Source organism: Gopherus evgoodei, chromosome 3 (genome assembly GCF_007399415.2).
Source record: "Gopherus evgoodei ecotype Sinaloan lineage chromosome 3, rGopEvg1_v1.p, whole genome shotgun sequence".
In the NCBI taxonomy this organism is placed as follows: domain Eukaryota; kingdom Metazoa; phylum Chordata; order Testudines; family Testudinidae; genus Gopherus; species Gopherus evgoodei.
The window spans coordinates 124,924,070-125,406,386 of NC_044324.1; the positions used below are offsets into that span (position 1 = coordinate 124,924,070).

The window sequence follows — 482,317 nt, forward strand, 5'->3', positions numbered from 1 at the left end:
AGGTAGTAAATGAACTTTCCATTGCTCAACCTGCCTATCTTAAGTCTCCGTTTGTCCCTTAAAATCCTGTTTTTTCACTACATCCCATGCTCAATGGTCACATTGTCATCTCTGCTGAAATCCTGCTGCTCTACTCTAAAGGAAATGTTGGGTACCAGTGCCAAACCTCACCTAAGATCCCTAGCTGATACTTGGTTCCCTCTAAAATATTCCTGCTCTCTGAGTGAGCAAGTTCCTCCTAATTATCCTGCTTGGTTATGGGAAAATAGAACATCCCATTAAAATATGAAAGGCCTGGCACATCTCCACTAGGCCTAAAGCTGATTTCTGCATACAGACGGGTAGCCATGTTAGTCTGGATCTGTAAAAGCAGCAAAGAATCCTGTGGCACCTTATAGACTAACAGACATTTTGGAGCATGAGCTTTCGTGGGTGAATACCCGCTTCATCAGATGCATCTGACGAAGTGGGTATTCACCCATGAAAGCTCATGCTCCAAAACGTCTGTTAGTCTATAAGGTGCCACAGGATTCTTTGCTGCTTCTGCATACAGGTCTCTTGTGGCCCACAGCTTTCATATCAGTGTCATTCACTACACTGCAGGACATCTGACGGACAAGTCAGAGGGTCTGTACCATCTAAACTAAAGTGGATCAGCAGACTCTGGGATCTGTTCTTGGCCTCTTGGTTGTTCTGAAGAGTGAGACCATAGGTGCTGCCACACTGCCTGGCTTGAAATGGTTTCCATCATATACAGGATTTAGTTTGGTTCAATGGCTTTCAGCACCCCTACTATACAAATTGTTCCAGCACCCTTTGGTGAAACAGGATGCTTTTAGGGCTGGAGAAGGTATAAAGAAGACTTGAAATTATGTTCAAATAATTAATTAAAGTGAATATATGTGTGGTTTGTGGAAAACTAACATGCAAGTTTTCCTTGTTTCTAACAGAGAAATAGAAGGGAACATGAAACTAAGAGTAAAAGTTGACAGTGACTAGCTGTTTTCAAAAAAGACAAACTACTTATTACTGTCTTCAGTGCATTAATAAGCTACATTCAATATTTTCCTTTTATTAAACTTTTCCATGTAAGCAACTAATACAGTTCACACAGAGTGTGACAAAGTTCCTCCTCTACCTTAGTGAGTACTGTGCTTATTGCAGATTTGCACACCTTAGTGATCTTCCCTTCTGGTGGAACCCACAGTCTGGGTTGACTCCTCCTGTATCTGATCAGGAGTTAGGAGGTTTCGGGGGGAACTCAGGCCCGCTCTCTACTCTGTGTTCCAGCCCAGGGCCCTGTGGATTGCAGCTGTCTATAGTGTCTCCTGTAACAGCTGCATGACAACTACAACTCCCTGGGCTACTTCCAAACACCTTCTTTATCCGCACCACAGGACCTCCTGGTGTCTGATAACACTTGTACTCCTTAGTTCTCCAGCAGCTCACTCCCAGCTTCTCTCACACCCACCACAAAGTGAAGTGAGCTCCTTTTTAAACCCAGGTGCCCTGATTAGCCTGCCTTGACTGGCTACAGGTGTTCTAAACAGCCTGTCTGCCTTAATTGGTTGTAGCAGGTTCCTAATTACTCTAGTGCAGCCCCTGCTCTGGTCACTCAGGAAACAGAAAGCTACTCATCCAGTGACCAGTGTATTTGCCCTCTACCAGACTCCTGTACCTCACTGGGCTGGGTTGTCACAAGAGATACTATGTTTGTGATCATGAATGGGAAGAGAAGCAGTATTCACAAGACACCATCTGTTTGTTAATATGTGAGAACCCCTTGTTTAAATGATTATCTAAACCAGGGAGAGTTTAATCATAATTTTTATCTCTAGTTAGGTTGTTGCAGTAAGTCTTTTTTTTTTTTTAATGAGCATTTGCAGTAAGGGCACGTTACAGGTATAGGTATAGTTTATAATTAGGCAAAGTTATTTTATTATTGATGGTGGGTAAGCATTAATCTTATTATTATAACGTGCCCTTACCGCAAATGCTCATTAAAAAAAAAAAGAGTTGCTGGTTGCACTTAGACTATTGTAAGTTTTCATGTTGTAAAATCACTCTCAATTTTGGATGGAGTGGTGCTAATGAATATAAATAAATGTTTCAAATATTAAGATCAGGCACTGTTCAGGAAACAGGAATACCGTGCTTAATGCATACTTGTTCCCTGTGTTTCAGTAATGAAATCTATAGAAGAGATTACATGAGGCCCCATTTGAGTGCATGTTCCTACTAAATTTTCCAGTATTTACTCTGGCATTAACTCTGTGTCCGCGTTAGTCACACTAGATGTGATGGGGGTGAGGGTGAGGAAAATAAACACACAGGATTTTTAGAAATGGAATGAGAAAAACGATGAGTTTTGACAGGTGTGTGTGTATTCACATTGTATAAAGCTCCCATACACACAACTGGTTTCCCTCTCCCTTTCAAATTGTAAATAAGATGAGTAGAGTGGCTAGTTTACTATCTAGCCCCTTAAAACCAGGGGCGGCTCCAGGCACCAGCATGCCAAGTACGTGCTTGGGGCAGCAAGCCATGGGGGGCGCTCTGCCGGTGAGGGCGGCGGGCAGGTTGCCTTCAACAGCATGCCTGCGGAGGGTCCGCTGGTCCCGCAGCTTCTGCGGACCTCCCGCAGGCTGCCGCCGAATCCACGGAACCGGGGACTTCCTGCAAGCAAGCCACCGAAGGCAGCCTGCATGCCATGCTTGCGGTGGCAAAATACCTAGAGCCACCTCTGCTTAAAACAGACCCTTAGCAACTGAAACTACAGTAATGTAATACTATAAAGTGTCATCCTGATCTTTGTCAAACTGTGGCCTATTGACTAGATAGTGGTGGGTTAACATGACAGCCAGACATCGTGATGCAGAGGTGGGCAGGCAAACACAAAATATTTTTATTTCTGTCTGAATGCACCTGAGCATTGGAGGTTGTTTGCTTACATTATACATTTGTTTACAGCAGGTAGCAACATTTAGTTTTCATCACAAATTACAAATATGACCTTTGGTGAACATAGGCTATTAATATTATATTACATAGAGGTAAATGTGACTTTGCCTAATCTAAGCTTATTGTTCTATTGAAACAGGCACTAAACTGTTTTATGAAACTTTTTATCTTAAAGGAGCAATGTCAACTTAAAATAGGGTCACCAGACAGCAAGTGTGAAAAATCGGGACAGGGTGTGTGTGTGTGGGGTAATAGGAACATATATTAGAAAAAGACCCCAACATGGGGACTGTCCCTATAAAATTGAGACATCTGGTCACCGTACTTTAAACGGTAGTCATGTGTACTAAATGTGCTGCCCATGATAAAGATAGGAAAACTGAGGCCTCTGGCACTTCAAGCTATAGGGTAAACCCCCAGTTGTAGGAGCTGGGCTAGTGGAGTCCAGGTTTCTAAGCCTGTCCTTGAACAGCTACAGTGCATTGTAAAGCTGGGTGGAGGGTTGCTGGAGCTGGGTCCCAGGCTCATGCTCTGCTGTCCATACTGCTCTATATAGCCCCTCTCTGACGCACTCTGGGGCTTGAGCTGTGTCATGCTGTACAACAGCAGGCTTGGATCCAAGTCCTAGGAGCCCCCTGGGTCCTAGGCCCTGGCTTCCCCCAGCCCCCCTGATTCCTGTGAGGCTGGCAGGGGCCCTGGCTTTGCCCGGAGGCTGAGCGCAGCCTGCAAGGCGGGCTCGACAGCCCCTAGGGGCCAGTGCTGCAGGCGGAGTCTGGCCGAGCCGCCGCGGGAGCCCGCCCAGCCGGGTCCGCTCTGCCTTTGGGGCGGAACTAGTTGCAGTCCCTGGGCGCCCCTAGCGCCTGCCGCTTCACCCTCCGCCGCAGCTGCTGCGCTGCGTCCCTCCCCCTGGCCCTGAGCCGGCTCGGCTTGGCCCGGCCCCCGCCCGCCGCACTGCTCCAGCCGCCGCCGCACCATGAGGTTCTCCGCACTCTGCCGCCTAAGCCGGGGAGCTGCCGCCCCGCTAGCCGGGAGGAGGGGGATCGCGCCCCGCCGGGGCACGGCCAGTGCCTGGGGCCGCTGGGAGAAGCATCAGGCTGGCGGCGCGCGGGGCTCGGCTGCCGGGTAAGCGGAGCCAGCGCAGCCAAGTGTCCCGGGGGCTGCGGCTGGGCGGGGAGCTGTTGCGGGACGTGGAGGTGCCGCAGGGTCTTTCCTGCCCCCCCCAGCGGCGGCCGCGCAGCTCTTCCCGCTCAGGGGTTGCCTGCGCCCCGCTGCGTCTGTTGTAAGAGCTTAGCGGGGTTGGGGCAGGGGTAGGGGCTCCCTCTGGACCCCCAGGGCCAAGGCGGGTGCTGCCGCCCGCCCCCCTAGGCCCTGGGAAGTTCAGCTTTGCTCAGCGGGATACTGGCCTGCGCTATCTCCCCGGGGGAGTCACTTTGCAGCATCCCCTGGGCATGGCAATCTCTGCTCTGGGGGATCCCGTTGTTCTCGCCTCGTGTGTTACTCCAGCACAACACTCACGTGCACGTAACTTCCTTGTTACAAATAAACGTGCCCTGATATCAGGAAAGAGGCTCCCCGAGTACAGCTAGCTCTGCCACGTTGCACGTACTTCATGGGTTCTGTGTAACAGCATAAAGCGTAAAACCAAATGCAGCTCTCCATGAAGTCAATTATGTATTCAGTTACAGTATGTGTTAAATTATGTTAATACACGGTGGATTTTTAATACATTATACATCAGAGGCTGTGAATTGATTCCTTTACTACGTTTTAGTAATACCGTAGGTTAGTAAACGTGAAAGAATTTAAAAGATGAAATGTACTTTCCCTGCTTCTGCCCTTTGTTTGCTACTCATATTTCCTTCAGCTTGTAGAGTAAGAATCACTGAAGCTTTTGTTTGTAGTCGTTTCACTTTCAGATTCTCAGTGTTGCATTGCTTGTCTTTCAAACCCTGCAGAGAGGTGGGAAACTTCTGTTGCTCTCTGGGGTTTTTTAGAGCTTGTTTTTACAAGCTCCATTTTAAGTTGTATTCCTTAACTATTCCTGTGAAAACATGTAATTTTTTTACATGTAGACTTCAAAGTTTGTGTTTTATTTCTTCATTACAAGCTTATGTATTTTATTTCCTTAATGTTTGTTTGTTTGATTTGTTTCCCTATTAAAACAGCAGTGAACTGGACAAGGCTCCATTTGTTTCAGTGTTGCTCACAGGCAATGAATAGCTGCATTGAAACTTAGTCTAATCTTAGCAAATTTACTTTGTTGTTGCTTGGGGAAGCTATAGACAGCCCTAGAGCTACTGGAGCAATCTGCAGTCTCAGGAAGGTATTACTTGTTTGGATCCCATTTGAAAATCATTCCCACCCCCAGGTTTTAGGGATAGTTGAAATGAAACAAACTGCAAAAAGTGTGTATGTCAGCGTTACCACTCCCCTCTGGCTAATAAAGTATCCTGTTCACTGGTGAGTGGATTTTCCAAGCCTTGTGGAATAATTAGAGGTGCAGAATCTAAAGGACTGGGCATGTCAGAGCAATGGTAAATGCTGGCTAAATAATGAAGGTTTGTGGGTGGATTTGTTACATCAGTTTTGCTATACTTAGCTGCCAGATGTTACTGATTTATTAATATATACACATTGCTTTGAAAATGAAAACCATTGAACATGCTTAAATATGTATTCAGCAGTTCTAAATTTTGTCACTAAAATAGTATGGGAAGTTAATGTCAACAGCTTTCTGGTAATGGTGTAACAGGGAAATGTGTAACAAACATTGATACTATGTTACTATTGTGTTGCAGAAAAATCATTCAGAGTTCAAAGAAAGTCCTGGCATCCTTGCAGAAAGGACACCCTACATTTAAGCCAACACTTGCCATTGTACAGGTAGAGTATTTATTTGTTTGTATATTTAACTAAAGTATTGTTTCTTATTATTTTAATTTTGAATCATTTAAAAAAACATTTATATGTACTATTAGTAGAGTAGCAGAAAAGACTTTAATAGAAGGCCACTTTTACTGATTGATGTTTCCTAGTTAGCTTCTTATAAGCTGTGGAATAAGATCTATTAATAAATCTATATACATACAAAGTTTATTGATAACTTTTAAAAGTAGCAACAAGTTCTGCTATTTGAGCATCTCATGAGTGATCAACAGCTGGCTTTATTGCCAAGTCTTAGAGTTGCTGTCTTTTAAATATACAAACATTCTTAGTGGTGTGTAGCTGGTTTCCACAGAAAGTCATGGGATAACTCTCTTTAGGTTCCATATGAAACCAATTTCCATTGTCAGAATTGGTGTCTAAGGCTTCCAGACTGGGAAGATGTGTAATAATCCATTGTACTGAGTTATTAAAATGCAAAATTACAGGGAGTAGATAGCTAGAAGGATAGTGATGGGGTGCAGGTCTTTATACTTCTAAGTCATTGGTTCATATCTGTCCCAGATCAGCAGTCGCTAAAAACAGTTACCATAAGATAAATGGAGTTTGTGGAAAGAGCTGGTGACTTTAGTCCAGTTCCCAGTAGATAGTGGTTCACATCACATTCAGTAGAGGTGGAAAATACTTGAGTTTTGGCATATTTGGGGGGGAAGTGTAGAAAATGCTTTTATTGCAGTTGACTGTGCTTTACCTGTTACAGGGATGCAAAAATAACTTCACTTTCAAGTATTGTTGGACTGGTGCCTTTTCTAACTAAACAAATTTGCTTAGAGTAGCGAAAACATCCAGCTCTGATCTTTAAGATATGTATTTCAACATACCAAGCCAAGATAAATATTCCAAACTGGCCTTCTGTCAGATTCCTATAAACTGGGCAGCTTTAACCTCCTTTCACTACTGAAAGAGAGAGGGGTGCTGGAACAATATGTATAGTGGGGCTGCTGAGAGCCATTGGACCAAACTGTAAACCCTATATATGATGGAAACTGCTTCAAGCCAGGGGGTGTGGCAACATCCCTAGTTCCAGCACCTTGGAAAGAGAGAAATGTTTGCATCGCACCTTCTTTCTGTAGATCTATGTATCAGAGTGCACCCAATTTTTCTTAAAATATAATCCTATATAATCTTTGATGCTAAATTCTGTCCTTAGATTACTTACATTCTGCCTTTTTTTTTTGTCCTTTTAAGGTGAGTGATGAAGATTTGGTGCAAGAAATAAACCAGAACTTTGCCAAAGAGGTGAGGATTAGGAGATGTGGTTGATTTTAATTGTGAGCCCTCTGATTGTTGTAGTAACTTAAAATGTTTGTTTTCTCTTGGCAGATTGGTCTGCACGTTATTCACATTTGCCTCCCTCAAGGTAGCAGTGAAGATGAGGTAATTGTAGCACTTTGTGGGAATCTTTTTCTTTATACTTGAATTATAACACCAAATGGAAATGTTTAAAATTATGTTTATGGCATTCATCATCATTGAATCCTCTGAGCACTTTGCAGACATTACATAAATGTATACTCATAGCACTCCTGTGTAGGTAGGCAAATATACCCATTTTTACATATATATAGGAAGTGTCAGAGCAGAAAGCAGAACTTGGATCCCCTGGTTCTCAGTTTAGTGTCTTAACCATAAGAACAGAGTGCATCATGGGTATAATCTTGCAAACACTCCATGTGTGGAACTTCTGTTGAAGTCAGTGGAAATTCTTCATACAGAAAGTTTTCACAGTTGGGACCCTAACTTGATATCTTGTCTAATGCAATGTCTGTTCCCAACATGCTCTCCAGAATACACATACTCTTTCACTGTATTAGACCAGGTTTTAGCCAGAGAAACTTCTAAACTGACTATATTATTTTTAGAATTATTTTAAATATGTTTGTAACTGGCTGTTTTATATCACCACCAGAGTTAATGTTAAAAATAGCAGTAATAAATTCCTTCATTTGGTAATAGTAACATAGAGGGGACAAAATTCTTTCTTTGGTTGCACAGTTATGTCAGAGGCACTGAACTAATGTAACTGAGGTCAGGATTTGGACCTGTATGTGTTAATACAGAAACCTTTACTAACATTGTGAAAAGGCCAAATTAATTTAAAAATAAAAGGATTTCAGAGTTAAGGCCACCACCCTTTCCTCTCTTCATCATTGTGCTTGGGAAGTTCAGGGTGTACAGTGGGCAATACATTCATCCAGATCCTTCATACTTTCTAAATAATGGCCGGGTTGCAAAGCACAATGGAAATGTACATTTCATATACTGTGTTTCAAGGATTTTACTAATTTCAGAATTTTACTATATTTTCCTTTACTTTCCAAATGTGTTTTTCCTAATGACTAACTCTTACACAGATCCTTTCTGATACACTGATACAATATCTGTATCTCGACCTTGTGGTTGTTATGGATCCCTGCTTTAATATTTTTGGTAAGCCGCTACTACAAATGATGCATTGAATCTGTTACCCATTTAAAAAAAACAGACATTTTAAACAACAATCAAGATACGGTTTGTTGTGTTCATAATGAATGGGAACCTCATCTGTTGAGTAACACAACCCAGAAGCAGGTAGAAGTTTGTGGATATGAAATCATAGCTGTTGCCATTGTGAACTCATGCTTTGAGTAGGAATCCTGTGAACCATGGAGGTAAACAGCACTAGCAGCTGTCTCTCTTTCAGCTGTTAATTTGCACAAAATCAGGTTATTTTAAGACTCCAGATGTGGATTTGTCTTATTCAGGGCAGGTATATTTTTAAAGATGGTACTTGCGCACTTGTGCATTCTCTTTCTGTTTGCTTCTTTATTATGGTTTTGTTTTGCTTGTATATGCCCAATATTTTAGCAATAGCCCCAAATGTAAAAAAAAAAAAATCTAAATGTAATTTATCTTCTGAATTATATATATTAATAGAAAATAAAGATGTGTGTTCTGTTTTCAGGTGGGCTTGTTATTACAGGTCACAGAAGAAAATTTTGTTTTATGTTGTGAAAAGATTTTTTTTGTTTTTTTTAACTATAGGGACGCCATAACCATAATACAGGTTGTCATGATTACAGGGCTAACTGTCCCCTTTTCTGATCTCTCTGAGTGCCCCCTCAGGTAATAGGCCTCTTGCCTTCACCTGCCCAGGGGTGGAATCCTACATTTCTCCCACTCTAGGACCAGGTCCCATGCTACAGCCCCCTATGTACTAAACATGATTACTCAGCAGGCCCAACTAAGTTAAGCACCTGCAAGTCTTCCTTTTGAGAGCTCTGACCAGACAACTTCCTCACACCAAAATACTGTTTAATCATATCAGGAACAGAGCATAACATAAGAGAAAAGGGATTTTACACAACAGAAGGCCTACAACATGTCTACCTTACCTCTGGGGTAGAAGGTCAGGCAGATTTTGCTTTTTCAGATCCTCCAGCAGACTCTGTATCAGTCTGTCACGTGTGTTTGTAGCTATGGCTGGAGCCTGGAAATAGTATCTTCCCCGCTCAGGCGTTATCTCCCGATGATTCCTGTCGCATTTACTGGGAGGTTGCTGATTGGAAGCCATTGTGTTGTCTTCTGGCTAGTTTCTTAACAGCCCTACTATTAAATTAATCCAATGTGCATTCAGTAAACATTCCAGTAACCCAATGTAGCCATGCTATCCCACTAACTGTCTCACTAGCCCTGTCACCTACAGGATTTGTAAATTATTACACATCAGCCCCATGTCCTTCACACAAGTTCATCTAGTACCACAGCACTGTCATGCTTCACTTCAAATTGTTTTCTGATGGAAGCATCAAACTAGAAATTGGAAAATGTGTGTTTCTCTTCCTGGGTCAGCTGTAAATGTCCTGGGTAACCTTGGGAAAATCACTTCGTCTCTCTGCCTCATTTTCCCATCTGTGAAATGGGGATAATATAGCCTTGGCTCACAGAAATGCTGAGAGCCTTCTCTGACTATAGGCTTTGAGTGTCTTGAATGAAATATACTTATAAAGTGCAAAGTAGAAGTAAAAAAAATTAGAAGTATAGGATAGTAATATGGAATGGTATTAAGTCTGTCAAAATGATTAAGTGTTAATTATTAAAAGTTAGCCCTCGTATAATGCTTTTCTTCATTAGAACTTGCATCTGCTTTAAAAAGGCCAGCTAGTATCATTATCTCCATTTCGCAGATGGAAAAACTGACTCACAGAGAGGTTAAATGACTTGCCTAGTGTCACACAGCAGGTTCATTGCAGAGTCTGGAATACAATGTGGATCTACTGACTGAGTGAGAGTGAGGTCTGTGAAGACTCTGTGCACTCGAGCTTCTTTTACATGTATATACAATTTAAATAATTTTTTAAAAGCCAATTTTTTAAAAGCTATTTAAAATGTGTTTTCAAGGTAGTCTTCACGAGCTCTTACTTAGCGCTAGCCTCACTTTCCATTATAAATATGAGCTAAAATAAATGTAAAATTTACATAACTCTGTAGTAAATTTTCTTGGATTCTGTGATGCACAAAGATACAGCTTAGGCCAGGTAATGAAGAAGTGTGTGCTAGTTAACTTTTTTTCAAAAGGGAATATATAGAATTTGTTTACAGTATAAATTTTTTTTAATTTTTGAAGCCACAAGAAAATGAAATACATCACAATGGATCAGGTGTGATATTTTATTAGAGGTGGACTCAGACACAAAATTCAAATCTGGATTGGGAGTGTGTTTGTCTAAAATATTGCTGCTACCAGATCTAGGTCAGTACTGAAATTTTATAAACACTTAAAAAGTCTGGAAGTAGTTGGGCCCCAAACCAAAACTAGAGGCCCAACTTTGTGTTTCTCGTGCCGTTAAAGGATCTGTGGCTGTATCACTTGTCTGTTATTTGGCTGGTTTAGATTATTAAGTCAAACACTTCATAATAAGGGAAGATAAAACCTATTTTCTGTGTGTCATTTTGTTACATCAAAATCATCTCCTGCATTAGATATCAATGTATGTATTCCTATATACAGAGGTTATCTTTTGTTTGGTGAAGAACAACATTTGCACCAGCTAAGCACAAAAACGTTCAATTGGTTGTTAAATCAAACTTTACATTCAGTCATTTTAATTCTTCTGGGAATTTTTTTCCCTTTTAAAATATCTATTTTTTTCTTTTGTTTCTAGTTTATCACATCTTCACTCTACCCATATTTAAAAACCAAATACACAAAGTTCCAAAAACACGTGTTTACATTTATTTTGGTAGCCTTACTAAGAACACTTGTTTTTGGAACTTTGTGTGTTTGGTTTTTAAATATGGATAGATTGTATAGGAATACGTGCAGTATTTGGTCCTGCCATGAGGGCAGGGGACTGGACTCTATGACCTCTCGAGGTCCCTTCCAGTCCTAGAGTCTATGAGTCTATATCTAGTGCAGGAGGTGATTTTGATGTAACAAATGAGAATGATAAACAAATGGGGAGGTAGAGTTGGAGAAAAATGGGAGGTAGGACAAAGATTACAATAAAATCACACAATTACACAGTTTTAATCATGTAAACATCTGGATGGTTCTGAATTTTAGTTAGTTTTGGTTCTGGTTTTAATATGGCTAATGGAAATTGTTTTTGCAGGGTCTTGCCCTTTAAATATCATAATTAAGCTCTCCTCCCTTTTCCTTCACAATGGAACAGATCTCTTTATATACACTTATCTGTTGGCCATCATTTCAGCAATGTTAGGGACAAATTCCTTCAGTTATACCCCTGCAACTCCATATATGGGGATAACTGTTAATGTACTTACTACTCACTAAGCTTTGTGTGTATATGCCACAGATTTGCTGCATGCTCCTCTTTCTGCTAACGCAGGGGTTCTCAAATGGGGTTGGGACCCCTCAGGGGGTTGCGAGCTGTCAACCTCCACCCCAAACCCTGCTTGCCTCCAGCATTTATAGTAGTGTTAAATTAAACACACACTTTTAAATATATTTATTGGGGGGGTCGGACTCAGAGTCTTTCTGTGTAAAAGGAGTAGCCAGTGTAAAAAAAAGTTTGAGACCCACTGTGCTAAAGCACGAGAGAACTAGACAGATGACAAATGCCACGTGTTATAAGCATTATTTTACAGCTACAACCCATTTTTATGTCATAATGTTCTACTTCTGACTTTATCCTGTCTTCTAAAGCGTTTTATTAATTTCCTAGATTGTTGGTGAAATCTTGAGACTCAATGAAGATCCTACGGTTCATGGCGTTGCCCTTCACCTCTCTGAAAATGCATTCAGCAGCAAAATATTAAATGCAGTAAAACCAGAGAAGGATGTGGATGGGTAAGCTAAGTAGTGAGAGGTAGCCAGAGCAGATACAAGTTTTCTGGCTCTAAAATCTTTTTTCCTCATTGCTTTTCACTCATGGATTCCTCAGTCATTGTGTTTAACTGTCATTAAATGTGGACAAAAGATTATAAAATCAAGCAAACGGTGGCTGCTTAAGTTATGTTGATAGTACTGTGTTTTAATCTTTGCTAACTGTAAGCCTGAGAAGTAGTTACTTAAAGGCAACAAAAAACATGTTCCTATTTTATTCTTTCCATTCAGTGTTAAGGATTTCCAGTCCTCTGTGGTTGTCGTTCTTATTAATTTCATTGACAGCATTTTTAAAGAGAGCTCCAGGGTGAGAGTCTTGGCTGAATCTCTAAAGGGGGGCATAGGTCTAAGGTAGTTTTAAGTCATGTTTGCACCTTCCCAGTCTATCCTGAACTGCTCAAAGGGCTGGAAAGGCCTTGGAGTAACTTAAACAGTCCTAGGTCCTGTGTAAATTACAGCAACAGACCTGGGCTGCCCTACCATTTTGTTCCTTTTGTGTCTTCCTCTCACTTATCTTTTCTCACATTGCTCCAACCTTCTGGAATAACATTCCTTCTTGTTCATCAGATAACCTGAGTACTTCCAAAGGTCTCTAAACCCCCCACTGCTTTTATGTAGCTTTTCACCCACCCCTGACAGATGATCCTCTTTCTGTTTTTCCTCCCCTCCTTCTTTCCCTCATATTCTACTTGAACGTGTCACAAATTGTCTTGCACTCATTTTATTTCTTTTAGCTTTGTTCCCCTTCTTTCATCTATCTTGATAGTTCTGTGTTTGTTTGAAATCTAAGCTCTTGGGGGTAGTGCTAGATATAGGAGTTTAGAGATTAAAATAATCTAGTAACCATATACTATTGCTAGTTCTATGAGCCGTCCAGTCTGAATTTTAACACATAGGATGTAACCCATGGGGCAAGTTCTAATTAAAATGTATCTCTCACACACATTCTGTTCTATATGTTTCCATGTTTTTCCTTGATAGAGTATCAGATGTGAATCTGGGACGGTTGGTGCGTGGAGATACTTACAACTGTTTGGTTTCTCCCACTGCCAGCGCTGTGATGGAGCTTCTTGAAAAACTAGGTAAGACAATCTTGTGTGATTCTATTTCTAATATTGCCAAGTACAAGGTTTTCTATTCCTGATAATTTGTGAGATTCCTGTATAAGATCCTTGGTAATGAAATCTTTTTTAGTATTTTTTTTTCAGTTTTTGTCATACGTTAGTCTTGTTCTGTATTTCTTCATGCTTTTTTCTGATATGCACAAAATAAACATGTAAACTCACTGCACTGTAGTGGATTTGCCTCCTGCAAAACCATGGTAACACGTTAAAATAAATAAACCCTACAAATACCTGCTTGACTTGGTTTTTGTAAAATGAAGACTGTGGTCCCAGTGACTGTCACAGCTCTACGGGACACACATGTTTTATAGACATAGAGATGAACTGTAAAGCAAAACTTTGTTTTGTTTTGCTTCTTACTATGTACAGACTCAGCCTCACAGTTTTTCTTGCTTAATTTTACATTTGAAATAACAGGTCCTCGCTTCCTTCTCTTTCATGGAGAATCTCGGCAAGATCTGAATTCAGAACTGCAGATCTGTTTCTAGTAGTACTGTGGCCTTTGACTATAGACTCACGTTTCATTGGCTTGGATGCTGCTATACCCATTTTATAAGGTCTCCAGAAATACCTGAAACTTTTATAAAAACAGAATTGTCAAAGATTTTACCTAGGAGTTCAGAGATGAATTTTGGATTACACACAAATTTGGATAAATCAAAATTTTCCTGTGGATTATTAATGAATGTTTCTTTTGTTTTGGACTACATTGTATATTTGGTAACATTGAAATTGCGGATGACTTTACCTGTAAACAACCCAAAAAAATTTTTTTTTACATCTTCTATAAAGATATTGTTAATGTACTGGTTTAAATCAATTACAACTATCATTCAAAAATATACTCTTATTCCGTTGCACGTCTGAATTTTGGAAGCAACTCTCCTTTAAAAGTAGGCGAATTTTAAATAAAATGGTAAATTCCTGTTTACAACTGGATAAATTGAAGGATTATTTGCAAACAAACCCAGATTCCATTTAATTCAGCAATATGTACTGAATATTCACGCTAATCAGGGTAAGATTGTCACATAAACAAATTGGAAACTACCTTTGTGTGTGTTCTTCCAGAGACAAGTGTATGGCATTTTCAACATAGTAATGATCAGAAGTTTACTAGCACATGGAACCCTTTTATAGGGTTTATAGGGTTTCTTGTAATTAAAAACCTTTTCTCTTAGTAAGGCAAATGGCAGAAAGTCGACTTACGTGGACATCTGTGGGCTAGCTCTGTGCTCCAATGAAGTTTAGTATTGAATGTCTTTTACTACAATAGACAGCTTAAGTGACTGTTGGCTTTTCTTGTCAAGCAGTTAAAACCGTAGATGGAAAGAAGGTGTTGCTAGTGGAAACTTGTGGGCCTCTGGAAGCCTCTTTGCAGTGCCTGCTTCAGAGAAAAGGTGCCATGACTATGAGCTGCCAGTGGAAAACACAGCAACTTCAGAGCAAGGTAAATATTTTCTTATGTCAAATCATAAGAATCCACTCAGCAACTCTGCAGTCTTTTTAACATTTTCTAACATTGTAGAATGATTCTGACAATTTACAGAAGGAGGTAAATAAGAAGGCTTGGGTTCGTTCAAAACTTTGAGATACCCTCTGCTACTACTAGTGGCAGAGTATATTTTAACTAGTGCAAATTGTTACAGTTAATGAGATTTTTATGCTTCAGCATAGGTTTGAGGGAGGGAAGATATTTAACGGTATAATTTCACAGATACAGTAGTAGCAACCTATCAAAAAACACTGTTGTGAACTAACAACTCAAGAATAACTTCAGAATTGTGCTACCCCTTTTTAGCTGTAAGTGGTGAAGCTCTTTTTAAAAGCAATATCATAATTGGATGAGATGAAGAAAACTGTGTTGTAAGCATATGTATAACTGTTTTATGTAGTATCTTAAGGGTTGCTCTTACATGTCATTCTCATCCTCCCACAAACTTTTAAATCTTCAGTTCCTTTTGATGATTAATAATGAGGAAAAAAGCAGTTTGTGTATGCTTTGACCTTAGATTTCTCTCAGAATTTGACTTTACTTCCTGATTGAAGGAAGGGTTGGAGGAGGGGCCTGATGATGATGATTGGGGATGGAAGCAGAGGAGATGGTAGCTGAAGGAAGCTGGCTGTATAATAAACATATAGAGGAGATATGTTAAAACTGTCCCAAGCAGAGCTATTTATAACCCATAAAGAGAGAAGAGCCAGATGCTCCATGAAGTTCAGTAGGGACCTCTCTCTGTCTATTTTGTGTAGAATGTGTGTCAGTATTATAATATTGGGTGGCAGTACAAATCTCAAGCTATATAACATGAGGAGGCTTACTGTTCCATTGCTGGGACTGTTACAGATAATTTTCCTTCCGCTGCTCACTCAAAAGCCGTAGCTCAGTGAGACGTTAAGAATCCTGCTTCAGAATATTTATATATAGAACCACTTGTGAACTTTTTTAAATTGCAAGCCATACACCGGTGTTCACACAAGTGTATGGTCTCTCACACAATTTAAAACAAGTTTTATGCACTCATGTACTTCAATCAACCCTTTTCCACAGTGCTAGAAAGAGACACCTGCTTCTCTCTGCCATGCCAGTAGGACCATTTGCATGAGGGTACTATTATATAATTTATGACCTAAAGAAATTCACAAGTGCTTCCCTTATTAGGACAGAGAGGAACAGAACTCTTTCGAGCACTGAGGGACAATGGAAAAGGGTTGATTGAAGTCTATGGGCATGTCTACACTTACCTCTGGAGAGATCGATCCAGCAGTGGTCAATTTATTATGTTTAGTGAAGGCACAATAAATCGACTGCCGAGTGCTCTCCTGTCGACTCCGGCACTCCACTGGAGCGAGAGGTGCAGGCAGAGTTGACGGGCGAGCATCAGCTGTCAACTTACCACAGTGAAGACACCGCGATAAGTAGATCTAAATACGTTGACTTCAGCTACGTTGTTCATGTAGCTGAAGTTGTGTAACTTAAATCGATTTCCACCCCGCCAGTGTAGACCAAACCTAAGAGTATGCAGGACTTATGAAATGTTCCTTTGAAAGTTATACGTGTTTTTAATTCTTTTTTACAAAATGGTTAGCAAAGGGACAATCCTAGGGCCTCTAGGTTCTACTGTATTGCAAATAATAAGTAGTGCTGGAGAAAAGTGTGTTACTCCACTCTCTTGTATCTAGTTCTTATATGTATTGGGCAAATTTACAGTGCCACAAGTAAACCTAATCTGATGTTCCATAGAGAATACCACAAGGTGGCAGCCAATTCAAAAATTTAATGTAGAATATTTGTTTTGGATTCAAGGCTAGAATGAAAGAAGGGAGATAGACTTTGAATTTAAGTTGAACAGGTGTGGTATTTAGAAATTTCTTCTTTGGCAAATCAGTGTTTTTACAGTTGATGATATCACTGTTAGGGCTATCTTACTTGTATATTTTAAGTGATAGACAACATTTTTAAAAGTATACACTTCTTTCATTGGTGGAAAGAAGTTTCCATAGTGTTTAATTTAAATCTAGTTTTTTAAATTTCATTCTTTAATCATGTCTGTTTGTCTCTGTGTTTTATGACCATGTACTGCAATGGTAACTAGAAAAGAAGGATGTGTTTTACTCATATGGAGGAGTCCTTAGTAATTATAGTAGGGGTTTGTCTACACTACAAAATTAGGTCACCTTACAGCCACTGTAGTAATTACATCAGCTGTCGGTGTCCATAATACACTCCTTCTGCCAGTTGTGTGTGTCCTCACAGTGAGTGCTTGCACCAGCTGAAGTGGGGCATTGTGAAGCACTGACAGCCACTTGGGGCTCACAGCTGGAGCCCCTCCACCCTGGGGCTGCCAGTCAGAGTTGGTTGGGGCTCAGTTTCACAACAGGGAGCCTATGAGCTGTGAAATTGACAAGAATGTCAGTTTCACAGCTGCTATTATTTCACATTTGGTCTCTGGCTCTGGCTGTCAGCCCATAACCATGCTAAGCTTTCTGGCATTTTCTGTGACTTACCTGTCCTAGCAGGTAACTGTTAGGAAATAGAATTCAAGGCCCAGGCAGGATGAGGTTTGAGGTTTTACATGCCAGTCGTCTTTGGTTCATTTTAACTTTTGTCTCCAACGGAGTTTCCATTTTTTTCTGGAGGTCTAATCAGTGGGGCTCTGGGGAAACTTGCCTTTGCTTACCTCAGGCGCAAGCCTGGACTACCATGGCACCTAAGCAGTAACCCTCCCAGTTCTAGTAAACTTAGTCATGTTGTTGTGTAAGCTTGTTGCTTATAACTTGTTACTCTACCCTATTGTGTATCCAGAGATCTTCACCTTTGTCATGTCCCAGGGATCAGGAGCTAAACACAAGGTTTCTTGCTTGCCATCATCGAGCATTGATGGTCCCATATTTATAGTGCCACCTTGCAAGAACTATCGGTATATTTGAGGGCGTGGACTTGTTAGTTTCTGTTATCCTTGCATGCTGAAAGGCCTGACAAATGTTTTGTGAAAATTTGGTACAATATGTTTTGCTTATTAATGAGGGTTCTACCCCTGCCGCTCCAGTAAATAATCATTAAAGTTAACACAACAAAGAGAAAAGCAAAACATTAAATAATGCAATCATACTTTGAATTTCCTGACTTCTGTACATATATATCTATATCTGAATATATTATTGGGAGTATTTAATAGAGGTTTGCCGGTAGACCAAACAGGGTTGCTTTGTGGTATGTACCATGGCAAGGCAAATGAATGTGAACTATTTTAGTGACAACTGTGATAAATGTTTATTTTATACATCAGTTTTTCAGACCAAGTTAATATGGCCATTTCACTGAAGCATGAATCTCAGGTTTACCATTTTTTTACATTAATTGTAGCATGAGCTAGGAATTAATCAGACATGTAACTCAAGATGGAGCTCTGCTAGTTTATCATTTAAAAAGGAAGGTGTTCTAGTAACTGTTTTCCTCATTCATGTTAATTTGCTAATAGATATTTTAGTCATTGCGGCCTGATCCAAAGTTCAATATTGCAGATTGAAAAACTCCCTTGCATTTTAATGGGCTTTGGATCAGGTCCTGTACCTCCATTGCTTTTGTACTGCCTCTTTATTTCAAACAGTTTCTTTTGCAGGAACATTTTTGAAATTGGGGAGCTGGTGTGTACTTTAAGCTGGTTAATTAATTTCAATGAACATTTGTCATTCACAGGAACATTACAAAGGTCACAAATACCTAAATGTTGCCTTCGTTACCTTAAACATTACCCAGGAGATTTCTAAAGGAACAAATGGCAGTTAGCTGCTTAATTCCCAGTTGCATTGTCTGCCTCTACATACTAACTTTCGTATTGTCCTTCTGATCCTTAAAGTTGTTTCCTGCATCCTCAGCAAAATAAGCACTCTGATAAAGTTTACTTTAATAGTACAGTGAAAGTAGAATGCTCATAAATGGCAATAAAGTGCTTGGTTACAGGAATTAACCAGGGTAGAAAAAGAAGAAAGTGCTTGAAACATGCAAACAATTGTGTGTCACATGAAAACTCATGTTCTAGACACCGTGGTGATCAGTGCCTTTTAAATAGGCTTCTTAAAATAGAAATAATTAAAGGCTGGCATGGCCCTAAGCTTGACTTACCAGCTGCATTTTAGATTTATTTATTTTATTTTTTTTATAAAGCAAATCTTTTCCTGCCCCTCTCAGCATACCAGAAATACTGGGACAGTTGTAACATTCCTGATTTTTATATTATAATTAAAGGTTGTGTAAACAATTCAGCCTTTTATTGTTCTCCTCTTTATTGCCTTTGATTTTGGTGCAGTGAACAGGCAACTACATTTCTGCATTAGAATTGAGTTAGCTTGATTTTCAGCAATTATAAAATTATTTTCTTGTCACAGCTGCATTATGACCTGATTCTTAAAAAAAAAACCTTGGATTTTCAAATAGTTCTAAATGGACAATTCCAATATTTCAGAAAACTCTAGCACAATCATGTGCAACTGCTGTAAAGAGATACTGTTCTATTTCCATTTATGTTGTCTGTAAAATGGGATTATTATGAACTAAGAAATACTCAAGCCTTTAGATAAATTAAGATAATCTATTATCCTTCTGTTAATACATATATAGAAAGCTCTTGCAGACACTGACCCTTCAGAGAGCATTTGACATATGGAGAAGATTTAATGATATACTTTTAAGGAACAACTAATTTTGTTACTTTAAAAGCCAATAATCTGTTCCACTGTTTACAAATGATAAAAGGGAAAATGTAATGTATTTAATTGCTATTTGATATATATTTCTACTGAGATTAGGTAATCCAGTTGTGGACAACTATTGTCTTTTAATGAAAAATACAGATAATTATTTTGCCAAAACATGAATAATACTTAGCACTCATGAGAAAATTTACTAAGATCATTTCTTCAGTTACTTTTTTAACATGACCCATGTTGTCTATTTTAAAAGTCCTTGCCTTGTGTTCATATTTATTTACTGTAAAAAATTTTAGGCACACACAGACCTACTTATGTGTCAACATAATAATAGATGGGTAAAACCCATCTGAACTCTAGTTCACATTTTCAACCAAATGTAGGTTTTATTAAAGATTTGATATGGGTGCCTCCTTCCCTCTCTTTGGCCTCAAAGCAGGCCTGTTATCTTTGCTGAAACTCATCCTGGAGTTTCAGCCTATTTAGCTGTCTTTGCTGAGCCAGCTGTGGACTGTCCTTTCAAATCTCACAAGAACCAGGGTTTGTGGGCTGAGTGGGACTCTGTGATGTCAGACCCAAGCAAGCATAAAAGAGCATGAGACATAAATGGAACAGCTGTCTAGAGCACAGCAGAAAAAAAGATTATATAGGAATTTCTTCTGATAATGCTTTGTGAGATTACTGTTCTACTGTGTATGTGTTTTCAAGACATTCAGATTCTTACGTGGTCATTGCTGCTTCTTGCATCTTAAATTTAATCAGGCATTCTAAAAGCCAAAGAGTAAGGACAGCAGAAGCAAGGAGGGGCAAATGTAGTGATCGGAGTTCTAGTGCCTTGCTCTGTGCACTGGTAGGGCCTGGAAATACAGCGGAGGTAGCATGTAAGCATCTGTGGGATAGGGAGCACCTCCCTTTAGCCTTCTCCCTACTCTTTTTTTTTTTTTTTTTTCCTCCCTCACCTGCCACTCATTGAGCAACACTGACATGCTCCAGAATGAGCTGAGATCAGGCCATCTGAGCTCGGGCTTGTCAATGATGGGAGTTGAGGTTGGAAATAAATGGAGGGAATCTTACTGGAAAAATGGTCTCTGCCTACTTCCTTTTTCAGTGCCACTATCTTGTCCCCCTCCCCGTTAGAGGCTGTATGTTTCCATTATGGATGTAACTAGAATAATAGAAACTAGTGCTTTGTTTCAGGTGTGATGATGAATGTTATGACAACTTTCCTAGGGTCACTGAGAAAAAATATCACAACAGATGGGGAAGGGGCCATCGCTACTGCTAACTAATGCTTAGAATGTACTGAATTTTGAAGAGCTAAACACTCTGTGAGAATAGCCTTGTTCCATATTATCATGGCTTGTTTTTATCCCTTTCTTTTGGTGAAAAATAATGACGTTGTTGTTGTGTTTGAACACTTAATTAGTCAGCTCAGCTCTTAAACACATATGCTACAAATCTTAATGGTGTTAAAGTGGGGACCACTGGTTTTTAATATTCTCTGAAATCGGTGAAAACTCCTTCTCTCCCTCCAGCAAGCATATGTTTGTATATCTTTCATCCTCCTCCCTTCCCCCGCCATCAGAACAATGCCATGTGTCAAAAATAACTTGTATTAATTGTGTAGGTGCAACTGGAAGAAGGTAAGGAGAGTATGTGTTGGTGAAAAAAATAAAAATTTACTACCTCAGTGAAGTTCAGATAAAATTTTAAACATTAGACCTGCAATAGCCACAGGGTTTTAAATGATTATTTTTTTTCTGTTTAAATCAGATTTTGTATATTTATTTCCACTGAAAGTGGCTACAGGGAATTCCATATCTGCTTCTCCTTCTCCTCTGCCCTTATTAAAACTGAAATAATCCTATATCAGACCTAGAAAACCCATGTCTTCATTATGCCCATTTACATTTCAGTTTAAAATAAAAAAAAAGAAAATTATATTTTGTCTTTGATCATATGGTTTAAAAATGGCTTTTGTAGAAATCAAGGAAATTAAATATTTATCCAACCCTTACGGCAAAATAGGTTTTCAATTATCTGGAATATACAGTTACTCCATATCATTACCATTAAATATTTGGCTTGCCCTATCTGTATTGTTACTGTTATTTTAACATTTAGTCTTTTGTCTTGGGAATGAGTGGGAGTACTTAATCTGTTTCTACTTAAAAATCTCATTGGAGAGAGTCACATTTTGTTATGAAGTAAGGTTTCAAATTATTTATTGGAACATGTCTTCCAGTTGAAAAGATTTTCCAGTGAGAGTGCAAGATTCTACTTGGGAATCAGCCTATGAAGATCTTTGCCTATCCTTAAAATATTGCTTGTTGTGTTATGGATTATTTCATGTGATGTTTGTCATTCTTTCCAGTATGATCTGATAACAGAATGTTATTTTACCCATTTTACAATATACTTGGTTATTCAATGACTGCATATTACCATCTGTCAATATCTTTCTTGTCCTTTTGGCTAAAATGAAGTGCATCAAGCTTGACCCCAGATGTACAGTACCTTCCCTTTTAACTTGTGTAAATTTGACTTTAAACATTAACTTTTAATAAAAATCTGTTTTGCATCTGATGCATCCTCTATCTGGGGACTATATAATGCACTTGCAGGGGGATAGACTTGATGATTTAATAGATCTTTTCCATCTTGAAAGTCGGATTTATTTCTGATTTAGGAGATTAGCCCTCTGCATGCTTCTGAGCTTTTTTTGAGGTGATTTATAAGGAATGAAAAAAAATAAGTTATGGCAAAAAAAAATCATCCTGTGTGAAGTGAAACTGAAATGGCCTGATGGGGTTTGTACATACCACTGTAACTCTCCTTGGTCAATCCATCAGCTAAGTTTATAGGAAATTGATTTAAAAAACCAAAACTTTGTCATTGTAACACTGACAAAGACTATGGGTATAGAATATTTTGTATGCTTCAGCTGTTGGTTTTCTTTTATAAATTTGTTTTTAAACCCTTGCAAGAAAAAAAATTGTCCTTAGTGTAATTGAACTTATAATGTGTTTTTTTTCTTTCTTTTAAAAATGAGGGAAGGGAATTTAGCAGGAGAGGGGTTTATGCAGATGTTATAAATCACCTGCTGGAAAGTGGCTGGTAATATGAGGTAACCATAAACATAAAATAAAATTAAAAGGCCAGCTGTTTTTGTGATATATTTACAGATATATACAATTTTGGCCATCCAACCTGCTGTTAGCATTGGCTACAGAAATATTATGTTACTCTTGTTAAGATAGTTATGCGGTGTTATGATCTGTAGTCATAGAGATGAGAACAATTGGTTTTCAACATTATAATTGCATATTTCAGAATTGATCACATGTATTGGATGAAGGCTCTTCAGAATTATCATTTCTTGAGATCGCATGTAGAGGTCTCAACCATTTGAAGCCTCAGTGCTAAGCACTATGCAATGTACAGTCCTTGTTATATGGGGTATACTAGCTGACACTACATGTTTGAATTATACTTGAATTATAACAGCTACAATAATAATCTTTGTTTTCATATGGAAAAGATTGGGTTCCTGTAACTCACAGGACCCACTATTTTCTACACCAAAACAGAAATTATTTCTTAGGGTGTAAGCACTTACTATCATAGTCTAAAGTATTTTAAACTGCTTGTGAAATGAAAAGTCTTGTGAGTGAAGCTGTAAGTCTTTACTCTTGGTGGGTATGTGTCGAAAGAGTCTATCTGCATACAGTCATATGTATAGATCAGTTTGTAGAGATTAAAGAAGTACCAGTACCTAGGAAAGAGCAGATAGTAATACAAAGGGCCTGTGTGATACCTCAGTTTTCTTGAACCATTGAGTCCCAAAGTTGGTAAACTTGTACCAGTCCTTAACTGATACATGGTTACAGGTCCATGATCCAAGATTTAATATGGGAATACAGTATTACATAGTGCAAACTAAAACTTTTCTCACTGAAATTCTTATCAACCAAAATGTGTCCAAATGACCTCAACAGTTGGCTAAGATTATGAAGCTAAGGGAAGTAGATATTTAACTTATTGCTAACACACACATTTTAGCTGTAGGAAGACACTGAATAGCCCAAAAGTATACACTTATTGTCTTTCACTTGCAACGTAGAGCAGACACGTCTGTTGTCTATTCCAATAAGGGAGGGATCACGAGGAGTCTCAGCAGAAGAAGGTGGTGTCTTTCTTGGAATTTTACTGCATTTATTACTGAGATGCAGTTTGAAATACTAAGAAAATGAACAATATAAACAAAGTCAAAAACCAGCTCCAGTGTACAAGAAATAAGCTCAGATTAAATCGAGATTGAATTTGACAAATACGTATTCTAGCAGTAGCCACGCATGAGCTAAGGGTCACTAATTAGGTGAATCTTAATATCCTAGAATGAAGGTCAGGTGTGCTCTTGATTAGCGTTTGAGATGAGAACAAGGTTCAAATTCGTGAAAGCAACTTGCTCTCTCGTCCAAAAAAAGCAGTCATGTTCTAAATCCTGCATGAAGTTTAACACGTGAGATTGATTTCCTGTGTTGAACAATATCACACAAAGATTGAGGACCAGGATATTCATTTCCTTTCCCTCAAGAGAGTTCCATGCAAGAATGAGCAATTAAAACTAAAACACAATAGAGCCTAATAACATTGTGTTGGTGTCCTTGATAATTTTTAATTTTTTGTTTTCTTTTATGTCTTGAATAAATAGGATTATACTAAATAAATTCTGTGAAACAAATACTAGTTAATCATATTTGTTTTTTTTAACATGCTCAAAAAATACATCAAAATTATTAAAAAAAAAATAGAAGTGCATTCTAAGTTCAGCTATGGTAACTGTAAAAGCCAAATCTAAGTAGAGTTCAAAGTTAAGAATAAGATATTTTCTGCATGTGTAAGTCTTTGGACTATGATTTCATCCGCTGTCTAAAAAACAAACCAAATGTGAGGATGAATAGAATAGAAGATAATACAGAAAATAGTATAATGGCTTTCTATAATACAGTGGTTCATCATCTGGAATACTGACTACAATACTGATCAACCCACTTCCAAAAGGATATTGCAGATTTAGTGGGGATTCTGAGGAGAGCAGCAAGAATGATTAAAGGGATTAAACTCTCACATGACTAGATAGTAATTGTTCACCCTAGAAAATAGGTGAGGTAAGAGGAAACAAGATAAAAACATATAAAATAGTGAATGATATAGGGAAAGTAGGTTGAGTGTTTCTTTTCTCCCTGTTTCACAGTACAAGAACAAGGGGACAGCTAGTGAGATTGAAAGGCAGCAAATTCAATCCTAATGAAACAAAATAGATTTTCATACAGTCAGTGATTAGACTGTGTGGAACTAATTGCTACAGGATGTCACCGAAGCCAATCAGTTTAGGAAGATTCAAAGGATTTGGGCATTTGTATGAATAACAAGACTATCCAGTGTTACAGTAGTTAATGATAAAAGGTTTTGGAAGGGATGTAAAGCCTTGTACTTCTGGGTTTAAGGCAACAGCTGACTCCCAAGCGCTAGGGTGAGACCTTCATTGGGGGCAGATTATTCCTCATCTGTTGTAAGGTTTTTCATATCTTTCTGTGGAGCCTCTGTTACTGGCCACTATCAGAGACAGGGTGCTGGACTGGATGAACCATAAGTCTGATGCCCTATGGCTGTCTCAATGTTCATCAGGTTTCAATCGAAAAGAAAATATGCTAGGTCAATTGATGGGAGACCTCCAAGGGAAGATGTAGGGAGGTGTGAGAAATTGTGTTTATCCATTTGATGGAACCCTTAACTCTGTGTACCAGTATTATATTCAGTATCTGTGTGTTAACCAAGGTATGATGCAGGATGAGACATTAAAGCTACCTGTGCTTATCAGAGAAGTATTTCTCAAAAGCATGGATGTTAAGCAGTTCTGATCTGGCCACATTCTGCTTTGAATAAATGTATTTTGTATACTTATATTCCATGTTCTTTTAATTAGAGAAACGTATTCTTCTTCACTTGCTGCCTTAACTGTTTGTTTAATGGTGCTATGCACTGTTAAATGGCTGCTGCTTTACACAACACTTGTGTTTAGAAAAGGTGGATGTAGTTAGTGGTATGTGAAGTGATTCACATGAATTTAAGCTGCTGAGAGTTTTAGGATCTTACAGGGTGAGACACAATATATAAATGTAAGAGATTTCCTAATGCCATTGAAAATAATTGTAATGTTAGTAATACAAAAAAAAAAGTGTGGCTGGGATACAATTTACAGTGACATTGGTACATATGATTTCAACTATGATAATGCAAAACTGAGCTGGAAGCCCTGGGGACACTGATCACTCTAGAAAGGAGGCTGCCTGTTGAACATGTAATGTTCCGTTATAAGGTTGTTTCGCTTGCCCCGCTTCGCCTGCCTGGCGTTCCAGCTGGGGAATGGGGTCGGGGGTGCAGGGGCTTGCCCTGTTCTCCCTGCCCAGCATACCAGCTGGGAAGTGGGCAAGCCCCCGCACCCCAAACCCGCTCACTGGTAGGAGTGCTGGGCAGGTGGACAAGGGCAAGCCCCCAACCCCCCACTACACCCCTGCCTGAACCAAGCTTCACAATCATCATTGGTGAGTACAGTATTAAATTGTTTGTTTATAATTATTTAAAACTTAGACTGTATACAATGCCTTTTGTCTGGCGAAAAAAATTTCCCAGGAACCTAACCCCCCGATCCTCCCATTTATTCTTATAGGGAAATTGGATTCGCTTAACATCGTTTCGCTTAAAGTAGTGTTTTTCATGAACATGACTACAGTGTTAAGCAAAGAGTTACTGTAGCTGATTTCAGTCTGAATCAGCTTGGTATATCCTCCAATTGTCCTGTTAGTAACTCTCTCTCACATCCCTTGCCTTGCAGCCTTATTCCAATGCCTGAGAAACCCCTTCTCCCACCTCCACCCCACCTTTTTTTTTCCATTCTCTGTTCAGATGATAGCGCTGTTAGATTTCTCCAGTTTCCACCAGATGCACCTTCCCCCTTCCTTGTCATTGAACAGTGCCTCGAACTGCTGTTCTGATGGAATTTTTAATTGTTATTTCTTGGCAGGAATTTCGTTGATTGCATCACACCTGATCTGGCCAAAAAAAGAGGCAGGGATACTTGCCAGTCTTAAGTCAGTTTGTAGTGAGGCTTGCAGAGTTTGAGACACTTAGCATCTATTGACACATCTTTAGTTATTTCCAAAATCTCTACTGGCTAGAAACTATTTCTGCATTCAGCCTTGATGCAATGCAAGGCCTGTCTTTCCATTTTGTGTACTTTTGTATATGTCTGTGTCTCTGCTTATAATTAGGGTACATATTATTCCTTATCTTGTGTAGATTCCTGTAACTGTTATAGTCCTCTGTTGGAGGTAGGAAGTGGGGAGGAAACAGCTTATGCCAGGGCTCCGGAGCCAGATGCGGATCTTCAGAAGTTAATATGCGGCTCCTTGTATAGGCACTGACTCTGGGGCTGGAGCTACAGGTGCCAACTTTCCAATGTGCCTGGGGGTGCTCACTGCTCAACCCCTGGCTCTGCCATGGGCCCTGCCCCCACTCCAACCCTTCCCACCCCCTCCCCTGAGCCTTGCTGTGCCCTTGCTCCTCCCTCCTCCCCCCCAGATCCTCCTGCATGCCATGATACAGCTGATTGGGAGGTGTGGGGAGGGAGGGAGGGGAGAAGCACTGATGGGCTGATGGGGGGCTGCTGATGTATTACTGTGGCTCTTTGGCAATGTATATTGGTAAATTCTGGCTCCTTTTCAGGCTCAGGCTGGCCACCCCTGGCTATGCCTTTAGTTGTTACTAGAAGGGCAATGTCATGCTCTGTATTGTCCTTGACTCCATAGAGCCAGGGGCTTCTTGTGGTAAACATGAGTTAACAGAGAAAAAGATTTTAATTGGATTTTTTTGAAGCCATTGATAAATGTAGGTCAGCTGATCAGCTCTCATGTTACCTTCCAACCAATGTGACTTGAGTGTGCGTATTTTTTGTTTTCCCACTTTCACAGATTGAGCTTTGAGCAGTGTGTAGTTTTGCCCATGATTGAGATGTTCAACAGACTGTAATAATTTTGAATGTTTAGTTTCTTGACCTCATTTCTAATCAAATGTTATCACATTCTTTCAACCCACATCTTCCACAAAACAGAGGTCCCTCCAAAACGTCCTGTTGCACAGCACTTACAAGTACAATGAGTTTTTCAAGATATGATCTGCATGTGATATTATAGGCCCTGATTGTGATCTCACTTCCCTGACTTTACACCAGAAAGTACATGTTGATTTCAGCTGAGTTATTCCTGACCCTCAGTAATGTAAGAATCAGGCCTGTAGTCTGGACCTTCTGCATTCACTTGTGGCTACTGTGAGATGTTAAGTATAAATTGGGTCTGAATCTTAGTCTACACTGCATGATATATTCCTAATTCTAGAATATTTTTGTTTGGTTTTTAGCTTCATCAGGCAGATGTGGTGGTGGTAGGCAGTACCAAACCTAAAGAGATTCCAGTCAGTTGGATAAGGCCTGGAACAACCATTGTCAATTGTTATCCTGACTTTTTATCAGGTAAGATCAGTTTAAAATTGTATACCACTTGAAAGAAGTGTATGGGATACAAAGGTAAGTACAAGATGTGGTAGAAAAGACCTGCAATGTTTAGAATAGGGCATTTAAAAATAAATGTATATGTATTGTGTATATGTATGCATGTATATCAGTTCATCCTTCCTGTACCTGATAATTATGAGCTTGGGGTTATGCATGCAACAGTTGATGAGCTTACTAGCTTAATTATCAGTATTATAGAATGTACCTTACTCCTGGGGGAATTCTGTGCCACTGCGCATGTGCAGATTTTATGTCCCCTGCACATTTCTTTGCTTCCCCATAGAAAAATGACTTTCTGATGGGGAAGCAAAGGGAAGCCACAAGAGCAGTCATGAGACCCTCCCAGCAGTATGTTTCAGGTGCCCAAGGCAGTTGGCAGAGAGGTAAATCACTCTGGGGCAGTGAGCGGGACTATGGAAGATTCGGCTGGTGGCTCCTACCCTGTGCTGGGCTCAGCAGCTAGTCCTGGCTGGGCTGGGGAGGATGGGACTTCCTCTTCCCTGGCATGACGTTTGGGGCCATGTCAGACCTACCTCTAGTTTTCTCCCCCAGCTATAGGAAGCTTTGCAAACTCCCCTGTGCTTACTGCACCTATCACTCTTCAGCTGCAGGGGGAGGGATCACTATACACGGAGCTGCTCCCCCATCCACCTGACCCCATCATACCCAGACCCTCCCACCGAGCCTCACCCACCCTCGATGAGCCCCACTCCCCCTGCACCTGGACCACCCTGACAAGCCACCCGCACCCAGATCCCCATCCTACCAAGCCCCACCCAGCTGCACCTGGATTCCTGCCCCACTGAGCCCCCCTTCCCCAGCATCTGGACACCTCCTCCACTGAGACCCCGACACCAAGACCTCCTCCCCCCGAGCTTTATCCCTGCCAAACCAAACCCTCCCCCCACTGAGCCCCAACCATCTTCACCTGCAGAATTCCATTACTGTTGCACCCAGAGCCCCCCACGCCCAGAACCCCCCACACTTGAAGCCACCCGCACCCAGATTGCCCAACACAGAACCCTCTCAACCCACACCTGGATCTCCTCACACTAAACCCCTCCACAGTTGGATCCTGCCTTGCTGAGACTGCCTGCCCACACCTTGTGCACCTGGGTTGGAGGAGCAGGGCTCCGGAGTGTTTCTGGGGCAGGCCCCGTCCTTGCACTGTGTCAGGGTTGGGTGCAGCCTCATTGCTGAGTCTGTGTCCCAGGAGGGAGCTTGCATAGTGATCTCCCATCTCTGTGCAGCCAGTGCCCTGTGCTCCCCAATGCCATGCTGGAACCTACACATTTATTTGACAAAATAAAATGTGCAGAATTTTACAATATTGTGCGTGGAATTTTTATTTTTTTGGCCTAACATTTTTTGGCGCAGAATGCCCTCAGAAGTAGAACAATTCCTACAAATTAGAGAGGTAAAAAACAATTAGGTCATTCTGTAGATCTGCTCCCACTATAGGATTGTTCCCTACTTATTTTCTAATGCTTTATCCAGTTTAGTTTTGTGCAGAAATACAAGGAAGAAAAAACTTTCTCAGTGGAAAGGGACCTCAAAACACAGCTATGTGTCAGCCAGAAGAGCACACTTCCATATAAAAGTCTACAAGAATAGATGGAAATTTGTCCCACATTGTACTTTCATTTACAAAGGCGAAAGCAGATGCCAAGTAATTTTTTTTTACTTAGGATAGTTTACACAGGAGTAGATACTTGGCCTGTATCGCCACTTTTACACCTACTGCCAATGTAACTCCACTGAAATCAGTAGCTCATTGAATTCTATTGATGTAAAACTAGTGTAACAGGCATCAGGCCAACTGTAAACTAAATTATCTAATTACTTAGTTAATTCTACTAAAAAGTTATATTTCTTAGTAGTTAACTTCACCATGTAATCATCCATGAAGTGGTAGAATTTGATTATGATATAGATGTGATTTTTTTTTTTTTTTTAAAGATGCCTGTGAGTGCTGGCCATTCTTCTTCTTCAATAGTTTATGGAAAAAAAGCCACAGAGATTATTTGTTTGATGATACATATTGAAGAGTTTGTAATTAGTTATCTAAGACTCTATCCTGCGAACACTTATGTAAATAACAGTGCAAATGTGAATAGTCCTATTAAATTCAATGAGACTACTCAGATGTGTAAAATCACTCACATGCATAAATGTTTCCAAGATCAGAGTTCAAAGCATTATGATGAAAATAAATTTGTTTATGCCATGCAGCTCATCTTATTTTTAGTATAGGAGCATTGATCCAACAAGCCTAAATTTCAAGACATTAAAATAAAAAAAATTAGTGCAAAGGTATGCTACAAAAATATTTGAAATTTTACTGAAACAGCTAGCTACTATAGGAGTAAAAGTGCATGAATTTTTAGGCATTGAGTCAGGATTGTAGTTGACCCTATTTGAATAACATCCCCAGAAACTTCTAATTGTCAACATAATAGTATTTAGAACTTGTATATCGGGATAAATGGATCTCACTTTTTGATGTCAAATCAATTGGCTTTTTAATGTAATCTCTGTAGTTCACAGTAGAGCAATGTAATAATTCCTGTTATAAGATATGTTGTCTCATACTCTCCCCAAGAACAAATTACTTGGCTTTTTAGTTTTTTCCACATAATTCTGACGATTGGTGGTCAGTACCACAGTGTGTACAAAACCAGCCATTGCTCCCAGATCACTCTTTGGTTTGTTTTTTAATTTAAAAAAAGCTAAATTATAGACATGAAATATATATTTAATTCTGTTTTTAAACAGAAAGTGAAAGCCTGTTTTTAAATCTATATTTAATTCTGTTTTTAAACAGAAAGTCCTATTGAAAGCCATAGCAGAGCTGGCAAGATATTTTCAGAAGGCAAATCCTGTTTTAAAATATTGTAGGAAACATAATAACCCAATACTATTTAAAAAAACAGAATTTTAAATTGATCCTGTTCAAAGCGTACTAGGGAACTTTTAGTGTGCAGCTGCAGGGTCCACATGGACAGTTAGTGTGCGGCATGCCAGAGCACTATAGATTTACACCTCAGCTTGCCATGCACTAACTTGTTATAAAGACTTGGGTGCGGGAGAGGGTGAAGGCTCCATCTGGTGGTGCAGGCTCTGGGATGGGGCTGGGGATGAGGGGCTTGGGGTGCATGAAGAGGCTCTGGGCTGGGGCCAAGGGGTTTGGAGTTCAGGAGGGGAATCAGGGCTGGGGCAGGGGGTCAGGGTGTGGGAGGGCATGTGAGGTGTGGGCTCTGACTGGGCAGCACTTACCTAGGTGGCTCCCAGAAGTGTCCGGCATGTCTGGCTCATAGGTGGAGGGGTCAGGGGGCTCTGCGCCCTGTCTATGCCTGCAGGTGCCACCCTCATAGCTCCCATTGGCCATGGGAACCCCGGCCAATGGGAGCTGTGGAGCTCAGGTTGGGAGCAGTGTGCGGAGCCCCTGTGACTGCCCCTGCACCTGGACATGCTGGTCGCTTCTGGGAGCTGCGTGGAGCTGGGGCAGGCAGGGAGCCTGTCTTAGCCTTGCTGCACCACCCACCGGACTTTTAGCAGCCCGGTCAGCAGTGCTGACTGGAGCCACCAATGTCCCTTTTCAACCGCACATTCCAGTTGAAAACCGGACGTCTGGCAACCTACCCTTAGTCTTGTGCTTCAATTCCACAATGGTACCTAATAGGATAATAGTCCTTTCCTTAGTCTCTAAGGTGCCACAAGTACTCCTGTTGTTTTTGTGGATGCAGACTTAACACGGCTGCTACTCTGAAACACAGGATTATTGTGAGGATAAATGCATTAAGAGATTGTGAGGTGCTCAGATATGGCAATGTAGTCCTTATAGGTAGCTGAGATAGATATGTAGAGTGCACTGATTTCAGTCAGACTTTGCATGAGCACATGTGCGTGTCTGCATAATCCAGCTGCAATTTTGGGACCGCAGATACATGCATACCTATGACATTTTTTGAGAGACAACACAGGATTTTAAAAAGAAAATGTTTTGTATAAACCATCTACAAATATCCATCTGTCTTCCTGCGTGTGTTTCACAGGAGAAATGCTGGAAGAATAGCAGAAACACATTTTACTATTTTTTTACTTAATGTTTGTTGAAATTTATAGAGAATGTATACATAAAAAACATTTGTCTGTATTGGACAGGAAGAATTCACTTAGCTGAATTGCAAGTTATTTAAAAGCCTGTTGTTAGGTAGTTGTGACATCAGTGAAGTCACAATCTTATATTTGATTTTTTACTTCAAATGCATATTGGAATCTTATTAATAGGTGTGCTTAAAGTTGTTTTAGTTTTTTTTCACACTTTAAAAATGTCCTATTTCTAACATTTGAGAAGCAGTGAAATGCAGCCTGAAGCAACAACAGCCATGAATTAACTATTATTTTTGCATGATGGTGGCTACATTTTTATCTCATGTGTAAACACAGTACACACTCTCACACACATGAATATTTTATTTCCCAGAATAAAAGATAAATACCAAGAAATTGCGAGGACATAATTTTCTTGTGTGATTCTGATGACATAAACTAGATGGATCTGAAGCATTCACTTTAGGTGATGGAATTTTCTTGGATGCAGCTTTTATTTTATATAATCTGAGGTTTGGCATACTCTTCATTTAAAATGTTTTTAAAAAGCAATTTCCATTAATATAGTATCCTGCTTATCTGTACTAATTCCTGTGGTATTACTTCAATAATAATAATAGCCTCTTCTATGGGATCTTGCTAATCTTTGAAAATCCCAGCCTAAGTACATATGTATGTAGTTGTGAAACTCACCCAGTTGGAAAGGAACTAGCAAGCTCTCTGCACCACTTAAACCCTGCAGTGAAACTACCTGGGGACACAGGCAGAGTCTGAATGAGGCAGCAGCTCTAACACCTCTGCACCCTGGGGTACAAATAGATAGGCCTGGAAGAGACCTTGGGGCAGGATGGAATCGGATGTACATTTATACTAAACTACTGGACCAAAACTCCTGTATAGGAGGCATGGAGAGACAAGGGCAGCTATTCCAGCCCATCAGTTAGAATATCTGCCGTAAATGAGATGTTGCAACAACACACTTTTTCCCCCTTTGTTAGTGTGTGTGAATTCTACCTCTCTGACTTCTAGTTCCATGCAAAAGCCAGATTAATCTGACTTTGTGTTGTAAGTACATGCAGGCTAAAAGAACGCTGTTGAAGGGAACTCTCCAAGTCTAATGTATATTTATACACATGCTAATCTCTGTATTGATAAAGAAGGCATATTAAGCCAAATCAAATAAAAACTTGCAATGTTTCTGTAAAGCACAGATGTCTGAAAGAGAGGGGAATTTAACTTCATCCCTCCTACTTCATTTGTTTTTCTGGCAAAAATCCCAGAATGGTCTCAATGCAGCCATAGTCAATTTATGACTGACAGAGTGTTATAACTTCCAGTAAATTGCAGAGGATTCTAGTCTAAAATTGTAAGATACCAAAAGATCTGTTTTAAAATAAGAAGTGTTAACACAAATGGAAGGTCTTTTAATGGTTTTTACTGTGTGTTTAGTGTTAGGAATATAATCTCTATTATTTAGTTAGCTTTGTCACTAAGGTAAAGGTGCTTGATGCGGTAGCATTTGAGAAAGTGTTAGAAGATTAATTGAATTAGGCTAAATGTGTATGTAAACAAGGTCTTTTAGTCTCTCAGTGACTTCAGTGTTCTAAGTAGGCAGGACATGATGAATAATAGCACTGGCTAGCGTCAAGCATTTTGTGGGCAGTTGGTGTGCAAATTTCTCCACATGCTTATGTCAGCATGCCTTTAATTCTGACCCACAATGTCCCTGATGTTCTAGTTCTGAGACTCTTCAAGAGTGAGAATTGTGCCAAATTGCATGATTGTTTTTATGATGTGCACAGATGGGGATTAGAAACAGACAACCTGACTGGGTCAGGGTTTGAGCTCTGGTTCCCTGAGGTATAAGGCTAATGAAGCAAATGCACTATTATTGTAATGCCTAGAGTCTGCATTCAAGATCAGGGTCCCACTGTGCTAGCTAAAGTTTAGATTGAAAGATGGGTCTTACCCTGAAGAAATCACTGGCAAGATATTAGGCAAGAAGCAGCAAGTGGGTTGAAAAAACAAACAAACAAACAAGGATAATGGGAACAGTGACAAAATAATACATTGACATCTAATCTGCTTCATGACCACTGAAAGGCATTGTCCTACAGGAAGCCAGCTGTAACCATTGAGTTGACTGTGCGGAAAGTCTGCATTAAAAGTAATATTGATGAAGGAAACATTAATGCCAGAAAACTTTGTCTATTCTGAGTCCAGATTATAAATCTGATTGGCTAATGGTAGTATTTTTTTATGATCATATGCATATATTTCTTAATTTCATTACCCTCTCCAAGTAATGACCTTGACTTTAGCAAAGCTTTTGATATCATCTCCCGCAGTATTCTTGCCAGCAAGTTAAAGAAGTATGGGCTGGATGAATGGACTGTAAGGTGGGAGAAAGCTGGCTAGATCGTTGGGCTCAACAAGTGGTGATCAATGGCTCCATGTCTAGTTGGCAGCCGGTTTCAAGCGGAGTGCCCCAAGGGTCGGTCCTGGGGCTGGTTTTGTTTAGTATCTTCTTTAATGATCTGGAGAACGGCGTGGACTGCACTCTCAGCAAGTTTGCAGATGACAGTAAACTGAGAGGAGTGGTAGATAAGCTGGAGGGTATGGATAGGATACAGAGGGACCTAGACAAATTAGAGGATTGGGCCAAAAGAAACCTGATGAGGTTCAACAAGGACAAGTGCAGAGTCCTGCACTTAGGATGGAAGAATCCCATTCACTGTTACAGACTAGGGACCGAATGGCTAGGCAGCAGTTCTGCAGAAAAGGAGCTAGGGGTTACAGTGGACAAGAAGCTGGATATGAGTCGACAGTGTGCCCTTGTTGCCAAGAAGGCTAATGGCATTTTGGGCTGTATAGGTAGGGGCATTGCTAGCAGATTGAGGAACGGGATCATTCCCCTCTGTTCAACATTGGTGAGGCCTCATCTGGAGTACTGTGTCCAGGTTTGGGCCCCACACTGCAAGAAGGATGTGGAGAAATTGAAGAGAGTCCAGCAGAGGGCAACAAAAATGATTAGGGGGCTGGAGCATATGACTTATGATGAGAGGCTGAGGAACTGGTATTATTTAGTCTGCAGAAGAGAAGAATGAGGGGGGATTTGATAACTGCTTTCAACTATCAGAAAGGGGGTTCCAAAGAGGATGAACCTAGACTATTCTCAGTGGTACCAGATGACAGAACAAGGAGTAATGGTCTCAAGTTGCTGTGGGGGAGATTTAGGTTGGATATTAGGAAAAACTTTTTCACTGGGGGGGTGGAATGGGTTAGCTAGGGAGGTGGTGGAATCTCCTTCCTTAGATGTTTTTAAGGTCAAGCTTGACAAAGCCCTGGCTGGGATGATTTAGTTGGGAATTGGTCCTGCTTTGAGCAGGGGTTTGGACTAGATGACCTTCTGCTGTCCCTTCCAACCCTGATATTCTATGATAATATGCGCAGGGAAAAGCAGACAAAAATCTTTTCGCTATTTGTCCAATGGATTGTTTCAAATATATGTAATTTTCCAAATCCTAACACATTCTGTAGCTTTTTGCGCAAATGGCACATTTTTGTGAGCTGGATTTGGTTTTCTTTGGATATCTAATATGTATACACTCCCACACCGCTCTTCCAGCTGCTGTCTGTTTAATATTAAGGAGACAGTGGTAGTTCGGTAGTGAGGTTGTTAAATTTGGAATACACATTCAGACCTAAATTTTTTTTTTGGATGAAGATGTCTCCCCAACATGTTTCTGCCCATTCTCAAAGGTCTCAGACTCATTGGTGCAATGTTTTCTTTTACAGGGGAACATGGTTATGGTCAAGATGTAAAGTACAGTAACCAGTCTGCTATAGATGCTGTAGGTCCTCTGACAATAGCAATGCGGATGCAGGTTAGTGTGACCCAAAACTGTGTAAAACTCACTGTGTTTACTGGGCTCTAGAGTTCACAGGCTATGCACTTACAGCTGCAATTGGACAAGTCTGGCAAATTTAAAAAGAGGGAAAATTATGACTTGCAGCTGCCTTAATAATATAATCAATGAAATGGTAATTTTGGGCCATTCATTCCTGTTTTATTTGTCAAGATAAAGGTAAATGAAGTACTGCAATCAAAATACTATAACAATAACAACTGTAACAAAGCATGATAAAGAGATTGGTAGATTGATCTATAAAAACAAGTTAGACGCACAGTGATGGTGAGGGAATTATAATTACGGCTGGCTGCAACCCAATAGTTTTATAAAGAGTTACTAATGTTTGTGAAGTTCTATGTAAATGTAAAGCCAGGAAAACTCATCTGTCTGAATCTCAAGTATTTTTGCCTCATTTTTTCACAGTCAAGCAAGTTTAAAGACCGAGCACACACTTTAACTTTCACATTTTTGGATTTTGTTTGTGTCATCGCAGTCATGCTAAAATAGTTTGGTGTTGATTAAAGCTTGCTTTGATTAATTTGTCAATGTCTCTAAAATGTTCTGATAATTAAAATGCTTTTCCTTGGATTTCTTCTTATAGAGAGCTTCCGTTGAAGTAGTAATATGTGTGGGGTTTGTATTTGCTTGAAAGAAGGGCTGTTGGATTACACTGGCACAACATAATATTAGCACACAGCCATTTCAGAAATTAAATGAATGTTTATCATGTGTAGCAGAATAATCTGAGTACCCTAGTTACCTACAGTTATAATACAGAGTTATGCTTATGTACTTATGGTCCTACTGTGCATACTAACCAGCCTGCTGCATATAGGTTCCCTGCCATGCTTACAACTTCCATGATCAGTAGAGCAGAGATCTGAAAAAGTTCTTTCCTTGCTTTATTACTACCACATCCACATTGGTGGTGGTGAAAACAGAGTAAGGAGCATTACTGCTTTCAAATGCATAGATGCTTTGTTCTCATACAAGGCTGGAATATAAAAGTAGTTTTTGAGTATGCAATCCAAGGGCATGTCTTCACTAGCAATGTTAAAGCGCTGCCAGCGCTTTAACATAGCTGTGTAGTTGCGGCACCAGTGCTGGGAGAGAGCTATAAAAAAAACCAGCACTATAAAAAACCCATCTCCACGAGGGGAATAGCTACCAGTACTGGGAGTGCGGCTCCCAGCGCTGGTGCACTGTCTACACTGTCACCTTACAGCGCTGAAACTTACTGCGCTCAGGGGGGCGGGTTTTCACACCCTTGAGCGAGAAAGTTGCAGCGCTGTAAAGTGCCAGCGTAGACAAATCCCTTTCATGTAGTTGTTCTATTTAAGGCCTTTCCATGCTTGAATGCAGCTGCTAAGAGTTGAATAAGTAAAGCAGAAAAGAGTGAGTCAGATTAGGAGAAAGAAAGAAAAATGCAGAGGTGAAACAAAAGGAGAGAAGGAAAATACAAAAGAGTAAAATAGTAAAACACACACAGGGAAACAGTAGTGGTCATAGCATGCATCCCACATATTGCAATGTTTTCACTGAGAATTACATGGGCATTTGATGTGTAGATGTGGGAGGAAGAGGAATCCTCTTCATTAGAGAAGGTGAGTGGAAGTCACAATTCCTCATTTTCTGTTGTTGAGCCATGGTAGAACTGAGTTTTTGGCTAGTCACTTAAGTGCTCTGTGTCTCAGTTTACCCGTGTGTAAAATTGAACTCACAAAGGTATTGTTAGAATTTATAAAGCACTTGGAGATCCTAGGTTGTTTTGTTGGAGCTTCAGGTATTTCTCATGATAACACCCTGGATTGCTATACAATGAAATGCAACTGTTGACAAGCTGCAAGAGCAGTAAGTATAAAATATTGCTCTGAAGGGAAATATCACTTCAGATGATTGCTATATGTTGGCCAAAGCCTGGGAAACAAGCAGCAACCAAGGGAACTATTTTCCTCTAAAAGGCAGTATATTTTACTACTCCCCACCCCCATCTAGTTAATATTAGTTTTGTTTATTTGGGATTTTTAAAAAGTATAATACCTCAAATTAAATTTGTTAATTTAAAAACACACACATCCTGCATCAACTGCCCCATTGCTCATAATTCTCAGCAGCTCAGCTGGGTCAGGCGTGGGTTGTCTCACCTTTGCCACATCAACCTTGGAGGAGCAACATTTAAAGAAGGCAGGCTGCAAGGCCCAAAGAAGTAAGTAATGCTAGAGGGACGGTCCTGGTGGCTTCTCTTCTTATGATGCCGTCTTCTTTGATGCACAAGCCCCAGCTTTCTCCTTCAATGCCAGTTACCTCCTCCTAACAGTGCCAGTTCGTTTAATTAGCTGGTTAAGGCTGTCATGTTGACCAGCTTGTAGGAAGGTACTGTATGTTGAAGGTCAATGATAATATCTGATGTCACATTGGAAGGAAGCAACCAGTTTTTAGTTTTATATTACGTGTCTATTGCTTGATGGGGCTTAAAAGGAAATTTCAAGGGTTAATCCATTTTCTTATCTTTTTGAGATGGAACAAACCAGCACTGAGGATCCAAGAGAGCCAGAGGAAGAGTCACTAAACAGTTGACACTTCTTTTGTAATTTAAAGAGAGTGGGAGAATCACTTTTGGGGTGGGGGTGGTAGAGAGAGAGAGAGAGAAGAAATAGTAAAATTCTGGCCTGGAGGAAGAATACCTCCAAGTCCTTAGCCAGAGATTTTAGTGCCATCTGTCCTGAATGACTGTGCTCTTCCTTGAAATCTTTGGTAAACAATGCAGTAAGAGTTTTTCTTTATTCCTAAAGACGTGGAATTGGAAGATCTTTATGTTGTAGGTATGCTTGTTACAATCCTTTGCATAGAGATTATTTTAGCAGTTGTAGCAGCAAAGAATCCTGTGGCTCCTCATAGACTAACATAGCATGAGCTTTCGTGGGTGAATGCATGCATCCGACGAAGTGGGTTTTCACCCACGAAAGCTCATGCTACAAAATGTCTGTTAGTCTATAAGGTGCCACAGGATTCTTATTCTGGATCTGTAAAAGCAGCAAACATGGCTACCTCTGTGATACTTTAGTAGTTATGATATCATATGTTTAGGCTCTATCTAACTGAAATCAAACTGTTGAACATTTATAATGCAACTGTCATATAGTGTTTTTCTTTTCTCTATGAAAGAACATGGTAAAAACCAGCGAGAAATGGATCCAGTCTCAGCAATACAGGGAGTGGAACCTCCATTGCTTGAAACTTCAGCTCCTCTCCCCAGTGCCCAGGTAATAAGATGAGCTTTGGGCAAGTGGTTTAAACATTAGACTGAATCTAATTATGTCTCTTTAAATATGTTTGCCTAGTATACAAAAGCAGCTATTCTGCTTATTTGCTTCTTCTGTTATGTGTCACTAAATATCCTGGTATTTAGCGTTAGTTATTTTTTATAAGTGGCAACCAGTTTGTGAATTCTAAAACTGAAAGGTGAACTGAAATAGTTCTCAAATCAGTGGGATCCCAATTCCGCAAAGTACATGAGGACATGCTTAACTTTAAGCATGCATGTAAGTCCCAGTGACTTCAAAGGCACCTGAGCTCATGCATAAGTGCTTTTCTGTTTAGCAATGTTTTCCTGAATTGGGGCCCAAAAATATGTTTGCAGATTTGAAGAGTTATAAATCCTTTCTTTTGTATAACCAAATTCTTTTCCATCAGTTCCTCTTTCATTTACTTGCCTATGTTCAGGCCTTTATGGATCCATGTTTACATTGCAACAACTGCTGACAGCAGGAAGAATGTAGCTCTCTGCTTTGCTATTAGTATAAAGGGGTGTGTGGGGAGGGTGGGGTGGATGTGCACTCCTATGTGAGAGAAACTCGAGTGCTTGAACCCAGGATATGGCAAGTAGAGTCTTTGAAAATGTATTCATTTATAATGTATATGAGTCTGCTGCTGAATGTATTGCATTTTTAACATTTAAGGTTAAAATTAGTACATGCTTTTAAAGAAGGCATTTCACTTCACCTTTAAATGTCTCTTGTTTTAATAATTTAATTGAAACAGATTCAGTTTGTAACTTAAAACAGATGCCAAAAGAACAAGCATTTTATAGAGTGTAGATAGAAAGAAAAAAGTTGATATCTTGGGGCTTTTAATGGGCAAATGTATACAATTTCAAACTTTTCATCCTTGAAAACCTCCCATTAAAAATATAGCTGAAGAAACAATAGATCAAACTGTTTCATGCCATGTGGCTGATGATGATAAAACTTCTACTAAAAAAAAATCCTTCTGCTTCTCTCCCTCTCCCCCATCACCATATATAAAATATGTTACCAGTGTTAGGGTTTCCATTTGTTTAATTACTGGAACTTTATGGTTGTATTTTTTTTCCTTTTAAATATACCGTTACTTGCTAGGGCGAAGGTATAAAATATTCTTTTACAACAATATACAATTTTATATGGAAACAGATGGATCTTTCATTAAAAACAAGTAAGAAAGAAGAATAGGAACTTAAACAGGGAACATTTCTTTTTGCTCTCAAGGATCTCTGTGGCATTAATTAGATTCATTTCCAAAGACACTGTAATAAAATTCTCAGTGTACATACTGACTAGATGTAGAGATTTCTTTCATCTTGTATTTTGTAAATTCCCAGTGTAGTGGTACACCATTACCAGCAGATATTTAACAAGTCGTCTTCTGACAGAAAACCGGGTGTTCTAATCTTTTTCTTTAGTATCAAATATGTAACATTTATGTATATTGTAAATATTAAAACTATTTAAAAACTGGCTATCTGTGTCAGATGTTGAAAAAAGTTGGTACATATGAATATATTTTAGTCCAGCTAACGTTACCAAAAATTTCTTCAGACTTAACATGTTGATTAAAAGTTATACTTTATTTCCCATGTTTCTTTCATCCAGAAATCAAAACAATACATTCAGCAACAAAAACAAAAATTGACCCTCAGACATTTTTTAGGTAATAATAAAATAAAGTTGTTTAACATAGGCATTATAAAGTTAACATCTATAGATTGGATAAATATGTTAAACTATTCTGAATGTAATAAGTGCAGTGGAAAATAAAAATATATAACTTAATGTTAAAGTTAGCAAAGGAATGTGCAGACATACATGAATGCAACTAATTTTTAATGCATGTAGAAAAGTACGATTGACCTTTCTAACTTTTTTTTAAAATAAAGTAAAATCTTTAAAGAGCTATGTTTTATACAGTGTTGTATGATATTTACTTGTGAGTTACTGAAACATGGAAGAAGAAATTATATTTTTGCTTTTATCTCCTTCACCACAAAACACATACACAAATTCCAATAAGACCAGTAGCTGGTCAGACCAAACTGCTGATGGAGTATCTAATTGGGAGTTGTACCAGATGGAGCCATTAGGTTAACCTTTTGCCAGTAGACATATTGTAAGGCAATCAGAGGAGACAGTGAGGGCCAGATCCAAATCCCATCAAAGTCTATGGAAAGATTTCCAGTGACTTCACTGAGCTTTGGATCAGCCTCTAGATTCCTCACCCCTCTGTGCTGCATGCTACAGCTCTCTGTGTGACAGTTTCTAACTGGATTAAAGTTTCTCTGCCCCTTTGATTTATATTCCCTTTAAGTGAGGATCCTGCCTCAAGCGCTCAGCCTGTCCCTTATTGCTGTTTCTAATGCTGAATTTCAAGTATGCTAAAAACCAAGAACAATTAGCAATGAAAACTGAAGTATGAGGTAAAGTATCAGAGGGGTAGCCGTTTTAGTTTAGATTTGTAAAAGCAGCAAAGAGTCCTGTGGCACCTTATAGACTTAACAGGAGCATGAGCTTTTGTGGGTGAATACCCACTTCGTCGGATGCATGTCGACATGCATCCAATAAAGTGGGTTTTCACCCACGAAAGCTCATGCTTCAATACATCTGTTAGTCTATAAGGTACCACAGGACTCTGCTGCTTTTGAAGTATGAGGCTTAAGCTGTCTGGAAAAACCTGCAAGTAGCCCTGAATGCAAAATTCAAAGATTCTCTCTGTTAATAAAGAAGGAAGTTGTCTGTTTCATAAACTACACTTAAATCCTATGACTTCTGTATGAGGCGAGATTAATAAGACTGGGACTTTTCAACTTGGAAAAGAGACGGCTTAAGGGAGAAATGATAGAGGGCTATAAAATCATGACTGGTGTAGAGAAAGTAGATAGGAAGTGTTGTTTACTGCTTCTCACAATACAAGAACTAGGGGTCGCCAAATGAAATGAATAGGCAGCAGGTTTAAAATAAATAAAAGGAGATATTTCTTCACACAACACACAGTCAACCTGTGGAACTCTTTGCCAGAGAATGTTGTGAAGGCCAAGACCATAATAGGCTTCAAAAAAGAACTAGATAAATTCATGGAGGATAGGTCCATCAATGGCTATTAGCCAGGATGGGCAGGAATGGTGTCCTTAGCCTCTCTTTGCCAGAAGCTAGGAATGAATGACAAGGGATGAATCCCTTGATGACTCCTATTCTGTTCATTCGCTCACGGGCATCTGGCACTGGCCACTGTTGGAAGAAAGGATACTGCGCTAGATGGACCTTTGATCTGACCCAGTAGGGTCATTCTTATGAAGAAATAAAACCTTTTCCTGTATAGGGTTTCCTCTATAGGTATAAGGGTGATGCATTTCTGCTCAGTAGTTGCTTCCAGAATGAACAGACCACACCGGGCGTAGGAGACTTTGGTTTTGATCTCAGCAGCAACTTTTTTCTATAATTGCATATACCTATAAGAAGAAATATACCTAGGTTCATTAGGAAAGCATGTGATGGTTTTCTGGATGCTGATTATAATCATCTGTGTGCTAGAAATATTGAAAACTGTAGGACCAGTCTCCCTCAGCTGTTTAAAAAAAAAGTAGTAGTTGTACTAGCGTTCACTGCGCAGTAGACACAGATGGATGCTTAGTAATGTTTGCTGTCAGAAGCATTCTGGAGAATATTTGTTGACAGAAATAATTAAGTGGGTAGACATAAACACTTAAAAAGCCTTGTTTATTTCTACCAGTTATAATTAAGTTGTAAATGCGAAATCATTGTAAAGTCTTTCCTTGCACCCATCTTGTTAATAGAGGAGTGATCCTATTGTATTAAAAAATAACTACATTCTATTGGATGTCTCCATTTATATGTAACCTCCCTAGTAAAAGGCTTTCTGTTTGTATTAAAAAGCTGTTTTTCCCAAAGGTTCTAAAGAGCTGTTCAATGAAGGAATGACAACAGCAGTTATTTTGCTTAGGTAGATCAACTGAAAACTTAACTTGATACCTAAAACGAGATTTCTAAGCTAAGCCTATAAAACTCGTTTCACTTTGGTGTTTTATTCCCAGGTCTATAATGGTACATTAAGCCAGTTTTACTGAAGCACTGTCCTCGCTAGCAGAGATGCATTATAATACTCTCTAAGATTTGGCAAGAGATGGAGAAAGGAGATTCTATAGAATTTGTGTGGGAGTCACCTCTGTCAGGAGAGATGAAGGAAGTAGAGAGAGCTTAGGGCGCTACGAGGAATGCAGGAAGTCCATGTTTAAGTTGTTATCTCTCAAGTAACAAAGGACAGTAAAAGTCTTTTAATACACAATTCTGTATAGGAATTTCAATATCTTAAAAATGAAATAGTTGAAAGAAAATATATTGCCAGCCACACTTCTGTTTCTCTTTCTGCTGCTCCGCAGTGTAATCTTACACATCTGTATGGTGTCCCAGCTGCTGAAATTTGCATGTCTCACTCCCTTAAATAAACCAGATTCAGCTTTCTTTAAGTATATATTTATAGGGTTTGATGCAGAAAAGCATAGAAAGACTGAAACTATCCTTTATGCAAGAGGTTTCATTGGTATGCACTTCTGTTTAGAGAGAAGAATTGATGCAAGGGGAGAGAATGCATTTTAAGAGGAGGAATGAGTAGAAATGGTCTGCAGCTAAATAGTCATGTATTGTGATTCTGTAACATCTCACTAGGTAGGGTCAGAATGGGTTAGTATGTGGATTGGAGACCTCTGGAAAGACACCTCACTGCTGCAGGAAATGTTGATGATGATTAATTAAGTGGTATACTTCTCTGAAAAAGAATTGAACAAATGACCCAGTCTAGTGTTTAATGAGTGAGTTTTAACATTAGTCCTTATTCATGTGCAGATATTAAAGATTCCATGGCATTTCTTTTGCAAGGCTAGGCCTGTTAAGTTTGATGTTAAATCCCAATTTGGTTTATGATGTTGACCTAACCCATAGTAAATTCTCTGCAGTTTGTGTGTTACCTTGTTCTTCTTTCCATCTTATCTTTACCTGTTGTATAGTGTTATGTGCAGTTAAACAGACACTGTGTGCTGTCCCACATATAGTTGTATTTCAGTGGTAGGTGAACTGATCCCTGTGTGTGTTATCTATCTCCTTACATTACCTCATGGGGTAGTAGTGAGGCTTGAAGTTTGCTTTCACATTCTTTGATGTGTAAGTTTATTTGTATGAGTGCTAACTACAAGTAATGTATGTGCTTTGCAGTAATGTGCACATGTAAATGCTGAAATGTACTGCTATAGAGGATGAAAAGAAACTGACAGAAAAATCCATTTCTAAGTGACATTCTTGAATATCCAGCAGACGCTGATTAGTCTGATATGAAGTCATTGTGTAATATTTGGACCCCAATTAAAGAAAAGAATACAATGAAATGTTAGTAAACATTGCTGGAGGGGGGCGAAGAATAGATAACACAACCATGTTTTCCAATATTACATTAGGCGTTGGCTAGTATTTAGGTTCAGATAACAAAATCTGGGAGAAGAGATCATAAAGCGGTTACAATAACTTCATTGTTGCAGTGTTTGCTGTTATTTTGTGTTCTGTCATCGACCACCTAAGCTGAGAGAAGTCTCTTGGCTCTTATTTGTTTTCTTTTCCAGTGATATTGAGATTTCCCGAGGACAGAGTCCAAAAGCTGTTGATGTACTTGCCAAGGAGATAGGATTGCTTGCAGATGAAATTGAAATCTATGGCCAAACCAAAGCCAAAGTACGTTTGTCCCTGCTGGAAAGGTTAAAGGATCAAACAAATGGAAAATACGTTCTAGTTGCTGGGTAAGAATATACACTAAGCTTCCCCCTTCCCCGCTCTCTCTCTCTCTGCTAACACAAACATGTGACTCATATCTTTTAATTTACTGAATAAATTGCCCATTATAAACTTGCAGCACTTGATGCATTATGAAAGCAAGTATTTATTTTTCCCCCTTTATTTAAATAACCTTTTTTTTCCCCCCTCAAGATGGGATTTACAGAAATTATGTATATTTTATGGAAGGTAGATCAAGTTAAGCTTTTTAAAATGTCTTTTATAACTATTTGATTTTTCTTGACTCATCAGCTCTTAAAGTATTTGACTCAGAAGTGCAATCACTTTGTCAGTACTGTGGCTGTTTATAAACAATTTTTAATGGAAGCTACATGGTAATCTATTGGTATTAATGGTAAATACTTTTTTTATTGAATAGCAAACTGCATAGTTAAATAAAATCCATGTTTTTTCCCCTAAAATGTAGACATGTCTCCAGGCAGGCTTATCCTACTCTCTGTTCCCATGATTATTTTAAAATGTTATGCTTCATCTAGAAATACTGTCTCCTTTTCTCACACGCTTTCCTTTGCCTCATTTTCTCACCCACTTAGAAAGAAAATATTTTCTCACACACCTGCTTTGTGAAAAGGAAAGTTCTTCACATGTGCACTTAATGTGCAACCATTTTCATGAAACATTAGATTGAAGCATGTCCTTTGCTTTCTTTTTACAACAAAAGCCCATAGTAATGCACTGGTGGTTTCTTTACTTTGTGAATTGATAAGTTTTAGGTTGTTTTCATAAAATTCTCTAAAGACTATTTAGCACCTTTTTTTCTGGTAACTAAGCATAGTATATATAAAGGGTGCAGGGAAGAATGGAAGATCTAGCAAACTTTTTTTCATTGCCAAATGTAATCCAGTTCCAGTGACATTCTTCTTGTTGTTGTTTGGCAGTAGTGCAACAAAATTGGGAAGTTAAGATTTCCAGATGGTCCAGAGGAGAGAGCCATTCTTAGTTGCCTTTGTCCTGCCAATCCCTTGATCAACTAGTGTCTTCCATGCTAGCACAAACAGTTAACTTTTGCACATTCTTAGTGGGAAATCTGGATGCCTGGCATCAGTTCAGTGAATTTCTATCACGTCAATCTGTCACCCAGAAACTTGCGAAGTTGTCATCAAGGCCATCTTGTGGAATTACAATTTACAGAAATATTCCATGTTTGAAGGTTCATTGAGAGCCTTTCTTTGAAACACAAAAGCAACCATGTATGTCTATTGGGCTACATTTTAAATTTTAACTGCGCAACAAAATAAAATAGAAGCTGGTTCAGCCATGGGGTTGATGATGAGCAAAATTGTTCTACTCTTTCAGGTTCTAAGTTGCTACTGCATGATTTAAGCACTGTGCAGCGGGGGAAGGCTGTTCCCAAACCCCAGAGGAGTGGAGCTTCACACAAGCACAGATTTAGAAGTATCTTAGGAGGGAACATGGATATGATGCAGAACTCTATCCAGATGGCTTTTAGGATGTGAGGAACTGCCTCCTGTAAGCTTTCTCTTTTCTACATCGTTCTTCCTATTCTATCTCCCAATCTGCCCTTTTAAGGGCAGCAACCTAGGAAAAAGTGCAGTCATACCCTGAATGCTGCTTTGTGGGGGAGAGAGAGAAATTATAGAATCGTAGGACTGGAAAGGACCTTGAGAGGTCTTCTAATACAGTTCCCTGCACTCAAGTCAGGACCAAGTATTATCTAGATCATCCCTGAAGAGTGTTTGTCTAACCTGCTCTTAACAATCTCCAGTGACAGAGATTCCACAACTTCCCTAGACAATTTATTCCAGTGCTTAACCACCCTGACAGAAATTTTTGCTAATGTCCAACCTAAAGTGCCCTTGCTACAATTTAAATCCATTGCTTCTTGTCGTAGCCTAACAATTTTTCTCCCCCCTTGTAACAACTTTTTAAGTACTTAAAAACTATTATCATGTCCCTCCTCAGTTTTCTGTTCTCCAGACTAAACAAAACCAATTTTTTAATCTTCCCTCATAGGCCATGTTTCTAGACCTTTAATCATTTTTGTTGTTCTTCTCTGGACTTTCTCAAAATTGTCCACATCTTTCCTTAAATGTGGTGCCCAGAACTGGACACAATACTCCAGTTTAGACCTGAGTAGGTCGGAAGAATTACTTTTCATGTCTTGCTTACAACACTCCTTCTAATACTTCCCAGAATGGTGTTTGCTTTTTTTGCAATAGTGTTACATTGTTGACTCATATTTAGCTTGTGATCCACTATGATTCCCAGATCCCTTTCTGCAGTACTCCTTCCTAGGCAGTCATTTCCAATTTTGTATGTGTACAACTAGCTGAACCTTCCTAAGTGGAGTACTTTGCATTTGTCCTTATTGAATTTCATCCTAGTTACTCCAGATCATTTCTCCAGTTTTTCCAGATCATTTTGAATTTTAATCCTATCCTCTAAAGCACTTGCAACTCCACCCAGCTTGGTATTGTCTATAAACTTTGTAAGTGTATTCTCTACACCATTATCTAAATCACTGATGAAGATATTGAACAGAACCAGACCCAGAACTGATCTCTGTTGGACCCTTCTCAATATGCCCTTCCAGCTTGATTGTGAACCACTGTTAACTACCCTCTGGGAACAGTTTTCCAATCAGTTATGCAACCACCTTACAGTAGCTCCATCTAGGTTTTATTTTCCTAGTCTGTTTGAGACGGTCATGCAAGATAGTATCAAAAGCCTTATTAAAATCAAGATATACCACAGCTGCCACTTCCCCTCTATCCACGAGGCTTGTTACCCTGTTGAAGAAAGCTATTACATTGCTTTGGCGCGATTTGTTCTTGATAAATCCATGCTGTTTATCACCTTATTTTCTAGGTGATTGGAAATTGATTGCTTAATTACTTGCTTCATTATCTTTCTGGGTACTAAAATTAAACTGACTGGTCTGTAATTCTCTGGGTTGCCCTAATTCCCCTTCTTATAGATTGGTACTATATTTGCTCTTTCCATTCCTCTGGAATCTCTCTCATCTTCCGTGTCTTTTCAAAGATAATCTCTAATTGCTCAGATATCTCCTCAGTCAGCTCCTTGAGTACTCTAGGATGTATTTCATCAGGCCCTGGTGACTTGAAGACATCTAACTTGTCTAAGTAATTTTTAACCTGTTCTTTCCCTATTTTAGCCTCTGATCCTACCTCATTTTCACTTATATTCATTGTTAGATGTCCAATTGCTACTAAACTTTTTGGTGAAAATTGAATCAAAAAAGTTATTTAGCACTTTTGGTATTTCCACATTTTCTGTTTTTTGTCTCCTCCTTCTCTCCCCCCCGCCCCACACTAGAGTAAAAATAATTAACCTCAGCAGGGAGCAGTGGAGGTGAGTCCTCTGAGCAGGGTAGGAATGGCTGTGCCCCACGCAGCCTATCTGGGCCCAACAGGCTCAGATAAGAGGAGTGGCAGGGCAGGGTCAGTTGCTGCTGGGAGCCCAGGGAATAAGGACTACATCCCTGGAGCTCTGAGAGAACTAAGTACTTTGGACAGAGCAGTGGCTGGTTGCTGGGACTGAGCAGCTGAGTGCCCTGAAATGAGAGCAAAGAACATGCTGGGGCCAGGGGGAAGTGTCCAGGGAAAAATAGCATCCTTGACAGAGGTTAAAGAGGTGCAGCAGGATGCTGCTATTTACCATGCCCCTGTGATGGGACCTGCAGTAGTAGATGGGTCCCTACCTCTCGCCACTGTATTTGTAGAATGTTTTCTTGTTACCCTTTATATCTCTAGCTAGTTTAATCATTCCAGACATGAAGGAAGGATGGCAAAATAGTGAGTAGACCAGATATGGATCTGAGAGCTTTCAGGAAAATGGTTCAAAGAGGTGTATATAATATTTTGGCAATATTTTAGCAATAAATAAATTGTCCCTATGTGCAATTGCATAATTGAATTATGCAGTGGGTCCCTACATAGAGTAATTTGTATGAGGCTATTGTAACATTATAGTAACAACCATTGTTACATTACTCCTGACAGCATTCTGTGCAGAAAAATTAAATTCTGTGCCAAAAAAAGACAAAAATTCTGTGCACCATATTTTAACATTCTGAAAAATTCTGAAAATGTTATTTGTCAAATAAATGTGGAGGCTCCAGCATGGCATTGGGGAGCACAGGCTCCTGCTGCAGCTGAGGAGCTATGGGTGCAGAAAGGAGGAGAGTTTGTAAAGCTTTCTGCAGCTGGGGGGAGAGATCTGGGGATGGGTCTGACCAGGCCCCGTATGATGTTTAAGGGAAGAGGATGTCCTGTCCTCCACAGCCCAGCCAGGGCTAGCAGCTGAGCCCGGCGCAGGGTAGGAGCCACAGCTGGGTCTTCCTCAGTCCTGCCTTCTGCCCCACAGTGATTTACCTCTCTGCCGGCTGCCCTGTGCACCCAAGACACACTGCTGAGAAGGGTTGCATGACTGCTCTTGTGATTTCCCTTTCCTTCAAGTCATTTTTCTGCAGAGAAGAAAATAAATCTGTGGGAGACAAATTCTGTGCATCCACCGTGGCACAGAATTCCCACAGGAATATTACATAAGGATTAGCATAGAATGCTTCCTTACTGAGGGGTAGCATGACTGTAGAACAAGGGTTCTCAAACTTCACTGCATGTGACCTCCTTCTGACAAAAAAAATTACTACAGGACCTCAGAACGTGGGGGGGATCAAAACCTGAGCCCGCCTGCACCCTGCTGTTCGCAGGAGGCAAAACCCAAGGACTTCAGCCCCAGGCTGGGCGGTGGGGTCATACTTCAGTCCCAGACCCCAACAAGTCTAATTCCAGCCCTGATGACCCCGTTAAAACGGGTTCACAACCCACAGTTTGAGAACTGCTGCTGTAAAATATTGACCAATTTTTTATGACCAGTGCCAGTAGGTTTCTTAGATGTGATTTTTTTTTTAATATATTTAAAATGTACTGCTTCCTTGTTTGTGATCTTCTCAATAATGAGAGTGGGAATAGAGTTCGGGGTTCCACACAGTTATTTGCTCAGTTATCTATAACTGATAATAATGTGAGGAAAGTGGGCAACAATGCCTGTTGCGGGGAAAAGGCCTTTCAGGATGGTGAAAGAACAGCACAGAATTGGAGAAGCTGGAGTTGAAAATGATCTTGTCGGCCATCTGGTTCTTTCCCCTGCCAGGACAAGATTAACAACAACATTTTTATATTGGATTTTTGTGTTTACTTTGAAACCAACGAAAAATACAAACAGCTTTAAAAGGCTGTAGTTTTGGCCACTGGAGCAATTGTGCTAAAATGGCTTCACAGGGAACTGTTGCAATTTTTCTATTTCTGCATTTATGGGTTACTCCAGTTTATGGGGAGGAGTTAATTATGCATACTGTTCATCATTTCAGAAGCCAAGTTGATTTTCTGTATAATCTGTTCCTCAATTTGCTGTACATTATACATTTCTTGGTTATGTTTCTGAACTTTTATACCCAAAATGCCATGTATCAAACATAATTGTTTCACTTCCTGTGGAAATGATATTCTGATGTAAATGCACAGGTTTCAGAGACCTACTCAGAAAAGAAACAGTTTAGTCCATTGCTGTGTCTTCTGGAGGTGTTGGGTGCTGGAGATACTGAACATTGTCCCTAATTTCAGAAAACTCTCCAAATGTCAGATGTATAGAAATATTAAGTGCCAGGCCCAATTTGGATAGCTGTATGCAGGATTTAATCAGTTGCCACAAGCTGGTAAATCTTTCTTGCTCGCACTTTCATTTAATAGAGTCCCACATCCCATCCATTCAGAATGGAAACATTTCAAGACCATGTAGCTCAGAGTTGTGTGAACAAGCGCTGTACAACAGCAGCAACTTTACATTGTACATCAGTATCACCAGAACCAGTGATACTGAGGAGTTAATATCAAGAAAGCTAAGCAAAAAGTCCCCATTGTAGTATCATCTGAAAATGTGTACAGTAAGTTTCTTGCTGGGTTCTTACAATACCCTTAACTGTGTGGAGGTTACAGCTGGTGCAGTGTATCATCTCACTGTTTATATGTTTATTTTTTCTTTCAGTCAGACCTCATGTGGCTTTCCCACAGAAATATTTCCACTATAAGTTGAATGTAGTACATGTAAAGACAAAAGATAAATACTTGCAAACTTCTTCTTTATGATCATATTTTGAAAAAACAAACTTTCCAAAGTTATGGAAAATTTCATATTTTGCCAGGAAATTGGTGACCCGATGGTAGCAGGGGAAATAAGTATTATAAGAAGAATAATGATTATGGGCTTTGTATGTTTGTATTCAAAAATCTATTAAAGGAAAATTCAAAGAAGAATGTAAACATGAGCATGAGTCCACTGTATCTGAGTAAAAATGAGTATTTAAAATTAATTCCTTCCAGTATTGCTTAAGATCAAAGCACAGGCTCACATTCCAAATGTGATCTTTCTAAAAATGTGCAACAGAGCTATAGCTAGCCACTGGCAGCCAGGTTAGATTATTTTAAACATAAAACTAACCAAATAGTCTAGATGCATAATGCAGAGGTGTTATGGTAACGTGGCTAGCTACACCATTGACTTCCCTCTCGTCTCTGAGTTAGGCCTTAAGTGTTAGGCCTCTTGCTGGGGGCTGTGCTGGGGTGTAACCGCGCAATTCTCCCACATTTAGGCTTGGCCCTGGATTATGGTTCTCTGAGTGTCAGCTGAGATTTCTCTGCAAGACAAATGGGCCTAGCACCTATAAATCTTCTGTTTTGGACCTGGTGACCAGTGGTTAATACAGTGACCAGAAAGCTTTCTTGAAATATTGTTTAATCTTAACAGCAGAAACATAGCAAAGCATAAGAGAACAGCAATAAGACATGCATATAGACTGTTTATCTCCCTAATGTTTATTATCCCCTGGAACCTTAGGAAGACCCAGCTGCTTCAGACCCCTCCACTGGGCCTGCCTCTGTGTTCTTCATGGGCAGCCCCTGACAGCTGCCTTCGTTCTTTGCATACATTTACATCCATATCTTGTTGCTTTAGTAACATAACCTTTGTACAACTGAGATGCTTTTGTTGAAGATTCTTTGCTATAATCCTCATTAAACAGTTAAAGGGTTTTTTTTCTTGGTAGTTTTCTTAGTTTTTATAACAAGCAGTTTGATGTTGTCATCTTCTTAAATCTTTGCAGAAGTGTGTAATCCTTATTTAATACCAAAAGCCATTCACATCTTGTAGGGTTTTTTAATGTATGCAGTATCAGCACTTGCAGGAGAAACTGGAGATGCATACTTTCTCCCACTCCCACCTGCGTGGTGTTTTTAAGTTCAGCCATTTGGATTTGGCTTGATAGTCCTATAGTTCTATACTTGATCTTCCCTTTCAGGATGAGTTTAAAACAGACTTGAAATTTTGTATGCCTGTCAAAGATGTACAGTAACCCAAGTTAAATACATGACACCTATGGGATATTTTGTCTTTACCCTTTTTTCTTCAGTAAGAATTCTAGGAATTTTTTTTAAACAATCAATTTCTTATTAATCACTATTATGATATCATTTTAGTATATCCTGAACTGATTTTAGGGTCGTGTTCACACATCCCAAGAAAATATTTTTAAACTATTTTTAAAAGTAAATTTAAAGATGTTGGCTGATATCTTGGCCCTATTGAAATCAATGGCAAAACTCCCTTTGACTTCAGTGAGGCAGGATTTCATCCTTGGAAAGTGCTGATATTTCATATTAAAATAGAATAAGATAGTGTTTTTTTTAAAGTAACAATCTAAAAAGCAGCAAATACATTCATTTTTCTACTTTTCTCAATAATAAATATTGTTTTGCCCTTGGATGTGTGTTTCTGTTAATATTTACCTACCCAGGGCCCTAATCCGCAATCTTTACTTATGCAGAACTCCCCGTGGGCATACGTGCATTTTGGTCAAAGTTTATAGACTGATATTTTTATTGCCATTTAGAAATTAAAACCTAAATATGCGACAAACTGAGTGGTTTTTGTGTTTCTTTATTAAGCTATAAACTATTGGGTTAAGGTCATCATCTTTATTACGGTCAAGAAATAGCTTAAGAATTTCTCTCTCTAAGACAGACAATTTCATAGCTGTCTGCAAAAAGAGGATTTCAGTTTGTTTTGTGCCTCATGGTTATGAATTGAGTTTATACTGGACAACAATACCTTGCAAAGTTGCTAGAGTAGGAAAATGAGATGTTTCTAATTAGAATTGTATATTTAGCTTGAGTCTTGAAGAGGTCATAATATAGGAGTTGCCCCTTTTGGCTAGCATATGCATGCATTCTTGTATTTCCATGGGAATGAAAATGAAATCCTTAATGTCACATGCCTTAAGTAAACTATTTGTTTCAGTAAAGATACCATAGATTTAAACAGTGACGTGTTCTGTTTTTTTACAAAGCTTTTCCTTGTGAGTTCAGCGGGAATGATGTCAATGAAAATGTACTCTTGGGTTTTATTCATTTCTCTCACTGATGAAAGAAACAGACACCTCAAGTGAATCATTTTGAGTGTGTTTGAAAATTTTCTGAGCCATATGTTCTTCATACTAAATTTTAGCTAGGGGAGTATTCTTCTTCCAGTAGTGTCCTTGTGAGTGTTCCGCTTCAGGTGTCCATGTGCTTCTCGAGCCCTTGATCAGAGATTTTCCATTAGCAGTGTCCATTTGGCCTGCACGTGCATTCTGTACAACCTCATCCCACACTCCAAGGATACATAGGGCTGCTCAGGCAAACCACCTCAGTTCCTTCTCTACTGCCTGGGCCTGAGATGCAGCTCTAGTGTATCTGCCTTGTGAGTGCCTCAACATGTTTTGTAATTGTTTACTTAGTTCAATGTTCTAGTTAGTGTTGTGAGAGGTTTCAGTTTTTCCTCTCCCTGTTTTTCTTCCCCCATTTCATTCTGGAGAGCTTATTTGGCCTGGCTGGGCATGCCTGACTCATCAAGTTTCAAACGCAGACTGTCTTGTCAGGAGGCTATATCAATCAGTGACAGCCATTTTAAATGTACCTGTTGCTTGGGAGAGTCCCCTCTGCCCTAAAAGTGTAACTTTTGCCTGGTTCTGAAATCTAGAGCTTGGAAGGATCGGGAGACCAAGCTAAAGCTGCTGCTGGAGTGCTTCCTTCCGAATCAGGCCAGGACCTCCCCCACCTGTACATCTGTGTCCGGACTGGTCCAGTGCACCTTCAACTTGAGCTAAGGTCTTGCAGAAGATGATGATCTTGGAGGACTCAGGAAAGGCTCTGAAGAAGAAGAGGTGGTGCTCAGTCTCCTACCACAAGGAGCCAGCTCCCAAGAAATCCCGATCTCCTGCTAGGTCTGTGGTGTTGGAGGCTTTGACCTTTCCACTCAGTATTGTGCAGGTAAAAGACGGTATTGGCGGAGAATGGAGATCCCAGAACACGTCAGAGAAATATGGCACCGGCAGGGCCCTGGTACCATCTGCCTTCAGATTGACATTGTCTATATCAAATTTACCTGTGGTGTCCTCCCACTTCGCTCAGTCTGTACCAACAAAAGTTCACCCCTTTGGGCCCAATACCTGCATGCTCCAAACCAATAATACTGCCTAAGTCAACTGCTGCGTTGATAGTGACCCACTCGGTACTGCAAGAATTCCATAACTCCAGGGACTTGTCGGACAAGTAAGAAAGACAAGCTGGAGTCCCCTCTGCTTGTGGGTACCGAAAAATTCTTGCTACCAAGACCCCAGTCTCCAGATTACCAATGCTTCCATGTACCACAGGATTCTCCATCAATTTCTACTCTCCTGCCCCCTACCCCCCGCCGCCAGCCCTCCCATTGGAGGATATTGAGGGGAATGAAGATGACATTCAGTCTCCTCCTCATCAGTGCAGGGTACCCCTCCACATCGTTATGGAAATCCTTATGTTGATAAAGACCCTCGTCCACGTCAGGGATGATGGGATTCCCTCCCACTCCCATGTGAGCCTCCCCAGTGGCCACACTGGGGTCCTTGGGTGGTGTCTCAGCAATAAATTGTCAGACTTCCTGCTCCACTGCACCAGGAAACTAGGATCACACCATCTCCTCCACCAAATCCCAAATATAAGGGGACCTTTGAGGAACAGGAGGCTAGGACAGACAAAGGAGGCAGCCCCCCTCACCTCTGTTTTTGTCTTTATCTCTGAATAAGGTAGTCATGCCTCTACCACCATTGATGGCTGATAGTTTTTGGTCAGTTTCAGGACCTTGCAAAGAAGATGGTGGATCCTCCAGATACCTCTTGAGAAGGAGACTCGCATCACAAGCTCCAGGATATTTTGCATTTAGCGATACCTATCTAGGTCTGGCTACTCATTGTCGATGCACTCCTGGATCCAGCAAAGACTGTGGGAAAACTCCTGTCACCATACCACCAATCTGTAAATGGGCAGATAAGAAATGTTACATTCCCCCCAGGGACTCAGAATTTTTGTTTTCCAGTCTCCCTACAAACAAGATGATTTAGCAGGTCTCAGACTGCACAGAGATTGTACCTGGCTCAGTTCTCTGGTTTTCACAGAATCACTGAACTGACTAGAAAAAGACAGGAATTCCAGAGGAAAAGATCTTCCCATTCTCCTTCAGCTAGTGCTCAATCATAATCGAAACAACAATTTTGACAAATAGATAGAGGGCTCAATTCCTCTCTCACCTCTTGTGAGCTGCAAACGTTTGCCCACCACCCCACTTTTGGAGACCGCCTTTCCCATTTCCAGTAGGCCTGGCAGCATATTACGAAAAGTGAGTCATGGAGGTTATAACATTGGGTTCTTCTTCGAGTGATTGCTCATATCCATTCCAGGTAGGTGTATGTGCCGTGCGTGCACGTCTGCTGGAAACTTTTTACCCTAGCAACTCCAGTGGGCCGGCAGGTCGCCCCCTAGAGTGACACCAGTATGGCACCAGATATATACCCCTGCCGGCCCGCCCGCTCCTCAGTTCCTTCTTACCGCCGTGTCGGTTGCTGGAACTGTGGAGTGCGGCTTGCTGACCTCCACGTCCCTAGCTCTCCTGTTCGTCGTTTGACTTGTAAATAATTCTTAGTTAAGTAGTAGATAGACTTTTAGTATAGAAATAGTTAGTTAGAATCTTGTAAACAGTCATCGAACGTTGCCTGCGGGTGGGCCGTTGCCCTCCCCGGCACCGGGCCCATGCCTGGCTCGCTGGGTTTCAAGCAGTGCTCGGCGTGCAAGAAGCCGATCCCCACGACGTGTGCCTTAAGTGCCATGGGGAATCGCACATTAGCGACAAGTGCCGCATTTGCAAGGCTTTTAAGCCTCGCACTAAAAAGGAGAGAGACCAAAGATTCCGCACTCTCCTTATGGAAGCGGCTCTGTCTCCGGCACCGGCGGCACAGTCAGCCAGTTCTACTCCGGCACCAGACCTCGCTGGCACCGGCAAGACTCCCCGGCACCGACCATCTCCGGCACCGGGAGCAGATCTACGTTCCTCGGCGTCTGCGACACCATCAAGGCAGGCCCGGCACCTACCTTAGCCGCGGCACCGCCTGCAGGACTGCTGTCAACTCCGGGCCCGGAAGGTCCATCGAGTCCAGCCCCACCTAGCTCCCCCATAAGATCAGGGGTCGAGCTAAGGGTCCCGTCGACGCCGGAGACTTTCGCCTCGGCTCGGGACTTAATTGCACTGACGGAGCCATCTCAGCCTCAGCCGGCACCCCCGGGACGCCTAACTTCCAGGGGTAAGCCGATGCTTCGAGCACTGTCTCCCGAGTCCCGGCACCGATCACCCCGGAGGCACGAATGCTCACGCTCGGGGCGCTGCTCGGAGTCCCGGCACCAGTCGCCCAGACGGTACTGGTCATACTCGCGGCACCGATCACCATCCGCACGGTCCCGGTCGGACTCATCTCACCACCGGTACTGAGACTCCAGGAGCCGTTCACCTCGGCGTTCGGCCCCACGGTCGACCTCCCGGCACCGAACCGGTGGCAGGTCCCGAACCCGGTCAACCTCCCGGCACCGCGCTGGTGGTAGGTCCCGGTCTCCGCTGCCGTCCCGGCACTGTGTTCTCAGAAGGTCGCGGTCCCGCTCCCGGCACCGACATCGCTCCCGATTCCGGTCGGGATCATCACACCGTTCTCGGTCCCGATCCCGGTACCGATGTGGGTCGCGGCACCGAGCCTCGGCACCGAGGGGAGCATCAGTCACGGCGCATAGAGCTGCATACCAACCAAGCTCAGCGCCCCCCTGGCCTTCTAGGGAGCTGTCAGTCTCCTCCCACACTGACAGTGCCTATGCCATGGCACAGGACAGACATGCAGCCCTGTTCCAAGACCCTCCACCACAAGAACGAGGGCCTCCACAGTGGGGGTTTTGGACCCCATGGACATACTCTGAGGCCCAGGGTCCGCAACACATTACCCCCCGCCCTGTGGCGGAGCGCAGACCACCGGAGGTGATGGTGTCTAGACCCCCTCACTCCCCGGAAACAGATGGTACTCACCGGGACCCAGAGCTCCATCCAGAAACGGAGGTGCAGCCCCTCACGGAACCCCCCGTGGACACTTTGTTGCCGGGGGTCTCCTCGTCCTCGTCTCCGGATGAGGCAGTGGCGGGTACCTCGTCCTCCAGTCCCGTCCCCCCCCCACTGGATTTGAGGGCACACCAAGACCTCCACCGAGTGGCACAGAACCTGAACTTGCAGGCAGAGGTGGTGTCGGAAATTGAGGACCCGGTGGTGAGCATCCTTTCAGCCGATGCGCCCACCAGAGTGGCCCTACCCTTCATAAAAACGATACAGACTAATGCCACTAACATCTGGCAGTCACCGGCCTCCATCCCTCCGACCGCTCGAGGGGTGGAGCGAAAGTACATGGCCCCCTCAAAGGGCTATGAATACTTATATGTTCACCCGATCCCCTGCTCGTTGATGGTCCAGTCAGTGAACGATAGGGAGTGCCACGGGCAAGAGACCCCAGAGCCCAAGTCGAAGGAGGCGAGGCGGATGGACCTCCTGGGCCGCAAGGTCTATTCGGTGGGGGCGCTGCAATTCCGGGTATCGAACCAACAGGCCCTCCTCAGCCACTACTCCTTCAATTCCTGGGTAGCGGCGGGGAAGTTTGCGGAGCTCTTGCCCCAGGATGCACGCCAGGAATTTTCCACCATCCTGGATGAGGGCAAGAAAGTAGCAAGAACATCGCTACAGGCCTCCCTTGATGCTGCCGACTCGGCCGCTCGGACCCTAGCTTCGGGGCTCACGATGCGCCGGATCTCTTGACTGCAGGTCTCTGGCCTTCCGCCGGAGCTCCAGCACACAATCCAGGACCTCCCCTTCGAAGGCCAGGGCCTGTTTTCGGATAAAACAGACCCTAGACTGAAAGATCTTAAAGATAACAGGGTCATGATAAGGTCGCTGGGCATGCATACGCCGGCGACACAACGCAGGCCATTCAGGCAGCAAAACCAGCAGCAGCGGCGGCGGCCATACCCTCAGTTCCGCCCACGGCAGTACCCTTCGAGGCGCCGAGGCAGAAACAACCGCCGCAGGCAGTCTGGTGGGCAAACGGGGCAGAACCAAGGCTCCACCAAGGCCCCTCCAGGGCCTAAGCCTTCATTTTGAAGGTGCGCCCGAGGGCGCAGTACCAGTTTCCCCTCCGGATCCTTCCCCGCAGTTTTCCAACCGCCTTTCCTTTTTCCTCCCGGCGTGGACCCAAATAACGTCGGACCGTTGGGTCTTGCGTACGGTGCAGGCCGGTTATAGCCTGCAGTTTTCTTCGCCCCCACCCTCCCACCCACCATCCCCGTCCCTCTTCAGGGACCCCTCTCATGAGCAATTCCTCCGTCAGGAAGTGCACGCGCTCCTTGCCAAGGGAGCCATAGAGGCAGTTCCGGAAAATGAGAAGGGCAAGTGGTTTTATTCCCGTTACTTTCTAATCCCCAAATCCAAGGGCGACCTCAGGCCCATCCTCGACCTGCGGGAACTCAACAAGTATATCGTGAAGTTGAAGTTCCGCATGGTATCCCTTGGAACCATCATCCCACCCCTGGATCCCGGAGACTGGTACGCCGCCTTCGATATGCAGGACGCCTACTTTCACATCTCTGTTTCCCCCCAACACAGGCGTTTCCTCCGCTTTGTGGCCGACCGCCAACATTACCAATTTGCGGTCCTTCCGTTTGGCCTCTCTACGGCCCCGAGAGTGTTTACAAAATGCATGGCAGTCGTCGTCGCACACCTTCGACGCTGCCGCATCCACGTCTTCCCCTACTTGGACGACTGGCTGATCCGAGGCATGTCGGAACTGCAGGTCCGCGACCATGTCGCCAGGATCAGCACCCTCTTTGCGGCCTTGGGCCTCGTAATCAATGTGGACAAGTCTGCTCTACTCCCCATGCAGCGGATAGAGTTTATCGGGGCCGTTCTAGACTCTGCCCTGGCCAGGGCCTTGTTACCCTTGCCCAGGTTCCAGTCGTTGTCGGATATCATTCTACGGTTGCGAGCGGCCCCGCTGACCTCAATACAAACATGTCTGGCCCTCCTAGGCCACATGGCATCCTGCACGTTTGTAACGGCATATGCCCGACCCCGCATGAGACCTCTTCAATCATGGCTCATTGCGCAGTATCGGCCGGCCAGACAGTCGTTGGACATGGTCGTCACCGTCCCTCAGAGGGTGCTGGACTCTCTTCGCTGGTGGCTGGACCAATCCGTAGTCTGTGCGGGGCTCCCGTTCCATCCGCCCCAACCTTTGGCATCCCTGACCACGGACGCCTCCGATCTGGGCTGGGGGGCTCACTGCGGCACCCAGAGAACTCAGGGCTTGTGGGCACCACAAGAGATCAACCTCCATATCAACGTACGAGAGTTGAGAGCGGTCCGCCTTGCTTGTCAAGCGTTTGTCCATCTCCTTCAAGGTCATTGTGTCGCGGTGTTCACCGACAACACGACGACCATGTTTTACATTTACAGGCAGGGTGGCACCAGGTCCTCTCCCCTCTGTCTCGAGGCAATATGTCTCTGGGAGTTTTGCATAGCCCATTCGATTCACCTTTCCGCCTCCTATCTCCCGGGAGTGCGGAACACCCTAGCGGATCGGCTGAGCAGATCCTTCTGTTCGCACGAGTGGTCCCTCCGTCCGGACGTCGCCCTCTCACTCTTCCAGAGGTGGGGTCGTCCCCGGATGGACCTCTTCGCGTCCAGGGTGAACAGGAAGTGTCGAACATTCTGCTCCTTCCAGGGTCGGGAGCCAGGGTCTATAGTGGATGCATTCCTGATCCCATGGACAGCCCACCTATGTTATGCTTTCCCACCCATTCTGCTGATTCACAGAGTTCTCATCAAGGTGCGCAGAGACAGAGCCCGGGTGATTCTCATAGCTCCAGCATGGGCCAGACAGCACTGGTACCCCATGTTGCTGGACCTCTCAGTAGCCAACCCAGTTACCCTGCCCCTTCATTGGGACCTGATCACTCAGGACCACGGCAGGCTCTGTCACCCGGACCTTCTGTTTCTACACCTACGGCATGGATCCTGCGTGGTTGACAGACTCCGAGTTGCGATGTTCTGCCCCGGTTTGCGAGGTTCTCATGGGCAGCAGAAAGCCTTCCACCAGAGCGACTTACACAGCTAAGTGGAAGCGTTTCTCCTGCTGGTGTTCAGAGAAAGCTCTTCGCCCTATGGAGACTCCCGTCACCACTCTTTTGGACTACATCTGGTCCCTTAAGACCCAGGGTCTGGCATTGTCCTCCCTCCGAGTCCACCTAGCCACCATCTCCGCGTTTCATCTTGGAGCGGACGGATGTTCTGTCTTCTCTCACCCTATGGTGGCGAGATTCCTGAAGGGGCTGGAGCGGCTTTATCCACAAATTCGCCCTCCGGCCCCTTCATGGGACCTCAACCTGGTCCTGACTCGGCTTATGGGCCCTCCATTCGAGCCATTAGCTACTTGCTCCCTGCTTTACCTCTCGTGGAAGACTGCCTTCCTTGTGGCCATTGCCTCAGCTAGACGAGTGTCAGAGCTGAGGGCCCTCACGGTGGACCCGCCGTATACCGTCTTCCGTAGAGACAAGGTACAGCTGAGGCCTCACCCTGCCTTTCTTCCTAAGGTGGTCTCAGCTTTCCATGTGAACCAAGAGATTTTCCTCCCAGTCGTCTTCCCCAAGCCCCATTCGTCCCGCGGGGAGCAGCAGCTCCACTCGCTAGATGTCCGACAGGCACTAGCATTTTATGTGGACAGGACCAAACCCTTCCGCAAGTCCCCTCAGTTATTTGTGGCAGTAGCGGACCGGGTCAAGGGGCTGCCGATTTCCTCCCAAAGGTTATCTTCATGGGTTACCTCCTGCATCAGGACCTGCTACGACCTGGCCCAAGTTCCGAGGGGCCGTGTGACTGCTCACTCCACCAGAGCACAGGCATCATCGCTGGCTTTCCTCGCCCGCGTGCCAATACAAGAGATCTGTAGGGCGGCGACCTGGTCATCGGTCCATACATTCACTTCCCATTACGCCCTGGTCCAGCAGTCCAGAGATGATGCGGCCTTTGGTTCTGCAGTGCTCCAGGCCGCGACTTCTCACTCCGACCCCACCGCCTAGGTAAGGCTTGGGAATCACCTACCTGGAATGGATATGAGCAATCACTCGAAGAAGAAAAGACGGTTACTCACCTTTGTAACTGTTGTTCTTCGAGATGTGTTGCTCATGTCCATTCCACACCTGTCCTCCTTCCCCACTGTCGGAGTAACTGGCAAGAAGGAACTGAGGAGCGGGTGGGCTGGCAGGGGTATATATCTGGTGCCATACTGGCGCCACTCTAGGGGGCGACCTGCCGGCCCACTGGAGTTGCTAGGGTAAAAAGTTTCCGGCAGACGTGCACGCGCGGCGCGTACACCTACCTGGAATGGATATGAGCAACACATCTCGAAGAACAACAGTTACAAAGGTGAGTAACCGTCTTTTACACCATCCACTTCCTGTCCCTCCCAACCTCCCCATTCCCTCCCTCTTCAGGGATCCATCTCATGAGACTATACTGAGTCAAGAACTACACTCCTTCCTTTGTTTAAGAGCAGTAGAACCTGTCCCATACCCTGACAGGGGGAAAGGGTTTTACTCAAAGTATTTTCTCTTGCCAAAAAGATCTAAGACAACTGAACAATTTTGTAAAGTCTAAAAAGTTTTATATAGTGATTGTGGTGGCTATAACGCCCTATTTAGAGGCAGAAGACTGGCTTTCAGTCCTCGATCTACAGACACCATATAGCAATACATCCTGCACACAGGGGATACCTGCACTTAACCATGGGCCAGGGTTATTTTCAGTGGCCCCAGAGGTGTTCTCGAAGGCTTTAGTGATAGCAGGTGTTTACCTTTGGCAAGAAGCAATTTTAGTTTTCCCGTATATTGATGACTGACTACTGAAATTAGTACTAATCGGACAGCACTCTTCATTTTCCAGGAGTTTGGTCTCCAGCTAAGCGTAAAGAAGTCCAAGTTATCCCTTGTACAGAGAATACAATCCAAAGGGGCGTATTTAGATTTGCTAGGAGCCAGATCCTTCCTTCCCACAGACAAACTCATAACTTTATTTAGTCTGGTTGGGATGATTCACAGAAGCCATACTATAGTTAGAAACTGTTTGCATCTTCTGGGTCATAGGGTAACATGCACCTTCATGACTAAGCATGCAAGATTATGCCTCCCCTGGTTTCAGATCTGGTTCAGGAGGACCTCTTTGTCAACCAGACACAGCATGGACGACAGGTTACGGTTCCTCTCTTGGTAAAGATGTCCCTGGATTGGTGGAAAGATCAGTGCAGTGTCTGCATGGGCTTCCCTTTCATCTGCCCAACTCCAACAATAACTGTGTGACAATGGACACATCGCTGTTAGCGTGGGGAGCATGCCTCAATGCACACACAACTCAGGGCAGATGGTCTCCTCAGGAAACCAGTCTCTACATCAACTTGTTGAAACTCAAGGCAGTCAAGAATGCCTGCCTTCAGCTATGACCTCTCATTTTGTGCAACTCAATCAAAATCATGATATATACCAAGTAGCTTGCATGATCTATGTCATCAAACAGGGAGGAACACGATCTCCCCTCACTGTTTGCTGAAGCTGTAAAGTTATGGAATTGTTGTATAGCCTATCGGATTGAGATCTCAGCCTTCTACCTTCCTGAAGTCCAGAATGTCACAGCTGATAATATGCTCAGCAGGTGCTTCTCCTGGCACTATGAATGGGAGTTAGACTCGCAGATCCTTCATGGGATATTACAGAGGTGGGACTTCCACAGGTGTACCTACTTGCAACATCCAGTAACAGGAAATACTACTTATTCTGCTCAAGAAGAGGCTTAGGTCATCTCTCTTTCACACACTCCTTTCTCCTTCCTTGAACAAAGGGTTTGTTCTATGCAGTAACTCTAGGAATGATGAACAAGATAGAGCAGGACAAGGGCAGGATTATACTTGTACTGACCTGGCCATGGCAAGCTTGGTATCCTTACCTGCTTCACCTGTGTTCAACCTGTGCTCAAGCTTCCTACTATTTCCCATGTCCACTCCCAGGATGCAAGTCCTGTGCAGCACTCTAAGATAGGGGTCCTCCATCACCAAGCATTGCTCTTAGATGATTCACAGGATTAGAATCCATCTGCTCGACAAGAGTACAAGTTTTACTAAACAGTCGGAGTCAACTTGAATTACTTCCCTTCAGAAATGGAAGAGGTTGCACCACTGGTGTCACTGTTGTCACCTGGTTTCTGAATCTTCTCTGTTGTCAGCCATCTTGAATTATCTACTATACTTTAAAAAATGAGGTTTATTGATTAGCTCTGTTAAGCTTCATCTTGCCACAATATCAGCTTTTTCTAATTTTTGCGCACCCTATATCTTTGAGTTTTTTTGAGGACCTGGGGAATTTTACATACGTCCCCTTCCCCCCCCCCCGCCCCAAATTAAGAATGCTAATCCCACTTGGGCTCTCTGCCTGGTACTTAGATACCTTATGAGACTTCCATTTGAACCTATGGCAATCAGCTTGCTGCTTCACTTATTTATATAGATGACCTTTCCAATAGCTATCATGTCAGCCCGCAGGGCTGGAGTAATTGAAGCCTGGACGGCAGACCCAGTATTTACAGTATTTTTCCAGGACAAGGTCTCGCTACAAGCACTCCCAAAGTTCTTATCTAAGTTGCAGTCAGATTTCCAACTTAACCAATCTATTCATTTACCAGTTCCTCCCCGCCCCCACCACATAAATCTCAGTGAGAGACTTTCCTTGATGCATTAAATGCAGGATGAGCATTGGCCTTTTATCTGAATAGATCCAACCAATTTCAGAAGTCACCTAGACACTGTCTCCATTGCAGAAAAATCAAAGGGGTCCAAGGTGGATCCCTGGGTGTATTATTGTTTACTCTGATGCAGCTGGTGCTTTGCTCCAAAGGGTTGTAGCACACTCTGCCAGATCCCAAGCAACTTCCACAGCATGGGCAAAAACATTCCGTTTTTTGAGATATGCAGAGCTGCTACATGGGATTCAGTGCATATCGTTTCTAAACACTATGCATTGCTGCACACAGTCAGATCTGATCCAGCACTACTTGTACTGTCTTCAGTCTTGTACTTGATTCCAAAGCTCTCCCATCCCTGTGAGGAGGATGCTGGGGAGTCTTCTGAAGTGGAGCACCCATAGGGACGCTACTTGTCGAAGAAAAGGTTATTCACGTTGTGCAGTAACTGAGATTCTTTGTGAGGTGTCCCAAAGGGTGCTCCACTACCCAGCCTCCTTCCCTTCTGCTTCAGACTGGTCTTGATGGACGTTCAGATAGAGAAGGAACTGAGGAGGGTGATTCATCAGAGCACCCTTAAATATCCTCAGAGAATGGCATGAGATTATGTAGAGGACATGTGCAGCCTGAACAGACACTGCTTGTGGAAAATCTCCAGTAAAGGGCCTGAGAGGGGCATGCACACCTGAAGTGGAGCACCCATAGTGGGGGACATCTCAAAGAACGAGTTACTGTACAAGCTGAGTAACATTTTCTTTTCTTTTCTTTTTTTTAAAGTGACATGCAAATAGCCAAGTGTATTGAACTAAATGTAGGAAGGACATCTATAAACTGAGCATCTTTCATTTCACTTACACTTTTGAGCGATAAAAGACTAATATTCTCAGAAAATGTTCACAGAACTCCCACTGTAGCTAATGGAGGCCATGTGCTCTCATCAAGAGAAGAGTACACCCCAAAGTCACATTTATCTGAAACAATTAGCTTTGAGGGTCTTAGGATTAGTGCAGAAATTGAGGGTTAAGAAAGATTTTCGCTATGCAAGGCACAGTGTTGTAGTATTTCTTTTGATCCCATGAAAGTGCCCTCTAATTAGCCTTTGACTGGGAATATGTAATAAGTCTGCTGGGTTTTTTCACTGATATGACACACCACACATCTTGCCAAAGCAGATGCCAATGCATGTGCATTGGCTGATTGAAAGGTGGAAATTGAACTCTAAGAAAATAATGTCAAGTATAAGAGGGATAGCCATGTTAGTCTGGATCTGTAAAAAGCAACAATGAATCCTGTGGCACAGGTATTCACCCACGAAAGCTTATACTCCAATACATCTGTTAGTCTTTAAGGTGCCACAGGACTCATTGCTTTCTAAGAAAATAAGAATCCTTCCATTACTTGGCATCTTTTGAGTCAAAAGTAAATGTCTTTCTAAAATATAAATGCCGTAGTGCAAGTACAAGTTTTTGGGCTAGATACAGGAATCTAAGTATGAAATCTTTGCTTTATGTTATGTAGAAGGTCAGTCTACATGATCATAACGGTCCCTTCTGGGCTCTAAATCTGCAAAATGCTTAGGGAACATCATGTTTAACTGAACATAGTGACTATAGTTGGTTTAGTTGGTTCCAGTTGTGTGTGGTGGTGGTTTTTTGTTTGTTTGTTTTTTTAAATAATTCTCCCTGTCTTACATTGTTGTTGAGAGTTGAAGGGCATGGAAGTTAAAGAACAAATAGTCAGACTTTCAAACAAAATCTGTGTTGTTTTAATGAAACATTCAATAGTATTTCATTTATGTGTTGAGCAGTAGGAAATAAAAATTCCATGATTTACGACACAATAGGCTCAATTACATGCTTAGTTTGCATTAGATGCATGACTTATTCATGAGACTTGTGTGTCTAAATGAAATCTATAGAAAATTCAATAGTCCTCAGAACTTTTGCCAATATAATCTTCTATTTTTCTGCTGTCCTAGTAAATAGCTCACATAGAAGACACATGTACCTCAACATTCCAACTTTAGGTAGGGCATAACAGATATTGTGGCAATAATGCAATCTTGTTGAAATTAATTGTACAAATATTCTTAATTCAAATAAAAAGGTGTAAGTTTTGATATCCTTGCTTCAGTTGACATCAGTAGAGATTCTGATAAATCTTTTCTCTTTGTTTTATTAGGATAACACCTACACCGCTTGGAGAGGGGAAGAGCACTGTCACGATTGGTCTTGTTCAAGCTCTAACTGCACATCTTAATGTAAATTCCTTTGCATGTCTGAGACAACCTTCCCAGGGACCTACTTTTGGAGTTAAAGGTACTTAATGTTTGCAAAACTTACTTCCTCTTTCATATCAAAAGGAAATATTGCATTTGGGTTTAGTTTGTTTTCAACTTGTTAGTTGTTTTATTGAAGTGTAGTTTGGCCAGACAGTGTCAGTTTTCCTGACTAGCATGACTAATATTTGCAGGCCTCTTGTAAGAGCCTTGAATGGGAAGAAGCTATATATACAAAACGCTAGAAAACATAATGCAGGAGACAATATTGAACTAGTAAGGAGAAGGATTGAATGTTCTAACAAGTTTTTACCATCTCTAACTTGTAGCGCTTCTATGTTTGTTTAAATTACTGTATAAACAAGTGCAACAGTGCTGCAAAACATTGATGGTAGTCTGAGATGTTCATCAAGTAAAGCGATGAAAACAGCCATTCAGAGTCAGGATTTAATTCCTCCTTTGGTGCATGCTGTGTCTTCTTCGGGTTTAGTAATCAAATGAATTAACCTTGAGGAAGAATCTTTAAAGTATCCAGTTTCATTTGAAATTGCAAAGTCATGAAAGTTGACACATCCTGCTTCAGGTTTGCTTAAAAGTCTGTGCAGCCGTGGAAATGACATGTTTTGCCAGATTTTGCTTTGCAAGGTCGGTAGCATTCATCACTGAGATCACTAACTGCTGATGGCTTTTATTATTAATACACTTTTTTGGTTCCAGTGTTTGAGTGATTTCTGTAATAGAAATTAAAATATTGATTATATATAAGTAAAGCGCACAGCTTTGATATTTCTTGTGTGTTTAAGGATTATTTCAGAATTAGTGTGAATCTGACTTGACCATGTGCTTAATTGCTCAGGTGGGGCTGCTGGAGGTGGATATGCTCAAGTCATTCCAATGGAAGAGGTAAGATGAGATGGAAAAAAGACCATTACCAGCTGCTCCCCTGTCCTCTCATGGTAAAGCATGTGCACAGGCAGCCAACTATGGACATGATCCAAAAAAGCACTTAAAGCATATGTTTATGTCAGAGGGTAAAGTGGGATAGAGGGATTGCCTCCCTCGTCCAGTCACTGAGAGTTCAGGCTCTCTGTCACAGTTATGGAGAAGGCTGGCTTTCATGGTCTTCTACTAGGGTGTGAATAGAATTTTCCAATTGTAACAATGGGCATCTGCTTCAATTCTAGAGCCATGGTTATAGACCCAGTCAAAAAACAAACTCTGAATTATCTAAACAATAAATATGAAGTGTAGAAAAAAAGCCGATAGACTGTGGGTGTTAAAGCATGTTGCATGAAGTCCCAGCTATTATTCAAACACCACCGGATTTCCGGTGTACTGAAGAAAGTCTGCTAGCTGTGAATAAGGTACAAGGAGAAACAGTAGTATCTGACTTGCTGTTGTTAAGTGTTTCTTGTCTACATATCTCTGCTAACAAAGGTCTGAATACCTATTTCTTTTTTGCAGATGAGGGCAGGAACAGAGAGGCCCAGTAGTTTCTAGAAATGATTTAATTTTAACTACAGATTTCTCATTTATTTGGAGCAAAAGTCCTTCCACTAACGGTAGCCAATTTACATTATATTCCACCAGATTGGCCAGTCTCTAATAATGATACCTTACTGTAACTGTGTTGAGAAAATGTCGCAAAAGTTAGGAGCTTTTGATGAACATCAGGAAAATAAATGGGAAATTAATTTGATTCCAAAATAGTGATGCACATGTGGGTGGGTGTCTCATATTAAAATGTCCCCCTCACAAAACGAAAGGATTTTTTTTTCTGCCTCTGGTTGAATTCATCCAGCTAGCAACTTTAAATTAATCTCTGCCAAAGATGACTTTATCCCTGGGCCTCAAATACTTCCGAAGAACATATGCTAGCCTTTGAAATAGACCAGATTGCTCCATGTGTGAAATACTTTCAAAATATTTTCACTGGGGAAGATACTACCCATCTCACTAAGGTCTTTACTCTTCCTCAAATAATGCACCTTGGGCAGTGTGGTTTCATATGAATACACTTAGTGTTTTTTTTTCAGGAGCAAAATATAAATGTTTTATAAGCAGAGTCGATAGATTGAGGAGGTGGATGAGGATTGTCACATGCATATACATGTCCCCCTACTCCTATCCATACCATGTCACTATGTAAACTGTTAAGGTCTCTGCTCCAAAGATTTGTGTTTTATATGGGTTTGTACTGAATCTAGCACATTACAGGCCAGATTCTGATTGGGACCTCTGAGCACTACTTTAATATAAACATTACATTTATGTTTCCAGCAAAGTCCAGCTCTCTTCCTCATATACAACAAGTGCACTTGTTCACCAAGTATTTTTCCATCTTCTTCATAGTTATGAACCAGGTTTTGTTCAAATAACAAAAGCAGTGAAACAGATTCTTTGGTCACTTCCATTCTTACTGAATGCATGCAACCCCTTTTATGTGAGCTTATCATTAAGTAAGAGAGAACAGTTTTATAGGAGCATCTTGTTAAAATATTTGCAGCACATCATTGTACTAAAAATTCTGAATCCTTTAGGGTGAAGATGGGTGATGATCCAATCATTCTGTAAAACACCAGAGATTTTACTCTATGATTTTTGGATACATCTTTGAAGTGTAAGACTGACAATTCAAAGAAAAGATTCCATTAGCTCATTTCATATCAGTAAATCATAATTTTTATAATTTCCTTGGAACATCTCTCTTTCTTCATGCTAAGTAAATGAAATCAGTACATCTTCCCTTTTCCCCACCACATGCTTTAACTTTCCTGTAAAATTTGAGTGACTGTTTCTCTTGAAATCAACCAAGGGTCGAAGGAAATGAAACTTGAAAATTTCCAGCTAGTCAAAGGCTGGTTATGATCTGATTCCAAGTTTTGATACTCCATTACATATGACTTTAAAAGCGCATGTATCAGAGTTGTGGTCAGTGCATTAGATTCCATTCTTGGGTCATTTGGGTGAATCGTAGAATATCAGGGTTGGAAGGGATCTCAGGAGGTCATCTAGTCCAACCCCCTGCTCAAAGCAGGACCAATCCACAGACAGATTTTTGCCCCAAATGGCCCCCTCAAGGATTGAACTCACAACTCTGGGTTTAGCAGGCCAATCCTCAAACCACTGAGCTATCCCTCCATGACATTTGTGTTTTGTTTTTGCCTTGTTGACTGTAGTATATCAGACACTCAGCTGAGACCAAGTAAATTCATTTGGCTTGTTACATTTTCAGTCTGTCAAATCATAATATTTTAGCAACACTACTAAATGGCTGATCTGATCTGTAATCCCAAAACTGAACAAGAAGTGATTGCTTTTTTTAATCTGCACTAAATTAGTGGAGTGCGTTTAAATAAATTCTTGTTTTTCATCTTCAATCTATAGTTCAACCTTCATTTGACTGGAGATATCCATGCTATTACTGCTGCTAATAATTTGCTGGCTGCTGCTATTGATGCAAGGATCTTGCATGAAAGCACTCAGTCTGATAAGGTGAGGTTTACTTGTACTAGTTCCATCCGTGGCTTTCTTTTGAAGTTTCCTGTAAACATCTACATAAATATTTTTGTTGATTATATCATTTTATAGTTCTTGTTTTATCTCCAGCATTCTGTTCAGCGTGCTTTGAGCACCATAGCTGTCTCCCAAACCCTTTCTTTTTGGACAGTATATTTATTCACTGTATGGTCATGTCATGTTTTTGAGACAAGAAATGATAGATAAGTGACACTGTTAGGTGTTGATGCTAAGGTGTGCACTGGAGAGCTTTTACTGGGAAATAAACTACGATATACCTTTTCTCTAGCCCTTACTAAACTTATTGTGAACTTTGCTTAATTGTTAAAACATAGGTTTTCAGAGCAATAAGGTATGGGAAAGAGATCCTTCTTTGTGGATCTTCTATTGTAACTGGGGAGTACAGCCTCATCCCCTTAATTTACTGATAGTTGTTGCTTCATTTACATGACAGACTTCGGAAGCCAGAAAAGTGCACTTAAATCTCTTTACAGATACAAATTACAAAATGGGTTATTTCAGACCTTTATTAAAATTTTCAAAAGCACCTGAGTCCCATTTCTAAAAGTAATGTAGACATTTAGGAACCTAAGTCTCATTGAAAGTTAATGGGACTTGGGTGCTGAAGGGTCTAAATCACCTTTGAAAATGTAACTTAGACACTTTAGTCACTTAGGTTCTTTTAAAAATTTGCTTGCCAGTCAGGATTTCTTTTTAATTGGTTAAATGTAAGTATACACTAACAATTTACATTGGTTCAAAAATTTTCATGAGATTATAATCTAAATGATTTGAATCAAGTTAAACTTTTATTGTATTTGTGTATTTTAGTTGCAACATTTTCTCTCGTGTGTGGTTTTTTTTAGGCTTTGTATAATAGACTGGTTCCAGTAGTTAATGGTGTGAGAGAATTTTCTTCTATTCAGCTTGCCCGCTTGAAAGTAAGTTGCTAATGTATTTTCCTTGTTTTTTCCCCCAAGTATAATATATCTTATAAAATGTGTTATTTAAAATTATTTTTAACAAGTTACAAGGAGATTTGTAGCCGAAAGTGCCTTAATGCGGTACACTCTTTCCTCAAGGATTTGACTTTCCTTGAGGCTTTAACAGACTTTCTGGCAGCTTCCTGTTTTGCAGTTACAGAGTCAAGTTCCAATATATATATATTTTTTTATAAACTAGTATCTCATTCCCCACAAAGTGAGACCATAATGTTTTATAAGGTGACTCTTCCGTGAATAGATGTCAAGATTAGTTTTTTTGATACTTTCCATTATGGTGCAGTTACATGGGAAAGCTGAATTACTCTAGTATTTTTCAATTTTTATTTTGTTTTCTCATTTTTAAGAGGGACTTTCTGGAGACTTGTTGAGAACTACTGGCTGTCCTCCCATTTCTCTGCATGGAGTGATAAAAATGCATTTCTCCACATATTTTATGTTTACATATAAACTTTCATCCCAAATGTTCCCTGAGCTTCCCTGTCTATTATATATTCCATGTGAGGTGGGAATTGGTAGACAGATAAACAGTTGGCTTGTAGCACAATCTGCCAATGTTGGAAGAGGGGAAATTTTGGCTACAAACACCCAGGACGTGGGCTGTTTTGCTGTGTCCAGCTTTGGCATATGAAAGTTCCATATTACTGTTATATTCCTTTGAGGAAGCAATTTATAGTCCTAATTAGGACTATTTGACAGCCACTGGGTGGCAATGAATGTTTGCAAAGAGCTTATGGAGCCATGTTACATTTTTTTTAGGTTAATATCAAATTGTTAAAAAATGGTTCTTATAATTATGTATTTTTAGTTTTTGTGCTACTCAGTTGTCTTGTTTAAAGTAAAACAGGATATGTGTGGTGTCTGTTTACCTGTGTTGCAAAGTGGCTCTCACAGAAGTTTGTCTGAGAGAATCTATTAGTGGATATTTTCAGTTTGTCTTTGTTTATTTATATTAGGGTGCCTGGAGAAAAAAAGTGCTGATACTGCAGTTATTCATGAAATATCAAATAGCTCTGCAGTAGGTGGTGGGTTTCTCTGTGCTACTAGAGCTGCAAATTTCTGCTTATTAACTTAAAAGCTTCTGAATAAGTGCAGCAGAATTTCTATTGCAACTCAATTATTTTGGTGTTAATTATTTTTAAAGTTACAGAAAACTATGTTAAAAGAATATTATCAAGGCTACAAAGACAAGCACTCACAAGTTAGGAAATGCCAGAAGTGAGGATGCTGGTGCAACCTTTATTAGGACCTCTTTTGCATATGCATTATGATACAATCTTTAACTACATGATCAAATAACAGGAGCTTAGCTCCCACCGGCAGCCAAGCTTCCCCCAGTGCCTCCTGCCTTCTGACAGCCTCACTAAGGCCTGGTCTACACTACGCGTTTAAACCAATTTTAGCAGCGTTAAACTGATTTAAAGCTGTACCCGTCCACACTACGAGGCCTTTTATATCAATATAAAGGGCTCTTTAAATCGGTTTCTGTACTCCTCCCCGACGAGAGGAGTAGCGGTAAAATCGGTATTACCATATCGGATTAGGGTTAGTGTGGCCGCAAATCGACGGTATTGGCCTCCGGGCAGTATCCCACAGTGCACCACTGTGACCACTCTGGACAGCAATCTAAACTCGGATGCACTGGCCAAGTATACAGGAAAAGCCCTGCGAACTTTTGAATTTCATTTCCTGTTTGACCAGTGTGGAGCTGAGATCAGCACAGGTGACCATGCAGAGCTCATCAGCACGGGTAGCAATGCAGTCTCCTGAGAATAGAAAAAGAGCTCCAGCATGGACTGCATGGGAGGTACTGGATCTGATCGCTGTATGGGGAGAGGATTCAGTGCTAACAGAACTCCATTCCAAAAGACGAAATGAAAAAATATTTGAAAAAATTTCCAAGGCTATGACGGAAAAAGGCCACACCAGGGACTCAGTGCAGTGCAGAGTGAAAGTTAAGGAGCTCAGACAAGCCTACCAGAAAACCAAAGCAGCAAACGGAAAGTCTGGGTCAGGTCCGAAAACATGTCGCTTCTACGCTGAGCTGCATGCAGTTTTAGGGGGCTGCGCCACCACTGCCCCCACCCTTGTCTGTAGATTCCAAGGCGGGGGTTGTAATCTCAACCATGGCTGAGGATTCTGCGGAGGGGGAAGAGGAGGAGGAGGAGGACGACGACCTTGCAGAGAGCACTCAGCACTCCGTTAGCCCCAACAGCCAGGAGCTTTTTGTGACCCTGACGGAATTACCCTCCCATCCCTCCCAAGCCTCTAGCCCAGACAGTGAAGCCATGGAATCGACCGCTGGTGAGTGTACCTTTGTAAATATAAAACATGGTTTAAAAGCAAGCTTTTTTTAATGATTGATTTGCCATGAGAGCTTGGGATGCTTTCGCGGCCAGTAAAGTTACTGGAAAAGTTTAACATGTCTGGGGATGGAGCGGAAATCCTCCAGGGACATCTCCATGAAGCGCTCCTGGAGGTACTCCAAAAGCCTTTGCAGAAGGTTTCTGGGCAAGGCAGCCTTGTTCCGTCCACCATGGTAGGACACTTTAACACGCCATGCATGTAGCAAGTAATCGAGTATCACTGCATGACAAAGCCTAGCTGTGTATGGTCCCGGTGATTGCTGGCATTCAAGAAACATCTGTTCTTTATCTCGCTCTGTTATCTTCAGCAGAGTGATATCATTCATGGTAACCTGGTTGAAATTCAGGAATTTAATTAAGGCCATGTCTACATCTAAAATTTTGCAGCGCTGGTTGTTACAGCTGTATTAGTACAGCTGTATAGGGCCAGCGCTGCAGAGTGGCCACACTTACAGCAACCAGCGCTGCAAGTGGTGTTAGATGTGGCCACACTGCAGCGCTGTTGGGCGGCTTCAAGGGGGGTTCCGGGAACGCGAGAGCAAACCGGGAAAGGCGACCAGCTTCGCCGCGGTTTGCTCTCGCGTTCCCGGAGCCACCCAGCAAACCGCAGGGAAGGAGACCTGCTTGCTCGGGGTTCCGGGACCGAGAGAGCAAACCGGGGAAGGAGACCAGCTTCGCCGCGGTTTGCTCTCGCGTTCCCGGAGCCACCCAGCAAACAGCAGGGAAGGAGACCTGCTTGCTCGGGGTTCCGGGAACGAGAGAGCAAACCGGGGAAGGAGACCAGCTTCGCCGCGGTTTGCTCTCGCATTCCCGGAGCCACCCAGCAAACCGCAGGGAAGGAGACCTGCTTGCTCGGGGTTCCGGGACCGAGAGAGCAAACCGGGGAAGGAGACCAGCTTCGCCGCGGTTTGCTCTCGCGTTCCCGGAGCCACCCAGCAAACCGCAGGGAAGGAGACCTGCTTGCTCGGGGTTCCGGGACCGAGAGAGCAAACCGGGGAAGGAGACCAGCTTCGCCGCGGTTTGCTCTCGCGTTCCCGGAGCCACCCAGCAAACCGCAGGGAAGGAGACCTGCTTGCTCGGGGTTCCGGGAACGAGAGAGCAAACCGGGGAAGGAGATCAGCTTGATTACCAGAGGCTTCCTCCTTCCACGGAGGTCAAGAAAAGCGCTGGTAAGTGTTTACATTGGATTACCAGTGCTGGATCACCAGCGCTGGATCCTCTACACCCGAGACAAAACGGGAGTACGGCCAGCGCTGCAAACAGGGAGTTGCAGCGCTGGTGATGCCCTGCAGATGTGTACACCTTCAAAGTTGCAGCGCTGTAACTCCCTCACCAGCGCTGCAACTTTCTGATGTAGACAAGCCCTAAGGGGACAGAGATGGCCATTTTCCTCCTGGGCTGTTGCTTAAAAGAAATCCTTCCTTGCAGGTAGCCAAGCGGGGGGAGGGGAGGAAGGATAGCACTGAGCTTTTTTGCATTTGGCTAGCAGGAATCTTCCCAGCTACCGGCCACACGGTGGGGGGAGAAAGGGAGTGATTAGCAGTGATCTTCCATGATACCAGCCATGCGGTGCGGGGAGGGGTAAAGCAATCATCCTAGAGAATTGGATGGGGGGGGGTTGGCTTCTGCTGCTGCATGTTAACAGGAAAGAAGCATCAGAGGGCACTGTGTATCTGAAGGCTGGAGAAGCCGAAAGACAACGGCTTACCATGGCCGCATGCAAGCTGAATTCTGATGCCCGGACCTGCATCTGTGAGATCTGTAACACCAGAGCCGCAGGCACTCAGTGTTAAGATGCAAAATGCGACCTTGTAGTGAAATCACATGTGCTATGTAAGGTGAATAGTGTTGTTCACTGTGAAAGAGTATAACCATTGTTCTGTAAAATGTATATTTTTAAATACTTCTCTCCCTTTTTTCCCTCCCTCATGCAGCTCCACATTTTTCAAGCCTCCCTACTCCATCCCGAAGGCTCTCTCAGATAAGGCGGAGGAAAAAGAAGATGCGAAACGAAATGTTCTCGGAAATCATGGAAGTGACCCGCAGTGAAAGAGCTCATCTGAATGAGTGGAAGGATGTGATATCAAATTACAGGAAAGATGCCAGTGAACGTGAGGACAGGAGAGAGACTCGAGATGAGAGGTGTAGGCAGGAAGATCAGCGGTGGCGGGATGCAACGCTGGAGCTGATGTGTGATCAAACTGATATCCTCTGACGTCTGGTGGATCTTCAGGAAGAGCAGAGGGGTCACAGAGTGCCGCTGCAGCCCCTGTGTAACCATCCTCACCACTCACCATGTTCCATATCTTCCTCACCCAGACGTGTAAGAATGCGTGGGGGAAGGCTTCGTGCACCCACCCACTCCACCCCCGTGGACAGTCCAACCAAAAGGCTGTCATTACATTGAAATGGCCTTTTCCTTCCCTCCTATCCTCCTCCCAAACCACACCCGGGCTACCTTGTCAGTTCTCTGCCTCTTTTTATAATTACTTTTTAATAATGAATACATGATTTTTAAACGATAGTGACTTTATTTCCTTAAGCAAGCTGTAATCGAAGGGGGAGGGTGGGTTGCTTACAGGGAAGGAGTCAATCAAGGGGGGGCGGGTTCATGAAGGGGAAACAAACACAGCAGTCACACCGTACCCTGGCCCTTGATGAAACTCGTTTTCAAAGCTTCTCTGATGCGCACTGCTTCGTGGTGTGCTCTTCTAATCGCCCTGGTGTCTGGCTGCGCGTAATCAGCAGCCAGGTGATTTGCCTCAGCCTCCCACCCCGCCATAAAGGTCTCCCCCTTACTCTCACAGAGATCGTGGAGCACACAGCAAGCAGCAATAACAAAGGGGACATTGGTTTGGCTGAGGTCTAAGTGAGTCAGTAATGTGCGCCAGGGCGCCTTTAAACGGCCAAATGCACATTCTACCACCATCCTGCAATTGCTCAGCCTGTAGTTGAACAGCTCCTGACCACTGTCCAGGATGCCTGTGTATGGCTTCATGAGCCATGGCATCAAGGGCTAGGCTGGTCACCCAGGATAACTACAGGCATTTCAACATCCCCAACTGTTATCTTCTGGTCTGGGAAGTAATTCCCTTGCTGCAGCAGTTTAAACAGAGCAGTGCTTCTGAAGACGCGAGCGTCATGAACCCTTCCTGGCCATCCCACGTGGATGTTGGTGAAACGTCCCTTGTGATCCACCAGTGCTTGCAGCACCGTTGAAAAGTACCCCTTGCCGTTTATGTACTGGGTGCCCTGGTGCTCCGGTGCCAAGATAGGGATATGGGTTCCATCTATCGCCCCGCCACAGTTAGGGAATCCCATTGCAGCAAAGCCATCCACTATGACCTGCACGTTTCCCAGAGTCACAACCTTTCGTAACAGCAGCTTAATGATTGCTTTAGCTACTTGCATCACAGCAGCCCCCACGGTAGATTTTCCCACTTCAAATTGATTCCCGACTGACCGGTAGCTGTCTGGCGTTGCAAGCTTCCAGAGGGCTATTGCCACTCACTTCTCCACTGTGAGGGCTGCTCTCATCTTGGTATTCTGGCGTTTCAAGGCAGGGGAAAGCAAGTCACAAAGTTCCATGAAAGTGCCATTACGCATGTGAAAGTTTCGCAGCCACTGTGAATCGTCCCACACCTGCAAAACTATGCGGTCTCACCAGTCTGTGCTTGTTTCCCGGGCCCAAAATTGGCGTTCAATGGCTAGAACCTGCCCCATTACCAGCAGGATCTCCAAAGCGCAGGGGCCTGCGGTTTGAGATAATTCTGTGTCCATGTCCTCATCACTCTCATTGCCACGCTGCCGTAGCTGCCACCGCCTCCTCGTCTGGCTTTGCAGGTCCTAGTTCAGCATAGACTGCACAAGAATGTGCGAGGTGTTTACAGCATCCACGATTGTGGTATTGATCTGAGCAGGGTCCATGCTTGCTATGCTATGGCGTTTGCACAGTTCACCCAGGAAAAAAGGCGTGAAATGGTTGTCTACTGCTTTCAGGGAGGGAGGGGTGAGGCTGTACCCAGAACCACCCGCGACGATGTTTTTGCCCCATCAGGCACTGGGCTGTCAACCCAGAATTCCAAGGGGCAGGGGAGACTGCGGGACCTATGGGATAGCTACGGGATAGCTACCCACAGTGCAACGCTCCAGAAATCAACGCTAGCCTCGTACCATGGACGCACACCATCGAATTAATGTGCTTAGTGTGGCCGCGTGCACTCGACTTTATACAATCTGTTTTACAAAACCGGTTTATGTAAAATCGGAATAATCCCGTAGTGTAGACGTACCCTAAGATCAATTCCTCCTCCTCCCTTCCAGTGCTGAACAGTATTGCTACGAGTATTCAGTATTTGTGATTGGTCACCGTAGTAATAAATAATACTGTTTCTGCTTCCTGAGTCACTGAGCGAAGATTTTATAAGAAGGAGGAGGGCTTGAATAGTTACTGATGGTGCAAAAACATCCATGGGAGTATTCATGACACTTTAGCTCTCTGCAAATATTATTGGGTAATATGTTTGCAGAAAGTGAATAAAGAAGGGGTGAGTATTGTCAGAACAACTTTGTGGTTTTATTCAAATGTTTGTGAAGACTTTTTTCACATAGTCCCCCAGTTCTACACGTACTGTTTGGAAGAATACTACACAAATGCTGGGAGAGAGTGCTATTTAAAAAGAAATACAGTGGGGCTCTATTTTTAATGGCAGTCTCAAAAGAATATCCACAGCCTTTATTAAATAGGGGTTGGTAAAACTGGGGACATATGAGCCAAAGCGTTTTTGTTCGGTATAGTACTGCATGTTAATTTTAAATGTTTAGTGAAGCTGACATTCAAATATGTGAGTGTATCTGTGTGACTGAAACAAACATTAAATCTAAAATTTATAAATGTTAACTTTAAAAACTGAGTGTACTTGGTAATTCACTGAAGAATGCTTTCTAGGGCCAGAGGGAACAGTCATTTAGTATAAAATCAGGATTCTATTGTACAATTTTCTCTTGGTTCATCTCTGTGCAGATTCATTTAAAAAATTTTTTTTTGACATTGCTGAATTAGGAGCAAATGCTGCAGAACAGTCATAATATATTGTGACAGGTTTCAGAGTAGCAGCCATGTTAGTCTGTGTCCGTAAAAAGAACAGGAGTACTTGGGCACCTTAGAGACAAACAAATTTATTTGAGCATAAGCTACAGCCCACTTCATCGAATGCATAGAATGGAACATGTAAGAAGAATGAGTACGCACACACACACAATGCCATACCAGCTCTAAGAGGCTAATTATCTAATTAATTAATTAGATACCATTAACACTGGCTTGAATAGAGACTGGGAATGGCTGAGTTATTACACCACTTGAATTTATTTCCTTATGATAACAATCCTTACACCTCTTGTCAACTGTCTGTAATTGACCATCTTGATTATCACTACAAAAGTTTTTTTTTCTGCTGATAACAGGTTATCTTAAGGAATTAGACTCTTAGAGCTGGTATGGCATCTTCTCTGTATGTGTTTAGATATATACTGTTCTTATACGTTCCATTCTGTGCATCCGATGAAGTGGGTGTAGCCCACGAAAGCTTATGCTCAAATAAATTTGTTAGTCTCTAAGGTGCCACCTTTTTAAAATGTATTGTGCTGCTCTTTCTAAATGATAAGGTTTGGGTTTTTTTTTAATGTTGTGTACGAGCTGTTGAAATAGCACATCAATTAGGCAGACAGAAGTTTGTAACTCACAGCACAGAGTTGTCATGTAAAGCCACACACGGATATTTGCAAGGATGTATCCTCGGCCAAGATAAAGAGCTATCAGGCATAAATTATTTGTTAATTATCTTTTTCACACTGTCTTCTTTGTTGCCTCTTCTCTTTGGTTTATCTTAAGGGGGTGGTGTTGTGTTATATAGAGACCTTTTGAGTAATTGCCTTTGAGTATTTCTCCTTTTTCCTCTCCACATTTTTTTCCATTGTTGTTATAGGCGCTTTTCTGTGTGTTTTATCATTTGAGCCTTAGCCTCAATGTTGTGATTTACTGAAGTGTTTCAGCCTGCTGCTTTTTTTTAAAAAAAGTAAAAGTTTGTAAAAACCAAGGTGGATACATGTGTCTGTATAGCTTTCTAAGCAGGAAGTCTGCTTGATTGATTGCTTTTCTTCTCATTTTTGTCTAGAGGTTGGGGATAAACAAGACGGATCCAGGCACTTTAACAGCAGATGAGATTAATACATTTGTACGCCTTGATATTGACCCATCTACCATAACATGGCAAAGAGGTAAGTATTAACGGTCAGTAAGGCCTCACTTCAGCAAGGTATTTAATCCCTCTGCCTGTAAACCCAGTGCCTAGGTTACCAAAGATTCATCTGGATGGAGCTGAAGAGGGAGACTGGGAACTATCTAAAAATGATCTAAAACATTTATTTTAAATTTAAAGTCAATTACATTGCTGTGCTAGATTAAGCAAGTGCTGCACATCATTGGAAAGCAGGAAATCTCCTTTTTTCAGTAGTAAAGTGGTATAAAGCTCCCAGTTTTACCCATGGTGGATTAGGAGATAATAGATCTTAAATCTGTCACTGACTCAGGATTAAACCTGGTCGTTTTGGGTAAGAAGGAAGAAACGCTTGTTTGGCAGGTTGATTTTTTAGAAATGGCAACTCGTGGAATTGAAATATTGAAATAAACCCTGGAGAAGCTGGATTAGTGAACAGAGAGCAGATGAATTGGTCAAAAACTCAAAAGAAATAAGTTTAGCATATTACCCTGTAACTTATCGTATGGCCCTACAATTTAGCACATGGATATTATCTCCACTTATTATGTTCTGTTTACATTTTTATACCATGCCATTCGTCATGGCATCTAAGTATCTATAGTGTGTGTTTTTATATCAAATATCACATATAGAACAAAGGTGGATTTACTGTAGAGAGAGAGCTGTAAATTGTTCCTGTATTGTAGTGAGCGATCAGGTTTTATAAGTGGATTATTTTGTTGGACTTAATTTCTACTGACTATCTTTTTAGTATTAGGGGCTTTTGACACCTTGCAGGACAAATCCCATAATAAATACATGCAAGGAGTTGAGGGTGGTTTGGCAATCTCAGCTCTAACTATCCTAATTCTTTTAGTCATGACAGTAGCTTTACATTGGATTTTTTTTTTTAAATTTTTAAAATGCTGTCTGCCTTTTTAGAGGAAGTTCCCACTGCCACTAGCCAATGCTTGCTCTCCTCCTCCTTGCTCTCTGGTGCTGGTAGTAATCACTCTGTCTCTATATCCTCTTCTCTCCTTGTCCTCACCCATTTAAAAAAATACTAAAAAGGTGCTGTTCACCCCTCAGTGAGATCCCCCTTGCTGTCACTCCGATACATGTTATAATGCTTGTGCTTTTCAGTGGCTTTTGGCTCTTTAGGGTCACCAGTGAGCTGCTGGGTTCCCATTTGGGTTTTTACTTTTATTTAGCACCAAACCAGCAGGATTAACCTTTCTTTTTTTTTTTAACGGATTTGGTAAAAGATGTCTCTGGTTGAGACCATAAGTGCTGTATTCGAACACTAAGGCTCCATTCATGCATTTTCCTCTCCAGTAGAAATGCAGATGGACCCTTAAATGTAGTGATACTATAATCAAACCAGAAACCTTGGTTTGGTTTAGATGGGTTACCATTTTTTCTAAAGAAAATGCTAGACTTTCTCTTTATCCAGCGCCTTTGAAATGCAAGCTTTATCCACTAATGGCTTTAGTTACATTAGAATTGTCTTCATCTATGCAAAAATTGCTTTTAATATTAATTAATATTAATAAGACATTGTAAAATCATGGAAATGTAGGGGTGGAAGGGACCTCGAAGTCATTGCATTCTAGCATTTTGGCCATGTGCTGATTCTCGAGATACTAAGAGCAAAGGCTTTGCTTCAAGCTCATATAAACAAGTTACTATCACTTTGACCATTGCAATCCTCTCTTTGCATCCCTTTTGCTGGCTCCCTCTTTTCTGTATCAAACATAAGCTACTTCACTTCATCCTACCTGGCTTGACGTAAGTAATTTAAAAGGGGAAAGGTTCAGTTCTTGGAAGACAAGATTGGGGTGGTAACTAGATCAGCAGACTGAAAATGAAATGTTTTGTTTGCTAATGGGTCGGTAAGGTAAAAGACAATGTCTGAGCTAGATAAGATAAGAGGGAGAAAATCCAGGGAACCATTTACTAAAAAAAAAAGATAATGAACAAGAGAAATCAGGAGCATAAAGCCTGAGGTAAAGAGTAAAATTGAACAGAGCACTCATGCTGTGGCAGGATTGATTCCTGGAAAGTGATCAAGCCAATCCCAAAAGGTAATCTTTCACCTCCAATCAGTCCATGATGTCAGCCTCCTTCACCCACTTGTTGAATTTTCAATCAAACACTTTCATGCTTTCTCCCATATTGCCCTTGACACTTGGGAGAAGCTCCCCATAAACATCTGCAGAACTCTCCTTAAAACGTTTTTTGCCAGGAGGCCTATAAAAAACATGAAAGTGATTAGGCTGCTGGTGAGCTGAGACCACTGTCTGTCTTGCTGGCCAGTATTATCTCATTGTTTCCATGTGCTCCCCCCGTGTCTCTGTCCCTTGTTTTATATGTCGTATGTCATCCCTTTGGGGCAAGCATGGCCTTTTTATTCTGTTTGTACTGCACTTAGCATAGTGGGATCTTCGCTTATGAGCAGGGCTCACAGGCAGCAATTGAATATAAATAACAAAAACACACAAAGAATGTTTTCCCCAACAAATCTTTAATGATACTCACGGACTTCTGGGATTTTCTAGCAAAGGCTAAGAAGAAAACGTAGATTTTGAGTGATATTAAATTTTTTATGTCAAAGTTCTTGTAAATATTCAGTCCGTGAGACCTGATGCAATGAATATGGTAATTAGTCGTCATAAGCGTGGTTTGTTATAGAATAAGTAACTGATGCTGAGTCTGAATCTCTTAAAAGGTAAAAAGGATACAAGGTTCATATAGTTGTAATATCTTTTTTGTGCATGGTTGGCTTTTTAGTTGGTAAGGAATTAGAAAAATAGTTGGGTGGTTCTTCATTTTGACTTCAAATCAGAAACAAGAAAGATGAATTTGATGTCTCTTTCTTGTTAACAAGACAGCCAGAAAGGATAGTATAAATAAAATGACGCACTCAAGAGCCATCTGTATTTTATGCCATTTGCCAGTTCAGATACTGCTTCCTTAGTTGTATGTAATCTAATTATTTTGTTCTCAGAATGTAAGGATTCTGATAGGCAGAAACCAAACTGAATAGAAATCAACCCTATCTGTTTTATTCCTTGTGCTTAAAAGAAGCAACTAAGTGGGAATTCGTGTAGACTAGCACAGAGGATATTATAAATTTAAAAGTAAAGTGGTATGCCTCAAAAAGAGGATGCTGAGTAGAGGTCCCAGTTTAATTCCTAGGGGTACCCAAATGGTAACAGTAAATTCAAAGGCACTTTTAGTGGAACTCTGCAGGGACTTATATCTGGCTAAAAACCAAAGGCATTACTCCACCACTATGAATGCCTACCTCCACACTAACTTGCTGGTCTCTTCACAGCAGGAACTCTTTCAGATTAGTGGACCCTTCCTTTTGGTGCTCAAAAACGCATGCTTGAAGTTACGTTTGCTTCAGCATAAATTTTTAAGTAAAGATAGGGGAAGGGGATTCATGAAATGGATTTGGCTGCACTTTGAGTATTGTGAAGACATTTCTCAGTTAAGAGCTCAAATAAGGGTTAAGTATGTTAGATAAATGTTGCTTGGGATGAGCAATTGGAAAAGACTTCCTGCTAAATGGTGTCAGATAGACATGGAAGTAAAATAGGAGATGCAGAAAACTACGTATTGAGATACAGAAAAATGACATGGTGTGGAATTTCTTGGGGCCAAATTTGCTAATGTAATGATGTTTTTGAAGGGGAAGGGCTCAAGTTAAAGGTACATTTACAACATGGGAATACTTATGTAGCCATCTTGTAGTCTAAAAATCTATTCTCAAAACCTTGTCATGAAGAGGGGTGCAGTGGGTGGGTCTGGAATGGTGGTGATCCGCTAAAGCAGGCTTTTGTTACACCTGTGGATGGAGATTAAGATTTTGCTGTACTAGCTAAACAGAAGGATTCCAGTAAGACCTTATTAGCTCCCAACAGAAGATTACTTTTACCAAAGAAGTTACAGTTGAGACATTTCAGACTGGACATTTAAGAGTGTAAAAGCTGGCATATCTCAGGCTTCTCTTTCCTAGCTATGTGCACTATTGCAAAGTGAATCTAGATGTAGACATATGCTCAACTGGGTACAGAGGCACATACTGCAAAAATAATGTATTCTTATATCAGGCATATGGGGAGAGTAACGAGGTGACTGATCCTCTGTCAATGTAAATGTTTCATTTTTCTTCTTTCCTCTCTTTTTTCCCCACTCTCTTTCCAGTATTGGATACAAATGACCGATTCCTACGAAAAATAACAATTGGACAGGCAAATACAGAGAAGGGATTTTTCCGACAGGTGTGTACCATTATATACTATATGTTGTTGTTTTTCTGGGCAGGATTTGTTTTCAAGCATGAGAAATATTTGCTCTTCTACAATCCTTTCAATAAATGGTTCAGGATTAAGTTGCCGTAGTCTAATTGTTATATGTATTTGTAGTATCCTAGCAATGAAACTGGATGCACTAATGAGTAATTCAGTGTCATGTCTTAGAAACTGAAACCAATGTGTACTGTATGGCGTTTCACAAGTAGTTTAAGAAAATTGTAATTGTTATCTGTAACTCTTAGAGTCTCAACTTTATTGCCTACATATATTTAATGCAATTAACTAATTTATGTAACATCTTTTTCTTTTTGTATTTTGTGCCCTGCTTAAATTTTATTATCTTCTGCTTAGGCCCTTAGTTTAGTTTTATTTAATTAATATTTATTTCTGTATTTGATTTAATTTAAATGTGAAAAAGGGTGGTTCTTCATGTGCTTTAGATGCCTTTGGTATAACTTTAGCGCATCATCATTTTCTCTACTTTCTCACAGACTTGGCCCTGAAACTGTTAAGACTTCAGCATGAGCTTAATTTTAATTGAAGTTAATGGAACTGCTTAGTGTGTAAAATGTACGCACATGTGATAGTCTTTGAAATTTCAGCGCCTTGCAGTGATAACTGTGCCATTTCTGGCAAGCCAGTTGGAAACAGTTAATGCAGAACTTTCTGTTAAACTTAAAAGTAACATCCATTGGCTTTAAATGCACCAATTTTCTTGAACCCAGGTTTATATAAATGGATTTTTGTTGCTCCAGTGTGCCATAAGTCACTAAGCATTTCTAGAGGGTTTAGTGGTGATAATAGTCTTCCCACCCACCATAGGAAGTTGATGACTTAAAAATTAGCTTGATTTGAGAGTACTAAGTGAATACACAATAATTAATCACATTGGAAATTGGTGCAAATGTTCCTTGCAAATATTCTGTAGGCAACAGTTAATTCTTTAGTTTCAAGCATCCTTCATGTGTAGGGCTTTTCCCACTATTACTCCAAGAAAGTTAGTGTGTTAAGTATTTTTTCAGTACGATCCCAACAATTTATTAAAAGCATGATGTTAACATTAGAGAAGCAAGTCAAATATGGACATACTGTGCTCAGTGCTGTTTAATGTACAGCTTGGTTGAATAGAGTGGCATGAGGATTAGAACCAGGAAGTGAATAAATGGGCAAATAGTGGGAGGAAAACACAGGATCAAATTGACAGAGGATTAAAATAATTTTTAAAAATAACTAAAATCCTAACTTCAGATACAAAAATGATCTATGGCGCCAGTATCCTCGGTGCAGAGTGCCCCGGCGTCAGTTCATGATCCGGCACCGGCAGGGCACTGCAAGCATATGACACCGAGGCAGCAGGACAGGCCTCGGCACCATTTGACCTCACCAGCACGGTCGAAGGGCCAACCTAGAGGCAGAGGGTGTTCCCCGCATAAGAAGGAGGTGCCTCCAAAAGGACCGAGCACTCAAAAGAGCGGTGCAGCCCCAGGACACTCTTTGGTACCAGTAGCTCCGGCGCCGCAGAGCCGTTCAAGCCTCGGCTAAGCGCTTTGAGTGTGGAGGAGCTCCTAGAACAGTCCTCCATGCCAGTCACCTTTTGAGGTGGCGAAGGACCTCATCGAGCTGTCGGCAGCGAGCCCTCGCCCTGTTGAAGAGAAGTCTCCATCACCGTCACCAAGGGTGCCGTCCAGAGGCAAGCCGGCAATGGTGCACCGGCAATGGTCGAGCTTATCCTCCGTGGACTCCCAGTGGCCCCTAACACAACGGGACTTGAAGGCACCGGATTTGAGCCAACATGCAGCACTGGTACCATCAGCGCACCGCTCCCCGGCGCCATCACCAAACCAGCACCGAGAAGATGCTAAGTCAAAGTCCCCAGGCCCAAGCAGAAGACAACGATAATGATAACAATCCTGGTCCCGGGAGCATTGGTAACAATCTTGGTCCCGATCAGCGAGGAGCCGTTCCCCAGCCCCCCGATGGCACCGTTCCACAACATCACCTTGGCCTTCAAGGTCGGCACCCTCGGAATCCAAGGTGGATTCAGGCCTCTCCAGCGATGCCCGTAGAGTGCTGGCTAGCAGGGAGCCCCAGATCGCGTGGTATCCCCAGTGGGGCCCGCCAGAGCAGTGGCCCTTTTTGGACACCATGGGTCTATTACCAACAGCAGGGGCTCTCCTCCAGAACCTTGAGATCTGGCTACTTAGTGCATTGGTTGCCAGTCCCTGCACAGGCATCCCTCCACACCCAAGGAGGCCACGGTATCCAGGCCACCAGGTGCTTCTCCAGAGCACTGGAGAACGGAAGCAGCACTGAGCCCAGAATCATCCCGGGGTCAGTCAATTAGACAGGACTCAAACGAGCCCCCGGCATACGAATTGGGGCAAGGAGGAGATGCAACAGGCCCTCACCTCCTCGTCATCATCGGATGACGCTGTGGTGGGCACGGTGGTGTCATGGCCTCCTCCGATTGACCACAGAGCACACCAGAAGCTGCCCCACAGGTTGCCCAAAATTTGAGCCTACAGGCGGAGGAAGCAGTAGAGCAGGAGGATCCTATGGTGTACTTCTTAAGCCCGGAAGGCTCCTCCAGAATTGCGCTCCTGCTCATAAAGACAATCCAGTCCAATTACAAGACAGTCTGGCAGACCCCAGCTTCTAGCATGCCGATGGCAAAGGGCGTGGAAAGGAAGTACTTTGCCCCTTCCAAGGGATACAACTTTCTCTTTTGTCATCTCGCCCCCTGTTCACTGGTAGTCTCAGCTGTCAATGAGTGGGAATGTCATGGTCAGCAAGCCCCGGCTCCCAAGGCCAAGGAGGCTAAACTTCTAGACCTATTTGGGAGGAAGGTCTTTTCCTATGGGGGCCTCCAATTGAGGATTGCCAACCAGCAGGCAATCCTGAACAGGCACAATTTTGATTCCTGGGCAGCAGTTTCCAAATTTAAAGACGCCTTACCCCAGGGCTCGCAACCTGAGTTTATGGTCCTCATGGATGAGGGAAAGGCAGTAGCCAAGACCTCTTTTCAGGCCTCTCTGGACTTGGCGGATCAGCAGCCAGAACAGTCGCCTCAGGTGTGGTGATGAGGCACTAGCATGGCTTCAGGCCTTCCACCAGAGGTCCAGAATGCCCTTCAAAACCTCCCCTTTGAAGGCTCGGGTCTCTTTTCGGACCAAATGGATGCCAGGGAGTATAGCCTCAAAGACTCCCAGGCAACCCTCAAGTTGTTGGGGATGCATACCTCAGCAACTCAGAGGAAGCCTTTCAAGCCCCAGCTGCCACAGCAACGGCAGTACCAGCCTGGTTCTAGACAGGAGCCTTACCGTAGGAGAGGCAGAGACAACAGGCGTAGCCGGAACAACATGCGTAGCCAAGGCCAGAGCAAGGGCAAAGCCCAACCTGGCAACAAGCAAGGGTTTCAAGGTGCTCTCAAGGACAGTGTACTGAACCAGCTCCCAGATCCTTCCCGATGTTTCTTGAACTGCTTGTCCCACTTCTACCATGTGGGGGCTTCATAACATTGGATCATTAGGTCTTACGCACAGCACAAGTTGGATACACACTTCAGTTCTCCTCCTTCCCTGTCCCTTTTCAGGGACCCCTCTCACGAACATCTGCTCATGCAGGAGGTTCAGTTGCTCCTCGAGGCGGGGGTGGTGGAGGAAGTCCCTTGGGAATTAAGGGGGAAAGGGTTTTATTCCCATTATTTTCTCATTCCCAAAGCAAAGTGGGGCCTTTGGCCCATTTTAGACCTGCATGGGCTCAACAAGTTCTTAGTCAAGCTCCACTTCCGCATGGTCTTCCATGGCACTATCATTCTGTCCCTGGATCCAGGGGATTGGTATGCTGCTCTCAACATGAAAGATCCATACTTTCACGTCACTATTCATCCTGCTCACCGGCGGTTCCTGCAGTTCACCATAAACCAGCACCACTGCCAGTTTACTGTTCTTCCTTTTGGCCTGGCAGCAGCCCCCCACATGTTCACGAAATGCATGTCAGTAGTGGCAGCCTTTCTGTGAAAGAGGAGAATATAAGTATACCCGTATCTCGACGAGTGGCTTCTCGCAGGTCGGTCCTAGGAGGAGGTCCATTCCCACGTGACGGTGGCCTTGGACGTATTCTGCAGGCTGGGTCTTCTAGTCAACGTGCCCAAGTCCTCCTTGATACCTACGCAAAGGCTGGAGTTCATGGGGACAGTGCTGGACTCGGTACAGGCACAAGTGAGCCTCCCGGAATCCAGGTTCCTGGCCATCCAGCGCATCATAGACTCGATGCTAAGGTTCCCCACAACCACGGCCAGATGCTGTCTGCAGCTCCTAGGATACATGACAGTGTGCAGTCACATAGTCAAGTACACTCGGCTATGGCTCAGGACTTTATAGGCATGGCTAGCCCTATCATATCGCCCGAGCAGAGATCCCCTAGACCTTGTTTTGACAGTTCCTGCCTGAGTATTGGACTCCCTGCGATGGTGGCTCAATCAGCCGGTAGTATGCGAGGGTATCCTCTTCGCAGCACCGCAGCCGGCTCTGATGCTGGTGACAGACGCGTCAGACCTTGGCCGGGGAGCCCACTTAGGAGATCTAAGGACGCAAGGCTTGTGGTCCAGAGACGACATCAATGTGGAGAAACTCAGGGCAGTTCGCCTAGCCTGCCAAACCTTTCACGCTGCTTTAGAAGGGCACAGCATGACCGTTCTGACAGACAACACCACCGTCGTGTTTTATATAAACAAGCAGGACGAAGCCCTCTGCCAAGAGGCTTTTCTCCTATGAGACTTTTGTATAGCCCACTCCATCCATCTCATAGCATCATACTTCCTGGGAGAGCGAAACGAACTAGCGGACCGCCTCAGCAGGTCGTACCACATGCACAAGCGGTCGATGAGATTGGATGTCTTGCAATCGATCTTCCAAAGGTGTGGGTTTCCCCAAATGAACCTTTTTGCCACCAAGGACAATAGCCAATGTCCACAGTTTTGCTCCTTCCAGAACCACAGTCCAGGCTCGGTCGCAGATGCCTTTGCGATCCCTTGGAGCGGGAGTCTGAAGTATGCCTTTCTACTGCTCCCACTCATCCACAGAGTCCTCATCAAAGTTCGCAGGGACAAAGCAGTAGTAATTCTGATTGCCCTAGCTAGGCCTCGCCAGCACTGGTTTACAGCCCTGCTGAGCTGTCAGTGGCTGCCCCGATTGCCCTGCCCCTGCACCGAGATCTCATCACATAGGACTGCAGGCACCCTGCTCCACCCGGATCTACAGTCATTGCATCTCGTGGTGTGGAAACTCTGTGGTTGAACGCGGTGGAGAGCCAGTGCTCCCTTCCAGTGCAGCAAATTCTCCTTGGCAGTGGGAAACCTTCCACTAGGACGACCTACTTAACTAAGTGGAAAAGATTCTCCTGCTGGTGTGAGCCAAAGCAGATACAGGCACTTCAGGCCACCATTCCAGTCGTCCTAGAATACCTCCTGTACCTCAAACATCAGGGTCTCGCTCCTTCCTCAATTAGAGTGCGTCTAGCTGCCACTTCAGCATTCCACCCGGGGGTATCGGGGCATTCTGTGTTTTCTAACCCCATGGTAGCCCGCTTCCTTAAGGGACTGGAAAGGGTGTTTCCCTGCTCATGCCCACCCTTTCACTTCTCAAATGCCAAATTATAGTCTATATTTAATTTCAGTGCCATAGGGAGATTCATGTCAGGGGAAGGTAGGTTCTTTTAAAATTGGCCACTGGGGGAGGGATCACATGAGAAGAGCAATATCCTACACCACCTACCTCCTTCTCGACCCTACCAAGGGAGACACCCGGCCACCTCTGCATTCCCTGAGGCTTCAGAGGGGTTAATTCAGTGGTTCTCAAACTTTTGTCCTGGTGACCCCTTTCACGTAGCAAACCTCTTGAGTGTGAACCCCTCCCCCCTTATAAATTGAAAACACTTTTTTATATTTTTAACACTATTATAAATGCTGGAGGCAAAGCGGGGTTTGAGGTGGAGGCTGACAGCTTGCGACCTCCAGTAATAACATTGTGACCCCCTGAGGGGTCCCGACCCCCAGTTTGAGAACCCCTGGATTAATTTAATTTTAGTACCCTGTGTCCATTCACATGCATGTGCTATTTTGAGCATTTCAGTTTTCACAACATAGGCTCATCCCAGATTCTGGAACAAGCTCAAATGCTCAGTTCGTGGAGTATGTACATAGTCTATACTAAAGACAAACCCACAGGAACTGTCTCCAGTTTGTGAGGGACCCCATGGAGCCAGTCTTTAGGAAACAGATAAATGCATGGAGGTTAAGTCCATTAATGGCTATTAGCCAGGATGGGGTAAGGAATGGTGTCCCTAGCCTCTGTTTGTCAGAGGGTGGAGATGGATGGCAGGGGAGAGATCACTTGATGATTACCTGTTAGGTTCACTCCCTCTGGGGCACATGGCATTGGCCACTGTCGGTAGACCAGGATACTGGGCTGGATGGACCTTTGGTCTGACCCACTATGGCCATTCTTATGTTCTAAGCTAAATGAACCCAAAGTTATGGAGACAGAGATGAGTCAAGGAAGCTAGCAGAGTATCAGAAACCTGGAAAAATCTCTGACTGGATGGGCTCAGGCGTTTGGTCACAAGCTGAGGTGGTTCAAAAGTGTTGGATTTCTTTTAAGCAGAATTTTTTATTGTTTCTTTAAACGATCAAACACCGCAAGCATCAAATATTTGGCCACACACTTCTGAAACCCCAAACGATATTCAGGTTTTGGCAGACTAATTTCAGCTTTTCAATTGAAAAAAACACAACAAATTTTGAAGGAAAGCAGACATTGTCTGTGATTTTTTTCTGCTTTTAAAAAGCCCCTAGTTTTCAATCCAAAAAAAGTTTTGACGGAAAATATTTGTCCACCCCTTTTAATGAGCTTTAGTGCCTTTTAGCACTAGCTGATTCCGAGAACCAGTGATCCCTTGTAAAGAAGTTTTCTCAAAACAGGGTTTGTGCCGAGATGCGGAAGGTTTTTTTTTCCCATGGCTGCCCATGGGGGGGAGCAAGTGGGGCAATTTGTCCAGGCCTCACAGGGACCCCCATGAGAATATAGTATTGCAATTTTTTTAATGGAAGGGGCCTCCGAAATTGCTTTGTCCCAGGCCCCCTGAATCCTCTGGGCAGCCCTGGAGAGGTATGAAGGGTTATAAATAAAACACACTTTCTATTGATTAAATTTAACTTCAGCAAGTTATATTCATGGTTAAGCAGGTTTCTCGCCTATATTCATTTTCCATAGACTTCAACATCCTTGTTTGAAAGATCCACTGTTCTGTGATTTCAAGAGCTCTGGCCTCTTCAGTCATTCAAGCGATGGATAACTCAAATGTCTTTTTGCCTGCCCCCCTCCCCTTATATTATCCCCGAAGTTCATTGTCTTTGTTTCAAGAGTTGGGAAGGCTTCCTGTTATTCTTCTGTTCCTGTGGACTTCTTATCCTTCTGCTGATTCATATGTAAATAGAGCTTCTATTGTTTTTGATCTCACAATCAGTTGATTCAATTGCTTATTCTTTCGGGTGTCTGGACCCTGACTGTGTCACAGAAAGTAACATTGACTGATACAATAACACATACTATTTTATACTAATAGTTAGGATTGTGGCTGTTTTTTTAATAAAATGTTATATCATTCCTCAAACATTTCCCGGAAGTGGGTTCTTTCCCCTTTCTTTTTAATTTATATAAAAAAACAAAAATCCTAATATACAAAAGGGAAATAAGCATTTTAATGATGGTGATGAAAACTTTGCAATTCATAATAAAAGCATAAACTCTGTTGTTAAAACCATCCTGATAAACTTAGATGATGTTGCAGTTTATATGGTGTGTGAAATCTCTCTATGATCTCATTCACCATCTCTCAGTGCTTCAAGGATAAGTTAGAGGAGGACTGTCATCCTTAACTCTGGATTTTCTTATTTTCGTTAGTTCAAGGAAAGTGTGACCATAACACTGTTTTAACATAGCTGGGATGGTCTAACTATGTACCCCCAGCTGTTTTGTTGGATGCACAGCTTTTTTCTGTATTAATGAAGTGCTAGCCCAAATTCACGTTTGAAAATATCTGTTTTATAACTTTACTGTTTTCATTTTGGATCCAAATCCTGTAAATCTTTACTCATGTACAAATAGTCTTTATTCACTTGTACATATGTAAACCTATTTATATCCCGATCCAGAAAAACATTCAGGCATGTGTTTAACTTTAAATGAACAAGTTGCCACGCTGACATCAGTACAATTATTCACATGCTTAAATTTTATCAAGTGCTAAGAGATTTGCTCTAGCAAAACTCTAGCAAGTTGCATGAAAGCTGAAGGGAGGAGCATGGATTGCAGGAGAGAAGAGTTGGGAGAAACACCAGACAGTCATTCCTTGTGGCTTGTGCAGATGCACAAAATATATTAAGTTGTAGCTGGAGCAGCTCTGTATATGGTTGCTTTAATAAAGAGCCAATTTAGTTTAATAAATCTAGAGTCTTCTCATGTTAGTACCCAGAATGAGGTACATGAAATAGGGGCCTGTCATGGGGCCTGGTCCTGCAGTCTTTGCAGAACTGGGACCTTAAGTATTTATGACGTGTCACTTTGGTTTCTAAGTCAGCGTTTCTCAAATGCGGCCAGGCTTTTCTTGTGACCACAGCCTCCTTGGCAGTGATGGGGGGGGGCACAAAGCAACAGCACCTTCTCTGTGGCTTCCAGTAGTAATTGGGCCTTGCCCTCTCTGGAGAGACAAAAGCTGGAGAAGTAGGCAGTCAATGAGTTCCTCACCTTCCTGTGGGGGCGGGGGAGGAGAGGTCAAGCTTCAGCCCTGGGGTAGTAGGTGACAGGCTTCAGGCTCCATTCCCCATCCGGATGATGGTGGGCTCTGGCCCCGAGCTCACCGACACCACTCCCCTATCACCCCTGGCCCTCGCTGCGTCCCCTATTGCCACTGGCTCCCACTGGCACTGTACCCATCTCCTCATCCAAGGCTTAATTTGTCCCCAGGCTTGCCGGGGCTGAGTTAGTCTGCTATGAAAAGTGATATTTGTATGTTTCTTAATATCACTTTTCTTAGTAGCTAGCAAGTCTTTAAATAAGCAACCAAAAAGCAAAAGAAACAACAAGAAAAAGACTAGAAACACAAATAAGATGCTTTGCATGTTCTTTCTGTTTAGGTCCAGTAAATAATAGAGACAACTGTACATTATTTTTATTATTGTCTGAAAAAAAAATCCTGCATAAATAAATTACAATGATTTGGACATGCATATGTATTTGTCTTTCCTAAAGTTAATCAAATATTTTAAGAAAAACTGTCACCAGCAAGAGTTGTTGGCCGTACTCTGAGGCCACCAAAAAATTTGTCGTGAGAACCCCTGGTCTAAGTATGGTCAATGAGATATTTCACTTGTCAGGGGCTTAGTTTGAATCCTTCTAAAGAAGTATTGCAGTTTATAGATTTATTTCTACAGGAGCAATAGGATTGGTGCTGCACAAAGTTAATCCAGGAGGCAAAAAAAGCACAAGTTTTATATGCTAAATCCAAGAAAATACTGTTTTAAAGGAACATTGTCAAGTATCAGAGGGGTAGCCGTGTTAGTCTGGATCTGTAAAAGCAGCAAAGAATCCTGTGGCACCTTATAGACTAACAGACGTTTTGGAGCATGAGCTTTTGTGGGTGAATACCCACTTCGTCGGATGCATTGTCAAGTAGTTTAACCCCCACATTTAGAATTTTGTAAGCTAATCTAAAAATTACAAAATGTAATATGAATATATTTTCATGAAATACAGAGGATTTTTTAAATATACAAATTCCTACGGTGACCAGATGTCCCAATTTTATAGAGACAGTCCCGATTTTTAGGTCTTTTTCTTATATAGAGTCCTGTTACCCCCCCACCCCGTCCTGATTTTTCACACTTGCTGTCTAGTCACCCTACAAATTCCTGACCAGTATTATAAACCCAAATATAAAGATATTTGTGCTAATGCATGTGATGTGGAAAATGAAACTGACCAGTGTAGTTTCACTGACTACACAAGGTCCTGTTCTGTCAGTGGTTCAACAACTTGAACTCCCATTAAAGAAAATAGCAATTGAGGGGTTCAGTCCAGCAAGGTGCTGAGTCCCCAAATGAGTGAAATGCCAAATTCAAAACAAAAAACCCTCCAAAATCTTATTTTAAACATCTAATTTCCAATTCACTGTTAGTTATTTCAGTTTGAATAATCTTAGGTGTTGTTAATAAGTGTTAAGAACTTTTTAAATTTCACTGACAAGGTAATAATCACACTGTATTTGTTTTAATTTTGCTCTGAAAGTATCCTCTTGCCAGTGTCTGATGTGATTTACTACTCTTGCTTTTATCTTTGTAGGCTCAGTTTGACATTGCTGTTGCAAGTGAAATCATGGCAATCTTAGCACTGACCACCAGCCTGGCGGATATGAAAGAGAGACTGGGAAAAATGGTGGTGGCTAATGACAAAAATGGACAGCCAGTGACAGCTGAGGATTTGGTATGTACAGTATAAAAGCCCCTGTGAATAACTCCTGACTCTCTTGCTTTGCCTGCTGAATCAGCAAAATGGCAACTGTGCACTATGTCTTTTTAGTTTTGTTTTTAACAATGCATGTAGGGCTTTGATCCCAAATCTGGCCACAGTCGGAACAGGATGTAAAACTTACCTTTGTCCAAGCCTTCTGGTAACTTCTGCTTCTGAAACCACTTGTCACATAAGCTACTTAGGTAGGGTTCCACATCTCTAAGGCAAGCTAATTAGATGCTGCAGAAAATCAAGGAGCTTCTTTTCAGGTAGTAATGTTTGCTATTGTTCTTATATAATATTCTCAAATATTACAGTGGGACTGCATGATGAATGCTTGCAGCAGTAATCTTAAAAAAAAAAAAAAAAAAGTTAATTTAGGTTAGTGATAATGCTTGTGAAGGGTTAACTTTACACATCTGTAAGGTGTATTTTTTAAGGACACACATTGGTTATTCTTATTCAAGTATCCATCCAGCAGTCCGGGTTGTCTGCTAAATTGCCCCTTCCCGCTTTCAGCTGTGAAAGAATCTTATACGCATTTTTCTTGGCACCAAATTCTAACCCTATAAATAGCCAGAATATTGTTGTCAGCAGCCAGCATTCAGCCTAGTATCCCTTTAGCTGTACAAATCCTCCCTCTTTTCTCTTCTTCAGCCTGTGGGATCCTGAGTGGATAATAGCAGTCAGCAGATTTTTATGAGCAAGCAGTACATCCTGGTCTCAGGAGCAGTGGCAGCTTCCTAAAAGTGGGAGGCCACCAGCACCAGAACCGTGGCCCTTCCCCCCAGAGGCACCGCCCCTTCCTCCCAAGGCACTGCTCCCACACTGCCCCTTCCCCCAGGGTCCCATTCCCCGCTTGCTCCTCTCCACCCTTTCCCCCATTGCTCAGTTTAGCATTTAGCTGCTAAAACTCTTAAGTCTGTGCAATTTAAACTGTGATTTTTTTTAAAAAGCTTGTAATTTGGCCAGATGTGGACATTTTTCACAGAGACAGCAAAAGGCACAACCTTGACACACAGGTCAATCCGCTTGCCAAATTTCAAGTGCCTGCCCCAAAGCCTTGGGACGTTAGAGCTTTTCAAAGAGAAGGTCACCCAAATTTTTTAACATCAGCAAAATATCATATTTTTCAATAGCTTCATTCTCAAAAATGACTGAACTGTTCTGGCTTAAATTTTGCTAAATAAATAAAATAGATTTCAGCCTCAGGCAGACATCCAGCATGGAAAATTTCTGCCTGAACAGGTAAAATTTTCCAAAAGGGGTTTTTATAATGGGCGACTTTAATAATAGGCAACACTACCAGCCACGCCTAGAATTTGTATAGATAAACCAAATTCCATGAATTTTTTGCCAAAATTTATTTTTATACATTAAAATGATATCTTGACAAAGTTCATTATTTAATTTATGTTAATTGAAACCGTTAATCCTCTGTCTCTTTCATTTGTTTCTGGATGTGAATAATGTTTAATACATTGTACAAAAATGCAATTGCTCTTAATTTCATCCTTCTATGCCACATATTTATGATGATACAATAATAAAACCTAAAATATACATTGGCAGATGGAAACCAGATGCAGAGGGGATTGGGAAGCAAGAGAGAAGTAGAGAGAAATTAAATATTTTGTGAATTGAGGAGACAGCTTCCACAAGTGTAATGAATTAAATATCTAGCATGTGTAATGGAACATAAAGAATTATTTGCCAAAATGTGAGGTTAATTGTACAATATTCAAAAGGCTGAATTGCTTTTTGGCTGCTATACTGTAGTAGAAATTTGATGGACAGGTGCCATATCTTCATGTCAAATTAAATGGGTATGCCCTAGTTTAGTATTTCAGCAGCCATGAATAATATTAAATAACTATGTGGCTATTTTTTTAGTAAAAGAAGCTTCTCAGGTTATTATGCAAGGGTTTTTTTAACAATTATTAAAATCTATTAGATTTTACAGTATCGTTTTTATTTTATAAATACTTTATAGCCCAAATATTTTTTCTGCAAACTTAGGCCCCAGTCCATCAAATACTTATGTGCTTAACTTTAGGCACAAACAGGTCTTGGTGAAGTCAGTGGGACTACTCAGCTACAACTATTGACAGTCAACTTTTTTGAATTTAATAAACTGTTTACCGTACTAAAACTTCAGAAAAATATATCTCACAATTAGTTTTATGATGACTGGAACAAAGAAAAGTCAGTTACCCAATTTCCTACTAGGGAACCTTCTGTTGTTCTCCGAGCCCTATGGTCAATGTTCTTGAAATGTCTTTAAAATCTGTAGGTCATCTTTCTCGTTTTCTAGTGGGCTTCATGCAGTCCAACCTCCTTTCTAAAGCCAGTTCTTCTCAACTGAGGGTGCTTTGGATAAAGCTCTCATGCACTTTGTAGTAGGTATTATCTGAGAGGAGCACAACTGCCTCAGTGTCTCACAAATGGAGATTTGGGATACATTTTTCAAAAGCACCTAATTCCTTTTTTCAAAAGAGACATAGGCACTTGAAGACTAAAACTCCTAGGTGTCTACGTCATTTTTGAAACTCAAGTATCAGAGGGTAGCCGTGTTAGTCTGGATCTGTAAAAGCAGCAAAGAATCCTGCATCTGAGGAAGTGAGTATTCACCCACGAAAGCTCATGCTCCAAAACCTCTGTTAGTCTATAAGGTGCCACAGGATTCTTTGCTGATTTTTGAAACTGGGACTTAAGATTCTAAGTCACTTAAGTGCTTTTGTAAAATTTTCCCCATGACGTCTAATGTAGCTGGAACCTGATCCGTGAATGACTTTGAAGATTAGGCCCAAGACTTCAAATTGGCTTTGGAAGTGGACTGGGAGCTGATGGAGAAATTACAGTTCAGCTCTGAGGTACTCATGGGAGTCTAGTCCATGGAGAAGATGGGCAGACACATTATGTACCAGCTAGAGGCTTTACATTATCATCACATTCAGCTTCAGACACAGAAATCGAGTCCAGAGTTAACAAATGCATGGATCTCTGAGATCAGATTCTTGTCTGGGAGGAAGAGATTAAATTTTCCAACAAATTGGGAGGTGTAAACTGGTGATTGTTTAATTTAGTAGCACTGTTAAGTCATCTAAACTCAGTAAAACAAACTCCAGGCTTTGAACTACCTTGAAACATATTGTCAGTGGGAGTGTAGGGAGTGGTGCTTCTTGGTTAGATCTCCAAAGCATTTGAATATAAATATTTTGCCATTGTTGCTCTGAAGATATCAATGTTTCTTTCTTTCTTTTTGGCCTGGGATAATGATTCAGGTTAAATCAATATGGTTTCATTACCTATGAAAGTGGCAAACAATGTGTGATGGCATAAAGAATTGCTTCATGAGGAACAAAATTTTGCCTTTGTATTAAAGTCCTTACCTTCATTTTTTGGCACTGTTTTTACTATTGGAATGTACTGCCTGCCATGTATATCTTGCACTACTTTTCACTAGGTAGAATCTGAAATGCTCAGCTGTGTGTTATAGTCCCTATGCTTCTAACAGGTAATGTTAGTTCAAACGTAGGGGATTGTGCTTTTGGAAGGGGACAATCAGAATTCTACCCCCACCTGCCACTGTAGTGTTCTGAGTGGCCATATTGTGCAGTGTAGGCAAAAGAATAAGCTTTTATGTTCATTACCTTAAAATGCAAACACTGTTTTAAAGTCATTTCTTTAAAATGTGTGCTTGTTAAACTAGGAAGAACAATGTTTGATATATTCTGTATTTGATTTCTAATTGCACAAGTCAGTAAACCTGAGATTTAATGGAGAAATTGCTAAAAATGAGAAATGTTTAGTTTAATTTTAAATTGTTAGGTATTAGGGTGCGGAATTCAGTGCTTCAGGTTTTGTTTGGTAAATGCTTCAGGTTTTGGAAATGAGTCAGATGGTATCCTTACACAGCAAGTAAAGTCATGTTGAACAGATGAAAAATTTAATATCCTTAAAAAAAAAAAATCTATACTTTATAAAGATTTTTTTTAAATGACAGGATATAGGGAATCAAAAGCAACAGCATCATCAGTCATTTTTACTGAGTAGCTTGGGGGCAATAAAGAGGAAAAATAGCATATAAATAAAGTATAGAAGTAAAAATGAAGGTTTATAAACTTTCAGAATATAGCATATGGTACACTAGTTGATTCATAGACTCTAGGACTGGAAGGGATCTCGAGAGGTCATCGAGTCCAGTCCTCTGCCCTCATGGCAGGACCAAATACTGTCTAGACCATCCTGGATAGACAATTATCTAACCTACTCTTAAATCTCTCCAGAGATGGAGATTCCACAACCTCCTTAGGCAAGTTATTCCAGTGTTTAACCACCCTGACAGTTAGGAACTTTTTTCTAATATCCAACCTAAATCTCCCTTGCTGCAGTTTAAGCCCATTGCTTCTTGTTCTGTCATTAGAGGCTAAGGTGAACAAGTTTTCTCCCTCCTCCTGATGACACCCTTTTAGATACCTGAAAACTGCTATCATGTCTCCTCTCAATCTTCTCTTTTCCAGACTAAACAAACCCAATTCTTTCAGCCTTCCTTCATAGGTCATGTTCTCAAGACCTTTAATCATTCTTGTTGCTCTTCTCTGGACTCTCTCCAATTTCTCCACATCTTTCTTAAAATGTGATGCCCAGAACTGGACACAATACTCCAGTTGAGGCCTAACAAGTGCAGAGTAGAGCGGAAGAATGACTTCTCATGTCTTGCTCACAACACACCTGTTAATGCGTCCCAGAATCACGTTTTCTTTTTTTTGCAACAGTATCACACTGTTGATTCATATTTAGCTTGTGGTCCACTATAACCCCTAGATACCTTTCTGCCGTACTCCTTCCTAGACAGTCTCTTCCCATTCTGTATATGTGAAACTGATTGTTCCTTCCTAAGTGGAGCATTTTGCATTTGTCTTTATTAAACTTCATCCGGTTTACCTCAAACAATTTCTCCAATTTGTCCAGATCATTTTCAATTATGACCCTGTCCTCCAAAGCAGTTGCAATCCCTCCCAGTTTGGTATCATCTGCAAACTTAATAAGCATACTTTCTATGCCAACATCTAAGTCGTTGATGAAGATATTGAACAGAGCCGGTCCCAAAACGGACCCCTGCGGAACCCCACTTGTTATACCTTTCCAGCAGAATTGGGAACCATTAACAAATACTCTCTGAGTACAGTTATCCAGCCAGTTATGCACCCACCTTATAGTAGCCCCATCTAAATTGTATTTGCCTAGTTTATAGATAAGAATATTATGTGAGACCGTATTAAATGCCTTACTAAAGTCTAGGTATACCACATCCACCGCTTCTCCCTTATCCACAAGACTCGTTATACTATCAAGGAAAGCTGTCAGATCGGTTTGACACTATTTGTTCTTTACAAATCCATGCTGGCTATTCCCTATCATCTTACTACCTTCCAAGTGTTTGCAGATGATTTACTTAATTACTTGCTCCATTATCTTCCCTGGCACAGAAGTTAAACTAACTGGTCTGTAGTTTCCTGGGGTTTTTTTATTTCCCTTTTTATAGATGGGCGCTATATTTGCCCTTTTCCAGTCTTCTGGAATCTCTCCCGTCTCCCATGATTTTCCAAAGATAATAGCTAGAGGCTCAGATACCTCCTCTGTTAGCTCCTTGAGTATTCTAGGATGCATTTCATCCGACCCTGGTGACTTGCAGCATCTAACTTTTCCAAATGATTTTTTACTTGTTCTTTTTTTATTTTATCTTCTAAACCTACCCCCTTCCCATAAGCGTTCACTATGTTAGGCATTCCTTCAGACTTCTCAGTGAAGACCGAAACAAAGAAGTCATTAAGCATCTCTGCCATTTCCAAGTTTCCTGTTAACTGTTTCCCCCTCCTCACTGAGCAATGGGCCTACGCTGTCCTTGATCTTCCTCTTGCTTCTAATGTATTGATAAAAAGTCTTCTTGTTTCCCTTTATTCCCATAGCTAGTTTGAGCTCATTTTGTGCCTTTGATTGAGTACTTTGATTGAGTACTTAACTTGATGCTGACTTTTCAATGGCATTGTTAGTCAGAGATGGAATGGCACCTTCTCTCTTTATGCGAGAAATGATAGACCCATATCTATTTTGGTAAACATTGGAATTTTGCTGTTCTTCTTCGAGTGATTGCTCACATCCATTCCAGTTAGGTGTGCGCGCCGCGCGTGCACGTTCGTCGGAAACTTTTTACCCTAGCAACTCCAGTGGGCCGGCAGGTCGCCCCCTGGAGTGGCGCCGCCATGGCGCCCAATATATATCCCTGCCGGCCCGCCCGCTCCTCAGTTCCTTCTTACCGCCGTGTCGGTCGTTGGAACTGTGGAGCGCGGCATAGCTGTCCTCCACGTCCCTAGCTCTCCTAGTTATCTATCGTTATCTATCGTTATCTCTAGTTTCATTATAGTTGTTAATTAGTTTGTTAAGTTGATAGTTAAGTTAATTAGTTATAAAGTACTTCTATCGCCGGGGGCTTAGCCCTTCCCGGCACCCGGCACCGGGCTCATGCCTGGTTCGCCGGGCTTCAAGCAGTGTGCGGCCTGCAAGAAGCCTATGCCTACCAGCGATCCCCACGAAGCGTGCCTGAAGTGCCTCGGGGAATCGCACAGATCCGACAAGTGCCGCATCTGTAAGGCCTTTAGGCCGAGGACAAAGAAGGAGAGGGATCAAAGGCTCCGAACTCTCCTAATGGAGGCGGCACTTGACCCGACGGCTTCGCAGGCCGTGGTATCGGCACCGGCACCGGATCGCTCCGGCACCGAGAAGACTCCTCGGCACCGACCCTCTCCGGCACTGGAGCCAGAGCCAAGGCCGTCGAAGTCTAATACTCCGGCCAGGCAGACCCGGCTAGAGCGCCCGGCCTCGACATCGGCCGCGGCGCCGCCGGCACCGTCAGCACCGTTGACTCCGGGCCCGGCGGGTCCGTTGAGTCCGGTGCCGCCGAGCTCCCCCATGAGATCTGGGGTTGAGATAGTGGTCCCGTCCACACCGGAGACCTTCGCCTCGGCTCGGGACCTTATTGCCCTGACGGAGCCTACTCGGCTGCCACCCCCCGGTACCTCCGGTGCGGGTCGTGTCCAGAGGCAAGCCCATGATGTCGGCACCGCCCAGAGACAGTCGTTCCCGATCCAGGTCCCGACGTCTTGGGCGCTCCAGATCCCGACGCCGCTCGCAGTCCCGGCACCGCTCCCCTCAGCGGTACCGGTCGCACTCGCGGCACCGGTCGGCATCGAGAAGGTCGCGGTCAGGCTCCAGTCGACACCGGCACCGCGACTCCAGGAGCAGGTCCCAACGCTACTCGCCGCACCGGTCGACCTCCCGGCACCGAGCTGGTGGCAGGTCCCGGTCCCGGTCTCGCTCGACCTCCCGGCACCGAGCTGGTGGCAGGTCCCGGTCGACCTCCCGGCACCGAGCTGGTAGCAGGTCCCGGCACCGAAGCGGCGCCCGGCACCGAAGCGGCGCCCGGCACCGATCAGGATCACGGCACCGATCAGGATCACGGCACCGTGACAGATCCCGGTCCCGGTCCCGATCCCGGCACCGGTATGACTCCCGGTACCGGTCCCCGGCACCGAGACGATCCTCCGTGCCGACCCGCGCAGACCCGTACCATCCAGGGTCGGCCCCACCGTGGCCCTCGAGACAGCCGTCCGTATCCTCCCAGACGGACAGCGGCTATGCGCTGGGCACCGACCGGCAGGCGGCGCTGTTTGGTGATCCGCCGCTGCAGGACCAAGGCCCACAACAGTGGGGATTCTGGACACCCTGGGCATACCATCAGGCCCAGGGCCCCCAGCAGCTCCCTCCTAGGCCGGCGACTGCGGAGCGTAGGGCCCCGGAAGCCTCGTTGTCTCGCCCCCCTCCCTCCCCGGAAGGGGAGGAAGGGTCCAAGCAGCAGGACTCCGCTGTGGCTCCGGAGGCAGAGGCGAGGGCTGAGGAAGACCCTCAGTTAGACACTCTCGGGCCGGGGGTCTCATCATCCTCCTCCCCGGATGAGGCGGTGGCGGGTACCTCCTCCAACAGTCCCCCCCCGCTGGATCTCAGGGCGCACCAAGACCTCCTCAGGCGATTGGCTCAAAATCTGAGTCTGCAGGCGGAGGAGGTCTCGGAGATAGAGGATCCAATTGTAACCATCATCTCCTCTGATGCTCCCACCAGGGTCGCCCTGCCCTTTATACGAACCATCCAGGCCAACGCCAACACCATCTGGCAGTCTCCGGCCTCCATCCCTCCGACAGCAAAAGGCGTCGAGAGGAAGTACATGGCCCCTTCCAGGGGATACGAATATCTCCATGTACACCCGACCCCGTGTTCACTGGTGGTTCAATCGGTGAACGATAGGGAGCGTCATGGCCAGGAGGCTCCGGCCCCCAAATCAAGAGAGGCCAGGCGGATGGACCTCCTTGGCCGTAAGGTGTATTCGGCTGGGGCGCTGCAGCTCAGGGTCTCCAACCAGCAGGCCCTGCTGAGCAGATATGCCTTTGATTCCTGGGTGGCAGTGGACAAATTTAAGGAGCTGTTGCCACAGGATGCTCGCCAAGAGTTTACGGCCATCTTGGACGAAGGCAAGAAGGTCGCACGCACGGCCTTGCAAGCCTCCTTGGACGCTGCGGACTCGGCTGCCCGTACCCTTGCGTCAGGTGTTACGATGCGTCGCATCTCCTGGCTGCAGGTTTCCGGCCTTCCGCCGGAGCTCCAGCATACCATACAGGACCTTCCTTTCGAAGGCCAGGGCCTATTTTCTGACAAAACAGACCCCAGACTCAAGAGTCTGAAAGATAACCGAGTCGTTATGCGGTCCCTCGGGATGCACACTCCCGTGACGCAGCGTAGACCCTTCCGGCCGCAACAACAACAACAACGCAGGCCGTTTTCCCAGTTCCGCCAGCGGCAGGACCTTTACAGGCGCCGCGGCAGGAACGGGAGGCGCAGGCAGTCGGGGAACCAAGGGGGGCAGAACCAAGGCTCCTCAAAACCCCCGCCTGGTCCTAAACCTTCATTTTGAAGGTGCGCTCGAGGGCGCAGTAACAGTTTCCCCTATGGATCCTTCCCCCCCGTTTTCCAACCGCCTTTCGTTTTTCCTCCCGGCGTGGTCCCAAATAACATCGGACCGCTGGGTCTTAAGCGTGGTGCAGACGGGATACCGCCTGCAGTTTGTTTCGTTTCCTCCTTCCCGCCCTCCTTCCTCGTCCCTCTTCAGGGACCCCTCTCACGAGCAATTCCTTCGGCAGGAGGTGCAGACGCTCCTCAGCAAAGGAGCTATAGAGGCGGTTCCGGAAAACGAGAAAGGCAAGGGGTTTTATTCCCGCTACTTTCTGATCCCCAAGGCCAAGGGGGGCCTCAGGCCTATCCTCGACCTGCGAGAGCTCAACAAATACCTCGTGAAGTTGAAGTTCCGCATGGTATCCCTGGGGACCATTATTCCATCCCTGGATCCGGGAGACTGGTACGCCGCCCTCGACATGCAGGACGCGTATTTCCACATTGCCATTTGGCCGCGCCACAGACGCTTTCTCCGCTTCGTTGTGGGGGCTCTTCATTATCAATTTGCAGTCCTCCCGTTCGGCCTGTCCACGGCCCCGAGGGTGTTTACAAAATGCATGGCAGTTGTCGTGGCGCATCTTCGGCGCAACCGTGTCCACGTGTTCCCTTATCTGGACGATTGGTTGATTCGGGGCACGTCGGAACAGCAGGTGACCAGCCATGTCCGCGTGATCACCGGCATGTTTGCGAGTCTGGGCCTGTTGATAAACACAGACAAGTCCACCCTGAGGCCCTCTCAGAAGGTGGAATTTATCGGGGCCGTCCTGGACGCCACTGTGGGCAGGGCCTCGCTGCCTCTGCAGCGGTTCCAGACCATGGCGGCGATCGTTCAACGCTTGCGGTCAGCCCCGTTGACGTCAGTGAGGACATGTCTAACCCTGTTAGGCCACATGGCGGCGTGCACCTTTGTGACCGACTACGCTCGGCTCCGCATGAGACCTCTCCAGCTGTGGCTTATCAGTCATTACAGGCCGGCAAGGCAACCGTTAGACATGTTACTCACAATCCCCCAGAAGGTCTTAGATTCCCTCGGCTGGTGGTTGGACCAGTCCGTATTGTGTGCGGGTCTTCCCTTTCACCCGTCTCAGCCCTCGGTATCCCTGACAACGGATGCCTCAGATCTAGGCTGGGGGGCCCACCTAGGGACCCTGCGGACGCAGGGCCTGTGGTCTCAGGAGGAGGTGGGGCTACACATCAACATGAGGGAGTTGAGAGCGGTCCGCCTTGCTTGCCAAACGTTTTGTCATCAGCTTCAGGGTCGTTGTGTAGCCGTGTTCACGGACAACACGACGACCATGTATTATATCAACAAGCAGGGCGGCACCAGGTCCTCCTCCCTGTGCCTCGAGGCGATACGACTCTGGGACTTTTGCGTAGCCCACTCCATTCACCTCAGGGCTTCCTTCCTTCCCGGAGTATGGAACACGCTGGCGGATCGATTGAGCAGATCCTTCCTGTCACACGAGTGGTCCCTTCGCCCGGACGTCGCTCTCTCCATTTTCCGGAGGTGGGGTTATCCCCGGGTGGACCTCTTTGCGTCCAAGGGGAACAGGAAGTGCCAAGCGTTCTGCTCCTTTCAGGGCAGGGAGCTGGGGTCGATAGCGGATGCCTTCCTCATCCAGTGGTCGACCCACCTGTACTATGCGTTTCCTCCGTTCCCTCTGGTTCACAAGGTCCTCCTGAAGGTGCGCAGAGACAGGGCTCGTGTGATCATGGTGGCCCCGGCATGGCCCAGACAGCACTGGTACACCATGCTGCTGGACTTGGCCGTAGCCGACCCAGTTCCCCTGCCCCTTCATCCGGACCTGATTACCCAGGACCACGGGTCTCTCTGTCACCCAGACCTGCAGTCGCTGCACCTAGCGGCGTGGCTCCTGCGTGGCTAACTGGTTCCGAGCTGCGCTGCTCCACGCCCGTGAGAGAGGTGCTCTTGAGCAGCAGGAAACCGTCCACAAGAGCCACGTATTCGGCGAAATGGAAACGCTTCTCCTGTTGGTGCGTAGAGAAAAATCTCCGCCCTATGGAAGTTTCGATAACCGAAATCTTAGACTATGTTTGGTCCCTCAAAGAGCAAGGTCTGGCCTTATCGTCGTTGCGAGTCCATCTAGCAGCTATCTCCACCTTTCACCCGGGTGCGGACGGTCGCTCCGTTTTTTCTCACCCGACGGTGTCGAGATTCCTTAAAGGGCTGGAACGGTTATTCCCTAACGTCCGTCCCCCTGCTCCAACCTGGGATCTTAACCTGGTGTTGTCCCGGCTCATGGGGCCCCCCTTTGAGCCGTTAGCTACTTGCTCCCTGCTTTACCTCTCTTGGAAGGCTGCCTTTCTAGTAGCTATCACCTCAGCTAGACGGGTGTCGGAACTCCGAGCCCTTGTGGTAGACCCCCCATACACGGTCTTCCACAAAGACAAGGTGCAGCTTAGACCGCACCCTGCCTTTCTACCCAAGGTGGTCTCAGCCTTCCACGTCAGCCAAGAGATTTTCCTCCCGGTTTTTTTCCCAAAACCTCACTCCTCAGGCAGGGAGCAGCAGCTCCACTCGCTGGATGTCCGTAGAGCTCTCGCGTTCTACATAGAGAGGACCAAACCCTTCCGCAAATCCCCCCAGCTTTTCGTGGCGGTAGCGGACCGTATGAAAGGGCTTCCTATCTCCTCCCAGAGGTTATCCTCGTGGGTTACGTCCTGTATCAGGACCTGTTATGACTTGGCCCATGTCCCTACGGGCCGTGTGACTGCGCATTCTACCAGGGCGCAGGCGTCGTCGCTGGCTTTCCTCGCCCGTGTACCCATCCAGGAAATCTGTCGGGCAGCGACCTGGTCGTCGGTCCACACCTTTGCTTCCCACTACGCCCTGGTACAGCAGTCGAGAGAGGATGCGGCCTTCGGAACTGCAGTGCTCCATGCCGCGACTTCTCACTCCGACCCCACCGCCTAGGTATGGCTTGGGAGTCACCTAACTGGAATGGATGTGAGCAATCACTCGAAGAAGAAAAGACGGTTACTCACCTTTGTAACTGTTGTTCTTCGAGATGTGTTGCTCACATCCATTCCACACCCGCCCTCCTTCCCCACTGTCGGAGTAGCCGGCAAGAAGGAACTGAGGAGCGGGCGGGCCGGCAGGGATATATATTGGGCGCCATGGCGGCGCCACTCCAGGGGGCGACCTGCCGGCCCACTGGAGTTGCTAGGGTAAAAAGTTTCCGACGAACGTGCACGCGCGGCGCGCACACCTAACTGGAATGGATGTGAGCAACACATCTCGAAGAACAACAGTTACAAAGGTGAGTAACCGTCTTTTCTTTGTTTCTGATCCTCAAAATGTAAACAAGACTTTTTTTTAAAGAAACTAATGTGCAATTGAAAATCTATTCAGTATTAATCCATAGACAAGTGACACACACATTATCTCATTACCATTTTCTCATTCCATTTCCGTGTAGTTCATTTTGTGATGACTGTGGATATTTAGACTCTTGTATCAGAGACACTTAGAACATGGCAATATTTAACAAAGAAATCCTAACGTGGCCTCAGTTTTCTTAATTCATATGTACCAGAGGCCAAGTATCGTACATTATTCCTTTCTCTTCTGGAGACCTGAGTTCAAATGTGATGTGTTGCAAATGAAAAATTAACTTGATGCATATTAGTAGTAATAGTAATTATTCCAAAATTGCCTCATAATATATTATTTTTAGGGTTTACATTGCTGGTCCTGTTGGTTCAAATGTAGATTCATTGGCAGAGCTCTTTGAGGAGTTCTGTACAGTTAGTTTGTAGGGATTAAAAATGAGAGGCAATCTCATGGTATCTGTTTACATCCTTATCTCAACCATATGATTATATAGGTCTTACAGAGACTGGCCAGTTCGTTTCTCCACCTTTGTACCTAGAAACCCATGCTGTTGATGTCCATTCTCTCATGAGCGAAGTACATCTTTCATTTCTTTGTGCAGTATTGGCAAGCTTGTTGCCCTTTGCTTTCTTAGTGTTTGTGATGGGCCCACACTTTGGTTCTCTTTCCTCTCCTGTGAGTGACGTTGGGCTGTTTCTCTCTCTGTCTCAGTTCTCTGGAAAAAATATTTCTCTACCATATCTCTCACGGATGTTGTGAGGATAAATCCATTGATGTTTGTGAGGCATTCTGATACTATGGTAATAAAGGCCATGAAGTAACTAAATCTAAATAGATTTCTCTTATAATGATGATGGCATAGTATGACAACGTGTATAGTGAAAAACATTTCCCTTTTATGTGAACGAATTTTCTCTTTAGAACTAAAGTTTCATATTTCAAACTCATTAAACTTAAGCTGTTGGAATGAGTGTAAAATAGGGATTCTTATAATGTGCACTCTCTTGTTTTGTAGGGAGTAACAGGTGCTTTGGCAGTTTTGATGAAGGATGCAATTAAGCCAACACTAATGCAGACTTTAGAGGTGAGTTCAACTTCTGAACCTTTTTAGACGTCTTGTTAGTCCATGTTTTAAGACTCCATATTACTCCTGCCATTCTTCCTGCACTTAACATTTTAGGACTCAGAGCAAATATATATGATTTAACTAATTAACTTCAGCTGTGTTAGTTCCTCGCTTGTATTTGCTTTCCATGAACCTTTTGGTCTCCCTTATGGCTTTGACATGAGTTCCAAGCAAGGAGCAGTGAATTGTCCCAATTACAGTCTGCCTTCCATTTCCATCTTAATGTGATAGGAAGGAAATACCCTGCACTAGGTTTCTGCATGATGCATATGTCAGTTAGTTATACTAATGGCTTGTTGAGTGGGTGGAACCAAGGCTCTTGCTAAATCCTTTCTTCTTGGTTGGGGAACAGTGGAGAGGAAATAGCAGCCTCACAGAGGTTGCTCTCCCCTGGCGCTGCTGTCTGTGATTCTGAATTCTGGAACATGGGAGACCTGGAACGTGGGTGCCTTACACCCACTTACTGCCTTGCATGACCATGCTTGCACCTGCAGTTTGACCCTTTATTGATGTAATGCTTGTAGAGAAAAAACTGAGTTTTGTTGCTTTTGGAAAGAGAATTTAAATTTTTCTTCGGATCAGTATTTTTACCAGAAACTGGACAAGGATTATATTTGTTCAGCCAGAAACAATACAGGGTGACTTCTCACCAATCACAACAAGCCAGCAAGTGAACAATATTCATAAAAAAAAGTTTTGAATAGTTAATATATTTGGGAAAAATTGGAATAGCCACAAAATTCTTTGAAATAAATTAGTAGTTGTGGATTATTCATTCGGCTCTATTACAGACATTTATGTTGAGAAAAATAAATAATGGAGTGTTAGAAACTTAGTTTGTGTCATCCTAGAAAATTCTGTGCCAAATGCAAGTAGCTCTCCGTTTTTTTGTAAATAGATTTTTATTGTTGAAAAACTCAACTCTAAAAATATTTAGACAGTGTTGTGATACACAACTCCCTGTCCGCTCAACATATTGAAATCAACTCCCCAGCTTATAAGAACTTCAGCCCATGAGAATTCAAAACATCATCAATTTTTTGGTTTGAGTTTTTTCTAACGGATCATTGCTTATGGAAGGAATTTGATACAACATGTTTTTCATTTCATCTGAAGAATGTTGTTATATTAAAATAGTTTGTCATGCTGTGCATTTCACTGTAGTTTGCCTTTTGTGAGCTGAATAGGTTTCTCTTGCAAAGGTTTTTCTTTCATGCAGCTGTATAAAGAATGTACGTGTGTTTTGGTGATGTTCAATAACAGAAACCAGAGATCATCCAGAACCAAGAAAAATGCTTCCATGAATTTGGGTACTAAATTGGTATCCAGACTACTGTTAGGTAATAAAGCAAGTCCTTACTCACCTCTCCAGCACCCGAGTTCGTGCGGAGTGGTTATGGGCACACAATTCTATCAGAGACCAGACACCAATGCGTTGATCAACGGGCTCACACTAACCCAAAAGCTTTAGAATAAGTGTGGCCCCTTTATTAGGGGTGAGCATCAATATTTATACACAGAAGTAAACAAAGTGATTAATAAAAGATAATGGTCATGCATAATCAATTAAGATTTTACAGGAAAAGCAAGTTTAACAAGTAAATGCATAGAGATAAAGGCTAATGGCTCCTTGATAAAGGGGGTGTCATGAGTAGTTTGCAGGTCAGTGCTTTGTTCGATAAAGGGTTCAGAAAGGATTATGCAGAGACGGCCAGTCTGGGTGTGTTTTGGCTCCAAAGTTCACCAAAAGTTTAGACCCAACATTCCTCCATTTGTAGCTTTGAGATAACTGTTAATCAAAAAGCTACACCCTATTTCAAGATCTCAAGGGCCGCTTGGCAATTTCAGCCTGGGCCAATTCGAAGAGAGTAAGGCTTTTAGCTGAAGTGGGAAAAGAATAAACTGACTTACATGAGTTTATGAGGGAGGGGACACACTGAATACAGCAACACAGTATTATAAGGACTACTATGGCCCCAACAACACCCACCAAGAGGTTTTTAACCCACCCAAGTCCGGGCAGCCAATTCCATAAGGCTCCCCACCAATCATAAGGTGGCTGGCCAGAGGAGTAGTTTTTAGCCATTTCCCTTAGGTGTTTGGTACGTTGAAAAGTGTCAGAGTAGGTGTCATTTACAAAAACACAGCATTCTTCATTTATGAGGGCGCAAGTTCCTCCCTGGGCTGCTAACATCATATCTAAAGCCATTCTGTTTTGCAAAGCTAACTGGCGCAGCTGGGACATTTCCCCGGCCTGATTTTCAAATAGGGTTGCAGTTTCATTGGTCAAAGATTCTAATAGTCCCTGTAGACGGATGATAGCACCCTTCAAGCTAGTGTGACCAGCCCACCGCTGCCAGGACAAACCATCACGGAGATTAATATCTCTGTCAGTTTCACGGATGTTACGAACGTGGGGAAAATGAGGGGGAGTGAGGGAGATGCGAGAAGGCGGTGCAAGCCATGCCAAATAACATGACCCTGCCCAATCAGGGGAGAGAAAATAATAAGCCTTGGGCCCGCACACCCAGTATGTTCCATATAATGCGTTTTGGGTATTCCATTTCTCAAAGTAGGAGGTAACCCACCACCCGTTGTACCACTGTTCCCCTGGTAACGCAGAGGGGTCGTTGTGTGAACTGCAGAGGCACAATTTGGTAGTGTTGTCCTCAAAGGGCAGTGTAGTACTGCTTGAGCAGTTGTAGAAGGCAATTGTGTATCCTTTAACAATTAGTTGGACACCCTCGAGATCTGAGCAGGGCTTTTTAAAAACTGACTCTGAAAATCTGCCCCTCCATGAAAAAGTTGAAAAGGTTGGATCGGGGTGAGGGATCCACATATGGGATAAGTGGGATGCGCAAGGCTTGAAGCCAAGATTTTTACTAAAGACGGTGCCATTAAAATATATGTTGCATTTACTTGTTCCCACAAAAGTTGACCCTTTTTCTTTAACAAAACACAGTGATCCTGTTTGATTGGTTACCCTGAGATATTTGTTAATTGGCACTTCTGTTTTGTCCCATGTAAGATTGGGTTGGACTGGATCTTTTATTCTAGTCGGTGGCATCCAAGTCATATTAGCAGTGGTTAGGGGAATGGGTGTGAAGGGGAGTCCCTGTGCTGCATTTACTGGAAATAGAGTACATACCCAGCAATCACTTCTATTTCCTAAAATACGAGTTTTAACCTCGTGGGAATATCTAATAAAAGCATTATCTTCATAAGCAGAAAATAAACTAAAAAAGCATAAAAAACATACAGTTGTCAGAATAAAGGGTCCTCTCATTTTTTTCGAGTCAATTTAAGTCTAATGTCTGAGAGAGGTAAGCTGGTCCACTGGTCGAAGGCAGTGTCCTCAGTGGTGACAAGAGCTGCTGGTCCGTCACTGTGGTCCACTACGGCTGGCTTGACGTGGGAGTGGTGGATCCAAGATTTGCGTCCTTCCAGGAACACTGCAGTCTGGGTTGTCAAAAGAACCTGGTGGGGTCCAGTAAACCTTGGCTGGAGGGTGTCGTCACGAACGAACTTTTTGGCCCAGACGAAGTCCCCTGGTTGGAACGGGTGGATTTGTTCCTCCAGCGGCACGGTCTGGGAAAACTGCGAGGCTTTCCAAAGGGTACGGAGGCGAGCCTGTAGGGAGAGAAACTGACACGCGGTCATATGATCCCCTCCCAATAGTGAAACATCAGCACGTGGTAGCGCCCCGCCTTTGAAAGGGGGGTGTCCATAGAGCAGTTCAAAGGGGGATAATCCCAATGCGCGGGTTGGGCGAGTACGAAGGTGAAACAGGACCAAGGGAAGTACCTGAGGCCACTTTAATCCTGTTTCCTGACAGTATTTAGCCAATGTAAACTTAAGTTCCCTATTCATACGCTCAACTTTCCCGCTAGACTGGGGGTGGTAGGGTGTATGGAAGGAGTGTGAAATGCCCAGTCCTTGTTCTAAACGGCCAAGGACATGACCAGTAAAGTGAGGTCCGCGATCTGAGTCGAGCACAAGAGGGATGCCAAAACGGGGTACAATATTTCTAAGGAGAATCTTCGCCACTGTGGCAGCAGTACAATTAGCAGTAGGAAAAGCTTCGACCCAGGAAGTCAGAGGGCAAACCAAAACAAGGAGGTGCTTTTTCCCAAAAGCCTTTGGCATATCTGCAAAGTCAATTTGGAGATGTTGAAATGGAGCAGCAGGCGGAGGTCTTCCACCCTTAATTTTGTTAAGAGGCGGAGCAGGTCCATTACGCTGACATGTGCTGCATGCTTTCACTATTGATAGGCAATAGGGTTGAATGCCTGGAGCATACCAAAAGCGAGCGATAGTGTCCACGAGGGCGTGCGTGCCGTAGTGACCCCCTTTATCATGGTGCCAGCGAACTGCCACGGGGTATGTGGAGCGAGGGAGGCAGGCTCGGCCATCTGGCATAAGCCAGGTCCCTTTGACCAGAGTGGCCCCGAGGCTCTCCCACGATTGTAGTTCAGCAGCGGGTACTGGTACGGGGTGCGGTGGAGTAAAGGAGGAGGTTGCAATAGCCAATGTGGGCATGGCTAAAGGTAAGGTGGCAGCCTTCTTGGCAGAGGCATCAGCCAGGGCATTCCCACGGGTAACGGGGCTACTATCTTTAGTATGGGCCCGGCAGTGAACTACAGCCAGGACAGAGGGTTTTTGGAGGGCGTCCAAAAGCTTGTGGATGAGGGGGAGGTGCTGAATGGGTTTACCGGCAGCTGTCTGGAAACCTCGAAACTTCCAGAGGTGGATATGACAATGCACAACTCCAAAAGCATATTTGCTATCAGTAAAAATGGTAACGGTCTTACCAGCGGCCAACTGGCAAGCTCGGGCCAGGGCATAGAGTTCAGCGGCTTGGGCTCCCCAGTTGCCTGGCAGTGAGGCGGCCTCTTGAATGTCCCATTCAGAGGTGACAGCATAACCAGTGAAACGCTTGCCATCAACATAGAAGGAGCTTCCGTCCGAGAAGAGGATGCAATCGAGATTGTCCAGTGGCACGTCAAACAGGTTGTCCCTTATCTGTAAGATGCTGGAAACTACTTCCACACAGTCGTGCTGATCCTGGAGGACTGGCAGGTCAGGAAGCAAGGTAGCTGGATTAAGGGGTCCACACCTTTCAAAAATTAGGTTAGTGTCTTCTAAGAGTTCGGCCTCTAGCTGTTGCTGACGATGGGCCGAAAAGACTTGGGTTGTGCCCCTATGCAGAAGGGCTGACAAGGCATGAGAGGTCCAAACCGTGGTAAAATGACCCAGGGTTAGGCTCTTTGCCTTTGTGATCAGCAGGGCAGCTGCTGCCAGAGTCCGGGTGCAGGATGGGGTTCCCTGAGCGACAGGGTCGATTTGCTGAGAGTAAAAAGCAAGCGGGAAATGGTGGGGCCCACTCAGCTGGGTAAGGACACCACTAGCAATTCCGCCCCTCTCGTGGACAAAAAGGTGAAAGGGTTTGCTGTAATTGGGGGGGCGGAGAGACATGGAGGAGGCCACACTGTCCTTGAGTAACTGAAAGGCTTTAATAGTGTCCGGGGACCACTGCAAATGGTCAGGAGCAAGGTTAGCAGTGAGTTGGTGGAGCGGTTTGCTTAACTCCCCGCAGGATGGCAACCAGGGGCGACAGAAGCCAATTAATCCTAAGAAACCTCGAAGTTGTTTCTTGGTGTTCGGTAGAGGGCAGTTTTGAATAGTCTTTATGCGGGCTGGGTCCATCTGTCTTCCCTCTGGGGTTAACAGGAAGCCCAGATATCGGACCTTCTGTGAGACCCACTGAATCTTTTTAGGGTCTACCTTGTGGCCTCTGGTGTGTAGGTATAATAAAAGTGCCTTACCATCGATGCGGAGGGCAGCTTCTTCGCGATTACCTAATAGGATGTCATCTACGTATAGGACCAATGTGGATCCCTGCGGACTGGTGAAACCTTCCAAGTCGTGGCGGAGGCACTGGCTGAAAATCGTGGGGCTGTCTCTGTAGCCTTGAGGAAGTCGTTGCCAGACATAACTTTGTCCCTCCCAGGTGAAACCAAAGAGATACTGAGAGTCTGGGTGCACAGGAATGCTGAAAAAAGCTGATTTTAAGTCAATAACAGTGAACCACTCAGCATCCCAGGGGATTTGGCTGATGATAGTAGCTGGGTCAGGAACTACTGCATGAAGAGGGACCACATACTGATTAACAACTCGTAGATCCTGTACAAAGCGCCAACGAACAGGGTCTCCGTTCTTTTTAGGAGGCTTTTTGACAGGCAGTATAGGGGTGTTACAGGGAGTGCGCTGAGGGCGGACTAGCTTTTGTGCAATGAATCCCTCGATAATGGGGCGGATGCCCTCCCGGGCTTCCAGCGACAGGGGGTATTGAGGGACTGACGGGGGGGTTAAGGAAGGCTTCACCTGAATCCTTACGGGTTCTGCCGAAAGGAGCAGGCCAACATCAGTGTCAGAAATTCCCCAGAGGGTTGAAGGCAAGTCAGTGAGGTCAGGGGAGAGAGAGGGGGGTGTTTCCCAATTACCCTGAGTAGGGGCCGAATCTCCTAACACTGTCATCAATAATCCTACCCCTTCAGGAGTGCAGGTTAAAGTAGCCTCAAGCTTACAGAGTAAATCCCGGCCCATCAAAGGGATCGGACAAGCTGGGGAAAAAAGAAAACGGAGAGGAAAACATTTATCAGCATAAACAACATTCAAAGGCAAAGTGAGTTCCAGAGACTGTGGGTTGCCCTCCACCCCAGTCGCAGTTTTAACCTCAGAGGATAGCCAGGGAGAGGGGGCATGATTTAAAAGAGAGAAAGTAGCCCCAGTATCAATGAGGAAAGAGACAGGCAGTCCCTGGACTGAAAGGGTTAAACGAGGCTCTTTGCTGGGAGGGGAGAAAGTGAGAAAGGAGCCGGCTAAAGACATTAAGGAAATAAGACCATCACATTGTTTGCCTTCGCCCCCGGGGTACCGTCATTGAGGAGGCTGAGTTTGCTGCGGCTGCTGCTGTTTCCCGTAGTTGATCCAGGCCTGGGGAATGGGCTGAGCTGGTGGTGCAGGGGTGTATTCCTCACTTGTGTAAGCATCTGCGGATGCAACTAGACCCTCTGGGCGTCCCCAGGGGCATTCACGTTTAAAGTGACCAGGCTGTCCGCACTGAAAACAATTTCCTGATGGCTGGGGTCGCCAGGACCCCTTTCCCCGAGCACCCTGGAATCCCCTGCCACGGCCACGGCCTTTGCCTCAAACACCGCCGTGAAAAGCTAAAGCCATCAGCTTATATTCTTCCTTTTTCTCTTTCTTTTTACTACTTTCCCTTTCTTTTTCCCAGGCAAAATCAGCTACGTCCAACACTGAAGTGACTGACTCACCTCCCCAACCAGGGCGAAACTTTAAGAAGTAATCCCTTACAGGGGGCACCGACTGATTCACAAAAAATGAAATAAGAGTAGGGTGGTCTGCTTCTCTCTCAGGATCCATCTGAGTGAACATTCGGGCCCCCTCCAATAGCCTCGACCAGAACTTTCTGGGCGGCTCATCAGATTCCTGCCGAATCTGCATGAACTTAGCCTGATTAGGCGAGCGGCGAGCCATTTCCTTGAGTCTCTCTAACAATCGCTCTCTATCTGCTCGCAGCTGAGTCAGCCTTGGCTGAGTCCAGTCTAGGGGATTCCAGCCAGCGGCCAGATCCTGCCTATCCATCCAAGTAAGATTAACTGCATTGCTATCTCCCCATGTCCTTTCTGCCATCCACAATCTACTACGTTCCTCTCCGGTCAAAACTCTACTTAACAACTGATCCACATCCGTATAAGTAGGATTATAACTTAAAAACAATCTTTCTAGAAGTTCTATGATCTTTCGGGGATTTTCCCCAAAAGACCCTGACAACTGTCCCCACTCTTTCAAGTCCCATTCTAGCCATCCTTTATATTCCACAATACTAGCATGTTGCAACCGTCCATCATTGCCCATATAAGGTTGATCGTGCACCTGTAAAGGCATCTCTCTAACTATACTTTCCTCGTGGGGGGGCATGCACCCTGCCGTACCTGCTTGGACATAAGCCTAGTAACTACTCCTCCCGAGGTTTGCCCCTCCATTTCCTCCTCATCCTTCTGCAGAAATTCCAATCTGGTATCCTGCAGATTCCCCTCTGCTACAAGGAGAGAGTCCCCCTGCGGAGGAATAGGGGCAGGTGCAGAGGGGACCAGCTGACGAGTCAAAACACGCCGTGGTCTACACCCTTCATCGAAATAACCTGGAGGGGGTTCACTCTCGGGAGAGTACCTGACTGCCATAATTTTTAAAGATTTCCAAAGCTCTGCTGCTGTGTCCCAACAAAACCAGTAACATAACTGTCCCGGATGGTCTTTTTCGATCTGGCTCTTTACTCCTCTTAAGGCAGCCTGTTCGAAAGAGCCATACGAAGGCCACCTTATCTCCGGGTCGGCCAATACCGCGGTATACCCAGTCCAATTCCTTACACATAGTGTGTACAATTTCTTCCTAGACATTCCTGTCTGTACTGGGAGTTTCCCTTCGTTCCATAACTTATTTACAATCCCCAACGGACTCTCAAGAGGCACGCTAGTCCCTTGACCCATGGTGTCTGACAGGAGCCCTCCAACTGGCGTTTACCCTGCTGTCCAATACACGACCCCTCAATATTGAATTGGCTGGGAGAAATCTCCTGTGGCGCCTTGCCAATTCATATATGAGTGGTCTGACCACTGGACAGAGGTACCGCACCAGAAGGTATCCCGGACGAGCCCCCAAATTGTTAGGTAATAAAGCAAATCTTTACTCACCTCTCCAGCACCCGAGTTCGTGCGGAGTGGTTATGGGCACACAATTCTGTCAGAGACCAGACACCAATGCGTTGATCAACGGGCTCACACTAACCCAAAAGCTTTAGAATAAGTGTGGCCCCTTTATTAGGGGTGAGCATCAATATTTATACACAGAAGTAAACAAAGTGATTAATAAAAGATAATGGTCATGCATAATCAATTAAGATTTTACAGGAAAAGCAAGTTTAACAAGTAAATGCATAGAGATAAAGGCTAATGGCTCCTTGATAAAGGGGGTGTCATGAGTAGTTTGCAGGTCAGTGCTTTGTTCGATAAAGGGTTCAGAAAGGATTATGCAGAGACGGCCAGTCTGGGTGTGTTTTGGCTCCAAAGTTCACCAAAAGTTTAGACCCAACACTACCTTTGGGGTACATCAGTCATGAAGTAGCTTTGGTTCTGCTGTCTAGTTTGTATCACTCTATTAGCACTGTGTGTATCCGTTCGGAAATGATATCATGTAAAGAGCTGTTGTTTTGTTGTGTTGTTTTAAAAGGAAATGATAAATGTCAGAATAGTTTTATTTGATTCATGGGCATTTAGTCGTGAGAGCCACACTTTTTTATTTTTCAGTATTTGTTCCTTTATTCACCCTTCTAAACAGTACTGATTTCTGCCTTTTATGCTGCACTAGTCTGTTCTGCTGTGGTGAAAACACGCCGTGACGGTTTTCGGGGTACCCAGGACTCTGAGTCACCTTGCCACCCTGTGCCCTCCAGAGAGAGGGAAACTTATTTGTGCTTAACTGAGTGTCGGCTCCCTGACATCACCAGCCTGTTGGCCACCCAGTCACTCTCCTTGGGGCAATGCCAGCCTGACTTTGCCTTGCAGGTTAACAAATGGTGCACTTGAGTCCCTTTGAAGCATTCCTCTGTAATATCCAGGCTCCAGCCCCTTCTCCACTGAACACTTACAGAAATACCAGGTCTGCTGTCCTCAAGGGTTAATATACATATCAGATTGTATGATTCAGTTCGGGATCAGCAACTTGCTTATTACCACATCATTGAGATATGCTTATAGTGAAATCAAGGAGAAGTTTTTACTAAAGATTCCCCCATTCTGTCTAGCCCTTGTTGACTTCATATCTCATTGTTGATTTTGCATGTAAATGTCTCTCCATTGTGTTAGCTTGCAGTGCTTAATTTACATCTCAACAGAGAGACAGGTGAATAAGCATGTTTATCTGACAGGAAACCTGTTTTCCACTCTGCTGTGATACAGACTCTGAGAATGAATCTATGAATATATTTTCAGTATAGATACATAACTCCTTACAAAGTATCTGTATGTACTTTTCACCAATAGTATAAATAACCAGTGTGACCCTGGTTTTCATTTAAGACCTCCTGTGACATCCTTTGGCGAACTAGAATGTACATACCAGAATTGGGTATTCTTATAACCCCCTTGCCATCTTGCATTGAGGGATTCTTATGTTACTACCCCATCAATAACCATAATCAAAGACCATTGTGAATAGTGAGTTCTAGCATCATTTCCCTGCCCACAGTGCCTAGGGTTTCCCCTCCCACCCCCACCCCAAAATCCATGTTGAAATACAATCACCAACAACAGAATCTATTAAAGGCAGCATTAGTCTTGCAGTCAGATCCTCACACGCAGACCCTTGTACCCCTTTGAGTCCCTATTGATTTCAGTGCTAATTTATGGCCACCCACCCAAACACAGACCTTCTTCTAAATTCCCCCTTTCTAAGGAAAACAGATGTGTTTTTAAAATCAAATTACCTTGAATTAACTAACTCAAGATAAAATCCTGGTTAAGACCATGCGGATTGTAATGTTCACATGAGTTAGTAGATCAAGTTAGACTAGCCTTCCCCATGTTAATGCGTGTGTTCTAGGGCTGTTGAGCAATTAAAAAAATTAATCGTGATTAATCGCACTGTTAATAATAGAATCGTATTTATTTAAATATTTGTGGATGGTTTGTACGTTTTCAAATATATTGATTTCAGTTACAACACACAATACAAAGTGTACAGTGCCCACTTATATTTATTTTTTATTACAAGTATTTGCACTATAAAAAAACAGTATTAGTATTTTTTCAATTCACCTAATACAAACACTGTAGTGCAAACTCTTGATCGTGAAAGTTGAACTTACAAATGTAGAATTATGTACCAAAAAAAACTGCATTCAAAATAAAACAATGTAAAACTTTAGAAATTAAAAGTTCACTTAGTCCTACTTCTTGTTAAGCCAATCGCTCAGACAAACAAGTTTGTTTACATTTGCAAGAGATAATGCTTGGTTCTTATTTACAGTGTCACCTGATAGTGAGCACAGGTGTTCTCATGGCACTGTTGCACATAAATATCTTACGATTCTGGCTACAAGATGCACTAAAGATTCATATGTCCCTTCATGCTTCAACTACCATTCCAGAAGACATGCATCCATGCTGATGGTGGTTCTGCTCAATAAGATTCCAAAGCAGTGTGGACCAACACATGTTCATTTTCATTATCTGAGTCAGATGCCACCAGCACTGGTTGATTTTCTCTTTTGGTGGTTCAGGTTCTGTAGTTTCCCCATTAGAGTGTTGCTCTTTTAAGACTTCTGAAAGCATACTCCATACCTCATCCCTCTCAGATTTTGGAAGGCACTTGGGATTCTTAAACCTTGGGTCGAGTGTTGTATCTTTTGCAATCTCACGTTGATACCTTCTTTGCATTTTGCCAAATCTGCAGTGAAAGTGTTCTTAAAACAAACGTGCTGGGTCATCATCTGAGACTGCTATAGCATGAAATATATGGCTGAATGCGGCTACAGAAGTGCCATGCAAATGCCTGTTCTTACTTTCTGGTGACTTTGTAAGTAAGAAGAGGTCAGCAGTATCTCCTGTGAATGTAAACAAACTTGTTCGTCTTAGTGATTGGCTGAACAAGAAGTAGGACTGAGTGGACTTGTAGACTCTGAAGTTTTACATTTTTTGTTTTTGAGTGCAGTTATGTAACAAAAAAAAAACTACATTTGTAGGTTGTATTTTCACAACAAAGAGATTACACTACAGTACTTGTATGAGGTGAATTGAAAAATACTATTTCTTTTGTTGTTGTTTTTACAGTGCAAACATTTGTAATCAAACATAATATACACTTTGATTTCAATTACAATATAGAATACAATATATGATAAAATGTAGAAAAACATTGAAAAAATTAATAAATTTCAATTTGTATTCTATTGTTTATCAGTGCAATTAAAACTGCAATTAATCGCGATTAATTTTTTTGAGTTAATCGCGTGAGTTAACTGCAATTAATTGACAGCCCTAGTATGTTCCTAGTTGTTTGTTTTTTTTTTCTTCAAGTTAGTTGAAAAAGTAGAAATTCCATCATGTGAAATTATACTGCCCACTATATGGATCATCATTAGGGCTGGAATTTAGATCCACATCACAGACCTCTGTCACTTGAGCTGATGCAGTAACTGTTAGAAATAGTAGGTTGTCATCATTTATGCGGACCAGCCGCTAAAGGGGTTGAGACTTAATGCTTTGCATCATAGATTCCATAGATATTTGCTGGCAGCAGAGGAATGCTGAGTCTCTGCAATCTTGGGTTTAATATTCTGGTGGAGAGTGTGCTCCAGTGATTATAAACCTTTCTGATCTGTCCCCCTGAAGTGTGAACCCTTTTAGATTGTCCCTCCTCCAGTCTTGTTTCTCACCCCACCTCTGGCTCCTTGTTCCAGAATTCATGTCTAGGTTCCACATCCTTTCCCCGAGCTCCTCATCCAATTTCAGTCTGCACCACTCCACTCCCCGCTGACTCCTAGGCCATGTCTACATCTAAAATTTTGCAGCGCTGGTTGTTACAGCTGTATTAGTACAGCTGTATAGGGCCAGCGCTGCAGAGTGGCCACACTTATAGCAACCAGCGCTGCAAGTGGTGTTAGATGTGGCCACACTGCAGCGCTGTTGGGTGGCTTCAAGGGGGGTTCGGGGAACACGAGAGCAAACCGGGAAAGGAGACCAGCTTCGCCGCGGTTTGCTCTCGCGTTCCCCGAACCACCCAGCAAACCGCAGGGAAGGAGACCTGCTTGCTCGGGGTTCCGGGAACGAGAGAGCAAACCGGGAAAGGAGACCAGCTTCGCCGCGGTTTGCTCTCGCGTTCCCCGAACCACCCAGCAAACCGCAGGGAAGGAGACCTGCTTGCTCGGGGTTCCGGGAACGAGAGAGCAAACCGTGAAAGGAGACCAGCTTCGCCGCTTTTTGCTCTCGCGTTCCCCGAACCACCCTGCAAACCGCAGGGAAGGAGACCTGCTTGCTCGGGGTTCCGGGAACGAGAGAGCAAACCGGGAAAGGAGACCAGCTTCGCCGCGGTTTGCTCTCGCGTTCCCCGAACCACCCTGCAAACCGCAGGGAAGGAGACCTGCTTGCTCGGGGTTCCGGGAACGTGAGAGCAAGCCGGGGAAGGAGACCAGCTTGATTACCAGAGGCTTCCTCCTTCCACGGAGGTCAAGAAAAGCGCTGGTAAGTGTCTACATTGGATTACCAGCGCTGGATCATCAGCGCTGGATCCTCTACACCCCAGACAAAACGGGAGTACGGCCAGCGCTGCAAACAGGGAGTTGCAGCGCTGGTGATGCCCTGCAGATGTGTACACCTTCAAAGTTGCAGCGCTGTAACTCCCTCACCAGCGCTGCAACTTTCTGATGTAGACAAGCCCCTAGTCCCTTTCTCATCCCTTCTCAACTCCTCCTAGCTCCCAGTAATCCTGGCCTTCCACTCAAGCTGCATCCTCCTCTCTTGCTGCTTGGATGGCAGCAGGGGGACTGTTGGAAGAGCACAGGATAGACATTCTCCTTGCTGTCAGTTCCTGTGCCTAGCCCTTCAGCAGCCTGCAGCATCTGATAGCAGCAATTGTAGAGAAAATCTTGCTCAGCCCGTGGTCCTAGGCTGGAGTATGCTCAGTGCAGTTAGAATCTTCAAAGAATGTAGCTGCAGAACTTTTACAAGTCTGCTAAACATTTGCCAACTGAGATTCTTCAAAGATTTTCAGCTCTGCCAAATTTCGAGACCTTGCTACAAAGCATGGAGATACTAGAGCCTCAGTGAAAAGGAAGAATTTTTTTTAACATGATCGAAATATCTTTCTCCTAATTTCATTCTCAGAGATGACTGAACCATTTTTGCTGATACTTCTAAAATAAAATAAAATCAGCCTAAGGCAGACACCTGGCATGGAAATTTCAACCTGAAGAGTTGTTAATGTTTGGCAAAACTGTAAGCAACTGAAAACAGGAGCTAATAGGAAGTATTGGGCAACTTTAATAGGTCATGATACCAGCTCTGCATGTAATAAATGTCACACTTCAGCTACTTTTACATCTGATGTGACTATTATGCTTGTTTTAGCTGTACATAATGTTTTCATAGTGTTATATCCATGTCTGTCATGAAGGATACTCTGATGAACTGCTCCTATAAGATTTGACTTTTATTTATACCATGTGTAGCAGAGAAATGACAGTATCTAACTACTCTGTGGAGTGGTAGTATGATTGCCCTATAACTCATGTTATAGTTAAAGTACCAGTCATAGCAAGGGGTGATAAATACCATAAACATCTTGTCTGCTATTGATAATCTTGCATATTTTGCTTCATGCATGATTTTCTTCCTGCAATCTTTTGATAACCAAGAATTTCCCTTATTAAATGTATACATAATGCTGTTGATAGTTTGTATATATAGTTTATTAGGAATGGATTACAAAATAAATGGCAGCTGTACATTCTGAGACATTGTGAGATTTTCCATAAATTTTTAAGGAGGCTTTGGAGATGTCTGATGTGGGTCTTTTTGTGTATGTGTGGCGGGGGGTGGAATGGGGGAGTTGCTTTTATAGCTATGAACGTCATTCTGAGAAGATTTTTAATCCATTCATTCAAGAGTGTGCCTGAGGCGCCAAAGGTCTGTTTGGGGTTCATTCCCATGGGTAATCAGCCCGTGCTTTTTCGCTCCAGGAGTTTTGTTGCCTACAAGAGCTAATGAGAGAATGAAATATTTAATTAACTCCCTTCTCTTTTCTGGATTTTGGAACTCCATTGAGCTATTTTTGGCTTCTTTGTTTCACTAAGAGCCTTCTCTGATTAAAAGCTGCAGGATCAGGCCCTATATATAGCTAAAAGTCTGTCAAATTAAAGTGCCTCAGATGCGATTGTCTCTAATTAAACAAGCCTTTGGGGCTTTTGCTGCTTAAGGTCACTTGAATCAGGCACTTCAGGACACATGATAATTTAAAAAAAAAATGCTTTAGAAGCAGACACTATGCAACTCTTTTTCAGCTAGCTTTAGTCATCATTTTTTAAAATAGATCGCTCGCAGTACAGTATGTAAATCTGCAGAACAATAAATCCCAAGGTAAAAATAAATTCAGTGGACTAGAATCCGCAATAGATTTTGATATGTTAATTTTACTGCTGTGGTAGTTACACAGGTAATTCGTTTAATATGAGGGAAAAAATGGATTATAGAAAGAAACAGGCTAGATTTGTAGAAGCTATTAAAAGCTTTATTAAAAACAGCATAGGAAGAAATGGTTTGTTTGTTTGTTTGACTTAGGTTTTAAGCTGTTTGGAGCGGGGGCCATCTTTTTGCTATGTGTTTTGTAATGTGCCTATTTCATGATTAGGGCCCCTAGGATCTGCTGCAACAATAACAAACTTTGACTAGAGGGTAGGATAATATGTTTAGAAGCTCACTTGCAATTTGAAGGTTTCCCTAGTTCAAGTTGAGTTTTTGCATACATTTCTAAAACTCTGCTGGTGTTTCACTGCTATGCTCCCTAGAGGACATAAAGGAACACTGACTCAAAAGAGAGGGAGTATAGTAATATTGTTAATCTATATCATTCTTTTTGTTCTAAGACATAATGTTTATTGCTCTTTCTTTCTGGTCTTGTTCCACTATTTCATCTTTAAAACATGTACAGCAGAGTAGCCATAAGATGGTTCATGGGAATTGTCTATCTTTTCGATAACATCCCTATTCTCACACACGTGCGCTCACATGGATTTAAACACACATTTTCCCACAAAGACAAATTTCAGGATCACAGACGGATCCTGAAATTTTATATGTAGGAGTCTAAAGTACTGTTTTGTGTGCTTGAAGAAAAGTGATTGTGTGTGCAAATCACTCACAGATAAAACATAAGATTAGATGATTGTGGTTGGCATTCTGTAATGGTGAGGACTAAAAATAGTGTCATTAAAACAGAAAAATTATTTAAAGGATTAAGAGTAGGTCTGTAAAGCGATTAAAAAACGCGATTAATAGTGTGGTTAAAAGAATTAATAATTAATTGCTGTTTAAATCACACTGTTAATAGCATTTCAATTGAATTTATTAAATATTTTTGGATTTTTGTCTACATTTTAAAATATACTGATTTCAGTTACAACACAATACAAAGTGTACAGTGCTCACTTTATATTTTTTATTACAAACATTTGCACTGTAAAAACAAGATTTAGTATTTTTTCAGTTTGCCTAATACAAGTACTTTAGTGCAATCTCTTTATCATGAAAGTTGAACTTACAAATATAGAATTATGTATAAAAAATAACTGCATTCAAAAATAAAACAATGTAAAACTTTAGAGCCTTGAAGTCCACTGAGTCCTACTTCTTGTTCATCCAGTTGCTCAGACAAATTTGTTTACATTTGCAGGAGATAATGCTGCCGTCGTCTTGTTTTCAGTGTCACCTGAAAGTGAGAACAGGTGTTTGCATGGCACCATTGTTAGCCCAGCCTCCCTTCATAGTCGTCCATCGATGGGCCAGCCAGGCCGAACAGCCGGCTCCACCAGTGCCACAGCAGATGCAGTGGCACTGGGCCCCGTGGCAGGCCAAATGGTACCAGTGGGCACCGTGGCCCCCGACGCAGCCCCCAGTGGGGGCTTGCTCGGTGGCCAAAGCCTCAGAAGGACCATCAGCTTCCCTCTTCAGGCCCCCCAGTAAGGAGTTGGTGGGATGTACATCCTTGGCACTGTGCATGGAGACTGACCAGGTGGATTACGGCCCCTCCATCCCAAAGGGGGCTTTAGGGCCTACAAAGAACTCTTTAAAAGGGTGGCATCAAGTCTCCACCTGCAGGCAGAGGAGATGGAGGAGCCCTCGGACGCCGGGCAGGGTGACCTTGCCTCTCCACGAAGGAGTGGTGAAAATTTCAAATGCCCTGTGGCGGCAAATCCTGGCCTCATTGGTCCCCATCTCTAAGAGAGCAGAACACAAGTATTTTGTACCCATCAAGGGGCATGAATACTTATACAACCACTCTGCTCTTAACTTCCTGGTGGTCGACTTGGTCAACCACAGGGAACGGCAGGGACAACCAGCCCCTACCCTGAAAAATAAAGATTAAGGGAGACTGGCCTCATTTGGAAGAAAAATTTATTCATTCTCGAGCTTCCAGTGATGAGTGGCAAACCACCAGGCTCTCCCGGGCCAGTATGAGTTCAATCTGTGGGGTTTACTGCCCAAGTTTGAGGACTCCCTCCAGGAGCATGACAGGAAGAAGTTGAAAGCACTGGTGGAGGGAGGGTTCAGCGGCTGCCAGGGCAACCCTGCAGACAGCTTTGGATGCACTGTGTTCCCTCCCTTTTATCAATGGCAAACAACCCAGTGGTTTTCACACCTACACCATAATCCCAGAAGCATGGAGGCTGCTCAGTTGTGCACTCTTGCTGTGAGCATGTCAAACACCTCGCACCTTCTACAGTGTTTTCAGAGCCAAAGTAGGATCTGCCACACAGAACATAGCAATGTTCTGAAAGCAGCCCTGCTTCAAGCCATTGAAAAAAACAATTCACAGTTGCTGCTGGCAGTCACAGAGCAGCAACACTCTGAGTGCTGTTTCTGGTCCTGTGAAACAAGCACTGACTGGTGGGACCGCATTGTTTTGCAGGTGTGGGGTGATGAGCAGTGGCTGCAGAACTTTCAAATGCGGAAGGCCACCTTCCAGGAACTTTGTGGAGAGCTTTCCCCTTCCCTGCAGTTCAGCAACACAAAAATGAGAGCTGCTATGACAGTGAAGAAGTGAGTGGCGATTGCTGTTGGAAACTTGCAACACCAGACAGTTACCAGTCAGTGGGGAATCAATTTGGAGTAGGTAAATCAACCATGGGAGCTGCTGTGCAGGGCCATTAATCGACTTCTGCTACAAAGGGTAGTGAGTCTGGGAAACATGCAGGACATAGTGGATGGTTTTGCTGCGATGAGGTTCCCTAATTGTGATGGGGCAATAGATGGCACACACATCTCCGTCTTGGCGCCAGACCACCTTGCCAAAGAGTACATAAACCAAAATACTTTTCAATGGTGTGGCAAGCACTGGTGGATCACAGGGGGCATTGCACTGACATCAGCGTGGGATGGTCGGGAAAGGTTCATGACGCGCGCGTCTTTAGGAACTCGAGTCTATTCAAAAAGCTGCAGTCTGGCAATTTCTTTCTACACCACAAAATGAACATTGACAACGTTGAGATGCCTATAGTTATCCTGCGGAACTCAGACTACCCCTTGCTCCCATGGCTCATAAAGCCATACACCGGCTGTCTGCACAGCAGTAAGAAACAGTTCAGCTATAGGCTCAGCAAGTGCAGAATGGTGGTTGAATGTGCCTTTGACCATTTAAAAGGGCTCTGGAGAACTTTACTAACAAGCAGCAAATAATCCTGTGGCACCTTATAGACTAACAGACGTTTTGGAGCATGAGCTTTCGTAGGTGAATACCCACTTTGTCAGAAGCATGTAGTGGAAATTTCCAGGGGCAGGTATACATATGCAAGCAAGCTAGAGATAACGAGGTCAGTTCAATCAGGGAGAATGAGGCCCTGTTCTAGCAGTTGAGGTGTGAAAACCAAGAGAGGAGTAACTGGTTCTGTAGTTGGCAAGCCATTCAGAGTCTTTGTTTAATCCTGAGCTGATGGTGTCAAATTTGCAGATGAACTGAAGCTCAGCAGTTTCTCTTTGAAGTCTGGTGCTGAAGTTTTTTTGTTGCAGGATGGCCACCTTAAGGTCTGCTATAGTGTGGCCAGGGAGGTTGAAGTGTTCTCCTACAGGTTTTTGTATATTTCCATTCCTAGTATCTGATTTTTGTCCATTTATCCTTTTCCGTAGAGACTGTCCAGTTTGGCCAATGTACATAGCAGAGGGGCATTGCTGGCATATGATGGCGTATACTACATTGGTGGACGTGCAGGTGAATGAACCGGTGATGGTGTGGCTGATCCGGTTAGGTCCTGTGATGGTGTCGCTGGTGTAGATATGTGGGCAGAGTTGGCATTGAGGTTTGTTGCATGGATTGGTTCCTGAGCTAGAGTTACTATGGTGCGGTGTGCAGTTACTGGTGAGAATATGTTTCAGGTTGGCAGGTTGCCTGTGGGCGAGGACTGGCCTGCCACCCAAGGCCTGTGAAAGTGTGGGATCATTGTCCAGGATGGGTTGTAGATCCCTGATGATGCGATGGAGGGGTTTTAGCTGGGGACTGTATGTGATGGCCAGTGGGGTCCTGTTGATTTCTTTCTTGGGTTTGTCTTGCAGTAGGAGGCTTCTGGGTACAAGTCTGGCTCTGTTGATCTGTTTCCAATTTCATCATTGTCGTTTTGAGAATGCATGGTGGAAATTTTGTAGGTATTGGTCTGTGGAAAAGAAGGGGGAAAATTTTCCACAGGGGTGGGCAGTTGAGGCAGATCACATGGCAGCCATTTTTGAGCAGTCAGACACCAGGGCAATAAGAAGAGCACAGCAAGGGGGGCTGCATATCCACAAGGCTTTGAAAAGCTGTTTCGGTAATGAGTCTCAGAAATGTGAGCTGCTTATCTGCATTGTGCTTTCCCAAACCTTCATCTGGCTTGTATCCCTGTCCCTGTAAAGCCAACCCCACACCCAAACCTACTGCTTCTATTCAATAAAGAACATTTACTTTATTTAACAAACATCAGTAAAGAGGGAGAACAGAAAAAAAAGGTAACTTTGGGAGAAAGGGGTTGTCAAGTTGGAACAGGAGAAACATTTTCAGCTGTGTAACATAACACCACATTCCGGACCATCAAAGGTCTGTGAATAAGCAGCTTCTGTTCCTTGTACCCTCCCTCTGAGTTAAGTGAAAGGGATAATGGACTTTTTGCCCACACCTCATGGAATGCTTGAGGGAGAATGATTCTGCACCAGGTGATGCTGGCTGGCGATCTACCAGGATCTGCAAAGGGGACTCTACCCTCCTGCTTCTGTTCCTGCAGTTCAACCAGAAACCTCCACGGGTCTGCTTGGTCATTCATAATCTGAAGCATCTCATCCTGTGCTGCACGCTCTTGCTCATTGGAAGCTTTCCTGCTCTTCATGTTTAACTTCTCGGACAGTAAAATCCTCAGTGGTCTCAGCTCTGTGTCAGCTGTCCCACAGGCATTCATTATCTCGGTGAACATGTCCTTCCACGTTCTCTTTCTCCTCCTTCTGATCACTGAAAGTCTGCTTTGAAGTGTTGATGACGTGCCGAAGGACACATTTCCAGTCAGTCATGGGGAAAAAAATAAAGGAACCATTGTACATGAATGAAATGTTTCCATAGCAAGACCGTTTTAATTAAAAACAAAAAAACAAAAAAATAACCCTTATTACACTAGGTGCAAGTCACAACATAATCAGAATCTGTAACCATTCACTGTGCCGTTTTGCTGCTCCAGCCATGGTGAGTAGCCGCCCCCCCGCCCCCCTCCCCGAGTCATGGTTGACCGCACTTTTAATGAAGTTTATGGGAGGCTCATGTCAGGAGCAGAGGTAGCTAGTCGAACAATGGCCCTTCCCCATAGCACCACGGGAAGCTGTTTATGAACGGAACGGGGGCGAACGTTTTCACTCCCAAATTGCGGAATCTCTCGTGGGGCCCCCATTTCCTGTCAGCCACTTTAAACTACTTGGCCACCCATGACAAGCACAGTAAAGGCACATTAGCGGCCACATGGTTTGGTGATCTGGAATGTACGGGGTGGGGTGGGTCTACATGCCTTTTTTCCTTGTAAGAGCACTTTTAATGAGAACTTCCCCCATTTCCCTAGTTGACCCTATTTTGATATCAGTCTCCTGAGAGTAACAGAGGTGGAAAGGAAGGAGAACCTGCAAGTGTCTGAGTATAGGCCCGGTCCTTATGCTGCTCTGCTGTGTACTGCAATGATTCCAGCAGAATTAATTCAGGAGTTGTGTGGGAAAGGTGTCCTACCGTGGTGAAAGAAGTAAGACTGCCTTGCCCAGAAACCTTCTGCAAAGGATTGCAGAGTACCTCCATGAAAGTTTCCTAGAGATGTCCATGGAGGATTCCAGGGCTATCGCAGTCCACATAAACAGTCTTTTCCAGGGGCCACCCTCTATGTAGCTGGAACGCCCTCTTGTAAGCAGAGAACTACAGCACCTTGCTTTTTCTTCACAATAAACATGCAATACCACCGAATGTGTGCCCCCGCTAAAGTTTAACTGGACTTCGATTGTGATTGTATACTCACCAGAGGTGCCTTCCACAGCATCACAGTCAGCTACCGTGATGTCCTGCGACCCACAGGGCTCCGGGGTTAAAAATATTTCCTGGCTCTTGGGGAGAATGGATCCACTGTTCGCCTGTCTCCTCCTCCTCTTCCTCCTCATCCACCATATCATCCTTGCTGTCTCTAGACACACACCTGTGAGGTGTCCACGTTGCTTGTGGGGGTGCTGGTAGGGTCACCCCTGAGAATCGCATGCAGCTTGTTGTAGAACGCATGTGTGGGGTTCAGCACCAGAACAACTGTTTGCCTCCCTTGCCTTCTGGTACTCTTGGTGAAGTTCTTTTATTTTCACACAGCACTGCTGTGTGTCCCTCGTGTAGTCCTCCTCCCCCATTCCCCGAGTGATCTTTGCATAGATGTCAGCATTTCTTCTGCTGGATTGGAGGTCTGCCTGCACAGACTCCTGTCCCCACACAGTGATGATATCCACCACCTCCTGTGAAGACCAGGCTGGAGTGTGTTTGGGGTGTGTAGGCTCCATAATCAGCTGTGCTCAAGCTAGCACACTTCCAATGCTGATCAAACAGGAAATGGGAAATCAAAAGTTCCCAGGGTTTTAGCAGGGAAGGGGCTGTTTTCTGTGTACCTGGCTGCAGTGCTCCACAGTTGAAAATGATCTCCAGAGCGATCACAGATGAGCATTGTGGGATACCACTTGGAAGCCAATTAAGTTGAATTACACAAGGCTGTGTCTGCACTACCTTGCAGTCGATCCGTGAAAATCAAATTAAGCACTACACCTCTCGCAGAGATGGATTACGGAAGTTGGCCTTAGAAGCGATTTAGGTTGGCATAAGGGACCTGGTAGTATAGACACATACATTAACAGGTCAACTTAAGGCGGCTTCCTTCAACCTAACTTTTTAGTGTAGACCAGGCCTTAGACTGGGTCTGGGACCATCTTTTATTCTGTGTTTTGTACTGTACCTTGGGCTCCTATCTACAATAATACTAATATAATACAGTATCCTGTTGTGTGTGTAGTCCTGCAGTTTTAACTACTGTCATTTAGTGTTCTGTTAGGAATGAAGATCCTAAAACAAAAGAGATCATTTGTTGCTTCTTAACATCTAGACTGTCACATGAATGGGGCTATATGCCCCTGAGATTTCACTGAACACAATCCCCCAAAAAATTATCTGTCAACAATGTCCATGTTATCTCTTAACTATCATATGGTTTCTAGTCCCTGTGCTCCCTAGGCAGTTTTTTCAAAATTGTATACATCAAAACAGTATACACCTATGGAGTCAGTTCCCTTCTCTGGCTGTTGTATTACCTGGGTTGTAAATTCTCTTTTTGTATCTTCCAGGGAACTCCAGTATTTGTGCATGCTGGACCGTTTGCTAATATTGCACATGGAAACTCTTCGGTTTTGGCAGACAAGATTGCCCTGAAGCTGGTTGGAGAAGAAGGATTTGTGGGTAAGGTTTCCCCCCCACCCCTCCATTTTATTATTACTACTTTTTCATGACCAGTTCCTGCCAATTGTTGGGTTTAATGTGCGGGTGCTGGGTGGTGTTGGTGGCTTGTGATATACTGGAGATTAGAGTAGATGATCAGATGGTTCCTTCTGGCTTTAAACTCCGAATGTATAATAAGATGTATAAACAGTAGCTGTATAGTTGCCGCAATCAATAAGTTAATATTGAAGGATAAAATTGTACTGACAAACTATGTTGCTAGTGTGTTCCAGACTGAAGTTAAGAATATTGTTTAATACATCTTCAAAAGTCATAGTGTAAAAATGGCAGCTTCTTACTCTGTATCTGCTCTGTTCACTTTACTAACTACATCCCTAGCCTGCGTTGAGAGTCACATGAATGGACAGAACCCTATTAACACCAAAGAGGATCTGTGGATTTCCACCTGCACAGTTTTTATTGCAGGACTGGGCCTGAAATACATTTTTACTACTTATTAGCAGTTCTGCACCAATATAGCTGTGGAAGAGGACTGGATCCTATTATAGCTCAAATCTCTCAGCAGAATGATTAGTTAAATTACAGAATTTTAGTAGTGAAGATATCAGAAATTAGAAAGAATTCAGCTTGAATTTTAGATTCCAGGTTGAGATTGTGCTGCTGACATTTAGAAACAGAAAATTATTTACATGTAAAACGGACTAAATTTTATATGAAAGTCAAACATGGAATCTGATGGAACAGTTTCAAGTAACTTTTTTATAGTATAATTGCTATTTAAATACTCCTCCACTGTGTTGTGAAGCAAAACAATAACAGCACAGTTTGAGAGCGGGAGAACCAGAAAGTCTCTTTATATTGATCTAAATTTAGTGAAAGGCAAAATAAATGCAGAACTTAAATAATGAAAGTAAATTAGTTTTTCAGTAGTCTTTTGTTTATTAATAATCTCAAAATTAAAATTAAAGATTCTTTTATCATTCCCAGAGTTATGTTGATATAGATTGATGATTCTGGTTAAGCAAACGTAAAGATGTTTTTGTAAAATAAGGTGCTATGGTAATTGTAAGTTGTTAAACAGACACAGCTATGTTCTTTCTTCATTCGAAACATAGGAGAAATAATCAATATTAGACGTTTTCTCTCTAGAACCCCTTTGTCCTTTTCCATTCAACATCTTCATAAGATGGCATTATAAACATGCTCATTTGGTCCATTTTCATGAGCAACGTATAATCCTAAAAAAGAAGTTAGCAGCTACGTACTCCAAACAAGTTCATGTGCCTTGTAATTTTAGCATGCACATATACATCGTACAGAGAGGGGAGGCTTTTATTTTGTGAAAACATTTCAGTTACTGCTGCCTTTTTCTCTGGTTCCTGATGAGTTCTGAAATATAAACATCTTGTATAAGGGAAGATATGTATATATTTTTTAATCCTTACTATAGATATCAAAGGTGACACTGAATTTCTTACAGTTTAGTTATTTTTACAAATATGCTTGTGATGATTGAAAACAAACTGCCCTGGTTTTCTAACTTTTCACATCTTGGAATCCCTAGCAATCGTAGATGCAGTTTATTTTTACTATGACTACGTTGGGAAACTGAGTGACTTACTATCTAACCTATTTTGTCACCACATAACACCACGGCTAACAGATATCAAGTGTATGCATAAATGTCAGTGGTATGTGTCTGCTCCCTTTGAGGAGTTGTGCTCACCCTTTGTCAAGGAAGTTCCCATCCAGGGATCCTCTGAAATCTTGTCTGCCCTTGGAGTCACAGGTAACAGTGGAAGAGAGTCTTTTTATCTACTGATGGATTGGCTAGGACATTATGACTTTTTATAGCTGTGTGGATGTGGACTTTGAATCAGGTTATTCATCTAACACATTAACATTAAAATCCTCCATAAGTAGTAGCTTGCTATTAGAGAGACTTTATGCAGGATAGAGTACAAAACTGGCAGTGAACTCTTTGGGGTATTATCTTCAGGAAAAGTTTCTTCCATTTCTGATTGTAATGCTGGAGAAATTCATGTATATGCATGTTTTATACCCAGACATTGGTATAAACTGCACACAGAGGACAAATTCTTCTCTCAAAAGATGTTGAATTTATCAGCTTACCCTACAAAATCAAAATAATTGGTGGGGTATGTAGAGGTCTGAGACATAGTTACAGATGGTTTGTCATTCACTATGCTGTAACCAAACTACATTCGCCACGGTAGAGAAAAAGAAGGTAGTCTTGCGTAAGATGATGATGATGAGCCTTATAAAAATAATGCAAACATGAGTAGAGGAAAACTTTTAAAAACATATTGAAACTGAATAGTCATAATAACTGTGACAAATTAAACCCCATTAAGATCAACATTGGATGTAACAGAAGATACTTTACACAATTAATGTATCTGTTTGTTATAGTTTTTCTCTATAATTTAAGTAGCAGTGGAGATTTAAAACCAAACAGATGTAAGGGACTGGGGCACAGGTGAGGGACTGTAGACTGTGAGCAGGAGTTGGTGAAATCATTAGAGAAGCAGTTTTCAAACTTCAGTGCATCATGACCCCCTTCTGACAACCAAAATTACTACATGACCCCAGAAGGGGGAACTGAAGAGCGAGATCCACCACCTCGGGTGAGGGGGGCCAAAGCTGAAGCCCAAGGGCTTCTGCCCTGGTTGGAGGGCATGTAACCTTAGTCCTGGGCCCGGGAGGGAGAGAGGTGGGGGCTTGGGCTTCAGCCGTGGGCAGTGGGGCTTGGGATTCAGACTTGCTGCGGGTCAGGGCCAACACCAGCCTTGGGAACCTCATTAAAATGGGGTTGTGAACCTCTTTGGGGTCCTGATCCACAGTTTGAGAATCCCTGCACTAGAGCCGGGTTTGGTAAGCAAGAGTCAGGATCGGAGTCAGGCTAGAGTCGAAGATCAGAGGAAGAACCAGGCCAGAGTCAGGATCAGACTCAGGCTGAGATCTGAAACTGCAGATCGGAAGACCCAATGTCTGTGTGGTTGCCCAGATAATTTCCTAGGGCACCTTCCAGGGTTAAATAGGGTGCTTGGCCAATCAGAGGGCTGCAGGATAATATCATTCAGAGTCCTTTAGGTTGTACTTCTTGTGGTACCTACTCTTCAAAGTGCTCCCTGGTTGTGGGTCTGCATGGCCACCCAGTGGCACTGTGGGAATGTCTGCAGACCCAGGCTGTAGTCCATGGATCCTTACAACAGATATAAATTGCTTGATTTGTCTGTATTTCATTAACTTGAGTTTTATATCTTTTTTTATATACTATGGATTTACCATTCACTTATCACGGGATATTCATCTTGCACAGGTCATTTTTTAACCTCTCCTAATACTACTGTCCTTGGAAACAAAGACTCACCAAACGGGGACATATTTTTGTTGTTGTTGTTGCTGTTGCTGTTGTTGTTTTTCCTGAACAGCAACAAAATTAGTTGCATAAAATCATTTTGGATAAAGTGTTTGATTTTCAATGTTTTGAAAACTTAAAAAATTAAAAAAAAAAGTTTTAATAATGATTGTAATATCTGAAGCCATTTCAGGCCTTTGTATCATTGGGCAGTGACTGGTTGGCATTTGAATTTAATTTTTGTTTGCAAGAACAATGTTCTACTCCATTTTTGAGTAGGACTTCTGATCTGATGTCTCGTGGCTGTCAAATGAACAGCAATAATTAAGAAAATAGTAAATTGTTCATGAAAATGTAGAGTTATATGGAAAATGAGATTTTCCAAGTAGAATGTATGCATTTTAAAATGTTTAATGCAATAGTGGTAATCTGTTTAAAGTGCACTGATATTGCAAGAGATGGATTTTCTTTATCACTAGTTTTGCTGATGTACATCTGGACAGGATCTGTTCATTCCCACCTGGTAGTAATGTATCAAGAGCACTTTGTACTCTTGATACATTACTTGCTCTCTGATAATGGAATCAATATTGCATTAAGATGTATAGCAGATATAAGCCCTGTTCACTGTTACGTGCTTTCCTCAAATAAATCAAAAGCTTTTTAAGAGTTTAACATTTTTAATGTGTTCATTTTAGTGACTTCTATTGCTATATCCAGTAACCTTTCCATATGGCAGGTCTGATTCATATTATCACAATGGAAGGAGGATGTGGCAAATACATTTGAATCTGTATGCAAGATGTAGAAGGTGAAAGAACTACCTTTTGTTTCTGACTATTATTTCTGCTTTCAGTTTAGCTTAGTATTTGCACAGCCTGTATTTGCACTTCATATCATTTGCTATACACTTGTCTGTTTAAAATTCTTTTCTCTTCCATTGTTTGTTTGATCCACTTTCTCTGCCAGAGTGTGAGGCAGTGTAGTTAGGATAGTTTCTTCAAATCTCAATTTTCTTCTGTAACTACTCGATAGGGGGTGCAAAAAATAAATGTCTATAAAACTGGGCTCTTTTTAGCTTTAGGTAATGCAGTCTTTGGTCCACTAAGACAAGGCTTTCCTCTAAACTCTGAATTAATAGACCCTTATGCCTCAATTTAGCAAAGCACTTCAGCATATACTTTATGCACATCTCTGTTCAGCAAAGCATTTAGGCATATACTTTAAATCAATAATGTATTTAAGTGATTTGCTAAGGTGGGGCCTTAATTACTTTATCTCATGGAGAGATTTTTGAGAAGAATTTCTCACTGTTGCTATTAAATAGCAGTAGCAACAGCAAGAGCTTTTTAAGTATCATGTTATCTGACTCTGTGCAGAATAGGTCTAAAACAAATGGTGTAAAAACTGCCCCAGCGGGGGCCCTGTCTTACATTAGTGCTTAGACCAGGAGCTACACTAAGCTGCATTGTGAAACATTCACTAAAAAACCCCTGCATTGTGTCATTGAGTCTTCAGATATGTGACATGAAGATTGTTCACTTGCAGAACCATGGTGTCAATACTCCTCTCCTCAGATAGAGAAAGATGGGCTTGTAGTTGGTGCATGGGACTATGACTCAGGAAAATGAAATTCAGGTTCGGACTCTGCCCCATACTTTTGGTATGACCTTGGAAAAATCACTTACTGTCTCCATACCTCCACTCACTATCTGTAAAATGGGGATAAAAATATTTTCTCTATCTATCTTGTGTAATTAAATTATGGCTTTTCAAGGCAGAAGCTATCTCGTGCTGTGTGTTTATACAGTACCTAGCGGTACAATGGAGACTTGCTCTCAGCTGGAGCCTCTAGGTCAGTGGCTCTCAAACTTTTGTACTGGTGACCCCTTTCACATAGCAAGCCTCTGAGTGCAACCCCCCCCCTTTAGAAATTAAAAACACTTTTTAATATATTTAACACCATTATAAATGCTGTATGCAAAGAAGGGTTTGGGGTGGAGGCTGACAGCTCGCAACCCCCCATGTAATAACCTCATGACCCCCTGAGGGGTCCCAACCCCCAGTTTGAGAATCCCTGCTCTAGGTGCTTCGATAATGTAAATAAATAATAATGAAAGTAGAGAGAGAGCTATTGTGAATAGCTAATTGTTGGAAAGGCTCAGTCAGACTGTTTATTCCCCTTACTTGGAGCTGAATGTTGTTTAATTCATGGGAAGGTGTATTATTTATCCTTTTGTATTGACCAAGAGTATTTGTGTCAGCACGCACAATAAACCAACTTGCCTTAGTGTTCGTTTCTGTGCATGAGCTGGTGTTGCTTCATTGTCTTTTCTATGTCAGATCAAGTTATAATGAAGAGTTATCATGTTGAAAAATTGCAAAAACCTGCATGAAAAAGGCTCCATCTTGAGTTTTTAATAGTTTATATAAAATAGGCACATATTATAACACAGCGTACTTAGTGTTAAAGGTGGTGTGTGCTGTCCCGTAACTTGAGTCTAGAGAAGTCTGGATCCATTTTGTTTTATTACCTCCTTTGCCAAATATTACAAAATTCTGTCATTGTAAAAAGATAAACAAAAATGTCCTCAGCACCCCATTTATTATTACTCATCACCCGCAGGAGTTAATATTCTACTGTATTTTACCTCTAAAATAGATTGTTAATCCATTTTGATGGAACTTCCATTTTTTAATCAAAGATAAAGGTTTTGCAAATGAAGCTTTTTCAGAAGTTCAGGATAAATTCTGTCTTCCATTTCTATAACCAGTTATTTATTCTACAAATGAGTTGGAAATGCATGGTGCTGTGCTGTGCTTTTGGAAAAAAAAATTTTAAGGTTGATTTAAAGTTAAGTCCATATGTATCATTTTAACTTTGACTCTTTGATCAAAGTACAACCAGAGCTGAAGTCAGGTCTCTTTATTGTGAAACCTTGGATTTGTCAAACTCTCTCTGCTTGGGAGTTTAATATGTGAATCATTCAAGTGAACTGAAGTCTCGTATGGGCAATCATAGAGACATATAGAGTAGGCATTTTAGGTCACTTCCCCAGGGCAGGATTGTTCTGTATAGTGTAACCTTATGTGCTTTGTCTAGTCTATTTCTAAATGTCTCTCTTTTAGAGCTTTTCTTTTGCATCTATATCTCTGATACTCCAATCAGCATCTCGTTCTTCATTGGTTTGCATTGTCAAATCTTCTCATTGCTTCATTCCTGGCTCTGTGCACCATTTATCTACAAATTCCGCTTGTCGTTGCTGTCAACAGGAGTTTATAATTTACTGTTGTTCTAATGAACCACTGTAGACAACTCTGGAGAGACACGCCCAACCACTTGACAGGTTTTTTCCAATTTCTGTACTGCACAGGTGTGTATCTTGCGCTTTATAGACAAAATTAGCTTAACTGTAGAAGGAAACCTAACCAAACTAACGATTCCCATAACTTCATGTTTCCTGGCAGGTCTGCGATACTGATCTACACATTATGTTTTAGACCTTTGCACCCTTTCACATGCCTCTTTATCCTGTGTGCCAGCAGTGGACAGTCCTTTCCTTGGTCTTCGTTTTTCCTTTTTTATGAAAGCTTGCTTGAATTGCTTTCTTAAATCAACTCTAAATTGTTTCCTTGTGGTTTAAATTTATGGTTAAACAAAGTGGACATCTGGTGTGGCAGGGAAAGAAATTGTGAGCCTAGTTTGTATGTCCCATGCTGTGGTTCAGGAAATATAATGCCTTTATTTGTATTCGGTTACAGTGTTTTTCAGATTTCCCTTTTCCCCAGTTCTCTCAGGCATGTGTTCTAAGAGTAGCTCCCTACTCGGGCCTGATCCACAAAAGTTAGTCAATAATGGGGGCCAGTCCTTAGCTGGGGTAAGCTGGCATAGATCCATAGACCAACTGAGGCTCTGACCTCCTTGAGGATAAGCTCCCTTGTTCTAGGGAACCTTTTTTACTTATTTATTCTACCCATATTTGTCATTTTTCTTCATAATTGTGCTTCTACTCAAGTTTAGAAAACTGGCAATTAATAAAGCTGTATCTTGAATCTATTGTCAAACATTTTGGTGGAGAGTACAAAATACCTTTCTCTCCCTCATGATTTCTCACTGGCACTTTGAAGATTATCTTTTTAGTATTTTTTTTCAAATATGTAAATGAGAGTATTTGCAAACATAAGTATTTTAATAGGCTTCTGTCTGCCTATATCATTTGCTACCTACAGTAACCATTCTAAAGAAACACTATTAGATGCTATATCTGACCTGGAGCAGTACAGTAGACAAACTTACAACTCAATGGCACTTTGACACGGTCTAAGTGACAAGCTGGGAAAAATGTCTTATGCAGCAGTGTTTTGATTGGATAAAAGAGGGACAGGATTGCATTTGTGAAGGCCAGAGAATAGGATGTTGTAGTAATCAAGACATAAGATGAACGCTTAGGCTGAAGTTTGCACTGTGTGGATGGAATTGAAAAGCCATACCTTAGAGATGTTATTCAATAAGAGTCTGCAGGATTTACAGACAGCCTGGACATGAGGATTTAGAAAGAGGGCTGAGTTGAAGGTATGCCCCAGGTTATGGGACTGAGTGAAGGAGAGGATGGTGGTTTCGTCTTGGTGACTGAGAAAGGAAGGGAGCGGAGAGATTGAGCTCTGTTTTAGCCACACTGACATTAAACTGATAGTGGACATCCACAATTTGATGCCAGAGACAGAGGCCAAGATTTTAGTTTGGATCATCAGGCAGGTCTGAGAGTCATCAGTATAGTATGGTAGTTTAGTTAAATTAGTGTTTGCAGATGAGCATAGCCATAGATAAAAGTGTAGAGGAAGAAAAGACGGGGACCGAGGACAGAGCTCTGTGGGAGGATCATCTGAATGACACACTGAAGGAGCAATTAGAGCAGTAGGAGAATCATGAGAGAACAAGATCAGGACAAGGTATCAGGAAGAACCAACAGTGTCAAAGGCAGCCAAGAATCAAAGAAGCTGAAGCGAGAGCACTGGTTCTGCTCTTTGGCCAGGAATAAGTCATTAGAGAGTCATTTTAATTGAAGGGGTGGGGCAAACCAAGCTGGAGAAGAGGAACTTCAAACAGTGATTGTAGAAAACCCATTCAATGAATTCGTGATGGTTCAACTATATATTTTTAAATGTAAAAAATTGTTTAGATAAGTGGATCAAGAAACTACATAGTTATATTACTTGTTTAATGTTTCTTTGCTCAAGCTGAATATCAAAGCTTTTGTCCTCAGATTATAGTAGGTTGGTATTGAGCAGAACTCAAATGCTTGTTATCAAAGTTTTATGGCTTGCTTTGTAAAATATTTTTAGAATCTGTAGTTTCATGTATATAAATAAATAAAAATACTTAAATTAACATCCTAAATTGCCTCAATGTTAACTAAAGGGCTCAGAGTATTTTCTCCCTGAAAAAAACCTTGAAACCCCATAAACCATCACCTCATGTAAATGTGTATGTATAGATAGTCCATACATTATACCCTGAAATTTGAGAATTCAGGCTTTCTCAGACCAGTGAAGAGAGTAGGTTTCAAAGTCAACAGACACTAAGAAAACCTTCCCTTCAGCTCAAGTAAGCTGAAATCTCATTGTGGTTAGCCTGAGTATATGAACTGATCTCAAATGTCTCAACAGAGTACAAGACAAGTTAAGATTTTTCTTGAATGGAATCATTTCAAGAAATTAATTGGAAGGTTCCACCTAAGAAATGCTACTAAAGGACTAGATTTTGCAACCCCTGCATACACTTCTGAATGTTTACACCAGTGATCCCATTGAGGAAGAGAAAGGAGACACCAAAAAGAAAAGACCTTGAGAACCTCAGCAATGTAGAATGCAGCTGGCCACTCTCTCACAGGTAGATTGGTGCTCATGTTGGCAAGTCCCTTCTGAGATTACTTATGTAAGTGCTCACTAATGTGAGCAAATGTTACACAATCTAACCATAAGCAAGCAGTCAGCTGCATTCTCCACTGATAAAGTTCTCACGGTCTCCCTTTCCTTTTTTGTTGGTCTACCATTCCTTTCCTCTACTAGTTCTGTCCCATTACTGCCATCTGTCATAAACCAGTCAAATCCTTCTCTTTTCCTGACTCTTCGCTGCTTGTCTGCATAAGTTGTATTACCTGTGGTCCACTGGGGAATAGAAAACGTAAGTGTCCTAACAGATTGGCACATCTCTTGAAATTCTGGAATGAGTTTCAGCTAAGGATGAGGTCTGTTGTAAATCAAGGAGTTGAGAGTAAAGTGAATGTTTTTTAAAAGGTAAAATAAATGGATCCTGATCTCTTTGGGCTATGGTTTGGATAATTGCTTGCTCGTCCAAGCAGTTTGTCTTGAACTGGTTCCCTCATTCTATACAGAATGACTCCAGCATTAGAATGAATAGAATACAGTTTTGTCATTCCCAGTGTAATCTGAGAGGTGCTTTGGGCAGGGGAAGAGGGGGTTTATTGTGATCCATAATTTTTTTTCCCCTTCAGAAAAGATTCCTTTTTTTTCTTTCTTTGTTTTTTGTTGTTGCTCTTAGCTGACGCACTTAGCATAATTGGAAAGACTTTGGCAGACATTTTTACTGGTGTAAACCTAAGTAGAAGCAGTAAAGTTTTATAAACTGTCTAAATATTTGACTTTCTTTATATTGCACTCGAATTCTTGTTAGAATAAACAAACTAGTGATGCTAGGTTCTTAGTGATCAATTCAGTACATATGCAGTTGTATTAAAAAAAGGCATCCTTTTTATATACACTCAAAACAGACACTGTGTAACAAAAGTTTACAAACCACCTTATAAAAATAGTGTGTATGTGTTTAATGTACTAAATGAATAATCTCCAGTAAATTTTTTTACATTGTAAAATACTTTGAAGTATTGCCTCAGTAGTAATCTTTTTTCTAAAAAAGGAAATAAAGGCTAAATGCTTTGGCTAAACTTCTTTTGACTCCAATAGGACATGCGATGTATTAAATTTGCATTTGAGTTAACGGATCTTTTATTTGTTTTTGTTGCTTGATGTCACTGAAAAGGTTCCATGCAGTGACCCACCGGAGAATTTTAATTTTTAAGATTTTTCCCAGCTTCTGGTTACCTTGATTTATAACATTCCATCTCTAACTTCTTCAATTCTACTTATTTTCACAGTGGAGAAAATGTTGTGCCTCAACAGCATTCTATTATGCTAACAAAATTCCTACATTTTGTGAGGGAGGGGACTGTTTTCCTACTTTTGTGGGGGGGTGGGAGAAGATTTCTTAACCTACTAATATGGCACAATGATACTGTATATGCAGTAAGTTATCACTGTAGGTAGAACAACTTTACAGGTCCTTGACTGCCCTTCAGATGTGATTAAAAACATTGTTTATATCACCTGTGCACATCTTTTCTTAATTTTGCAGCTCAGCATCTCCAACAGTTGTTGACGTCTGAGCTGCTCCCCTGCTCTCTGCAGTTCACAGCAGCTGATCAAAGTCTCAGTGCTACATACTCTAGCCATGCCCCCTTTGCTCCTGCTTGCTGCCAAATTGTCTGCCTGCAGGGCACTGTGTGTACAGTAGTTTTGTTGCTGTTGCCTAATTTCTCCATTTCCATGAGTTCTTGGCTATTTTGGGGGCCATGGTGAGGATTGTTCTCCCTCTCTAACTCTTTCTTCCTCCCTGAGTCAAGCCTCCATTGCATTGTCTCTATGCTGGCTTCTCTGCACACCTCGCGCGTGGCAGAGCAATTTAAAAAGCACAGAACAAAATTGAAATGGTGTTCCATCTGTGAGACAGACTTCCTGGTCTTGGCGGGTAGTCAGTTGTGCTGAGCCTTCTGTCCCTAACTCCGTTAGGTCCCAGGGCTCTGAATTGGACAGACGTGTTGGGTTCCCCACCCACCAGAGTAACTGTGACTCCCAAGATGGGGAAAAGGGAACAGGAGTCTGAGGGGAGCAGAAGGGGCCTCTAAAGATGAAGCAGGGCTCATAAACAGTCCCCTCCTTCACAATTCAACCCGGAGGGCTGGGACGACATATCCCCTCCACGCTCTCTGGGGGAACAAAACCCAGCAGAAGAGGACTCAAGGAGAGGACTCAGAGAGATGTCTTGAGTAGGCTTCAAGCCTGAAGGAAGATTAGCTGCAAAAGGCCTCAACAAAGCAACCCAGAACTCATACGCTCACAAAGCATGCAAAAAAGTTAAAAGATCAAAGAAAGGAAAGAGAAAAAATGCAAAAGGAATTGATTGGAGATAAGTGGGATAAGCTTGATACAGGAAAGCACATTAAAAAAACAAAGAAAAAAAGACCTTAAGTTCTGTAAGATTCAGGAGCATGGGACCCTGCTACAGGAGGTACTGAAGGTTGATGCCGCTGTAGCGCCCCTAGCAGGACATATGGTTATCTATTCAGAATGGAAGTTCTATCCTAAGAACCTCCTGGATAGAAAGATGATGGCCACTCTCAAAAAAGACTTTGAGGCCTACTCAGCCACCCTCAGGCCATCCCTAGCAGCTACCTGCTTTGCAAGGGCCTCTCTCTCCTGTCTGGAAGATCTCAGGGCCCTAAAAGGTAGAGCTCACCCTGACTTCGACTCTATTTTAAATAAAGTTTTCCTGGCCACAGCATTTGTAGCTCAATGGATGCAATAACATTCTCAACTAGAGCCAAGACTTCCAGCTCAGTAACCAGGAGCCACCTGTGACTCCAACCCTGCAAGGTGGATACCCACTCCAAGTAGGTTCTGTGCTCTCCTTTTCGGGGAGAAGCTAGACAAAGAAGTGACGGACAGTGAGGCAATATCCAGTCAGTCTCTCTTGATGCCACTTAGTGCCTTTAGGAGAGAGGACAGACCAGACTTCAGACAGAGGTGCTCTTTTCATCCTAATCCTCACAGAGATACAGCAGATTCTCCAAAGAAAAGCAATGGAACCAAGGTTCAGGAGGAGGATGGGGAACTAGAGGGAATCCCACCCCTCCCAAAGACTTTTTATGAAAAAGACCTCATAGGCCTCTACCCAGAGGTGAAGCTAGAGAGACAAATTTTCCACTTCCTGGAGGAATGGGTTGCACTGTCCATGTACAAGTGGGGTCAGGAAGATAATTAGGGATAGTCCCTCAAATTATGGGCTTCACCCCAATCCATTCTTTATCATGTCTGCTATCTCCAACAACCCTGTAAGGCACAATCTGATCCAGACCGAGATATCTCATCTTTTACATGTGGGAGTAATAGCATTCCCTCAGAAGAAATATTCTCTGGGTTCTACTCTATCATCTTCATTGTTCAGAAGCACACGGGGGTATTCCGAGGCATTTTATATCTCAAAAGGCTCAATGAGTGGGTGAAGAGAGGTTTTGGATGGAGACCTAGCCCTCTATGGTGTTGTCCCTGACCCAGGTGGATTTTTCTGACTTCTGTGGATCTAGTAGATTCATATCTTCATATTCCTGTCTGAACATGCCACTGCAGATTTTTAAGGTTTGCTTACAGCAAGAATTATTATTGATACTGGATGCTCCCTTTGGGCCTCTTCTCAGTGCCAAAGGTCTTTACAAAGATGATGGTGGTCATCACAGCCAGACTCATGTTGCAGTGTATCTGCCTGTAGTATGCTTTCTTGGAAAAATCTTCATCAGAGGTCCATCCCCAGCAACAGTGCACAGAGCAACGTCCTTGATGCTCAATCTCCTGCAGGTGCACGGCTTTGTTATCAATGTCAAGAAAAGTTCCCTGACTCAGTCCACCTTAATAATTCACCTAGAAGTGGACGTAACCCACCTCAATAGCAAAGAGCTGCCCATTTCTAGAAAGGTTCTGGAAGATTCAGAACAGTCTTGTGGTGGTCTGTAGCTGCAAGAGGCCTGCCATAGCATTGGACCTTCAGCTGCTAGTCCTCCTAATGTCATGCATAGAGACCTCTCCATGGGCATAATCACACATCAGTTGCCTTCAAGACTTCATCTTAAAGGTGTGGGACCACTTCCCGGAACACATGAAGGATCAGGTAAAGGTCCTGATGCAGTGCTCAGCTCTTTAAAATGGTGGTCAGCCTAAGACAATAGCTGCATAGCTATGCCCATATGTTTTCCAGATCCTCTGGTTCTCACAACTAACATCAGGGTAGAGGGCTGAAGAGCACACTTGGGGACTGTGATAAATGAAAGGGGAGTGGAGGTAACTTCCTTTTTTGGAGCCAGCCAGCCAGTTAGCTATAAAATTTCTTTTAGCAGCTGTTGTTTACTTGTTTTACCTGTAAAGGGTTAAAAGAAGTGAGTGGGCACCTGGCCAGGCGAGCCAATGGAAAGGCTAGAACTTTTAAAATTGAAACAAGACTTCTCTTTTGGCTATTTGTGGTTGTTCTCCCGGGGACAGGGCGGAACTATGCTGTAAGACGCTTAGGGCCAGGTATGAAAAAATCATCAGGATCGTACCGAGAAGCTACTAATTTAAAACCCCAGATATGTAAGTAGATCAGGAAATGTCTAGAAAGATGCAATTAGATTTATCCCTTTTATTTCCTTATAGCTTGTGGACTCCTCTGTGCTAACCCTAAATGCTTTTGTTTTGCTTGTAACCTTTAAGCTGATCCTCAAAAACATTAGTCTTGATGCTTTTTTTCTTAAATCTAGCAATAGCCTGAGTTTCCAGATGTATTTTTTCTTTTTGTTTTTAATAAAATTTACCTTTTTTAAGAACAGGATAGGTGGGTGAAAGAGCTTGAGGTTACCCACAGGAAGGAATTCCCAAGCACCCCTTCCTGGATTCTCAGAGGGCTTCTGCACTTGGGTGGTGGGAGCATTTACCAATCCAAGGTCAAAAAAAAAGCTGTAATCTTGGGAATTTAATATAAGCCTGAAGTGGCCAGCATTAATTTTTAAAATCCTTGTGTGCCCCCACCTTCTGCACTCAAAGTGCCAAAGTGGGAAATCAGCCTTGACAGGGACCCAAACAGCTCAAGGCATCTGGAGCCCAGAAGAAAGAACTCACTGTGTAAACCACTTAGAGCTAAGAGTGGTCAAGCTGGTGCTATGACACTGTCATCCTTCTCGGTTATTGGCTGGTGTCTGAGCACCAGTTGTTTTGTGGGGGAAGGCTTAGTGAGACTATGTTAATATCTGCTCTTCTCAGGGTCCTAGTCTGTTAGGCCTACTATCTGAAGTGTAATTAAAGGAGGGCGGGGAGGAGAGGCAGTTTGGATTGCAGAGGCAAATGCAGGAGATGGTAGAGGTATTGTCTGTCCCTTCTACTGAGGGAATGTATCCGCCTTTTGTTACTCAAGTTTGCAATTTGGGAGATTTTGGACTCTTCATCTATTTCTGACTGAGCCTGTAGTGCAGTAGCAGTTATCAAAAAATCTTGTTTTTTCATCTGCTCTGGCAAGAAGGCTGCAACTTTCCTCTTCAGATTAGATTACTACAATTCACTCTCCTTCAGTGGTTCCCAAACTTTAACAATCTGCGAACCCCTTTCACTAGAATGTCAAGTCTTGCGAACCCCCTCCTAAAAATGAATATTTCCTGGGATATTCTCCTTTACCGGATATAAATTATAAAAGCAGTGATCTTGGAAATATAAAATTTGTTTTTATGACATGCTTGTTACACACTATTTATTATTATTTATCATTACAGTATTTTTATTACATTAAGAAAATGGCAACGCTCTTCCAAGATCTCACTTTTGTAGCTTGTATCACTTTGAATAAACCTGTTATACGACAAGGCTTGTATGTTTCATCAAGGAGCACCAGATGTGAAACAGCATGAAGGTATTTAAGAAGCCAACTCAGAGTTCCTCCTACACAAGCTTTCAAGCCTTGCGCAAACAACACACATTACAACAAAGCTTAAACTTCTTCATAATATTTTTAAAAACAATACTAGCTGCCTATTTCATTTTAAAAACAGCAAAAAATATCCACCTCGCTTTCCATTTCTTATAAGGAGTCTTGAAGTTTAAATCTCCTCAGTGTGATAGATATACTTGCTTTGATCTACTTTGCTCTTGGAAGTCCAGGGGCTCCAGGCTGTTGGCCCCATTGCTGCCCAGGGTTCCTAGGGACTTCTCTGTCTGCCATTAGGGAATTTTTTTTCTGAGAACCCCCTGTAACATTTCATGAACCCCAGTTTGGGAAGCACTGCTCTACTTGGTACTATACCCAAAGACCAACTGTAATATTCGGTTGGTAAGCATACTTAAGCTGATAATTGCTATGTATATTTGGAAAGAAGACTAGTGTTTTAATGTCCTGGCAAAGGTTCTTATCTCTGAACGTTCTTCCCCTCCCCTTGCCAATCCGCTACCTCCCAAAATTTATTGATCTTTGGGAAACTTTGCAAAACCATGTGTCTGACCAGATTTTTTCTGAGGAAGTGTCTTGACTGATTTTGTGGGTTGGGAAGTGTTTTAGTATTGACATGGAGTCAGCACGCATTCTTTTGTGATGTGTTTCAAAGTTGGAGGAGTTCAGACACTTAGGTTTGGATAGTTGAATGATGTTATCTGGCTAATACAGCAAGGTTAGTGATATCCTGTAGTTAGAATTCATGAAAGAAATGCTCAGCACAAAAAAGGAATTTGACCTTTTTTTAAAGCCAAGTTGCTCCTAGCTGAAAGTCCTCAGTGATTTTGATGTTGGGATTCTGAATTCTAGCCTGTAGAGAGAAGGTAAATCTACATAGGTGTTATTACTAAAAAGCTATTTGGAGTTCTACTCTTAAATAGGTTCTCATAGATGTGCTATCCCAGCTCTGTTCCTGTTGTGACTGACTGATCTGGCACTTCATTTCACTGTGCCTCTCTTTCCCCTCCTACCTTTTTTCTGCCATGTCTATTTAGACTTCAAGTTCTTTGGGGCAAAGATTATCTCTTACTATATGCTCATATAGTGCATTGCACAAGCGAGTCTCAATTTTGGTTGGGACCTATAGGAACTATAGAATAAATAATAATTAATTATGTCAAAAGAACCACAACCAGTAAATATAAGTGTAAAATAACAGAGGATTTATCCACACAGGTGTTGGTTTTATTCCTTTTCTTCCACCCACTCACCTCCAAAAAAAAATTAAATAAAAAGATATTGAAATTTATCTCTGAGAATAGCTGTCCCATATGGGAGAAATACTTCAAATATAAAGGTATAGTGTTTGGAATAATGTGATACTGTAAATGAAGACTTGCCTAGTGGATTTGTTTATTGTGCTCAGATACTGTGGTGACAAACTGGTATAAAAACCTATTTATAATAGAATTCTTATCTAGCTATATCCCTTTTCTAACCAAATAATCAGGAAAGTTGTACTGTTGATTGATGGGATGTAAGTAACCAAGATTAACGCTGTTTTGATACGTAGAAGCAAAGGACAAAAAATGCAGCCATACAGTATTGGAGGTTTTTTTGGTTAAATCTAAAAATAAAAATTTGTATTATTTTGGTAGATTCAATTGTTAAGCCAGTCATATGCAAGTTGTCATCAGAGTACTCTCACTGAAGCTAATGGACAGCATCCCAATGTAATAAATGGGCAACCTACCCTAAATTCTCATTTACTGAAGGACAATCTTCACTCGTTGATAAATGTGCTTTCCACAGCTAACTCTCTGTATAACTTTTCATGAGTGATGCACCCAAATACTTGGATGCTAATATCTAAACTGTATTGTTAAATGTATTCACCTTAATTTGAGTTATTGCTGATTATGCACTATATGTATCTTACGACTTTTAAAACGTATTTGTGGATAATCTAAGCACTACACTCAGGTGTACAGACACTCTTTTCTCAACCTATGTATTATATAATTTTTTAACATTAGCTTTAATACAAATTTTAAATCCATTGGGTAGAAAGGTCTTGAGTCCCAGCAGGTTGCATTTTTCAAACCAGAAAATTACCAGTTACAAACTGCAGTTCATGGTTTATTTAGATGTTAGGAAACCTTCTTTAAAATAATTCTATATTTTTAGTGAATTTAGTACTGACTGTGAAATATTACTTGCCCAAAGCTGCCATCCTTCAGGGTAATAGAACATAGCTGTTCAAATTACTTGTCCTCTTAGTGATCTGAAGGTATCATTATGTGCAGTTCTTAGGCCAGTATGATGTAGTGCAGGACTGCAGTAGTGAAAATCACCTCATCTCATATTTTAAGTTAGGCAGCACATCTGAAGGAGCATCAGTTCATGTGCTGCTAATGTTTTATGCAATCTGGAAGTTTTCTGTATGACGAGGGAGCGTTTTTGAACATTAAGGGTAAGATGTAGCAAATTAGTGAGATGGTAGGATGGTCTACTGGCTAAGGCACTGGACTGGGAATTGGGTGAGCTGGGTTGTCTTTCCAGCACCACCACTGGCCTCCCATATGGCATTAGGCCAGTTACATCAACCTCTCTGTGCCTATTAGGGTAACCAGACAGCAAGTGTGAAAAATCGGAATGGGGGGAGGGGGGAGTAATAGGCATCTATAGAAATACATGCCCCAAATATCAGGACTAGGACATCTGGTCACCCTAGTGCCTGTCTCCCCTCTCACTTTGTCTGTCTTGTCTGTTTACGTTATAAACTCTCTGGAGTAGGGACTGTCTCTCACTATGTGTATATAGCGTCTAACACAATGAGATCCTGATCTCACAGGATATTCTAAGCATTACTGTAATATAAATAATGGTACTAGGGCGATATTACTTTTAATGCCATGCCATCTCTTGTCATTTGAAAATGCATCAAGAATTCACTGACAAACTGACATGGTATTTTAATATAGTTTTGTATGTTTGCTCTTGACATCTCCCTTTAAGTGCTGGAACTCATCACTCATGACATAACCCTTTCTTTTATCAATGACATAATTTAAGAGCACAGCTTATGTAGCTCAAAATGACTATCCATTATTCTGGATCCCAGGTCCATTCTCTTGAGTTAAACCAAATAAATAGAGGCTGTCACTCATTCAGAAGAGAGACTTGCTGTCTGAATCCTACTGAATAAAATGCCACTCTAGTAAGATGAATTTGAGACGTTGCAATGTCCTCACTGTTTATCTCTTTCCATCCCATCTTCGTAATCCTACCTGGTTTTAAAACCCCAGTCCTCCATGAAAAGCCAATAAAGGCCTTTCATTACCTTCTAGCTCTATTGTTTTTGTTTTTAGAAAAACAGTTGATCCCAGAATAAAAATATTATTCTAACACAACTAATAAAACATCATGTGTGCTAGGAAATGCTGCACTTAATTAAATACTTGGCATGGAAATAAGAGTGAGCTCCTTAGCTAAGAGCATCTCTTGTGTTTAGGATTATTTGGCAGGAAATCCTTCATTCTGCCTGCTTCTGAGTATTTTACATTGACCTGTGTCCACCCACCAGATTCTACAGAGTATTGTACATATTATGTTGAGTCCTATCCCTAATGCTGACTTTTTATTTTAGTAGCTAGTTGATTTTTAATATCATTCAAGAATTAAACACCTTCAGTAGACTTGTTTGATTTAATAACTCATTTTTTGTAGTTAAAACTGGAATGCCCCCAATTATCGACAACTTGCTTGTCAGTTAAGATTGCCTAAATATTTTCATTATAAAGAGCAGTTTTCAGTTGCTTTGCACTTTCTCAGTCATTTATCTTTAAAGTCGAAATTCATGGGTGATAGGCATATGCTCAGGAAGTGATCTTTTTTTCCCCATAAAGTTTTCTCAAAAATGACTGAGTAGTTTTCAAGCATGAAAGAAGTGGAAAAAATGCAGTTTGCAAAGAAAAGAAATGCTGACTTTTTAAAAACAAATGTTCTGGCGACTCAGCAAATGTCAGTGGAAACTTGAAATTTGGAAAGGACAGAGATGGTATTTTACTGGTATTGGTAGAAATTGGAATTGATTGGCAGAGCCATAGATGTTTGGGAAACATACTTTACACTTGCGCACTGGATTATGTCAAACAAGACTAAGAGTCTCCCAGTTTTCTATTGGCACTGCCTATGCATACATACATAAACAGGATGGGAATTTCAATTGAATAGATGCTGGATGTGCACAATCTGAGGTACACTGTTTGGGAATTATCTAAATTCATAGATGGAATTGGTGTTTGCTCTGGGATTAAAACTCAAAAATTCCAGGCCTACCAGTCCTGTGCTACACTCAGCTATACATGCCTTGGTGAAACAGTATCAAGACTTGACAGCTATTCTCTGGGGATACTTTTCTGAGGCTAAAAAGCAAACAAGAATTAAAAGAATTCCCTATGTATTGGCATTTTCAGCTACTCTGTTTTGCTCTACACATCTTAGTGGCCTGAGATTAGATGTGATTGAGAGAAAAGACAAAACAATGACCAGCCAATAACTATATCGACTTCAAAATGGAGATTTGGTTGCAACAATTAGTCATTGGCACTGTATTATACTGAAAAACATACACTGTAGAATGTATCTCACGCCGACAAAACTAGACTCTACTAACAAAACATAGTTGCTGTTCTGTTGATTTTAGTGAGCTGGGCTCAGTAGTACATCAATCCTAGCAATGCTGCTGCTCAATCCAGGTAGACTGGTAGAAAGTAGTTTTCTGCAGAAACATTGGGAGGTCACCGAAACCATATTGGGAAACATTTCTAGCACATTTCAAATCAACACTCAATAAATTCTAGATAGAATGTGGCTCTGACAGGTCTAAAACGGAAGAGACCATGGAACCTCTGCAGTACACAGAGTATGGCTAAACCAGTCCTGGAGAATAGCAGAATCGAGCAAATTGGTGTATGGTTTTGAAGGTTGGGTGTTTACATTTGAAAGTAACTGACTAAGGACTGTTCTTTCATTATATAAAATTGTCCTGAACTGAGTTGCCCATCCTACAAGAGTGGAAAAGACATCTATTGAAAGTATGGTTATAATAGTGAATTGTGGTGGGATTGCTACTCTGATGGCCTTATTTTTCATTCTTGGTCATTTTTTTTCATTTTTTTTTTTTTATAACTTTTGTATTTATTTAGCTTGGTGATAGAAAAGATGGATTAGATTCAAACACATTAAGAGCACATGTGTGCTACAACTTTTAAACTATGGGCGAACTTATCTGTCTTCCTTCATTGGATTGTATATCTTACTTTTTGGCCCTATTTAATACTTGATTTGCTATGTTGATAACTTGATTAAAGTTGACAGACGCAACTTTTAGAATGTCTACGCTGCCTCACTTTCAGACTACAGGAGGTGTGAATAGCAGTGCAAACCAAAGTGCTGTACTGTAACTCACCTGTCTTGGATGCTGCAGGTATGAACTAATAGGTTCCTAATTTAAATTAATGGTGTCCTCTTCAAACAGGTCTCATTAATGCGAAATATGAACCTTTTACTTCATGACTGCTGCATCGACGTGGGGGAGTTCCAGTGTAGCACGTTGGTGTGCACTGCTATTCACACTTCCATAGCCCAAACTGTGGGGCAGTGTAGATATGCCCTTTGTTCCCCTGCAAATGCATGATGAGCTAATGCTTCTAAAGTGCCTTCAATTTAAGCTCTGGTTATAAGTTCAGAGTGGGAACAGTGCAGATGCTTTTCATGCATGAGGACCCTGCATCAATCCCCATATCACAAGAAGAGTTCCCAGAAAGTTGAGTAAATAGTCTCATAAATCAGAGGTTGCAGGTTCACTTTTTACTGCAGCCAATTTGGAATCCAGCATGCCATTTGAATCCCTTCATTACAGCATTAGTGAAAGGATACAAAAAGTTGAAGTTGAGAGAAGGGCATTAAAATGATAAAGGATATAAATAAAGAGTGTGTGAAAGAAATGTATATAATATAACTGTAACTTTAGGCAAAGGTGAATGAGGGAGGATGTGAATACTGTACAGATATTTGAGTGATTATTAATAGAAGGTTGCAAACGGACTTCTCTTGCTAAGTTGGCTAAATGAAGTGTGATGGTCTTAAATGGAAAATGGAGAAATTCACATTAGTTATTAGACAAATGGCTTAACCAGGAGGAGAGTGAGATAAATTGGCTTTTAATCTAGCTGAGTTAGCTGAAAATCTTAGTGGGAAATGTTACAATCCTGCTCTCTGTAGGAATTGGGGACTGCGTGACCCAATGGTTTCATTTTACCCATCAGTTGTGATTCTATTTTATGATCGGTGCAGCTCTGCAAGTGCAGTTACTTTCTGACAGTGATTTTCAGCAGCTGAATCCTTCTTCCTTTCGCGAGAATACCAAGTAAAATAATAGAAGTATGTTAGTGTCATTTCAGTAATTTTATGATGCAGGCTGTAGACCCAGTAGTTTGTGTCTATATCCTGATGCTAGGATTTGAAAAAGTTACCACACAACTTCTACGAACCCACTAGCCAGACATAAACATAAAAGACATAGGTGGGATTCCCACTAGCAAAGTTCGTGCTCAGTCTTGGACGCTTTTAGAATCAGCTATGCAGATCAAGGCTCCTCTGCTTTCTTCATGTCTCTAGGTACCCCACTCTGATTTTTGCATGTCATGGATGTGAGTTGCCAATTATTGTTCTTTGACTTGTGTTGCATATTCCTGCCTCATGAGAAGATTTTTTTTGTCTTTTAACTACTGCTGCCATGAACAGTTTTTTCTTCTTGAACAGTTTATGGAAAGGCATGCTATTTGTTGATATTAACTTCTCCATGAGTTTGAAATATTTATTATCCTCTTTGTAGACTGTAGCAGCAAACCACTCTCTTTCTAGGCTCCCTGCATAATCTTGAAGAGTAATTTATAGACCCTGTGTCATACATTTCAACATTCTTTTCCCCACTGAGACATGTAGCTAACACAGTGAAATACTGTTCCTCCTGCAGGTAATAACTAGAAGATGTCCCTTTTCACAAATTCACAAAACATGGCTCAGTAACTTTGTCAAAAATACCATTCCTGATAACGTCTCCGTAATCAGTTTACAAAGAGAAGATACCCTCCAGCTAAAATTAAATATGAATGAAAATAACTAGAGCTACTTCCCATTTCAGTAGTTTCACCAGTCATATACAGTAAAAAGGTTATGTTTAAATCATGGTGAAGAGCATTGTCCCTGCCCATAATGAATTGGCGCTAACCTGCATTATGGGGAAGAGTGGGGCTGAGGGAACTATCACTTCCAACTTTTTTGTCTTAGTGAAGAATGTGGGGGATTGAAGCAGGCTTCCCTCGGAGACCAGTGGTCAGGCTGTGGCTCAACAGTCCCCAAAGTCCTAGGGTTACTTTTCCAGGCAGTCTGTGGGCCCTGTAGCCAAGCTGGAGTCTGTCATTTCCTGGTGCTCCCAGAGTTCTTCCCAATGGTGGGAGTGAAGGGGTGGTACGGGGACCCCAGCCCTTTCTCTCCACTGGATCACTGCTCAGGGATCAAGGGGGATGCGAGCAGTTTCTGAGTTACCTCTTCCTGATACATCAGATCAGCCTTCCCTAGACCACTGTCTACGTCCCCACTCTCTCTTCAGTTTGGTTTGTGGTTGCTGCACTCTCCCCACCCCCAGCAGAGGGTTCCCAATGAGTCTCAGCAGTCAGATGGGTATTGCCCAGCCCACTTCTCAGTTTCTGGTTATTCTCCCTTGGCAGGGAGCAGAGGACGGAAAAAGATCAGGCCCTTGGCTTCCCAGTTGGGTCTTATCCACTGTCAGAGTCCCCTTTTAAGCAGATCCTCCATTTGGAGCATGCTCTGCAGCTGCTGAGGTGTGGGGACCCTCTTGGGCTAGCACCACTCCTTCACTCCGTTAGCCTTTGTTTGGGGTCTGTAAACCGCATCACAGGGAGAGAGATTGTAGCTGAACAGCAACCAGATCCAGAATGGTACAGGCATTATGATGTAGCCTTACATAGGCATGATTGATGACTCAGTACTTGGCATGCCCTGAGTGGTTGGACCAAAAGATAGAAACACTGATCATTCTGATTCAACACTGCTTTCTGCTGTGTCATCTGTTATGTTCTCTGTGGGCACCAAGCTCCACTGTCTGTGTGCAAACACTTTCTGTTTTGTGACCAAAGCAGATTGAGGGGAAGTGACAAGATATTCTGTCTGCCTCCCCCTTCTGATAATTGTGCCCATTTGAAACATACACACCCTGCCTAATTCTTGATGTTAGTTGATTTAATACTGTGTTCTTGCTCTGTGATTTGTGGCAGTTTCCAAGGATACCACTTGATGTTGCAGAAAACATGCTTACTCAGCACACTCTGCATTTCCCTTCACTACCACTTCCTTGTATTTCCACTGCTATTAAAAATACATTGTATTCAAAGATGCATGTTAGTTTTATTCTACTTCCACCCAGAATGCATTCCTCACCCACCTCAACTTTTCATGAGATGGACAAAACTGCAAAAGCAATGGCTAGATGAGGTGCTCAAGCTAACAGCCCACAGGCTGAATTTGGAGATGACAGGTTTTTAGTGAAGCAGTTCTAACTCTTTCTGCCTCCCCCTTGATTCTTCAGAACCAATATTGACTGACTTTTCAAAGCATGTTGCAAAGCCTTTCTCTTTTCCTAGGTTTTTTTCTTAGGCAGTTAGAGGGGTCAGATGTGAATGTTGACGGGAGAAGGAGTTTAGTCACATGAATTTGTACTTGGGCCCAGAGCTTTAGGGAGGTGTGGTTTTACAAATGGAAGTAAATAGCTACATATTTCTGGTATCACGGTGTCCAGAATTAAACATAATTTAGTTGTAAGAAAACCCTTTTCAGCTTAAAGCATCCAATACATTACCACAATAGTTAAAAGGGAAGAAGAGAGAGTTCTAAAATTATAGACTGTATCCCAGCAGAATTCTTTTAAATGCTATGAACAGCACTGGCCAATGACCTTGCCTCAAAAATTGGTCAGTGAGATCTACTGGTACTGCTGTTGTGTTAATTGTTGTCCCATGCAACTTCACTTAAAAAGTAAAAAGGTTTTAGTTTTTTAAACACTACAATAATTCTTTGCTAAATGAATATGATAGGATATGAATGAGAAAATACCTTGGTAACATTAAGTACACTCTTTTTAAATATAGGGTCATCTGTTGTAGCAAAAGAAAGATTAGATGAAAATGTGTTTTTTTCTGTTAGCAAAGATATTAAAAGGACACAGTTGACTTGAAAAAAATCAAACTTATGTCTGAATTCTTCTATGTACTATTGCTACAAATAACACCTGAGAAGATTACAACTGCAATTGTAAGAGAGAGAACTTTTTTCTGTTTTTCAATTAATGCATTAATTCAACAACACTTCATAAATAGTCACTTTTTCTGTTTTCCCTGATTAGCAAGATTCCCCTTGTTGCTTTTGTGGGTTTTTCACACCACACCAAGGCAGAGAAAATAAGAAAATGTGATTGTAAAACCTCAAAACTTGGAAAAGAGGTTCAGAGGCATGTGTGGTACATTAAACTAGTTCTTTTCGTAGTTGACTAGATTTCAAGATGATGATGACTCTTTAATATTTCTGTTGTGTAAGCTCTAGTAATAAATTTTAAAGTGATATAAATGGGACCATCTCATTGGTGGACAGCACGAGCATCAGAGACCTATGTCTGAGATCTCGTGCCTGGTCCAACGGGGACTTGAGCACATGCTAGGCTGGTACTGTGCACAACCTCTGAAAATGCAAGCAATAACAGTGACTCCACATATTTTCAAGAGGAGAAAATATCAGAGCTGTCAGAATGTAGAAAGGAAGCTTTTTGCACAAACATGGCCAAAGCATCTGTAATGTCCTGGTTTTTATTTTACTAATTTCAAATCCAGTATCTATACAGCAATATGAAATGCTCTCAAATGAGGAGTACTTAACACAGAATTCTTCTTCGAGTGATTGCTCACATCCATTCCAGTTAGGTGTGCGCGCCGCGCGTGCACGTTCGTCGGAAACTTTTTTACCCTAGCAACTCCAGTGGGCCGGCAGGTCGCCCCCTAGAGTGGCGCCGCCATGGCGCTCTATATATACCCCTGCCGGCCCGCCCGCTCCTCAGTTCCTTCTTACCGCCGTGTCGGTCGTTGGAACTGTGGAGCGCGGCTTAGCTGTCCTCCACGTCCCTAGCTCTCCTAGTTTTCAATCGCTTATCTCTAGTTCTATATAGTGTTAATTAGTGTTGTTAAGTAAATAGTTTAGTCAATAGTTGTTAAATAGTTCTTGGCCGGGGGCTTAGCCCTTCCCGGCACCCGGCGCCAGGCTCATGCCTGTTTCGCCGGGCTTCAAGCAGTGTGCGGCCTGCAAGAAGCCCATGCCCACCAGCGATCCCCACGAAGCGTGCCTGAAGTGCCTCGGGGAATCGCACAGGTCTGACAAGTGCCGCATCTGTAAGGCTTTCAAGCCGAGGACAAAAAAGGAGAGAGATCAGAGGCTCCGAACTCTCCTAATGGAGGCGGCACTTGACCCGTCGACTTCGCGGACCGTGGTCTCGGCACCGGCACCGGATCGCTCCGGCACCGAGAAGACTCCTCGGCACCGACCTTCTCCGGCACCGGAATCACAGCCTAGGCCGTCGAAGTCTGCTACTCCGGCCAGGCAGACCCGGCTTGAGCGCCCGGCCTCGACATCGGCCGCGGCACCGCCGGCACCGTCAGCACCGTTGACTCCGGGCCTGGCGGGTCCGTTGAGTCCGGTGCCGCCGAGCTCCCCCATGAGATCTGGGGTTGAGATAGTGGTCCCATCAACACCGGAGACCTTCGCCTCGGCTCGGGACCTTATTGCCCTGACGGAGCCCACTCGGCTGCCACCCCCGGTACCTCCGGTGCGGGTCGTGTCCAGGGGCAAGCCCATGATGTCGGCGCCGCCCAGAGACAGTCCTTCGCCATCTAGGTCCCGACGTCTTGGGCGCTCCAGATCCCGACGCCGCTCGCAGTCCCGGCACCGCTCCCCTCAGCGGCACCGGTCGCACTCGCGGCAACGGTCGACCTCCAGACGGTCGCGGTCAAGCTCCAGTCGGCGTCACCGGCACCGCGACTCCAGGAGCAGGTCCCATCGCTACTCGCCGCACCGGTCGACCTCCCGGCACCGAGCTGGTGGCAGGTCCCGGTCTCGGTCGACCTCCCGGCGCCGAGCCGGTGGTAGGTCCCGGTCGACCTCCCGGCACCGAGATGGTGGCAGGTCCCGGTCTCGGTCGACCTCCCGGCGCCGAGCCGGTGGTAGGTCCCGGTCGACCTCCCGGCACCGAGCCGGTGGCAGGTCCCGCTACCGAAGCGACACCCGGTACCGATCAGGATCCCGGCACCGTGACAGATCCAGGTCCCGGTCCCGATCCCGGCACCGATACGACTCCCGGCACCGGTCCCCGGCACCGAGACGATCCTCCGTGCCGGCCCGCGCAGACCCGTACCATTCAGGGTCGGCCCCGCCGTGGCCCTCGAGGCAGCCGTCCGTGTCCTCCCAGACGGACAGCGGCTATGCGCTGGGCACCGACCGGCAGGCGGCGCTGTTTGCTGATCCGCCGCTGCAGGACCAAGGCCCCCCACAGTGGGGATTCTGGACACCCTGGGCGTACCATCAGGCCCAGGGCCCCCAGCAGCTCCCTGCTAGACCGGCGACTGCGGAGCGTAGGGCCCCTGAAGCCTCCTTGTCTCGCCCCCCTCCCTCCCCGGAGGCGGAGGAAGGGTCCAAACAGCAGGACTCCGCTGTGGCTCCGGAGGTAGAGGCGAGGGCTGAGGAAGACCCTCAGTTGGACACTATCGTGCCTGGGGTCTCCTCATCCTCCTCCCCGGATGAGGCGGTGGCGGGTACCTCCTCCAACAGTCCCCCCCCGCTGGATCTCAGGGCGCACCAGGACCTCCTCAGGCGGTTGGCCCAAAACCTGAGTCTGCAGGCAGAGGAGGTCTCGGAGATAGAGGACCCGATTGTTACCATCCTCTCTTCGGATGCTCCCACCAGGGTCGCCCTGCCCTTTGTACGGACCATTCAGGCCAATGCCAATACTATCTGGCAGTCCCCGGCCTCCATCCCTCCGACAGCGAAAGGAGTCGAGAGAAAGTACATGGCCCCTTCCAAGGGGTATGAATACTTGCACGTTCACCCGACTCCCGGTTCACTGGTGGTGCAGTCGGTGAACGATAGGGAGCGTCACGGCCAGGAGGCTCCGGCCCCCAAATCCAGAGAGGCCAGGCGGATGGACCTCCTTGGCCGTAAGGTATATTCGGCTGGGGCCCTGCAGCTCAGGGTCTCTAATCAGCAGGCCCTGCTGAGCAGGTACGCTTTTAACTCCTGGGTGGCAGTGGACAAATTTAAAGAGCTGCTGCCACAGGATGCTCGCCAGGAGTTTACGGCCATCCTGGACGAGGGCAAAAAGGTCGCGCGCACGGCCTTACAAGCATCCTTGGACGCTGCGGACTCGGCTGCCCGTACCCTCGCGTCGGGAGTTACGATGCGTCGCATCTCCTGGCTGCAGGTTTCCGGCCTTCCGCCAGAGCTCCAGCACACGATACAGGACCTTCCTTTCGAAGGCCAGGGCCTGTTTTCGGAAAAGACAGACCCCAGACTCAAGAGTCTGAAGGACAACCGGGTCATTGCGCGGTCCCTCGGGATGCACACCCCCGTGACGCAGCGTAGACCCTTTAGGCCACAGCAGCAGCCGTACCGTAGGCCGTTTTCCCAGTTCCGCCAGCGGCAGGACCCTTACAGGCGCCGCGGCAGGAACGGCAGGCGCAGGCAGTCTGGGAACCAAGGGGGGCAGAACCAAGGCTCCTCGAAACCCCCGCCTGGTCCTAAGCCTTCATTTTGAAGGTGCGCCCGAGGGCGCTGTAGCAGTTTCCCCTATGGATCCTTTCCCCCCGTTTTCAAACCGCCTTTCGTTTTTCCTCCCGGCGTGGTCCCAAATAACATCGGACCGCTGGGTCTTAAACCTGGTGCAGACGGGATACCGCCTGCAGTTTGTTTCGTTTCCTCCTTCCCGCCCTCCTTCCTCGTCCCTCTTCAGGGACCCCTCTCACGAGCAATTCCTTCGACAGGAGGTGCAGACGCTCCTCAGCAAAGGAGCCATAGAGGCGGTTCCGGAAAACGAGAAAGGCAAGGGGTTTTATTCCCGCTACTTTCTGATCCCCAAGGCCAAGGGGGGCCTCAGGCCTATCCTCGACCTGCGAGAACTCAACAAATACCTCGTGAAGTTGAAGTTCCGCATGGTATCCCTGGGGACCATTATTCCATCCCTGGATCCGGGAGACTGGTACGCCGCCCTCGACATGCAGGACGCGTATTTTCATATTGCCATTTGGCCGCGCCACAGACGCTTTCTCCGCTTCGTTGTGGGGGCTCTTCATTATCAGTTTGCAGTCCTCCCTTTCGGCCTGTCCACGGCCCCAAGGGTGTTTACAAAATGCATGGCAGTTGTCGTGGCGCATCTTCGACGCAACCGTGTCCACGTGTTCCCTTATCTGGACGACTGGTTGATTCGGGGCACGTCGGAGCAGCAGGTCAGCAGCCATGTCCGCCTGATCACCGCCGTATTTGCAAGTCTGGGCCTCTTGATAAACACAGACAAATCCACTCTGAGGCCCACGCAAAAGGTGGAATTTATCGGGGCGGTCTTGGACGCCACGATGGGCAGGGCCTCGCTGCCTCTGCAACGGTTCCAGACCATGGCGGCGATCGTTCAGCGTTTGCGGTCAGCCCCGTTGACGTCAGTAAGGACATGTCTAACCCTGTTAGGCCACATGGCAGCGTGCACTTTTGTGACCGGCTACGCTCGGCTCCACATGAGGCCTCTCCAGCTGTGGCTTATCAGCCGTTACAGGCCGCAAAGGCAACCTTTAGACATGTTAGTCACAATCCCCCAGAAGGTCTTGGACTCTCTCGGCTGGTGGTTGGACCAGTCCGTGTTATGTGCGGGTCTTCCCTTTCACCCCTCTCAGCCATCGGTATCCCTGACAACGGATGCCTCAGATCTGGGCTGGGGGGCCCACCTGGGGACCCTGCGGACACAGGGCCTGTGGTCCCAGGAGGAGGTGGGGCTCCACATCAACATACGGGAGTTGAGAGCGGTCCGCCTTGCTTGTCAAGCGTTTTGTCATCAGCTTCAGGGTCGTTGTGTCGCCGTGTTTACGGACAACACGACGACGATGTACTATATCAACAAGCAGGGCGGCACCAGGTCCTCCTCCCTGTGCCACGAGGCGATACGTCTCTGGGACTTTTGCGTAGCCCACTCCGTTCACCTCAGGGCTTCCTTCCTCCCTGGAGTACGGAACACTCTGGCAGATCGACTTAGCAGATCCTTCCTGTCGCACGAGTGGTCCCTTCGCCCGGATGTCGCTCTCTCCATTTTCCGGAGGTGGGGTTATCCCCGGGTGGACCTCTTTGCGTCCAGGGGGAACAGGAAGTGCCCAGCATTCTGCTCCTTTCAGGGCAGGGAACCGGGGTCGATAGGGGACGCCTTCCTCATCCGGTGGTCGACCCACCTGTACTATGCATTTCCCCCGTTCCCTCTGGTCCACAAGGTCCTCCTGAAGGTGCGCAGGGACAAGGCGCTCGTGATCATGGTAGCCCCGGCGTGGCCCAGGCAGCACTGGTACACCATGCTGCTGGACTTGGCCATAGCCGACCCAGTTCCCCTGCCCCTTCATCCGGACCTGATTACCCAGGACCACGGGACCCTTTGTCACCCAGACCTGCAGTCGCTGCACCTAGCGGCTTGGCTCCTGCGTGGCTGACTGGCCCAGAGCTGCGATGCTCCACGCCTGTGAGAGAGGTGCTCTTGAGCAGCAGGAAACCGTCCACAAGAGCCACGTATTCAGCGAAATGGAAGCGCTTCTCCTGTTGGTGCGTAGAGAGAAATCTCCGCCCTATGGAAGTTTCGGTTTCCGAAATATTAGACTACGTTTTGTCCCTCAAAGGGCAAGGTCTGGCCTTATCGTCGTTGCGAGTCCACCTAGCTGCTATCTCCACCTTTCACCCGGGTGCGGACGGTCGCTCCGTTTTTTCTCACCCGACGGTGTCGAGATTCCTTAAAGGGTTGGAACGTTTATTCCCTAACGTCCGTCCCCCTGCTCCCACCTGGGATCTTAACCTGGTGTTGTCCCGACTCATGGGGCCCCCCTTTGAGCCGTTAGCTACTTGCTCCCTGCTCTACCTCTCTTGGAAAACTGCCTTTCTAGTGGCTGTCACCTCAGCTAGACGGGTGTCGGAGCTCCGAGCTCTTGTGGTAGACCCCCCATATACGGTCTTCCACAAGGACAAGGTGCAGCTGAGACCACACCCTGCTTTTCTGCCCAAGGTGGTCTCAGCCTTCCATGTCAACCAAGAGATTTTCCTTCCGGTTTTTTTCCCAAAACCTCACTCCTCAGGCAGGGAGCAGCAGCTCCACTCGCTGGATGTCCGTAGGGCTCTCGCGTTCTACATAGACAGGACTAAGCCCTTCCGAAAATCCCCCCAGCTTTTCGTGGCGGTAGCAGATCGTATGAAAGGTCTTCCTATCTCCTCCCAGAGGATATCCTCTTGGGTCACGTCCTGTATCAGGACTTGTTATGACTTGGCCCATGTCCCTGCGGGCCGTGTGACTGCGCATTCTACCAGGGCGCAGGCGTCATCGCTGGCTTTCCTAGCCCGTGTGCCCATCCAGGAAATCTGTCGGGCAGCGACCTGGTCATCGGTCCACACTTTTGCTTCCCACTACGCCCTGGTCCAGCAGTCGAGGGAGGATGCGGCCTTCGGAACTGCGGTGCTCCGGGCCGCGACTTCTCACTCCGACCCCACCGCCTAGGTATGGCTTGGGAGTCACCTAACTGGAATGGATGTGAGCAATCACTCGAAGAAGAAAAGACGGTTACTCACCTTTGTAACTGTTGTTCTTCGAGATGTGTTGCTCACATCCATTCCACACCCGCCCTCCTTCCCCACTGTCGGAGTAGCCGGCAAGAAGGAACTGAGGAGCGGGCGGGCCGGCAGGGGTATATATAGAGCGCCATGGCGGCGCCACTCTAGGGGGCGACCTGCCGGCCCACTGGAGTTGCTAGGGTAAAAAAGTTTCCGACGAACGTGCACGCGCGGCGCGCACACCTAACTGGAATGGATGTGAGCAACACATCTCGAAGAACAACAGTTACAAAGGTGAGTAACCGTCTTTTCATATTACACATGAATATTTCTACTTGTACATCCTTAGACTTTACAAAACAAAGGAATTAAATAAAACTGATATATTGATTAAATGTGCCTTTCTGGAAAGTGGCTCGTAAATCAAATGAAGAGGAAGCATAGTCTTAGTGGTATGGAGATCAGAGTTCTATATCCTGCTATCTGGCCTCAATAAATAAGTCAAGTTTTCTTTGTCTCAGTTTCTCCATCTGTAAAATCGGGATAATAATACTAACCTACTTACACCAGAGTCATTGTAACAATTAATTTATTAAATATATGTATAGCATATGAAAGCATTGGATGGAAAGAGATATAGACACTTAAACCAACTAGCTAGAGGTGGTTGGAAAATGAACCGATGCTCTTCCCCCTACCCTCTGAAAATTTAAACAAAAACTTTTTTAAATTTTGTTTTTGGTGAAATTTTCAATGGGAAAAGTTCTGCTTTCTGGTAGGAATCGGAAAACAATATTTCAGCTGAAAATGTAAATACTTGGATTCAGAAATGCTGCTGTGATGCCTTGTGTTAATTGTAGTGTAGGTACATTACGCTCCCATTCTATTCTGGATGTCCTGGCACCACGGTCTCATCTCACAGTGAAGCAAAGCAGTTGCACCATTGGAATTTCTGGCCATAGGGTGTAGGCACCAACTGTGTGAGTGCTCTGGGGCTGAAGCACCCATGGAAAGAAAGAATGGGTGCTCAGCTGGAGACACTGCCAAACAGCTGTTTGGTGGCTCGGGGGTGGGGCAGAGAGCAGCAAGTGAGCAGGAGTATCGGAGAGGGAGCAGAGCGGAAGCGGGAAGAGGTGGAGTGACAGTGGGGGTTTGGGGAAGGGGCGGGAAAAGGCAGAGCGAGGGGGGAGACTTGGGGCAGAGCGTGAGGGAGCACCACCAGGGAAAAGAAAAATTTAGTGCCTATGCCATGGGGCATTAAGGGAGATATAGTCTGGCTGGGGAGCCCAGCCCACAGATGAGAATGGGGATATGAGGAAACTGCAGCTGTCTGAAACACTGCCAGGATATCTGAATCAAAATATTTTGGTTTTCAGCTTAAATATTTTGGGTTATGTAAAAAAAAAATCAAAATGTTCCTTAAAAAGGAGACATTTTGCGCAAAAAAAAAATTTGTTCAAAAAACCCACATTTCCATCAAAAAATCGCATTGATAGAAAATTTTTGACCAGCCCAATAGTTAACATCTCTGCTGTTTTGGTTTAAAGGCATCTTTCTTGATTTCATAGTTTCTTCAGACTTTTATGTCATTTTCCTATTAAAGGACAACTTTTTAAAGACAGAGTTCTTCTATCAATGTGATGCTATAATATCATGCTATAGATTTACCTTTGGAGGTGAACTAGTTGGAATCAGAAATTCAGTTTTTGGTTGTTTGTTGTTGTTCTGTATTACCGTAGCGTGTCATGGACCAGGACCCCATTGTGCTAGGTGCTGTACAAACACAGAACAAAAAAACAGTCCCTGCAGATAGAATATTGTAAAATAATTTTATTTTCATATAATGTAGTTTCCCAGGATGAAATTTAACTTCGGTCAAAAACATTTTGCAAGACAAAACCATGAATAACTGATCTAGGAAACTGAAATTCCAAGATAATGCTGCTAGCTCAGTAATACCAGCAGTCTGGATTAGCAGTCAACGCTGAGGAAATCCTTGCTTTCAGCTCTGTAGGGACCATCCTGCCATAGCATAGGGCATCTTTCAATTGATGATATTGCAGTTAAGGATGAGCCATCCTCATGGTTTGGAGGCAGGGCCGGCGCTTCCATTTAGGCGACCCAGGCAATCGCCTAGGGTGCCAGGATTTGGGAGGGCAGCAGACTGCTCTGGTGGACCTCCCGCAGGCGTGCCTGCGGACGGTCCGCTGGTCCCACGGCTCCGGTGGACCTGCCGCAGGCGTTCCTGTTTGGATGCTGAGCTGAATGACCACATGTTCAGTCAAACTAAGTGGGAAAATACTATATACTCAGTTTGATGTGCACCTCTGCCTCTCTCAGCCATGCAGTGAAACTGGAGCTTAAATCTTTTAAAGCAAATTCAACTACTTACTTCCTTACAGAATGAAAAACGTTTCTCATGATCATTAGAGCATCCCCAATGTATGTCCCTCAACTTGCTGGTAGCAGCAGCATCTGCCATATGTCCTCTTCTAGCTCCACAAACTTTTGTTGCAACGTAGTATATTAGATACATATGGACAATGAAAATAGGAGTATATGTGTCAGAGCATTTCAGAGAGCAGGTACTGGCTGAGTTGACTGGAATCTGAAGTAAAGGGAATAGAGAAGCCCCATTCTTTTAAAATTCTGAATAAGTTTAAGCTTATTAAATTCCAAAATCAGTCATAAGGGTAGAGGGTCAGGTCAGATAAATTGCGAGAGTCAAAATGGACAAACATCTGGTTTATTCATCCCTGACTGCACTAACAAAATTATGGTATCCTGTTAAATAAATCACTGATCCAACCTAGTTTATTTTGGCATCTGTGCACCTTGGTACTTTTAACTTAAACAAGAATCTATCAGTATATTACAGCTAACACGCCTTGAGCTCCAGGTTCAAAGTTCATGTGCTCCTGTGACTTTGAACTCTTCTTTTCCTGAGTTTACCAGCAGACAGCTGCACCAGAACAGATCTGTTTACATCAGAGGAGTAAAAGGCAGCTCGCAGTTCATAGTTTCCATTTCCTTTTGCATTGTTCAGGAATTCAGGCTCACAATTCTGCCTCCTGAAACTTAGCCTCGTGTCTATGTCTCTGACTTGGTATTCAAATACAAATGTTTTGTTTTGATTCGCTGATAGAAAATGCTGATGGAAGGGAAGTTAGTTTCATCTAAAATCAGCCTCAGTTTACAAGAAATTCTATTGTGGAATAAATGACCTTTCATGTCACAATTTCACTGTAGCCATGCTGATTACAAATGTTGCTCTTTTTGTAAGGTCTCCTATAGTCCATAAATCTAAACTAGTGTGCATCACTTAACATTGAAATGTTTTAGTTATAGCATGATAAATGTATTTTTAGGTGAAGAAACTTTACTATTTTTCTAAAGTGGTCATGACTATGAAATCTGATCAGGTTTTGGAACCACAACACTGTTTGTTCTGGTTTTTCTGACATCCTTCATACTGTACAAGAAATAAAATATCCCCAACTGTGCACAGCCAGGCAATAATTCCATTGAGGGATTCTAGTGATGACATAAACCGTGATAGGGAACCATTAGAGAGGTTTGTTCATACCAATCTCCACCCTAAAGTGGAATTATAGACTTCAATGACAAGTACCTATTTTGTAGAAAGTTGGAAAATAATCATTTCCCTTGGTTTTTCTTTTATACCTCTCCCACAAATATCTCTTTCTTGTTTCGTTTTTCCTGTCTCCACATGTTTCTGAGCTTTCTCTGATTTTCTCCCTTCCCTTGGCCAAACCCTCTGTGGTATATGGTTTACACACTGCATCTCTTTCCTGAGTAAGAATGTTTTGCTTTTTAATTATTTTGGTAGCTGAATTGACCAAGGTATACGGAAATTAAGTGATTTGTCTAAGGTCCCATAATAATTCACTGTTTGGGGCTTGGCCCAATTTAGAGTGGAATCCTCTTCTAAGTTACTTGCACTATATTAAAATGTACCTGCTTTGTAGATTATCATTCAATGAATCTTAAGCAAAATAGAAAAAGCATTGTTGTTTGAACCTGTTTTAGCCATTTGATAAGCCCCTGGTGGGCCGGGCCGGTTTGTTTACCTACTGCATCTGCAGGTTCAGCCGATTGCAGCTCCCACTGGCCACGGTTTACCGCCGCAGGCCAGTGGGAGCTGCGGGAAGCCACGGCCAGCACATCCCTCGTCCCAAGCCGCTTTCTGCAGCCCCCATTGGCCTGGAGCCGCGAACCGTGGCCAGTGGGAGCTGCAATTGGCTGAACCTGTGGATTCGGCAAGTAAACAAACTGGTCTGGTCCGCCAGGAGGCTTACTCTGCCTCCACGGGCCTCCAGGTTGCCTATCCCTGGTATATCTTATCCTTGTTGGATCTCAGTGCCCTTTATATTACTAAATTGTATATGTTTATTTTCTTCCTCTAATAACAGGCCTTAAATACTATTGGTGGTGCAATACAAAATTTAGAGTAGAATTAAGCAACAAAAGTTTGCATTCCAGTAATAGATTGATTCTCAATTACAATAGGGCCCCTTTACACGTTTCTGCAAGTGTAAAGAAGCGTTAATCTAGGAGTACATTGCTTTTACACCCAGGTTATGGCTGAGGTCCGTTTACGCTGACAGAGCAATTTAAAGAGATCTTAGTGCAAACAAGAATGCAGCCATATATCGTCTCAAAGAAGTTGAGCTGCAGTTAAGATGGTTATAGACCATTTCAACTAATGTTCTTTAAAAGTTAACCATATTATAGCAAGTCTAAATAAAAAGTGTAGCTTTTACAACAGCTGTTGAGTTCTGTTCTCTTGAAAAAGGAATCCAAAATTCTATATACTATTGTATTCTGTGTACACTGTAATATCTGACTCCCTTCCAGTAGTGCATTAAGCCACATGACTAATCTCTGTCATGTGGTGTTTGTTCTCTCATCCTCTCCCCAGAGGAAGGAACATGTGCAGTAGTGTCTCTTGGTTTGTTGTTTTTTGTTTTTAATTATTTATTAAATAAAAGTAAGCTTTACACATGTGAGCAGTCAGTAATGTGAGGGAAAATGTATGCAGATGCTTCATTGTTTACAGGGTCAAAGGTATAGATATTAAATAAAGTAATAGGCATTCTAAATGTTTTTTAATCAAAGGTCAAAGCTGCTTCAGACAGTTCTGTTACACACATTTATAATGTGCACTGTCCTAAAAGCTGTTTTCAAATGTTTATTATAAATCCCACTGTAGGAGTTTTACAATAAATCAGTAACAACAAAGAACAGTAGCTTTTTTAAATGAAAGAAATGAAAATGAAAAATCTGGGGTTATTCTACTTTAGCTTCCTTTACTAAAACCATAATTCTGTTCTGTTCTATATAGGTTCTTATAGCACATTCATCACCATAGTATCTGAGCACCTTTCAGTAGTGCATTAAGCAACATGACTACCAATCAGTCATGTGTTTGTTTTTCTCTCATCATCTTCCCAGAGGGAGAAGCAGGGGGAGTGGAATGTCTTATTTTGATAGGTTGGTTTGTTGTTTTATTAAATAAATATGCCTGTTGCTACTTGTTTATATTAGACAAGGCAAGGTCAAAGAAATGTGCCTTGCACTTTGGAGTGGAAAGTGGTGAGGATTTTGATGGTCCTTAGTTCCTGAAGGAGTTCATTCAACAGCATTGAACTATCCCCAGAGAAAGTTCTGTCTCCCATATGGAGGAGCTTTACTCTGCCAGAGGAGCTAAGTTGTCGACCACGTTCTTCATCCTGGAGCTTTAGATCGTCATTCAGGTATCCTGGGCTCAGGCCAAGAAGAGCTTTGAAGATAGGGTTCAAGGCTTTGAATTGATTCAGTATTCTATGGGAAGCCAAGTGTAGAGAACAAATAGATGTAATGTGTGCATGGTAGCCTGTGTTGTTGAGGAGCTGCACTGTGCCATTTTGTACTAGTGGCCCCAATAACCTATTGTGATGATTTTTAGAGACTAAGCTTTCTTTAGTTTAAAACTGCCATGGTGAGTATTTTATTTGAAAAAGAAAACTTGTGAACCCTGTGAAAGTGGCTGTCATAAACAGATAGCTAAGGGTTAATGTCTCTTTCACCTGAAACACCTGACCAGAAAACCAATCAGGAAACCGGATTTTTTCAACTTTGGGTGGAGGGAAGTGTGTGTCTGAGTCTTTTGTCTGTCTGCCTGTTTCTCTTTGGAAGGCTGCCAGTTTGATGCTTTCTTCCTTTTCTTTTATCTCCATCTCTTTTTGTTTTATTTCCAGTTGTCGCCTGTGTTCAGCTTCTTTTAATTGGTCTTCGGCCTCCATTTTTGTCCTAGTAGACATGGTTCCTGTTTTCTTGTGTTGGGGTGCCCTCCGGTGTTTCTCTGTTGAACTGCAGGCTCTGTTGCCTCCTGAAGTCTGCCTAGCAACAGTGCTTTTTTCCCTTTCTCTCTCCAGCTAATGTTCAATGAAGGGAAACCAGAAAAACCACTTTATTTGCATGCATATAAGTGCTGGTACTTGCCTCCTAATGGGAGGGCTATTGCATGACAAAAGACCCTCAACAGTCTTCTCGCTTAACATGCAAACCACAAACTGCTAGAGAGAGCAGAAAAAAAAATTCTCTCTGGTTCCCTTTTAAAACCAAACTGTTTCTCTCTGCTAAAAAGCCTTTAGCAGAGAAAAGAAAAATATAATATTCCTACTGGCTTCTGGATTCTGTCTATATCCCACCGCTGCCACCATGTTTTAACCTTATTCCCAGATTCTGGACCTTAGCGTCCAAAATATGGGGGTTAGCATGAAAACCTCCAAGCTTAGTTACCAGCTTGGACCTGGTACTGCTGCCACCACCCAAAAAATTAGAGTGTTTTGGGGCACTCTGGTCCCACTGAAAAACCTTCCCTGGGGACCCCAAGACCCAAATCCCTTGAGTCTCACAACAAAGGGAAATAATCCTTTTTCCCTTCCCCCCTCCAGATGCTCCTGGAGAGATACACAGACACAAGCTCTGTGAAACTACGCAGAGTGATTCCCCCTCTCCGTTCCCAATCCTGGAACAAAAGTACTTTCCTATTCCCCCCAGAGGGAATGCAAAATCAGGCTAGCAATCCAACACACAGAACTCCCCTGATTTCTTCCTCCCACCAATTCCCTGGTGAGTACAGACTCAATTTCCCTGAAGTAAAGAAAAACTCCAACAGGTCTTAAAAGAAAGCTTTATATAAAAAGAAAGAAAAATACATACAAATGTGCTCTCTGTATTTAGATGATACAACACAGGGTCAATTGCTTAAAAGAATATTGAATAAACAGCCTTATTCAAAAAGAATACAAATCAAAGCACTCCAGCACTTATATTCATGCAAATACCAAAGAAAAGAAACCATAGAACTTACTATCTGATCTCTTTGTCCTTACACTTAGAAACAGAAGACTAGAAAATAGAACTACTTCTCCAAAGCTCAGAGGAAACAGGCAGACAGACAAAAGACTCAGACACACACTTCCCTCCACCCAAAGTTGAAAAAATCCGGTTTCCTGATTGGTTTTCTGGTCAGGTGTTTCAGGTGAAAGAGACATTAACCCTTAGCTATCTGTTTATGACAGTGGCACCTAGACTGTATCCTCTGAGAGAATGAAAAGTGACAACCTTGCTATTGTGTTGCATCTCACCACCTTTGGAGGACTGGAACTAGTTCAAAAAAAGCACATTCATAAAGAGTACCATTTCCTGGTTTTTACTGGATATCCTAATGCAAGATTCACTGAGTTTTAAAATGCAAGTTCTTTATGATTTTTTTAATTTCTGCTTGTAAAAAAGTCAGGCAATAAGTAAGTCACCTTTCCAGAAACAAATTTTGACTGACCATTTGATAATTACACAGTATGAAGTACAATGACTTTCCAGTATTTTTCTGTTTGTTAATCATAGTTTTGTCCATTACTTATCACGACCATGGCTTAGCAAGGGGTATTTATTGTATATTTATTTATTTCTGAAAATCCTTAACATTTCATGTGTAACAGCTGATTGCACTTCTGTTTTGGAGACAAAACACACAATATAAATTATAACCTTGAAATAAAGAAATAACTGTGTTCTTTTAAATTATTAGTTTTTCATAATAGCTGGTTAAATGGTTTCCTTAAACTTGTAATCATTAAACTAAAACCAGTTTGAACCCTCCTAAGTCCCCATGGCCTCTATTTGTTTGTTTTAATTGGCAAACTGATTTGAAAGCAGGAAATAATATAAAAGTGATTGCACTGATTATTTGAGCACAAACAGGATTCAAAGTACAAGATTTTGGCACATTACTTAATCTTCCCATTATTCTGCATTTTATTTCCTTTGCAGTTGGTAGCCATCATCCCAGCAGCTTTTCTACTGCATCCTGTTTCCTTCCTCACACAGAAGTCAAGCTCTGACGTACCTGACTTTGTGTTTCTCCCTCTTTGGCCTTTAAAATAAGAAAATTCATACTGTATGTAGTTGTATTGTCACACCTAACTTTTCTCACATTGTACAGGGTTCAATTCACTTGTAAAATGCTGAGTTTAGGTATTTCAGCATTTGAAGGGAAAGAGGACTTAGGAGGATGAAGAGTCGTAGATGCATAGCTGAACAAATAAAGGGGTCCCCCTCTACTGAATTCTGGGGATTCCCATCCAGCTTTTAATGCAACAGGACACAACTAACTGGGAAGCCATGGAGAGTCATGCATGTTGCTTTGATGTCTCGCTGCGAGACTGCAAGATCTGTTGTGTCCTATTAAGAGTTAAGGATAAGAGACGATCCCAAAGAATGGAGTCTGTTGGGTGATGGAGAAGTTCAGGGGAAGGGCAGTTAAGAAGCAGAATCATTGCTGATTTGTAGTGGAAAGGGTGGGAGTGGAACAGAACTTCTTAGCTTGCTCCCATGCAGCTTGGCTGTCTCTATGGACTGCTGGGGATGTGGGTATCCCAGGGAGCCTCGCACCCCACCAGGTTTGAAGCAATTGAATATATGGCAAGTGGGGAAGAAACTAATGCAAATAGCTCAAGAAACACAACAATATCATTATTTCATCTAATATGAACATTTTCCTTTTGATGTTTTTAACTCGTAGATTAATGGTTTCATAGATTCCAAGGCCAGAAGGGACCATTGTGATCATCTAGTGTGACCTTCTTTATAGCACAGGCCATAGAACATCCCCAAAATAATTCATATCTTTTAGAAGAAACATCCAATCTTGATTTAAGAATTGTCAGTGATGCAGAATCCACCACAAAACTTGGTAAATTGTTCCAATGATTAATTACTGTCATTGTTCAATTGCACAATATCAATATGATTTTATAAGTATTTCGTATTGTATTTGTTTAGACGTTGTCTGAGAGCAGATGTTTGGTTTTTTAAAAATATTTTAATGTACATAACTACACTAAAATAGTTGTAACACAGGACTGGATGCTGCTAAAAGATCTCAATTAACTTTTTTATGCAGTACGCTTGGGTGACATATTGTACTTATCAGGAAAAAGAGAACTTATTGTGAATGGTTGAAGATAATCAATATCAGTCATGTAAATAGAACTCTGGAGGTCTAGCAAAACAAAGGCAGTTGTATTTTTAAAAGTATGCGGCATACTAGAATAAAGTGAAACGTCCCTTGCCTTTAACTGAGTTCTTTATCCTTAACAGTAACTGAAGCTGGTTTTGGTGCTGACATTGGGATGGAGAAATTCTTCAACATCAAATGCAGAGCATCTGGCTTAGTTCCCAGTGTGGTTGTGCTTGTTGCTACAGTGAGGGCTTTGAAAATGCACGGAGGAGGGCCAAATGTAAGTATCTGCACCTTTCTTGGAACACAAATGATAACCTGAAAAATTGTTATTAACATTTGAAATATGTATCAAATTCTGAATGTTAAAAGTGACTAGAAAAGCTCTTAATGTACACAGTTGTTTAGAAATTCTCCTTCCTAAACTCCCTCATCACACTGATGTCCATTCCTGAATTTCCTAGGAGATTATAGGACTCAAATCAAATGAGTAAGGTTTATATAGCTATGAAGAAGTACTGATTCTTAGAAAAGGGAGTGAAGTTTGTTTATACTTTTTAAAAATCCTTTTAAATTTTATATACATTCTCTCCCATGCCTCTTAAAGTAGTGATTTGTAAATCGCAGTGGTGTTAATACCTAAGTGCACGGTTACTATGGGTGCAGGGTTGTTATGAGCTAGAGAGCTTGACAGCTGAGGGGGATAGAGCAATTCAGATTGCAGTGTGCTTAGTGGAATCAGGAAGTTTTGAGACTCTTGTCTTGTGACTGGAAGGCCTGAGGCTTTTGCCACTGAGGTGGAGGGAACTTCCTCCCTCTCTCCCCCATAGGGTTGACTCATTTTTTCTTTTGCAAGCCACCTGATACAAACATATGTATGTTTTTTTCCCCATCCCCTCTATATCACTCCCTCTGCTTGGGCCCAAGCCGGGTCTTGTAGATTGCTAATCACAGAGGCACTCCTCACTCAATCAGGCAGAATCAGGAGTACTCCTGTGTGTGACTGGTGCTCTACTAACCTGGCAAAGACACTGAAAGCTTAGCAACATGCGTCAGTTTCTCTGCCCAGCATTCTGAAAGGATCTAATACTGCCAGGGAAACAACTTTCTGTGGAGCCTCATACTGGGGGCAAATTCCAGAGCTGTTTCTACAACCACAGAATTGTGGAATGCACAGAGCCTTCCTTATATCTAATCATCTCAGAGAGAATAAATGCTGAGCTTTTCCCTTATTCATACCTTTTGGTGCCAAGTTTTCTAAGAAGAAATACCCAAAATATTGTCATAGTGTTACCTGTCTATCATTCTCGCCCAACACATACAGCTCTTTTGACATGTTCCTCCGTAAATTTCACGATGGTACATTGAGGTGAAAATTTCCATTCAGTCTGGCAAAAGGGGAATTTAAACCTGCCCTTTCTAACTATGTATTGATTTTATCCAGGGGTGGCTCTAGGCATTTCGCCGCCGCAAGCACGGCAGGCAGGCTGCGTTCGGCGGCTTGCCTGCTGGAGATCCGCTGGTCCGGCTTCAGCGGACCTCCCTCAGCTGTGCCAGCAGGAGGTCTGGAAGCTGCGGGACCAGCGGACCCCCCGCAGGCATGCCTGCAGGAGGTCCACTGAAGCTGTGGGACCAGCGGACCTCCCGCAGGCAAGCTGCCGAAGGCAGCCTGCCTGCCACCCCCACAGTGCCAGCAGAGCGCCCCCCGTGGCTTGCCGCCCCAAGCACGTGCTTGGCGTGCTGGGGCCTGGAGCTGCCCCTGATTTTATCTAACCTTTGTCTTTCACAAATGTATGTTATAGATTGCCCCACACAATATACTGTACAAGGACAGAATGGGCCAAATCATAGGTCTGGAACATTAGCTATAAAAGTGGCTGTATAAACCAAACCTTTATGACTTCTTGATATTTGTGCTGCCAGTCTGGTCCCAAGGAATCAGACAGAGCAGCCTTAGAGTTGCTCTAATTTGCAGCTGCCCACAAGGCACGGTTCAATCAGCCACAAGAGTGGTGTGTCCATTCTTGCTGTCAACTGCTTATGCTCTCTGTGCTGGGTTGCTATCCTCTCAGTCTGGTAGTTAATACAGAGTTCTGCCTTCTTTGTATGCTGTATATATGTGCGTGTATATATATAGATAAAGATATTGTCATCTTTCATATATATCTATATCTATGTCACCTATGATCAACTATTTAGTAACTTTATACCTAAATCTGTACACTAATCATGTGGCTGGAGGAAAGGCAGTGTTTCCAATTCCTGGAAACAGTATATTATTTTCTTTCTTTTATGATTGGATAGGTGTCCCTGATATAATTTAGACAGCCCCGGAGAGCTGTATAAGTAATAGCAGCATCCCTGGGCTGCAGCACTGCACCCCTGCCCTCATCATGCTCCTTACACCAGAACTTTCCAGGGGTTCTTGGAAGGCAGCATTATGGCAGTCTTCCACAATTCCAGCAATGGGAGAGTCCTTCTTCAGCAGATGCAGGAGGGCCCTCTTTATGCTACTCCAGCACTTTTGCCCAGTGTAAAGTGACTGCAGTCAGGGTGAGATTTTTATTTGTTAATTTTCACTCTCCCCAATGTGGGGGTGCACTTTGAGGCAATAGCTTGACTTCTCCTAAACCTTTTACTAAAATGTATGCAGAAACCAGTTTTCTATTTCAAGAAATAGGTGTATTCTTGACATTGGTTTGTTACCTGAAAATGCACAGCAAGACTTTCGCTATAAATAAGATTTTAATTGTATCCTGATACATTTACCATCTTTGTTATAGATGGATTATACTATAGGACACTGCAAAGGTGTGTTTTACCTTCACAAGTGAGTTATGACCTAAAATAATCACTTAGAATACCTACTCTTTGTCGGGTGTACTGAGTTTCTAAGAAGTGGGTATTTTAATATGTGGATTTCAATTGCCATTTTTTACATGCTCATGTTTCCATTCTGAAGAAATCCTAAATGAAACTGTAGGAGTTTTATACATGTTAATATTGATTTTTTAAGCAGTAGAGCCACCTCAAATTTGGTGAGGAACCAGCTTTTAAAACTGGATACTCTCATAAAAACCCAACCTTCCACACAAACTACCTCGTGGCTGGACTTTACAAAAATTAGACAAGCCATTTGCAACACACACTTTGCTTCTCTACAAAGGAAAAGGGACACTAAACTATCTAAACTACTACATGCCACAAGGGGCAACAACAGTGGTTCCCTTCACCCACCCAAGAATATTGTTAATCTATCCAATTATACTCTTAGGACAGATTCTTCTTCTGGGCTATCTCGGGGCCTCTCCTTCTGCCCCTCCACCTCCATGAACATGATACAGTTCTGTGGTGACCTAGAATCCTGCTTTTGACATCCCCGACTCAAGGAATATTTCCAACACACCTCTGAACAATATACTAACACACAGAAACCTTCCTGCCAACACTACAAAAAGAAGGATTCTGCATGGACTCCTCCTGAAGGTTGAAACAACAGACTGGACTTCTACATAGAGCGCTTCTGCCAACGTGCACGGGCTGAAATTGTGGAAAAGCAGCATCACTTGCCCCATAACCTCAGCCGTGCAAACACAACGCTATCCACAACCTCAGGAATAACTCTGACATCATAATAAAAAAGGCTGATAAAGGAGGTGCTGTCTTCGTCATGAATAGGTCGGAATATGAACAAGAGGCTGCTAGGTAGCTGTCTGACACCACATTCTACAGGCCTTTACCCTTTGATCCCACTGAGGGTTACCAAAAGAAACTACACCATCTGCTCAAGAAACTCTCTGAAAAAAGCACAAGAACAAATCTGCACAGACATACCCCTAGAACTCCGACCAGGGGTATTCTATCTGCTACCCAAGATCCATAAATCTGGAAAATCCTGGATGCTCCGGCATTGGCACCCTGACAGCAGGATTGTCTGGCTATGTTGACTCCCTCCTCAGGCCCTATGCTACCAACACTCCTAGCTATCTTCGAGACACCACTGACTTCCTGAGGAAACTACAATCCATTGGTGGTCTTCCAGAAAACATCCTGGCCACTATGGATGTAGAAGCCCTCTATACTAACATTCCACACACAGATGGAATACAAGCCGTCAGAAACAGTATCCCCAATATTGTCATGGCAAACCTGGTGGCTGAACTTTGTGACTTTTTCCTCACCCACAGCTATTTCACATTTGGGGACAATGAGCAGCTTCAAGTGAGAAGCACTGCTAGGGGTACCCGCATGGCCCCACAGTATGCCAACATTTTTATGGCTGACTTAGAACAACGCTTCCTCAGCTCTCGTCCCCTAACGCCCCTACTCTACTTGCGCTACACTGATGACATCTTCATCATCTGGACCCATGGAAACGAAGTCCTGGAGGAATTCCACCACGATTTCAACAATTTCCATCACACCATCAACCTCAGCCTAGACCAGTCCACACAAGATATCCACACACTGGACACTACAGTGCTAATAAGTGATGACCACATAAACACCACCCTATGCTAGAAACCTACTGACCGCTATACTTACCTACATGCCTCCAGCTTTCATCTAGACCACACCACACAATCCATTGTCTACAGCCAAGCTTTAAGATACAACTGCTCCAACCCCTCAGACAAAGACAAAAACCTACAAGATCTCTATCAAGCATTCTTACAACTACAATACCCACCTGCTGAAGTGAGGAAACAGATTGACAGAGCCAGAAGAGCACCCAGAAGTCACCTACTACAGGACAGGCCCAACAAAGAAAGTAACAGAACGCCACTAGCCATTACCTTCTAACTAAAACCTCTCTAGTGCATCATCAAGGATCTACAACCTATCCTGAAGGATGATCCCTCACTCTCATATACCTTGGGAGACAGGCCAGTCCTCGCTTACAGACAGGCCCCAAACCTGAAGCAAATACTCACCAGCAACCACACAACAAAAATACTAACACAGGTACTTATCCGTGCAACAAAGCCCATTACCAACTCTGTCCACATATCTGTTCAAGGGACACCATCATAGGACCTAATCACATCAGCCACACTATCAGAGGCTCATTCACCTGCATATCTACCAGTGTGATGATATATGCCATCATGTGCCAGCAAAGCCCCTCTGCCATGTACATTGGCCAAACCGGACAGTCTCTATTCAAAAGAATAAATGGACATAAATCAGACGTCAAGAATTATAACATACAAAAACCAGTCGGAGAACATTGCAACCTCCCTGGTCACTCAATTACAGACCTCAAAGTCACAATATTCCAACAAAAAACTTCAAAACCAGACTCCAATGAAAAACTGCAGAATTGGAATTAATTTGCAAAATGGACACCATTAAATTAAGCTTGAATAAAGACTGGGAGTGGATGGGTCATTGCACAAAGTAAAAAATATTTTCCCATGCTAATTTTTCCCCTACTGTTACTCACACCACCTTGTCAACTATTGGAAATGGGCCATCCTGATTATCACTACAAACATTATTTTTTCTTCTGCTGATAATAGCCCACCTTAATTGATTACTCTAGTTACAGTTGGTATGGCAACACCCGTTTTTCATGTTCTCTGTGTGTATATATCTTCCTACTGTATTTTCCACTGCATGCATCTGATAAAGTGTGATTTAGCCCACGAAAGCTTATGTTCAAATAAATTTGTTAGTCTCTAAGGTGCCACAAGTACTCCTCATTCTTTTTGCTGATAAAGACTGACACGGCTACCACTCTGAAACCTGACAGGTTTTAAACTGTAAATATACACTGAAAAGTGACTCTAAAATGGCACAACAGTCTTCCATGTTTGCATCTCACTGACTCCATATCCATTATGCTCCTTTTACAAGCCCCACAAACTCAGCCTGGAATTTGAAAGCCAAGCAGGATTCTTGCTGTCACTCACATCATCACCAATAAAAATAGAATTATACAGTCAGAACCTAGTTAAAGTTCTATAGATGCCTAAGCCAGGAGCAAAGCCAGCTCACTCTCCTATAGTGGTCACAGTTCAGTGCAGTTGCACCTGTATTCCCACTCCGTGATCCCTCAGGGGTACCTAGGCACCTGGCTTCTTTAGTATCACATCTCTTGGGCAGAGACCCAGGCCTCTCTCCCTCCTGACCAGGGTATTTCCAGGCTTCACAGTTCCCTGTCTACACTGTGATATTCCCATCAAGCCAGACTACCCAAACAATTCAACATCTGTAGTTTGCTTTCTCTTTAAAGGCTGTGAATAACTTAATTGACCAAGTTATATGTTACTAATGACATAAGCAAGCTCATTTATTCTTAAGGTGAAAGCATTCCAGAGAAAACAATTAATCAATCTACACACATGCTAAAAAGTTTACCAGAGGTCCTCCCAATGCCAGCCTCAGGTTCTGGTAGGTGTCAGCCCTTCAAATCTCACAGCTGGGTTTTCCCATGGTTACAAGTTCATTACTGTCTCAAATTCAGAGCCAGAACCCCCAGGAATAGATCAGTCTTTCCTTTATACAGCTTGGCCCTTTGATCTTGACTGAATATAATAGTGATTAGTAGACAGTGGCTCACTTCTCAGGGCGAAGCTTCAAAAGGCTGGATTTTTGCATAATGGGCGGTGATGAATTTGCATTCACCTCCTCCTAGTTATTCCCCAGGAAAATGAGTTCACACATTTTGATCCAAAAGTCCATTCTTGTCTGGCACATTGTTCAGCGTAGTCCTTTGAATCCCCAGGTCTCTCATCTGTCACATCTTCCCTGTCAAAAGGTTACATACAATCCCAGCCCACAATAATACATAAACCATTCAATATGATGGCTCCCAAAGATACTTAATTCAAGGTGGTCTCCCACGGATATTGCAGGAAATTGTTATATCTGTCTCAATAGCTATATTAACCTTAAAGTACAAACATTGTGTAAAGTTGTAAAAATTCATTTTTTGTCACCAAAATCAGCAGATAGGATTTAAAATGCACACAGAGAACAGATTTCTTGAGTAACCAGTTGCCATTTTTTCATAGTAATTTTCTGACCATAACTCCTTTTTGTTTTTGTTTTGTTTTGTTTGTTTTTGGTAAGAAAGCCCTGACACCAAGTCACTGCTGGAATAAACTGAGAAGACATAAATTCTTATTTTTGGGTTGGGGGAAAGTGATAAATCTTGCCATTCGCTTTTACAGCTTTAACTTTCTCTAAGGCCGTGGTCTGTGGTTGTAGTGAACTTTTGTTGCTGGAAAGGAAGGTAGTTGTCTTATTGTTTAGTATTGACAATACGGGTGATGTTTTGGAGTACAAACGTTTTTTAAATGTTATACTCCTGACCAGGCAGGTAGTTGACTAGTATTGGTAGATGATTGTTAATTTTACTTGCTTATGATTTCAGGTAACTGCTGGTGCCCCTCTTAAGAAGGAATATACAGAAGAGGTAAGAGCAATGACTGTAAAACTTAATCCTGTCCTTTTTAAAAAGTTCTGATTTGAAAAGATCTAAAACAAACAGTTGCCAGTTACTTTGCAAACAATAAAGCAAGAGGAAAGTGGCGAATTTAAATGCAGGCGGTACGTGCAACAAGCGCTTCTTGACTGAGGTTTTATGGTACAATTTAAAAATAAATATGAAAAATACTTACAAAGGGAAGAAAATCTCTATTTACTCGGTTGTGTGGATTGGGTGCAATATCATAGTAAGATAGCAATGGTAGTGTTCAGACTTAAGAAGCCATTTCCTAGTGTTAGATATCTTTGACCTTGGAAGTTACTTCAGTTGAGTAACTCTCAGATGTTTCTAGAGCACCCACCACTATAGTGTTAGAGAATTGAGCCACCTACAAAGGAACTCTATTTCACTTCAGTACTCTTATGAGAGAGCCACTGTGAAGTGTAGCCTTTTTTCCTTGATCAAAAGATGTTTCAGGTTAAAAATTGAGTTTTTCTATTTACATCAAAATAATTACACTTGAATTCAGATTATCAGACAAATATGTTAACTATAGTAAAATGTTGTGGAAACAAACTTCTTTAACTTTCCAAGTTTCAGGAGATGAAAATTGTTCTTGGTATATTATCTGAATTCATGGATTAACCAAGATGCCCTTTAAGGGATCTACTTATGTCATTACCATATGAAGGAACCTGATTATTCATTGTGTGTGTTCAGTTATCTTTTTTCACAAGTATTTTATTTACCTATGGAGAGATTAATATCCATGCCTAAGGCCCTTTACAATTTAGGGGCTAATATGTTGGCATTTCTTTCCCTTTTTCTGTCCTTCCTTCCCTTGACATTTGTAAGTGAAATTAAAGTATATATGAAAATCTACAAAAAGTAATAGTGTGGTATTTATAAAACTATAAACATAAACTGAGTGTACCAAGAATGGAACTGTGTATATATATCTGTTCATACTAAGGACAGGGAGCCACTATTTCCAAGCCTCACTGTATACAAAAAAAAACCCATAAACAAATGGCTCTAGGAAATGAAACAGAAAGAGGCTCTTTAATACCTTCAAAATAAAGTGTCATGTCCAGTCTCAGGTGTTAGGATAATGTGCTGACTCTAAGGCTTAATATTAATTCTGCTCTTCATGCCTGGGGTTAGACAGCAAGATGGCACAGCTCAAATATAGGCTATACATGTTTAAAAAATAAATGTGTGGGCTATGTTTTATCTTTGTGCATAAAGCCTTTGCATAGCCTATTACTTGTGCTTCAGTGCTGTCTACTTTTTTTAATTACAGTTGTGCAACCTGATTATTATTAGGTTTAGTATGTGTTTCTGATGTAGAAAGCTTCCAATCAATTTACTTCTATAAACCATTACCATAGTATGTTTGGCTCATACAAATAATAGCTAGTTCTCATATAGTAGTTCTAAACAGTGGATTCAGGAATGGAGGGATTAATGAAGATAAGATGTTTTTTTAATATCAGTCCTTACATTACATAATTGGCAAATTCCTATTCCAATATACTTTTCCATGGAAAATCAGTATACAGCCTTGGTTGGCAAAGCCTAAAACCTCTTAAGTAGAGAACAGGATGGAACAACCTGAGAAATTCAACAGTAGTAAATCACCTGGATTGTATGCTTGTATGTTCACATGTGTGGGAAAGAGAGAGCTGTCTCAGTGGGCTTCTCTTGTATTTTAAATGTCCCAAGTTTGAGAGGCTTATGATCTACATTTCTATGGGCCTGAACCACCTCCCACTGAAGTCCATTCACTTGAGTGGGAGTTGAATGGGGCCTCATGTCAGCTAGCATCCCTGTCAGCCATCCGCTCTGGGAAGCTTTTGGTATTTGGGCATTTAATAGAATGCCCACATTAGTGCTGTCTCACATGTTAAGTAGCATCACACAAAGGATTTTGATTTGAGTGAGCTGTCCCTGCATTTGAGCTTGGAAGGAGAATGAGAAGGCTAGTCCATCGCCTCCTTCCATTTGTCCTCCCTGGGCCTGAATATGTGGTGAAAAAGGATCCTAAGAGGAACCAGATGAGATAGCGCCAGTCCTGTGATGGAAAGCTTCAGCAGCAAATGTCTTAATGAATTGTATTACTGTGTAACTCCTTTAGATGGAGCCACAAATTAGAGTGGGGGGACCAGCCCACAGATGTTTTCTGACATCTTGTTTATCGATTGGCAGCTTGTGTCCCAGAAGGGAGCAATCTGGCAGCATGCTCAAATGTAAAAGATCTGAACCTTGCTCAGTTATGTAAATGCAGCTGCCGCTACTGAAGTAAGAAGGAACAGGATACATAAAAGTATTTTTTCTGAAGCCTATTATGAAGGTTACCCATAAATATAAAAATAATTATAACTAACCTTGTTTGTTGTGATTTCTGGAAATTTCTTTGGCCAGAAAAGATGCGACACATCTTGACATTTCTGTTTTGCTTGTTTTTTTGTTTGTTTAATGATGTAGAATCTCCAGCTGGTAGCTGATGGCTGTTGTAATCTACAGAAGCAAATTCAGATTGCTCAACTCTTTGGAGTTCCTGTTGTAGTTGCTCTAAATGTCTTCAAGTAAGTCAGTCCATCCTTTACTCATGCTAGTAGACCCAAAGATCAAGCTCATTGTCTTTGCACAAGGTGTAATCACTTACTTCCGCACCTCATATAGTATATTAACTATATTACCACTCACAGCTGGGTGAAAATCCAGGAAGTGGAGTCAGTATTAACTTCATATACCACTTAAAAGAGTTACAAAGGCTCTACTGGTGTTATGATGTAATTAAATATGCTTGTTCAGTCCTGAAAATATTTTAAAATTCAGAAAACTGTAATGTAATTTTCAGTGTTTCATTTAGAACACTTCCTATTTACATTTGTTACATGGCATGAAGAGAGAAGCTTTTAAAAGAAAGAGAGGAAAGTTTATATTTGACTTGTAGAAAGCATTTTAAAACACAGTAAATTCATCAAACTTTTTATACATCCTCAGGCATATAAACATTTTAAAAACCCCTCTAGCTTCCTCTTTTAGAGGTTTTCAAATCACATAAATATAGAATGGTATTGTATATGATTTGTAATACTTATTTAAATGAAATATTCCTACTTCAATGTACTTAAGACGTTTGGGGTTTTTATAAACATTTAATAATTGTATGATTTCCATAACTAACTTGTTTCACAACTGTAACTACAGAGCATTGCTTAACAAATAAGTCTGTACAAGAGTAAATAAAATAATGACATAGAACTGTTTGGTTGGCAGAACTGACTCCCATGCTGAAGTTGATTTAGTCTGTGAGATTGCAAAACGGTCTGGAGCATTTGATGCAGTGCCCTGCAATCACTGGTCAGCTGGCGGTAGAGGAGCTGTGGAATTGGCTCAGGCTGTGAGAAAAGCTGCCAGTCAGGAAAACCGCTTCAAATATCTGTATAACTTGGAGGTAAGACGATTTAAAAAGACTATTGAAATAGTTTCAGATGCAGAACAAAGAGGATGTTGCAGCAAATCTATTTAGAGTTCCTTTTAGATGTCAGCTATAAGAAGGTGCTTGCTTGGTTTAATAATATCCCAGACGGTTGTAGATTAAAAAATAAAACTATTACTGAAGATCAAGTAGTGAGTACTTCTGGCAGTACAGGATTACTCACTGCACTATAGCATACTTACTAGTGCTTTGTCTTGTTTAGCTTTAAATATCCCCAGTAATGAGGCTTCTACTGGTCCTAAGAGGCTTTTCATGGCATTCAGCTGAAATTTCATTTTCTTAATGTCATCCTGTTTGAAATGCATACATCTCTGACTCCCTAAAGTGTTCCTTTCCTTCTTTAGGCAAAGGATAGTTTCTCAAGACTTATGTTGTATGCACATCTCTACCATTGATGTGTTCTCTGACATTGAAAAAGTCACTTACACTCACGGTTCTTCAGTTTACTTGTCTGCACGTTACAGCATCCCCAGGTTGCCAGGAGGAGCAATTGCAGACAAAGTCCTGCTTGGCCTCTGCAGCCCCAGGATGGAACACACTCAGTGCAGACAGAAAGTTTGGAGAATTATATTGCCAAGAATTTTGTTAACAAGCCTCTATTGAGCTTGTGCAAATAATGGTTTTCAAAAGCTAACAACTTGGCCAAGTCTGGATGGATTTTCACTGGAACAGCAAAATGCAACTGTGTAACTCCTTGGTGACACCCTCCGCCAGTCCCTCCCCCAACACGGCCAAGTTTCAATCTCTGTTTCAATAGATGAAGGTGCTAGAGCTTATCAAGAAAAATGTTTGTAAGACTTTTTTTTAACATGAGCAAAACCAATTTATTTTCCTTAATTTAACTCTTGCAAATAACAGTTTCAGCAGAAAGAATTCTTTCTTAAAATGTCAGCCTGTGGCAGACATCCAGCATGGAAAATTTAATCCAGAATAGTTTAAGTTTGGTAGTTATAAGCAACTGAAAATGAGGTCTCATAATGGAAAGTGTCAGGCAGTCTTAACTCTAAGTGTTGCTGTCAGTCTTGTCTGTAATGAGTTGGCCTGTTCATACTTAGAACTGAGTGAATAATTGATTTCTTTGGTTCAGTGGCTGTTCTGAAAAATAAAAAAGTAGGTTTATTTAGAATCAAAAATTAAGAGACTGCCAAATTCAATGAGTCTTCTCTGGTTTGGTTTGGTTTTTATTGGGATTTTTTGCCAAGGCTCAACAGACAAGCGACGGGCCAAAAGAAAAAACAAATGCTTCAAAGACAACCTTAAAGCCAACATGAAGGAGTGCAGTATTGACAAACTCATTGGAAACCCAAGCGCTCGACAGACCAAAATGGAAAAGGACATGGTAGCAAGGATCCCAGTATTTTGAGATCCAACAGAGAAACAGGAAAGGAGGAAAGAACCTGCCACACCCAGACTCAGCAATCCAGATCTGCCTCTTCCATTGGGAAATGTCTGCCCCAGTTGTGACAAGATCTGTGGGTCCTGGATCAGTCTCGTTAGCTATTTGCGGATCCACCAGTGATAACTGGCTTTCATTTTATGAAAGACAATCATCTGCAAACTCCAAGAGATCACCAACGGGGATTCCAAGGAATCAGGGTGGTAAGGGAGGAGTGAGAATATTGCAGAAACCCTTTTATTCATTTCTTACTTCTTCAGATTCACTCTTCATCCATTTAGTCCATTGATGTTCATTGATTTCCGCTGGTGTGGATTACTTTCAGATATGCATGAAGTTGTAACCTCTTCCAACAAGTCAAGTTACTTTGGGAGAACTTAAAAGCCCCAGGGTAGATTCATTCATTATCTTAACATTGTGTTCCAAGTGTTGCCCAGAGTCGGGTGAAAAAAACTTTAAATCTGATTCTTAGATCCTTTTTATTTTTCTCACTTATGTAGTAAACAAAAGGTTGTAGTATATTGTTTTTGTGTTTCAAATTAGGAAAATAATTGAAATCAGCTGAACTTTATTTCTCTGGATTTTTTCTAAGCAGCATGTCTAACTTTGTATTGCTTTACATCATATTTCCAACTTTGTCTTCTAAGAAAATTCTGTTTTCACATGTTTTGAAATCTGCCTAGTATATGAAAAACAAGGAGATATTTTCAAGATGAACTAGTGTGATATATGTCACATACAATCAAATAATGGTAGGAATTGAGAATCATAGTTCCTCTGTTATATCTCACTCTAAATGTAGTAATGTGCACATGTAAAATAACTTTCTTTTCAGACTCCACCAAGTTATTCCTGGTTATAAAACAAGCAATGTTAAATTTAATTTTCCACTCAATGGTTATTTTTTTAAACATTAGATTTAGCTGGCATTTAGCACCATATTAACAAATACTTTTTCAAGAGCTAGTATGAACAAGTAAATAAGTACTATGAGAGCAAAATAAATGTCAAGCATATTTGGAGGGTGGTGTGAAGAGTAGCTGTATATTGATTCTGAACATGGAAGAGAGAGATGTGAACATCAACATATCTGGTGTCCAGGACAAGGAGCAGCGTACAAGAAGTTTCCCAGAGGGCCTGTCATACTAAAAGTGTAGGGAGGAGCATACATAAAGGGCTTATAATATCAGAAATTACACATGGAAAACTTTTAAAAAAGGAAAAAAGTCAGAAGTAAGACTGAGTTTTTATATGATAGGCTTTGAAGACCCATAACTTTGTTTAAAATATGATTAGCAGAAGTAAGAAATATTTTATTAGCATGTGGTTTAAAAAAGACAAAAAAAGTTTGGCCCTGGTGCATACGCTAACCCATCTTACTTTGTCATTTGAAAGTTTTTTCTTGTTGAGTATGTCTTTTTTGGCAGTTGGAGAATGAGGTTGGCTGCAAAGACCTTCTGAATTCTTTACAAAGTAATCTGTACTTCATTGTGGTTTTTTGGAGAAAATATATTTGGCACATATGGAAAATATCAGAATTTCAATTCTTATCAGTATAGACTTCCTTTCTAGGTTCACTTTTCTTGAAGTATGAGTCTTTAAATTACAGCAGAAAGCTATTACTCACAATAAACTGACTGATCTATTAACATAAGCTTAGATAACCAGGGTTAAGGAGGGAGAAGAGAAGGGGATAGAAGCATGTGCATCCCATTCCAAAATCTTCCTGGGTTCAATGATTAAAGTGCTCCCTTTCTTTTAAAAAAAAAAAAAAAAAAAAAAAAAAAAAAGAGGTAACTTGCTGTGGTAGTGCATGCCCAGTAAGTATCTGGGTTTTCATATCCCTTTTTGTTTTGGCAAAATTAAAAGATGCAGAGTTTAGTCTCCCTGCAGTTACACTGAACTCGCTCTGTTAGCATCAACTTAACTGGGACAAAGAGATAAGGAAGCACTGGTTTGAATCAGGGCACTTCAGTAAGTCCTCAGCTGGAAATGGGGTTCTAGTAGCAAAGCAACTTGAGCACAGTGAGCCAGTGCATCAGCAGGAAGACAAGACTGACACAGCTGGAATTAGAGAGAAGACAGAGATGAGACTAGGGGAGAGGTACAGAGAATCAGCACATTCTTTCAGTCACAGAGACTTGCCAGTGCCCCTTAAACAGGTTCGGACGTGGTGAACTGACAGCTGTGATAGGGAAGCCAAAAATCACCTAACTTCTGCTACAAAGGAAAACTAAATTGGGAGAGGGGAGAAATCACAGGAGAAAGAAGGGGAAGGGTTTCTTTGGCAATTCAGTGTTTCTAGATTGCTTCTATTTTTCTAATATTTTTGTCAACTTCCTGTGTTAGCATGACATCATCGATGTTGACACATTATGGTGTAGAGTGAGTCACAAAGATATTTTGGAACATTTCCAGTGTCCTGCGTGGCCAGTTTTCAGGGTACAGGACAGCGTCATCAGAATCAGGGCCATTCTGTGGAAAATCAGGCAGAGAGGCAACCACTTGTAGTGAGTATTCAAAGTCAATAGCAACTTCAGCAATGGTGTTCCTTCTTCCTTCTCTCCGAGGGTGACCATGCCATATAGATAATCAAGATTCTCCTGGCCTCTCAGTCAGTTTTGTAAACTGAGCCAGGACTTTGGTTGTCCTAGCTCTTTTATCCTCCTGTTGTCACTTGTTGCACATGTTGGCACCAGTTCCACTGATCTGAATTTCAAGTGGAAGAGATCTGGTGCCGCCATGAAGAAGGAGCTCAGTAAAGCATCAGACAATGCAAAGACTGCAGGCAGCAACTCTGCATTGTTTGGCTCATCGTCTGCCTGCACCTCATAGCCTCAGAAAAAGGGTAGAGAATAAGAATGAGTTGGAGCAATAGAGGAGGAGGGAGAAAAGAGCCTGTAAATTGAAAGTGAGTAGGAGAGGGAATGGGAGGAAGGGCAAAAGCCTAGAATGGTGGTTTTCAGCCTGTGGTTCATGGCCCCGTGGGGTCTGCAGACTGTCTAAGAGGTTCCACAAAAGATTATCATTACCAGAAAACAGTGATTTTCCACCTGGGGTCCATGGACACCTGAGGGTCTGCACACTATGTCTAAGATTTACAAAGGTGTCTACACCGCCATTTGAAACTTTTTAGAGGTCTGTGAATGAAAAAAGGTTGAAAACCACTGATCTAGAACAATAAGAACAGTATAAAGAGGAGGGCAGGAAAAGCAGTAAGATTTCATCAGGGGAGAAAACACAATTGTTATTAAAAGGAGCTAGATTTATGGGTTCCTGGTTTGCAAGTATATTAAAGGAGCTGGAACTAGGGATAAACAGTAAAGGGGGCATAGAATTAAATACTCTTTAAATCAGGGGTCCCCAAGGCGGTCATGGCTGGCGGTTGAGCATCTGCCGAAAAGCTGCCGAATTTCGGCGGCGATGCCTCTGGATGACGCCACTTGCCGTTGCGCCACGGTCCTTCATCTGGCACCTGCCAGATGAAAAGGTTGGGTACCACTGCTTTAAAAACTCTAATAATCTAGCATGGCTTTCCTTTAGTCTAAAATAGTCCTATGTTTTCATTCTGAAAAGAGAAGAGGATGGCTATGGGGAGTTGGGGTCGGAATGAGCACTTATCTTCAGTGACAGCCCCATTACCAAACCAATCACATTCTAAGGTGACCATGTCCTCCCATTTGTCTGTTTGTTCTCTTGTTGCCTTTCGTCTAAATCCTATGAGCTGTATGGAACAGGGAATAGCCTTAGGGAGGTGTTTTATACCATTAAATGAGGCACCAAACCCTGCTTGGGATCTGCAGATGCTACCACAATAGAAATAAATAATAATACTCAATTTGTCCCTTTGCTGGAACACCTCCCATCTCATGACTTGTGACCATTTTTCACTCACCTTGAAACTCAGGCCACCCTGCTTTCTCTTCCACCCATTTGATCAAAGAACCATCTATCAGCATAGCCACATTATTAAAAAAAAAAAAAAGCCCATTTCCACACTGTTGTATAAACCCCACTCTTCCCCAAGACAGCTTGCTTCAAGCAGAATCTGGATGTGTTTTGTACTGGATCAAAAGTTTCGAGGTTGGAAATTCTTTGTTCCCATCCCTCTCTTGCCTTTTATGAGGGAGGCTCTTGACAGCACAGCAGTTTTATGTTTGTTTTTATTAAATATTTCTCCCATTCTTTGCATCAAGCAATTTTTAGACACAGCTGGGGTTTCAGTGTTGGGGAGATGAAAATAAATCTCTCAGGCCACAGGCTATGGTGTTGTTTCATGAACTGTTTAACTCAACTAGATATGAGCTTTTCCACAAATTAAAAACCAAAAATCTACCCTATGCCCACAGAGAAAGGGTGTGCTATAATCATCTGGTCAACCACAGAACTTCTGGAACCAGAATATACAGATGAAATAAAAAATATATTAAAGTGTCGAGGAAAACTCAAAGAAATAAAAGCTTAGCTATTCAGTCAGCTATTATTTTAGCATGGCACTCTATCACCCCACAGCACCTACAGCTATACTCTTGTCATGTATTTTCGCTTGGCAGTGTTCCTGATTCTAAATGAGAGAGATGTGTAAAGACGGTTTCCTTTAGTCGAGAGATTATTATTTATTATCTTTTCAGTGTATATATAATTTAAAAAGCATCAATCCCAAGCTCTATGCTATTTTAAGAATTTTTTTAAAATGCAAGCCATATAACAAAATAACAAACCCAGGGGCTTCTTCTCATCATAGAACAATAAACCAGCCAACATATTGCTAATAAACAACTGGGCTAAGACAAATGTTTGAAGTATGTAAACTATAAAACTTTTATAGCAGAAATGATGGCACAGCAGCATGGACATACATAACACAGTTGTTCAGAAAGCTTCCATGGGTGAGCACCAACAGTTTCTGCAAAATATAAACTTAAAGATAAAATAACCTGAAACTTCTATCCCTTATAATTGTGAAGAGCACCTTTCAAACACAATACAAGCAGGAATCAATGCAGTGCTGTTTTCTTAAATCTCATTCAAATAACTCCTGTGCTTCTGCTGCTGCCTATAGCTTTGTCCAACTCCCCTAGAGTGAAGACTGAATAGAGTCATGTCAGTTTTCCCTCCAGCCATTCACAACAGTGTTGAATATGACTCTGCTGCTATTTGGGAAAGACCATGAGAAGGAAGATTTAAAAACTAAAGTAACAGACCACAGCCACTCGTGCAGCAGACTCGGGGGCTGGATGGGGAAAGTCAGAGAATGCTCCTTCTACTAGCAGCCAGAGAAGCTTGAAGGGGCTTCAAGTCTATTAGCCAGTATCTGATACAAAAGTGGGCTTTCTGAGCAGAGTCAACACCCTAGCTCACCACCTTTACCTTTCCTATCAGGTAAGGTAGGGAGTTGGATTCTCACCGTGGAATTGTCCGGGAACGCATTCCCCCTTTCACCCTCCTTCACATTGGTCTTTGGATAGTAGGTTTAATCTTTAACTTATTGGTGTCTGGTAAAATGTCCAGGCATTACATGTGAGAGGATGGGAGTGATTGGGTGAGCACATGGTTTAGTAAGAGACTGATGTGATAAATTATACAAGTACTCTATTGAGAGGTGTGAGAGAGGGGGATTTTGGTGAGGAGAAGAAGAAAGAAGAGGAAAAATTGGAAGAAAATGTATGTAAAGAGAGAACAATAGAAGGGGGTAGATGGAGAGAGAAAGAAAAGAGAAAGCACATTGAAGACAACTCAGAAAAATGTAGCCCATTGTAAGAAAGCAAGTGGGGATGGGAGGAAGTCAGTGAGTAAGGCCGGGATGTGAGAGTCCATTATAAATGAGAGCCATTGTAAATTACATTTGTAAATAGAAAGTGTGTTGACGATGTTGGAATTAAGTACATTACGTAATAAGTAGGGCCCTACCAAATTCACAGTCCATTTTGATCATCTTGACGGTCATAGGATTTTAAAAATTGTAAATTTCATTATTTCAGCTATTTAAATCTGAAACTTCAGGGGTTGTAACTGTAGGGCGCTTGACCCAAAAAGGAGTTGGGGGAGGGGTCGCAAGGTTATTGCAGGGGGGTGGTTGGGGTACTACTACCCTTCTGCGATGCTGCTGCTGGCTGGGCAGCTGGAGAGTGGTGGCTACAGGCAGGAACTCAGCTCTGAAAGCAGAGCCACTGCCAGCAGCAGTGCAGAAGTAAGGATGGCATGGTATGGTATTGCCACCCTTCTACACTGCTGCCTGCAGAACTGGGCCCTGAGTCAGAAGCCACCACTGTCTGGCCACCCAGTTCTGAAGGAAGCAACACAGAAGTAAGGGTGTCATGGTATGGTATTGCCACCCTTACTTGTGTGCTGCTGCTGCTGGGATAATGCCTTCAGAGCTGGGCACCTGGCCAACGACTGCCACTCTCCAGCTGCCCAGCTCTGAAATCAGCGCAGAAGTAAGGGTAGTAATACTGCTACCCCCCTAAAATAACCTTGTGACACCCCCCCCCCGCAACTCCCTTTTGAGTCAGGCCCCCCAATTTGAGAAACGCTGGTCTCCCTGTGTAATCTGTATAGCATAGGGTAAAAGCACACACAAAATGTCAAGGTGGAAAGACCAGATTTCACAGTCCATTACTTGTTTTTCGTGGCCATGAAATTGATAGGGCCCTAGTAATAAGTAGTACAAAGCTGTGCTATTCATTTACATTACAGGAAATGGTTCTGGGGTGACTTGGTGGTGGGACGGAAGGCACATAGTAGCCCTGGCTACTAGATTTAATCATTGGGCTAGTAAGTATTGGGAAGATTTTCAAGCCTAGCTCACTAGTAAAGGGAATGAGATCTAGGTTTCTTTGAATCACACTGAGATTATTATAACTTGGCCTGATAAAGGGAAGGTGACTCATGAGAAGGGTGAAACCTGAAGGCAACTCTGCTCAAACATTTAATAAATTGAATGAATATTATCAAAATCCACTCCATGATAGTATTAGCATTTTAAACTTCATTAATGAAACTGCTGTTAATGTAATGATGTAATATAATTTTTGGTCACCTGAAAAAGTATTTCTATTTTCAATGTAATTTTAGTTCAGGTTTTGCTAGTAACACAGTAATACATTTTCATTTTTCTGTTGTTGATATTTTCACAGTTAAACATGCATGACAACACCTTGATAACACTGTCAAGACGGTGCAGGAAACAAAAACAGAACCATAATACAATTTAGAAACTTGACAAAATCTTTTTAAAATTTCCTGGAAAATTTAAGGAGCAGTCTTAGAAATATCTACCAGTGCAGGAATTAGTTGTCATAAATACACATATTGGCATATAAGTGTCCAATATATAAAGCATTTTAAGCAAATCTATTAAAGTAAAAAAATTTAAATTCCAAAACTTTAGAATCAGACAATATGTTCGTATACGAATCTTTCAGGTCAGAGGTGGTTTTAGACAACAGCATCATCATACCCAAACAAAATGTCCTTTATCTTACTAATAATCACCCACAGTTCAGCAGTGAACTCTATGAAAGCAGCATTGGAACAATGTGTGAAGTCAGATCTTTACAGATGAGATTTTCAGCAGCGCTCAGCATTGATCTAACTCTGACCACATTGAAATCCACAGGAATTTTACCACTGAGTTCAATGGGAGCAGAGTTAGGCCTATTCTGAGAGCTTCTTAAAATCTCTCCTTTAACGATTGTATCAGGAAATAGGTGAATTTTGCCCCTAGATATTTTGTTACCATTACTGTACATCTCCAAATAGCTTTCATGACTGGGATACATTCAAAGTCATAATTAAAGTTGGACTAAGTATTGAGGAGTCAGAATAGTCTGGAATCTAGTTTAGAGGTAATCTTTGTTAATAGATTATTGTTGTTATTACCACTATCTTTGCATATATAGTTTGCAGTGTTATGGTAGTCATGTTGGTCCCAGGGTATTAGATAGACATGGTGAGTGAGGTAATATCTTTCATTGGACAATCTTATGTTGCTGACAGAGACAAGTTTTTGAGCTTATACCGAGCTCTTGTTCAGATGTTACGATAAATATTTTGTAATATATTATTTATTATCTACAGTAGAACCTCAGAGCTACAAACTCTTTGGGAATGGAAGTTGTTCGTAAATCTGAAAAAACGTTATGGCTGTTCTTTCAAAAGTTTACAGTTGAACATTGACTTAATACAGCTTTGCGACTTTACTGTGCAGAAGAAAAATGCTGCATTTAACCATCTTAATTTAAATGAAACAAGTACAGAAACAGTTTCCTTACTTTGTCAACTCTTTTTTTAAACTTTCCATGTATGTTTTTAGTAGTTTACATTTAACACTGTACTGTACTGTATTTGCTTTTTTTTTGTCTTTGCCGCTGCCTGATTGCATACTTAGGTTCCAAATGAGGTGTGTGGTTGACTAGTCAGTTTGTAATTAGTGTTCGTAACTGCAGTTCTACTGTATATCTTGCATATGTAGTTTTATTCAGGTGGATTCCTTAGTGTAATTATTTTGTATTAAAATAATAAAGTTTAATATTTTTGTGACTGTCGCAATAGCACTTGCTGCATTTTGCCGTACTATATTAAATGCTGCAGGATAGGAGTTATATCCAGCTCTTGGAGCTAAGAAATTAATCATATTCGTGATGTTCGTGACTTGTCATTTGAATGAACTTGTTTCCACATGCTGCATTCTTATGGGTTGAAGCATGCACCTCAGATATCTCCAAATGTGTCACTTTCTGGCAATATGTATGCTTTCTGACAAAGCTGTGAGAGTCTGTTGTTCCCCTAGAATGGCACCAACAGGTATGCATGCAATGTGACCCTACTGCATTTCATGTCATGTTCAGTATAAATGTACATTGACCATTTCATGCTATATTTTGCACAAGGAGCCCATCTGAAATGAGTTCTCCAGTATCTTTAATTTATACTGCTTTTAAAGACACCAAAACTACCAAAATTAATGAGGTGGCTGCTGAAAATGTCTTTTTTATCAGCTGCTTAAATGTATTCAGTTTATGTAAAAACATCCACAGCCTTATATAAAGCACTGGGGGGCGGGGGGGGTTGGTATTTTTTTAATTTTGATTTTTAATTGTTTGTAAAATGAAGTTGATACAGTACTTGCCTAGATAGCAGGAGCATTGTGAAGCTGTCTGAGAAGTGTTAACAGCATCCAATGTAAGATACTGTGGATAACATTGTTTAAAAAAAAATGTGACTTAGGAGTCTAATTCTCATTGTGATTGAGAGTTTTGGGCTTCTAATTGTCAAATTTCTAAAGCTCTTTAGGCACCTAAAGATGCAGATAGGTGGCTAGTGAGATTCTTATTAATTTCAATGGGAATAAAGTACCTAAGTGCTTTTGGAAATCCTACTAGACCCCTAAATATGTTTAAAAATCTGGTCCAAATCCCTTTTGCAAATGGGGCTTAGAAGCCTAAGTTATTCAGGCACATCTTAAAATTTTACCCTGTGGCCCTGATTCAGCATGTGCTTAAGTCCCATGGACTTAAAGTTAAGCATGCTTTGCTAAATTGGGAACCTTGGAAGTGCAAAGTATGGCCCAGATCCTGCAACTGGATCTGCAAATGTGAATCCCTGTGCCCATCAGTTACAGGATCTAGCCCTATGAAAGTTGTTGTTGGTGGTGGTGGTGGTGGTGGTGGTGGTGGTGGTGGTTGTTGTTGTTAACATCATTAAAATTTTGGTTCCTATACTGTAATATGCTCTCAACTCCTATTGAATTGCCATGACATCTCTGACTGTTATTGCACATTATTGCTGTTTAAGATGCTGTTTTCCTCTTAGAATTCTCTTAACAATGCACACTCAATATCCTTTCTCTGATTTGGTGGCCACTTCTTCAACACTACTAGAATATTTGTGTTCTTGCAGTTTGGGATTTTTATGCATGCAGATTCTTCTGACTATTCCTCTCCACTTAAGAATTTTTATCTCATTGGATTTTGTGGAATCGTTTAAGTATGGAACAGAAACAAGAAACTTTAATGTTTTTGTTTGATGAGTTTTCGTTAATTCTAACTTAAAATTCATAGCATAAAACCTTTGTTATGAAAAAGATGTTTAGGCTGTTCTTGTTTCTTTGAGTGACCTGGTAGTTGGAGATGTTACTTAATGATCCTATTAAGGTTATAGGATTTTAGTAGCAAAGCGTTTGATAATTTCGTTGAGAAAGTAGGGACAATAAGCCTTCTTAAAAGGCAAATACAAGAAGAATCATAAATTGTTCATAAATGTTATGTAGACATCCTGCTCATTGATGTGGTAAATAAGTAAAAACTGACTTATCTTGATAAATGTTTTTTTGTTGTTTTAATTGAATTGAGTGTATGCATCACGTACTGTACTTTGTGGTTTCTATTTAGAAAATAGTTCATGAAATTACATTAAATTGTTTAGATGTTTTACTTAAAGTCTGAGTCATGGAGGAAAACTTTTAGTTCCAAACTCTGAACTGGTATTAAATAGGGATAGCCATGGGACCCTAAAAAATATAATACCTTTTGAAAAGGTTAGTTTCAGATAAAGAGGGGAATCCTGCTCGCAGTACAGTGCCCCTCAAACTCAAGCAAAGTGTGTGTGAGAGCAAGGTCAGGGCTGATTAGAGCAGTGATTCTCAACCAGGGGTCAAAGGTCCCCTGAGGGGCCGTAAGCAGGTTTCTGGGGGCCACCAAGCAGGGCCAGCATTAGACTCGCAGGGGCCCACGGCAGAAAGCCGAAGCCTTGTTTCATGGATTGAAACCCAGGACCAGAGCCCCGCCACCCGTGACTGAAGCCAAACCCTGAGCAGTGTAGCTTCATGGGGGCCCTGGTGGCCTGAGACCCCAGGCAACTGCCCTGCTTGGTACCCCCTAACACTGGCCCTGGCTTTTATATGCAGAAAACCAGTTACTGTGGCACAGGTGGGCTGTGGAGTTTTTATAGCATATTGTGGGGGTCTCAGAAAGAAAAAGGTTGAGAATCCCTGGATTAGAGAGCTCGTGACTTGCTCCTGCCAAGACAGTACTTAGCTTACGCACATCCAGTTTAACCTGACTAAGTTCCATGCAATTCTGAAAATAGGCTCAGGCATATACGCAAAGGCTCAGCCACTAGCCTCCCCATTACTGTATACGTGTCTTACTCTTGTGACAACCTCCTCCACCTTTGAAAACTGCACTTGCACATACTCTTACAATTTTATGTTTCTGCCTGGCCAAACGTTCAAAAATTGGGACATTATCATTACCCAAATGTAGTTTAAATAGGCGCTTGAGGAGTATTCTAAATTATTGTAAAGCAGTATACTGGTTTATCTCATACAACTCCACTGATAGGCTCAATCCTGCAAGTTTTTAAGCAACTTCTGGAAGCAGCAGGACACCCTCTGTCCTGATTAAAGTAATCAGAGCTGGTGGTAGTCAGCATCTGGCGGAATGGGCCCTTTGTTTGGAAATATGGTCACTGGAGGAATAATTACAAGAATTGTCTTGGAGTGGCCTGTTTCTGGAAAAATAGTCTGTAGTATTGTGAAGCAAATACAGTTTGACTCTAAATGAACAGCTCTGACTTTTGAACACTTTATTGTGACTTTAACACATTCTGTTTCTTAAAAACCAGACCAAGAGGCAACAGGAGGCTTTCTGTTCTCTGCCAGTCAGCTTATTGACAGTAGACAGTGGAATGTTTTCTTGTGCTGTGGCTTTGAGTACTTGGCTGCATCCAGGCAGCACCCAAAAGACAAGTTAACAGAGATATTTTGCATTTTTTCCTCTGTATTTACAACTGCAGCTGACATGAAAGTATTGTAATAATGGTCATGGGAGAGGTTTAGTCTCATGATGGCTATCTATGCCAGCTGAAGTATTCCACTCAATTTAGAATTGCATCCGGGATATTTATGATGCATTATCTCCAACCTTCATTAGATTTTATTGCATGGATTGGAATCTGTTAGAAAGCCTGGAGTCAAGAATGTGACATAATCCCATGCAATTAAACGACAGTAGCCATGTAGTCGGTATGTTCAAAAAAATATCCAGTGGCATGGTTTTCATTAGACCCCATTTTACCAGACTTGTGTGGGGGAAAGTTAGGGACAAGACTTAGAAGCCTTATTTGTATTGTGATTTAGTTTATTCTAATGGCTGGCAAGCCAGCTGTTAGTTCTTGCTATGCCCCTCATACTGGAGATCCCATTAATGTAAAGTCGGTCTAGTTTGGAATTTTATCTTTCAAAAATAAATCATAAAATCAGAACTAATAGGAGCCACAGAAAGAGCCTGGCTGACACAAACCCTTGTGTTCAGTTGATATAGCTCTGTGTAATAAGGATATCTTTAAAGGGATACTGGGGATCTCTTATAAACATAAGCTGGTGCACACATGCTCTGTGTGCTAATGTTCACAAAACAATTTCTTGACTCTCAGAGTCAAAATAAATATTTCTGCTTTAAAAGCTCAGGAGAAATGAGAGGTTATCAGGTCTTTGTTTACAGATTTTTGAAGTATTGTTTTCACCTCCTAATATACTTACTTTAAAAGAGGTCTGGAATCCTCATGGTAAAACTTTTAAAATTGGACAATTATCAAATTAAATGTGATTTTAAAATATTACTCTAGAATGCTTTGTATTTCTATAACATCTTTCTTCCAAAGATCTCCAAGTGCTTTACAACGTAGGTGCTTATATGGTACCCTGCTGTAAAGTTTATTTTACTTCTGAGGAACAAGCATTCACTCGGTACCCTGTTACATTAACTGCAGTTTTGTTAATCATGATAGCAAACTTAAATAGCAATTATGTAGTGATCCGGTCTGTTGAGAGAAATTTGAGGCCCCCAGTACATTGTTTTCTGGGGCCCTACCCTCTCCCATTGTGCTTTTACACAGACATTTTGGAGGTCCCCTGAGCTTGCGGCCCTGGTGCAATTGTTCCCTCTTCTTCTGTCTCCTCCTCCCCTCTTCCCCCCCCAATAAACCCTGGTAGTGATCACTGTTATCCACTGCAGTTTTTTGGCTCATGTCCTATGTCAATTCCTGCTGCTTAAAACTAAGCCAAGAATTTCCTCCCTTCATGTAGACCTGCAAATGAAAAGTAAATTTATACTATTTTGTTTGAGAATCCCTTGTACCCTTCTGAGGAAAGGCAGATGATGTTGCCATCCCCACTATTTTGGGATTTCTGCCAGAGGGCAGGGGAATCAGTGCATCCTCCCACCTTGTGCCTGGCTATTACTGCCTGGTTTTGGGGATGTACAAACCACCTATGGCTTCCATCCCCCGCAAAACCATGGAGCAGCCAAAACCATTTTCCACCCCGTGTACTCCTCCTATATAATGCTTTTTCCATTACAAAGGCCCTTCACTTACCAGAGGAAACCTGCCTACCTCTGGACTGAATCTGACTGAGAGACTTGGACAAACCCTCAATACAGAGTATCTTAGTCCCTCAACAACCTCTATTAATATTTTTGTGCTCATCTTTGTTTCTACAGCTTCCTATTATTGAAAAAATAAGGATCATAGCTCAGAAGGTTTATGGAGCTGAGGATATAGAATTGTCTCCTGCAGCACAATCTCAAATCAGTCGTTACAGCCAACAGGTAAAAGTGACATCAAGGCACACAATCAGGAACACACTGGACTTGATTCTCCAGAGCCTTCCACCTTATACTTATACTTGTGCAAATAGAGTACAAAGTGGTTGTAAAATGTTATCACATCAATATGGTCCATTTTGGGGCTTGTGTACATGGCAAAGTGCATTGAAGGGTTGTGATTTGTAAAGTGCATGAATGCAATTGACGTTAATTGTTTCAAAGGGGGCTATGTTAACATGAAATAAATATCTGCAACTATCAGAGTCTACAAGGGGCAGATAGAGAACAACATAGAATCATAGAAATGTAGAGCTGGAAGGGACCTCGAAATGTCATCAAGTCCAGACCCCTGCACTGCAGCAGGATCAAGTAAACCTAGACCATCCCTGACAGGTGTTTGTCAACTGGTTTTTAAATGCTTCCTATGATGGGAACTCCATGACCTCCCTTGGAAGCATGTTCCAGAGCTTAACTACCCTGAGAGTTAGAATTTTTTTCCTAATATCTAACCTAAATCTCCCATTCTGCAGATTAAGCCCATTACTTCTTGTCGTATCTTTAGTGGACGTGGAGAACAATTGATCACCATCCTCTTGAGAACAGCCCTTACCATATTGCTACAATGTTATCAGGTTGCCCCTTGATCTTCTTTTCTCAAGACTAAGCATTCCCCATATTTTCAACTTTTACTCACAGATCAGGTTTTCTAAACCTTGTATCATTTTTGTTGCTGCTCTCTTTCCAATTTGTCCACGTCCTTCCTAAATTGTGATGCCCAGAATGGACACAGTACTCCAGCTGGGGCCTCACCAGTGCCGAGTAGAGCAGGACAGTTACCTCCTGCATCTTACATACAACATTCCTGTTAATACATCTCAGAATCATACTAGCCCTTTTTGCAGCTGCATCATATTGATGACTCCTATTCAATTTGTGGTCCACTATCACCCCCAGATCCTTTTCAACAGTACTACCATCTAGCCAGTTATTCCCCATTTTGTAGTTGTGCATTAGATTGTCCCTTCCTTAAGTGAAGAAATTTGCATTTGTCTTTATTGAATTTCATCTTGTTGAAATCAGGCCAATTCGGCAATTTGTCAAGGTCATTTTGAATTTTAAAACTGTCTTCCAAAGTGCTTGCAATCCCTGCCAACTTGGTGTCTTCTGAAAATTTGATAAGCATACTCTCTATTCCATTATCCAAGTCATTAATGAAAATGTTGAATAGTACCGTATCTAGGACTGACCCCCCATAGGACCCAACTAGATATGTCCTCCCAGTTTGATAGAAAACCTTTGATTAACTACTCTTTTACTACAGTCTTTGAACCAGTTGTGCACCCACCTTATAGTAATTTCATATAGACCACATTTCTCTAGTTTACTTAGGAGAATGTCTTGCGGAACTGTGTGAAAACCCTTTCTAAAATCAAAGTATATCATGTCTAGTCTTCCCTCTTATTTACTAGGTCAGTAATCCTTTCAAAGAAAAAGATTAAGTTGGTTTGTCATGATTTGTTCTTGACAAACCCATGCTAACTTTTCCTTATAATCCTATTATCCTCCAGATGCTTACAGATTGATTGTTTAATAATTTGCTCCAGTATCTTTCCACGTATTGAAATTAGAGTGACTGGTCTGTAATTCCCCAGGTTTTCCTTGTTCCTCATTTCAAAGATAGGTACTATACGTCAGAATACTTTACAAATCACAGCCCTCTGTTGTGCTTCGCCACCACCATGTAGTCATTTCCTTAAGACTCACTTTGCACAAGTGTAAATATCGACACAAACTGCAAGGTACTGGAGAATTGGGCCAAAAATTGAACAGGTTTGATTTTATATTTGATAGAATATAATTAATTCAACTTTTTTCTTATCTGATACATCAACATTTGTGTTTATTGATTTTTCAGGCTGGTGTATAAGCCACAGCACATGGATCAATAATCTTTTTTTCAAGATAAATTTCATTTGTACAAACTGTTTCTTCCATGTGGTTAATCACAATCACTTTCCTGTTAAGGCATCAGTTACTGCTAGATTGCATATCTTAGATGCTATTTGTACCAAGGCTTTTCAGTCATTCTGGTCAAGCATCTCTTTTAAATATTGTGAGTCTACATGTTTGAAAACTGGGTACCTTTATTTAATCCTAAAACAGATGATTGAGTAGATGTGTAACAGGCAAGATGCTGCAGGTTGGGGACTTCATTTGCAACTTTAAAAGTCAGAATTAGATGTTTTCCTAAAAGAGAGGCTCTTGTTCAAACAGGAATTATTTTGGGGAAGTTCTGTGGCCTGAGTTAGACAGGAAGGCAGAGTAGATAATCACAGTGCTCCCTTCTTGCCTTGGAGTCTGTGACTGTATTAATCTGTGAATAACCTTACAAATAATATTTCTTCCTTCTTTCTCTTCTGTCAGGGTTTTGGAAATCTTCCAATTTGTATGGCAAAAACTCACCTGTCCCTCTCCCACCAGCCTGAGAGGAAAGGTGTTCCAATTGGCTTCATTCTTCCTATTAGTGATGTGCGGGCCAGCATTGGAGCTGGGTTCATCTACCCATTAGTAGGAACGGTGAGTAACAAATATTAGGCTTGAAATGTATCTCTTCTCTCTCTTCATAACACAATTTGTCATGAAAGCACATTTCCCTTTTGCTATTCAGAGCAACAAACTATAAGTAATTAAGTGAGTTTTCATTTGTTATATAAGTGATCCCAGAGAGTTCATGTTTTAAAAATCATTTTATTCTTCTGTGCTTTTTGGCTCCAGGCCAGTACGACAAGATGGGCTAGTGTAATTCCTGAGCTGGAGTTTCACATTTCATTTAAAAAAGTAGCTCTTGTGTTGGTGTTTTGGACATTTTTAAGTGAGCTTAAGGGAGTTAAGCACCCAAATCACACAGAAAATGAGATTTACATGCCTGGCTTCCTTAGTTTCCTGAAAATTTCAGCCTGTATCCACAGCCTGCTGGATTTAGATTAATGGACTGAAGCATTTGCATGCGTATTTTTAAGTATATTTGCCAGTATCAGCTATTCTACTATGTCTGCATAAAGTATAAGATACTAATAAGAACCCATCATTGCATTTTTAGGAATAACTTTGTAACTCTGTTCATTATAGAAACATTTTCTTCCTACCCATCCCTTAAAAGTAACAGCTTAGAGTACAAGGCTTATAATATGTAACGCTCTACTTTTTCATTTGGTGTACTGTTGTGATTCCTAGAAGCTGCTGTCCTTATCGCCAGCCATATAAAATTTGTTTGTGACCCACTTCTGACATCACATGGCATGAGCTATTACTAGTCCTGTAGCTGAATCATGGAATGGTGCTAGAGAAGGGACACAGGCATTACTGCATTTCCGGAGGAGAACTCTTGCCTGGTGTTATCTCATCTTCCCAGAACGCAGCATGATTTCCTTACAAGGCAGAGCACTGGGGAATGGCTGAGAGCATCTAACTTATTGTTTTAAATTCCCTCTGAAACAATCAAATGTTAGAAGCAAGGAAGGAAGTTGTTCCTGAGGAGGAGAGGTCCTGGAGTTCAGGGAACTGTGTCATTAGGACTCACTGACCTTGGGGATATGCTTTCTATGTACATGACATGGGTAAGTGCATTCACCACAAGTGCGGCACAGTGGCTGCTAGGATTTTCTAAAAGTGCTGTCAATCATATGGTTGGACCCTTCCATGTACAGTTAGTAAATGACACTCATAACATCCGATACTTTGATGAATAAGACTAAACTCGAATTACTGACTATAGAATGAAATAATTAAAAATTTTCTTCTTACTGCCAAATTCCAGCTTGGACTGTACACATACATATGGCCATGTGGGGAAGTGAAAGTCAGATTCCGTCTGGTGCCCCATCAAATTCATGGAAATGCTACTCTTTAGGTTGCCAGAGAAGGATGTGCTGGGGTTGGGCGTAGTAATGAGGCTTCGTATGCATGTTTTAGTGCATACTAGCCCTGACTGAGCATAAATCTGTGTCTTATGCAGATTACTGTTAGGCCTAACTGCAGTAATGTGCATGGGGAGGGTTGTCCATGGGTCAGTGGTGGCCAGAATAAGGGCTAAAGTGTGCCTTTTATAGTGTTTGTCCATCTGGGACAGTTATGCCAGTTTCAAGCCTGGAACCGAAATTTAGGTGATCATTGAGCAGATTTTGCATATGTAATTTCCGACTGGACGGACTTTGAAAGGCACATGTGAGCCAGGCACACTCTCTTTAATGAGAGACATAGTGCTCATATGTAGATCTTTTTCATATCAAGAACTGAACAGACAATTTAATGTGTAACCGACAGTATGTCGGTATGTACTTTTAGTCATTCTTTATTATTATGTTTTGTATTCCAACAGAACCTAAAGCCTCCTATTGTGTACACAGAGTAAGTGTCCAAAGAGTTATAGTTTAAATAGACAGACGCTGCATGTAACATACAAACAGAATGATCACATGATTCTATGCAAGAGTCATATTAATTCTACAATTTCCTCTTTTCTTGTTGTTTAGTTGATTGTTTTCAATAGTATACTTTTAACTAGTTTTTTCTAATATTGCTTACATAAGGTAATCATAACAGCCCCTCTTTAAAGATTTGTTGGCACTTGTAAACTTGTTAAGCAAGACATTATAATCCAGTGACCACTAAGGAGTCCAAAAAGATTTCTTCTGTGGCTCTTAGTTTATTCATTTTTACTTTATATAAAAAGTAAAGTAAACTTTTAAAATAAGCTCCTTAAAACTCTTGTTGTCCTATACAAACTAAATGTAATTAAATGAAAATAAATGTATATTTAAAAATATAGATCCTGTTATGAAGTTCCTGGTTTTAGTAGCCTTTTGGAGCTCTGGAATCAGATTTCTAGAAGGATCACTCATAAAGAGTTATCACTCACTCACATTACAGAATTAAAGGTTATGATTGTCATTAAACAAACTGTAGTGATACTTTAGTGCATTTTTCTGTTTCACTCCCATCCAGATGTTCCATGCTCTGGAAGTGCTATGCTGTCAGCAAATTTGTGTTTCATTGAGCCCTAGGAGTTGCAAGCATTATTCTTTCTTGCATAGCTCAATATCTCGGAGTCACTTAGTCTACATATGTAAGGAAGCCACCTGAAAACATTTGGTTAGCCAAAAAAAAAATTAGAAGGGTTATTCAGATATGATGGTATTATCCTCAAAATAGATAGTACTTGGGAAAACATCCCATTTTGAGATCAGGTTGGATTAGATTATGAAGAAGAAACACAGTATTTTAAAAATAATTATTTTGTTAGTTGTTGGTTCAGTTAGGGAAGGGACAAGGTTCCTAATATTTAATCTGCAGAGGCCCTTAAGGTGTTGGGAAATCTTTTAATTCTACAGTACAGCACAACACATTCATTGAAACTGCAATGATAATTCTAATACTAATTAAGTGTCAGGCATCACACTGTAGTCTTAAAGTATCATTTTCACCTGTAAGTATTCCGTTCACTTCAACATGGAAGAGCTGTTCAGTTGTTTTTGTTAATCGCTTTAGTACAGCAAACAGCTTATTATAACTCTGCTTTAATTGACATGGCTCAAAGCTCTCTACTATAAGAACAAACTGAACCTGAAAGAGTATTTTCAAGAAAAAAAAAAAGTAATAAGTTCTCTTTCAGCAATTATTTGCAATAACAAACGTGATTTAACTTTGTATCACTAGAATGTGTAAATTAATACAATTCATATTTAACCTAGCATTGAAATGGGACATATAGTTTCTTGTGTAACACAAACATGGTGTGTCTTCACATTCTGTAAGCAGTGTTAGCTTTGTGTTATGGTTGGCTCTGTTTCCCTTTCAGCATGGAAGTCTTTCCAGGAAAAATGAACTGAGTCTTATCAGAGGAAATCAGCAGTAAAACAAGAGGTTTATGTAATTAACGCTGCATGGCTTTTATCACGGTTCCCTGTGACCCTGACCCACAGGCTGCATCACTCTCACAGGTGGACTGTTGACATCATTGCTTGGCTTTACAAAGTGGAGGCAGGAAGGCTGTTGGAGTATGTTTAGGAAACCAGTGAAGTCATTCACTAGTAATGCTTGGGTGGAGAATTACTCAATGTTGTAATGTGATTCTACCCACCCTCAGAAAGCCACTGCAGTTTTGTACTTTCTCGCTTTTCAGTTAAGCCTTTTTTGTTGTTGTTACTCTGTTCCATATACTGCACGAGTATGCAAGCTTTTACTGCATTCTGGTTCAGTTAAGAAACAGTATTTTCAATCATGCAAAAAATGTCTCTTCTTTAAGAGATGAGAAAGAAAACGTATTTGACTTTGCTATTAATTGTGAGGTATTCATAGTACAACTACAGCTTTTGCCGTGATTCATCTCTGATAACATCACCGTGAACTTGAAACATTTACATCCCACGTCATATTTTAAATAAAGATTTTTAAATACAGGTTAATGTTATTTATAAGGCAAGATGCATCTGAAAATATGCACAGCCTTCTGCACCAGGCAAGACCTGGAATGTCACAGATGCTGTGTACTGACCTATCTGGAGGAAAGGTCAGCCTGTCACAGAATGTTATTCCTCCCCTTCACGCAGAAAACACCTCCAGACCCTGTGTGATGAATTGTGAAATGATATGCTCTCACTCTGCTAGCAGTGATTCTTGGGACAGCCCATCTCCTTGCCTGATTTAACACTAACTATAAGAATTATAAAGCCCTTGTTAATTTCCAAGTGTGGCCCACACTGAGGAGACAGCCTGGCCCAGGCCTAGCCTGCCCTGCAGTCTGCCATGCTAAAATAATTCCTTGGATGGTATTAAAAGGAGGCCTCTTAATAGACTAAACTATTTAAGTGCTTTGTGAGGAGAGGAATTTTTCACACCACTAGTGCATTTACAATTTATTGGCATCTTATTATTGTGACTAATAACATAAATACACTTTGTGAGGGGGTGCCAGTGTGGCTGGCTCTGTAACAGGAGTTGGGCTCAGCTCCACCTATGTCCAATCAGCTGCCTACCAGCTGAAGCTGTGAGGCCAGGGATCAGGTGATAGTTTGAAGATCACCCACCCCAGCCGGGAGGCAGCTGATTAGTCACAAGTGGGTCTGAGCCCAATTCCTCTTAAAGGGCCAGCCATCCTGTGGTGTGGAGGAGTTATCCTTTTAAAATGTGTATGGTGGTGAGTTTTATAACTAGCTTGCAAACTGTCTAAGTTAAGAAGAGCTTTTAAGTACAATCTTTAGCATGCTCACAAAGAAATAGTGCCCAGCTAAACTCTAGGCTAAAGGGTAACAGGCTGAAGAGTGCACCCCTTGATCTCAGTTGCACAACTTGCCCTGTAAGTATTATGCTTCTGTCTGTATTGTGATAACACTAAGAAGCCTCGTTGTGTTGCACAAACACAGATGCAGAAATGATCCCTGCTTATAGAGCTTTCAATCTAGTTTGAAATGAGATGTGACAAATAAATAGAAGTGAGAGTTGGGGAAGAGGACAAGATCACTTGGTTACACAGGTTAGCTATTGCATAACATGGTGCTTTCAAATTGGAAAGTTTTAATAATATGAGCTGTCTCCAATCACCACGCAACCTAGCGTCATTGGTTTGGCTGCTTTCCTGTAGACATCACAGTAGAAATAGGTCTTGGGGAGGGATTTGAAGATGGAGAGGGAACTGGCTTTATGGATTAATTCAGGGAGGATATTCCATGTATAAGGGACAGTATGTAGATGTGTGCAGGAGAAAGCTGAACACACTGATCAAATGATGGAGGTTAATGTGATAAAAGATGAGCAGATCAGTGTAGATAGAGTGATGAAGATTCTTAAAGGTGAGGACAAAATGAAGTTTGAAATCTGATGCAATGGAAAATAAGGACTGAAAGAGGTGCTTTTATGTATTCATAACTATCTCAGCAGCTGCATTTTGAATGGATTGAAGGGGTGATATGTGTATTTAGGGTAGGACAGAGAGGAGAAGGCAGGAGATGGTAGGATCTGAATGAAAGTTGTAGCTGAGTGGAAAGAAAGAAAAGGTCAGACTCTAGATATGTTACAGAGAGAGAAATGGCAGCGTTTGGACTCAGCCTAAATGTGAGGGGCAAGGAAGAGGTAAGAGACAAGGATGAACACCAGGTTATGAGTCTGGTGAGAGGATGGGGTATTGCCAACAACGACAGAGAATGGGAGAGGGGGGATGGTTTGGAAGGAAAGATAAGCTTAGTGTAAATCATGTTAAGTTTGACAAGAATTATAACCAATAATGCCATAGAGACAAGGTGGGTGAAATAAAACAGAAGTTGCTCTTATAAAAGATATTACCTCGCCCACCTGGTCTCTCTAATATTCTGGGACCAACACTAGTACAACAGTGTCATAGGCAATGGAGAGAGAAAGAACAATGAGGATGGAGTACAGGCCTTGAGACTTGGCTATGAAGAGGTCATTAGACCAGTTAATCAGAGTAGTTTCAGTGCAGTGGAGACGGCACTGCTGATTATTAGGGAATTCTTTGAATGAGCATATGAAATAGATGGAAAAAACCAATAGGTGTAGTTGGATTGAGAAAGAGCTGCTAGCATACTTTACAAAAATCTAAGGAATTTAACAATAGCATTAAAGGTAGAAGGCCACGTATTTAATAGGACAGCCAACTCTGACTTCTTCATGAAGTCTAACCTTAACTGCTGTTTGCCTAAAGCACTGGAAGAGTAGAGCAAAGGCACAAGATAATTGTCTTTCTCTCACACACATTTATATCTAGTTATGTCATTGTTGCACAAATGCTTATTTAAATCAATGAGATAAACAGAAAACAGGGAGAGGAAAAATCACCTGGCACATACCATTTCTTGACATATACTCAAGGTATTTTCATTCTCCATAAATAGTACATATTTAGTTTCTGTTGACAGCCAGGTTTAGAAGATTTTAGTGCCAGAAGTACTGCTAACCCACCTCCTTTTATGCTGACAAATGTGGAACTTTATTCTAAATTCAAGCCTAAACCCAGCTGCAGGGCACCAATAAAACAAGTTACAACATACTGAATTTCCTCTGCACCATTCTGAATTACTTTTAGATTGATCAAGGTCCAACATCTGTTGAGTTTAGCAGAGTGCATTATACCCTGAAACGGCTAAGACACTTCTGGTTGAGAAATAACATTTGCATAGCCCAGTGCATCACTTCTGCAGATTAAGTAGTCACCTGTGTCACTGCTTTGCAAAACTGTTTCTGGGCAGGAGGTGGACATAGCTCAATTTGTAAACTTAGACAATGGATCTTAGCACCGCAAAAAACAAAAAGCCTTTGACTTGCTGGATTATTTAATCTTTTGCAGCAAAGAGCTGTATTTGCCCAGTTCAGTGTGCCTAAGAGCTGTCACACTCAAAGTGCTTGTACTAAGAAATTAGTTCTGCATATACAAAGCAAGAGTATCCCTAGCCATATATACTCCATGGGCATGACCCCCATTAAAGAGAATTATTGTAATATGACAGTATTTAAACATATAGCTAAAGACTTCAAAGGACACCTTATGATGAAAAATCACAAGTGCACTCTGTGAGATTTCATAGGTCTCTTTTTTCCAAGGATTTTCAATATGCAGCTCTAACATGAAGTTAAAAGATGATATGCAGGTTCTTAACTCTATATAATATTTTAATAAATAAAATGTGTCTTACAATTGTCACTTAAAAAAAATTCATTTACATGGATTTTTTAAATTAGGCACATGTTTATAGACAGGGAAGGGTCTTATATTTCACCTTAGTCAGTAATTAGGTCACTTAACTTAATCCATCTCTGACATTGAATTTTAAAATCTCCCTTCCTCCACCCCAGTTTAAATAGGTATTATATGTAAATTACATACTGTAATTATAGGCAACCATGTTATTAATCTAAGTCACCATTATTGATACTGAAAGAATTTTAACTAGTTTATTTTTCCCCGTGTATGCAGGAGGGTTTTTTTGGATTTCTAGCACTTTGCTCACGTTGTACAGTGGAGCTAGTCTGATTTTTATTGATAGTCATTTTCACTTTGTTTCTGTGTGTCCAGAGTTCTCAGCTGAGGTGAACTGTGCTGAAATATGGTTTAAAATTGTATTGCGAACAACCTGAGTTCTAGTATGGTTTGTCTGGGCAATGTGGCCGGACCAAGTCCTATTATACTATACAGTAACATTGTAATTATGTTCCTGAATAATGCTACTTTAAGCGAAACGCCGTTAAGCAAATCCAGTTTCCCCATAAGAATGACTTTGTCAGGGGTTAGGTTCCAGGGAAATTTTTTTTGCCAGACAAAAGACATTATATACATATACAGTATGAGTTTTAAATAATTTTAAACAAACAATTTAATATTGTACTCACCAATTATGATTGTGAAGCTTGGTTGAGGCTGGAGTTTAGTGTCGGGTGTTCCAGCCGGGGAGTGGGTTCGGGACACAGGGGCTTGCCCCACTCCACCCACTGGGCGTTCCAACAGGGGAGCGGGGTTGAGGCGTGGGGGCTTGCCCCATTCCACCCGCCCAGTGCTCCTGCTGGGGAGCGGGGTTGGAGGTCTTCCCGCTCCTCAGCTGGAATGCCGCGTGGGTAGAGTGGGGCAAGCCACCGACCCCGCTCCCCAGCAGGAGCGCCGAGTGGGCAGGCTGAGCAGGGCAAGCCAAACAACCTTATAACAGAACATTGCATGACTTTAGATGAATATGTTCTCTAATAGTTCAGCAACCTAATAATGCAACAATGTTAACTGAGACTACTATAAGTGAGGAGTTACTGGAATTCATTATACTATCATTACATCCATGGTTTTAGTACAGTACGGGGACAGTTAAGGTCCATGCTTCAAAATTTTGGCTACAGATTTAGTTATACTTTAACCATAATGTGTGACAGTACAGTCATGTTGTAATGTGACCTACCAACATGGACCCTCTTTCTGAACATTTCATTCACCTATCTCTGATGCAATACTGATGATAACCACAGTGCAGGAGAGAGGTTGTCTTTTCAGCAGTTATAAAAGGACAAAAGAGATGAGGATCTTCTGTGGAGGTAGGAACTCTTTAGACAATGCATAGTAGCTTGTTTTCAGATATCTTAAAAGACTTACAACAAGAAAATAACACAGCTGCACATGAGAGGTGCCATTTGGGACTAAAACGAATAGTAGATTTTTGGCTTCAGCTTCATTTGCAACTAACATAACACGAAGGGGCAAACTCTGCATGTACTGAATTGCAACCCAGCAATGGGAAGTTAGGGTTTTTGGGCAGTTTACCCACAGTGTATCGTGTGCGTTCACTGATGGTGAAGACAGAGCCGGAAAAGGCTCCCTTCTGCCACTGCATTTTTATAGGTGGCAATCTGCTGGCTGATCCCAATAGTGCTTAACATTTTAAGAAGACTGCCACTGGTCAACAGCCACTGCGGCACTGCCTTTTTGTGTGTTTGAGTTCATATATGGTTTGGGGGAAAACAAAGGCCTGATTTGATAACCATTCAGATCTCTAGAAAGACCCCCATTGACTCCAGTGCACTTTGGATTAGGCCCTATATTTTCATGCTATTAATTTACCAATTCTCTTGACGTAATATTAAAAGCTGTGTGATTATGTATGTTGAATGTGCTACCTTTGTAGAAGGCAGATAGAACTAAATGTACAAATAGTGTGTCAAGTTTGTTGGAAGAATACCTCTTGGGATTTTTATTTTGCTGATCATTCTTTGCTTTCTATAAATCATTTATCAGATGGTTGTTAGTCATATGATTTGGAGAGACAAATATCTGATATGTCCCTTGTGAGCAGCCAAAAATTCAAAAAGTGGAGTTCGTGTCAAAATATTCAAATTCTTCCTATCTATATATGAATATGGAAAATATTTAGTGTATATATGTATGAGTTTGGAAATATGTTATTTTGAGTTTAAAAGTGATTTAAGGGCCGCTAGCAGGAATCTAGCTAGAGGCTGCTAGTCAGTAACTGAACTGTTTTATTGAGTCCGGATAAATAAGGTGAAAGACATTTTGAACTTAATAATGTTTCCCAGCAACTTGCTTTCCTTCATTAAATTGTGTAATATATGATGAATAATGCACTAATTGACAATAAAGAGGACTGAATATTTGTGCCTATTGGTCAAGGGATTATCCTTGTTAAAACAGGAAATGAACTCTGATTTCCTGTTGTAAAACAATTTTGTGCTTAATCTTTGAAAGAAGATGTGAGGTTAAAAACAGGTTACGCTGTACATAGTAAACATGTGCCTCTTTAGAGGTTTTGAGAGAAAGGAATGCACATTTGGCAAATTATTTTAATCTTTAATTGAAAAATGAAACATGTTGTCTCATTAAGTGTGCAAAGCATATAGAGACACCAGAAACTAAGCTCCTGTCATTTTCATGCTACTCTGGTTTTATAACTATAATACTTTATAGTTACATCCTGTGGACTTCAGTTTAGGATCTTCGTATTTCATAATGGAGGTGAAGTGTTGTTCCCATTTTACAAATGGGGAAACTGAGACACAGAGTTTAAGTAAGGCCCTTTACATGTCAGTGACAGATCCAGGAACAAAACTCCAGTCTCCTAACCTACAAAATCATTCTTTAATCACTGGATAGACTACCTGTATGAGACTTTCAGCTGTAAGAATTTGAAATACAAACTTGTGAATCCTCTCCATTGAAGTGCCCTGTCTTACATTTCGTGAGGATAAGATGGAATTTAGAACACTAGAAAAATGTGCCCTCCCCAGAAAAGTCTATCCCAAATCATAAAAATTTTTGTTCCCCCCTTTGACCTCTTCCCCGCCCCCTTCATTTAATCTTGATTCCAAATCATAGGACACATTCTCTCATACTATATCCTGGTTATCTGATATGAACCAATGAATTGCTTTGAAACAACCAAACATTTAAGGATATCAGCCTCATACCTAAATTTCAACCCTACTTCATGGGAGAAAAGTTCCATAAAGATAGATCAGAAACTGCATCAGAGGCATATAAACCAATGGTACATGCCACTAGATTAACTTCACAAAGCATTCAAAAATTGATTCAAGGGCATCTGCAGACACATTTGAGGTACTTAGTTCCTTAACATGTCATGGAATATAGAATGTCCTTTTCTGTCTTATCTCCAATTTGTCCTTCCTGTCTACTCTTGCTGGTGATCCCTTTCCAAAAATGCGAAAAACCTTAGTGAAATTATAAAACATTATATTCTCATGCTTGAGGCATCAGCCAACCGCTCACTGCACAGGGTGAGAGAGAAATTTTCTCACTGGGAAAATTATTCCATAAATTATCACCACAGGGTTTCTTATATCTTGCACTGAAGCCTCTGGTACAGGCCACCACTAGAGGCAGAATAATGGATTAGATGGACCAGTCATCTGGCCCAACATGGCAATTCTTGTTCTCCCAAATACTCTTCTCTAAGACAAACCTATCTGCCAATCTGACACATCTCCTCTCCCAACCCTCTTCTTTTCTTGGGACAGAGATGTTCATCTGCATGCCAAGATTAACCCTTCCATCCAGTTTAAATGCCTATTCTGCATTACTACATTAAAATGCAGTTAAACACTTCTTTAATGTTGTTATTATGGTTAGCCTTAGAAGTCTGGAAAAATATCTTTCTGATAAAAGGTAGAGCTGGGCTCCCAAGAAGCAGGGCCCTCACTGCTATTAATAGCATTAGCTGCCTCTGTAGTCCCCTGAGAAGAGAATCTAACCCAGCTGTGAAAACCGGTGGATGTTCCTGAGAAGAGGAATTGATAGATAAGGGGGAAAATTGTCTTTGTCTCTCCTTACCTTTGCCCTCCACCACTAACATATGGTTCATGGGTAGTAGTATCGCCAAAGAAAATAAACTTGTACAGTGATATTTGTGGTGAAGAAGCATGTATTATAGCACCTTGTTGTCATCCATATAGTTAAAAAACATAAGCTCTGGGCCCAAACTTTATATTTTTAAAAATTGAATTCAATTTAAACTAGTTGCACAGTTCTTTGTTTTAGAAATTGGGATAGAGAATAAAAATATTTGAAATACACACCTAACAAGGGATTTGCATTGTCATGAAAGTTTTTTGCCCAAGGTGAGTTGGATACCTTCTTCCTGTCTGTGTTTCACTGTGACAACTATGCTCAGAGGGAATGTTTGTTAAATACTCTAAGGCAAAAGCTTGAAGGGATGGAGAAATAAGGTATTAATAGTAGTGACCCTTTACCTCTGGAATTCTGTACGCAGCAAAAATATGTTTGAACCCCAGCCTTGCCATGGCTAGGGGTGGTACAGTCCATCTCTTCCACAATTTCACCCAACTTTCAAACTGGGTCTCCAGGCCACAGCATGCTTGTTCACCAGCTGTGTTTCTTTAGCAGGCCCAACTAGGTTTGATTCCTGCAAAAGACTTCCCATCGGGAGCTGTAAACAGTAAGAAAATGCAGCAACATCAGACTTCAAAATATAAAATATGATCATTTATGCATAGGAACATAACAGTTGGAGAGAAAAGGGTTAAAACAACAAATGACCTATATGCATATTGCCTTACCAAAACTTTAGTGTTTCCCTCAGGATTTAGGAATGCCCATCTTATCCAGGTACCCAACTTCTGGGGACTGAGTTTCAATCTGCTGCTCTGCAGATAACGTTTTCCGTACTCAATTTACAAGGACTACTCCTTTAGCTATTTTAAAGTTTTTAGTTTAAAGTTTAGTACCTGAAACGCATCTTCCAGACTAAGAGCTATGGTGCCCAGCTTGGACAGAGACAAAAGCTCAAAGACCTTGAATCTATATTGTCAATTTAGCACTGGTGATTTAACTATCTAAAGCCATTGACTTTGGTACCTACAGATGTGCAAAGCCACCTAACCCTTGGGGTATGTCTACACTGTAAGTGAAGGTGTGACTGTAGCCTGGTTAAGTATACCTGTGATAACTTTCATCTAGCTAGCATCAGTAACAATAGTAGTCTTGACATAGACTCATAGTCTTTAAGGTCAGAAGGGACTATTATGATCATCTACTCTGACCTCCTGCACAACACAGGCCACAGAGTCTCACCTACCCACTCCTGTAACAAACCCCTAACCTATGTCTGAGTTACTGAAGTCCTCAAGTCGACATGGTGGCACAGGCTAGCAATGTATACATAAGCAAGCTCTCTGGTGTGCTTGTATTCTGGTGACTAGCCGGTGCCAAAGCTCATGTCAGCACCTCTACACTATTAATGTTACGCACGCTAGCTAGATTAAAACTAGTATAGATGTACCTACCCAGGCTACAATCACACCGTCGCTTGCAGTGTAGACATACTCTTAGTTACTGTGTTGCTTGCTAAAGGATAATTATCAAACATGCAGTTTATAGTAATAGTAATTAAAAAATTATGGCCGTCTTGCATATTCTTCACAAAATGCTTCTCTGGTCACCTTTAAAGTTCCGTTCTACTCTGAAAAGTAATTCTGAAAAAAATGACATTGTGGAGCCATGACTGTTGGAAAGTTCTAATGCTGCACAAGAAGAAACTGAATCTAGCTATCAGAGCTATGTAGGCTCTATATCGATAACTGGAATAAAAACAATACAACGTTTTTGTGAAGATACCAGAAAAATACATGTGTAAAACTAGTCAGACCCCTTTTTTGTTCTTTCAAATCAGCAGATATGAATACACTTGGAACAGTTCTGTTGAGCTGGGCAGCGAATGAGACTGAGCAAGTACTGTAACTGAACTCTGTGCAGTCCATCAGCATACACATTTTGAATTTTGATCACAGAGAAGAAACACTTGGTCAAGTTTTGCGTACACATGTCTATAAATCTAAAAGGGTTCCCCATAAGAGCTTGTGTGTGCTTTTTTACCCGTTTAACTTCCTCCTAGCTAGAAACCTGCAAATCTAACTAAGACACAACACATTCAGCATACCCTATGATTTCTACTTTTGTTTCCATCTTGCTTCCAACAAATTAATTACAAAGAAATTTTTGCAATGCCAACAGTATCACCCAATTCTTTTTTTCTTCACATGAAGCATCTAACACCAAAAAAGGTCTTTGATTTATATCCTTACATGAAAATTAAAACTGTTTTTAGGCAACTGAAAGGAGAACATGTTCTCATTTTCATATGAAGGTGATGCATCTCTTTTCCTGCCCTCCTCCTAGAATTTTGTTTCCAAAACTGAACACATTTAATTCCTTATGTCAAACTTATTAAAATTATAATAACTATTTCCAGCTGCCATAACAGCTTCAAGAAAAAAATCACTGCTATAAACTATTGTTTTCATTACTCAATAAAGACCTACGGTCATTGTGGAATTATTTTCATTCATTGCAACAAAGCACAATAAAATGAAACAAATGCTGCACTGTTTACTACAAGTATCAGGGTAGCCGTGTTAGTCTGTATCAACAAAAACAACAAGGAATCCGGTGGCACCTTGAAGACTGACAGGTTTATTTGGGCATAAGCTTTTGTGGGTAAAAATCCTACTTCAGACTAGATGATCATAATGTCCCTTCTGACCTTAAAGTCTATGAGATGCATGGAGTGAAAGTTACAGATGCAGGCATTATGTAATGACACGTGAACAGAAGAGAGTACCTCTGCAGTGGAGAACCAGTGTTGACAGGACCAATTCAATCAGGGTGGATGTAGTCCACTCCCAATAATAGATGAGGAGGTATCAATTCCAGGAGAGGCAAAGCTGCTTTTATGCTGAGCCAGCCACTCCCAGTCCCTATTCAAGCCCAAATTAATGGTGTTAAATTTGCAAATGAATTTTAGTTCTGCTTTTTCTCTTTGAAGTCTGTTTCTGAATGTTTTTTGTTCAAGAATAGTTACTTTTAAATCTGTTATAGAATGACCAGGGAGATTGAAGTGTTCACCTACTGGCTTTTGTATGTCACCATTCCTGATGTCCGATTTGTGTCCATTTATTCTTTTATGTAGGGACTGTCCGGTCTGGCTGTACATGGCAGAAGGGTATTGCTGGCACATGATGGCATATATAACATTAGTAGACATACAGGTGAATGAGCCCTTGATGGTGTGACTGATGTGGTTGGGTCCTCTGATGGTGTCAGTAGGGGAGCCATGGAGACAGAGTAGGCAATGAGGTTTGCTACAGGGATTGGTTCCTGTGTTGGTCTTTCTGTGGTGTGGTGTGTACTTGCCGGTGAGTATTTGCTTCAGGTTCGGGGGTTGTCTGAAAGCGAGGACTGGCCCGCCTCCCAAAGACTATGAGAGTGAGGGATCGTTTTCCAGGATAGATTGTTGATAATGCTCTGAAGAGGTTTTAGCTGGGGGCTGTACGTGATGGCCAGTGGTGTTCTGTTGTTTTCCTTGTTGGGCCTGTTTTGTAGTAGGTGATTTCTGGGTACCATCTTGCTCTGTCAATCTGTTTCCTTACTTCCCCAGGTGGGTATTGTAGTTTTGAGAATGCTTGATAAAGATCTTGTAGGTGTTTGTCTCTGTCTGAGGGATTGGAGCAAATTCAGTTGTATCTTAGGGCTTGGCTATAGACAATGGATCATGTGATGTGTCCTGGATGGAAGCTGGAGGCATGTAGGTAAGTATAGCGGTCAGTAGGTTTCTGGTATAGGGTGGTGTTTATGTGACCATCACTTCTAAGCACTGTAGTGTCCAGCAAGTGGATCTCTAGTGTGGACTGGTCCAGGCTGAGATTGATGGGGGGGTGCAAATTGTTGAAATCCAGGTGGAATTCTTCAAGGGCCTCCTTTACCTGGATCCATGTGATGAAGATGTCATCAATGTAGCATAAGTAGAGGAGAGGCACTAGGGGATGAGAGCTGAAGAAGCATTGTTCTAAGTCAGCCATAAAAATGTTGGCATACTGTGAGGCCTTGCAGGTACCCATAGCAGTGCCACTGACTTGAAGGTATAAGTTGTCCCCAAATCTCAAATGGTTGTGGGTGAGGACAAAGTCACAAAGCTCAGCCACCAGGTGTGCTGTGGCTTCATCACGAATACTATTCCTGACAGCTTGTAGTCCATCCTCATGTGGAATATTGGTGTAAAGTGCTTCTACATCCATGGTGGCCAGGATAGTGTTTTCAGGAAGATCACCAATGCATTGTAGTTTCCTCAGAAAGTCAGTGGTGTCTCGAAGACAGCTGGGAGTGCTGGTAGCATAGGGTCTGAGGAAAGAGTCTACATAGCCAGAAAAACCTGCTGTAAGAGTTCCAATGCCTGAGATGATGGGGCGTCCAGGGCTTAGTACAGTATATAGTGATTAAATAATAAATATATGTGGTCATCACATTCTATAATCAGAACCAATGGAGAATAGACCACGGAATGACAAAATGGAACTGGGAATACTGCTGACCTGTCGCAGCAGCAAACAGACCCTTTATAATTAAATTATGTTGAAATATGGCCTGCACTCCAGCATGTCACCCAAACTATACACATTCTTTTAGCAACAGATTCATGCTCATGAATTACATCTCTCTGTATTTAAGGTTATTACAAGGGAATTCTTTCACACACCAAATTATGACTGATATATTCATTATATCTAATCTTCAATTAGAACCATTTTATGTTCATGGTTTGTACAGCTCTGTTGACAAGTGCAGAGGTTAACCCTTTGCCTCCGAGGGTCAGAAGTTCTCAGCAGTATGTGCTAATGCAAAAATAAATCATTGTCGAGTGGCAAGAATTTGGGGCCACTGGTGCCAAGGGGAAAACAATAATTTAGTAATATATACTGCCAAGATAGTTATTTTTAACCTTTGGTTTAACCTTTTCACTTTGTAATTTTGTGGGTTAATTTGCTGAATCTAAGGATGAATACCATTGACTTAAACCAGGCATAATGCAAACATCATAATGTAAGCTTCCTCACAAAGTTTTGCCAATGCATCTCAATTCTGGCCTACAAACACTGCTACTATTTCAGGCCTGTACTTCTATTGACAGGGTGACCAGATGTCCCATTTTTATAGGGAAAGTTCTATTTTTTTGGGACTTTTTCTTAATAGGTGCCTGTTACCCACCACCCCCTGTCCTGTTTTTTTCACAGTTGCTATCTATTGAACACTTTTAAGGGTATAACTTGACTACAGTGGGGTTGCACAAATGACTCAGAGTGCACAATTCATTCTGCAGAATCTTTATTACTGGTAATGATGTGCAAGAAATAGTTGTGATCTTCAAACCATGTTTCATTTGGCATTGACCATGTGGTGTAGACAAATGACAGGGAAGATGTGATCACCACACCGACTTTCACTTAGAAGTGAAGGTTTTAAAAATCCAGATTTCTACAGGTTACAGGCTAGTCTTGTCCATTGACCTGTCTCACCTAAACCTTTTTTCTTTTTTAAATTTAAACAAATATCCTCTCAAAATAGAATTACATGGAAATTGTTTGTGACTAATTACATCTTGCAGCAAATAAAATGACATTACCTGCATTCTAGTGCTATTCCCCAGTATTTTGTGCTTTTTTTTATTACTGAAAGCAAAAGAATCTCAAAGCACATTTAAAATTAACTTTCTTCAGGACCTTTAGTTACTGAATCTATAATTGTGCACTACTACTTAATAATAATAATCGTTCTAATGGACACAGACACATACACATAGGCACAGGAACTAGGGGTGCGGGGAGTGCTGTAGCACTCCCAGGTTTTATGTGGGGCTCCGCTCCTGGCCCCGCAACCAGGACTCCACTCCTGGCCCCATGCTCGCCTCCAGCTGTGGGCCCAGCCTTGGCCCCCTTGCCCCTGTGCAGGTCCCCCCCTTCCAGAGACACGGCTCTGTCCCTGACCCCAGCTCTAGTAGGGGGGCATGCCATGAACAGAGATAAGGGGGCTGGCTTTCAGCTCCCCCCACTATTAAAAGTGTTCTAGTGCCAGTGCATATGCCTGCATCTATCAGTTTTTGCATGCAGAGAAAAGTGTGTGTGTCTGTCTGTCTGTTTGGGCCAGGGACCCCTTTCTAGATTTATTTATCAGTCTAGTTCTTTTAACCACGTTTTAGTCCATGACTGTTAAATATTATATCCTCTTGCATTAGGGCCTCAGGAAGGATTGTTTCTGTGCTCTGCCAAGTATTGTAAGACTTGCCAGACAGAGCAGAAGAGAAGTATGCTGACTGGAGTGCTTCTGGCTGTGCCTATGAAGGAACGAGCCATTGGAGTACTGATCAGAAGATTACTTCTGGCTCTGCTTTCCTGAGCAGTAAGCACCTGGGACATCAGGACTCCATTCCTGAAGTCCCTGAACTCCTTCTCCCTCCTTTCCTTCCCTTAGTCTCCAACCCCAGTTCTTCTGTCTCCTTATTGAAATGTTTTTGAGTTACTACTGAAGATTCTGATCCTGCTGTCTTCTCTGTATGGAACTCCTATTGACTTCAAAGAGAAGTACATATGTAGCTTATAGTTTATAGCATTAGGCTCTAATAGGATGGGCCTAAGGATACTATTTGCAAATATTATTTGACCCTCACCCATAGTTCCATTTCTAAATATTTTCCTTCCCAATAAGCCTGTTTTGTTCTAAGGAGCGAGGAATTTGTTCTTTCATGGGCATGACAATAGGCTAACATAAGAACAGTAAGAAGAGGCAGCATTTGTAAAAAAAACAAAACAAACCAAAAAAAACTCATGGTGATTTCATAGTGAGTGAACAGGATTGGGGTAATAGTTAGATGTTAAAACATCCAGAAGGAAATTAGGACATTAGACTTTCCATGCTACAGTGAGATGAGTCCAAAAAATTAAGGGTTTTATTGACAATATTATGTATAGTTTATTAGGTGGCTATAGGGGTTTAGTTGGTGGTTATGAGGGATTTTTTAAACATGATTGATAAGCAGGATGAAAGGTGCTGTATGCAGTAGATGGAAGATAATCTGGACAAACTCAGTGAAGAGCAGGGAGCCTCCCCCAAACTAATGTCCCTACCCATCAGAAGCACCGTAGGGCTATAACAGTTGTGTGAATTCTCAATTTAGGAGTTTTCTAGAGAATGGACACCCACTCAGAAAGGCTCCTTACACATTATACCTAGAGAAATACTCCTGGTAACTTCATGTTGTTCCTATCCCTCTTAAGACTGCATACATCATGCATAATAATATGATGATTATTTGTATTAGAGCAATCTGGGTCCCATTGTTCTAGATATTGTACAGACTCCCTGCCCCCAAAGAGCTTACAACCAAAATAGACAAGACCAAGAAAAGGTGGGAGGGAAAACAGAGGCCCAGAGAGGTGAATGACTTTCCCAGGATCACGCAGCAGGTCAGTGGTAGAACCTGAAATAGAACCCCAGTTTGCTGAGTCCGGTGCTCTGTCCACAGACCTCACTGCTTTCACAGAGTTCTGAGCATGCATAAACCTGGGTGGGTTCTTACTGATTGCTAATAGTCATTCAAAGAACTTGGGTAGTGTACATTTTAGACTGCAGGAGGCCTCCTTTGGTATTGCTACCTTGTTACTGATATCTGTTGTCGCTATAGGTAATAATGCTTAGGAGTCTGTTAAGGATAAAATAAACTGACAGGTATGTAAAATATGTTTCATCAGTTCTCTAAGTGACCTAAAAGGAGGGTGGTGGCGATGACAGCTGCTGCTGTTTTTGTATTGCAGTAGCATCTAGAAGCCCTAATTATGGACCAGGAACCCATTGTGCTAGGCACTGTATGAACACAGAACAGAAGAGCCAGGGGTGGGGAAGACGCACTTACCAGAGAGTAAAGTTGAAATGCTTCACAAAATAACATCATTATAAAATGAACCATGTAACATTCATAGCAAAATAATTAAAGCTGTTTTCTTCTGACTTTTGTGAGGAGGTCTTCCATTTTAAACAGATGGGTTGTGTTGACCAACAACAACAAAAGCCACAAAGCCCTGCCAGATAGTTCATTTTAGCTTTCTTGCTCGCATGTAAAAAAAAAGTCCTAATGCGGCTTAGCAAGACAAAAATTTCAGAACATAAATTTTGCACTAAACAAATAAAAGCAGCTGCACCATTGTTACATGAGAAATCACAGATACACTGTGACAGGAGCTATTGTAGTTGTACAGAAGAAATCACAGAAACATGAGGGCTGCTGTAATTTTATGGAAAAGAATCTGAGATCTAAATTGGCTTTCACTATAATAAAATTACAAACCCCTAATTTTAAATGAAAAAACACTGGGCCTAATCTTCAGAAATTATTTCATTTATTTGTATTGTGGTTGTCCTTAACAGCCCTCAGTGCGCTAAGTGCTGTACAAACAGAGAACAGGAAATAGCAGATGGATACAGATGGGAATGCACAAAGGAACAATGAAATAATATTAATAAGCATGATAGGTTGTAGTCTCAGCACACCAGCTGCCTAACCATTAAGAAATGTTGAGCACCCACAATTCCAACTGAAGTCAAATGGGAGCTGCAGGTGGCTAGCACTTCTGAAAAATGAGGCCTACTAGTCTTTAATACATTAATGTATTATGTTATGTTTTAACCGGACATTAGGTCTTTCTAAATCTGAAACTAATTTTACTGAAGATTTCTCAGCAGCTATGAACTAGCTCTTTGCAAATAGCCCTTTTTATGCAATCTGTTTCCATTTGAGTTAGGTAGTGTTCAGCAGCACTGAGACATTGCTAAAATTCTTTGTGTAATTATACCGCTTGTTAATTAGACTTCCAGACAAAACCATAACAGTTAATAGGAAGATTGGGAGTGAGAGAGGAACTAGTTGTTGAAATGTCTTTTAACAATCTGGAAAAATGGTACAAGAAAATTATCCTTTAAAAAGAAAAGTAGAATGTTAAATGTTTCTGCCTCCCCACCATCTTGAAGGGTGATGTTTTCCTTCTACAATTTCCATTGCTGCATGCTATCTCCATGCATTAAAAGACTAATTTAATGCAAACCTGTGCCAAAACAGGCAAGTGGAATTTACATTACATGAAGCTGTCTGTTCTTGGGTGTGGTAATATCTTGATTCTCAACTCAATTTAAATTTGGTTGAGAATTAACTACAGGCATGTTAGTAAGAGATGGTTTCCTTAAGTACTTCAAGACAGAGAGACACTGTCCATAGTATCTGTACATAGAAAGTCCAGCACAAAGGTGCCCAGTCTTAAGGCCCCTAGGCCTTTGCATATTGCAAATATATATAATACTTAAAATTATTTACCGTCTCAGCTTTCGGAAGCTAAGATGTGATAAGTATCTTGTAATATTGTTACTATCATATTATTTCCATGCTTTTCTCTTCTTTTGGATGACTCTCCTTTTGAGGTCTTGTCCCTCCCTAATCCTTTTGTTCTACACTGTGGCCTGGTCCACACTACAGCGTTAAATCGATTTAAACAGCGTTAAATCGATTTAATGCTGTACCCATCCACACTACAAGGCACTTTAAATCGATTTTAAGGGCTCTTAAAATCGATTTCTGTACTCCTCCCCAACGAGAGGAATAACCCTAAAATCGATATTACTATATCGATTTAGGGTTAGTGTGGACAGAAATCGAAGTTATTGGTCTCATTCTTTTACTGAGCTACCCAGAGTGCACCACTCCGGAAATCGATGGTAGCCTAGGACCATGGACGCACACCACCGAATTAATGTGCCCTAGTGTGGACATGTAAAATCGATTTTATAAAACCAGTTTTATAAAACCGGTTTTAATAATTTCGATTTTATGCTGTAGTGTAGACTTGGCCTGTAGCATTCTACCTCTCAACCTAGTCAGTCCTTCCCCTGCTCCCATCCTTTCCTTTCTTCCTAATTCTCTGGGAACCAGTCACTGCCTTTCCACAGAGTGCAGTTCTCTCAAGTCAATCTTCCTAACTTACTTCACACACTCACCTGTGCTGTTTGCTACTCCCTCAGTTCTTCTTTTCTTCTGTCACCCTCTCCTTTCCAGTGCTAGTCCTGTCTCAGGTAGGCCAATCAATTTATATTTAGTGATAAAGTCCCATGATGGAATTCTAGCAGATATTTATGGTCTTAGCTGTCTGCTTCCCCAGGATTTGTGTGCACTGGGGTTTTCCAGTATTGGAGGTGTCCCAGATGCGCCATGCAACTGCTACCCTGTGAAAGCAGTACTGTGTGTGAGATTTGAAGATGGTAATTTGCCTACATTTTGAGGCAGAGAAAGCAAACATTATTTTACTTCTGGGTAAGGAGAGTAATGTATCCAAACACTCTCAACCTTGAAAATATTTGTTTGGAGCTGAAGCTCACCTGGTTCTTATTTTGTTACTTTCGTTGCTGTGGATTTTAATGGAATAGTCCTTCTTTCTCAGAAGCTCTTGTTGCTTAACTCACTCCAGGTTTGCATTTACTACAAATTAGAATCTTTCCTGTTCTGCCATTTGAAACACCCTTCTTCCTGACATCTTTATGTGTACTTTTAATTACTAGATTTAATTATTACATCACCTTTTTGTTTCTTATATTTGCTTACTCTTTTATTAATTACTCTTCTCAGTGTCCAGTAATCAAATACAGATAATTTTGTGGCACTCCTAATAGTTACACACACACACACACACACACACATCTATAAAAAATGCTTTGCTCAGAAAAAAAATTCTATTTTTAATTGAATGATGAATAAATATATAAACACATTCCAATCTTCCTCATGCATTCACTTATTAGATAAGATTCTTTTCTGGATAATACTTTAGCTTATTTCTAAAAACTATCTGTTTATGGAGAATTTACAATTGTTCTTTCAAACATATTTGATTACTTAATTACAGGAGTCCTTGTTTATTCTCAGCATGCCCATCTGGTGCCTAAAGGTATTCTTGAAATATATATATAAGGCATCTCATAAACAATTTATAGCAATGGAGTGGATTGTGACTCCATATATTTTAAATAGTCTATTTTTATAGTTGATATGAAGTTACTTCCAATACCAATACTTCTTATTTATGGACCATATGAATACATTAATTTTCTGCATGACGTGGACAGAAAATGACAAAACATTGAGCACTAGATGTTTTTCATATATCTTTATCATTATCCATAGTTTTCTGATGATTCATTTCAATTTTTATAGTCTCCTTTTTCAAAATCAGATTATACCACGAGTATACATTCCTAGCTCTTTTATAGTGTTTTTCATCATACATCTCACAGCTTCACAACGAAAGTAAGAAGTACGGTGTTATCCCTTTTTATACAGATGGGGAAAGTAAAGCGGAGGTGAAATAACTTGCTCATGTCACCCAACAAGCCAGTGGTAAAGCTGGGAATAGCATTCAAGCGTCTTGAATTCTAGTCTACTATCCACTAGGCAACACTGCCCATTGCTGCCATTGTGAACAGTAGTACGGATTCTGTGGACCTGGCTTGAGCAACAGCATGTTCTAAGACTTTAAGTGCAGTATGGTTTCCACTGAAATTTGAAAAAGTTTAACTATTCAGAGACACCCTAAAACAGTGCAGTATTAGTCAGAATACCACCTCTTGTACTTTGCACTCTCATTCAAATCTGCACTTTAAAAAGCAGCTATTTTGAATGCTTAGGTAATGGAAAGTTACTGATTTGAAAACTCATCCAATTTGAGAATTGTTTTACTTGAAGCTTGTAGCTTCTAAGATAATTTCTCCTACCCTTGGCTGGCTCCCCTCAGCTGCTCCTAGCCCTTGCAAGCAGCAGTGCCCCTTCCCTACCTACACTGCCAGCCACTAAACAGTGGAAAGAGAAAACCAGGTAATCTCCCCAGTGTGCAGCTCAAACCTGGATTAAGCAAAGCAGAGGATCCAATTGTAATTGGCCTTCACAGGACGTAACCAGATCAGCCACACCATCACCGGTTCATTCACCTGCACATCCACCAATGTAGTATACGCCATCATATGCCAGCAATACCCCTCTGCTATGTACATCGGCCAAACTGGACAGTCACTACGAAAAAGGATAAACAGACACAAATCAGATATTAGGAATGGCAATATACAAAAACCTGTAGGAGAACACTTCAACCTCCCTGGCCACACTCTAGCAGACCTTAAGGTGGCCATCTTGCAGCAAAAAAACTTCAGGACCAGACTTCAAAGAGAAACTGCTGAGCTTCAGTTCATCTGCAAATTTGACACCATCAGCTCAGGATTAAACAAAGACTGTGAATGGCTTGCCAACTACAAAACCAGTTTCTCCTCCCTTGGTTTTCACACCTCAACTGCTAGAACAGGGCCTCATCCTCCCTGATTGAACTACCTCATTATCTCTAGCTTGCCTGCATATATATACCTGCCCCTGGAAATTTCCACTACATGCATCTGACGAAGTGGGTATTCGCCCATGAAAGCTCATGCTCCAAAACGTCTGTTAGTCTATAAGATGCCACAGGATTCTTTGCTGCTTTTACAGATCCAGACTAACACGGCTACCCCTCTGAGAGTTAAATGAATCTGCTCGACAGCCTTAGGTAAGAGCCCGCTGGCTTTTAGCTCATGCGGTAGAGGCTCATGCACTAAGCCCCAGAGGTCCCTAGTTCAATCTCGCCCGGGTTCTGTTGGCGTTACAAGTCGGGGCTCTTTCAGGATTTCAGTTGAGAAGTCTCTGAAGCTCGGGATGTGCTTCCTCAGCTAAGGGAAGTATGTAAGCACACATCTCCTGGGTGTGGTGTTCTGTCCCATCTAATGGAACTGAAACCACTTGGAGAAAGGGGGGAGTTACATGAGTCTGCTCTGCAACTTTAGTTAAGAGCCAGGTGGCTTTTAGCTCATGCTGTAGAGCGGGGGTGGCCAAAATCTTCAGAAGATAATATGCGCCTCCTGCTGGGAGCCGACTCTGGGGGGAAATGGTGAGTGCTCAGCACCCACCAGCAGCCCTGTCAGCCCCCCCTCCATCCCCCAGTGCCTCATGCCCGCTGGAGACCCCCCCCAATTAGACCACCTCCTCTCTCCCCCGTGCCTCCTGCCTGCTGCAATCAGCTGTTTCGCGGCATTGAGGAGGCTCTTGGGGGAGGAGAGAGGACGTGCTGTGCAACCTCCCCACTCTCTTCCCCAGTGCCACCTCTTCCCTCCCTGCGCCTCCCGCTTGCCATGATCAGCTGTTTTGCAACTCGCAGGAGGCTTGGGATGAGGGGGAGGAGCGAGGACATGGCTCACTCAGGGGAGGGGGCAGGATGAGGCAAGGCAGAGGTGGGGATTTGGGGAAAGGGATGGAGGGGAGGGCAGGACCTGGGACAGAGCCAGGGGTCCAGCACCCCCTGGCCAGCACTAGGGTCTCCTTGAATAAAGCACACAGTTACTAGCTGGTGTGGAAATTTTTAATCGATTTTTTTTCTTACACCATCTAACAATGGAAGGCAAGTGCAAACAGAAAAGAAAATACACAATGAAAATCGATACTTCCAACAAGAGTAGGAGAGTAAGTACCTTTTCACTGAACGTAATTGTAAGGCTGTGTGTCTTCTTTGCCAGATGTGTGTATCTCAGTTCAGATCTTCAAACTTGCAGCATCATTTCACTTCAAGCCATGCACATATGGATCAAGAATTCCCACAAGGTCCTGAACTCCGCACTTTAAAACTCAGAACTTTTTGAAAAAACAAACAGATGTGGAAGCACAGTTCTGCACAGAATTGCCAACCAAATGCAGACTGTAATGTTAGCCTTCTATTATGTGGCTGGCACGTAGCCCGTGCAAAAAAGCCCTACTTTGAAGGTGAGGTTATAAAAATGTGCCTCACTGCGTGATTTTAATCCTGTCACCAGAGAACGAGAATCTACCATAGAAAATTCCTGGCCTGCAGCTTTCACGCTGCACAATAGAATGCAGAATCTCCGACCTGAACAGTGACATCGAATTGCAACTGCACTTCAGCAGTGTGAGTTTTTGAACATCACTCATGATGAGTCTTGCCATGCACAGGATAAACCTCAATTATCTGTATTTGTCTGCACTGTGTCTGATGACTGTGGTGCAAGGGAAGGACTCCTAGATATCGTGTCACTGAAGGACAGAACTCATGGCTGATCTAAAGGAGATGTTGATGTTAGTAATTGCAAAAAACCACTTACCTTTACAGAAGCTCACTGTCATTGTAACAGATGAGGCTCCATCCATGTGGGGATCTGCAAATGGATTAGTAGGGCTTTGTAAGTCTGAGAGCTTTCTCGAACTTTGGACATTTCACTGTATTATTCATCAGGAACAACTGGTATCTAAAAATCTCAAATTTGATCACATCATGAAAACTGTCTTGCACATTGTGAATTTCATTCTCTCAAATTTCAAAATCTAATCGAAGAACTGGATGAAGACGACTCCCCTGCCAATTTGCCATTTCACAGCGCAGTTTGATGGCTCTCGAGAGGTAAAGTTATTTCCCATTTTTTCTAACTCCTGGAACTAGTACAAATGTTTATGGAGGAGAAGCACAGAATACATCCGGAGCTTACAGTCCTAGGTGGTTTCTAGACTTGACATTTCTTGCAGACATGCTGCTGCATTTGGATAAACTAAATGTTTACTTACAAGGAAAATTTTGGTTGCTATCTGATCTAGTGCAAGGCATATTTGCATTCATGAACAAACTGCAGTTGTTTCACATGCTTGAGGGAGAACTGACCCACTTTCCCTCAATGTCACAACTTCAAGCCAGATCAAAAGAGAATGCAGCAGAACCCCTAATATGGAGCACAACTAGATATACAACTAGATATAAAGATCTTAAGGACACTTTTGAGGAAAGATTCCAAGATTAGCAGCAGAAAAGACCTCACATCAGATTTCTGATTGACCCTTTTAGTGCTGAAGCCAATTATCTGAAGCCCCCTTTAGTCACTGATGAAGCAACATCCCAGATGGAAATAATAGAACTTTTGGAAGATGACAGATTGAAATCTATTCAGAAGACAGGGGACTCTTACTTTCTGGTACTGGTACTAAAGGATAAATACCTCAACATCAGAGGTGCAGCCCTAAAATTTATCTCGATGTTTGCCTTGACCTATCTTTGTGAGTCTGTTTTCTTGACATTCAAACATGTGAAATCCAAGATCTGTTTTGACAGATAGCCACTTTAGAGAACTGCTGCATGTGAGCACAGCTGAACACAAACCAAATTTGAAGGAAATTCTTGAAAGCAAAGATTGCCAGAAGTCCCACTAAGTAAACGATTAAGTTGTTAATTATACATTATAAATTCATAGTATACATTATCAACGTATATAATCATTACATATTACTGTGGCTCTTTGGTAATCTACATTTGTAAATTCTGGCTCCTTCTCAGGCTCAGGTTGGCCACCCCTGCTATAAAGGCTCATGCAGTAAGCTCCAGAGACCCCAGGTTCGATCTCGCCCACTGACGACTGGGGTCTGTTGTTAGTACAGCTGCATAATGGTAAAAACAAACTCAACTCAAAACAACCAGATTTGCAGAAACCTAAGTACACTGAAAAGCATTTCACACATCAGTAGTGGAAAATGTGCTCTTTTGTTTTCAGGGCTAGTTAGACAAGCCTTAAAGCTCCTGGAAATGGATGGAGCATGCCATTTAGGTTAGATATAGGCTGAACAAGTTCATGTGCCATCAGATGAGTTTTATTATAAGTTTTATTATCCTGCCCATATTTTACTACTTGTTATCAATTTTCTCACTGCCAAGCAGCCTGCAAATTCATGCTCCCAGTCCAATCCAGCACTGGAAAAAATTGGCAAGCTTCTGTGCTTATGCAAAGGACGCCCCTTTCTTTGAAAAATCAGCCATCTAGTTACTTGGACTCTTCATGCTTATCCATGTATGCTTGCTCATGTTCAATTCATCTCAGTCTTGGGGGAGGGCGGGAGTTGCATGACAAAGAGGAATCACTTCCCTTGTTGTCTGGAAAGAAACACTTGATGGAAGAAAAAATGTAAAAAGAAAACATTAAAATTTCCAGTTATGGTTTTCTTCAGTGAATGAAAGGGGGAGGGGTGCTCTGTATTGCTGAGGTAGTTAGACTGTATTGGGCAGTTTTTATTTCAACTTTATATCATACATCACTCACAACTTGGTGCTATAATTCTGTAAAGGCAGCGTTCTTTCTTAACAGCAAGAAGAGAAGAAAGAAAAACACGTGTACTTTTATGTTGTTAGGCACATTGAGTTTCATTGCAGTGCTGGTTTGCAGGCTGGAGAGATAACAGTTAACACATTGTAAATCAGAAAATGCATTCTTTGGGGATTTTTTTGTTTAAGAGCATGCTTTTATGTAGTGAGTATGATAGCACTGATGATTGGTTTCTGGGGAAAGCCTGTGGCCTCTGACAACACTGCATTCCCTGTCTTAGGCCTCACTTCAGCAAAACATTTTAACCACCAGCTTAAATCCATTCCTGAGCAGCAAAACATTTAAGCACATGCTTGCAAGTGCTGAAGTGCTTTGCTGAATAGGAATGTATGTAAATACCGGCTTAAAGATAAGCACATGCTTAAGAGCTTTGCTGAATCGAGGTCTTAGGCAGATATAGCCAGGGCCGGTGCAACCATTTAGGCGGACTAGACGGTTGCCTGGGGCACCAAAAAGCGGCGCCCCCAATTTTTTTTTTAAATGGTTGAGCAGCTGCTGCTGCTGGGACAGAGAGGGAGTCTGAGCTGCCGCCGGCAGCCCAGGGCCCCCGCTGGGTCAGCACGCCGCCCCGGCAGCCGGCAGCCCAGGGTGTCCCCTGGGTCAGCGCACCACCATGGCAGCCGACAGCCCAGGGGGTCCCCTGGGTCAGCTCGCCACCGCGGCAGCCGGCAGCCCAGGGCCTCCCCGGGTCAGGGCGCCGCCGCGGCAGCCGGCAGCCCAGAGGGTCCCCCCCGGGTCAGGGCGCCGCTGCGGCAGCCCAGGGTCCCTGGGAACTCCCAGGGGCCCCCGTGGGTCAGGGCGCTGCTGCGGCAGCCCAGGGGCCCAGGGTCCCCCCTGGATCAGGGCACCGCTGCGGCAGCCCAGAGGTTCGGGTTGCCCGCTGCGCTCTGACCCAGGGGAATCCCTGGGCTGCAGGCAGAGGCTCAGAATCCCTCTCCCTCCCAGAGCAGGGGCTCCAGCTTGTGCCATTTTTCTCGTTGCTGGCGGGGGCGCCGGCGGCTGGGCAGAGCTGCGCAGCTCTGCTTAGGGCACATGGCAGGAGCCCTGCTAGGGCAGCGCTACACCAGGGCTTCTTGAGGAAAGCGGGGGCTGCCCCCTGGCTCAGCCTCCACGTCAGCCCCAGTGAGGGACATGGAGAAGAAAAGAGCCTCAGCCGTGGTCTGGTGGAGTGGAGGAAGAAAGAGGACCCCGATGCTCATGCGTTGGGCAAGGTAAGCAAGTGCTTCCCCACAGCTTGGCCTCAGGTGCCTGTGTTCCTGCCCCCTTGGTCCTTAGCTGGTCCCTGCTGCTGCTCCCCTTGTGCCTGGATGGCTGGAGAGAACAGCAGCCTGCAGAGCTGAGCTGTCCCAGTGCCCCCAGGCACCCCCTGACCCCATCCCGCCCACAGCCCTGACCCCCAGCTCCGAGCCCAGTCTCTCAGAACTGGAAACCCCCTCGACTCCACCCCCCCCCCAGCCCTGACCCCCAGCTCCGAACCCAGTCCTTCTGAGCTGGAAACCCCCTCACCCCATCCCCCCCACAGCCCTGACCCCCAGCTGACAGATAGTGTCCCTAACACAGTTATTGCTCTTCGCATCCTCTTGACTCTCCCAGTTTCTGTGGCCAGTGGTGAGCGAAGCTTCTCGAAGCTCAAATTGATAAAAACATACATGCGAACATCAATGTTGCAACAAAGACTTGTTGGGCTATCTAACTTGTCACTAGAACATGATATTGCTCACAGCATTGACTTGGAGGAACTTGTTTCTAAATTTGCTAAACTTAAAGCCCAGAAACATAAATTCTAAATTATAACATGTTACTCTGTGACTGTGTATTGTCTATAATGTATGTGATTTTTTTGGTGAAGGGGGGCGCAAGATGGAAGTTCTGCCTAGGGCGCAAAATATGCTTGCACTGGCCCTGGATATAGCATGGATTTAATATACTGTTGATTTTTCTCTGGTTGAAAGGAATACTCTACATTCAGTGCTTTCTGTAAATGTTCTGTCTACCTTTAAATGAGAGCTTCACATTTGTACATGTCCTTCATCTTGTGCAATGGTTTGTTTAGTCTGTCTTTGGTGCTATATTTAGAGTTAACGTCAGTAATATTGCTGGTACTAAATTGCAAGTTTAAGTTGGTTAATGAAAATATTTACTCCTGTTCCATTTTATACTGTATTGGAGTATTTATTTAATGTGATGTGTATTTAATGTAATACTGATGCCCACTTCTCACTAAATACAAGCTAAGCCCATTTGTATCAAACCAAAGAACAGGCTTAGTACAGACTCAGTTCCATAGTAGCACTCTTTCTTAAAAATTAATATACATATACCATTCTATGTTACCCTCCTGAGATTAATACACTGAAGATAAATTTGAACAGTGAACAAAGTACTGCTATCTGTCTTTCTGGGCAAGGACTGTTTGTTATCCTTCAAAAAAAAGTGTGGAGACTGTCCAGACAGCAAGCAAATGCAATCTCATACACCTGTATGCCAGATGTTATACAGCTGTGTGCATACTTCTGCCTATCTTTCTGTAGTAAGTGCCACAAGACAGTTTATTCAGGATGGGTATGGAGGGGGAGGTTGTGTTAGGGGACATTTTGTGGGGGGGGGAATTGTCAAAGAAATTACATGGCACAGTTAAACAGTTTTGGAACAGTACTAGCATATCTCTGGGGACATACCTATTTTGTGAATTCCATAATGGGTTTAATGTTAATGCAATTTCCTTTGCATTTAAATAGTTAACCAAATATCCTTTAGAATCTCTTATTTGATGATGTTTGAAGCAGGTTTTTCTGAGTTTTGTTTCAATTAGACATTGGTGAAATGGTCCTACTATTTTAAGAAACAGAGACTGAGGTTTTTCAAAGCCACATGGAGGATTTGGGCACAAAATTCATATTAGTTTTAACGGTAGTTGGGCACCCAGATCCCTTAAGCAGCTTAGAATCCTTATTGAATTTCTTTTCTTTTTTTTTCTCTCTGAAACAGACCTTTTTATTTCTTTAATTGGGGATCAGTTTGATTAAAGGAAAACCTTCTGAATCACTTTCTTTCATGGTGATCATGTTTGTCATGTCCAACCCTAGCTGCCCTCCTTTTCCTGTCCTCCAAAAAAAATTAAATCTAAGCAACCCTTTTAAAAAGTTTAACTGCAGGATCTGTTTGGAGCTTTTGGTGATCAGAGGGAAGTGGGTTGTTTTTGCTAGGTGACAGCACTTCCACATTTAATCTTTTATTTCTTCAGCAATAATCACACATTAAAATGCAAGTTCCAGGTATTGATATACTCCAGATGGTATTTACAAGCCAAAGCTCATGAGAAATACAGTGAGGCTGTGGCTGGGCTCTGTGTCTCATCTTTAAAGAGGTGAAGGGGTTATACTGTCTTGGAAGGTCAAATGATGGCAAATGGGGGTGGGTTATCAACTGGACCTTTATGGGGAGGAACAAGGAAAAGGAATAGTCACATAGGCCTGGATGAGGAGAGATGGGCTTTCTGTCACATCAGAAGTAGAATTAAATTTTGGATTAGCCATCAGCATTTCTGGACAGTTAAATCTTTTTTTGTGTCCTCATTATGGTACTAGTTTCAGTAACGCGTTTATTACTGATTTCATGATTTGAAGTTGAAATAATCATAGAATCATAGAATATCAGGGTTGGAAGGGACCGGAGGTCATCTAATCCAACCCCCTGCTCAAAGCAGGACCAATTCCCAACTAAATCATCCCAGCCAGGTCTTTGTCAAGCTTGATCTTAAATACATCTAAGGGACAAGATTCCACCACCTCCCTATGTAACCCATTCCAGTGCTTCATCACCCTCCTAGTGAAAAAGTTTTTCCTAATATCCAACCTAAACCTCCCTCACTGCAACATGAGGCCGTTACTCCTTGTTCTGTCATCTGGTACCACTGAGAACAGTCTAGATCCATCCTCTTTGGAACCCCCTTTCAGGTAGTTGAAAGCAACTATCAAATCCCCCCTCATTCTTCTCTTTTGCTGACTAAATAATCCTAGTTCCCTCAGCCTTTCCTCGTAAGTCACATGCTCCAGCCCCCTAATCATTTTTGTTACCCTCTGCTGGACTCTTTCCAATTTTTTCCTCATCCTTCTTGTAGTGTGGGGCCCAAAACTGGACACACTACTCCGGATGAGACCTCACCAATGCCGAATAGAGAGGACTGATCACGTCTCTCAAACTGCTGGCAATGCTTCTATTAATACAGCCCAAAATGCTGTTAGCCTTCTTGGCAACAAGGGCACACAGTTGACTCATATCCAGCTTCTCGTCCACTGCAACCTCTACGTCCTTTTCTGCAGAACTGTTGCCTAGCCACTCGGTCCCTAGTCTGTAGCAGTGCATGGGATTCTTCCGTGTTAAGTGCGGACTCTGCACTTGTCCTTGTTGAACCACCTCATATTTCTTTTGGCCCAATCCTCTAATTTGTCTAGGTCCCTCTGTATCCTATCCCTACCCTCCAGCATATCTACCACTCTTCCCAGTTTAGTGTCATTTGCAAACTTGCTGAGAGTGCAATCCATGCCATCCTCCAGTTCATTAATGAAGATATTGAACAAAACTGGTCCAAGGACTGACCCTTGGGGCACTCCGCTTGATACTGGCTGCCAGCTAGACATGGAGCCATTGATCACTACCTGTTGAGCCCGATGATGTAGCCAGCCCATACTACTTTACCTTGTTGGCAAGAATACTGTGGGAGACCGTATCAAAAGCTTTGCTAAAGTCAAGGAATAACACGTCCACTGCTTTCCCCTCATCCACAGAGCCAGTTATCTCCTCATAGAAGGCAATTAGGTTAGTCAGGCATGTCTTGCCCTTGGTGAATCCATGCTGACTGTTCCTGATCACTTTCTTCTCCTCAAAGCACTTCAAAATTGATTCCTTGTGGACCTGCTCCATGATTTTTCCAGCGACTGAGGTGACACTGACTGGCCTGTAGTTCCATATTTGTCCAAATCCATTAGGAAATAAAAAGTTTAATTACAGCTACTGTTTGGCTGTTACTAGTGAAAGGTTGACTTGAAGAAAGGCGGTGTTACAGCTTTCAGAAAGTATGAAGGCAATCTATGTTAAGCGCAGTTCAAAGTGGGATGCATTGCAAAGGGTGGTAGTGTTCAGAGGAGACAAGTAATATCCAACTTCCAAAACGTGTACACCTATGCAGCTAAATGTTTCTTGTTAGTAAATTAACCACTTTCATAAGTGATTTTTTTCAGCACTTTGCAAAAATGCCAGATTGACCCCTCTGCGGTCTTGAAGACTCTCCAGAGAACACATCCAGCATAGGTGGTAACAGCAGCACAAGATTTCACATCCTGCCCTGCAAAGTGCCTTAGCTTTGAACTTGGGGAAACTAGCTGTGGCAGTAAGAACATGGCTCAGGCTCCATGCCTGCTTAATACTTCTGTTTTCATGCCATGTGTAGTTAACATTTTTTTCCTTTTGTGTGTGGTATGTGTTACAGTAGGTTTCTAGACAGTGCCCTGAGTTGACAGACTGTAGGCAGTTTGTGTGACATGTCAATGCTCTTATGATGCTGTTTCTTAACAAGCAGCAGTGTTGTGGGTTATTAGTTTCATATGACTATTGAGTGAAATACCGAGAATTACTGAAGGCTGCAGAAAAATGCGTCAGCAATGTTCCCCTATATCATTAACTTGCTGTTCTCATCAGCCCCATGGTGGTGAAGTCTTGCAGATCCATGGCTGTTTAGTCAAAGTGAACAAAGAAGTGAAAATATGACTAAAAGTTGGAAGAAGAGACTTTTATGTATCTACAAGTCTTGTCAGAAAAACAAATGCAAAGAGAAACAAGTAAATTACTGCTATAAAGAAATTATCCCTTTTCTGTTGTCGTCTTTAGTCTAAAATAGCCAAATATCTATAACCAGCATTCTCTTACCTGTTGAGAAGTGATAGGAAAGGGGAGAACTATTCTGAGAAAAAGAGCACACTACTGACAATGTTCTATTATATTGAGTGCTATATTTCGTAATATGAATTGCTTTCACATGTACTTGGATCATAAGGTTCTTGAAAGAGAATTATTTGGATGTTTACAACATATCTGTAATGGATCACATTCAGATTTGTCAGCTGATTCTCATTTCCTTGAAATATCTGTCACTGTATCCTGCACAGGCATCTTTTTCCATTGGTTTGCAAAAAAGCTACAATTCTACTATTTCCATTAGTGTGCTAAAGATATGGAGACATGAATCCAAAGCTGGTGCATATAGCACAGTGACACCCTAAATAATTAATAATTTCCATTATAACAGATCTATTATTTCATCAGTGAGCATTTATAATTCCTGATGTTAATAGCTCTCAAGAGCAGTAGGTCATAAATCAAAGTTTAACACTGCAGCCTGAGTTTATATTCTATGAAGAACAGTACTAAAGGGATGCTGCACTGTTAGAGGTTCTGTCCTTTGGATGAAACTGAAACAGATGTGCCTCATGCCAATCTCTGTTGATTATTCATGTGGCTGACAAAGATCAAATGGCATTTGTTTTGAAAAGTGATGAGGATAATCTAATTGGGGTGACCAACACTCCATATCTATTTATTGACCATATTTCTTTTTCCTCCATGTATGTAGACTACGTGAAGAGCTCGTTGAAGGAAAACTAAATTGAAGAAATTAGCTTGCATTTAGTTCTGAAAGTGGTGAGGTCATTCTTTTTCCTTGCAGGAGTGCATTCCAGAGCATAGATCCAACTTCCATTAAAGTACTGCCTTCTGCATATCTTCTCTCTGTTGGCAACAGTTTCATTGTTCCAACAGAATGTAATTTTTGTGGAAGGCCATGGTCACTGAGGGAAAGATGATTACTCAGCTACCTAGGGCCAATCCCATGCAGAACTTTCAGTATGAACACAGAAACCTTGGACTGGATTTTATATTCAGAGGAGAGCCAGTGCAGAGAACAGAGTACCTGAATGATTTATTCACACCGATCTGTATTTCTGACCAGGTAGGATGCTGTGTTTAGTATCAGATGAAGCTTTCTTGGGCTGTTTGGCTGCATTCTGAGATACAGATTGCAATGAATGAGCCTGGAGGTCATGAATGCATGGATTACTATGACAGATACTGTGTGTGATGAACTGAGAGCACTGGTGGAAGGGGACCTGAAGTATTTTTAACAGCCCAGTGGCTGCTGTTTGCTTACGCAGTCAATACCCTACCTTCTCAGCCTCTAACTCATTATTTTGTGAAGCGTTTTGGAAAAGTTGGAATAAGGAAAAGCACAATACAAACCTAAATTGTAACTTGAGTTTTTTAAATTTACAGCATGAAATACACAGACAGACCATTCAAAATAAAAATGGTCATTGCATTTGTAAATCAGTGCATTTTGGCAAAGTAGAGCAGAGAGGAATGCTGTGTTCTATCCACAGGTGCTCAGAAGAGTAGGGGAATATACGTACTCACAGCAGGATGAGTTAAAAAAACTTCCAGCCACACCAAGCCAAGCCAATGTATTTTCTGGCTTTTGCTGGCTTAATCTAATCCTATGGGTAAGATTTTCACACATTGGCCCCTAAATTGCAGCTGGAAAATATGCAAGTTGTGTGACAAATAGCTGTGTTCACAGAGGGATAATTTCATGCACAAGCAGCCATTTGCAAGTGCAGTTACAACTCAGTTTGTATGCAGAAATACATCTGCATATTTTGTGGGCATAACTGAGGTACTACTGGTATTTTTAGTCTTTGATGTATTTAACATGTGGTGGAATAGGGTTACATATTTGTAAAGTTTCACTAATTCTTGGGGTAAAGTATTTAAGGATTTTTGCCACTTTCTTGACAAAAACAAAAAAAATCACTGGTTTGAATAGTTTCAAAACAATATCTTTGTTATGCAGTGAACTTAGATATTTTTAAACCACTTATAAGTCTTCATCCTGACAAACTCAGCCTCTTCTGGCCCTGTGTCACTCATTCCTGGAGTGATTGTAAAGAGAGAATTTCATTCCTCACTTTGGCCCTCTGTTCCTCAGCTAGGGCCAAAGTGAGGAATGAAATTTTACATTTGAGATGAGTAAAAAACGTTTCTGGATCTTCATAATCAGCCCTCTCTTTGTGTGTATTAGTTTCACCCTGGTCTCTTTTTAAATCAGTTTTTGTGATCACATTTTGCCTTCTGCTGACTGAGTGGTAACAATGGGGAGATTTCTCTGAACCAATTTGTGGGACAGCTTTCTCTTATGGTCTTGATGAACTGGGGGAGAAACCCAGAAGACTCACTCAGCATTTTGCTTCTACTATCTCATTACCCCATTGTAGACCTATGGTATGTCTTCCATGTGACACTGCACTGTGCTGTCAAAGAGCTAACTTAATTTTCATTAATTTTCCCTTAACTGAATTTTTGCAAGACAGATACAATTACAAATGCAGCACAGGAAGAGAATAAGAGGAATGCATGGCACAGCTATCCAAATAGATTTATTAGTTTCCCCTGCTCGTGTATGGGACATGTAATCTGTCTATAAGGCAAAGAGAGATAAGGATACTTCAGGCAATATTAAAGTTTACCCAAGTGGTCTGAAGCCAGGGGGGAAAAAACTTCCTAATATGCTATAGAGACATCAAATTACATGAGTGCATCCAAAGGGTGCTGGTTAGCTCCTGTCTCCCAGAAATGTGATCAAAAAAGGAAATAAAAATCATTCTAATACCTTTGTTTGGTCATCATTTCAGGAGAAAGATTCAACATAACATAACTTACCATTCCAACGTACCAACTGGTTTCTCATGGGGTAATTACAGGTTAGCATTCCAGTGGTGAGACTGAACAAGGGCAAGCACAGGGGACACAATTCTATGTTTTATTAGTTGAACTTAAGTCATTCAAGAGTAAAAAGAGAAACTCTGATTAAAAGCAGTAGATTGGTAGCTCATTTGTGGTACAGTATTTATTTCCCTTTTCTGTATGCCACAACATTGAGAAGTGAAGTCTAAGGGTACAGACAAGCTCACAAACTGTTTTGTTTTGATGGGGATGCAAAATGGACACATCTTATAAAACCCATCTAGTCTGCTACTACTGCTAAGCTGTATGAGATACTTGGTCTCATAACTTTGTCCATAATTGTATACCTCCTGATGCTCAGAAAGTTAGTGGAGCTTGATTCCCAGCCCTCAGATGCACTGTTATAAATGAAATTGAAGGAAATTCTTGGGTACTGACCTGCAGGTGGGTATGCCAGCCATTTTAAAAGGAAATAGCAGTTTCAAATAATTTAAGTGCCTTTTAAATCCCCAAACTCCTCAAAGAACCTTGCAAAACTGAGTAGATTAACTCACATTTTCACCTTGTTCCTTATGTAAAACAAGAGAGAAATTGAGATTCTGGCCTTGTCTGCACATAAACATTACTTCAGAATAAAGTAGGGTGTGACTTTAACACAGAACAGTTATTCCAGAAAAACTCCATGTGCAGGTACCATGCAGCTGTAGGGATCACTGAAGAACATTTGATATGCTTCAAAACCTCATTTTTGAAAAGGATGGTGACTCTGTTTTCCTCAGACTATTTGTGTCAAATGGACCACTTCATTAAATCCTTATTCCAAATTCTCTCTACAGATATGACAGCCATGGCTATCTTAAAACGTTTTTATCCTATAGGGCTTTCAACGTTATTCCCATATACAGTAGAAAAGAGTCACAAAGCAGGAAGTATTTTATGAAGTATGTACGAGACTGATACTAGGTACCTGCATGCCCGGTGACCTCTGGGACACCAGTTTTCAGGGATTCATTGACAGAAACAAGGCTTAAAGTGGATAAAATAATTGATCTTTTGAAGGATTTAATGGCCCCTGGTTTGATGCCACCATGGGTCTCATTTTGACCTTGAGCCAGACCTAAATACTGTTGAAGAAAATTCAGCTTCATATTTTACCCCTTGAGTAAGTTGTGACCAGTCACATTACTATTCCCAGATGGAAAAGAGATTTACTGTGAACTTTTTTATAGGATTGTCTTACGGCTAAATATTGTTCCTATTCATCACAGTAGGCAGAAATAATGTTGACCATTTCTTGTGTCTTTCCACTTGAGAAATTGCAATCGTATGCCACTATTTTTTGACATTCAAGTGTGTTGAATTCTTAAATTCCCAAACATTAAGGGAGGTTAGGAAGAATAAAGAGCTGTCAGCTGGGCACACTTCCAGTATCATACATGATGAGAGTTTAGTGTGAGACTTAATACTTGTTTTTATCTTAACGTGCAAGAATGTAGGATATTTAGTTTTCTTTTTTATACTATAATTTGATTGTAGGTTTCACAATAATTTGTCATTTGTATCTCCAATTTTTATATTTACTGAAAGGACTGAATTCAGCAAGAATTAAATAAAAATACAAATGTACTCTTTGAAGGAACTGTAGTTAGGGCAAGGGACAAGAAGTCAGGACTCCTGGTTTCTGTTTCCATCCAGTGGGACTTCAAGTGCTTTTGAAAATATACCCACAGGTTATGTCTACACTGCAAGTAAACAGCTGTGTCTGGCCCATCTCAGCTCTTCAGGCTCATGAGACTGAGGCTAAGGGGCTGTTTAATTGCCATATAGACATTCAGTCTCAGACTGGAGCCTGAGCCTGAATGTCTACACCACAATTAAACAGCCCTGTAGCCTGAGCCCCACAAGCCCAAGTCAGCTGACATGCACCAGCCTCAGGTGTTTAATTGCAATGTAGATATACCCTTAGTGACTTGGTCAAGGTTGTACAGTGAGTTAGTGGTAGAGGTGGAAAGAGAATCCAAAAGTCTTAAGTCCCATGGCACTTGGGAGCTTTTGAAAAATGTACCCCACACATCATGCACTAGCCCCGATGCACTCCCTTCTCTGTGGGAGGATCTCCAGAGGGGGTTGGTTTTACCTGCACCCACTTCACACCAGCACAAGATTCTCCCTTACTGGGGAATCCTACTTAGCAGCATCTTTAAGCCTCACAGTATCTGTATGAGGTGGGTAAGTATTAATAATTCTTTTTTTATAAAGAGGAAGAGTGAGGCATAGAGATGTCACACAGCAGAGCCCATATCACTTGAATCCCAGGGCTATATTTATGACAGTTCTCTCTAGTCTAAAAGTCCTTTTTAAACCAGTATCTTTAATGACAATAAATGGATCTAAGTACATGCTAGCTTCCGCATGCCACCTTCCCTTTTCTCGGTGTCCATCTGCAGATTCAATTATAAAACCATCTGCTTTCCAAACTGACTTTCTGACCCTGTCCTGTTTTTCAAACTGTGCCAGTCTCCTAATCTCCCTTCTCCACTAATCCCAAAAGATACATACACAAAAACAAAAGATCTTTAATTACATAATATCAGAGTCACTTCAGCTGCACTATTGGAATCCAAAAGCTATTTAATAACTAAAGCAGCAAAGTAGTATTATCTAAAAGAAAAAAACTTTAAAGGTACAATATTCTTTAGACTTATCCAATGTACCCTTTAAGCATATGCAGCCACACTATATCTTGGAGTTTATAAAATCTAAGCAACTCAGTTCAATGAGTTTTCATAGTGCTCTCTCTTCCTCTGGGAAAATTGAATCAATAGCTAGGTGACCAGAAACTGTTTTTTAAAAGTAAAAGTGTTTTGTGACAATATTGGGAATAATTTAATAATGTTTGGGTTATCTCTTTACTATTATGATCAGCTTTAGTACCTGCTGTTATTAACACCAATATAAATACGATATTGTACATACTCCTGTACATAGCTTTAATGGTTAAATAAATTTTGCACTTCAAGTTAACCTGTGGTAGCTGGATTCTACTCTGTTGTGATTCTCAAATCAGTTCGGCAATGTGTTCATATTGTTCGGTGATTCAACCATTTTGTCTTTCATTGTTGATTTTTAAAAATTTGTTGCTGAGTTATCAGGTTACCCCAGCAGCCCAATAGCCCTCTCTTGTCTTCTTTCCTCCAGACACAGTGATCTCCCTCTCTGGGACCATACATACAGTGGAGGCTTCTCCTGTTGCTAGCTGAAAAATGTCAGGATCACTACCGCTACAGCACAGTTATCAATTGGCCAAGTAGTTGAACTAATAACTCAAACCAATCTGTCACATTGCAATCCATAATGCAGCAGCACTCTTAGGACTCCTGATGTATTAGTCTGTATGTAATATTTGAAAATATTAAGCGGACCAAGGATTTGTAAATATCACTGAATTTGTGTGGAAATAAGCTTCTGTCCTGTGGACTTCACAGCCTTTATTAAAATGAAATTGCATTTGGGAGCCACCTTAAGCCTCCTTCTTCTTACTTTGTGGAAACTAATGTTTTGTTTTATTAAAATATTTCTTTGGTGTGTTAAGGGAGGTTAGCAGCTGCCCATGTTCCTCCACTAAACACTGCCCCTTCCCCGCTCCCAATAAAGGAAATACTTCTTCTCACATCAAGCAATTAAACTATGGAACTTGTTAACACAGGAAGTCATTCAGGCCAAGAATTTAAGATTTTAAAAGAGATTGAACATTTATATGGGTATCAAGACTATCCAGAGTTATAATTAATAACAAATTGTGGAAGGATTATTAAACTTCTTGTTGTAGAGCTTCAGCCAATCTGCTAAGTATTGAAGACCAGGATAAAGCCTATGTGGGGGGCTGATTATCACACATCTACCTACTGCTGGGGTTCTTACACCTCTGTCTTGGGCATCTGGAGACAAGATACTGGACTAGATGGACCTTGGCCTGATCAATTCTGGCAGTTCCTGTTATCTTGTGTTTTTAGCTGATCTAAAATTGACAATTCATTTTAGGTAAACCGTATTATCCTAGTTTTCTACCCATATGCAATGCCCGTATGCTCCATACATATAGAAAGCAAGGAAAAGGAGCAAAAAGCATTTACAATTATATCACTGATTGGATCACTGCCAGTGATTAATGGCTGAACGTTATAATTCATAGTCTGCCTAGTGACCCTGTGTGAACTCAGTTGATTATTTCAGTCTAGTTTCCAGTCAATAGCCATCTTTGTTACCAAAAACACCACCAAAATTGTCACCCTTATTAGCAGTCTTAAGAAAGAAGCAGAGGAGTGAGTGCGTGTGGAAATTAACTGCCCCACCACTTTACAGCTATTTTCTTCAGATAAAAGATTGAGGTCCATTTGTAGAACAGTGAGGAGAACCTCTCGATATCCGTGAAGTGATATTTTTATTCACTTTTTCTGTAAATGTAAAATCTTAGTCTCCAGGACTCTTAAAGTTCAGTAACTTTACACTTGTTTAACATTTAAATAATGTGCAGTGGAAGAGAAGTAAATAGGGTGAAAATAAAGTGTAAAGCGAAAAGACCCCCTCAGCTAAAAATACATATATGAGGAGAGTAATACACAAGAATCCTGATGATTTGGAATGATGTTTAGCTATGAACATGGATACTCGCTAATACATACAAAGAGTATGTATTTGAAAATGCTGTAGACTTTCTTGGCTGGCTTCTGTGGGAAAATACTTAGTCGATTGATGGCATCACTCTGCTTAAACATGCTGCAAAATTACTTAAACTCTTGAGCAACGTATTAATTGAGAATGTGCCATTATGGGAAGCTTTCATTCACCAAGGTCACAAAAAGGGGAGTAAGGAGAGGCAAGTCCAACTTTTAGATGGTTTCTGGCTTGTTGTGTTTCTGTTATGCCTATGGGTAAGCAGTAAAGTTATAAATTATTTGTTTGCCAAAGCTGAAAGTTTATTAGAAACTTGCTTGTTTTGATTAAGTGGAGCCAGAGGCTGTGACATACAAATATATAACAGCTTATGGTTTTATTTATTAGTTTGTTTAGCTTAGCATTGTAGATATTTTATTTTAACCCTATTTTAATTCCCATATTATCAGATTAACTGCAAGCTAATAACATTTTATGATTTATGCTGGATGTACTTTAAGCCATGTCAAGGCTTAAAACATTAAGAGAATATGCAAAATATGTCATCATCAAAGAGAGGGTAGAGAAATTCCTACTGCATCATTGTTCTGTTACATATGAATCATTTCAGAGTAGCAGCCGTGTTAGTCTGTATCCGCAAAAAGAACAGGAGTACTTGTGGCACCTTAGAGACTAACAAATGTATTTGACCATAAGCTTTCGTGGGCTACATCCCACTTCATCGGATGCATGCAGTGGAAAATACAGTAGGAAGATAGATAGATAGATTGATATATACACACACACAGAGAACATGAAACAATGGGTGTTACCATACACACTCTAACGAGAGTGATCAGTTAAGGTGAGCTATTACCAGCAGAAGAGAGAGAAACTTTTTGTAGTGGTAATCAAAATGATCCGTTTGCAGCAGTTGACAAGAAGGTGTGAGGAATGGTAGAGGTAGGAAATAAACATAAAGCCTAATTTAATGGTGTCCATTCTGCCAATTAATTCCAACTCAGCAGTCTCTCCTTGGAGTCTGTTTTTGAAGTTTTTCTGTTGTAATATTGTGACTTTTAGGTCACTGGTCATTCGATTACAGACCTAAAAGTCACAATATTACAACAAAAAACCTCAAAAACAGACTCCAGCGAGAGACTGCTGAAATGGAATTAACTCGCAGAATGGACACCATTAAATTAGGCTTGAATAAAGACTGAGAGTGGATGGGTCATTACACAAAGTAAAACTATTTCCTCATGTTTATTTCCCCACACACACACTGTTCCTAACACCTTCCTGTCAACTGCTGCAAATGGACCATTTTGATTACCACTACAAAAAGTTTTTCCTCTCCTGCTGGTGATAGCTCATCTTAACTGATCACTCTCATTAGTGTGTGTATGGTAACACCCATTGTTTCATGTTCTCTGTATCTCTCTCTTCTTACTGTATTTTCCACTGCATGCATCCGATGAAGTGCGCTGTAGCCCACAGAAGCTTATGCTCGAATAAATTTTAGTCTCTAAGGTGCCACAAGTACTCATGTTCTTTTTACATATGAATGTAACATAAGAATGCCTGTCCTTGCAAAATGGAGACTTGGAGCTTGCAGAAGTGGTCATAAATATCCAGAAAACACTATTTTTTTCCTTTTAACATTAAACCCTTATGTACCAGTGTTGAATGCAACTGTGTTATCTTATCACTTTTCTGAAGTTTGGATTAAAACACTTGACACCCCAGACAAATACAAAAATGAGTGTTTCCAAATGTTGATTTAACTATACTGTTTAAACATCATTCTTTGGTTCTTTACAGGAAAATATAGTCCCCTTATTTTATATAATATGAACAATGGTTTAAAAAGTGAATTATAGCAGAGGTTCAAGCATTGTACTTCATTTCAAGGTGCAAGGATTCTGAGAGGGTTTCTTTATTGATGAGTTGTGATATGAAGACTTCATAGGATGAACCCTGTTTGCTTTCATCATATAATAGAAGGCATTTTTTATGGAAGGGGACTTCTCTGACATAATAGATAGCAAATTCTAATGGTATGAACCCACGACAAGAAGCCGCCTAAATTCTAATCTCAGCCATGAAACTGACTCCTGTCTCATTTTTCCCCTTGGTAAAATGGGGATTCTATTTACGTGTGCGTCAGGTGTATTGAGGATTAATTATTTCATGTTTGTAAAGTGCTTTAAAAATGAAAGTCTGTAGGCTCGGAAGGATTATATTTTTATCAGTAAATGCCGATGAACATTGTTATTTCTGTACACACACAATCCAACACAAAAAATGTCCATCAATAACAATCAGAATGGACAGATACACAAAGTGAGAAAAATCCACTTGGGAACTTATTACAGTTTGATTTAAGGATATTTACTTTTGTATATTTTGACCTCTGCTATTGACAATTTCTTTTAATGGTTATAAAGCTTAAACTTTTTAAATTGAATTCTGCCAAGCCTATTTGTAAATGCACAGTTGTAGTATTAAGAATACTGTAAAAAAATTTTGTTGTCCAAAAATTAAGTATATCTAATGGCATTTTGTTTTTTCCACAGTAGCCATGGCATGTGTTCAGCAAATAAGAGTATTTATTTTAGTGTCTCTCTTTTTGAAATAACTTTTGATATGAATATTGTAGTGATGAGGGAATTAAATCACACTTATCATTTCTAAAATGTTTTTTCTTTTCTTCTCTTCTTGAATCCATTATTTCTATTCAGGAAATTTCCAGAGAGTGTGATTCTGTTAATGCATTAGCTGTCTGCCCTTTGGACCATTAACTTGATTCCCATCTGGCAATTCAAACTCCCAATAAGGCTTTGTAGAAACTCTAGATTTGAGCCATATTTAGAGTTGACATCAAAAAGGAAGATTGTCGTTCTTTAATGAGGTAAGGAAGGGACATATTTGTTTTGTACTAAGTAGATAAATAGGCACTAGTTACAAGACAGCCTGCAGTTTTTCTGCAATCTTACCACATTTATCAGGCACAGAGGGGAAATTATTAATACTTTGGCAGTGTCAGGGTGTAGATTCATTGCAGCTGTTTTAAAAATGGCTGTAAAAGTGAGCTGGTAATCCACTAATAGAAATTGCAAAGGTCTTTTTATTTGAAAACCTTTTAAATAGTGGTATGAATAAGTTTCTACCTTAAACACTGCTCATTTTCATAGCTTCATTTTCACCTCCAGGCTCATGTATCAGAAATCAGGCAAGACTCATCATTCAGTGTAGCAGGCATGTAGATATGCCTACTCAATAGACTGCAGTCATTAAACATCATGATATTTCACTCTTAATTAGAATGCAGGAATAAAGCCAAAAACATGAGTCAGAGTTTATCCAGAGTTTAAAAAGAAAAAAAGCTTCTAATTCTGAATCTTATATGTGGAGATCTCTTCTATTCCTTCGACATCTATGTTACGGGTCTCTCCACGTAGTACCCACAGTGGTGTAAGCATAAGACTCTCCAAAATAAGGGGATCCATTTTTTAATACATTATAAAGATCTATCCTTGGTCCCCTCCTCCTATGACAACTTTCTTCAAAATCTTCAATATTCTCTGTTATTGACACCACCATTCTCCTTATCACCCAGGCCCAGTCTAATTCCTTCTGCTTTTATCCATTATAACTTTTCTAAACAGTGACCTTTTTCTCTTTTCACTCAACTAAATCTTTTGTCTAGGGCCTCCTCATCTTGTGTCTTTATTCCTGTAACCCCCTCACCAGTCTGCTTGATTCAACTCCCAATCATCCTCCTCCATTAAGTAGCTAAGCAGCTGCTAAGATCTTCCACTTTTCCTGTCATGCTGACTATATCACATGCAAGCCCACAAATATCTTCATTGGACCCCCATTTTCCACTGCAATTTCAAATTTCTAGTCCGCAACTTCAGGACCCTTCAGGACTCTGCCCACACACCCGCTCCCCACTTATTTGTCCTTGCTGCTCTCTACGTTTCACCAGTTGCTAGTCTCAACCATCCCTTCCTTAGTTGTCCCACAACCATTTGTCCTTTACTCATGGAACTACTCCCTCCTCACCTTCTGGTCTCACTTTTGCCATGGCTCCTACAGGAAATCAGCCAACTAATATTTGATCTTTGTTCAAATAATAATAAAACATTGTATATTTGGAACCATTAAGTGTTGCCCAGTGCAAGTCTGTGCAACCCCATAAACTTACTACCAGTACCATCCTCCTCCTTCTCTCCTATTTTGTCACAGTCACTTGTGCCTTGTTTTTAATTCAGTTCTAAGTGCTTCATGACAGGGACCATGCCTTCATACAGCACCCAGCACAATTGAACCCCATCCTGATTAGGGCCTTTCAGTGCTATCACAATATAAATAATGTGTCTGACTACTTTAAAAAAATTAATACAGATTTTAAAAAGCTCTTTTTTTTTTTTTTTTGAGGGAGAGAGAAAGAAAACACTTAGAGTGCATATTGTATCAAGGATGATATCCCATGGAAACAAAACACAGAAGTTACCCAGCAAAGTTGACATTCAGCAGAGCTATAGTTGGTTTCTATATTTCTACCTACTTGTCAACGGGAATTGATGTATGGTCTGGACTGGTATAAGGGATATGGCAGAACTTGACATTCAACAGAGTTATCAGTTCTGTGATACACTTAGGAGAATACCAGTTAGGGAATCCAGTTCACTGAGTCTGAGAAATCAACAGTTTATTGTTCATATATCCAGACAAACTGATTCCTTTCTGGATCATCTCAGTTAAGAATGAGCTGATGTAAAGCTTACAAGTCATGGAAAAAGTGGAGAAAATTAGGCTTTAGAAAAGGCATTTAGCCTGGGTCACGATATGTAGCCCAGACACAGAACGCCATGTTGGATGGCCAAGAGTATTAAATCTTTATTATTGACCCAGGACTAAAAATAAAATAAAGTTTAAATATGTTGTAACTATGGAAAAGTTTGATTTTTTTTAGTGGGGATTAAAAGACAGTATTTCCACTTCTTTGGATATGGGATCCATTGTTTATTTGATAAGATAACAGGAAATGTGGTAGATTTAATCTATCAGGACTTCAGTAAAGTATTTGGCATAGTATGACATACAAAATTAAGCTGCAGAAGATGGGGATTAGTATGAGAATTGTAAAGTGGGTAAGGAAGTGGCTAAGAGAGAGATGACAATGGATTATACTGAAAGGAGAACTTCCTGCTGGAAGGAGATTACTATTGGAGTCCCTCGGGGATCAGTCTTGGGATTGATTTTATTTAATATTTTCATCAATGGCCTTGGCATGAAAAGTAGGAGTGAATAATGAAATTTGCTGGTGACACAAGTTGGAAGGCATCATCAATACAGAGGATCATTGGAATTTTACCCAGGAAGATTGGGATGACCTTGAAGACTGGAATAATGGAAGTGGGATGAAATGTAATAGTACAAAGGGCACAGTCATGCACTTAAGAACTAATAACAAACAAATTCTGGTATAAAGCAGAAGTCTCATCAGTTGGAGATAACAGAGGAAGAGAAAGACCTGGGTGTATTTATTACTTGATCACAGGATGAGTATGAGCCACCAGTGTGCTATGGCATGTCAGCACCAAAAAATGCAAATGCAATTCCAGGATGTATCAGGTGATGCATTTCCAGTAGAGAGAAAGAAGTATGAACGCTATTTTACAAGGCACCCGTAAGAGACTTCATGTGGAATACTTGTACAATTCTGGTCACCCATGTTCAAGAAAAGTGAATTCGGGCTGGAACAGGTGCAAATAAGGGCTACTAGGATGATGAAGGAATGAAAGACCTGTCTAATGAGAAGAGACTGGAAGAGCTTGACTTGTTCAGTCAAGCAGAATGAAGACTGAGAGAGAGAAACAATTCCCCTCTATAAATACATTGGGGGGTAAACACAAGGGAGGGAGAAGAGCTGTTTAAGCTAAAGGACAATGTTGGTATGAGAACAAATGGGAAGAAACTGGCTATGAATAAATTTAGGCTGCAAATTAGAGGTTCCTAGCCACAGCCTCCCAGTAGGATTTGTGGGGGCAGGTAACACTGGTCTACAATTTTTGAGAAGTCGTCTGCTTCAGAGATAAAATGTGATATTTATTATGTATTTTGATGTGCTGAATTCAAATATGACAATTAAAACAACATTGGCTACTGTTTCTAAGATATTTAAGTTTTTACATTTTATGTCTATGTATATTGTGTAGATAGTAGAGTTTTAATCATCAATTGTAAACCTAGGTCTTTTCATGTGTTTATGGTTGCTTTACATGATAATATTTCACCTGTCCTGTTTATGTAATACTTTAAAAATCAGCAAAAGGGTTATATAAATAAAATTGATTATGAAACAAAAGGCATAAAACTATTATGTACATAGTTTAGTCCTATTCAGTGTCTACTCGGCGCTTCTTGGCTTGTCTCTTGTATTCATTAAATGGAGCATCTCTTGTCACTGTCCAGCAATAGTCTGCAAGCATTGATGGGCTCCATTTGCCCTGATAGCCTGCCAGGAGATTCCACTGCTGTAGTCTGGAGCCCAACAGCTCTGCCTTACTCTTGGGTAGTTCCAAATCCCTGACAAGGTCATTCAGTTCATCTTGTGTTTATGAGGTGTGGTTCAGAGGAGGAGGATGGGAGAAAATGTGGGTCCTGTGACATTGATGGTTCAGGACCAGAAGTTTCATCCTCTTCCTCTTCCTCGTCTGACTCAAGTGAGAGTGATTCTGGTGCATCAGGAACCGGCAGTCCTTGTCCGTGGGGTACTGGGCATATAGCTGATGGAATGTTTGGATAATGCACAGTCCACTTTTTCTTCTTTGACACGCCTTTCCCAACTGGCGGCACCATGCAGAAGTAACAATTGCTGGTATGATCTCTTGGCTCTCTCCAAATCATTGGCACTGCAAAAGGCATAGATATCCTTTTCCTGTTCAACCACTGGCGAAGATTTGTTGCACAAGTGTTGCAGCATATGTGTGGGGCCCACCTCTTGTCCTGATCTCCAATTTTGCAGCCAAAAGAAAGGTGATAGGCTTTCTTAACCATAGTGGTTATACTGCGCTTTTGTGATGCAAAAGTCACTTCACCACAAACGTAGCAGAAGTTATCCGCACTGTTCACACAAGTACAAGGCATCTCTGCTCACTTTGGCTAAACAGAAATGTGTCCCTTTGCAAAATCAAACACTGACAAATAAGAGAGCACGACACTGTATGATTTCTAGAGCTGATATAGGGCAATTTGTTCAGCAGAGTGACGTAAGCTTCGTTATGATTCCATCATCCATGACTTCTAGGAATACCATGATGCAATTCATATCATGTATGACGCAATACCAGCTTCAGATTGCATCATTCATTGTTTTGCCTAAAAAGCAAGCACTGTCCAAACCCAGTCATAGATTTATTCATAGATCCAGTCAAAGATGTATTTTAGTCATTTCTGGTTTAAATTGAGATCCCTTCCCTTTATAACTCACTTATCCTCCACCATTCCCAAGTCAAGGGTCGTATATACTGACCCAATAGCATATCTTGAAAACTAGAGCCAATCAACAATTTTAAGCATCATTTTCATTCTCTGTGACCCAGAATTAGTAAAGTTGGACTACATTTATTTCAGAAGCATTTTGGCTGTAGAGCAGTGTAATCTGACTAATATGGGGCTTGATAAATGTCTGAATGGTAGTATATGGCAAGGTTGTCTATAAAGCAGAGAACCGGTCTAGGACCCAACAGTTCCCTTCCAGTCGTGTGTTTCTGATCAGTGATGCAATAACCACAATTTGCATGGATGACAAAGATGAGGCAAACAAAACTCTTGTTTTTCAATAAGCAGTCTCACTGTCCATATTTAAAATCAGTGGCTGTTTGTATGAGTGTGTATTTTCCGTTAACTTCACTTGTATTTCAGTTACCTTTACTATTTTGTTAAGAGGAAAGGAAGAGGAAAAAATACCTCTAAACTGTTAGTCCAGGCAACTAGTGACTTAAAATTGTTACCATCTGGTGGCTGTTCATGGCTTATGTAAAATAAATTGGTGGTGTCAATGCAGTTCCTAATGAATAGATGTTCACATCACTAAACCACATGGGTGTGGAGACTTAACTAGTCTCTGATGTCTAGAGCTGATCCCCCTGGTCAAGGCGGAGGCACACTGATGTTGCAGTGATGGAGAAGTTTGTGCTATTGCTGTCTGCAGTGCACCTGTTCTTAAAAAAAACATTTCAGTCTCTGGAGTTTTCAATTAGGCACCATTCATGAGAAATAAATAATGACAAAGACAGAGAAATCGAGCTGTTCTGTGAAATCTGCATCCTGGATTTTATTATTCCAATGTCCTGAAAGCTAGGTAATGTCTACTGAAATGAAATTAACATGATGAACTCAATTCCCTCTCCCCCTCCTCTTGAAGACCTCTCATTTCAGATATTTTCTGAAAGATTGCAACCCTTTGGGTAATTAATAGATGGCCATTAGCTCTTTTTAAGTGCTTCTAGAAGTTAAATTATGAGACCATGTAATCAACGCATTGTCAGGATTAAAAATGGAACGTGACCGTGTTTAAAAAAAAAAAAAATAGCAAGCTGGTCCTCTGCTATATCCCCTCTCTGGGTAACCTACAGGTTGACGTTGTACAGAACTAGCTCATTTTTTTTACAGTATGTTATACCCTCAGACTTCAGAAAACTCTGCATCTGTTGAGAGGCTGGTGGATCTGGTTAACTATTCCTGAGGGAGTCACTTTATCAATAGTTACATATTTTTCTATTCAGTAAAATTTTGCATTCTTCTTGGGTTTTTCAATGCTGAAATTTGGTGTCCGTTAGGGGCAGGTGAACCTAGGGTGAACAGAGAGCAAGTGTGAAAAATTGGGATGGGGGTGGGGGGTAATAGGAGCCTATATAAGAAAAAGCCCCCAAAATCGGGACTGTCCCTATAAAATTGGGATATCTGGTCACCCTAGGTGAACCTGACCATTTTCCCAAGGCATCAGTAATTGGAAGGAGTGAAATGTGCTGAGTACTGAGCACACATTGTGTCTGCTTTATGCAATTACCTGCTACCATTTTCCTTCATCTTCTAAGACTTATAGTAGTTTCACATTTTCAGCAGTGGTGTCAATCTGTCAGCTGCAATCAGCTGAAATTCCATGTGAGAAGAAGAGGCTTTTAAACAAAATGCCATAGTAGGGCAGCAGAGTGCCGAATTGGACTTTCCCCCATGATACCTGATTTATAGATGGCTGGCCCTTGTGGGAAAATAGTGGGTGTGAAATGTACAGTTTTCAATAAATGCAGAGAAAATTAGTTTGGAGATGCTGCACTTTCTCGGGGGATAGTTCAACCCCAAAACATTTCTTTTTACAGAACCTGGATACCAGCAAGGGAGAGAGGAGTTACATAGAATGTAGAATCATAGAACTGGAAGGAACCGCGAGAGGTCTTCTAGTCCAGTCTCCTGCACTCAAGGCAGGTTATCTACACCAGTCCTGAGAGGTGTTTGTCCAATGACGGAGATTCCACAACCTCCCTTGGAAATTTAATCCAGTGCTTAATCACCCTGGCAAGAATTTTTTTCTAATGTCTAATCTAAACCACACTTCCTGCAATTTAAACCCATTGCCTCTTGTCCTATCCTCAAAACAATTTTTCTCCTTCTTCCTTGTAACAACCTTTTATGTATTTGAAAACTGTTACCTAATTCTATCTTGTCAACTTCTGGATTCCTGTGATGTCAATGAACCTGTTGTTTGACATTTGGTCCTGGTCACCAGATAATTGAGGGACAATATCCCAAGGGCACCAAGCATCTGTGATACCCATGCTCCCTGAAGCCATATGAAATAGGACCCCCTTCCTGCCACCTCTGATGGACTAGTTCTTCCTGAGAGAATTTATCAGCATTTTCTGATCAGCAGGCAGCTTGTCAGGAATGGAAACAGCCTGTGGAGGCTCTGCTATTAGAAGTGAAGTAGAAAGAAGAGAATGATCGTTCATGGGAGGTGTAGATGCTCTCTATCCAGAGTTGCTGTGTGGAGTCAGGCTGGTTGCCTGGTGAGGAAGGATGTGGGGGTTGGATAATGGAGCATGTTATACTTGAAGGGGGATTTGGAACATACTTTGGAACAAGTCACCTCAGATTTGTAACCCTAGTTTCCTCATCATATTTCTTTACCTACTGTTTGCAGCTCTCACTTTTGCATTGTTTGTCCTTGACTGTGTTAGCTCTTCAGGACAGGCAGTGTTTCTGTATTATTTGTAAAGCATCCAAGAATATTGTGGATGCTGTGGATAAATAATAATATTAGGACAAGTGACTATGAGAATTGTGTGTCCCCAAAGTAGACATGCAAATTTGGAAGCTGCATCTGAACACTTGACCCACACAATCTCAGAATAGGTGATTATCTTTCAAGTAAAACCTAAAAGGTTGGTATTGTACTGTGATTAGGGAGGCGACTTATCTCCAGCTTCAGATGTAATTTGGTATCTTCAAAGATGAAAATGCTAGAGTTATTCCACTTAAAGAAATTGCTGCCATGTATGTGATGCACAAATATATTTTGCTTTTTGAGGGAGATTCGCCCAACTCACCTGTGAGTTATATCCATACACTTCACTTATTTATTTATGTACTTATTTTTCTTGAAATAGCTAAAGATGTGCCATCCATCCAAGCCTCCATGTTCTCTAACACACTCACCAACAATAACATTTAAATCTCAACCGTGTTAAAATTCAACAGGAACTTGCCCAGCCATATACCTAAAAAATGTCTTTTTGCCCTTCCATTATCCAGGAAGCATACCTTGAGCCTTCTCCAAAAGCCCGGTGAAACAGATGTCTTTTGCGGTGTTCCCAAAAGGTCACCAAGAGCTGGACTATTTTGGACCAAAGAGGAAGCAAATTCCAGAGTTCTAGAGCCTTGCTAGTCACCCCCTCTCTTTTGTATAAGGGCAATCCAATTCAAGCGATCTACTGTCTGGAACTGTGACAATATGCAATTGGGAGAAAGGGGTGATCATTCAAGTAGACTGGTCCCAGGCCATTTAGGGCTTTCTGTAGTGTAAACAATATCTTAAACTCCAGCTGGATGGTGAAAGCAGATAAGGAATGTGTCTCTCTTTTATTGCCAGAGATTATCAATACTTCCTTGAGGCAGAGCAACTCCAGCACATCTCAAACATGTGGGGGCCCCGCCCTTGCTTAAGAAGCCATCACAAAAAAAAAATCAATGGAAAAACTGATATCGGGGTAGTCAGTGCCTAAAATCAGGCAACATGCCAGGGAAGCAGAGTTCTTTGCAGGCAATAGAATTGATTAAAGTTGCAGATCTTCTTTATAAGCATTATTTTGTTCTTGTGGGAGGAATTAATGTTTTATGTGTCTTTTATGAGGCTTCTGAGTGCAAGAAGCCTCCTTTATATTAAGCTTTCCTCCGAAAAAAAAAAAGAAATGTGAACTTGATTTTATTGTCTGAATGTTACCAGGTTTGGACAGATTTTCATAAAACCTTATAATTAATCTTTTAAGCACTGACAAAAAATTTGTTGCTGAGCAACTTTCATAAACCACGTATTTGTTTTGAGGCACTGACGCATGCTGAAATTATATTTTTAAAATAGTTAGTTAGTACAATAGCTTTTTTGAGAAATAGTGTAATTTCTAAGTCTAATTTATTAGGCTTTTTTAAAACTGTTGATTCTTTTCCAAGAAAGCCCCAACTTGCCTGCATTATCCATGTGTTTTTCCACTCTGAGGGTTTGTTCTATTTTTTTCTAAGAGGCAGGTTGAAGGTCACTTCCAAGAGCTAATTCTGTTTTGGGGATAGCTCTACATCATTCCCTTAGTAGGTATATATTTCCACTATTGCTTCAAGCCAGCCATATCAGTTGTATTTCTTTGCATTAAATATTGCTTTTCTTCTTCTTTTAATTACTCTCATTCTGCTTTCACTTTTATGCTATTTTACTTTCTTATTGAAAAAGTGAGCTACTATTGAAGTTTATAGGGCCTCGATTCTGTAAACTGACCTGTGTTGATGTACAAGTCTGATGGATGTCAGTGAGATTACTCCCATGCTTAAGATTAAGAACCTGTGTAAGTGTTTGCAGTATCAGGGACCTACGCGATTGCTTCTGGCTAACAAGGTCTCTTTAGCTCCACAGGCATTAAGATTGTGAGTAATTCAAGCAAAGAAAATTGTTGGCCAGATCCTCATCTGGTGTAAATAATCATAGTTCCTTTACATCAGTTTCGGACAGTGGTTCCCAAACTGTAGGGTGCACCCACTCTAGGAGGCACAGAGGAACATTCAGGGGTGAGTGCAGCAGGGCTTGGGCTAGCCCTCCTGGGGGGTAGGGAGGTAGCACCAGTAAGGAGGTAGCACCACCCAGCCCACTCTGACCCCAGCTTAGTTCCAGCCCCAGCCGCAGTTCTGCTCCACCCCCTGTGCCACCCACAGCCCAGCTCTGCCCTCATTCCCTCTCCACCCCCAGGCCAGCTCTGCCTCTAGCCCCAGCTCCTCCTCCTTCCCCAGTTTAGCCTCCAGCTCTGCCTGCAACCCAAGCTCCTTTGATGAGCCAATAATGCAGTAATGGGGGGGAGGGATGGACAGATTCCATGGTAAGGGGGTGTGTGACAGGAAAAGTTTGAGTACCACTGGTTTAGGAGCTGCCCCTGTATATTTATGTGTAATATTAAAACCAAGGTAAATATAACGCCTGCATGCATGCAGTGATCTTCATAAATGGAGTTTTTCTCTTATATTGATTTTAGTGGAGAGGGTAGAGAATATACAATCCTCCCTTTTAGGATTTTATTGATAAACTATCCCAAGTTATAAGTCTGCCATGTTCCCTTGAGAAACATCATCTGCTGTCTGTACAATTTCAGAGTTTCAAGGGATTCAGAATTGTCTCAGATTATTTAATTAGCAAAAGGACACAATTAGATAATGTGAATAACTCAGATTCCACAGTGGGAGCAACATAACTCCATAAACTGCAACAAGGAGAAATTTCCTGACTGAGTTCTTTTGGTTTCAACTCTTTGTCTGAGATGCATAATCTTCTGTTTTTTTTCTCTAATTTACAGATCTTCCCATGCTTGTAAAGCAGACAGATGTTGAACTGTATCTGAAAGTCACTAAACATGAATTGCTTGTAGAACTCAAGCCATCTATTTTTAAAATCATACCATTGTGCTAATACGGCTAAGGCATTGTCAGTTCCTATAAGGATTTTTAATTTTATTTGTTTATATATTGGAAATAAGAGGCAGGTTACGTCAAGCACTGATAGGCAGCTGTATAATAAAAAGAAGAAGCTAAGCAAAATAGTTCCTGTTGGGAAACCTTGACAAATCTGGTTAACAGAATCTCAGAGCCTGATTGTCAACTGTAATTCACACTGGGGTGAAAGTCATCCCTGTGCCTAGGCCTTATGCATCACCTATGGCTTCAGATTAGCATTTAGGTGAGACTTAAATGGTATACAGGCCTTCTGTCTGGCCCTTTGCACAGGGGTCAAGCTGGGAAGTGGGTAAATGGAGAACATTTACTCACCCATGTAGCCACATGAACTCCAACACATTTCTCTGTGACTTCAGAAGATCAGTTTGCCTGTAGGCGTGTCAGAAGATACACCACCAAATGTCTTCTGTTTGTCAGAAGTGTTCCTAACTGATGTAGCAATAGGCACTTTAGAAATGCCTAAAATGCAGGTGGACTGAGATTTTGATATGTGTTATTTAGCATATAGTATAGCACGTGTGACAGCAAGCTGAGCAAAAGTGAAGTACCAGTAATATGGAGAAAAACACAATCAGAAATGGCTCATCCTTTTTTCCTGTATTGTCATTGACTGTCTTTGAACTTCACAGGTATAGCAGAGCCAAGTCCTGTATATAAAATAGCTATTTAGATCAATTATATTGATTGAATAATATGCACCCAAGGAAGTCAGCAAATAAATTCCTCTTTATCGAATAAGTCTTTTTTAAAAACTGATTAAAAAAAACAAATACCTCTAACCAGTTCTTGGCAAGAAACTCGTGTATCCTCTATAGAGATCTGTATGTCAACAATAACTTAATGTGTTGATTAAATTTTCTGAGACATTATTGCAAGAATAAAATGTGTTAAAAATATAACAAATTATCTGTACTGGGCATATCCAACAAACACACGTACTTAACTAATATGAGAATTAAATAGCTTAAAATGTTACTTTCACTAGCGGATAGTGTGATTCAATTCCAGAAGTGCCACAAGCAATTGTTCAAAGTTTCTCTCTGGGACCTCTCATGAAGAAAGGAACAGATGCCATGTAGCCTGAGTTAGTCCAACTCTTCTAGGGATTGTAGGCATCTCAGCAATATCTGGCAGTTGATGATATCAAAGGCTGCTGTCACATCCATAGCAATCAGCAAAAGACACTCTGGGAATCAGTGGTAAATCTCCCCTTGATTTCAGTGATAGCAGAGTTAGGCTAATGCTGCGGGCTTTTGAAAATCCTACCTTTTATCTTCTGTGATCACTAAGAATTAATCATTAAACTCAACCAGAGCATTTTCTGTCCAATACCAAAGCCTAAAACATGGTTGACTGGGATTGAGGGGACCAGAGGTTTGCAGAAACTACCAGAGTGCTACTACCACAACTTTTTCACCACCCTTCCCCGAAAAAAGGAAAATTAGATGTAGCTCAATATTAGCAAGGTTTCTGAGAACAGCCTTAATGAAGCTTCCTTAAGCATAACTGACACCCTGCTCTTGTAAGGAATCATAGGTATCCTACCTTTTTGAAACTCCAGTGTCATAAATACCTAAGACAGATAGCAGTTGTATTAGACCTTTTTCAACTAAAATCATGCTTTATTTTGCCAGTGTTGGTTTCCAAGAAGTATAATTATTAACATAATCCCCACAATAACTTTTATGTTTAAAGCATATTGCTTTTTCCTCCAAACCGCATTGTTTATGTAATACTATAACTACATGCACATAATAGTGTAGCCATCAACACAAGAGTTGCACCTATCACAAAATCTTTCTGAAGGATTATTGGCTGTAGTGCAGAATTACAAGAAAACTTTCAGGGGTTTGTAGAGAATTGCAAATATCGTATTGGAAATTATTGATCCAAGTGAGTTCCTACAATCTTGCACCCAATTCCCTTGTTAAAGCAGCAAAGAGTTCTGTGGCACCTTATAGACTAACAGACGTTTTGGAGCATGAGCTTTCGTGGGTGAATACCCACTTCGTCACGAAGTGGGTATTCACCCACGAAAGCTCATGCTCCAAAACGTCTGTTAGTCTATAAAGTGCCACAGGACTCTCTGCTGCTTTTACAGATCCAGACTAGCACGGCTACCCCTCTGATACTTAATTCCCTTGTTGCATTTCTTAGCAGATGTTTAAAAGCTGGGTGGATTCTTGGTAGATGAGATTTCTTGGATGGAGAAAACATTCAGATATATTGAATGAAGAGTTTAAACTTGAAGTCCATACCACCCGTGGTTATTGAAATTCCATTGCAGTTTTGGCAAGAGAAGATGTAATAGCCATTACATTCTAGTTTGGGTAGTTTTAGTCTGCCTACCTAAATTCCACCTGTAGTTTCATTTGGATAACATTCTCATTCACGGCTACTTACCTCAACCTGTTTTTGTAGCCTTGCTGTGTGGTGTTACTTAGCAGCCACGTTACATTGTAGAGGTCACTGAATATCAATGGTGGGTGTAGTGATCCCTGTGTAGTATATATGATGTGTAAACTGTGAGACACATCAGGATCTGGTGTGCTTGAAAGGCACTGTGTGAAGTTCTTATTTGCTGTTTCAGTGCATTTTCCCTGCTGAAAACTGGCTAATTACCCAAGTGATTTCTTTTAATAGGAGAACTTGCTCTTTCAAAGCCCATTATTTGCTTCTATTTTTTACTTTTAAAATACTGGTGTCAATTTACTTACTGCTTATTTACGATGAACAAGGCTTGGAGACTGAAGTCTTTTATTTATCCACTGAGCAGGGTACAGCATGTGCAGCAACCAGTGGCAGATTAACAAGACCCTCTGTACATGAAGATCCAGGCTCCCACTACCTCTGGAGGGTTTCTGAGTTCCACCTGCTGGGTTTGGGATCAGTCTGTAAACTCACAAACACTAATCCCACCCTGTACTCTTTTGGGATAAAGTAGAAAGCAGGGGAGGGGAGGGAGCTTTGCTTCAGAATATGCAGCCATGCAGAAAGTAAGCCTGTCAAACCTATTGTACCTGCTTTGCAATCTACTGAGCAACCTTTTTTCTGTCATTTCTTTTTAATTTTTATAAAATAGTGGAGCACTAGTGAGGGGATCAGTCAGTAATAATCCCATAAACCATCCAGCTATCTCCTCCTTTGTGACCCTGTAGTAAAGATAAAGGACCAAATTCTGTCCTGTGTTACATTTGTGCATACAACTGGCAACAGCAGAGAATCTACTCAGGTTCACCATTGCTTTTCAGAACTGTGGGCAATGGTGAAACTCACAAGGCATGTCAGTATTACTCTGTGATACACTGAGATAGAAGATGTTTTCTGTACTGTGATGTAGATAAAATATACTTTTTTATGCAGCGGGGATTTTAATACAATTGAAATCACTCCCTTGTGTTCACTTCATTCCTCTGTGTCAAAAGAGTTAAAGCCCCCTGCATTAATATTAAAGTGTTTGGAATTCACGTTTCAGAAAATTTCAATGTTTGTCATCCGTTAATGAAAATCATTTTGGGTGTCACTCTGCAAGGAATTAGAAGCACAGCGACTGATCCTCAACTGGTGTAAATCAGCATCACTCCATTGACTTTAGTGGCCTCTGAGTGATTTATACGAGGAGAGAAGTATTAACTAATTTAAAAAAGTTTGACTTTAATTTAGAACCGGTGATTTTAAGAATGTTATTTCTGTTAGGATGTGATGTTTATATAGAGTGAATGAAGACTGTCCATGTGTTTGGATGTACATATCTGTAGATCTACTTTACAAGTTATAGGGAACTTGGGAGCTCACTTTCTCTGGGTTATAGCAAAGCCATCTCCAATACAGCCAGAAACCAAAGTCTCAGGGGAGGTGTATACATGTAATGTTGTAAATTTTATTAAGGCAATTTCATATTGAGGTAAGTCCTTCAGTTTGAGAAGTCACAAACGGGAAAAAACCTGCTATCACAAATTAGTGCATCCCCTGCAATTGCAAGATATGGTCCCCAGAGAAAAGACAATATCCCAGATTTTAGCCCAGAGTATGTCTGTGCTGCAACCTGAGGAGTGATTGCAGCATGGATAGACATACCCATTCTAGCATGGCTAAAAACAGCAGTGTCAATGTGGTAGCAAGGGCTGAACCAGAGATGCTAGATACATACTTGCATTGCTAGTCCACACTGAAATCTGTCCTGCTATGTCTACACTTTTATTTTTGGCTGTGCTAGCACAGGTAAAGCTAGTGTCAGTACATCTATCAGCACTGCAGTCATACCTGAGATTGCAGTGTCAACATTCCTCAAGAAGTCAAGCCAACATAATACAGTAACTCCTCACTTAATGTTGTAGTTATGTTCCTGAAAAATGCAACTTTAAGCGAAACGATGTTAAGTGAATCCAATTTCCCCACAAGAATTAATGTAACTGGCGGGAGAGGATTAGGTTCCAGGGAAATTTTTTTCACCAGACAAAAAACTATATATTATATAGATATACACACTGTATACATTTTAAACAATTTAATACTGTTCACAGCTATGATGATTGTGAAGCTTGGTTGAGGTGGTGAAGTTAGAGGGTGGGATATTTCCCAAGGAATGTCCTGCTGCTAAATCAGGGGTTCTCAGACTTTTGTAGTGGTGACCCCTTTCACGTAGCAAGCCTCTGAGTGCCACCCCCACCCTAAATTAAAAATACTTTTTTATATATTTAACACCATTATAAATGCTGGAGGCAAAACAGGGCTTGGGGTGGAGGCTGACAGCTCGCAACCCCTCATATAATAACTTCATGACCTTCTGATGGGTCCCGACCCCCAGTTTGAGAACCCTTGTGCTAAATGATGAACTAGCACTCAGCTGAGCCCTCAAGGGTTAACACGTTGTTAATGTAGCCTCTCATTCTACAAGACAGCGGGAATGGAGGGAGGGGAGACAACATAGCAGACAGAAACAGACACACACCTTGTGTGTGGGAGAGAGAGAAATGCACACTGTCCCTTTCAGTAAGTCTACCCACTCTTAAGTGCATTGTCTTTTTAAGTAGATCAGGAAGTTGAGACAGCAGCTGCTGCCCCAGGCGCTCTGTCTCTCTTCGTCTGTGTCCCCACCCTGCTCTATGTGGAGAAGAAGGGGTAAGTGGGGGGCAGGGGGCAGGGGGACACCCTGACATTAGCCCTCCTCCTTTCCCCCCGCACAGCAAGCTGGAGGCTCGGGGAGCAGCTCCAAGGCAGAGGGCAGGAGCAGCACATGGCAGTAGGGGGAGGGACAGCTGAACTGCCTGGCAACTGATAGCCTGCTGGAGAGCTGCAGCACAGGGAACTTAGGGTAGCAGGGAGCTGGTGGAGGGCTGCTGGTCCACCCTGGTTCCAAGCCTCCTCCAGCAATGGGCTGCTGTTCCTGCAAGCAGTGGACAAAGCAGGCGGCTGCCAAATGACATTAGAGGGGAGCACTGCACAACTTTAAACGAGCATGTTCCCTAGTTGATCGGCAATGTAACAGTGAAACAATGTTAACTGGGACGACTTTAAGTGAGGAGTACATATGTAATTACACAATACTGTGTTTTGAGTAAGAGCCTCTGTTTAATGCAAACTAGCAGGGTTTCATATCCCTGTAATGTAATAAAAGATCACAAATGACTAAACTGAAACTATTTTGGGTGGGGGGGGAGGAAACATAATGTCTGAAGTTTTGTTTCCCATCAGCAGTTGATCTAGATTAGAAGAAGACAGAATATATCACTAATCCATGTAAACTGAACTCCTTTCCCCCTTGGATTAACGCAAAAAGGGGAAGTGAAGTTACTTTATATAATATACATGAGTATTTAAGTTTCTGTGAGGGAGTTTTAAGTGATATTGTTGTTTCTTTTCCACTATTGTAATAGTAATACTAAAATAGATTTCAGGGCACAGTTGCAGTGTAAAAGCAGTGGGTAATGCTAACTAGATCATTGTACATGCATTAAAACAGGTTGACTTATAGAGAACTAGAAACAACTCCAGTCAGAGAGGGGCCATTAAACTTGGCTCTCTAGGGCTAAAATAGCAAGCATATGTTTTCCTTTTCTGAGACCCATCAGCATGGTGCAGCTCTCACTGTGGCCAGAGAAAATTTCATTTCCCTAGCAGATACTTAAATTGATGTTGAGGAGAGACCCTCAGGGCCAGATTGAACATTGGCTTTAGTGGACCTATGCTGATTTATTCTGGCTGAGATCCTGGTCCTCAAAAGTCCATAGATCTGTTTTGTTTTTAATAAAATTTTGATGCAAATAGGCTCAACGCTTGAGCACATGCTTAACTTTAAGCACATATAGGCTATGTCTCCACTACAAGCCAAGTGTGTGATTCCCAGCTCCCACAGATATACTGCTAGCTCTCGGCCGAGCTAGTACACTAAAAATAATAGTGTAGCCAGGGTAGCACAGGCAGCAGCATGTTCTAGCCACACTGAGTATGTGCCCAGAGGGTGTGGGCGGGTTTGTAATCAGGACAGATAGCCTGTGTACCTTGGCTATACTACAGTTCTTAGTGCACTAGTTCAGAGTGAGTATGTCTGCACAAGCTGGGAATTGCACTCCAAACTCATAGTGTAGATGTAGCCTTAGTTAGATTGTAAGCTCCTTGGGGCAAGGGCCATTATTTTGTTGCATGTTTTGATAGGGATTATAATTCTCAAAAGTGTTTAAGTGATTTAGGAGCCTAAGTCCTATTTTCAAAAGCAATTGAGAAGCATAATGAGATGTAGAGTTCCTAACTGCCTATAACACTTATGAAAATGGGCTCCTAAGTCACTTAGCAATTTTTGAAAGGTGCTACTGCAATACAGATGATAAATAATAGCATAAGTAATCAAGGTGAAGATAGAAGTAGGCAGTATGTGAGACTACTCCCATTATTTAAAGTTAAGCATAGGCTGAAGTGCTATCCTGGAGCAGGGCCTTAATTATGCATAATTAGAACTAATCAGGCTTTTGTGGCTTTATATTTCAGCCAACATACAGGGATTGGATCTTCTGCCAGAACTGTTACTGCTTTAGTGCATTGTAGTGCTCACTGCAGGCTCTATAACTTCTTGGTGCTGGGAACTCTCAGGAAAAATGCATGGAGCCCAAGAACTGGGAACTCCTAAATGATGAAATAGGAATCACCCATAATTTATTTTAATCATCTCAGTTCACTCTTGGTGTTAATTAAGTATCCATAGTCATGAAGGTGTTAAGACTAATTCCTTTGCCATGTGCTGCTTTCATTCACAAAGACACACGGTTTAACTTGTGTGTAGTGCCAGGGGAATTCACATAGTATTGCCCTATACTTTGATCTACAAAATTCCTTGTATCATAACTTTAAATGGATAAATACTCAGAGGCACAAAGAAATCAAGAGTGTGTCTGCATTTTGTGAAGAAGGTCACTCTTGCGTCTTCCTAGTTTACAACCTTAAACACTGTAACAGTTCTTATTTTTTCCCCTTTCCTGTCTCTCATAAGCTCAGATTTAAAAAATAAATTGAAGTAGCAGATGGTTTGACATTTTAAAAGAAATTGCAGCTGTAGTTGTTGAGTCCATGAATAACAATCTAGCCTTTCACTTCATCAAAGGTATATATGCACAGTGTGATTATCCGCTTACAATTGCAGGAGTGTAACTTTATTTTATTGTCCCCACAGATGAGCACCATGCCAGGACTTCCTACAAGGCCTTGCTTCTATGACATTGACCTTGACACAGACACAGAGCAAGTTAAAGGGTTGTTTTGAGAGAGGTGTCCAAGTTCAGGTGGGTTATGTGTAACAGTGGTTTAATGGGCTGTTTTCTTTCTCAATTTACAGAATTACTAATTATTTCCTGGCGTCAGAAATTGGTAGAGGTTTTGTCATTGATACATCAAGGAATCAGTATTGAGGTTTGGGAAATATTTATTTCATTATTGCATCATATTGTATCGGAATATAGTAATGGCTGGTACTAAGTCCTCAATTGGTATAAATTGGCTTGGCCCGTTGTCTTTAATGGAGCTATGTCAAACTATACCAGGTGAGCATCTGGCCTTCCACAGGGCTAATCAACAGGGCTTTTATTTTCTGAAATCATCTCTGTCTAGTCTAACCTCGCATATTGCTTCTGATGGTGATTCCCTTTCACAGCCTGTTTTTGTTGTTATATAGATTTTCCCAATAGTTTTTCCAGAAAAAATTCTGCCCCATCATAAACCCATTATTACTCTTCATTCTGTCCTCTTAAATAGAGACTAATTGATCCCTGTCCTCTTTATCATATGACAATATTTTTGAGGAGACAAGGTGGGTGATGTAATCTCTTTTATTGGACCAACTTCTGTTGGTGAAAGAGGGGATAAGCTTTCAGGCTCCACAGAGCTCTTCCTCCAGTGTAGGAAAGGCTATTAGCATGTCACAGCTACCTGATTACATTTCACAGACCTGAAGAACAGCTCTGCGGAGCTCAAAAGCTTCTCTCTCTCACCAACAGAAGTTGGTCCAATAACAGAGATTACCTCACCCATCTTGTCTGTCTCATAGCCTGGGACCAATATGGCTACAACACAGCAAACAATATATTTATTGTATGTATTTAAAGCTTTTTTTTTTCTAATTTTGTTTTTCTGCACACTTTTCAAATCCAGGTCTCTTCATCTTTCCTGAGAAGGTGCGTTTTCCAAGCCCCTCATCCTTTTTACTCTAAACCTCCCCTAGCTTGTCCATCCTTTTAAAATCAAAGTGGTTACCAAAACTGAATTCAGAAGTCCAGCTGAGGCTTAGAACATGCCAAGTGGTGTAGAATAATTGCCTCTCTTTAGACATCATAACCCTGTATAAAATCAACTAATATGGCTTTTTTATTACTGTTACTCATTCAGTATATCATACATGGTAACTCTCAGATTCTTCACAATGACGCTACATTCTAGCTATTCTTTGCCTGCCCTATATTTAGGATAAATAGGTTTACTTCATTTTAGTATGCCCCAAGTACCCCAAAAAAGCAAAATTAACTGTTCATTTGCCTATGCTATAAGATAATATCCTTCAATCTGGTCAGAGCAGACTCTTACACTTTCCTGTGTTCTTTCTATTTCAGCAATAACTGGTTAGACTGAAAGTTAAATTATAGGTTTCGACAATTATCTTATGTACTAAGTGCCTTTGGCTATTTTACTGCTATGTAGCTCTATTCATGGTATTTCCTGGTACATACCCTGTTGTTTTGGGAGGAATTATTAACACTATAAACTAGATGGATATTTGCTCGGAAAGTGGCATGTGATCCTCTTTGAACAATCTAAAATGACAGCAGAATCCTAAGAAAAGACCTATACACAGACGCATGTGCTTTCTTCAGTGAAGTGGTTCAACCAACATGTTTGCTACTTTTAGTCATGTTAAAGGCCATCATACCCAAAGGTCAAGAAAGAGTTTGGGGTTTTTTGTTGGTTGGTTGGTTTTGTTTTGTTTTGTTTTGTTTTTTTTTGCTACATATATCTTCAAGAACAATAGTCAGAAAACAGATAAGAAACTCTCCTTCTGACTATAAAGGGCTTTGCTCTGGAGTAATATACAAAGTGAAAATATTGAACTTGGTTTTTTAATCAGCTTGAGTATCTTTTGGGGTTGAAAAGGAAATGCTAGTAAATTAAACTCTAATCAGGTTCTTGAGAATCACATGCATCCCAGCATAAAATAGTAAAGCTATGAATCTATTGGGGATGTGCTGGTAAAATCAACCACATGAAGAGACAACCCTGTGAGTTTGAATTCTGAAGACCTTTTGACCATAATATGTTGAAAAATATTTTCCAACTTAGGTACCTATAGTTAGACACCTAATAAGTGTTTTCTTAAGTGCTGTGGATACGCTGGTCCCATTAACTCCAGTGAAAGCGATGGGCGTTCAGCACCTCAGAAAAAGACTGTTACCCTGTGAGGTCTTTATGCATCTTCCCTTCACTCCCAAAATGCTGAGATCTGAATAAGAAGCTCATTAGGCTTTCTAGGGAGCTGGAAAAAATGTGGGAGAGCTAAAGACAGGGAAATAAGAGAAATGGCAGAATTAAAAAAAAAAAAAAAAAAAAAAAACCTTCCCCCAATTTTGAGCTCTCTTTTTTTTTCCCACCACAAGTTATATGTGCTATCATAAACTGACTTATATTAGCCTAGTCAAGAATCATTCTCCGAGTTCATTTTTCACCCATGAAAGGTCTCGGCACTGAAGCAGTCTGCGCCAAGGGCAGATGGACTGCACGGAGGTATGCGTGGGTGTGTTCATATGATGACAGATACAGTAATTTTCTGTCTGCTTGATTGAAATACTTTTGTTGTGGTCATGGTGTATAATGTAAATTACAGTAGTATTGTATTTTGCCAGCTAAGATGTGGCAGTTGTAAAGTATTCAGAGATTAGTCCAAGAACTACAGCTGTTTCATTATAAACACACATGCCTAACTGAGAACAGTTGTGCTAATGTGCATTCTGTATCCCACTCTGCACCATGCTTAACCTCAGGAGGCTTTATAAGGATATTCAGGGTATGTCTACATCTACAATTTTGCAGCGCTGGTTGTTACAGCTGTATTAGTATAGCTGTATAGGGCCAGCGCTGCAGAGTGGCCACACTTACAGCAACCAGCGCTGCAAGTGATGTTAGATGTGGCCACACTGCAGCGCTGTTGGGCGGCTTCAAGGGGGGTTCAGGGAACGCGAGAGCAAACCGGGGAAGGAGACCAGCTTCCCCGCGGTTTGCTCTCGCGTTCCCCGAACCTCCCTGCAAACCGCAGGGAAGGAGACCTGCTTGCTCGGGGGTTCGGGGAACGCGAGAGCAAACCGCAGGGAAGGAGACCTGCTTGCACTGGGGTTCGGGGAACGCGAGAGCAAACCGGGGAAGGAGACCAGCTTCTCCGCGGTTTGCTCTCGCGTTCCCCGAACCCCCCTGCAAACCGCAGGGAAGGAGACCTGCTTGCTCGGGGGTTCGGGGAACGCAAGAGCAAACCGGGGAAGGAGACCAGCTTCCCCGCGGTTTGCTCTCGCGTTCCCCGAACCCCCCTGCAAACCGCAGGGAAGAAGACCTGCTTGCACGGGGGTTCGGGGAACGCGAGAGCAAACCGGGGAAGGAGACCTGCTTGATTACCAGAGAGGCTTCCTCAGGTATGCTGGGATACCTGCTTATTCCACGGAGGTCAAGAAAAGCGCTGGTAAGTGTCTACACTTGATTACCAGCGCTGGATCCTCTACACCTGAGACAAAACGGGAGTACGGCCAGCGCTGCAAACAGGGAGTTGCAGCGCTGGTGATGCCCTGCAGATGTGTACACCTCCTAAGTTGCAGCGCTGTAACCCCCTCACCAGCGCTGCAACTTTGTGATGTAGACAAGCCCTCAGATAGGCAAAGTTTGTGCTACTAGAACAATTCTCTGGTGTGCCTTTCTAATACTGAGCTAAGCTTTGGAGTCCATCAGTCTTCTTTACTTGTCAATAGTGCTAAGAAAGCTGGTGATAGTTCTTACAAGATTCTGCAGAATAGTCCAAGCCACGGTGTGTACTGTGGTGTAGCTTGCAGTTTGTATGAATTTTTAGAGTATATTCTAACCAAAAAAAAATTGGAAAAAAAGTCAAGGCTGAAAATGTTTTTCAATCAAATGCAGCCAACACTCAAAAGACAACTTCACACTTTCTTTGCAAAAAGTACCATGCACCATTAAAAAACACCCAAGCCTTTAAAAATCTGGCAACGAGCATTCAAGGGAATGAGCTAATTCCCCACTACTATATAATTCTTCATTACTCATTATTGCCCCACCCAACCTCCACTGTTTAATGAGATACTTAACAGGGAAAAGTTGACAGTTGCTCCCGAAGCAGAGATTCTACAACAGGTGTCTACCCTCACTACAGAGATTCTTAGGGAGACCAGCCAGTGGCATTGGGCTAAATAGAGGCAGTTGTGCCAGCTGGAGGAGCTAAAAGAAGAGCAAGCTGTTAGGTTATTTGTGCTCTGGATCTGATAAGATCTGAGAACCAGACCCATGCTGTGAAAGAGAAGGCTATAGGGATCCCACGCTATGGGTGACAAGAATCCCTTTTCATTTTCTTTTGGTCCAGCTCTCTGAAACTAGATGTAGTAGGTGTCTCCTGTATCTACCCTCTCCTTACCAGTTACCAGACTTCCATTCTTTCATTGTCCCTGAGTTCTTGTAACCAGGCAAGGCCCCAGCTATCAGTCATGTTCTTGCATTTTACACTTCCTTCCAGGGCTGAGATGAAGCAGGATGCTTTGCAGCATTAAGAACTGATACTGTGACACTTCTGCAGCTTTTCTAAAGAGCTGTTAACCTAGGTCACCTTATGCAAGGCATTATGAGGTGCATAAAACCCAGAAGGAAGCACAAAATAGGAGACTACAACTGCCTGATGGCAGAGAATAGAAAACTGTTTGAGGGGAGTTTTAGCCTGTATTCATTCAGACATAGTCACCTGGAAAAGATATTCTTGAAATCTTTTTTTTTTTCTCCTTTTGTTATTCTTCCCCCTCCCCTTTCTTTCCAACTTTACCTTTATTTCCCTTAACGGTCTATACCAATCTTGCATTTTAGGCAGCAGGAGTTTGCAGGTCTGTAGAAGAAACTATCTTTTTGCCACAGGGAAAGGAGAAGCAAGTACATCATGTCACCACCTAGCAACATCATAAACATAGTGTGACTGGATCTTGAGGGAACTTATCCAGTTTACCTTTGCCCAGCCACTATGGGCCTTTGAATATGGGTGGGGACAGAGCATTTTCCTACACTTTAAGCCCTCTTAAGAAAACAGAAGAATCTAAAATCTCCATGTATACAAATCCACATTTTTAGAATTGTCCCTTGATTTTACATCCAAATATTACTGTATCACTGACCTTTGCTGATTGTACACTCTCCTTACATTGCTACCCTGAGGAGAGATGGAGAATTAGGGACAAGAACATGTGAGGAAGAAAGATTGTTAAAGCAGGGTATGTGTGAGAAAGAGAGGAACGAACTAAACTGTACTTAGTCTCTTATGGTCTTTCTGCCTTCCCAGCTGCTGCATGTACGTGTCATGTTTGGGTCTTTTAGTTGTCTGTATAACTCCTTGAGAATACATTGTAGAGTCATCTGCTGCTTTGTCAGTGCATTGTATGCATTAATTACAGCCTGCGTAGCAAAATGTTTCCCAACACATTCCATTCCCAGTTCCCTTCTTTTGTATCTGTTAACCTCTAGACATTTTACTCCTCAAAAGTTCAGTCATGTCCTATTCAGATTTTTAATGACTCTGGATGAAATCCTAGCCCCACTGCCTGGCAGACCTACCATTGACTTCATCCTCTAAGCCCATTTTAATAACCTTTCCACATAATGATAATCACAGTGACTCTTGATTGTGCCCCTTCTGAATCTTTCCTAATTCTTCACTAGAATCCCTGTAATATGACTCCACCAATATATTTATTTAAATTTCTAGAAAGCCTACCTATCCTTTCTCTGTGGGCTCACATATATTTAAATCGAGGAACAGGTGACACAAAGCAAGTCAACAGTGATCCTCACCCCTTCAGCCTGTTAAATTTAACAAATACCCCATCTTCTTTATCCTTGTATACAGTACCTAGCACAATGGGATCCAATTATAAATTGGGGGTGGTAGATGCTACCTCATCAAAAATTATAACACAGTACTTCACTTGTGACCCCGCCAGCCACCTTGTGACATTGCCATAACTATCTCTTGTGAGCTGTGCTTTGTTCTGCTGTTGATACGCTCCAGATTTCTGTTTGTTTTCCTAATTGTTGTTAGATATTGGGGTTGGGATTGTCACTTTCTAGGCACTATTTCCCCCAGATCCATTTGCTGATGACTTTCTCCCCATATAAACGGGTTGAGATTATTCTTAATTAGTCTTCACTACTAGCGAATCATTTGTGTTATCGTCCTGGAAAGGTGATTAAAAGCTGATCTGAAAACCACAAATGTTTATATTGTTTTAGTTTCTTGATCAATTCTTGTTGAAAATGCATCTTGTTGGGGTTTTTTTTAATCACTTTAACAAAAATGTTCCAAAATTCTATGCACCAAGTTTTAAGTCAATGGAACTCTTTGTTGCAAAGTGTCAACTCTTCAAGAGCCCATAGTAGGACTAGCATATGTGTGTGTGTGTTTTGTGTTCTGCTTCCAAGGATTTGTATTAAGTGGAAATACACCTCTACCCCAATACAACACTGTCCTCGGGAGCCAAAAAATCTTACCGCATTATAGGTGAAACCGCATTATATTGAACTTGCTTTGATCTGCCAGAGCACTGCTTTACTGCGTCATATCTGAATTCATGTTATATCGGGTCGCATTATATTGGAGTAGAGGTGTATGTTATTTGTAGCACGTGGTGTAGTTAAATATTTGATCTAATTTTGCTCAGGGTAAAAACTTCTACCATTGAAACATTACAGAGCCTCTTTATTTTGTTAAAGCTTTTGTTTCTTTATTCCTGTTTCTTCAACCAATGAAAATTATTACTGCAATACTTTTTCTTCTTTTCCAGAATTCTGAAAATACCAACTGCTACTTCACTGTTTCCTGCAATAGGAGACAAGAGTGAATTTGAAATATGCCTGTTATGTGTCTCTGGAGGGATATCAAGCTAGACCAAAGAGAAAAAATCTACTCTTCCTTCTACCCATTTTTATGACATAAAAAAAAAGTTTGTTACAAACTAATTTATTCTTGGTTGAGTGGAGAGAAATTTTTTGCCATGCTTACTATTGCTTGCATTTCTGAATGTTTGTTTTGTCGATAAAATGGTGTGAACAGAGAGGTGAAATTTTCCACTCCAGGAGTTTGTATTCTTTATTTGAACTTCTAACAAAAGTATTTCCCTCGTCAATGGCCAGCTAAAAAATTAACATCAACAGGATTACACGGCCTCATAAAGCTTGTTGCTCTTTTCAAGAGTACAGTTCAGCTGCTGGCATTCAGGAGCTGAAACCACACACAAATTAGCTGCACATTTCTGAGTTATCAGCAAGTGTTGCTATGGGCACTGCTGGGGAAGAGCCAAATTTCAAATGAGGGGACTGTTGAAGAATAACAAAACAAGACTTTTTTAATACAGAATTTGTATTTCCTCTGTGGGCAGACAGCTTTGAAAAATTTTAAAACATACTGTGTCCCATAGTCATAGGTACTTTTATCTGTCAAAGGTGCTTGTTACCAGTTCTACAGTGTTTTTGGTCTATTTTGTTCAGTATCTTGGCTATAAATCCCAAATGTCAACAAGCTTTGTTTCTTTTTAAAATCAGCTGTCTAAGGAAACAGAAGGAATGTCTGTCTTGTCAGTTTTTTTAAAAATATCAACCTCCAACCTTGTTTCCCAGTGAAGTGAGTTAGTGTCATTATTCTGGGGAGTTTTTCTTACAGTGTGAAATTGAGGGTCTGGTGTTGCATTTACAGTCAGCAGGTGGTACTGCCAGTGAAAACTGACCATTCTTTATTTGGGGGTTGCGGTATGCTATTCCCATGCTCCAGCTACCCTCTGTAGGGACGGTTGGGTGCTGTAGCATGTCAAAAATCCAAAATGGAGCAGTTCTTTTGACTTTCTTTGAGTGCCCATTGAATGAATCACTGCTACGGTAGGGCAAACTTTCACACAGAACATATTTATCGGGTTACTTTTGAGTATTTCCTTTCTCATTGTTCCTGTTTATTTTCCAAATATCTGCCTGAAAGAAGGGTCTTCCTCCTAATGCACATGTTCCTTTGACCTGATCCATTCAGTGAACTCCTTTGCAATATTTTGAACATTGAAAACACATTATTACAACACCACCTAGTAAAGTGGAGAACAGCCCAAAATGTCATGCTACTCAGATAATACATTTTACATCATCAACCAAGTCCACATAATTATCTCACTAGATGTAAGGGCCAGCTGCTAAAAATGTCTGGTGTCTTATGCAGAAATAATACTCATATTTAATACTTTAATATGGCCTCATTTAGGTTTCCAGTAGCAAAATGTTGACATCTTTCAGTTATTTCTGGGCACAAACAAAAGCCCTGAACCTCCAAAAGTCACATTAGTGAGCTCCAGCTGCTCTCTGTCACCCGAGAATGCAATGCACTAGGACATCACTTCTGCCATGGAGGATCTGGCTGATAAGAACCCTAATAAGCCAATTTTTTTTAATGATTTGGTTCATTTTCCCAACACTTCTCTAGTTTGATTATTACATGCAATTTATAATGTAAAAAAGAGAGAGAGCCAGTTTTCTATGCTCGTATTCAAGAACTACAAGCTGGTGGGGTTTGGTTTTCAAAAAGAAAGGCACACAATGAAAAAAACAAGCTTTCTGTGTGATGAGGTGGTTATGGTGGTGGGGTTGGTTGCTTAAGCAGCATGTTGTACTTTTTTGGGTCCTTGGGTATATTCAGGCACACGGTTCTGGCTTTTTCCTGCTATGCTGGTATTTCTATATAGTGTGTATCCTGTGTGTAGTGAACAGGATACATATGTGTAGTCACAAAAGCAGAGCATTCTTGAAACCATGGCGCTTTCATCTGAGACAGAATTTTGGGCCTCTCAAGATCATGTTTTTCATTTTTAACCATGATAGTTAACATGTAAAACTGAGTGTGCCTCATAGCTGAATTGGATGTTCATTTAAAGACGTATGGAGCAGATTGCTGAGTTGAATCTCACGCACTGTGCGTTTAGTAACTGACTCGTCTTTCTTTGGACTTTTTTTCTGGCAGCAATCCAGAATAAAAGAGGAGTCTGAAAATACACAGAATATTGTATTTTCAAGCTTTTGAAAGTGCTTCTTCTCAGGAAATGCTCATGGACTGGTTCCTTCAATAAAAGAGCAACAAAACAATGGGGTCTGGAGAGACAATATATCATTGTCCTTTTAAGTGAAAACAGTGAAATAATGACCAGAAAACGTTTATTTCCCAAGTGACATCCTGCAGTGGTGCTCCACCCAGCTTACTCATGTCTATATATGTTATAGGGGTGAACAATGTCTCTTTGGTCCTGTTTACATCTCCATTCCCACCATGTTTGGGGACTCCATTACATCACATGGTTCTCTAACCTGTTTTTTTTTAAAGAGTTGAGTCTTGCAGGGATGGAACCTTGTTTTAACTGTGTACCCTACCTGTGCCAGAGCCTTGGACTGTAGTGAGACAGCAGCACGTACTGGGGGCACAGTTGGCATAATGCTCCTTCCAGAGTGCAAGAGTGAAACATATTTTTAGCTATGAGGACTACTGTGTTGTAACTTAGACCTCTAGCATGGAGTTACAGTAAAGATGGGACTCTGATGGTTCCAAGGCATTTGACATGTTCTGTTAATAAGGTTCACTTCACAAATTTAGCTTATGCCATGCTAGACTCTGGGCCCTCTGTGATTATACCCATACCAGCTGCAATGATGTATAAACAAGGCTGTTACTAGCAAGATTTGAGCTCAGTTTTCCAGATAATTGTGGGCAGAGATTTTTGGTCTGAGAGATTTTATGAAACTGTCCCCTAGGCTCAATTTACGCTATGTTTATACCTATATTATAGTCTAATCCCACAACTCATTTGTATTTGTCATGTAGACAGGCTTGACATACCACCTGGGCGAAAAATATAAATCTACACTTGTGGGGTTTCCTAGAGTGGTTATCAGAAAAACATTCTGCTCCACACTGCCTAAAGAAACTGCTAGCAACAGCCATGTTCTATACGTGGCTCTACTATAGCTAAATCAGTTCTGACCTCAGTACAGTGTGGATTCGAAGCACTCCTGGTTTTGAAGCATCCACTGCTGTTGACCAGTGAACGCTGCATGAGGAATATGAGGCTCTCAGAGTGATAGGAGTTAACAAACCACTCCAAACTCCCATTTTATATACACATGGGCCCCCATAGCATGTGTTCCAGGTATATATTTTTAATTTAGATCATACTGTCTTTCCTCCCTGAACAATATTTCTGGTACTTATTTATCTTACCGCAGCACAAGAGCCAGTGAAAGTAGTCAGGAGTTAATGAGGTGTGTGTGATTGCTTGACAGTCATCCGGGTAGAGAATTTTTTTTTTTTTTTTTTTTGCTGCAATGTGCTGATGTATTCATCACCAAGAAATCTTTGAGCAGTTTCAATTACCTTTCATTTCCCAGGTTTGCTTTTCCCTACTCAAATATCTGCAAAAATCTTTTGAACTAACCAATTTCAGCTTCTTCACCTATTTATCCTTTCAAATTTTAGGGTGAGATGTTCTAAAGCACTCAGCACTGCCCTCATTCTGGTCCCACTGACATCAGTGGGAGTTTTACCATTGAGTGGGAGCAGACGTAAGCCATCACTGAGCTCTTCTGAATATCCTGCCCTCAGTGTGTTGTTTTTCCTTTCGTTTGCTTTATTTCGAGCACCTTCTAGGTTATTTATTCTTTAAAGTGGAAAAAATTATCATGAGTATCATTAGTTATATAGTGCTGTAGGTGTTACTGGTGCTTTATGGATGTATAGGAAGATAAAGTCCCTCACCTGAAGACTTTTCAAACCACATGAGGTTAGCACAGTTGGGGAGGAAGTGTAAGAGAAAGGATTGAAGTTACAGAAGAGAAGGCAGTGAATATTGCTCATTGTAGAGAATCTAATTGTTATGAAATATTACAAGTGACCTGTGTACTATGCTTGCAAATTGCAAAGTATTGTGGAATGTAAGAAGCTTTTAAAACACACTTCACGCTGAGGTATGAGCAGTCATGAACATATTGCTATAAAAGGTTTGGAATCCTTTCACATTGCATAGTGTATAGCAATATTTGTGAAGTCTGCAGCTCTTTATAAAAGCTGCAGCAGTCTCAAGAGATAAATCCAGAAAAATATCCTGGGTGAAGAGAGGAAATCAAGCAATGATATACTTTTCTAGAACCTTTTTTGGAAGATTTCGAAGGAGTTTGCAAAAGCGGGTAGCCAGTAGTATTCCCCGGTTACTGGTTTGCAATATGAGGCACAGAGAAGCAACGTGATGTGCTTGCTCACACTGAGTCTATTGCAGAGCTAGAAATAGAATCCAGGTGACCTGACTCCCTGTTCTTGGCTGTTACCCCAGACCAGTTTTAGGACATGTTGCATAATCACAACTTTACAAAAAGATGTGAACTATTTTTCTTTGCTTCTTATTTTTGATGTTAGGAGCCACACGGCAACTTTTGTATTATCATTTATAGATCTGGTTTTTTTTGTACTCCGTTAATACTTAGTATTTGTTACCGCTGGAGTAAAAACCTGATAGCACAGAAATATGTTCAAGCTACTTATAAGTTTTGTTGTCCTTTTTCTGTATTTTAAAATCCAAAACTCTCAGTGGTGTGTACATTTGAAAAAAAAAAAGTAAAGTATATACCTCCTTATGGATACCAATGAACAATTTGCAGAAGTGTTTTTTATCCCATGGGAACCTGTGGAACTCATTGCCAGAGGGGATGCTGGGAAGACCAAAAGCATAACTGGGTTCCAAAAAGAATTAGATAAGTTCCAGGAGGGTAAGTCCCTCAATGGCTATTAGCCAAGTGGTCAGGGATGCAACCAAGTTGCAAAATCAGCTTTTCCTTTCCTGACCCTTTTTCTTGATGATGGTGTAAGCAGAGTCTGAATGAGCACTCGCTTACATCTAATGATGAGCTGTGGAAGACGACTTCATTACCTAAGCTCATTTGCATGGGCATACCCACCCTGCCTAGGTGCTCAACGTAATGGGATTGATTGTCCAAATGGTCACTTTCTGGCTGCTGTGGGATCCCCAGTCTCCTTGGTTTTAGGGCAGATGTAATAAAGGAAATCAAGGGCAGCATGACTCAAGGACACGAGAACTGTACTTGGCATGTCCCAACTAATTGGCACTCACTAGGCAAGGGAATTGGGTTCCAAAGCCAAGTGAGTAGAGAGAGGATGGGGACAGGTTTTTGTGCCCAGTGGTGTGGGCCATGCTGAAGGGTCCCAAACACCATTTGACTCTTTCTCTCTCTCCAATGTATAATAACAGAGCTAATTTAGACTCAACTCATGCTGCAGAGCTGAAATCACTGTTACCTAGGTCTAAGTATGACCTGTTTTGGGACAGTGTCTCTGATGCAAGAGACTGCCCAGTGTGCGCACCAGCGGTGAGGCCCACTAACAGCTGACATCACTGAGAGCTGAAATCACTGAGAGCTATGTTAAATGATGGGCCCTGGAGACATTTTGGTGGGAGGCCAGCAAGGTAGTTGGCAGAGAGGTGTGGTACACGGCCAGCAAGGTGGTTGGTGGAGAGGTGTGGTGAGTGGCCAGCAGGGTGGCTGGCGGAGAGGCCTGGCAAGCAGCCAGCAGGGTGGCGAGTGAGTGCCCAAGCTGCAGAATAAGTAAGGTGCCTCCTTACCCCACCTCCACCCAGGGCGAGAGGTGAACTCTGCAGATGCACCTCTGAACTCTGGGGCTGCACTGAGCAAGGACAGCATCTCTGAGTGGGGAGCAGAGAAGGGATGGGCATGTGAAAGGGGCTTTTGGGTTGCTGGATCTGAGTGGAAAAGGACTCTGCCCAACTTACTTGGGGGTGGGTCATTTGCTCATGGTTTGTGAACCCTGTTTGCATGTTTCCCCCAAATAATGCCAAGTTACTTCCCTCCTTTTATTGAAAGTTTTTGCTACACTCAGACTCTGTGAGAGAAGTAGTATCGCCTCTTAGAGGCACACAGGGGGTGGTGTGTAATTGTCCCAGGTCACTGGGTTGAGGCTCGAGCCAGTTTTATGTTGTATTGTTGAAAAGGAACCCCTAGATCGGGTCAGCAACCTTTCAGAAGTGGTGTGCCAAGTCTTCATTTATTCACTCTAATTTAAGATTTCGCATGCCGGTAATACATTTTAATGTTTTTAGGTCTCTTTCTATAAGTCTATAATATATAACTAAACTATTATTGTATGTAAAGTAAATAAGGTTTTTCAGATGTTTAAGAATTTTTATTTAAAATTAAATTAAAATGCAGAACTCCCGGACCGGTGGCCAGGACCTGGGCAGTGTGAGTGCCACTGAAAATTAGCTCGTGTGCCACCTTTGGCACCCGTGCCATAGGTTGCCTACCCCTGCCCTAGATACTGAACCCAGCCCTTGTTGCTGCCAACTCTGACTTGCAGAAGAGTTACAATGGCAATGTTAATTGGAACAATCAGTGAAATGTAGGAATGGAAGGGAACTCAGCAGGGCCACCCAGAAGGTTCAGGAGGCTTGGGGCAAAGCGCAGGAGCGGACATAAAAAAAGGCGCCACCCACTGCAGCGCTAGTACTCTCCGGGCAGCACTCCGAGTCGGTGGTGGTGGGTCCTTCACTTGCTCCACGTCTTCAGCAACACCAAAGGACCCGCTGCTGAAGTGCCGCCGAAGACCCGGAGCGAGTGAAGGGCCCACCGCCAAAGACGAAGACTGCTGCCAGGTGAATAAAAATTAAAAAGGCGCCTCTAGCCAGGGAAGGGATTCTCAGCCAGGGCTCGCGAGACCTCTGCGGGGCCTGGAGCAAATTGCCCCACTTGTCCCCTCCTTCCCCCTGGGTGGCCCCGGCCTCAGTAGGTCATCTAGTCCAGTCCCCTGCACTCAAGGCAGGACTCCATAATAACTAAACCATTTCTGACAGGAAGATAAACATTTCACTCATAAACCTGCAAGCTTTGTCAAGTGGTTTTCTCCAACCAATCACAGATTAAAAAAGAGAGACCAGTAGGAGACAGGGAAAGGAAAGCAGGAAAGGAAATAGGTAATGGAGTGACTGGTGCCAGTTTTGTGATTCTTTCCTTGGGCAGGCGGTGTCACTAGTACGTCAATCAAGTTGGAAGGCTGTATCACAGGTGAGAAGTCAGTTTCTGGACTGTTTCCTTCCTTCTTGTAGCTGCAACCACATGAGGCAGCATCAATTGTGCAAACAAAATTCAAATCCAGGATTATTTAGGGTATAGTGTTTAAGCCCAAGAAATACCAGGCACTGTAGCCACTGCACTTCCTAGGCCCTAACTGGAGCAGAAAACAAAGAGAAGCCAAGAAATGGGAGGACACAAAACAAAGAGAGAAAATGAAGTCTCCTTCCTGCATTTCTGTCCCCAGAAAAGTACCCAGCCTATCCAGAGCAATCCTTACCAGAATTCAATAGTCTTTTTAACCCAAACAATATTCATAAAGTGCCTTGAACACAATCTCAGAACATCTATACAAAGCCCAGTTCTCATAGCAAAGCTCCCAGCATGCACTGGGCTCTCCTTAGCATAACTTAATTTAAGTGAATTTTTAGGCTTTGCTCGACATTCAAGGATAATAGTGCATAGGCCATAAATCCAATAAGCATTCCATTGTCACAACACTTCCTTGGATACTGCATATTCAGAGCAGTAACTAATCCCCTCTCAATGTTCACTCTAATAGAAAAGTTGTATTGGGAGAGAGTGGTGCACACAAGCATTCACTTTGATTCAGGGCAACTCAGATTTAAATCTAAATCCTAATGAAGGTAACTGGATACAGAGTTGGCAGAAACATGGAAACACATGCTGCTTGGAAACTTTCCCTAACAGAATATCTCTTCAATTTACTCCATGTTATGTTGGGGGGGGACTGGGTGCTCAGCTACCCTGCTGATCAACTCCTCACCCCAAGTGCCTCCCTGATGGACCTCTTCAAATAGATCTTTCCCCACAGCACCATCCACCCGCCAGTGATCACCTGTTCAGCGACGTGCAGGAGGTGCTCAGCCAATGCACAACAAGTGTTAATCTTCTTGCTGAGGTGGAGTACTAGGAGCGCTCTAGCTGTGGAGTCAGAGCACTCTATGTGCCTTGCCGGTGTGGACAGGTCGTGAGCTAGGGTGCCTGGGCCTGCTTTAATGCAGTCTAACTCGCAAGTATAGCCAAGCCCTCAGGAGTTTACAGTCTTTTGTAATGGTTGATCTCCAATAGCCTGTTCAAACAATAAATGTTGCTTCACCCTCTGCAGTATTTTCAGTTTGGAAGGGAGGAGGAGGAGGGAAAACAGCCATGTCTTTGTCTACTTGCAGGCAGCTGAGTTAATTCTTTGGGTGTGGCTGGTTTATGTCTCTTGTAGCTGATCAGGATTGTTGGGTTCACCTCTAGGATTCTATTTGTAACTCTTTGCAAAGCACCTGAACTTACCTCCCTTCCCCTACATCCAAGTTCCCCAACCCCCTCCTCACAGTGAAATTTTCCCAGTTTTTCCTGCCTCTCTCAAAAACTTCAATGAGCAGCTGTATCCAAACTTTCTTGCACTTGCCAAATCCTCTAGTTCTTACCCCAGCTCACATTTGATCCTGACCCCTGTCAGCTGCCAAAACACCACCAAGCTCTTGAGACACACCCCACTGCTCCTTCGAATGCTCCACAACCTCCCATAGTGCTGGATGCAGAGCAACTGAGAGCTCCCCCAGTGGCATAAAGCTCTACAGTATTTTGTCCAGCATCAAGAATATGCCAGGAGCATAGCTGAGGGGGAGGTGAAGCTGGAACACTGCTGCACTTCAGCACTTCTTGGAGGGCATAATGTCCCCTTGAGGGCTATTACCAAATCTCATAAATTAGAGAAGCCCAGAAATTCCTCTTACTTGCCAGAGAGCACAGGTGATGGGCAGCTCAGGTCCTGCATCAAGCACAGCTCTGCATAGGGCTCAAAGACTGAGCCCTAAAATCAAGGAGAGCAAATGGATTTGAAATGGGAGGCTGGATTTCTTACTTTCCCTCACTCCCCCAGCATCACCACTTCATTGAACTCTAAGGATTTTAAGTCCAACCTTGTGTGGCACTTTAACTTCTTAGGGCTGCAGGCAATTTGTCTCTCTTTTTAGTTTTTCACAAAGGAAGACAGTCCTTCAACCAAAGAAATTTCAACTGAGTTTAAATGTTAGGGGCTGAACTAGAATCCCCAGCTGAGGGGATCTTAGAAACACTGAAAGCGCCCTTGGCTTTAGGGCTGAGACTGGGACTGCTATAACAGAGCAGTGTGATTACACAATGCTTGAGGCCTCAGTGTTTATGTAACAAATCAGTCAAACTAAAATATTTCTACAAGTGTGGTCATAATAGTGTTCCTCTGCCCAATATACTTGAGTGTAATGTATTATACACACACAGCTGTGTGTGAGTAGATATGTATTTGTGCGTGTGTGTGGTTTTCATGTAAAAACTCAAATATTTATTCACCCTGTAAACTTTTTAATTCTCAGGCTTTGAGAAATGTTTGGACAAAGTTCCACTTTGGTAAGCAGCAATACAATTGGGACCTGCCAGAACAATGAAAGGAATTAACAACATGAGAGTGCCAAACCTTATGGACTTTAAAAGAAATGTAGAAATTGTATAATTTTCTTCCTAAAGCAAAGTGTTAGTGAAGAATAGAACATCTGAAAAATTATTCAAAGCCCATGTAAAACCCATTCCTTATACACCACTCTTAAGACGTGAGTTTATAATTATAGGAGGGGAAGGCTGGGCTAAGTATACGTGTTCCTGCCTCAGCACAGGGCTAAGTACAAAATGGCCTCTTGAGGTCTCTTCCATCCCTGCACTTCTATGATTCTATAATAATGAAATATTAATTTAAGAAGCTAAATTGTCATCATCTGTTTTTCCACAGTCCAGCACCAACCATATTGTTAATATGAACCGATAATGTATTAGTAATTGCCATTGAAGGTAGATTGCCAGTGCAACAACACAATGTAAGCTCTTTAGGGAAAGGACTATTTGTTCACTATGTTTGTACAGCACATACTACAAAGGAGCCTGGTTCCAAAGTGAGACCTCTGGAAACTACCACAATACAAATAATATGTGGTTATTCTCCAGACCAATAGGATTTATTGAAACAGTTCAGTTATATTGTAAATTTTTTTTAATGTGCTTTAAACCAAAATGTTGGTATTTCTCAAGGTATGATGCCAAAACAGCCCTTTTCCAAGCACTGACTTAAACCTGGTCGACACTAGGCGGTGACGTAGACGTAAGCTGCCTTGCATCAACCTAGCTGTGGAAGTGTCTTCACTTAAATTTGACTACCATTGACATAAGTGCCTCTTTATGCTGCTTTAATAACATCACCTGCAGAAACAACATAAAGTCATGGCTCCCAGGGTAGAGGGATGTGGACAGGGTAAGGGGGCTGAGGCTGGGACAAGAGCCAATGCTGGGCCGGGAGCGAGGGGCTGAGGTCAGGGCGGCTCTGGAGTCCAGGCCAAGAGCTGTGGTTGGGGGCCAAGGCTGGGGAGGGGGGCCAGCAGCTGGGGCTAGGTGTGGCACCGTGGCCAAGCCAGGAGCTAGGGTCCAAGGCTGGGGCTGTAAGTGGGTCTGGAGCCGGAGCAAAGCGGGGCTGAGTGGCGCTCTCTCACCGCCTCCCGTGGGGGCAGGCCCAGGCCCCCCAAAAATGTTCCTCCAAGACCCCTAGGGGGCATGCCCCATAGTTTGGGGACTACTGGTATATGGCATGCAGTTAATTTTCATTATTTATTGAATAGTAATTAATTTTTTATGAAAACCATGACAACATGCAACCACCAAAAGTGGTCAACTCTCTTTCATAAATTGATCTACTTTAGACTTTGGTTCAAACAGTCACAGTTCCTAAGTCTAATAGCAACTTTTCACCTACATTTCTTGTTAATGAAAAGTAAATAAATTGAAAACTGGAAACTATTCAATCCCTGTAAAACAATGGATGATACGCTAAAGGAATTTAACATAATTTAAAGTTCTTAGAGGATAATAAAACTGGATAAAAAATAGGATGGCTTTATAAGAACAAGTTTTTCTAGACAAATCTGAGCCCTTTGGGGACTGAATGATACCTCCAGTGGATGAAAAGAATGCAGTAGATACATCTTTATTTCAGAAAAGTGTTTGACTTAGTGCCTCACCAAATCTTATTAGAAAAACTTCAAGTGGATATGAGCACCTACTGAATCAATGACTTTTAATTAAAATGATGATGTATTGAATTGAAGAAGTATAAATCTTGAAGGGAGCTTCAGAGATTGGTTTTAGGCTTGCTTTATTAATGAGTGAGGTAGGAGTAAGCATCATGCTAATTAAATTCACAGATGATGCTAAATTGGGAGGTGATGAAGATTGTCAGAAGGAAAGAAGTGTAAAAGGAGATGAAGAGGTTAGAAATATGGACAGGGACTGATAAAATGAGATTTAAATCTCACAATTCAACAGGAGAAATATATTTGGAAAGTTCTACCTGATAGTGAACAACAAATTAGATATGAGCTTGCAATGTGATTTTACCACCAATTTTTTTTTGACAATTTATAGAGAAATGTCTCAGATTTCTCTGTATTGTCCTAGCAATTACACCTGGATATAGCAGCCAGTTCTGAACGGGTCAGTGCTGGAAAGTTACTGACGAACTGAAAGGAATTAACAAAAGTACAACAAATTATTAGTGGGCAGGAGAGTGTGACTCATCTTATATTCAGGCAATTCTCTTATCTCCACAGTTCCCAAAATTCATTACTCGGGTTACTTCCTCTACTGAAATTCAACCACCTGTGTACTGAAATACAGCTACTGTTTAACCGTACTTAGCAACACTACTGACCAGTTTGGAAGAGGAAATGAAAAAGAATCTCATGTGATTTTAAACTGCAATGGGGATTTCAGTAGGTAGACTGTAATTACCTGAACAGGAATTAGGTGAGGACACCCAGCTCACCACCTCCTAAGCTCTTGGAAAGTGCCATGGGCTCTTTAAAACAACAGTTAACCTTGGTTTTACATTTCATTCAAAAGATCATACTCTCAGCAACTCCATGCAGCCTATCACCAGTCTGAAGTAAAAGTGCAGTACTGATCTGGAAAAAAAAAGAGTGGCACACCTATTGAATTGTCATCACCAAGTCCTGTAGCACTTGTGCTTTTTTTCTTGCTTTCTTTATCCAAGAAAGGATTTTCTTAAATCAGACAAGAGACTTATGGGTTCCTTCCAGATTTTCCAGGATTAATGCAAAGAACATGCCAGGATCATACCTAATTAAGGGAACTTGCATATTTCATGTTTGTTCCTTGCATTATCCATCCGATCCTTGAGCTTTTACCAATATCGGAAGACAAGCAGTAGGAAGCCAATTACTTGTCTTTTTAAATAAGATGCAGGTAAATACAGTAAGAGAATATTTCTGCGCTGGGGGGTGGACAAATGAACCTATGGGATCAGATCTGAGCATTTACGTTAAGTGCATACAAATGTATGTGTGTGATTACACATGAAAATATGGCCCATGAAGGCTTTTTCAACTCTTAATTTCTGTGAAAATTACCACATTACCAGGTGGAAAGAAAAACTCACCATTGTAACAGCTATACCTTATTTAGTGTGCTTTAAATGGAACCATTCCAAATAGCCATTTGTTCATACACATAAACACTAAGTTCAAGTTTTGCAGCGTGTTCGCCTTTTGACCTTGCATTTCACATTGCAACAACCAGCTTGACTTGAGCTTGAACAGTTACAGAAATATTTACAGCCATTCTCTGTAGCAAAATTGAATGAAGTTTGCTCATATCTTGAAGCTGTGGTAACTTACTCAAAACACTGGTACATGTTTTGTCATTCGTTGTTCACCTAAATGTTAGATATTGTAGCATCAATATTAGTGATCAATATCAATAACATCAATATTAGTGATGATAAACTGGGGTATGGGATGTGCCACAGAATTCAACAGCCATCTGGAGGCTTCTGTCACCCACTCAGCTGTCTAAGTAGTCTTCTGATTGCTCCCAGCATAAGACAATATGGTCCAGTGAATAGGGCATCAGACTGTGAGTGAAGAGAACTGATTCTTTTTCCATTGGAAAAAGTGGTGATTTGTCAAAACTGAAACTGTTTGCAAATCAGCTGCAGGATCTCTGGACTCAAAAAAAAAAAAGTTGTGGGGGAAGGAGTCTGTGAAATAGTCAAAATACTTTTGTTTTGACATAAAATTCTGATTCAAAACAACTTCTCATTTAGAACTTTAAGCTAATTACACAAAAAAATAAAAGCTAATAAAGTCAAAATCAAAGCAGTTCAACTTTTTTTTAAACTAAACCTGTTGATTGACCTGAACCAACAAAATGTTGGTGTTTTGGCACCAGAAAAATGTTGAGATTTCACATTTTTGACCCAAGTCAAGATGGGAAAACTATTTGAGGTAGGAAAACTGCTTTCCACCAAGTGCTAGTCAGGATTGGAATGAGGCTGGGATGTCCATGTTAATACCATGTGATGAAACCTTTCCTAAGCAGGCATCATCACACATTTTTGTTTATGATGCTTGTCTTATTTTGTTAATTTTTTTCCCCTTTTTTTTTTTTAAGTCTTCCTCTTAATTCACAGTGAAGTTTAGCAACCTCAGTAAGCACAGAATGAAGACCTATAAATCATAGTTTGAAATGTGCATTGTGAAACTCAAGAGTTTGGGATAGTTATTGTGATCATACACAGAAGGTAGGATATGGACTCAGAACTGCTTAACCATGTATCTTAGGTGCAATATTGCTAAATCTAAATAAAGTGGTGTGGGGAGGGGGTTAGTTCAAGGGTTAGTGCATGGGTGATGCATGACTCCTGCATTTGGGGAGGCTGTGTCTGAGCGCCAGAGCTCCCTGTAAGTGGGAGGGGCCACTGGTGCCCAGATCATACCACCCCCACTTGGCCGGCTCCCCCCATGCTTCACCTCCACTTCACCCCAAGCCCCAGTCCTGTTCAGCTCCTCTCCCACAAGGCCCTCCTGCCCACTTCTCATACCTCTTCATCCCTTCCCGTGAGGCCCTCCCTGCCCACCACTTGCACCTCTGCACCCCCAGACCCCCTCTGCTCACACCTCTGCATCCCAAAGGCCCCCCTGCCTGCTGCCCATGCCTCTCTGCCCCCTCCCCTGCCACTTGTGGCTCTCTCTGCCCCTGAGGTGCCCCCCATCCACCTGTGTCTGCCCCCCTCCCCTGAGGTGCCCCCCCATCCACCACCTGCACTTCTCTGCCTCTCAGGGGGCAAAGAGGCGGAGAAGTGTGAGCAGTGGGCAGTGGCAGGGGGGAGGGCAGAGCAGGGATGGGAAGAGGAAGCTGCTTTTACTGCTAAGGCCTGGTCTGCACTAGAAAATTTGGTCAGCTTCCCTATGTCACTCAGGGGAGTGAAAAATCCACACCTCTGAGCAACAGAGATAAGCCAATCTAAGTCGCCATGTAGACACTGGTAGGTCGATGGAAGAATTCTGCCATCAAACTAGCTATTGCCGCTCAGGGAGGTGGATTACTTATGCCGACAGGAGAACCCCTTCCATTGGCGTAGGTAGTGTCTACAATGAAGCGCTACTGCAGTGAAGCTGTAGCATTTCAAATGTAGACAAGCACTAAGAAAAGTGACCAAAAAAGTATCAAAGTACAGGATATTCTATATTGCTCCTGTATGGGCCATAAGTGATTTGGTAAGTTTTTAAATGTTTAAAAATCATCTGAAAAAGAGACCAAGATGTCATAAAAACATGGTCCGTGTTTATGAACCAAAATAAGTCAAAGGGGGGAAAAATAGGCCTATCTCTGCTGTGTTCTCAAATGTACTACAGATGAGTCAGCTACATTTATCTCACTCGCTATTTATTTATTTATTTAGTTGTACTGTGGTAGAATGTAGGAGACCCAGGACCACACTGTGCTAGGTGCTGTACAAACACAGAACAAAAGACAGCCCCTGCCCCAAAATAATCTCTGGTCTCTCCAGTCACTTGCAGGATCAAGGCAGACCTGGTAACATGAATGGATTTGTTGCCATGTATGCAGTTATGTAACATCTGATTTCATAATGACTCTGAGGTTGCTAAAGCTACACACTAAACTCCAACATTCAAACTCACACATTTAATTTCTCATTACTTTGTTTAAACTCCAGTCTAGTTACGTAAATGTATATGAGCCATGATTTACAAAAGTATGGTTGCTGATATGTATCAAATAAACCGTTCTCTTTCTTCTTGAACCAGACGCTAGATTTTGTCAGATTTACACTTGGGCTTTTCTACATGTCTATGTAGAAACCTTGAAGTTGTGCCAGAAACCTGCAGCTGTCGTTAATCAGAAATAAACAACGATGATAAATTGTTTGTTCACAAATAGACACCAGGGAGCAGTTGAGTGTACTTCTTGGTTGGTAGCTATTATGAGCAAAGTCAAGTTCTGTGTATATGCTGTAGATTTGTGTATTAAAAAGGTGACAATGAAAAACCACCGTTAGCTAGCCAAATGCAACTCCTTTAAAACACACATACACACAAGTTGCTCTCCCCATATATCTTTGGATTAAACAAAGGAAAGTAGCAAGTGTGTGTTCAACCATAAAACACATTGTCCTATCACAGTTATGTAACATAGTATATAACTGTTAATAAAAAATTGGACATTAATACAAGCGACCAGAGGAGACCAAGACTACTTTGAAATCAATGTAAAATTGAGTGTAGCATTTTTCTGAAGTCTGGTTGTGCCAAATAGGAGCCCTATTCAAGTAAATTGGATTTATGATAAAGAAAACCACAGCTGCCTATTGCAACTCTTAACTATGCATTCAGTCCTCTCAGAGACGTTACACCCTATTTAAAATCTATTTTCTAGTATTTTAAGCATGCAGTTTGTTTTAAAATGTTCCATATTTTTTAAAGTTTTATATATGTAATAATTTTAAAATAAAAAAGTTAGCAGTTGAGAGAGTTTGTAGCTGTTATGCTAACAGATTAATACACTATTTACTGAGACTAAAAAAATGGCATACATTTTTCACTAGGCATCTAGTACAGACCCTGCTATTAGTAATTGTATTTAATTACTAGCAAACAAAAAGTTTGTCTGGTGAGCTAGTCATTGATCCAGTGAATAGCACTGCCCCCCCAAATAAAAAGGTATGTTGTATTGTTCTGGGTCCAGTTATCAGTGTAAAGCAGCTACGTTGTGCAGTTTGTAACATCATCAATATTTTAGCCCTTATTCATAAATATAAAGAATCACTGTTTGCAAGAAAAAAGTGGGAAGAGATTTGATCACTGAGGTCTAGACTTATTAGCAGTCAGACAAACTTCACCACCACCAATTAAGTCTGCATATCTTATCACCGCTTCACCAAGGGACTACATTCTTTCTCTTCTAGGATCCTCAGCTGGTGTAAAGCAATGTAGCTCCACTGACTTCTGAGGATCTAGCCTATGTATATAGAGTGCCAAGCACACTCAAGCCTTCATCCCTAGCTGTGGCCTCTATGTGCTTCCACCTTGCAAATAATAATAAATTAAAGTAAACAGCCAGATATAAATGCAGGGATCTCAATAAGTCACACAGGATTGGCTTATCAGAATGCAGACTCTGTCATGATGGTCAACATTCTACATGAGAGACCATTTTAGTACTAGCATGTCATGTATGCATCACCATACATTATGTATGAAATTATTCAAAATTCATTCTTATACATATATCACGCTTCAGTTAATTCAACTAAGCTTGTCTGTATTTATAGCTGAATCAAATACCAAATGATACTTTATCACATCGCCAATGAAAACTTTTCTTTACCTAGATTTGTTTCTTTAACAAACGATGGCCAAGACCAGATCCTAAGATTTCCCAGCTTCTACATCTAAACCCCACAGGCCAAAATTAAAGGTGATATGTTAAGTAGTGTAACTCAGGCTCCCTTAAATGAACTCAAGGTTCCTTACAATTACATTCATTTAGGACACTTGTGTCCAAAGAGTCTATCACTTACACCACTATAAATAAGGGGTAGCTCTATTGAAGTCAATGAAATTACCATGATGTAAAAACAGTTCATGTGGCAGGAGAATCAGCACCTTTTAATCATACTTACAACCACTTAGTGTTGAATAATAGAGTCTAAAATTACAAATCTAGGTGCCAGGTGGCACACTGCTTTAACTAGTGCATTCATATACCTTATTTTTCTTGCTATTCTCCTCTCTTCTGCCACCTTACACTCAGGCCTCATCCACACTAGAAAGCATATGCCGATACAACTAAGCAGAGATGTGGCTTATACTTGTCCAAGAGTTCTTTAGCTGGTAGAGCTGAAACCAGTTCCCTGAATGAAATAAGCTATCCTGGCAATATGAGTTTTTTGCTGGTATACCCATACATATGCCTGCAATAGCTCTTGTCTAGATGTGGTTTTTTCAGATGTTATTTTAAAAAAAATAGGCCTCAGCATAGACAAAGTGTAAAGGGGAGTGTACATTGCACATTGGAAAGGGGGTGTGAATATAAGCAAGGGTAAATAAGTCTAGGGCCATGTCTACACTCTGGGTGCTATAGCAGCACAACGATAGTGCTATAGCAAGGTGCTTGCTGTACGCCCATAGTGTAGACGCGTCCTACAGAATGGGTTTTTCTCTCACTGTAGGTAGTCCTCCCCACAGGGGGAGTAGCTAGGACAACTGATGGAAACATTGTTAAGTTGTTGTGACATATATATTTAAGGCACAGAAAAAAATGCCAGTTACACCAATTCAGAATCCCACTTGCCTCACGCATATTGGCCCTATAACTCTGGCCCATCTCCATTTTTAACATTCAGCCATGTCTTCATGATTTATTATAAGTAGGAGTTGAGCAGTGTGACTTCAGCTTGTTGATGTAGAAGAGTAAGGCAATCTGTAGAACTGGGTGATGTGTGTGGCATCTTACTCCTTTGTCCATGATAGGCTCTCTGAATTAGACCAGATGCATTTCTCCTAGAACAAGCAGTATGCAGGGTTTTTGAGGATAAGAGGTTTTCCCAACATTAAGACTTAAAATAAAATGTAATGGCATATTGATATGAAATGTCTCCTTTGCCACTGGGGTAAGCAGGTGTGGGGTTAGCTTATGAAAACGGTCACATAACAGGACCTAATCATGAGGTTGTTTACAATAACGAATATCTGAAAAACTGAGTGTGTGCAAACAGACCAAATACTAGTATTCAGACATCATTTGCATCCAATTAGATAAATCAGCTGTGAGGGATCACAGGCATGTGACATGCATTCATAATTCTAGAGAGTGCAGGAAGGGAGGAAAGGGGATGGAAGGACTGCTCAGTTTACTTGGGATTGAATGCTTTACATCTGGAGTCATTACAGTGCCGGCTGCTCTCTTGGTATTTGGACAATGTCTGTTTAATCCCTATACTTCTTCAGAGATGCAAAACATTACTTCCTAACAGTCTGTTAATTTAATTGGCTATGGATAATTACTACTGACTAGACAATTAGGTGTCAGAGGTCATGGCATAGGTTATTCAAAATGTAATTTTTTCCTAGATTTAAAATAAATCTTGAATTTGATTGGACCTTTGCCTTTTGGGTAATTATAATTTGATAATTCTCAATAGACAATTTATATCAATAATTTGTGTGTGTGTGAGAGAGAGAGAGAGAGAGAGAGAGAATGAGTTGGGGGATGGCCACATTATGCATGAGTGGTATAGCCACAAGTGAGTTATACAGCTTATCTCTAAATAAGTACTAATTAAGCTTTTATACTACCCTACACTATAAATATATTCTGTACATATCATACACTTTACAGAAAAACTATTGTAGAATGTTTCAGAGAGGGTGTTTTGTTGGGTGGTTTTGTTTTGCTTTCAAATTATTTGGAATATTTTTATGGCTCTCTGCTTGTAAACCAGGGATGGTATGTTAGTACCATGAATGTTACTGTACAGGCTTCATAGATTGGTTAGAAGCCAGTGCTGTGTCTCTCATCCAGAAGCTGGGAATTTTGCTATTTCATAGAATTGTAGGACTGGAAGGGACCTCAAGAGGTCTTCTAGTCCATTCCCCCGCACTCATGGCAGGACTAAATATTATCTTCTAGACCATCCCTAACAGGTGTCTAACTTGCTTTTAAAAATCTCTAATGACAGAGATTCTACAACCTCCGTAGGCAATTTATTCCAATTCATAGTCACCCTGACTGTTAGTGAGTTTTTCCTAAGGTCTAACCTAAACTGCCCTTGCTGCAATTTAAGCCCATTGCTTCTTGTCCTATCCTCAGAGGTAACAACAACAATTTTTCTCCCTCCTTCTTGCAACAACCGTTTATGTACTTGAAAACTGTTACCATGTCCCCTCTCAGCCTTCTCTTCTTCAGACTAAACAAACCCAATTTTTTCAATCTCCTCTCATAGATCATGTTTTCTAGACCTTTATTCTTTTTTTTTTTTTTGCTCTTCTCCGGACTTTCTCCAGTTTGTCCACATCTTTCCTGAAATGTGGCACCCAGAACTGGACACAGTTCTCCAACTGAGGCATAATCAGAGCAGAGTAGAGCTGAAGAATTACTTTTCATGACTTGCTTACAACACTCCGGCTAATACATCCTACAGTGATGTTTTCTTTTTTGCAACAATGTTACACTGTTGACAACTCTTTAGCTTGTGATCCACTATGACCCCCAGATCCCTTTCTGCAGTACTCCTTCCTAGGCAGTCATTTCCCATTTTGTATGTGTGCAAATGATTGTTCCTTCCTAAGTGGAGTATTTTGCATTTGTCCTTATTAACTTTCATCCTATTTACTTCAGACCATTTCTCCCATTTGTCCAGATCATTTTGAATGTTAATCCTATCCTCCAGAGCACTGGCAACACCTCCCATCTTGATATCATCTGCAAACTTTGTAAGTGTACTCTCTATGCCATTATTTAAATCATTGATGAAAATATTGAACAAAACTGGAGCCAGAATTTGATCCCTGCAGGACCCTCACTTGATTTCTGAAGGTATAAAACTCCTACAGCCATAATTTCAAACCTTGGGTGCCTAACAATCTGAAAACAGCCCTGATCCTGGCCCCGGTTGCAGCTTGTAGGCTTAAAAAGATATTGCTGTATTTCTTCACCCTAATTCTGTAACCTCTCGCTTTTGTTCCCTTGCAGCACGACAACTACTGTACAAGAAAGAGCCAAAGAACATCCCACACAACACAGGACTGATCTCTGCTCCAGGTTCAGGGACTGAAGCCTTGGCCTCCGTTTTGTCTGCGCTTCAATGCTAAGGCCCATCTGCTGTGACTGCAGACATGTGCATCATGCTAAGGCTACAGATCAGTGCATCCACAGGAAGCCACCAACTCAGAATAACACTTTGAGCTGTTACAGTCTTGACTCAGTCTATCAGAAGTATGTGACTATTCACAGCTTTTTATTAATTACTTCAAAATGAAGAGGCATGCTGAGTCTCCACCCCAACTATTCACTACCCTTTGTCTTGGGAGATAAAGACTGGTTTAGAGGCAGCCCAGCAGTGCAATACAGCTACAACAGGGAGGGGAGAAATTAAGGTTGTAAACCATATGCTCAACATGTTATCTGAGCAAAAATGCTAAATAAATGTTGTCCTCTCCATGGGAGCAAGATTAATAATTGCCCTGAGTTTTCTTTGGAGTAGGCATGAAGTCTATGTGGGAGAGGATTTGTCCTTGTTTATCCATGATGAGGTGGTGTCTGGGAAAGTAACTGAAGTATTTTTATTCCCTGACCTCTCTTGCTTCAGCAAGTTTCAAATACATACCGCCCCCAAGTAACCAAATGTTCTTTAGAGAGGTACCATTCTCTGTCACAGAAACTTGGACAGCTTCTCCCTGCAAATACTTATGTGTGGGTGAGGAAAGTAATAGGATGGGCACTGCAGTAAAGGGCTGCCAGTGTGTAAGAGAGTTGTTTATAGTACCTTTCATCTGGAAGGATCGTAAATCACTGGAACTTATATTACTAGGAGTCACTTTGACCATCACCACTGTGTAACCATTTCTAAGGTACAATGCAACAACTTTTTAACATCACAGATAAATCGTACACGCAGTTCAGGAGAGGAAGTGAAGAGACATGCCATGTCCAGTTGAATCGGGAATTATTCCAACTGGAATTTGGCCAATACACCAGAATTAGTACCCAAACTCTTGTGAAAGTGCCAAGGGACATTTTGGAATGGCAGGCTAAATGTCTGCATGCAAAATATTCAAGTGATCTGGGGAATCTCTCGGCTTTCATTTCTTAAAAAAAGGAAGCTTCTAGACCTAATGTTTGCATGGAAAAGCTTAGAAACATAACCTGAGTGCATCCTAAAGGCTCAGAATTCAGAAGGCAAATAAGAATCCATAATTCAATATTTTCTTTAAAATCTCACAATTTTTTGGAGTCCTGGCTCAAGATCTTTGAGCATTTGGGAGCAGTAATACTTAGGGTGACCAGACAGCAAGTGTGAAAAATCAGGACGGGGGGTGGGGGATAATACGAGCCTATATAAGAAAAAGACTCAAAAATCAGGACTGTCCCTATAAAATCAGCATATCTGGTCACCCTAGTAGTACTGCACCCCAGAAGAAAAAAGTGCCAAAAATAGCATAGGCTGCTATAAATTCAGGGGATGGAGTCATAGCTTCCAAGGCCAGATGGGACTATTGTGATAATCTAGTTTGACCTCCTGTATAACACAGGCCATAGAACTTCCCCAAAATAATTTCTAAAGCAGATCTTTAGAAAAACATCCAATCTTGATTTAAAAACTATCAGTGATGGAGAATCCACCACAACTATTAGTAAATTATTCCAATGGTTAATTGCCCTCACTGTCAAAACTTTTGCCTTATTTCAAGTCTGAATTTGTTTAGCTTCAACTTCCAGCTCCTGGGTCATGTTATACTTTTCTCTGCCAGATTGAATAGCCCATTATTAAATATTTGTTCCTCATCTAGATACTTATAAACTCATCAAACGACTTCTGAGCCTTCTCTTTGTTAAGCTATATCGATTGAGTTCTTAGAGCCTATCACTGCAAAGCATATTTTCTAATCCTTTAATTAGTCTCATGGTTCTTCTCTGAACCCTCTCCAATTTATCAACATCCTTCTTGAATTGTGGGCACCAGAACTGGACACAGAGTTCCACAAATATTCGTAGGAGTGCCAAATACAGAGGCAAAATAATCTCTGTACTCCTACACAAGATTCCCCTGTTTATGCATCCAATTATCACATTAGCTCTTTTGCCACAACATCACATTAGGAGTTCATGTTCAACACTGCTCCCCCAAATCTTTTTTCAGAGTCACTGTAGAGTCCCCCAACCTGCAAGTATGGCCTATATTCTTTGTTCCTACATGTATACATTTACGTTTAGCCATATTAAAACACATCTTGTTTGCCTGTGCCCAGTTTACTGAGCAATCCAGGTTGCTCTGTATCAGTGACCTGAGCTCTTCATTATTGCCCAAGCCCACAATTTTTGTTTCATCTGCATACTTTATCAGCAGTAATCTTATATTTCCTTCCAGGTCATTGATAAAAAAAAATGTTAAATAGCATTGGGCCAAGAACTGTTCCGTGCAGGACTCCACTGGAACTGCACCCACTTGATGACAATTCCCCATTTACAGTTACATTTTGAGACCAATCAGAACATAAGATAAATGAAGCATAAGAATGGCCATTCTGACAGTAAGTTGAGTTGCTCTTTCTTTCTTTCCCAGTGAATTGGGGAAGAACTTGCCTCTCCTTTCTGGATACATGTGGGAGGAGGGAGAGGATTGTGGCAAGGCGTTACAGGACCAGGGGCATCTGAATGTAGCGAGCCTAAACTGAGGTTAAAAACACCACCACAATTGAGTTAAAGGGTTTTATGTGTGAACAAAACTCAAATTAGGGGCAACGCTTGAGACATATCCTGAGTTAACTTCACAGTGAAGACAAGCCCTGTGTAATGCTATTTAAAAATTGCTCTGAAGACTAGAACAATTCTATCCCTATTGGGGTTTTAATTTTGCAATGGTCTACAATAGTAGGAGACACTGCGGGGTTGGGGAAGCTGTTCTTGGTCCAGAAATGGTTAAAAAAACACAAATGTTTTAACACTTAAAGGAAGTCATGGATTACTTCTCGTGGTTTGATATGTATTTAATGGATTATAATTTAAGAAGAGAACAGGAAAACATGAAAGCATCACTTCACTTAATCTACAAAAAGTATTTAGTGTAGACTTGCCCTTGTGTACAGTCCAATCCAGCTCACATTACAATCAACACGAAGAAGTTAGTCCCACATCTGTGAAGCACTAATTGAATTCAGGGGATGCTGAGGCACTCAGAATTTCATAGGATCAAGGCAACTAAAAATAGAGGTTAACTAATAAGGGTTTCAGGGCAATACACAGTATTAACAGAATCAATTAAATAATGACTTTCAAACTGTGCAGCTAATAGCTGGCACATTTCATGAGAGAAAAGAAGAGTCTCTCCTTTCTCTGCAAAATCCTTTCCAAATCCCGTGGCTCCCTCCCTGGTCCATTGCTACTACTGCCTTTTGCCCCTACTAGAGAGTCGCACTCCAAGGGGTCTGGAGGGTACAAAGGTCCATTTAGAGAGCTGGTTTGTTGGCCCAATGTGGCAAGCTAGTGCTCACTCTCACCTCAGATGGATGGGGAAAAGCATCATCCTCCCTCCCCCCCAGACAAATGAAACAATGAATTTACACTACTGTGGCTCTTTTGGCTATTGCTGATCACTGATTTGGCTTCTGAACCACTGAGGTCTGAGTATCACTGCCCTAAATCAACAAGACCAAAGAAAGGGTAGGAGGGGAAACAGGGGCAAAATGACTTCTTCAAGGGCACACAGCAGGTCAGTGACAGAGTCATATCACTAGAACTTTGGTCTTCTGAGTGCTCTCTATCCATGGGACTTTCTGAGCCCGCCCCAGACAGGCGATGCACACTGCTACGTGGAAGGGACTCCTGTCTGGGAACACAGCTGCACGAGCTGTTTGCACACACTAGCACAAGCAGGTTCAGCTGTTGGTGAGCCTGGTGCCCTCCGCAGTGGGCAGGGCTGGGGGAGCAGTATAGCCACGTAGGAGGAGCTGCCTGGGCTGTGCGCTGGTTCCTGCGAGTGGCAGCCCGATATGCTGATGCTTTCGCTGCTGCGGTTCCTGGTAGAACCCTGCAGCTCTGCGGATGTTCGCTTTATATCCGTGAAGGCAGCAAAGATTCCTGTGACCAGGGGTAGGCAACCTATGGCACGGGTGCTGAAGGCAGCACACAAGCTGATTTTCAGAGGCACTCACACTGCCTGGGTCCTGGCCACCAGTCCGGGGGCTCTGCATTTTAATTTAATTTTAAATGAAGCTTCTTAAACATTTTAAAAGTCTTATTTACTTTACATACAGCAATAGTTTAATTATATATTATAGACTTATAGAAAGAGACCTTCTAAAAACATTAAAATGTTTTACTGGCACGTGAAACCTTAAATTAGAGTGAATAAATGAAGATTCAGCACACCACTTCTGAAAGGTTGCCGATCCCTGTTATAGACTAACAGGCGTATTAGAGCATGAGCTTTCATGGGTGAATACCTACTTCGTCAGATGCATGACGAAGTGGGTATTCACCCATGAAAGTTCATGCTCCAATACGTCTGTTAGTCTTTAAGGTGCCACAGGACTCTTTGCTGCTTTTACAGATCCAGACTAACACGGCTACCCCTCTGATACTTTATATCCATGGCTATCCGCATGTGTGGATATAAATTTTGTATCCATCCAGGGCTCTAGTGATATTACAAATCATGGTCCAATTGAAGTTGATGAGAATTTTGCCATTGGTCCTGGTACAAAGCCCATTGAAATCAATAGGATTCTTTTAACTGATGCCAATGGACTTTGGGTTGGCAAGTCCTATAGGATCCAGGCAGTGCTTAATTTGTAATGAAAGAGGTGCCGGGGCTCAAGCCATTAGGTCCTGGGGCTCAAGCAATTTTTTTACTTTCATAACTGATGCAACAAGCCCAAAGGTGCTGCAGCTATGAACTGCCAAGCTAGAGGTGCTGGGGTGCAGCCCTGGTAAGCCCTGGCAGAGGCGACATGTAGGTGGACATGTGGGGTCATTGGCCTGCCAGGGGCAGGGAGGGAGAGGGGCTCTGTCCTCCTCTCCCCATGCCTCTTCCCCAGCACGTTCAGCTGCTCTCCCTGGGGGAGGGGGAAGTAAACAACAGGGAACTGCAGTGTTTGGTTTTGAAAACGTGGAAAGTTGGCAACCCTTTGTGTACCCCTGGGGGTACCCAGAGGTCTTCCAGGGGGTACTCAAATCATCTAAATCAGTGTTTCTTAATCTGGGGGCTGCAGCCCCGAGGAGGGTTTATGGGACGAGTGTAGGGGCATCGCAAATGCAGGGTTGGAATTAGGGAGTGCAAGCAAAGCAATGCCAAGGGCTCCATGCCATGGCGGGGGGGGGCATGCAAAGTTAAGTTACATACTTCAGTCCTGCTGCCTGGGGCTCAGGCTTCAGTAATAGTGTGCTGTGACACTTGTATGTTTATGTCTCATTTTGTAAGCAAGTAGTTTTTTCAAGTGAGGTGAAACTTTGGATAGGCAAGACAAATCAGCTTCCTCAAAGGGGTAGAGTAGTCTGGAAAGGTTGAGAGCTACTGGTCCAGGGGTCAACAACCTTTCAGAAGTGGTGTGCTGACTTTTCATTTATTCCCTCTAATTTAAGGTTTCACATGCCAGTCATACATTCTAATATTTTTAGAAGGTCTCTTTCTATAAGTCTATAATATATAATTAGACTATTGTTGTATATAAAGTAATTAAGGTTTTACAAATGTTTAAGAATCTTCATTTAAAATTAAATTAAAATGCAGAGCCCCCTGGACCGGTGGCAAGGACCTGGGCAGTGTGAGTGCCATTGAAATCAGCTCGTGTGCCACCTTCAGCAAGTGTGCCATAGGTTGCCTACTCCTGTACTGGTCTATGAGCCCTGGCACAAATTAAGGACTGGAATTAGGAGAAAAGGGAGGGTGGGGCTGCAAAGGAGATGTTCTAAAACAAATTCCAAGGAAAAATGCTTTGTAGTGAGACCTTCTGTTGAATGTAAATGTTGTCAGAGAAGGCTGCAAGGAGGTGAGGAACACTTCCCCTCTCATCTTTCTAAACCCTTTTGTTTTCTTGGTTAGTGATTAAGGTTTGAAAAAATGTATAGACTGACCAAAGCTATGTGTGGATTTTATGCTATTTAGCTAAGGGTTTAGGATAAGATAAAACACAAGGTATGTGTGTTGACAGATTGGACGGGGGGGCGGGGTTCCTTCATTCTGAGTATCTCTGCCATTATTAGCACTAAGGTCTTGACTACTTGGAGAATGAGTGAGTCATTCACTCTTACAAAGGCAAGCAGAGTAGTTGAAATTTTTGTATCAGAAAAGAGGGTTAGTCAAAAACAGTATTTTTGTGAAAAATTGTCATTTTCAATGAATTTTTTGTTTTTTTAAAATACAGTATTTCAAATGAAACATTTTGAAAAAATAGCAAAGAGTCCTGTGGCATCTTATAGACTAACAGAAGTTTTGGAGATGAGCTTTTATGAGTGAATATCCGCCTCGTCAGATGCATTTGAAAAAATAGTCACTTTAAAAAAAATTGGGTTTCAGAATAGTGAGGAAAATCCCACTTAACTTAACTCATCCCTGGTCTCCTTCACTCCTTGCTGAAAAAAAAAATCAAAAGTGAGAAAAAGTTAAGGGAAAAACCTCCTCATCTCACTTTTTCACTCAAAACGCTTGTTTAGAAAGTGTTACTTACTCCACTTTTCAGTTTGTTTTTTTTCTTCAAACTCCTTCCTGGGAATTAATTTTTTTTTTTAAAGAGAGAGAATAAGTGTACGAGAGAGTGTGGGACAAAAACTCAAAATGAAAGTTTTCAAATGAAACAAAAATGTTGGATTTGGTTAAAAAAATTGGTTTGATTTTTTTTTTCATCAAAGAAGGGTTCAACAGTTAAAAAATTCAAATGGTTTGAAATCTGATTCATTTTCTTTTTAATTTTGTTGGGAAAAAAATAAGGAGGAAGAAATGTAAATGGCTCTAGAGCAGACACTGCATAAGAAAATGGATGCTCCTTGCTTGGAAAGAGGATCAGGACATATGGAAGGATTGGGAACTTCTCAGACAAGAGAAGACAGGTCACAACCTTATTTTGAGGAGAACAAGGAATGATGCCCAAAGTCATCTCAGACTCTGCTGCACTTCAGCTCTGGATCCATCCCTGGCTACCCTCAACGCTCATATCCTGAGCACACTGAGGCCTGGTCTACACTGGGGCGGGGGGGGGGGGGGGGGGGTTCGACCTAAGATATGCAACTTCAGCTACGAGAATAGCGTAGCTGAAGTCATCATATCTTAGGTTGACTTACCTCGCGTCCTCATGGCATGGGGTCGACTGCCGTTGCTCCCTCGTCACCTCTGCTTCCGACTCTTGTCAGGGTGGAGTACAGGAGTCGACAGTAGAGTGATCAGTGGATAGTGTAAACATACCCTTAAGCATACACACACACAACTTTATTCACATGAATAATCCCATGGATTTCAATGGCAGCCAAGTGCTCAAGCAGTTGTAGGATTGGAGCCTAGACAAGACAAGAATATAGCACTTCCTTACTGGCAAATTAAATTAATTTTACCTTGGGAGCCATACTGTTCTGTTTGCTAGCATTTTTCTGTGAACTAATGAGATTCTGTCATCAACCAGTGATAGAAGGGATCTAAAGAAAGTGCCAGGTCTTTAGCTCTTATCCTACATATGTCTGTATCACAGCCAGGAACCCACAGAGCCTCTGATACAGGAAGTCAGACTGTTCTCTTTCCTTATCAATGCCCACTTTACAGTCTGCTTCGATGTAAATGAAGTATTTTATGCTAAATTTTATGGAGAAGGTGAAGACATTTGTCCTGAGCCATTCCACCTCTTTTAAGACTAAAAATTGGGTGAAATCTTGTCCCCATTGAAATCAGCAGTAAAACTCCCACTGACTTCAGTGGAGCCAGGATTCCACCCTGTTTTCTAATGGCAAAAAATTAATTCCCAGAAATTAAATTAGAATTTTAACTTATGAACATTTTTAGTAACACTAAAACAATTCAATTTGCAGATTAGCCTTAGAAATTTGAAAACATTGCCACTGAAAAATGTTAATGAATGCAATCCAATTTTCATTCATAAAATAAAATCTGCAAGAGTAAGGATTTCCACTGGTTTCTGTTAATAATTTCTAGCTATAACCATTCTACCTTGTATCAGTAGAATTTCTGCACTTTAAGTCTGGAGAATACTCATTTTTATTTGTTACAGTTCATTTCTTAGGGAATAACTTGATATGGAAACTAATGTGCTGAATATGGTATTTTCTTTCTATGGTACATAATTACATCTCAGTTTAATGAAATAGGAAACTACATTCACTGTATTATATACAGCATTAAAAAGACTCATGTTGATATTACATTAAGTATAACTACAAAATGAGATAAGGTTATGAATAAAACTATTTAAAGGCCACTATTTTAACAGGAGACTTAAAAATGTCACAAATTTTCATATGAAGTCAACAGGACAAATTCTCCGCTAATTTAAATTGGCATAGCTCAGAGGTGGGTAAACTACATGGCCTGCGGGACCATCCTGCCCAGCCCCCAAGCTCCTGACCTGGGAGGCTAGCCCCCGGCCCCTTCCCCGCTGTTCCCCCCCCCCCAGCCTCAGCTCACTCGCTCCACCGCCACCGGTGCAATGCTCTGGATGGCAGGGCTATGAGCTCCTGACCCAGTCTCTGTGCTGCGTGGAGGCGGTAGCATGGCCCAGCTCCAACTGGGTGGCATGGCTGTAGTGCCGCCTGCCACCGGTGCTCCAGGCAGCACAGTAAAGGGGCACAGAGCGAGGGGGTTGGATAGAGGGCAGGGGATTTCAGAGTGGTGGTCAAGGGGCGGGGATGTGGATAGGGGTCAGGGCAGTTTGGTGGGGAATAGGGTTGAATGAGGGCAAGGATCCTGGGAGGGGGCAGTCAGGAAGGAAAGGGGGTTGGATGGGGCGGCAAGGGGCAGGAGTTCCAAGAGCAGTCAGAGGACAGGGAGAAAGGATGGTTGGATGGGTAGTCAGGAATGAGAGGAGGAGTTGGATGAGGCGGCAGGAGTCCGGGGCAGTTAGAGGACAGGGAGTGGGAGTGAGTGGATGGGGCAGGGGTCCCAGGGAGGCTGTCAGGGAACAGAAAGGGTTGGATGGGGCAGAAGTCCCAGGGAGGCAGATAGGAGGTGGGGGCCGGGCCACGACCCCCTCCCCTAACTGGCCCTCCATACAATTTACTAAACCCAATGTGGCCCTCAGGCCAAAAAGTTTACCTGCCGCTGGCATAGCTCCTTTATGGGGAAACATTTTTTAAAGCTTCCTTATGAAGTTGTCCAAAAACATGGAAAAAAGCTCGAAAGATTTCTAAACAAAAGGCCAGAATAGGGAGTGTGTTTGTACAGTGAAGCTACTGGTTTGCATTCCATTCATTGAGTAAGAAAGGAAAATAATTCTAGTGATTATTCTTGTTTACAGTAAGTATCATAAATGAATCCTCATGACAAAGCCGTGGCTTTATGCTTTTATTGAGTTACATACCATAAAAAAGCTGTTCAGACCAATCTAAAGAAGCAGATAACGATAATCCAGGGCCTTTACCTGCAGTATTGTTTAAATGGACTGAAGAGCCATGTTTGAGTATAGCTTGCATACACCTCAGAAAGCTTGACATGACAGCTTTTCTTGACAGATGCATACTTGACTATCTATGGAGCTTTGTATCATTACATCAGACTTTGTATCATTAATTTTTTATTAATGAGCAGGGAGAAGATTGTTATTGACATTGTGTTTTTCCACCAGATCTGGGAGATGGGGTTTTTAAACCGGTTGCCTTTAACTGCTGAGCTGAAAGTATTGTTTTAAGTCTGAAAGCCTTCTTTTAAATGAGAAAGAAAATTATAAACGGTTTCTGTAGACCAAGCTTGTTGTCATACATAATATTCTGTACTGCCATGTGGGAGACCTGTGTGTGACTTACCGTCCTTGGGTCTCTCTTCCTAGGCCAACAGAGGGAGAAGTGACCCCCCATGACAACATGCTTAGTCTCTGAAAGGCGGAGGAGGGAATGAGGGGAACAAACACTGGTGGCGTCTACATTCATAACAACTCCATGGCTGGCTGCACCTCAACCATCTGGCTGCTCCAGCTATGATGTTGTTGCTGCCTCTAGCCAGCAGGGAGCCAGGTAGCTAAGCAGAGTAGGAGCCCAGCAAACAATTCACACTTGGGTCCAGCAGAGGCAACATGAGCTGGGATTCACTCAGCCTGCCTTTGAGTCTTCCCACCCCATCCCCACAGAAAATGGGAGGCAAAAGCAGGACACCAGAGGAGGCAGGACAGAAATAATTGGGGTGAAGGGGATGGGGCAGGAAAGTGATTTGGGGATGAGGGAGTTTGGGAGATAGGTGGAGTGATACAGCTAAAAGTGGAGAGAGTCCCTAGGAGATTGCAAGAGGAAGGCAGAGATGGGGGACAACAGGAAGAGAGCAAGAGGGAGGAGAGATTGAGAAAGGTAGAGGCAAAATGGTGGTTCATGGGGTATGTGGCAGAGACTGGAAGGCGTTCCTGTGAGAGGAGTTCAAAGATCTGGTTCCTGAGATGTGGCCATGAGAAAAGAGACAGATGTGGGTAGCAGAGAGACTCATGAGGCCTGAGCAAGAATGGAGCAAACAAACTGGAAATAGGGAGGTGACATAGTGGGTGAGAGGAGAGGATGGAGGGAAAGACAGGAGAATGAGGGAGGGCTGAAAAGTTTATGTGGGGGGAACACATGGGAAAGAATGGGGAGGAAATGGGCTTGAGGAAGAGAACTAACATGGAGGAATGAGAACGTCTATTTTCCTTCAACCTGCTCCAAGTACTGTGGTAATCATAGATGTCAGGTTTGTAACATTTCTGATGGGGCTCAGAGGTCAGGGGGCAAATCCCCCAGCAGGATGTAAGGGACAGAATCCTCTGTACTTGGGGCAGGGGTTGTGTGTGAAGTCCCCTAAGTAGGAGAAATATTTGAAAATAATTTCCAGATCTGGCTCCCTGCTCCAGAATTTTGGTAACCTGGCAGACCTGAGGGGCCCTCCAGACCTAGCTCTAGAAGCAGAGATGGTGGTGTGATAACCTGGGTGAACTCCAAGGGAGCTGGCTCCCTTCTCCAGAAGTAGAGGTGGCGACTTAGGAACCTGGGCAGGTTATCAAGTTGCCGTAACTCCTTCTGGAGTGGGGAGCCAGGTCAGAAATACCAGAAAACTGTTCCAGCTCCCCCCCGCCCCCAAATTGCTGGAACACCATTCCATAGCATTCCAGCACAACACAAGCACTGGTGTTAGGCATTTCCCCTCCAGGGGGCACCAACTCCAATCCAGGTCCTGGATATTGCTTGTGCCAAGGCCCCACAGGCCCATATAACCCAGGACCCATGATGGTAACAGGTGCTATACAAAAAGTTCCTGAGAGATAAGCAGCAAGGAGTCAGATGTATGGAGGTGCGTGACTTGAATATAAAACCTAAAAAGTATGAGTATTTTGGAAATGGAAACTAAATGCCCCACTAACCAGATTATAGAGTTAGACTGTGTGATACAGTGGACAGGGCACCACACTGGGGCTCTGAAGACCTGTGTTCTGTTCTCAGGTCTACCAGTGTCTTGCTAAGAAATCTTGAACATGTCAGTTCACCTTCCCATGCCTTAGCTTCCACATCTGTAAAATGGGGATAAGGCTACTGATGTCCTCTGTAAAGTGCTTTGATATCAGTGCTTAAAAAGTGCTATATAAGAGCTAGGTATTATCATTATTGATGTAACATGGACAGCAGTTAGACACTACAGTGATGGGCAGTGGTATAAAACCCTAAAATAGATGGATTAGTATTACATAATTTAAAAAATTGTTTGAGTTTTAGGTAAAAGTTTGGAGTTTCTAATTTTAGTGGAATTGATTCATGTCTACTTGAAATCCACTTACATCACACTGCTCATAGTGCTGAAGGGACGGGACAAGTGCAAAGCAAAATTAAAGTGTGTCGTCTATTCCCTACAACAGAAAGGAATTTGTATCATAAACACCCCTAACTCCTTATTTTTCACTGTTACTAATGTGATACTTGAATGAATCTCTAAGATTATAGTTTTATAAAACTGAAATAACTCACTAACTCAGCAGAAAGTTCCCAACAGATTCTACCTCAGCTGCACTATGAAAGGAGAAATCATTTGTTTAACAGGAGTTTTCATCATACTTATGTACTGCTTGACCTTCAAATATGTTGGTGTATTGTGCTAAAGTATTATTTAAACTGGAAAGAAATGCCCCAATTGTATTTACCCAATAGACTCACAGGGTATGTCTACATTGCAAAGCCCAGGGTTAGTAGATTCTCATGATGCAGTGCTTCCCTGCTTTTTCTGGTCCCAGAGTTCAGTGTGGTTCTCTGTTCTCCATTCTGTATGTAAATTGAGATGTCTTCCTGTCCCATCTTTCATGCAGATAAGGCTAGGAGAGTTGTCTCTGCTCTCTATTCTGTATGCTAATGGATGTCTTAATCTTGTCACCTTTGTCAGGAAAGGTTTAGGTGTGTCTCCCAAGCCCTTCTCTGCAAGTTTTTTCCTCTGATAGGTTTTGGTTTAAGTAGAGGCTTGGGGCGGTGGGGTGGGGGTGAGGTGTCTTTCATGAGTTAGGCTGGATACTGCACCCTGGTTCCCCAAGAACACAGAGGTGTTTGGTATCACCTCAGCATCAGAAATTGTTCCTCACTTGTACAGATTACTGCTGGCAGGACACCTGAGTAGTGGAAGAGGGTCCTGGCCTCCATTTTGGAACCGGTTCCACAGTTGGCCAAAAATGTGTTGTGTTCTTATTGTTTTCTTTTATTTTTCCTCCCAAATGGCAAAATCTATTAGACTACATAAACCCAGACAAACATCTGAAACCTTCTGTATTCATTTGCATTCTAGTGACCACTGCATGGGGTTTGCATAGTATATTTTGGGGGCCAGTTTGGGATTGTATATGGGAGGGAATGCTTCTGGGCTTTGAAACTCTACATCCCATGTTCCATCCTCAAGTGAAATTCAATACCTAATGCTTTGGGGGACTGACTCCCCCCCCCCTCCATAAACAATTGACTAAACAAGAAAAAAGCTGAATAAATATGTTTTCGGTGGGGCACAATGTCACTTTTTGACCTTGCAACCTCTCAATTGTAATTGTCTGTTATGCTGATGGCTTGATGTGATGTCCTTTAATAGAGGCCAGTCCTGGTGTCATCCATGCCTGTGGCAAAACAATTGGAAAGGTTCTAATTATGGAACCTTCAGAAAAAGGCCTTTTTTAAACATGGGACTAACTAGGTTTAGAGTATGTCTTGTCTTATGTCAGAATTCCCACAGTTCTTGTTCAGATCAAAGCTTTTGTTTCAAGGGTTGTCCCGTGTGGACCCGGATGGTGACCAACTTGGGAAACTGTGCACTGAACAGACTCCCATCCTGCTTGAGTCAAATCTTATTCCTGGGCTCTCTATTTGTACATTTTAAGGGATAAAGGACACTCTAAATAAAATGCCACCTAATGACACTATGCAATAACTAAGACACTATATGCCCTATGCCATCTAGTGATCAATTTAGGCTTCATGGGCTGTTAAGTACTTGAAGATTGGATGCTTGTTGAACTATAGGGTGTGACAGAGGGTATTTGCTATCAGCACATGTTCACCTTCATCTTTAACTATCAAGGAATAGATAAAGGGAGAATTCTTGATCATGTGAAAAGCTGTTCCTTATTTCTAAGAGGTTTGACCAACACTAATCATAGTGTATGTCTGTGTATACCAGTCCGAGTAGTTAGAAGAAAGAGAAGCCTTTTACACAGGTCCCAGGAAGGTTCTGTATGGGTCACAGGGTCCAGAGCAAACATATACTTAAATCTGAGTTAATGGCATTGCAAACTGGTACGCAGGGTCACAGCACCACTCAGGTTTCTCCTGACCATCCCTACATCATGAAGGAAGGGCAGCTGGGAAAACCTGAGTGGTGCTGTGATCCTTTGCATCAAGTTGCAGTACCCAGAGCAGAGGCCCAAACCCAGGCCCAGCCCCATGGGACAGGAGCCACCATTGCTGGGTGAGTGCGGGGCAGATTCCCTCTCTAACTGAAGCTTCCCCTCTATACCAGGCCAGGATTAGGGTTGTGGTGCTGGGACAGAGGATGCATATATGTAACAATGGGTTACCAAAAAAGACAAAATGGAATTGGTCGGTTGCTGTGATGGGGTGTCCACCCCACACAAGACTTGAAGGAGTTAAGGTGGCTAGGTAGGCTAATTAACTGCCCAGCCTGCACCTGGAGGAGAAGCCAAGGAGCAGGGATTAATTAGATGAGGCTCAGCTTGCCAGGAACAAGAGAGGCCTGTATAAAGCCCAGGAGCTGAGAACAGTTAGGGGGCTATAGGGGAGTATTTGCAGCCATTCCCTTGGAAAAGGAAGTTGTGAGGTTGGCAAACAGAGATATGTGGACAACCAGAAGGAACAGAAGAAGCTCAGGGAAAAGCAGCAAGATCCAGGAGGGAACAACCTTGGCTTCTGATTAGAGGGTCTCTGAGCTGGAACCCAGAGTAGAGGTCAGGTCTGGGTTCCCCAACTAGCAACTGAGGAAGTGCCACCATGGGGCAGTGAAGTGGAATACTGCTAGTGAGGAAAGACTTTGATACCCCAGAAAGGGGAAATGTGCCTAGTGACCTGGCAGAGGGCCCCAAGTCATGAAGATGAAGCTGCAGCTCCTGGAGCGAGAGGGGTCTCAGAGTGAGAGAAGACAATGGGTGGAGAGTCTGCAAGAAGAGGGTTGAGTGTTGCTAATTCCCAGAGTGGTTAGGAGGAGGCACCCATGGTGGGTGAGTGCACCTCGTGACGGATGCCTTAGTAAAAAGTTATAGAACCTTTGGTATCAGGTGTATGGCAGGAGACTAAAGAGTGTGGCTGGAGTTCCAGTAATCTCTAGGTGCTGTAATAGCTCTATGGGCTGTTGACCTACTGCAGATTAAGGCAGAGGCAATGTATGTGGGGAGGTATGGAGGATCAGTCAAGCGCCCCCCTCTCCCATGATTGGCCAGCTAGGGGAGGGAGAGGGGTTGTGTCCTTCTCTCCCTGCACCTCCCCCTGACATGTTCACTGCTCTCCCTGCCTGGGCTCAGCTGCTGGGAACAGAAACTGAGTGAGCTGGAGCCCCCACTCCCACCTGGCGTGCTCAGCTCCTATCCCCAGCAGCCGAGCCTGGGCTGGAGGCAGGCTGCCACTGCCTCCCAGCCAGGCGTTCTCAGGCAGAAACGGTTCCATCCTGCCTGGCTGCCAGAAAGAGCAGCTGAACCTGTGTGAGGGAGGCTGAGGGAGAGGACATAGTGGGCCCTGCCCCTGCAGTAATGTGGGTGGGGACAGAGAATGCCGAAGCTTTGGAGTGGGTGGAGGGGTGGTGTCATTGGGCAGGGGAGCAGGGCCAGCTCCAGGCACCAACGAAGGAAGCAGGTGCCTGGGACAGCCAATAGAAAGGGGAGGCACTCCCTCCATTATTGGGGCACCATGTCTGGGTCTTTGGTGGCACTTCGGCGGCAGGTGAAGCGCTCTGCTTGAGTCTTCGGCAGCAGTTCGGCAGCGGATCCTTCACTCCGTCTCTTCCTCTTCGGCAGCAGCTCAATTGGGTGTTTCTTTTTATTCTTCGCTGCTTGGGGGCGGGAAAAAAAACTGGAGCCAGCCCTGCAGGGAAGACATGTGGGGCGATCACATGTCCTCCTCTTTAGATTGTGTGCCACTCACCAATATGGGAAGGTATGAGTCATCTATGGGTTAAGACAACAGAGTCTCCCCAAGGTTGGGAGAATGCAGCGGTCACCTTTGAACCCACCCCTCGCACTCATCTGATTTGCTGAGTGCTCCTTGACTACAGTTAAAGATATAGCCCTTTATTCCATCTGTAGATTGTTTAAAATAAAATTCTCCTTTTAAAAAAAAAAACAGATTTTTATTATACCTTTGTCAGATTTTGATAATTTTCCATGTTGCCCTAGCAATATAGCAGATTACAAAAACTGTTTAGTGTTTTCTTGACTCAGGATTGTGTTTTATTTAACTTGGAAATCTCAAACCTCAACTGCATGTTAGAAACAATACAGACCACAGAGTCTGACTTTGATCAAAATCCATCTATTAACATTACCACAGGATCACAACGGGGGCCAGTATCTGGAGCCAGTATCTGGATCACACATGCTGACTGTTAACCAGTAGTTTATATATTATTATTATCTTAAAAACCACACACTGCAAACTTTGGACCTGATTCTGCAAGGCAGGGAATGCTCTTAATGCAGGCATTGAGGGCTCTCTGTTCCACACAAAAGGCCTATACTATCATGTCTCAAAGGATCAGGACTTTTAAAAGTAAACATACTTTAGGTTTCCTATTGAAGGAATCAAACTACTGACAAGGATCCACTTTGGGCCAGATCCAGGGCCTACTGAAGTCAAAATTTCACTTGAAACTATTGCACAGCTCTGCTTTCATCTCACTTTATTTTTCCATTTTCTTTTGTATGGAAACATTGATATGATTTCAGTATGAAATGATGGATAGGGGGAGACCAATTCCAATATGCTAGAAATTCCCTGTTACCATAAAATAGGGCTCTGGCCTGATCTCCCACCCATATAAACCAGGAATAACTTCCCTGAAGTCAGTTATTACATTATATAACATTGGTATAAGATCACAATCAGTCCATATGTTTCTTGTTACTCACTGGCCTTCCCCTGAAAATTGCTGAGCACTTGCAGCTCCCCTTGGACAATTTTATCCAGTCCTCTCTGCATCTACAGAGTTGGCTGTGATACAGGATCTCAACAATGGGGGAATGAAAGAAAGGAAAACAGGGGAATCCTCTGGTCTGCAATGCAGATGCTGCGGAATGTATATTAAAAACCAAATCCAGATGGTTTAAAAGCTGAGTGCACACAAACTTTAACCCCCTCTCTCCCCAGCCTCATATTTCATCATTATGCTTAAGTGCACCCCTATCTCTACATCCTCTAACTAATGATTGTTTTCCTTAGCAACTTTCAGGCATGATTCAAAAATGTTGTATATAGGTGAACTGAAGGGCTGACTCCCTTACAGAGGATATAGTTATACAGACAGACAGACAGACACAAAATAAACATTTGAGCTCCAAGCTGTTAAGTAGCTTTCACATTAAGCTATGGCTAACCCTGACTCCAGAATCTTGTCTGCAGGCTATCCTTAAATTCAATAGAAATGCAGAAGTCAACATCTATAGCACAGATTTACACAACAGATCTCTCTTCACTAGGAAAAAAAGGTGTTAGTTCCTAGACACGCCCAAGGGCCAGATGCTCAGCTAGTGGGGCTACACCAACCATTAGTGAGCAGTTAGTATGCTGGTGTGTGCCAATGAACTTAATTGTTCAAAAACTCCTACAAGACAAAGAGGGACATGGAGCATTGCTATGAATGGTTACACCTTGAATTTAAACTCCATTCAGAGCCAGACCTCCAGGAAATATGCCTTTATACACATTTTATATTCCTCTTGAATATGTGTAAAAGCAAATACAAAATAATGTCAAATCTGAAAGCATGAGTCAGTGCCCAATGGAAATCCCAACCATTTCATGTGCATTTAGATTCCTTATTAAAGGCAGAAAAAAAGAGCTTTTTGAAGGAGTGTCTGATCTACTGTATTAGAACCACAATTACTCAGGAGGAGGAGAAAAGGAATGTTTATCTTCAACATATATTTATAATCATCTCTTCTCCAGAATGAACAGAAACTGAAAAAATTAGAGCAGCTACATATGTTTCAGCAGTTTGAGATTAGTTGGTATTTGCAAAGCTGTTTGAAGATGCAAATCTCTTTACAACGTGCTAAGTAAATTTATTAATGCTTTTCCCAAGGATATAATAATTTATCTATTTAAATGCATTCTGAATCCTGTCTGTTATTGTTCAGATGGTGATCTTTGATAATATTGTCATTCAAATGCTGTTTCAGTAACCCTGATGCTCTGCCGCCAGACACATTCTTTCGCTGGTAGCTGATTAGAAACTGATGCAAATGACTGAGATCTGGGGAAAGGGAGAGGCCTCCATTTGAAGAATTCCAGCTCAATCTGGGAGGATATCTCCCTAAACATGCCTAGCCTCATGCCTCTTAGATTTGTTGTTAAAAATCTCCCCTCCCGTAGACCAGGAGCCTGTGAACATGGCCTGCTCCTCCCCTGAGAGAGGGAGTTATCTCATCTTCTGACATGTAATAACCTCACCAGATAAGGGGAGCAGTACACAAATCATGCCTCCTATTCCTCTCCAAGAAGGCGAGCAGCCAAAATGTTATGCTTCAAGGGATAAGAGGAAGGGGGAAATGCAGCTCCCTCCTCCAATTACTCACTGTACATCAATATGTAAATACAGAGCCAGATTGAGCCATTAAGTCACAGCCCTATGCTGGAGGGAGAATGAAGTTCTTCATGCCCCAAGGAAAGAGATGCACAATACCTCCCTGAGTACATCAAGAGAGTGTGCTGTTCATGCCACCCCTTAGAAGCAAGCAGCACCTGTGCTTGCCTGTTTGCAGTGGGAGGAACAGAGCCTTCCCCACCCTGCCCCTTTTGCGAGTGGCTTGCATCAAGGTAGCATTAACAGGGTACTCCAAGTATAGTGGTGATGTTATGGGTTCAGAATGTATGGCATGTGGATTTAGAGCTGTTTGTAGCTGTTTCAAAGATTAAATAAAATAAAGGGCCCTTAATAATATACTGTATTATAGCATTAGTGCTATGTTTGCATAATATTAGCATCCCTTCCACATGCTTTTGAATTAAAACAGAAGTTGTGTCCCAGGGCTGTGTGTAGAGCCCTACGAGGATACAAATTTATATCCATGGATGCAGATATCTGCGGAACCGCAGGGATCTCCCGGGAACGGCAACGGTGAAAGGAACAGAACATGGGCTGCTGTTCTAGGATGACCAGATGTCCCTAAAGACAGTCCAGATATTTGGGGCTTTTTCTTCCATAGGCGCCTATTACTCCCCAACCCCTGTCCCGATTTCTCACATTTGCGGTCTGGTCACCCTATGCTGTTCCCAGGAGCCAGCGCCCCACGCTGGCAGCTCCTCTGGCGCAGCTGTACTGCCCCCAAGTCCTGCCCACTGGGACAGGCACCAGGCTCACCCGCAGCTGTCCCTGGTCGTGCTCTTGTGTTTATGTGGCGCGCACGCCCCCAGACAGGCGAGACAGACAGCTGCATGGAAGGGATGGGGGCAGGGCTGCAGGCAGTACAGCTGTACTGGGGAGCTGCCAGTGCAGGGTGCTGGCTCCTGGGAGAAGCAGCCCCATGTTCTCCTCCGCCAATGAAAGAGAAGGGGACTCAGTAAGTGCGTACATACATTATTCCTTGCCTTTTTTTGCTTTTCCTTTCCCTCAAACCTCATTTTCCTCCCCACACCTGTCTTGGTTATCCATGTAAAAATGGTATCTGGCCCATACACAAGTTAAGACAAAAGTATTGACTTTTCATTGCTTTGCTGGTATATGTTAGAAAATAACTAACATATTAGAGAACAAATTCTAAAAAGGATTATAGGGCAGGCCAGTTACACAATCACATCAGATCAGTGTTGTGTGGAGCAAACAGAGATGGAGTCAGCATCCACTCTCTGGCTTGTTGGGGGAAGCCAGGGTTGGGGACTCAGTTAGAGTACTCTGCTAATCTGAATAGGCTGCCCCTTCTGCCCTCCTGAGAGATCTTAATGAATTCATGGAGATACTGTGCAATCCTCTCCAAGATTTGTAAGGATGGCAGCCTTGTAATTCTTTCACCATGATGGGACACTTTTTCCCACACCACTCTGCCATGAGTTCGGCTGGCACCATTGCTAGTGGCATACAGCCTTGGGCAGCTTTGGGACACCAGCAACTGGATTCTTTGTTCCTTTGTCACCCTCAGGAGTGAGATATTAGCTAAAATGACCATTGCCTGTGAAAACAGCCAGTAATATTCACTGCTGTTGCCTGATCACCCTGAAGAGGATGCACTGGAGAGGGTAATTTGCAGGATTTTCTCACCAGGAGACCTTCCACCACAGTTTAATTCAGGGCGGCCCAGAGTATTCAGGGGGCCTGGGGTCTTCGGCGGTGGAGGGCCTCCGCTTCGGAAGCAATTCGGCAGCGAGGGGGTTTTCCGCTCTGGGACCCGCCGCCGAAGTGCCCCAAAGACCCACAGTGCCCCCCCCCGCCGCCGAATTACTGCCGAAGACCTGGCACTTCGGTGGCGGGACCAGAGCAGAAGAAGCTCTGGGGGCCTGGGCCCCACGAGAGTTTTCTGGGAACCCCAGAGCAAGTGAAGGACCCTGCTCCAAGTGCCCTGAAAAACTCTCATGGGGGCCCCTGCGGGTTCCAGGGCCTGGGGCAAATTGCTCCACTTGCCCCCTCCTCTGGGCGGCCCTGGTCTTATTTGTGAACGGCTTGTCCTCAAAAGCCATATGTGTTTTAATTGCCTTGGGAATCTATTTTGGGTAACCCTGTCTGTCACTTGTTGCTGTTTGCTGCAGTTTGAATTGTATTGATGCTAAGCAGGGATCTACAGGAGGCCAGCGTTGTCCATACCAAAAGCCTCTCTACCTGCTTTGGTCCCTGTTGGGTTTCTGACTCCCTGGTAGCGCTATTCTACTGGAGCCAAGCTAAGAGAGATTCCCCCTGGGAAACCCCGAGAGAGGGGCTTCATGGAAAAGACCATACAGCCCAATTTCCAGTGGGCCATTTCCCCCTTGACTCAGCCTGCTTACTCCTTTCCCAGGCCTGCCCAGTGACTCTCCACTACCTCCACCAGAACTGACCTTAGACCCACAGATATAGGGTCTGGTGGGGGTAGGAAGAGTATTGCAGAGGCAGCTCACCCTCTCTTCCACAGAGGAATGGGGAGATCTGTAAGCAGTGTGTCCTTCCAGGTACTGCCCTGGGGAGGACAATCAGAGCCAAGATGTCTCAATGTTTTACAATGAAATTAGGGGTAAAACTAGATTCAAAAGAAAAATCTTAAAATGAGATTTAGAAACCAGCGAGTTTCTAAGTTTCTGACATCAGAAGATAACAACTTCCATAAATAAGGCTCACAAAGGCCAAACTCTTGGCACCATAAGGATTTAACCCTTAGAATGCTGGCTTTTTCCATACTTCAGACAAACTTGCTTAGAGGGATTGTAACATCACGCACAATTGTTTTGCATTAATTGCATTAGCTTGTTTACATCACTCCCAGCTGGGAAAGACTGCCGTTGTGTGTAAATTTTAGTCATATCTTCTTCAAAAGGAACTGCTGGGAAGTGGGGTGTTCCAGTATGTTAGACAAGGAACAAAAGATTACAAGAACATACATATACTCAGTCTGCAAAGAGCCAAATTCAAAGATGGAACAGATCAGAGCATTTATTTAGAGGACTTTTGTTAGCACTGAGAGCTCGGAAGGCAGACAAATCAGAAATAAATGAAGGACCAGCCCAGGACATTTCTTAGAAGTCATAAGTAGGATGTTAAAGTCCACATAACAGCTTGCTAGAAGCCAATATAATTACTCTAATGGGGCGATATGCTGAGTTCACCCAGTTCTAGTTTAAAATCTAGTAGCTGAATTCTGAATAAACACAAATCTGCGTATCAGTGTAGCAGAATCCAACAAACAAAATTACAGTGATCAACTGATATAAAGTCATGAATTAAAATCACCCAGTTAACTCTGATGAGAAAGAAAAGCTTCCTAACAATATTCTTGAGATGAGAAGCTGTCAGACAGGCCTGATTATAAGGCTTTGGCCCTGTCTACACTTGCAAGTTGGAGCATATTAAATCAGCCTCAGGTGCCATAACTCCTGAGGTGTCCATGCTGACAAGGCTCTTAGAGTACCTGGACTCTGCAGCTGGAGCACCCTTGGTAATCCACCTCCACGAGAAGCATAGAGCTTGGTGCGCTCAGGCTGGAGTGCCAGGGTGTCAGTGTGGATGACATGTTGCATTATTGCGCTGTGATTGGCCTCCAGAAACGTCCCATAATCCCTTGAAGTCAAGTGGCCACTCTGGTCATTGGTTTGAACTCGGCTGCAGGCATGTGGATACTTCCTTTCAAAGCTGTTTCTGACATCCGGCATGCTTATCTGCTCCATGACACAAAGCAAAGCACTACTGTGGAATGCTCCTGCTGCAGAGGCGTGTGTGTGTGTGTGTGTGTGTGTGTGTGTGAGAGAGGCAGGGGGTGGGGGCCGATGTCGGGTTTCCCTCTTCCCCCCACCGCTGTCTGAACTTACAAGATAGCATGCTGACACACTCTGCCCCCCAAAACACACTGTCTCTCCCCCCACACAGGGCCGGTGCAAGGTGGAAGTTTCCCACCCTAGGGGAAACTTCCACCTTGCACCGCCATCCCTCCCCAGCTAACCCCAGCCCCCCCGTGGCAGCTAACCACGCCCCCCCCTGCCCACCCAGCAGAGGAGCCCCCTGATGGCAGCTAATCCATCCCCCCACCCGGGGAACCCACTACCCTCCTGCTCGGGGAGCCCCTCACCATGGCAGCTAACCCCGCCTGGGGAGACACCCCTCTCACCGTGACCTCCCCCTGCGGAAGCTAACCATGCCTGGGGAGCTCCCCCCCCGCGGCAGCTAACCTCACCTCGGGAGACTCTCCCTCTGAAGCAGCTAACCCCACCTGGGGAGACCCCTGCCGCAGCAGCTAACTTCGCCTGGGGAGCCTGCCCCAGCTCACCTCGGCTCCACCTCCTCCGCTGAGCACACCAGCACCGCTCTAATTCTCCTTCCCTCCCAGGTTTGTGGTACCGATTGGAGGAGATTTAGAGCAGGGGCTGTGTGCTCAGAAGAGGAGGCAGAGTGGAGGTGATCTGAGGTGGGCAGGGGTTCCCCGGCGTGCCCCCCCCCCCAATTACTGCAGTCGGCCCTCCCCGCCCTGGCTCATCTCCACTCCACCTCCTTGCCTGTGCGGGCTTTTAGACACCCTCAACCACTAGGCGCCCTAGGCGGCCGCCCAGTTTGCCTAAGTAGTTGCACCGGCAGCCCTGCCCCCACATACGCACAACACACTCCCTGTCACACTCCCACCCTCCTTATTTGGCAAGCTAGTAGGATGTCCATGGAACAATGGGATTGGGAAACTTGCATCATGTGATGCTGTGCCTGCCCCATGAGGCATTGCAAACCCTTTCTAAAGCATGCTGCAGCCACTTGCACACTGGGATAGCTACCACAGTGCACTGCTCTCTGTGGTGTTGCAAGAGCAGCTAATGTGGCCATGCTCTACAGTCACAAGGAGCACAGTGTGAACACACAGCAGCGCTTTCCCTGCTCCTGTCTACGAGGGCTGGTTTAACTCCCGGCACTCTACATCTGCAAGTGTAGACGTAGCCTGAGTCTATATGAGAGAGTTGAAATAGTTTAACTAAAATCAGTTTTTAAATCAGGTTAGTTAAACAGCTGCAAACCTCTGTGGATGCTCTTATTTCAGTTTAGGTTTTGTCTCCACACAAAAGTTGTACAATCTAACTACACTTCCATACAAGAAGGGGAATAAGCAATAGCTGTATAAACCACTTTGATACTGGAATAATTGCATCCACACACTAGGATTGTCCTGGTATAATTATTTTGGTAAAAAACACCTCTAATAAAAATAATTATACTAGCACAAAAAGTGTGTGTAGACTAGGCCTAAGAGTGGCTTATTTCAGTGTAGCTTAAGCCAGTTGCTAACTGACTGAAGCTAAATCAAAATAAACCTGGTTTAAACTGAAATAAGTGCTTGAACCAATTTTGCACCAGCTTAAATTAAAGGTGTGATTTTAAACCATTTTGTTAAATCAGTGCAACATCTTCATGTAGACTAGGCCTAATAATTACAGTCAGATTTAACAGAAAAAAACAAACAATTACAGCCATCAAGTGGCAAGGTGACACGGGCATGAAATATAACTATCTCTGGGGATGAAAAAGAAAACATCTAATTTCTAATGGCACTTTATTTTTAAAAGTTATTCAGCATCCATAAATTTATAATGTATGCGATTAACACTCCTTTGACCCAGTCAGTAAAGTTTAATGGATTTCTTGATAGCTGTGATCTGGAAAAACAGAGTTGGCAAAGGGCTATCAAAAAGGTAAAAGATATCCTCCTTGTTCCTCTCAATAGGCCCTGTGAAACTTGCTACAAAAGTCTTCTCACTCAGTATATGCCCCTTCCCACTACAAGCAATCTTTCTTCTGTAAGTATATGGCACAATGGCCTGTTACCTCCCTACAGTACCAGAATCTCCTTTTAAGGTAGCAACCCTGTGCCTGATCACCTTAAAGAGGCTGTACTGAGAGAGGGAACCGGGCAGGATTTCCTCACAAGAAGACCATCCATCAGGATTTAAGTTATATACATTTTAATTGCCTGAGGAATCTATTTTACATTTGAATAACATTATTCTTGGAAAACTGTCATTTGCTTCTATATATGTTTTAGCTAGTATAGAACCACTTGCCTAATTCCTCTCGATGGCACTTCCATCCCTTCCCCATTACACTGCTTGGCATGATGCAGGGAATCAAAAGGAATATCTTTCCCAGGCCTCTATTTCTATTTCAAGCATTCTCCATTAATCTCTTGTGCAGGGATTTTTTTTTTAAAGTCAATTAAATAAGATTACATTGAAGTTCATACAGAAAAGTAAATTTCCCAGGTCAAGCATGCAAAAGCTAACATTCCCAACTCCACAAGGTGGTCTTGCTTTGCCTGGGAGGTCAAACTTAACACACATAATTCATATTTCAGCTATCTTCAAACACTTCCCATGTTTTGATTAAGTTGTTGACAGAATGTAATGCTTCTCTGCTCCCCTGGATTGCTAAAGAAGGCTCCTTTGAAAGAGAAATGGTGTCAGGTTAAACAGATTGTTTTTTAAAAACAACCTGTGTTATTGGATTATAAATTGGACTTTCAAGAGTCATTCACTATTAATTTCTTTATTAATGCTTGGTGTTTATTTTTTGCATTTCACTTAGTTTGGGCTGTGTAAATAGACATCAGTTTTATTTTTGTTTCTAGTCTCTTTCCCTTCTGGGGGGCAGGCACTTACACAATGTTGCAATGTTTTGCCTTAGAAAGCGCAGCAAGGAAATGTTTAAATCCAACGATAACGTCTGTTTTCTCTGGATTAAAAACAATTAAATAAATAAATCATGGAGACACTTCCATTGACCATGGATTTTACAAAACCTACATATGACCCTAAATCAACTAGACAGTTTCCTTTTAAGCACACTTGATTGCTGAAGGTTATTACTTTGTTACTATGAAACACCCTCAGAAATTGGCCTTCACAAAAGAAAATTATGCAGTCAGTGTGCGTTTTGTGCATTAGAAGCTTCATCCGCCCCCACTGAATTAACAAGAGTTTTAACCCTGACTTCAGCGACAATAGGATTAGACCCTAGGAAAGGACTTCCCAGAAGAACAGGTGCTATTATAAAATCAATGAAAGCTCTTCTAACCACGAAGTCTGTGCTCACATTGAAGACTAACTACACCTTTAATAACATTATCTCACGTGTCTGATCAGTTTCATAGCCATCTACAGAGAGATCTCCTCCGCCGCCTACCCCCCCCCAAAAAGACTTGGAAAATAATGTTATTGATTAATGTGACCACTTACAGGTCAAGAAATTAAAGTATGAGTATATGAAAATTTAAGGAGAAAGCTAGTTTTTAGATGCTATCATCCCCCAATGTTTATTCATAGTATAAAATTACACATTTGCATCACAGACTACGATCATATGCTAGAATTTTGCTTAAAAGCATATTTTTATCTGAGTGAGTTCCTTTTTGGATACACTGTACAGGACATTAGGCAACAACTCCGTGATGCTCTTTAAAAACAGTATGTATGGTCATTCTGGCTTTCTTCAGTCTGATTCTGCCTTATATCAGATTTCAATAACCAGTGTTGAATTATTTATCAGTTTCATTTTTTCAAGTTCAGAGTTGTGGATTCTCATAGTCAGTCTAGACATAACCAGGAGAGTGGCACAAACCGAGTAAATATTTACCAAATCCACCCTGCCCTGAGAATTATGCTTGTAACAATGATAGGATAATTAAAAAACAAGCATTCCCAGACACCTACCCTTTAGCTTCTGTCACCTGGGTAAACTTATTTGCAATACAAAAATTGTTAACCACCTTAATAGGATTATATTTAATGGCAAGATTCTCTGTCAATTTTGGTCACACAAAAGGTATGCGGTATGTAAAGATGAAGAGGGAGATTTTTAAAGCCACAAAATGGAAGCTAGGTGCCCAATTCCCATTAGCTTTCAGTGAGAATTGGATATCAAAGTGCCTTGAAAAGCTCCCTTACCCTTATTTATTTGTGAGTGTGAATGATCAAATAACTCTGGTTCGGAATACACCGGACCCTGGAAATGGAGACATTGTAGAACAATTCTGGACCCAGAATATGATGGCATTGAAACTAAAATGATCAAAAATGAAAATAAAACATATTTGCAACGTAAAATATCCCTTTGTACTGTATTAGCAACAGAACGTTCTCTCAGTTTGGATAAGAAATAAGTGTGTGATTCAAAAAGAAACGTTGAACATAGCTGCACTCACTAGAGCCTCTGTATTTATGGGTCTGTCAACATTTCCAGTATAAACACTAATTCCAAGAATTTAAAGCTCAGCCCTGAAAACAGGCTGCAGAATGGAATGAAATGTCACATTCAAAATCATAGGGTTTGGGGACAACTTTTATTTTACTTTGACTTTTCCACCTCTCCTTCCCCTCAAAACATGGTTTAAATCAGCCTGGCCATTTTTAAAGTTATGAGAGTGGAGGTTTTTGTTTTGTTTTGGGTTGTGTTTTTTTTTAATGTTGCAGTTTTGGACACTTTCTGAGTTCAAATCAAAGTTAATTCAGTATAGATTTAGGTTATGCAAATAATACAGGCTGCTGCTCCAAGAAGTAGACTCATGAGCCCCTCCCCTTTTTTATTTTAAGACGTAACAGTTTTGTTAAGATTAAGCCTAGATTCTTTTTCCATTGCACAAGTGCTTGGGAGAAGAAGGGCCTTTCCTCTCTGTATATCCCCCACATAAGAACCAGGGACAATAAATTTACCTTTTTTATACACTCTCAGCTACCTTACTTGTTCATTCTTCATTCTCTGCCAGTTTTATCGACCATAATCCTGCAGTGAGCTCTAGGTGGGCAGACTGTTTATAACCATACAGAGTCCCACTGAAGTCAATGGAGTTCTGCACACCCACAGGAGTCAACTCAAGATCTGAGTGCAGGATCAGGGTCATGTCCAAATTAGGAAAACAGGTTTTGTTAAAAAATATGTCAGCTAATGTATTTTAACTAACATGTTTTTAAGCACTAGGGTAGAAAGGATTTAACACCTTTAAAACATGTTAAGGAGTTAAGGTTAATGCTAGAGGGGAATGGAAGCTGGGCCTAGCAGAAAATCTGCCCCACTGTCTCTCTAATTGCTTGGGCAATTTTTACCTCTCCCCCCTTTAAGCTGCAAATCACCCACCTGAGCTTTCTTGTTTCCATATTTGTTCACAATATGAGTAGAGGTGCTTATACAAGTTTTGTTTGCAATAAAGGTTTGGATAAGCCTCCATGCACGCAGGCATCTGAAGGGCTGAAATACAATCTCCAGGTTTCTAAGGAATCTTTTACACTACAGTTGTTTACCACAATGTTAACTGGCTCAGAGCATTGTTGATTCTGCACAAAGTTTGAGTATTAATGTTAGCACCTTTCTAAGTGCTGACAATGTACTCCATGCTGTACCAGACACAAGATACACACAGGGCCTGCTCCAAAAAGCTTTCAGTCCAAAGAGGACAGAAATAGAGTGGTCTGATGCAGTAGGAAATCCATTGGCGGGAGTTACTAGGCTTTTAAAATGATTATTAATACAGTGTTTGACTATTTCAATTATTTAATAAGTATTATGTTTATGAATACTTATTAATAATTATATGATTACTAGGGCTGTCAATCACATTAACTCATTCAATTAAGTCAAAACAATTAATTGCAATTAAAAATTAATTGTGATTAATGGCACTGTTAAATAATAGAATACCAATTGAAATTTATTAAATATTTTTGGATGTTCTTCTACATTTACAAATATATTGATTTCTATTACAACACAGAATACAAAGTGTACAGTACTCATTTTATATTATTTTTATTACAAATGTTTGCACTGTAAAAATGATAAAAGGAATAGCATTTTTCAATTCACCTGTAGTGCACTCTTTCTTGTGAAAGTGTAACTTACAAATGTAGATTTTTTTTTTTGTTACATAACTGCACTTAAAAACAAAACAATGTAAAACTTTGGAGCCTACAAGTCTGCTCAGTCCTACTTCTTGTTCAGTCAATTGCTAAGACAAACAAGTTTGTTTACATTTACGGGAGACACTGCTGACTGCTTCTTATGTACCATGTCACCTGAAAATGAGAACAGGCATTCACCTGGCACTTTTGTAGCCAGCATTGCAAGATATTTACATGCCAGATAAGCTAAACATTCATATGTCCCTTCATGCTTCAGCCACCATTCCAGAGGACATGCTTCCATGCTGATGATGCTCTTTAAAAAAATAATGTGTCAATTAAATTTGAGACTGAACTCCTGAGGGGAGAATTGTATGTCTCCTGTTCTGTTTTACCCACATTCTGCCATATATTTCATATTATAGCAGTCTGGGATGATGATCCAGCACATGTTAGTTTTAAGAACACTTTCATTGTGGATTTGACAAAACGCAAAGAAGGTACCAATGTGAAATTTCTAAGAATAGCTACAACACTCGACTCAAGGTTTAAGAATCTGAAGTGCCTTCCAAAGTCTGAGAGGGATGAGGTGTAGAGCATGCTTTCAGATATCTTTAAAAGAGCAACACTCTGATGCGGAAACTACTAAACCCAAACCACCAAAAAAGAAAATCAACTTGGCAGCATTTGACTCAGATGATGAAAATGAACATGCGTCGGTCCGCTCTGCTTTGGATAATTATTGAGCAGAACCTGTCATCAGCATAGACACACGTATTCTAGAATGATGACTGAAGCATGATGGGACATGTGAATCTTTTGCACATCTCTAATGTAAATATCTTGCAATGCTGGCTACAATAGTACCATGTGAACACCTGTTCTCACTTTCAGGTGGCATTGTAAACAAGACGTGGGCAGCATTATCAGGGTGGGGAGAGGGCACCATTACTACTTTTAGGGGCTGTATAACTTCTGCCTTATAGCCCCCTTATTTTTCACAAGTGAGAAAGTTGTGAGAAATAAATGAGCCATTTGATGTTCAGGGTCCCCCTACTTTTTCCCCTTAATATGAGCACTGCTTTTAACTATGTTTGATAGCATGTTCTCTTTGGCATCATGCACAATTTATAGTTACGAATAGTTTTACAATCACATTAAGAACTTGTCTCTAAGGGGAAATGGAAAAAAGGGCTCTTATTCCAGAAGCAGTGTATCTAGATGGGCACTGCTACCAGCTCCACCAATAATAATCTGTACAATGTATGGATGACACTTGCATGTTTTCTTCAGAGATTACCTCTAGCTGCTCCAAATGTACATTAACTCTAAATTTTGGATCACATTCGCTGGGATTCTTTCACTAGTGGAGGCTCAGCATATTTTTATGTTTGTTGGAGTTAGGAGGAAAATCATTATGACACTTGCCCCATGATACATATCCTTGTCTTTTAAAATCACTTTTCAGTCAATCAGAAAAGAAACACTGAAGTACTGGTTCATTAAATCACCACCAAATTTAAACTGTTCTCCTATTTTTAGTACACTTACCTATCTTCTTAAGGTAAGGGCTTGTCTGAATAAACTAAATTCAGGCAGTATCTGAATATTCTATAAAGTCTAAGACTGACCAGCCAGATTGAAACAGTGATTGGGATCTTTGACTACTTGACAAATGGGCTTGGATAACATATATAGTGGTAAGGCTGTATGTCTAGTTACTTTCCTTTTTTGGGATGGAAATGCAAACGTTATATTTCTGTCACTTCTCAGCTCTCATGAAACCGAGCTATAATTTTTACATGAGATGCACTATGCTGACAAAAGCATTAGCTGTATCCGGTACTAAAAGGCAACTTTTGCAAGTGACAAGACAAGCTCTTTGTATAGGCTGTCTTCTCTCAGTTTTAATGTTTTGTGAATGTAATGTCTCCATACTGTTTATTCTTAGACGAAAATTGTTTGGGGCTGATCTCTATCAGCATCATAGCCAGGAACTGGTGCAAAAATTCATTTCTTTGTTTCTTTCATTCTTAACACGAAAAAATACAAATAAATAAAAGAGCGACAAAAACAGTTTGAGAAGCTGTTTGATTGTTTATAACACAAAGAGAGCATTGTTCTTTTCCTCCCTCCTAGAATGAAATTATCCACCTCCGGTGTTCCCTCTTAGCCAGTAACTGCTATTCACAACTATACCTCTTTCTACTTACAGATTGCCCAATGTCCCCCACCTCGCCAACTCCAACAATGCTTGTGTCTTTTTTTAAAGCCTCAGATCCTGGAATCCATGTTTTGATGTGAGAAGCTGAGCTTGCATTTTAAAAGAAGTACATTTCTGGTCCTGAAGGTTGCAGAGAGAAGCTTGAAAGCGTAAGGTAATAGAAAGAACCCCAATCTTATTATTTTAGAAAATCTCATGATTTTTAATGCTAACACCATGATTTTTTAGAGTCAGACTCATAGTTTTTGAATTAGGGTTAATAATAATGAAGGATAAGCATCCACTGTTTATATCAGGGGTTGGCAACCTCTGGCACGCGGCTCTTCGGGGTAAGCACCCTGGCGGGCTGGGCCAGTTTGTTTATCTGCCGCGTCGGCAGGTTCGGCCGACCGCGGCTCCCAGTGGCCTTGGATCAAGTGCCATAGCTATCTTTAGAAATCACACATTGGTTCCTTCTTTGCATTTTGTCAAATTTGCACTGAAAGTGTTTTTAAAACAAACAAGATGTGCTGGATCATCATCCAAAACTGCTATAACATGAAATATATGGCAGAATGCAGGTAAAACAGAGCAGCAGACATACAATTCTTCCCCAAGGAGTTCAGTCACAAATTTAATGAATGCATTATTTTTTTAACAAGGGTCATCAGCATGGAAGCATGTCCTCTGGAATGGTGGTTGAAGCACAAAGGGACATATGAATCTTTAGCGCATCTGGCACATAAATATCTTGCAACACCAGCAACAACAGTGCCATGCGAATGCCTGTTCTCACTTTCAGATGACATTGTAATTAAGAAGTGGGCAGCATTTTCTCCTGTAAATGTAAACAAACTTGTTTCTTTTAGCGATTGGCTGAACAAAAAGTAGGACTCAGTGGAATTGTAGGCTCCAAGATTTTACACTGTTTTGTTTTTGAGAGCAGTTATGTAACAAAAAACCCTACATTTGTAAGTTGCACTTTCATGACAAAGAGATTGCGTTACAGTACTGTATGAGGTGAACTGAAAATACTATTTCTTTTATCATTTTTACAGTGCAAATATTTGTAATAAAAAATAAATATAAAGTGAGCACTGTACACTTTGTATCCTGTGTTGTAATTGAAATAAATATATTTGAAAAATGTGGAAAAACATCCAAACATATTTAATACATTTCAATTGGTATTTTATTGTTCAACAGCGCAATTAATTGGAATTAATTTTTTTGAGTTAATCACGTGAGTTAACTGTGATTAATCGACAGCCCTAATATAAACCCTTATTCTTTAAGACATAAACCAAGCACTAATTGAGAAGATTTAGGAAGAAATGTATTCCATGGGAAAGTTATTCCATAATCTTCCACTATTGATTTATTCTTTTGAAATGGCAGGTACTGAATCATGTCAGAGACATAAATGGATTTTGGGTTTATCAATTTAGGCCCAAAACTATAATTTCCTCCACACAGACTGACCTTTGTACTCACACAGAGACCTATGTAAGTCAGTTGGGCTGTGTGTGAGTGTACGGGTTAGCCTACACAGTCACTTGCTGGGGGGAGTGGAGGGGTTCAGGATCTTAGTTTTATTGCTTTTTTAAGATCTCAACAAAAACTTGTTCCTAACAAGCTAGAACTGAAACATATAACTTGATTTTTAAAACGACCTTCCTCAAAAAATAAATAACCGCCAACATACACAGGCTAAAATTACCACTCACAAGAAACCGCAAACTAAAAAGGAAACCACAAAGTCATGAACTCCCATTGGAAGGCTGTCTCAAGATTTACACTTGAGCATGCTGAAGGAGAGAGCATTCCAGAGTTAGATGCCGGTCCTTCCAAGAGTACGTGAAGAGAGTCAGCAGTTCTAACCCTCCCAATTTCAGGAGAAATAGGAGATAAGGCAATAGATGGTATCTCAAGTAGACTGTCCAATATCATAGGAGATCTTATATACTAATATTAACATACTGAGGACTGCATGCTAGGCATTAGGCAGTCATTGCAGGTTGCAGACACAGCTCTTATGAATGAAAACTAGGTGATTAAACAATACGGAAAGTGCATCAAAGGTATATATTGGAGCCTAGCTAAGATATTATTAAGGCACCTATCAGCTAGCTATCTGTCATAGACACAGCAAGCAGCTAAGAATGGCCTCAGAAGAAAAGAACAATGACTAGAGAGAACTTCAGGGTCTTTACATAATCCTTGCTGCTCTTCAACATGGCTTCCATCCAAGAGAATATAATTAGGGAAACAGGGATTCCAACAAAACAGCCACAGGGACAGCCTCAGAATGATTTGTGGGGTGGAGAGTGACCCCCATGAAAAGGTTAATTTGAGAAGCTGGTAAGTGCATGTCATGCTCTCAGAGTGTGAGCTGCAAATGAGTCTGGTCATCTGATGTAATGACTCTAATAATGTGTCATTGGCTACATGTTCTGCCACTTGAAATCCTGCATTGGAAAGCTTTACACAAGTGCTTCCCTATTGTACAACTCAAGTAAGGATTAGGATTGGATTTTCAAAAGCACTCAGCATTGGCCTACCTCTATCCACACTGAAATCAATGGGAGGTTTACCACTGACTTCAATGCAAATAGAGTTAGGCCAGTGAAAATGTTTGAAAATCAAACACTTACTAAAACCCAGTTTTTATTTTTCTTACTACCTTGTGGACTTTGTATTGCCATTACTCCCAACTCAACCATGTGTAAATTATCAAACTGGCCAAAATGATTTATTATGCTTCTGAATTATGTATTTGATTTATGAAGAGTTGGTTGATGTTCAGCAGAACAGTTCCGGATAATGATTGATAATAGCTTTATCACTGCTGTGACATTGTGCTGGACAGATTTTTTTTTTTGGCTTCACAATCACAGGATGGCTCTCTAATTTCTTCCAAGAACTGACAAATACAACAGTGACTTGTAGACAAGCAAAGCCACTGTTTCTCTGGAGGTAAATTATAGAGTGACATCCACATCCCAGAGAGAAATTGTTTATCTTTCCTTAGATAGCTACTTGTGTTCTTGGAACATACATTTCTCTGCAGAAGTTTATTGCTTTGTCATAATCTCTAACCCTGCTAGTAGTGTAGCTTTGCATAAAGTGAATGTTAGCTATAAGGACACACTTCCCAAAGGTGGGAGTACAGAGGCATGGCTGAAATATGTCTGTACCTAGCTGATTTCTGGCTATGTAACAGCCTATATGGGAGCTCTAATGTATGCCACGCACTGATATGGTGCCTGGACAGCCACAGGATCATGGGAGGAGGATGGATCATAATCATGATGATGGCTTAAAGCCAATTTTGCCCTTCTCACCCTGGACTTTTGCCAAGCAGTTCTCTGGTCAGACTAGAAAACTACAGTCGTTGCCCCTAAAGTAGCCTTCCAGAAATATATATACATTTGAATCTAAGCTTGCACATTTTGAATGACCGTGACAGTGCCCAGGATAAACCTGTATTTGGATTTGCCTCACCAATCATTGCAATGGCAGCTTTGAATTGCTAATTGCACCTTTAGTGGCCCTAGCATCTTTAATATTAATAAGATTGGTGCACCTAGGCTTGTAGCCAGGCAGATAAAGCAGAATCAATTTCTGTCAGCAATGCTTCCACTCCCCTCCCTGCCCTGACACGCACTCACACATAGAATTCGGTCTGCTAATCATATTACAAATTTCAAGGACAGAGACAGACCAATGATTAGCAATTGAACCTGAAAGTGAACACTGGCACAGCAGCAAAAGAGATAATCAGCAAGACTGGTTAAACCTCTTCAGTTTACATTGCATTAATTTTACAAAGCAAATTATGGTGTATTTGCAAAACCCTATGAAAATGACCTCCCCCCTTCCTATTTATCCTCCCTTTCCTCTCTCACCTTTCTGTTTCTCTCTGCTTCCAATTCCTGCCTCCCCCACTGCTGTCATATGTCTCTCCTCCTACCCACCTCATCCTTCCTCATATTTCCCTCTCTGCTGATTTCCCTTCCTCATACTTCTCTGACTCTCTTTGTTCCTCACCCCCTCTTCTCTCTCCTCTCCCCCAGTAATTTTCCTTCTTCACTGGAGACATAAAATATTGACTTCCAGCTGAGTGAGGCTTCACACAACTGCTGCCAGTTAAAGCAGGGAAAGCTTCCTATTGGTTTACCTGCTACAAGGATGCCAGGTTAAGTCTTTATCTTCACAACGAAGGTCAGCTGCACTCATAAGAAGTCCAATAACCAAATGGGAATCTTTGTTTAATGTTAATCTGTTGTAGCATGTGCCCACCAGTTGGCAAATACAATTGTTGTCTCTCTTCTGTGCTATTGCACATCTTTCCCTCAACCTCCTCTGCTGCTCTTCTCTCTCGGCCTTGTCTACATTAGAAGAAGTCTTTTGTTCAAAATATTTCACCATTGCTACCAGCACTTCATTTCCACTGCTGTAGGTAATATCAGGAGCCCACAAATATATGGACTGCTGGCTGCACAACAGTGTTTTAAGCACTGTGTTGGTAAGATCGGTGCTTAAAACACAGATGGCTGGTCCACACTAGGGCTCCAAACGCTGGTGGAGCTAGAATTGGTCTTGGCAACAGGGGGAAATTTTTATAAATATTTCCAAATGCAAATAAAGCTAGAGTGAGGATATTTGGCTCTATTCCCAGGCTCTACCCCAGACTTCCTTTGTGACCTCTGGCATGCCTCTTAAGCTCAGTGTCTCAGTTTCATCATATCAGTGTTTCCAGGGTTTGTTTATAAACCACCTCAAGAGCCTCCTGATTTAAGATGCTGTAGAAAAGCAAATTAGTATTATTTTTATTCTTTCTCTGCCTCTCTGCTCTATTTCCTGCCCTGCTTCTTTGCAGCTATTGGACATTTAAAGAAAACACACTTCCCAGTGAGCAAGTTCTCTACAAATGTGGATTAGACTAAAAGATAAGAGTCCTGAGGTCACGCCCAAAGCCAAGTACCCACCTGGCTGTGTGTAATGCTGTTGCTGAGTTTCAAGATTGATTTAGAAAAAAAAAAGTGCATTTTTTCTAATTAACATAAAAACCAGTGAATTCTGAATATTACGAGATCATATGGTTTTCCAAATCCTGTCATTAATTAATAGTGTTTTCAGCTGTGCTTTTAGAATCTGCAGTTTGAATCAAAGCAAGAAAGGGTGGGGAGGAGAGAAAAAAAAAGATTATAGAAAGATGACCTGCCTGTGCAAATCTTAGTTAAGACAGAGAGGCCTTGATGTGTCCCATTCCATAGCTGGTTGAGAGAGACAGAAACTTTTTTTCCACTTGAAGTTCAGGGAACACCCCCAGTTTACAAGGGAGTAATATTTCTGCCAGATATGAAAGCAGCTTCTAATCTTCTTTGACCTTGCTCAGAAATTCAAGTCCAAATGTAGTAACATAGAAGCTGGCAGGGCAACCAAAAGAATTTGTGGGGGGAGGAGGATCTTACCCCATCTTTCTCCCCCTCTCCCCCCTCCCCTCGCTTGAACTCTTCTCAGGGATTGTTTGAAATGCAATGGTGGCTCAGCTGGCAGTAGAAATAACACTAGCTATGTTAATTTTTTTTAAGGGAAGAGTAAATAACGTGGAGGGCATTTATTGGACTGATCCAGAATTTACGCCTGCTCTTAAAAGCCAAGTACATTTTTTTCATTTTTACAAACGTAAAAAAATTACCTTGTTACATGTTAAAATTTGAGAAGTTGAATTGCACATTATTATTGTTATGATGAGTTAGCATTTACACTGAGCCATAACTGTGCAGGATGCTTTAACAGTGAATGGATGTTGCCCCTGCCCCAAGGAGTCTATAAACAAAGCGCCTGATCCTGCAAACATTTATGACTGGTTGTAGTGGTTAATAATGTGAATAGTTCAGTGGGATTTACTGCTGTCATGGTGAAGTCAATTAGACTACTTATAATAGTAAGCACTATGTCTAGTGTTCGTAGTGCTTGAAGCCTTTAGTTGGATGAAACATAACATGACAAGAAATGGCATCAGGAAGTGGGAGTGAGGTTTATATAGTTTTCAGTTGTACTTCCTGCAGCCTTGTATGCAGTGGTTGTTCCATTTTCTTTTATTAAGTGGACATGGGAGTTTGAGTCAGTGCTAGCATCTTGCCATCAACTTTGTGTTCTGTTAGCAGAACTAGGTTTTTTGTTTCTCTAGTTAAAGCCCAATTTAGGAACCAATGAGAAAGTAGGAGATCATTCTCATCATTCCAGTAGTTTTATAATAATCTTGGACAGTCTTGGACAAATAATTTGGGGCTATAGAAATAATCCACATATGCCCCCTTTTTTGCTTCGTTCCTGTATCATCTACACATATGCACACGCATATAAATACATACACATATTACATTGGCCCTAGAAACCAATTTTTAATGTACTTAACTGTCACCTTGCTTTACTGAATTACAGACTTGCTTCAGTAATAATAATTTTAAATGTCTGGAGGTTGCTTCTTCTCTTTAAAAATGATAATAAGGCAGCCTTTTTCACTTCTGCAGACAAACGTTTTGACAAGTGATCAAAGGCTGTCAGAACACAGGGGGAGACTGGATGCCTGTTAATGCTTTACCAGTCAGGGTATGTCTACACTTACAGAGTTTTTGTGCTGTAAGTTTCACCGGAACTGGTAAAAGTAAAGCGCTGGTTTGTGTACTCACTTTTTTTTTAAATCTCCTTCTGTCTGGCTAACTTCCCCACTACATCTACAAACAAAGGGAAAGGGAGCTTCAAACTCCGCCCCCCACCACACCACCACTCTCTGGGGCTTACAGGGGGAGGGGCGAATGGGGGTGTGTGAGAGCAGTGGAGATGCTAGTCAGAGTAGTCACTTTTGGAACTGTGAGATATCCTTTGGAGGCCAAAGGGTGTTTGCACTGGTGGAACGTGTCTTCACTTTTAAAGCAGCGCAAAAAAACAGCAGTAAGAGCTGTACGCCTCTTGTGAAGGTGGTTTTCTTTTTGTGGTGAAACTTCTGAGTTTCATTAACAAAGTCATTAACAAGTGTAGACACTCCCACGGTTTTAGCACCAAAAAAGGGGACTTTTTGTGCATTAAATGGTAATTGTAGACTCACCCTCAGTAATGGTGGGACTAGCTTTCTGCTAGTCTGGCAAAAACTGTAATGTCTACTCTTCCTCTTTGTTTTTTTCCTCACTTCCTCTGTCTTTTCCCCACTTCAGAAAATGCTTTGCTGTTCTAGACTAACCCACATGCAGCTCGCTGTATTCACTTTCCAGATTATTGCATTTAAGGTACTGGAAATCCAGCAAGTCTGATTCTCAGTTTCCACCACATCAAGATCAGAAAGGAAGTTTAGGCCCTTAAACCTGAAGATACCAACTGCTTCTGCACTGACTGCAGAGCTCCCCAATGCTCTCAGCCCCCAGGACAGCACAGCTCCAAACAGCCTGCATTGCCAAATGCTCACTCCATAGCCACAGTCCTCAGAACCCCACCTCAACAGGATTCCACATTTTCAGACAGAGACAGTGTTAACTTACCTGCTAAAGTCCCGTGGGCTTGGTGGGCTGATGACATTGTGTAGAGCATTTCTCTGTTGCTTGTCCTCCTTTATCACTGAACCTGAATCCCACAGAGCACCGACTGAAGGGCTTATATGGGGGAAACAATGCAACAGAGAACTCCTACCAACTAGATTCACTGTTCCCCTAGAACACTGTACTAGTGGCTCATCTCTCTTTCCCTCAGGAACAATAAGAAATTAGCTTACAGATTAGGTCCAGCCTTTCTAAGTGTAGTTCCAAGATGCCAGATGATGTCATCTGAAAACTGGCATAGTGTGGAGATTTTACGAGATGGCACATCTGTTATTCAAAGACACAGCCTCTACCAAAGGAAACTTCCATACAGGCCTGAAATTCAGCTTGTGTTACTAATATTTCCAGGGGTGAAAGTAACTTAAAGGACTTGCAGGTACTCCAGAGTCGTGCAGGGGGAGGGGCCTCAACAAGAAAAGGCGTGGCCTCTACCGGAAAAGATGGGGCCTTTAAATCCCAGGTCTTTTAAATCAGGATTTAAAGGGCTTGGGGATTCAGCTGAAGCTAGGGGCTGGGCCCTTTAAATCACCCCCAGAGCTACCAGCTACACAGGCAGCTGGGAGCCCTGGGGTTTGGGCAGGGGTGAAAGTAATTTACATTTCTAACCCATGTGGTCCAATCACAAGCAACCCACCTCTCCTACATATTGCATGGATCCCTCCCATTGCTTGACATAGATAGAGAAAATAAAGCTACTATTACTACTACCAGTACTGTCTGTACTAAAACTTTGCTATTGAAATAAGCCTGAAAAAGTGAAAACTTACTGTCACATTTTTCTCCGTGTCTTCTCTCCTCCTCCAGCCAGGCTGTGGACATTAGGCTCCATTCTTTCTTCCTGCCTGGCATTCAGCAGCTGCAGGGGCTTCCCTCTCTCTTGCAGCAGGGAGCAGGGAGACTGGCTGAGGGGGGGAGAAGCCTGCCTCCTGCATAAGAACAGTTTAAACTCAGCTGTTCCCTGCTCAGTTCGGTAACATTTCAAAGAGGATCTGCAAGCAATTTGGACATCACAACCATGATCCTCTGCTGGGGAGGGAATGGGATAGATTTGAACTTGGAAATGGTTCCTGATTTTGATTGTGTTTTTTGTGTATAGGAGATCCCCTCATCCCGGGGGCAGAAAAGAACTGCCTCTGCCATGGTCACACACTGTTCTTATGCAGGCAGCAGCAGGCATCTCAGCCAGTATCCCTACTGCAAGCTAGAGCCTAGAGGAGAACCCCTGCTGCGGGGGAGGAATGCAGAGCCTTGTCTGCAGCCTGGCTGGAGGAGGGGGTGAGAGGAGATGAGAAATCAATGTGACAGTGACTTTTCCCCTTCCACTTGCTTTGATTAGCTCTGGATTTAAGCTGTGCAGCCAAATGCCCGTATTTGTTGTGTATATTAGTATTGGAGAGAGATCTCCTCATCCCTGGGGGCAGACAAGGATGGCCACTGCAGGGGTGGCTCTAGGCATTTTGCTGCCCCAAGCATGGCAGTCTGCCTTCCGCGGCTTGCCTGCGGGAGGTCTCTGGTCCCGCGAATTCGGCGGCAGCCTGCGGGAGGTCTGCCAAAGCCGCAGGACCAGCGGACCCTCCTCAGACATGCCGCTGAAGGCAGCCTGCCTGCCGCCCTCACGGCGACCAACAGAGCGACCCTGTGGCTTGCCGCCCCAGGTACACGCTTGGCGTGCTGATGGCTGGAGCCGCCCCTGGCCCCTACCATGGTCAAACATACCCTCCCAACTCCCCCCAACTACTGTGAGTGAAATTAACAAGGATGCCAGATACCACTCCTAACCCTGCGGGCTGAACCACTCAGGGAACAGCTGAGTTTTAACTATTCTTACGCAGGGGGCAGGCTTCTCCCCCCTCAACCAGTCTCCTTTTCTTGTACCCATCCGTACTGGCTTACTTTCACCTCTGAATATTTCTCTTTAAATTGCAAACTTATGGTAACAATAATTTATTCAGTAATATGTCTCTTCTCTTGAACATTTCAAAAGCTGAAATGTATTGTTTTGTTTTTTTTTAAACCTCTGAAATTTGTCTGCAGTAGTTAGATCTCATGAACTAATGGATGATTTTCTCACATCTTGTTCTCCAGTTTTATTCCTTTCCAATCATATCCTTCACATGGCCTTGGAGAGTGTTGGCTACAATCAGATCTTTTATTTTTCTTCACTTTCTTTCATTTACACATTTAAATTCTGCTTCTCAGAACTTTTTGTTCAATTGACAGACACTTATCAACTTTCTAGGTGCATGTTTGTTTCTCACAGCACTGTGATTTCTTACCATAACTGACAATGTCTACAGGCACCCAAAGCTAACAGTTAGTTGGTGATGACAGCTGATGATCTCTATATTCTGAATCCACATCTGTGGTCTGCTCCATTGCACCTTCACATTTCTAGGGAGCACTTATATGTTATATCTACATCAGACTTTTCTGCCAAACATATTCCAGTGTCAATACCACCAGCGCAGGTTCACTGTGTATACCATCAGTGTAGATAGGGCTTCAGGCAGCTGCGAGAGCTTTAAGCACAGTGACCCAGATCCTCAAAGGTATTTAGGTTTCTACAGGGCCAGCGCAGCCCATTAGGCCATCTAGGCGGTCGCCTAGGGTGCTAACATTTGGGGAGCGGTGACCACGGCGGCCTGATGTTCGGCCGCTGCGGTCGTCGGTGGTATTTCGGGAATGGGACCTTCCATCGCCTCTGTTCGGGGTGCCATTTCGGGGGCGGGACTTGCCGTCGCCTAGGGCACCAAAAAGGCTGCCGGCACTCCTGGGCTTCTACCTTCCACCGAGAGACGTTTTGGAGCATGAGCTTTCGTGGGTGAATACGCACTTTGTCTGACAAAGTGGGTATTCACCCACGAAAGCTCATGCTCCAAAACATCTGTTAGTCTATAAGGTGCCACAGGACTCTTTGCTGCTTTTACAGATCCAGACTAACATGGCTACCCCTCTGATACTTAACTTCCACTGAGTTCATTGGGCATTTGGAGCCTAAATATCGTTAAGGATCTGGGCCAGTGTCACCTAACCCTGCTCACAGACAGTCTAGAGCAGAGGTCTCAAACTCAAATAACCACGAGGGCCACATGAGGACTAGTACATTGGCCCGAGGGCCACATTTGCTGACACCTCCCCCTGCCGCCCTCAGCCCCGCCCCCACTCCACCCCTTCCATTAAGCCCCACCTCTTCCCACCCTTTCCCTGCCCCCATTCCAACCCCTTCCCCAAAATCCCCACCCCAACTCCACCCCCTCCCTGCCCCAGAGGGTGCAGGAGAGGTGTGGGGTTGGCAGGTCACAGGGCTGAGAGTTGGGGTGTGGGGTGCAGGAGGGATGGGTGCAGCAGAAGGTCAGGGTAGGCGGTTGGGGTGCAGGAGAGGTGTGGCAGGGGATCAGAGTGCAGGAGGGGTGCAGCAGGGGACTCAGGGAAGGGGGTTTGGTGCAGGAGAGGTGTGGGGTGCAGCAGGGGGCTCAGGGCAGGGGGTTAGGGTGCAGGGTACAGCATGGGGTTGGGGTGCGGGAGGGGGCTCAGAGCAGTGGGTTGGAGTGCAGGAGGGGTGTGGCAGGGGGTCAGGGTGCAGGGTGCAACAAGGGGCTCAGGGAAGGTGGTTCAACTGCAGGAGAGGTTTGCGGGGGCGGGCTCTGGCCTGGCGCGTACCGGGGGCAGATGGGAGCTGCTGGGGGCGGTGCCTGAAGCAACATCAACACACACACCTCTGTGCCTCTCCTCCCCCAGGTTCTGGCTGCTTCCCAGAGCGGCGAGGGGGCAGGGCAGGCAGGCAAGGACCCTGCCCTGCCCCCAGTGCGTGTCGGGCCAGAGCCTCTCTAGGTAAACGTTGTGGGGGTCCGCGTGTTTGAGACCCCTGGTCTAGATGACCTGGTGCTTCAAATGCAGTCAGCAGTTTGTCTTGTTTACAATAGTGCTACCATCATTGCTACCACTGGTGGAGCTGCACAAGTGATATCAATGCTAGAAACTCTTAGGGAAAAAAGGCTTGTATGGATATGTCTCTGTCTGCAATACCCTAACTTTTAAACCAGATTAAGAAAAATATTATGCTTTAAAAGAGTTTATACACTATAGCTCTAAAAAATTGTTTTCAGTTGTGTGGAAGAGCTATGTGAACCCTTCCATGGGAGTCTTTTGACACATGGTTAATTTGAACATAATCGAGCTTACAATGTGGATTGTACTTATATTATTATTTCTCTGATCTTCTGTATTGCAATATTTGATACCCCTGCCTTCTCAGATGATACTTCATTTATCTTTTTGACCATTTTATTATACATCTCTATTCCAGTGCCTGTACATCACTCAAAAATTATTCACAAAACTAAACATCTACTTCCTCACCTAAAATACTTTTATTAAGTAATTATGTTGTGTATAGTTTATTTCTCTCTGTTGGCACCTAAAGTGAGACTGCCCCACTAAAACTCTGCTTTGCCATATATATCAACATAGCTATGAGGAGATTAGGGTTATTCAAGACAAAGAAGCCATATGTTGGAACAACAATGCAAAGATCCAAGGCTTTAAGAAAATCAAAAAATCTGGAAAATATATATGTCCACTTATGGCAAGACCTTCAGCTCCATTTAAGATATTTTAAGTATCCGAGTAGCAAGGGGTGAGACTAAATTAGCTAATTTGTAAGTAAACCTTGAATTATTTTATTCAGTTTAAACTACCTTGCTAAAGGATTATAGCTAAAATAAGAAAGGGTTTTAGCCATATTTTTATTCACAAAATTGTTTTTGTCCCAAGTGATGGAGGTTTTGGAGTGTTGTCTTACAGAGTGTCCTTTAGTAAAGAGAGTCATGCAAGAGCTTACCAAAGGGATAGTACTTCCTGTTTTGTTAGGTCAGGGCAGACAGAGCATAGAGTCCATTACATTTAGGATAAATTATCCCATCTGAAATGTGGGGACAGACAGTAATATTTAGAGAAGGCAGGTCAAAGGTAGAGACATGTAAGGATTTGAGCATCATGTGGTGTTATCTGGTTTTATGGAAAAGGAGCACAATCTGATCCATATTAAGGAGACTGACTCCTCATGCATACAATGGCCCAGTCTTGAAAGTCTTAAGCGTAGGAGTAAGAATTACTTACATGAATGATGACTGAAGGACCTGTTATGTCATGGCTTGTTATGTGAGCCATCCGCAACATTGTCCATGGAAAACGATCTTCACCAACAGAAGCAATCAGGAAAATTAACTGTTATTAATTTCAATGCAAAAATAAATTGCATACAAATAATCTATGTTAAAATTTGTTTTTTAGATGCAAAATCAGGAATTAAAAAGTTAGGAAATGCCATATTTACAGTAGCTCATACAATATGAAAGCAATTCTTTCAGTTCCAGTCCCTCTGACAAGGCCTTGTGTAATGTCGTACCAATTAGAATGTGGCAGGTTAATGCATATAAAACAGTCACTCCCTTTAAAATATGCTGTTGACTTTTGGGGCCTGATCCTGCATCACTGAAATGAATATGAGCTTTGTTATTGACTTCAGTGGCTCGGGAACTCCCAATGGACTGAGGGAGACCTTGCTGACATTGCGATGGGCCACCTTGGAAATCAGGCTGAAGAGCTCTGTGACAGCTGGAAAGATAGCTGAGGATAGAGAGAAAGCAGCAGGGGGAGCGGGAATAGCGTCTGCCAGCTCCTCCACCCCCAGTGGAGTTTGGGGACAGAGGGTGACCAACAGAAGCAGGAAGGGAAACGAGGTCTGCCAGCTCTACCCTCAGTGGTGTCACAGCTGTTTGGGGGTAGGTAAGTGGTGTATTAATTGGATATTGATATGTTCTTAGACTTAATGAACTAACAGGTCTTTCTCCCCCTTCTAGCTTCTATGATCCTAATTTTGAACAGGTACATCTGATTTTCCATTACTTTGCACTTGCAGGAATCATTTACACCTGCAAAATTTGGATGTATGGCATTGCCAGATTAGAATGGTGGTGTTTTACACCCACTTTGCACAGGTATAAACAGCTGCACAAGGCATAGTGCAAGGGAGAACCCAAGAATGAGGTTCCCCAGTAAGAGGGGGAAGCAAAAAGTACCTTGGAAAACAGTGATTAAACCACGGGAGAAGGTAGTCTGTGCATTTTGTTAATAATTAAGGAACCAATTCTGCCCTCGCCCACATACGCACATTAATTAGTATCTTACTACAAGAACAGTGCCACTTATTTCAGAATCTTATTTCAGACTTGTGCATTAAAGAACTCAGATTAGGCCCAGTCTACACTATTAATATCCATCATGTTGTGCAGTACCTAGTTAGAATATCTTTGTGCCTGACAGTTAAAACAAGGGTTCAGCTTCTCTCTTATCAAAGGCTCTGGGTTCTTTGCAGTTTATTAGAACTAAGTTATGTCACAGGAATTCAAGCATTCAATGGCTCAGACACCCTTCTCCAACCCTTCTCCCTGCCTAATGTTCCTATGTGATTTATTTTGATGCATGTTGTGTGTGCATTTGGGGAGTGAGTTGTGAGTGTGTGCTGACAAACATCTAGAAGGGGCTGTCCTCCTGTTTCTCCTTGCTGATTTCTCATTGGAAGCAGTCTCATGTTTTGTCAGCATGTTTCACTGGAAAGTGGCATTTAACGTTCAGCAGTACACTTCCCTCTATCATCGGCAGTGCCCCATCAGACAGAGAATTTACACCCTTCTCCACATTATCTATGGGGGTCCTCTCTAACTCCCACAACAGCTTCCTTGAGCTGCAGTCTTGGAAGAAGAAGAGCAACAAAAGCTGCTACAACTAAACTACACCACCTATATCTACCAGGGGAAGTGATTCTGACCCCTGACATAACTATTAGGATGACTGAAGGGCATACCACCTAAAATCAGGAAGAAGAGGTTCGTTTGAAGGGGGAAAATGATTACAGTAAATTAAAACATGGAAACAAATAATGTTGGGGAGGGGGGAAGATTGTGGTTTCACTCCAAATGAATTCTGAGGCAATAGTTATAGGATCAAAAGAGAGAGCAATTTGTACAACAAAAACATACAATCATGAATTTTGGAAGAAGGCTATAAAAGTTGCTGATCCCTGAAAAGGGAAGCAGCAAGGAAGAAGAAAAGGAGATACTGGATCAAAAACACTTTTGAAGACCGAAATGCTGCAATCAGAACTGTAAAGGCAGATCATCAGTGACATCCGTTCAGAGCTCTATCAACTTCAGTGAGGTCCTCTGTGGGTGCAAGGCTTTGCCAGTATGGATCCAGTTGCATGATCAGGGCCTTTATTTGTAAAGATGATACTGCAGTGCTCACTTTATTTCACAACAAGCATTCATCAAAGTGTGCATTTCTTGGTCAGAATCATAAAGGTCAAATCTGAAATTTTAAAATGCAGCCCTTTTCTTCAGTTATCGAAGCATGAAAATATGACAGCTATTTTCTTAAACCATGCAAACCATCATGTTCAGATCATTTAAAAAAATGGATGGATTTTCTTCACATTTTCTAAATTCATCTCTAGAATAAGAGCAAACCTGAGAAATTGCAGCCGAAAAAGTACTGCATGTACTCATTCATAAGCTGAATATTTTTGGTAAAAAAATGAAGCATAAAAGAGCGAGGGTCGGCTTATGAATGGGTCTACACCAACATTTGATGATTTTAAACTCTGTGGAATTATTGAATTGAATACCTAATACATTGTTGTTTTGTTTACCTAGAGCGTCCACAGGCATGGAGCCCCTCAGCTACCTGTTGACGCAGTTCTGTTGTGCAGTGTGTAGTTGCTGATGAGTATTTGCTTCAGGTTGGGGGGCTGTCTGTAAGTGAGGACTGGCCTGTCTCTCAAGGTCTGTGAGAGTGAGAGATCGTCCTTCAGGATAGGTTGTAGATCCTTGATGATGCGCTGGAGAGATTTTAGTTGGGGGCTGTAGGTGATGGCTAGTGGTGGTCTGTTACTTTTTTTGTTGGGCCTGTCCTGTAGTAGGTGACTTCTGGGTACCCTTCTGGCTCTGTCAATCTGTTTCTTCTCTTCCCCGGGTGGGCATAGTACTTTTAAGAATGCCTGATAGAGATCCTGTAGGTGTTTGTCTCTGTCTGAGGGATTGGAAACACTAACTCAGGAACAAGCCCTGCAGTAAACCCTGTTGCCAACTCTGTCCACATATCTATTCAAGGGACACCATCATAGGACCAAACCACATCAGTCACACCTTCAAGGGCTCATTCACCTGCACATCTACCAATGTGATACATGCCATCAGGTGCCAGCAGTGCCCCTCTGCCATGTACCTTGGCCAAACTGGATGGTCCCTACACAAAAGAATAAATGGATACAAATCAGACATCAAGAATTGTAACATTCAAAAACCAGTAAGAGAGCACTTCAATCTCCCTGGACAGTCAATAACAGACTTAAAAGTAACCATTCTTCAACAAAAAAACTTCAAAACCAGACTTCAACAAGAAACTGCAGAACTGGAATTAATTTGCAAACTTGACACAATAAAATTAGGCCTGAATAAAGACTGGGAGTGGCTGGGACACTATAAAAAATAATTTTCCCTCTGTTGATACTTAACCCTTCTTGTCAACTGTTGGGAATGGGCCACATCCACCTTGATTGAATTGGCCTCATTAGCACTGACCACCCACTTGGTAAGGCAATTCCCGTCTTTTCTTATGTTGTATATTTATACCTGCCTACTGTATTTTCCACTCCATGCATCTGATGTAGTGGGTTATATGCCACAAAATATTATGCCCAAATAAATTTGTTAGTCTCTAAGGTGCCACAAAGATTCCTACTTTTTTAATATTATAATAATTTATGTTGTACTATATGTTGGTCTCCTGCCATTCTGTGTAGTATTTTAAATACAGAAAGATGACAGGATAAAGAGCTTGAGAATGTATATGTTACATCACCAGTTTGTTCCATGTATGTTAACATGCACGGGTTCACCCTCTGCCCTGGGGGAACCCCACCTCCACCCACACACTGACGGAAGTGCTGGGAGCAGGTTTACAGGAGCCATGCTGTCAAGGGCTGCCACAAAGGTCAGTGAGAAGTACAGCACATTGGGAACTTCAGTGAGTTTTTGGGACTGAACTCTAACTACCTTGAGAGCAAACCTTGAAGGAAACTCTGAGTGCTAGCCAGCTTGTTTCTTGCATGTAGGAGCATTAAACCCATTAATTTTAATTCTGAAATGCTTTGGGATATGAGTTCAAATCCAAATCCCACACCAAGATTTGGACTCATCATCCCCAATGCTGACACTTTGGGAGGGTTTGCAGGAGAAGCGTGGACCCTTCACAGTTATAGTATAGTACAGTAAGGGCTTGTTTCTTCTTATAAGATAGTCACATCACAGACCTTAGCTCTCTCAATCTTTATCATTCTGACTAGGCTGGAGGGTTTTGTATGGAGACAAACTTTTTCAGGTGTTGGCCTCTTTAAAACTGGCCAACAGAATGTCGTCTCTTGAAGAGATGAGGGTTCCAGTACAGTTGAGACAGGTGGATCAGGCTGTGTCTGCGGACGGGCTGTGGATCCCTGATCCCACTTTCCCCCAGGGGAAACCAGGCAGGAGGAGCCAGGCTATGAGGAAATTTACAGTGAAAGGAACCAGAACAAAGGCAAAGTGTTAAAGAGAATCTTCAGAGGAGGAAAGACCAAGGAAACGATAGAAAAAGCGAGCAAGAGACGGACGGAGAAAGGAAGGCAGAGAAGACAGGTGAAGTGAAAATGAAGATATTATTGCTAAACAAATCCTGTGCACTCTTCTCTAAATTATTAGTGTTCATATAATATAAAGTTGTGACCTTGATCATTGCGAAGTTCTGGTCCCTGCTCTGCCACTCACTCCTTGTGTAACTTTGATGGGGGGTTAGCCTCATTATAGTTCAGTTTCACCACCAGTAGAAATGGAAATAGTACCTACCCATCTAGCTCACAGAGTAGATGTAAGGCTGTTTGTAAAGTACTTTGAGCTCTTCAAAGTAAAAGCACTGTAAGTTTTCATGGTATTATTATTGTTGCTATTATATCTGAATCTTTATGCAATTGGGTATTTTTATTTACTAATCATGTATATTTTATTCTTAATCAATGGTAAATAGATAAGGGAAAATTAACAGACCAATTATTCATGTTTTGAAAATGGTATTTAATATTAAGAGCAGTATTATAGTAATCAAGTGTTACATCTTTAATAGTTATTTTGAGTATGTCTGACTTCTAATGAAAAAGCTGTCTTTTTTAGATGTTTTGCCTCATCAAATTGTCAAGATAGCAGATTCATTTTTGTTAATTATTCTTTAGCATGATATTTAAGACATTTTAAAAATAATAATTTAACAATTAGAATATATTACACTTGAGTTTCTCTTAATATCAAGGTTCCTGTTGCCCATTTCTTGTTGCTCTCTACCAGTTAAAGATTCCTTGCATGACCCTTCCCGAAACTAGAAAAATAAATCCTTGCTGTCTCAAATTAACCAGGGTCTAATGTCTAAGGTCATATTGAAGGGCCTGTAATGGCTATTGTGTTTTCTTACACAGTCACTGCAGTGCTAGTATTTAATTAATTATGCAGTAAAGCACTTTGATGTATCTTGAATATGAAAGGCAATTCTGTAAAACCAAATTCTGTTCTGTTGAATCCAGATCAGATGAAGAGTTTTTTTTTACTCTCCCTTTAGAACTCGTGAACACAGTTGAGATTAATTTAATAAAATGTCCCCCCAAGTTGTAAAACTAGGGCATATCATTCTGATGGGCTATTTAATTTTAGAAAAGTACTTAAAACAAAAGGAAAAATATATTGTTGCCCTGCCCTCCTCCATCCTAAAAGCATCTCATATTCTTGGGAAAACAACAATCCAGTTTTACAGTGACACAGTCACTGTGGTGCTAGTAATTAGGAACAAAATGCTGTTAAAAAAATTAGAAGTAAATTTTAGCAGGTGTGGCAGATTTTATGTCCTCCTTCAGGGCACATTTCACCACCAATGTTATTTCCCCTTGACAGTTGCTATTATATATGATAAACGATCCAATACTAATTCCCTGTTGGCCAAAGAAAAAAAGGAGAATTAAAAAAAATACTTAATGGAATCAGTTGATGGCTCAGCAGCACAATGGACTCCTGCTACCATATAACAAATGTGGAAATAAATGTTGATATGAAGTGGAGAGATTTGAGTTTGAAAACAGATGTTGATCCCTTTGTGATGATGTAAGACAATTATTTTATTCTATTAAACTCAAATGAAAAGACTGATGTAGATTTTAGTCATTAACTAATGCGTGTTGATGCAGTGGAGTGACAGTTGCTCCAATTGCCATTAGAGATCTTGTACGTTTTGAATGGTTTGAAAAAAAGGACTGACTAATGGGCATATTAATTCAGAGACCAGTTTACCCATAAAAATAGTTTTTAAAAATGTATGCCTTGTTTTTATGACTGAACTGGGGTTTAGCTGAAAAAAGATTGTTTTTAACTTTTTACACTGAATAACTTTATACTTTATTCAGTTTATCATTTGTCTGGGTTGGGCTGTAAACTCTTTAGGGGAGGGACTGTGTCTCATATGTTAAAACACGGCATATACTTACTGTGTTCTATAAATAATATTGAGTTTATCCAGCAGGCTATTTGGCAGATTCCATCTGGTATATTTTAATATAAGTATTGTTTCTCCTTTGATATTGATACTTTTTGAAAGTACTGAAAGAAGGCATGCTTAAGTATTTAATATGCTGGTCTAGCTGCTGTGGCATGGGAAAGAAAGTTGTGTTTGTTTAGTATCAGGACAGAAAATCCCATGCTCCTTGTTTTGTTCACTGCTGCAATTTAACCTGGCATGAATTAATACAATAGAACCTGTTCTGGATAAAAAAAAAATCTGTTTATATTTTTTTCTGAAGTTGTATCTAAAGGTTTGGGACCTTGTTTTGTTGGATTTGTCACTAGCTTTCAAAGCAGCAGCAGTTTTTCAACATATGAGAAATCTGACTTTTTTTTTTTTAAATGTGCTTTACCTTTCAGAAGCTCATCAGAGGAAAGCAGAAAAAAATTGTCTTATTTCCATGAAAAATCTTAAAACCATGGTCTCAAAAATATAAGCAAATCATGGCTATCTTTAAATGGACTCCCTTTTCATTTACACTGCTTTATTCTGATAGCCTATGTTTAAGTGTATGTATTGAAGCTCTCCAATGAGGATGTATACAGTAGGTTAACTACTATCCAATAACTGTTAACTCCTGACCAAACATCTAGCTAAGTTGTCTCCAACCTTTTTCATCTGGCCACGCAGGACCGTGGCGGTGGACGAGCATTCGCCAAAATTCCACCAACAAGCAACGTCAGTAGGCTTCGCCACCAAAATGCCGCCGACAAGCATCATCATCCAGAGGTGTCACCACTGAAATACCGCAGAAAATCGGCGGCATTTTGGCGGTGACACTTCTGGATGATGCAGCTTGTCGGTGGCATATTGGCGGATGCTCATGTGCCGGCCAGTACGCGGGCGTACTTAGATGCCCCGATGGGCACCAGGGTGCCCGCGGGCACCGTGTTGGGGACCTCTTTTTAAAAATAACTGCTACAGTGCTGTCTCCTTAGATAATAATAAACTGAATAATCCCCACTGCAGCCACTAATTTCTATTGCTGTTACTCTACCAAGCCTTCTAATGTGGAGGGCTTGGTTCAAGCCAAAAGCAGCTTTCCCATGTGGGATACTGCAAATTAGATGCAAAGATCATGACTATGTGTTTTATTGAAAACATTATGAATGTGGGATTCCTTCCTTCCTTCACGGTCTGCAGCTTATTTCAAACCATGAGATAAAGTTTTCCAAAACTGCCTAGATTAAAGGCTTGTTTCCTTTGAACTTTACTCTCCAACTGCCTAGTTCTATATTATTATTTATATTACTGTAACTCCTAAAAGCCTGTGTCATGGCTATTGTGCTAGGGTCATCTCTACATCAACTGACACTTAGTTACATAATGTTTTTTTCCCCCAAAGAGATACCAAAATGGGCCACTGAACATTATACTGCGATCACTTCACTTCACCCACTGCTGAAATGAGGTGGAATGCAGCAACCATTCTGCGCTAACAGCACAATGCTCCATCACTGTAGGGAGAGAAGTACTTTTTAAATTGAAAATGCAGCAGAAATCCAGAAAAATGTGTGTGTATATATATAATTACTCTAACTGGAATTCAGTCAACACATCTCAAGGGTCCGTTTCTACATTATGAAAAGTACCAGGGGATCTTTTCTATCTGCAAGTGAACAAGGTCTCCCTTTGAAGTCCCATCTGAAAGACAGCCTTACCAGCATCATTTCAGTAGTTAGTGTCTACTGAGCTAATAGTGCTACCAGGGTGCAATGCATCTTTCAGCACCTAGATTTTCTTTGGTAGTCTCTCAGCTATTTAATGAACAGGCCTGATGCAGCACAGTTCAAGGAGTTCTTACATTGTAAGCTCTTCGGAACCATGTCTTCATATGTGATTGCACACATCCTAGTTCAACCCTGGCCCTGCTCCTGGATGGGTACATTGCAGCACAAATGTAAAACGACAGATCATCTGATACGATCATAATTTATTAATGCCTCAGTGGGCTTGACTGCATCAAGCTGGTCCTGATCTTCTTATACCACAAATCCAGTGCCCAGCTGGCTGATGCCTCCAAGAGAGCAGCCACCTTTTCTTTGCCTTGTCCTTGGCTGGAGGGACGATAAGAAAGGCTTAATCAGAGACCAAGGGGCGGGAGGGGGGAGCGCTGTGCTCGTTTAGCTGAGAGCCGAAGGTCGGACACGCTCCACAGCCCCTTCCCTTTTGCTCTCGGGGCTGGAATTAAGGCCCAGTGCCCCAGTGCCAAGGGGGGATCTTTCACCCCCCACCTTCGCCACTCACTGAAGCGATGGCCTAGGAGCCCTGGCTAACCTCCGCGCTGGGGAGCAGGGGCTCGGCCACGCCTGGCTCTTGTCCTCCTTATCAGCCGGAGTGGATGCTGCAAGGCGTGTCCGGGGCTCTGCTCATGTGATGGAGCCAGCGGGAGAGACGGGCGGGGGACAAGGGAGGAGGTGATTTTTTAAAGGAGTTGGCAGGAAGCTGGGCTGGCTCCTTCATTCGCTGGCTAGGCTGACCCTGAGCAGGAGCGGCCGGAGCCTGCGGGGGCTGGCCGGGCAGACACCCCCACTGTGACCGGTGCTGGGCGGCCGGGCGGACAGAAGCGGGGCGCCGGGAGAGCGGCAGCCGCACACAGCGACATGGGCGCGGGCAGCTCGGTGGAGCAGCAGAGTCCGCAGGACGCGCCCACTGCAGCAGCGGAGTCCGAGCCCGCCAGTCCGGAGGCGGCGGCGGTGGCGGCAGCGGCGCCGCTTGAGCAGCCCGAGGACCCCGCCAAGGTACCAGGCTCGTCCCTTGCAAAGCGGCGTGGGGCTGACCCCGCTGTGTGCGCGGGAGGGGGGAGGGGGCATTCTCCCCTTACACCCACCCACCCGCCGGGGCAAACTTCCCGCCCGCCCGCGGCTGAACACCTGCCTCGGCACCTGCCCCTCCCCGCGCGTGGGGGCGGCCGAGTGTAGTGCTGTGCGCGGCGCGGCGCTTTGTCCGCAGCGCTCTGGGGCGGGGAACTGCGCCAGCGGCGGCTGCGGCCGCAGTCCTCAAACTCCCCCCGGTGGGCAGCCCAGCGCCTGATGCGGGCGGGCCAGGGGCGGGAGTCCCCTTCCTCCCCCACGCGCCACGGCTGCTGGGGAGCTCGGGCGGGCCCTCTCCTGCACTGCCCCTGGTAAGCGCCTCGCTCACCTTCGGACGCTAGCTACATCCCATTGCATCTGGCTCCGCTCAGCCCGCGGGGCAGCCTCGGGGGAGGCGTCACCACAGCCTCGCCCTTCTTCAGCCCCTGTGTATGCGTGTGCTTGTGGGGAGACCCCACCCGGGACCCGGGGCTGGAGCCGCCTGACTGCGGTGCGCTCCTGCAGTCAGCGCTCAGTGGTACCCCGTGCTCGTGCTGCTCCTCTCTGCAGTCTCGTCTCCTCCCCACGGAGGATGCAGGTGGGAGGCGCCTCTGCTCTGTGCGAAGGAAAACCAGCAAATCTATGGCTTTTCCAGGCTCTCCTGCCTTGACAAGTTGCTCAAACTCGACAGCAGCCTTCCCCGCCTCCCTCCCCCACCCCCACACCCCTTTTCTTGCATTATGACAGCATCTGTGCTGAGTAAACACCCCACTGGAGATTCTCACATCGTGTTACACATGTGAGCAACATGTACAATTTTTAAACGAAAAACAAAGTTGGCAATAGTAGTTAGTCCCTAACGGTAGTTTCCATAATCCTTAATGTATTCCCATAGGAAAAATGTAGTAATTAGCTAAGGGTGAACCAGCACTGATGAGAATGTAAGTGTCTTAATAGATGTGTTGGAGAATTGCAAGACATTATTTTAATGTTTGCTGTTTACAATACATTATGAACGAATACATTTTCAAGGTGCTGGAACGCATCCTTGGTTGGGAGGATGATGGGGGAGGGAGGAAAATTATGTGCAACAAGGATGTTTTCATAACATTAGCTTTGTTTTTAGATTGTTCTATATAACAGAGGGAAAACAGTATGTACTGATGCAGAAGTTACACAACTTTTCTGATTCTTCAGGGCTGGGGGGTCTTTAAAGTATGAGCATTCAAAAATTCTTTTAATCTAATGTGTGGGTGTGAAAGCCTGAGAACTGGTGGTGGCTTGGTTTCCTTGACCTTGTGATTCTGATTTTAACTTTCAGCTACAATTTTCCATAGTTCCTGGCCTCCAGTAGACCTTGTTTGCATGTTTTGACAGATTCAGTAGTGCACATTAAACTGCTTTAACGTCAATGTTAGTTTATAAAATATTGCGGTATTTTGCAATAGTAGTTTGGTATTTAGAAGCCAAAAGTTTATAGCAGGCAAGATGATTGTTGTGAATCATTTTGGTAGACATTAGCAGCAGAAATCATTAAATATTTCTGAAATATCTGACAAAGGTGATTGAAGACAACATTACTTTACTCTGGAGAGGAAAAAAATCCTGAGAAGGTCAAGCCAGTGTCTTTTCAAATTATGTGAAAAATATGTTTCACAGTCAAGATAATGTTAATATCTAAGAAGGGACATAAAATTCATAATCATATTAATCCAATTATCAGAATAAAGGCAGGATAAAATAATTTTAGGTAATCTAAGTAATGTCCTTTTTGTAGAGGGCCCAGGGCTACCTAAAAGTAACTTTACATATATTTTTTAAATTGTTTTTTCCATTTTTCTCCTTAAGAAAAAAATCTTTCTAATTAATAGAATTAATCTTGTTATCTAGAAAAAGCTGTGAAAAAGGAATCCTCCTTTATACATTTAACTGCTTTTATTACTAATAGTTTTATTTTATTGATGATGGTTTCATCTCTGTAAAATACTATTTTACAAAATTTAATTTGGATGTAAATTAACAGCTTTGTCTTGCTTGGTTTTCCATAGCCTGATGAAAGATTTTTTTTCCCATGAGGTTTAGCTTTGTTCACTTTTGCAACCTCACTCCACTAAAAATCTCAACTACAACATCTTGTTCTGTGCTTATTACAACATAATAGTGTACACTTTGGCACAATATACAGAATACTACAGTAAAGTAGTATATAAGTGCATAGAGGATTTTTTTTATATTCATTCCATTCAACCCTTTCAAACTGGGAAATTACCAGACTATTATGCTTGTATTTCCTTTTGGTTACAACCCCTTTTACTGTTTAAAAATTCAAAACTATTAAAGAGCTAATTTGTTCACTGAAGAGCTGCTAATGTGACAACTTTAAAGGAATGATCTTTTATTGAAACACATCAACTGAAATTTTGCAAACTGCTTTTTAAAACTAATCCAAATTGAGTGAGACTTGGCAGGTCAATTACAGGCCAAAGCACTTGGACAGTCAGCTCTGAGATCCTGGGTAGGGCCCAATATTATTTCAAAATCTGACAGAGGTTTTCTTTCAGTTCTTCCAACACTTAAAATGACCCAGAACATTAAGTCATAGTTTCTCAGAATTTAGTCTGTTCTTGTAGTAGATCAACATTTATCTTGCTCACTTCTGGAGAGTGCCACATTCATATTCTGGGTTGGGTGTATTGTTGCAGGCACCACAGGATATCAGTTTTCATAATATGCTAATATAATAATCTTCAGTAGTGCAATTCAGTCAGAACATGAGTAAAAAACCATTATATTGTTTTCAAATGTTAGAATTATAATTGAAGAATTAATAATTAATGCAAATATAATCACTCAGGTCTTCAGTATGATTTCTGTCCAATCAAGTAAGTAGTAATATGATAGTGGATCCATTCATCAGCCAATATATATTTATTTAGTGTCTTATCACATCCATGGTGTGCATATATTTGTTGATGAATATAGGAATCTCTGGGGACAATTTTGAAGTATTTTAAATGTAACTATAAAATATTAATCTGTCAAAGTCAATAGTTCCATTGTTACTGTGTTTATCTGATATGGTACATCTGCATAATATAGACTTATAGTTGCAAAATATTTGACCGCATAGACAATAAAAAACAAAACCTCTTATTGTCTGTAGCATCCAAAATTTTGCAACTATGACTACATACTAGCCTGTAGATGTATCAAATAAACATGCTACACTATGTGTATGAGGAAAGAGGTTTTAAAATTTCCCAAAGGCTTCCCTTTTTTTCCTCCTCCTTTCTTCCCCTCCCACCTGCTTGCTGGTAGCAGGTTTTTAAAAAGAATCTGCTGCCAGTGGTATTGCTCAGCTTAGTTTATTGGCAGCAGTATGTTTTCTTGCTGTTTATTCTTTGAATCTCACTACTACTGCCAAGTGACAGAATGGGATCATCAACAGTGAGTTCTCTTTTGAAGTCCAAGTATAGTCAAACCTCGCAATAACGCGCCCTGCCATAACGCGAAATCACATATAAAGCGGTCATAAGTTGGCTCCCCTTTAAGGCCCCCAACGCCATGGCGCCCGCCCGGACATTTATGTGCCCCTGCCTAGTGCCCAGCAGGGGAGAGAAGCTGTGGCCCCGTGCCTGCCGGGGACAGAGAACTCCGAGGCTGCAGGCGCCAGTGCTCTCCGTCCCCAGCAGGCACGGGGCCATGGATTCTCTCCAGGCCGGAGAAAAGCCGCGGCCCTGCACCTGCCGGGGACAGAGAACACCGGTGCTTGCAGCCTCGGAGTTCTCTGTCCCCGGCAGGCATGGGGCCATGGCTTCTCTCCCCTGCTGGGCATTAGGGACTAGTGGCACTAGGTGGCGCACATCAATGGACAGTGTTGGGGACCACTGACTTAAACTAACCGGCTTGAAACCCGCTGTACCGTGACCCCGCATTTATCGTGATGGAATTTTTTGGACCTCAAACATTGCGTTATAGTGGGGTTTCACTGTATTATCCATTGTTCTGTTCTATAATTTTACTTACAGAACCACGTGCCCCTCACTTCTGCCTCATTTATATCACTAAATCACAATTAAACAAAAGTTAAATCTCGTGTTACTTTTGCCATTGACTTCAATAGGTCCAATTTCACCCTATGACACACTGGTATGGACAATCTGGTGATTGCATTGGTTCCCCCACCCACATATTTCCTAGAATATGTCTACACTAAAATAAATAAATTATTTATTTAAAAAAAGGTGTATCCTTAACTCACATTAGCCATCTTGGATTAAAATAGGGGGGAAGACATGGTAACTCAGCTTTTAACTCATGTTAACAGTGCAAGTAAAAGCCTATAGAGGGAAACTGAGGTTGAACTTGAACTGCTCATCTGAGTTGCCATGTCTTCACTGCTGTTTTAATCTGGATTAGCTAAACTGAGTTAAGAACACACCTGTTGTTGAAGTATTGTTGTACCCCTACTGCAGATAAGGTGAACATGAACCTTTGTACCTCACATTTAACAAAACTCTTGCTCTGTTGGACTGAGTTGGGAGGTGGGGGAATTCCAAAGTCAAAGGCTTTCCATCATGAAAGCTCAGCTTCTGAACACTCATATCTAGGAGCTATTGGCAAGAATATCTACACTATGGAGACTACACTGGTGTAGCTATGCCAGCATAACTACATAGTGTAGATGCAGCCTGCACTGACAAAAGGTTGGTTTTTTTTGTTGATGTAGGAACACCACCTCCACAAATGAAGTTAGCTGCTGGAGAGACAAGGTGGATGAGGTTAATATCTTTTATTGGACCAACTTCTGTTGGTGAAAGCTTGTCTCTTTCACCAAGAGAAGTTAGTCCAATAAAAGACATTACCTTTCCCCCCTTGTCTTTCTCATATCCTGGGACCAGCACTGTAAACAGTGAAGCATTCTTCCATTAACATACTGCACCTATGCTGGAGGTTAGGTCAGCATAATTGTCCTTCAGGACTGTGATTTATTCGCACCCCTGACCAATGTATCCGTGTTGACCTAACTCCTAAGTGTAGACCAAACCTCAGTTGTGGCAGAGTTACAGAGCGATGTTTGTTAGAGTACTTCTATAATGTGCACTGTATGGTCAATCCCACTAACAAAATGAGCCATTTCACTTTTTATGAGTGGTTTTTAAATGTAGTCCCTTGCAGAGTACATTACATAATCCAATTATCTCATAGACTTTAGGGTCAGAAGGGACCAATATGATCATCTAGTCTGACCTCCTGCACAAAGCAGGCCACAGAACCCTACCCATCCACTTCTATAACAAACCCCTAACCTATGTTCAAGTTATTGAAGTCTTCAAATTGTGGTTTGAAGACCTCAAGCTGCAGAGAATCCACCAGCAAGTGACCCATGCCCCACGCTGCAGAGGAAGGTGAAAAACCTCCAGGGCCTCTGCTAATCTGCCCTGGAGGAAAATTCCTTCCCGACCCCAAATATGGCCATCAGCTAAACCCTGAGCATGTGGGCAAGACTCACCAGCCAGCACTCAGGAAAGAATTCTCTGCAGTAACTCAGATCTCATCCCATCCAACATCCCATCACAGACCATAGGGCATACTTATCTACTGATAGATGTGGGAAAGAGAGACACTCAAAGAGATTTTAAATTTCACAGCTTGTATACATTTTAGTACCGTATATACTCATTCATAAGCCAAATTTTTTTATTAAAAAAGGGAAGCACCAGAGAAGGGGGTCGGCTTATGAATGGGTATAGAGAGGGAGAGGTGGGACACAGCCCTTGCCCCCAACAGAGGGAGCAAGGAGAGGCAGCACAGCCAGCAGAGCCAGCAGGGAAGAGGCAGGGCCACAGTGTCTCCGCTTCAGGCCATGCTGCTCTTCCACCAGCTTCCGAAGCAGCTGCAGCTCGGGGCTGGTAGGCTGCATCTATGCCGCTCGGTCCCGCCCCCCCCCCCGAGCACGTTGTGGTCGTCCCACCCGTCCCAGCCCACTGGAACATGCGTGGCTGCGCTGCCCAGTCTGGCCTGCTGGAGCAAGCTGCAGGCATGCTGCCCACAGGCCCGGCGCTTCCATTTAGGCGGCCTAGGCAATCGCCTAGGGCACCAGGATTATTGGTGGGCAGCATTTTGCTGGAGGGGGTGGGAGGCGGCTCCAGTGGAGCTGCTGCAGTCGTGGCTGCGGACAGTCGGCTGCTCGCACGGCTCTGGTGGACCTCCCGCAGGCACGACTGCGGCAGCTCCACCGGAGCCACGGGAGCAGTGCGCGGGGCGGCGAAATTGCCGTGCGCCTAGGGCGCTAAAACCCCTAGCGCCGGTCCTGGCTGCCCAGCCTACCAGAGCAGTCCAGCCAGGCTAGAGACATCCTCCCCGGCCCTGCCCAGATAAAGTGGGAACAGATAGGATGGGGAGAGTGTGGGGGTCCCAGGCTAGAGGTGGGCTCATATGGGGGGTGGTCACAGGGGTTACTCCTCTGACTCCCAGCTTCTCCCCCTTCAAAAAATTTCCCCACCAGTTGCTGTTCCGGCCCATCAGGGTAAGCAGCTGGCATGCTGGGACACTTTGTTTGCTTAGATTTACCTCTATGCCTGTGCTCAGCCCACCAGCGGCTTCTCCTGATGGCTCAGGAGCTAAAGTTTGCTGACCCGTGAATTATAGGGTCGGCTTGTGAAAGGGTTATAAAAATTTTCCATTTTTACTTATCCATCTTGGGTGGATCACCTTATAAACGAACTGGCTTATGATCGAGTATATGTTTTGATACCACTTCAAAATTAAAATTAGAATTTACCATTTAAAACTAACTATTGCTAAATAAGGGCTTAATTAAAAATATCCAACTGTATGAACGTGTCATAGTGATTTGGCTGACTATGGCTGTATAGTTCAGATGTACATTGGCTAGGAGAGTTGTATGGTTTTCAGGACCTTCATCAGCCAACCAGACAGTAGCATTCATCCAAACTGCTGTATAAACACCAATGAAGTAAAACCAATTGGATTATCTTTGGTTATTAGGAATCCTATTAAACAGATCAGTGTAATATCAGAACGTTTTAGTGAAGCCTGTTATAAATCTGTTACATATATTGGCTTCCATATTTGAACTATGTTTTCTGACAATTTATGTAGTAAAGAGAGAGAATGCATGTGAAAATACAGGTCTTGTTTAAAATTAGACTAGTAATCTCAACTAATCTTGGTGATATGGAGTGTAAAGAATGGGAATTGCAACAGTTTCCTTGGGCCTAAAAGGGTCATTGTGTTGCTCTTGAAATTCAAGTTACACTTTCTTTATATCTTCCATGTGAGTGCACAGTCATTTCTCCGCAAAGCAATTAAACTGTGTTTGAAAGAAAATTGTATTTTCGTTTCTCTTCATTTTCTTAGTTATCAAACATCTACAGAATTTTTTTGATGAAGTGGGATTCTTTGTGGTATAGACTTATAAAACTATTGATTTGTGTGAGGCACTCAAGTGGGAGAGGCCAAAAAGAGTAAGAATAGAATTGTGTAAACTATTTTTCAGTCTTTGAGTAATAATGGAACTTATCTACAGAGTATATCTTATTTCTATGAACAGTATATTTTGATTCTTTTAAGAAGAAAGAAGGACAAAACTTAAGTGAACTTCATGGGGTGTTAAATTCCCTTCACTTCTGAAAAGTATGAAAATAAAGTTACTGAAATGACTGGAGACTTAAGATGCTGTATGTACTGGAAAAGTATGCAAGTTTAACTATACATAGATTTAAAAACAGATATAGTTAAACTGATGCAAACTCCTAATGTAGACTCACTTAAATGGTTTAACCTTTGCTTATATCAATTTAGTTTAAGTGTGTCTGTGTTAGATTTTTTTAAAATTGATTTAGTTAAACAGGTGCACTTTTCTACTAAGGGCAAGCCCTAAAGGACTAGATCCTCAACAGGTGAAAATGATTATGGTTTCACTAAAGTCAATGGAACTACACTGATTTATACCATCTGAGGAGATAGCTTCAAAGAGTCTGTTACCCTGCAGATACACACAACTCCCCATTCGTTAGGAGATTAAATTATTTTAAAGAGGAATTTTAACACTACAGGAGCCTTAGGAAAAAAGTCAGTCTATATTTTAAAAAAATAAACTCATCTACTATTACTCTGTATGCCACTGGTGTAAATGAGGAGAAATTGTTTGTATGTGAGATTAAGTCCTTAACCAAAACTTGTTCTTGATTTTGCAGTGAAATAATAATTCTGTTTGACATTTAAATTATTGTGATGTCACTAACAGAGTTATGACTTATGAAAGGATGTGTATTTATGTCAGAAATGTGAAAGTTCTTTTCCTCCATCATGAACATTTCTTCTCAGCCTCTTCCCTGAGCATTGCAACACATAAGTAAGTCTTCTAGAAAATCACTGGAACAACAGTGGGATCCACAAAGCCTGAGTTAGGCACTTAGGCTCCCTATCCAATGCAAGGGAGAGAGCTAAGCACCTAAAATGCAATTTGCAAAAGCCAGCATGCTAGCCACAGAAAACAGCAGGTGAAGGTGTTGGTGGTAGTGCCCACCTTATAACGTTCAGCTCAGTGAGTAGAGCACTCACCTGGGACCATGTTCAATTCCCCCCTCTGCTGAAGGGAGAGAGAGGATTTGAAGGGGGTCTCCCACCTCTCAGGAGAGTGTTCTAACCATTGAGTTTTGTGATATTCTGATGCAAGTCTCTTTCAGTCTCTCCTTTTGAAGCGCTTCCTGTTTTGATAAATAATTAAATAGTGATTGGAGCGCGGGACTGGATTCTGGGTCTTCCACTTCCCAGGTCAGTGCCTTAATCACTGGGCTATAAAGTCATTCTCACTGTCTGAGCTGCTGACTCTTTAATATTTATACACAGTGGACAGAGTGGTTTTTGGAGTGATATTTTTGTATTTTGGAGAAAAGCTGTGCTTGTCAAAGGCTCAGCATCCTGACCCTTCAAGGTTCTGGACCTCTGCTCCTTCAACTAAGTTGTAAGAACTTCCATAAACATTCCTGAGCCCCAGAGAAGTCCTCCAGCAAAATTCCTAATGGTAAAAAACAAGGAAAATAATTTTTATGTAACAAAAATAAGTTCACGTCCTCTCCTCCCCCAAGTCTTTGCTCTGCATCATAAAAAAAACCAACCAACCAACAAACAAACAAAACTAAGCAAGAGCACAACTTAACTTTAAAAAATCCTTTTGTAGTTTGTCTTTTAAGGTTCTGCTTTGAAAAGTGACTAAGGAAAAATGGTACTGTAGGTTCAATATTTATAGTCATCACTGATTCTGGAACAAGACCAGTCAGTTCAAAAGGAAAGAGATTTGTTTTTGTAACCTCCGGCACTGTAAACTCTACCTGGTCTCTGAAAGTGAAGTTGTGTCCTATCATTCTCATGCATCGTCATTATTAATAAAGTTCTTGCAAGATAAATTACATCTTCCTTGACACCCACTGATCCCTGAAAGTAGCTGAAAAGACAAATTGTTGGCTTTACAGTATACTACACAAAGAGTTTTAGTCTTGTAAATGCACAAAACAAGTGGCAGCAAGCAAATAAACTACTCCCATTCCTCTAACATCATTACATTTCCATCTGTACACATTGGTAATGTACCCTCATCAGATGCCCTTGCCCACTTGATAGGTAAGGAGGCATATATCTCCAGCAGTCACTCCCTAAGGCTGTGTTTTTTTAATGGCACAATATTTCTTTCTCAGTTTGAGCCCTTTTTTTCAGGGTATATTGTAGTAGTTGACTTCCTCATCCACCATAGCAAAAAAAAAAAAAGAAAGGGGAGGGAGGGAGGAAAGAAAAAGTGACACCCAATAAAGAAAAGAACAAAAAGAATACTGACATGTACATAGTAAATAATTTGCCTTTCCTTACAACTATAGAAATAACATGCACAAACCCCCTCCCATTTGGGCACCCATAGCCACCTCCAAGGAAAGACGTGGAAGAGAAAAGAGAGATTCTGCTCTAGGAATTCCTTTTTTAGGGACCCTCAAATATAAACTAAGCAGTATTTGCTCTGAGTGATAGTTCTCATCTTGAAGATCACTTACTAAATTCCTCAAAAATTTCCCTGTCCCTAATAATCTTTCTTTCTCAGTCTAATCATGAAAGGGAGATATACCCTTCAGAATTCCAAGTTCCTTCACTGGCTTTGCATTGGTGTAACTAATAGGTCCTACTTATGTGCAGGAAGAAACTGAATCCAGTTTACTACCCCTTGGCTGTGTTGGCTAACCTGGGATTGTGAATGAAGTTGTGGTACTGTGTCATTGCTATTTTTTCTCCACTATTTCTTCTGAGCTAGGTAATGACTGCTGCTACTGGTATTTTATAGAGATGTATGAAACCAAAGCAATTTGAACAAGAGCTTTTCTCCCTCTTAAGGTGTTTGACAGGACTCCCCTTCACCCAGTGAAAGAATCCAGAGACTGTGTTAAGAATTAAACTTTTATTCTACCCTTCATTCTCACTATCGCTCTTGAGGCCTTCAATCCTACTATTCTTGCCCAGCACCCAACAGTGGATCTAAGAACGTCCTTTCACTCTTTGGGAGGATGGACTTTAAAGCTATATCTACATTAGGGAAGCTTTGCAAAAAACTTCCTTCCCATCCTAATGCTGGTTCAACTTCACTACTATTAGCAACACTGGAAGCCCTAGCATAGATGGACCATCAGTGCTAAAATTATTTTTCAGTATTGCGTCATCTAAAACTACTTGGAGCAAGTCAAATTGACATGATACTTAAAATGCTGGTGATTTATTCTAGGGCTCCCAATGTTCTTAACACTGGTGGGTTGAACTAGTGCTAGCAACAGTGGAAGTTTTTTCAAGGCTTATCTAACAGATCCTTGTTTAAATATATTTTTCTTGACAGGGATTTTTCTGTTTATATTGAATATCTTTCTTTGAGAAGGTGACATCCAAATTTACATCTAAACTCTCCTGGGGGCCAGGATGTGGGACCATGTGGTGTCTTTACATATAGTAAATGGACACAGTATAGTTACATCTCTACCTCAATATAACACAGTCCTCGGGAGACAAAAAATCTTACCAGGTTATAGGTGAGAACGTGTTATATCAAATTTGCTTTGGCCCCCCCTGTTCCTTGTTTCCTGACCATCCCCTCCAGAGACCCCCGTCCCTAATCACCCCCAGGACCCCACCCTCTACCCAACTCCCCTGCCCTCTGACTGATTCGACCCTATCCACACCCCCGTCCCTTGGCAGGCACTCACCGGCAGCAGCGGGAAGCGGAGCAGCCCGGCCCCAGTCTGCTCCACTCCGCCACCTCACAGTGCTCCGCTTTCCGCCGTCGGTGAGTGTGGGGAGGTCGGGGAAAGGATCTCCCCCTGCACTCATCTGTGCTGCTCGGCTGGGGCGGGGCGAGGGAAGTGGAGCGGGCTGCTCCCGGCCCCCCGCCTGTCTCCTGGGCCACTCTGGGACTGTGGGACCCCCAAAAGTGCCATCCCACAGCTTCTGCCCACCATACCCGGGGTGGGGGAGCCCCTGGCCGCACCTGAGACCCTCTGCCCCTTCTCCAACCCCTCGGCCCCAGCCTGGCCTGGCACCTGTAACACGCTGCTCAGTGCAGTGTGTCAGAGCTTTACCGCATTGTATGCGAACCCGCGTTATATCGGGGTAGAGAAGTACTTGTAAGCTGTGTTTTGCTGAAATGAAGATGAGTACTCATTGTAAACTTCAGTACATATGCACTTCTTGAATCAGAACCAAAGAGCCTTCTGTTCTATGTGGAGAATCACTGTTATTAGACAGAGGACAGGATAATTTTCTTGAATCTGCGCTGAAAGTGTGACTAGAGATTCCCAGCCATTTGTGTATCTGTGCCTGATAAACAGTCTTTCCATGATGGGGAGGAATGCAAGGAATGCTTAAGTGCTCTTGGATGTAGGTCATGGTTTATAAAGCTTTGCTTTAGTGAATAGAAGTTCCTCAAAAAGTTCTTGTGATCCTTGAAGCCTGCTATTATCCCTAATCTATAAGAGTAAATTATAAATCTAATTGGGGACTGAATAAACTTTATCAACCTCTAGGGATTTTGACCATGACATAGGAAAATCTGTAACAGGTTACTCTGGTTTTATTCTGCTTTCACTAAATAATACATTAATAGAGGAATGGTAATTCTCTTCTTTCTATTATTTGTAAAATAAAAGGATTGAGAACTCAGCTAGTACAGAAATGATTAATTTGTTTTGGTGTCTTTTTAAAAATAAAGTTACTACTAGTCAATAAAAAAATAAATCTAGAATGTTCTATAGAATCGTACTCAACTGGGAAAAAAAGCACTTTGTGTGTGTGGAGAAAAATACAAGACAGAAAAGAACTGAGTACGTTGGATATGGAAGATCAGTTTGTCATCTCCGTTGAAATTCCTATACAGTCTTATATTTCACAGAAGAAAGAAGCAATAATTAGGCACCAGTTCCAAATTACTAGTATCAAACTTAGCTTTTCATGTCAACACTTTTGTTTTTTCTGATCCCTTAAGGGGTTTTAAGAAGATACTCAACAGAAGCATTCTCAAATGTTTGTAATGCTTGTAACAGCGTAGCAAAGCTACTCCAAAAATATTTCACTTTTAATGTTTTCATTTAGTGATGTCTTGTGAGTAGAAGTTAAGCAGTGTGGTTCTTATCTGTTCTGGGGGATAAAGGGAGGAATGGAGGAAGTCAGGAAATCAGAAATGCAAGAAAAAGATCTAATGATCTCTAAGATCAGTTTATTGTCACCACCTTTAAAGTACTTAATTTTTAGAGCTAAGCTGCTGAGCAGAAACCACTATATCCGTTCAGACTTTCACTTTTTATAATCTTTACCATATTTACTGCAGCCAAAGACAATTGGACTACTGTGGAATTAAATGCTGAAATTGATTTTACTCTCCAAACTCTTTCCAGATTCTGCTATGAATACTAGTTGTATTGTAACTGTATCTGAACTCTAATAATGAGCTGGGTCAGGTCAAATGGGCATTTCCATGATCAGAGCTGAAATTCTTCTTCAGCCAAATATTAATGTCATCCAATAGTTTGGATTGTTTGGGGACCTTTTGTTTTTGTTTTGTAATGCTCATGAAGCATAGCAGGTTGGTGATTGGATGTAATGAGGACACATTCCCTTAAATCAATGCATGTGACCATGTCTCTGAATCTCTAATCACTATCTTTTCTGGTCATCAGGCTCATTGGGGTAGGGTTTTAAATAAATATTCAGTAGATGCTGTACTAAAGTGCAACATCTGGCAAAAAAAGTGTGTGTTGCTTTTGCGGGGCGGAACAGTGGAGTACTTTTGGAGGTTATCCCGTTTTCTTTTAAAGTAAACTCTGTTAAACTTTATAAAACTTGATTCTTAGAAAACTTATATCTTAAGCCTAAATTAACCTGTTCTGTACCATATTTAGCTGATGATATACGGAAAATGCTGTATGTAATCAGATAGTTCTTCCCTTGAATGTCAGAAAATGGCTTTTCTTTTTCAGAAGCATCTGTAGGATTTTCTAATGCTTGTAGTATGTAAATTCTTTCCATTTTTAAAAGGGCTGGAAGAGATCATCGGATCTTGAAGGTTTTAGAATTTTGACAGGTACTTTAGAATAATCAAACCACCTTGAGATTCAGGTTCCCATCTTCTTGTCAGTGGTGAATGGCTTAAGCAGCTTTATTACCAATAGAGAGATTAACTACAAATCAATTGCTTTTTTTGTTCTAATCCATTTCAGTTCCATTCAATTCCTGATGAAGAGTTGGCCTGTAAAGCTACAGGAGTTGTTCTCTTGCTTTTTGCCAGTCAGCCTCTGAGTAAACACAAATGTTCAGTATGACCAAAGCCGTGGTGGTAAAAAGATTAGATTAAATATTGCTCTCAATATCTGCATTTAATGCACATATATTGGAAATTAGGAGACATAATCAGGTATTAGAGTAATAATAGGTGATTTGAACTACCTGCATGCAAGTGGTCAAATATTATAATTGGGCACAGTTTAGAGAAGCGGTTTCCCAACACCTTAAACAATTGTTTCTTGGAAGAGCAGCAAAGAATCCTGTGGCACCTTATAGACTAACAGACGTTTTGGAGCATGAGCTTTCGTGGGTGAATACCCACTTCCTCAGATGCATGTAATGGAAATATCCAGGGGCAGGTATATATATGTGTGCTAGCAAGCAAGCTAGAGATAACGAGGTCAGTTCAATCAGGGAGGATGAGGCCCTGTTCTAGCAGGTGCAAATTTGACACCAACAGCTCAGGATTGAACAAAGACTGTGAATGGCTTGCCAATTACAGAACCAGTTCCTCCTCTCTTGGTTTTCACACCTCAACTGCTAGAACAGGGCCTCATCCTCCCTGATTGAACTGACCTCGTTATCTCTAGCTTGCTTGCTAGCACACATATATATACCTGCCCCTGGATATTTCCATTACATGCATCTGAGGAAGTGGGTATTCACCCACGAAAGCTCATGCTCCAAAACGTCTGTTAGTCTATAAGGTGCCACAGGATTCTTTGCTGCTTTTACAGATCCAGACTAACACGGCTACCCTCTGATACTTTCTTGGAAGAGTTAGTTCTAGAGCAAACAAGAAAAGAGGTTATTCATAACTCAAGTTATATTCAGGAGCTGGCTCAAGGAGTAACAGCAGTTGAGCCACTAAATAATAACAACAACTGGCCAAACATTTAGCTGAGCCAGAGTTCCTCTCTTTTATTTTTTATTTATTTTTTTTAAATCATTCTTGGCTACTGCTGCCACCTGAGTATTCAATATCCAACAATAACTCTAAAATGGCAGATCTGCTTTGCAGTGAGTGGCATACACCATCCAGTCTCTTGTTTCAGCATTTTACACAGAGCTCAAATTCCAGACGGGACAGAGAAAATGGATGCTTTTACTGCTAATAAAAATAAGTTTTGGCCTATGCAAACATGTGCTGTTGTAGGAACCAGGTGACCATTAATTCTACACTTACTACTTCCATTGACAGGTATTAATTCTGTTACTGCTTACAATCTTTATTACTAAACAAGATCTTATATCCCACCAAGAGGTTACCTAAGTTTGGACTAGATCCAGCTCTCTCATATTGCAGGCCCAAACCCCAGCCATTTAGTCACATGTCTTGCAAGAAGAACCTGCCATGTCCTTGGCTATGTTGTCTATAAAATGAATCTATTCATATGCAGTAACCCACTGTTCCACTGTCAGGCAACCTCCTTTTCTGGCTGGTTCACATAAAATAAAAAACTTCTTCTGGTGACAACTAATATTGTTAAACTTGTAGTGCAAAGGGTAAAACTGTGATGGAGTGTTGACATGAGAAAGGTGGTTCAAACTCTGTTAAAGCTGCAGGGGTGGGTGGATGGTTACATGTAAATATAATTTAGAAAGGGTGGGCTTGTGGTTAATGCATGTGACTGTCACCTAAGAGAATTTGGTTCTGTTCCAGCCTCTACCACAAAGTGCTTGTAAGATGGTGTGTTGTTAACACCCACAGTGTTGCAGATGGCTGTTAACTGTACATTCTGTAACATGCTCACACAGGAGGCAGCAGAATTAAGGCTGCATGAGCAACTGTAATTCTGATATTTCCTAATTTTCTAGTATATGACTTTGTTACCTACATAACTTTCCTTTTACATGTGACTGAGGGTTTTAATGTCTGTGTAATATATTGCTGACCAGAGTGGTTAACCACTATTCTGGGTCTTGTAGGTTTGTTTCCATTAGGAAGAGAAATGGATAAGACAAATAAAGTATTTCTTAGGTGAATCTTGTTTATTTACAAAGAATGTACATAAAGTTATGTATCACAGAACTACAGTAGAAACAGTCAGTCCCGCGGCTCCGGTGGACCTCCCACAGGCTTTTCTGCGGACGGTCAGCTGGTTCAGTGGCTCTGGTGGAGCTGCCGCAGGCATGGCTGCGGACGGTCTGCTGTTCCCGTGGCTCCGGTGGAGCTGCCGCAGGCGTGTCTGCCACCCTCCCAGCAACCGGCAGAGCGCCCCCCCGCAGCGTGCCGCCCCAAGCACGCACTTGGCGTGCTGTGGCCTGGAGCCGGCCCTGACGCTATCCTTGGAAGCCAAAAAAATCTTACTGTGTTATAGGTGAAACCGCGTTATATCAAACTTGCTTTGATCCGCTGGAGTGCGCAGCTCTGCCCCCCAGAGCACTGCTTTACCACGTGATATCTGAATTTGTGTTATATCCAGTCGCGTTATATTGGGGTAGAGGTGTATTTAAATTGTAAGAGCTAGAAACATAGTTTTTAGAAACCAGAGAGAGCCTGGACTTTGAGAACTACAGGCAAAGCTGTCTAAATGTATTAAAACTGAAGAATTGGTATATTTATCATGCCAATAGACTTAGATTTTTCTTAGCCAAACATAACAAAAAATCTGAGTGATCTTGTCCTTACATTAGCACTGACAGATTATCAGTCATACTATTAAAAAAGGATGATGCAAAGCTAGTGTATATCTTACTCCCCATTATGATTCCTTTTATAATAACCATCTTTCTAACAGCACCTCTTCTGAAGACTCACTGCCTGACTCCCACAGATGGTGTTATGATTAGTATGCAGTTAAATTGCTGTGGTCAGATAAGGTTTCGATTAAACGATGGAACTCTTTTCATAAGAGCTGGAAATGAATACAGACTAAAGTGTGCTGTTGATTAGTGCCAATGAAGGTCACCTGTCCCATTTGTTCTAATGTTAGGATTAGTTTCAAAACAGTTCTGATAGTTTATTTACTTTTTATAATCATTTAAAAAAATTACTGACAACTACTGTTAATTAATTTTTTGTTGCCTAAATAAAGAAATTAATTGGTATACAATTTGTTACATGCATGAACAGTGAAATTATCCTACTACTGATTATATATTTGACAAAGAAGTTTACACTGCTGTGCAAATCTGGTTATTAAAGCTATATTAGGCACATCTCTATTTGCAAATTAATAGTCCCAAGTCACTGATATCGCACACAAGTTCACTAATAGTTTATTTGAATATAGCATTCAATAATGTTTGTTGCTTTTAAGGACTAAAAGCTACATAAGTTGGTCAACATGTTCTCTTCACTTCTCCAAACCCCTTTGAAATAAAGTTGTTGTCATGAGATCCTCTATCTGTTATAGGAAAATAGGTACCAAGAAAATAAGTGTACTTTCAGATGCTTTAGTTTGATGCTGTACTTTGTGTGCTCTAGCTAACTCTGTGAATCATCACTTAATAAAGGCCCATGATCAACTGTGTATTTAATTGCTTTTGTATATGAAATGTAAAGATAATTTTCAGAGCAGAGTGAATTGCTTTTTCTTCTACTATTTCACATACTGTCATAATTCTCAGTATGAACAAATATAGCTATTTTGTAGAGGAAATGTAAAGGATGTTGATAAATTATTGTTCTGTCTACACAGGCATTAAACTAACAGACATATGGTGAGGAGTGGCACTTAGAAATCAGTGGAAAATGGGCATATTGCCAATCGTCCATTATTGCTAGATTGTCTGGTGGAAATAATGTAGAGTTAAAGAATATGCTGTATTTCGTTTCTATATTGTCCTAACACACTTGGTTGTTGTGTCATGTGCATGGTAATACTTCCTTTTCTTTCAAGTTTTTCTCAATGAGAAACTGATACACAAGGGGAAATGTTGTCTCCTGAAAAGGCATGTATACAACACCAGGCATAGTACTGAATACCCAGTCGGAAAACTGTTAATGCTGATTGGAGAAGCAAACTAAGGTTTTTGGTCAATCTGCATGGAAATTGAAACTGGTGCAGCTGTCCTTTTACCTCTTCTACTAATAACCTCAGAAAAAATGTGATCCCTTATTGTGATCTATTTAGTTGATGCAGACAGTAAAAAACCAAACTGAAAGTAATGCATGTAAATACTGAATGTGTAATATTTCATATGAAGCAGCACACACACTGCAAGCCTGAGGGTATGGCTACACTTACATTTATGCAGCGCTGGGAGTTACAGCTGTGTTCGTACAGCTGTGTAGGGCCAGCGCTGCAGTGTGGCCACACTGACAGCTACCAGCGCTGCAGTGTGGCCACATTTTCAGCATTTGCAGCGCTGTTGGGAGTGGTGCATTGTGGTCAGCTATCCCACAGAGCATCTCGTCCCATTTTGGCGCTGTGGGTTGTGGGAAGGGGACGGAAGGGTGGGGTCATTCCGCTTCCTGTCCCAACGCCCCGTGGTGCATCGCTACAGATCCCAGCAGTTTGGCACCATTGTGAGTCTGCAGCGCGATTTCTGTTAGAAATGGAGCCCGAGCTGCTGAGGACCTTGCTGATTAATGTTGCCAGCACATCACGTTTGGCAGTAGAGCTATTCCTTCACCTCCAAAGTGACAGTGAGGAGTCAGACGATGATATTGATTCGCCTGACGCGCAAGACACTAAATTGCTTGTGGCAGTAACGGATGTGCTCAGCACAGTGGAACGCCGCCTTTGGGCTTGGGAGACAAGCAGTGAGTGGTGGGATCACATCGTCCTGCAAGTCTGGGATGATGAGCAGTGGCTGCAGAACTTTTGGATGAGAAAAGCCACTTTCATGGAACTGTGTGAGGAGCTCGCCCCCACCCTGCGGCATAAGGACACGAGATTGAGAGCTGCCCTGCCAGTGGAGAAACGGGTGGCTATTGCAATCTGGAAGCTGGCAACTCCAGACAGCTACCGATCGGTCGCGAACCAGTTTGGAGTGGGAAAGTCGACCGTTGGAATAGTATTGATGCAAGTTTGCAGGGCCATTAATCGCATCCTGCTAAGAAGAACCGTGATTCTGGGGAACGTGCAGGACATTGTGGATGGCTTTGCACAAATGGGTTTCCCTAACTGTGGGGGGGCGATAGATGGGACGCATATTCCTATTCCTATTCCTATTCCTATTCTGGCACCACCCCACCTGGCATCCGAGTACATTAATCGGAAGGGGTATTTCTCTGTGGTTCTCCAAGCGCTTGTGGATCACCGTGGGCGTTTCACTGACATTTACTCAGGCTGGCCTGGAAAGGTGCATGATGCACGCATCTTTCGGAACAGTGCCCTGTTGAGGAAGCTGCAGGCCGGGACTTTTTTCCCAGACCGCAAGATCACAGTAGGGGATGTTGAAATGCCCATTGTGATCCTTGGAGACCCCGCTTATCCCTTAATGCCATGGCTCATGAAACCGTATACAGGGAAGCTTAACAGGAGCAAGGACCTCTTGCTGAGTCGGTGCAGAATGACTGTAGAGTGTGCTTTTGGCCGTTTAAAGGGATGCTGAAGGTGTCTATATGGGAAGCTAGACTTGGGGGAAAGCAGCATCCCCGCTGTTATATCTGCGTGCTGTACCCTCCATAATATTTGTGAAGGGAAGGGTGAAACATTCAGTGAGGAATGGACCTCCAAGGTTCAACGCCTAGAGGCTGAATTTGCACAGCCAGAGAGCAGGGCTACTAGAGAGGCCCAGGAAAGGGCTTCAAGGATTAGGGATGCCTTAAGGGAGCAATTTGTTGCTGAAAGCCAACAGTAATGTTTGGTGCCTTGCACGGGTGTGAAGTGCAGTGGTTACAATGATTTGCAGTGCCTGTTTTCCCCTTAGGGTACAGTATTTTTCACTTTCTGCAATAATAAAAACTGTTTTAAAAGCCAAGAAATCATTTATTCAAAATACAGTACATAAAAGGGCAGGGGGGTAGGGTGGTGAACTATACATTCAGAGGTTTGAATATGTCCTGCCTGGATTGCTGTGCAATGCCTGCTGCACTTCAGGATTAATATGCTGCATGGTGATGAGGGTTGAGTGCATAGGGTAAGGGTCGTAGTTCTCAGGGCTGGTAGGTGAACGTACAGGTGTTGGGGGCAGCTGGTGGTGGTAAGAACCAGGCTGCTGGAGAAAGGTGTTTTGAGCAAACACTGGGGCACAAGGGAGAGAGCTTTGGCGGGAGGGGTTAGCTCGGTACTGATCTGCCTGCATGGCTACGAGAGACTGCATACAGTCCGTTTGGTGTGCCAGGAGGCTTATCAGCTGCTTTGTGCTTTTCTTGGTAGCCAATTCCTTTCTCCTGCTTTGTGTTTCCCTCCACTGATGCATTTTCTCTCTCCAGTCCTGAAGCCTCTTACTCCCTCTGCCATACTGATTCATAACTGCTTTCACCAATTCTTCTTTGCTTTTCCTTGGTTTACACCTCAAGTTCTGTAATTTTTCAGCAGGCTGTGATAGGGCCAGAGGATTCAAGGACACTGAAAAAAACAGAAATAGAAACATTTAATACAGAGGCTGCATTGTTTATTATCACAGTGAAGGAGTTTGTAGACTATTTGTAGCATCATTTACACATAGCAAACATAGCACAGAGAGGCCACAGCAGCGAAGACATGGTGAGTAATGGGGTGAGCGTTTCTGCCGCGACTCATCTGGGAAGGGGAGCTGCTTGAGTCAGGGCTCACTGGGGTTTCTGTGCATTGGGGAAAGCAGAGAGCAGCTAGGGGGAAAGTGCACTGAACACCATCCCCACAATTGCCACAGCAGTTACTCCTCTGGGAAGAGGAGCTGCTTGAGTCAGGGCTTACTGGGGTTTCTGTACATTGGGGAAAGCAGAGAGCAGCTGGGGGGAAAGTGCACTGAACACTATCACTACATTTTCAACAGGATTTTCTGCTGCCAGATATATCACTGCTGTGTGTTACCTGGGAAGAGAGGGAGGGTCTTCTACAGCAATGTGGATTCCGCCCTGGTCCCTATGCAGCTTGCCTGTGTGCAGCAATGGTCCCCCCACCCCTTGCGGCACAGTGGCGCGGACGCATTAGCCTGACTGGGACAAGGACCATGGTAGCTCTCCCTATAAACTTGCGCAAGCACATTGCCCACGCTCTGGCTGAAACTTTTGAAGAGATTACTGAGGCCGATTACAGAGACGTGATAGACCAAATCAATGGACTATTCCACATCTAGGCATGCATGCATGCAGCCATAACCCACCCCCCCATCTCCTCTCCCAAAACATTTCCATCCTTAAAATAAAAGCTGCTTACCAGAAACCCGCTCCTCTGCTTCTTCACCAAGAAGTTCCAGCTGCTGCGACTGGCTAGCTTCCTCCTGGCTTGAGAAGAGCTCCTGGCTGCATGCCTCCTGGGACTCCGGGGTGTCTCCCTCCACCCCAGTAGCCTCACTCTTGGCTTCCTCTACACCCTCCCCCACTTCTCCCTGCTCTGAACTCTCCATCGTGGTCCTCGGATTGGCAGTGGGGTCACACCCAAGTATGGCATCCAGCTCCTTGTAAAAACGGCAGGTCGTGGGGGCAGCTCCTGAGTGGCGGTTTCCCTCACGGGCTTTGCAATAGGCACTGCGCAGTTCTTTTACTTTAACCCTGCACTGCAACACATCCCATTCATGGCCCCTTTGCAGCAAGGACTTTGATATCTGCCCATAGGTATCATAATTTCTACGGCTGGAGCGCAGCTGTGACTGCACAGCTTCCTCACCCCAAACACTGATGAGGTCCTGCAGCTCGGAACTGTTCCATGCTGGGGCTTGTCTGGGGTGTGGAGGCATGGTCGCTGATTGATTGAATGATTGATTGCACTCTACACCTGGCTGAGCAAACAGGAAGGGGATTTTTAAAATTCCCGGGGCATTTAAAGGGCGAGTCACTTGAGCCCAGGGCAGTGGAGTGCGAAACAATGAGCAGAGTGGCTGAAAAGGTATGCTGAGATACCTCCTAATACCCTGGAGGCCAATAAAAGTGCTTTTGGTGGCCACACTTGATGACCAGCGCTGCATTACCGGCGCTGGAATCGCTACACCCCAGGCAGACCAGGTGTACAGCCAGTGCTGCAGCCAGGGAGTTGCAGCGCTGGCCGTGCTTTGCAAGTGTGGACACAGAGTGAGTTGCAGCGCTGTAACCCCATCACCAGCGCTGCAACTCTCAAGTGTAGCCAAGCCCTGGGAATAGTTTGCTTAGTCATATGTTGTGGAATGTTCAAGTGTTTAGCTTTTAGGAAAGTTTGGAGATTGGTTACAGATTATGCTATGGCCTGATACAATTCTATTTGCTAAGGAAAAATAAAATTTCCAAAAAGGTAAAGAAATATATTCAAATCAATAAGTCAGTGATAAATGGCTGTGTTGGGCTTTTTCTATCACTAAAGGCGAAGTAATTTGACAGTTTAAAAAATTCCCAAAACACAACAGCTTTGAAACCATTGGTGAGTGACTTGTTCTATTTTAATTTAACTACTTTCATTTTCCCTATAAAACTGTTTTGAAAAATTCATTATCTAAAGATACCGCTCCTGGGTCTCTGCTTTTGAGCATGACACTGAGAGAACTCATTAATCACTTAGGACTTGATCCAAAAGTCCACTGACGTAAATGGGAGATTTTCCATTTATTTGGGTGGGCTTTAAATCAGGCCCTTAAAGTTCTTTTGGTCCCAAAGGGCAATGGTAGCAAGGTGGAGCTGTGAGCCAGGCGGTCTGCAGTTGGTCATGTGTCACCTGCTCATCTTAACCGCTGCTCTGGGAACTTTTTAGTATGTCCCTTGTTGGCCGCTGGAGCCCTGTCTTTACCAGCTGCTGCTGTAGTTCTCCCCACAGAATTACAGAACTGTGAAATCTGTGTCTTTTGTGTTTTGCCACTGTACTGTGGTGCCTTAGTTTGTTCTTTGCTGCAGAGCCAGTAACTTTGGCACTTCAGTAACAGTTTAATAGCAACTGACTTTGTGCTTTGGTGCTATGGTTCTGTTGCTTAGTGTCCATGTCAGCACTTTGGCATTTCTTGTGGTTATAGGACTATATTAGATGTTATGTTGCACTCCATGGGTAGTGCTATGTTTTAAGTGCTGCAATGCTCTCGCTTTTGTTCTCTAGCACTTCAGTTCAGTGCACCATCTCAATTTCTATGGTGTTTTATTTATTTATTTATTTATTTATTTATAGTTTTTTTCTGTTGCGAGATATTCCCCTTGTCATTCCTTCCTCAGAAGCAGGGAAGATCACTCACCGACTTCAAACCCTGTTGATAAACAGTCCAGTGTTTGTTGTCTCATTTGCTTCAGAGTAAATCACAATATTGTGAGATCCGAGATAAGTTTTGCAGCTGTTTCCTCCGGGGCTGAGAAAATATAGAGAGTGCCTCTGTTTCTCACTCAGAATACTTCAGTAAGCCTGGTGCAAGGCTGGCCCAAAGAATAAACTCTTGAAGCTGGAGTCAACCAATACTGCCAAGTTCTGTAACTACTGAGTACGTAAACTCAATTTTTTCCCCCATGCTGTGCTATCTTTGGAACAGAGGGCTTTGTCAACACTTTTGGAGCTCTGATACTTGAAGCTGGTGGTACTGAGCTCTGGAGCATTGGCTGAACAGGCCAAGACACGGGGTGTGAAGAGGGAGCCAGCAAGTCTCTGACACACACTATCATAGCCCTGAAATCCAAGTGCCTTTGTTACAAAGCCACCTGATTTCTTCCTCTTTCATTCATGGTTTTGAGGTAGAGAGGGAGATGGTGATTCCCCGTACCAGTACATCCATCTAAATTCATGGACTTACTCAGTGTGCAAAACTAATCTGGTCTGCTGGGAGTCTGGGTGGGAGGGAGCTTTGCATTGCATTGAGAGGAGGAAGTGTGAGGAGAAAGGTTTGATGAATAGTGTACAGTCTGGCTGGGATCTATGTGAGCTTCCTGCTTGTAGACTATCCAGCCGGCCCAACAGTTACAGAGCTTGGAATATGTAATAACAGGTCTTCACCATGTAATTCTATTTCTCTCCTGCTTCCTGAATAGCCCTGCTTCCCTAGCCTGACTTAATATCAGGGATTGGCTGGGAACTGTGAAGAGAGGAGTTGGAAGGAGAGAAAGGTAGTAGGGTGTGCAGTAAGGCCAGGGAGACAGCATCAGAGAATGGAAATATGTCAAATTCTGTCTCATCCATTAGCTTCTCTTGGCATATGTAAAATTTGTTATGACAATATGACATGGTGTTATGATGAGGGAATAACTTTTGATCTGTATAATTTTTAAATTCCAAAAGTGGCTTATTTTTGAAATGTGGTGCTAATGTAATAGCATGTTACTTTGGCTCTTGTAGAGACTCTGCTTATAAAGCAGTAATGAGGCTCTATTTCAAAACTGGATGATTTTTTGTTTGTTTCATATGCTCTAGAAATATTTTCTCAAGAAAATGTCTGAGAAAACTCAATTGCCCCTATTGTGAAAAATAGGAAGCTTTGGTTTAATTATTAAATGTAGTGGCAGAGGGGATTTTGATCCTGTTTGAAGGGCCTGATCCAATATTCACTGAATTCAGTGGAAGATCTTCTGTTGACTTTAATGTAAGTTAGATCAGGCCCTAAGTGAACAGCTCAGTGCAATCTTAACTATTGAATTTCTACTGATGTCTCCATACATACATACATGTATACATATATATATATACGCACAAACAAAAATTGGGCAGTTTTCAAAATATTTTACTATCATCTCACTTTATTCTAACCCATTTTTCTGTCATTAAAAACTATTTAACCAGTACTGAAAAAAAAAATCTTTTTAAGATAGGAGGACTGAAAAAATCTTTCCAAATTATTTTACTTTTATCCAGAAAAGGCTACTGTTGGAAGGATTTCCTTGTCAAAACAGAGTAAATTTATTAAATTAAAATTGATCTTATGGGATGTTAAATGTGATGGTGTCAACTGCATATATTATATTACACATTAGTTTTTTAAAGAGTTATGATTTGTCACTTTTTTCTTCATATTTATGTTTGCAATTGTTGCTCTTTGTAGCATGGTTAAAAACCACCACTCTGAGTTCTTAGCAAGAAAGATGATGATTTAGGCCCCAGTCCTGAAAATACTCATGTGCTTAACTTTACACAGGTAAATAGTGTCATTGAACTCTATAGGGCTACTTCTGTGCATAAAGTTAAGAGCCTGCATATATGTTTGCATGATCAGGACTTTAAACTGTAATCATGCATAGTGTCCAATTAGGAAATCTCTCAGATTACTGATTCTTAGCAAAAATAGGTTCCTGGTTTCTGGTCACCATGGGGCCAGATTTTCAAACATATTTAGATGCCTAACAATTTTTGAAAATCCCAGTAGGTGCCTATTTGCATTTTTAAATGCCTAAATAACTTTTGAAAATTTGACATCCCTCCATGTCCTTCAAATTTTTAGAATTGGTGGATCTCATCCTTTCTCATCTTTTTTTAGTCATAGAAAGGAAGAGGAAAACATGCTTTCCTGCCTTTTCAAGTCCCAATTCATTTCTCAACTTTGAACTAGTCCAAAATAACGAAAATATTCTTCCTGCACCTACTAGCTAAACTGAAACTGAAGTAATTAAGGCAAAAGCTTTTCTGCGCAACAGAAACTGAAAGTACTTACATTTGGGAAAATGTAGATACCAGCATTTGCTGCACTGTAAAGATTGAAACTGAAAATTAGTCACTTACTACAGTAAATGACATTGTGACATGTTTATAAAGCTGGAGTTGACCCCAGAAGTTAAATGTCTTCCTCCTATTTTGCATATGATTAAAAAAGCAGCACCCTTTTAATTCATTAATTTGAGGAAGAAGCATTTTTAATTCATTTAGATTACTTTCACAGATTATGTATAATCTTAGGCTTTAACATAGGTTGCCATGAGTTCATATTTAATTTTAGACAGGGTTATTTTTAAAAAGGAAAATGTATTTAATTTAAATTTAAAAAAATCTGATTTTTTGTTTTGTTTTGTGTTTTAATTACTGATTTTTATCCATGATGGCTTGAAGACCAGCAGAAATTTTTTGCTTTTGTTGAATGGCCACATGGAAACTAACTAAATAAAATACCCTGTTCTCTGTAAGGCTTTTCTTTTAAAAAATGTCTAGGTTTCTTTTTGTCAATATCATTATGAGTAATGCTGCCCTTGTTAGGAGGAGAATTGTGATAGCATTAGCAACCTTGAGTCTTCAGTGAATTTGGAGAAACTCCTGGATATTTTTGTCATGCTAAACCAAGTTAAAATTCATTGGCTAAGAGCTTGGGTCAGCCACTTTTTAAAAATACATACTATTTGAATCGTTACATCAAACTTAAATTGTAATGTTATTTACTTGCACATAAACATTCCTAGCTTTCCTGCATTGACAGTGCTGCATATTTCTTTAGCTAGTCTATTGCTTCATAGTTTGGATGATCATGTAGTATTTTTTAGCTGATCTGAGCAAAGGTGCAGGATTACAGCTGTCTTAGTAAGCAGTTCTGATAAGGATGAGGCAATGCAGTTCCATTCTGTCTAGCTCTTCAGCACACTCTTGCAGTTATTCAGTGTAACCTCCTATTGTGTATAGTTTGCCCAGCATCACACAAAGAAACAGGATAGCTTAATAAAACTGGGAGGGGCTGATTTAGATTACAAAATATGATGAAACTGTCCAGGAGTCTTCAACTGAATATTTGTTGTTTAAAAAAGCTTTCATTTGGTTAGGGTCTTAGAAATTTTTCTAACACAGACCTTTTCCCTAAATTTATAATATTATATGTGCTAGAAGCTCATTTTTATGTAAAGATACTACATAACTATTTTATTTTTTTTATTTTAAATAACATTTTAATATTTTTTAAAAAGCAGAAGACATCCTTTCTTTGCTCCTCCTAGCCTCCCCGCAAACAACAAAATATTGTTCATGCTGTCATTTTTAATGCCTTTTAGTTTGTCAAGGTTAGGAACAGGGAAGGACAGGGCTGGACACGGGTGGATCTGTGGGAGTTTCAGTGACACCAACTTAGATTTATTTAAAAACTTGTCTTGATTGTACAAGGACTATAAAGTTACTAAAACCCTGAAAACAGAGAAGAAAGAAAGTGGATCCCCCCTTTCATAGTGGCAACTACTTCTGCAGCTGTTTAAAGGTGAGTTGGTTCCAAAAGCTTGAGAGTCAGAGAGGACTGTTGTTTGTGGATTAAGATGTAAAATATGGTTTACTAATCTGTTGACTTCAGGAAATTTGTCAGTATTCAGTATATTGATATGCAGAGGCAAGAGTGCTTATTCATCAAACTCCCATGTACATTTATACAAAAGAGAGAATGGAATGTCCTCTTGCACTTGTAAAATCAAATTTATTTTCAAGCAAGCCCACACAAGGAGAAAGGATGCAGTGGGAAAAGGAGCAGAAACCTCTTTGGGGTTGCCTGTTTGTTTTTGTTCTGTTTTCTGTATTAATTATATCTTTCTTGGTATTTATTTCAGAATGTGTCTAGGTGTTGGTGGGGGAAGCCATCTGAGTTAAGTCTGAAGTTTAACTCAGTGGGTAGGAAACCAACTGACAGCCATTGGCAGAGGCAGGATAGAATTCAGATCTTCCTGGTTTGCATAAGTTCACCCCTCTGTGCCTCAGTTTTCCCCACTTGTAAAATAGCCATGATTAGGGCCCTATCATCCACAGTCCATTTTGGTCAATTCACAGTCATAAGATTTTTAAAATAATAAATTTCATGATTTCTGCTACTTAAATTTGAAATTTCTTGGTGTAATTGTAGGGTCCTGACCAAAAAGGAGTTGTGTGTGGGGTGTGTGTGTGTAGGGGGAGTTTGCAAGGTTATTGTAGGGGGGGGTTGTGGTAATGCTGCCCTTATTTCTGTGCTGCTGCTGATAGTGGCTCTGCCTTCAGAGTTGGGCAGCTGGAGAGTGGTGGCTGCTGGCCGGTAGCCCAGCTCTGAAGGCAGAGCCGCTTCCAGCAGCAGCACAGAAGTAAGCATGGCACGGTATGGTATTGCCACCCTTACTTCTGTGCTGCTGCCGGCAGAGCTCGGCCCTCAGTCAGCAGCCGTCACTCTCCAGCTGCCCAGAAGTAAGGCAGCTCAGAAATAAGGGTAGCAGTACCGCAACCCTCCTAAATAACCTTATGACACGCCCCCACCCCTCTGCTACTCTCTTTTGGATCAAGACCCACAAGTTGAGAAATGCTGGTCTCCCCCGTGAAATTTGTATAGTATAGAGTAAAAGCACACAGAAGACCAGATTTCATGGAGGGAGATGAGATTTCACAGTGTGTGACTTGTTTTTCATGGCCGTGAATTTGGTAGGGCCCTATCAATGATACATCTTCAGAGCTGTGACTGTATATTTCCATTTGAAGGAAATGCAGTAGATTTGTTAATGTGTATCCCCAATAAGTCAAGACTGTAAATACATAGTTTTTTAAGGTTCTTTCTGAAAACACATATGAAGATATGTGTTTGGGGGGAGGAGGGGATTCAATATTTTAAAAATCATGCCCTACATTTTCCATAGGGTCTCCTTTCTTTACCAAATCTATGCAAGACTTTTTGGTAGCACTTCAACATTTTATTTTCCATGTTTATTGCAGAAACACCCTCTACATTCATAACGTGAGTGGTAGTTGAGCCCTGGACAATACATGCTCTGATTAAAATTTACTTAATAGTCTTTTGGTTTAATATTAAAATGCACATTTACAATTCAGGCCTTAATTTTTTGTCTTCATTTAGTAAAATGGCAGGTACATTCAAAGTACAGTATTTACCAGATAGCCAGCATTCTGTCTCTTTTGTATTTCATCAGAATGCTCTGTTTTAATCAAAACCTTGAGTGGGAAGGAGAAGTTCATGCCTATCAGCAGCTCTGAAGGAAATGCTCTGACAACTGTCAGTCTTCCCTTTGGTCAGATACCCATGTGACGTTGCACTCTATATGATTTATGAAAATATGCTGCTGAGTGTGAATATAATGTAACTAAAATATGCTTCATCCAAACTGTCTCTTGTGAGATATCATTACAAAGCTTATAATCTACTGAGTGTGGTCATCCTATTTGTATAAATGTATGACTCTTGTATCTGAAACTAGAAATATGAAGTATAACTTTGAGGGCCTACTGTAATTATGCAAAGTGTGGGCCATTAATGGTGGTTTGAAATCTTGATGGGCTCCCCATCAACCAGGACAGTTGACTGTGGATGGCTCTGTTTGCAGGCAGGCCTTCCTGTGAGCCAGGGCTGGGAGGAATGAAGGCTTCGGTGTCACAGGAATGTGACCATGTCTCCTGTTACTGAAATCCATCTTAAACCTGGTGCTTTTCCATTTAGAAGGAGGGGTGGGAACCAGAGAGACAAAGATTCCCGTCTTGTGCCAAAGCATATAAGGGGGTGGAACAGAACCAAAGAGGGTTGCAATCATGAGAACTCCCCAAGCTACCACCTGAGCTGGAACAAGGGCTGTACCAGGGGAAGGGATTGTGCTCAGACTAGGAAGTCGTCCAGTCTTTGATAGAAGCTTACTGAAATATCTCTGAGGGTGAGATTTTATCTGTATTCAGTTTTATTACTATATTAGGCATAGGCTTGCATGTTTATTTATTTGATTGGTAATTCACTTTATTCTGTCTGTTACTACTTGGAACCACTTAAATCCTACTTTAAAACCACTTTTTACTTATTAACTCAGAGTAGGGAGGGCAAACAGCTGTACATATCTCTCTATCAGTGTTATAGCGGGCAAACAATTTATGAGCTTACCTCGCATAAGCTTTATACAGGATTAAACTGATTTATTTGGGGTTTAGACCCCATTAGGAGTTGGGCATCTGAGTGTTAAAGTTGCTTTCCGTTAAGTCTGCAGCTTTGAGGCATGTGGTTCAGACCCTGGGTCTCTGTTGGAGCAGACTGGCGTGTCTGGCTCAACAAGACAGGGCTCTGGAGTCCCAAACTGGCAGGGAAAGCAGGGGCAGAAGTTGTCTTAGCACATCAGTTGGCAGCCCGGAGGGGGTTTCTGTGATCCAGCTCGTCACAACCCATTTGAATGATTGATTTTGAAATTTGATGCTTCATGCTATCCAGGCTAAATAGCAGTGAAGGGATTACGGGTATGTCTACACTTTGAGCTGGGGTGTAATTCCCAATTTGAGGAGACATATGGTGTTAGCTCTGATTCAGCTAGGGCACTAAAAACAGAATGTAGCTGCGACTGCGCAACTGGCGCGAGGGACCAGGTGCCCTGAGTTCATGCCTATGGTCTTGGACAGTACTTGGAACTGAGCCCTTCATGCCAGTCAGGCTGCTGCAATTATACACTATTTTTAGTGCTCTAGGTTAACCAGAGCTAGCACGAGTATGTCCCTGCAGGCTGGGAATCTCAGCCAGGGGAGGTACCCACAGGTGGGTCTCATTTCTCCCTCAAGTGGCTGTGCAGGGGAAGAAGTCTTATCCCTCCCCAGCCCAGTCAGGCAGCTAGGAACCGCCACTGTTCCCAGCAGCATGAGGGAGGTCAGGCCCACCTCCAGGAACCTCCCCCAGCTGTAGGAAGCTCCGCAGCTCCTGCCTTCAGAGCCCAGCTCTGAAGGCAGTGAAGAAGTTAGGATGGCAATCCAACATCCTCTTACAACAGCTTTGGGATCCCCTTTTGAATCAGGACCCCATGGTTACAACACCTTGAAATTTCAGATGTAAATCATGAAACTGACCAATTTTAAGACTCTGTGGCTGTGAAATTGACCAAAGTGAATTGTGAATTTGGTAGGGCCCTAGTGATGGGAAGCCATCAGAGTTGTTTGTCTGCTTTCCTTCCTACGTGCAGGTCAGCTCATAACTGAATTAACTATCTGCTTGAAAGTTCTCTGGAATTCAAGAAATCAGTTCAAATCCAGACATACAATCTAACTACACTTGAGTTGATTAGGCTCAAATATAGGGGGTGGGTACAGGGTATACCACACATCCAAAGTTATACAGCAAACATCTTCCTTATATACATTTACACATTACATGGCATTTACTATACATTGCATCACACATTTTGAGATTGGTTTGGTCATTTCGTAGGAATCAATCTCTGTACAATATGCTCTGTCCATGCAGGATTTAGGGCAGATGTGTACACTTATCACGCTGCAGCTGCAGTGCTGTTGCACTGGTGCAGCTGTGCAGCTTTAGTACTTCAGTGAAGACGCTACTAAGCTGACAGGAGAGCTCCCGTCACCATACTTAATCCACCTCTGTGAGAGGTGGTAGCTATGTCAACGAGAGAAGCCCTCTTGTCAACATAATAATGCTGTCTATGTGGGGATGGGGGAGGAGGTCAGTATAATTGCATCGCTCAGAGGTGTGGATTTTTCACACCCCTGAGTGATGTAGTTACACCAATATATGTTTATAGTGTAGACCTGGACTTACTCTTTACCTCATCTTATGTTCCAGGCTTATTTTATCCATTGTTATCTCGTCCAATGTAAATGGTTCCTTGGGTGTTCTCCCTTATTTGAGCTAGTGCAGATTTTCTGTTTCTAGCCTGCTGATCCATTTACCGCCCTAATCCTGTCTCCCAAGAAATGAGGCATCACCCATATTTAATTACTCATGTCAAGCGAGGCCTACAATATTTAAGGAATAATGTAACTATATTGAAGTTTATGCCTTTATGGTCTTAAGTTTAAAAAGAATCACTGGGGAGTAATATTTACTTAGGCTGTGTCTGCATTACACAGTTTTTAGTGACATCGCTGTGTCGCTACAGCCATGCCACTAAAGTCGTGCAGTGTAGCCACTGTTTGTCAGCTCTCCTGCCGACAAAAGCTTCCACCCCCAATGAGTGGCATTTGCATGGTCGGCAGGAGCGCTTCTGCCAAGAATGTGTTGTTCACACTGGCACTTGTCACAGCAAAACTTGTGTCTTTGGGTTTTTGTGTGGGAGTGGTGGGTTTAAGACCTCTGAAAGACAAAAGAGTTTTGTCATTCAATTGCCAGTGTAGACATAGCCTTAGTGACAGCTAATTAATGCTGGAGGGAGTTGCCACCCCTCCCTGGTTAGCTGGTGGTATAATGCAAGGCTCAATTGTATACCATAGCCCCCATCACAGAACAATCCATGGAAAATCATCACAGACAACTGCAAACAATTAAAACAACTTGGAGGTAATAAAGGAACATTACAACTGACAAGGGACTGCCCTGTGTGTGAATAGAGACAAAAGACTGTTTCATTATAACAGAGGAGGGAGAGGCACTCTGTATCCCTTCACTGAGAAGACATCTTGTAGAGTGTGGGGGTGTGTTTCATGAAACAATGGATCCTGGTTTCTGGGAGGCCAACCAGTTTTGCATCAGACTGAACTTTAGGTGAGATTCCTACTTTATGGGATAGGAAAGATAACTACTGATAAGCATAGGCCCTAGTTTGCATTTTGTGGTTTTGTTTTATATTGTAACCACTTATTTTCATGGCTCCCTCTTGTTTCCAGTGGAACTTCTATTCTCTTTTAAATAAATCTTCTGTTTCATTATAAGTGATTGCAAGTATTGTGTGTTATAAGGGAGCAGTGGTTTAAGGTAAAACTGGCAAACGGGTTACTGTTCCTTTGGGAGCAGAAGATCTGGGATTTTTGTGAGTAGCCAGTTTTAGATCTGGATATCTGGGAATGCTTCAAGGGGACTCAGGGTCTGGGTTGCACCTACTGCTAACCTGCAATGCAAAGCTAGGGTTAGTATATCTTGGAGGAGAGTGCTTGAGTTGTTTCAGAGTAGCAGCCGTGTTAGTCTGTATCCGCAAAAAGAACAGGAGTACTTGTGGCACCTTAGAGACTAACAAATTTATTTGAGCATAAGCTTTCGTGGTCTACAGCCCACTTCATCGGATGCATAGAATGGAACATGTAGCAAGGAGCTATGTATACATACAGAGAACATGGAAAGGTGGGGGTTGTCCCACTCACTTTAAGAGGCTAATTAATTAAGAAGAGCTATAATCAGCAGGAGAGAAAAACAACTTTTGAAGTGATAATAAAGGGCCATGGCTACACTGGCGCTTTACAGCGCTGCCACTTTCGTGCTCAGGGGTGTGAAAAAACACCCCCCTGAGCGCTGCAAGATACAGCGCTGTAAAGCCTCAGTGTAATCAGTGCTGCAGCGCTGGGAGCGTGGCTCCCAGCACTGCAAGCTACACCCGTAGAGAATGTGGTTTACGTGCAGCGCTGGGAGAGCTCCGACCGCTTTGAAATTTCAAGTGTAGCCATACCCAAAATAGCCCATTGCAGACACTTTGACAACAAGGTGTGAGGATACTCAACATGGGGAAATAGATTCAATGTGTATAATGGCTCAGCCATTCCCAGTCTCTATTCAACCTGAGTCATGGTGTCTAATTTGCATATTAATTCAAGTTCAGCGGTTTCTTGTTGGAGTCTGCTTTTGAAGCTTTTCTGTTGCAATATTGGCACTTTTTAAGTCTGTTACTCAGTGACCCGAGAGGCTGAAGTGTTCTCCCACAGGTTTTTAAATGTTGTGATTCCTGATGTCAGATTTGTGTCCATTTATTCTTTTTCATAGAGACTGTCCAGTTTGGCCAATGTACATGGCAGAGAGGCATTGCTGGCATATGATGGCATATATCACATTGGTAGCTGTGCAGGTGAATGAGCCCCTGATGGCATGGCTGATGTGATTAGGTCTTATGATGGTGTCACTTGAATAGATATGTTGACATAGCTGGCGTCGGGCTTTGTTGCAAAGATAAGTTCCTGGGTTAGTGTTTTTTTTCTGTAGTGTGTGGTTGCTGGTGAGTATTTGCTTCAAGTTAGGGGGCTGTCTGTAAGCGAGGACAGGTCTGTCTCCCAAGATCTGTGAGAGTGAGGGATCATCTTTCAGGATAGGTTGTAGATTTTTGATGCACTGGAGAGGTTTTAGTTGGGGGCTGTAGGTGATGGCTAGTGGCTTTCTGTTACTTTCTTTGTTGGGCCTGTCCTGTAGTAGGTGACTTCTGGGTACTCTTCTGGCTCTGTCAGTCTGTTTTTTCACTTCAACAGGTGGGTATTGTAGTTTTAAGAATGCTTGATAGAGATTTGTAGGTTAGGTGTTTGTCTCTGTCTAAGGGATTGGAGCAAATACGGTTGTATCTTAGAGCTTGGCTGTAGACAATGGATCATGTAGTGTGTCCTGGATGGAAGCTGGAGGCATGTAGGTAAGTATAGCAGTAAGTAGGTTTCCGGTATAGGGGGGTGATTATGTGACCATCGCTTATTAGCACAGTAGTGTCAAGAAAATGGACCGCTTGTGTGGACTGGTCTACGCTGAGGTTGATGATGGAATGGCAATTGTTGAAATCATAGTGGAATTCCTCAAGGGCTTCTTTTCCATGGGTCCAGATGATGAAGATGTTATCAATCAAGTGCAAGTAGAGTAGGAGTATTAGGGGATGAGAGCTGAGGAAGCGTTGTTCTAAGTCAGCCATAAAAATGTTGGCATACTGTGGGGCCATGCGGGTATCCATAGCAGTGACGCTGACTTGAAGGTATATATTGTCCCCAAATGTGAAATAGTTGTGGGTGAGGACAAAGTCACAAAATTCAGCCACTAGGTTTGCTGTGACATTATCAGGGATACTGTTTCTGATAGCCTCTAGCCCATCTTTGTGTGGGATGTTGGTGTAGAGGGCTTCTACACTGATGACAAAGAAACAGGGAGTAAAACATTTTACAGAACTAGGAGAACTTTGATTAAACAATAAATAAATTGGCAAGGGGCCTCAGGAGTGGTTACAGTTCCTAAAACTAACACTTTTATTTATAATTTGACTAGGCTATAAATTAATTGCATCTTTTAAGTAAGAGTAGAAAATGGAAAGGAACAATGGAGAAAATCTTTTAAAAAGTGATATGCTTATTGTTGAGGGGTATGCAGTTAAATAATGTAGACTATGCTTGTAAAATAGGTAAGAAACTTAAATATTATGTAACGTATTGTAACATCCAGTTACACAATCTAAGCAGAAACCTTTTAATCAAGGAAAAATAATCATTACCTATGATTGCAAAATAATGTATTTTGTTTTCTGTCTCATTATGAATGGACGTATATTCTCTCTACTTCATTTGCAGTGATTCTGGCATTTTGGCTTACTGTTATTTAGGACATTTTCCCCTAGGCAGTAGTTATCTGTGCATGCCAGGAAGAGAATGGTCCATAGAACTTCAGTGTGTGCGATTTCAGAGCAACTGATTCCAAAGAGCTTGGCAGCAGACAGTAGTTTATGAGAGAGAAGGGAGAAAGATGAGTCAGTCTTTGTGAAATCACCTGGGACAACACAAACACAAGTTGGGGAAAATAAAATTTTTAATTGTTTTATTTTAAACTAAATGATTGAATGATCACTTATGAGTGAAGGCACTTCCGAGCTATGTCAGCTATAAGGACTGGTCACAACTCTGTTTGCCAAAGTTGCAAGATAAAACTGCAAAAAATGTAAGGCAAATGAGTGTAGGTACCACTTGATTTTAAAACTAGAGAGCACTGTAATAAAGTGCTAATTTTGACCAACTGTTTATTACAGTTTATACAGTAGGTTAATAGCCTCATAGACTTAAAAAAACAAGACACCTGAATTAAGTTTGTTGTTGAAAAGTTGCTGCTATGTGCTTCTCCTTCCTATGTCCTAGTGCAGTGGTTCTCAATGTTTCCAGACTACTGTACCCCTTTTGGGAGTCTGATTTGTCTTGCATATCCCAAGTTTCACCTCACTTAAAAACTACTTGCTTACAAAATCAGACATAAAAGTACAGAAGTGTCACAACACACTATCACTGAAAAATTGCTTGTGTTCTCATTTTTACCATATACAGTAATTATAAAATAAATAGATTGGAATATAAATATTGTATTTACAGTTCAGTGTGATACTTGAGCATATTTTTCACTTATGAGCCTTGTCTGAAGTCAGATCCCCAGGCGGCAGGGCTAAAGCCCGAGCCCCACTGCCAGGGGATGACGCATGTAACCTAGCTTTGCGGGGCCCCCTATGGCATGGGGCTGCAGGGAATTGCTCTGCTTGCCATCCCTTAATGCCAGCCCTGCACTTGTGACTCCCCTTAACCTGTCCTGTAAACCCCCCCCCCCCACCCCAGGAGGTTTCAACCCCCAGATTGAGAAATACTGATCTAGATGAGTTGAGTACCCCCAGGAAGACCTCTGTGTACCCCCAGGAGTATGCGTTCCCTGGTTGAGAACCACTGCCCTAATGTGGTCATATATTTTACCAATGCCTGTGGTTATTTACCTTTTGTTTTTTTGAATCACAAGATTTTTTTTTATTGTCAAGAAAAAATTACTGGAAGCCAATTTTCCACTACACTCTGGGACCATTTATGCCTACTTGGCTGTATAAAGGAGGCAGAAAGAGTCCCAAGGGAAAATCCCCTGTAAAGGAGTTCCACCTGCTAGTGTAGAGCTGCACGAACATCCCTGTGCTGGTGTCTCTCCTGGACCCCTGTGTCAGAGGTGGGGAAGAGGCATGGCGGAAAGCACACTGTGCCCCAGGTATTCTCTACTTTTTACAGCCACATTGGTCCTTGGGAAATATTGTGTAAGTTATGGCAGTGCTGGAACACTTGTGACTTACACAGAAATAGAGCTGGCTAGAATTTGGAATGTCTGTACTGACTGAAATTCCAAATTAAAAATAAAATAAATTCCCAAACAGAACAAAACCTCCAATTTTGAAATTTTCTGCAGAACAGGAATTTAAAAATTTTTGTTCAAAAAAGTCAAAATAACACTTTGTTTTGACCTTTTCTAAATGTTTCTGAGGCTCCCTGAGCCACCTTGAGTGCTGGCACCCTACCAGGTTGGAAGCCAAGCACTTCTGAGAGCCTGGAAGACTCGACTCTGAAGTAGTCATCCTGGAGGGCTGCCCTGGAGCCAGGAGTCTGAACTCGCCCAAAGCCAGGGAATGGAAGCCTTGGGAGGCTAGTCAGGCAAGGAGGCAGGAGCCACGGAGCTCATGATGCTGAGGAGCTGTGAGTTTGGGAGCCAGGGGCCCTTGTCAGCCTGCCATCTGGACTGCCAAGAACCAGGGGAAGCCTGAAGCCCTGGGAACCCAGGCTACCAAAGTAGCTGAAAGAAACCTGGGAGTTTGGTAGCCTTTATTAGCAGAGTGCACTCAGGAGAGTTTGGATTGAGGAGTTTGTCACTGAGGGACAATAAATGGGTTAATTAGGTTAGTGCTGAAAACCCCCAGTTTCTGACCTAAAGATATGTAGATCTCTCTCTTTTTATTTGATATAATATATATATATATATATATAATATAAAAAGAGGGAGAGAGATGTAATGATAACCTAGGATTGGGGTTCAGAGAAGCCCATCAGCAGATTAACTAGGGGATTATTCCGATTTTACATAAACCGGTTTTATAAAACAGATTGTATAAAGTCGAGTGCACGCGGCCACACTAAGCACATTAATTCGGCGGTGTGCGTCCATGGTCCGAGGCTAGCATCGATTTCCGGAGCGTTGCACTGTGGGTAGCTATTCCATAGCTATCCCATAGTTCCTGCAGTCTCCCCTGCCCCTTAGAATTCTGGGTTGAGAGCCCAGTGGCTGATGGGGTAAAAATCATTGTCGCTGGTGGTTCTGGGTAAATGTCGTCAGTCATTCCTTCCTCTGGGAAAGCAACGGCAGACAATCATTTCGCGCCCTTTTTCCCTGGATTGCCCTGGCAGACACCATAGCACGGCAACCATGGAGCCCGTTCAGCTTTATTTTTTAACAGTCACCGTATGTGTACTGGATGCCGGTGACAGAGGCGATACTCCAGCGCTACACAGCAGCATTCATTTGCTTTTGCATGATAGCAGAGATGGTTATCTGTCGTTCTGTACTGTCTGCTGCTATCATGGGTGCTCCTGGCTGAGGTCGGCCGGGGGCGCAAAGGCAAAAATGGTAATGACTCCCTGAATCAATCCCTTCTTTATGGTTTCTAAAAATTAGAGTCAGTCCTGCCTAGAACATGGGGCAAGTGTGCTAGAGAACCAGTGTATCAGAGAGCACAGCTGCTCCGTGCCAGATCCCGCAGAAAGGATGAACTGCATGCCATTCACGGGGGGTGCCCCTGCAACAACCCCACCTGTTGCTTTCCTCCTCCCCCAACCTTCCTGGGCTACCGTGACAGTGTCCCCCCATTTGTGTCATGAAATTATAAAGAATGCAGGAATAAGAAACAGTGACTTGTTAGTGAGATAAAATGAGGGGGAGGCAGCCTCCCGGTGCTATGACAGTCCAGGCAGGACATTAAGCGGCGCGGGGGAGAGGAGCCCAGCATGCCGCTGCTATGATAGTCCAGGCAGGACAGAATCTTTTCTTTACACAGGAAAGGGAGGGGGCTGATGGAGCTCAGCCCCCAGTTGCTATGATGAGGACGGTTACCAGCTGTTCTGTACCATCTACTGAGAATGACTGAGAATCATTCCTATTTTCACCCAGGCGCCTCCGGCCAGCCTCACCTGAAGCCAGCCAGGAGCACTCACGGGCTGATGACAAGGAAGGCTACCAGTCCTACTGCACCATCTGCCACTGGGCAGGGGAGAAGAGTGGATACTGCTCTTCACTGCTGCAGCATCGCGTCTACCAACAGCATTCAGTAGACATAGGGTGACATTGAAAGAAGTCAAGAAACAATTTCTTTCCCTTTTCTTTCACGTGGAGGGGGAGGGAGTAAATTGTCAAACTATACCCTGAACCACTCCAGACAATGTGTTTGAACCTACAGACATTGGGAGCTCAGCCAAGAATGCAAATACTTTTCGGAGACTGCTGTGGACTGTGGGATAGCTGGAGTCCTCAGTACCCCCTCCCTCCTTCCATGAGCGTCCATTCGAGTCTCTGGCTTCCCGTTACGTTTGTCACGCAGCACTGTGTAGCCTGTAGATTTTTTTTTCAAACGCTTTGGCATTTCGTCTTCTGTAACAGAGCTTTGATAGAACAGATTTGTTTCCCCATACAGCGATCAGATCCAGTATCTCCCGTACAGTCCATGCTGGAGCTGTTTTTGGATTTGGGACTGCACTGCCACCCATGCTGATCAGAGCTCCACGCTGGGCAAACAGGAAATGAAAATCAAAATTTTGCTGGGCTTTTCCTGTTTACCTGGCCACTGCATCCGAGTTGAGATTGCTGTCCAGAGCGGTCACAGTGGTGCACTGTGGGATACCGCCCGGAGGCCAATACCGTCGATTTGCGGCCACACTAACCCTAATCTGATATGATAATACCGATTTTAGGCTGCTCCTCTCATCGGGGAGGAGTACAGAAACTGATTTAAAGAGCCCTTTATATTGCTATAAAGCGCCTCGTAGTGTGGACGGGTACAGTGTTAAATCGTTTAACGCTGCTAAAATCGGTTTAAACGCGTAGTGTAGACCAAGCCTAGGATAGAGCTTTATGGGTATGTCTACACTAGAAATGCCACAGCAGCACAGCTGCAATGCTATCATGTTGACATTACAACAAAGGAAAGGGATTTTTCCATTGTGGTAGTAAATCCAAGAGGCACTAGCTAGGTTGATGGAAGAATTCTTCCATTGAGCTGGAGGTATCTATACCAGGGCTTAGGTTGGCTTAATTACATTGCACAAGGCATGAATTTTTTCATGACTCTGAACAATGTAGTTAAGCCAGCCTAACTTTGTGGTGTAGACACCACTAAGTTTACCACATGGAGGGCAGAATGTGACCAAGAGTTATACCTGATGCAAATAATTTGGTGGCCTAGTCCCCACAGCTTAAGTACAACACCTTGAGTTACTGAAGTGGAGGAGCAGAGAGACTGAATTATTTATAGATAGCATAGAGGGACATTATAGAGCAAATCCACTGAATTGGCTGTTCTAATCCTCCCATTAAGAAATCTGGTCTCAGAACTGGAGGGACAAATGAAAGACGGAGGGACTCAACTTCCAATAGTTAGTAGACGCTGAACATTCCTCATACACCATGGAGTTCTCCCCCAAACAGTGGGTTCCACTTGTGAGACAGACATGCTATGGCAGGGGACTGCAACCTTTCAGATGTGGTGTGCCAAGTCTTCATTTATTCACTCTAGTTTAAGGTTTCACGTGCCAGTAATACATTTTAACATTTTTAGAAGGTCTCTTTTTATGTCTATAATATATAACTAAACCATTGTTGTATGTAAAGTAAATAAGATTTTAACAGTGTTTAGAAGCTTCATTTAAAATTAAATTAAAATGCAGAGCCCCCCAGACCAGTGGCCAGGACCCAGGCAGTGAAAGTGCCACTGAAAATCAGCTTGTGTGCTGCCTTTGGCACAGGTGCCATAGGTTGCCTACAGTTGATCTAAATGGACAGTCCCTATAGATTTCGCCCTTTCTGGCTCCCATCTCTCCATTCAATATTGATCCACACAGACACCCCAGATACTTTTCAAGTTCAGCATGTGCATTTAAGAGGAAAAGCAGTGACTGTACCAGCAACAGGGTGGGGGACGGGAGATACTGCTACCACATAAAGGAGCATTAGGAGATTCTTTCAAATGAACCTGTGCACCGAATACTCTTATTGACACAGTGCACAGGGGAGTTTCAGCTTTTCCCGAGCTGAAGTGCCACTGTGTTAGGATGCGCAGACACAGCAAGAGCCTCCCTCTCTCCATCAGCTCTTTCCAGAGGCTGCAAAACCCCTCCAACCCCACCGCTGCCCGGCTGGCTCCGGGGACCGGGGGCACGGCCCCCTCCTGAGCTGATGCAGTGCCAGAGAAGGGGAGAGGAGCATGAGAGCATGAGGCGGCAGCGAGGCCATGCAAAGCGGGGGCTAGTTGTGACTCGCAGCATCTTGCACCAGTCCAGGCTCCCCCTTTAGACTCCAGGTTCCAGGAGAGAGTCGCACAAGCTGCTCATGCAGCATCTGGGAACCCTAACGCAGCTGCTTCTCAGAGCCCAGTTCTCCCAGTGCTCCCCAAACCCCGTGGGCCCGGGCTTTGGAACTCACATCCAAGATCACCGAGGATTCCTTTCCGCTGCCCCACAGGGAAGAATCCCTGTCCGGTGGCTGCCTGCCCTTTCTGGAGGAATTCCCTGTCAGAGAGCAGCGGGCTGAGTGGGGCCGGCAGCCGGCACCTGAGTCCAGCAGCAGGCTGAGCCGCTCAGCCCACCACCGCTCTGGGGTCCCAGCTGCCGGCCCCACTCAGCCCACTGCCAGCCTGGGGTCCCGGCCACTGGGCCCAGTCAGCCCATTGCCGGCCCGGGGTTTCTTTCACCCAGGCCGGCAGTGGGCTGAGCGGGGCCGGCAGCCAGGAGCTCAGCTGGCAGCAGTGTGCCATTAAAAATCAGCTCGCATGCCACCTTTGGCATGCGTGCCGTAGGTTGCCGACCCCTGTGCTATGGTGATGAAGGGTATTCAGTTATTAGACATAGCAATAGCTGGGTAGATGGTTATGAAGAGCATCATTCCGTGATTTGCCCACCATGCAAAAAGGTGGTAGTAGATCTTAAGAGATGTTTTTAAACAGATTTCTAGTGAGTGCTGAGGAGAAGCCTACCAGCAATGTAAGAGAGAGGACTTGGAAGCTAAATTTAAATTACTATGAAATGACTTAGGTTTAACAAATGTATGAAAGCTTTCTCTGAAATCCTTCTTATTCCCCATGTTGAGCAACTTTAGAACTTCAGAGTCTCAATACATGGGATGAGAAAATGTTGTACAGATGAGAGGTTAACATTTATTATCCATTAAGGAACTTTTTGGAGAAAAGAGAGATTGTCAAAAGGGATTTGTGAAACTAAACTGCTGACATGGAAAATGAAAAAGGTTTTAGATGGTCATTTAAACTAAGAGCTAATCCCTCCTGTCTCATTACTAAATGGTCAATTTTCAACATGTGAAATGGCTAATAATGGGATGCCCAACAACTCTGCACTAGGACTGGTATATTTGATTATTATGGCGCTACAGCACCACTATAGTTAAGGTTGCATCATGACTTTTGTTTAAAGGTGAACCTATCTAAGTCACCTAAAGTTGACATGCTTAGTTGTATTTCTCTGATATTTGGTATGCCTCAGGATGAGTTCAGTTTAGGTCTAATGACCCAAATTGTGGGTAATTTGAACTAGGGCATATGGAGATAAAAGCCCAAAAAAATATAGCAATTTTTCAAAATGTTTCTAGGTGAGTGTTTGGGGTTTTTGTCTTTGTTTTTCATGCAGAGCTGGATATTGAACTATTTGATGGAATGAAGATCAAAATGGTCTTAATCTGTGACTTGCCCAATGTAGTGCATGGCACCCACCAAATCTTTGGAGGACCCAGATTGAGAATGGTATTTTCAAAGTGTACATTTTTTTTTACATGCATCAAAAGAGAAAAATGGCTAGAGGGTTTCTATTTCCCCCTCCCACTTTATATGCTTTAGAAGCCCGACTCTTGTAAGTGCTGTAAACTCTGCATTGTTACTTGGATTGCTTTGGTATTGATAGCATTTGTGATCCAAATTTTCAGTCATTTGACTGAGGGATTCCTGAGTTATGGGTCCGACGCAGAAATTCATGGAAACTGTGACCTGTCCCTGACTTTAAATAAAAATGTCCATGACAAAAAGGACAAAAAGATCTAGCACCCTGCCCTGCTGTGGCTGAGAGCTGCAGCTCCTGCCCCATGGCTGGGAGCTGGGATGGACCCCCGCCTGTGGTGGCTGGGGAGCTGAGGGGGATCTCCCCTGCCACCTGCAGGGGCTGTGGAGCTGCCAGAGGATTCCCCCCTGCCTCCTGCATCCCCAGTGGATTCCCCTGCCATACCCTGCAGCTCCCAGCCACCACCGGAGATGGGGGTACCCTGAAGCTCCCAGTGGCTGTGGGCTGAAGTCACAGAGGTCTGTAAGTCACGGATTCCATGACTTCTGCAACCTCTGTGACCAAATTGTAGCCTTAATGATTGGATGACCCCACACATAATTGAGACTAATGGCTGTGACCTCATCCTTCAATTAACATAGCTAAGGATAAGTTAATCACAAGCCCCCACCTAACACAAAAGGAGTTTTGGTGTGAGCCCTGGTCTACACTACAAACTTATGTTGGTATAATGACACACCTGAGCAACGCAGTTATACTGACCGCACTCCTGGTGTAGACAGAAGTATGTCAATGGCAGGGCTTCTTCTGTCAGTATAGCTGCTGCCTGTTGGAGAGGTAGAGTGTCTTCACTAAGCACTACAGTAGCTCAGCTGAACTGGTGCAGCTGCGCCATTGCAGTGCTGTAAGTGTAGACAAGCCCTTAGTGACTGGTGGTTGCTGTAATTTGAGACATGGGAGGCTCTTGCCCCTCTATAGGTGTCTGAGCCCCTCTCACTGTGTCCTGTGTGTGTGTGTGTGTGTGTGTGTTCCAAGATCTAAGGGTCCTGTGGCCATCTACAGGGGTTAGACCCCCCCTCCTTACCCCGGCTTCTTCATGTGAGCTGGGTTTTGGGACTTACTCGTCCAGGTTGAACACCAAAGTGGCACAATGTTGATTAAGGGTTCCATTTCATGGCTATTTGTGCAACACCATTCTCTTCAAATGATGCCTTCATTTACAGCCGTGCAGCACCACTGAAGGCAGTAGGGTTCTGTAATGGCATATTGTAATGACAGTGGAGTTGCACAGGTACAGATGAGTTTGAAGGATGTGGAAGATGCCTGTATTGTTTTATGAATATTAGCTGTCTATCTATTTGTTTGATTGTGTTTGTGTTGGTTGCTATATGATTACTAAGGGTATGTACCATATATACTCATTCACAAGCTGAATTTTTTTAGTAAAAGGAAGCATAAGAGAAGAGAGTCGGCTTATGAATGGGTATAGAAAGGGAGAGGTGAGACACAGCCCCTCCCCCCAACAGAGGGAGCAAGGAGAGGCATCACAGCCAGCAGAGCCCAGAAGGGAAGAGGCAGGGCCAGAGTCTCTCCACTTCTGACCATGCCACTCTTCCCCAGCCTCTGAAGCAGCTGCAACTCCAGGGCTGGCAGGCTGCAGCCATGTCACTTGGCCCTGCCCCCCAGAGCAGGCAGTGGCTGCTCTGCCCAGCCCACCAGAGCATGCTGTGGCTGTGCCGCCTGGCCCAGCCTGCTGGAACATGCTGCGGCCGCACTGCCTAGTCTGGTCGGTTGGACCAACTCCAGCCAGGCCAGAGACATCCTCCCTTGGCCCTCCCCAGATAAGGTGGGAAGGGATGGGGTGGACAGAGTGTGGGGGGGTCCAGGGCTAGGGGTGGGGTCATGTGGAGGATGGTCACAGGGGTTACTCCCCTGACTCCCAGCTTCCCCCCCTCCAAAAAATTTCCCCACCAGTTACTGTCCCGGCCCGTCAGGGTAAGCAGCTGGCTTGCTGGGACACTTTGTTTACTTAGGTTTACCTCTGTGCCTGCGGACGCTCGAGGTAAACAAACCATTTTGGCCCACCAGCAGCTTTTCCTAATGGCCCAGGAGCTAAAGTTTACTGACCCCTGAATTGTAGGGTCAGCTTATGAATGGGTCATAATTTTTTTCCATTTTTACTTATCTATCTTGGGGGGATTGGCTTATAAACGAACCGGCTTATGATCGAGTATATACGTATTAACTGCAAAGATAGCCCAGGATAGTCTACCATTGATGAAGCATCCAACATGAGACCCATGTACACAGTGGTGCAGAAATGGGAAATCCCATGGTTCTGAGTGGTACATTAAACTGGCCTGCTCTGGGAGAGTGATAAGAGAACAATACTGTATGTAAATAACTTCCACGGAGAGTTACTCATTATTAATGCAGACTGTTCTGAAGGCAAAAACAAATAACATTTAATGAGACTGTCATTAAGGAATTCAGTCTGCAGACCACAAAGTGATTCATCATCAGACTGACTTCCCTGTCTCTGTTTGTTTGTTGTCCACTGCACATAAAAATATCATTTTGGTGCATTTCCCCAAATGATGGATCTTACTGATACTACTCCACAGCTTTACCAGAAGGCTGATGTCAGCTTCTGGCCAACTGGCAGTATGGGAGGAGGATTTCTTAGAGTTATAGAATAAGGCCAGAAGGGACCATCAGATCATCTAGTCTGATCTCCTGTACATCACAGGCCTCCACCAGCACCTGCACACTATACCCAACAACCAGAATTAGACGAAAGTATTACAGCCCACAGGAGACTAGACTCTTATTTGCTACAGGCAGAGAATAAGAAGGACCAATATCCAATGACCCCACAATAGCAGGGAAATAATTAACTGAGCAGATAATCCTGGCAAGTTACCTGCACCCACACATTGCAGAGGAAGGTGAAAAATCCCCAGGGTAACTGCCTGTCTGACCTGGGGAAAAATTCCTTCCTGACCCCACATGGTAAGATTGGTGCATATAGACAGTTTGTTTTGTTGTGCTTTTCTTGTTATGCTTTGATTCCTACTGTTGAGAATAAACAATTGAATATCTTGTTTTGAAAAGGCTATTTCATGGTGAGGAGTTCCTATTAAGTACTTATAGAGCAGGGCCCCATTGCTATAGTATCTGAGTGCCTCACCATCTTTAGTGTATTTATCCTCACAAATCCCCTGTGAAGTAGAATCCTCATTTTACATTGACAGGGAATTGAGGCACAGAGAGGCTAAGTGACTTGCCACAAAGGAAGTCGGTGGTAAGCAGGGACCTGAACCCTAGTTACCCAAGCCCTAGGCCACAACTGGACCTTCCTTTCTCTTTCTTCCAATGTCATTGTGTTCCCACTGGTCACAGATCCCAAAGGGAAGTCATGCAGGGAAGCCAAATCCAGTCAAGTTTGCTGAGGAATCACAGGCAGTACACAGGTGAGCTGGCACCCTGGGGACCCAGTCTAAAGAGTGGGAGAAGGGCAGGATTCCACCCCAGAGAGGGCACCAGGAGGAGGGAAAGCACCTAGAGGGGTCAAAGGTGCAGATAACCCTGAATTGTGACCAGAAAAATCACAGCTTGATTTTCAGATCCAAGGCTGAGTTTGTCCCCTAAACTAGTACTGAAAATTGTTTAAGTGGTAATATACACAGTATAGTTTCAGAATGAGTGACTGTGACTTGGTTGCATTATCAAAAATCACTTTGATGAATGCCACGCAATCAATGGGTATGTGTCATAACCTTAGTCCCAGATTTGGACCTTAGCGTCCAAAATATGGGGGTTAGCATGAAAACCTCCAAGCTTAGCTACCAGCTTGGACCTGGTACTTGCTGCCACCACCCAAAAAATTAGAGTGTTTTGGGGCACTCTGGTCCCCCTGAAAAACCTTCCCTGGGGACCCCAAGACCCAAATCCCTTGAGTCTCACAACAAAGGGAAATAATCCTTTTTCCCTTCCCCCCTCCAGGTGCTCCTGGAGAGATACACAGACACAAGCTCTGTGAAACTACACAGAGTGACTCCCCCTCTCTGTTCCCAGTCCTGGAAACAAAAAGTACTTTCCTATTCACCCAGAGGGAATGCAAAATCAGGCTAGCCAATTCAACACACACAGATCTCCCCTGATTTCTTCCTCCCACCAATTCCCTGGTGAGTACAGACTCAATTTCCCTGAAGTAAAGAAAAACTCCAACAGGTCTTAAAAGAAAGCTTTATATAAAAAAAAGGAAAGAAAAAAACACATACAAATGGTCTCTCTGTATTAAGGTGACACAACACAGGGTCGATTGCTTAAAAGAATATTGAATAAACAGCCTTATTCAAAAAGAATACAAATCAAAGCACTCCAGCACTTATATTCATGCAAATACCAAAGAAAAGAAACCATATAACTTACTATCTGATCTCTTTGTCCTTACACTTAGAAACAGAAGATTAGAAAACAGAACTACTTCTCCAAAGCTCAGAGAAAGCAGGCAGCCAGAAAACAAAGACTTCAGACACAAAATTCCCTCCACCCAAAGTTGAAAAAATCCGGTTTCCTGATTGGTCCTCTGGTTAGGTGCTTCAGGTGAAAGAGACATTAACCCTTAGCTATCTGTTTATGACAGTATGGCATTAAGTTGCACTGATGTACTGTGACAATGCCTATACTAAGGGTATGGCTACATTTGGAATTTCAAAGCGCTGCCCTGGCAGCGCTGCGGGAGCACTGCCGCGGCAGCGCTTTGAAGTGTGAGTGTAGTCAGAGCGGCAGCGCTGGGAGAGAGCTCTCCCAGCGCTGCATGTAAACCACATCCCTTACGGGTGTAGCGTGCAGCACTGGGAGCCGCGCCCCCAGTGCTGCTGCCCTGATTACACTGACGCTTTACAGCGCTCTATCTTGCAGCGCTCAGGGGGGTGTTTTTTCACACCCCAGTTGCAGCGCTGTAAAGTGTGAGTATAGCCAAGGCCTGAGTGTCAGAGGAGTTAACTCAATTATAGGAATAATTCTAGTGCCTGATGTTAGCAGAAAAAACAGTAGAACCATTGGAATGATCTTATCTGAGGAAAGATATGAGGTCTAGCAATACTTCCTGCTGTCTTCAGAGATCACAGGAATGGTCTATTGTAGAGTGACCACGTGTCCCTAATTGGGTGGAACAGTTCCGATTTCAAGTCCTGATTCCGGGCTGAATGACTCTGGAACATAATTTGTCCTGGATTCCCTGCAGCACCACTCTGCACCTTCTTCCTGGTGGGTGGAGCTGAGCTGGGTCTTAGCCCCTCTCACCATGAGGTCCCACCCCTGGGCAGGCCAGACATTTTGAAATTTTTGTTTTGAAATTTCCTTTGGAAAATTTTTTTTTTATATAGGAATTTTTTTTTTCAAGCAGCTGTGCTGGAGGTGTGTCCATGAGCTATGCTGGAGCAGCCACATAAAAGGAAACTCTTTTATATGTGGCCTCCAGAAGGAAATGGCAATAGTGAAATATAGAGGCACAAGATACTCCTCTACTGGAAACAAAGGGTTTAAAACATTGAGCTTCATACGATCCTGGCTTGGTCGCATTCAGGGGTCCAGACCAAAGAATGGGGATCTATTCCATATGTATCTTTGGAAAATTACAGTTTCTGAGTAGTAACTTGATTATCCTACCTGTGCCTTAAGACCAGCAAGTGTCTGCTAGACAGTAAATATTTGGGATCTATGTCTTTTCCAAAGAGGTTACCAGCTGAGATGTCAGAATGTCTTACTGGTTGAGCACCTGACAAATAACAGCTGTGACAGACTTATATCTGCTGTTTAAACAGCTGTGTTCTAGTGACAAAGCTGAATCTGTCTGAAAAAATAAGCATACCTCCCATTACTGAATGGTAAAACCAAGCTTACTGAAGCACCATAAGTCCTCAGATTGTCTCTCTAAGAGCCCTTATACTTATTGATTAAAAATGACTCAAGTTTGAGGTTCTTTGCTGTGAATGGTGTAAGCAGGCTTTAAAAGGAGAGAAGTGCAAGACTGTCTGACTTTCATTTACAACAGGACTGAGTCTTCTGTTTAGCCAAGTGATCAGTTTAAGAATCTTCTTGTATAGTGACTTTTCTTAAATAATCCACATTCTTACAGCAGATACAGGTCTGCACCTATGCCAAGGCAAAATGTTTTGGAGACTCTGCCAGTTTGAGTGCTTCAAGATAATGAAATTCCTATTGCCACAAAGATCTCTCCCAGCACAGGGTTTGTTTGATCTTATAATTCTTAGGCTATATTTTAAAATTACAAATCTCGATCCTGGGAATAGCTAGTGATGAGTGGTCCCTTAAAAGGCAAATGAGGGCTAATTAGTAGGGCCATTCCAAATTCATGGCCATGAAAAACACATCACAGACCGTGAAATCTGGACTTGTGTGCTTTTACCCTATCCTATGCAGATTTCATGGAGGACACCAGCATTTCTTAAATTGGGAGTCCTGACCCAAAAGAGAGGGCCCAACTCTGCATTCAGCAGCTCAGAAGTAAGGATGACAATACCGTACTATGCCATTCTTGCGGTTCTGCCTTCAGAGCTGGGCTCCCAGCCAGCAGCCATCGCTCTCCAGCTGCCCAGCTGTGCAGAAGTAAAGGATAGCAGTACCGTGACCCCCCCCCCCCCACAATAACCTTGTGACCCCCTCCAACTCCTTTTTGGGTCAAGACCCCTACAATTAGAATACCATGAAATTTCAGATTTAAATAGGTGAAATCATGAAATTTACATTTTTTTCCATTTAAAGTGTAAGCTCTAATGTAGATCAGACAGAGGCATTTTTACCACCATAACATCTGAATCAGGGGTAGGCAACCTATGGCACGTGTGCCGAAGGTGGCACGCAAGCTGATTTTCAGTGGCACTCACACTGCGTGGGTCCTGGCCACCGGTCTGGGGAGATCTGCATTTTAATTTAATTTTAAATGAAGCTTCTTAAACATTTAAAAAACCTTATTTACTTTACGTACAACAATAGTGTAGTTATATATTATAGACTTATAGAAAGAGACCTTCTAAAAACGTTAAAATGTATTACTGGCACGCAAAACCTTAAATTAGAGTGAATAAATGAAGACTTGGCACACTACTTCTGAAAGGTTGCCAACCCCTGATCTAAATCATAGTGCTGAAGGCAGTTGTCATGATTTTGTCATGAGTTTTATAACTGGAGTCAAGTGGATTATTTCAGCCTTCATCCTTAAAAAAAAAGTAAGTTTCTAGCCATCGTGGCTGTGGAGAAAGCTTCAAAATGTGACCCCAGTAACCCCTAAAGGCTCAAAAAGCAGAAGGAAAATAAAAAGAACAGGAAATCTATTATTTTTATACAATCTCATGATTTTAAGCCCAGTCTCATGATTTTGGGGGCCTCTGATTCATGATTTTTGAACATGTGGGATTGGCAATACTTTAAAAGTAACAGCACCCAGCCAACACTAGAGCTTGCACCATTACAGAAAAATGTTTTAAATTTGGCTGAAATTTTTCTATTAAAAAGTTAGTAAAAAAAAACCTTTTTTCAAAAATTTCAAGAAAAAAATCAGTTTTCAATATTTTCAGAGCATTGTTTATCTTACAAAATAACACATTTTCAGGTTTTGTTTTTTCAGTTATATAAAAGTATTATTAACCTTCTTTTCCCCCCGCACCCGACCAACTCTAAATTTTAACCATTTTTTAAAAAAGGAAGACGAGCTCTGCGGGCAGAAATATTGACATTAGCTATTAATTGTGGAAGAGAGGGAGGTAGGAGGAGAAATGTAGACTCCTGCCTTATGTGTGCACTTCACCAAAAGTACTATCAAGATACCGTATTGAATTTTTACTCGTTTAGACTCTGATACCACAAATTCTTACACACTATAGAACTGCTCATTGAAATTAATGGGACTAATCATGGTAGCAGAGTTAAGCACTTGCATATGTATTTGAAGGATCATTGCCTTATTTAGCTCCACCAAGAATATCTACTGCCTTGAGCACCTTTTATTGAATGATTTTATGCCAAGCCAGGCAGATTGCTAAGAGCACATAACGTTTGGAAATAATTTAACTTCATTTTTTTTAAATGTTGATATTTAAGGATTTTTTTTTAGCATGTGACAGTGTATGATAGATCCGCAAATTGAATAGCTCATCAACAAGTGAGCTTTAAAAATCAAACTGGGGGGTGGGGGAATATTGCAGTACATTCCTGTTACTTTGGTCAGTTGTTCAGACAGCTGGATCTGGCTATTTTAGCAATCTAATGTAGAATCAGTATAGAAGGATTAAAAGAATGAGGCAAAATTAACTCTAGTGTTTTGGGGTCTGGTATGAGGAATCATTGGAATGGGTCTGGGTCTGGACTGCGGAATGTTGGGAATGATGGTGATTAGTAATGGAGAAGGATGTGGTTACATCCTGCTTCCTCGCTGAGAATAATTAAACTTGCTCTATCACCCAGTTATAGGCCAAGAACCTTTTATTCATTCCTGTACTGTGACATATATTCATTTTTCATTTCTGTGTGTTGGTTGTAGAAGAGTGTAGTAAAGTCTAATGATTTGCATTACACACAATAGAAAATAATGTGCTGATTGTAGTTGGCTGCATCAGGAACTTCAAGGGTTTGTGTAATATTCCATGTGTATTTTAAGATTCTTAACTTGACATCTGTGCTTCGCTTCATTTTCTGTGGTGGGGTGTAAGGAAAGGATTAAAAAAACCTTGTTGCACATGATGTACTATAGTGACATAGTAGAGGCAGAAACATTACATCAGTGAAAATCCTTTGTCTTGAGAATGAATAAATTGAAGGACCAATGAACTGAATAACCGGTTCTCTTTAGTTTCTTATATATGCGAGACACCACATTCATGAACTGTTTCATAATCCCAGAAGAGCCATGAATAGGTGCCTCCAAAACCTGACAGATAACTGCATATGTTTGTCTCTGTACCTGTAGATATATGCAGAACTGAACTAATGAGACTCCCTCCAATCCTCTTGTTCTTACCCTTACTTTTGTCTTGGAAGTTCTCACTCATCTCCCAGAATTTTCACTTAATTTATGTCTAAACTATATAACAATTCCCAGTGGAATTAGAAACACTGCTGACTAAATCAGACATAACTCAACTAAATTGCAGCTCAGATCTCTTCAGAGAAATGAGGCAGTTAATGTGACTGGAAATTGAAATTAGTTTCTCTGAAGTACTAATTCAGTGGGACAGACTGCACTGACCCACAAAGTAAGGACTGTGAGAGAATACATTCATAAAAGAGCCTGTGCAACTTGCACTGGAAAGAGGATCTGCTTTAAAAAGCAAATGTGTCATTTTATGACCTTCTTTTTGTCTTTGTTATAGTTATTATAAAAATATCTATATTCTAACGAGACACTTTTTTTCTCTTTTGTGTGTGTGCTTTTGTTTTGTTTTAATTATTTTTACAGAAGGAATTTTTTCTCAAAGCATTTTATTTTAAAATCTTAAAATTCAGCTCTCCTGGTAGGCAAGAAAATTAGTTAAGAATGATACATGTGACAACACTTTTTAAGTAAAAAAGGAGGGGTTGGGAGAGAGATTTGAGAAAAAGAGAGTAAGAGGAAAATACTGCACTGGAAGATGAGAGGAAAAGTAGGAGTACATTTAAAATCCAATCTACTTTTAAAAAACCAAGTCCATCCTATACTAAGATTTCTTCTCAATTTCTAGTTGCTAGAATGATGCTCTGATTCTAAAGGCTTTGAATAGCTGAGATGGTGAGAATGATAATTTCCCCTCACTCAAGTAAAAGTTACTATTAATCTTCCATTTATGCAGTGCTTCTCAAAAGCACTTTACGGATTTAAACTGATATATGCCAAATCATTCAGTGGCCAAAATTGAAAAGCATCTTTGGGGTGAAACATTGCAGCTGTTTATTACTGTATGGTTGCGCTACTCAGCAACTTAGGATAGAATGGAAAAATATTTCCATTTGAAACTTCAGACTTTAAATTTAGGAAGTAAAATGTAATTACCAGAATATGATTTTGGTTGAAACTCTGAATTAACACCAGGTTTCAGAGTAGCAGCTGTGTTAGTCTGTATCTGCAAAAAGGAGTACTTGTGGCACCTTAGAGACTAACAAATTTATTTTAGCATAAGCTTTCGTGGGCTACAGCCCACTTCATCGGATACATTTAGTGGAAAATACAGTAGGAAGATATATATATATATACACTGTGACAAAGTTCCTCCTCTACTGTGGTGGATCCTGGCTTATTGGCAGATTTGCTCACCTCAGAGATCTTCTCCTCTGGTGGAGCCCACAGTCCGGGTCAGCTTCTACTGTGTCTGATCAGGAGTTGGGAGGTTTAGGGGGAACCTGGGCCCACCCTCTACTCCAGGTTCCAGCCCAGAGCCCTGTGGATTGCAGCTGTCTATAGTGCCTCCTGTAACAGCCGCATGACAGCTACAACTCCCTGGGCTACTTCCCCATGGCCTCCTCCAAACACCTTCTTTATCCTCACAACAAGACCTTCCTCCTGGTGTCTGATAATGCTTGTACTTCTCAGTCCTCCAGCAGCACACCCTCTCACTCTCAGCTCCATGCGTCTCTTGCTCCCCCAGCTCCTCACATGCACACCACAAACTGAAGTGAGCGCCTTTTTAAACCCAGGTGCCCTGATTAGCCTGACTTGATTGGCTACCGGTGTTCTAATCAGCCTGTCTACCTACGGTTCTAGCAGATTCCTGATTACTCTAGTGCAGCCCCTGCTCTGGTCACTCAGGGAACAGAAAACTACTCATCCAGTGACCAGTATATTTGCCCTCTACCAGACTCCTGTACCCTATTGGCCTGGGTCTGTCACAATACACAGAGAACACGAAACAATGGATGTTACCATACACTCTATAAGGAGAGCGATCAGTTAAGATGAGCTATTATCAGCAAGAGAGAAAAAGAACTGTTTGTAGTGGTAATGAAAATGGCCCATTTCCAGCAATTGACAAGAAGATGTGAGGAACTGGGGGCCGGGGGAATAAGCATAGGGAAATAGTTTTACTTTGTGTAATGCTTATTCCCGACACACACACACACACACACACACACGCACACCGTTCCTTTTACGGCACTTTCAGCATCAGATTTTCCTCTTATCACACAGTAATATTGGTGGTTCTTCGAGTGATTGCTCATGTCCATTCCAATAGGTGTGTGCGCGTGCATGATTGCCGGAAGTTTTTACCCTAGTGGTACCTGTCGGGTTGGCTGTGGAGCCCCCTGGAGTGACGCCTTTGTGGCAATGTACATACATCTCTGCCGACCCGCCGCCTTCTTAGCGCCAGTGATGGTCATTGGAGCACCTGGTCTCTTGCTTTAGCAAGTGCTTCCTAGTGGTTTTCTCTGTATATAGTTGTTACCCTTCATCTTATTTAGTCAGTTAGTTAGTTAGTTCCTTAGTGCGTTTAAATTGGGGTGATCCCCCCCACTATTTTCCCCCATCACCAGAGCATGCCATGGCCCCAAGGGTTCAAGCCATGCGATAGGTGTGGTAAGCTAATGCCCAGAGGGATCTGCTTGTCTGAAGTGCCTGGGAGAGGGTCATTTGCAAGACAAGTGCACCATCTGCAGAGACTTCTAGCCCAGAACTAAGAGGGAGAGAGGCTATCACCTCAAGCTCCTCTTGATGGAGTCCACTCTGTGGCCCCAGCCGGCTCAAGAACTGGCACCCGGCAGCCTCAGTATACAGCGCACCGGCCTCGGTGTGGGACATCACAGCATCAAAGAAGGACCCACATAAGGAGCATCGGCACCGTTCGCCTGCGTGGAAGGCCAGCTCATTGGTGCAGCACCAATCACAATCCTCGGTGCCACATAAGAAGGCAGAACAAGGACGCTCCCTGCCAACAAGAGCAGAAAGGACTCCAGCGTGGTGCCTCCCACATTGGGACATCAGAAGGCTAGTCCATTGGTCCCGGCACCGTCGACTCCGGCCTTGAAGTGGGGGTCCATCGAGTCTGGTATTGGTGGACTCTTGGGAAATGTTGGAGGAGGGTCTGAACCTACTTTTCACACCAGACACTTTTGAGCCTGCGCAGAACTTAATTGCCATGATGGCACAGTCCCCGGCCTCCTATTCCCATGCATCGACTTAGGTGCAGGTGGTGCAAGAATCAGCTGCTGCACCACTTCCGGCACCGGCTGCAGCACCAATTGTGACACCTCCTATCCAGCACTGGGGCAAGCCCACCATGATGTGTTGCCATTCCCTATCACTGCGCTACCACTCCCCAGCACTGTCGGGATCCGTCCCTCCTTGGTTGGGCTCGGCCTATTCATTGGAGTCAGAAGTGGAGTCGTATGTGTCCTGATGCAGCCGGTACCAGTCAAGATCCTGGCACCCTAAAGTGAAGTTATCACTCAATACCAGTGGTGTCCTACCCAGTGGCAGGGGTTGGTAAAATGACCCTTTTGGACACCTTGGGCCTTCCACCAGGGGCAAGGGCATGATTCCGGGGCAGCATTGGTGGTTGTCGTTGTCATGCCCCTTCTTTTGTGACATCTGTTGCCCTGATCAGTCCAGTGCTCAGAAGGACCCACCATGAGTTCAGACCCCGGGTGTCCTATATTGAGCGCAAGGTCAGCGATGCCAACAACGGCAGCTCCCGTACCACCAGTAGCAGTGACAATGGATGTCCCTGAGCAAGTCACCAGGGAACTGGAGTAGTAGGAAGACCACGTCCCACCTCGAGCCTTGTATTTTTCCTCACTGGATGAGGCAGTGGCGGGCACTACCATGTCCCTTCTGGCAATAGACATGAAAGCCCACCAGGGCCTCCTTAGGAGAATGGCCCAGAACCTCAACATGATGACAGAGGAGGCGGTTGAAGACTCGGATGCCATGATGGACATTCTCTCCCCGAGGGTCCCTCTGAGGTGGCACTGCCACTTATAAAAACCATTCAGAACACCATGACGGTGCTCTGGCAAACCCTGGCCTCTCTACCACCAATGGCCAGGGGAGTAGAGAGGTGTTTGCTTTGTCCCTCAGGAGGGGTACGAGCACCTCTTCACCCAGCCTCCGCCCAGGACCTTGGCAGTGGAAACAGCAAACTACAAAGAGCAGCAGGGGCAGCAAGGGCCCGCCCCTAAGAATAAAGACACTAGGAAGTTGGACCTTTTCGGTCAAAAGGTGTACTCGACTGGGGAGCTTCAGTTACGAATTTCCAACCAGAAGGCGGTACTTAACTGCTGTGTGTACAACTCGTAGAATTTCAGGGTGACAGGAATTCAATGCAGTCCTGGAAGAGGGCATGGTGGTGGCTATAACCTCCCTCCAGGCTGCTCTGGACTCTGTCGACTCAACAGCACGAACCAGGGCTACAGGCATCACAATGAGGTGTAGCTCATGGCTACAGGTCTTGGGACTCCCCGCAGAGATCCAGAATACCATACAGTACCTCCTATTTGACTGTGAGGGGCTGTTCGCTGACCAGACAGATTCGAGACTTCATAATCTCAAGGACTCATGAGCAACCCTCAAGTGTCTGGGAATTCACACATCAACACCCCAGAGAAAACCCTTCAACCCCAGCCCTCCTCATAATTCTATCCAGATCCCCCCAGGCAGGACTATAATCGAAGGAGAGGCAGAAGTAAAAGGAGGTGTCCCCTGCAGTCCTCCTCCGGCCAGAGTCAGGGCTCCTCTAAGCAGCCCCCGGCTCTAAGCCAAACACAAGAAATTCCTGAGATTTGTAGTCAGCGGCCTACACTATCAGTTCACCATACTACTGTTCAGACTTTCAGCAGCCCCGTGCCTGTTCACAAAGTGCACGATAGTCATGGCAGCCTTCCTGCGCATATGCCGGATACAGGTCTTCCCGTACCTGGATGATTGGCTCATCAAGGGCAATTCCCGAGTGCAAGTGCTGGAGCATGTGGCCCTGGCACAAACCACTTTCATTCTCATTCTGAATATGCCCGAGTCTACACTGGGTCCAACCCAGAAGATAAAGTTCATTGGCGTTCTCCTGGACTCCACTCAGGCCAATGCCTCCCTACCTGAGTCTTGGTTCCAAAGCATCAAGAGCATCATTCACAGCCTCCACCGGTTCCCAACTGCCATGGTCAGAAACTGCATGAAGCTTCTGAGGTATATGGTGGCCTGCACATATGCAATGCAACACGCCAGGTTGCACCTTCGCCCCCTCTAGGCTTGGTTGGCGAGGGTATACAGACCCAGCCGGGACTCTCTGGTTACCCTTTCACCCAAGATTCTCGAGTCCTTCAGCCAGAGGCTTCAACTTCAGGTGGTCTGTGAGGAAGTACCCTTTGCCAAACCTCAGCCTTCACTGTTGCTGGTCACAGATGCATCAAAAACAGGCTGGGGAGCACACCTGGGCAGTATCAGAACTCAAAGCATGTGGTCACAACCAGAACTATCGATGCATATCAATGTCAGGAAGCTGAGAGCAGTTCGCCTGGCTTGCCAGACATTCCAGGCCCATCTTCAGGGCAAATGTGTCTCGGTACTGACGGACAACACCACAACAATGTTCTATGTATACAAACATTTTGAAAGAAAAAATTCCATTTTTTTGTTTGAAATGACTTTTTTTTACTATAATTAACTAAATTTTGAAACAAAATGTTAAAATTTTACATTAAAAACTAAACATTTTGAAAATATCAAAACTAAACATTTTGATTGATCCAATAAATTTTTGGGGGTGTTGTTGTGGTTTGAACATAACAGCCATACTGACTCAGACCAAAGGTCCATCTAACCCAGTATCCTGTCTTCCAACAGTGGCTAATGCCAGGTGCCCCAGAGGGAATAAACAGAACAGGAATCATCAAGTGATCCATACCCTGTCACCCATTCCCAGCTTCTGGCAAACAGAAGCTAGGGACACAATCCCTGCCCATCCTTGCTAATAGCCATTTATGGACCTATCTTCCATGAACTTATCTTTGTTCTTTTTTTAACCCTGTAGTAGTCTTGGTATTTACAACATCAGGTTGACTGTGCATTGTGTGAAAAAAGACTTCCTTTGGTTTGTTTTAAACCTGCTGCATATTAATTTCATCTGGTGACCCTTGGTTCATGTGTTATGAGATAGTAAATAACATTTCCTTAAATACTTTTTTACACACCAGTCATGATTTTATAGACCTATCATATCCCCCTCTTTGTTGTCTCTTTTTCCAAGCTTAAAAGTCCCAGTCTTATTAATCTCTCCTCATATGGATGCCGTTTCATACCCCTGATCATTTTTGTTGCCCTTTTCTGAACCTTTTCCAATTCTAATCTATCTTTTTTGAGATGGGGCAACCATATCTGCACACAGTAGTCAAGATGTGGGTGTGCCATGGATTTATATAGAAGCAATATGATATTTTCTGTCTTATTATCTATCCCTTTCTTTGTGATGCCCAACATTCTGTTCAATTTTTTAACTGCCGCAGCACATTGGGTGGATGTTTTCAGAGAACTATCCACAATGACTCCAAGCTCTCTCTCTTGAGTGGTAACAGCTAATTTAGACCCCATCATTTTATATGTATAGTTGGGATTATGTTTTCCAATGTGCATTACTTTGCATTTATCAACATTGAATGTAATCTGCCATTTTGTTGCCCAGTTACCCAGTTTTGAGAGATCCTTTTGTAGTTCTTCCCAGTTTCCTTCGGACTTAACTATCTTGAGTAGTTTTGTATCATCTGCAAATTTTTCCACCTCACTGTTTACCCTTTTTCCCAGGTCATTTATGAATATCTTGAATAGGACTGGTCCCAATACAGACCCCTGGGGGACATCACCTAGGGTGACCAGATGTCCAAATTTTATAGGGATAGTCCCGATATTCAGGGCCTTTTCTAATAGATGCCTATCCCCCCCCTCCCTGTGTCCCGATTTTTCACCCTAACCCCACCATTTACCTCTCTCCATTCTGAAAACTGACCATTTATTCCTACCCTTTGTTTCCTATCTTTTAACCAGTTACCAGTTCATGAGAGGACTTTCTGAAAATCTAAGTACACTATAGCCCCTGGAGCGTTTTTGAGATTTTTGACACTATCTGGGGCATTTTTTTTTTCCAAACTCAAAAATTCTCATGAGATGGGAAAATCATTTCCTGCCCATCTCTCTTCTTCTCCCCAACGAGAAATTATATGTGGGTTTTATTTCTATTTTTGAAAATATATCTGCACTGTGCTATGTGTTTTATATTAGCAAAAGCAAGATAAAGGAGTGTGCCTTGCACTTGCAACAAATGATTTGTGGTGGTTCTTAATTTTTGTGGGAGCTTATTCTTTGGTGTTGGGCTGAGTCCCAGGAGTGTTCTGTTTCCCACTCTTGCTGTGGAGAGTTCCACTGTGCCAGAGCTGCTCACTGTGGACCTTGTCATGGAGTTTGAGGTGATCTTTTAGATATCCTGGGCCCAAACCATTGAGTGCCTTGAAGGTGTGCACTTGGCACCTTGAATTTGATATGGTATTCTGTGGTAAGCCAGTGTGTGGGGAGTGGATGACAGGTTTGATATCCTCGCAGTAGTTTGTATTGCTGAGGATGCCAGGTGCAGCATTGTGTATGAGTTTTTCATGAGGATTGACGGTTTCATGACCAGTCTCTGCTTTGAAATTTTTAGGATTAAGTCTTTCTAGGCATTCAGATACCCTGGTGATAGGTATGATTAAAAAAAGCCTAAACTGGACAGAATTTTACAGCTAGAACACCTTTCTTACAACTTTTAATAATTTCAGTACTTAATAAGGTTAAAAATGTAGTTTCTCCTCTTGGAAATGTTTACAAAGGATGTAATGTTTCTTCATGTCCCTCTGAAATTTCAGAATGAGTAACAAAGAAGTGACTTGTCAAAATTTACAAGAAGTTTGTGGTAGAGCTGGGAGCAGAACCTAGATCTCTGAAATGGTACGGCCATAGCATTGGCAAGTTGCCTCTAAGCACAGAGATCTGAACCCGACCAACTGTAAAGAAGCAACTAATGTTTACCTATCTTTGTAAAGTGTTTTGAGAACGACAGATGAAAAATTACTAGGTAAGTTCAGAGCATTATTGCTATCCACATTTTTCATCTGGACTAACTCAGGTACAAAGGCTCTGTAATTAAATAAGAATTTCTTCATAGTGACAGTATTGTTCGTTTATTACATGGGCAGTGTAAAATTTATTATGCTGTTAACTAATAATTTTCTTAAGTGGTTGGGTGTTGTAAATTATACTATAGGTGGCACCAGTGTTTTCACTTAACAACCTTAACTTGGTTTTCAGTTAAAGCTCTTTGGTTTTGGAATTGTGGAAATAATTATATTACTTCTAGTAATCAGACGTATCAGAGCAGTATTTCCTAAAGTGGGAAAACAAGATAGTAGAATTAAAAGCGTATTTATTAAAAACATATCTGAGTATGACTTCAGTGGATGAAAGGAAAAAATATCTTCTGCATAACAGAACTATATCTAAATATATGGCAGTTGAACATCGTTGATAGCTCATTCTAATGTAATGTAATCTTTTCACATTATAGGAGTATAAACAATGGGTACCTGCTGATAACTTACAGTTTTCAGCATTTTGGCTTTAGACAATGATATTAGTGTTAATTTGTTTTCCCAGCCCCATCTCCAGACAGTCACAGACCAGAATTCAGAGTAGCAGCCGTGTTAGTCTGTATCTGCAAAAAAAAAAAAAAAGGACAACTCCCACCTTTTCATGTTCTCTATATGTGTATATATATCTCCTTACTATATGTTCCATTCTATGCATCCGATGAAGTGGGCTGTAGCCCACGAAAGCTCATGCTCAGATAAATTGGTTAGTCTCTAAGGCGCCACAAGTACTCCTGTTCTTTTTACAAACCAGAATGTGATGTTGTATGTAGTGTATCTTTAACTGATAGTAGTCTAGTGGAGTGAGTCAAGTAAAGAGAAAAACACTTTCCGTTGTTTGGTGTGTTAATTAAAACTTTTTAAAAATGTACTTTAGTTCCACAAAAGCAAAAGTGTCAGGATTTAGATTAACATCTTTGTAAAGGGCGTATGTGTGGTTTGTAGTGGTTGTGGCTATCTTTAATTTTATTTTATTTTGCTGAATCATGGGAGTATAGTCTGGACTCAGAGAGCAGGCTAGTAGATCTATTCGGCTGATTGGTAATCATAGGTTAGAGCAGTGGCTGGTTGAGCTCAAGACCTATTTGTTAACTTTGATGATCTGTTGCAACCCAGAAAATAGCTTTAGTGCAAAAATAATTTACCTTACTAAATATTCTAAACCACAATATATAATACAGACTTTAATGTAATAAGTGCACAGGGCGTACTAAAGCAGAGGCTCCTGTCTAGTGAGGCTGGTTGGGCTCAGCTCTCCATTCCAGCCATTGTTACTTACAGGGTTGCAGCCATCACTCAGGTTTGGCCTGGCTCTCCTTACCAGGAGGGGAGCAGATGACAGGGAGACCAGCTAGGCTAAACAATGAGCAGTGCTGTAACCCCATGAATCCGATTGCAATACCCAGGGAGCCAAGCACTGCCAGCCCTGCAGGACTAGAACTGCAGGAACAGCTGCCACAGAGTGGGTTCTGCAGCACCAGCCCTTTCTCCCCTCCACCACTAGGGTCCCCCTCTCCACTGAGAGTAGGACCTGACCGCTCTCCCAAGACCTCATCTCCTCCTGCCTCCTGGGCCTACCACACAATACTTTGACACATTGAGGCAACCCAATTTTGGGTCACAATATATGAGTTGAGAAACCATGGGTTAGAAGTTGGCAGCTCAGATCTTTACTTGTGATTCAAGCTTCATAGCGACAGCAGAGGAGCAGACTAAGACAGTACACTGTTTTTTAAAAAAATGGATGAATCAGTGTACTATTCAAATGAACCTTAAACTTCCACTGCCAATTAAATTATATTTTTGTTTTTCTGCCATGTTTTCTTTTTTAGTATGCCATGAGTGATTGTCTGAGAAGAATGTAGAACAGTGTATAGCGCTATCCTCTTCCAGGATTTTTGAAAATCCTTTTGAAGTGAGTTTTGTCTTTATACTAGTAAGCTATTTGCTGCAGTAAAATGACATCTACTGCAGGAACTGGATCACCTCAATTTACTTAACTAAAAATCTTACTCTGTCAGACCTGCTGGTTTAAATGAGGGCAGCGGTGGATGGGCGGGTTCACCACTGAATTCTATCTGAAGTAACCCAGGTTTGAGTCAGAGAACACTGCAAGCGCTCATAAGCTTTGGAGTGGAGATGAGCTTGACAAGGCTTAAGTTTGTGAGGTAAAGGAGTTGTACTGAGGCCCAATTTTTTGGTGAAGGGTTAGCTGCTGGTTTTGTTCTACTGGTAATTTGTGGCAAAGGTACTGATGACATATGGTAGGTGCTTTTGCATATATTTGTAGGAATTCGAATTAAATAAATAAATAAATATTCCATAATATCTTTACAGGTGCCCTTCATGTAGGCATCAAGAAATCTCCTCTTCTGGAAAAAAAATATCTTCTTTAATTTAATAGTTTAAAATAAACACTTACTAAGGCCAATGCTTGTAATTTTTCTGATCAGAGTCTTGCTACTGTACTTTCAGAGGCTTATAGCTCATTCTGCCATAAACAGTGCTTGGGCTGGAATTTTGCATTCCTTGGCCAGCCTTTGGAGGACTTGGAATGTGGGGACACAGCTACAGCTCAGATTTCAACCTCTAGCTGTGATGTCTCATTTCCAAACAAAATGCTGCAGGAAAAAGAGGTCAGTGAAGACCTGTTATTTCTAATTCCAGCACAAAAAAACATACTTTCCCTGGCATTTCCAATGTATAACCAACCACAATGCATAATTTTATGTCATCTAAAACAAATTCAAATTTGCAACAATATCTCCGACCTCATACTTTTTTATCTACAAATAAACAAATGGTAGATTTTGAGTGCATGCGTGTCTATAGAGAATATGTCTTAATTTAACTGTGGTTGGAGTTAAGGTTGTGTGTTTGAGTGAGAAAAGTGGAAAAGGAAATTCAAGAGAGTTTGTGGTGGAGGTGAGGAGGCTGCAATATTTGAGTGTTATAATACGTGAATTATTATTGCCTTGTGGTTTCCTTGAAATTTAGAGATGGTGGTAACTGAATTTGACTTTAAGCAACCTTAACTCTGAGGGCCTGCGAATAAGTGCATGTGCTTGAGCGTAACTTTATTCATGACTAGTCCTACTTTAGTCAACTCATTTATGTAAAGTTAAACATGTATATTTGTTTGATAATTAGGTCCTTGGTTACCAATTTTATTTATTTGCTATTTAATTTCAATTCTGAATGAATGGTCTGTACAAATAATGTTTAGCAGAACAAATTTAAATTTATTCAAGCAAGCTTGGTACAAAGAAATTATGAAAACACCTTTTAAAAGGGTATAATATATCCTTTGGTAGATTTTCATTAGAGAACCTCAAAGTACTTTACAAACATTAAGTCAATACTCCATCTTTATTACTGCCTTTAGTATGTTACAATGGAATTTAAAAGCTTAAATTAATTCTGTATAGACGTGCAAAACGACCATATCAAAGTCTGCAGTTCCTCATACTCAGGAGTACTATTCATTCTAAGGGGCCTGTGCTTTACCTTTGCAAACAAGAAAATGTGAGAAGTGGTAATGTAATCTGAGTGTTGAACCCTTCCCCACTTCTCCTCTTCTATTTAATATCTGGTCTCAGCATGTAATGAAAACTGTGAAGCCAAATTATTCCATCTGTAGTATTAGCATTATGCTACACTGGTACCCTTTTTCATAAATCTTGTAGCTGTGAAGGGCAGTTTTGAGGAGCCTGGGAACACCACCAGGTGGAATCAATTTGACTTAATTAAGGGCTTTTCAACAGACTACATGAACCCTAATACACACTCCACTGGAGTGTGTGGAGTTTTGTCAGGGAGACAAGGTGGGTGAAGTAATATCTTTTATTGGACCAACTTCTGTTGATGAAAGAGACAAGCTTTTGAGCTACACAGGACTCTTTCGCCAGCAGAAGTTGATCCAATAAAAGATATTATTTCACCCACCTGATCTCTCTCTTATCCTCAGACCAACACTGCAAACAACAATGGAGCTTTCTCAGACAGAGATTTGGCAAATAAGTGGGTCATTGAAATAAGAGGCAGATTTAACACCTTTGCCAAGTGCTTTGTGTGCTGATTTGAGATTCCATTGCAACAGGATATTTGTTAATCCAAAGAAATAAACCTCTCAATTCAAAAGCTTGTTTTAACTGGTTTGGGAAGGATTTTTATAATCCAAAGTGTTGTTCCTTTTCCACTCAGTTTGGTGCTTCACACATCCAGAGATTATTTTGTTCTTTACTTTGTTTGAAAGGTAGCATTTAGCAAAGAACCCTTCGGCCATGTCTACACTACAGTTTTGCAGCGCTGGTAGTTACAGCTGTGTTCGCACAGCTGTGTAGGGCCAGCGCTGCAGTGTGGCCACATTTGCAGCACTTGCAGCGCTGTTGGGAGTGGTGCACTGTGGACAGCTATCCCACAGAGCACCTCATCCCATTTTGGCGCTGTGGCTTGTGGGAAGGGGAAGGAAGTGTGCGGGTCTTTCCGCTTCTTGTTCCAACGCCCCGTGTTGCTTTGCTGCACATTCCGAGCAGTTTGGCGGCATTGTGAGTCTGCAGCGCGATTTCTGAGATTTCTGTTACAAATGGAGCCTGAGCTGCTGAGGACCTTGCTGATGAATGTTGCCAGCACATCACGCATGGCAGTGGAGCTATTCCTTCAGCTGCAAAGTGACAGTGAGGAGTCAGATGATGATACTGAAACGCCTGACGCTCAAGACACTCAATTGCTTGTGGCAGTAACAGACGTGCTTAGCACCATGGAACGGCGCCTTTGGGCTCGGGAAACCAGCACTCAGTGCTGGGATCACATCGTCCTGCAAGCATGGGATGATGAGCAGTGGCTGCAGAACTTTCGGATGAGAAAAGCCACTTTCATGGGACTGTGTGCTGAGCTTGCCCCTACCCTGCGGCGCAGGGACATGAGATTGAGAGCTGCCCTGCCAGTGGAGAAGCAGGTGGCTATTGCAATCTGGAAGCTGGCAACTCCAGACAGCTACCGATTGGTGGCGAACCAGTTTGGAGTGGGTAAGTCCACCATTGGAATGGTGCTGATGCAAGTTTGCACAGCCATTAATCGCACCCTGCTTAGAAGAACTGTGACTCTGGGGAACGTGCAGGACATTGTGGATGGCTTTGCACAAATGGGTTTCCCTACCTGTGGAGGGGCAATAGATGGGACGCATATTCCTATTCTGTCCCCACCCCACCTGGCATCAGAGTACGTTAATCGCAAGGGGTATTTCTCCGTGGTTCTGCAAGCGCTTGTGGATCACCGTGTGCGTTTCACTGACATTTACTCAGGCTGGCCTGGAAAGGTGCATGATGCACGCATCTTTCGGAACAGAGCCCTGTTCAGGAGGCTGAGGGCCGGGACTTTTTTCCCAGACCGCAAGATCACAGTAGGGGACGTCAAAATGCCCACTGTGATCCTTGGAGACCCTGCTTAACCCTTAATGCCATAGCTCATGAAACCGTATACAGAGAAGCTTGACAGGAGCAAGGACCGGTTCAACTACAGGCTGAGCCGGTGCAGAATGACTGTGGAGTGTGCTTTTGGCCGTTTGAAAGGGCGCTGGAGGTGTCTTTATGGGAAGCTAGATTTGGGGGAAAGCAGCATCTCCGCTATTATATCCGCGTGCTGTACCCTCCATAATATTTGTGAAGGGAAGGGTGAAAGATTCAGTGAGGAATGGACCTCCGAGGTTCGACGCCTAGAGGATGAATTTGCACAGCCAGAGAGCAGGGCTACTAAAGAGGCCCAGGAAAGGGCTTCAAGGATTAGGGATGCCTTAAGGGAGCAATTTGATGCTGAGAGCCAACAGTAATGTTTGGTGCCTTTGCTGTGCTCCTTTCTACCTTGGGGTACAATATTTACCACTTCCTGCAATAATAAAACGTATTGTAAAAGCCATAAAATCCTTTATTCAAAGTACAGTACATAAAAGGCCAGGGGGGTTAGGGTGGTGGACTGTACATTCAGAGGTTTGAATATGTCCTGTTTGGATTACTGTTCAATGTCTGCTGCACGTCAGGATTACTATGCTGCAGGGTAATGGGGGTGGAGTGCACAGGGTAAGAATTGTAGTTATCAGGGCTGGTAGGTGATCGTACAGGTGTTGGGGGCAGCTGGGGGTAATAAGAAACTGGCTGCTGGAGAAAGGTGTTTTGTGCAAATACTGGGGAACAAGAAAGAGAGCTTTGGGAGGGGTGTGGGTTACCACGGTACAGCTCTGCCTGCATGGCTACGAGAGACTCGAAAGAGTCAGTTTGGCGAGCCAGGAGGCTTATCATCTGCTTTGAGTTTTTTTTGGTAGCCAATTTCTTTCTCCTGCTTTCTGTTTGCCTCCACTCATACATTTTCTCTCTCCATTCCTGCGTCTTCCTACTTTCTCTGTTGTAGTGAATCATAACTGCTTTGATCAATTCTTCTTTTGATTTTCGCGGATTTTTTCTCAAGTTCTGCAAGTGACGTGAGGCCGGTGATCCGGCTGCATTAGTCAAGGTCACTAAAAAAAACATAGATAGAAACATGTAATACACAGAGGCTACATTGTTTATTATCACACAGTGAAGGAGTTTTTAGACTTTTTGTAGCATACTTCCCACATACCTAACATAACACAGAGAGGCCAGGGAAGCGAAGGCATGGCGAGCAATGGGGGGAGTGTTTCTGCCCCGACTGCACCTGGGAGGGGGAATTGACCGATGGGTCACTGGGGTTTATCTGCACTGGGTACAGGAGGTAGCTGGTGTCCTGCAGAGGGGACAGTAGTGAACAGGAAGGTGGTGAGCTGCTGGTGGAGGGGGGGGGGGCGGTCCACGTAAATGCCGGCCAGCTGGTGAGGGTGGGGGAAACGCACCGCAGGGCTGGCTGCCTGTTGGAAAGGGGGGGTGGAGACCGGAGCGCGCCGCGGGGCTGGGTGCCTGCTGGAAAGGGGGGGTGGAGACCGGAGCGCGCCGCGGGGCTGGGTGCCTCCTGGAAAGGGGGGGTGGAGACCGGAGTGCGCCGCGGCGCTGGCTGCCTGCTGGAAAGCGGGGGTGGAGACCGAAGCGTGCCGCGGGGCTGGCTGCCTGCTGGAAAGGGAGGGTGGAGACCGGAGCGCGCTGCGGGGCTGGCTGCCTGCTGGAAAGGAGGGGGGGGAGACCGGAGCACACTGCGGGGCTGGCTACGTGCTGGAAGGGGGTGGGGAGACCGGAACGCACCACGGGGCTGGGGGGGGGGACACCGCGAACCTGGCGCCCTGCACTCAAGTATCCCTAAATTCTCAACAGGGTTTCCTACTGCCAGATATATCACTGCTGCGTGTTACCTGGGAAGAGAGGGAGGGTCTTCTACAGCAATGTGGATTCTGCCCTGGCCCCTATGCAGCTTGCCTGTGTGCAGCCATGGTCCCCCCACCCCTCGCTGCACATTGGATCGGACGAGTTAGCCTGACCGGGACAAGGACCACGGTGGCTCTCCCTATAAACTTGCGAAAGCACATTGCCCACGCTCTGGCTGCAACTTTTCAAGAGATTACCGAGGCAGATTACAGAGACGTGATAGAGCAAATCAATGGGCTATTCCACGTTTAGGCATGCATGCAGGCAGCCATAACCTCAACCGTCCTCTCCCAAAACATAAAAATCTGCTTACCCCGAGCACGCTCCTCAGCTTCTTCCTCACCAGCAACTTCCAGCTGCTGCGACTGGCTAGCCTCCTCCTGGTTTGAGAAGAGCTCCTGGCTGCATGCCTCCTGGGACTCCGGGGTGTCTCCTTCCACCCCAGTAGCCTGACTCTTGGCTTCCTCTACACCCTCCCCCACTTCTCCCTGCTCTGAACTCTCCATCGTGCTCCTAGGATTGGCAGTGGGGTCACACCCAAGTATGGCATCCAGCTCCTTGTAAAAACGGCAGGTTGTGGGGGCAGCTCCTGAGTGGCGATTTCCCTCACGGGCTTTGCAATAGGCACTCCTCAGCTCTTTTATTTTGACCCTGCACTGCAACGCGTCCCGTTCACGGTCCCTTCTCAGCAAGGACTGTGATATCTGCCCATAGGCATCATAATTTCTCCGGCTGGAGCACAGCTGTGCTTGCACAGCTTCCTCACCCCAAACACTGATGAGGTCCTGCAGCTCGGAACTGTTCCATGCTGGGGCTCGTCTGGGGTGTGGAGGCATGGTCGCTGATTGATTGAATGATTGATTGCACTCTACACCTGGCTGAGCAAACAGGAAGGGGATTTTTAAAATTCCCGGGGCATTTAAAGGTGGGGTCAGCTGAGCCCAGGGCAGTGGAGTGTGCATGATTACCAGAGAGGCTTCTAAGGTATGCTGGGATACCTCCTTATACCCCGGAGGTCAATAAAAGCGCTGGTGGGCGTCCACACTTGCTGACCAGCGCTGGATCACCAGCGCTGGAATCCCTACACCCGAGGCTCGACCGGGTGTACAGCCAGCGCTGCAACCAGGGAGTTGCAGCGCTGGCCGTGCTTTGCCAGTGTGGCCACATCCTAAGTTGCAGCGCTATAACCCCCTCACCAGCGCTGCAACTCTCTAGTGTAGCCATGGCCTTAATTTTAATTAGCAGGTCTTCAATGTAGATGTCACATGAGCGTGACTAGGTATTGAAGGAAATTATATGTGACTAGAGGGCTCTGCTTTAGGTCTTGTCTACAAACTGACAAAAACGGGAGGTGTACACACTACAAAGCTACTTTTGGCCGCAAAACTCTGCTGTTACCTCACCCATTTTGTCTCTCTAATATCCTGGGATCTACACGGCTACAACAACTTTTAAAACAGGAGCAGTTTGCAGTCACCAACCATATCTCAAAGCTCCTTTCTAAGGCCTCGTCTACACTACAGAGTTTTGTCAGTAAAAGTTATGCTCCCGAAGCAGCCTGCTCTGCCTGCTTGCCTATGGTTCTGTGATTCCCTCTGTTCTCCCAGTCTCCTCAGCTTTTGGGAGCCACATCCTGAGCAGCTCTGTGAGCTCTCGGTGCTGAGGAATGTCTTAGCAGCACAGCAGTCCATCCCCTGCCCCCCGGCAGCACCAGTCTTCCTGCCCCTGTTCCCAGTGCAAGGCACCAGGAGCATTCCATGTTAATGATTTAATCTTTGAAAGGAGAGGGGTGCATGCCTGCAGGGCAGCATAGATCAAAACAGTGAGCAGAGCAGTCAGGGCAGGAATTGTGGGATACGGGGGGAGGCCAGTTATGTCGACAAAACGAGCAGCAGTGTCTACACTGACACTTTATCACTTTAACTTTGTTGCAAAAGCTTTATGCCTCTTGTTGAGGTGGCTTTATTTTGTTTATTTTGGGCCAACTTCTGTTGGTGAGAGAGACAGCTTTGGTGTGCTCACCATTTAGAAGAAGGCAAGGACACTTAGGTTATGTCTACACTAGAGACCTTACACTGGCACAGCTGTACCAATGCAGCTGCACCACTGTAAGATAGCTCTTGAAGCCACTCTATGCGGACAGGATGGAGAGCAACATAGCACTGTGCACACTACGACTTATGCCAGCAAAATGTATGTCGTGTTTTTTGACACCACTGAGTGACATAAGTTGATTCCGCCTGGTGATGTTCCCAGGCTCCTCAAAACCACCATTCACAGCTACAAGATTTTTATGAAGAAGCCCCTACCCCAAAGAATCTCCCTTGGCTGAAGGGAACAACTCACTGATATGGAAGGCCCTGAAAAAGGCCAACAGAAGGCTGCCTTGTAGAGTACAGCCTTACCCTCCAAACGAGAGACTCAAGGAAGAACCTCAACTAATTGCCTAAGGACCTGCAAGGACCCTGGCTTCCTGACATTGCTCTGCACCCCAGGAGTGTGGCCCAACCCTTCCATATGCTGGGGACCATCAATCCACAATAGGGATCCAGACAACTAGCAGACCTGCAGTAAAAGAGCACCCTAGACAACCAGTTAGCTATAGCAAGATCGTGAACTGCCAAATTTGGGGTTCTGATGTAGACCAGGCCCTGGATAGCGCTCCCCCCCCCCCCCCCCGAAACTCCTCATGCCATTGTGTAAGGTAAAAAAGTGTGTGGTGCAAGTGCTCTCTTGGCAGTGGATATTGATTCTAGTAATCAAGATTCCATAGGGCTCCCGGCATCTGTTCTAGCACTGCCTTGGCTTCCTGTGCTAGTGCTCTGAATCCATTGACCTGCAACTAAGGGTATGTCTATGGTGGCAAGTTCCTGTGCCACAAGTTATACCACTTTTATTATAACATTGGAATGAAGCCTCTGTTGCGTGTCCACACTGCTCTCCTTGTGACACTGGAGCGCATCTACATTAGCAGCTCTTGCAATGGCAAAGACAACAGTGCATTGTGGTAGCTATCCCACTGTACAACTGGCCGCAGGGTGCTTTGGGAAGGGTTTGCAATGCCTCATGGGGGCAGGCACAGCATCACATGATGCAGGTTCCCCAATCCCATTGTTGCATGGACATCCTACTACATTGCCAGCTGCTTTTCAACTGAAGTTGGCGGGGGCAGGGGAATGTGTGATAGGGAGTGTGTGTGTGTGTGTGTGTGTGTGGAGGGAGGGAGAGAGACAATGTGTTTTGGGGAACAGAGAGTGTTTCAGCATAAGAACATAACATAAGAATGGCCATACTGGGTCAGAACAAAGTTCCATCTAGCCCAGTATCCTGTCTACCAACAGTGGCCAATGCCAGGTGCCCCAGAGGGAGTGAACCTAAGAGGTAATGATCAAGTGATCTCTCTCCTGCCATCCATCTCCACCCTCTTACAAACAGAGTCTAGGGACACCATTATTTACCCGTCGTGGCTAATAGCCATTAATGGACCTAACCTCCATGAATTTATCCAGTTTTCTTTTAAATGCTGTCATAGTCCTAGCCTTCACAACCTCCTCAGGCAAGGAGTTCCACAAGTTGACTGTGCACGATGTGAAGATCTTCCTTTTATTTGTTTTAAACTTACTGCCTATTAATTTCATTTGGTGACTCCTAGTTCTTGTATTATGGGAATAAGTAAATAACTTTTCCTTATCTACTTTCTCCACATCACTCATAATTTTATATACCTCTATCATATCCCCCCCTTAGTCTCCTCTTTTCCAAGCTGAAAAGTCCTAGCTTCTTTAATCTCTCCTCATATGGGACCGTCTCCAAACCCCTAATCATTTTAGTTGTCGTTCTCTGAACCTTTTCTAGTGCCAGTATATCTTTTTTGAGATGAGGCGCCCATATCTGTATGCAGTATTAAAGATGTGGGCTTACTATCAATTTATATAAGGGCAATAAAATATCCTCTGTCTTATTCTCTATCACTTTTTGAATGATTCCTAACATCCTGTTTGCTTTTTTGACCACCTCTGCACACTGCATGGACTCTTCAGAGAACTATCCACGATGACTCCAAGATCTTTTTCCTGATTTGTTGTAGCTAAATTAGCCTCCATCATGTTGTATGTATAGTTGGGGTTATTTTTTCCAATGTGCATTACTTTACATTTATCCACATTAAATTTCATTTGCCATTTTGTTGCTCAATCACTTAGTTTTGTGAGATCTTTTTGAAGTTCTTCACAGTCTGCTTTGGTCTTAACTATCTTGAGCAGTTCAGTATCATCTGCAAACTTTGCCACCTCACTTTTTACCCCTTTCTCCAGATCATTTATGAATAAGTTGAATAGGATTGGTCCTAGGACTGACCCTTGGGGAACACCACTAGTTACCCCTCTCCATTCTGAGAATTTACCATTAATTCCTACCCTTTGCTCCCTGTCTTTTAACCAGTTCTCAGTCCATGAAAGGACCTTCCCTTTTATCCCATGACAACTTAATTTACGTAAGAGCCTTTGGTGAGAGACCTTGTCAAAGGCTTTCTGAAAATCTAGTTACACTATGTCCACTGGATCCCCCTTGTCCACATGTTTGTTGACCCCTTCAAAGAACTATAATAGATTAGTAAGACACGATTTCCCGTTAGAGAAACCATGTTGACTTTTGCCCAACAATTTATGTTCTTCTGTGTGTCTGACAATTTTATTCTTTACTATTGTTTCGACTAATTTGCCTGGTACTGACGTTAGACTTACCGGTCTGTAATTGCCGGGATCACCCCTAGAGCCCTTTTAAAATATTGGCGTTACATTAGCTATCTTGCAGTCGTTGGGTACAGAAGCCAATTTAAAGGACAGGTTACAAACCTTAAGTAATAGTTCCGCAATTTCACATCTGAGTTCTTTCAAAACTCTTGAGTGAATGCCATCTGGTCCCGGTGACTTGTTAATGTTCAATTTATCAATTAATTCCAAAACCTCCTTTAGTGACACTTCAATCTGTGACAGTCCTCAGATTTGTCACCTACAAAAACCGTCTCAGGTTTGGGAATCTCCCTAACACCCTCAGCCGTGAAGACTGAAGCAACAAATTCATTTAGTTTCTCCACAATGATTTTATCGTCTTTAAGCACTCCTTTTCTATCTCTTATCATCGAGGGGCCCCACTGATTGTTTAGCAGGCTTCCTGCTTCTGATGTTCTTAAAAAACATTTTGTTATTACCTTTTAAGGTTTTGGATAGCCATTCTTCATACTCCTCTTTGGCTTTTCTTATTACATTTTTACACTTTATTTGGAAGTGTTTATGCTCCTTTCTATTTAGCTCGCTAGGATTTGACTTCCACTTTTTAAAGGAAGTCTTTTTATCTCTCACTGCTTCTCTCACTGATTGTTAAGCCATGGTGGCTCTTTTTTAGTTCTTTTATTGTGTTTTTTAATTTGGGGTATACATTTAAGTTGGGCCTCCATTATGGTGTCTTTAAAAAGCGCCCATGCAGCTTGCAAGGATTTCACTTTAGTCACTGTACCTTTTAATTTCTGTTTAACTAACCCCCTCATTTTTGCATAGTTCCCCTTTTTTCAATCACGTGCCACAGTGTTGGGCTGTTGAGATGTTCTTCCCATCACAAGGATGTTAAATGTTATTATATTATGGTCACTATTTCCAAGCAGTCCTGTTATTATTACCTCTTGGACTAGCTCCTGCGCTTCACTCTGGACTAAATCTAGAGTTGCCTCTCCTCTTGTGGGTTCCTGTACCAGCTGCTCCAAGAAGCAGTCATTTAAAGTATCGAGAAATGTTGTCTCTGGGTTTCGTCCTGAGGTGAAATGTTCCCAGTCACTATGGGGATAATTGAAATCCCCCACTATTATTGAGTTCTTAATTTTGATATTCTCTCTAATTTCCCTTAGCATTTCATCATCACTATCACTGCCCTGGTCAGGTGGTCGATAATAGACCCCTAATGTTATATTCTTATTAGAGCATGAAAATACTATCCATAGAGATTCTATGGAACATGTGGATTCACTGAAGTCTTTTACTTCATTTGATTCTACATTTTCTTTCACATATAGTGCCACTCTCCCCCCTTGCATGACCTGTTCTGTCCTTCTGATATATTTTGTACCCTGGAATGATTGTGTCCCCTTGATTGTCCTCAGTCCACCAGGTTTCTGTGATGTCTATTATATCAATATCCTCCTTTATCACAAGGCACTCTAGTTCACCCATCTGATTATTTAGACTTCTAGCATTTGTGTACAAGCACTTTAAAAACTTGTCGCTGTTTAATTATCTGCCCTTTTCTGATGTGTCAGATTCCTTTTTATCTGAACGTTTCGTCTGATTTGGCCCTTACATTATCCTCTTCCATCCTCTGTTCCTGACTATAACCTAGACAATCTCTATCAATAGATTATCCTCTAAGAGAAGTCTTTGTCCAATCCACATGCTCGTCTGCAGCAGTTGGCTTTTCCCCATCTCCTAGTTTAAAAACTGCTCTACAACCCTTTTAATTTTTAGTGCCAGCAGTCTGGTTCCACTTTGGCTTAGGTGGAGCCCATCTCTCCTGTATAGGCTCCCCCCATCCCAAAAGTTTCCCCGGTTCCTAATGAACGTAAACCCCTCCTCTCTACACCATTGTCTCATCCACGCGTTGAGACTCTGAAGCTCTGCCTGCCTACCTGGCCTTGCGCGTGGAACTGGGAGCATTTCTGAGAATGCCAACATAGAGGTCCTGGATTTCAGTCTCTTCCCTAGCAGCCTAAATTTGGTCTCCAGGATGTCTCTCCTACCCTTCCCTACGTCACTGGTACCTACATGAACCAGGACCACGGGCTCCTCCCCAGCACTACACATAAGTCTGTCTAGATGGCTCGAGAAATCTGCAACGTTTGCTTGCTGTCTTGTATGTTCAGACTAGGACAGGAAGCAACCAGTCCTGAGGGCAGGAGAGGGGGAAACCCTGACATCAGCTCTCGCCACACACACACACACACAGACATACACACACACTCTCTCTCTCTCTTTCTGTGTTCATTGAACACCTGCAGAGGCCAATTACAGCCCTGGAGTCTCTGCACAAATAGCCTTATGACTCTGTTTGAGGTGGTTTTTTTGCAGTGATGCAACTGAGGAGTTTCTGCACATAAAGTGGCTTGGCAGTGTGTACATATCTGCAGTTTGAGCACAAAAAGCTGCTTTACTGTGCAGAAACTTGCCAGTGTAGACAAGCCCTGAGAGAACATCAGCTATGCTGTTGTTAAGCTCAGGCACATGCTTGACCGTGAAATGAATGTTTCTGTTTGGTGGTGTTAATTGTTAAACATCTCTACACAGAAGAGAGAGTGCTTTGAGAGCCTTAGTCACATTAAGGATTCCATGCAGGTGAAATCACTACCTCCCTTCCCTATAAAGGGCTGCCATGTTAGGAAGGCAAATCTCTCACTTTCACAGGTGGTGGGGAAGACATGAGCGAAAATTAGCCCTGGTGTCCTGTCCTTAAATCCAGCAAGCGTGGAGTTATATGCATTCCAGCTGCTGTCAGGGAGTACAGAGGAGACAGACTGAGACAAGTCTCTACTGAGATCACAATGTGCACATGTGACAAGCATGGACTATTTGGAGCAAGTAGGACTCCATTTCTGGGGTGGTTCTGCTCATTTAGCACCGGAACTGCACTCCCCATGCTCACTTGAGGGCACACAAGGAGAGAGCAGGAAAAAATTCCAAAGTTGAGCCATTTCCACCATTTAGGTATCTAGTAATGAGTGTTTAGTTCATCTAGCAAATGACTGGTGCACTCTCTCAGTAGCCAGGTCCATGAACCACCCCTCTGACTGGAAGAATTCCTCACTGGCACTGACTGATGTGCTTGAGCAGGAATGGTATGCAAGGACAGAGATAGATATACTGAAAGTCATTCTTAAGGCATTGTCTAATAATGCAGGCATTGGCTACAGAATGGGAGTTAAGCTTCCACCTACACTAATGCCCTGACTTGAGGCTACAGTTAGGACATGGGGCTCAAATTCTCCCATTTAACACACCAGACTGCAGCCCAGCAAAGCTGAAGGCTGTATCATGCTTTGGTGACATGCTCAGTCTTATGAGCACTGAGGGACAGAGGTACATCAGAGGCTACCATATTTATCCATAGTCACAGAATGGCAGAAATTCTAATGTAGAAGCAGCTCCTAACTTGACAAGCAGAGTGGGGCCATGGCTACACTAGAGAGTTGCAGCGCTGGTGAGGGGGTTACAGCGCTGGCTGTACACCCGGTCGAGCCTCGGGTGTAGCGATTCCAGCGCTGGTGATCCAGCGCTGGTCAGCAAGTGTGGACCCCACCAGCGCTTTTATTGACCTCCGGGGTATAAGGAGGTATCCCAGAATTCCTGTCCACAACAAACCGGAAGAAAGGGAGAGCTCGGAGTTCAGCCAAACTGCTTATTTAAAAAACAAACACAGCTCCTGTTTGCTGAGCGAGCGGAGGCAGGCAGGGGAATTACTTTGGAATGTTCACAGCTGTTTGCTTGAAGAGAGAAACAGCACTCTTGCGGCAGAGGGGCAGGGGGAAGTCCGAGTTGAGCAGTTGCTTATCTGGTGGCTATTTAGGAGTGCATAATTTGCATTTAGTGAATGAGAGAGGGGTGGGGGAAGGGGGTCAGAACTTTTAAAATGATTGAAGGTAGGCACTGTTCAGTTTCTTCCAGTCCTTAGAACTTGCAAGGCAGGGAGCTGAGAACAGTGTCAACTCCAAAAATCCATTCTCTCTGTCTCCTCCATGCTCCCTGTCACATTCCACCCCACCCCCCTCTTTTGAAAAGCACGTTGCAGCCACTTGAATGCTGGGATAGCTGCCCACAATGCACCACTCCCAACAGCGCTGCAAATGCTGCAGATGTGGCCACACTGCAGCGCTGGTAGCTGTCAGTGTGGCCACACTGCAGTGCTGGCCCTACACAGCTGTACGAACACAGCTGTAACTACCAGCGCTGCAGAACTGTTAGTGTAGCCATGGCCTGAGTTTGGCTCTATAAGCAAGGGTTCATTGGAGGGGGATGTCTCTGTTGAGACACTACCTGGCTAACCTAAGCTAACAATCAGCTCAGTTCTGCAGAGTCTCACATACAAGCTCCTTCCCACCGTTTGCTCAATGGATGATTATCACAGGGCTTTTCAAGCATCTTTCACTAGATAATCTATTCATACCTCTATTGTCTTGGTTTCCATTGGAGAGGGTGGGGCTCAGCAAGGTGAGGGAGTAGTCATTTGCCTTCCAATTGCAAATGATTGTTCTCCTTCAGCTTGTACATTAGAATTTGAAAGGCTGCATTCTCGTGGACAAAGATTCTTGTACTTCAGGAGGGAGGAACAGAGATAATCAGTATGTTTAGGAGTGGAAATGTCCCATCTTTGGAGTGAGACACTGGATACAGTCTCAACAGTCTAAGTTCCTAACCACAATAAGGAAGTTTGCCCTAGTGTAATTATGTAAATGTGCAAATCTCATAACTAAAGTGCATCAGTCTGAAGCAGGGCTTTAATCCATTAAACTGCTGTAGGGAAGTACCTTGAGTCTATATTTGGAGTGGAAATGGACACTCCCGAATAAGTGTCTGATTAAAACAGTCTTTCTGCCCACATCTCATCACCAGCAGTATCAACACCAGACATACTACCTATGGCCCATGATTTTTCACATCCAAATTTCTATGTTGTACTTATGTATAGGCTACAAGCATGCCTAGTGTCTCACAGGAGATTAGGGAGAGACCACAAGCACAGACAAAGGCACAAATAGAAAGGGGATCTGTACTAGGAGCAAAAACTAAGCCAGGGAGTGTGAGACCCAGTCCCAGATCAGGACGATCAGCCCAGCCACCACACTGCCCTGCTGGAACAGTAATGGGCCCATGGTAAGAACCAACTAGATTAACATAGGAAGACAGTTACTAAAATCCATCCCACAGGTAGGGGGCAGACTGGACTCACTCACACATCCAACAGCAGCTGCCACCAACTCAAGTCCTGCAGCCCCTCATGGGCATGGCCCATAGCCTGAGGCAGCAGCCAGGAATCTCCACTTGGGATCTGCCCATGTGATGGAATTTAGCCCTGCCCTCCCTAGGAATTCCTAGTCCCACACCCTCCCCGAGACCTGGGAGCACACAGGAGAGCGGAGGCATCCTTTACCTTGCTGCCAGAGTTGGCCCCACAGCAGCTTCACACGGGGCACCACAAAAATGAACCACTCTGGGGTAAAGTGATTCAGACACAGTCCCACCAGCTCACATGCCTCCTGGCCCACATGCAGCAGCAGGAGGCAGAGCCCAGGGAGATTGTCCCACTGAGTCCTCATCTGGATGGGCACAGCAGGGAGGGTGGGGAAACAAGCAACCAGGAAGTGTTTCTGAGTACCTGGCTCTGATCATGGCTCCAAATCTTGTGCAGGGCCGCCCAGAGGATTCAGGGGGCCTGCGAATTGCTGCCGTTCCGCTCCGGGGGTCTGGGCCCCGCGAGAATTTTCCAGGGTCCCTGGAGCGAGTGAAGGACCCAACTCCTGGGGCCCTGAAAAACTCTCGTGGGGGCCCCTGCAGGGCCTGGGGCAAATTGCCCCACTCCCCTTCCCTCCCCCGGGCAGCCCTGATCTTGTGCCAGATCCCATGAGATATTACGGCTCCAAATCTGTGCTGAATCCTGCAAGATCTCAAGCCTACCCCAGAAGTCACATAGAGGCTAGAAATCCCACAGGACCTGGCCCATCCTGTTCATTGTACCATCTCCCATTGTGGGAGCTACCGAAACACACTCCTTGCCAGGCAGAGGGGCTCTCTTTGAGCTTACATAAAGCTCTTCAAGAGACACAATTAACTGGATATTTAGTCAATTTCAAAAAATTATTTAAAAGTTTCAGGTACTATCCTAAATTTCTCTGCCAATTTTTGTGCTTTTTCATAAATTTATTTCATATTTTAAAAAAATCTCTCTTACTGTGGAAGACCCACAAAAACAGGTTAAATTGCTTGTATACAAAATACAGTACAAATTAAAGAAGCTGAAATACGGAGATTTTTTTCTTTAATTGTGCCATTATAGTAATTTTAAGTGTTATTTGTAACAAACAATATTAGGGAAAACATTTCCTGCAGAAATATGACTGAGTGACCTTTTACTTTTTATATTCATTCCCTTGTAATTTGTTCCTAGACAAAAGTAACATATATTAATTGCCTTATGCTTAATTAAACCTAGTTAGAAAGAATACACAGCTTTGGTCATTTACAGTATTCTAGTCCTTGAACTGGTGGATACACAGTTACATGCTGCTATGCGTATCCTGTGTATCATCTCTGGCACCCTGTGTCTGACTTCACTCCCATGGCTTCCAGTTCTAAGCAATATTGCTCCTCCTCATATCAGACGAGAGGTTGCCACTGGCAAGTACTGGAGAAAGTACGCACCAACTCAAGCCTTCCGCTGCACAATGACCTTTTAAAACCACCAGCTGCAAGGTTACCATCACATCGCCCATTATGGTCTCATCCTCCACGCCAGGATGTTAGAGTGGAAACACTTTGGCGAGAGGGATGGGATATCTGTTGTAATCCCTAACCAGTTCCTCGTTGCCGACCCCATAATTTGCTCGCCTGGTTTTGACCTGCCCTGGTGCCAATGTTCCCTGTTGAACAGGTTCGGGACCAGGCAAGTTCTCTGTGCAGCCAACCAGTATCGCTGGGGCCTTCGTGACAGCCCTTTGTGTAGCTGTGGCGTGACACAGCCGATGACGCACATTGTCAATGAATGCCTGCTGACTAGGTTCAGCAGTGGCCTAGAAGAACTGCATCACGCCACTGAACATGCCATCGCTTGTCTAGACAACGATGCACATGCTAAATAAATAAATTCCTTGAAGCAATATAAATATTTTTTTCAGAGAGGTATAGTCTATATACATGACTGGGAACCAAGCTTTCCTGTTCTAATCCTGGATTCAGGGACGGCTCCAGGCACCAGCACACCAAGCACGTGCTTGGGGCGGCAAGCCGCGGAGGGCGCTCTGCTGGTCGCTGCGAGGGCGGCAGACAGGCTGCCTTTGGCAGCATGCCTCCGGAGGATCCGTTAGTCCCGTGACTTTGGCAGACCTCCTGCAGGCTGCCGCAGAATTCATGGGACTGGGGACCTCCCGCAGGCAAGCCGCCAAAGCCAGCCTGCCTGTCATGCTTGGGCGGCAAAATACCTAGAACCACCCTTGCCTGGATTTGACACAAAGTCCTTTGTGGGACTTCTCTACAGAAGGAAATTGGGCCCCAATCTTGCAAACACTTAAGCACATGCCTAATTTGACTACGAGTTGTCTCACTGATTTCAGTGGGAATGGTTACAGTAGTAAAGTTAAGTACCTTAAACGTGTAGCAACAGTGAAAGTTGTTATGTGGACATGGGTATCCTTGCTACCACTGTGTCATCTAGACTTACTCTGAGTGTGGTTAGATGAGCTGGTGGAATGAACTGCCACCAGTGGAGCTGCCTGCCCCCCTTGTGGTGTAGTGGTTGAGATTTCCCAAAAGGTGCAGTGTAGATTCTATTGACATCTTGCCTTGGGTTAGTTTTCCTCATTTACTCAACTGCAAGATGGGGGTGATAATCAAGTATCCATGCATTGTGCAGCAAGCTGGGTCTAAATTCTGCAGTAAAGCATCTTCGTTTCTCTGGTACTTCAGTGCTAAATTTAAAAGATGGAAGATTTTGCTGACTGATTTAAATATGAAACTGAATAATAGAAGTATATTGTATGTTGTTTTAATTTATTTTACATTGCCTCAAAATTTCCATGGTCAGTATACCCCATGTATTTGAATTAACAAGTCAAATCTCCATTGTTGATGTTTAAGGCTATGTTTTAGTCACAGGTATTTTTAGTAAAAGCCATGGAGAGGTCATGGGCAGTAAACAAAAATTCATGGCCTGTGATGTGTCCATGACTTGTACTATATGCCCCTAACTAAAACTTGGGTGCTCTGGGGCAGGGTACGGCCCAGGGGCACTGCAGGTATTCTGAGGCAGGAGGCCAGGAGTGCTATGGATGCTCTGGGGGTCTGGACAGGTCTGGTGCTGGGACGGGAGAAGGGGTGGGGAAGGGGCAGGCAGCAGTACATAACCTGGGTCCCCTGCTGCTGCTGAGTAGGGGTTGGTGAGGTTGGCAGGCTCCCTACCCGGCTCTGCTCCTCCATGGAAGCGGCAACACATCCCTCGTCTCTTTGGTGAAAGCGTGACCAGGGGGCTCCACATGCTGCCCCAAACGCCAGCTCCATAGATTTCATTGGCCGGGAATCGCAGCCAATGGGAGCTACCGGGGTGCTGCCTGTGGGCAGAGACAGTGCGCAGAGCTAGGAGCTAAGGGAAGGACATGTCACTGCTTATGGGGAGCTGCCTCCCTGCCCCCAAGGTAAGTGCTGCCCAGAGCCCTCACCCCCTCCCACGCCCCAGTCCTGAGCCCCCTCCCACATCCAAATTCCTGTGGATGCTAGGAGGCAAGGGGACGAGACTGCCCCAGCAGTGGTTGGTGCGGATGGCTGGGGGGTGCCCGAGCTGCTCAGGTGGCCCCCGGTCAGCTGCACCGGCCGCTGCAGAAGTCCCGGAAAGTCATGGAATCTGTGACCTCCGTGACAGACTCAGCCTTTTTGATGTTGTCTGGGAGAAGAAGAAACAACTGGTTTTGGCATGTTGGCAAGGATCAGTTAGAGTTTTTATAATCCTGGAAGGTGTGAGAGTGGTTTTCATTTTGGGTACATAGGGATTGGTTGGGGCTTCAGTTTTTTGTTTTGTTTTGTTTATGGCTTTTTTAGGGGGAGGGGTCATATGTGACAAAATCTTGAGGGAAGGGCTTGAACTCCTAGATCACCTCCCAAAAGTCCATTGCTGACATGGCAATAATGTTATTGACATTTTAAATGATCGCTGATCTTCAGAGCTAACCCCCTACATTCTCCAAAGTGAATGCTGAAAATCAATCTCTGAGCTACTGTTTCAGGCTGTCTGTAGACCCAGGAAGATACCACTGCATCAGTCAGATTCGGTTCACATTCAGAAATTTTTCTTCTCAATCATAAGTGCTAGAATCTTAAATTATTTCTTAAATGCAAGGTTAGATTCTGCTGCACAGTTCTGTGGCAAGATGAGTTCTTCAGAAAATCCTATGCAGCAGACTAACAAAATATATGATCCCAGATACCTACTTCTCTCACAGAGGTGCTTTGATGATTGAATGGTTTATTAAAGTTAATATTAATATCTTTAAAAAAGAACAGTACTATGTAAGTGTCTAGTACTTATATTTCCCCCAAACCATATGGATATAAAAATGAATTTAAATGTGAAACTATTTCTAGAAGTGGTGAATTTTTTTTATGTGAAAGAAGAGAAGGAATGATACTTTGAGCTTGAAAATTATAATACATTTTACCCGTATCCCTCTCTTTTTCCCCTTCCACCCCACCCCTTGCCAATACAGCTTTTACAGAAGAATGGACAGATATCCAACATTAATGGTATAGCGGAAGAGCAAGTGGAGCTGAACCTCCAGCCAGGGGAGCTGAATGGACAGCAGACAGAAACAGTTGTAACAGATGGTAAGTAAAAGTCTACAGTGAATGGTCTAGTTACAGAGCACTGAGGATAGCTTGATGGACTGGGAAATGAAATAAGAATCTTCTAGCCATTTCCTATGGAGCACTGAGTTCTGGTTTTGTATCACCAGTATTTTTAGGGGGGCTATTGTCACTTCATGGCACACTATCACAAGAGCTTTGCCTTCACCAGATAAGAAATCCCATACAAAGGGAATCTGTGCAAATTTTCCAAGCATCGTGTTTCAGGAGTGGTTTTTCTCCACTTCCGCAAAGAGCACTCTAATCAATCCTTGCAGTTGCACTGCCTCTGCTTGCCTGTCCCACAGTACCCAGAACAGCTCTTGACTCAGTGGATTGAGGTAAATTGGGCAAAATATTCTGGGAAATTAAGGAGTTCAACTTCCATAACCTGGTAAGAATCATAGCCATTTCTACAACCTACCCTCACAGTAGAGGCCAGTAGTGGACAGTCTGGTAAGATGCAGGCTAGAACATCTGAAGGCACATTTGCTTGTTACGTTTGTTAGCTGGCTATGTTGTAGTCCGGGGGGAGCTACAACATATATATCATATGTGTTACCATGCATCTTAATGGGGCTTTTCAGTCTTTTTCAGCTAGCACAATTGAAAAAGACACACTTTTTGCCTGTCAAGACAGGCCTGAGAGAGTGCAGGTTCTAATTTCCAGAGTGGTATTATTTAATAACCCAGAGGGGATCATAGGACAGGGTTGTGTTTCCAAGTGCTTTGAGTTGCCGCATTTGCAAGATTTTTATTAAAGTTGCAATGTTTATTTTCACATAATTGCATTACATAGAGCCCTGATACAACTGTGTCTAAAAGCCTGTACATGTAGGGCTGGACCTTTTCTCACAGGATTTGTTGCTACTTGGTTAGAAAGAAGGATGCAGCGCCAAAAAATCTTGGCCTATGTCTACACTGCAACACAGTGTGGACTACGGGGCTGTGAATTGCAGGGCGCACCAAAGTGCTGGCCGCTAACTGCCCCGTTTGGATGCGCTGGCACAAATGAAAAGGTATCCAGTTTGTGTTAATACAGGCACCATGTAAGCAAGCCCTTGGTAGCTCTAAAGAAAGTCCTCAAGTCACGGCATAGTAGATCAGATTGTTTCCACTCAGCTGGAGGAAGCATTATCAGTTTGCTTCTCTTGAAACTAGAAGTTTGTGCTGCCTGGGCATACATGCTCCTTTCATGGGAGAGAAATTCTTGCATACTTATCCATCAGTTCCATTAATAGCAAGAAGCTTTTCCAAAGTGAGGAGAGGCAAGAGTGTGACAGTCTCTTGACCCAGGGCCGGCTTTAGGCCGATTCGCCCGATTCCCAGGAATCGGGCCCTACGCCTTAGACACTTTTTTTTTTTTTTTTTTAAACTTACCCCGAGTCCTTGGCTGCGATCTGCTCCGGGGTCTTCCCGTGGTCCCGCTCCCTTGAGCGAAGCGCAGGCGGGAGCATGGCAAGCCCCGCTCTCCCGACTCGAGCCCCGGCCAGAGCGCGGCAAACCCCGCTCTCCTGCTGGAGCTCTGGCTGGAGCTCCGGCTGGAGCGCGGCAAGCCCCGCGGCCCCGCTCTCCCGGCTGGAGCCCCAGCCGGAGCGCAGCAAGCCCTATTCTCCCGGCTGGTGCTCCGGGCCCTTTAAATAGCCTCCAGAGCCCTGGGATAGTGAGGGGTTCCGGGGGCTATTTAAAGGGCCAGGGCTCCAGCTGCCTCTGCCATCCTGGTCCTTTAAATAGCCGCTGGAGCCCCGCCACCCCCATGCATTCCCCAGGGCTCCCATGGCTATTTAAAAGGTCCAGGGCGGGGTAGAAGATGGGAAGCCCTGGGCCCTTTAAATAGCCCCCAAAGCTTTGGGATAGCAGGGAGCTTGGGGGCTATTTAAAGGGCTGGGGCTCCAGCTGCCTCTGCTGCATCCCCTGCCCTGCCCATACCAGCCCCGCTCCCCCTGCCTGCAGCCAGCTCTGCACCCCGTGCCTACAGCCAGTCCCTGTCAAACCCCCTGCCGTGTCTCCAGTCAACCCCTGCCACACTCCCCTGTGGCCCTGCCCAAAGCCAGCCAGCCCCCCACACACTGCTGCCCGCACCAGCCCTGCACACCCTGCCCTGTCTCCAGCCAACCCCTGCTGCATCCCCCTGCCTGAAGCCAGCCAGTCTCACACTCCTCTGTCTCCAGCCCTGCCAACCCCTGCTGCATCCCCCTGCGGCCCTGCCTGAAGCCAGCCTGCCCCAATCTCCAACCAGCCCCGCACGTGTTGCCCTGCCTGCAGCCAGACCCTACCTCCAATCAGCCCCTGTCCTGCCTCCAACCAGCCCCATGTCCACTGCTGCCCTGCAGTTCCAGGACAGTAACCCTGCACACCTGCTTCAATGAGGGGGGCAGGGAGCTGCTGGGACCCACACATGTGAAACGGCAGTCATTAATAACCAATCAACAGCATATATGATGCAATGTACATAATATATAATTTTATTATTTATATAGTTATAGAAAGTAAATAATACATGAAAGAAATGAAAGGCTATTTTTCCCAAATTTTTTTTAAGTCATCCCTGCCAGGGTCCCACCGAAAATGTTCGAATTGGGCCCCGCACTTCCTAAAGCCGGCCCTGCTTAGACCCCTTTTGACTCTAGGAATATTCTTCAGGCTGCAGGTAGTAGTGGACACTCATCAGATTAATGATGTAGCCACAAAGGAGCTCTCTCTCACTTAGGGCACCTCATCTGTCCTGTGGCACTTCCTTCTGAACATCTGGTTACTGAGGAGTGTAAGCTCTAGAGGCAAGATTTCAGTCTATCTGCCTTGTGTCTGCTTGCATCTTGGAGGAAGTCTGCTTATGGGTATTTCAGCCATAAGGGGAAAGGCTTTATGGTATGGTATACTCGAGGCCATGTATATTCCTTTAACTATATCTAGGCTTGGCAGAATTTTTTTTCCCGAATTTTGATAATTAATATCCAGTTTTTATTTTATTTTTATTTTTCATGTTTTTTTTCATTTTTTAAATTATTTTTATTGTTACAGTTGCTGGAAATTAAGGGGGAATGAGGTTGGGATTAGGGCTAGAGTAGCACTGAGAAGAGGGCTGGAGACAGCTTCTTGCACGGCCAAGGGGCCCAAGACACCAAGGTGCAAGGTGTGGGGAAGGCTGCGGTCCTGGATCGGCAGAACAGAGACCTCGTGCCAGGACTGCAAAGAGGAGGAGGAATACTTTGTACAATATTCTTCTCATCCCCAACACCCTCCTCCGACTTTTGCTTGACAAAGGGCTTGTCTACATTGGCACTTTACAGTTGTCAAGGTTCCTTCCCCACTCTCAACTTTAGGGTACAAATGTGGGGACCTGCATGGACACTTCTAAGCTTAATTACTAGCTTAGATCTGGTAACTCTGCCACCATCCAGAAATTTCAGTGTCTGGAGCACTTCCTGTCCCCCTCAAAACTCTCCCCTCCCCTGGGTGGCCTTGAGGGACTTCACCAATTCCCTGGTGAATACAGATCCAAACCCTTGGGATCTTAAAACAAGGAGAAATTAACTATCCTCCCTCCTTTCCCCCACCAGTCCCTGGTGAGTCCAGATCCAATCCCCTTGGATCTTAAAACAAGGAAAAATCAATCAGGTTCTTAAAAAGAAAGCTTTTAATTAAAGAAGAAAGGTAAAAATCATCTCTGTGGAATCAGGATGGAAAATACTTTACAGGATAATCAAATTCGTATAGCCCAAAAGAATCCCCTCTAGCCCTAGGTTCAAAGTTACAGCAAGCAGAGGTAAAATCCTCTCAGCAAAAAAAAAGGACATTTACAGGTTGAGAAAACAAAAATAAGACTAATCCGCCTTGCCTGGCTATTACTTACAATTTTGAAACATGAGAGACTGATTCAGAAAGATTTGGAGAGCCTGGATTGACATCTGGTCCCTCTTAGTCCCAAGAGCGAACAACACCCAAAACAAAGAGCACAAAGACTTCCCCCCACCAAGATTTGAAAGTATCTTGTCCCCTTAGTGGTCCTCTGGTCAGGTGTCAGCCAGGTTTACTGAGCTTCTTAACCTTTATAGGTAAAAGAGGCATTAACCCTTAACTATCTGTTTATGACAACAGTGCTTCAACTTTCTCACTCGGGGTGTGTGAAAAAAAAGACTCCTAAGCACTGCAAGTTTAATTGCTGTAAAGTGCCAGTGTAGACAGTGCACTAGCACTGGGAACTACGCTCCCATGTATCTGGTAGCTATTCCCCTTGTGGAAGTGGTTTATTTAGAGCGCTGGGAGTGCTCTCTCCCAGCGCTACGTCGTGATTACACCAGCCATGTTAAAGCAGCGCCGGGGCAGTGCTTTAACGTTGCTAATGAAGATGTGCCCTGATATTACCTGGGCCAGTCTCAATATAATCTTTAAAACAAACAAAAAAAGGCCTTTGTTTGCTTAACATTTTCAGTGACTTCATGTCCACACATGAAGACTAACCCTGTTCATAGTGATTTTGACACCCAAAGTGAGCGAGTGACAATCTGTAAGGACTGATAAACTTGATATTCAGTTGAATCTTCTCCCAAGGGGGCATCCACTTGATCTGGCTAGCAGTTTTTTAATTTCTGTCTCTTCAGCAGGTTGTCATGTCAATCACAGAAGCTCCTATCTCCATTTACAAAGACCTTGAAGATTACACTTTGAAGTATACTAAAGTTTTTAGGAAATCTACCTCGTTGCTGTCCCTGGACACTAACTTTCTGGGCACTATTGCTGCTGATACACCAATATCATAAGGAGATAGCAAATGGCTTTCTTTACTGTTATAATTAGGGGTTTTGATTAATTGCAATTAACTCACGTGATTAACTCTAAAAATTAATTGTGATTAAAAAATTAAGAACGATTAATGGCAGTTTTAATCATTCTGTTAAAAATAGAATAAAAATTGAAATTTATTAACTATTTTTGGAAGTTTTTCTACATTTTCAAATATATTGATTTAAATTACAACACAATATAAAGTGTACAGTGCTCAATTTATATTATTTTTATTACAGATATTTGCACTGTTAAAAGGTTAAACAAACAGTTTTTTCAATTCACCTCATACAAGTACCATAATGCAATATCTTTTTGTCCTGAATATGCAACTTACAAATGTAGATTTTTTTTGTTACATAACTGCACTCAAAAATAAAACAATGTAAAACAGCAGTTGGCAACCTGCGGCCCATGGGCCGCACGTGGCCCATCAGGGTAATCCGCTGGTGGGCCATGAGACAGTTTGTTTACCTTAATCGTCTGCAGGCATGGCTGCCCACAGCTCCAAGTGGCTGTGGTTCGCCATTCCCGGCCAATCCACTTTGCCCACCACTGATTGCCAACCACTGATGTAAACAGGTTGCCCACCACTGATATAAAATTTTAGAGCCTACAAGTGCACTCAGTCCTATGTCTTATTCAGCCAATTGCTAAGACAAACATGTTTGTTTACATTTAGGGGAGATAACGCTGCCCGGCTTCTTATTTACAGTGTCACCTGAAAGCGAGAACAGGCATTCACATGGCACTTTTGTAGCCAGCATTGCAAGGTATTTATGTGCCAGATATGCTAAACGTTCATACGCCCCTTCATGCTTCAGCTACCATTCCAGAGGACATGCTTCCATGCTGATGACACTTGTTAAAAAAATAATGCATTAATTAAATTTTGACTGAACTCCCTGGGGTAGAATAGTATGTCTCCTGCTCTGTTTTACCCGCATTCTGCCATGTATTTCATATTATAGCAGTCTCGGATGATGACCCAGCGCATCTCGTTCGTTTTAAGAACACTTTCACTGCAGATTTGACAAAATGCAAAGAAGGTACCAATGTGAGATTTCTAAAGATAGCTACAGTATACAACCCAAGATTTAAGAATCTGAAGTGCCTTCCAAAACAGGAGAGGGACGAAGCATGGAGTATGTTTTCAGAAATCTTAAAAGAGCAACACTCTTATGCGAAAACTACAGAACCTGAACCATGTAAAAAGAAAATCAATCTTCTGCTGGTGGCATCTGACTCAGATGATGAAAGTGAACATGTGTCGGTCTGCACTGCTTTGGATCGTTATCAAGCAGAACCTGTCATCAGCATGGACGCATGTCCTCTGGAATGGTGGTTGAAAATGAAGGGACATATGAATCTTTAGCTCATCTGGCATGTAAATATCTTGCAATGCTGGCTACAACAGTGCCATACGAACATCTTTTCTCACTTTCAGGTGACATTGTAAACAAGAAGAGGGCAGCATTATCTCCTGCAAACGTAAATAAAATTGTTTGGTCTGAGTGACTGGCTGAACAAGAACTAGGACTGAGAGGACTTGTAGGCTTTAAAGTTTTACATTGTTTTATTTTTGAATGCAGTTTTTTTTGTACATAATTCTACATTTGTTAGTTCAACTTCCATGATACAGAGATTGCACTACAGTACTTGTATTAGGCGAATTGAAAAATACAATTTCTTTTGTTTTTTACAGCACAAATATTTGTAATAAAAATAAATATAAAGTGAGCACTGTACGCTTCGTATTTTGTGTTGTAATTGAAATCAATATATTTGAAATTGTAGAAAACATCCACAAATATTTAAATAAATGGTATTCTATTACTGTTTAACAGTGATTAATCATGATTAATTTTTTTAAATGCTTGACAGCCTTAGTTATAATCAGTGGGACCACAATTGAAGGTCATATCATGGTTTTTATTCTGAAGTGGGATTAGTAAAATTAGTAATCTCGAATCATAAATAGCTTCATTGTAAAAGCACGAGGCAGAGACAAAGAGCTATTACTTGCTTTCAGTCTCGGAGCATCAGTCCAGGCCCAATATATATGTGTCTGTTACATGTTCTGGGACAAAAGTTCTAAATTCTCTCACCACTTAGCCTTTAGCTGTTGTTCACAGGGTATCTTTACATTAGAGGCTAAATTTGGAAAATTTGTGTGTCTAGGCACAACCCTGGAGGCTTACTCAATTCTGGGTTTATAGGAGATACTGTGTTTCTCCTTCTGTCTGCATATAGAAAGAAGGATGTGTATCAAGGCAATACATTTGGAGAGAAGTAGTAAGTGTTTGTACGTAACCACTTCTTACGTTCCACATAAAATTTATGAAAGCAAGGATGTATTGTTTAACACATTGTAAGCTGAAGAGGTTTCAAACCTTGTTGCTGATTATGTATAGCCAGACATGCACCAAAGGTCTGTTATGCCACTCTCAGTGCCAGGCATGTTACCTTTATTAAAAGTAATCTACATACTTATTTTGGAAATGAAGGGAGTATGTGATGTGGTAGTTGTTGTCCAGGAGAGTGATGAGGTTTGAACCATGCTTAATGTACTGTTTGCATTTCAAATTTGCTTTTGCATGGTGTTTTGGGATGGTTTTGTTTTCATGAGTTCTAGTTACTGTATGTCTCAATGTATTTTGATGGATAATATACATTAATTTATGAGCAATGTTACTCAAATACTTAGTGTAAATACAATGGATTCTGCAGGTGACAATAGTTAGGATATAGTATCCTCTAGGGCAGGGGTCCCCAACGCGGTGCCTGTGGGTGCAATGGCACCCGCCAGGGTGTCTAAGTGAGCCCGCATACTGGCTGGTGAACGAGCATCCGCCAAAATGCCGCTGACAAGCAGCAGCATCCAGAGGTGTCGCCGCCGAAATGCCACCTGTGCTCTAGGGAATGTTAGGCTTTCATTTTCTGATTTGAAGGTTAATAAATTCATTTTGTTTCCATATCATTGCCAGTATGACTGTTCTCAATATCACTGTTCTTAATGTCATGTAACATCAATTTGTCACATAACATCATGACAAAGAGATATAAAAACAACTTTATTTAACAACAAACAAGCAGCCTGGCTGCAATAACTATGTCTGGCAGCACCAGACCAAAACAAATGTAAATAAAAAGCATACATAGTCCCTCCACAGTCAAGCACTGTGAAGAGTGGAAATGTGCTATATTTTGGTTTATGTTCTCCTGGTCCTAGCTATGGTCTAACTGTAGAATGGGGAGGAGAAAATGGGATAATCTAATACGTTAAGCCTGTTCTGTTATGTGTTACTATGAATCTGCCTGTGTGTCTGCCTGTGTGTATGAGGAGGGCCATATTGAAGTACTTGAGGATGGCACGTAGTCTGCATGAGCTATCTCACTGAGCTCCTGTAATCTCATGGTCTCCCTACAAATATCTATTGCCTCATGTCTCCTCATGATTCCCTTTATGGCTTAGAGATCTTATCTCTGTATCAGCCCTGAAGGCTTATAAGCAGCATTATCCTCTTTGAATTTGTCTCTTCAGCTCCATTTAATTTATTGATCATTGTTCTCATTTCCTTTTGCAATTCCACTGAGATGTCACCCATGCTTCTGTGCTGGTTCCCTCTTATCTTGCCAAATGCTCTGCCCATTTAGCTACAGGACTGCAGCTCACTTATCTGGCCTATGATGGACCAACATTTCTGAGTTCCTTCTCCTAGTACCAGGGCGGGGGAGGGTCTAAAAAGGAAAAGCAAAGCAAAAGGTTGAAAGTAATATTAATGCATGTCGCATTGCTTTGTCAGCAGCATACTTCTTTTTCCTTCAAAGGAGTCTTAACGGTTGCAATTCTCAGTCTCTGAGGATACTCTGTACAGCCTCTTTTTTGAAAAATGAAGCAGCAATATCAAAATGCTATCTGTTAACTGATGTTTTTTGTTTTATTTTAGAGCTTTAGAATTGGCTGTGAGTCAGAGCAAATAGTCTCTGATAAGGCTACTTGAAGGCATCAAGACACACATGAACACCCAACAGTGGCCATCTGAAAAATGTTTCTTCTAAAGCTATGATGATGCTACACACCTCTTGCAGTGGTGTGTAGGGTATGTGTAGCTACACACCTTAGTGAAAAGCAGGCTGCATCCTCACTGTTGTGTGTAGCTACGCATCAGTGAAAAGCTCTGGTAGGTGGGAGGAGGCAGGGAAAGACTCCTGCAACAGGGAGCTTCTGGAGCCTTTCTCTGCCAGCAGGGGGGGCTCTAGGCATTTTGCCACCCCGAGCATGGCACGCCTCCAGGAGGTCCTCCGAAGCCGCGGGACCAACGGACCCTCTGCACACTTGCGGGAGGTCCGCCGAAGCCACAGGACGAGCGGGCCCTCTGCAGGCAAGCCGCAGAAGGCAGCCGGCTTGCTGCTGTCGCGGCGCCAGCAGAGCGCCCCTCACAGCTTGCCACCCCAAGCATGCACTTGGCGTGCTGGGACCTGGAGCTGCCCCTGTCTGCCAGAGGGAAGGACTCCTGCAGTCAGAAGTTGCTGGTTCTGGCAGTTCCCTGTTGCAAGACTCTTTCCCTGCAGTGGAGAAAGACTCTGAAAGCTCCCAGTGGCAGGGAAATTTTCCAGCACCTAGGAGGCAGTGGACTGCTAAACTGATAAAAATAGCAGAGAGGCACTGCTTGGGCATGTAGAGAGTGCATACCCTCAGGGTTCAGGAGTGTCTTTACTCCCCGAAGCAGTGCCTCACCGTCTACACTGCTATTTATACCTGTGCTAGGAGTGTGCTGTGTAGACGTACACCAAGGGTTCCAGTGAGGGAAAGGAAAGCTCCAATAATTTAAATAGTGGTGTATGCTGATTTCTCCTGGATGATGACCCAGGAGAACCTTGTTTGGAAAGGTGCAGGGAGCTTCAATGGAGGTGAGGGACAAGCAGTATTACACCTTTAATTTAATTGTAAAATTAAGGCTGGCTGATAAAGAGATAGTTGGAGTTGATTCTTGAAAGCTGGGGAAATATTAGGGCTTGGATAATTATTACCAATGGCAGATTTCCAGCCCTGAATGTGTTGACTTGCAGTAAGTACTATTGACAGATCCAAGCTTCCCCCCCCCCCCCACCAACTGTCAAGTGGGCCGTCACAATAAATATCACTCACTTTCAGATGTGCAATAGAATGCAGAATGACAATTTTTATGCCTGCTAAATAAATACTTTAGTTTGAGTGTCTAACAGTAGTGTGTGGACAAATTCAAACCATGAAGGGGAATTTCAAAGACAGAAATAGCAGTTTGGTGCCTAACTCCCATGAAAAGCTTGATAGGAGTTAGGCATCTAATTGCCATTTCTGTCTTTCTGCCTCCTGCCCTCACCCCTACCCACAACCCTCCATCATAATTTACAAGCTGCAGCCTGATGCTGATGTTGCTCAGTACAATAAATATCTGGCATTGCAATTTCTGATACTGTGTCTCTTTCTGTTTTTTTGCTAACACACACCACAGAACTGGAAGAAAAGATTTTTGTTAAAAATTCTGTACCCTGACCCTTGAATTAAAGTTCTCTGAATCCATTAAGTAGTCCTGCAGCAAAACCGTGGAAGACAAAACTGCAATTTCTTTATATTTTTAAAGTGAAAAACAAGAAAACAAGAAAAAAACTGCCAACATACAAACAAACAACAAGGCTTCAACATACAAACAAACAAGGCTTCAGACAGCAAAAAAGGGAAAAGTTGGCACAAACACAAAGGGTTATAGGGCAGGGATGAATTTCCTCCGTGGGTCTGCATCTGTGGCCTCTTCACTGCTAAAAAAAAAAAAAAAAAAAGTGTATTTTTTAACCTGGGGGCAATTAACCCATGTGAGTTATCCTAATGAAGACCAGACACTTTCGTTTCACCATGGCTCGAGGTCAACCCCAGGTGTGGGGGCACAGTGCTGAACTTGTCTAGTTTACATCGCAACCTGGTCTTCCCTATGTTTTTACCTCAAGATGGCTCTCATGCATTAGTTGTCCCAAGATTAAAAAATGCATATTATTTAGCAGCAAAGATAAGGCCTGTGACAGCTACTGAGGTTCTGTCCTTTTTTTCTCCTATATTTTGGCAACACTGACATAGAATTCTGACTTTGAATGCAGAAGTCTCCAAGTGATGTTTAGTCTAGGGAAAACTGTATCACCACTGCAAAAAAAAGTTTTAATTTTAAGAGAAACCTTTTAATTGACCTGACAGGATTATGTTCATGGATGCTCAGTCATGACAAATTCATAGTTAACCCAATATTTTTAAAAAACAAACAAACCTGCAGCGCAATGGCATGTGTTTAACATCAGCAATTGATTTTCTTTGGAACATGTATCATGCTGTGGAAGAAGGCTTATTCTAAATATTAAATAGGAAATAAGTTAAACTTCAGAGTTTGGTACAAGACAGTTGTAACCCAAACTGCAAGCAATCCAATGTACACAACCTTATAGCAGACACATCTGTGGACTCCAGGAGCCCTTCGGAGATGGCTTCATTTGGCTGCATATTTTTCTTTCCCAGAAATAGTGAGATTATTTTCTCTTTTTTAAAAAGTGCAACATATTTAACACTCTGGTCCTGAAAAATGTTTGTTTTTTAAATAGTTTTCCTTTCCGAAGCTACAATACTTGAATGTATTTCAGAGTGGGAATGTATGGGGAAAGGTTATGGTATTTTGGACAAGGATAATCTGCACAATTTATTCTATGAACCTAAAACCATACCCAGCTTTAAGCATAATTTGGCACAGAGCCAGGACTTGTTCTTAATGTTCTTTTAAAAGAGCTTGTAACCAAAAAATAATTTACAAAGTTGATGGGTGATGAAGGCTAGCAAACATGCTGTGTTTTCATTTGAAAGCTAAGGCCTTTCTGCTCCCGTCCAGTGCAAAGGCATCCAGAGGAAAACAAAGGAAAGAAAATGAAAAACCTTTGTAGTTCCCTTAGTACAGTCATAGTATCTGTTCAATATCTCTCTCTGGTATGCAGAACTAGCAGAGGTGAGTGTGGAGTTTATCCTGTTTCCCAGTGACGTGGCATCTTTAGCAGCAACTGGAGTCAGTCTCTATGTGTTCAGGCTCTACCTCCAAGGAGGGATATTTGTGTGGGGATGTCCGGCCTAGTGTACTTCTTTATCCATCTCCCCACCCCCATCACCAAGTTGTATGAACATGTTACACTGAGGAAAAGAGACTAAACGTGAAAACCAGAAGGAATGTTTCTAAAGTCACCAAGGAAAGAAAAATAACACACACCCATTAAGGCTTGTTTACAATAAACTGCTACTGAAATAATTAAGGACTTTAAAAATAATTTTTATTTAATTCTTAAATTGGTTTAAAACTAATTATATGGTTTAGATCATTCCTGCAAATTTACCCATATAAGTTAAACCAGTGTAAATCAAGTTTAAACTGATATAAGTTTCAAGCCACACAATTGAAAAGATTTAACTAAATGGTTTAAAAAATCACGCTTTTAGTTAAATCAGTGGAATTTTGTGTCTAGACAATACTCTTAGCTGAATGTCCATAACTAATTTTCTGAAGTTGTCCTAAAGTGTCTGAAGGGGTCCTAAAGGCATATCTATGTTTCCACATGTGCTTATTGCATTGTCTGTTTCACATGGATCTGTGTTGTATTCATAGGTGCCAACTTCCCCTGTGCCCAGTGGGTGTTCAACCCACCCTTCCCAGCCCCTGGCCCCCCCCTTCCCCACCCTTGTCCTACCCCCATTCCACCCCTTCCCCAAAGTCCATGCCCCTGCCTTGCCTCCTCACCTGAGCAAGCTGCATCCCTGTCCCTCCCCTTCCCTCTCGGAAAGTCCTAAGTGCGCCAAACAGCAGTTAGGCAGCACGGGGGTGGGAAGCGCTGGAAGGAAGGGGGAGGACCGGGGATGCGACATGCTCACGGGGGAGACGGAAGCGAGTGGGGAGAGCTTGGCTGCCGGTGGGTGCAGAGCACCCACTAATTTTTCCCCGTGGGTGCCACAGCCCCGGTGTCTATAGTTGTATTTGGATCCCTCATTTTATAACTGTCATCATCCATAGATGGCAAAAACTCAGTGATTCAGTGTAGACATTACCTACACTGACAAGATGGATTCTCCTGTCAGAGTAAGTAATCCACATCCCGGAGAGGCAGTGGCTAGGTTGATGGAAAAGTTCCTCTGTTGACCTACTACTGACTACACTGGAAGATTAGGTCAGTATAGCTACATTTCCATGGGTATGGATTTTTCTCACCCTTGAGAGATGTAATTATATTGATGTAAATTCCTAGTGTAGACCAGGCCACAGGATCATTTATTCCCACACTAGTTTATTCCCAAACTAGAGGTTGTCTAGATATAACTATCGGGGAAAAATCACATCACCTAACCAATATAATTATACCAATACAAAAACTGTGTGTAGATCAGACCTTATTTTAGATTAAGTATCCTTATAGATTTTCACCAAAACAACAAAATTGTGAATTAAAACTGATTTGGTAATTTTGGTGACAGTTTGCGTGTACAGAAAAGTCCTTGGGAAACATTTTTCACACATTGTACTACAGCGGCTCTCAACTTTTCCAGACTACTCTACCCCTTTTGGGAGTCTGATTTGCCCCCAAATTTCACTTCACTTAAAAACTACTTGCTTATAAAATCAAACACAAAAATACAAAAAATAACGAAACATTGCTTACGTTCTCATTTTTACCATATAATTATAAAATAAATCAATTTGGATGTAAATATTGTACTTACATTTCAGTGTATAGTATAAAGCAGGGGTAGGCAACCTAGGGCCCGTGTGCCGAAGGTGGCACGTGAGCTGATTTTCAGTGGCACTCACACTGCCCGGGTCCTGGCCACCACTCCGGGGAGCTCTGCATTTTAATTTAATTTTAAATGAAGTTTCTTTAACATTTTAAAAACCTTATTTACTTTACATACAACAATAATTTAGTTATATATTATAGACTTATAGAAAGAGACCTTCTAAAAACGTTAAAATGTATTACTGGCACGCGAAACATTAAATTAGAGTGAATAAATGAAGACTGGGCACACCACTTCTGAAAGGTTGCTGACACCTGGTATAAAGAGTAGTATTAATAAGTCATTGTATGAAATTTTAGTTTGTACTGACTTTGCTAGTGTTTTTTATGTAGCCTGTTGTAAAACTAGGCAAATATCTAGATGAGTTGATGTGCCCCCTGGAAGACCTCTGCATACCCCCAGGAGTACGTGTACCCCTGGTTGAGAACCACTGTTCTACTTAAACATTCCCTGATTAAAAAAGATTTTAAAAACTGTACTCAGGAAGGCCTCAATGCAGTTTGTGGTTTAAAAATCCTCTAAAGGCAATGATTTACCACAAATTCTATTCCATTAACGTAATAGGGGGTCATCTGTATTGTATGCTGATGCTTTGTTTTTATTCTGGATCTTCTGGGTTTTTTTATCTTGATAGATAGTCTCTTTTCATTGTAAGCCCAGACACAGCAACTAATCAGATGAACTCCACAGCTTGTCCCTGATTACTTTTGAGAGAATAGATCAAAGTGGACTATTTCTAAATTGAGTTCTTTGACAGTCAGCCATGCTCTGTTTCCATGACTTTACAAACATAAAAACAAATTAAACAAGCTTTTAACCATTTTCATAAGGGCTACTTTACTACTATGTTTTTTTCCCATTGTCTGACTACTAGTACATATTCTCTCCTCTTTACTCTGCCTCTTCCTCCTGTATAAAAGAGCAATTATCAGCAAATCCCATCAACTGCCTTGCATTCCTTTAATTATTAAATGGATTGTAAAGAATGCAAAGTTGCTGAGAGTTTGCCTAGCTCCATGATGAAGCATTAAGTAATTGTGGAGATTAATATTTTGCTTCCAAATACAGCAACTATCTGTTTCACATGGATCAATGTTGTATTTGTCTCCTTCATTTTATAACTATCTTCCAAAGACGGCAAGAACTTGATGTTTCTAGTTGGAGTTTACTTTAAATGGATAGGTTCATCTTGAGGATGGATAATCTCTATACCTCACATTAAGGTAATTTTTCCCTCCATAAACTTTAAGGTATGTTTTAAAAATTAAAACTGAAATAAGATGTAATGAAATCAGAGATCATGTAACTGTTCAGGAGCTCATGGTTCTAGGAGCAAAACATTTCTAAAGGCCTGTTTTTTTTGTAGATACTAAGCACCAGCAACTTTAATTTATTTCATTTGGAGTTGTGGATGCACAGAAAGTATGAAAACCAAGCATTTAAAAATATGAAATTTATGACACTAAAATGCATGATGAACAGACGGGAACTTCCTCTCAGAATCAAAACTTGAGACCAAATTGGTCAGCCTTTTCCTTGCTGGAAACTGGCAGCATGAAGATTGTATTTGAGCAGTTTGGCTTATAAATTCTACAAATTCCCTTATAATTTCTACTCTTCCGCTTGTGCTAGTGGTGTTCCATTATTTGGACCTAACTATGCTCCTACTGAAGTCAAGAGAAATAGGATTGGGCCTAGTTGGTAATAAAATCTATATTAAAGGAGAGAACAAACATAATCCAAAAATGTTTAGAGAATTGCTCTTTGGAAGGGAGGAAGAGGAGTGGGGTTATAAAAGGTAGCGAGAGGAAATTTTAAAAACCCACAAAAAGTGAAAACTATGGCTACTAATGGCACCATCTGAAAAACAGCTGCAGAGCCAACTATTGGGAAGCCAGTTTCTCAAGTAAACAACATTTCTGAAATCTTGATCATCAGCATGCCTGCCCTCTCTGGACCATGTAAAGGGTTCTCTTTGTGGCCTGGGGCATATGTAAAGAGGAGGGGTGGAAGCAGGGCTCTAGTAATACCTCTCAAATGTCCCTCATTGCTCTAAAGTTCACTACATTCCGCACAAATTTGATGTCCCCTTTTATTGTTGGAAATTATTTAAAACAAGAAATAAAGAACCATGAAACTGAGGTTATAGGAAGAAGAAGGTTCTTTAGCGTAGATGACTGAATCCCACAGGTGTTACAAGGTTTCTGCTGGATTGTTTTTTTCTGTCCTTTATTTTTGAATCTTTTTTGCACATGAAGTTTACATTTAGGTCTTGGCACCTTGAGATGTATGGGCTCCAGGCTGTATTAATTTTTCTTATTGCCCCATGTATCTTCAGGATTTACCATGGCCAACTGGGAGTTTCTGGAAGTGGGGGCATAGAGGGTAGTTTGTAGTTAAGGGTAGAGGGTGTTTGGTGCTGGGAGTTAGAGCTACTGTGGCAATAGAGGGCTTCTGCATGAATGGCTCTGGCTTCTCATGAATCACCAGGATCCATATAGATCCCAGGAAAATCATCAGATTTGGGGTGCAACTACCCTTCTTGACAGGATAATTTGGGGTAAATTTTACATTTGGTGAGAGATTTCCAAGTAAAAAGTCTCCTCTGTGCCTTTTAACCACATGGGAGGGGTGAAAACAGCTTCACAGATACTAGCAATAAAAAACTATTTTTCTAATATACTTAACAGTAAGATGCACTTGGCTTTTAAACAGGAATTGGGAGGTAGGGGGAGAGATCAGAGACTGTTTTTGTGTTCAAGATACTTGAGAGAGGTTTTTTAAAATATATTTCTTTGGCTAAGAAAATGGGTAACAGACTTTATAGCAAATCTGTAGTAGATGTGTCTGTCTAGCAGTCTTTTTCCCAGTACTTAGGCAGGCAGGTTGTAGTGAGGAAACCAGCTTGAAAGTGGAGGAAGTGTTTTGGGGTTGTTTTTTCCCTTTGCACCATTTTTCATTAAATTGAGAAGTCATTCTTAAGTAACCCAATTCAAAATAGTATCCACGTTTTAAACACTGCCTTGATATTTGGGCTGGAGAGAGAGGACTAGAGGAAACACAACGTGTAGCAGACTTCTGCAATTCCCTCACACTTGTTTTTTTCAAAAAGTGTTCTCTGACAAAGATTTAAAAGTAGTAAAATATTGGGAACAAAGTAGTTAAGGTGTATTTCAGCAGCCTTTACTTAAACAATTCCCAGGTCTCCACATGAGGGGCCGGGCTGCTTGCCAACAACAGGAACTGGACTGGGCAAGGGGAGGGGTTTTCCTTAAAATGAACCACATGGTCTGCCCACCCGAGTCGGGTGCTTCTAGTCCTAAGGAGAACAGCTGAGAACCGAATGGACCACAAAGGCCTGTCGATCACATAAGAGGGACTGTTGCAAGGCGACTTCAGTTTGTTTTCCTCACAGGCAGTGGAGAAAGGATTCCGTGTGCTCTTGTTAGTGCAAGAGGCTGTTTTGCTGTGTCACTCTTGATTACACTGAGTCTCCACAGGACAGAAATAAGGGAGCATCATACTCTGGGGAGAAAATTTATTGTCATCAGAGTTGTTTTAAAAATGCTGGGGACCATAACGATTACAGGTAGGACGAAGTGGTGGTGGTAAGTTGCACGTGTTGACTATATTGATTATTGGCTTTCTTTGTGGTTTGTGGCATCAAGGTGATTTTATGCTGCGATTATTATATTTTTTTACTGCCTACAGGGATGACTCAGTCTAGGGTGTGGCAGAGTGTCCAGTGCACACAGGAGTGGGTCCTTTAACTTTCACAAACATTGTTTTATTTCTTAAAACTTTAACGGTAGCGTGCGGGCGCAGAAGGGGGACACACTTTAAAGAAGCTGATTTAAACATTTTATCCGAATAAGAACCATTGCCAAGTTTAGAGTATATATGTTAGAATTTCTTGTCACTTTTAATAGGACATGTGATATAGAATTTGTAATACAAGAACAATTGATAGGCTCCTGGGTTTCAGAGAAATGTTGGAGTAGTAGAAAATAAACTAGCAGCTGAATTAAAGGATAAGTGCATAAGAAAAACTAGCCATGACTGCCTTGGTTCTGTTGATAAGTATGAATCAACAGGTAATGTAATACAAAATTATTATCCTTCAGACTCAAATTAGGTAAATGGAATTGAAACAGATGTATGGAAGGGGGATATAATTTAGACCCTCCAAAAACATTAATGTATCTTTGTTGCTTGATAGTGTTTAATTTTAAAATGGCAAAATAAAAATTGCTGTTTGAGCGTAGCTTACAAAAAAGAAACCTACATTAATTTCTCTATAAATTTGAGTTCAATCACTAAAGATTTTCCTTGTGTATGTAGATTAGTATTTCATAGTAGCCTTCAAGGTTTCTTAGAAGGCATTCTAATGTAGTTCTTGCAGCCTTGAACTCTTATGTTTTAATGAACTTGTTAAAACTTTGTTTTACATTGAACTTTATTATGAATGTTTTGTTGCATCAGCTATTTTCCCATACATCAGTTAAGTGCAGTATAAAGATTTTAAAAATATAAACTCTCTCTTTTAAAAACTCCATAATTTCATTTTTTTAACTTCTGGAGGTCAAATGATCACTATTCACTTCACTTTGTTAATTTAAAAAAGTACATTCCTTGTTCAATTGTTTGTCTTTATGACAGTAATAGCTATTGAAAATAAAGTGTTTGACTAACAGTAGTGTGAAGAATGGAACTGTCACTCCTTATCCGTTAAACAATTTGTATTTTAAACTACATCTTAAAGAGATCAACATTTTTGTGGGTGTGTCAGGAAAATCCTACAAATTGTTTGTTTGGCTTTCAATTAAAAACTCTGGGTTTTTTTGAAAACACCTCTTCAGAGTTGTTTGTGCGCGGATAGTCCCTTCTTGTGAAAATTAAAGTGATGAGTTTAGCCAGAGTATGAACTAAACAAAATCTTATTACTTCCTGTAGACTTACTGGCTTGCTCTCTATTAATTTTGCTGTCAGCTGATTATAAACATTTCTTTAGTAATCAGTTCAGCTTCATTTTTCCTATCTTAACTGTTTGAACAACTATTCATTCACCATCCTGGCATTTACTTGAGCTAGTAAATGGACATGACAAATACCTGAGTCCTGGCTTTCCATGTTTGCATTTCTACTGAGAATAAAATCTCTAAAAGTCTAGCTGTGGGAGAATTTGAGCCTGGGGGAGGATGGTATGTGGTCTGTAACAGCTGGCGAGGTTGGGGGAAAGAAGGGGGGTTCTGTGGCCCAAGCTTTACTTGGCTCTGTTGTTTACAATGGGGTTTTCATTAAACTAGATGCTTAATAAGCTTATTGCATGCTGAGTCTATCCTCAAGGGCTCTTTTCTTTTATTGCTAGTAATTAAAGGTTAGTTTATGATTTATTTATTTTTGAGGAAACCTTTTTATAGGGTCACAAGAAAGATGAAAGAAAGAAAAAGATAATGAACTACCAAACTGACTTGGGTAAATTGTAGAATGCTTGCATTTGAACGACATTTTGCAAGCATTTGAACTTGCTCATAGTACCAGTTATCAGCTGAATGTAGAGGTCTACACTTTTTCTTTTGATAAGCAGGAATTTGTGAGCTTAAATTAGTGTAAATCTCTTGTGCAGTTTGCAAGTAATGCTAAAATTTATCCTTCACTGAGATGTCGTTAGGAGAACTTTCAATCTGGTTCTCATTGTGAATTGGCATTATTCATTGTTACATTTCAGAAAATCCTGATTTACATTTATAACAACACTCAAGTAAATAGTGTGATATATAACTTTAGCTCTTGTTTGTCCCTAATGCATCAGGTATTTTTTCAAATATCTTTAGTAGTATTACAACTGTATATCATATTGGGGAAACTAAGATTTTTTTATTTTATTTTATTTTAAATACCTCTGAACATGAGAAGAGTAGCCAAGCTTACACCCAGATGTCATAATTATTTGTAGCCTGTTGGTTTGGTTAACCTGCATAGTAGCTGGGCTGACTTGAAAGCAGAATGGTTGTGAGAAATTCATTTAGCAAAGAATCTCTAAATACAGTAAGTAACTGAAAAATTGTTAGTGAACTTAAAGAGCATCAAAACAACTTAAATACATGTTTTAGAAATATTTAGATAAAAATACAAATATACTTGATTTTTAAAAATGTTAAATTGGTAAAATGTAGTACCCCCTGGCAGGAATTTCATAAGTCAGACCTCAGTCTGGAGCAAACTTTTACAGACCTATCATAAATGTCTGAAAATAAGGTGTTTATGATGGAAGGCAATACCATAACATTAGTAATGCTTGTGCTTTCTTTTAAGTTAGTTACATATAAATTAACATAAATTTAATTACCTTCTTCAGGACCATGCTTGTGCTTTTTCACAGAGAAACAAAATGCATGAAAAATGATAATTGACTTATGATCCACCCCCCTTATTTCCTTTATGTAAATAAATAAATTAAAAAGGTGTGGGACTACAACATTCAGCTGCTTGACTACCAATTTGCTAAACACTACTGGGAGCATCCAAGGTGGAGTTAACAGTGAATTTGTATTTAAATCTCTGAAATAAATCACTGGAAAGGTCATGGATTACAAGTATTCATTGTGCTGGAAAGGTCATGGATTACAAGTATTCATTGTGAAGTCCAGTGTGTAAATCTCCTTTAAATGCTAATTACTAGTATCTACAAAGAAACCCTCCCCACAGTTAGGCACAAGTAAATCTGGGCTCAAAAATAGGTGAGTGGATAGAACAGTGAAGGATGTAGTATAGACTTTAAAAGGAAGTATTTGTAATTTGAAGTATAGATGTAAATATAGCCATTGGAAGGTCAACAAGGAGAGAAAAGACTTGCAAAATACCTTGTCAAGAATCAGCAGTCCTCCAGACTGCAGTACTTTAAGCTCTTCAGTTTAAAATTTAATGTAGCTCTTGAAAAAGTCCTATCTAAAATGTTTCCTTAAGTTATTTTTATTAGTAAGGCTAACTGATCATCTGATTTATTATTAAAAGCTATACCCTCAAATCTGAGGTTAAAAAAAAAAACCAACGATCCACACCTGGGGTTATAAAACAGTTTTTAATTCTAATTTTCCATAATGAAAATTGAAATCCACAGCTTGTCTTTTGCTTGCTAGAAAAAGTCAAATTGACTAATATCTCCAAATAGCTATCCTATCATAAACAAATCTTTGCAAAGTAAACATCTTTTTAAAGTATATTTTTGACATGGTAGACCATCAAGAGTTATTGCTTTTACCAATACTTATAAACTTTAGACTCCTTTCATAATTTTCTTTTCATGCTTCTATTAATATATAAAAGCTAAACAAGTCCAACAAATACATGTAAATAATAAAAGGCATGAATTAAAACTATCAGAAGCAAGGAAATCTGTCCATCCAAATTCATTCTTAAAATTGCCCTGTTGTTTCTGGCTGTTGTGTGAGTGTCAGAACAGTGGGTGGTTTTTACATGTCAAATATATTGCAACTCTAGACACAATGGAGGCAAAATACTGTTAATTTCCTTTATATCTTGGGTTTAAGCCAGAGGCTTTCTTTTACACTCATGTAACCCCAGTAATCACAATATATGACCAAGAGCAGAATTTGGCCCTTACTATTTAAACATTTTAATAAGCTAAGACCAAAAAACCCTTTTTGGAGTCTTTCAATGACTAGTGGAGTTTGGAAGAGGAGTGTTGGGTATGCATGACATGTATATCTGATGGATTTAGAATGTGGGGAATTTATGGAAAAAATCCAGGGCTGTGCTGCAAATCCTAGGGGGAGAAAACTCAACCAGTTCCAGATGTTGACATGGTTGACTGCAAGAACATGAAATGCTGCAGATTTAACTGTTGCAGCCTGAGACTTTTTTTTTTCTCTTCCAAATACTAGAAATGGAATACATTCTCACCCCTAAAGGGAAGAGAGATGGTAGGAGGAATTAAGAAAAGCTACCAACACTATCTGCCAACTTAGTAGAAGATAAATGCAAAAAAGGCTATTAATCCTCTGTGTTGCTCATTGGATTTTAATGAGATAGGAAATGACTGAAATATGTATTAAAATCTTAATGTATCAATACTTTAGCAGCAACATATAACTGAAAATAAATTCTTATCCCCCGAACTCCTAGCTACCATAAAAGTTTGTAAAATCAAGCATCCTTGCCCCTTAAAACCCACACAAAATACTACTGTGCCCTTGCAGTTTTATTAGAGTACAGACTAAACCATTCAACTGGGTTGATTTAGGCATGAGAGCAGTAAAGAGTGAAACCATTCTGGGTAAGCACTGAGCTGATGCATTGTGTGAGATGACCCATGTTCTTATGGCCCATGTTCTTGTCACTCCAGCAGCACACATTGAACATGTGTGGCGTTTGAGGTAAAGATAGTTTCAGCCCTCATCCTAAATATTTGACTTCCATCCTTAACTACTATACTTTTTTTTTAAAGGAATTTAAATGTACACTTTTTGTATTCATCATCTTTTTTTTTCTAACTTTCATTTAATGAAGTATTGAAATGAGGGGTAGGTATTTAATCCAAATGGCCTTGAAAGCTCTAATTATTATAAAATTACTTTAGCACTTTTGAAAAGCTTACTACACAGCCCACAAACTACATTTAGATATTTTATTCATCAATTCTTACTACATGTCTGTAGCTTTCATAATAAGTATACAGTTCTATTTTATCTTCAAAGCATTTTACAGACATTAACTAATTAATGGATTCTTTTTCTTAGCATAGTATGAAGGATAGTATTAAAAAATTAGAAGTAAAAACGCTTTGTAAGTGATTGCCATGCATATAAAGCAATGCCTTTATGAACAGCAGTCCTTCATCTGTCAGACTCAGTACTTGATCTTCAAAACAGAAAAAGGAACTGATTCTGTTTTAGTTTCTTGTTAAACTGAAATTAAACTGTGTATTTAGGTTTTAAGAATACTAAAAAGGAACCCAAACTGGTAAACTTGCATATATTTTCTGTACCTCTAGTTTTTCAAAACTAAAGAACCAATTTGACCCTTTGAGACAATAGTTAATTCTTAGGGTCCAACACTTAGTAAGGGTTAATGAGAGCCATTAGGAGGCCTTGTGGAGGGACAATTTCTAACTTCTAGGAGGCTGGTTTAGGTCAAGATTCTTGCCTAGAATATACTATACTTGTTCCTGCTGCCCTTCCTGCTTCTGGCACCTCCAGTACCAATCTGCATTCCCAACATGCCCTCAGTCCTTTACTGATTCCTCCTTCGATCTGCAAATCATCAAGGAAGGCAGGGTTTCAGTCTGAGAAAGAAGAAGCATGTTGCTTCAAGCACTGCAGGTTGGGGAGGTTGATGGAGAGAGCATGATGCTTTCCAACCTCTGTGAGTACATCTTCACAGGAATAAAAGACCTGTGGGACGACAATGGCAGGCCCAAGGCAGCTGAGTTAGGCATACACGGATCAGGCTGCTAGGCTAAAAACTGCTGTATAGATGTTTGGGCTCAGGCTAGCTCAAGCGCCAGCCTCAGAAGAGTCCCAGAGCTTAGATGTCAGCCCAAGGCAGTATACATTTACCAAGCAATTCCCTTCCCTCCCCCACCCCCCAGCCCCACAACCTGAGCTCCATGAACTTAGTCAGTTGACTAAGGGCCAGCTAGGTTTGCCAGAGGTCTGGTTTTCCACCAGAATGCCTGGTCATAAAGGGACCCGGGCAGCTCTCTGCCTGCCCTGATTCTGCGCAGCTCCCTGGAAGCGGCTGGCATGTCTCTGAAACCCCTAGGCACAGTGGTGATCAGAGAAGCTCTCTGTGCTGCCCCTCCCCAAGCACCAGCTCTGCAACTCCCATTGGTTGGAAACGGTGGCCAGTGGGAGCTGTGGAAGCGCTGCTTGCAGGTGTGGGCAGCGCAAACCACAAAGACCCACCTGGCCGTGCCTCCACCTAGGTGCTAGACATTGTCTGCTTCTGGGGGCAAGGTGGAGCCAGGGCAGGCAGGGAGCCTGACTTTAGCCCTTTTGTGCCACTGGCTGGGAGCCATCTGAGGTAAGTGCCACCCAACCAGAACCTGCACCCCAACCCTCTGCCCTAGGTCTGAACCCTCTGCTGCACCCAAACTCCCCCACAGACTCTGCACCCCAACACCCTGCTCTGGGTCGGAACCATCTCCTGCACCCAAACTCTCATCTAGAGCCTGCACCCCCTCCCACACACCAACCTCCTGCCCCAGCCCTGAGCCCACTTCCGCACTCCAGACCCGTTGGCCCCAGCCGGAGCCCCCTCCTGCATCCCAAATGCCTCATCCTCAGAGCCCATACCTCCACCAGAGTCCTCACCCCCTTCAGCACTCCAAACCTCTTGGCTGCACCCCGAGCCCCCTCCTGAACCCCTCACTCCAAACTCCTTGTCCACAGCCCCAGCCCAGAGCCCACACCACCAGCCAGAACCCTTGCCCTGCACCCTAACCCCCTGCCCCAGCCCAGTTATAGTGAGTAAGGGTGGGCAGGAGCAAGCGACAGAAGGAGGGGAGCTTCAGAGAAGGTTGAGGCCAAGGGTGTTTGGTTTTGTGCAATTAGAAAGTTTGCAACCCTATGGCCAGCTGTGGGTTTTTTATCCCTGTGTAGACACATACGTTGGGCCTTGTCTACACTACAAAACATTACCAGGGTAGAACATGGTTGTGAAGAATTAAATTCGCTGACGCCATGCTGCATATAACTTAGTGGTCATTGTGGACCAGGACAAATCATATTCAGCTTCATATTAGCTAACTTGGTTTTTCACAACCATGTTCAAGTGTTTACACTGCAAAGTTTTAAAACAAGGCCTTGGAGGGTAAGGAGGCACTTTTGGAGGTGATTGGAGGATACAGCTAAGCTAGGGAGTCTGAAAGGTCTTATTAGGAAGAGGGAGGAAGAGCTGGAGGGGCTCCTGCTGAAAGGAGGGGAAAGACCAGTCTCTCTCTGACATCCCTGCTCCCTCGCCATTTGCTGCTTGCCACCTCAAATTGAGGTTTTTATAATGGAAACACTGTTAGATCTTAAACCAGGGGTCGGCAACCTTTCAGAAGCGGTGTGCCAAGTCTTCATTTATTCACTCTAATTTAAGGGTTTGCGTGCCGGTAATACATTTTAACATTTTTTAGACGGTCTCTCTCTATAAGTCTATATATTATATAACTAAACTAGTGTTGTATTGTAAATAAACAGGGTTTTCAAAATGTTTAAGAAGCGTAATTTAAAATGAAATTAAAATGTTGATCTTACGCTGCTGGCCCGCTCAGCCTGCTGCTGGTCTGGGGTTCTGTTCACCTAGGCTGGCAGCGGGCTGAGCGGGGCCTGCGGCCAGGACCCCGGCTGGCAAGGGTCCGTCAGCCAGAACCCCTGACCAGCAGTGGGCTGCGCGGGGCTGGCGGCCAGGACCCAGAGGGCTGACGGCAGAGGGCTGGAGTCGGGGCTGGGTATGTGAGGGGGTGTAAATGTCAGGGCAGAGGGGGTGCTGGGTATGGGTGGGGGTGCCAGAGTCAGGGCTAGGGTTGCGGGTGGGGGGAGGAGGGGAAGAAGGAGTCAAGTAGAGGGCTGGGTATGTATGAGGGAGGTACAGGCCTCAGGGCAGAGGGTGTGGTGGGTGTGTGTGTGTGGGGGGTCAGGGCTCAGGGGAGAGTGCTGGGTGACTGCCCCCCTAAAAACTCTCAACCCCGCTGCTCCTTGTACCCTGACTACCCCCTCCTGGGACCCCTGCCCCCTAGGACCCCACCCCCTATCTAAGCCTCCCTGTTCCTTGTCCCCAGACTGGACTCTACCTCCTACCAGTCCCCTGACTCCCCTGACCCTCATCCAAACCCCCGTCTCCAGCCAGACCCCTGGGACTCCCATGCCTATCCAACCACCCCGTCTCCTGATAGGACTCCCAGAACTCCCGACCCATCCAACCCCCCCCCCCCCCCACACACACACACACACTCTCTGCCTGCACCAACCCCTTTCCACACCCCTGCCTCCTGAAAGGACCCCCAGAACTCCCAACTCATACAAAGCCCCCAGCTCCTTGTCCCCTCCCACCCCCTACAGAGACCCTCCACCCTCCTTGCTCCAGGTCCCCTGACTGCCCTGACCCCTATTCACCCCCTGCCCCCTCACAAACCTCGGGACTCCCGTGCCCCATCCAACCCCGCCCGCCCCTAACCACCCCCCCTGGGATTCCACCCCCCCCATCCAACCCACCCTGCTCCCTGTCCCCTAACTGCCCCCACCCCATATCCAACCCCCCCAGCCCTGGGCCCCTTAGCATGAGGCTCCACACAGCTAGATACACTGCTCCGCGGGAGCACGCAGCCTGCCCCTCCAGTTGAGCGGGGAGCTTGTCTGCCTCCCCACAGAGCCAAACTCTGCCCTCGGGAGCGCGCAGCCCCAACCCCCAGAGTGCGGCAGCAGGGCTCCAGGGGAGGGGCCGGCAGCTTGCTGCGCTCAGCCCCACGTTCCGGCCTGGGAGCGCGGACCCCGCAGCTTGCTGTGCCAGAAGAGTGGGGCCATTTGCCCATCCCGTGCGCACGGCTGTGCTTCTGCTCCCTGCCCCCGCGGGGGAAGTGGAGGGCAGAGGAGAGCGCGCTGGGCTGGGCAGGATTTTTAGTGGCATGCTGGAGTCCCGGCAGAGCCGTGCCATTAAAAACTGGCTCGCTTGCCATCTTTGGCACACGTGCCATCGGTTGCCGACCCGTCTTAAACTATAGCAATATTAAATGACTTCTGTTGTCACAGGTTGTTTTCCCCTCATTTTACTAATCATTTTTCAAATATCTGATACATGCCTCGGTTTTGAAGAGCCCAACCCTTTTCCCTTTGGGAAATTCCACTCATACTTTGTGACAAGCTTCCCGTTAAACTGTATAGTTTTGTGGAAATGACTTAATTGAAGTATGCTTTCTAGGGCAAAGAATGAATGAAAGATTTTTCATAGATTGTTTGGGTTTCTTTCTTGTTTCCTCTCAGCACGTGAATGGGATGGCTTTAATTTTTAAGAGTTAAAGACCCAGTAAAATCAATAAATCACTTATTCACAATAAAAGCAGCAAAGAATCCTGTGGCACCTTATAGACTAACAGACGTTTTGGAGCATGAGCTTTCGTGGGTGAATACCCACTTCCTCAGATGTATGTAATGGAAATATCCAGGGGCAGGTATATATATGTGTGCTAGCAAGCAAGCTAGAGATAACGAGGTCAGTTCAATCAGGGAGGATGAGGCCCTGTTCTAGCAGTTGAGGTGTGAAAACCAAGAGAGGAGAAACTGGTTCTGTAATTGGCAAGCCATTCACAGTCTTTGTTCAATCCTGAGCTGATGGTGTCAAATTTGCAGATGAACTGAAGCTCAGCAGTTTCTCTTTGAAGTCTGGTCCTGAAGTTTTTTTGCTGCAGGATGGCCACCTTAAGGTCTGCTATAGTGTGGCCAGGGAGGTTGAAGTGCTCTCCTACAGGTTTTTGTATATTGCCATTCCTAATGTCTGATTTGTGTCCATTTATCCTTTTCCGTAGAGACTGTCCAGTTTGGCCGATGTACATAGCAGAGGGGCATTGCTGGCATATGATGGCGTATATTACATTGGTGGATGTGCAGGTCACTGGGGGCTAGAGAGACAGTGAGTTACCTGTGTCTGGTAAAGTTAATTGCACTCAGACCATTGCTAAGCCCTTCCAACCTAGGATTCTCAGATAAATATTTTTGCTTGTGGAATGCACTGAAGTCTACAAAAGACATACATTCCCAAAGGGAGAGTAATCCCAGATTCTTTTAGAAGTGTTTTACTGCAGTTCCTGCCCTTACAAATTACTCAGTTTGAACTTTTAATGACTTAAAATTCCATGGGGGCAAGGATGTTACTGGATGGTGGACTTTGAGTTAAATGAGATTGGATAGTCCTGAGTGTTAGCACAATTAAAAGGAAGATTTTTACTTGTCAGATAAATACGATTACCATTAGAGATTGCAATTGTTGAATAAGCAGTTGTCACTGGGCTATTAAATGTGGATATGAATACTACCTTTTTCTCCCTAGTTCATTACTTGGGATCATGCAGATGTATTTTTAGGTTTGTTTGTTTGTATTCCAATTATATCCACAATGCACTGTCCATGCACAAAGATGTAGTCTCTTCCAGAGGGAATTAGAAGCTTAAGTCAATTTTGAAAGTGTGACTTGGGCAGTTTTGAAAATTTTACCCTGTGTGCCCTGTGGCAGAATTACTGCATTTATCCAGATGTCTGGTGAAGAGCAATACTTGTCCCAAGGTTGTGGCCATTTGACTTTGATCTATTTTTCTTTGTGTATTCTTAGCATTCCATTCAGATCTACAGAGCAAAGGAATGCACATTCTCATTCTTTCTTAATTTCACCTCTTACACAATATCAGGGGTCTGGTAGAATAATTGACTTCAAGTCTCATTGATTTAAATGGGGCCAGGATTTCACCCTTAATATCCTCTTGTATACAATATTGTTATCTGTCATTTCAGATTCATTGCTCAAGGATCTTTCCCCACACCCCAAAGAAACAAACAAAGCCTAAGTATATTAACTTAGGGCTAATGTAATTTGGCAAACCATTAATGATACTTAAATCTTGATATTACGTATTTTTGTATACCATTAACTTCAAGAGAGGCATACGTGTGCCTGATAAACTATAGTGATAGCTGTAAAAATGTTGCTGTACTGCCATCTGCTGTTCTTTTCAGTAATGTGGTAATTGTCTGGTGTTTCAATTTTGCAGTCTGAGGGAAGGGACCTACCTGTCATAAAGCATGCTGGCAAAGTTTTTAATGTGGAAATGTGTATTTTGATACTTAGCTACTTTAAACTCTGGCATTTTTGTATGCATGCATAATTACTTTGCTGCTTCTTTGGCAGGGAAGAGCTCAAATGTTAAGGTAGGAAGTGGCAGCTGAAAAATTACCAGCAGCCATTTTCATTCCTTTTTGAAGATACTTTTTCTCAAAAAAAAAAAAAAAAATGCTATTGATTTCCTGCAGATTTGTCTTCCACTCACAGATGGAAGAGCAGATATGTCCAGTTATTTGGCATCTTTTCAATAACTGCAGAGAATTCCAACTATTTTCCTTTAAATGTCATGAATAATCAAACTGTGGACAAGTATAAGCTCAGTTTTGATGTATGTTAACTGTCACGCTGTCTGGAGTTGGCTGACAACTGAGTGTCCAAATCTCTCTGGCATTGTTTTCACTATGGATTGATTCATTGGGACTCTGAAACAACCTTGGGCAAAAACTTGGGATGTGGCCCTCGGGGCAAAAAGTTTGCCCATCCCTGCTCTAGATGCATTCAAAGCAGGACCAGCACCACCTACTTGTCGTCATTCAAGGTGGGCAGAGGGAAATGAGAGTCTGCCTTTGCAGGGAGGGAGAGCGGGTTTAGGTGGCTTTGGCCAAACAGAGGGTTATGCCTCCCTAGAGCTGAGCCTATCTGTTGTGGCCTCTTCTTATAGCATAGGTTCTTGGTCTATGGTCCTGTCTCAAATTTCTGGGTGTGGGGAGCAAGGGAAAGGAGAGAGATGCAAATAGGTAGTGGTCACAAGAAAGCGGATTGTCTAAACTCTTTAAGTATTTGTTGGGGAGGTGTTTTTTGTCTAGTTTTTTAAGAAAACTAGAATTTGCATTGATTTAATGTAAGAAATAAGAATGGCCATACTGGGTCAGACCGATGGTCTATCTGGCTCAGTATTCTGTCTTCCGACAATGGCCTGTGCCAGATGCTTCAGTGGGCGTGCCAGGGCTGAGCCTTGGCATCTCTAGGCTTAGCAGTTCATAGCCCCAGCACCTAATTGCTTGAGCGTGGCACCTCTTTCATTACAAATTAAGCTCTGGGTGACCCTTTCTTTTTATTGTATATTGCGAAACTTGCATATAAGTATAGGATTCTCTCTCTCTTTGTCAATGCATGGGAGTTCATGCAGGTATGTGATTCCTGTAAACGCTAATGCGAACACAAGTGTAATCCCTTCCTCCACTGATGTAATTTTCTCAAAGGTCTATTATGCCTTCCATTGGTCATAGAAACATCATCGCAGAATAAAATTTCTTGGTGTTCAAATCTAGCCCAGCTTGGTGGTGACCAAAAGCTGCTGCCATTTGATGGCTGTTTGACAGCCTATGTGAAATGAGTGTGGTGGTCTCAATCTTACTTCTGGAGAACAAGACTTCTATATGACTGCAATCACTCTAACATTTGCTGCTATTTGGCTCCTTGGTTGGCAACATCAAGAAGGATTTAATGGATGGAAGTGCTAAATAAACCTCTCACTCTGAGAAGTGGTTCCTGCATGTGTGGGTTAATAGCACAGTAACAAGGCTAGCATGCTTATTGTGCCTGACCTGTGAATAAAGGACTTTCAGTAACATGTCAAGTTATCACCTGTCACCAGCACTGAATTCCCAAAACAAGGTGAATTCCTCCACCCCCAGTCTCCTCTGCTCTCAATGTCAGATTTGTTATATAATCCAAACGTATTCGTCTAAATGACACAAGACACCTAATATTAACTAAACAATATTCTGACAAATATGGTAGAATTACATGATCTTAATAAAGGATATTAAGTAATTTCTAGAGCAAGTCACTTTACTTCCCAAAATTAATATATTGGAAGTTGTACAACTTTGAATCACCAAGCTAGTTAACAAGGTAAGGTGCTGCACTGCAGATGAGTAAATTTGGTAGTTTCTGAAAGTGTCTGGCTGGAGATTGAAGACGTGCATTGAGGGACTGGTAGCCATTGATTTATCACTTTACTACAGGTTTTTCTGCTCAGGGAACTAGTTTAATGTAATACAAAACAAAACTGCTGACACAGTTGTGGATGATACAGTTGTTAGATTCTAGATCAGGGATCGGCAACCTTTGGCATGTGACCCACCAGGGTAAGCTCCCTGGCGGGCTGGGCCGGTTTGTTTACCTGCCACGTATGCAGATGCGGCTGATCGCGGCGCCGACTGGCTGTGGTTCACCACTCCAGGCCAATGCGGGCTGTGGGAAGCGGCGCGGCCAGAGGGATGTGCCAGCCGCCACTTCCCGCATCCCCCATTGGCCTGGGAGAGTGAACTGCGGCTAGTGGGAGCTGCAATCCGCCGAACCTGCGGACACAGCTGGTAAATAAACTGGACACCCTGGTGGGCCACATGCCAAAAGTTGCCAATCCCTGTTCTAGATTATGAAGAGAGGGTTTTTTATATTGTGGCTTTCCTGTTTTTCAAAATAAAAACAAGTTTTTCTTCCCCAATAAAACCAATATATTTGCAGATATTCTGCTTCCAGCCTAGCTGACATTAAATTTGTTAGTCTGAGATTAGCAATAGTGTTCCCTGACTAGGACAGTGTATTTAATCGTGTAACTTGGCAGAGATAGCTGCAATATTTTAGTAATGTTTAGGACCTATATATATCGAGTAGATCTGTAGAAACTAATGAGATTGCCATACAGTAAATTGATAAATGTTGTGGTTATAACATTCAACTGATCAGATATCTGTGAATTTAGTACAGTAGAGATTTAAAATTGGTAATTTAAGGATAAAACTGATTTCTGGTTTGAGGACACTAGATCTGTTGTTTAAGATAGTAAGAAGGAGCATGTGGTAATGGTCTAGTGAAAACTCATTACTGTTGTAGTCCAACTTCCATCAGATAAAATCTTCATCTACTTAGGCCAGTTCTACAGTATAAATGTGCATCATTATAACTATGTTGCTCAGGGGTGTGAAAAATCCACACCCTTGAGGAATGCAGTTATACTGACCTAATCCCAGCTGTAGACAGCTACTGTGTCGACTCCTGTCAACATAGCTACCACCTCTTGTAGAGGTGGATTAACTCTGCAGACAGGAGAATAGTAGCATCTTCACTGAAGCATTACAGTGGTGCAGCAGTACTGCTGCAGAATTGTCAGTGTAGACCTGCCCGTAAAATACTACTACTTAGAGTAGAAGAAACAATACCATAAAACAGTCCAAACAACTTCTTCCCCTTCCCATTTAGACAAAAGCTTGGAAAAATCTTTTTGCCTCTTGAACACTGAGGATGTGAGTAAGGAGGCCTTAATGGTGTGGTGGTGTGTTTTTTGTTTTTTTAAATGTAAGTTTATTTGTGAAATGAGCATGGAATTTGCTACTGTCTATACTAAAATATCTTAATTAATATTATTGTTGTTATCTAGGCATCCTTCCCTCCTAGTCATTGGTTTGTTTCACCTTCACTGTGATGTCTCGCCTTTTAGATAATCAACTGTTTGGGGCAAGGACTGTCAATCACTACAAATCTGTCATTGCCTAGCACAATGGACTCAGACCTGACTTGGACCTTGAGGTGCTACTGTGATATACATAAATTATTAATAAAATATCAATTACTACCAAAAAAAAAAACTCCACTGTGACTCCTATTCGCCCCTCACTTAGTCACATAATCATATCAGGGAAGGGAGCGGTAGAGTAATGGTGTGCTTCCCCCACCTTCTGGTCACTTTCATACAAGCCAGCAGAGGCTAGAGAGGGGAAGGGATAGAAAATTTTTCCCAGGAGCTAAGCAGAAGTGTATTTTCAAGTTTTACAAGATCTTTTTTTACCCAAATGCAGATCTGGTTCAGAGAAAATAGTCTAATAGAAATTCCAGCCCCTTTCACTTCCCTATACCAGTGTGCTGGCTGCCTCGCATCTGTAGCCCCTAGATCTTGCAGTATAACTTCTCCCTTCCATTGTACTTTAATTTAGGATCTACCTCTGATTGATAGCGAGAGTTCTCAGAATAGTAGGTGTCTGGTAAATTTTTCAAATCCTTTCTAACAGATCTTCAGCATTACACTGGATCAGGAGTGATCTAACCCAGTTTTTGTTCCGTTTGACACCAGTGCAGCATCATGCTTACCTCAAGAAAGTTACTTAGACTTGGGGATTGATTTTTTTTTTTTTTTTTGGTCAGGGATGACAAACTTCTAATAACTTCTATCAACAGTTTTTTTTTTTCTTTCACCCTGTTGCAGCAGCAGGAGTATGGGGTGATGGTGTAGAAGTGGGAAGAGGAAGTAGGTATGGTTGGGATGATAGTTGGGAGGAGCTGGCTGAAAGGGGTACATGCTACTGACCATGTGTCCAGGGTTTCAAAACAATCCTAGCTCTTCTGCTATATCTCCAAGCTTGAGTGATATCTGGAACAACCATGAGACTTACCAGTCTCTTGACTCTCTGACAGTAGTGACAAGAGCCAGAACTACCCCTCCTACCAAGTCCAGCAAACTGAAATTTGCTGTAAAGGTGGAGAAGTTAAGCTATCTTCAGAATTTGAGTTTAATTTAGTTTTTAAAGTTGAGAGGGTGATGGGAAAAGAGAATGTTTTCAAAGCTGGAAAATAAAAGCAAAATGGGGGGTAGTGGTTACAGCTCCGAAGAGGAGATTGAGAGTGGGAAAAGAGAAACTTGGAGTCACTTCCAGCCCCAGTGGGTGGGAAGAAGAGCAGAGTCACTACTACCTTCCCTGTCTCCAGTTGAAGCACTGGTCTAATTGCATCTCTCATTTTGCTCCTTGGCATGCTTACAGCTTCAGGGTCATATTAAGGCATGCTGAGTAAGAGAAATTCCTGCTTCCTACCTTGAATATCTGCCTTACCCCACTAGGCTGATTTCTCTGCATACTTTTCTAAATCATTGCTTGAACTCAATCTCCTAGCAGGAAACCAAATCTGACCCTTCTAAGTAAAGCTGGGAGTGCTCTGACTGTCCTGTCCATTAGATATTTAAATGTTGCTATGGTGGCTTTGATGGATTTTGGGGGGTGGAATTTTTGCAACTTTTTTCAAAAATTTGAAGCCAGCATCTCTTTGTGTATGCTGGACACTAGTGTCCAACACCTTGAATAACCATTTCCCCGCATGCAAAATACTTAATCAAACAGCATGATTCTGTTTGATACCCATTTTACACTAGTATAAATGACTATACAAGGCCCATTTTTTTTTACTAGTTAATCTCCACAAAATAACTTCTGGAAGTTTTGAGTTTCCAGGAGTCAGGAATCTATTCACGTAACTTACCTTCTGAGAACAAGTAGTATAGATAAGTAATTTTCTTAGTTTCAGTGGTTAATTGTGATGCGATAACTCAGCTCACCTTCTCCAGGGTCAGATTTTGTCATTTAGCATTCATTTTTTGTCATTTAGCATTCATATATCTGAGAACAAGTAGTATAGATAAGTAATTTTCTTAGTTTCAGTGGTTAATTGTGATGCGATAACTCAGCTCACCTTCTCCAGGGTCAGATTTTGTCATTTAGCATTCATTTTTTGTCATTTAGCATTCATATATCTGAGAACAAGTAGTATAGATAAGTAATTTTCTTAGTTTCAGTGGTTAATTGTGATGCGATAACTCAGCTCACCTTCTCCAGGGTCAGATTTTGTCATTTAGCATTCATATATCTTTTTCATTTTATTCCTTTCACATTATTTTAAGAAATTAATGAATATGGGTGTGAAAACAGTGGCAGACTACAAGCAAATAAAACCTCTCTCTCAACATACTATAAAAATAAAGAATGTCATTTGTATAACTACCACTTCTGGGCAGTAAACAGTTTTAGAATTCCAGCTGGAAAAATTCCCAGTAATCAAATGCTAGAAGCAATGACTGTCCTAGGAGTGATTATTGTAATTTACCTGTAAATCTTCTCTAAAGGTTAAGAACTTTCTTCGTGTCGCTGACACTGTCCCAAATCCCATGACAAGCAGGCTTCAGTTTTGGTCTCCCTAATAGCAGAGCTTTATACTTGAATCACCAGATTAGCTGTGATTTAATACGTAAATATTTGACTTAATTAGTATGTTCTTCTAGGATTATGGGTTCATATGGTGCTTTTTATTTTTCACTTTAGCCTATAGTTTCTGTATACAGTAAACTGCAGAGGTAATATAAGGGTCATATTGCCCGGTTTTGGATGTTTTTTCCTGTAGTCTAGGGTTGCCAACCCTCCAGGATTGTCCTGGAGTCTCCAGGAATAAAGATTTAATACTTAATTAAAGATTATGTTGTAATGAAACCACCAGGAATACTTCCAACAAAAACTGGCAACCCTACTGTAGTCGTGAAATAAGTTTTTAAAACAAAAACATATAGTTAATTCAGAAAATAAAATCTTCCAAAAAGAGAATTCCTTGTAACTATTTCTGTATTTGCTTTAATTTTTCTTTGCCAGTAACTTTTATATAGTTGTGTGATCACATAAATACAACACGTTTGATTCTCTTATTGTCTCTTACATAGTATTTTCATTTTCATCTCGTGAGAGTTATTACAGAACTACCTTAATAAATAAATACCAGTAATATCAACATGCTACTACTAATGAAATATTCTGAGCTAGTCCACTTTTTAAAAATACCTTAATTCATTGATCCTTCTTGGATATGAGCGCCGAGGCCCTCCCTCAGGGTTAAACTGTTGGAAGTTTCATAGATTCATTATTTGAGTGGGTTTTATACAATATAACCCCGATCCTACAATTGGATGCAGACAGGTACACCTTTGTGACACTCTTGCCACAGTGAAGCCAGTTGCCCTTCACAGGTGCAATGATCTATAGTCTCTATTTGATTGGAGGACCAGGGTTGAAATTTGTTGTTTGCAACTTACTCTGTGCAACTGCGTTTCTTCAAAGCAAAATAGTTGTAAATTGGTATTGTCTGCATTTAGCAACAGCAGGGTCAGCACAAGGTCTATGTTGATTTATATGGAATTCAATAATTTTAACTGTCATAAGTCAGTAGTTGTGAGTGGAACTCAATGCATTCCTGCATTCATTTCTTCTGTGTGCGTTTTGGAGTCTGAGCTTTTCCTTTTAGTTACATTCCAAACCCCTCCTCCTCCCCCCAACGCTGTTTCATTTTATTTTTCCTGCTAAGTGCATTTGGCCATTAGGGTAACATTATAATCTTATGGTCTAAACATTAGAGAGTATACTGCATTTAAGTTCACAACTGCTGTCTCTCTTGAGTTGTTGCTAACCGTACTGGCAATATACTAATAAGGACACAGTCATTGGCACATTTTGCCAAAACAGCTATAATGTACTATATAAATCAAGAACCCTGGCACTCATCCAGAAAGACTACAGTGCCTATTAGAATTCTGATTGTACTCTATGTAAGGCATAAACTAAACTGTCTCCACCTGCAGGCCAAATGATCTTAGCAGGAAACCTGTAATGAGATTTGTCCCCTTTGACAATCTGTAGGAAAGCAGGAAGGGGGGCTTAGAGACTGACATGCACAGAAGCAGGTGTCAAGCATGTGGTGCAGAAAGGTTCATTGTAAGTAGAAACTAACCTAAAAAGTTTGATGAAAATCTTACTTTTGTTTTTTTTTAATTATAAGGCTCTGGAAAATCTCTTGTGATGAGGGGAAAAAAGAAACATCTTTTAGTCTGCATTTTTATTTAGAGCTAAATTGTGATTTGTTTGGCAGTGCAGGGGAGTAAGAGGTTGGAAAACACCGCATTCTGTTGCATTCTACCATATCTGCACAGGGAGGGAGATGGAATGACTAGTTTCCTTGGGGCTTGTACTCCCACTCCTGCGCATGGACCTGAGAGTGGTAGGGAACAGGAAGATCCTGGTCGATCCTCCACCCAATACTATAACCAGCATCACTGCACCAGAGGACATGCATTACATAGAGTGCATAATATAGACCAGATGGCGTGTACTTGTTCTCTTTTCCTTCCCTCCCCACACTACTGTATTTTTTAAATCAAATGTCCTCTGCCTTCACTGGGGCACTGCTCTGTCTAATGAGGGCAAAAGCCAGTAGAGCAGCACCCAGGGAGCAGCTAAGCAGAGATAAAGCTGCTAGGATCTGAGATTAAAACTGGCTTCTTGCCTTCTCATGCATCATCACCAGCTTTGATTCTGCAAGCCAAGCTATATTCTTTTTACACCTCTGCAACCTCACTGATTTGATGAGCTGTTGCACTGGTGGGTAGACAAGATCTAGCCGTCAAAACATTTCAATACTAGCAATGTGTGGAAAAGGAAAGAACCCAGTTTGATTTTAAGATCTCAGGGTGAGTTTGCAGGATTGGTGCTTTCATTCTTGATGTTATGCTCTTCTCCTAACTGGGAATGAGGTTGAGCATCTGCTTCAGAAAAAATTACTAATGTCATATATATCTCCTAAGTAGAGGCATTACTGAAGTGAACAGCTGTTACCCAAACAAAACCTGAGAATTGAACTTGTTTTATACTCTTGAACTTCCCTTGCCCAGAAAGAATGAGAGTGAGCCTAGAATGTTCTGAATGAGCCTTCTGTCAAGCAACAAGACCATTCCAGATATGATTTTCTTCACCTCTTACAGATGAGGGGTAAACTAGGTTTATAATAGCTGCAGATAAACCCTTAATTAGCGGACCTAAGAGGTGCCACCATACTACTGGAATTCATATTTTACACGATCACCTTAAAATGTAAATTCATATCTGTATTAAAAGTTGAAGTATGTATTATCTTTTGAGTGATTTTAATACATATTTTAGTGAATTAAGATGGTAAATCTAATTTGTTTCTATCTGATTTTTACTTTACAGTTGGACAAAGAGACCCTGCAAATGTGATTGTAAAAGAAGAGCTAGTTGAAAATATGGAAGTCATGCCACCAGAATCAACTGATAAGGATGGTGTTGAAGATGGACAGAAAGATGTTCAAGAAGCTAACGAACAGTTGCCATCAGAAGAAGAAAAAGTAGAAGAGTTAGAACAGCCCAGTGAATCTCAGTCTAATGATGTTGGATTTAAAAAGGTTTTTAAATTTGTTGGTTTCAAGTTTACTGTTAAAAAAGATAAGACTGAAAAGTCTGAACCTGTTCAGCTACTGACTGTTAAAAAAGAAGAAGCAGAAGTGGCAGCAAATGGAGCTGGAGATCATAAAGAAGTCAAGTTAGAAGTGGTGGAGGAAGCAACAGAAAGTGAGGTGACCCAGCCTGCAGAAAAGACTGAAGAAGAACCAAAGAATGAGGAACGGAAAGATGAATCTCTTCCTGAAAAAGTAGCAGAAAGCCCAAGTGAGGAAGAGGCAGAAGGAAAAAAAGAACCTAGCAAGTCACCAGAGTCTCCAACAGATGGATTAGTTAATGAAACCGCATCACCACTAAGAAAATTCTTTACTCAGGGTTGGGCTGGGTTTAGGAAAAAGACAAGTTTTAGGAAGCCTAAAGAGGATGAGCAGCAGACTCCTGAAAAAGAAAAGGAAGAGCAAGAAAGGGAAGTGGCAGAGGTCCCAGTAGAAGCACATGAGAAGGAGAAAACTGAGAAAGAAATGGAAGAGCAAGAAAGGGAAGTGACAGAGATCCAAGTAGAAGCAAGTTTGAAGGAGGAAGTTATTATTCCTTCTGAACAGTCACTTCCACAAGAGACCATTGAAAGTGTAAACAAGGAATCTGAAGTGTCCTTTGAAGAAAAAGTAGACCTATCCCCTGAAGAAAAAACAAAACCAGTGAAAGAATGTAAAATATCCTTAGAAGAAAAAACTGAAATACACTTTGAAGAGAAATCTGAACTACCAGCTCCCACAACCATGGAACTATTTGATGAAAAATTAGAAAAATCTAAAGAAGAATCTGAACCTATAGCTCCAATGACAACAGAAGTGTTTGGTGAAAAAATTGAGAAACCTGAACCAAAAGCTCCACTGGCAACTGAAATCTTTGATGAAAAGTTAGAGGAAGAAGTTCATGTTAGCACTACAGAGGCAAAAGAGGTTAAAACAAATGAGAGAGAACAGATGCCCTCCTCAGCTTCTGAACAATCAGTTGAAGGAAATGGTGAGCTACAAAGAATTCAACCCACTGAGGAACAACTAAAGGCCAAAGGAACAGTATGCATAGTAGTAGACGACCACATCAAGCAAACAGAACCAAGCCCTGAAGATGCAGCTGCATGTAAGCCTCCAGAAGGCATCACCACTGAGGTTGAACTGTTGTCATCACAAGAAAGAGCCAAAGTGCAAGGCAGCCCCCTAAAGAAACTTTTTACAGGAACTGGCTTAAAGAAGCTTTCTGGAAAGAAGCATAAAGGAAAGAGAGAAGAAACTAAGCCAGGGGAACAAGTAGAACAAATTCAACATTTAGCTGATTCCCCAGAAAGTCCAGAAGAACAAAAGGCAGAGAGCTCTGCCTCTTCACCTGAAGAATCAACAGAGCCTCCTTCCGTGGAGAAAGCCATAGATGCAACACAGGTCACTGAAACTGAAGAAGGAGTAATTTCAGATGTAGAGAGAAAAAGAGAGTGTGTAACTCCTTGGGCATCGTTTAAAAAGATGGTGACTCCCAAGAAACGTGTCAGAAGGCTTTCTGAAAGTGACAAAGAAGAAGAAATTGATAAGGCAAAGAGTGCTACGTTGTCTTCTACTGAAAGTGCAGTCTCTGAAAATCAGGAAGAAACTAAAGTAAATGGTGAGGAGCAGAAGCTAGAAAAAAGCACAGAAGAGCCAAAACGAAAGGTTGATACTTCTGTATCATGGGAAGCCTTAATTTGTGTAGGCTCCTCTAAGAGAAGAGCTAGGAAATCCTCCTCTTCTGATGAGGAAGTAGGACAGAGGCTTGCTCAAGAAGGCCAAAAAATAGATGAAGTTGGTCAAGGCAAAGAAACTGCACCAGACATGATCCTAACTAGTTCCCAAGAAAGTGATCAAGGACAAGGAAGTTCCTCACCAGAACAAGCTGGAAGTCCATCTGAAGGAGAGGGTGTTTCAACCTGGGAATCATTTAAAAGATTAGTCACTCCAAGAAGAAAATCCAAAACCAAAATGGAAGAGAGAACTGAAGAATCTGTGTTAGTTTCCAGCATTGAACATTCTACTTCAGATGTTGAACCTGGAAAAGAAGAAACATGGGTTTCATTTAAAAAATTAATACCTGGTCGTCGGAAGAAAAAGTCAGATGGGAAGCCAGAACAAGCTTGTGTTGAGGAAGCTGGAGAAGAGATGAGAGAAACCACTGAAGAAGACTCTGATGTTCCAGCTGTTGTTCCTTTATCTGAGTATGAAGCAGCTGAACAAGAGAAAATTGAGGCCCAACAAGCAACACAAGGTGAGGCAATAAGGGAAGAAACTTTAGATGAAAAGAGAGCTGAAAAATTAGAAGATACCTTAATTATTGAGCAATTTAATGAAGGACTGGTTCATGCAGTTACTGTGACTGTTGTAGAGGGGGAGAGAGCAGTTACCAGTATTGAAGAAAGGTCACCATCTTGGATATCCGCTACTGTGACGGAGTCCATTGAACAGGAAAAAGATGAAGATGAACAAACTGAGCAGATATTTGAAACTGAAGTTGTTGTAGAAAAGACATTGGTGGTTTCTAAAACTTTGCCAGAGTTGAGAAAGGACATAAGTGATGATACTATAGTAAGTGAGCTGGAGTTAACATCAGAAGCATTGACAGCACTGGAAGAGGCAACAGAAGTTTCCTGTGGTGAAGAAGCAACAGAAGTGTCCCTTGCAGAGGAGACGACTGAGATGGTTTCTGCAGTGTCACAGTTAACTGAATCCCCAGATACTACAGAAGAAGTTACACCTGTTCAGGAGATAGAAGGGACTGAGCAAAACTTAAAAGAATTAAACAAACAAACACAGGAAATTCTTGAGGAGGTTGTACAAAGAGTGAAGCTATCAGATGAAGTACAGATGATTAGTGAAAGAACTGTGACTGGAGTCATAATTCAGTCAGTGCAGAAAATTGGATCTGAAATGAAAGATGAAGCTAGTGAAGCTACACTCATATGCAAAAAAACTGTGTTGGTTGAACAGTCCTTAAACAAAGAAGAACCTGAAGAGGCTGACATTCAACACATGGAAAGTGCAGGAAGTGTTGGAGGCAGAAATGAAGCTGATGGAAGTGTTCTACAGGAAGTGTCAGAGATGAGTGAAAAGTGTGCAGTAATGAAGGAACACATAGAAGAAGCTAAAAGTCTGGATAGATTGGCAGATGAAAGTCAATGGCAAGAAACTGAACAAGCATTTATAGAAAGACATGAAGAAATGTCTGAAGTAGAAAGGATTCTAGAGAAAGGTAAATTGAAAGACGAGGAATTTTACAGTAGTGTCACAATAACTACCAAAGCAGAGCATGAAGTGAAAGCGGAGTATGTTACCGTAGTAAAACAACAAGAAATTTCAACCGAAGAGGCCAAAATGAATGTAAAAGTAGTAATTCCAGGTGAAATCGCAGATGAAGGTGCTCTAGAAGTGGATGGATCTGAAAGTGAACCACATGAAGCAAAGCTTGAGATGTTCCAGGAATTTAAGCAAGTGGTGGACATGGTGCCTAACTTAGAATCAAAATGCATGAAAGTAACTGTAACAGAAGCCCCTTTGCAGAGTGAGGCAGAAGATGCCATGCTCTCTTCAGAATCAAAACGTACAGAAGCAGCTGCAGCTCAGTCCCCCATACAGAGTCAGGGGACTGACATCCCAGCGCAGAGTAAAAGGGAACATGCCAGGGAGGCCTTAGAACCAAAATGCACAGAAGCACTTGTAGATGAGGCCTCTGTGCAGAGTGGGATAACTGAGGTTCCTGTGAAGAATGAGGTGGAAGATGCCGTGCTCATCTTAGACTCAGAATGCACTGAAGCAGTTGCAACTGAAGCTCCAGTGCAGAGTGATGTAACTGAGGCCTCTGTGCAAAGCGAGGGGCAAGATGCTATGCTTACCTGGGAATCTAAGGGCACCGAGGCCACTGTGCAGAGTGAGGTGGAAGGAATTGCTACTGAGGGGGTGATGCAGAGTGAGATAACTGAGGCTCCTGTGAAGAAAGAGGTGGAAGGTGCCGTGCTTATCTTAGAAGCCGAATGCACTGAAACACTTTCATCTGAGGCTCCAATGCAGAGTGATGTGACTGAGGCCGCTGTGCAAAATGAGGTGGAAGATGCTGTGCGTGTTGTAGAAAAAGAATGCACAGAAGCACTTGCAGCTGAGGCTCCCATGCAAAGTGAGGTGCAAAATGCCTTGCTTTTCTTGGAATCCGAATGCACAGAAGCAATTGCTGCTGAGGCCACTGTGCAGAGTGAGGTAACTGAGGAGGCTACAGTGCAGAATGAGGTGGACGATTCCATGCTTACCTTAGAATCAACATGCACAGAAATCACTGCAATCGAGACCACCGTGAAGAATGAGGGAACTGAGATCCCTGTGCAGAGTGAGATGGAAAATGCCCTGCTCTCCTTAGAATCAAAATGCACAGAGATGATTGTAACTGGGGGTGCAATGCAGAGTGGGGTAACTGAGGCACCTGGGAAGACAGCGGTAGAAGATGCTGTGCTTACCTTGGAATCGGAACACGCTGAAGCGGTGGCAGCTGAGGCTCCCATGCAGAATGATGTAGAAGATGCGCCATCTAACCTAGAATCAGAATACCCAGGGGCAGTTGTAAATGGGGCCCCTCTACAGAGCGACACATGTCCTAAAGAACAGCCTGTGTGTGGAAAGGGAGACGAAGAGGAGCCTATGGAAGCAAAACCAACACTTCTACTGACTGCCACAAGTTCAAATGACAATCAGCGAGAGGAAACCAAGTTGGAGCTAATGACGGAAGTGGAGAAAGATTTGTTTGAATCTGGAAAATTGGAACTTGCAGGCAGTGATAAACTTTATTCAACTCCAGTGCAGCAAGAGATTTTAGCTGTGCAGCTAGAAGATACTGGCTCACCCATTCCTAGTATTGAAAGCTCTGAGGCTCAAAAAGCATCTGTGCCTGTAACAGCTGCAGCAGTTGAAGAACAAATCATTGCAGAAACTGTAACATCTATGGAAACCTCAGCTGAAACTTTAGAGCTTTTAGCAGCAGTGCCTGCAAAACTATTTCCTGAACTAGTCCAAGATATTACCATTGCTCATTCAGGATTTGAGGCTGCAGACAGTAGGAGTGAAGAAACTGCAACAGTGTCAGTATCAGAGATGACCGCTGCAATGGTGGATGGAAAGATTGAGAAAGCAACAAGCTGCACACAACCTGATTTGATCCAAAAAGATTACGTGGATGACACAACCCAGGGGAAGGAACAACGGAAGCCAGAGTGTAGGGAAGAAGCTGGGGAAAAACTAGTTTCTCAACATACAGAAAGTCCATCTGTAACCCACATAGAATTCGAAAAAGATATTGTTCAGCCTGTCACTATAGAATCTGAGAGTACAAAAATTGTATTAAAGATAATTCAGACTGTGGTTGACAAATTTGAAAGAACAGAAGAGCCAGCTGCTGTGTGCATGGCATCTGAATCGCAGCAGCAGATTAAATCAACAGATGGAAATCAAAAAGATATAAATATATCTGAAGTTCAGGAAAGTGTGCAGGCTCATCAGCAGCTTCTTGTAAAAGGTGAAAAGACAGTAGAGGATAAAGAACAAGAGTTCCAGCAACCAAGTACAGTCAAACATACTATTTTAACACAGTCTGCAGAGAAACGAGCTACTCTAGAACAAACAGAAGATTTGCCATTAATTTCTGATATGTCAAAAGAAGTTGAAATTCAGGATTCAGGAAAGATTGTAGCTGTCACTGAAGATGTTTCAAGTGAAAGTTTAGAGGCTCAAAACTCAGCGATAGATATGAGTGTTTCAGAAGATTTATCCAAAGAGACAAGAACGGACCAACCAAAGCTAAAGGAAAAAGAAGCAGGGCAGACTGTGGCCACCCAAGAGAGATATATGGTTCAGCAAACACATATAGAAAAGAAGGAAGACAAACATAGCCAACCAGTGGAAGACATGAAGAGACACACAGAGGAAGATGTAAAAGAATATGCATCTTGTGGGAGTCCGCAATCAAAGTCAGAGCTCACCAAATCTTGAGGTCCAATGTAAGTAGCATTTTCATTACTTATTTTTTGGTAGCATTATTCAGAATCTTTTCATTGTTGTTGATTTGATACTGTGTAGTGCCTTTTGCATGCATCAAAGATTTCAGATTGCAAACCAGGGCCAAAATTTTCAAATTATTTTGCCTAACTTGAGACAACTAGACCCATATTGGTTGAAACTATAGTAAAGAACAGAATTACCAGACACATAGATGAACATAATCTGTTGGGGAAGAGTCAGCACCGCTTTTGTAGAGGGAAAGCGTGTCTCACCAATCTTTATTAGAATTCTTTGGACAAGGGTGATCCAGTGGATACGGTATCCTTAGACTTTCAGAAAGCCTTTGACACGATCTCTCTCCAAAGCCTTTTAGGCAGAGTAAGCAGTCATGGGATAAGAGGGAAGGGCCTCTCATGGATCAGTAACCAGTTAAAAGAAAACAAAGGGTAGAAATAAATGGTCAGTTTTCAGAATGGAGGGATCTATACTGGATCCAGTGCTGTTCAACATATTCATAAATGATCTGGGGAAAAGAGGTAAACAATGAGGTGGCAAGATTTGCAAAAGGTACAAAATTACTCAGATAGTTAAATCCAAAGCAGACTGCAAAGAGTTACAAAGGGATCTCAGAAAACTGGGTGACTGGGCAACCAATTGGCAGATGAAATTTTAATGTTGATTAAATGCAAAGTAATGCATAATGGAAAACATAATCCCAACTATACTTACAAAATGATGGAATCTAAATCAGCTGTTAGCACTCAAGAAAGAGATCTTGGCGTCATTGTGGATAGTTCTCTGAAAACATCCACTCAATGTGCAGCAGTGGAAAAAAGCTAACAATATTAGGAACCATTAGGAAAGGGATAGGTAATAAGACACACAATATCATTGTGCCACTATATATTTCCATGGTACGACCACACCTTGAATACTGCATGCAGTTCTGGTCACCACATCTCAAAAAAGGTTTATTAGAATTTTAAAAGGTACAGAGAAGGACAACAAAAATGATTAAGGTATGAAACAACTTCCATGTGTGGAGAGATTAAAAAGACTGGGACTTTTCAGCTTTGAAAAGAGACGACTAAGGGGGGGATAAGATAGAGGTCTAGAAAATTGTGAATAATATGGAAGTGAATAAGGAAGCGTTATTTACTCCTTTACACACTTTTTTTTTTTAAAAGGGTCACCCAATGAAATTAATAGGCAGCAGGTTTAAAACAAAAGGAAGTACTTCTTCATACAATGGACAGTCAACCTGTGGAACACCTTTCCAGGGGATGTTGTGAAGGGAAAAACTATAACGGGGTTCCAAAAAGAATTAGATTAGTTCATGGAGGATAGGTCCATCAATGGCTATTACCCAAGATGGTCAGGGAGAACCACATGCTCTGGGTTTCTCTTGTCTCTGATTGCCAGAAGCTGGGAGTGAACAACAGAGGATGGGTTTCAGTGGTAGCCAAGTTAGTCTGGATAAGCAAGAAAAAAAGGGAATCCCTTGTGGCACCTTTAGAGACGAACAAATTCATTTAGGCATAATTTTTCGTGGGCTAGAACCCACTTCATCAGTTGTATGAAGTAAAAGATGAGCAGGTATAAATACATGAAAGGATGTGGGGTGGTTTACGAAGTGTTAAGTCAGTCTAACGAGACAAATCAATTAACAATAGATACCAAGAGAGGAGAAATAACTTTTGAAGTGATAAGAGAGTGGCCCATTACAGACAGTTGACAAGAATGTGTGAATAACAGCAGGGGGAAATTAGCATTGAGGAAATTACATTTAGGTTTTGTAATTATCCAACCACTTCCCTTCTTTATTCAGGCCTAATCTGATGGTATCTAGTTTGCGAATTAATTCCAGTTTTGCAGCTTCACGTTGGAGTCTGTTTTTGAAGTTTTTTTGTTGAAGAATTGCCACTTTGAGGTCTGTTATAGAGTGACCAGAGAGATTGAAGTGTTCTCCTACTGGTTTTTGAATGTTATGATTCCTGATCTCAGATTTGTGCCCATTTATTCTTTTGTATAGAAACTGTCTGGTTTGGCCAATGTACGTGGCAGAGGGGCATTGCTGGCACATGATGGCATATATCACATTGGGAGATGTGCAGGTGAATGAGCCCATGATGGTGTGGCTGATGTAGTTATGTCCTATGAAGGTGTCCCTTGAATAGATATGTGGACAGAGTTGGCATCGGGGTTTGTAGCAGGGTTTGGTTCCTGGGTTGGTATTTTTGTTGTGTGGTGTGTGGTTGCTTCAGGTTGAGGGGCTGTCTGTAAGCAAGGACTGGCCTGTCTCCCAAGGTCTGTGACAGTGAGGGATCGTCCTTCAGGATTATAGATCACTGATGATGCACTGGGAGGTTTTAGTTGGGGGCTGTAGGTGACAGCTAGTGTATCTTAGAGCTTGGCTGAAGACAATCAATTGTGTGATGTGGTCTGGATGAAAGCTGGAGGCATGCAGGTAAGTATAGCAGTCAGTAGGTTTCCGGTACAGTGGTTTTTATGTGACCCATTGTGTATTAGCACTGTAGTGTCTAGGAAGTGGACCTCTTATGTGGACTGTTCCAAGCTGAGGTTGATGGTAGGGTGGAATTCCTCAAGGCTCTCCTTCCCATAGGTCCAGATGATGAAGATATCATCAATGGAGCGTAAGCGGAGTAGGGGCGTAAGGAGATGAGAGCTGATGAAGCATTTTTTCTAAATCAGCCATAAAAATGTTGGCATATTGAGGGGCCATGTGGGTACCCATTGCAGTCCCGCTGACTTGAAGGTATAAATTGTCACCACATGTGAAATAGTTGTGAGTGAGGACAAAAAGTCACGAAGTTCAGCCACCAGGTTTCCCATGACATTATCAGGGATACCATTCCTGATGGCTTGTAGTCCATCTGTGTGTGGAAATTTGGCATAGAGAGCTTCTACATCCATAGTGGCCAGGATGGTGTGTTCTGGAAGATCATCAAAGGATTGTAATTTCCTTAGGAAGTCGTGGTGTCACAAAGATATCTGGGAGTGCTGCTAGTGTAGGGCCTGAGGAGAGAGTCTACATAGCCAGATAAAACTGCTGTCAGAGTTCCAATGCCTGAGATGATGGGGCATCCAGGATTCTCATTCTCATTGCTTGCCAGTTCTGTTCATTCCCTCTTAATCACCTGGCATTGGCCACAGTTGGAAGACAGGCTACCGGGCTAGATGGACCATTGGGCTGACCCAGTATGGCTGTTGTTATGTTCCTGTCTAAAAATGTAAATAAGGAGCCTTATTTTTAAACGTTGTTGAGTACTCACAGCTTCCATTGTTAACAAGAGAACCTGTGAAAAATAGACCACTTTTATTCAGTAGAAGCAACAGATCTTTTGGATGAGATGTAAAGCAGAGGTCTTGAACAGCTGTACTACCCAACTTCATGGGTGATTATTCTCCACTTGCCTACTGAATTATCCTTCACCTGCTGTCCCCCGTTAGTGCCAATTGGAGCTGTGCATACTCAACACCTTGGAAAATCAGAACACTTTTATTCAGGTGCAGCACAGCACTGTTTCTCTTGAGAGAGTTATTCCTCCTCTTTATGCCTTGGGGGAGCCGTGCTCTCCTACAGGACCCCTCCTTCTTCTTGGGTAGTACAGTGAGAGTTTGCTCCACTTCTCGTTTTAGTCTTCGCTCATCAGTGAATGGGGGGAATTCCAGCAACAATCCTGGGGGTAATATGGGACATGCAGCTGTATTACTGTCATCTTACAAGCTAAGCAAGTTGATCCGTGTCTAGTCAGTATTTGGATGAGAGACCTCCAAAGAAACCCCAGTTGCTGCAGGAAATGCTTATAATTTAGTAGTGACAGTCTTTTCTCAGGCTCAGTACTAAACTGTTGGTGTCAATTGAGACAGAAAACAGAAGTTTTAAACGTTTCTATTGCCGTTGTCATTTTGCCTCTGAAAATTAGAGGCCAAATCATCAACTGGTGTAAGTCAGTTACTCTGTAGGCTTCAAATAGAGCTGTCCTGATTTTATGTTAGGATCTGATCTTAGATTTCCAGAAGAATGTAACCTGGGAACTGGCTAATTTCCAAGTTTAAGAGGTAGCCACTTGAGTGTTGGACACCTGGGAGGAGGGTAGGTTTCTGGCCACTGGAAGATGGGTCTGCTTCAGGACTTTTGAAAGGAAAAATTCCCACCTACTTATCCTTCTCATCTTATGTTCCTAATGTGATCCTGCTTACCTTGCTACTGGTATCCAGCCATCCTGTTTGGCTGAAAACCAGTGGCACAAAAACCAGTACAGAACCTGTGAGGCAAACTGGGATAATGAGGCTGTGATGCTGCCACCTTCTTGTTGTATTGGAGTTCTGTGGAAGCGAGAGAAGTGTTGTTCTCTTCAGAGCAAGAACTCAGAGTGAGATGGGGATTCTGCTGGGAAATGAAGACAAGGGGTGAAGTACTGAAAAAGAGTCACTTCAGTGTAGGAAAAACTCTAAAAACTATACAAACACAGCAGGGAAATGCAGCCACTTATATAAAACTCCAGTCAGTGTCAGATGGTGGATAATTATGAGCAACTTGACAATAACAAACCAGTGCAGCCATGTCATTTAAGCTTCTGTGATGTGAGATTTAAAAATAATTAACGTTTAAATTCTGAAAGCTATGTTGACAGTATCTTTAAGTAGAATAATCCAGCTATATACCTTTGTGTTGACTTGCCTTTCAACAAGAACTGAAACAAACTGGAGAAGATGAAAGTTCAAGCTCAGCTGTCTATGGCCAGAAAACTGGCATAGATTCTAGAATAGCTTAGTTCATGGTTAAGCATTTGAATTTCCAGGGTAATTTGGAAGGGTGCCCATTTATCTGTCTTTTCTCCACTTAAATGAGTCTGCTGACAAAGGAAGATTTGGTATGTCTAGGGAAGAAGTAGAATTTTTCTCTGAAATATTAAGTTAGGTGGACAAATAGTTACTGAATTGAGATATCGTAAATTGTGTTCATCTTTTTTTTGCCATTTTCATAAAAAACAATGGAAAAGGAGAGAGAGAGAGAGATTATTGATTTTTCAGATCTCCTATTTCTGATGTAGAGTACAAGACAAAGTTTTGGTGGCTACATTCCAATTTTAAATCTTCAGATTTAAATTAGTAATGTCAGAATGATACCTCAATCCAGAAAAGGTTAAAAAAGGCTGTCAAATGACCAATCACTAGGGTAGCTTGTCAATGTAGAAAAGAGAATGTTTACCTATACTGAAGCTAATCAGACACGCTGTTGAAAACAGTGAAAATGAAATGAAAATGTAGTGATCGTCACCCTTGAAAATTCTACTAACACTTTTGCCAGATTCTAGATTTAAAACATCTATTTAGGGTGTGCCTCCATGTTCTGCTACTCCCTCATGTCTTCTGCTACCCTCTCCCTGGATTTTCTTAGGTGCTCCATTTCTGTTTCCATTTTCTTAGGAGTTCTGCAGGAAGGGGGTGTGAGTGTGCATTTAGTGGTGATGTTGTGTTGTAGTGAGTGGGCTGACCGGAGCATCAAGCTCAAGGAGGGCTGTGAAGAAGATGGTACAAATGTTGTCAGTGGGGTATGGGAAATGTTCACTGGAGAAAATGGGGAGCAAATAGTATAGAAGGTTTTGTGGAGGCAGCAGAATGTGGGGCATGCAACAAGGGCAAAATGGGGGTCTACGAGGCTTTTCACTGTATTCCTAATCTCCCCCGCAAATCTAAAAAGGCTCTCAGCACTTTGAAAAGATGAGCCTGGGATCTTAAATTCCTAACTCCGTTAGTCAGTAAAAATCATGGACTGAACAGTGACTCTGGATTTATGCTTTTTACCAATATGCAACCGACTACCCTCCTCTTTTTGTCCTATGACTGCAGAGCTTAATGAGCTACTCTACCTTATATTATGTGCTAACTACTTACGCTAAACAATCTGGTCCACCTTGCATTTGGCTGTGTTGCTCAGTACCTTTTACAGACCTGAAGATGAGCTCTTTGTAAGGTCGTCGAAAGCTTGTCTCTTTCATCAACAGAAGATGGTCCAATAAAAGATATTACCTCACCCACCTTATCTCTTTAAAATGCTTAAGGGAGCCCAACTCCAGTGCTCCTCCGAAGGCCCCCAGGAGTCCAGGCACCCTTCATTTTGGACTTTGGGAGGTACACCGGAAGGGCAAAGGGAAAACTCCCATGCTGTGTTGCCCTGCAATCCTTTTGCTTTCTCCATCTGGCTCCCCCTCTCCAGCTGCATCCTAAGATGTTGCTCATCACAGCCTTGTTCCAGCAGAAAGGTCTGACTTTTGATTAAATGGTAATTGTTTAAGTAGGATTCCACTTGTTGGCTTGTATAACAACTTCCAAGATAATGATTTAGGGCTGTGGTTCTCAGACTTTTGTACTGGTGATCCCTTTCACACAACAAGCCTCTGAGTGCGACCCCCTTATAAATTTAAAACACTTCTAAAAATATTTAACACTATTATAAATACTGGAGGCGAAGTAGGATTTGGGGGTGGAGGCTCACAGCTCACGACTCCCCATGTAATAACCTTGGAACCTCCTGAGGGGTCCCAACCGCCATTTTGAGAACCCCTGATTTAAGAGGTGAAGATTTTCTCAGGTGTGTTTGGATTTTCAAGTGAAATCTCTTTAAGGGGAGGTAATGGTCACAGGTCATCTGTACCCTTACTGTCAGTTGTGTTTAGCGTAGCATTTCATTTTTAAACTGGAGGATGTTAACTGAGTTGATAAGGTCTCTCCAACACCACTCCTGAAAAACAGCCTCACCACTTAAGGAAATTCTGAGGAAGAGCAGAAATTACTTGAGTGAAATTTGTGATTAATAAGGCTTTGTTAATATTTTTGTTCTTTTGTTTCAGCTGTTCTGTTAAATGTGTGTGTTACATTTGGAGAGACCAGAATGTGAAGAAGGCAAGAGCAGAAAGTGGAATCTGCTAATTGGTCTGTAGACCAATGTTTCTGAATTGTGAGATTAGACCATCAATATCTGACATCATTCCTTGAGAGTAGCTGACAATCCTGAGGAAATATCAGGAGCTTTAGTCATCGCCCTCTACTCTTGGATGTTAACACTTCCTCTTTTCAAGACTTCTTGATTTTTGTTTGATAAAATGATTTGAAAAAAGTGATGTCTTTGATTAAATGCTTTCCATAGCCTAATGGCAATGCCCAGTTTCTGTTGTTCCAGATTTCCCCTTCTAACATGCTTCCAAAACTGGAGTGTAATTCTTGATGTATTTATATGTATATCATAAACCCAGTTCTGATTTTAATGTATATTCTCTATCTTATGTTAAAAATGCAAAATGATATACATTTGCATCACTATATGAAACTAAGTGCATGTGACCATGGTGAAGCACTGTGAGTGAGCTACAGCTGGCCACAAATTATCCCCATGAAATTTAGGCAGGTTTTCCACTTAGTGAAAAAGTGTAAGAACTGATATTTAAGGCATTATGCTAGTTGTTGTTCCTGCTTCCATAAAAGAGCATTCATGCTCAAAAGGTGTACATTTCCTATTTGGAAACCTACTGATGTAAATTATTAGGCAAAAGTTAATTTTGCATCACTTCCTCTATAGGAAGTGAACTATAATTTTCTTGAAAACATTTAAAGTTCACTTTATTGCAATTTGATTTCTCTGACAGCACCTGGTGGAAGCTGGAAGTCCTTGAGAGTTACAAATTTATCCATTTCAAATTGTTCAGCAACCTTGAAATGGCGATTTCAAGAAATTATTTTCCTTAAATCTCTGAGACAATATTTCAGCGTTATGAAGAAAAGGATTAACTGTTCTTATTTTTGCATTCTAATATTATCCTGTCTCCTGGACCACACAAATGCCATGAAATGAGACGTTGTTTTTAAAAAAATGTTTTGATAGATACTGGATTATGTCCGCTCCATATTTATGCCCATTTTTTTTCAGAACAGTGTGTTTCATTATGCTCATGTACATTTGGCAGATTGTGATTTCTGAAAATGATTTAAATAAAATCTTTGCCTATACTTAGCTCTGTTGGTTTTAATTAAGACTTAGCAAACCTGGAACAAAATATTTCTCAATTTTTGTCAGGTGTTAAGTTACAAGTGTAAATCAGTGCACACATAAAACTGGGCAGGCTTGAAATATTAAATAACTGAACAATTATTAAATGTTTAAAGTATTCTGTACTCGACCTTCCAGGCACAGAACAAGAATGGTGGGTCGTCAGTAGTTTTAGATCTGGTTTCTAAAATAAATGTTATATGTTGCACTTTGTGAACTTCACACCATTCTGGTTGAGCAAGATGTTGACCAATAACTTCATTATCCTATCTGTATAGTAATTTATTTTAAAATGAACTGTTTCCTTCTAATGTACCAAATGTTCTTGTTAGGGCAGGTGCCTCCCAGTCTCTAGGGCTGCACAGTGTGCAAACAAAGAAATGTGACGGATTGCACCATCTGGTGGTGGTTTTCTGCAACTTGCAACTTGTTACTCAGAAAAAGTATGTTAGCCAACTAATTCAGCTCTGGCAAGCAGATATGTGTTTCTCCTAAAATGTGTATAAAACAACACATGCATCTGCTAACAAAATATGGTCATGTCTGCACATACACGCTTACAATGGCACAGCTATACCAATACAGCTGTGCTTCTATAAGATTGCTTGTGTAGCCACATTATGCCTATGGGAGAGAGAGCTCTCCCATTAACATAAAACCAACTCAACGAGTGGTGGTAGCTATGTCAGCGAGATGCAGTGCTGTGTACCCAAGTGTTTATGCCGGCAAAGCTTATGTCACTCAGGGATGTGGGTTTTTTCGCACACCCCCGAATGTCAAAAGTTTTCCTGACATAAGTGTTAGTGTAGACATGCCTTAGTCTTGAGCGGAAAAGTGACAGGATCCTTGTGCTGTAAGGGCTGAATGAGACTTCCAAATATCAGGTTGTTTGAGTATCTTCCCGCTGTATTTGGCATAAACCATCTCATCACAAAATGTTGGAGCAGGGAGATACTGGTCATCAGGAGTAAGAAACACAAAGTATTTTCTGCAGAAATATCCAGTTATGTAAAGTGTTTATAGCTATCTTCTGAACATTTTAGGGTACATTAAAAAATTAGTTTTACAGTTCTCTTTTTTTCTTCATTTTTACTCTCTCTCCTCTCACCCCTTTGCTACTCTCTGTAAGAAGCACTCAAAGTGCTTAGCCCAGGAACAATGTTTGTGTTTTGTTTTGTTTTTTTAAACTTCTAATTTATCTGCTAAAATTTCTCTGAAGTCTTCCCCCCCCCCCCTTGACAATCTTAACTGTAGTTGAATATCACTTCAATCCTAAAATTGGGAAACTATTCTGAGTTAAGAGCAGGTCTTTAGTAACTTGTACTACAGGCAGACGTTGCTGCAGTAAAACATTTAACCTGGGACACCTTAACCCTAAAAAACAACCTAGTGCTCAGAACCTTTGAATCCCTTCTTTCAGCTCACTCATATTTTAACAGAAGTTAGTTGTGCATATGAGACTTGGAGAAACATTTATATGAAGCCTCAAGACACTTTGATACTGTACTTAAAATGAATTAGGATCTTCACTCTGCTCTGAGGACTTTGATTTTACCTGACATAATGCACACGCACTCTGTGTGTGTATAACATTGAAAGGAGAGGTTGGTATAATTAACAGATGGGACTCTGGGGATGCCCAGAAAAAAGAAGTGTCCTTTAGCTCTCTAAAAAGTCAATATTCTCCTACAAAGAACATGGCAGAAAGGGCCTTATTTTTGGCCCAATTATAAATGATGCCAATCTGCATTGTCACCGGTGCAACTTGCTAGGGTACTCCCTGAGTAAAGATTTTTCTTAACTCACAGAAAAATATATAAAAGTTTAAAGTTGAGAAATGTGATATCAAACAATCCAGTCTGTCTTTCCTTAGTGGCAACTTTCCCCCTTATCTTTGGGCATGAATTACAAAAGTAATTCTGACAATGGCTGTCAGTTCCCAGAGGTTATGTTGCTTGCATTATTTGTGCTTTTTATAACACCATGCAAAAGTGAAATCGGTTATGTTTGTACAAAATTATATACCTATGTACGTTAAGCCATATTGCAATAACTGCAACAGGTAAAACAAAACAATAGCATGACCTGTGTAAACCTTTGTAGCTCCAAAGCTGTTAATAATATGTAAAGTTATTTCTTGCCTAAACCTCATTTAAAGAAAGCTAGCTTTTATCAAAATGTAAATTATGTTGGTAGAAGCTGAGAAGCAAGTGCTTAATCTTGCTTGTTTTTTATATTAATCCTGGGCCTAGCTAAGCAATGCAACAAATGTTAACTGTATAACCAATGTTTCTTCTTGTAACAGACACCTATAAAATATGGCACCATTAAGACCTTCCTAATGGTGCAAGGAACATCTCTCTACATACAGATACTACTTTGTTCCAGCGTATTGCTTTGGCCCCTGAAATACTCACGCTGCAACCTGTAGCTTGTGCTTAAACTCCAAACTTGCAGCTTCCTCTAATCCAATGTACTGAGTTAAAAAATGTTGATTTTTCTATTTTGTTTTTAAGGTAGATTTTCACTGACTAAATAAAGTACAACCACAAGTTCATTCTAATGTGTGTACGTGTTTTGTAGTTTCGACTTCTTGCAAATGGTTTCTCTGTTTTATTGATAAATCTCCAGACAAGAGAATGTTTTGCTTCTTGACAACGAACAGTGTTGATTGACATTTTCTCATTCAACTTTAGATCTGAATTTAAAAAAAATTATATGATTACATTGAAGATTCAGTTGTGTGGGTGTATGTATTAATGGGTATATGTAGTAAGCTATTTCAGAGGATTTTGAAGAACAATTTCCAGATTGAATTCAGGCTTGTTGATTGTGTTCAGTGAGCAGGAAAGGCTATCAATTGTACACTTCCTTGTGTAGCTACTGAAGTCAGGCAAAAATAAGGCATCAATGTGGCTAAAGTTACAGCATAATACTGACATTGAATTGCCACAACAAATATGCAAAGCTCTCTGCACTGGCTCTCTGATCAGAATTTTCGAACGGTTTCCAACAGCACAGGGGTAACTCAACATCTCCCTTGAGATGATGCAAAGAAATAAAAATTACTTAAGATTTAAACCCAAACATAAAAATTGGGGCTATCAAATTATAGAATAAACCATATTGGGGGGGAAAAATACTTGACTTCTGTCCCTCCTTCAGCCTACCCTAGCAGCAAAAGGAAATTATAGTTGTGTCTGTAGGGCAAGCAGCATCAGGCCCTAGATAGCATTGGCCTCCCTTTTTATAGGACAGCAAGGTTTGCGTCCTCCCAGTAAATCTTGTGTTGACATTAGTTTGTAGCCTCTTTCTCTCAATTCAATTTTGAAACCCAGATTAAAACATTGCTATGGTGAAGTTGTACAGATTGGTTTTTGTGTTTTTCTTTTAAACTGAGACCATTTAATTAACAAAAAAAAAAGTGTTGGCCAGTCTGTGGTAGTTATTTGGTTAATAAACTCTGCCTTTGTCCTCATTATTTGTGTTAGTCTGTACATGTCCTTTTGTGGCCCTCATCACCACAGTTTCTGAGCCCCAGGGCAGGAAATGGTTGTTACCTTATCAATAGCAAGCATCCTAATTATTAAACTGAAGTGCTCAGTAAATGGGATGCTATTAGACTGGGTCCTTGCATCAATTTTTCTCAAAGGCTAATGTTCCCAGTTTCTACCATAATAGGCAGTGAACAGACACCATGTTATCTTAGGAGGATGCTGCTGTTTGGTGATGGTGATGGACTTCAGTGGAGCTACACCACTTAACACCAGCTGAGAATTTGATCCAATTATGTCTTTACAGTTAACACTTACATTGTGCCTTAGCTGATATATATATATATATACACTATAAAACATCAATTCCTACTGCCCATATGAACTAATGTATGAATAGACTAGAGTAAATTTGTACTAAGCAAAAGCTTATAGGCAAAGCTGGATTTAAATATAACCTGAACATAAGAAAAATCCTGCTGTGGCTCTGAAGACTTCTTTGGGAATAACCAGCATGATGACACCACATAGGGTGGGAGCAGGACTTTGGAATGACAGAAATGGGATGGAATTCAATAATACAAAGCACGTGATCATGTACTTAGGGTCCAATAAGGGTTTCTTCGAGCTGGTGTGGGCTTGTCAGTTGGAAGAAATGAAGGAGGAGACGGCCTGGTCTGTTGGTCAATCACAGGATGCCAAGCCACCAGCGTGATGCAGCTGCGAAAAGGCAAGTGTGCTCCTAGGCTTTATCTGGTGAGGCATTTCCTGTGGAGCTAGAGAAGTACAATGGCATTGTACAAGGCACTGGTGGTGTCAAACCTTATTTGGAATGCTATGTACAATTCTGGTCACTTGTGTTAAGGAAACAGGAATGGCAGTTGGAACAGATGCAGAGAAGAGCTACTGGGCTGGTCAAGGGAATGGAGGGCCTGTCTTAGGAAAATGGAAGAGCTTGGCTTGGTTAGGTAGCAAAAAAGGCTGAGAGGAGATATTTCTTGCTATAAATATATCAAAAGGGTAAACGGGGGGGGTGGGGAGGGGAGGAATTAACTTGAAGGCCAATGCTGACACAAGAACAAATGGATATAAACTGGTCATGCTTGCAAGGTCTCTAAACATCAGAAGAGTGAGGGTAGAGGAGCCTCCACATAGGAGTTGTGGGGATGAACAACCTACTTTTAAGAAAGAACAGGACATATTTATAAGTGAGAGTGTATGATGGGTTGCCTGAATGGAGGGAGTGCAGGGCTCACCAGTATTAGTGCTCACTTCCAGTTTATGCTTTATATTCGGGGTCAGGAAGGAATCCCCCCACCCCAATGTATTCTGGAATTATTTTTTGTCTCCTTCCTCTGAAGCATCAGGGATGGCTATAGCTGTAGATGGGATACTGGGGTGGACCAGGGCTTTGAGGTTGCACCAAACATTCTCTCAGGTGTGTAGCTGCCTGGTTCTTGCCCACATGCTCAGGGTCTAACTGATTCTCATAGGTGGGAGTGGGAAGGAATTCCCCCCCAGCTCAGCTTGACAGGCCCAAGTCAGGGGTGAGCAACTTAACTATAGGCCTCACTACCTGCATTCAGCTGAGGATGGCAAATATTGCAAAGCCTCAGCTGAGACTGACAAGGAGGCTCTTGCTGTTGGTAATGTTGGAGCACGCTGGACTTGATCTCTCCACCCCTTTGCACCTGCACCTTGCAGAGTCAGTCACACCTGTGCAAAGTAAATACAAAACATGAGCAGATCTGTATGATGGTATTTCTCAATCCTTATCCCCAGGTCAAGGCAGTGGAGACTAGCCTCCTCCCCCCAAAGTCTGAAAGCTCACTCTTAGCTGAGTCGGGTTTTAGACTTCACTATTTTTCAGTCCAAGAGAGGAAGAATCTAGTGATCTTCAAGACAAGAGAGACTGATGTTGATTAGCATTTCATTAATTTTTTGTTTATATTTTAATCCCTGTAATTAAAGTTCTTCCGTCCATGGTTACAGGCACTGTAGAAATTAGCAAAATAACAGCTCTGAACCAGCTTATTTGAGGAGGTGGTGTTATGCAGAAAGACACATTACAGAGGATAATATTTATTTGTTGTTTGAATTCCTCTGCCCGCCAGCATAGTATTTAGTCTTTAAGGGGATCAGCTTCTGTATCAAATGACTGAAGGATAACTAATGTGACATCAATTTTTAAAAATGGCCCCAGAGGTGATCCCAGCAATTACAAGTCAGTAAGCCTGACTTCAGTACCGGGCAAACTGGTTGAAACTATAGTAAAGAACAAAATTGTTAGACACCTAGATGAACATGATATATTGGGGAAGAGTTAACATGGTTTTTGTAAAGGGAAATCATGCCTCACCAATCTATTAGAATTCTTTGGGGAGGAAGGGGGTCAACAAGCATGTAGACAAAGGGGATCCGGTGGATATAGTGTACTTAGATTTTCAGAAAGCCTTTGACAACATCCCTCAAAGACTCTTATGCAAAGTAAGCTGTCATGGGATAATAGGGAAGGTCCTCTCATGGATTGGTAACTGGTTAGAAGATGGGAAACAAAGGGTAGGAATAAATGGTCAGTTTTCAGAATGGAGCTAGGTAAATAGTTGTGTCCCCCAAATGTCTGTATTGAGATCAGTCCTGTTCAACATTTTCATAAATGATCTGGAAAAAGGGGTAAACGGTGAGGTGGCAAAATTTGCAGATGATACAAAACTACCCAAGAGAGTTAAGTCCCAGGCAGACTGCGAAAGCTACAAAAAGATCTCTAAAAACTGACGGGGCAAGAAAATAGCAGATGAAATTCAGTGTTGATAAATGCAAAGTAATGCACATTGGAAAACAGCTAATTTAGACCCAACTATCCATATAAAATGATGGGGTCTAAATTAGCTGTTAGAACTCAAGAAAGAGATCTTGGAGTCATTGTGGATAGTTCTCTGAAAATATTCACCCAATGTGCAGTGACAGTTTAAAAAAGTGAACAGAATGTTGGGAAACATTAAAAAAGGGATAGATAATAGGACAGAAAATATATTGCCTCTATATAAAGCCATGGTACTATCACATCTTGAATACTGCATGCAGATGTGGTCGCCCCATTTCAAAAAAGATATATTGGAATTGGAAAAGGTTCAGAAAAGGACAACAAAAATGAATAAGGGTATGGAACGGTTTCCATATGAGGAGCGATTAATAAGACTGGGACTTTTGAGCTTGGAAAAGAGATGTCTAAGGGGGGGGATATGATAAGAGATCTATAAAATCATGATTGGTTTGGAGACAGTAACTAGGGAAGTGTTATTTACTCCTCATAACACACAAATTAGGAGTCAGCAAATGAAATTAATAGGCAGCAGGTTTAAAATAAAAGGAAGTAGTTCTTCACACAATACACAGTCAAAACTCTTTGCCTGAGGATGTTGTGAAGGCCAAGACTATAAG

General features: G+C 42.4%; 2 protein-coding genes and 1 long non-coding RNA gene across 14 annotated transcripts; 2 read left to right on the plus strand and 1 right to left on the minus strand.

Moving 5' to 3' along the window:
- The first annotated feature begins 3,888 nt into the window (after positions 1–3,888).
- MTHFD1L (methylenetetrahydrofolate dehydrogenase (NADP+ dependent) 1 like) lies at positions 3,889–290,179 on the plus strand. Of its 11 annotated transcripts, none has more exons than XR_003999635.1 (28): positions 3,889–4,083; positions 5,760–5,844; positions 7,093–7,143; positions 7,228–7,281; positions 12,072–12,196; positions 13,214–13,314; positions 14,667–14,806; positions 28,045–28,156; positions 36,110–36,198; positions 39,391–39,488; positions 45,164–45,337; positions 66,816–66,952; positions 67,769–67,815; positions 70,300–70,407; positions 71,298–71,372; positions 79,975–80,077; positions 84,271–84,347; positions 94,778–94,918; positions 108,379–108,447; positions 131,196–131,307; positions 172,116–172,255; positions 179,357–179,398; positions 181,898–181,998; positions 182,696–182,873; positions 197,817–197,924; positions 200,346–200,498; positions 218,021–218,184; positions 262,433–262,494. XR_003999635.1 is itself a non-coding variant. In XM_030556572.1 (28 exons), exons 1-27 carry the CDS (start codon positions 3,935–3,937, stop codon positions 262,520–262,522), a joined length of 2,859 nt encoding a protein of 952 aa, XP_030412432.1. In that variant the 5' UTR covers positions 3,889–3,934; the 3' UTR covers positions 262,523–262,541; positions 269,331–269,621. The 11 variants fall into 11 exon arrangements, 10 of the variants coding, with proteins under 10 accessions (XP_030412432.1, XP_030412433.1, XP_030412434.1 ...); XM_030556572.1 differs by lacking the exon at positions 218,021–218,184 and adding an exon at positions 269,331–269,621 and having other exon boundaries at positions 262,433–262,541; XM_030556573.1 differs by lacking the exon at positions 218,021–218,184 and adding an exon at positions 269,331–269,621 and having other exon boundaries at positions 14,670–14,806; positions 262,433–262,541.
- Positions 290,180–341,585: 51,406 nt separating this feature from the next.
- LOC115648652 lies at positions 341,586–343,033 on the minus strand. Its single transcript, XR_003999637.1, has 2 exons — positions 342,814–343,033; positions 341,586–341,729 (listed from the first exon to the last, which is right to left on the minus strand). It is a non-coding gene; the product is annotated as an uncharacterized LOC115648652 (long non-coding RNA).
- AKAP12 (A-kinase anchoring protein 12) lies at positions 342,086–477,945 on the plus strand. 2 transcript variants are annotated; one of them, XM_030556582.1, is made up of 4 exons: positions 342,086–342,413; positions 423,644–423,761; positions 461,046–467,310; positions 474,190–477,945. In XM_030556582.1, exons 1-3 carry the CDS (start codon positions 342,276–342,278, stop codon positions 467,300–467,302), a joined length of 6,513 nt encoding a protein of 2,170 aa, XP_030412442.1. In that variant the 5' UTR covers positions 342,086–342,275; the 3' UTR covers positions 467,303–467,310; positions 474,190–477,945. The 2 variants fall into 2 exon arrangements, with proteins under 2 accessions (XP_030412442.1, XP_030412443.1); XM_030556583.1 differs by lacking the exons at positions 342,086–342,413; positions 423,644–423,761 and adding an exon at positions 440,748–441,004.
- Positions 477,946–482,317: the final 4,372 nt, after the last annotated feature.

What these genes read in the sequence shown, in the direction of transcription:
- MTHFD1L (XM_030556572.1), top strand. Translation starts at nt 3,935, where the DNA reads ATGAGGTTCTCCGCACTCTGCCGCCTAAGCCGGGGAGCTGCCGCCCCG. An exon ending in GCGCGGGGCTCGGCTGCCGG is followed by an intron (nt 4,084 to 5,759) that starts GTAAGCGGAGCC and finishes ATTGTGTTGCAG; the next exon opens with AAAAATCATTCAGAGTTCAA. An exon ending in CACTAATGCAGACTTTAGAG is followed by an intron (nt 108,448 to 131,195) that starts GTGAGTTCAACT and finishes TGTATCTTCCAG; the next exon opens with GGAACTCCAGTATTTGTGCA.
- AKAP12 (XM_030556582.1), top strand. Translation starts at nt 342,276, where the DNA reads ATGGGCGCGGGCAGCTCGGTGGAGCAGCAGAGTCCGCAGGACGCGCCC. An exon ending in AGCCCGAGGACCCCGCCAAG is followed by an intron (nt 342,414 to 423,643) that starts GTACCAGGCTCG and finishes TTGCCAATACAG; the next exon opens with CTTTTACAGAAGAATGGACA. An exon ending in AGAAACAGTTGTAACAGATG is followed by an intron (nt 423,762 to 461,045) that starts GTAAGTAAAAGT and finishes TTTACTTTACAG; the next exon opens with TTGGACAAAGAGACCCTGCA.